General features: G+C 45.8%; 4 protein-coding genes across 6 annotated transcripts; 1 reads left to right on the top strand and 3 right to left on the bottom strand.

Annotated features, from left to right (window-relative positions):
* Positions 1 to 21,124: 21,124 nt before the first annotated feature.
* Positions 21,125 to 83,159, top strand: IGFBP3 (insulin like growth factor binding protein 3). The gene is made up of 4 exons (XM_060247768.1): positions 21,125 to 21,557; positions 34,436 to 34,656; positions 54,498 to 54,617; positions 82,257 to 83,159. The coding sequence occupies exons 1-4, from the start codon at positions 21,125 to 21,127 to the stop codon at positions 82,380 to 82,382; spliced, it is 900 nt and encodes a 299-aa protein (XP_060103751.1). The 3' UTR covers positions 82,383 to 83,159.
* Positions 83,160 to 97,048: 13,889 nt separating this feature from the next.
* IGFBP1 (insulin like growth factor binding protein 1) lies at positions 97,049 to 106,183 on the bottom strand. The gene is made up of 4 exons (XM_060247767.1): positions 105,767 to 106,183; positions 101,594 to 101,772; positions 99,400 to 99,528; positions 97,049 to 97,507 (listed from the first exon to the last, which is right to left on the bottom strand). The coding sequence occupies exons 1-4, from the start codon at positions 106,107 to 106,109 to the stop codon at positions 97,376 to 97,378; spliced, it is 783 nt and encodes a 260-aa protein (XP_060103750.1). The 5' UTR covers positions 106,110 to 106,183; the 3' UTR covers positions 97,049 to 97,375.
* Positions 106,184 to 134,162: 27,979 nt separating this feature from the next.
* On the bottom strand, positions 134,163 to 141,381 carry CCDC201 (coiled-coil domain containing 201). Of its 2 annotated transcripts, none has more exons than XM_060248266.1 (3): positions 141,337 to 141,381; positions 138,427 to 138,949; positions 134,163 to 134,431 (listed from the first exon to the last, which is right to left on the bottom strand). In XM_060248266.1, the coding sequence occupies exons 2-3, from the start codon at positions 138,919 to 138,921 to the stop codon at positions 134,345 to 134,347; spliced, it is 582 nt and encodes a 193-aa protein (XP_060104249.1). In that variant the 5' UTR covers positions 138,922 to 138,949; positions 141,337 to 141,381; the 3' UTR covers positions 134,163 to 134,344. The 2 variants fall into 2 exon arrangements, with proteins under 2 accessions (XP_060104249.1, XP_060104250.1); XM_060248267.1 differs by having other exon boundaries at positions 138,427 to 138,940.
* A 35,093-nt stretch (positions 141,382 to 176,474) lies between these two features.
* On the bottom strand, positions 176,475 to 436,994 carry ADCY1 (adenylate cyclase 1). 2 transcript variants are annotated; one of them, XM_060247765.1, is made up of 20 exons: positions 436,290 to 436,994; positions 338,773 to 338,922; positions 305,858 to 305,976; positions 297,391 to 297,502; positions 256,815 to 256,942; positions 247,383 to 247,541; positions 242,401 to 242,542; positions 226,417 to 226,572; positions 222,763 to 222,957; positions 216,987 to 217,084; positions 213,773 to 213,857; positions 207,491 to 207,580; positions 203,715 to 203,971; positions 201,041 to 201,167; positions 194,472 to 194,588; positions 192,400 to 192,546; positions 191,284 to 191,382; positions 183,270 to 183,384; positions 180,357 to 180,481; positions 176,475 to 178,308 (listed from the first exon to the last, which is right to left on the bottom strand). In XM_060247765.1, exons 1-20 carry the CDS (start codon positions 436,992 to 436,994, stop codon positions 177,970 to 177,972), a joined length of 3,465 nt encoding a protein of 1,154 aa, XP_060103748.1. In that variant the 3' UTR covers positions 176,475 to 177,969. The 2 variants fall into 2 exon arrangements, 1 of the variants encoding a protein (XP_060103748.1); XR_009555859.1 differs by lacking the exons at positions 176,475 to 178,308; positions 180,357 to 180,481 and having other exon boundaries at positions 183,273 to 183,384; positions 191,284 to 191,401; positions 436,290 to 436,578.
* Between the last annotated feature and the right edge of the window lie 113,006 nt (positions 436,995 to 550,000).

Raw genomic sequence — 550,000 nt, 5'->3', positions numbered from 1 at the left:
CCTGCTTGGCTAAAAGAGAAGGAATGAAACAGAGGCATGAATAGTAATAAAGGAGGGAGGAGTGACCGCACAGAGTAGCAAACAGCTGCAAAAAGGAAGGATTAAGGGCTTTCCCAGAGTGTTTTCTTCCCTGAAAATGATGATAAACCTGGGGAACATTTAGCTCAGCAGTTTCTAGTTGTCTGCACTTACAGATCTGCTTGAGGTTTTTTGGGTTTTTTTAGTGGGGATCAAGACTGCCCCAAGTAATCTGTAATGTAATCTGACCGGATCTCATCTGTATGGGGAAATGTATGCTTTAGGCATAAATTGTTGGGTTTGGTTTAGCATGGCTGAACTGGTCAGGCAGCTCTCCTTACCTTCACTTAGCAGAGGGCTCCTTCTGAGCTCCAGCGCAGCAGTGTGGCCTAGTCTCATGGTTACCACACACTCTCACAAACTGCACAGAGAGCCTTTGCGTTAAGTTAAGAAACCAATACTGGTGGATTTATTTAAAGAAACATAACATAAAAGTGTAGTGGAGAGAAATGAGTGTCAAAACTATTCTAGCTAACTGGATGGCTTTGGATTGTAGTAGGCCATCTGCTTCATTCAGTTCAGGGGGAGAGACACCATGCTGTTCCTTCTACATTCAAGGTTCCAAAATCTTCTTAGGTTCCCTGGACTGAAAGAAGTTTGATTGTCCACCGCTAGAGACAGAGCATTTTCGACAGTAGCCCCCACTCGGGAGGGGATGCCCTCCCCGAAAACATTTATTTATTTTAATTAATTCCACCTATATCCCGCCCTCCCCACGAAGCAGGTTCAGGGCGGCTTACGCAACCATGTAAATACATGGAACATAAAACCACATTTAAAATGTAATATTTAAAAGATAAAAGCTACAAAAGCATTAGGGTCTTGCAGGACCTGCCACAGTTCCACGGGGCCTGTAAGACTGAACTATTTAAACTCGGCTTCAACGGTTAAGGGGAGGTAGCAAATGCCCCACAGCACTGACAATCTCCTTGGACAAATACAGATGATCAGAAACATCAATGTGCACCTTGGATTTTTATGGTTGAAAAATGTTAGATACTTAAGACTCTTCAGATTCTCTGGTGTGAATTTATGTCTCCTTTTCCCTGTACTTTGTACTATAAGATTGCTTTTATTGGACATGTCAAATTAAACAGGTATTTTATTATTATTTTAATAAGAAGATCTACAATACAAAGTATTAAAATGCTGATGATGTAAGCCTAAGAGATAATAACGTGCGACAATTTATGTATTTTAAGGAAGCATAGTAATGTAGACTTGTATTTTACGAAACTATTTTCTATGCAGCTTAAGATTGACTTGTAACTTTAATTTATTACCCTTCTTACTCCCATCCCCAATTTCCAGAAACTAATAAAAACTTTTAAAAACAGGTTGGAAAATGTATGGAATTGATTTTATTGTATATTCTGCCTTTTAATATTCGATGTGGTTTTTGACTATTGTTAGCCGCCCTTAAGCCCATTAGGGGAGGGCGGGATATAAATTTGATTGATTAAATAAAGAAATAAATGCATTTAACCAGCAAGTCCCCTAGCACAAGGTGTGACCTTGATATCAGAACCCAACCCCCTCCCCCCATAACTTCCAATGCTGCTCAAGCCAAGTATGTTTACTGCTCGATATGCCTCTTTTCGACGTTTGTGCTGAATTCTGGCTGGTCACCTGTGAAATAAGGGCTGTTAAATTAAAGTTTTGGCATACTGTTTTGTCATGTTGGCGTGAAGTTGCAGTCGACTTGCAGTGACTTCATAGGGTTTTCAAGGCGCGAGACGCTCAGAGGTGGTTTGTCGTTGCCTGCCTGTGCATAGTGACCATGTTATTGGTTGGTGATCTCCCATCCAGGGCTTTTCTTGTAGCAGGGACTCCTTTGCATATTAGGCCACACACCCCTGGTGTAGCCAATCCTCCAAGAGCTTACAGGGCTCTTCGTGCAGGGCCTGCTGTGAGCTCCAGGAGGATTGGCTACATCAGGGGTGTGTGGCCTAATATGCAAAGGAGTTCCGGCAACCAAAAAAGCCCTGCTCCCATGCAAGTACTGACCAAGGCTGACCCTGTTTAACTTCTGAGTTCTGACAAGATCAGGCTAACCTGGGCTATCCAGGTCAGAAATGGAGCATACCATTTGTGAGGTATTTGTGAGTTTCCTGCGTTGTGCAGGGGTTGGACTAGATGACCCTGGAGGTCCCTTCCAACTCTGTGATTCTATTATTGACTGTGATTCTATGATTCTATGACTGAACAAAAAGGCCCTTCAGTTCTCTGCGTAGGGCAAGTGGGTCAAACCCTATGCCAAGGGATAAACCTGTAGGAGAACATTTCAACCTCCAGGACACTCAGTGACGGACCTCAGAGTACCTCTTTTGGTGCAAAGGAATTTCAGAAACAAACTAGAATGGGAGATTAGAAGTTATTACAAGACTCAGGACAAAGAAACCCCAAGGGCTTAACGGAGCTATTGGGTTCTTATCTCACTACGCAAGGGGAAAACTGTTATTAAGGAAGGCGGCATAAGGCAGGCATTGAGGGAAACCAAATTTTGGAGGGGGATTTAGTTTGGGATTGGTGTCAGCATATCCTTAGGTGGAACAGCTGCCAGGGTCCAGGACATATGGTGGGGGCCACTATCCCTCACCTCCCCTGCTGCCCTGTACTCATGCTCCCAACGGCCCAGCATCCTTGAAGTAGGGCATGTGAATGGTACACTGCGGTGGCTAGGGATGGGCATGAACCTCATTTATGCAGTTTGGTTTGTGGCTGAACCTTGAACCAATAGGCCAATTAATGAACCGAACCAATTCATACCGCTTTTGTCCGGGAGCAGAAAACAGGGGTTTAAATGGTTCCGATCCGTTTAAACGGTTTGGTGCCATTTCAGCCCCTGCTTTCTGATCTTCACGAACCTCCCCAGTGGCAGTTCACGGCAGCTCTTCAGTTTGTGAACATTGCTTTACGAACCACAAACAGGCCAAAATTTGTGATGAACTTTAGATTGTGAACCGGCTTGTGCCCATCCCAAGTGGTGGCACTCCTGGCCGCAATGGCAGCGGCACTCCCAAGTTCACATATTGGCCAATACTGTCAGGGAAAGGGTGTGCAGGTTGTGTGGGCAACTGAGCCCATGGGCAGTGGGAGGCCTTGCCAGTGGGCAGGCAGGGGCATGCCAGTGTGGGGGTGGAAATGAAGGGGATGGGGATCCCTGGTAGTGGGTGCCGGGCAGATGGAAGACTCTGGGCCCTGTGTTCCAAGGTCTCCCCAAATTCCTGGAACTATGGCTTATTTTGTAGCAGCATATTAGTTGCTTTGCATATTAGCCCATACACCCCTGATGTAGCCAATCCTCCAAGAGCTTACAGGGCTCTTTGTACAGGGCCTACTGTAAGCTACAGGAGGATTGGCTACATCAGGGGTGTATGGCCTAATATGCAAAGGAGTTCCTGCTACAAAAAAAGCCCTGATTTAGCTTGTCCCTTCTTATGGAACCAACCCTGATTTAGCTTGTCCCATAAGATGAGAAGCTTTCCCGAACCAGGAGAGATTTGTTTTGACCTTCCCCATTCAAAACATCTTTATTTGTCCTGTCAGCTGAGAGAATCCATTAAAACTCCACGGGGAGTGATTTGATGTGTGTGCAGAAAGCTTAACTATCCCAGACAGGCACACCTTGTCTTCCTCACTCATCTCCTTGGCAGCTTTTTTGCGCGGCAGGTCACCATCGTCTCTGGCTTCCAGATCGCAAGCTGCAAGGAAGGCAGCATCTTCCAAGCAGTGAGTCAGTGGCTGAGCTGAGGTTGAGCTCCGATCGCATCCAGCTGTCTTTCGCTCGGCTTCCTGCTAGAATTGCAGATGATAAGCATACTTCCTCCCTTGCCATTCATGAATAAATGTCAGCATTCATTTGAGGAGGAAAAAACTCAAATCTTAGCTTGAAGAACATTTGCACGTTCTCAGTCGCAGCTCTAAGACTGATATTTCTCATGACTGCTAGGGTAGCTACATGATAGCCGGATTATTGGTTAGGGGGAGTGGAAGGGAGTGTGCGGATGGAGTTTAGCCAAGGAGCAATCATCTGAGATCCTGCTGAAATGCTTTAAGAAGCCTTCTCCCACACCCATGAGCTCTTTTCCATCCTGTTCAGCTCAAGGAGAGCTTCGTGAGTTTGCAAAAGACACAAAGGGCAGGCCGTATTATCTGTCAGAAGCAGTGCATTCAGGGTGAGACAACCACGTTCGCCATGGATGTTAAAGACTCTGAGTGCTCTCGCTTCCTTCCAATGCCACTGTTATGTACCGAATTTAATGTTCCGCGGGAAGCTTCGCGCCCACCCAGGCAACTGCAGGAAACGCTAGAGACTCTCGATTGATTTGAACTCCAAACAGCAACCAATGAGCAGTCTTGGCGCGAAACTTGACTGCGGTGATTGGGTATGGGAAACGGGTGTGTGTGTGTGTGTTTTGTTTGCTTGTATATAAGCGGGTTCTCGGCCCCGCCATGCTGTCTTAGTACGAAGCTGCCAATAAAGTATGTTCCTGTTTGAACTCCAGTGCATTGAACCCAGTATTTAATAGCCATGTGAGGCCTCCTAGGATGACATATTAGACTTATTCTAGCAATTATCATACAGGCATGTATTAGCCCCATATGAGCCCCAGAGACTGTTGCGATCTGCCAAGCAACATATTTTGGCCATCCTTGGCCCAAAGGACATCCAGCTTACCTCAACCAGGGCCGGGGCTTTTTTGGCCCTGGCCCCAACCTGGTGGAATCAGCTCCCCATGGAATCCAGGTCCTACCAGACTTTTTACCATCTGAACTATTATATTTGGGCCGTTCACTATGTTTTAACCTGCAAAATGTACCCCTCCTGCCTGTATGACATTTCTTTACTGAGTTGTATTGTTTAATTGCAACTATTAATTTATTGTTGTGTTTTAACTGTTTTTATGCCTGTCATCTGCTCTGAGCCCATATGGGACATAAAATTGCAACCAAAAAGGCACCAGCTGAAATTGTACATTCATAACTTTCCTTCTCCTTTCTGTAAAAAAAAAGTTGACATTTTGATAATTGAAGTCCAGGGTTTTTCTTTTCGTAGCAGGAGCTCCTTTGCATATTAGGCCATGCCCCTTGATGGAGCCAATCCTCCAGGAGCTTACAGGGCTTATGTCCGTTCCAGAAGGACTGGCTACATCAGGGGTGTGTGGCCTAATATGCAAAGGAGCTCCTGCTACAAAAAAAGCCCTGCTCGTGTCATGTTATTTATGCATGTGTTGTATTAATGTTAAAAAGCCTCTGACATTAAGCTCCCAATCATGTCTTAAGTCGTCAGAAGGGGATGGAGGCGGAGCCAGAACAGTCATGAAAGGAAATTTCCAATAGCAAACGCTCGGGTGCCCTCAGATTTCCTTGGGTTTCTGCTTTGTTCTTTTTAAAGCCTCATTGAAAAGCAAAAAAGAGGACATATTTCCCAATGGAGCACATCAAACAAGTGATCCCTGTGACAAGTCTCATTTTAAATACCCCTACTCCTTGAAGCTGTGATCGTTGCTGCTCACTGGGAATATTCCTAACGACAAACACCAAAAGCTTGGGGTTCTTCAGCTTGGAGAACGTCGACTGTGGGGTGACATGATAGAGGTTTACAAGATTATGCATGGGATGGAGAAAGTAGAGAAAGAAGTACTCTTCTCCCTTTCTCACAATACAAGAACTCGCAGGCATTCGATGAAATTGCTGAATAGTCGGGTTAAAACGGATAAAAGGAAGTATTTCTTCACCCAAAGGGTGATTAACATGTGGAATTCACTGCCACAGGAGGTGGTGGCGGCTACAAGCAAAGCCAGCTTCAAGAGGGGGATAGATAAAAATATGGAGCAGAGGTCCATCAGTGGCTATTAGCCACAGTGTGTATGTATGTGTGTGTGTATATATATATGTGTGTGTGTGTATATATATATATATATATATATATATATATATATATATATATATATATATATATATATATATATATATATAATTTTTTGGGCTACTGTGTGATACAGAGTGTTGGACTGCATGGGCCATTGGCCTGATCCAAGATGGCTTCTCTTATGTTCCAAACCCAAAAGAGGACATTTTTATCAGTTATTTAAAAAGAGCCCCAAAGACGACAAACACCAAAAGAAGACACGTTCCCTAAAAAGAGGACATCTGGTAACCCTACTTTCTATGGTTGCTGTGTGTTGAAGCCATGAGGTGAAGTCTTGAGAAATGAGTAGCTTAACTTTGGACATTCTAGTTTATTTTGAGAGCCTAAAACTTACTTAATTAAACTGGAATGTGTGAACATTCTTCCACACTTCCTTTGTCTCTTTAGTGGAAACCAAGGTCACTTAAAATGCATGCAAACAGTGTTTCTAATTGCTGGCAAAACACAATACAATTGGGGCTTTTTTTGAGCAGAAACACACAGAAATGCAGTTTCAGCTGGCTTGGTGCCAGGGGTGTGGCCTGAGTTCTTGCTGGACTTTTTCTACAAAAAAATCCTGTGTGGAACAATGGTGACATCAGGGGATGTGACCTAATACACAAATGAGTCCCTGCTAGGCTTTCCAATCCCCAGGTCCCAGCGGGTGATCCCCCAGTTTTACAGGCTTCACTCGGCCCTCAGCCAGCTGACCAGAGGGGGAAGCCCCACTCCCACAGCCAACATATACCTCTAGATCTCTGGCAGGTTTAGAAACCTGCAAACAGGTCCTGTTTTAAAATGTGTGTGTGTCTTTAAATAAGGAGCAGGAAGCAGGAAGTACTTCATGGGGAAGGTTCAGCAGCAAAATCTCATCAGAGCACAGTCCCTCAGATTGTTTTGCTTTCGTTTCAGAGGAAGTAAGTGTGTGTGTGTGAGAGAGAAAGAGAGCAGCATAGCCCCTGTACTTTTCAGAAGTCTTTGTAGAGCCAGTAAGAGGGTGTATCTCTGTGCTTGTTTTGCATTGTTTTCAGAGTCTTTGTATAGGAGCCTGTTTATGGTATGAAGGAAAACTCCACCTCTCTCTCTTTTTGTTTGCCGGTTTTAGCCTGAAGAATAGCAGTTTCTGTGAATGAAGCCCAGTGAAATGTGAGCTTGCAAACGATGCATTTTCGCTACTTTTTGTGTGTTTATGCTTTCATTTACTAGAATTGTAGCTATTGGGCGATGAGGAAATGATGACTATTCAGGTGAACTGAACTGCTGTATTTTTATGTATTTATTTGGGGAATGGGAAAGTCTGGCTCCACCCCAAAGTCTCCTGGCTCCACCCCCAAAATCCCCAGATATTTTCTGAATTAGATTTGGCAACCCTAGTCCCTGCTGGGCTTTTTCTACAAAAAAAGCCCAGCATTAAATTATGTGCTGATTTACAAGACATACACCGATTCCAAAGATTCCAAATTCAGTCAGAAAATGTCCTGCAAGTTTGTGTTCTAACAGAAGCTAGGCCCCCAATACCCACGGATCAATTCCCTATTATTCCCTATGGGAATCGTTCTCCATAGGGAATAATACAGTGCCTAGTAGACATTTCCCTCCCCCCCCAACACGCTTTCAAAGGGGGGGAGGGCCTCCATACCAGGGAATCCCTCCTCCCTGCCCCCTCCCTCTCTCACACACACACACAAACACTTACCGTACTTGGTCTTCTTCCAGCAGAATGTGCTTGCTGAGAAAACGAAAGCAAGGCTGCACAGGAAAAGAAAGGGAGGGGCCGTTCTCCATGGAAACTGTTACTTTCCCATGAAGCCCTTCCTGTTTCCTGTGCAGCCTTAAAAGGACACATTTTAAAACAGATCAGAAGCTCTACAACATGATGCCTAAAGGTATGTTCTCCCCGCCCCCAGATTTTTTGAGAGCGGGGGAGGAGGATGCAATTTTGGGGGTCCCCCGCCAGGGCGGGGGGGTTGGGAAGCCTACCCGTAAGCAGTGTTCCCTCTAAGATGAGTTAGCATGAGCTAGCTCACAGCTTTTTGGCCTTCAGCTCACATTTCTGCCTTAGCTCAGGAAAAATGCCCCCAAAGCCAACTAATATATATAGTAGTTCATAACTTATTGCCAGTAGCTCGCAAAGTAGAATTTTTGCTCACAACACTCCACAGCTTAGAGGGAGTATTGCCCATAAGCCACTCTTCTGTGCGCACAGGGCAATACATTTGAACTGGTTTGACTTGGAAAAAACAGGGCTGGATTTCTTTTATTCCAAGAGAGACCCACAAGTACAAAGAGAATTGTTGAACTTCAAATATGTTTCTCCCACAGGTTTTATATCCTTGTCCTACCAAAAAAAAGGTGGCTTCAGTCAGCATGAACTGACACAGCAAGCAATGGAGAGCACGGCCTGTGAGCCTCGTTCAAATATCAGGTCATGAAATCGGGGCTGGAATTCTAGCAGGAGCTCCTTTGCATATTAGGCCACACACCCCTGATACGGCCAATCCTCCAAGAGCTTTCAAGGCTCTTTTTGCAGGGCCTACTGTAAGCTCTTGGAGGATTGGCTACATCAGGGATGTGTGGTTTAATATGCAAAGGAGCTCCTGTTAGAATTCCACCCCTGCATGAAATCACTAAATGGCATTGGGGAAACCCTTCCCTCTCTATCTGCTCCTTACCAGCAGGCCTCATTTTGGGCAGCAGCTCACAGGAGCAGAGCTCTGGAACCTCTACATTTTATTGTGCTCTTTCCTTCTTACTCCCCCCCTCCAAAAAAAATACTTGCTTCTGTGCTCCATTGTTCAAACGCTCTGTGAGAATGTTACTGAACTCTTAAGCTTTGACAAACGTTCTAATATTTTCTCCACAAAAATGGGATAATAACCCAAACCTATCATGGCGCAGAGTGGTAAAGCTGCAGCACTGCAGTCGGAGCCCTCTGCTCACGACCTGAGTGCGATCCCAACAGAAACTGGTTCAGGTAGCCGGCTCAAGGTTGACTCAGCCTTCCCTCCTTCCGAGGTTGTTCAAATGAGCACCCAGCTTGCTGGAGGGAAAGTGTAGATGACTGGGGAAGGCAATGGCAAACCACCCCGTAAAAAGTCTGCCGAGAAAACGTGAAAGCAATGTCACCCCAGAATCGGAAACAACTGGTGCTTGCACAGGGGACTACCTTTACCTTTTATCAAGCAGACAGATGGAAATCTTCCTCATGCCATTCTGGCCACACAGGAGCAGGGGGTGGTGGTTTTGAGCAAGAACGCACAGGAACGCAGTTCTGGCTGGCTTGGTGTCAGGGGGTGTGGCCTAATATGCAAACTGATTCATGCTGGGCTTCTTCTGCAAAAATGCCCTGTGCAAAGCAATGGTGACCTCAGGGGGTGTGGCCTAATAGGCAAACGAGTTCCTGCAGAGGAGAAAGTAATTTTAAAAGTATGATGGGAGCAAGATTTTATTACGCCTATTATAATTCAAGAAGCATTTGAAGGTAGATGCTGAGTTGATAGGATTTAGTACACCTTCTGGTGATGTCAGCGGTGTTTGACATGTGCAAATAAGTTATGAAAGTGAGTTGGGCCAGTGAGCTCCGGCACCTCTTTTTCTACAAAATGACCTCTGCTTACCAGCAATACAGAATTAATGCTGAGAGGGTTCTTGGGCATATAACTGAGACCAGGTATGCAGCATGCTTTGAATGCTCTCGATTGTTTTATAGCTGCTAATATAAATGCACACTGGGAAGCACTGTGCTGTCTGTAGAATTCCTTTCCCCCGGGGTTTTTGGCCAGGAAAAGAAAACTAAAGGACGGTTTAACTCCTCTATGCGATATTCCTTTACTGACATGTTCCCGGCCCGTCATTTGGGATGGGTCTGCCTATACATAACATCAATGAATTATGTATTTTATTAATAGGAAATAAGAATCCCTTGTCCTGTGTGGAATTGTGGAATGGGAAAACCATTGGGAAACCTGTCCTCTCCCTGTCTATAAACTCTCAGGGGTTTAAACCAGGGGTGTCAAACATGCAACCCAGGGGCCAAATCAGGCCCCTGCAGGGCTCCTATCGGGTCCCTGAGCAACTGGCTGTCATCTGCTTCCTTCTCCCTCTCTCTTGCTTCCTTCTGCATCACAGCTTGCTTTGAAGACTTTCTCAATTGCACAGGGGCTACAGAGCAAAACCTCTATTTTCCCTATTGGCTGAAGTTTTTCCCTTGGGGAGGAAGGGGGGAAGGCGGAGCTTGTTTTTCCAGGCTCTCTCAATCACACAGCAGAGCTACTAAGCCAAACTTCTCTTCCTTCCCCCTCCTGGCCCCCTGGGGAAGGAACAAAGGGAGGAAAGAGCCAGAGCTTCCTTTGCCTAGTTCCCTGGGTCCCATGGGAGAGATTTAAAGAAGCACCTTTAAAACCAACAAGTGCTAACATTTTGAGCATGTTTTAAGTTTTTTTAAAATATATATTTGTGTTCTTTATAAAGTTTATATCTCTGCTCCCTAATCTTAAATAGTATACACATGGCCCGGCCCAACGTGGTTCAGCCCAGCCTGACACGATCTGGCCCAACAAAATCTCATTTATATCAGATCTGGCCCTCATAACAAATGAGTTCGACACCTCGGGCTTAAACCATGGCATCTCCTCCTTAGTTTTAACTCAGCCGTCTCAGCCTACGGTGCCGTCTGAAGCGTGTTCGTTCAGATTTTCCCCCTTTTTATTTCTCATTCGGTTTTGTGTATCTCTGTGTGAAGTGCCGTCAAGTCGCTTCCAGCTTACGGCGATCCTATTAATTAACAGCTTTCCAAACATCCTGTCATTAACAGCCTTGCTGGGGTCTTGCCAACCGAGGGCCATGGCTTCTTTGATGAAGACAGTTCATCTTATGTTGTGTCTTCCATACTGGGCCTTCCCACATGCGTGCCATATGCGGCGATCTGCCTAGAAACCAGCCAGACTCCTTGAAACGAGAGCATGGACTATGGCCATTAAATTTTGATTGTGCATGCTTTTTAGAACAGATGATGGTAGTCCTATTGCTCACTTGTTAATGGAGTCTCAGTCCTCTGTGTGGCTGTGCCACACAGAAGACAAAATCAATTCGATCGGGATTAATATTGGAGATCTTTTTCTATATACCGAAAAATCAGCTTTCTCATTGATTAGACAAAGATTGGTTGATATTGAATTGCAGGTTCTTGCTAAAGACAGATGTTCATCCTCGAGTTTGGGGTTTTAACCTTCTGGGTATAGGGCTCACCTGCCTAACTGCCCTTTGGCAATGCAGAACCTATTCACTAGATAAGTTCAATGTGCTACCATCTGCGATACTTCTTGGAAGATTCCCTAAAACTCCCTATGCCAACAGACTGTGCACTTGTGTATGCCCACAGATAGAAACTTTAGAACGTGTGTTCTTAAACTGTACTTTTTACTCTGACCTGCACTCCATACTCATTGACCCCCGTTTGAGTGAGCAAACAGCGAAGCCCGACAAATATAAAATTGTCTTCTTGTTGTCAACTCGGAACCAATTGGTAATTGAAGCTGTTGCAAATCTAGCATCTAGGAGGCCCTTAATGTATTTGCACGTTGCCATTTGATGGGTGGATTGGTTCCCTGTTATGTTCGATATCATGCCAATAAAGCTTATTGAATTGAATTGATGTTGTGTCTTCCTCTTCTTCCTGATACCTTCAGCTTTTCCTTGAATAATTATCTTTTCTACTGATGCTTGTCTTCTCGCCAGGGGACCGAAGTATGATAGCCAGAGTTTAGCCGTTTTAGCTTCTAGGGAATTACACTTGTAATTCAAGAAGCATTTTATGGTAGATGCTGAGCTGCGCTACAACCCACTTATTTGTCTTTTTGGCATTGGAACTAAAAGGTAAAGGTAGTCCCCTGTGCAAGCACCAGTCGTTTCCGACTCTGGGGTGATGTTGCTTTCACAACGTTTTCACGGCAGACTTTTTACGGGGTGGTTTGCCATTGCCTTCCCTAGTCATCTACACTTTCCCCCCAGCAAGCTGGGTTCTCATTTTATCGACCTTGGAAGGATGGAAGGCTGAGTCAACCTGGAGCCAGCTACCTGAACCCAGCTTCAGCTGGGATCTAACTCAGGTCGTGAGCAGGGAGCTCAGACTGCAGTACTGCGGGCACTTTCCACCAACACATAGCAGGCCTCATTTTGGGCAGGAGCTCACAGGAGCAGAGTTCTGGGACCTCTAAATTTTATTGTGCTCTCTCTTTCTTACCCCGCCCCCTCGAAATATTTGTTTCTGGATTCCATTGTTCAAACCCCCTGTGAGAATTTTGCTGAACTCTAAAAGTTGACAAACTTTCTAATATTTTCCTCCACAAAAAAATGGGAAAATAACCAAAACATATCAAGTAAAAAGATGGAAGTCTTCCTCGTGCCACTGTGGCCACATAGGAGGAAGTAATTCAAAAAGTACGACGGGTTTTATGACGACACTTGTAATTCAAGAAGCATTTTACAGTAGATGCTGAGCTGCGCTACAACCCGCTTATCTGTCTTTTTGGCAGTCCACAGGATCCATACAGCTCTCCTCCACCACCACATTTCAAATAAATTAAGGCCGATTCCCCACTAGCCTTGCTGCGGTCTTGCGCTCCTTTCTCCTGCGGTGCCCCTGCCCAATTTTGCACGCTCCGCCTTGGAGCTGCAACTTGCCCCGCCTCTTTCCCAAATCCTCTCAGCGGCTTCAAAATCCAGTTTTCAGAGACTCCTACAGCTGCGGAGAGAACTGGGGAAAGAGGCGGGGCAATCTGCAGCTCCAAGACAGCGTGTGCAAAATCGGGCAGAAGCACCGCGGGAGAAAGGAGCGCCAGACCGCAGCAAGGCTAGTGGGGAATCGGCCCAACTTTCTTCCTGTCCGCTTTCTTCATTGTCCAACTTTCACACCCATACATAGTAATGGGAAATACTATAGTGTGGATGAGAAGAAGATATTGGATTTATACCTCGCTCTCCACTCCAAAGAGTCTCAGAGCGGCTCACAATCTCCTTTACCTTCCCCCCCCTCCATACGACAAACACCTTGTGAGGTAGAAGAAGATACTGGATTTATATCCCGCCCTCCACTCCGAAGAGTCTCAGAGCGGCTCACAATCTCCTTTACCTTCCTCCCCCACAACAGACACCCTGTGAGGTGGGTGGGGCTGGAGAGGGCTCAAGAAGAAGAAGAAGAAGAAGAAGAAGATGATGATGATGATGATGATGATGATGATGATGATGATGATGATGATGATGATATTGGATTTATATCCTGCCCTCCACTTCAAAGAGTCTCAGAGCAGCTCACAATCTTCTTTACCTTCCTCCCCCACAACAGACACCCTGTGAGGTGGGTGGGGCTGGAGAGGGCTCTCACAGCAGCTGCCCTTTCAAGGACAACCTCTGCCAGAGCTATGGCTGACCCAAGGCCATGCTAGCAGGTGCAAGTGGAGGAGTGGGGAATCAAACCCGGTTCTCCCAGATAAGAGTCCACACACTTAAGCACTACACCAAACTGGCTCTCCCTGACCTGGATAGCCCAGTCCAGCCCAATTTCATTAGATCGCAGAAGCTAAGCAGGGTTGGCCTCGGTTAGTACTTGGATGGGAGACCACCAGGAAAGGGCTGCTGCGCAGAGGCAAGCAATGGCAAATCACCTTTGAATGGCTCTTGCCTTGAAAACCCCTTGGGGCTACCCAGCGGTGGAATTCTAGCAGGAGCTCCTTTGCATATTAGGCCACACACCCCTGATGTAGCCAGTCCTTCAAGAGCTTACCCAAAAGAGTCTTGGGAACTCCATTATTCCCTATGAAAACCAATTCCCATAGGGTATAATGGAGAATTGATCGGCGGGGCTCTGGGGGGCCCCTGTTTTTTGAGGTAGAGACACCATATTTGCAGCATAGCATCCAATGACTCTCATCAAAATACCCTCCAAGTTTCAAAAAGATTGGAGCACGGGGTCCAATTCTATGAGCCCCAGAAGAAGGTGCTCCTATCCTTTATTTCCAATGGAGGGAAGGCATTTAAAAGGTGTGCGGTCCCTCGAAATGTGATGTCCAGAACTCCCTTTGGAGTTCAATTATGCTGGTCACAACCTTGCTCCTGGCTCCACCCCCAATGTCTCCTGGCTCCACCCCCAAAGTCCCCAGTTATTTCTCAAATTGGGCTTGGCAACCCTAGCCTTCCCCGATCTCGTTGCTGGCTTTCTCACTATCACGCTGGCTTTCTAGCTCTCACACTGGCTTTCTTGCTCTCACGCCGGCCTTCTCACTCTCGCACCACCTTCCCCACTCTTGTGCAAGCTTTCTCGCTCTCCTGCTGCCTTCCCCGCTCTCGCACCACCTTCTTCACTCTCGCGTCCGCTTCCTTGCTCTCCTGCTGCCTTCTCCACTTCCATCCTCCTCCTTTGCTGTGTGGGCAATGGAGTGTGGTGCCACAGGGTGCCACCGTGGAAAGAGGCACCACCACGGAGGGGGGTGGCAGGGGGCAGTAGGCCAGCCTAGGGTGCCGTATGACCTAAGGCCGGCCTTGGATAAGGGTAGCTTGGATTATCTAGGTCAGGGTTATTTCCTCTTTTGCAGAGCAGTAAGAGGAGCCCTGTGACGCAGAGTGGTAAAGCTGCAGTACTGCAGTCTGAACTCTCTGCTCACAGCTTGAGTTCGATCCCGGCGGAAGCTGGGTTCAGGTAGGCGGCTCGAGGTTGACGCAGCCTTCCATCCTTCCGAGGCCGGTCAAATGAAGACCCAGCTTGCTGGGGGGGAGGAGTGTAGATGACTGGGGAAGGCAATGGCAAACCACCCCGTAAAAAGTCTGCCATGAAAATGTTGCGATGCAACGTCACCCCAGAGTCGGAAACGACTGGTGCTTGCACAGGGGACCACCTTTACCTTTTCAATTTCAATAAAGGTGCAAAGATGATGGATGACGGAAATGCAATCCAATACTGGATGGGGCAAATTTTAGAAGCTGCTCTGTTATGACGATGCTTCTCCTACGTCAGTCGTTTGTGTGCCAAGTCATTTAGCACCACTGCTCTCTCGACGTTACAAGAACATCTTTATCCCCCAAACAATTGAGTGGAGCCTTTCGGTAAACCGAACGTGACTTATTTGTGAAGCGTTCTGCGGCTGAAATGGTTCACGTCTATTCTGCTTTGCATTTCACATGATTCACAGTACAGGGACAAGATGTTCTCTTAGCTCGGTGCAGTCACTCTCGCATTGATGAAATTTGGTTAAGTGTGGACGGAGGAGGGGTGCTAGAGAGGAGGCACCTGCCACCTGCCCTCTATATCTAAGGGTATCGCTCTAACTGAGGGGAGTGACCTCTTTGACAGGAAGAGTTCCTCCTTGACAGAAAGCGTCGTCTTGAAGGGCACAGGGGTGAGCTTGCTGTTCCAAGAACCCTCCCTTGCTTTCCTACTGCTTTTCCTGCTGTTTCAAGAACCCTCCCTTGATTCCACCCTCCCTTTCTGAACCAAGTGAGCAGGTCGTAGCTATTCAGCTCGAGACATTTTTTTGGATTAAGCAGATTAAACGGACCTATTTTAGTCTGGCTTCCAGCCCAGCTCTGTAACCAGAGCTGCTACGTTCACCTGGATAGACGAGCTAGGCTAGCTAGGGAAAAGATAGGAAATGCAAACTCTGTTTTCTCATGGACTTTTTAATATCACTGATGGTGGTAGCCAGGGGTGGGATTCTAGCAGGAGCTCCTTTGCATATTAGGCCACACCCCATCGATGTCGCCAATCCTTCAAGAGCTTACCAGGCTCTTTTTTGTAAACTCCTGGGGGATTGGCTACATCAGGGGTGTGTGGCCTAATATGCAAAGGAGCTCCTGCTAAAATTCCACCCCTGGTGGTAACCATCTAGACTTGCCTGGGATAGGAATTGGTGGTACCACATTCCACAGGTTCTGTGCCCATTTGATGGGCCAATTCCAGATGGCAGTGACAGAAGAGTTTTCCTCTGACCAAAGGATTTCTGCACTGAAGTGCCTTTGGCATCTACTTCATCTCCATGCTATTTAACATCTGCAGGAAACCACTGGAACTTCTTGTCAGCTTAGCTCACAAGTGATTGTGGCTGCTAAAAATGGCACGTTTGCCATGAAGTTCATTGCACCTCTGCTTCTTTATAGGGTTACACTTCCTCTAAAAGATCCCCCCAAACCATCTAGAACTGGAGCACCTGTCAGACCTGAAGCCACCAGACCATGTGATCCAGGCCTGTAGCCAGAAAATTGTGGGTGGGTGGGGAGCACAGGAGATAAATTTTTTGGTGGGAGGGAGCTGCAGGGCTTGGCTGCCTCTCTCTCACGCTATTGCTCTTTATCGCTGTCATTCTCTCCCTCTCTCTCATGCTCTCTTGCTGTCACTCTCTCTTTCTCGCTGTCATTCTCTCTCATGCTCTCTTGCTGTCACTCTCTCTGCCACTGTCTCATTCTCTCTTGCTGTTGCTCTCTCTCTCTCGCTGTTGCTCTCTCGTGCTCTCTCTTTCTCGTGCTCTCTCTCCCTCCCTTTTCCTTGGGTCCAGTTGCTGGCCGCATGAATTAGAACATACTGGAGGCAATGTCCCCTCTAAGCTGTGGAGTCTTGTGAGCAAGAATTCTACTTCATGAGCTACTGGCATTAAAGCTGTGAGCTACTGCGTAAATGAATTTTGCTCTGGGACCATTTTTCCTGAGCTAAGACAAAAAGTGTGTGAGCCAGAGGGTAAAAAACTGTGAGCTAGCTCACACTAACTCAGCTTAGAGGGAACACTGATTGGAGGCCCTCCAATGGAGGCGCCCTACCAAGGGAAGGGGGGGATTTAAATAGAGTGACCTGGGCCCCTCCAGGCCCCACTGTAACTACGGGCCTGATGTGAACTTGACCACACATCTGCTGAGGCCTTGCTGGCGGCTTCCTCCCCTTCAAAAATGCAGTTGATAGCCATCAGACAGGGCTTTTTCTATTGTAACACTCACGCCCTGGAATACATTTCCTGTCATATATGTTGTGTTTTAGGTGCTTCCGGAATCACGGTAGATGATAAATTAAGGTGGGTAGCCGTTTTGGTCCAAAGCAATAGAACAAAGTTTGAGTTCAGTGGCACCTTGAAGACCAACAAAGTTTAATGCTGGGTACGAGCTTTCTCAAATGAGAAGACCCTGATGCTGGGAAAGACAGAAGGCAAAAGAAGAAGGGGACGGCAAAAGAGGAGATGGCTGGGCAGCGTTACTGATGTAACCAACACGAATTTGAGCAGACTTCGGAGGATGGTGGAAGACAGAAGGGCGTGGCGTGACTTGGTCCATGGAGTCACAAAGAGTCGGACTCGACTGTACGACTGAACAACAAAAACAAGCTTTCTTCAGGTACATACATGCATGCGCATGAAAGCTTAAACCCAGATTTCAGCTCTGCTGGTCTTCGAGATGCCATTGGTCACAAATGTTGTTCAATTGGTATATGACATTTAGTCAACAAGCCTTTTACTGGTATGCACTGGCTATCGGAGAGCCCCGTGGCGCAGAGTGGTAAAGCTGCAGTACTGCAGTCCGAGCTCTCTGCTCACGACCTGAATTTGATCCCGGTGGAAACTGGTAGCCAGCTCCAGGTTGACTCAGCCTTCCATCCTTCTGAGGTCGGTAAAATGAGTCCCCAGCTTGCTGGGGGGAAGTGCAGATGACTGGGGAAGGCAATGGCAAACCACCCCGTAAAAAGCCTGCCGTGAAAACGTTGTGATGCGACGTCACCCCAGAGTCAGAAACCACTGGTGCTTGCACAGGGGACTACCTTGACCTTTTAAGGTGGAAACAGCTAAAAAACGTCAGGGAGTTATGATTACGAATAACTCTGAATTGTAATTCTTCAACATTTCAGGCAGAAGTTCTGCTTGAAAGGATGCCAAAAAGGCTGCCTTTTAAAAGGCATGGCTTACCTTCAGTGATACAGTCAAGATCTCTGTGCTATGGCAGCAGGTCCTGCTCAAGCGATGTGTTTAAGGATCTGCACAGCCAATCAGAACTCCAGCGGCCAATCAAAAGCCTTGCTGGGCAACAGTCCCATCTGGCCCCACCCACAGTGGGCGTAGCCATTGGGAGCCCCTGTGATGTGTGATTTAACATGACAATACACAGATAAATATGCTAAGATCAGGCCGGCTGGCTTAAGTACGCTGTCCTTGGATGGAGATCTCAAAGCTTTTCACACTCCAGAGCCATTGAGATTTTTTTTTTTTGCTTTGTCTGTCTTCGCATATTTTAATGTAATAGTTTTCCTGCAATAGGCCTTCATTTGGATTAAAGCGACGGATACCTTCTTTGCAAAATCAACTCAAATCGGGTTTCCGCAGTCCCCTCTAGTCAACGCTGGGTGACTGGCGACCTCTGTCGGTGAATTTATGGGAAGAGGTGAAGAAGACAAAAGCAATCTCTCTGCAAGCCTTTCGCTGCCTTCCGGCAAAACAGGGAGAATTAGTCGTCCATCTCCATTTTTAAGGGTATTTGTTTTCTCAAAATCACTCACCCCAAGAGGCCATCTCCTTATCCCCTCCTTTTAACATAATGCAACTGTGAGGAGCTATCAGTCAATTTGAACCAGTTTTCCTGGTTAGATTAAAAAAAAACCCCAACTCTTCTGAGAATCATGGGACCTGCATGTATAAGAGCAATACAGGACAGGGGCTGCAAGTAGGGAGGGAAACCAACGGGGTGAGATTCAGTCAAAGAAGCTGGCGGGATCCAACCCCTAGAAGCGTCAGAAACGTAGCATACAGAGCAGAGCTTGCAAGATTGGCTTCCTCAAGTGGTCCTATAATTAGCTAGCTTTCCAAGGGCAGCATTTGCACTCAGCAGGCTACAGGTAGCAACACAACTCGGGGGACGGAGGAGTGAAAAATCTGCAGATTTATCAGCTGCTGAGACCGGAATAACTGAAAGGTGTTAATCCTGGACCAATTTCGCACGACACTTTTAGTCCTGGTTTAGCCCTGTCCTCAAGCTGACCTTCTACACTAAAATCATAGAATCATAGAGTCATAAAGTCGGTTTTTTCCGATTCTATGATTCTAGTGTACAATGTCAATTTGGGGACAGTTAAACCAGGATTAAAACTCTAGTGCAAAATTGGTCCTGAGGTATGTCTGAAAACCAGCTGTCCTTTTGATTTGCTGCATTTTTTTTTTGTTGGAGGGGAGCGTCTGCATCGCATCGAAGGATGGATCTAGTCCAAAGGAAAAGCTGTTCCTTATTAGCTTTGTGCTTAGGAAGGCAACACATTTTAACCTGTCTAATGCCCCAATGGCAGGAACGAAAGATGTCCTTGATCTAAAAGACAGCATATGGGGAGGGGAAACACCCAACCAGGTAACATAAAAAGATAAAAAAAAAAGGCATATATTCCTGCCTGCGGACTCTATTTAAGCACTGGGAGTTTCTTAGAAGACTTCAACACAGGAGAAAGCAGCCTTGGGTTTGTTTGCACCCAATGAATGCAAGGGCCGCCGCTGGACATATGGTTGTCAACTCTCCGGGTTCAGAAACACCTGGAGATTTGAGGACAGAGCCCTGGAGGGTGGGGTCTAGGTAGGGGAAAGGGCTCTGTCGAGTATTTTGCCACGCAAACCTCCCAAAGTGGTCATTCTTCTGCAAAGAGGGACGGACGTACGGAATTGGCGTTTTAAATAAATCCAGAATAAATCGAGAAGCCACGTTTGTAGCCTTGGAGATCAACTGGGGATTCCGGGAGATCTCCAGGCCCTACCTGGCGGTTGACAACCGCCCCTGAAGAGAGGCTGAGGACACACACACACACACATTTCAGTTTTCTCAAGGAGCCGCAGACCGTCATGTGAGATGAAATCAGCGTCCAAGATAATATCCTGGAAGCCGGCCTCGGGTCGCAGAGGGGCACGCCCACCCGGGTCTGCGTGTTCTTGCAGCCAGGACTGGAAGCAAGAATTCAAAGAGGCAATTCCTCCCTTGGTTTTTGCCGGAGTCTTTTTTTTTTTTAGCGGGCTGGGGAGGGGGGAAAGTTGGGAGGAGCCCCCTTTCCCTTCAAACAAAAAGCACATGTCGAAGCTTCTCCTCTCTCTCTTCCCCCCACCCCCCACCCCCTTTCCCAACAAGTATCTGCGGGCAAAGAGGAAGAAAAAAGTTTCTAAGAAACTTTGCAAGTCCTATTTTGCACCTTCGCCGGGGCTGCTTCCCCCTCCTCCCCTTTCCCAGCCCGAAACCTGGATTCCAGTCGTCCCTCCCCTTCTCCCCCACCGCCAGGGTTGTTCCTTATTCATAGTCCGGGGCGTGTCCAGAGCCGGACTTCTATATAGGCGAGAAGTGCGGCTGGAATGAGAGAACAGATGGAGCAAAGTTAGAGCGAGGGAGTTGAAGAGAGGAAGGCAATTGGGGGCCGGCCGAGCAAAAACAAAACAAAACAAAAAAGCAAAAGCCATCTCGCCACGACCGCCGCCGCCGCCGCCACCAAAAAAAAAGCACCACAATCCGAGAAGGGAAACGTTGATCTTCGCGAACTCGCTTTCTGCAAACCTCCTGCTCTCGCCTCCCTTCTTCCTCTCCTCCCTCCGCCTTTTCTTTCTTGCAAGCCACATTTTTTTTGGAGGGGGGGGGGAGCGAATCTTTTTTTTTTCCATTTTTTGCTCAGCCTGTGTTTTTTTTTTTAACTTTGCAACTTTTGCAACGCTCATTTTTTAAATATATATATTTTTTTGCATTCTCTTAGATCTCCTCCGTGGTTGCCAAAAGGAAGGGGGCCGCAGGGAGGGAGGCCGCGCTGCGCCTTGCCATTGCAAAACTCGCTCGGCTTTCCACCGAAGTGTCCTTTTTGGGGGGTCGGGAGGGGGCTTCCAAGCCTGGGGAACGCAGGCGAGGCTGCGGCACTGGGCGAGCCTGAGGCGAGAGCCCTCCGAGCCAGCCGCTTGCATTGCACCCCTTTTTGAATTCCGTGGCAAGGGAAGGCGAGCTTGCAAAGCTCTCGAGCCGCCGCGCGCCTCCTCGCCGGGCTCGCCGCTTGCAGCAGCGGCGTCTCCCCTTCCCGGCTCGGCCCCTCCGCGCCCTTCCTCCTACCTCGGCCCGGCTTCCCCCCCCTCCTCCGCTCTCGGCCAGTCTCCCGCCTTCCCGGGGGCGATGGTGTGGCTGCTGCTGTGCGTGCCGCTGTGGGCCGCGGCGGCGCTGCTGAGCCGGCTGGCGCTGGCGGCGGGGCCGGTGGTGCGGTGCGAGCCTTGCGACGCGCGGGCCGTCGAGGCTTGCAAGCCGCTGGCGCCCGAGTGCCCGGAGGCGGTGCGGGAGCCGGGCTGCGGCTGCTGCATGACGTGCGCCCTGGCCCGGGGCCGCCTGTGCGGCGTCTACACCGAGCGCTGCGGCGCCGGCCTCAGCTGCCGCCCGCCAGCCGACGAGCCCAAGCCCCTGCAAGCGCTCCTCGACGGCAGAGGACTCTGCACCAACGCCAGCGCCGACGCCGCCGCCCCGGGAGGAGGAGGAGGCGGCAGCAGCGGCGGCAGTGGCGCTTCCAGCGGCGGCAAGCTCCGCGTTCTCTTCTTGCGGGGCAGCGCCGGGCCAGGTAAGCCCACCCGAGGGGGGTGCAGGTCGGGTTCCGGGTGGGGAAAGGGCGGCAGGTTTGGGGTGGGGCTGCCGGGGGACCTCAGCAGGGGCGGGGATGCCGCCGAGTAAGACCCCTTCCGCTTACAGGGCTGCCGGTCCCCGGGTGGGGAGATCCAAGTGGGCGGCCGCGTTGTTCTGAAGCGGCGGGACAAAGCAGGAGTCGAGGGGCGCCTTGAAGACCAACCGACGTGCTGAAGAAAAACGGGTTGGCCTTCAAGGGGACACTTGACTCCTGCTTTGTTCTGAGGCCCAGCTGGGGGCAGGGGATCCCCTCCGGTTTGGAGGCCCTCCTCCCGTCCGCTTCAGGGCCATCAGAAAGCGGGGGGGGGAGGGAAATGGGCGCTCCATTATTCCCTATGGAGGACGATTCCCAGGGGGTATAATGGAGAATTGATCCGCGGGTATCTGGGGCTCTGGGGGAGTTATTTGTTGAGGGAGAGGCACCGCGTTTTCAGCATAGCATCTGGCGACTCTCCTCCAAATAACCCCCCCCAAGTTTCAAAAAGATTGGACTGGCGGGGTCCAATTCTGTGAGCCCCCAAAGAAGCTGCCCCTGTCATTCATTGTTCCAAATGGAGGGAAGGCATTAAAAAGGAGCGTGGTCCCTTTAAATGTGATGCCCCTTTAAATTGTGCTTGCGGCACCCTTACTCCCTGCTCCTGGCTCCACCCCCAAAGTCCCCAGATATTTCTTGAGTCGGACTTGGCAACCCTGCTTCCGCAGCAGCCATTCCCCCACCCCCCACGCGGGGGGGGGGGATCTCTTCTGGTCTGGAGAGATCCCTTGGGATGAATGCTCCCTCTAAGCTGAAGAGTCTTGTGTGCCAAAATTCTGCATTGTGGGCAACTGGCATGAAGTTGTGAGCTGTTGCGTAAATTATCGCGCTCTGGGGCCATTTTTCCTGAGCTGAGCCGGAAAGGTGGGAGCTGGAGGCTAGAAACCTGTGAGCCAACTCACACTAACTCAGCTTGGAGCACTGCTTGGGATCCCTGGAGATCTCCAGGCCCCGCTGAGATCACTGGCGACCCAGTGTTCCCTCTAAGCCTGGGGGGGCCAAACTGTGGCTCGGGAGCCACACGTGGCTCTTTCACACACCTATTGTGTGGCTCTCGCCCTTGTAGGAGAAGACATTTCCCTCTTAAAATAATTCCTTCAAGCTGGCCAGCGGCTTGGAGAACGCATTTATAATTAGTTGCTTTCTTTCCACCTATACCTTCCTTCCCCCCATCTCTTTGCTTTCCTTCCTTCCTGTCTTGTGGCTCTCAAACGCCTGACGTTCATGTCTCGGGGCTCTCAAACATCTGATGTTTGTTCTGTGTGGCTCTCGCATTCAGCAAGTTTGGCCACCCCTGCTCTAAGCTGAGTGAGCGTGAGCTAGCTCACAGATTTTGAGCCTCCGGCTCACACCTGTTTGCCTTAGCTCAGGGAAAATGGCCCCAGAGCAAGCTAATTGATCCAGCAGCTCACAACTTTCATGCGAGGAGCTCACCACGTAGAATCGTTGCTCTCAAGACTCTGCAGCTGAGAGGGGACATAGCTAGTGACCCTAGGAGGGAGGGGGTTTCGCCTTCTCATGCACACCGTCTTCCCGGCTGCTCCAACTCTTCCTGCCTTTGCTGTCGGATGTTTTAACCTCCCGGCGCTCCCCAAAATTTAGTTTAAAATGTGCCGGGAGGTTAAAATATGGGATTTCTAGCAGTGCGCTCTTTGTCCCCTCGGAGATCGGTCGTCATACCGGGGGATCTCCAGGTACCACCTGGAGGGTGGCAACGCTTAACTGGTTGGCAAAGCACCAACGCGGCTTGGGGGAGGGGAAAGAGTATTTCTTTGTCAATTTCATTTTTGTGTCCTGCCATTCCTCTGAGTTCCTCAAGAGGGCATTCGCCCTTCTCTCCCCTTCGCCTTTTGCATCTTCACAACAACCCAGTGAGGTAGGTAAGGCCCAGGAATTGGCTGCAGTTGCCAAGGTGGAGCGCGGTAGTAGGATCCGGGAGACAGTTGGGCGGCCGAGTGACCTGGGGCAGTCACACAGCCTCCCGTGCCTCACAGGGGTGGGGAGAGAACCGTTTTGCTTGCCCAGCAGAGAGGAAAGCAGGGCATAAATAAATACATCAGTATTAAACCTGAGTCTCTCAGAGAGGATGAGGCAGACACCCTGCTTGGCTAACGGGATAGCTATTCAGAGGGTCATTTTGTAGAAAAATAGGTGGTGGAGCTCATGCAGGGATTGTTATGCAGCTGCACCTACTATTCCATGGACAAGGTGGGGAGGAAGAGGGGGGACCATCAGAAAGGTTCAGGAGCTGTGCTCCTGTGAGCTTCTTCTGAATTCAAGGCCTGGCTATACAAAGGAGTTGTGTCTGTGTGCATGGGTGTGTGTAAGAAAGAGAGAGTTCGTGATGAGGGTGCCAAGCAACTCTTACTAAATTCTAAGGTTCCACGGTTTGTGTGTGTGTATGTGTACGCGGTACTGCGTGTGAGGAATATCCTGTACAACCTTACATACTTGAAGGATGCGTGTATTGCGCAAGTGTGCAAGTGTCGCGTGTGTTGCAAGCCAGATCCTCACGTGTGTGTGTGTGTGATTGGTTTATTCTGACTGAATCTGGTGTGTGTGCATTGTGTAGCTTTAGGCCTCTGTGCGTGTGGTCACGTGCCTTCTATTTGAATGTGCAAACTCTGTCTAACAGCTCCCTTAAAAGCAGGTCTCTCTTCTGTGTCTATGCAAGCAATATTGCAGGACGAGTGATATAACTTTGGATGAGTCAGAAACTTCTTGAGCTTACCGTCGCATGGGCATGTAACTTCCTGTACACTTCTAAGCCCTGCGTGCGCGCATGTCATTCCCTAGCAGCGTCAGTTCTTGAGGCATATATGTGGGTATGTGAGCAGTGTTCACGTGTATCCACTGGTATGCGACATTGCCTTTCACGGAGTTACTAGACTTTGTTCTTATCAAGCCGTTAGCCTTGTTGCTCCAAAGCAACAGAACGCTGTCTGAGCGCTGTGGCATCTTTGAGACCCGTAGGGTTTAATTCTGGCTCTCAGCTTTCGTGTGCACGCACATGTCAGGTGAAGAAGCGCCCGTGCACACAAAAACTGCGACTCAGAATTAAACTCTGTAGGTCTTAAAGGTGCCACTGAGCTCAGACGTTCATTTGTTCGTATCAGTGATTCTCTGGTCTGGCTGCTGCTTGCCTCTTGGTGTGTTTGTGTGTGTGTGTGTGTGCCTGAGCACGTGCATCCGTTGCTCTTTGCTGTGTTCCTTGCTGATGGGGTGTGTGTGTGTGTGTGTGGCTTCCTGTGCGATCTCGGCTCCTGCTGTTCAGAGAGTGTGTAAAGTTTACTCTGCAGTATCATTGCCTGGTGTTTTGTTTGTGTTCATGTCTAAAACATCCTGGGCACATCTGGGGGGGGGGGTTGGGGAGGGGGGGGAGCACGTGTTACCAAAATGCTTTACTTTAATCCAGTGTAAAAAGGGGGCAGGTAGAGTTTTGGGTGTAAAATGACCCTTGGTCCGGTAGGAGGAAGGGAACAAAAATATATGTGAAAAGGTGAAATAGTTCTAACAAAAGCTTGTTTTGCGTCTCCGACTTGGTCTGAGAAAGGTTAATTCCTTGTACGTTAAAAATGGCTTTTCAGATATCTCCTGCAAAGTTCTATTAATGCATATAAACTATGGATAATGCATAACTTTTAAAGTTCTAGTATTTGGCGGGGGGGAGGGGGGTAGGGTCAGCCACGCCTCAAAATCCTTCTTCCCAAAAGACCGGAATAAGGAGAGAGGCCATTACAGTTTTCGGAACCTTCCAGGGGGAATGAATGACTCGACAAAAAAACCGTTCTGCCTGCTCAGTAAATTATATCCCAATGGTTTGTTTGTGAAGTTCCTAGAAAGTGGGAGAGGAAAGGAAGGGAGAAAAGGACAGAGGGCTTTGGAAAGCGGCGGATTGAAGTGCAACAGAGTGCTAACGTATGCACGTCACGATACTGAGATGTGAGCCCCATTGGAGTACAGTGGGACGTGATGACCTAGTGGCAGCCCTTAGAACTGCAGCTATGCTGTATGGGGAAATGCTTAATAGATGATGCAAATGCACCAAAGGCTGTTGCAACGGTTTTAAAAAACAACTGAGCTTGTCTTGAGAACCGTGACTTTGGAAAGAGCGGCTAAAGAGGTTTCTCGGGTGCACGATTGTTCTGGGCAAGATGAGCCGCAGAGAAACCCGTTTAAAGAGCGAATCCTCTAATCCAGGGGCGGCCGACGGTAGCTCTCCAGATTTTTTTTTTTTGCCTACAACTCCCATCAGCCCCAGCCATTGGCCATGCTGGCTGGGGCTGATGGGAGTTGTAGGCAAAAAAAACATCGGGAGAGCTACCGTCGGCCACCCCTGCTCTAATCGAACACCGATGGTTGAAATGACTTCCTTTTTAAAAAAACACATTTTCTCAGGACACTGTGAACGTTGGCAGTGGGTCCAGTAGGGTTGCCAACACCCAGTTGGGGGCAGGGAATACCCCGGTTTGGAGGTCCTCCCCCCTCTTCAGAGTTATCAGAAAGTGGGGGGGAGGGAAACATCTGCTGGGCACTCCATTATTTCCCGTGGAGACCGATTCCCATACGATATAATGGAGAATCAATTTTTGAGTATCTGGGGCTCTGGGGGTGCTGTTTTTTGAGATAGAGGCACCAGATATTCAGCATAGTTTCTGGTGTCTCTCCTCAAAACATCTCCCCGAGTTTCAAGAAGATTGGACCAGGGGGGTTCAATACCGTGAGCCCCCAAAGCAGGTGCCCCAATCCTTCATTATTTCCGAATGGAGGGAAGGGATTTAAAAAGTGTGTGGTCCCTTTAAATGGGATGGCCAGAACTTAGCCGGGCTTGTCACACTCTTGCTCCTGGCTCCACCCGCAGAGTCCCCAGATATTTCTTTGAGTCAGACCTGGCGACCCTAGGGTCTGGTCTGGCGTTCGTCCCCGCAGCGAAACAAGAGGTTTGCTTTTATCTGTCTTGTTTAATTTGTTAGTGCCCGGCCTGTCTCCCCATGGAGACTCAGAGCAGCTCACCTTGTTCCTTTCTCTATTTTATCCTCACAACAATCCTGGAAGGTAGGCTGGACTGAGAGCATGTGACTGGCCCAGGGTCTCCCAGCTGGCTTCCAGGGTACAGGTGGGGTTTGAAACCTGAGTCTCCCAGGCACTGGCCTAATGCTCTTAACAACTACAGCTGAGGTGTCAAAGATGTGGCCTGAGGGCCAAATCAGGCCCCCGGAGGGCTCCTATCAGGCCCCCGAGCAACTGGCTCTTGTCTGCTTTCTTCTTCCTCTCTCTCTTCCTTCTGCATCTCAGCTTGCTTTCCAAGGCTTGCTCAATTGCACAGGAACTACAGAGCAAAACCTCGGTTTTCTCCATTGGCTGAGGCTCCTTCCCCTCCTGGTCCCCTGGGGAGGGAGGGAAAGAGCTGGAGCTTCCTTTGCCCAGTTCCCTGGATCCCATGGGAGAAATACAAAGAAAGCACCTTGAAGACCCAACAAGTGCTAACGTTTTAAACATGTTTTAAGTTTTTTGTAAAAAAAAAAAAAATCTTTAGTCATGTTTGTCTGTGTCCTTTAAAAAGTTTATCTGTTCTCCGTAATCTTAAGTAGAGACACCCATGGCCCAACTCAGCCTGGCCCAGCCCGACAAGGTCTTGTTTATGTCAGTCCGACCCTCATAACAAATGCGTTTGACCCCCCCTGCACTACAGCATGCTGACCTGGCTCACATCCCATGACATGTTATCTGTTATACATGCAGGGCTTTTTGTGTGTGTGTTTGTGTAGCAGCAGCTCCTTTGCATATTAGGCCACACACCCCTGATGTAGCCAATCCTCCAAGGGCTTCCAGGGCTCTTAGTACAGGGCCTACTGTAAGCTCCAGGAGGATTGGCTACAGCTTTAATGCCAGTAGCTCACGAAGTGGAATTTTTGCTCACAAGACTCCACAGCTTAGAGCAGGGGTGTCACACATGCGGCCCAGGGGCCAAATCAGGCCCTCGAGCAACTGGCTGTTGTCTGCTTCCTTCTCCCTCTCTCTTGCTTCCTTCTGCATCACAGCTTGCTTTGCCAGGCCTGCTCAATCACACAGGCGCTACAGAGCAAAGCCTCTATTTCCTCCATTGGCTGAGGCTCCTCCCTTCGGGAGGGAATGGGGGAGGGAGAGCTTGCTTTGCCAGGCTCTCTCAGCTGCACAGAAGAGCTACTGAGCCAAACTTCTCTTCCTCCTATTGGCTGAGGCTCCTCCCCCTCCTGGTCCCCTGGGGAAGGAAGGAAAGAGCCAGAGCTTCCTTCACCCAGTCCCCTTGATCACATGGGAGAGATACAAAGAAAGCACTTTTAAGACCGAGTGCTAATGTTTTAAGCATGCTTTATTTTGTTTTTTTAAAAACATGCAGTCTGGAGGCTGAATCAGGCCCCTGAAGGGCTCCTATCGGGCCCCCGAGCAGGAATACCACAGCTAATTGTGCAGGTGGCAGAATTAGGTTACTGCTTCATAATATAGGTTAGAGCCTTTTGGTATTCAGTTGGTTTAAGACACACACACACACGCCCTGAAAAAGGAAGGAGTACAAACTCCTAGGGTTGCCAGTCTCCAGGTGGGGGGCAGGGGATCTGCCGGTTTGGAGGCCCTCCCCCTGCTTCAGGGTCATCAGAAAGTGGGGGGAGGGGAGGGGAATGTCTGCTGGGAACTCTATTATTCCCTATGGAGACTTATTCCCATAGGAAATAATGGAGAATTGATCCGTGGGTATCTGGGGCTCTTGGGGGCTGTTTTTGAGTTAGAAACACCAAATTTTCAGTATAGCATCCAGTGCCTCTCCCCAAACTAGCCTCCAAGTTTCAAAAAGATTGGATCGGGAGTCCAATTCTATGAGCCCCAAAAGAAGGCGCCTCTATCCATTATTTCCTATGGAAGGAAGGCATTGAAAAAGGTGTGCTGTCCCTTTCACTGTGATGGCCAGAACTCCCTTTGGAGTTCAGTGATGCTTGCCACACCCTTGCTCCTGGCTCCACCCTCCAAGTCTCCTTGCTCCGTCTCCAAAGTCCCCAGATATTTCTTGAATTGGCAACCCTACAAACTCCTGAAGGAGAAGGATGCTTTGATAAGTACCTTTTCCCCACTGACTCTGAGGTAACTATAAATGGATCTGTAATCAAACTTGGCAAGGATTGCGTAAAACAATGAGATGCCACTGAAACAGCTCTCAGCTTTCTAAAGGCCTGCCTGTTTGGAGAGGTGTATTTTTAATGTGTTTAGAATTGAAGTTTCAAAGAAAAGCAATTTCAGAATGATTACGAGATCCTTATAGGACAGATGTTATATGTTATATTAGTCACAATCGGGGTTTTTTTTTTGTGTAGCAGGAACTCTTTTGCATATTAGGCCACATACCTCTGGATGTAGCCAGTCCTCCAAGAGCTCACAGTAGGCGCTGCACTAAGAGCCCTGTAAGCTCTTGGAGGATTGGCTACATAAGAGGGGTGTGGCCTAACATGCAAAGGAGTTCCTGCTACAAAAAAAGCCCTGGTCACAATCTACTGCTAAAATGCCCCTGCAGAAATAACATGGGATGTTTGCCAAAAAGGAAAAAAAAATCTGCAAAGCAAGTAACCTAAGTTTTTTAAAAAATGAAATTCTGGCCTGTGTGTAGCCATTTGCATAAAGTAGGGAAATGATTTATAAGAGATTTCACAAGTCATGTAAAAAGTTCATTAAGCATTGCAGATATTTTTAGTAGAAACTAGTCCAGTCCGCGCCCTCAAGCCATGTGTACATTGGAAATTGGAATTTATTCAGTGGCCCCATTGAAGACGCTTTGATCCTGACCCCTTTCCCCCTTGTTCTGTTCCAACTGTAATACCTGGACTTTGACTCACAGGTGCTAAATTTTTTGGCCTGCTGTGGTTTCGAATAAAGCCCCTGCTCTCAATTCTAGTATCAGCATTTGTGGTCAAACTTAAAAAGGTTAGTCTTGAGTCCTGCTTGTGGGCTATAGGGACAGTGGATTACTCCAGTTAATCCCACAAGCCTTCAGCCAGAGTACTGAAACGTAGGCCTCCAAAGTGATCTAAAACAGGGATGTCCAACATGGAGTCTGGAGGCTGAATCAGGCCCCTGAAGGGCTCCTATCGGGCCCCCGAGCAACTGGCTGCCATCTGCTTCCTTCTCCCTATATCTTGCTTCCTTCTGCATCACAGCTTGCTTTGCAAGGCTTGCTCAATTGCACAGCAGCTACAGAGCAAAGCCTCTATTTTTTCCCATTGGCTGAGGCTCCTCCCTTGGAGAGGAAGTGGGGAAGGCACTCTCAGTTGCACAGCAGAGTTACTGAGCCAAGCCTCTCTTCCTTCTACTGGCTGAAGCTCCCCCCTCCCCGCCCCCAGTCTCCTGGAGAAGAAAAGAAAGAACCAGAGCTTCTTTTACCTAGTTCCCTGGGTCCCATGCGAAAAATACAAAGAAAACACCTTTAAGACCAATGAGTGCTAACATTTTAAACGTGTTTTAATTGGTATATCTCTGCTCCCTAATCTTAAATAGGTACAGACATGGCCCGGCCAACAAGGACTCATTTATGTCAGATCCGGCCCTCATAACAAATGAGTTCGACACCCGTGCTCTAGAGAGATATTAACATTAAAAAATATTTTGGAAGACATGGCAGCCAGCTGCAGTTCTGCCAGAAAAGGAAAACAGGGTAAAGTCATGCCTCTTATGGAAACACTGTGCCTGCTCCATATTTTAAAACACCTCTTTTATTAAACACTTTTTTTTAACCTATTAACTCATAACCTGTGTATTAACTGAGAGCCAGCATAGTATAGTGGTTAAATGTTGAGCTTGCATCTGGGAGATCCAGGTTTGAATCTGCACTCCCGCAGTGGACGTTTATTGGGGGAGCTTGGACCAGTTGCCCACTCTCAGCCTAACCTACCTCACAGGGCTGTGAAGGAAAAAAATGGAGGAGAGGAGAACAGGTCCCCATTGCCGAGAAAGGTGGCACCTTAATATATGGAATAAATAAATAGCAAGAAATCAAATAAGCAGAATGTTTGACCACCACAACCATGGCACAGCCGTGTTGCCAACTATGAACTAAATGTCAGGTCGCATCAGGTATGAAGTTCCTCAGGCCGAGGTTTACAACTAGATCGGTGGTTTGTAATAATACCCAGGGCTTTTTTTGTAGCAGGGACTCCTTTGCATATTAGGCCACACACCCCTGATGTAGCCAATCCTCCAAGAATTTACAGGGGTCTTCTTATGGGGCCTATTGTAAGCTCTTGGAGGATTGGCTGCATCAGGGGTGTGTGGCCTAATATGCAAAGGAGTTCCTGCTACAAAAAATACTCATTCAAGTAAACTGGAGTGTGTAGGTAAGAAAATATGTACTGTTCCTTTCAAAGAGAAGCAAAAAAAGAGAGAATTCTTATTCATAGTAGTTGCAGATATCGGCACCCCGACAGTTCTCTTTTGTGCAAAGGGTTGATTGTTATTGAGCCAGGAACAGATTGTGTGTTGAATGGGTTGTGCTTTCTTACACAGTAGCTAGTTTTGCTACTGCATGTGTACTGCTTGCACCGGCAAAGTTGCTCGCTGGGTTTCTGGTTTGGGTTCCAGTTTTCAAAAGCAACCAGGACCGAGGGTGCACGGCGCCCTCTCCCGGTGGGAAACCGAAACACGCCTTCAAAGCCAAGGGTTGCTCCGTTGCCCGCGGTTTAAAAATTACGACTGAGAAAACAAATCAATTTAGAGCTTATAGGCGCGTTTTCAAAGGTCTAAATATACGCGCAAGATACACAAGCTCCCAGAAACCCAATAATAACAGCGGAATGATAGGTTGAAAAAGTCACTGGGTCTCTTCAGCTGAGGAGACAGTAAACGCTTTCTGTTCAGGAAATAGATCCAGCTGTCTATATGATACTGTTGGCAAACCACTTCTTCTAAAATAGCGACGCTTTACTTCAGTGGGCTACTGGAGAATAAGTGGCTGGTGTAAGCATTGTGGCCGAGGTAGCCAGGAACGGTATATATGTCTGAAATTAGCTCAGGTTTGTGCAGTTTCTTTGTTCTTTTCTCGTTCCTTTTCAGTTTCCAAGGTTCTCCTTGAAGTTTTCCCTTGGTCAGAATTCTTCTTGGTAGGGACCAGTCTCTGTGTTTGTGTGTGTGTGTGGGGGGGTGTTGTCAGGGCTTTTTTGTATGTGCAGCAGAAACTCCTTTGCATATTAGGCCACATACCCCTGATGTAGCCAATCCTCCTGGAGCTTTCAGTAGGCCCTGTACTAAGAACCCTGTCAGCTCTTGGAGGATTGGCTACATCAGGGGTGTGTGGCCTAATATGCAAAGGAGTTTCTGCTGCACATACAAAAAAGCCCTGGTGGTTATTGATCTGTAATGGGATCTAGCCAGGGCTTCTTTTGTAGCAGGAACTCCTTTGCATATTAGGCCACACACCCCGGATGTAGCCAATCCTCCAAGAGCTTACAGGGCTCTTAGTACAGGGCCTACTGTAAACTCTTAGAGGATTGGCTACATCCGGGGTGTGTGGCCTAATATGCAAAGGAGTTCCCTGCTACAAAAAAACCCCATGGATCTAGCTAAGAAATACAATAATCTTCTGAAAGAGGAACGCTTTTTTAAGGCAAAAATTTATTTTATCTGTGTTTTATTTGCATGATTTATATCCCTCCTTTCTCACAGGGACTTCATGGCGATTACGTATAGTGAGCGAGCACTGCGAACAAACTGGGGCATTCATTAAACCAGTGCATCAGGGGTTTTGACAGGGCTTTGTAACAGGACCTCCTTTGTGTACTAGGCCACACACCTCTAATGTGGCCAATCCTCCCAAGAGCTTACAGTAGGCCCTGTACTAAGAGGGTTGGCTACATCAGGGAAATGTGGCCTAATATGCAAAGGAGCTCCTGCTACAAAAGAAAAGCCCTGGTTGTAGAAGTGTGGAACCACCAGAAAGAACTGCAACAGAGCATAAGTATTCACAGGACACATTCAGTATTACAGAAATTACATAAATAGGATCCTACTGTCAGTCAAGAGCCCCTTGGGGCAGAGTGGTAAAGCTGCAGCACTGCTGTCTGAGCCCTCTGCTCACGATCTGAGTTCGATCCCAGCGGAAGCTGGTTCAGGTAGCCGGCTCAGGTTGACTCGGCCTTCCATCCTTCCGAAGTTGGTCAAATGAGTCCCCAGCTTGCTGGGGCGGGGAAATGGAGATGACTGGGGAAGGCAATGGCAAACCACCCCCTAAAAAGTCTGCCGTGAAAACGTTGCGATGCGACATCACCCCAGAGTCGGAAATGACTGGTGCTTGCACAGGGGACTACCTTTACCTTTTTTTTTTTTTACTGTCAGTCATCTGTATGCATCAGTAGAGACCACGGGGTGTCAAACTCATTTGTTGAGGGCCAGATCTGACATAAATGAGACCTTGTTTGGCTGCGCCATTTGTGTCATAAAATGTAATGCCAGGTAGCAGAGGTATAAACTTTACAAAGGAAACAGACAAACACAATTAAAGATTTTTTAAAGAAACTTAAACCATGCTTAAAACATTAGCATTCGTTGGTCTTAAAAGTGTATCTCTCCCATGCAATCCAGGGAAATGGGCAAAGTAAACTCTGGCTCTTTCCCTCTTCCCCAGGGACCCATGAGGAGGAGGAGCCTCAGCCAATAGAAGGAAGAGAGACTTGACTCAGTAGCTCTGCTGTGTGATTGAGAAAGTCTGGAAAAGCAAGCTGTTCCTCCCCAAGGGAGGAGGCTTTGCTCTGTAGCTCCTGTGCGATTGAGCAAGCTTGGCAAGGCAAGCTGTGATGCAAGGGGAAGCAAGAAAGAGGGAGAAGGAAGCAGATGACAGCCGTTGCTCCAGGGCTTGATAGGAGCCCTCCGGGGGCCTGATTCAGCCCATGGGCCACATATTTGACACCCCTGGTATAGACCACAGTCCCTAATCATTTATCCAGGCAAGTCTGTAAAACCAATTTGCAGCCCTATTGACTTGTTCAGAAAAGAGAGCCCTCGTGAATAATCCAGTTTCATAATGTTTACAGAAGTCCACAGGGGTGTTGAACTCATTTGTTATGAGGGCCAGATCTGACATAAATAAGACGTTGTTGGGCCGAGCCATGTCGGACTGGGCCATGTGTGTACCTATTTAAGATTAGGTAGCACAGATATAAATGTTATAAAAAACACAGACAAACACAAATATATATATTTAGAACGCTGGTCTTAAAGATGCTTTCTTTGTATTTCTCCTGTGGGATCCAGGGAACGGGGCAAAGGAAGCTGTGACTCTTTCCTTCCTTCCCTAGGGAACGGGGGGGGGGGGGGGGAGTCTCAGCCAATAGAAGGAAGAGAGGCTTGGCTCAGTAGCTCTGCTGTGCGATTGAGAAAGCATGGCAAAGCAAGCTATTCTTCCCCCCCTTGCTCCCCAAGGGAGGAGCCTCAGCCAATGGAGAGAATAGAGGTTTTGCTCTGTAGCTCCTGTGCAGTTGAGCAAGCTGTGATGCAGAAGGAAGCAAGAGAGAGGGAGAAGGAAGCAGATGACAGCCAGCTGCTCGGGGCCCTGATAGGAGCCCTTCGGGGGCCTGATTCGGCCCCCGAATTGCATGTTTGACAACCCTGGCATGTTTGACTGGGAGTTCTCCTGACCTCGGGCAGGCCATTCCGCAAGGTGGGGGCCACAACAGAGAAGGCACGTGTGCGGGCAGTTGTCGATTATTATTAGCAAGTCGTCCGTCTAGCTTGCTTTTTTTATTGACTGGTCCGTTTGTTTCCCTTTGAAGGCAATTCCAGCGATTCAGAGGAAGACCAGAGCTTCAGCAGCACAGAGAATCAGTCTGTCCCCAACACACACAGGGTGTCGGATTCCAAGTCGCATCCTCACTACACCAAAATAGACATCATCAAGAAAGAGCAAACCAAAAATACCCAGCGCTACAAGTACGATTCACAGAGCACAGACACATTGAATTTCTCTTCGGAGTCCAAGCAGGAGACTGAATATGTAAGTATGATCTTTCATTTAACTGGGGAAAAAAACAGCATACTCCACGATCGATGCCTTAAGTCAGAGGCCCCCAGCGTGATACCCGTGGGTAGCTTTCTTGGTACCCACCATGTGTCTTTAGAAATTGGGTGGCGTCTGACCAGATATAGCATTCCCCCAAGGCTTGCAGATTTTTTAAGAAAAATGTTGCCTTGGTAGCAGTTGCCACCACAGCGCAACGAACTTCACTGTGTGATGGATTTCTCACTAGACATACGCTGGTCTCACGCTCCTTTTCTTCGCGGGGCTTCTGTTGGATTTCACACTATCTGCCCCGGGGCTGCTACTAGCTTCGCCTTTTTCCGCGGCAAACAGAAACTGGTTTTTAGAGGATCTTGTTTGCTGCGTGAAAGAGGTGGAGTGAGTTGCAGCTTATGCGAAATTCAACGGAAGCCCCTCTGAGAAGAGGAGAGTGAGAGTGAGGTAAGGCTAATGGGAAATCGGTCTGTGACAGAAAGAAGATGTGGCAGCCATTTTATAGCTAGCATCGCCTCCTGTGGCAGCCATTTTGTGGCTGCGCCCACCATGTTGCATCAGAATTCTAATGATGTCTGCAACCCAAAAGGACTAGGGACACTGCCGCAGATGGATAGCTAGGTATTGTTCTTTCTCTGAGCTTGTGAAGCCCTCAGAATTACGAGAAGAACAGATTCCAGCACATGGCTGGCCTCAAGAGATTAATGTGGTACAGAATCTCAGTGTACAACATGCATTTCGTGGGCAGATTAAACTCTCTTAAGGTTACTGCACAAAACTTGTACATTACAATCCCTATAACACCTTCCCTAGAGGAAGAAGCTCCATTTGATTGACCTGAGTAGGATTCCAAGTAGACAAGTTCAGGATTGCTCACCTAATTTAAATGTGTCCCTGACTTCACGCAAGGAGGAATTTTGAGAGGAATGTTCCCATTGAGGCGAAACAGCTATGGAGATTCAAGGGACCACCTCTTCAAGGAGACTGTGCATTTCTAAAAGCCAATACGGTATAATGGTTAAGAGTGGGAGAGTCTGATCTGGAGAACCGGGTTTGATTCCCCACTCCTTCTCCAAATGGAGCCTTCTGGGTGATGACCCTGGACCAGTCACAGCTCTCTCAGGATTCTCTCAGCCCCACCTACCAAGTACCAGCCCTGCTTAAAAGAGCCAGTTCGGTGTAGCGGTTAGGTACGCAGACTCTTATCCGGGAGAATCAGGATTGATTCCCCACTCCTCCACTTGCACCTGCTGGAATGGCCTTGGGTCAGCCATCGCTCTGGTAGGAGTTGTTCTTAAAAGGGCAGCTGCTGTATGAGCTCTCTCAGCCCCACCCACCTCATAGGTTGCCTGTTGTAGGGGCTGGGGGAAGGTAAAGGAGATTGTGACCATTCTGAGATTCAGAGTATAGGGCGGGATATAAGTCCAATTTCTTCTTCATCTTAACTTCCAAGATCAGGCACCACATAGAAAAGTAGCGGGGAATCTGGAGAATCCGGTTTGATTCCCCACTAATCCTCTACACGAAGCCTGCTGAGTGATCTTGGGCCAGTCACAGTTCTCTCAGAGCTCTCTCAGCCCCACCTGTCTCACAAAAGGTGCCTGTAGTGGGGAGAGGAAGGGAGGGCAATTGGAAGCCACTTTGAGGTTCCTTTGTGCAGAGAAAAGTGAGGTATAAACACCAACTCTTCATAGTGGTTAAAGCAGAGGTGTCAAACATGCGGCCCAGGGGTCAAATAAGGCCCCTGGAGGGCTCCTATCAGGCCCCTGAGCAACTGGCTGTCATCTGCTTCCTTCTCCCTATCTCTTGCTTCCTTCTGCATCACAGCTTGCTTTGCAAGGCTTGCTCAATCATACAGGAGTTACAGAGCAAAACCTCTATTTTTTCCATTGGCTGAGCCTCCTCCCTTGGGGAGAAGGCAGTGCTTGTTTTTCCAGTCTCTCTCAATTGCACAGCAGAGCTACTGAGCCAAGTCTGTCTTCATTCTATTGGCTGAGGATCCCCCCCCCAGTCTCCTAGGGAAGGAAGGAAAGAGCCAGAGCTTCCTTTGCCCAGTTCCATGGATCCCATAGGAGAAATACAAAGAAAGCACCTTTAAGACCAACAAGTGCTAACGTTTTAAGCATGTTTTAAATTTAAAAAAAAAATCTTTAATTGTGTTTGTCTGTGTCCTTTATAAAGTTTATATCTCTGCTACCTAATCTTAAATAGGTAAACACATGACCCGGCCCGACAAGGTCTCATTTATGTCAGATCCGGCTCTCATAACAAATGAGTTCGACACCCCTGGGTTAAAGTGTTGGGCTAGGGTCTGGGTGACCCAGACTGGGGTCCCCACTCGGCCATGGAAGCCATCTGGGTGACCTTGGCCCAGTCTCGCACCCTCAGCCAAACACGCCTGACAGGATAGCTGTGAGTATAAAACAGAGGAGAGCGGAATGATGTAAGCTGGTTTTGAGTTCCCAGACCCAAAATAAACATTGTTGCTCAACCTGTGTCCATCTGCTTCTCATCAGCAGTAAAACTTCCTGAGGGGAGCCTGGGGCTGGTGAAGAAATTATATAATCTGCAACATCAGTCAGCTCTGGGATTGGAATCACTACCCAATTACGACCGAAGTGCAGTTCTGAGGCAAATTTGGAGGCTTGCACAGGAAGAGCAATCTGAGGGATTTTGAGGGAAACAAGTCTTTCAAAATATGGGTAGAAATTCAGAGGGTTTCTTCAGTATTCCCTCTAAGTTGAGTTAGTGTGAGCTAGATCAGTTTTTTAGCCTCTGACTCACAAATTTTTGACTTAGCTCAGGAAAAATTGCCTCAGAGCAAGCTAATTTATGTAGTAGCTCACAACTTTAATGCCAGTAGCTCGCAAAGTGGAATTTTTGCTCACAAGGCTCCACAGCTTAGAAGGGAGTATTGGTTTCTACATGTCCACAGAGCCAGCGAGGTTGAAGTGTTGGACTAGGATCTGGGAGACCTGGTTTTGAATCCTCTTCCATGGCAGTTCACTGGGTGACCTTGGGCCAGTCACGAACCCTCAGCCTAACCTACTTCACAAGGTCGCTGTGAGGAGAAAAGGGCAAGAATGATGCAAGACACTTTGGGTCCCATTGGGGAGAAAAGCAGGATATAAATAAGTAATGTGCATTATTTAGTTAGATCAACTATTGCAGGGCGCATTTTGCAGAAAAAGCCCAGCAGGAACTCATTTGCATATTAGGCCACACCCCTGACATCACCATTGTTTCACACGGCTTTTTTGTAGAAAAAGCCCAGCTCGTTTACATATTAGGCCACACCCTCTGATGTCAAGCCAGCCAGAGCTGCGTTCCGGTGCATTCCTGCTCAAAGAAAGCCGTGTATTATTAGGGATGCCAAGACCCTCCTGGCCACTGGTGGGGGGTGGGAGGGTAGAAGAAGAAGATATAGGATTTATATCCCGCCCTCCACTCCGAAGAGTCTCAGAGGGGCTCACCATCTCCTTTACCTTCCTCCCCCACAACAGACACCCTGTGAGGTGGGTGGGGCTGAGAGGGCTCTCCCAGCAGCTGCCCTTTCAAGGACAACCTCTGCCAGAGCTATGGCTGACCCAAGGCCATGCTAGCAGGTGCAAGCAGAGGAGTGGGGAATCAAACCCCGTTCTCCCAGATAAGAGTCCGCACACTTAACCACTACACCAAACTGGCTCTCCAGTACAGTTGCCAGATCCAGGTTGTAAAACTCCTGGAGATTTGGTGACGGAGCCTGCGGAGGACAAGGGCCTCAGTGAGCTACAGTGCCTTAGAGCTGGGGTGTCAAACTCATTTGTTATGAGGGCCGGATTTGACATAAATGAGACCATGTTGGGCCAGGCTTCGTCAGGTTGGGCTGGGTCATGTTGGGCTGGGCTGTGTGTGTACCTGTTTTAAGATTGGTGGCAGAGATATAAACTTTATAAAGGATACAGAAAAACACAAATATATATATGTATTTAGAAACTTAGCACTTGTTGGTCTTTAAGGTGTTTTCTTTATAACTCTCCCATGGGATCCAGGGAACTGGGCAAAGGAAGCTCTGGCTCTTTCCTTCCTTCCCCAGGGGACTGGGGAGGAGGGAAGAGCCTCAGCCAATAGAAGGAAGAGAGGCTTGGCTCAGTAGCTTTGCTGTGTGATCGAGAGAGCCTGGAAAAACAAGCTCTGCCTCCCCCCATTCCTCCCAAGGGAGGAGCCTCAGCCAATGGAGAAAATAGAGGTTTTGCTCTATAGCTCCTGTGTGATTGAACAAGACTGGCAAAGCAAGCTGTGATGCAGAAGGAAGCAGGAGAGAGGGAGAAGGAAGCAGATGACAGCCAGTCGCTCGGGGGCCTGATTTGGCCCCTGGGCTGCGTGTTTGGCACCCCTGCCTTAGAGTCTGCCTTCCAAAGCAGCCATTTTCCCCAGGGGAACTGATCTCTATAGTCTGGAGATCAGTTGTAATTTGGGGAGATCCCCAGGTCTCACCTGCAGGCTGGCATCCCTAGCTATTGTGCTAGCAGTCCCTCAGCTTAGTTTTGGTCATTCCTACAAAAATGGACAGATAGGGGAATAAACAAAAAACCCCTTGCCCTTCAGTCCACTTCCATGAGCCTGTGCCCCAAGCAGCCAATTATAGCAAGCGCTGCAAATGCCAGACTCGGTATCAGCCGTTGGCTGCCTCTCAAGTCCCCTGCTGCACATAAAGCGGAGTCTAGCCTTCGTTAGCGATTGCTCTGCCATGCTGAAAACGCCTCTGGGCAGAATAACACACGGAGATGAAACGGCCACTGTTTCTTGTCCTCTTGCGCGCTGCTCACAAAGTCCACAGGCCCGGCCGGGTTGTAGGAAATGCGAGCGGAGAATACTCTGGTTCATGTATGGTTCTTGGCAGGAGAGCCGCTCCTCCGCCGTGCCCCATGCCAGCAGGAGCACAAAATGTTGCTGGGTTATTTCTTGGCTCCTCGTCAAAAACACTCCCGGCCGGTCCCAGACACAGCTTTACGTTGTCGGAAAGGAAAAATTGCAGGGGAGCAACCGTTCCAAAAAAATCCCTACAGAAATGGAAAGTGCACAGAGAAAAGTCTGATAAATGTGCAAAGTGTCCTTGCCTGTTTGGCCTGTCGCGAAAGGCAGAGAGATGTTCCAGAGGGAGTCCAAGGGAGCCTGGCTTTTCAGAGTGCGCCGCTTCTCTTTCACAAGAAGGAAACCAGAGGTCTGTGCTACAAGGGAAGCAGGCAGGCTGATTTCATGTCTGTGCTTTCCGCTCCCAACCTCAAATACTGAAATCGAAGTTCTATGCAAGGTTCCTTTGTTTTATTAATTTGTCTGGGCGCCAAGTGTGTGGAATTGCCAACCTCCAAGTTACACCTGGAAATCTCTCTCTTATTATGGGAGACCTCCAGACGACAGAGATCAGTTCCCCTTAAGAAAATGGCTGCTTTAGAGCAGGGGTGGCCAACGGTAGCTCTCCAGATGTTTTTTGCCTACAACTCCCATCAGCCCTAGCCATCAGCCATGCTGGCTGCTTTAGAGGGTGAACTCTATGGCATTGTACTCAGCTGAGGTTCTTCCCCCCTCTAATCCTTCCTTCCTCAGGCTACGCCCCCCCAAATCTCCAGGTTCAGGTAGCCGGCTCCAGGTTGACTCAACCTTCCATCCTTCCGAGGTCGGTAAAATGAGTCCCCAGCTTGCTGGGGGGAAAGTGTAGATGACTAAGAGAAGCCATGTTGGATCAGGCCAATGGCCCATCCAGTCCAACACTCTATGTCACACAGTGGCAAAAAACCCCAAGTGCCATCAGGAGATCCACCAGTGGGGCTAGAAGCCCTCCAACTGTGCCCCCCAAGCACCAAGAATACAGAGCATCACTGCCCCAGACAGAGAGTTTCAACAATAGGCTGTGGTTAACAGCCACTGATGGACCTCTGCTCCATATGCTTTTCCAGTCCTCTCTTGAAGCTGTCTATCCTTGTAGCCACCACCACCTCCTGTGGCAGTGAATGTTTCTTAACTCAGAGCTGGCAACCGCACAAATCCAAGAGGACAGACTTCTGATCATTATTTTTATGGCAGAATGTAGTCAAGTGTCATCAGGATATCACTGCATTGACCTGTGTCAAGAGAGGCTGCAGCAAGCTCTAGGTTCTAAAGATTTACAGCGCAATCTTAAACAGAGATATACCTAGGGATGGGCACGAACCGGCTCACGAACGAATGTTTGTCATGAATTTTGCTGATTTGTGGTTCGCGAAGAGATGTTCGCAAACCAAAGAGCTGCTACAAATTTTCATGGATTTTAATGCGGTTTATGGCAGTTTGTGAAGAGCGGAAAGCAGGGGTTTAAACTTTTAATGGCTCACAAACCATTTTGTTTCATGAATTGGCCTATTGGTTCGTGGGTCGGTTTGTGGGTTCAGTCACAAATCAAGCCACAAAAATGTGACTTGTACTCAGGGCATTTTTTGTAGCAGAAACTCCTTTGCATATTAGGCCACATCCCCCAGATGTAGCCAATCCTCCAAGAGCTTACGGCAGGCCCTGTACTAAGAGCCCTTGTAAGCTCTTGGAGGATTGGCTATATCGGGTGTGTGGCCTAATATGCAAAGGAGTTCCTGCTACAAAAAAAAAAAAAAGCCCTGCTAAGCCTGTTAAAATAAATAGGCTTAATTTTGTATAGCATTGCACTGTTAGTGATTGGTCAGCCTATCTAGGCAATTACTGTAAGGTGGAAAAACTGCTCCTTTTCTTAGAGCTTGATTTTTAAATGCTTTTTTTTTTTTTTTTAAATGCCAAAACTATGCACAAGGCAGTTCCGGCATTCTTGAACATGCCTACTGGTGATTCTTACTGAGGGAGCAAACCTAAGCAAGTCTACTTTGAATTCTACTACAGTCTATTCAGTGGGGCTTACTCCCAGGGAAGTATCCTTAGCAGTCCTCAGATTCAGCAGACGCTCACAGGAGCGCAGCTCGTGAACCTTTCGGAGGGTTCCCCCTCCTCCTCCCCACCTACCTTGACCATTGAATAGTAGGTGCAGCTGCATAACAATCCCTGGATTAGGAGAGCGGGCAGGCAGCCAGCCACCAGGGGCTTTGCCACGCCCCCTCCAGCCCTCATTAACCCCTGGAGAAGCCCACGCCACCCTTTCTCCATTTTTTATGTGATTTTGGGCGGCGAGTGACTTGCTGGCCTTTTGACTGTGGGGGGAGTAGTCCAGGAGAGATCTCCAGCCAGCCCAAGCAGGCCTCGCTCACCCGGGCTCTTCTTTCTTGCATCAGGTTGCTTTTAGCTGCGGGGGTGGGGGGGATTTGCTAATGAGCTCCACCCCCTGTTTTTCTACAAAACGACCCCTGATCCTTAGGATTGCACTGTGAATTTAGTAGGATTTGTTTCTGAGTAACTGTGCACACAAGCAGGCTGCAAATAAATATTTTCAGGTCTGTGGAATCCAGTTTTGAGGTGAGTTGGTACCTCCCCCTCTGCTCCGGGCTCTCCTGGTTTTTTTCTGAGCTTGCAAAATCAATTCTTTGCATAGTTTTGTGTTCTCTATAGCTTGAAGCTTAGCTGCTTCGCAAATGAAATCCGCGGGCCCTTCGAAAAGCCCACTGTCCCTGAAGTTGCCGTCATAGCTTTTATCGGTTTCTTCATCCTTTGAAAACGGATAGCTGCAAAGAGTCAGTGGTGGTGATAAAAATAAGTTCCCACTCATGGCTGCTAATCCCAGTCAATGTTGCTTCTCTTGCTATCGGTCTTAAGGATAAATAAAATCAAGACAAAAAGCAGAGAAAAGGACCGCAAGTCTAGAAATTGCACTGAGGTTTCAGCAGAGGACAAAACGCTGAAACTTTTCAGTCTTATAGCACGTAATTGGCCAGAACTCCTTAAACCCAAGCTGTTCGTTTTTGAGGGGTTTTTTTTTGGGGGGGGGGGGGGTTGTAATTTACAGTACAGTTCTAAGAACACAGTAAAGACCTGCGTAGGATTCAAAGCAGACTTGTTTAAGGTGCTCCCTTAATTATTTCTCCTTTTTTAAAAAAAAAAATTAAAATCCTGTAACCTGCAACCCCATGGCACAGAAGTGGTAAAGCTGCAGTACTGCAGTCTGAACTCTCTGCTCACGACCTGAGTTTGATCCCGGTGGAAGCTGGGTTCAGGTAGCCGGCTCCAGGTTGACTCAACCTTCCATCCTTCCGAGGTCGGTAAAATGAGTCCCCAGCTTGCTGGGGGGAAAGTGTAGATGACTAAGGAAGGCAATGGCAAACCACCCCGTAAAAAGTCTGCCGTGAAAACGTAAAAGCGACGTCACCCCAGAGTCCGAAACGACTGGTGCTTGCACAGGGGACTACCTTTCCCTTTTTTAACCTGCAGCCAGTGTGTCTGAATGGCTGTGTTTGTTTAAGAGACTGCCAGTGAGTGCTTTAATTTAAAGAACATTCTCAGGGCTGGGAGCAAATGTGTGAGACCTGTGGGAAGAAGGGTTGCTGATTAGAATCTTAAGCAATAAACCTATGTAAAAAAAATACTAATATGGTTTGAGGTTGCTTCAATAAACAGTGCATCATAAGAACAAATCTATTAGGAGCAGAGGTCCATCAGTGTCTATTAATCACGAGCTATAGATGAAACCCGTGGCGCAGAGTGGTAAAGCTGCAGTACTGCAGTCGGAGCCCTCTGCACACGACCTGAGTTCGATCCCAACGGAAGCTGGTTCAGGTAGCCGGCTCCAGGTTGACTCAGCCTTCCTTCTTTCCGAGGTCGGTAAAATGAGGACCCAGCTTGCTGGGGGGGAAAGTGTAGATGACTGGGGAAGGCAATGGCAAACCACCCCATTAAAAGTCTGCCGTGAAAACATTGTGAAAGCAACGTCACCCCAGAGTTGGAAATGACTGGTGCTTGCACAGGAGACTACCTTTGCCTTTATAAATGAGACACTCTGTGTCATAAGGCAGGGGTCCCCAATCCCCGGACTGTGGACCGGTACTGGTCCGTGGCTTGTTAGCAACCCGGCCATGAGTTGTATAATTATTTCATTATATATTACAGTATAGTAGCAATACGAGAAGACACTGGATTTATATCCTGCCCTCCACTCCGAATTTCAGAGCGGCTCACAATCTCCTCTATCTTCCTCCTCCACAACAGACACCCTGTGAGGTGGGTGGGGCTGATAGAACTTTCCCCAGAAGCTGCCCTTTCAAGGACAACTCCTGTGAGAGCTATGGCTGACCCAAGGCCATTCCAGCAGCTGCAAGTGGAGGAATGGGAAATCAAACCCGATTCCCCCAGATAAGAGTCTGCCCACTTAACCACCATGCCAAAATAAAGTGCACAATTGTATCATCCCGAAACCACCACCCCACCCCGGTCCGTGGAAAAATTGCCTTCCACAAAACTGGTCCCTGGTGCCAAAAAGGTTGGGGGCTGCTGTCATAAGTTATAGAAGCTCCGTCTGTATTCTTGGTGCTTGGGGGGCAACCATTGGAGTTCCGGCCCCGCTGGCAGGCTTCCTGATGACTCCTGGGTTTGGGCTTCTGTGTGACACTGAGTGTCAGACCAAATGGACCATTGGCCCGATCCAACATGGCTTCTCTTATGTTCTCTTATATTAGTGTAGCTGTTTATTTGATTATGTGGTTCATCGTATTGATGTAGCGATCCCTATACATGTTTGGGGATGTTCTTGGAGCCCCGTTTTTTGACTGTCAATGTAGTTCTGTAGTTAGCACTCCAGAGCTTGGTTCGAGGAGGCCTCAGGTTGACGTTTGGGCACCCCAAGGCAAGCGATTCCCTCTGTACACCGTGGTTTATTATTTGTCTTGTTGACTTCATTTGTACTCCCACGTTTCTCCTGAATGGGGACCCGAGGTGGCTTACATCGTTGCCACCTTCTCCATTTTTATCCTCACAATGCCCATGTGAGGTAGGGTAGGCAGAGAGAGTGTGATTGTCCCAAGACCACCCAGCAAGCTTCCATGGCAAAGTGGGGGTTTAAACTTGGTTCTCCCAGATGCTCGTTGGATGCTCTAACCCAGGGGTGTCAAACTCATTTGTTATGAGGGCCGGATCCAACATAAAAGAGACCTTGTTGGGCCAGGCCATGTCTGGTTGGGCCGGGCCATGTCAAGCCGGGCCATGTGTGTACCTATTTAAGTTTAGGTAGCAGCAGGCCTCGGATTCAGCAGGAGCTCACAGGAGCACAGCTCCTGAACCTTTCTGAGGATTCCCCCTCTTCCCCACCTTGTCCATTGAATAGTATGTACAGCTGCATAACAATCCCTGAATGAGCTCCAACCACCTATTTTTCTACAAAGTGACCCCTGGGTAGCAGAGATACAAATTTTATAAAGAACACAAATAAGCACAAATATTTTTTAAAAAAAACAAACTTAAAACATTAGCTCTCATTGGCCTTAAAGGTGCTTTCTTTGTATTTCTCCCATGGGATCCAGGGAACTGGGCAAAGGAGGCTCCGGCTTTCCTTCCTTCCCTAGGGAACCAGGAGGGGGAGGAGCCTCAGCCAATAGAAGGAAGAGAGGCTTGACCCAGTGGCTCCGCTGTGCAATTGAGAGAGCCTGGCAAAGCAAGCTGTGCCTCCCCAAGGGAGGAGCCTCAGCCAATGGAAAAAAAATAGAAGTTTTGTTCTGTAGCTCCTATGTGATTGAGCAAGGCTGGCAAAGCAAGCTGTTATGCAGAAGGAAGCAAGAGAGAGGTAGAAGGAAGCAGATGACAGCCAGTTGCTTGGGGGCCTGATTCGCCCCCCAAACTAAATGTTTTGACACCTCTGCTCTAACCACTACCCCACACTGCCCCTGTATGAAGTGTTGTCCTTATAAGAATCCTCTGGCCTGCCACAAAGTCTGTACCGTCTTTCAGAAAGAGAGAGATCCGTTCACGTAGAAAACTACAGCCTGAAGAACCAACAGGAAGTAATCCTCTACCAGCCAATGGCACTGGCGGTCCATATGCGCATTGTGCCTGCATTCAAGGCAGAGTTGAGATTTGGGTTACGACAGTCGGGCTCACAACTCACCCTCCTAGCCATTACAGTACGCTTGTCTCACAACCACTTCCATTTACTTCTTGTCAGTGCTAGAACAATGAGCCAGAAGCGTGAGGAGATGGCCAGTTGCACATTGCATAATGTATATTGAGGGAAATAATCCCAACTTTTCATATACTCTGATGGGATCAGAGCCGGCAGCCAAGGAAGGGGCCTTGGGGTGATAGTGGATAGCTCGATGGAAACATTGACCTAGAGCACTGGTGACAAACATGTGGCCAAGGGACCAAATCAGGCCGCTGGAGGGCTCCTATCCGGCCCCTGAGCATCTGGCTGTCATCTGCTTTCTTCTCCCTCTCTTCTGCATCACAGCTTGCTTTGCCAGGCTTGCTCAATCGCACAGGAGCTACAGAGCAAAGCCTCGAAATTCTCTTTTGGCTGAGGCTCCTCCCTTGGGGAGGAAGGGGGGTAAGCAGAGTTTGTTTTCCCAGGTTCTCTCAATCACACCGCAGAGCTACTGAGCCAAGCCTCTCTTCCTTCTATTGACTGAGGCTCCTCCGCCTCCTGTTCCCCTGGGGAAGGAAGGAAAGAGCCGGAGCTTCCTTTTCCCAGTTCCCTGGATTGCACAGGAGAGATAGAAAGAAAGCACTCTAAAACCAATGAGTGCTAATGTTTTGAGCATGCCCTTTTCGAAATCTGTGGTGAGACCAGGCTTGGAATATTGTGCACAGTTCTGGCCACTGCACGTGAAAAAAGGATATCGTGAAGCTTGAAAAGGTGCAGAAAATAGCAGCCAAAAATGAGCAGGCGGCTACAGCGGCTGCTGTGAGGAGGACTGGTTAAAAACACTTTGGGCCGTGTGACCTTGAAGAAGACTGCAGGTTTATCCCCCGCCCTTCTCTCTGAATCAGAGACTCAGAGCGGCTTACAAGCTCCTATATCTTCTCTCCCCACAACAGACACCCTGTGAGGTGGGTGGGGCTGAGAGGGCTCTCCCAGAAGCTGCCCTTTCAAGGACAGCTCCTACAATAGCTATAGCTGACCCAAGGCCAGCAGCTGCAAGTGGAGGAGTGGGGAATCAAACCCGGTTCTCCCAGATAGGAATCCGTACACTTAACCACTACACCAAACTGGCTCTCTCTTGAGCTGTGTGGCCTAGAAATAAAGGCATGTCAGGGAAGTTGTGGTAAAGGTTTGTAACATTCTGCAAGGCGTGGAAAGATAGGCAGGGAGAAGCCCCCCCCCCCAAATACTACAACCCAAGGTCGTCCTCTGAAGCCAAACGGTGGGAGATTCAGAACAAACAAAAAGAAGTCATTTCTTCACACGGTGTGTGGTTAAATGGTGCCGTAGGAGGTAGGGATGGCTGCCAACTTGGAAGGATTTGAAAGAGGAATAGATAAATGCATGGAGAGACGGGGCTATCAATGGCTACTAATCGCGGTGGATGTCTACTCCTTCCAGCACCAAAGGTGGGGTTGACTCCTTAAATTAGCACCGGCAGGAGGATGCTGTCGCAGTCTTCCCGTTGGCGGACTTCCCAGAGACTGCTGGCCCGGCCACCGTGGGAACCGAATGTTGGACTAGATGGGCCCTTGGTCCAATCCAGCATGGCTCTTCCTTACATTGTTCCGAGAAAGGCTCTCAGTCTCTGATTCAAATATCAAGTAAGCATGAAACACTTGATACCCAGAATAATAAGGTGGTAGAAGCAGGGATGGGCTGTACCACTTCAGACTGCAGGTGCCAGATTCCAGTTCTTGTTTGTGTGTGTGTGTGTGTGTGTGTGTGTGTGTGTGTGTGTGTGTGTGGTAGAAGCAGGGATGGATTATGCCACTTCAGACTGCAGGTGCCAGATTCCAGTTCTTTGGAGGGTGCGTGTGTGTTTTTTAAACTCATCCCCGCAGCTAGAAAGCTAGCAGAGCAGGAAGAACACTTTTGCCATTTTAGCAAAAGTTTTGTTTTGCATGTGGAAATCAGGCCTTCAGTGGCCCTATAGTGTCTGTGTCTCTCGGTTCCAGCCCCCGCCTTTTCCACAGTGTAATGCAGAATTCAATATGCAGAAAACAGCGACCTTTCCACCTGGTTTGTTGAAGGGATTGCTGAGGAAATGCAGCTTGAGCACTCAGAAACTGCCCAGTGCCTATGAACTCCGAAATGTTCATGAACGCATCTTTTTAATACAAAGTTCTGCGGAATGAATAAAAGCGTCTGTCTCTCCCCTTAAGAAGAAATGGGAAAGGATGTTCTTTTGTATTGTTGTAGTAGTACAGGAATGTGTGCCCCGTGGTGCAGAGTGGTAGGCTGCAGTACTGCAGTCCAAACCCTCTGCTCACGACTTGAGTTCGATCCCGGCGGAAGCTGCGTTCAGGTCACCGGCTCGAGGTTGGCTCAGCCTTCCATCCTTCCGAGGTCAGTAAAATGAGTCCCCAGCTTGCTTGGGGGGGAAGTGTAGATGACTGGGGAAGGCAAGGGGAAACCACCTCTTAAAAAAGTCTGCCATGAAAACGTCGTGATGCGATGTCACCTCAGAGTCGGGAACGACTGGCGCTTGCACAGGGGACTATCTTTACCGTTAGTAGTATAGGAACCATTTCTGTAGCGTGAACACCCATGGCAAAGCTTATGACACTTGAGATGGAGACTTGACTTGTGAAGGAAATAGGAAAGCATCTGGTAATGGTACAATCAAGAGCATGTAAGTTTCATCTATTTAGTAGCCTGCATAGCCTAACTAAAGTACATGACGAACCCTGCTGGATCAGACCACTGGTTCATCTAGTCCGGTATCCTGTCTCACACAGGCCAACCACTTCCTCTAGAGCAGGGGTGTCAAACTCATTTGTTATGTGGGCCGTATCTGATATAAATGAGACCTTGTCGGGCTGGGCCATAAGAACATAAGAGAAGCCATGTTGGATCAGGCCAATGGCCCATCCAGGCCAACACTGTGTCACACAGTGGCAAAAAAATTTATACATACACACACACTGTGGCTAATAGCCACTGATGGACTTCTGCTCCATATTTTCATCTAAACCCCTCTTGAAGGTGGCTATGCTTGTGGCTGCCACCACCTCCTCTGGCAGTGAATTCCACATGTTAATCACCCTTTGGGTGAAGAAGTACTTCCTTTTATCCATGTCAGGCCAGGCCATCTGTATACCTATTTAAGATTAGGTAGCAGAGATGTAAACTTTATAAAGGACACAGACAAGCACAATTAAAAATTTTTTTAACAAAAATTAAAACATGCTTAAAACATTAGCACTCATTGGTCTTAAAGGTGCTTCCTTTGACTTTCTCCCATGGGATCCAGGGAACTGGGCAAAGGAAGCTCTGGCTTTTTCCTTCCTTCCCCAGGAGGGGGAGGATCCTCAGCCATTAGAAGGAAGAGAGACTTGGCTCATTAGCTTTGCTGTGGGATTGAGAGAGCCTGGAAAAACAAGCTTTGCCTTCCCCCCTTCCTCCCCAAGGGAGGAGGCTCAGCCAATGGAGAACATAGAGGTTTTGCTCTGTAGCTCCTGTGCGATTGAGCAAGCCTTGCAAAGCAAGCTGTGATGCAAATGGAAGCAGAGAGGGAGAAGGAAGCAGATGACAGCCAGTTGCTGGGTGGCCTGATAGAAGCCTGATTTGGCCCCTGGGCCGCATGTTTGATACCCCTGCTCTAGAGGGCCAACAACAGGGCACAGAGGCTGAGGCCAGTTTGGTGTGGTGGTTAAGTGTGCGGACTCTTACCTGGGAGAACCGGGTTTGATTCCCCACTCCTCCACTTGCACCTGCTGGAATGGCCTTGGGTCAGCCATAGCTCTGGCAGAGGTTGTCCTTGAAAGGGCAGTTGTTGGGAGAGCCCTCTCAGCTCCACCCACCTTACAGGGTGTCTGGTGTGTGGGGGAGAAGACATAGAAGATCGTAAGCCACTCTGAGTCTCTGATTTAGGGAGAAGGACAGGGTATAAATCTGTAGTCATCATCATCTTCTTCTTCTTCCCTGATGTTGCCTCCTGGCTCTGGGTTTCGGAGGCGTACTGCCTTTGAATGTGGAGGTTCCCCTCTGTCACCATTGCTAATAGCCACTGACGGACTAATAATAAATAATGTATGGCTTTGTGTGTAGAAGAGCCAGGACATCCTAAGACTGTCTGGCAGCCGAAAAGTCTAGCTCTTTTAGCATTATGCACCAATAGGTCACGAGCTCGACTTGTTTTTTGAGGCAAGAGACATTCAGAGGTGGTTTGCGATTGCATCCCTCTGCGTCACTACCCTGGTATTCCTCGGAGGTCGCCAGGCCTTTTTTCTAGCAGGAGCTTCTCTGCATATTAGGCCATGCCCCCACCGATGTAGCCAGTCCTCCTGGAGCTTACAGTAGGCCCTGTACAAAGAAGAAGAAGATATTGGATTTATATCCCGCCCTCCACTCCGAAGAGTCTCAGAGCGGCTCACAATCTCCTTTACCTCCCTCCCCCACAACAGACACCCTGTGAGGTGGGTGGGGCTGGAGAGGGCTCTCCCAGCAGCTGCCCTTTCAAGGACAACCTCTGCCAGAGCTATGGCTGACCCAAGGCCATGCCAGCAGGTGCAAGTGGAGGAGTGGGGAATCAAACCCGGTTCTCCCAGATAAGAGTCCGCACACTTAACCACTACACCAAACTGGCCCTCTAAGCTCTTGGAGGATTTACTACATCAGGGGGCGTGGCCTAGAAAAAAGAGGCCTGGAGGTTGCCCTTCCAAATACTAGCCAAGGCCAAGATTTGACTCAATCGGGCTAGCTTGGGCTATCCAGACTGCACATGGATGGGCTTATTCTCTAAATCCATCCAGCTAATCCCCCTTTAATGCTGTTTATTCCTGTGGCCGTCCCCACATCCTTTGGGAGCAAATTCCACATTTAAACCACTCTGTGTAATAAAGTAGTATTTCCTTTTCTCCGTCCTGAACCTACTGCCTATCGGTTTCATTGGTATTTGGGGAGAGGGAGAGAAATTTCGCTTTGTCATCTCTCTCCACCCCATGCATAGTTTCATGAACCTCTTATCACAGGGGTGGCCAAACTGTGACTCGGGAGCCACGTGTGGCTCTTGCATACATATCGTGTGGCTCTCAAAGCCCACACCGCCCCACAGGCTACTTGGAGAAGGTATTTGAAGTCTCTTTAAATCACTTCTCCAAGCCACCTGGTGGCCTGGAGCATGCATTTAAAGTTGCTTTCTTTCCGCCTCTCCCTCCCCATCTACTTTCCTTCCTTCCTTCCAGCTCTCAAACATCTGACGTTCAAGTCTTTCAGCTCTCCGACGTCTGATGTTTATTCAGTGTGGCGCTTGCGTTAAGCAAGTTTGGCCACCCCTGCTGTATCAAGCAGCCCTTTCGTCACCTCTCTTTTTACACTGAAAAGTCCCAGACCCAGCGTTCCCTCATAGGGAAAGTGCTCCAACCCCCTCATCATCTCGGCTGCCCTGCTCTGTACATTTTTTGAGTTCTGCAATGTCCTTTTTGAGATACGGTGACCAGAACTATACAGAGTATTCCAGATGAGGCTGCACCATCGATCTGTTCTATACAGAAGCATGTGTTATTAAGAAGACTGCAGATTTATACCCTGCGCTTCTCTCTGAATCGGAGGCTCAGAGCGGCTTACAATCTCCTATGTCTTCCTCCCCCCCGCCGCCGCACGATAGACACCTTGTGAGGTGGGGCTGAGAGGATTCTCACAGCAGCTGCCCTTTCAAGGACAACCTCTGCCAGAGCTATGGCTGACCCAAGGCCATTCCAGCAGGTGCAAGTGGAGGAGAAGAAGAAGACTGCAGATTTATATCCCACCCTCCACTCTGAAGAGTCTCAGAGCGGCTCACAATCTCCTTTACCTTCCTCCCCCACAACAGACGCCCTGTGAGGTAGATGAAGATATTGGATTTATATCCCGCCCTCCACTCCGAAGAGTCTCAGAGCGGCTCACAATCTCCTTTACCTTCCTCCCCCACAACAGACACCCTGTGAGGTGGGTGGGGCTGGAGAGGGCTCTCACAGCAACTGCCCTTTCAAGGACAACCTCTGCCAGAGCTATGGCTGACCTAAGGCCATTCCAGCAGCTGCAAGTGGAGGAGTGGTGAATCAAACCCGGTTCTCCCAGATAAGAGTCCGCACACTTAACCACTACACCAAACTGGCTCTTAACTAAAGAACTAAGCAGGATTCCTGAGGGGAAGGAGCCGTGGCTCAGTGGTAGAACATCTGTCTGGCATGTAGAAGGGCCTAGGTTCAATCCCCAGCATCTCCAGTTAAATCCTCCAGGTTGGAGGTGATGTGAAAGACCTCATTCGGAGATCTCGAAGAGCTGCCGCCAATCCGAGTAGACGATACTCACTTCGATGGACAAATGCAGTAAAAGGCATCTTCATGTGCCAGCCATAGCTAGTACTTGGGTGGTAGACCTCCAAGGAAAACCGGGGTTGCTATGCAGAGGAAGAGAGTGGCAAACGACCTCATCTTGTCTCTTGCTTGGAATGTACCATGGATGGGGTCCCCATGAGTCTGTTGCAATGTGGCAGTGACCTTTTTATAACTGCTCGTTTATGAAATGTTTGAAGCAACGTCTAGCAAACACATAAATCAAAACAGCATGTAACAATTCAAGACCATCAAATGCTAAATCAACAATGTACCTTAGTATGCAAGTAGAGATGGCATATCCGTCACATCACATATGGAGCAGAGGTCTATCAGTGGCTATTAGCCGCAGCATATTGATGGAACTCTCTGTCTGAGACAGTGATGCTCTGTATTCTTGGTGCTTGGGGCAACACTGGGAGAGCTTCTAGTGTCCTGGCCGCACTGGTGGACCTCCTGATGGCGCCTTGTTTTTTGGCCGCTGTGTGACACAGAGTGTTGGAATGGATGGGCCATTGGCCTGATCCAACATGGCTTCTCGTATGTTCTTACTGTGGCTAGAAACATAGTCCTGAATATTAGGAAGCCTTTGCACGTTTTTAAACTGGGCCGCTCGTGCCCTTCTGGATGCAGAACCATGCAAATTTCCGGTTCCGGGGGATTGGGGGGTTGCGCGTGCAAAGGGGCATTGCGTGGGCGATTCCTGATCCAGCAGCTGGTGCTGCATGTGCCCAGCTCTGTCAAGAAGCAGCAGTTGTGCCAGTCATCTATTCCGGAAGGGGGAAAGTAAGGGTTGGATTTAGCCCCTTCCCTGCGGAACATCGGTTTAGAAGTCAAAATCATTTGTTAGGAGGGCTGAATCTGATGTAAATGAGACCTTGTCGGGCCAGGCCATGTGTCTATTTAAGATTAGGTAGAAAAGATATAAATTTTTAAAGGACACAGGAAAACACAAAGATTTTTTTTTAAAACCCTTAAAATAAAGCATGCTTAAAACATTAGCACTTGTTGGTCTTAAAGGTGCTTTCTTTGTATTTCTCCTATGGGATCCAGGGAACTGGGCAAAGGAAGCTCTGGCTCTTTCCCTCCCTCCCCAGGGGACCAGGAGGGGGAGGAGCCTCAGCCAATTGAGAAAATGGAGGTTTTGCTCTGTCGCTCCTGGGCAATTGAGCAAGCTTTGCGAAAAGCTGAGATGCAGTAGGAAGCAAGAGAGAGGGAGAAGGAAGCTGAGATGCAGAAGGAAGCAAGAGAGAGGGAGAAGGAAGCTGAGATGCCGAAGGAAGCAAGAGAGGGAGAAGGAAGCTGAGATGCAGAAGGAAGCAAGAGAGAGGGAAAAGGAAGCTGAGATGGAGAAGGAAGCAAGAGAGAGGGAGAAGGAAGCTGAGATGCAGAAGGAAGCAAGAGGGAGAAGGAAGCTGAGATGCAGAAGGAAGCAAGAGAGAGGGAAAAGGACGCTGAGATGGAGAAGGAAGCAAGAGAGAGGGAGAAGGAAGCTGAGATGCAGAAGGAAGCAAGAGAGAGGGAGAAGGAAACAGATGACAGTCAGTTGCTTGGGGGTCTGATAGGAGCCCTCTGGGTGCCCTGATTCAGTCCCTGGGCAAATTTGCCAGATTCTCTCTGTACAAAAACATGAGTTCAGCAGGCCTTCAGGTGAAATGAAAGTCTGCAAACTCAGACTGATTTCACCCTCACCTTACGCTGCTCTCACGTTCGTCTTCTCAGGAAAGCTTTCTTCCGATTTCCCACTATCAGCCCCTGGGCCGCAGCAAGGATCATCCTTTTTGCGCAGCAAACAGGAACCACTAAAAACCAGTTTGCTGTGCGAAAATGCCGATCCTTGCTTCGGCCCCCGGGCAGATAGTGGGAAATCGGAAGAAAGCCACGCTGAGAAGATAAAAGGGCATACAGTGAGTGCGAAATCGGTCTCAGCGAATGTTTTATGAGTACAACGAGTAAATCTCAGTGGAAGGAGTTGCCTTCCGTTAATCTCTTCTCCTTCGTTTTGGTCTTCTTTTGGCAAAATTTGCATCTTCATTTTGATGCAAGAAGAATCCCGTGGCGCAGAGTGTTAAAGCTCCAGTACTGCAGTCCTAAGCTCTGCTCACGACCTGAGTTCAGTCCCCGGTGGAAGCTGGGTTTTCAGGTAACTGGCTCGAGGTTGACTCAGCCTTCTATCCTTCGAAGGTCGGTCAAATAAGGACCCAGCTTGCTGGGGGGAAAGTGTAGATGACTGGGGAAGGCAATGGCAAACCACCCCGTAAAAAGTCTGTTGTGAAAACGTTGTGAAAGCAACGTCACCCCAGAGTCAGAAACAACTAGTGCTTGCACAGGGGACTTTTCCTTTGCCTTTGATGCAAGCCCCTTGCCCGGGAGGTATAAAATACTGTTTGCATGCAAAGTTTAAATTGCTGATTTTTAACACAAAGCCAACACCATTGTGTCCCCGACAGGGTCCTTGCCGGCGAGAGATGGAAGACACGCTAAACAATCTAAAGATCCTGAACGTCTTAAGCCCGAGGGGATTGCATATTCCCAACTGTGACAAGAAGGGATTTTACAAGAAAAAACAAGTGAGTTGGCGTTTCCGTGTTTCACTCTAGTCTTTACCAGTGTTCCCTCTAAGCTGCAGAGTCTTGTGAGCAAAAATCCTGCTTTGTGAGCTACTGCATTAAAGTTGGGAGCTAGTGGCATTAAAGTTGGGAGCTACTGCATAAATTAGGGTCCTCTGGGGGTCATCCTTCCTGAGCGAAGACAAAAATGTGTGAGCTGGAGCCTAAAAATCCGTGAGCTAGCTCACGCTGACTCAGCTTAGAGGGAACAAAGCAGTAGACAAGCGCACCTTTAAGACAACTAAGTTTTATTCAGAACGTAAGCTTTCATCGATGGGAGATTTAAAAAAAAACTCCCATGAAGGTGAGAACCTGTCCGTGTGGCACTGATGAAGTGGAATCTATAGAACATGTTCTGTTTTGTTGTCGTTTCTATCAGGAAGTTGGATCTAATGTAATTTCCCCTCTGCTTAAAAATTACTTAGGTTGTTCTGATGCAGATATTTTAAGGAAGCTTTTGATGGGTGCGAATCCACAGGTCATTATTAGCGGTGCTAAATTTTTCGCAGCAGCTTGTAGAATTCGGCGTGAAATTTTAGGTATAGATTCTAAATTTTAGAGCTATAGAATAGGTCCAAATTTTAAATTCTTATGTATGGCTTTTAAATGTTTAATCTTAGAGATATTCCTGTTACATTTGGATCAGACAAATTTTTTTTGTATGATGAAGTCTGCTTAAGAGCAATCAATTTATTCGGCCAATGACCAGTACAAGTCAAATTTTTTTTTTGTCTGATGAAGTCTGCTTAAGAGCATACGAAAGCTTACATTCTGAATAAAACTGAGTTGGTCTTAAAGGTGCGCTTGTCTACTGCTTTGTTCTATTGCTTCAGACCAACACGGCTGCCTGCTGGGATCGGTTTAGAGGGAACACTCGTCTTTATCGAATTGGGCAAATTGTTTCCAGCGTAACCTTTACTGGGGGGCTGGGGGGGAGAAGTGTTCACCGTGTGCCATTTTAATTGAATATTAATTTGGCAACCGTCGGGGGAGGGGGCGCCTGACGACTTTGCGCCAACGCCAGGTGCGGAGTTGGTGTTTGTGTTTGCCGTCGTTCGTGACAACAGATTCGGTCCGAGAAACCTCTTTCCGAAGTTGCAGATGAAATGACCGCCCCCCCCCGAGTCCTCGATACCCACGCCCTTCAGTTTTAAAAAAGGAAACAGCTCTCCGCAGGGGAGGGGGAAGGGGGAGAGAGAGACGAGCAACACGTTGCCATCTCACCATATGGCTGTAATGGATCAACGCTTTTGAATTGCAAAATTGCTGCCTGAGGGTTCCTAGAAGGATTGAGTCGGGGTCGAATTGCATCCAGCAACCCAAGGAACCCCATACAGCTGTCCTTTATGTGCTCCGGAGGATCGCTTCCAAAATCTAGGTCATGTGGTCATGAAAGCGATACCAGGGTGCTCAGCGTTTAGTCCCTCGTAAGGTGGCCTCTCCGCCACCCCGGGTTTTCCATCGACATCAGCCCAGCGAGGTTGTGACCTTTCTTGACAAATGCAGATCACCTGACCGTGGAGACGTGCAAACCGAACTGCCGTAATGTGCTTCCTTCGAGGCGTAGCTGCTGCAAATAGCATTCTTGATAACTTTGGCTCATTCAGTTCGGGGTAAATGTTTCTACTTGTTTAGATTTAAAAAAAACAAAACCCTATTTCCGAGGGTTGGGGCAAACTGTGGCTCAGGAGCTACATGTGACACTTTCACACGTATTGTATGGCTCTTGAAGCCCACACCGCCTCATTGGCCAGCTTGGAGAAGGCATTTGTCTCTTTAAATCCCCTTGCCAAGCCAGCTGCTGGCTTGGAGATTGCATTTAAAATTAAAGTTGCATTCTTTCCACCTCCTCCTTCCTCCCCCTATCTACTTGCCTTCCTTCCTCCTTCCCTCCCTCCCTCTGACATTCATGTTTTGCGGCTCTCAAACACCTGACATTTATTCTGCATGGCTCTTACATTAAGCAAGCTTGACCACCTCTGACTTATTTTTTTATTAAAAACCATTTTTTTTCTTCCTCAGTTTATGGCTAAACTTTTCCTAAGTTGATTGCAAAAATCAGCTCTGAAAGAACGGTGTGTGTGTAAAACTGTCTTATTATTGGAGATGTCTACCTCTATTTCTGTGCCCCTATTCTCTGCAGCCCCCACCCAAGTCTCTACTGCCCGTCCAGCTGCAAAGCCTTTCCCTTTGTCCCCCATGAGTGGTAGTGGGGACCATGTGGCTTTCATGGTTGTGTTGGCATGCAGGGGAGTCACCGCCTCTGCCACCCTTCACACCTTCCCCGACTTGCTACGTCTTTTCTCTGCCCTGTGTACCATGCTTGCAACCCCAGAGTAACTGAATAGCTCAAGCAAGAAAGACAAGCTTATGTAGAATCAGAAAGCTCTCCCCTATGCCACTGAGAATAGTGTACAGCGATTGGCGGCGACGAGAGATACTGATATCCTGACCCGGATGTCCTGGACTGGCCCAGTTTCGTCAGAGGTCAGAAGCAAGCAAGGTCGGCCCTGGTTAGTACGGTAGTTCTTTTCTGCCTTTGTGTGCGTATGCCCATGTCTGGAAGTCACGGTGACCTCTGGCGACCCCTGCTGGGGCACGGAGGACACGCACAAGTCTCTGTCCCCCATCTCTGCCTCCCGACTCCGGGCGTTCTCTTCCAGCCTCCCTTCCAAATAGTTGCCAGGGTCGACCCTGCTTAGCTTCCGAGGTCTGACAAGATGGGGCTAGCCTGGGCTACCCGGTATTGTTAGTATTTGGATGGGAGACCACCAAGGGAGCCCAGGGTCATGGCGCAGAGTAGGGTTCCCAAGTCCAATTCGAGAAATATCTGGGGACTTCGGGGGTGGAGCCAGGAGACATTGGGGGCGGAGCCAGGAGCAAGGGTGCGACAAGTATAATTGAACTCCAAGGGAGTTCCGGCCATCACATTTAAAGGGACAGCACACCTTTTAAAATGCCTTCCTTTCATAGGAAATAATGAAGGATCGGGGCACCTTCTTTTGGCGCTCATAGAATTGGACCCCCTGGTCCAATCGTTTTGAAACTTGGGGGGTATTTTGGGGAGAGGTACTTGATGCTGTACTAAAAATATATTTCCTCTGCCTCAAGAAACAGCCCCCCCCCAGAGCCCCCGATACCCACGGATCAATTTGCCATTATTCCCTATGGGAATCGTTCTCCATAGGGAATAATTGTCCGGTAGACATTTCCCTCCAGCCGCTTTCTGATGCCCCTAAAGTGCTTTCTGATGGCCTCCAAACCTGGGAAGCGGCAACTCTCTTTCTCACACACACATACACACACACTTACTGGGTCTAGTTCCTCCACAAGGACATCTGAAAAGAACAGAGGCTACGCTGCTCTCTCTCTCTCTCTCTCTCTCTCTCTCTCTCTCTCTCTCTCTCTCTCTCACACGCACACACTCAGTTGCTCTGAAACGAAAGCAAAACAAACCGAGGGACTGTGCTGCTGACCTTTTCCATGAAGTACTTCCTGCTCAACTTTAAAGGCACACAGACACACATTTTGAAACAGACCTGTTTGCAGGTTTCTAAACCTGCCCGAGATCTAGAGGTGCATGGTGGCTGTGAGGGCGGGGCTTTCCCCAGCAGCCAGCTAGCTGGGGGTGGGAGGAAGCCTGTAAAACCGAGGGATCCCCCGCTGGGACCTGGGGATTGGGAAGCCTCACACAGAGGCAGGCAGCGGCAAACTACCCCCAAATGTCTCTTGCTTTGAGAACCCCATGAAGGGCCACCATAAATCGACCGCAAAAAATAGTAGAGTCCAACAGCACCTTTAAGACGAACAAATTTTAGATGCAGTTGACGAAGAGGGCTGTGTTTCTCGAAAGCTTATATTACAATAAAATGTGTTAGTCTCAAAGGTGCTACTTGGGCCCTTTACTGTTTTTGCAGCAACAGACCCAGCACGCCTAACTCCTCTGGAGCTATACATCGGCTACAACTTGAAGAAACTTTCCCCCACCAGCAGACTTGCTGAATACAAAAACACCAGCCAGAAGGATGCTTTCCCTGCATCTCTGTCGCTCACACATCATTGATTCTGTACAACATAAGCCGTGGCACCACCGGGGTGGAATTCTAGCAGGAGCTCCTTTGCATATTAGGCCACACCCCCTGATGTAGCCAATCTTCCAAGAGCTTACAAAAGAGAGCCTTGTAAGCTCTTGGAGGATTGGCTACATCAGGGGGGGCGGTGGCCTAATATGCAAAGAGCTCCTGTCGGAATTCCACCCCCGGGGGCCACATCCTTTTAGAAATGCAGCACTGGAGGCTGATCTGTTTGATTTCCATTCGAGAAATGCATTGGATCAGGCGTTCTCACTAGTCTGCATTTTCCCCCCCAAGAGAGCTTGGGCTAGGGGGCCACCCACCTCCCCATGAATGGGTTCTCAAGCCTCAGCCCCCGGCTTCCAGTTTCCATATTACCAGGGCTCTGCCACCCTGACTGCAGCGCTTTCATTAGAAAATATTATTAGCAAAGCATTCTCTGTGTGTTTTAGCTTCCCTTTTATGTGGCAGGGGAGTTGGAAATGAGGAAAGTCAACAGAAACTGACCAGCCAACCTGCTGCGGATTCCGAGGAGTCCACAGACTTCCCTGTTTCAAAAACGGCTGCTCTGTGTATCGCTGATTCTATTGACTTTCTCCCCAAGTGACATCGAAAAACCGTTTGCAGGCTGCGGAAGGTGTACGAAAAGCAGAGGTGGACACACTGAACGCAGACGTTGGATCCGTATTTTGGACCTCCCCAGGGCTCTTTTTCGAGCAGGAGCTCCTCTGCGTATTAGGCCATGCCCCCCCGATGTAGCCAATCCTCCCAAGAGCTTAGATGGCTCTTAGTGCAGGGCCTACTATAAGCTCCAGGAGGATTGGCTACATCAGGAGGGTGTGGCCTAATATGCAGAGGAGCTCTTGCTCGAAAAAGAGCCCTGGACCTCACCTCGTAATTTTGATAAAGCGATGACAAAATCGTTGCGTGCAAATAAATATTCAGAACGCTGTGGTTTTCATCTCAGCAACAAAAAGCGAATCCCTAACCTAACTCTCTTGCTATTTCGGATAATTCCATTCTTGCTTTAAAAGCTCTGTTTCGTTGAATATTGGAGCCAATGTGGAAGACGCCTGGTTAAGAAATGAATTTATCCACTGCCACAGCATGGCTCTTTTTTAGTAGGAGCTCCTCTGCATATTAGGCCACACACCCCTGATGTAGCCAATCCCTCAAAAGCTTACGGGCTCTTAGTACAAGGCCTACTGTAAGCTCCAGGAGGATTGGCTACATCGGGGGGGGGGGGTGGCTTAATATGTAGAGGAGCTCCTGCTAGAAAAAGAGCCCTTTATAAGCAGGCAGTGGCAAGAGCTCAAGGCACATGGATTTTTACGCCGTACAACAAAACACAGTCTGATACGAAGCAATAAAGTTTCGCACTTAACAGGAGACACTGCAGTAAAATCATTTCTAAAAATACCAGGTGCTGCAGGGAAATTCCTAGGTGCCGTGCCTACCTGGCGCCTGGGATTTGTCAAGCCCGACTTTAAAAGGTCCTGTAAGATCCGGTTAATACAAGAGACAGATTTAAATAGCTCCTGGCTTTCATATATTCAAGGAAGACTGCAGCCCGAAACCTAATTCACTTACAGAGAGCCCAGAAATGGCTTTCAGTGTTTTAACATCCAGCCTGCAAAGGAATTCCTGCAAAGGAATTCTGAGGAAATCTAAAGTTTGCTTGGAGTTTTGGTTGGTATTATTGTCTTGCCCATGTTAGTAGTCGGAAACACACATTAAAGTGGTTTTATTAGGTATTCATTTGCATAAATAGGATAGGTTGTTGTGCTTTTCTCTTATGTAGCCAAATTTTCAGGGTTCGTGTATTCCATTTCATGTCATGAGGGATTAGGAAAGAACACTGGAGGATACAGTCTGGTCACTTCCAGTTTGTTCGGATTTTATCAGAAACTCTCCACACACACACACACCCCCAAGCCAGTTTGGTGTAGTGGTTAAGTGTGCAGACTCTTATCTGGGAGAACCGGGTTTGATTCCCCACTCCTCCACTTGCACCTGCTGGAATGGCCTTGGGTTAGCCATAGCTATCGCAGAGGTTGTCCTTGAAAGGGCAGCTGCTGGGAGAGCCCTCTCAGCCCCACGCATCTCACAGAGTGTCTATAGTGGGGGAAGAAGATAAAGGAGATTGTAAGCCGCTCTGATTCAGAGAGAAGGGCGGTATATAAATCTGCAGTCTTCTTCTTCTTCTCCTCAGTTAGAAAAGCCAGAAACTTCTCTGAAGCTTCTCAAAAACAAAAGGGGTGGAGATTTTGAGGATTCTTTGCAGACTGTTAGATTTCTCACTGTGCTGGTTCTTGTGAGGAAGGAAGAAATTCTTTAACCAACTTGTTATGGATTGTTAAGGCTATGTTATGAGTCGTGGGACCTCCATGTTCAAAGACCATTTGTGCTAAGGCCTGCAATATGGAGGGGGACTGAGTGAGATTGGGTGGGAAGAGCTGGATGGATCTAATCCAGTGTCCCCAACCTTTTTGGCACCAGGGACTGGTTTTGTGGAAGACAATTTTTCCACGGACCGGGGGCGGTTGGGGGGGGGGGCGTGCAATGGTTTCGGGATGATACAATTGTGCACTTTATTTCTGTTAGTTTGGTGTGGTGGTTAAGTGTGCAGACTCTTATCTGGGAGAACTGGGTTTGATTTCCCACTCTTCCACTTGCAGTTGCTGGAATGGCCTTGGGTCATCCATATCTCTCGCGAGTTGTCCTTGAAAGGGCAGCTTCTGGGGAGAGCCATGTTGGATCAGGCCAATGGCCCATCCAGTCCAACACTCTGCATCACACAGTAGCCCATATACACACACACACAGTGGCTAATAGCCACTGATGGACCTCTGCTCCATATTTTTATCCAATCTCCTCTTGAAGCTGGCTATGCTTGTCGCTGCCATCACCTCCTGTGGCAGTGAATTCCACATGTTAATCACCCTTTGAGTGAAGAAGTACTTCCTTCTATCCGTTTTAACCCGACTGCTCAGCAATTTCATTGAATGCTCACGAGTTCTTGTATTGTGAGAAAGGGAGAAAAGTACTTCTTTCTCTACTTTCTCCATCCCATGCATAATCTTGTAAACCTCTATCATGTCACCCCGCAGTCGACATTTCTCCAAGCTAAAGAGTCCCAAGCGTTTTAACCTTTCTTCATAGGGAAAGTGTTCCAGCCCTTTAATCATTCTAGTTACCCTTTTCTGGACTTTCTCCAATGCTATAATGTCCCTTTTGAGGTGCGGTGACCAGAATTGTACACAGTATTCCAAATGAGACAACTCATGACCCGGTTGCTAATAGGCCACGGACTGGTACCGTTGTGTGTTGGTATTGCTTTGCTGATTTATTTCTGGTCCTGGCCACCTATAGGAAATGATCACACATCTTTAGCCTGGTAGAAGCAGTTTTCTGAAGTGCACAAAGTTAACTCTGCTTGGGGTGGTGGTCACAGCAGTTTGTTTGCTTCAAGTAGTTTTGTCAACAGTGTCCCGAAAACATGCTTTTCTCACACGAGAAAGGTGCATCCCAACACACAAGTTGGTTAGTACTTGGATAGAAGGTCTCCAAGAAGTCCACAGTCGCTCTGCAGAGGCAGGAAATGGCAAACCACCTCTGTTGGTCTCCTGTCCTAATAAAGGGGTGGCCAGACGGTGTCTTGGGACCCACAGGTGGCTCTTCACACATACTGTATGGCTCCCAGAGGTCAAGGAGGAACAACGTAGGCTTACTCTCAAGTAAGCATGCTTAACATCAAGACCTCAGTCAGCCTCTGAGCGCTGACCCATAGGTAGGTGACTGTTCCCACCATGTGTGAAGCCGGGAAGGAGGGGGAAATAGACAGGCTTGCAAGTTCTTTTCCTCCACCACAGAGGTCACCCGGAGACCTAGAGTGGGGAAAGAGAGTGCAAGAGCTGAGGAAGTCACTGAAAGGATGAACACAATTAAAGAGTGCTGTGCAGAGTTCCCTCTTAGTTTCATAGCTCTTGTAGGAGCTGTATTTACTAAAGAGAGGTACATAATGATGCGAACGGTGGTCACTGATTTATATGATACCACGTGTGATTCTTTCTCCCAAAAGTGCCAAAAGATAATTCCCTAACCTTTCCCTATGCTGGTTTTATGAAGACTGTTATTCACAGCTTTTGTGTTTCAAAAAGTTTCCTTCTAGCATGGTTGTGTTGTAAAGTGCCCACATATGTATTTTATCTTTTTATGCAAAGAAAGTATTAAGAGTTTTAATATACATGTGTGTGATATTTGTTCATATCCTATGGCTCTCAAATAGCTGATGTTTATTCTATGTGGCTCTTACATTGAGCTAGTTTGCCCACTCCTGCCCTAATGGGTTACCATAAGTTGGCTGCAACTTGACAGCCCTGGACAGACATGTACTTGGTAGAGGGGCGAGAAAGATGTGTGTGTTAAATGCCATTAAGTTGCTTCCAACTTACGGTAACCATATCTATTCAGGTCCTCCAAAATGTCCTATCATTAACAGCCTTGCTCAGGTCTTGTAGAGTGAGGGCTGTGGCTTCCTTCATTGAGTCCATCTGTCTCCTGTTGGGTCTTCCTCTTTTTCCTATTAGCCACAGCTTATTGTTGGAACTCGCTGTCTGGAGCAGTGATGCTCTGTATTCTTGTGCTTGGTGGGGGGGCACAGTGGAAGGGCTTCTAGCCCCACTGGTAGACCTATTGATAGCACTTGGTTGGGTTCCCCCCCCCCCTGTGTGATACAGAGTGTTGGACTGGATGGGCCATTGGCCTGATCCAACATGACTTCTCTTATGTTCCTGCTGCCTTCAGCTTTTCCTTGCATGATTGTCTTCTCCAGTGACTCTTTTCCTGTCTTCTCCAGTGACTCTTCTCCTCTCTTCTTCTCTTCTCCTCTCATGGAGACCAAGTCCTATGAAGAAAGGTTGAAGGAACTAGGCATGTTTAGCCTGGAGAGGAGGCAGCTTAGAGGTGATACGATCACCATCTTCAAGTACTTGAAGGGCTGTCATATAGAGGATGGTGTGGAATTGTTTTCTGTGGCCCGAGAAGGTAGGACCAGAACCAACGGGTTGAAATTAAATCAAAAAAGTTTCCAGCTCAACATTAGGAAGAACTTCCTGACCGTTAGAGCAGTTCCTCAGTGGAACAGGCTTCCTTAGGAGGTGGTGGGCTTTCCTTCCTTGGAGGTTTTTAAACAGAGGCTAGATGGCCATCTGACACCAATGAAGATCCTGTTAATTTAGAGCGAGGTATTTTGAATTTCCTGCATTGTGCAGGGGGTTGGACTAGATAACCCTGGAGGTCCCTTCCAACTCTATGATTCTCTATGATCTTGTGACTAAAGTACAATAGTCTCAGTGTAGCCCTTTTAACTTCTAGGGAGTAGCCATTTTAGCTTCTAGGGAGCAGCCATTTTAGCTTCTAGGGAAAGTCCAGCTTGACTTGATCTGGAACCCAGTTTCTTGTCTTTTCACCAGTCCACAGTATCTGTAAAACTCTCATCCAACACCACATTTCAAATGTTGTGAGAAAGATGGTCAGGATTAATGTTTGAACTCCTCATGAGCCTTCTCTCACATGTGTTAGGGAAGTGAGGGGAAGCAGGATCATTCTGTGTGAGGAAAGTTGGGCTGAAAACATGGCTGGATCCACCCGCACCCTCCACCATTTCTTCATTTTTCATTGCCTGACTACAAATTTCTTAGGAGTCAAGGAAGTGCCAGCATACAGTTTACTTTTTGTACCTGCTGCCTTTGCAAAGGCATCATAAATTAATTAATCAAGTGAAATGAATCGGCCACCGGGTATAGCTTCTACCGCTTTCGACTGCTGGGCCGGAGCATCGCTGAGAACAATAATGGAAGAAATGCTTCTCGAAACCGGCTCTGGCTGGCTCCCACAGCTATCGGTTGCAGTAATTTCAGACGGCCGCCCCATGTAGCAACAGCTGTTGCCGGTCTCCATATTGGTGTAAGTGCTGGATACATTCCAGCGAGTGGGGGGGAACTGAAATCCCAGCAGCTGTGCTCCGGAAGGACTGGGCGCTTGCAGCGTGACACCGAAGAGTCCATCGGAATTGTCGACACTCTCAAATGTGCCCTTGGGGATCTCTCCTGAGAGGACACGGACCATTCTCTCCAAGTCCTATGTGCCCTTCGCCCCCCGCTTGTCACCATCTATGTATGGACAGGTCTGCTCTTATCTCCTTTTTGCCAAGATCCTGATTGCGCCCAACACATAAATGTGTGTAAGGAATCTTCTCCCCCCACCCGCCTTTAAAAAAAAAGCTGTTTTGAAGTATCTTCAGGAGGGGGGAAAGGCTTGAGGGCAATGTTCCCTCTAAGCTGCAGAGATCTTGTGAGCAAAAATTCGACCTTGTGAGCTACTGGCATGAAAGTGGTGAGCTGCTGCATCAATTATTGTACTCTGGGGTCATCCTTCCTGTGCGAGGAGAAAAACATGTGAGGTGGAGGCTAAAAAACTCTGAGCTAGCTCACACTAACTCACCTTAGAGCAGGGGTGTCAAACATGCAGTTTGGGGGCCCAATCAGGCCCCTGGAGGGCTCCTATCAGAAGAAGAAGAAGAATTGCAGATTTATACCCCGCCCTTCTCCCTGAATCAGAGACTCAGAGCGGCTTACAATCTCCTATGTCTTCTCCCCCCACAACAGACACCCTGTGAGGTGGGTGGGGCTGAGAGTGCTCTCACAGCAGCTGCCCTTTCAAGGACAACTCTTGCGATAGCTATGGCTAACCCAAGGCCATTCCAGCAGGTGCAAGTGGAGGAGTGGGGAATCAAACCCGGTTCTCCCAGATAAGAGTCCGCACACTTAACCACTACACCAAACTGGCTCTCGAGCACTTTCAGGGTTTCTAAGAGAGGCATCCTAAAGCAAAGCTGTGTTAGAATCCTACAAGTCTGTTCAGTGGAGTTCACTCTCAGCAGAGTGTTTTTAGGATTGTCATGGAAATCTTTCAGGCATCATGTTTTCAAGCTTTTTCCAAGAACCTTACTCTTAAAAAAAACAAAAAACAAAGAAACCCTAGAGGTTTTGGGGTCTGCCCAGAATTCCCCCAGTGGCTGATTGTGCCCCACTTTCCTACTTGCCTCTACTCTCACCTCTTTATGTCCCCCACTTGTACAGCTCTATAGGCATTCGGTCATCACCAGGGGTCTCGTTTTGCGGATGCCATCTGACTGGTGCTAGAGACCCACGGTGCCTTGTACCAGGCCCAAGGATTCTTACACTAGGTCCTCTGAACCAGTGTTCCCCAACCTTTTTGGCACCAGGGACCAGTTTTGTGGAAGACAATTTTTCCACAGACGGGGGTGGGGGTGGGGCAATGGTTCCGGTATGATACAATTGTGCACTTTATTTTGGTGTGGTGGTTAAGTGTGTGGACTCTTACCTGGAGGAACTGGACTTGATTCCCCACTCCTTCACTTGCAGCTGCTGGAATGGCCTTGGCTTAGCCATAGCTCTCACAGAGTTGTGCTTGAAAGGGCAGCTGCTGGGAGAGTCCTCTCGGCCCCACCCATTTCACAGGGTGTCTGTTGTGGGGGAGGAAGATAAGGGATCTGAGACTCTGAGATTCAGAGTGGAGCACAGGATATAAATCCAATGTCATCATCATCTTCTTAATATTATTACTACATTATAATATGTAATGAAATAATTATACAATTCACGGACCGGTTGCTAACAGGCCACGGACCGGTACCAGGCCACGGACCAGGGGTTGGGGACCCCTGCTCTGAACTACTGATTAACCTCCGTAGTTCATTGGATTTGCTTATCAGTAATTTATTCACAAATACTTTTTTGTTTTGTTCAAATAGAAGAATAATGGATTAAATGAATCAGCTCACAGCCGTCAGGTTACTGACTTCATCATTAGTGAGTGACTTCGCAGTCTCCACTCCAAATAGTGGAAAATGTCATAGGCAACGTGTTAACGTGAAAGTCAACTTACGAAACGTCGGGCTAACTGTAAGGAGAGCATTTTCTTTAAATGTTTTTTTCTCAGTCTTGAAAGTGCTTCTCTTTTCACTTCGAAAGTGGTTGAACATGAGCAGAGCTCTGCCAGATCAGGCCAATGGTCCATCTTGCCCAGACTTGCTGGATTGGACCATTGGTCAACCTAGACCAGCATCCTGTCTCACGTAGTGGCCAGCCAGTTCTTCTGGCATAGAGGCTGAGGCCTTCGTTAGAGCATCAGAAGAGCCCTGTTGAATCAGACCAGTGGTCCATCTAGTCCAGCATCCTGTCTCACACAGTGGCCAACCAGTTCCTCTTGAGGGCCAACAAAAGGGCGTAGAGGCTGATGTCTTCATAAGAACATCAGAAGAGCCCTGCTGGATCAGACCAGTGGTCCATCTAGTCCAGCATCCTGTCTCACACAGTGGCCAACCAGTTCCTCTTGAAGGCCAACAAAAGGGCGTAGAGGCTGATGTCTTCATAAGAACATCAGAAGAGCCCTGCTGGATCAGACCACTGGTCTATCTAGTCGAGCATCCTGTCTCTCACAGTGGCCAACCAGTTCCTCTGGAGGGCCAACAAAAGGGCATAGAGGCTGAGGTCTTCATAAGAACATCAGAAGAGCCCTGCTGGATCAGACCAGTGGTCCATCTAGTCCAGCATCCTGTCTCACACAGTGGCCAACCAGTTCCTCTTGAGGGCCAACAAAAGGGCGTAGAGGCTGATGTCTTCATAAGAACATCAGAAGAGCCCTGCTGGATCAGACCAGTGGTTCATCTAGTCCAACATCCTGTCTCACACAGTGGCCAACCAGTTCCTCTTGAAGGCCAACAAAAGGGCGTAGAGGCTGATGTCTTCATAAGAACATCAGAAGAGCCCTGCTGGATCAGACCACTGGTCTATCTAGTCGAGCATCCTGTCTCTCACAGTGGCCAACCAGTTCCTCTGGAGGGCCAACAAAAGGGCATAGAGGCTGAGGTCTTCATAAGAACATCAGAAGAGCCCTGCTGGATCAGACCAGTGGTCCATCTAGTCCAGCATCCTGTCTCACACAGTGGCCAACCAGTTCCTCTTGAGGGCCAACAAAAGGGCGTAGAGGCTGAGGTCTTCATAAGAACATCAGAAGAGCCCTGCTGGATCAGACCAGTGGTCCATCTAGTCCAGCATCCTGTCTCACACAGTGGCCAACCAGTTCCTCTTGAAGGCCAACAAAAGGGCGTAGAGGCTGATGTCTTCATAAGAACATCAGAAGAGCCCTGCTGGATCAGACCACTGGTCTATCTAGTCGAGCATCCTGTCTCTCACAGTGGCCAACCAGTTCCTCTGGAGGGCCAACAAAAGGGCATAGAGGCTGAGGTCTTCATAAGAACATCAGAAGAGCCCTGCTGGATCAGACCAGTGGTCCATCTAGTCCAGCATCCTGTCTCACAAAGTGGCCAACCAGTTCCTCTGGAGGGCCAACAACAGGGCATAGAGGCTGATGTCTTCATTAGAACATCAGAAGAGGCCTACTGGATCAGACCAGTGGTCCATCTAGTCCAGCATCCTGTCTCACACAATGGCCAACCAGTTCCTCTTGAGGGCCAACAAAAGGGCACAGAGACCAAGGCCTTCCCTTGATCTTGCCTCCCAGCACTGGTATGCAGAGATTTACAGCCTCTGAACGTGGCCGTTCTTAGTTACCATCCTACACCTCTGTCGGGATTCATTTCCCCTCCGTTATCCTAACAAACTGGATTTGCTCTGCAGCTTTGTGGTATCATCTTGTTCGTGATGTGATTCCTGATAGACTGGGAACCCCACCTTGATTGTTTTCGGGAACAAAAAATGTAAAATTGTAAGAAGGAGAATGCCGTGTAGGGAACTGACAAACAGCAAGCAGGCTTGAAATATAGGCCGAACAATTGCAGGATTTTATTTCCACCAGGAAATGCTTCTGCATCTTCAAAACACCCCACTCCTCCGAAACCCCGAAAGGGCACGCATTTAATGCACCCCCCCGTTTATGTGTACTTAAACCAGAAATCCTGTGGTGTCCAGTTCTTGTACTGTGAACTTACTGGGTGGCTTCAAAGCTAGTCGAAGTCTCTCAGTGTTGGCACCATCTGTGATAATGCTGGCCTGCTTTACTGCCTTGGGAGGGTTTCTGAGCTGCTATATGTGAAACGCTTAGGATGTTAGCATAAGACCCGTCTCGCTGGATCTCGCCAAGGTATGTTTAGTCTTAGATTCGTGCCCAGCAGTTCCTGCCCAGATGTTTTTGAGAAGCACAAGCTGGTCACAAAAGGCCCTTAATATGTGGAAGCTCCTCGTAGCTACTATAAGGTGGTAGCTCTCCAGGTACCTTTCCTCCGTGGATTTGTCTAATGCAGGGGTGGCCAAACTTGCTTAACATAAGAGCCGCATAGCTTAACATTAGAGCCACATAGCATAAATGTCAGCTGTTCAAAGGCCATAAGACGTGAATGTCAGATGTTCGAGAGCCGGAAGGAAAACAGGAACGCAAATAGATGGGGGAGGAGAAAGGGAGAGGTGAAAAGAGGGCAACTTTAATTTTAAATGCATTCTCCAGATCGACCAACGGGGTGGCGGGGTCTTCGAGAGTCACACGTTATTTGTGTAAGAGCCGCGTGCGGCCCCCGAGCCGCAGTTTGGCCACAACCTGGTCTAATGCATCTACGCTAGCAGCTTCCATCACATTTTGGGGTAAATTCCAGAAGTTGATTGTGCTTGGCTTATGAACGTCTGCCTCAAGCAAACCTTTTCTGGCTCTGGCACTTCTGAACCCTTCCCTGCTCAGCCGCTCTCAGAAGCTAAGCAGAGCGGGCCCTAGTTAGTACTCCAGTGGGAGACCACCAATAAAAACCAGGGTCGCTACACAGAGGCAGACAGTAGCAAACCACTTCCGTTTGCCTCTTGCTGGACAACCCAACAAGATCCCCGTAAGTCAGCTACGACTTGCCGGCACTTTCCTCCACCAACAATTCTGAATTCTTGTATAATCAGAGAGGCAAGAGGGAGGGGGGAGGATTCTCACTCTCTACTCTTGCGATACCATTTTCAGTGCCAAGTATAAACCATTGCACCGCAGCAATTGCACTGAAAACCGATGAATCAGGACGTTTCGGCTGTGCAGTTAATATACAGCTAGTCGGGGGGTGGGATTCTAGCAGGAGCTCCTTTGCATATTAGGCCACACACCCCTGATGTAGCCAATCCTCCAAGAGCTTACAAAAAAGAGCCTTGTAAGCTCTCAGAGGATCGAGTACGTCAGGGGTGTGTGGCCTAACACGCAAAGGAGCTCCTGCTAGAATTCCGCCCCTGAAGATAGTGATATGGCCACTCCCTTTTATCCAGCTGGTGATGCTTTCCTGTGGCCCCTAAACCCCTAAATAAGCCTGTGTCCGTGCTGGGTTTCATCTTCCTTTCTGTGACATTGCTCTCTCCAGACCCATAGGATTGTTTTGTTGGGAGGGGGGGAACAGAACAGTCCAGACTTCGAGGTCCTGCAGGAGAGCCAGCATTGTGTTATTCTAGCATGTGGCATGATGTTTGCCTTTCCTGCCCGAAGGTATAGAGAGAAGGCACCCTTTCTTTTTTCGGCTAGAATAAGTGGCGTTCGTTCACATACTGTAATGATATAAACACGGATAAAACAAACATTTGGGAGGGCAAGGAGTCTGCCCAGCACAATACCCAGCTTTTTGAGGAGCGCGAGCCCTGGAAGGCTGTGGGTGACGCTGGCTCCGTGGCGGGAGACGGTAGCCAGAGGGGATGGCGTTTCCAACTAAGGAAGCGCTGGAGGCACCGGCTCCTCCCCAGCTGTCCTAGCTGAGGAACTGTAGAGCTAACACAGGCCGGGGGATAGAAGAAGCCAGAGAGTTTATAACACAAATAAAAGTTTCCGTTTTGCTGAATATTCTTGTAAATCGTATGCAGCCCTTGAGAATCCCGTGGTTCTCAAAGGGCTCAATTGGTCTCCCGAAGGCTTAGGGGGACCTGCGGGCCAAAGGACGGGTTGGCGCGGCATAGCAGAGTACGTAAAATAAGTGGAGGGCAGGGAAGAGGATGTATTGGTGAGTTGCTTTCCAACATTTCCAGCGACTAGCAAACAATAACTGGTGGAAAAGTCACTGTTTTGAGTTCAGTCTCTTACTCTTTAGTCCTGAGTAAGTGGAATTCTGTTGTGGTCAAAACTATCTTGTTCAGGTTCGATAGGCCTGCGGAAGTTGTTAGGCAGTTTGGTGTAGTGGTTAAGGGCATATCTGGGAGAACCGGGTTTGATTCCCCACTCCTCCACTTGCAGCTGCTGGAATGGCCGTGGGTCAGCCATAGCTCTCCCAGAGCTGTCCTTGAAAGGGCAGCTTCTGGGAGAGCTCTCTCAGCCCCGCCCACCTCACAGGGTGTCTGTTGTGGGGGAGGAAGGGAAAGGAGATTACAAGCCACTCCTGAGTTTCAGAGTGAAGGGCGGGGTATAAATCAATACTTTCTTCAACTTCTCATCCTCCCCGTCTCCTTCCCTTTCTCCCCCCCCCCCTCCATACCTAATGTGTCATTTGAAGAACGAAGTTTGGATCCAGTGGCACCTTTAAGAGCAACAAAGGTTTATTCCGGGTATCAGCTTTCATGTGCATGCATGCTTCTTCAGATACAGGCTTGCATGCACATGAAAGCTGAAACCCAGAATAAAACTTGGTCGGTCTTAAAGGTGCTACTGGATTTGAAATGTTGCCTTGTTCCTTCAGACCAACATGGCTACCCACCTTGATCTGTCTTCATGTCATTTGAACACCTTATTTATTTGTTTACTTCGTTTACACATCGCCTCCCACCCCCCACCCCCTCTGGGGACCCATCGTTCCTCTCTCCTCCGTTTTATCCTCACAACAACTCAATGGAAGTAGATGAGGCTGAGAGTGTGTGACTCACCCAAGGTCACCCAGCAAGCATCCGTTGCGGAGTCAGGATTCAAACCTGGGTCTCTTAGAACCTACTCTGATAATCCAACCATGCACAACACCGGCTGTCATTTATTCTGGAGAAACGGCCACTTCCGTCAGAATATTGACTTCACGACGTATAGGTTTAGTCAGTGGTTCTCAAAGTAATATAAGTCATGAGAATCCTCTGGTTCTCAAAGTAATATGAGTCATGAGAATCCCCCAGTATTCGAAGTAATATGAGTCATGAGAATCCCCTGGTTTTCAAAGTAATATAAGTAATGAGAATTCCCTTGTTTCTCAAAGTAATGAGAGACATGAGAATCCCCCAGTTCTCAAAGTAATATGAGTCATGAGAATCCCCTGGTTCTCAAAGTAATATGAGTCATGAGAATCCCCCAGTTCTCAAAGTAATATGAGTCATGAGAATCCCCTGGTTCTCAAAGTAATATGAGTCATGAGAATCCCCCGGTTCTCAAAGTAATATGAGTCATGAGAATCCCCCGGTTCTCAAAGTAATATGAGTCATGAGAATCTCCCCCCCCCCTGGTTCTCAAAGTAATATGAGTCATGAGAATCCCCTGGTTCTCAAAGTAATATGTGTCATGAGAATCCCCCGGTTCTCAAAGTAATATGAGTCATGAGAATCCCCCGATTCTCAAAGTAATATAAGTCATGAGAATCCCCCCCCTCCAGTTCTCAAAGTAATATGAGTCATGAGAATCCCCTGGTTCTCAAAGTAATATAAGTCATGAGAATCCCCTGGTTCTCAAAGTAATATGAGAATCCCCTGGTTCTCAAAGTAATATGAGAATCCCCTGGTTCTCAAAGTAATATGAGAATCCCCTGGTTCTCAAAGTAGTATGAGTCATGTGGAAGGTTTCTCAACATGCTATCCAGTATTGGAAATAGTCCATCACGTGTGAAGGGAGAAAAGGAAGCTTTGATCAACTTGTGACTCAGCAAGATTCACTTATGGCAGCTGGAAAATGCAATTCTTAAATGTTGCATGCAATATGTCGACCAGGCAGAAATTTACTACCATGTGACTCAGCAGGAATCATGTCCCTGGTTCCTGGATCAGCCTGGGTGTGCTCAATGTGATATAAGTGTACATTGCATATGCTTATGTTTAGGTATTTGGTAATGGAAACCTCTCCAGAGGTACTCCAGCCTTTAAAAAAAATCTTTAAAAAGAAATGGAGCAAAGGGAGGGACCTCAAAATCCAATCACTGAATAGTATTCAGGCTAAAAGAAGTTTCTGCAAAAAGTTTCCAGATATCTAAAAACATGTCCATAACCAGGGGTGGAATTCTAGCAGGAGCTCCTTTACATATAAGGCCACACACCCCTGATGTAGCCAATCCTCCAAGATTTTACAAAAAAGAGCCTTGTAAGCTCCAGGAGTATTGGCTACATCGCAAGGGGGGGGGGGTGGCCTAATTTGCAAAGGAGCTCCTGCTAGAATTCCACCCCTGTCCATAACACAATTGTCATTTCTACGCCATGCCTTCAAATACTGATAGAGTTCTGAGGTCTTGAACCCATTGGTTTACTGGAGGCGGGCATTTATCTTCCCAGTGTTATAATAGAAGTCTCTTACCTGTGGTTAAGGGCACTGAGGGCCCATTGTCATTGATCTGTCTCTGCGTATCATATTTATTAATCTACATCAAATATTTATTGACGAATATTGGAGATTTTGTTTTCAGCCTCAATTCAGACGACACTTAAATGCCGCAAGGCATCACCAACAGGCATTCCAATTGTAGATGTTAGATACGAACCGTTCTAAACATTAGATGCCAAATTATAAATACTGCCATTCAGCAGAAGCAGATAAGTCTTACATAGACCTCAGTGGAGAAAAATGACAAAAAAACTTAACCATCATATTCTGTCAGTTGACTCAATGTAAAAATCAAGAACCAAAAAAGGTTAGTTGTAAATCAATACAGAGCCAGTATCAAAAATAGATATATTTATTATCTAGTGTTCCCTCTAAGTTGAGTTAGCATGAGCTAGCTCACAGATTTTTAGCCTCCAGCGCACAGATTTTTGTCTTTGCTCAGGAAGGAGGACTCCAGAGCGCACTAATTGATGCAGGAGCTCACAAAGTAGAATTTTTGCTCACAAGACTCCCCAGTTTAGAGGGAACATTGGTCATATTATCTAGTGGCAAACCAATGTTTATGGGTCTGCTTAGTAGTTTTTGGGTCCAATTGTAGCCTCATTACAGCATAAAAATATAATGTATACAAAAGGGAACTCCATTGCAACCCCAATGCAGTTTAGCTCAAATAGGCCTTCTTCAGAATGACATTAATTTAGCATGTGAAAATGGGATCAAATCGACATTGTTGTGCCATTATGCACCGTTGTTCCCTAGCTGCAGAAATTGCAGAAGGAATGGGAGTCACTCTAGCATAAGTAGACCCTAATGCATTCCATGTAGAAGTAGATAAGGATGTATCAAAAAGGGTATAATGGAGAGGGTACATGGAAAGGATTTGCATTTAAACATAATTTTAGATGTAATATTCATTTTCGACTCTGTTTACGTTGCCCCATAAAGACAAGTTTAAAGTTGCCTGTCCGAATCCAAAGATATATATCAGCAATTAGCTTGTTAAAATTTAGCATAATCGTATGCATAATATGTCTAGGAATCAGTATTCCAAGATAAGTAGTAACATCTGGGCACCACTGAAAATATCCATGGTCAAGTACACTCCGTGAGTATTGCCTTGTAGTGGCATAAACTCAGATTTTGCCCAATTAATCAAAGATCAGACGAGTCTGTAAAGGTATTAAACGTATTCATTCAAGAATGGAAGAGTGTGGTTCTGAAACAAGTAATACAAGATCATCTGTAGAAAGAATAATTTAAGTTCCAGAGAATTATGTGCCAAGCCGTGAATATCATTATTTTGTCTAATGGCGTAAGCCAGAAGTTTCAGACATGGATTGAAAAATAAGCGAAAGAGGCCCAGACCTGGAGAACCCAGGCATTTCCGATCTCGTCAGAAGCTAAGCGGGGTCGAATCTGGCAAGATCTTGGATGGGAAGACCCCCATGGAACACCAGGAAACAGGGGCAGGTTTTATTCAGCCACCTTCCTGAATATCCTCCGGGGCCCCAGTAGGGGTCAGTCTCCAGAGGTCACCATGACTTCCAGGTGCGCACACACACACAAATACCCCAAAAAAATAATAAGAGGAGAAAAAAGGCAGCCCTTTCAAGAGGGAATGGCATAGAAAATATGGCAGTCAGCACCCGAGATCTAAGAGATGAAAGAATTTTGATCCGCTTCAACCAAGGCTCACCTCTAGCCTTGCTGCAGTCTCGCGCTCCTTTTTCCTACAGTGCTTCTGCCCAGTTTTGTGCACGCTGTTGCGAAGTTGAGCCTTGCCCCGCCTCTTTCTCAAGTTCTCTCTGCAGCTGTAGGATTCTCTGAAAAACGAATTTTGAAGCCGTGGCAAGAACTCGGGAAAGAGGCGGGGCAAGTTGCAGCTTCGCAGCAGCGTGTGCAAAAATCAGGCAGAAGCACCACAGGGAAAAGGAGCATGAGAACCGCAGCAAGGCTAGTGGGGAATCGGCCCCAATTTAGTCAGCGTAGCAAAGATAAATCCCTAATATATTTTGTCAAAAGGTTTATAAGCATCAAGCGAGAGAATGGCAATTTGATCAGCTCTCTTACTATTTTAAAGCAACTGTTTCTTGCCGTCAAGTCTTACGGCAACCACATGCAGTTTTCAAGGGCAAGAGATGTTCAGAGGTGGTTTGGCATTGCCTGCATGTCCATAGCAATCCTGGACTTCCTTGGGGGTCTCCTATCCGAGTGCCAACCAGGCCCAACCCAGCTTTGTTTCCAAGATTGGACTAGCCAAGTCAGGGCTGTTTTGTTGTCGTTCAGTCGCACAGTCGAGTCCGACTCATTGCGACCTCATGGACCAAGTCACGCCAGGCCTGCCTGTCTTCTACCATCCTCCAAAGTCTGCTCAAATTTGTGTTAGTTACATCAGTAAAGCCGTCCGGCCATCTCATCTTTTGCCTTCTGTCCTTCCCAGCATCAGGGTCTTCTCCAGGGAGTGCTCCTTTCTCATTTGGTGACCAAAATATTTGAGCTTCAACTTCAGCATCTGATCTTCCAGGAACAGTCAGGGTTGATTTCCCTTAGGACTGACTGATTTGATCTTCTTGCAGTCCAAGGGGCTTTCAAGATTCTTCTCCAGCACCACAGCTCGAAAGCATCTATTCTCCTGCACTTGGCTTTCCTTATGATCCAACTCTCACAGCCATACATTACTACTGGGAATACCATTGCTTTACTATACGGACTTTTGTTGGCAGGGTGATGTCTCTACTTTTTAGTAGAGGGCTTTTACTCCATTCTAATCTCACTGAATGGACACAAACCGGAGTAACTCTGTATAGGACTGCACTGTGAGTAAAGTGTGTTAGGTCTTCCTCGAAAGCCCACAATATCTGAAGCAGCTCTCAAATGCCACAAACAGTTTTATGAGCTTCCAAGAAGATACCTCAAGCCAGCCATCCTCTGCCGTTAACTATCAAGACAATTTTCTTTTCTTTCGAAACAGAGAAGAATTAGGTTTTCCGGGCCTTGTAGCATTCGTACTAGTGCTGGTAGCCTGCTAGGTCAGGATCAGTCAAATCGAAGCCACACACTTCTAAAAAATAATTCCTCTTTATCACTGATGAATCTAAGGTTCATCAGTGGCCATTAGCCACAGCGTATTGTTGGAATTCTCTGGGGCAGTGATGCTCTGTATTCTTGTGCTTGTGGGGGGGGCACACTGGAAGGGCTTCTAGCCCCACTGGTGGACCTCTTGATGGCACTTGGGCTTTTTGGCCACTGAGTGATACAGAGTGTTGAACATGGCTTCTCTTATGTTCTTATCAAGATGGACTTTGCCAGAGTGCTACAGAACGTCTTGTGGTAGTTAGGCACTCCAGAAATCCTGTGCCATAAAATCTATCATCAGTGCAATTAACATGTAGGCGGTTTGTTCCACAATTTGGGAGGAGGAGGTTAACCATGGAATGCATAATACAACATTTCACAAAACGTTGCAGAGAGAGACCTCAGTGAAGCGGATGCTCGGAGGCAGTGTTTCCCATCCAGTGGGTCAGGACCCCAAAGCGGGTTTTAAAGCTTATGAATGTGCATTGTGGGCCAGAACTCTCTAATGGCAGCCCTTCCCTTTCTGTTCTCTGTTGTATTTTGAAAACCAAGATAAGAACATAAGAGAAGCCATGTTGGATCAGGCCAGTGGCCCATCTAGTCCAACACTCTATCACACAGTGGCCAAAACCCCCAAATGCCATCAGGAGGTCGTCCAGTGGAGCCAGGACACTAGAAGCTCTCCCACTGTCCCCTCCCTGCACCAAGAGTACAGAGCATCTGCTCCAGACAGAGAGTTCCATCTGTATCCTGTGGCTGATAGCCACTGATGGACCTCTGCTCCATATGTTTATCCGATCCCCTCTTGAAGCCATCTATGCTTCAAGTTATGCCCCTGTATCTTCCATACATCGGTTGGTGGTTTCCTCCCCTCACTGCAGATATGTGTTGATTAAGTGAATTGTGTCCTGATGGTTCATGGAGTGAGTTTCTTACAATTGTAAGGGCATGTAGAGGGTGTAATGGAGAAGAGGATGGTCCAAGCCTGGAACGGAACCTCCACATGCAAAGGCTGTGCATGTCGGAATGTTGCTTTCTTGGGGTTCATAATGGGGACATCTGTGCCCTATGTGTAGCGTTTGTTGGTTTCTCAAGAACATCTGGGTAGCCACTGTAGAAGGTGAAATGTTGAACTAGATGGTTGCTGAGGTCATCGTTTACGTGGGTCCCCAGACAACCTTGGGCCAGCCTTTGATGCATTACCATACCGAGTAAATTTGGACTTGTGGCTTACTCTACCAAAACTATTGGGAACAGTTCATCCATAGACCATTGAAGAAAGCCTATTTCTGAAAAGTGGGGTGCGAATTATTTTAGGAAAATAAATAACTGTGAGCCAGTTTGGTGTAGTGGTTAAGTGTGCGGACTCTTATCTGGGAGAACCGGGTTTGATTCCCCGCTCCTCCACTTGCAGCTGCTGGAATGGCCTTGAGTCAGCCATAGCTATCACAGAGCTTGTCCTTGAAAGGGCAGCTTCTGGAAGAGTTCTCTCAGCCCCACCTACCTCACAGGGTGTTTGTTGTCGGGGAGGAAGATAAAGGAGATTGTGAATGGAGGGGGGAATATAAATCCAATGTCATCGTCTTCTAAATACAGTTTATGCTCTGGAAATAACCTTTAAAAAACCTTGCTGTGGAGATTGGGGTTTCGAGAATGTGCCAGCATTGTATGTGAAATCATTATAAATAGCTGCTTTCCCCCTTCCCTCAATACACACATACTGATTTCTCACTGGTATTGCTCGACCTCCAAGCTTCTGTTTCCCCCCTGCACAAGCAAGCAATTTCCTGCCAGTTGCTCTATAGGTGCATTTTGACGCTCGGCTCCTTCCAGTTCCCATCACGGTACCGTGATTCTTAAAAGACAGCATCACAAAACCGCAAGGGGAACTGGAAGAAGCCGCGTGTCAAAATGCACCTGCAGAGCAACTAGTGGGAAATTGATTGCCTGGGGGGGCGGGGACAGAAGCCTCGGGGCAGGGCAACACTGGTAAGATATCGGTCACAGTTTCATTAAAAGTTTTCTGGGTCTCTGCCTCCATCATGCTAGTGGATTACCTTGTCTCAGAATTACCTCGGTTGCGTATTTAAACAACCTTGTGCATCAGGAAAGAGACCCATCGTGCCCCCCCCCCTCCATATACCAATAACCCAAGCAGTTGTTGAAGACCTCTGTCGCAGAGGATTATGTATCTGCTAATAAATGTCAACTACAAGCCTCGAATTCCTCCGGCAAACAGATGGCAAGCGAAGTTGCTCCTTCTGCCAAAAGTGTCTTGGCCGGGCATGTGCTGCCTTTGAGGCTTTGCAAGAATCGACTGCCTTTTCTTTCCCAAATAAAGGGCCCGCGCTGTAATTCCCTTACCCGTGAGATTACCACCGGCCCGTTAAAAGTCCGATGGAACGGTGGACAGCTGTAGTGTGTAGTGTTACTTGAAGTGATTTATAGAGCTTCTCCCCCTAAGAATAGCTTTTATGGTGCGATAAGTAGAACCTTAATAGCCCTTTGGCAGTTGGAGGTAAACTCTCATTGTCATTCTTCCGTTTGGAGCGTCAAGATTCCACTCATTCCCAAGCCGGGGCAGCGTTGATTAGATGGAGATGTGCAGCCTCAAGCCTAGTTCTGTGTACACTCAGTGGGAACTTTCTTGACAGTACCAGTTTCAGTTTGACAGAGTTGAGAGTCCAAAAGAAGAAGAAGATATTGGATTTATATCCCGCCCTCCACTCCAAAAAGTCTCAGAGCGGCTCACAATCTCCTTGACCTTCCTCCCCCACAACAGACACCCTGTGAGGTAGATGAAGATATTGGATTTATATCCCACCCTCCACTCCGAAGAGTCTCAGAGCGGCTCACAATCTCCTTTACCTTCCTCCCCCACAACAGAGACCCTGTGAGGTAGATGAAGATATTGGATTTATATCCCGCCCTCCACTCCAAAGAGTCTCAGAGCGGCTCACAATCTCCTTTACCTTCCTCCCCCACAACAGACACCCTGTGAGGTAGATGAAGATATTGGATTTATATCCCACCCTCCACTCCGAAGAGTCTCAGAGCGGCTCACAATCTCCTTTACCTTCCTCCCCCACAACAGACGCCCTGTGAGGTAGATGAAGATATTGGATTTATATCCCGCCCTCCACTCCAAAGAGTCTCAGAGCGGCTCACAATCTCCTTTACCTTCCTCCCCCACAACAGACACCCTGTGAGGTAGATGAAGATATTGGATTTATATCCCGCCCTCCACTCCGAAGAGTCTCAGAAGGGCTCACAATCTCCTTTATCTTCCCCCCACCCCACAACAGACACCCTGTGAGGTAGATGAAGATATTGGATTTATATCCTGCCCTCCACTCCGAAGAGTCTCAGAGCGGCTCACAATCTCCTTTCCCTTCCTCCCCCACAACAGACACCCTGTGAGGTGAGTGGGGCTGGAGAGGGCTCTCCCAGCAGCTGCCCTTTCAAGGACAACCTCTGCCAGAGCTATGGCTGACCCAAGGCCATTCCAGCAGGTGCAAGTGGAGGAGTGGGGAATCAAACCCGGTTCTCCCAGATAAGAGCCTGCGCACTTAACCACTACACCAAACTGGCTCTCCTTTAGGACCAATGAAGTTGAACAGATGAATTTTTTTTATTTATTTATAACGGTCACAGACCAGCAAACAATTCATAAAAGTCCAATTCGTAACCAATGAAAGGTGATATAAGTATACAATAATCATTATACACTAAAATATGATACCACCAAAAATATACATAAAATACGAATACGGACTTTAAGACACTGACCACTGAAGATGTAAAATTAGTGTTAAAACCAAGGCTAAACTAAAAACCCTGTCTAGACCTCTTTGTTTCTTCCCTTAATAAATAAATTATTTATTCACTGCCTAAGCCAGCATTTAAAGCTGTAAAATCATACAAAATTAAAACCGACTGTCCATAAAATCATACATAAAAGGCATAAAATACTGTTATAAAACTCCAAATAAAACAAAACATGGCAGTTGTAGCCAACAGATTGGCAAAGGTGTATAGCCATTTCCTGACTGAATCATTAGAGTCTTCCTTATTCTTGTGGCAAGCCAGCCAAATTTTGCTAATTTGTATGTCACCTCAGGGTTCCTATCGCTAAGAAGATTCTTAAGGAGTTGCAATTTTTGGCTACTGGTAAAAGGTATGGCCGTGGAAAATGGAAGTGCTTCTCGATGATCATTATAAGCCTCACAGTCAAATATGACATGGACTAGAGATTCGATGCCATCATTGCAGCCGCAGGGACATAATCATTCTTGGAACGGCACCTTTTTGTATCTCCCCTCCACCACCACTGAAGGGAGAACGTCCCACCTCATAAGAGTAAACGTTCTTCTGTATTCATTGTTTGTTAAGCGGTATAGGTAGGGCATCGGGGTCACCCAGTTGATTGGTTCTGTCAGAGCTCACCATTTGGTTGTGCTGTTGAGGTCATTTTGTCTGACAATGTCCAATATTCTTTGTTTCACTAGCTCCCTAGCATTATCATAAGTGAGAGAACTGAGATATTGTTTGGAAAGGCCGTAATAATGAATTCTGTCCTCTATGGCCCTAATCCATCTTGGGACCAAGGTGTCTTGCAGACTTAAACTGATCAAGCCCTAAGGAAAAAACATAAGTTAAGTTGAACATATGAAGCTGCCTTCTACTGAATCAGACCCTCGGTCCATCGAAGTCAGGAACACACAGGACTGCTAGCTTTGTGTCAGGGGGTGTGGCCTAATATGCAGATGAGCTAATGTTTTTCCTAATATGCAGATGAGCTCCTGCTGGGCTTTTTCTACAAAAAAAGCCCCTTGTGAAACAATGGTGATGTCGGGGTATGTGGTTTAATATGCAAATGAGCTCCTGCTGGGCTTTTTCTACAAAAATGCCCTGGGTAGGAGATCAATACAAGTTATCGTGAGGATTTAAGAACTTTTTCCACCATTTTCTGTTCTTTGAAATGAGAGCCAGTTTGGTGTAGTGGCTAAGTGTGCGGACTCTTTATTTGGGAGAACCAGGTTTGATTCCCCACTCCTCCACTTGCACCTGCTGGAATGGCCTTGGGTCAGCCATAGGTCTGGCAGAGGTTGTCCTTGAAAGGGCAGCTGCTGTGAGAGTCCTCTCAGCCCCACCCACCTCACAGGGTGTCTGTTGTGGGGGAGGAAGATAAAGGAGATTGTGAGCTGCTCTGCGACTCTGAGTAGAGGGTGGGATATAAATTCAATATTATCTTCTTTATCATCTTCTTAACCTTGTCTGAATTGGGTTGTTAATTTTTAGAGGTGTTCACTCTGTTTATATCCCACCTGTCTCCCGAGGGGGACTCAAAACAGCTTATATCAGTCTCTTCTCCCTTTTATCCTCACAACAACAATGTGAGGTAGGGTTAGGTTGAGTGTCCATGATTGGCCCAAGGTCACCCAGTGAGCTTCTAAGGCAGAGTGGGAATTTGAACCTGAGTTTCCTGGATCCTGGTACAAGTCCATAACCACAATACTACCTTGGCTTTCATCGTGTTCGAGCACACTGTGTCTCTTTTGCACAACACATTAACAGTACAATCCTAAGAACAGTTTTCTAGGAGTAAGAACATGCTTGAATAGAATTCCGAGTAGGCTGGATTAGGATAGGATCTCTGTCTTAAGGCAGTTCCTTTGTCTCGAAAAATTACGCTTATACTGGTGGATGCGTTGGCTCAGTGACTCTCATGCCCACTGTAGGAAGAGTTAGGGTGACGGCAGACAAGATACTTTACGAGAGGGGGATTGATAGCATAAATGCGCTTCCATTTTTATGTTTTCAGGCAAGCTTTGCGAGAGAGCATTTCTGTGGATTTTCAGTGTTGCTCAAGATGCTAACCCATCTCTTCTCTCTTGCATCGCAGTGTCGTCCATCCAGAGGCCGGAAAAGAGGCTACTGCTGGTGTGTGGATAAATATGGGCAACCTCTACCTGCCTATGATGGAAAGGGGAAAGGAGACGTTCATTGCTACAATTTAGAAAGCAAATGAGGGACGTACGCCGTCTTCCATGGAATCTGTGTGTGGCATCAGGAGGCCTTGGAGTGACTGGGAAATAGCATGGACTGTGTTGGACTCGGAAGTTCCTAGTCCTGCCCCCTTGCTTATATCGGGGGAATCAACGACTCTGTGGACGCTGCAGCTGCATCCAGCTACTGTTACACTACCAGCTTTCTATAGATTCACCAGGGAGCTCTGAAATCCCCAATAAATCTGCACTATTGATCCCCAGAAAGAATAAGAGAAAAAAAAGGCACTTCAGAATGGATTCAGGGAGTCTCCACTGACTTTTTGTTTTGTTTTAAATAACGGCCTGTGACCAATTTGATCCCGAAAGATAACTGTGTTTTTTTTTTTAATTTTATTTTAAAGAATTTATAGATTGTAAGCTTTGTTAAAGATATTAAGCACATCGGGTGTTAATCCAACCCAAACTAAGCACTTTTCAATCCCCTCGATTTCAGCTGGAGAGTTAAGCCGCGAAAGTCATTCCTCTCCCACTGAAATCAAAGAAGAGGCTTTGCTTGAATTGGATTGTGCCGAGGTTTTAAAGTTTTAAGCTTTTTCGTTTTTGTTTTTATACAGGTCTGACGGGAAACTTATCTTCACGGGTAAAAAAATGATTTATTACAAAAAGCTCAAAGAACTTTTTAAAAGAAACATGTTTCTACATGGCTATTTTTTTTTTCTGTAAAATATACTGTATTATGAATATTCTGTTAGTCTGTATTTAATATAATTGTTTTTTAATAAACTATTTAAATGTAACATCTGAATGCCTCATTTTTTTATGCAGTCATTATGTTTGGAATTTCCTTCGTCTTGCTGGCTTAACAGAAGCCCAATGAGTTGCATCTACAAAAAGCAATGTAAGAGTGAAGGGACCTCCACCCCTCGTGAGGGGCAATAATCGGTATTTTACACATCCATAGTAAGAGGCGGAGCTTTTGAAAAGCCAGTCAGGAAAAGAGTTTCCATTCATTAACCAGTTTAGAGAGAGGAGAAGAAGATTTTGATTATCTCGATTAGGGATGGATCCTAAACCTTTTCAAACCTATTGGCACCTTTGGAATTCTGAAACCACATAGTGGGCCTAGCCACAAAATGGCTGCCATGGGAAGTGAGGCATGCCATGAAATGGCTGCAGCAGCTTTTCTTCAGTCACATAGTAAAGATCCTTGTGCTGTCGTGGCTGATGTGATTTGCCATGTGATGACTCTGCCACAATCTGGGACTTTCCTGGATGGTCTCTCATTCAAATCCTAAACAAGGCTGCTTAGCTTCTGAGATCTGATGAGATCAGGTTAGCCTGAACCAACCAGGTCAGAGCAAATCTTGATATACCAACATGTAAATGTTTAAAAGGGAGACATCCATCTACTGCAGCAGCAAAATGCCACAGACTTTCATTACAAGGGTTGCAAAGATAACCCCTCAATGTCATAGTCAGATAACATGGCCACCAGCTTTTATGATAAAGACTCCAGAAGATGCATTGCTTTATACAGTTACAATTTGTCTACTTGGAAAAATGAAGATAATCTGCCAGAGGCATTTTTTTTTTAAAGTAACTGGGCACCATCCAGCCATAGCTGTAAAAATATATACATATTTCACGGCCTCAGAGATGAATGGGTTTTACATTCTCATCCATCCTATACAATGTATGGATCATGCCCATTGCTATGCAGATCTTAAAATAGCACAGATTATACTAAGATCTACAGTCTTGGATCCCAGTCGAGCACTGAAACCATGTGCAGAGCCCTGCTGCCAAGGGCAGATCTTTCTGGATCAATGGCCTTCATAGTGGGCGTCGCTCGCACAAATAGATCAGCATAATCGCACACAGAAGCCTCAAAAACTTGGTTCGGAAAAAGAAGAAGAAGATACTGGATTTATATCCCGCCCTCCACTCCGAAGAGTCTCAGAGCGGCTCACAGTCTCCTTTACCTTCCTCCCCCACAACAAACACCCTGTGAGGTGGGTGGGGCTGGAGAGGGCTCTCACAGCAGCTGCCCTTTCAAGGACAACTTCTGCCAGAGCTATGGCTGACCCAAGGCCATTCCAGCAGGTGCAAGTGGAGGAGTGGGGAATCAAACCCGGTTCTCCCAGATAAGAGTCCGCACACTTAACCACTACACCAAACTGGCTCTCCTGTCCAGTGCATTAGATGAAAAACGAGCCTGTCCAGTGCATCAGATGAAAATATCATTAGCCCAAGAAAGTTCATGCCACAATAAAGGTAGTACTGCCCTGACCTGGATGGTTCAGGCTTTCCCAGTCTCCTCAGATCTTAGAAGCTAAGAGGGGATAGCCCTGGTGAGCACTTGAATGGGTAGTCCACAGAGGCAGGCAATGACAAACTACCTTTGAACATCTCTTGCCTTGAAAACTCAACGGGATTGCTTTTAAGTCAGCTGTGACTTGGTGGCACTTTCCACCACAAATGTGTTAGCCCTTTAAGGTGCCACAAGACTCTTGGTTTATGTTGACCGGTACAAGGCATCACGTGAACGAGCACGTTAGGAAGTCCTTGTCTTCCCCAAGTGGACTATTGGCAAGATTTGATCTGGATTTTCCTGACCTGAAATGTAATTCCCTGGCAAGCACAGGTCTCATTTGGTTTGGGGTCATGGCACATAGAACAGGGATGGTTTAAATCTCTTACCCATGCCATTTTCCAGCTTGAAATGGCCAAGAGAGCCTCCATCTGCCTCATTGGTGAAATAAATGTGTGTTCCATTAGAACTCATCAGTGTCCCCAACGAGACAAATAGTCCTTGGGAATGTTGAGGAAATGGTGGTGTCTGGAGGAGTCTTAAGAGTACCGTCCTATGGTGAGTTATCAGTCTAAACCCCTTTATTCCAATCAACCGGGTGGTGGTAATGGAAAATGCTGTCAAGCCACACCCAATTTACGGCGAACCTGTAGGGTTTTGAGAGCAAGGGAGATTCAGAGGCAGTTTGCCATTGCTTTCCTCTGCATAGCAACTCTGGACTTCCATGGTGGTCTCCTATGCAAATACTAACCAGGGCTGACCCAGCTTAGCTTCCAAGGCCTAATGAGAACAGGCTAGTCTGGGCCATCCAGGTCAGGTCGGAATTGACTTTCACTGGAGCAACTGCATGGCGATGCAATGTCAAGTTCCAACGCCCACATTTGCCTGGTAATAAAATTCCATGGAGCTCCTCATCCATATTTTTGCCACATGATCTTTGCAACGTGTGAATCACTCCTCGTTTAAAAAGACTTGAGACCTTGTCCTAGATTATTGTCATGCAGATGTTTCACTGAAAGGGGTCGACATGCGAGCAACAAACATTCTGGACATGATTCCGGGTCACAGGAAGACCCCGGTCCTTGGGTCTATTGGCCAGCCCTGTACGTGACCTGTCGAAAATGTGAACGAGAGCATTCTTGAGAGAAGAGGACGTGGGCTGCACAAGCAATGTTCTACCTTTTTCCCTAGGAAAAACATCATAAAAAAGCTTAACAGCCTGTGGCAATATTTCTGGTTGGCTTAGAAGTTATTTGAAACTTTATGGAGAAGCACTAACCCCTCGGGCAGCCATAAACATACGCCTATATATAGTCAGAATATGGTTTAAGAAAAATATATGTATTTAAATATATATAAAGGTTGATTTAAACAAAATTACGGACCATGACTCCAGCAGAGAGCTTGGTACTTTTAGGCCTCTTTTTTGTTCCTCCCGATGGTCTCAAGAGTGCTTAACGTATGTCCTAGGTGGCGGTTATGTCCTTTTACGGTGCAGTTGTAGACATAACCAAATAGCCTAAGGATTTACAGTTCTTTGGTATAGACTTATATGATTTTAGTAGTCGCAAAAGCAATCTTTGCAGGAATACATAGTTCATTTGTTTCCTAAGATGTGTAAGCTGCAACTCATGATAGTTCCCCCACAACCGAGGGAATAAAATAACAATGCAGGCAACCGTAAAAATTTAAATTGCATGTTTTAAGAACACAACAGTGAGTATGAGCTGGATTTTTTTTTTTGGCCAAAATTTGACACAAGTTTTTTTTGGGGGGGGGGGGAGGGGTTTGTATTAGCTGAAGTTTGGCCATCAAGTTGCAGATAACTTGGTGACCCCAAGTTTTCAAGATGTGTTCTGCATAGCAACCCTAAACTTCCTTGGTGGTCTCCCATCCAAGCACTAAGCAGGACCGAGCCTGTTTAGCTTCTTAAGTTGGACCAAAATGGGCCAACCTGAGCCCTCCAGGTTAGGGTACTTTATAGAACTCAAATCTGGAGTAGTGAGCTTCAATACTTCTGAAAAGCCTCAGTGCTTCTGAAAAGTCCTTTTTCACAACTTTTCAGCAAACTCAGGATTGGTATATTCCAAAGCTCTCACAAACTTCCTCTTCAACAGATTTTCTATGGAGTTATGGTATAATGGACCACTCCAATTTCTATATCGGAAATATCTTCGATGACAATCCAAAAGGACATTTCAGCTATAAACACAAAACTCTTCAACTTCACATGATCTGGTGACTCGCAAGCTGAAATGTTTTTGTAGTTGGGCCAGGCACAAACTCTCAGCTTAAGCTGCCTCACAGAGCTGTTCTTGTGAAGATAAAACGGAGGAGAGTAAGCTGCTTTGGATCCATGACAAAGGTGGCATATAAAAGAAATACATATGGATTAAATTTTGCCAAGGGAAGGTTAGCTCAAATCTGTCAGATCTTGGAAGCTAAGTAAGGTTGAACTTGGTTAGTCCTTGGATAGGAGACTATCAAGGAACTCCAGGGTTGTTATGCAGAAGCAGCCAATGGCAAACCACCTCTGTTTGTCTCTTGCCTTGAAAACCCTATGGAGTTGCCATCATTCAGCAGTGATTTAACGAGAAAGCAACTAATTCCAGCTGCAAAGGAGTTTGACCAATACTACTTTCCTTGTTTTCCTTTTTGCACGTGCCACCTGAATTAATCTGCTTTGCTGAACTCATCCTACTTAGATGAATACGATGCCTGTTTTATAGTATGATATTTTTTAATTGATGTGTAACTATTTTATTGTATTTATTGTACTGATTTTAATATTGTCGGAAGCCACTCCGAGCTGTTTTCAGAGGAGCGGGATATAAATGTTCAGAAATAAATGTAAATAAATAAATCTACGCCCCCATCCTTTCTGCACCACTTGGCGAGCAGTTGATTAAGCAGACAGTTCAATTGGTCATCGATCATACAAATCGGTCCAATAAATGCTGTATCGTTTAAAGAAACCCTACCATTTGGTGTTCATCTAAATCAGGGGTGTCAAACCGGCAGAGCTCGCAGGTTGGATTTGGCCCCTGCAAGGCTTGGATCCACCCCACGAGCAACTGACCTCCTCCCAGCACTTCTCTGACTGTCCGAAAGGTGCAGCCTGGCTGGGGTCACCTCCTGCTTCTGCGGAGGAAGAAGCATCTCTCCCTCACCCGGCATTACACTTTATGACACACATGGCCCAGCCCAGCAAGGTCTCGTTTGATGTCAGATCCGGCCCTCATAAGAAAGGCGTTTGAAACCTCTGCTTGAAATAATCCTTAGCCATGTTAATGACTGTCATTCTGTTTGGATCTGAAGCATTTTCACACATTCACAATTCTCAGGGATGGGGGCGGGGGAGGGGGACTGCAAAATTGTTCTGTAGGCACTTTAGTAATTTGCTGCCTAACCAAACAGACCGGGTGACCAGCTCTCTTTTGATCATCGCTATCAAATAAGTGTGAAACTTGAGTATGTTCGAGATGAAATTTCCAGCTCGCTCGATTGCTGTTGCTTATAAAACAGCTGACATTGAATGATAAATACAGCCTGGATTCCAGAGAAGCTGCTCTGTGCCTTGGCTGATGACTCCTGCATGGCTGGGACCCTAGCCTTGAACATAAGGAATGATTTGTTCTTTTAATTTATTATTCACAGTGAGCAACGGACCTTATTGCTATCACCAAAAGCACCAGTTAAAATGAAGGGGGATCTCTCTTCTCTTCAACCGAGATCAACCCAAGGAAATTCTCCTCTCCCTCCACCCAGAAGTTAAAAACCCGACTCCTCCAGGATGCCAGCCGTAATTAGCGCAGGACATAATTCAGCAAAATGTGTGGAATTAGCGTTGTTATTTTTGGCAGGCAGAATGCTGAATGCTGCAGAGGTGACTTAATGCCTCGTTTTGTGCTGTCGGGGGCTCTCTTTTTCGTTGGGCTTTCAGCCCAACATCTTATTAAACAAACACTTCAGTTGCGATTGAGAAGGCAATTCTAAAAATCCCAACGAAAACAACCATTTAAAAAAAAAAATCTTCACTACACCTGATTAATGGGGACAATTTTTTTTCCCACAGAAGCCAGGGAAAGCGTATAAATTAATAGCACAGACTTTAATAAAGTGCATGCTTAATTTTTCGCCAGTGTTTATGGGGGAGGGGAAAGCATTCACAGTGTTCCATTATACTCTCGTGTCATGCTGAGAAATGGCAGTGGGGTTGTATGTTCAGGGGGAAGGGGTGGGGCTCGGCTGATAGGGATAGCTCTATCACAATGAGCTCTCGGATGATAGGGATAGCTCTACCACAGCCCATTCACCATTGGCCCCATTGAGTTTGATGGGTGACGAGGAAAGTTAAACAGCCTACTATTTAATTTAATTTTTAGATTTTTTGTCCCGCCCTTTCCCACAAGTGGGCTCAGGGCGGCTTACAACAGGACATGCAGCATAAAAGCCTGAGGGCAGTACAATATAATCAACAACAGGCTTAGGAAGGCCTACACACAACAGCGTATAGGCCAATTGACAGGAAACGGAATAAACGGTCCTCATTCTGACCCTGAGGTCCACAGACAGATTTACACCCTCTCCCCAACCTGCCACCGTTTTACGGCAACCCAGTGTTCAGAGGTTGTTTGCCATATCCTGCTTCCATGTCATGACCCTGGTATTCCTTAGCAGCTGGCCTCCCTTCCAAATACTGGTTGGGGCCAACCCTGCCTAGCTTCCAAGATATGACGAGACTGGGCTTGCCTGGGCTATCTAAATCAGGGGATGTATCCCTTGAAGAAGAAGACCACAGATTTATACCCTGCTTTTCTCTCTGAATCGGAGTTTCGGAGTGGCTTACAATCTCCTTGATCTTCTTCCCCCAAAACAGACACCCTGTGAGGTGGGTGAGGCTGAGAGAGCTCTCCCAGAAGCTGCCCTTTCAAGGACAACCTCTGCCAGAGCTATGGCTGAACCAAGGCCATTTCAGCTGCTGCGAGTGGAGGAGTGGGGAATCAAACCCGGTTCTCCCAGATAACAATCCACACACGTAACCACTACACCAAACTGGCTCTCCATCTTGAATATAAGAGAATGGCTGGCGGTGTGGTATAGAGGTTAGGATACGAGACAAGGATCTTGGAGTGATGGTCCTTCTCTTCCCCCCCCCCCCCACCTGAGCAGAATATAACTGATGTAACCTTAAAACAGGTCATGGGCACTCAAGACCCTGCAGGGTTCCAGATTGCTGCTGATCAGGACTTTCTGGGTTAATGAGTGGCCTAAACCAAATATAACCATCCTACCACATATCTTATGGTGTGCTAGGTACTGTACTGTCCTAATCCAGATGGCCCAGACTTAACCAATCTTGTCAGATCTCTGAAACTAAGGACAGTTGGTCCTGTTGCATGGGAGACCACTAAGGAAGTCCCAGGCTGCTACGCGGAGGCAGGCACAGCAAATCACCTCTGTATGTCTTTTGCCCTGACCTGGGTGGTCCAACCTAGCGTGCTCTCATCAGCCTTCAGAATCTAAGCGGGGTTGGCCCACGTTAGTACTTTGATGGGCGACTACCATGAAAGTCCAGGCAGGCAATGGCAAGCCACTTCTGTTCGGCTCTTGCCTCAAAACCCCTTTGAGGGGTCGCCGTAAGCCAGCTTCAGCTTGAGAGCTCTTCCCACCACCAAACAAGAAGCTGTGGAGATGGCTTCCTTCTGTCCTACATGATGGTGGGAAGGGGGGAGGGGCTGTGTTCAGCTCAGGGGACCGCAGTCTGTGCCAGCTAGTAATTCATAATGAGCTGTTATATGGGAACCATGTGCAACGTAGGACTGATGTGGTTCGCATTTATGTTAAGGAGAGCAATAAATAGCTCTATAAATCCCCCATAAATGACAAGGAATCGAGCTAATACAGCCTTCAGGTGGGCCCATTATCTCTCCGGCGACTGGAGAAAGTGTCCTTTTTCCCCTTTAACATACAGCGCCATAGTCTTCTGAGCTCAGAATATCTCCTTCCACCTCTCTGGCATGCACAGCCCAGAGGGCATAATGTTAGCTATTTGTGCACGAGAAGAAGGAAGTTTCAATGCATACCCAAACCACAGAATTAATTAGTTTTTAGTACAGTCTGAACTTTTTATGAGTAAATTCCATCGAAACATTAGCACAGCGTAATCCTTTATTGACCCGAGCACTAAAATTAAGTAATGGTTTTTATAAATCTGTTGGGAAATCGTTTTTTGGTATCGCTGCTCACTCTCTCTCTCTCTTTTTTTTTTTTAAACACACACCAAAAAACATCCCCCCAGGGTAACCGTGGATGGCTCCACAGAGATTTTGTGTATTAGCTGTTCAAATTATATTTAAAGTATGAAAAGTGCTCAGCGACTTCGCTCGACGGCTGGAGCTTAATATTTAAAAGGACCCGTTTATACAGAGAGCCGTTCTGGAAAGAAAAAAAAAAGAGCCATTTGTGCAGCTGAGAGAGAGTGACCCACGGCTGTTCCACCAATGAAATGCCTGCCTGCGTCTCCCCCTCCCACCTCCAAGTAAATTATCTGCTCTTATGCCTGCCAAATTACTTTCTCCGGAGAAAGAACCCAGAAGACACCACTGCCTACCAGAGGGATCCCAGCAAAACCTTGAGCCGTGGAACTGCATGAAAAAAAGCCACCCACCTTTCCCAGCACCCCTTACAAACCCTGAGCTGGGAAGCGATGTGCGTATCTTCCGGGTCCAGCACGATTCCAGCTAGTGCCGGGAGGTGCGTGGGGCCAAGACTTCCCTGCCTGGAACCACGAAGACACGGCAGCACAGGCCGAGAACTGTTCATTTATCAGGAACACTGAGCGTGGACAGCAAAGTCAATGGGATGTAGTTTGGCTATTCAAGGAAAGTGAGGGCATGGGCCAACCTCTTCTCTCAGTAATGAGAAAAATGACAATCGCAGGAAGTCATCTGATACTGGATCCTGTGTGTGTGGGGAGCACTGCCTACTATAGCACTCAAAAGTAGGGAAGGTGACGACTCATTTAGCCATATGAGGCGGTTTCTAGAGAGTTTAGGATGTGGCCCCCCCTTCTTTATTAGGCCCATATTATTCATTCGTTCGTTCGTTCGTTCTTTCATTCATTCATTCATTCATTCATTCATTCATTCATTCATTCATTGCCTGTCTTCAGGTTCCTGCCCCACATTTGCCTCCCATCAGTTGGCTGATGGGAGTGATTTACCAGCTGCAGAGGCAGTAGGGATGCCAGCCTCCAGGTGGGACCTGGGGATCTCCTGGAATTACAGCTCATCTTCATACTCCAGAGATCAGTTTCCCCTGGAGGAAAGGGATGCTTTGCAGGTTGGACTCTGTGGCACTGTACTTCATTCAGGGCCCTGACCTTCCCAGGCTCCACCCCAAATCTCCTGAAGTTTCTCAACCTAGAATACACATCAGATGTTTAAGAGCTGCAAGATATGAACAACAGATATTTGAGAGTTGCAAGGAAGGAAGGAAGGAGAAAGGATGGAAAGAAGGAAGGAAAATAGATGGAGAAGTGGAAAGAAATTGCTTTCTCAGCCACTGGCTGGCTTGGATTGGAGACATGATTTAAAGAGAGAAATGCCTTCTCCAAGCCAGCAGACAAGATGATGGGAGTTTCATGAGCCACACAATATGTGTGAAAGAGCCACATGTGGCTCCTGAGCCACAGTTTGGCCACCACTGGTCTAAAACATGATAAGCTATAAACAATGCAGGAAGTATATACCTTTTTAAAACTGTCTTTTTATGTTTTTAACCTTGCTGGTCTTTTGACTATAATAAACCTGATTTGATTTGAGTTCAGGAAGTATGTTACAAAGATAAATTCAGGGGAAAAAACCAAGATGATACATACAGTAAACGATGGCATAGATGGAATAGGCTACAGTCTTTTCCTTTACACCAACAACTCAGAGTCAGAGCTCACTCCTTCACATAAAAAGAGCCCTGCTGGATCAGACCAGTGGTCCATCCATTCCAGCTTCCTTTCTCACACAGTGGTCAACCAGTTCATCTGGAGGTCCAACAACAGGGCAGAGAGGCCAAGGCCTTCCCCTGATGTTGCCTCCTGCCACTGGAATTCAGAGTTGTAGTGCCTCTAAATGAGGAGATCCTCTTTAATCACCATGGTTAGTAGTCACTGATAGACTCCCTCCTTCATGAATCTGTCTAATAACTGGTTAAAGCCATCTATGCCTGTGGCCACCACATCCTCTGGCAGCAAAATCCCACATTTTAATCCTCTGTTGTGTACAGAAGCAAAGATGCTATGAAGAGGAAACCATATTCCACATTTTTATAGGGGAAATTATTGAAGGGGGTGGGGGAGGCGACAGGACAGGAGAATGAGTGTTAACTCCATGAGGGAGAAGGAGAAAGCAGAGGTGTTTTTTGTGTGAGGGCGAGTAAGGATTTTTCAGTGGAAGAAGTTCCGGAGGTGAAAAAAATAGCTCATGGAACAACAAGAAGGGCAATTATCAGAAGAGCAGCCATTTTCTGCCTTTGGTCTTTTGTTCTATAGTGTTTAGCAAAACAATCTCTGTTGTGAGGGAAAGTAGCTTCTGAGAACCTATAAAAAAGGAGACCTCATCAGATATCCAGGCCTTCTTGGAATGTTTGAGCTGCAGCCCAGAGACAAAAGACGCTTCCTTCTCCCCTCATCCTGACTTTGGAATTCCTCAATAAATATTGATCATTAACCTTGTTTTGTTCAGAACACCCAGCTCTTGTTTTGCCCACCTTTCCATAAATTCTCTCCTTGTTTCAGGCTTTGAATGGGGCATCCTCAATACTGTGGTTGAAAGGGTTATATGTGGAGTAGTTGAGGTCTAACCACTGGATATGTAGAACAGAAGATGTCTGGCATGGGTTAGACAGGCCTCATTTTGGGCAGGAGGTCATAGGAGCGGAGCTCTGGAACCTCTAAATTTTATTGTGCTCTTTCTTTCTTCCCCCCGCCCCCCAAAATACTTGCTTCTGGGCTCCATTGTTCAAATCCCCTATGAGAGCTCTCTCTTAGCCCCACCTACCTCACAGGGTGTCTGTTGTGGGCGGGGGGAAGGTAAAGAAGATTGTGATCACTCTGAGACTCTGAGATTCAAAGTATAGGGCGGGATATAAATCCAATATCTTCTTCTTTTACCTTATCAGGAAGCCAAGGCAGACTGTTAGACTGCAGATAGCACATGAAAAGCAAATTTGCACGTTCAACTTGATGCACGATGGCACTGAGTTCTGCATCTATGAAGAATGCCCCTAATGAATTTGCAATGGCTGTGTGCATGTGGCTATGTGTATTTCCACACATCTTGAAATGGAGGTGGGAATACACCCTTCTTTCTCCTGTCCATTCATGACAACACTTCTGCACAACTATCTCTGGATCAGGACCAGACAGGGTTGCCAGCCTCCAGGTGGGGCCTGGAGAGGTCCTGCTTTTACAACCATCTCCAGCTGGCAAAGATCAGCTCCCCTGGAAAAAACGGCTGCTTTGAAGGTCGGACTCTATGGCATTGTGCCCTGCTGAGGCCCCTCCCCTCCCCAAACCCCGCCCTCTCCCAGATTCACCCCCAAAGTCTCCAGATATTTTACAACACAGACTTGGCAACCATGGGACCAGACTGCTGTTGTTTAACTGTTACAGCCAATGCGTCATTGGAAGTAAACAAGACAGCGTCCAAAGCAAATCCTTTAATAATTCATCTTAAATAACATGACAGGTCAACTTATGAAAGGTTCAGCTTATGAAAATTTACATCCATTAAAAGGTAGTACATTGTAGGTTGTGTGTTCATTTCTTTAATAAGATAAAGCCAGTACATATGTGTGAAACAAACAAACATTAAATGAGTTCTCTCTTCACATGCTATGCCCAGAAGCAGGAGAACTAATCCAGTGTGTTGTGAACCCACTATGCAGTGTGTATATGTTTGTGTGTGTGAACAATGTGCTCATTGGAACTGGACGAATTCCAATGTGAACGCTTGTGAACGCTTTTGGAACGTTGAGAAAGGAAGTGGGCGCCATCACAAAATGGCTGCCAAGAAGGCCAATCACAAAACACTGGATGCTTCCAAGCCAAAATGGGTATTTTTTGCTTAAAAAGACAAAGAAAACTGGAGATGCTGGCAACTGAACCTTGGACCTTCTGCATGCCAAGCAAGTGCTTTACCACTGAGCCACATCCCCTCTAAAACAGGGGTGGCCAACGGTAGCTCTCCAGATGTTTTTTGGCTGGGGCTGATGGGAGTTGTAGGCAAAAAACATCTGGAGAGCTACCTTTGGCCACCCCTGCTCTAAAACACTTCCTGGTCCAAGGAAGCAGAGGAATGCTAGGAATGGCTCTTTGTTTTGGGGAAGGAACATCGTTAAGTTTTGGTTTCCAGTGGAAGAGGAGGGTTTGCTGCCTATGCAGACACAGCGAGAAGTCCTGAGCCCCAAAACATCAGAAAGTCTGCGTCAATGGCCAAGGTCAATGGCACCATAGAGTTTTCCCCAAAATTGATATGGCGTCCCCATGCAAAACTCCTGTCCCAGTACGCTGACAGATAAAACATTCTTCACCCAATGGGTGATTAACAGGTGGAATTCACCACCACAGGAGGTGGTGGCAGCTACAAGCATAGACAGCTTCAAGAGGGGATTGGATAAAAATATGGAGCAGAGGTCCATCAGTGGCTATTAGCCACAGCATATTGTTGGAACTGTCTGGGGCAGTGATGCTTTGCATTCTTGGTGCTTGGGGGGGGGGGCAAAGTGGAAGGGCTTCTAGCCTTACTTGTGAACCTCCTTTTTTTTGGCCACTGTGTGACACAGTGTTGGACTGGGTGGGCCATTGGCCTGATACAACATGGCTTCTCTTATATTCTTATGTTCTTAACCATAAAGTCTTCCCAAATTTCTAGAGCATCCCCGTGTGATGTGCCCAGCATGATATGTCACTTCTGCATGATGTCCTCACAGTGCAGGCTCCATGTATGACAGGGATCTTTGGAGGCAGAGATCCCCCCGGCGGTCCACTCCCTGCCGGCAGGTTGGGGGCCTCAAAACTGGGGGAAATCGGGAGCTTGGGAAGTCTATTTGATGGGCACTATGGCTGGGGGGGGGGCACCATACTGTGGATTGCTGGGGGAATGTTTCCAAAATTAATTGTTTTCTGTGGCCCCGGAAGGTCGGACTAGTACCAATGGGTTGAAATTAAATCAAAAGAGTTTCTGGCTCAACATTAGGAAGAACTTCCTGACCATTAGAGCGATTCCTCAGTGGAACAGGCTTCCTCGGGGTGGTGGGCTCTCCTTCCTTGGAGGTTTTTAAACAGAGACTAGATGGGCTTCTGACAGCAACGAAGATCCTGTGAATTTGGGGTAGGTATTTGTGAGTTTCCTGCATTCCCTGGAGGTCCCTTCCAACTCTATGGCCGTTTTCCCACTGAGCTTACCTCGGAGCGACGTCCCTCTTCACCGCGCAGCATCTGCGCGGATTTCCCACCAACTGCTCCGAGGCTGCTCCGAGGAACCAGGAAGTTCCCGACCTTTTGCGTCGCAAATGGAAACTGCTAAAAACCAGTTTACGTTAGTGATGCAAAAGCCGCAACTCTACTTGGTTACTCGGAGCAGTTGGTGGGAAATCTGCACAGACGCTGCGCGGTGAAGAGGGACGTCGCTCCGAGGTAAGCTCAGTGGGAAAATGGCCTATGATTCTAATAACTCTAGGCAGGGCTTTTTCTGAGCAGGAATGCCCAGGAACGCAGTTCCGGCTGGCTTGGCATCAGGGTGTATGGCCTAATGTACAAACTAGTTCCTGCTGGACTTTTTTTCCTTTAAAAAGCTCTGCACAAAGCAATGGTGGCATCAGGGGGTGTGGCCTAATATGCAAATGAGTTCCTGCCAGGCCTTTTCTACCAAAAAAAGCCCCAACTCCAGGGCACGCATGTGAAGAGCATAGATCCCACCAGACGGAGATTTCCTTGACGTCACAATGAAAAAAGAAGTGCAGCATCAGATACAACAGCAGCATCAGATACAAACAAAACTGGCTTTTAAATAAGAACGAGCCATATCCCCCTTCCCACACTCTGTGTAAGGTTTCCCAAACAGCATAAATATCTGACAATTCCACCCCCCCCCCCTTGATAATGGATATATGAAGGGTGCTCTGTGGAAACTGGGTGAAGTGCATCTTTCAAAAGAAATAATATTAACGTACTTACATGCATCGTTCTGAAGTGTTTGAGGAGACAGAGATATAACTTAATAACACAGTCCGAAAAATAAAACAAAACACGTGCAATAAATAATCGCGCAGTCCTAGACCAGACAATAAGGGAGAATATAATAGCAGCTCATGTACATTCGGAGGTGTGAAGGACCGCTTCTGCTACCTTTAACCGTCACGCCCAACTTTGACGACGCAAGCAGACAACGATTTCTCATATCTTCCCAACTAACCGCAACGTTATTACCTAAAAGTTGCCATCTCGGGCACACTTTCATGGAGTAAGTACCCACGGTGGGGGGTTTTGTACTTCTGAGTAAGCATGCATAAGACTGGGGAGGTTAGCCAATCGTGGGTTTAAAGGATCGTCAACAGGAAGATGTCTTGGCTCCAGAATAAAGATGCTTAAGTGTGCAAGAGATTTGAGATCTGGTTGTCAACAATTCGCAGCACGTTAGGGTCTTATTCTTGCATGCTGAGATACTGCTCACAGTCAGGGTCGCCTGACGGCTCGGGGGACCCAGGAATCCTCTTCCCGTTTTTCGGATAAACACACCAGCATCCAGCAGGGCTTCCATCTAGTGAGGTCTCACACTAGGCAAAGGTAAGAGATGTTGATTGAGAAAACATTCCTGTTGTGTTTTTTTTAAAAAAAACCGTCTAGATATTAAGCGACAGATAGACTAGCTCAGGGGTGGCCCAATTTGCTTAATGTAAGAGCCACATCGAATAAACAACAGATGTTTGAGAGCCTCAAGAAATGAACGGCAGATGTTTGAGAGCCGGAAGGAAGGAAGGAAGGGTGGAAAGAATGGTGGGGGAGAAAGCAAATAGATGGGGGAGGGGGAAGGGAGGCAGAAGTGGAAAGAAAGCAACTTTTAAAAGACTCTCCACGCTGCCAGCTGGTTTGGCTTGGAGAAGTGATTTAAAGAGACAAATACCTTCTCCAAGCTGTCCGATGGGGTGGTGGGGGCTTTCAGAGTCACACAACATGCGTGAAAGAGCCACATGTGGCTCCAGAACCACAGTTGAGCCACCCCTGGACTAGATATTGCCCTAGCTTGGAAGGCCCAGGTGCTGTTGCCAACCTCCAGATGGAGCCTGGAGATCTTCTGGAATCAGAGCTGATCTCCAGGCGACCCTTCCTTGGAGAAAATGACTATTTTGAAGTGTGTTCTCTATGGCATTATATCCCAATGAGGTCCTGCCCTTCCCCGAACCCCTTCCTCCCCAGGATCTACCCTGCCCCACCCCCTACAAAGTGATGAACCCCAGGCCCAGGTTAGCTTGATCTCATAAGCTCTTGGAAGCTAAGCAGGATCAATCCTGGTTAGTACTTGGACAGGACAGGACCCTGGAGATACAGAGGAAGGCAGTGGCAAAACACCTCTGAACATAGGGTTGCCAACCTCCAGGTGGGGCCTGGAGATCTCCCGCTTTGACAACTGATCTCCAGCTGGCTGAGACCAGCTCCCCTGGAGAAAACGGCTGCTTTGAAGGGTGGACTCTGGGGCATTGTACCTTGCTGAGGCCCCTCCCCTTCCCAAGCCCCACCCTCTCCTGGCCCCACCCCCAAATTCTGCAGGCATTTTCCAACACAGACCTGGCAACCCTATCTGAACGAAAACCCTATGGATGCCAAAAGCTGGCTGCGACTCGACAAAACACTTTCCATCACCATATTGTATATTAATTAGCATCTTGTTATGAACCCCCATTGGATTGCCATGGAAGGGCTCAGCCCTATATCTCTGTCCCATGGGCCTTTGTTGAACTTCAGCTATATCGTTGCCAGGTAAACCTTGAAAGCAGAGGGACGCTTTCCTGTTTGTCCTCAAGAAGCTGACTTCCTTTTCCCTAATGGGCAGCCTGCTAGGATTCAGATCCCTCTTTGTAGGGTAACTGACAGGGCTTTCGTGTGTGTGTAGCGGGAACTACTTTGCCTATTAGGCCTCACACCCCTGATGTAGCCAACCCCTGATGTAGCCAATGAGAGCCAGTTTGGTGTACTGGTTAAGTGTGCGGACTCTTATCTGGGAGAACCGGGTTTGATTCCCCACTCCTCCACTTCCAGCTGCGGGAATGGCCTTGGGTCAGCCATAGCTCTGGCAGAGGTTTTCCTTGAAAGGGCAGCTGCTGTGAGAGTCCTCTCAGCCCCACCCACCTCACAGGGTGTCTGTTGTGGGGGAGGAAGATAAAGGAGATTGTGAGCCGCTCTGAGACTCTGAGATTCAAAGTGGAGGGTGGGATATAAATCCAGTATCTTCATCATCATCATCATCCTCTTGGAACTTACAGAAAGCCCTGTATGAAGAGCCCTGTAAGGTCTTGCAAGATTGGCTACATAAGGGGTGTGTGGCCTAATATGCAAAAGAATTCCTGCTAAAAAAAAAAACAACCCTGGTAATCGAGATCAATAGCATTAAGGGGTGCACCGCCAGAGACCCCCTCCCCCCCACCCCGCACCATGACTGTGCGTCGCTTACCTGCTTGCTATGGTAAAATCCATTCTTATTACAGTTGGGCAAATAGAATCTGAAGATCTCATATCCGGTTCTCTGTTGAGCTTTGGCTAACTTGTCCAGAGCCCTGTAGAGTTCTTTTTGACAAGGTCCCTGAAAGAAGAGGAGTCAAACTATGACTACTGTAGTCCTACATCCAAAATGTATTTGTTTAAAAATAAGAATCAGTCTATGTCATTAGAGAAGGAAACTGGAGCGAATGCTAACTCAGTAAGGTTTTATATATATATGCTGATGCTTAAAACACATTCCTTTCCCCATGAAGTAGCATCCTTATTGTTGTTGTTGCTGTGTTGTTATTGTTGTCATTGTATTATCATCATCATCATCATCATCATCATTATTGTGGTGAGGGGGAGGGATAGAAATCTAAAATAATAAACAAATTTATGCCCCACCTTTCACTCTAAATCTCAGGGACTCAGAGTGGCTCACAATCTCCTTTATCTAGAGCCAGTTTGGTGTAGTGGTTAAGTGTGTGGACTCTCATCTGGGAGAACTGAGTTTGAGTCCCCACTCCTCCCCTTGCACCTGCTGGAATGGCCTCGGGTTGTCCTTGAAAGGGCAGCTGCTGCGAGAGCCCTCTCAGCCCCACCCACCTCACAGGGTGTCTGTTGTGGGGGGAGAAGATAGGGGGAGATTATAACCCACTCTGATTCAGAGAGAAGAGCAGGGTATAAATCTGCAACCTTCTTCTTCTTCCTCCCCCACAACAGACACCCTGTGAGATGGGTGGGGCTGAGAGAGCTCTCCCAGAAGCTGCCCTTTCAAGGACAATTCTGCAAGAGCTATGGCTGACCCAAGGCCATTCCAGCAGGTGCAAGTGGAGGAGTGGGGAATCAAACTCGTTTCTCCCACATATGAGTCTGCGCACTTAGACACTACACCAACCTGGCTCTCTTTCACGCTATCGACAAAGGGGATTCCTGCAGGTCACATGACTATGGTCTCGTATTGCCTTTCCTCAGATCTAAGACCTGCTTCTAATTTCCATTTTGAAAACTGTAATAATGAATGCAGACTTGATTGCAAGCAAATGCACTGAAGGCGGGAGGGCTTCCTGATGAGTGAATATGCATCGGATCTAACGACAGAAACCGGCAACAGTGAACACCTAAGTCTCTTTCAAAGACATGGGAATCTGCTGAGAGAAAAAGAATCCTGAAGGCGATAAAATTTATTCCATTTCTAAACACAACATAGTTCTGTAGGACAGTGTTAGAGCCCAACGGCACCTTTAAGACCAACAAAGTTTTATTCATGATTCAAAGTTTTATTTCTTTTATGTGCCAAGCACCCACCCTGAAAGTTCGCACCGTGAATAAAACTTTGTTGGTCTTAAAGGTGCCGTTGAACTCTAACCTCTAACCTCGTCCCATCGCTTCAGACTAACCTGGTTCCCCGCTTCGGTCTATAGTTCTATAGGGTTTCTCCAGTTTTGGCCAGTTCGTTCACTTTCTGTTCTTTGGTGCCCTCACGTGGTGTTTTCAGCTAGGTTCCTGAACATATCAGCCTGCTGTAATTGTTGTGGAAGAAGTAGCAACATCCACACAAACAACAACTGCTGTTGCCAGTAGTACAATTTCTACAACTATTTGGCCTTCTTGTGGGTGACAAAAGCTACCAAAACCAGATCAGGGCTATTGGGGTCTCTTCATATTTGAAGGACTTTGTCAGTATGCAGGAAAAAAAAATACAGCTTTGTAAATTATCTCAAAGGCAGAAGTAGGGGAAAAGACCTTCCATTGACTTAAAATTGCTCCAGAAGGGACAAAATACATCAGACAGCTGAATGCCTCAGGAGCAGTCATAGAATTCTGGTGTGGGTGTGTGTGTGGGGGGGGGGATTTGGAGAGGATGGGGTGGGGTAGAATCTCCAAACAGTCATGTACCCAGGGGTGGAATTCTAGCAGGAGCTCCTTTGCATATTAGGCCACACACCCCTGATGTAGCCAATCCTCCAAGAGCTTACAAGGCTCTGTTTGGTAAATTCTTGGAGGATTGGCTACATCAGAGGGGTGTGGCCTAATATTCAAAGGAGCTCCTGGTAGAATTCCACCCCTGCATGTACCCACCACCTTAATAGCATCCGTTAAAGTTTTGAGAAGTATCTATGCCAATGGAAAGGTCACTGGAAATGGAGGCTGGGGGGACTCACCTGCTCCTTCCACCTCTTCAGTTCAGAGAGCCTCTTTGCTTTCATGCTTTCATAGGCGCTGATGGCATTCCACAGGACTGACTTGTCCTGGCCAACAGGAAACATCGGATGGTAGTTGTACAGTTGGTCAGCCGTTACCTCAGAGCCTTCGGTGGGTACATCCTCTGCTTCTACAGAGTCTAAAGGGGAACAGAGGGTACAGTTCAACAGGGACTCACCCAGAGAAAGGTCTCACCCACTGTTGATTCCCTGAGGCTTTTGAATTAGAGACAAAAAGGACAACGTTTTGAAGCTAGAATGGACAAAATGGAGGCTGTAGAACAGACCTGTGGAACTTTCCTGAAGCTCCAAAAAAGGGCCACTGTGGAGCAGCCACAAGAGGAACCCTTCCTCTCACAAGTGGAAAAGTAGCCTTTCCTCTGAGGAGGCTGGCATGTCAAGGAAGTAGCAGGGTTGCCAGCCTCCAGGTGGGGCCTGAAGATATCCCAGAATGACAACTGATCTCTAGACTATAGAGATCAGTTCTCCTGGAGGAAAAAACAAACAAACATGGCTTCTTTGGAGGGTGGACTCTATGGCGTCCCTCCCCTCCCCAAATCCTTCCCTACCCAGCCTCTACTCCCAAATTTCCAGGAATTTCCCATCCCAGAGTTGGAAATCCTGGGAGGCTGAGCCCAGAACTCAACTTCTTACATTTCTTCTATATTAAAACCCCCCACACAAGTTCCTAGTCCTTATAGGCGTCCAAAAGCCAAAGAAAGGAAACTTTCCAGTGGTCAGAAAGGAGGAGCTTTTAGGGAAGCCAGCCGACGGGTGGGACCTGGGGATCCCCTGGAATTGCAGCTCATCTCCAGACTACAGAGATCAGCTTCCCTGGAGAAAATGGATGCTTTGGAGGATAGACTCTATGGCATTGTGAGGGCCCTGCCCTTCCTAGGCTCCTTCCTCAAATCTCCAGGAGTTTTCCAGCTACCTGAAACAACTCCCATTCCCTGTCCAGGCAGGGCTGGCCCTGCCACCAAGCAAACTAGGCAATTGCCTAGGGCGCCGGCCCTTTGGGGGTCCCAAACGGGGCACCCCCATGTGACTTGGTGACGTTATCAGTGTGGGGGTGGGGTAGAAATTAGCTTTGCCTAGGGTGTCAGACAGTCTAGGGGCAGCTTTGTGTCCGGGAGGATTAACAGAAGCAAAAGAAATGGTCAAAAATAGCAAAACATTGCAGAATCCGTAATGCTCAACAAGATGGCCCACCTGCAGACGTAATATTTGTTAGGTTTCAGAAATCAGCTTTCCTAGTCACAGAATTTAGGTCACGTCGGTGCAAAATCCTCTGCACAGGCTGTGACAAAGGCCCCCGGGGTTTATTAAAGAACCTCTACTGAGTAGCCGTCGCTTCGAAAGAAATCTGAACGGCCAACAAGGCATTTTCGAAGTGAAACTTGACCGAGAGCTTCCAAACACAAACCTCTCGCCCCGTTCCCCCTTGTTACACGGCCTCCCTTACATCTGTCCAGAGGTAATCATTGACAGAACAGGCTTGCATGAATGGAGGAGGGTGTTGCATGCGTGCCAGAGATCAATGATGTACAAGAAACAGACCCCAGGTTCCACCATGCTCCTAAAGCGTGTGAATGACTATGGGAGCAATGGAATTCCCTGCCTTTCAGATCAGCATGAATGCTCAGATACTGGACGAGGAGTAAAGAAGAAGAAGATATTGGATTTATATCCTGCCCTCCACTCTGAATCTCAGAGTCTCAGAGTGGCTCACAATCTCCTTTACCTTCCTCCCCCACAACAGACACCCTGTGAGGTGGGTGGGGCTGGAGAGGGCTCTCACAGCAGCTGCCCTTTCAAGGACAGAGGCTCAGAGCGGCCTACAATCTCCTTTATCTTCCTCCCCCACAACAGACACCCTGTGAGGGGGTGGGGCTGGAGAGGGCTCTCACAGCAGCTGCCCTTTCAAGGACAGAGGCTCAGAGCGGCCTACAATCTCCTTTACCTTCCTCCCCTACAACAGACACCCTGTGAGGTAGGTGGGGTTGGAGAGGGCTCTCACAGCTGCTGCCCTTTCAAGGACAGAGGCTCAGAGCGGCTTACAATCTCCTTTACCTTCCTCCCCTACAACAGACACCCTGTGAAGTGGGTGGGGCTGGAGAGGGCTCGCACAGCAGCTGCCCTTTCAAGGACAGAGGCTCAGAGCGGCCTACAATCTCCTTTATCTTCCTCCCCCACAACAGACACCCTGTGAGGTGGGTGGGGCTGGAGAGGGCTCTCCCAGCAGCTGCCCTTTCAAGGACAACCTCTGTCAGAGCTATGGCTGACCCAAGGCCATTCCAGCAGGTGCAAGTGGAGGAGCGGGGAATCAAACCCAGGTCTCCCAGATAAGAGTCCGCACACTTAGCCATTACACCAAACTGACTCTTAAAGAACTTAAGCAAATGGCTTTCCTTAAGGGGTCCCAGAAGTCCATGTGAGCCACCGTGCCCTGGCTGGCAGCTGCCTCGGCTTTACACAAAACACATCTCCAAACATAATATGTCCCTGCCATCTGCAGCTGCAGAGGGGAGGTATAAAGGGGCTCCTTATGCTTTTAGGCTCTGTTCCTGTTCCCAACCTGAAATAGATTCTGTGGAACATATATATTTTTAATTGTTCTTTTCATACAGCAAGCTGAAGGGAAATTATCAGCCCGCTGTTGGAAGGGTTCCCCGGCAGGTCAAATAAACTCAAATGAGATTATCTTCTGTCAGATAGGAACCACCAGACAACAGGTGGCTAGGTTCTGGTCCCAGGTTTATAAAGAATGCAAAAAGTGAGACAAATAGGCCAAACTGTAAATCTTTTAACAAATTTTAAAGTGTCTTTTTAAAATGGTTTGAAGGCTTAAATGATAATATTTTATATTCTTTTTTTTTACTGTTATAACCCTCAAGACATCCAATCTTAAATATGTAGACTCTTTGTGGGACTTTTTATAAGGTACTTTTAAGGTTGTTCTCAATGACTTACATGTTTTGGTCAATGACTGTAATAATAAACTGACTGACTGACTAATGCGGGAGAGCTAGACCTAGGGCTTTTTTTGTAGCTGGAACTCCTTTGCATATTAGGCCACACACCCCTGATGTAGCCAATCCTCCACAAGCTTACAGGGCTCTTCGTACAGGGCTTATTGTAAGCTCTTGGAGGATTGGCTACATTAGGGGTGTGTGACCTAATATGCAAAGGAGGTCCTTCTACAAAAAAAAAAAAAAGCCCTGGCTAAACAGAAAGTGGACAAGCCACAGATTTCAAAACATGTCCCAATTGTAGAGAGTGTATGGAAATTTGGCTGACTCCGGTCCCCTGAGTTCTGCATGATTTCTTTCCCCTTAGTAAGGTTTCTGCTTTAAAAACTAATGTGTCCCTTTGAACGGCAGCCTGAGTTGCAGAAATGAAGAGGCTGCAGACACATGTTACAAAAATCCAGGGAGGTTACGAGAGCAGGTCGGCTTTGTTTTGAAAAAAAACAGCCACCACTATTTTAATTCCCTTCCACCTCATCTGTAGCACTTACATGCAAATCCTCCTTTGCTCGGCTGTGGAGGCAGCATTTGACCGGGGAAATATCTCTGGGGGCGTGGGGGGGTGCCTACTTCTGAGCCGGCTGGTTATTCTGACATACACAGCAGCTCTCCAAGGTCTCTGCAGATGTCTGTCCCAACCAGTGTTCCCTCTGGGCTGAGTTAGTGTGAGGTAGCTCATAGTTTTTTTAGCCTCTGGCTCACACGTTTTTGTCTGAGCCCCGGAAAAATGACCCCGGAGCAGACTAATTTATGCCGTAGTTCACAACTTGAATGCCATTCGCTCACAAAGGAGAATTTTTGCTCACAAGACTCCACAGATTAGAGGCAGTATTGGTCCCAACCCGGCAACCTTGCAGCCCTCAGAGACCGAACCTGCTAATTTCTGCATGCGCGCACACACACAGCGCTTTCCTTACCACAACGTTGTCCTCTCTGATTCTGTGACAACCCCATAACCTCCAAAGCTGTCAAAAACCCAAACCTTCCCTGTGGCATTCCTACCACACATGCCATGAGTGACCAGCTCCTGTGGCAGGTCTCGAACTCGCGTTCCCTCAGATGAGGGCCCTGGAAAGGACACATCACAGCATGGCACTGGATTTACCTGTCTCTTCTGTCGTGTCGACAACGCTGAGGCAAGCCCCCTGCCCGCGGAGGAGGGCCCGGAGCGGCTTGGGTTCCCCAGGGGGCACACGGCAGCGGAGTCCTTGACCACACTGCTCCGTGTACACCCCACAGGCCTCCCCTTGCTGGAGTGCGCAGGTGTAGCAGCAGCCACAGCCCGGCTGGCGAACCGTTTCGGGGCAGGCGGCCGGCACCGGCGGGCACAGGGCGAGCTTGTCCTCAGTACATGGGGCGCAGTGGATGGCGTTGAGAGCAGCGCCGAGGTGGAAGCCGAGGCAGAGGAGGAAGAGGAGCACCTCCCAGTACAGGCCTGGAGACGGCATGGCGCAGGAGAACCCCCGAAAGCCGGCTGAGCTTGGAGAGGAGCACAGCAGGGCTGTTTACTCACGTTCGGCATGCTCTGTGTTTCCAAACAGGGCCCATTTATACAGTTCCTCGCCAGTCCATTAATCTTTAACCCCCCCCCCCCCGGTTAACTATTATCTGAGCAGGAGGGACACAGCAGCGTCATTTCATTGGCAGCCCATGTCCCTTCCCCCTCTCCGGTTCAACCCCCCTTTTAATGATGAAATACATACATCATGCTCCCATTCTCTCTTAACCTTTTGACTGTGTATCTAGGAAGAGGGAGGGGTTTCCCCCCCTGGAAAGGCCTTCCTCTCCAGAGGTTCCATAAAATGTTTCATTGAGAAAAGGGGAGGGAGGGAAGCACACCCCCCTCCAGAAACCTCAGGACTTCAGACTTTGCCAGGCAAGAAGGGCCCTCCCTCCTGCCCCCTTCCCTGTTTTGTTGTTGTTTAATTGTTTTTGACATGTGGCTGGAGGTTCTGGGGACAATGACAAGCCAGGAGCGAGGCCCTCTGAGGGTAATCAAAGGGCTTCAGATCCCGGAATTCCTGGACGAGCAGCACGTAGGAGCCCAATGTCAACAGCCGGCTTGAAAGGACCGTTCGGAGATGGTTTCCTGTGGATGTACTTGTGCGAAAGCACAGCTCCGACAGGAGCCCCCAGGGAGGAGTCAGGGTCACGAGTCCAACTCCGTAGGCACCTTCTCACAGACTCCGCCATGCTGTCATGTGGGGATGCCATCCTCCAGGTGGGATCTGGGGATCCCCCTGAAATACAGCTCATCTGCAGGCTACAGAAATCCATTTCCGTGAAGCAAGGGGGTGCTTCGGAGGGTGGACTCTAGGGCGTTCTAGCCTGCTGAGGGCCCTGTCTGCCTCAGCTGCCACCTTCAAACCTCCAGCCTGGAGTTAGCAACCCCGCCTCCCTGCCAGCGGCCAGGGAAACCTGAGAACTTTACTGCCACTTGGGGCAGTCCACATGGAAGTCCTTCTTTGTACACATGCTCAAGTTCCGGCTGTGGACTTGGGGAGTCCACATGGAAGTCCTTCTTTGTACACATGCTCAAGTTCCGGCTGTGGAAAGACCCTCTCGGGAAAGGAACTGCCTTTCAGCACAGCAACCAGCTGATAAAGCAACAATTCAATTTAGCAGGCAATCTCAGCAATATTAACAGGAAATATGTGTTTTTTAAAAAATAGCATTGGATAGGGCGGGGCATAAATCTAAAAATTAAATGAAATTAGGTTTTCCTCCCGTCTTTCATCCAAGGGACATGCCTGTTGCTACCTGCTCCTGTTTTCTACTCGCAACAACACTGTGAGGCAGGTTGAACTGAACGAGAGAATGGCTGGACCAAAGTTATCCCATGTGGCTCAGTGGTAGAGCCTCTGCTTGGTAAGCAGAAGGTCCCAGGTTCAATCCCCGGCATCTCCAACTACAAAGGGTTCAGACAAGTAGGCGTGAAAAACCTCAGCTTGACACCCTGGAGAGCCACTGCCAATTTGAGTAGGCAATACTGACTATGATAGACCAAGGGTCTGATTCAGCAGAAGGTAGCTTCATGTGTTCATGTGTTTCATGGGACAGCGGGGATCCCAACCCAGGTCTTCTGGGCCCTAATCCAACGCTCTGACCCCCACATCACCCTGACTCTTAAAAGCCGAACCATTGTATTTGTAGGTTTTTCTCTTCCAGCGCTTAGAGGTGCCACATGTGAAATGTGTAAAGGAATGAAAGCAGAGTCCCTTGGAGTTTAAAAAGTATTCAAAGCGCATTCCTGCTCTAGCCGAGGGACAGGCTATATATTTTTTATCTCATTTCGTTCCCAGAATCATTCTGTGACGAGGAGAGAGATTTACCCCATATTATTCCACAACCTTCAGGGCAAGTGATTTACCCCGGCTTCAGGGAGAGCGATTTATCCTGAACTATCCCTTGAGCTTCAGAGCTAACTTAGGATGCCGGCCGCAGTCTCTTCAATTTTTTTCTCTAACTGCTGCAGAAAGAACCCTCTTTAGACCCTCTTCGCAATACTTGCAGAAATTTCGCACAGAGTTAAGTACGCCGAAATCTTGTTCTGTACTCTGTTCAATTCTCCCACCTGAATCTATCTGCATAAATTAAATTAGTGCGTGGGAGAAAGGACGGTAAAGCACACACAGACATGAGCAGAAATGGAAAGGGCCATGTGTATATATGCGCATTCGTGCATGTCTGCATGTGAGAGGTGGCTGAAGGATGCCACAACACCGAACCTGCACTCTGCATTCTGCAGTCTGAGAGAGCCAGTTTCGTGTAGTGGTTAAGTGCGCGGACTTTTATCTGGGAGAACCAGGTTTGGTTCCCCACTCCTCCACTTGCACCTGCTGGAATGACCTTGGGTCAGCCATAGCTCTCGTAGGAGTTGTCCTTGAAAGGGCAGCTGCTATCAGAGCTCTCTCAGCCCCACCTACCTCAGAGGGTGTCTATTGGGGGTGCGGTAAAGAAGATTGTGACCGCTCTGAGACTCTATGATTCAGAGTATACGGTGGGATATAAATCCAATATCATCATCATCTTCTTCTTCTAATAGCCTTTCTGCAACTCTGCCTTTCTGCTAAAAGTAGCTTCCAAGATGGTTTTCCTCATTTCAAAGTGGTACAGAGCAACAGGGTCACGTTCAAACCAACCACCAGCGCAAGCCATACAGTGCAATAGACGGTTCGGAAAATGCAGGACTTCTTTTGTAGATAAAGCCAACAGGAACTCGTTTGCATATTAGGCCACACATCCTGACATCACCATTGCTTTGCATGTGACTTTTTTTGGTAGAAAAAGCTCAGCAGGAACTCATTTGCCTATTAGGCCACACCCTCTGGCACCAAGCCAGCCAGAACTGCATTCCTGCTTAAAAAAAAAACAAAAAAACCCTGGGGAAATGTGTCACACAGACAAAACATTGGTTAACAGCATGGAAAAGCAACCCTGACCCAGATAGCGCAGGCAAGCCCAATCTCGTCAGATCTCAGAAGCTAAGCAGGGCTGACCCTGAAATATTTGGATGGGAGACCACCTTGGAATACCAGGGTTGGGAAGCAGAGGCAGGCTGTATCAAGTCACTTCTCTGAATGTCCTCCATACCCCAGTAGGAGTCATCAGATGTCGCCATGACTTCCAGGCACAGGAACATACACACACACGCACATGCACACGCACATGCGCGTGCCCACACACACACACACACAATATCCCCCCTCCCCCAAAGCATGGAGAAACAGGACAGATTTCACACAGCACCTAACAAGCAATAAGGGCTTTGCTGAAGGAGCATCTTCTCCCCTGCATTCCTGCCTGGAAATTGAAATCACAGGGAGACATCCTCCTGACTCCCCCATCACTCGAAAGCTCTTGTGGGTATACAAGAGGGCCTTTTCAGTGGTAGCCCCATCATTATGGAATGGTCTCCCCAGGAGGGTACTTTTGGTCTCCTCCATTTTGATCTTCAGGAGGTAGCTGAAGACAGTTTTATTCAGGGCAGCATTCGATTCGTTTAGAGGGGTTCCCCCCCATTCATTGTAAACTGTGGTTTTAATTTGGAGTTTTTAAATTTAATTTTCAAAGCACTGGTTTTACTTCATTTTTAGCCTACCTTTCCCCGCAATGGGGACCCAAGGTGGCTGACATTCTCCTCTCCTCCATTTTATCTTCACAACAACCCTCTGGGGTAGGTTGGGCTGAAAGGGTATGGCCAGAAATCTTTCATGGATTTCAAAGCACACCTGCCCACTTGTACCTTCCAGGATCATTTCTATTTTTATTTTTGGTGGATTTATATTCCGCCCTTTCCCATGCGGGCTCAGGGCGGATCACAGTCATAATAAAACAGATAAAATACAGCAATAACTCAATAATATACAAGTAAAACATAGCTCAAAAAATATACACAGGCGGACAGGCACATATTTCAGATGAAAAAACAAATATTTCAGCTCATTGTAGTTTTATAGCCCATTGTGAGGGAGGGCAATAGATGGTATAAGCAGTAGAATGAAAGGACATCCGCTTGCTTCAGCCGAAGGCCTAGCAAAACGGCTCCGTCTTGCAGGCCCTATGAAATGGAAGTAAATTCGGTAGGGCCCGGATCTCCACAGGGAGTTGATTCCATCAGGCCGGAGCCAGGGCTGAGAAAGCCCTGGCCCTGATTGAGGCAAGTCGGACGTCCCTTGGATGGCCAGAAGATATTGGTTGGCCGATCGCAGCGGTCCTGCAAGTATGTTGGTCCCAGGCTGTGTAAGGCTTTAAAGGTCAATAGTAAAACCTTGAAGCGGATTCGGTACTCAATTGGTAACCAGTGCAATTTGCACAGCATCGGCCGTTTCTGTTCCATTTCCCCCCCAAAATACCATCATGTGCCTGAAAACTGAGGTTGTGAAATGAGGGCTAGCCCCGAACTGTCTGGCACCCCAGGCAAGGCTAACTTCTGCCCCCCCCCCCCCCCCCGCACTGATAACATCGCTGAGTCACATGGGGGCACCCAATTTGGCACTCCCTGAAGGCCGGCCCCCTAGGCAATCACCTAGTGGCAGGGTCGATCCTGTGTGAAACGAACACCGAGGCTTGGCAACTTACAACTATCGCAGCAATAAGTCCTGCGGTGTTTGGAGATGACTCAGAGAAGCCGACAGTAGTCAGGAACACCGGCTGTGACGGTCAGAACATTTTAGGCTTTGGACGGTTTGACCTCGTGACTCCCGTTTGCACTGTTTGTGTTTGTTTCTAGCAATGTTAAGGTTACCGGGTGGGGAAGCTATAGTGTCCCGTTGCAAACAAAACATACGTCCCGATTTGTTCTAGCGGGGCTTCACGCACGAGGCTTTTTCACCTCCTGTCTGCTTACGTTGCAAAGGGAATCAAAGCAACCCGACCTTGTGCAATTTCCAACACAATTGCTAATTGTTGGATCTTGCAATGATGCAATCATGACCTCGGTATTGTGGCTGGTTACAGCAGTGTAAAGAGCCCCGTGGTGCAGAGTGTTAGAGCTGCAGTACTGCAGTCCTCAGCTCTGCTCGCAACCTGAGTTCGATCCCAGCAGAAGCTGGGTTCAGGTAGCCATCTTAAGGTTGACTCAGCCTTCCATCCTTCTGAGGTCGGTCAAATGAGTACCCAGCTTGCTGGGGGGAAAGTGTAGATGACTGGGGAAGGCAATGGCAAACCGTCCCATAAAAAGTCTGCCAAAAAATTGTTGTGAAAGCATCGTCACCCCAGAGTCGAAAACGACTGGTGCTTGCACAGGGGACTACCCTGACCCTTTTTTACAGCAGTGTCATGCCCGTGGGTATAATGTCCATCTCCTTGCTGGAAAACTCCAGCAGGTGTGGCAGCAAAGCCCGGCCAGGGGGCTGTTTGGGTTGGAGGGAGAGCTCAGCAGGGGGGTGATGCCACAGAGTTTGCCCTCCAAAACTGCCGCTTCCTCCAGGGGAACTGAGCTCCGGGGTCTGAAGATCAGTTCCGATTCCAGGAGATCTCTGGGTGGTGACATTATATTTAACAAAGATAAAAGTGAGAAATCGAGGATGAATGAATATTATACTTACTGGCAGGGGCCATTTTGTAGAAAAAGAGGTGCCAGAGCTCATTTGCGTAACTCATATGCCACCCACCCCTGCCATCACTGGAAAGTGCACTAAATTATATCCGTTCAGCATCTACCTTAAAATGCTTCTTGAATTTGAATGGTCATCATCAAACCTTACTTCCATCATGCTTTCTAAGTGACTTTCTCCTAAGGTGGCCACAGTGAAAAGATGGAGATTTCCATCTGTTCGCTTTATACGTTTGGGTTATTTTCCCATTTTCGGTGGGGAAAAATACTAGGAAGTTTGTCAGATCTTAGCGTTCACCAAAATTCTCCCAGGGGGTTTGAAGAATGGAGCCGGGGGGGGGGGGTAGAGAGCGAGAGAAAGAGAGAGCACAATAAAATTTAGAGGTTCCAGAGCTCCGCTCCTGTGAGCTCCTGCCCCAAACGAGGCCTGGCAAGAGTCACTTCATAGAAATAGAGGTGCTGGAGCTCAGTAGCACAACTCATTTGCATCTGCCACACAGCCCTGACATTATATCAGCTCAGCATATGCCTTAAAATGAATTATAATTGTCGTAACAAAACCATACTCTCATCACACTTCTTAAATTACTTCCTCCTATGTGGCCACAGTGGCATGTCCATCTATCTGCTTTATATGTTTTGGGTTCTCCCCTCCCCCCTTTATTTTGTGTGTGGGTGAGGGAAAATATTAGAAAGTTTGTCAAATCTCAGAGTTCAGCAAAATTCTCACAGGGGGGTTTGAACTATGGAGCCCGGAAGCATTTGTGGGGGTGGGGAGGGTGTAAGAAAGAAAGAGCACAATAAAATTTAGAGGTTCCAGAGCTGAGCTCCTGTGAGCTCCTGCCCAAAATGAGGCCTGTTTACTGGGCATTTAGTATTAACAAGGTAAGAATAATTTTTATAAAGCTCTTCCAAAGCCCTCTGTGTTCCGTCATGGCAGCCATAGAAGACCAGAATCCACAGATGTTGAGCTTCTAGAATTGCTGAGTGTCCCGTCAAGCCAGTCGAGGAGGCTCCGTTGGCCTTTTTTTGCCCCTCCGAAAGCGAGAAGAAACAGACTGCAGCCATCCCAGACACCCACAGGGAGGCGGGCTTTGTCTCCGCTGTCCACAGAGCCATGTTCTGCAAAGCCAAAAAGAAAGGCAGCCTCAAGCTCTGTTTGAGTTTGCTGAAAAAGGAGGGGAAACGGTCCCTCGCAAGCTCTGTGCGTTCTTCTCTGGTCCCACTCTGTGACCATTGGACTTGTTTATAAAATGGGAATGTTTTTGCCCAATGGCCAAAAAGTTTGGGAAAGAGGATCCCTCAGGTGAAGGGTGAAATTCTAGAGACTTTCATTCCCCACAGTACAGGTGCAGATACAGCCGGAAACATGTTTTACTGAAACCAGCAGAACTGATTTTGGGGGGGATGGATTTCCAAGGGTAGAAACTGCTGTCGAGTCACAGCAGACTTACAGCAACCATGAAGGGTTTTCAGGGCAAGAGATGTTCAGAGGCGGATTGTTGTTGCCTGCCTCTACGTAGAAACCTTGGCGGTCTCCCATCCAAGTACTAACCAGGGCCGACCCTGCTTAGCTTCTGAGATCTGATGAGATCGCACCGGCCTGGGCCATCCAGCTTGGGGCAGGTTTCCAAGATGCAGCTTGAATTCCAATGCTACAGAGTCTGACTGCAGCTTTTGAAACTACACACAAGGGTTTTCTCGTGCAGTGAGCTCCATAGATCAAGGGTGTCAAACGTGCAGCTGGACGGCCGTAGCAGACCCCCAAAGGGCTCCTGTCAGGCCCACAAGCAACTCACTGGTTTCGTCTCTCTCTCTCACTTCATATAGGGCTTTTTTGGAGCAGGAACGCAGCTCCAGCTGGCTTGGTGTCATGGGGTGTGGTCTAATATGCAAATGTGTTCCTGCTGGGCTTTTTCTACCCAAAAAGCCCTGCTTCTTTCTGTATCACAATTTGCTTTGTCAGGCTCGCCCAATTGCACAGGAGCTACAGAGCAAAGCCTCTGTTTCCTCCATCGGCTGACTAGCACCTGAAGCAAATTATGTGCAAAAGCTTGCAATGCCCAGCCATTTCATGAGATTTCCGCAATGAATGTCATGAGCAATACTCCCTCTAAGCTGTGGAGTCTTGTGAGCAAAATTTCTACTTTGTGAGCTACTGGTATTAAAGCTGTGAGCGAGCGATTTGTCTGTTGCATAAATGAGTTTGCTTTGGGGGCATTTTTTTTTTTGAGCAAAGGCAAAAATGTGTGAGCTGGAGGCTAAAAAACCCTGTGAGCTAGCTCACACTAACTCAGCTTAGTGGGAACACAGGTCATGAGTATTGACCATGAGATTTCTGTCATGAATGTCAATAAATCAAAAAGTAAGTTTGCAACTTAGCAGATACACACCTGAACAGCCTATTCAAGATTGCTACAGCAGAGACATTGTCTCCAGATTTTGATGGAATAATTCAAACCAAGAGGTGTCAGTTATCGGAAACTGACTGATTGATTCATTCCATTTTTAGACTGCCCTTCCTGTGAAACTCTTAAATAAACACAAATATTGCAAGAGTTCTAATACTTTAAGCATGTTTTATTTTAGGTTTTCTAAAAAATAATAATCAATCTTCAATTGCGTTTATCTGTGTCCTTTATAAAGTTTATATCTTCGCTACCTGGCATTACATTTTATGCCACACAAGGTCTAATTTATGTCAGATCTGGCCCTCATAACAGATGAGTTCGACACCCCTGCCGTAGATGAAGACTGGCAGGAAGATAACAGTAAAGTACCTTGTTTTTTTTAAATTCCAGAGAACCGCAATTACTTAACTGCACCGGCTGCGTTTCTCTCGTTATTGGTGATACCCAAACACAGAAGAGCCCATACATTGGCAAGATGGCAGGCTCATCCTTGATGGAAAATTAATGAAGATCCCCTTGGAACAAAGATTATGTTCTCATATTATCTAATGAGATTGAATCAGTTGAGCATATCTTATTACACTGTCATATGTATGTGGATATCCGTGTGAATATCGCTTCAATCTTACCCCAGACATTCAGATAAAGAAATCACAGAGAGTCTTCTGAAAGGGACTAACTCTCAAGCGACCGTTAACTGTGCAGAATTCTTCACAGCTGCTTATAGAATATGCCAGAGATCCACGGCAACAAGAGGTTTTGCTTTATTTTAGGGCAAAGGAGAAATTTTTATCTCGTTTTATATTATCTCTCTTGATTGGTACCTCTTTGTTTTATTCTGATCTAGGATCGTGAGGAATATATTGATTGAGATGAAGCAGGAATTAAGCCTGGAAGCCTCCCTTTCCTCAAAAGATATCCTGCATTCCAGATAGCGGGCTGGCCACAGAAGGTTTGTGATGGGGAAGGCCAATGCAAAAAGCACCATTGAGGAATGGCGATTTAACCTTTTCATTGCTGAAGCCCAGACTTATAGCATGCAAAACTCTAAAGAAAAGGGGATGTCCCTGAACATGTGCAAAGTACCTTCCCTTGGAATAAGTACAACTAGCCCACAAACATGTATGAACTTGGATGAAGGGGAATCCTGAGGGGGGTGGGTGGCATGATTTCCAGGCAGATAGCCCCAAGGCTATTTATTTTGGAAATCGAGCACTGGGTGACCTTGACATGTCCTCCTCTTCTTTCTATCCCCTGAGATGAAATCTGCAAAAAGTTATGTCAGAACCAGCTTCTTTTCCAAGGGAAAATGTGGTGTTGTTAAAAGTATCCTTTGCTGTGGAAGCGGGCCAAAACAAATTTCTGATGCATTTGTGATGCATCTTCTTCCCAAGATAAATGTTCCTTGCAGAAGATTTGGCTCTTTAGGGCACTTCTTAGACCCATTCTGGGCATGTGAAGGAAGCCCAGTTCCATTCCCAGACTCTTATGCAAGGGCACCACTGAGAGAGGGCAACAGGGAACATCCCCCCCCCCCCCCTTGCCTTCCTTTCTAATCATGTGGTTATTATTTAGACGCACTCAGATTTCCTGTTTGTTCACTGGTCCAAATCACTCAAGTTATTGTTAAATAATCAAGGCTATGAAGTATTACTTTGGAGGATGCACATGTGTGCATAAGAAAAACCCACTGAATTCAATGTAATGTATTTCTGAGTATGTGGGCACTGGATTTAGTGTTGCTAGCCCTGTGCCAGCAAATGACAGATTTTGCAGCAATAGGTAGGGAAGGTGGAGTTTCCAGAAGTGATGTCACATCCCAGAAGTGATGTCATACCGCTGGGATGTTTTAGGAATGTCTCCAGTCTCTACGTTAAAGACTATCGAGACTGGGGGAATTCCTAGACTGTCATGCTGGATGTGACATCCCTTCTGCGTGATATTGTAGGAATCACTCCAATTTCTTTACCATAGACACTGGGGAAATTATTAGAGTGTCACCGTCAGCACTATTCCCTCCATTTCCGCCCTTGGTTCTCAAATCATAGACTGCCCACCGTGAGTAGGCAAATGGCAAGGTTACCTACATTGAATATATGTTGAGCAGGTGGATTTGCAAGATGTCGACACGTGCCCAAGTCCAGACCTGTTTGCTTTAAAAAAAAAAAAAGAACGGAAAATTGGAATGCTAGTGTCAAGAGTGCCTCTTGCCATGAATTGGGTGGGACAAGAATTATGAAACCTTTTTGGTCCTGCTTGGCTTGTTTATGTTCTTACACACTGGCCTGTTGTGTCCGCAACGCATCAAGTATCGATTTCAACCATGGGAACGGGGGCGCAGAATAGCTGCAAGGCCAACCACTGTTATCTGACTCCCAGAGACTTTCACGGTTTTGTTTCTTCATGCTTAGGGGAGCTTGGAATGTTTATGGAGGGATGCGATTGGTAGATTTTGGTGCTTAGCTTTTGAAGTATGTAACAGATGGACCCAGGGTATATCTATGTGGGTAGAGCCCCATGGCGCAGAGTGGTAAAGCTGCAGTACTGCAGTCTGAACTCTCTGCTCATGACCTGAGTTTGATCCCAGTGGAAGCTGGATTCAGGTAGCCGCCTCAGGTTGACTCAGCCTTCCATCCTTCCAAGGTGGGTAAAATGAGGACCCAGCTTGCTGGGGGGAAAGTGTAGATGACTGGGGAAGGCAATGGCAAACCACCCCGTAAAAAGTCTGCCGTGAAAACATTGTGAAAGCAATGTCATCCCAGAGTCGGAAACGACTAGTGCTTGCACAGGAGACTACCTTTAAGAGCCTCGTGATGCAGAGTAGTAAAGCTACAGTACTGCAGTCGGAGCCCTCTGCTCACAACCTGAGTTCGATTCCAGCGGAAACAACTGATGAGAGCATGCATAGACCCATGTTGAAAAAATTGAGCTGAGGCTCCGCGTAACGTCAGGAGAAGGAGGCTGCTGAAGTGATCGAAACCGTGAGGAGTCCTTTCATAAGCGGTTCCTTCCTTACTCTCTCCACATCATTAGGAGTTGGGCACTGAGGGGAAAAACGTTCACCCACAACTGAGTCTACTCGAAAGAAGCCAATTTACAGGGCTGCTGAAAGACTGTGTAGGAAAATTCATATGTTGAAAGCTCAGTGTTCCTTAGTTTTGTTTGGTTTAAGTTTCATTTAAGCTTGCACTAGAACTATTTATACACATTTCTGTGTAAATTTCATTGCTTCCGGTGGTTTTTCTGCTATTTTAGTTGGGTAGACTGGCTTTCTCTTGGGTTCAACCCCCTTAATAATTACAAATGCCCCTTTTCTGAACCTTTTTTCAGTTTTGTAATATCTGTTTTGTGATGAAATGAACAGAACCTTGCAGCGGAGGTGTGGCATTTAAGCAGGAGTGGAATTCTAGCAGGAGCTCCTTTGCATATTAGGCCACACACCCCTGACGTAGCCAGTCTTTCAAGAGCTTACAAGGCTCCTTTTTGTAAACTCTTGGAGGATTGGCTACATCAGGGGAGTGTGGCCTAATATGCAAAGGAGCTCCTGCTAGAATTCCACCCCTGCATTTATGTCTCCTGACGTCTAAACACAAGGAATACCTTCTGACTCTCTGGTGTGGCTTAGAGATTCAAATCTGTGGTTCTGCTAAAAGATTTAAAAGTGAATCTTTCTGCTCATAAGATGCTTTAAAAGGCTTAATAAAATCACGTGCCATAAAACATAATACTGGTGTGTGCCTTTAATTTTATTATTCTACTGTTCTAAAAGTTTTGCGTGATGTGATTTTGTAATCCTGAGTACTGTAAAATATTTAAGAGTGTGGATATAAAAGAGGTAAAGCCAAACAAATGATCCTTTCCAATAATTGGATTAAACGCTAAAGTATGTTGTGCTGTTGCCAAAGCTGAGCCACCTACAGCTACTGTAGGGATCTGTATGTTCTCAGGTATCCCCAGATACACAAAAATGTGTGACTGTAAATGGACAGGGAATGAATTTTTTCTATCAAAACTTATCTTTTAATGTAGTATCTTGTACTAAAGGCTACCCTAACTTATTAGATACAGTAGGGTTGCTAGCTCTGGGTAAGGAAATGCCTGAAGATTTTGGGGGTGGAGCCTGAGGAGGGTGGAGTTTGAGAAGGGGAGGGACCTTGGTGGGGTAAAATGCGATCGAGTCCCCCCTCCAAAGCAGCCATTTTATTCAGGGGAACGGATCTCTGTCGTTTGGAGAACTGTTGTCATTCTGGGGGAATTTCAGACCCCACCTGGAAGATGATAGCTCTCTATAGTGTTTATATCAGTTTTCTGATTTTAGATTTTTTTTTAACTCGTCGATTTGTTTTTAACACTGTGAATTTTATGATGGAACCCACTTTGAGCCTGCTTGCAGAGAGGGTGGGATCTAGGTTGCCGATCCCCAGGTGGGGGCAGGGGATCCCACAGTTTGGAGGCCCTCCCCCCGCTTCAGGGTCATCAGAAAGCGGGGTGGGCGGAGGGAAAATGTCTGCTGGGCACTCCATGATTCCCTAGGGTGACCGATTCCCCTAGGGTATAATAGAAAATTGATCTGTGAGTATCTGGGGCTCTGGGGGGACTGTTTTTTTTAGTTAGAGGCACCAAATTTTCAGCATAGCATCCAGAGTCTCTCCCACAAAATGCCCTCCAAGTTTCAAAAAGATTGGACCAGTGGGTCCAATTCTATGAGCCCCAAAAGAAAGTGGCCCTATCCATTATTTCCAATGGAGGGAAGGCATTTAAAGGGTGTGCGGTCCCTTAAAATATGATGGCCAGAACTGCCTTTGGAGTTTAATGATGCTTGTCACACCCTTGCTTCTGGCTCCACCCCCAAAGTCTCCTGGCTCCACCCCCAAAGCCCCCAGATATTTCTTGAATTGGACTTGGCAACTCTAGTGGGATACAAATGGAATAAAATAAAATATAAATATATACGTTGAAATTGTTAGCTGTGAACTGTGATCGATCAATAAAGAAAAAAATGAAGTGTAACGAGAATTTTATCATTCAATTTCCCAGACTGTGCGTGCTTGATAAATTGTTATCACACGTGTCCAATATTTCTGTTGAAACCATCTTGCAGCCCTCACTTTAATATTCCCTTGGACCTCCTTTATGATGTAGAGACAGATGGCAAAATGTCCCAAAGCATGTTCAGCCCAGGAAATTATTATTTTCCAACCAGGTTATTTTTCCTGTTTGATCATCAAGATAAAGCGTGAGCGTGTATCGACGGCCTTCTGTTTGTAGGCCTGGGTGTCTCCTTTCATCGTTAACAACATGCCCGTCTTGGCCTTGTGCTCCCCCCTCCCTTTCATTATACATTAATGAAATTGATTTGCAGACCGTAGAAACCGTGTGTAATCTCTTTGATTGATGGCTCTGTTATTTATGTAGTCCATCAGGCAAATATACCTGTGACATTTAGACTGATCTAACCTGTGTTATTTGTAGCACATTACTTCTGTGTGTGACAATTCCTCCTTCCAACCTTCCTGTTGAGCTTTTCATGTCAGTTTTGGGGGAGAAACCTTTTTAACAGTTACTATTATCTCCTCTCCCAGCCTAAATGCTGCCTTTCCACCTACTTGGGGGCCACTGAGGGTTTCAGTTGGGGGGTGGTGCTCTAGTTTTTGGGCAAAACTCTATGGTTTTGAAGTCACATTTACCATAGAGTTTGGCCCAAAAACCAGTGTTACCCTGATGAGAAGTAGACCTGAAACTGAAAGTAGGCCCAAAAACGCCCAACCTGCCTGAAGGTTTTGGGGGTGAAGCCTTCCAGTCTCCTGGAAGGACGTCAGGAGACCCCCTCTGGCTAGGCTTCCCAACCCTCCTGCCCTGGCGGGGGACCCCAGTTTTCCCAGCCTCTTCCCCCGCTCCCCAAAAAAATGGAAGCAGGGGCGGGAAAACGGCACCAAGGAGCCGCCGCTGCTGCCGCCTCTTCTCCGTAGCTGCTCCTCCGAGATGGGTTCAGCCTGAGCCCATCTCGGAGGAGCAGCTACGGAGAAGCGTGGCGAGCCCCAAATCTGGGTCCTTCTAGGACCCCGAGCAGCAACGCTGGAGGAGCAAGGGGGTGCGCTTCGCTTCTCCGCCTAGCCCCTCTGCTGGGCCTATGGCTGCGCGGGCGGCAAGGGGCATGCTGGGCTGGCCTCGGAGGAGAAGGAGGCAGCGGTGGCGCTGAACTGAGCCGTGGTGGGAGGAGGAGGAGGAGGCGGCATGGCTGCGGCGGAGGCACGCTGGCCTTCCAAGCCAAGGACTGGGTAAGGCCGGGGCGATGCGGAAGGCTGGTGGAAGGCGGGAGGGGAGCTGCGCTGGTAGCCGGAGAGGCCCTCCTCGCCTTCCCTGCTGGCCGGTAGGGTTGCCAATCCCCAGGTGGGGGCAGGGGATCCCCCAGTTTGGAGGCCCTCCCACCCTTCAGGGTCGTCACAGCCTTGATCTTGGCTCCACCCCTAATGTCTTCTGGCTCCACCCCCAAAGTCTCCTGGCTCCATCCCCAAAGTCTCCAGATATTTCTTGAATTGGACTTGGCAACCCTACCTCTGGCCAAGTAAGTCAATCTGGAAACCTTAATCCATCACAAATTGAGGCCAGTGAAGAGGGCCCGTGGCTCAGTGCCAGAGCATCTGCTTTACATGCAGAAAGTTCCAGGTAGGGTTAACAGATCCAACTCAGAAAAAATCTGGGGACTTTGGAGGTGGACCCTGGAGACTTTCCTATTCCCTGAAATAAATAAAAATATACACATTTCAGATCACATATACAAACCTTTTAATATGGATTTTTAATATGGAAATGTTTTTTATATATTTAATTTTAATAGGTTTGCAAATTGCTAATGTTTTTAAACTGTTGTTAGCCGCCCTGAGCCTGTCGGGGGGAGGGCGGGATATAAATCTGATAGATAAATAAATTAATTAATAAAAAAAAAACACAGCTGTGCAGTTCCCCTGAATACAGTCTTCATTTCCTCATCCCCCAGAAGCTGTTTCCACTAAATAATAATAATAATTTTTAATTTATATCCCGCCCTCCCCACCAAAGCAGGCTCAGGGTGGCTTACAATGAAAGTGGACACACCCACTCCCACAGACACACACAAAGCAGCCAAAATAAACAGTTTGCAAGCACCTACTTTTGTGATCTCACTGAGGCAATTTAAGCAAATAAAGAAAAAAGGCATTTGCGTGCAATTATTTATTTATTTATTTATTTGGGATTTATATCCCGCCCTTCCCACGAATGGCTCAGGGCGGCTGAGAGGTTCCCAAAGAGAGGAGCTCAAGCAGGCAATACCACACATCTCACTCTGTCCATACAATACAAATAGCAGGCTTCCTACTTAGTTAATAACATTTTTAGCATGCGGTTTTAATGGTAAAGCAGCAGTACTGCAGTACTGTGGTCTGAACTCTCTGCTCACGACCTGAGTTCGATTCCGGCGGAAGCTGAATTCAGGTAGCCGGCCCAAGGTTGACTCAGCCTTCCGTCCTTCTGAAGTCGATAAAATGAGTCCCCAGCTTGCTGGGGGGAAAGTGTAAAAGACTGGGGAAGGCAATGGCAAACCACCCTGTAAAAAGTCTGCCGTGAAAACGTTGTGAAAGCAACGTCACCCCAGAGTCGGAAACGACTGGTGCTTGCACATTTCCTTTCCTTAAAGGATATATTTTTCTCCCTTAAAACGCTAACAGAAAAACGCGGGAGTCAATAATGAAGCTAAGTGGCATTGAAGGGTTAAACCCTCCTTTCTCTTCTCAGCATGGCCCTAAGCAAACTGCACAAACCTGAAGTTTGCCTTCTATGGATGTGTGGCCTTAATCTTGTCTATTTGAGCCCTGCAAGCGATTCAGAGTGAGATGGGCCTTAAAAGTTAGCTTGACCTGAATCCAAAAATTAACTGGTGGCTATACAACGGGTCCTCTATGCGATGACCATCACTTGCAGTACATCTTGGAGACTCCTTTGTACTGCTGCCAAACATTCATGGCAACAGCTGATCCTGATATAGAAATTCCACGCAGTGGGGAAGAGACATGTAGCAAAATACTCTTCAATAGGGTTGCCAAGTCTGACTCAAGAAATATCTGGGGACTTTGGGGGTGAAGCCAGGAGACTTTGGGGGTGGAGCTGGGAGACATTGGGGGTGGAGCCAGGAGCAAGGTCTGACAAGCATAATTGAACTCCAAAGGGAGTTCTGGCCATCACATTTAAAGGCACCGCACACCTTTTAAATGCCTTCCCTCCATTGGAAATAATGGATAAGGGCACCTTCTTTGGGGGCTCATAGAATTGGATCTCCTGGTGCAATCCTTTTGAAACTTGGAAGGTGTTTTGGGGAGAGGCACTGGATGCTATTCTGAAACCTTGGTGCCTCTACCTCAAAAAATAGCCCCCACCAGAGCCCCAGATACCCATGGGTCAATTCTCCATTATACCCTATGGGGAACAGTCTCCATAAGGAATAATGGAGTGCCCAGTAGACATTTTCCTCTCCCCTTTCCCACTTTCTGATGACCCTGAAGCAGAGGGAGAACCTCCAAACCATGGGATCCTCTGTCCCCCACCTGAGGATTGGCAGCCCTACTCCTCAAGTATTTTCTCTCTTTGTATGGAGCTACAAACTTTACCATCTTCAAAGTCCCATGACCGAATCAACAAGATACTTTGCAAGAGAAGACCTGTACAGCAGGCTTTCCTCCATTAAGAAGTTCTTCCGCTCATCCTGCTTGAGCATACACATGATGCTACATAACATATACAAGTCCTTAATAGTCCTCATTTTGCAGAGCATGACTTCTAATCAGTGGACCAAGTGTAGACAAGCTGAAATCAAGGACCAAAATATCTAAATGGCTTTTCCACTCCTTTGGGAAGTCAGAAAAACTGCTGAAGAAGACATGAACCAAAAGACAGAAGCCAGGGCTGCATGGGCACGGGAAGTGGAAACCTTGCCAAACCAAAGAAGACTCTGGAACAGGGCTTTCTTTTGTAGCAGAAGCTCCTTTGCATATTAGGCCACACGCCCCTGATGTGGCCAATCCTCCAAGAGTTTACAGTAGCCCCTGTACTAAGAGCCCTCTAAGCCACTGGTGGACTGGCTACATCAGGGGTGTGTGGCCTAATAGGCCAAGGAGTTCCCGCTACAAAAAAGCCATGTTCTTGAACCTTGAAGAGCCAGTTTGATGTAGTGGTTAAGTGTGTGGACTCTTATCTGGGAGAACCAGGTTTGATTCCCCGCTCCTTCACTTGTAGCTGCTGGAATGGCCTTGGGTCAGCCATAGCTATCGCAGGAGTTGTCCTTGAAAGGGCAGCTTCTGGGAGAGCTCTCTCTCTCTTTTTTTTCACCTCTGGGAGAGCTCTCTCAGCCCCACCCACCTCACAGGGTGTCTGTTGTGGGGGAGGATGGTAAAGGAGATTGTGAGCCACTCTGAGATTCAGAGTATAGGACAGGATATAAATATAATTTCTTCTTCTTCTTCTTCAACTTCATTGAGCTCTGGACTCCAGTTTTGTTCATACAAACTATGAATAATGGGCTGCAGACACTTTAGCATCTTGGATTCCAAAAAGAGAGGAAATCATCCTCATCGCTGTGAGGTTAGTAACAGTACAGAAGTTGGTTATAGCAGATTGTACCTTTCAAGAATTTTTTAAATTCAGAAGGACATCCATTTAAAGTGTGCTTCCATCTTGCAAAGGTCTACCAAGCTTCCTTATCTCTGCTAAGTTCCATCTGCTAGCCATGTGTTCTTTGGACTTCAGATTTCGCCATTCTGCGCTGTCCCCTTGGAGAGGCATTGTTTGTGTATTCTCGAGTCTGGGGTCGAGCGGTTTCACTTAGATGGTGAGACTTAGATAATCGCCGAAAGTGAGCCTGAGTTCTGTCTCCTACATCCCCTCTGCCAACAACTGTACTCACTTTCCCTTCGCACGCACATTCACTTCCTTGCGTATCCCTTTCTGAGCCCACGTCCATCTGCGGTCAATTTTATTGGAAGATATAGGGTGACCAGCTCCAGAGCTCTAGGTCAGGATGTTCTTGCTTGTGATTTCTAAAGATGCCATTACAACACACTGAAGGTCAACATATATTCCGTTCCTTTGCCCACGCCGTGGGTTGTCCTGTTTTGAATGCACTTAAAAATAGTGAATTATGAAGTATGTTGTCGAAGGCTTTCATGGCCGGAGTCCATTGGCTGTTCTAGATTTCCTGGGCTGTGTGGCCGTGATCTTGGCATTGTGAGACCTGATGTTTCACCAGCAACTGTGACTGGCATCATCAGAGATGTAACCAGGGCTGCAGTCACACACCCTAAATAATGCACTTTCAACCCACTTTCCAACTGGATTTTGCCAGTTCAGACAGTAAAATCCAGTTGGAAAGTGCATTGAAAGTGGGTTGAAAGTGCATTATTTAGGGTGTGTGACTGCAGCCCGGGGTGGCCAAACTTGCTGGAAGGAAGGAAGGAAGGAAGGAAGGAAGGAAGGAAGGAAGGAAGGAAGGAAGGAAGGAAGGAAGGAAGGAAGGAAGGAAGGCAAATATATGGGGGAAGGAGGTGGAGGTGGAAAGAAAACTAACTTTAAATGCATTCTCTAAGCTGCCAGCTGGCTTGGCTTGGAGAAGTGGTTTAAAGAGAGAAATATCTTCTCCAAGCCAGCTGACTGAGCAGTGGGGGCTTCGAGAGCCTCACAGTATATGTGAAAGAGCCACATGTGGCTCCTGAGCCACAATTTGGCCACCCCTGGGTGTAATCCAGAAAACGATTTCTCTATGGGTCAAATAGACCCAGAGAATCACTGGGGACATGATGACATCATTTCTGGTATGTCACACTGCTGCCAATACGTCCCCCATGGGCCAGCTGATAGTTACCAGAAGAAGCAGGGGATCTCCCATCCCTATCAGGGGCCTTGTCTTCTTCTTTCCATTTTCTAGCTGTCTGCCAATGGCCAGCCTCACCCCCCACCCCACTGCCTGGAAGAGGAGGAGATGATGATATTGGATTTATATCCCACCCAATACTCAGAATCTCAGAGCAGTCACAATCTCCTTTACCTTTCTCTCCCGCAACAGACACCCTGTGAGGTAGGTGGGGCTGAGAGAGCTCTCCCAGCAGCTGTGCTTTCAAACTGGCCATTGGTGATAGGGAAAATGCTCTTTAAGTTAGGCTCCTCTCTCTTCTTTTGGCTGCAACCTGAATATGAAACTGGATCTACATTCATAAATGGAAGCCTACCAACAAAAGTCTGTATAGCCAAAGCGATGGTATTCCCAGTAGTAACATATGGCTGTGAGAGCTGGACCATAAGGAAGGCCGAGCGCAGAAGAATAGATGCTTTTGAGCTGTGGTGCTGGAGAAGACTCTTGAGAGTCCCTTGGACCGCAAGAAGGTCAAATCAGTCAGTCCTAAGGGAAATCAACCTAGATTGTTCCTGGAAGGTCAGATGCTGAAGCTGAAGCTCAAATCCTTTGGCCACCAAATGAGAAGGGAGCACTCACTGATCCTGATGCTGGGAAAGATAGGAGGCAAAAGAAAAAGGGAACAGCAAAAGAGGAGATGGCTGGACAGCGTTACTGATGTAACTAACACGAATTTGAGCAGACTTTGGAGGATGGTGGAAGACAGGAAGGCCTGGCATGACTTTGTCCAATGGGACGTAAAGAGTCGGACTCAACTGTACGAGTGAACAACAAACCTTTTTTGCAATATACTTCTTGGGTGATTCATTTATTGTAACAGTATCATGCTTCTACGGCTGGTCAAACTCAGTTGTATTAACCAAATATCCCAATAACTGGGGTTGCAGGGAAGGTGTTTTGTAATTCTGACCCCAGTTGTATACCTTGACCCCTCTCGATAGCCTGATTTCACCATCATGAAAGGCTGCATGAGTCAGCTTAAATGGGTCTGCACCAACATCATCATTTTGCTCTGTTTTTGCCACATGATGAATCGCTTGGAATGTTGTAGCTACGCTCCACGGAAAGTGACTTCCATACATTTGTTTCCTGACATTTAGTATTGAGATCTACATTAGCTGAGATTCTATAACTTTTCCGCCCTGATGGGTTTTGTCCTTCAAGAAATCCCTCCTCTGTTTATCCCAGAAGACTATTATTTGCTTTGCATGATTATTTTGGAAGCTAATCTCCTCCTTTCTTTGTGACTTCTTCCCTTCCTTGGTTTAGGCACCTTTTTCCACCTAGAGTGGCATGTAGTATGATTTTCCATACCACACCAACGACACCCACGGATGCCCTTTTAGGTCCCCTCCGGCTTTTGTTTATTTTTTTAATTCAATTTTTTTAGCCCGCCCTTCCTGTAGAACAGGCTCAGGCCGGGTTACATCATAAAAACAATCGACAGTAAAAAAAAAAATCAATTTAAAATATATAAAATCTAAAATCACAGAGAACAAAAGGCACTAAAATGGCAAATTCTGCCTCACAGACATGGGCTATTGTCCAGGTTCCAGCAGGTCTTATAGCACTGGGACGGACTGAAGGGGAGAGGCTGGTAACAAGTGACACCCACTGCCTCAGCTGAAAGCCTGTGAAAGAACTCTGTTTTACAGGCCCTGCGGAATTAAAGCAGATCCCGTAGGGGCCGGATCTCCAGGGGGAGCTCATTCCGCCAGGCAGGGGCCAGGGCTGAAAAGGCCCCGGCCCTTGTTAAGGCCAGGTGGATGTCTCTGGGGCCGGGTATCACCAGAAGTTGTTGGCTTGCTGATTGTAAAGACCTACGGGGCGCTGTGTCAAAACAGACCTTAACCAATCTGGGCCTTTGGTTCTGGAATCCAAAAGCCCTCCAAGCCCGCCTTGGCCAATACAGAGGTGCTAACATATCAAAGAGACACCATGTTTTCTCTCCTGGTGGTAAAGTCAAGCCTTTCTGGTTTGATAAGGCTCTTCGCAGTCTGGGTGTCTCCACAGAGCTGGTCTATTGCCATAATGGTCACACCTCATCTGCCCTCATCCATAACAATGGCTGTACCACCATCCCTACCAAAGGGTGGCACTGTTGAGCACCGGAGTGTTTGAGTGGGTTCTGCATTGGTTCTAGTTGTTGTTCTGTGGAAGTGACTGTTTAGCTGGACTAATTGTCTTTTAAGATCTGGGCTCAAATCAGGGATGGAGACCACTTGGAAAGCTTTAATTAAGGATTGTTCGTTAACAGGTTTGTATCACATTTTGAAGAACTTCTCAATAGCTCTTTTTTTGTGTTGCCCACTACCTGTTTGCAAAATTACAGCTGTTCCCAGATGTTTAACAAGGTTGAAGACCTGGTCTTTTCAGCCAGCATTTCCAGTGGGTAGGACTAGCACGCATCCAACCACACAGTTAAAAAGCTTTAACGGTGTTAAAGCCTTTCGAAGAGAGGGGCAGCAATTTCTGCTGATCCCCCCTCCTACGGCAGATCCCCACTTTGCCCCAGATGCTGTCCCTGAGGGTCTGTGGATTTCCCACTAAGACAACTGATCTCCAGGTAGTAGAGGTCAATTTACCCTGGAGAAAATGATGGCTTTGGAGGGGGGGCTCCAGTGGCAGACGGGGTCTAAAAATATTGGTTGCCAGGAGACAAGGAGGCCCACCCACAACTATAATTAAACTATCATTTAATTTTTGTAAGAAATAAATAAAATTTTTCAAAAAATACATAAGTGGGAAAAGGTGCAATTAAAACTTTTGTGATATATACAGTTATATATATATATATATATAGCATGCATATATTGTACATATTACTGGCAGTATACAGTAGATACTACATGTCAATACAGACTGCATTTCCTCCAGGGGAGCTGATCTCTGCCAGCTGGAGATCAGCTGGAAAAGCGGGAGATCCCCAGGCCCCACCTGGAGGCTGGCAACCCTAAATATAACATACATTTTAGTTGCATTACAGTACTAATACTGGAACGTCTATTCTATTTTCAAGCTACTAAAAGGTCATTAACATTTTTAACACGTTTAAGGGGGCTCACTTCATCAGGGGTTCGCAGGCCCACTTGCCAAAGGGCGAGCTGACACTCTGGCCAGTCTGCCACTGGTGGGCTCTAAGAAGAAGAAGAAGAAGACGAAGAAGAAGAAGAAGAAGAAGACAACGACATTGGATTTATATTCCGCCCTCCACTCAAGAGTCTCAGAGCAGCTCACAATCTCCTTTATCTCCCTCCCCCACAACAGACACCCTGTGAGGTAGATGAACATATTGGATTTATATCCCGCCCTCCACTCCGAAGAGTCTCAGAGGGGCTCACCATCTCCTTTACCTTCCTCCCCCACAACAGACACCCTGTGAGGTGGGTGGGGCTGGAGAGGGCTCTCCCAGCAGCTGCCCTTTCAAGGACAACCTCTGCCGGAGTTATGGTTGATCCAAAGCCATTCCAGCAGGTGCAAGTGGAGGAGTGAGGAATCAAACCTGGTTCTCCCAGATAAGAGTCCGCACACTTAACCACTACACCAAACTGGCTCTGTGGTGTTATACCCTGCTGAGGTCCCTCCCTTCCCAAATTCTGCTCTCCCAAAGCTCTACCCGCCCCCCCCCCCCAAAAAAAAACCCCTCCAGATATTTCCCAACCCAGGGCTGGTTCCCTACTAAGAGACAAAATTTCAGAAGGCTTAGTGGACCACAGTGGAAGGGAGGACAGCCTGTGGACATACCCAACTGTGCAGCTGCCTAAATGCTGTTTCCCAGCATTCTGGACTCTAAATGCAGTTGGTGGGAAACAGCAGCCCTTTCCCAGCTCAGACAGGAAATGGTTATTTTGTTGTTGTTGTTGTTGTTGCCAATCTGCTTGCTGTAGCTGCCATGAAAAGGTAAAGGCGGTCCCCTGTGCAAGCACCGGTCGTTTCCGACTCTGGGATGATGTCGCACCATGACGTTTTCATGGCAGACTTTTTACGGGGTGGTTTGCCATTGCCTTCCCCACTCATTACACTTCCCCCCCAGCAAGCTGGGGACTCGTTTTACTGACCTCGGAAGGATGGAAGGCTGAGTCAACCTCGAGCCAGCTACCTGAACCCAGGTTCCTCCTGATATAATTGTATTTATATAATTATATTTTACCTTATTTTATCTCTGGTTTTATGGCTTTACTCTTTTAACATTGTATGATTTTACTCATTCTAAATGCTGGCTCCGGCTGTGAATAAACTACTGATTACTACTACTAAAGAAGGCTGCTGGCCTGGGCTTCATTTTAATTGCATTTCCTGTCAAATAAGCCTCCCTGAGCATATTACCTGTATTTATGGATGCTTTGCCGTTCCTCTGAGTCGCAGGCCATCTGCGATCATCTCCCTCACTTCAGAAGGCATGCCCTCCCATTTGTTTCCAATTAATTTTCTTTTGTACCTCAAACCCCCCCCCCCCCAACAACCATATATTGCATTTTCACACGTCTTCACTCCACCATCACTGTTTAGTCCTCACCAGCGGTTTAGATTGCTTAACCCAAGTCCTGAAAAACAATACTTTGGTCAAGGTCACCCTCCAACCTCTAAAGTGGAAAGCCGGCCTGTGAGGGGGACCTTCTGAGGGGAAAGCGGTTTTGAACTTTAGAAAAGAACTCCCGTCACGTTCGACAGGCAGCGGAGAAGGGGGGGTGGGGGTGAGGCAAGAACTTGTTAAAACTTTTGTTTTTCCTCAAGTCCTATGACGGGAAAGCTTGCCACTTGGGAACACAAGGCCAAAGTGTAGGGTTTTCATGGGGTCCCAAGGGAGTGAAACCATTGACCTTTGTTTTTGTTCGGTTGTTTTACATGAATGTCGTGGGCAGCGAAAGACCAAGTCCCCCAAGACACATGGAAGCTTCTAACTGCTGATTCACACAGGGTTTTTTGCACAGTGATAAACAGGCGCAGGGAGGAAACACAAGAGCTCTGGACACCTCAAGTCAGGGGTTTCCCATAGCAGTCGCTTCCCAGAAGCCCTTGGGCTGGCATCTTGACAGAGATTGTTCATGTTATGTTCTAGCACAGTAGCAAAACCATTCCAGCTAGAGTTATTCAAATCCCACCCCGGGAGATCCTCAGTGGTTTTCCAAGCTCTTTATGCCACCCTCTAATTTTCTGAGCTGCGATTTTCATGCAGGAAATTTGCCCTTGAAAGGGCAGCTTCTGTGAGAGCTCTCTCAGCCCCACCTACCTCACAGGCAGTGTTCCCTTTAAGCTGAGTTAGCGTGAGCTACCTCACAGATTTTTAGCCTCCAGCTCACACATTTTTGTGTGACATCTGACCTTCCAGGGAACAGTCTGGGTTGATTTCCCTTAGGACTAACTGATTTGATCTTCTTGCAGTCCAAGGGACTCTCAAGAGTCTTCTCCAGGACCACAGCTCAAAAGCATCTATTCTTCAGCGCTTGGCCTTCCTTATGGTCCAGCTCTCACAGCCATACATTACTACTGGGAATACCATCGCTTTGACTATACGGACTTTTGTTGGCAGGGTGATGTCTCTACTTTTTATTATACTGCCCAGGTTTGCCATAGCTGTCCTCCCAGGGAGCAAACATCTTTTAATTTCATGGCTACAGTCACCATCTACAATGATCTTGGATCCCAAAAATGTGAAGTCTGTCACTACTTCCATGCCTTCCCCTTCTATTTGCCAACATTCCCTTGATTTTTCCAATTTTCTTGAAGAGATCTCTTGTCCTTTCCATTCTATTATTTTCTTTATTGGTTTACATCATTCCTTCAGGAAGGCCTCCTTATGTCTCCTTGCTGTTCTCTGGAAATCTGCATTCAGTTGGGTGAATCTTTCCTTTTCACCTTTGCCTTTCGCTTTCCTTCTTTCCTCAGCTATTTGTAAAGCCTCATCAGACAGCCACTTTGCTTTCTTGCATTTTTTTCTTTGGGATGGTGCTGATTGCTGCCTTCTGTACAATGTCACGAACCTCCGTCCATATTTCCCCATAGCACACTAATTTATGCAGTAGCTCCCAACTTTAATGCCAGTAGCTCACAAAGTAGAATTTTTGCTCACAAGACTCTGCAGCTTAGAGGGAACATTGTCAGGGTATCTGTGTGTGTGTGGGGGGGGGGAGTAAAGGAGATTCACTCTGAGATTCAGAGTGAAGGCTGGAGTATAAATGCAATATTGCCTTCTTCTTCTTCTTGATGGTCTCAATCCATCTCATGTTGGGTCTTTCCTCTTTTCCAGCTGACTTCAGCTTTTCCTTGCATGATTGTCTTTTCCAGTGATTCCTATCTTTGCACAATGTGACCAAAGTATGATAGCCTCAGTTGGATCACTTTAGCTTTTAGAGAGAGTTCAGACTTGCTTTGATCCAGAACCTACTTATTTGCCTTTCATTTTTCGGTGATTCAGGATATCTGTAAATGTCTCCTCCAACACCATATTGCAAATTAGTCAACTTTCTTAATAACACCTGAAATACTGCTAAGAATAGTTGTTTGTTTCTAGTTCTGGACCATCAGTGGCCACCAAGAGGTGAAGGAGGAACAGTGGAAGGGGGCCCCTGTATCTCCTCCACTCCCTTACTTCACTGATGTTTAGCCCAGCAATGGACAGAGATCATCTCTGCATCACCCCACCTCCTATGTTTGCCTTATCTGAGCCTCTTCACAGACCGATTTCCCATTCACCTTATGCCTCTCTCACGTTCCTCTTCTCAGCGGGACTTTCTTCTGATTTCCCACTATCTGCCCCGGGGCTGCAAGTAATGTTGCTGTTTTCGAGCAGCAAACAGAAACCTCTAAAATCCAGTTTCTGTTTGCTGCGTGAAAACGCCAACGTTACTTGCAGCCCCGGGGCAGATAGTGGGAAATTAGAAGAAAACCTCACTGAGAAGAGGAAAATGAGAACAGTGTGAGGTGAGTGGGAAATCGGTCTCAGACCGATTCATCACTAGCAGTCACTCCACATTCTTCTTCTTCTCCTTTCCTCGGAGCAATCAATCAATTCCCCACTAGTGGCTGCACATTTTGACGCATGGCTCCCTCCAATTTTTCTTACAGCTTCAGGATCTCAGGGAAAAAAAAAAAAACAAGAGCAGGAAGCTGTGAGGGGAATTGGAGGGAGCCGTGAATCAAAATGTTCCCGCAAGCAACTGGTGGGGAATTGATCACTTGCTCTGAGAAAAGCAGAAGCCTGGGGCGAAGCAACTGCTAGTGAGGAATCAGTATCGGCTACATCCTCCGAACTCCTGCCAGGTGGTTGATATAACTCGGAAAAAAGAAAGGTCCCCTGTGCAAGCACCAGTCCTTTCCGACTGTGGGGTGACTCTGCTTTCACAACGTTTTAATGGCAGACTTTTTATGGGGTGGTTTGCCATTGCCTTCCCCAGTCATCTACGCTTTCCCCCCAGCAAGCTGGGTACTCATTTTACCGACCTTGGAAGGATGGAAGGCTGAGTCAACCTGAACCGGCTACCTGAACCCAGCTTCTGCTGGAATTGAACTCAGGTCATGAGCAGAGGGCTCCGACTGCAGTACTGCAGCTTTACCACTCTGCGCCATGGGGCTCTTCTGGTTGATATATCTACAGGACTTCTAATGCTCCAGCGCATAGATCCACAGCAGCTTGGACTCCAACCTCTTGTCCCTGTAAGTCAACTAGATAAGGAAACCTATGGCAGTCCCACCATCTATCTCCTCTGGACCTTTGTCTCCTTCTTAATCAACAGGTACACAGATACCCAACCCTCATTCAAGCCAAGCTGCTATCCTCATGAAGCTGCCTTCTACTGAATCAGGCCATCGAGGTTGGTATTGTCTATTCAGATGGGTAGCACCTCTCCAAGTTGTTAGGCAGAGATGCCAGGGATTGAACCTGGGACCTTCTGCATGTGAAGCAAGTGCTCCACCACTGAGCCATGGCCTCCCCCTTGCTCTTCCATCTTCAGGAGGCCTCACAAAGCCCATGGCTGCCTTTGTATAGGTGCTGTAACTCCAAGCGGGGACCCAAGCTTGTTCTGTGGAAAACAAACCTAGCCCTGCACTGTCCCAAACATGACTGTCATTAATTAGTAATCTGCTAAAGGTTGTCCTCTTTCCCCACCCGATCTCGGGGCCTCTTGTTTTTTTCCGCCTGCGAACGGGCAAACACATTCCCCCTTGCATCAGCTTTGATTACACTATAGATAAAGGGATCTTTTGCCCACAGAAGCTTGTTTTGCTGCCTTTCTGTAGGACATAGATGTGAACACGGGGAAAGGGGAAGCAGGCGTGTTTAGTAAGAAGGAGGAGGAGGAGAAGGAGGAGGAGGAGAAGAAGAAGGAGAAGGAGGAGGAGAAGGAGAAGAAGAATGTTGTGTCCTAGGTTCAAATGGAGAACTGTTACTTTTGGAGGGAACTGTTACTTTTGGAGGGAAGCTGAACAAGCCAAGCTTGTACTCCACACCAGGGTTCCAGAGAAGGCCTAAGCGTGCCCAATCAGGGGAAGGATTGAAACATAAGTAGCCAATCAACATCTAGGCTCATACTGTACCCTGATAGGCCCTTAGGCCTCTGTAAATAGCCAATCCATGTACATAGTTAAGGTCCAATCAGAAGGGGGCAAGAATTGTATAAAGGAGCGGGAGGTTTGAATAGAGCTCAGTCTGTGTTGGTGTTCCTGAAGTAAAGCTTGCTGAAATCACTCTCCGACTCTGGTTTCTTACTGCGCCAACCCCAGTACTTTACAAAGAAGAAGGAGAAGAAGGAGGAGGAGGAGAAGGAGGAGGTGAAGAAGGAGGAGAAGATATTGCATTTATACCCCACCCTATACTCTGAATCTCAGAGTCTGAGTGCCTTACAATCTCCTTTACCTTCCCCCCTCACAACAGACACCCTGTGAGGTGGGTGGGGCTGAGAGGGCTCTCCCAGAAGCTGCCCTTTCAAGGACAGCTTTGCGAGAGCTATGGCTGACCCAAGACCATTCCAGCAGGTGCATGAGGAGGAGTGGGGAATCAAACCCGGTTCTTCCAGATAACAGTCCGCACACTTAACCACTACACCAAACAAGCCAGACTCAAAACAGCCCCCCCCCCAAAAAAAAATGGAATCCTTCCTGCTGCTGTCCCTTTTATTAATGTCAAAGAGGCTGAGGATACTGCCGCTCAGAGTATGTGGCTGGAAGACCTTCTCTGTCGTGCAGGATCAGGAAATCTAGTTCTTTCCATCCATCTTCCTTCCCCGTTTTCAGCCACCGTCCCAAATGGCCACAAGAGGCAGGAGTTGTTGATTTCCACACTCAGGCTTTGTCGACGATCAGCTCATGTGTCACTGCTTCTTCAATGTTGATCAGCTGACGCAACTCCCACGCTCTTACTCTTCTTTCCTAAAATGGAGAGAACTTTTTGCTGTTGTTGTTGCTTGAAAGAAAAAAAAAATAACCCATCCTTTAGCAAATTTGCCTTATTATCACCAAAAACAAAGAATTCAGCAGTGCTGGTGCTTGGGGGATGAGACGAAAGTGATACGGGACCCGTCCATCATGAATCACCTTTACCTTCTTGAAAAGGCAGATCTGAGCTCTTGACGTGCCTCTATAGCAGGGGTGTCGAACTCAATTGTTATGAGGGCCGGATCTGACCTCAATGAGACCTTGTCAAGCCAGGCCAGGCCATGGGTGTGCCTATTTAAGATTTGGTAGCAGAGATATAAACTTTTTAAAAGACACGGACAAACACGGCTAAAGATTTTTTTAAAAAATAAAATTAAAATAAAACATGCTTAAAACATTAGCACTTGTTGGTTTTAAAGATCCTTTCTTTGTTTTTCTCCCACAGGATCCAGGGAACTGGGCAAAGGAAGCTCTGGATCGTTCTCTTCCTCCCCAGGGAACCAGCCTCAACCAATGGAGAAAATCGAGGTTTTGCTCTGTAGCTCCTGTGCAATTGAGCAAGCCTTGCAGAGCAAGTTGAGAAGCAGAAGGAAGCAAGAGAGGGGGAGACGGAAGCAGACAAGAGCCAGTTGCTCGGGGGTCTGATAGGAGCCCTCTGGGGGGGGCATGATACGGCCCCCTGGCCGCATGTTTGACTCCCTTGCTCTATAGGACGCATCTAGAGGGCTGCCAGGGGAAGGGGTGAGCTTTGGTGCATTGGCACACTTCTCCAACAAGCTTCCATGCTTCTTCAGACTTACTACGGACATGCCTTGCAGACGATTCAAAGGTGTGTTGCTCCTGAAACTCCCTCACACCATCTTGAGATGCTTCTTTTACCAAGCCATCCTAATCGCTTTGTCCCAGCCACCAGTGGAGCTAAGTGGATGTAAATGTACATTCCCCAACAACTTATATTGTATGTAGGTGTCAGGGACAGCCCATAGCTTCATGGCTGGGTAAGAACTTGGCATGCAGAGGGTCCCAGACATAACCCCCAGCATCTCCAGTTGAAAGGAATCAGGTGGTAGACCCTGGAGAGCCACTGACAATCTGAGTACACAACGCTAACCTTGATGGACCAAGGGTCTGATTCAATACAAGGCAGTTCCGTGTGTGCATATAATGCTACATGCAAATAAATATACAATAATTGGCACCAATGCTCCCTCTAAGCTGTGGAGTCTTGTGAGCAAAAATTCTACATTGTGAGCTACTGGCATTCAAGTTGAGAGCTCCCAGGGGTGGAATTCTAGCAGGAGCTCCTTTGCATATTAGCCCACACACCCCTGATGCAGCCAATCCTCCAAGAGCTTACAAAGGCTCTTTTTTGTAAGCTCTAGCTCCTGCTAGAATGCCACCCCTGGAAGCTTTCAACTTTAATGCCAGTGGCTCACAAAGTATCTACTGGGGGAACGGGGTTTGATTCTCCACTCCTCCACCTAAAGCTGCTAGAATGGCCTTGGGTTAGCCATAGCTTTCGTAGGAGTTGTCCTTGAAAGGGCAGCTGCTGGGAGAGCTCTCTCAGCCCCACCCACCTCACAGGGTGTCTGTTGTGGGGGGAGAAGATGTAGGAGATTGTACGCCGCTCCGAGTCTCTGATTCAGAGAGAAGGGTGGGGTATAAATCTGCAGTCTTTGTTTTCTTGGAGAATGAGCTACATCAGGGGTGTGTGGTCTAATATGCAAAGGAGCTCCTGCTAGAATTCGACCCATGGCTGCTGCTGCCCACTCACCATGTTGCATACCATTCTTCTGTCCGTGAACCGGATAACAAGCTAGTTGTCGCCAGAAGTGATGCTGGCCCCACCCCCACCCCCGTCCTGCCCCTCCCATCAAACCAGAGAGCAGATGGGGAGGAGACTCTGGGTGTTTTTACACTGACCGTTTGCGACTCTCTATCACCGCATCGGAAACTCATCTTTTACATTACCTAACGTTCTCACAACTGTTTTGCATCGTTGCTGCCCGAAGCGTCTACATTTGTTTCGGTGAGATGAGTTCCAGAGCTGCTGCTGCAACGTTTTTCTCCGCACTAGTTTCGATCTGGTCTTTTCTCTGCAGGCGTTTCAAACGTGTATTGTAGAAGTTTTCACGCGTTTTAAAAGACTCCTCCAAAAGCCGCCACAAGGTGCAGCAATTTGCATGAGAACTGACAGCGCTTGAAGTTTTTACATATCATTGCTTGCCTCATCTAGTCATTTAAATGTGTATTGTTTTTGCAGCGTTGACACGATTTCCAAGCAATCGTATACATTTAACAAAGCACTGGCATTCCGGCTGCCCTCTGATCAGAGACATCCCCCCCCCCCCAAATTGAAACGCTTAAATGTAAAAGGACAATAATTAAAGCGGAACAGTGAAGACTCTAAAACTCTGGATCAAACCGAATGTAAAAATAACCTCTGTGCTTATGTTCAGAACAGGAGCAGCCAGTGGGGCATTGCTGCCTCCCCAACAGAGAGATGAAGGAGAAGAATGACGAACTGTAAGTGGCAGGAGATCAGTTAAGGCCTGCCACCCCTCACCCCCCATCATCGCCTTTTGTCATTGGTGCTGAGCAGGGGTTGTTTTCTAGGAAAATAGGTGGTGGAGCATAACTCATTAGCATATGCCACCCCCCCAGCAGAGATCCAGCCAGCCCATGCAGGCCTCGCTCGCCTGGGGCTCTTCTGGGCCACCCCCCCCCCCCCCCGTCAAAAGGCCAGCAAGCCACCCACCTCCTCCTCCTAAAATCACATAAGAAGTGGAGAACCCTATCCAGCTCCCACCTACTACCTGATCAGTCTGCAGTTTTTATTTGCTATCTCCATACATATTTTCAGGGGTCGTTTTGTTGAAAAATAGGTGGTGGAGCTCATTAGCATAACTCATTAGCATATGCCACCACCACCCCCAGCAGAGATCCAGCCAGCCCATGCAGGCCTCGCTCACCTGGGGCTCTTCTGGGCCACCCCCCCATCAAAAGGCCAGCAAGCCACCCACCACCTAAAATCACATAAGAAGTGGAGAACCCTATCCAGCTCTCACCTACTACCTGATCAGTCTGCAGTTTTTATTTGCTATCTCCATACATATTTTCAGGGGTCGTTTTGTTGAAAAATAGGTGGTGGAGCTTATAAGCATAACTCATCAGCATATGCCACCCCTATCCACCACCAGCCAAAAGCAACCTAACAGAAGAAAGGAGAGCCCTGGGTGAGCGAGGCCTGTTTGGGCTGGCTAGAGATCCAGCCGGCTCAAGCAGGCACGGAGGTGACCAGTGGGAAACCACAGGTCGCCGGATGCAAGGACTAAATGCAACCCGCCTATGACGATCTGTGGCGGGAAGTTTAACTGGCCAGGATTGGACCTGGCCAGGTAAGGGGGTTGTTCCGGGGATTGTATATAATCGGGGCCTTGGCCCTGCCATGTTGTCTTTGTGATGTACTAACCAATAAAGCATGTTGCCTTCGGAACATCTCGGAACTCAGTACATTATAGTTATAATTCTGGAAGATCTCCAGGCCCTACCTGGAGGCTGGCAACTTGTTCTTTCTTCGAACCCAGTCCTTCCCTTCATCTGGGGGCAGAGTCAGGCTGTTCTGTGAGACGCCAGTCTCACTTGTATGCAATGTGGAATAATTTCAATGCCTGCTTCCAGGAGGTGGAATTCTAGCAGGAGCTCCTTTGCATATTAGGCCACACCCCCTGACGTAGCCAATCCTCCAAGAGCTTACAAAAAAGAGCCTTGCATATTTACATATTAGGCCGCATCCCCCTGATGTAGCCATATTAAGCCACACACCCCTGATATAGCCAATCTTCCAAGAGCTTACAAAAAAGAGCCTTGGAAGCTCTTGGAGGATTGGCTACATCAGGGGGTGCGGCCTAATATGCAAAGGAGCTCCTGCTAGAATTCCACCCCTGCCTGCTTCACCAAAGGTATAAACATTGCTTGGCAACATTTACCACAAGTTGCTTCTGTAGATTCCTTTCGGTTTTGCTTTTGACAGTTGAGCGTCTGGAAGCTGGCCTTTCCGGACCCTTGGGCTCTTGTTCCATTTTCACCTTCTGACTTTTTCTCTGAGATCTCCTCAGATTTCTGGTTTCCCAATCTGACTCCTCAGGAACGGTTTGGGGCAGAGTTTCAGGAGATTCCTCTGAGTCTGTTATAGTCGAAAGCCGCCTTGTGGGAAAGGTGAACCGGGAGCCAGAGTGAAGCTCTTGGCTGCGATCAGATACCACGGAAAGAGATCTCTGGAGCAGATGCAGAGAGCTTTGAACCCTGGACTGCGGAGGCTGCCCCTCAAAGAAGTGGGCGCTTCTAGGTGTCTTCTGTGGTATGGGAGATACACCCAGCGCATTCTGAGAGAGTGGAGACACCTCTGCGGGAGTACTGTGCTTCACTTTTGCCCTTTCCCACGACCTCTTGATATTTAAAGATTCCTCTTCTTCCTCAGCCATTGTAGTCGCAAGATGCCCCCTAGAGAAGCTGACAAAAACATTTTCTAAAGCGAAATTGAGGTTATTTTGTAAAGAGATGCAGTTCAGCTTAAAACATGGCCATGGATTGTCTACTGGATACGTTTTTATCGTGAAGCTGCAGTACTGCAGTCCTAAGCTCTGCTCACAACCTGAGTTTGATCCCCGGCGGAAGCTGGGTTTTCAGATAGCCGGCTCGAGATTGACTCAGCCTTCCATCCTTCCGAGGTCAGTCAAATGAGTCCCCAGCTTGCTGGGGGGGAAAGTGTAGATGACTGGGGAAGGCAATGGCAAACCACCCTATAAAAAGTCTGCCGTGAAAACGTTGTGAAAGCAACGTCACCCCAGAGTTGGAAACAACTGGTGCTTGCACAGGGCACCTTTCCTTTCCTTTCCTTGTCCAAGGAGCTGAGGCTCTCACTTAGGGCTCTCACTTCCCTGTTTTCTCCTCACACAAGCTCTGTGAGGTAGGCTAGGCTAAGAGAGAACAACCAGCCCCAAATCCCCCAGCAAGCTCCACAACGCAGTGGCAAACAGAGCCCACGTTCCCCGGATCCGAGCCTGATGCTCCAACTACTACACTGCATGGGCTCTCTCCAACAGGTAGGCCTGCTATCCTCCAGGTGGGGCCTAAAGATATTTTGGAATCCCAACTGATCTTCAGGCTATTGGGATCATTTGCCTGGAGAAAATGGCTGCTCCGGAGGGTGGACTTTACGGCTCTGTACCCCACCGAGGTTCCTTCCCTCCCCTCTGCCAGCACCAAAGTTCCAGGTTTCCCAGTCTGGAGTTGGCAACCCTCTTATTAAGCCAAGGTGTAATGCTTATAGATATAAACAAGACCAATGTCACACTCCAAACAGGGACAGGGCTTTCTCTGTAATGGCCCCTTCCTGGTGGAACCAGCTGCCGGAAGAGATGAGGGCCCTGCGGGACCTTGCTCAGTTCCTCAGGGCCTGTAAGACAACCCTCTTCCGGCTGGCCTATAACTAACCGGCATAGGAAATTGAGTAGTTCTATGAGATTTCTGCTATGTTTTAATGTTTTTAATTGTGTAAAATGCTTAATTTTAACTGTGTAAAATGCTTAATTTAATATTTTTATGTTAGATTTTATGTGCTGTGAGCCGCCCTGAGCCACCTTGGTGGGAAGGGCGGGATATAAATCATAAATAAACTAAACTAAAAACAAACCTTGCTTCCTGAGAGGCAAGCCCCACTGGACACAGCAAGACTAAAATCTAGGATTGCCATGTCTGACTCAAGAACTATCTAGGGACTTTTGCGGTGGAGCCAACAGACTTTGGGATGGTGCCAGGAACAAGGTTATAGAAGATACAGAGAGAGGTCACTCTAGATTGCCAAATGGAAACAACCCACAGGGTTATAGCGACCACAATTACTAACATTTCATGCACTATACTTCCAAATTTATAGGTGAAATGCAATACACACATACATTCCATTATGGAACACTCTCAAAAATGTCTTAATACACTAAAAGTTCACAATGCAAAGTAGAGTCCCATTGTCACAGGAGGTCAACTTCATATCCTGCTTCGAAGTTCCTTCCGGCAAGGTACACTCCACGGTCTTTTTCTCACGGAGGCTACTCCAGTCATTACAAGCACAATCCAAATGAAAGACAACTTCAAATTCTTCCTCCCTCAATTATTGTAAATTCTTCACATAGTACATTTGCAACCGACATCAAAGTCGTATCTCTTTCCTAATAGGCAACTGCTCAGAAAACGGCTCAAGGCACCTTCTTTTGGGGCTCATAGAATTGGACCAAGCTTTTTGAAACTTTTTTGGGAAGACTGAGGCAAAGTACTAGATGTTGTACTAAAAATCTGGTGCCTCTCCCTAAAAAAAACAGCCCCCCCCCGAGCCCCAGATACCCATAGTTTGATTTTCCATTATACCCTGCGGCAATCCAACTCCATAGTGTATAACAAGGGTGGCCAATGGTAGCTCTCCAGACGTTTTTTGCCTACAACTCCCATCAGTCTCAGCCAGCATGCTGGCTGGGACTGATGGGAGTTGTAGAAAAAAACATCTGGAGAGCTACCGTTGGTCACCCCTGGTGTATATGAAGTACCTAGCAGACATCCCCCCCCCCTTTTGGATAACCCTTAAGTGGGGGAAGTGCCTCCAAACCAAGGGATTCTCCTACCTGCAACTGGGGATTGGCGACCTTAAAACCAATACAGTTACTCCACTCTTTGGTTTTCTGACAAAGGGAGTTTTGACTCTTAGAATCTAACCGTTCTTTCCAGCTGTCAACCATTTCTGTCTCCACAGTTTACCCAGAGGAAAACCAAGAGAATACTAAATTTTAAAAGTGCACCTACAAGAATAAGCCTGCAAAATTAACATTTAACTTTGGGTTTCTTACCACCTCTGCTCTTCTCTTTGCTATTTCCCTTAATCTGTGTCAGCTGCTCTTGTCACCTGGCCCCCATTTAAAGCTGATGCCTATTCCCAGAGGTCTCTTCTTCAGTATAAAGGAGATGAGAGTCACTGAGGATCTGGAACTCCAGTCTCAGCCAGATTCCTGTTCTTTCAATGGTAAATTGAAATTTGGGGAGGGACGACGGCTCAGAAGGTCCCAGGTTCAATCCCTGGCTTCTCCAACTAAAAAAGGGTCCAGGCAAATATGTGTGAAAAACCTCAGCTTGAGACTCTGGAGGGCCGCTGCCAGTCTGAGTAGACAAGACTGACTTTGATGGATCGAGGGTCTGATTCAGTAGAAGGCAGCTTCATAGGTTCATATATGTTCAAATTACAATTTGGTGGGGACAAGCTGGGGTCCACTGGAAGCTTTTTAGGTTAGGGAAGAATTAGGTTGTTGTTGTTTTTCTTAAGGTCATTCTAATCTTTTCAGGTGACAGATTGTTCCATGGAAACCTCTGTCCTATGTCTGTTAATATTCAGGCTTTTCTATATCAGTAAACCGTCCCCTCCAGAGTGTTAAAGAAGTGCAAAAGTGTTAAATATTTGTGTGCAGGGGTCGTTTTGCAGAAAAAATAGGTGGCGGAGCTCATTAGCTTAACTCATTAGCATATACCATCACCACCCCAGCCAAAAGCAACCTGATGCAAGAAAAGAGAGCCCCAGGTGAGTGAGGCCTGCTTGGGCTGGCTAGAGATCGTGCATGTTGTATTTGACTGTGAGGCTTATAATGCTCACTGGCAGGGTTCATTTTGTAGAAAAATAGGTTGTCGAGCTCATTAGCATAACTCATTAATATAACGCTCCCCCAGCCAAAGGCAACCTGACGCAAGAAAGGAGAGCCCCCGGCGAGTGAGGTCTGCTTGGGCTGGCTGGCTAGAGATCCAGCCAGCCCAAGCAGGCCCTGCTCACCTGGGGCTTTCCTGGGCCGCCCCCCCCAGTCAAAAGGCCAGCACACCCCCTGCCACTCAAAATTACATGAGAAATGGAGACAGGGTGGTGCGGGCTTCTCCAGGGGTTAATGAGGGCTGCTGGGAGAGTGGCAAAGCCCCTGGTGGCTGGCTGGCTGGCTGGCTGGCTGCTCTCCTAATCCAGGGATTGTTATGCAGCTGCACCTACTATTCAATAGACAAAGTAGGTGGGGAGGAGGAGGAAGGGGGGCCATCCGAAAGGTTCAGGAGCTGCGTTCCTGTGAACTCCTGCTGAATTCAAGGCCTGCTGCCAACATTTGGGCTTTTCTATATCAGTAAACCTTCCCATTAGGGTTGCCAAGTCCCCCGTGGTCTCTGGGGGGGGACTGTTGTACCATAGAGTTTTCCCTCCCAAAATGCTAGAGCGTCCGGGGAAACCATAGAGTTTCCCCAGAAAGGCCTAGAGCGGCCGGTGCGCGACATTGCTGGCATGATGATGTCATCGTGGGTTTCACATTGGGTCGGCGGGTTGGGGACCACCTGGGTGGGAGAACCCCCACCCATCCTGGGGGCTTTGCAGCCCTACTTCCCATTCACAGGGTAAAGAAGTGCAAAAGTGATAAATATTTGTGTGAGAGAATGTAGTTGCAGGGGCCGAGGTTACTGCCATTTCTGTTGGCTGCTGCGGTTATGCCTTTATTCAGAAGAAGAAGAAGAAGATATTGGATTTATATCCTGCCCTCCACTCCGAAGAGTCTCAGAGCGGCTCACAATCTCCTTTACCTTCCTCCCCCACAACAGACACCCTGTGAGGTAGATGAAGATATTGGATTTATATCCTGCCCTCCACTCCGAAGAGTCTCAGAGCGGCTCACAATCTCCTTGACCTTCCTCCCCCACAACAGACACCCTGTGAGGTGGGTGGGGCTAAGAGAGCTCTTACAGCAGCTGCCCTTTCAAGGACAACCTCTGCCAGAGCTATGGCTGACCCAAGGCCATGCCAGCAGGTGCAAGTGGAGGAGTGGGGAATCAAACCCGGCTCTCCCAGATAAGAGTCCACATACTTAACCACTACACCAAACTGGCTCTCAGACATTGGCCTGTGAAAGACAAGTGTCTGCACAGATTTATTATCATTATTTGTTTTCATTCTTAATGGCCTGACTTTTTTTTTTTGAAGACACAAAGGTGGATTACGCAGTGTAAAACAACACAACCAAATAGCATGAGGCATCCAGTAAACAGTGCCAGAGGCTTGAATGAAGAAAAATTAGAAACAACGCTCCCCAACTTTTTCAAATATGATTGGTCATCAACAGTGCAAAACATCCAGAATGACAAAAGTAGAAGAAAACACAGGAAAAGCAAGAGAAAATGTTTAAAAAACAGGAGACGAGTTGACAATCCGGCTCTTTATAGAAAAAGAGCCCTCCTTAAACCTCTGATGTTCATGTCTTTCAGCTCTCCAACGTCTGATGTTTATGTCTGGCAACTCTCAAACGTCTGGTATTTCTTTGTGGATCTTATGTTAAACAAGTTTGGCCACTTCTGCTCTAGGACCCAGTTCCAAGTAAGATATAATAATTAAGTAAAGGTAAAGGTGCAAGCACCAGTCGTTTCCGATGTGATGTTGCTTTCATGTTTTCACAGCAGACTTTTTACAGGATGGTTTTACGGGATGCCTTTCCCAGTCATCTACACTTTCCCTCCAGCAATCTGGGTACTCGTTTTACCAACCTTGGAAGGGTGAAAGGCTGAGTCAACCTTGAGCCGGCTACCTGAACCCAGCTTCCGCAGGGATCAAACTCGGGTCGTGAGCAGAGCAGTACTGCAACTTTACCGCTCTGCGCCACGGGGCTCTTTTTAGATATAATAATTATACCACCTTAAATTGCGTCCTTAAAATTGCCTCGTCACTTTGGGATTCCTTCTTTAAAACTGCGTGTGCGGCAAAGATGGGGTGGGGATTAGAGTTTATTTTGAGCGTTCAAAAATGCATTTTACTTCCCAATCCTGAACAAACAAATCGCTTGCCTTATATGATGCCATCCCTGTTTCTCAGCTGGGTACGAATTAGGATCGGCACCTCTCTTCCCATTTAATACAGGCTCTGTGCCTTTGACAACTAGATGGGCGGCTGAAAGTCCAACCATTTCATATTCTCTGGCAGGCAAAGGAAAAGCTGCCCTTGTGAATATCTGCTTCTTCCCCAAAATTATTAAATGTCAGGGGCTGCTGGGTGTGTGTGTGTGTGTGTGTGTGTGTGTGTGTGTGCAGTTCCAGAGCCATCAAGAGGCCCAGTGCCCTGGCTCACCTACTTAGCTCAGCCATCTTTTACTGATCTTGAGTACGCTGACATGCACTAAACATCTTATTGATGTTTCTTCTACAACATTGGGGTGGAGCCCATGATCTCTTGTAGGGTTCTCAGCCTCCTGGCAGATCCTGCAGCTCTCCTGCTTTTACGACTGATCACCAGACTGCAAAGATCAGTTCCCTTGGTGAAAATGGCTGATTTGGAACATAAGAACATAAGAGAAGCCATGTTGGATCAGGGCAATGGCCCACCCAGTCCAACACTCTGTGTCACATAAGAACATAAGAGAAGGCATGTTGGATCAGGGCAATGGCCCACCCAGTCCAACACTCTGTGTCACATAAGAACATAAGAGAAGGCATGTTGGATCAGGGCAATGGCCCACCCAGTCCAACACTCTGTGTCACATAAGAACATAAGAGAAGCCATGTTGGATCAGGGCAATGGCCCACCCAGTCCAACACTCTGTGTCACACAGTGGCCAGAAAACAAAACAAAAAACAAACCAGGTAGTCTGCTTAAGAGCATTCGAAAGCTTACATTCTGAATAAGTTGGTCTTAAAGGTGCACTTGTCTACTGCTTCGTTCTATTGCTTCAGACCTACACGGCTGCCTACTGGGATCTATCTACAGGTACCATCAGGAAGTCCACCACTGGGGCCAGGATACTAGAAGCCCTCCCACTGTTGCCCCCCCCCCACCGCAAGCACCAAGAATACAGAGCATTACTTGTCCCAGACAGAGAGTTCCAACAATACACTGTGGCTAATAGCCATTGATGGACCTCTGCTTCATCCAATTCCCTCTTGAAGCTGTCTATGCTTGTAGCTGCCACCACCTCCTGTGGCAGTGAATTCCACATATTAATCACCCTTTGGGTGAAGCAGGGCTTCCTTTTATCAGTTCTAAGTCGGCCTCTATGGCACTCAGGTCCCTCCCCTCTACAAACCCCACCCACTCCTAGGCTCCACCCCCCAAATCTCCCGATATTTTCTGGCAACCTTTTGTGAATAAACAATTTTATTAGTAACATATGGTAGTAGAACTATAACTACAACTTATAAAAAGCTTAATATATATTAAGAAAAAGACCATCATTCTACCCCACATCTTACTTTCTCCCACCCCTCCCCCAATTACTTGACCCCCGCCAGTGTTATTTTCTTTAAAAAAACAGATATTAAAGGTACCCTTAACTATCAAGAAAAAAAACGAAACAAAAAAGAAACATAGGGAAGAAGAACCCCCTTCAAGAGTTATATTGTTATCTTAAAAATCTTAATCCTCAAAAATTGTCCAATGTCCTTTTATTTTCCACTCTTTCTCTACATATCTTCTGAATTTCTTCCACTCTTGGTTAAAAAGTTCTAAATCACAGTCTCTTAATTTTCTTGTTAATTTGTCCATTTCACTCCATGACATAACTTTCATAATCCAGTCCCATTTTCCTGGTATTTTTTCTTGCTTCCACAACTGCGCATACAATGTCCTAGCAGCTGAGAGCAAGTACCATATTAATGTTCTATCTTCTTTTGGAAATTTTTCCATTTGTAATCCCAGCAGAAAAGTCTCTGCCTCTTTATTGAATTCATATCCCAGGATCTTAGATATCTCTTGTTGAATCATTTGCCAAAACATTTTAGCTCTTTCACAAGTCCACCACATATGGTAGAAAGAACCTTCATGCTTTTTACATTTCCAGCACCTATCTGGCATCTTATTGTTCATCTTTGCTAATTTTTTTGGAGTCATATACCATCTATACATCATCTTAAAACAGTTCTCTTTAATACTATGACATGTTGCGAGTTTCATGGAATTTTTCCACAGATATTCCCAAGATTCCATCTTTATTTCTTTATTTACATTAATTGCCCATTTTATCATTTGAGATTTCACTACTTCATCTTCTGTAGCCCATTGTAAAAGTAATTTGTACACTTTTGAAATTAATTTCTCATTATCTCCAAGCAGAACTCTTTCCATTTCTGTTTGTTCTTTCCTTATTCCTTCAGCTTTGATATCATTCTCCATCAAACTTTTTATTTGTTACATTTGAAACCAATCATATTTATAGTTTAGTTCTTCTGCAGTTTTCAATTCTATTTTCCCGCTTTGTATTTTTAGTAACTGGTTGTATGATAGTTGTTTTTCCTTGACTGTTTTGGCCGTTAACTTTATCACTTCAGCCGGCACTATCCATAAAGGTCTCCTCTCATCACCATATTTCTTGTACTTTATCCACACATTTAATAAGCTACTCCTTATATAATGGTGAGAGAAAAGACCGTCCATCTTCTTTTTTCCATAGTACAAATATGCATGCCAGCCGAATTTTTTTCCATGGCCTTCTAACATTAGAAGTTTTTTATTTAATAACGTTATCCATTCTTTTAACCATACTAAACAAATTGCTTCATGATACAGTTTCAAATCTGGTAATTGGAATCCACCTCTCTCTTTCGCATCTATCAGGACTTTCATTTTAATTCTAGGTTTCCTCCCGGCCCACACAAATTCCGAAATTTTTCTTCGCCATTTATCAAATTGCTTAGCATCTTTCACAATGGGGATAGTTTGAAACAGATACATAATCCTTGGTAAAATATTCATTTTTACTGCAGCTATTCTACCCAACAGTGACAAATTGAGCTTGTTCCACTTTAGCATATCTTCTTCTATTTTACGCCATAGCTTTTCATAATTGTTCTTAAACAAATCAATATTTTTCATTGTTATCTCTACCCCTAGGTATTTTACCTTAGAGGTAACTTCACAACCCGTTAGTCTTTGTAGTTCTTGTTGTCTATTTTTCTGCATATTCTTACATAAGATTTTTGATTTTTCTTTGTTTATATAAAGTCCCGCCAACTCCCCAAACTCTTGTATTCTCATTAGCAACAAAGGTGTAACTTGTAAAGGATTTTCATTTATAAACATTATATCATCTGCAAATGCTCTGTATTTATAGGTAAATCCTTTTATTTGTAGTCCTTCTAAATCTTTTTCTTCTTGAATCTGCATTAGTAAAATTTCAAGAGTCATTATAAACAGCAATGGCGAAAGCGGGCAGCCTTGTCTGGTACCTTTACTAATTTTCATTTCATCTGTAAGATCTGCGTTGATGCACAGCCTTGCACTTTGTTCAGAATATATTGCCTTTATCATTCTTATAAAACTTTCTCCAAGCTCCATTTTTTCCATCACTGCAAACATAAAGTCCCAATTTAAATTGTCAAATGCTTTTTCTGCATCCGCAAAGAATAGCGCTACTTCCTTTTCTGGATGTCTTTCATAATATTCTACAATATTTACAACAGTTCTAATATTGTCTCTTATTTGTCTTTTGGGAAGAAAACCGGCTTGGTCCTCTTTTATAAAATTTATCAAATATTGCTTAAGACGTTCTGCCAGAATTCTTGTAAATATTTTATAATCATTGTTCAAAAGTGAAATTGGTCTGTAATTTTTCACATTTGTAACATCTCTTTCTTCTTTAGGTATCAAAGAAATAACAGCTTCTTTCCATGTATTTGGTACCTTCCCTTTGACTCTTATTGCATTCATCAGCTTCTGTAATTTTGGTATTAATTCATCTTTAAACATTTTAAAATACTTGGCTGTATAACCGTCTGGCCCGGGAGCTTTATCATTTTTCATCACGTTGATTGCTGCCTCAATTTCTATTTTTTCAATTGGGTCATTCAAAATTTTTCTCATATTCTCAGTTAATGGCTCAATTTTTATTTTCTGTAGATATTCATCTATCTTTTTTCTCTTTACTTCAGCACCTTTAAACAGCTTGGCATAATACTTAAAAAATTCTCTTTTTATTCCCTCTTGAGTAACTACGTCTCTTTCATCTATCACAATTCTATTAATTATTTTATTTTCCCTCTTTTTTTTCAGCTGCCACGCCAAGTATTTCCCCGTCTTATTTGCTCCTTCAAACGATTTTTGCTGGAGCCTTTTCAAATTCCATTCTACTTCTTTGTTTAATAAATGTCTTAGTTGAGTTTGCAATATTGAAATTTCCCTTAGAATTTTCTTTTTCCCTGGTCTTTTCTTCAGCTCTCTTTCTTTTTTCTTTATTTCATTTTGAATATCCAGTAGTTGTTTTTCTTTTTCCCTTTTATCTTTATTGTTCAAAGTAATCAGCAACCCTCTCATTACTGCTTTATAAGCATCCCAGACCGTCTGAAAATCGATATCTTCTTTATCATTCACTTGGAAAAATTCTTTAGTTTCTTTTCCTAGGAAAGTCACTGTTTCTTTGTTCTGTAGCAAGTCTTCATTCAATCTCCATCTTCTCAATCTTTTGGACAGTTTTGTAATCCACATTATTGGGTTATGGTCAGTGCCAATTTTAGGCAAAATCTCTATCTTTCTTGTTATGAGGCCTAAATCTCTGGTTCCCCATAGCATGTCAATTCTAGAAAATGTCTTATGTCTTGCAGAAAAAAAAGTATAGTCCCGCACTTCAGGGTTAAACTTTCTCCATATGTCCTCCAAATTTTCCTGTTTTACTAATTCAAAAAAAGACTTTGGCAATTTTCCTTCTTTTCCACTATTTTTTTTCCCTCCGGATCTATCCAATGAGTTCTCAACTGTTCCATTAAAATCTCCCATTAAGAGTATTTGATCGTAGGTCAACTCATCTAGTTGTTGTGTAATGTCTTTAAAAAAAACATCTTTTGCACCATTAGGTGCATATAGTCCCAATAACAGCATTTTTTTCCCATTTGATGTTATTTCCACTGCTACAAATCTTCCATCCTTATCTTTAAATACCAATTTTGGCTCCAGGTCTTGTTTAATATAAAAAACTTCTCCCCTTTTTTCCTGGTCAGCTAACGAAAAAAATTCCCTTCCCAATTGTTTGTTCCATAAAAATTTATAATCCTTTTGTTTAATGTGGACTTCTTGCAAACAAATTATATTACAATTTTGCTTTTTAATCCAATGAAAAGTTGCCCTTCTTTTTTGTGGTGAATTTAGTCCATTAACATTCCAAGACAATAGTTTGTAATCCATCATGGTGCAAATTCTTTATTTTCTTCAAAAAATCTCCTCAGTTCTCGGGCATTTGTGATCGTAACTCTCTTCCCCTGAAGTTCAAAGCTCACACCCTCGGGGATTATCCATCTATACCTTGTGCCATTGTCTTTCAATTTTTCTGTCAACTTTTTATATGTTCTCCTGTCATTTATCACTTCTTTCGGTAGCTCCTTCATAATTCTCACTCTGCTACCTCTTACTATCAATGATTGTTCAAAGTTTCTCTTCATAATCCTTCCCACCATTTCCTTTGTCATGAATCTTACAACCACATCTCTTGGTAAGTTATTTTTTTTGGCATATAACGAGTTGACTCTATACATGTGATCATACATGCTTTTAGTCTTATCAGGGTCTTCTTCTAAGAATTCTGCGATTATGTTTGTTATATATCCTTTCAAATCATCATTCTCTTCCTCAGGTACTCCTCTCAAACGTAGCTGATTTTCCATTAATTTGCAGTCGTGAATCGTCACTTTTTCTTGTACTTTCAGCAAGGTGGTATCATGTGTTTTAACTGTCTCCTCCACCTCCTGTACTTTCTTGTCTATTTTCCCAATTTGGTTTTTGAGGTCATCCACTTCTTTTTTAATCACTGTAGTAAGTTCTTCCTTCAACTCTTCCATCATTTTCTTAACTCCTTTCATAATCCTGGCTTCCATAGCCTCCATTTGGTCTTGCATTTTTTCTAATGAAAGGGCTCTTGTTCGGAGCTGCCTGGGCTCTGACATTTAAGCAAAGAGCAAGGGGGATGCAATTAAAATACCAAAAATTTCCGTCGCACAATTTGCAAGTTTGACTACCAAGTTCAGAAGGTCTAAATTTTCTCTCTCAATTAAACTTTGTTCTGTTTTCTTCTGAGCTTCCCAGGCCCAGATATAAATTTTTGAAGAATTTTTCCCCTTTAAAAAAATGACGAAATTTTTGACCTCACCAATTTAAAATCTGACAGTCAGGTTCAATAGAGCAGGGCTTGCCCTTTCCAGCAAGCCCAATTTCGCTGGTTTCTGAGCCCCCAAAGCAAAGATATTTAACAAAAAAGTCTTTAAAAAATCCAAAATGGCGGCCGCGATTTTTTCTCCTTTTAAAGATTTTTTTTCCCCTTTTAAAATCACCCCAGGAGCCCACCAATAATGTAAATAGTTCTTATCTTCTTACCCTTTTCCCTGTCGTTTCTGTCACCTTTTAAAGTCCCAAATCTTTTTAAAACGATGTTTTAAATTGGACCTCCCAGCAATGGCTGCCGATGTTTCTCTATGATGTAGAGTAGGCTTTTTTCTTTACTGCTTCCTGTCTCTGTCACCTTCAACCTTATAGATTGCTTGACGCACTTCCTGTCTTGCTCAGTAGAGTTAGAGGACTGTTCCAGTATATTCCTGCGCAGTATGGTTGTTTACATTCCACAAATCGTAAATAGACACAACAATGATTTCTCTTCAATTTTTAGCAGTTTTTAACACTGTCTTTTATGTCAAAATAGTCCAAACTTCACCCTTCCCTTCTTCTACTTGCAAGTTTTATATTTTCCCCTTATTTCCACCTTTAAAACGTCTCTTTAGTCTGTAAATAGCTCCGGAGTGAAAGAAGAGTTTCTGTACCTTTTTTCCTCTGTTTATCCAAGTTCCACTGGTCTTCCAAGACTTTAGTTGTTTAAAAATGTCCCAGAAGGTTAGGATCGTGACGAGCTTATGCCAAATTGATGGCTCTGAGAGATCTTGCAGACGATAATTTTGCAAACTTCTGAGACTCCTCAAAGCCTCAAAGGACCCTTCTCCAAAGCTCCTTTTCAGCCAAGGTAAATCTCTTCTAAAGTTTTTAGTGCAAGTCTTGGACCTTTCTCTCACTGAGAAAGGTAGGCAGTGGGCTTTGGTTTGCCCTCCACTACCCCGAACAAGACCTTCAGCTTGCTCCCGTTACGAGAGACAACTCAGCTCGCCATTTTCCTCCCCGGAAGCCTCCCCTGGCAACCTTAATCAGCAGGAGGTGTGGATCTCCCCGCAGCTGCAGGACCCTCTAACAGCATCTTGCAAAAGAGGGAGGCAGAGGCTATTTTGCGCCTTTCTCCTGCTCAGTTGAGCCTACAGCTCATGTGGCCATGAGCCCATGCAGGTCTCCTGCCCCTGAGCATCCTGGGTCAGAAAGGACTGCTTTATGGCTGCCAGCCTCCAGGTAGGAGCTGGAGTTATCTGAGAATTATGACTTCTCTCCAGAGATCTGTGCCTCTTGAGGAAATAGCAGCTCTGGAAAAAGAAGAAGAAGAGGATGAAGGTGGAAGAAGAAGTAGAAGCAGAAGAAGAAATGGAAGAGGAAGAAATGGAAGAAGAAGAAGATTTATAGCCCATCCTTCGCTCAGAGTCTCAGAGCAGCTTGCAATATCCTTCCCTTTCTCTCTCAACAGATACCCTATGAGCTAGGTGGGAAGAACTGCTCTTGAGAGAACAGCTCCAAGAGAACTATGACTGATCCAAGGTAACCCTGTAGCTGTCTGTGGGGAAGTGGATTTTATGGCCTCACATCCATACTGGGTTCCCTTACCAGACTCCCTGTTCCCCTGGCACCACTCTCAAGCTCCACGCCGCAGGGAAACCAGGAATGTGACCAGTATTGCACTCCTTTGGCCCATAGTGACATCACTCTGTGTGACATCATCATACTGTCCTTGGAGATGATCTACATGATAAGCTTGGGATAGATGACAAAACCTGCTGGGTGTTCCTCTTGGAAAGAGGGTCTGGGGAGCTTCCCCATCACACTTCCATTTCCCAACAAAGGAGAAGTGGAAGGGACTGCTGGTCAGGAGGGCTGGCAGATGACTGCAATGGCTTTGTAGGCCTCATCCATTACACCTAGAACAGGGCTGTCAAACTCATTTGTTATGAGGGCCGGATCTGACATAAATGAGACCTTGTCGGGCTGGGTCTCAGCCAATAGAAGGAAAAGAGGCTTGGCTCAGTAGTTCTACTGGCAAAGGCAGCTCTCCCTCTAGCAAAGAGAGCCTGGCAAAGGAAGCTTTCCCTCTGCCTCTTTCTCCCCAAGGGAGGAGCCTCAGCCAATTGAAAAAATAGAGGCTTTCCTCTGTAGCTCCTGTGCGATTGAGCAAGCCTGGCAAAGCAAGCCGTGACACAGAAGGAAGCAAAAGAGAGGGAGAAGAAAGCAGACTTGCTTGCGGGCCTGATAGGAGCCCTCCGGGGGCCTGATCTGACTCCCGGGCCGCATGTTTGACACCCCTGACCTCAAAGGCGTTTAGTAGGGTTGACAACTCTTATTCAGGAAAACAAAGCTCAAGTCCAGTGGCACCTTTAAGACCAATGAAGTTTCAGTCAAGGTTTCATGTGCCGGTGCATATCTTCAGATACAAGGAAATGGAAATTACCTGCCCATAGATATAGTTGAGGGTGAGCAGTAAATCAGCACACAGCATAATGAAGATGTCTAACCGATGCAAGGACCAAAAAGAAGAAGAAGAAGAAAAGTTGGATTTATACCAAGCCCTTCACTCAGAGCCTCAGAGCAGTTTACAATCGCCTTCTTGTCCTCTCGCCTCAACAGACACCCTGTGAGGAAGGTGGGGTTGAGAGAGCTCTCAGGGAACTGTGACTGACCCAAGGTCACCCAGCAGGCCACATGTGGAGGAGAAATGGGGAATCCAACCCAATTCTATAGATTCTCGTAACCACTACACCAAACAGGGAGAAGCAGCTCAGTTTATATGGTTACCGTTTGTTTGGGTTTCATTCCAGGGGAAACCTAGTAAAGGGAATAAATATGTCAAAATTGGAGAATCAATGGGCAGATGTATCCTTAATTGTGGAATGCTGAGAGTAATTAACAGAGACCCTGCCGTCCTACTCCATCTGTCACCTCTCTGCTTGAGCGGAGACAGATGGAGCATAATGGCAGGGTCCCAGTTAGAGGGGAGGGAAGAGGGTCGTGGGGGCAGGTGGTGGTGGTGGTGGTGGGGGAGGAATGGTTGATTTTGCTGAGCCCCCAAATATTTGGTCAGGGTCGGTCCTGGACTGTCTGGTACCCTAGGCAAGGCTATCTTCTGGTGCTCCCCCTGCACTAATAAGATCACTGAGTTACATGGGGTGCCCAGGAGACTAGCGCCCTAGGCAGTCACCTAGCTTGCCTTGTGGCACAGCCGGCCCCGTATTTGGTCCCAAGTAGTCCGTCTGCCAAGCTGAACCTTCATGTTCTGAATCCACCTGAGGCGTATGAATCATTGTATTACAGGTTCTGGAGAGGAACAATTTGAGAGCATGCTCGGAGAGGATTTTTGGTGAGTTATACGCGCAGAGTGGTAAAGCTGCAGTACTGCAGTCGGAGGCCTCTGCTCACGACCTGAGTTCGATCCCAGAGGAAGCTGGTTCAGGTAGCCGGCTCCAGGTTGACACAGCCTTCCCTCCTTCCGAGGTCGGTCGAATGAGTCCCCAGCTTGCTGGGGGGAAAGTGTAGATGACTGGGGAAGGCAATGGCAAACCACCCCGTAAAAAGTCTGCCTTGAAAACATTGTGAAAGCAACGTCACCCGAGTCAGAAACGACTGGTGCTTGCACTGGGGACCACCTTTACCTTTTTATATGCCCCTAAGGACCCAAAAGAGGGCTTGGGAAATGAAAGCATTTGACAATTGCATATTTGAACATACCAGTAAACATCCTGGAAATAGACTGCTCAGGCATGTTATTTATTTGCTGTGTTCCCCATGGCAGCGAGAACGTTGAACGAGCCTGACCTATTTTGAGAGATTTGTGGCTGGACCCAAACAAAACAAAAATCCCAGCCTGAAGCTCTCCGTCCTTTGTGAACACGGAAGAGGTAGACCAGCCCTTACCTCGTTTTGAATATTAGTAGTTTAGCTTTTCAGACTAGAGACACTGTGGCTTGAGGGAACAAACCAAGCGGGCCAGTGATAGGTGGCTGCTTGTGGAGCTGAATTCCTTGCGCTTCATATAGCCCAGTGCAGGAAGCAATGTCCCGGCACGTCGCTTTTTGCAGCGTCATGCTGTGTCATTCCGATGATGATGCAAATCTCTCAGTGCGAGTCAAAGTCCAATGGGGCAGCTCAGAAGGATGGCCGCATGGCTGCCAGCCTCCAGGTGGGGCCTGGAGATCTCCCGCTTTTACAACGGATCTCCAGCTGGCAGGGATCAGCTCCCCTGGAGAAAATGGCCGGAACAGGAATGGGTCGAGGGCACCCTGGAGGAGTGTCTAGAGCACTCAAGCGCCCATCTGCTGCTCCCTGGACACTTCCTGGGTGCTTCCTGTTTGGTGTAGGAGAGCCAGTTTGGTGTAGTGGTGAAGTGTGCGGACTCTTATCTGGGAGAACCGAGTTTGATTCCCCACTCCTCCACTTGCAGCTGCTGGAATGCCCTTGGGTCAGCCATAGCTCTGGCAGAGGTTGTCCTTGAAAGGGCAGCTGCTGTGAGAGCCTCTCAGCCCCACCCACCTCACAGGGTGTCTGTTGTGGGGGGAGAAGATATAGGAGATTGTGACTGCTCTGAGATTCAGAGTACAGGGCGGGATATAAATCCAATATCTTCTTCTTCCTAGCCGTCCATGTGGCCAGGGAGGTGCCCAGAGCATCCTCAGATATTATGTACCACTTGGAAAGTGGTACCTTTCTGAGGTGGCTCCCATCCAGACCAGGACGGGGTGAGTACAGCATGAGGACCAGGGATCCAGTTTGGTGTAGTGGTTAAGTGTGCAGACTCTTATCTGAGAGAACCGGGTTTGATTCCCCACTCCTCGTCTTGCACCTGCTGGCATGGCCTTGGGTCAGCCATAGCTCTGGCAGAGGTTGTCCTTGAAAGGGCAGCTGCTGTGAGAGCCCTCTCAGCCCCACCCGCCTCACAGGGTGTCTGTTGTGGGGGGAGAAGATATAGGAGATTGTAAGCCGCTTTGAGTCTCTGATTCAGAGAGAAGGGCGGGGTATAAAACTGCAATTCTTCTTCTTCATCAAGGTCCAGCTCCAAATCTCCAGGAATTTCCTAACCTGGAGTTAGCAGGTTGAGGAGCATCCAGGGCATACTACTGGATCATATGTATATATTTAATGGCAGGATCTGTGCAAGTTAGAGTTGCCAATCTCCAGGTGGCACCCAGAGATCCCCCACTGTTACAGTTGCCCCCCAGGCTACTAAGATCAGTTCCCCTGGAGAAAATGGCTGCTCAGGAGGGTGGCCTCTAGGGCATTATGCCCCGTGGGTGTCGCTCCCTTCCCTAAACCCCACCCTTCCCAGGCTCCACCCCCAAAACCTCCAGGTATTTCCCAACCCACATCTGGCAACCCTACGGCAAGTAAGTGAGTTGGGGCCTGGTATCTGTGTGCTGGACGAAAGCCCAGATTTAATAGTTTCTTTACATTGTCCGGGGAGGGAAGGTGGCATGGGATAGCCCCATCTCATTGGATCTCAGAAGCCAAGCAGGGTCAGGACTTGGAAGGGAGACCACCAAGGAAGTCCATAGTTGCTACACAGAGGTAGGCAATGGCAAACCACCTCGGAATGTGTCTTCCCCAATGTTCCCTCTAAGCTGCAGAGTCATGTGAGCAAAAATTCTACTGGTATTAAAGTTGTGAGCTGCTGGCATTAAAGTTGTGAGCTCCCGCATCAATTAGTGTGCTCTGGGGCTATTTTTTCCTGAGCTAAAGCAAAAAGGTGTGAGCTGGAGGCTAAAAATCTGTGCTAGCTCACGCTAACTCAGCTTAGAGGGAACTGCTCTTGCCTTTGAGGTTTCTATAAGTCATCTATAACACCTGCTTCTCACTTGCCTTGAAAGCCCCTTACTGGGGTTGCCACAGGTCAGCTGTGACTTGACAACAAGTCTCACACACACACACACACACACACAAGTAGAGTTGTCCACATCTCTTATGGAGTATACCTGCCACACATGGTGCTATGGCAAAATTTAAATGAGAGAGGAAATACTGAGCAGTAAATCTTATGTTGTTCCTCGAGCATCACAAACTCCTACAAGATCAGGATAAAACGACACAAGGCATTGGGAACCAGTGCAAATTTCTTTTGCTTTGGGTTTCTCAAAAGAATGTGTATGTGTGTGCATACACGCGCCTGGAAATCCTGGCAACTTCTGGCAACCCTTATTAGGGCATGGAGGACTTTACAAGCCAAGAGAGCCAGTTTGGTGCAGTGGTTATGAGCAGCGGATTCTAATCTGGGTTTGATTCCCCACTCCTCCACATGCAGCTGCTGGGTGACCTTGGGTCAGTTACAGGTCTCAGAGCTGTTCTCTCAAGAGCAGTTCTTGAAAGAGATCTCTCAGCTCCACTTACCGCGCAGGGTGTCTGTTGTGGGGAGTGGAAGGGAAAGAGTTTGTAAGCTGCTCTGAGACTCAGAGTGAAGGGCAGAGTATAAAGCCAATTCTTCTTCTCCTCCTCCTTCTTGGCTTGATACAGCCTGCCTCTGCCTCCAAGTCCTGGTATTCCTTTGGGAATCTCCCATCCAAATACTTGCCGGGGTCAGCCATGCTTAGCTTCCAAGACCTGATGAGATTGGGCTTGCCTGGGCTATCCAGGTCAGGGTGGAACCAGTGCGAATGTCTCATGCAAAGCAGGACTTTTATTGCACAATGTTCCCTAGGACACAACCCATGTCTTTGTGTATTGTACCCATGCACACATCTGGAGAGACATTAGAAACATTCCTGAAGTGTCACATTTTAAACCATAACAAACCAGCAGCAGTGGAGGTCGATACGTTTCGCAAGACCGATCCATCCCCTGTTTGTTTAATGACATCCAAAACTCCTTTGCATAAAAATCAGCCAGCTCCGACACTCCTCGCCAGTTATGGCTGCAGCTGAATGCCACACGGTGTTCTATCTTCCCCGTGTTTATGTATTTTGCCAGACGGATAGACGCACACCTCTTTGGCGCTCTGCGGGACCGAAGTCAATTAGAGTTAATGTTCAACAAGGAAAACCTTCCACAGTAACTCGCGGTGCATTTTGACAATTCTGATTGCCACCGGGGATGTTGCTGCGCCGGGTGCGAGTGCCGGTGTTTGGTCTCTTGAACACTGACCTCAAGGGCACAGGATAGCAAAGTGCAGAGGAAGGGTCAAAGGCCATTGTCAATAATACTGTCACAGCCTTCTACTCAAGACTGGCTGGATTTCTATCGCCACACTTATGATGGCACAATGAATGCGGACATGAGAGATGCCAGGAAGGTGCATGAGAGGCGCGATCTGAAACACAACCTGTGGATTTATTTCACATGACGTGCCTTAAAAGCATGGGTTGGAACAAAATGGGAGTGAATGGAACTTTCTTCTGGGCCCACCATTTCTTTCTTGGAGTCTAAAATATTGTATGAGTGCTGCCTCTTGCCTTAGTTGAAGGCTAGGGCGTGCTTGTGGTGACTTGTCTATGGAACTTAGTCTATTATTTTTTTTACCCAGAGAAGAAGAAGAATTGCAGATTTATACACCGCTCTTCTCTCTCAACTGGTGCTTGCACAGGGGACCTTTCCTTTCCTTGGCCAAAAACCCCAAGTGCCAGTAGGAGGTCCACCAGTGGGGCTAGAAGCCCTCCCACTGTGCCCCCCCCCAAGCACCAAGAATACAGAGCATCACTGCCCCAGACAGAGAGTTCCAACAATACCCCGTGGCTAATAGCCACTGATGGACCTCTGCTCCATATGTTTATCCAATCCCCTCTTGAAGCTGTCTATGCTTGTAGCTGCCACCACCTCCTGTGGCAGTGAATTCCACATGTTAATCATCCTTTGGGTGAAGAAGTACTTCCTTGTATTCATTCTAACCCGACTGCTCAGCAATTTCATTGAATGCCCACGAATTCTCATATTGCGAGAAAGGGAGAAAAGCACTTCTTTCTCTACCTTCTCTATCCCATGCATAGTCTTGTAAATCTCTATCATGTCACCTTGCAGTCGACATTTCTCCAAGCTAAAGAGCCCCAAGCGTTTTAACCTTTCTTCATAGAAAAAGTGTTCCAACCCTTTAATCATTCTAATTGCCCCTTTCTGTACTTTTTCCTATGCTATAATATCTTTTTTGAGGTGCGGTGACCAGAATTGTACAGAGTACTCCAAATGAGGCCGCACCATTGATTTATACAGGGGCATTATGATACTGGCTGATTTGTTTTCAATTCCCTTCCTAACAATTCCCAGCATGGCGTTGGCCTTTTTTATTGCAGTCGCACACTGTCTCGACCTTTTCAGTGAGTTATCTACCATGACCCCAAGATCTCTCTCTTGGTCAGTCTCTGCCAGTTCACACCCCATCAGCTTGTATTTGTAGCTAGGATTTTTGGCCCTCATGTGCATCACTTTGCACTTAGCCACACTGAACCACATCGACCATGTTGACGCCCACTCACCCAGCCTCGACAGATCCCTTTGGAGTGCCTCACATCCCTCTCTGGTTCTTGCCATCCTGAGCGATTTAGGATGTTTCAGTGCTGTTTGTTTGCTTTCCTTTTTTAGCTGTTCAGGCCCTGCACTAAGAGCCCTGTAAGCTCTTGAAAGAACGGCTACATAAGAAGGGTGTGGCCTAATATGCAAAGTGAGATGCAACAGCTTCCACAGATGGACCCATGGGTCTCGTGATATTCTGGTGAACCCAGCTCGCGAACTCACTTCCATAATTTTGGCCACTGACGATGGTTCATCCGTTCGGACATTGCGCTGAGTGACACAAAGCTTTCTTTACTAACCTTGACGTGATGCTCGAGTTGAGTTGGGTGGTTCATTTGCCATCTCCTCGAACAGCAGCCCCAAACCAGATCAGGGTCCCTGCGCTAATGTTCCCATTCCTTTCTGCAGACGAACATCATGTTCCCACCACGGATGGTGGGCAGGAACTTTGACCTCCGTGCCTGGCTATGGCTGGGCTGCCATTATCTGGATGGAACCGGAGTGCTTCGCTTTGGGTTTGGCCCCACAGACAGACATCCGAAGGTACAGAATGTTCTCTATTATGTAGCCCACTGTACAGGCTTTCATAATTACGCTAATGCGTTCCACAGATTGATTTTCAGCAGCATTATTGCACCCCACCCTCCCCCCCCCGGTTGGCAAAGCCTCCCCATTTGGAATTAGCACCTGGGGATATGAACCTACCTCAATGCAGGCCCCTGCTAGAAGTACCTCATTATGAGAGCAGGACAAAAAGTGTGAACTGGCGCAACTCAGGATGGTAGCGAGGCGAGAGGCAGGAACAAACTGCTTCAGGATAGCTGAGTAACACAGACACTTTGGCCTTCAACAGGAAAAAAGAATAAGGCTGCACTAGTTGGTAGGAGACAGGGCTTTTTGTGTAGCAGGAACTCCTTTGCATATTAGGCCACCCCCTTCTTATGGAGCCATTCTTTCAAGAGCTTACAGGGCTCTCAGGACAGGGCCTACTGTAAGCGCCAGCAGGATTGGCTACATCAGGGAGGTGCGGCCTAATATGCAAAGGAGTTCCTGCTACAAAAAAAAAAAACCCTGGTAGGAAACAAAAGAACAAAGCGCAAAGTAGAACAGCTTTTACCAAAGGTGTCAAACACATTTGTTATGAGGGCTGGATCTGACATAAATGAGACATTGTTGAGCCAGGCCGTTGGGTTGGGCCGAGCCATGTTGGGCCGGGCCATGCATGTACCAATTTAAGATTAGGTAGCAGAGATATAAACTTTATAAAAGGCACAAAAGAGAGTGAGTATAAATGGGCAGTCTTCGCAGTGGAGGACGGTAAGCAGTGGGGTGCCGCAGGGCTCGGTACTGGGTCCCATGCTCTTTAACTTGTTCATAAATGATTTAGAGTTGGGAGTGAGCAGTGAAGTGGCCAAGTTTGCAGATGACACTGAATTGTTCAGGGTGGTGAGAACCAGAGAGGATTGTGAGGAACTCCAAAGGGATCTGTTGAGGCTGGGTGAGTGGGTGTCAACGTGGCAGATGCGGTTCAATGTGGCCAAGTGCAAAGTAATGCACATTGGGGCCAAGAATCCCAGCTACAAATACAAGTTGATGGGGTGTAAACTGGCAGAGACTGACAAAGAAAGAGATCTTGGGGTCGTGGTAGATAACTCACTGAAAATGTCAAGACAGTGTGCGTTTGCAATAAAAAAGGCCAATGCCATGCTGGGAATTATTAGGAAGGGAATTGAAAACAAATCAGCCAGTATCATAATGCCCCTGTATAAATCGATGGTGCGGTCTCATTTGGAGTACTGTGTGCAGTTCTGGTCGCCGCACCTCAAAAAGGATATTATAGCATTGGAGAAAGTCCAGAAAAGGGCAACTAGAATGATTAAAGGGCTGGAACACTTTCCCTATGAAGAAAGGTTGAAACGCTTGGGACTCTTAGCTTGGAGAAACATCGACTGCGGGGTGACATGATAGAGGTTTACAAGATAATGCATGGTATGGAGAAAGTAGAGAAAGAAGTACTTTTCTCCCTTTCTCACAATACAAGAACTCGTGGGCATTCGATGAAATTGCTGAGCAGACAGGTTAAGATCAGTTCCCCTGGAGAAAATGGCTGGTTAAAACAGATAAAAGGAAGTACTTCTTCACCCAAAAGGTGATTAACATGTGGAATTCACTGCCACAGGAGGTGGTGGCGGCCACAAGCATAGCCAGCTTCAAGAGGGGTTTAGATAAAAATATGGAGCAGAGGTCCATCAGTGGCTATTAGCCACAGTGTGTGTGTATATATAACATTTTTTTGCCACTGTGTGACACAGAGTGTTGGACTGGATGGGCCATTGGCCTGATTTAACATGGCTTCTCTTATGTTCTTATGTTCACAGATAAAAACAATTAAATATATATATTTTTAAAAACTTAAAATGCTAGCACTAGTTGGTCTTAAAGGTGCTTTCTTTGTATTTCTCCCATGGGATCCAGGGAAGTGGGCAAAGGAAGCTCTGGTTCTTTCCTTCCTTCCCCAGGGGACCAGGAGGGGGAGGAGCCTCAGCCAACAGAAGGAAGAGAGGCTTGGTTCAGTAGCTCTGCTGTGTGATTGAGAGAACCTGGAAAAACTAGCTCTGCCTCCCCAAGGGAGGAGCCTCAGTCAATGGAGAAAACAGAGGTTTTGCTCTGTAGCTTGTGTGATTGAGCAAGTCTTGCAAAGCAAACTATTATGCAGAAGGAAGAAGGAACAGATGACAGCCAGTTGCTCAGGGGCCTGATTTGGCCCCTGGACTGCATGTTTGACACCCCTGATTTATACCTACCCTATATATACAGAAGTTTATACCTATCTTACATATACCTACCCTTGAGAGCCAGCTGTGGCATATTAGTTAAGAGTGGTGGACTCTAAAGCTGGAGAACCAGGGTTGATTCCCCACTCCTCCTACACAGGAAGTCATCTGGGTGACCTTGGGCCACAATTTCTTTCACAGCTGTCTCAGCCTCACTTCCCTCACAGGGTGTCTGTTGTGAGGAAAAGAAGGGTTAGGTGATTGTAAGCCACTCCAAGACTCCTTCAGGGAGTGAAGGGCGGGGTATAAAACCAACTCCACTTCTTCTGCTTGACCTCTTAGATTCCCAACATGTTTCACTACATGTTTCCCAACATGTTTCACGGAGAGCCAGTTTGGTGTAGTGGTTATGTGTGCGGACTCTTATCTGGGAGAACCGGGTTTGATTCCCCACTCCTCCACTTGCAGCTGCTGGAATGGCCTCGGGTCAGTCATAGCTCTGGCAGAGGTTGTCCTTGAAAGGGCAGCTGCTGGGAGAGCCCTCTCAGCCCCACCCACCTCACAGGGTGTCTGTTGTGGGGGAGGAAGGTAAAGGAGATTGTGAGCCGCTCTGAGACTCTTCGGAGTGGAGGGCGGGATATAAATCCAATATCTTCTTCTTCTTCTATAGGCTTTTGCCCAAGGTTGGATCCAGAGACATTTCTGCCGAAGATCCCCTGATGAAGCTGGTAATGAAATGTGTTGGGATCTAAAAGGCCAAAGAAACTGCTCTACCTTGCTCCTTTTTCCTGGCATTCACAACAGGCAAAGAATGACACGAACAAGAAAATATCTTAACCAGCATAAGAGTGACATCTCTCAGACAGCGCCTGGGAATATCATGGGCGTGAGGTCTGTGGCTAGGTGTCTGTGATTTTGTTGGATGGCCCGGGTCCTTCTCACAGCAGTCAGCCTAATGAGAAACTGGAACCAAGTGGGCAGCCGTGTTGGTCTGAAGCAGCAGAACTACTGAAGTAGGAGTCAAGTGCGCCTTTAAGACCAACAGAGTTTTATTCAGAACGTAAGCTTTCGCGTGCTCCAAGCACACTTCATCAGACGAGGAATCGGGTACAGTGAGCAGGGCTACATATAGCTGGTAGGCAGCGGTTCAGCATGCAAAATGGTACGGTCACCGGCCGCAGCCCAGCAGAGTTTCTCACAGGCCGGCAGCTGACAACCCTCCTGGATCGCACGCACCCGGACCACGCGCCCCAACTGCAAGAGGTGCCAGAGGTGGTCCGTGCCCCCCGGGGGTTCGACACAGGGGACTTAGTGTTTGCCAAAAACTTCGGGGGGGGGGGGGAGGGCAGCATGGATACCAGCACGAGTATCCCAAGTACTAGGGGCCGTCATGTACGAAGTCACCTTAGGGGGATTCACAATAAGGCGACACGTTGACCAATTACGCGCACGAGAGGCATCCGGGGGGGGGGGGGGGGGAAGACGAGGACAAGAACGCAACCTCCTCGGCTCCTACTCTTGGTGAAACAACCCGAGCCAGAGGAAGTAGAAGAGCCAACAGCTACACCCGTGCCAGAACGAGCAGAACAAACGGGACCACCATCAGTGCCAGAAACCTCGGAGGACCCAGTCCAGCCGGCGGAGTCAGCCATAGCTCTGGCAGAGGTTGTCCTTGAAAGGGCAGCTGCTGTGAGAGCCCTCTCCAGCCCCACCCACCTCACAGGGTGTCTGTTGTAGGGGGAAAAGATGTAGGAGATTGTAAGCCGCTCTGAGTCTCTGATTCAGAGAGAAGGGCAGGGTATAAATCTGCAGTCTTCATCTCCTTATTGTGACTTGCCACGCACACAATGAAAAACGTCTGGTGCATTACAGTGCCAGTAGGGGAGGTGGTGGCAGCTACGAGCATAGGCAGCTTCAAGATGGGATTGGATAAACATATGGAGCAGAGGTCCATCAGCCACAAGGTATAGATGGAACTCTTTGTCTGGGGCAATTGATGTTCTGTATTCTTGGTGCTTGGGGTGGGCAGCAGTGTGAGGGCTTCTAGTGTCCTGGCCCCACTGATGGACCTCCTGATGGCACCCAGGTTTTTTTGGCCACTGTGTGACACAGAGTGTTGGACTGAATGTGCCACTGGCCTGATCCAGCATGGCTTATGTTCTTAAGGCTATGAGGTCTGCAAAAAATCCCCCAAAGAATCTTAAGAGCTCTTTAAACTGGTTTTGGTCCTGGAATCTGCTGTTGTTTTTTTTTAAAAAAAAAAAAGAAAAGAAAATGCACCAAATCACACTTCCTGCAGCACAATCAACCTTCAAAACATTAAGGTTTGTTTCCTTTCTTTCCACACTTTGTCGTTCCTATATTCACTCTCCCTTGAGCAATAGCCGGTTGACTCAGAATTCTACAAGTCTATGCAATGGGGTTTATTCCCAGGAGTGTCCTTAAGATCAAACTGTTATAGTCCAACACCAAAGAAAAACAGCAGTCATCTGTACTTGATACTAACAATTTCAGAGGAAAAGGACACCTCATTCTCACATTGTTGTATGTAGTTTGTTTGGTCTCGCCTGACTTTAAAAGTTGCCATTCTACAACACCCTGTCCCCCCATCCAAGACATGAGTACAAAGCAGCTAAATTGGAATTTATGAGCAGTGTTTAGGAGCTGAAGGTGTGATGTGATTCCTTTAAAAATTTCTGTTAAAATCTGATTTGTGCATAAGAATGTAAGAGAAGCCATGTTGGATCAGGCCAATGGCCCATCCAGTCCAACACTCTTACCGATTCCCCAGGCTTCTGCTTTCCGACCGATTCCCCACTACTTGCTGTGGGGCTGCATTTTGACTTACGCCTCCCTCCAAATTCCCCCCAGGGTGACTTAGTCTTGTTTTTTGGAGATCCGGAAGCTGTGAGAAAAATTGGAGGGAGCCGCAAGTCAAAATGCGGCCGCCCAGCAACTAGCGAGGAATTGGTTGCTTGCTTCGAGGAAAGCAGAAGCCTTGGGGTGGAGCAACTTCTAGTGAGGAGTCAGCACGCGTCACACAGTGGCCAAAATCCAGATGCTCATTCTCACACATGCATGCCACCATTTGCTTCCCATTAATGAAATGAGGACATGTGGATTGGGGGAGGGGGATTACCATGGCAACAGTTGCATATGCTTCATTCCCACTGGACGGTAATCTGGACCTGCTGAAATTTCAGGACATTTTGAACATATGAAGCTGCCTTATACTGAATCAGACCCTCGGTCCATCAAAGTCAGTATTGTCTTCTCAGACTGGCAGCGGCTCTCCAGGGTCTCAAGCTGAGGTTTTTCACGCCTATTTGCCTGGACCCTTTTTTGGAGATGCCGGGGATTGAACCTTGGACCTTCTGCTTCCCAAGCAGATGCTCTACCACTGAGCCACCGCCCCTCCCCTGTCTTGTTCCGTTGTGCTGCTGGTCTTACAATCAACATGCAGTGACCCCAGCAAAGGACTTTCAAGGCAAATGACTAAGCAAAGGTGGCTTGCCACTGCGGTCTTCTGCAGAGTCTTCCTTTGTGGCCGCCCATCCAAGTATCAACCCGGCTTAGTTTCTGTGATCTGATTAGACCAGGCTATACAAATATACCATAAAACCATAATTTTACTCACTTTGTTGCATCGTTTTAACTGATTTATTGTTTGGTGGATGTTGTACATCACCCACAGCCCAGCGTGGGTTGTTAATTATTAACAATAACAACATTAGGGCTTTTTGAGCAGGAACGTGCAGGGATGCCGTTTCACCTGGCTTGGCATCAGGGGTGTGGCCTAATATGCGAATGAGTTCCTGCTGGGCATTTTCTACCAAAACAGCTGTGTAACAATGGTGACATCAGGGAGTGTGGCCTAATATGCAAATGAATTCCTGCTGGGCTTTTTCTACTAAAAAGCAACAATAATAATAATGATAACGCCTTTCCTCCCATTGTTCCACTGAAATCAACATAAACCTCAGCAAGAACAGAAGATAACTGGAGCGTGGATTGGGTCCAGCCAACTTTTTTACTCTGTCCAGCTGAGTCCCCCTCCTTTCCGGAGCACCTGTCTCACCTGGCTTTTGTTCATACAGGTCCTGTCATCAGCATCTCCTTTTTCACCAGTCGAAATGCTGGCCGAGTCCAAATGCAGACCGCTTAAGAGTTGGCAACCCTCTTCAAATAAACGCTCAGCCTTAGGTTTACTCAAGCAGATTGTTTCCTTTATTAATCAGATTCCAGAAATGATAATAGTGCAAACACTCAAGTATAAAAGTTGCAGTAAGAAATTTACATTCACAAGTTTCAACATTTCAGTCCATTCACTTTTTATCCCCCCCCCCCCAACATAAAAATAGGACAAATAATTGCTCTTTTCAATTCAACAAGCCTGAAAAAGACTGGAAGATACTCTACAATATTCTATGTACATAAAAAATAGACCCGTATTATTGATGCAAATTTTTTCATTCCAAGTTACCCAGTCTGTTTAATTATTGGATTACGGAGGAGATTGTAGATTTCCTGTGGTCCCTTTCTCCAAGGGCCAGACGGGACGTGGCAAGCAGTTGCCTGTATCTTTTCCACACCAGTCTCTTCCCATGGTTGAAAAGCAGCCAGGAGGAAACAAATTTGAGTAGAAAAATGCTGTGAGGGAGAAGCTTAATTCAGCAGGGCTCTCTCTCACCTGCTTATCCTTCACTCTAATTCACAACCTCTCAAGGACGCTTTTGGGTTTTTAAAAAAATAAAATAGGGCAGGGGGAAGTTACATGCAGCTGCCAAGTTGCACCTGTCTTGGTCTAATGTAGATATAAATGTTCTATCCATTAAGATATTTGTAACATAATGGGACCAGATGCACAGTTCATTTGGATCAATGACAATTCTCATCTTTTCCAATTAGATTAATTGGGGCAGATTAATTGGGACCAGTGTTCCCTCTAAGCTGAGCTAGTGTGAGCTAGCTCACAGTTTTTTAGACTCTGGCTCACACATTTTTGTCTTAGCTCAGGAAAAATGACCCCAGCGAAAACTAACTGATGCAGCAGCTCACAACTTGAATGCCAGTAGCTCACAAAGTAGAATTTTTGCTCACAAGACTCCACAGCTTAGAAGGAGTATTGGTATAGTGATAAGTGTGGCAAGCAAATCCTAAAAATGGTCTCTTCAACTTTGGGCCACAAGAAAAAAAGGAAAAAAGAGAGTGATAGGAGACTGTGCCCATGGTGTCCTGTCCCTCATAACTCTCAGTTCATATCCAAGGGCTGTTTTATACAGTCAGCAGAACCCATCTGAAATGCTTTTCCCGGGCCCCGTAACACTTCATGTGGCGAGAGAGTTTGCATGTTTGAATTCTCTTCTATCTAAAAACTTCCAGCACGTACGGACCTTGTGCTCCAAGGAAGAAGGACCATGCTAGATGGGTCAAACATAGAATCTCTCTCCACATCCACAAAAGCCTTACTGTTGCCAATTGGTAGGAAGTAGCTCTCAAACTTAACTTGGCCGTTACTGCTCCCGTATTGCCAGAGTCCGCACTGCTCCAGTTCCAGTAAAGTTTGAAACAGGGAGGCCACCTGGATGAGAGAAGGGCACAGTTACTTCTCCGGGTGGGCCAGCCCTCTAAGAGGGCATGCGTGGGAATTAATCAGGTCCCTCCTTCCCTCTCTGATACTCTCCCAACTGCTGACATTACTGGACTTGCAGAAGTTGGGATCATGCAGAGGGACAATCGTTTCACTAACATGACTGTGCAATGCTATAAAACAAAGTTATATCTATACACCTAACCAGGGCTCATTTTGTAGCAGGAGCTCCTTTGCATATTAGGCCACACACCCCTGACGTAGCCAATCTTCTAAGAGCTTACAGGGCTCTTATTACAGGATCTATTGTAAGCTCTTGGAGAATTGGCTACATCAGGGGTGTGCGGCCTAATATGCAAAGGAGCTCCTGCTACAAAATGAGCCCTGCACCATGAATATTTTGTTACTTTGTGTAAAAAGACCCACTGAAACAGCCAATAGCACAGAAAGATGATTTTGTATAGCAGGGGTGGCCAAACTGTGGCTCAGGAGCCACACATGGCTCTTTCACACACATTATGTGGCTCTTGAAGCCCCCATTACCCTGTCGGCCAGTTTGGAGAAGGCATTTGTCTCTTGAAATCACTTCTCCAAGCCAAGCCAGCCAGAGGCTTGGAGAATGTATTTAAAATTAAAGCTGCCTTCTTTCTACCTCTCCCTGCCTCATCTATTTTTCCTTCCTTCCTTCCTTCCTTCCTTCCTTCCTTCCTTCCTTCCTTCCTTCCTTCCTTCCTTCCTTCTCTCAAACATTTGATGTTCATGTCTTGTGGCTCTCAAACATCTGATGTTTATTCTATGTGGCTCTTACTTTAAGCAAGTTTGGCCACCCCTTTTTTATAGGATGTCCTGAACATGTTTTTAGTCTTATTACAGACTTTATCCTGCTCAAGGCCATTCCATCAGGTGCAAGTGGAGGAGTGGGGAATCAAACCCGGTTCTCCCAGATAAGAGTCCGCGCAGTTAACCACTGCACCAAACTGGAAGGAGATGCTTTGCTGCCTGACCTTCTCTTCCTCTAGTGTCAACCCAAACTCTCCTTCTGGTCAAACATTTCCAGAAGCCAAATGCTAGAATGGGGAACCCTTTCCCCTACATGCTAGGATCTTTCTCCCAAAGACCTCTTTAGCACTTCTCTTCACCCATACTTCCCGTTCTTCTGCCGATACCTCATTAATCCCCCTTCCTTTCTCATTCCATTCAGTTTGTTGGCAGGTTTCACACAAAGGCCAACCAGCTGCTCAAGGGAGTCAATGAACAAGCTATAGAGGTCAATGCTTCCTCTTGATGTTGCCTCCTAGCACTGGGGTTCAGAGATTTACTAGCTCTGCATGTCTGGTTTCCATTAGTCATTGAGATGAATAGAGATTGATGGACTTCCTACACAAATCTGTCTACTCCGCTTTTCAAGGCAATCTTGTTCACGGCCATCCCTACATCCAAAGACAGTGACTCCCCCAGCCTGGTTCTTTGTTGAGTAAAGTACTTCCTTTCGTCCATTTTGCATCTACTGACCATCAACTTCACTGGGTGCCCCCAAATTCTAGTATTAAACTCATTGGAAAGCACAGACATTTTCAAATAATACTGCAGCTGCATGCTACTCCAAGGATGGCCAGACTGTGGGTCGGTAGCCACATGCGGCTCTTTCACACATATTGTGTGGCTCTCTTAAGTCCTCATTGCCCCATCAGCCAGCTTGGAGAATGCATTTAAAGTTAAAGTTGCTTTCCATCCACCTCTCTCTCCCTTCCCTATCTAGTTCCCTCCCTCCCTTCCTGTCTTGTGGGTCTGAAACATCTGATGTTTATTCTATGTGGCTCTTACATTACGCAAGTTTGGCCACCCCTGCGGTACTCTGTTCAAATCACTAAAAATCCAGTGACCTGCAATGGGGTGAGACACAGATGATGATCTGTGAGCTACATGCCAAAGTAAGCCCAAGTGCTCCATCTTGCAAAACCTTTTTTGCAGTGATTGGGCTGAAAAGTACACCTGTACCGTTTTCGCACACAGCTAACCTCGCAGTCACAATCCTGTTCCCTCCACAGCGTCCAGTCGGATTTCACACCTTCTGCACCGAAGTTACAGGAAGAGCCGCGGCTTTTGCGTAGCAAACGTAAACTGCTAAACCCCAGCACTTCCTGTAACTCCGATGCAGATGGTGTGAAATCCGACCGGACACTGTGGAGGGAACAGGATTGTGACTGCGAGGTTAGCTGTGTGCGAAAACAGTACTGGTCTCCGTGTTCTAAAACAGAAACCAAGACTTGTAGCCCACCTTTCCTTTGTTCCGTTGCCATTTACTACCCCTGTTCCTCCTCCCTAGGGGGGAAATAACAACACATCAATGCGAGAAGAAAGGCTTTGGGCTAATGTTGCTCAAGAAAAGGTTACCTGGAATGATGGTGAAAAGATGGAAACAACCAGGGAAGAAAAAGGAATGGAACAGAAGATGATGGAAGATGGAGAAATTCACTGCTGACAGAGGGCAGTGTCCTTGCCAAGGGGAAGAAAAAAATGGGGGGGGGAGGGTAAAATTAGGACAAGGGATGAGCTTGGAGAGGTTTTACTGAAGGTTTTGTAGCAGCAGGATGGGAAGTTATGCTTATCCATGGCATGGGTGTGTTTCCATATGCCCTCATCTGGAAAAGGGGTTGGAAATTAAATCTAGAAGTAAGCATGCTGTGAGTGATGGGGACAGCTTTCGTGACATCGTTGTAATGCACAGCACCTTGCACACTGGCTCTAGAGGGCTGCATAAATTTATGTGTGCAAGGTTTACACCTAACTTCAGCTCTGTGATTACAGGTCCCATTATGTTACAGATACCATAGCATCTTTCATACTAGAGATAACAAAAGGTTTGGTACAATTTATTTTTCTTCTTGTTTTTTTGCATTTTATGTTTTAATGACACACCTTTGTATGTGACGGAATTTGGACATTTGGGGGCTAAATAACACCAGTGATATTTATCAGTATTTATATAATACTTTGGAGTGTTTAAAGCTCTTACGGACGTTTTCGGGAGGGGACGGGCATAAAAAACCTTCCAAGCAGAAAGCAGGTTTAATTTTCTTGGCATCAGTTAATCGGGAAGTCACATTCTGCTTCCTCTACAATGGCGCAGAATGCAAACCAGGGTCTGATGCAAAAGAGCAGGGCTTTTTTTGTAGCAGGGACTCTTTTGCATATTAGGTCACACCCCCTGGTGTAGCCAATCCTCCTGGAGCTCACAGTAGGCCCTAACCCTGTAAGCTCTTGGAGGATTGGCTACATCAGAGAGGTGGGGCCTAAAATGCAAAGACGTTCCTGCTACAAAAACGCCCCTCTGCTAGAAGAGGAATCCATGAAAGGTTTGCTAATATCTCAACAGGAAGCAACAAGTCTGCTTGGAAGCAAGACCTGCTGAATCCAGTGGGTCTTATTTTCTTGCAAGCATAGTTACGATTGCAGTCTTGTAATTTATTTAGAAAAAAAAATTTTTTTTGGGGGGGGGGGTGGGTTGGAGAAGGGGGAAAAAAGAGATGGCATTAGTTTTTAAAAAGCACAGCTCAACTCAGCTTTTTTGGTACCACTGTTCATTTTTCTCTTTTGGAACCCTCTGAATCAAATAAATAAGGCCATTGAATAAAAACTATATCCAGCAATAGAATACCTTCTGCAAATAATCTCTTAGTACAGTGTATTTCTCAGATACAACTAACAGCCGTTTATCACCACATAAAAATACAACCTGGGTAACTTTATTGGACCAAATCCACTCTACCCACCCCCTTTCCCTCCCGTCTAGTTCTGCCTGCTTACAGTCTGTTGAAGTAGACACCTTGGTCTTTCTATGGTGAGGTCTCTCATACAGTATACGTAAATGCTTTTGACAATAAATTATTCCATTTTTCCCCCAAAGGTGGGGAGGGCCTACAGCTCAGCAGAAGACTGCATCCTTTGTATCCATCGGGACCCAGGTCCCGCCCTCAGGCACCTCCAATTAAATCTCAAGTAGCAGGGCAGAGATGGTCTCTGCCGGAGGTTCTGGCCAATCAGAAGGGGCCATACTGGGCCAAATTGGCCAATGGCCTAGCTTAGTCTAAGGCAGCTTCGTATGTCGTATTTACATCTTCAGGCAACAGGACAGTGAAAGATCTTTGCCTGAGTCCTTGGGGAGCTGCTTCTATAGTAAAGACGGACCAAGAGTCAACTATAAGGCAGCTTCATAGTGTTCAAGGACAATTTTTGTGCTGTGCCATTTCAGAATGTAGAAAGCCGTTCCGCCTTTCCCTGAACCAAACATTTACTTATACTGCAAAATCGAACATGGCAGTCAAACAGTACCCTAGCAAACCAGTAGACTCGGTATTAACGCCCCTCTCTTTGCTTCCACTTCGTCTTTGTATCTATATTACAGTATTGGAATTTATTGCTTCTAATGACCAAAGGTACTGTTATCAAAGTAGCATAGATGTCGAGAGCATGTTTCGTATACCATAGAATGCGGACCTAGCAATATTGAGGTTGGCAGAACAGGACAGACAGATTTAAAAATCCCTTGTGGCGTTGCTTTTATAATTTCCGGTTTTTGCTTTTGCAGCACAAACATGCAAACGAGTAGTGCCTTAAAGAAGTCAGTGTCAAAAGTGATATGCCAAAAAACGTATAGAAAGAAACTTACTTCTTCTTCTTTTTTTTTTTTTAACTGAAGTCAGGCATGAGTGGCATGCAGAAGGGAAGCGAAAGGACACCCACTTCCAAAGGGGTTTTATAATCTTCATGCACATGTAAAACCTCTGTTTACAAAAGAATCATTAGCGTCTGTTAAAAGTGTACCTTTTTGCAGTTATTTATACAAGTGTACATGCAAGAAACTTGTCATAGCTAAAAGTATTTACAAAATTTCATACAATACATCCTTCAAAGTGAATTATTAATAATAATAATAATACATGAAAGGCCAATGTTTTAAACACTGTACAAGATTAAAAATAAATAAGGCATTATAATACATCCCCCCATAAATAAAAAAAAAAAGTTGTTTGTCACTGCAATATAAAAGTCTCACTTGAAACAACGTTATGGCTAAAGGAGTCCTTTGTTTAAGGACTAGAAATGTAAAAGGATTTGGATTATTAATGCTGTGTTAAAATCTCTTAAGGACAGTTTGGTTGAGGCGCTGAGCATGCAGACAGTCTACACAGTGGGAATGTGGAATTGCTTCTGCCTTTATCCGTAGGCATAACTGCCCCGCCTCCAGGTTGTTCGTAATGGATGTAAATGGAGCAAAAGGTTGGGTAATTAGTGCAGGTAAAATCAGTGGCTTTAAACCTTTAACATCTGTTTGGGAAACAATTCTGGGGCTCTGGCCTGTGGCTTTGGCATTTCTGAGCCTATGGGCACCTTTGGAATTCTGACACAGAATGGTGGGCACAACCACAGAATGACGGGGAGTGGGATTATGCACAAGTCTTTCACATTTCAGGCAGAAACTCAGCTGAACATCTGTGAAAATGAAAATACTGTTTAAAAATATTTTCTTGCCTACACACCATTTAGAAGAAGACTGCAGATTTATAGCCTGCTCTTCTCTCTGAATCAGAGACTCAGAGCAGTTCACAATCTCCTATATCTTCTCCTCCCACAACAGACACCCTGTGAAGTGGGGGCAGATTTATAGCCCGCCCTTCTCTCTGAATCAGAGACTCAGAGCGGCTCACAATCTGCTATAACTTCTCCTCCCACAACAGACACCCTGTTAGGTGGGTGGGGCTGAGAGGGCTCTAACAGAAGCTGCCCTTCAAGGACAACTCCTGCCAGAGCTATGGCTGACCCAAGGCCATTTCAGCAGCTGTAAGTGGAGGTGGGGAATCAAACCCAGTTCTCCCAGATAAGAGTCCGCGCACTTAACCACTACACCAAACTGGCTCAGTTATCTTCAATTACGTGAAGAAGATCCTTGTGCTGTGGTGGCAGTTGCTGCCAAAACAACATTTTTAAAAGTTTGCATAACCACTTAGATCTCTAATGGCCGATCATTAGAGATCTGATCCCACCTACTTCTTAGAACTCTCGACAGGCACCAGGAAGGGCGTCCGTGCTGCACCATGTTGGGGAGACCTAAATTATGTAGAGGCCCAAATGTAAGTGAGAAAGTAAGTCACTAAAAAACCCCAAAAAGACACTTCCAGAGGGCTGTAGCCCTGTTAGTCTATGGCAGCGAAAATGAATGGGAGTCTTGTGGCACCTTAAAGACTAACAGGTGTCTTGTGGCGTAAGATCTCATCGATAAAACCAATGTCCCGTGGCGCCTCAAAGACTAACGACATCTATTTCCCTATGAACTTATGTCAGCCAGCGTTCACTTCCTCAAGTTCTCATAGACTAGAACGCGTTTTGTTAAGATGATTGGTTTGCAAGCTCAAAGCAACTGAGTTTCTCCAAACCTTTTTTTGTGTGTGTGTGTGTGCTTGGGTTCAACTCTGGCACAGTGCCCAAATGCAAACATGACATTGAACCTGATTACCTGGAGGCAGGACAGGCATGCCTGACGGAGGGAGAGCAGGCATGAGCAGGGGTGGAATCCTAGCAGGAGCTCCTTTGCATATTAGGCCCCGCACCCTTGATGTAGCCAATCCACCAAGAGCTTGTAAGCACCAGGAGGATTGGCTACATCAGCGGTATGTGGCCTAATATGCAAAGGAGCTCCTGCTAGAATTCTATCCCTGAGCATGAGCAATTTCATTCCCTTGCCTTGTGTAGGGTCTGCATGGAGCCTCATCGCAACTGGCCCCTACGATAGCCTAGGCGCAAGCAGTTGAACGACTGATGGAAAAGTTGGGCTAGATTCCTGCTCAGTTTCTTAGGGCCAATTCGCACATTCATGTGGCCAAGACTCCTCTTTGCATGGAGGTGGACTAGCCACACAGGAGTCTCCGTTTCTCAAATGTGGGCATGATGGAGGTATGTGACTGGCTCTCCCGTAACATTTTTTTCTGTATTTTATAAATGGTGCTTCTGGAAAATCCAATTGCTGATTTTTAAGGCAGACTAAATTTGGCTACACAGGATATTTCTGTCTGAGCCATGTATCTCAGAACACACATAGACATACATACACATGCTAGTTGTTTATAGAAGAAGAAGATACTGAATATATATCCCACCCTATATTCTGAATCTCAGAGCAGTCACAATCTCCTTTACCATCCCACCCCCCCCCACAACAGACACCCTATGAGGTAGGTGGGGCTGAGAGAGAGCTCTCACAGCAGCTGCCCTTTCAAGGACAACTCCTGTGAAAGCTATGGCTGACCCAAGGCCATTCCAGCAGCTGCAAGTGGAGGAGTGGGGAATCAAACCTAGCTCTCCCAGATAAGAGTCTGCACATTTAACCACTACACCAAACTGGCTCTCTTATATACCAGCCTCTGGCTAACTAACAATAAAGACTGATAGATACAAAGTCAGGGCTTTTTTTTTTTTGTAGCAAAAGCTCCTTTGCATATTAGGCCACACACCCCTGATGGAGCCAATCCTCCAAGAGCTTACAGGGCTCTTCGTACAGGGGATACTGTAAACTCCAGGAGGATTGGCTACATCAGGGAGGTGTGGCCTAATTTGCAAAGGAGTTCCTACTACAAAAAAGCCCTGTTATAAAGTAACGCATTCCATGGGAGTTTTACGTGGTGGTGGGCAATGCCACGGAGTTGCAACCAACTCATGGCAACCCTGTAGGGTTTTCAAGGCAAGAGACATTCAGAGGTGGTTTGCCATTGCTGGCCTCTGCATAGCAAGCCTGGACTTCCCTGGTGGTCTCCCGTCCAAATACTAACCAGGGCCGGCCCTGCTTAGCTTCTGAGATCTAATAAGCTCAGGCTAGCCTGGCCCATCAGGCAGGCGTTACTGATGCAATCACGTCCTTGTTCAGGGTGAAGGGGAAAGAGCCTACAAAACGAGCAGTCACATAGATGGGCCTGATGGACGGCTTGATGGTTGGGTGGCATGCCACAGTTATTTTGTTTGCGTCCAAAGTGGGAGAGATCTTCTACCATATGGCAAGAAGAATGTGCGAACTGGTCTCAAGAGCGCTGAATGGCACAGAGGATACACTGATTTTGCAGAATATTGTTCTTGCACATCATCTTTGCCTCATCGCTACAATAAAGGCAGAATTGGACCAAAATCTGCTGCGGTAACATATTGCCACAATTCAAGCGTAAAGAAGATTTGCACCGATATGAAGCACAGTAGATTTTGGTAGTCAGTGGAACTCTAACCTGAACCCCTTGACGGCCCAGCATTTTAAGGAATGCTTGTGCAAATATTAAAATGGCATAATTAGTTAACTAATGAATTCAACTGAAGCTCTGTCTGCGATCTCCAAAATAGCAACGCAAAGCAATTTTCAAAATGAAAAGGTACTGAAGGAACATTTTGTCATTGGTTCCCCCAAAGTCCTCTGATATCTCGTCTGCTCCGATGGAGAGTGAAAGACTTTTAATTATTACTGTTACCTTATTAAGAGAAAATTGTGCAAACTCATGTGAAATATTGTGCTTGCTATTGACAGACCCCTCTGATAGCATCCTGCCAAATTGACACGACTTTTCCACGATTAGCATCTTCAGCTTACACGAGATCCCATATTAAACTAAGCTGGCTGGTCTTCCATAATGAATCCGTGGGATCTTTCTTGAGGGAAATGGAAATCCCATACTTATTAGTAGGAGAGGATTGGATCCTCAGTGGGGCTACAGCAAGTTCATCTTACTCCTTGACTTTGGGAAAACATCCACACAAAATAATTGTTTAGGAATGAGCTGAAATAAAGGGAGAGGAGCTAATTTATATATAATTTTTTGTGTGTACATCCCAGTACACCACTTTTCACATAAAAAAACAGTCTTGCTGTTTTTAAGGAAACAGCTGACAATTCCCCCAAACAAACTTAACCCCCCCCCCACCGCTTCCATTTGAGATGCTGAAATGGCCATCGCTTAAACAGATGCGACACTGACCTTATTCACTCGCCCTATCAAAAACGTGAGAAGGTAAAAGCTCTAAAAAACCGCCAAGAAATTAAATGTGGCTCTATTGATAAGCTAGCCAATGAGAATCTCTGAATGGAAGCTGAGCACAAATCCACTACACAAATCAAGATCTGTGAAAGAATGGCTTCAGACACTGATGTGTTGGCAAATGGTTTCTAATAAAAGCCGGTATGAATCGTCAGCCATTTGACCCACTGAAAAAGGCATAACTTTGAACACCTTACGGGTACCCTTTTGGCGTCTGCACTTCCACTTTGTGGAATTTATCCACAGGCGAACTGGATTTACCCCCGATTACTAGCAGGAGGCCCATTTACACATGTTCCTCTCTAGCTGCATAGGAATTGCTTCTCTGTGATTACATCTCTTGTCAATGCAGGTCATATCTAAAAATTGGAGTTGTACATCCACACCCATCCAGATGCACGAGTCCTCTCCGGCCAATTATCACCACCCTCCCTCCCTCTCAGGCAGGGGACAAGCCAATGTTGGAATCATTCATGCAATTTGTCCTACCGACAGCATTTTAGTATTTATGTAGCCATCTGGGATATGACTCTAACGTAGCTAGAGACACGTGTGAATGAGACTTCGCTTTTGATAGATTCCAACTCATCTTAAGTGATTTACCTGCAGCCCAACTGTGTGCTGTTGGAAAGCAGTACAAAATGTGGAAACATAGCATTTTTTAAAAAAAGCTACATCCTCCATTAAAATAAGTGCTATTTCTTGGTTTCTTTTTCAAAAAAAGTGTTGCGGGAAAGGACTCTTGACAGTTCTTTCTACAGCCTTAGCTACATCTCATTTAGCCTATACTTCCCACCCAGTCAGCAGTTACAAAAATTTTAGGTAAAACCCTTGGATATGATAGCAGGAGCTTTCTCTCCCTTTGCCACTGCAGGATGTAATTCAATAAATATTCTATACATATAAATCTCTGTCATTTCTATATAGGGAATACAGAAATGTTTATATATGTGCATATATATATCTAGAGAGAGAGACAGATAAGATTGGCACTGCAAATGTCAGAAATCAGCGATTGCCAACATTCATTGAAAAAGAAACACTATCAAAGCTATGATGACAAACACCAATGCAATGATTGTTAAAATTCACTGGTGAGTGTCAACCGTTCCCAACACACACACACACACGCATACACGCACATATATATATATATGCACATATTCAATCTCACTCGCATGACTTTCTCACATCCCAATGACCCTTTAAAATTGCCAAGAAAATATTCCTTATCTTCAGAAAATTAGTAGTAGACTTTTCTAACAGAATTGCTAGCCCTTATTTGATCCATTCCAAGAGTTCGTACATGTGGTTCCCAAGTTCTCTTTGGTTGGGTTGTAGACATCCTTGGTTGGTACCCAAATCCTGTCGCCTTAAGCTTCTTGGTGGAGAATTCAGGTGACCTTTGCTCTCCGTCTTCGATGCAAATGGCACAACCAGTGTTTCCATTGCTCTCACGCCTCCTTGACGGCTGGCACAGAAGGAAGGTAATGGAGCGTCAGATTTGTGTGGGCAGATGGTGGTTGGAGCGTTGCAGCTCCAGCATTGGCTGGTAGGCTGGGGGAGGAGGACATAGACGGGCAGCTGGTGCCCAGTTTAGTCTGAATGTTGGCTCGTCCGTAGGGGTACATTTTACGTTCTAGGTTTAAAGACCGCGTCTGTGAGTTACTCCCATTAGACTTTCCTTCGAGAAAGTAAGTCAACATTTCGCCTTTGCCTTTGACGCTGACTTTGCCTCGACACACAAACTCATAATTGCACCTTTTCAATATTCGATGGACTTCTTCTGTAACCTGTGAGAAAATGGAAATCTGAATTACTGCTTGGTTCATTAAACCAGTTTGGTGTAGTGGTTAAGTGCACGGACTCTTATCTGGGAGAACTAGGTTTGATTCCCCGCTCCTCCACTTGCACCTGCTGGGATGGCCTTGGGTCAGCCATAGCTCTCGTAGGAGTTGTCCTTGAAAGGGCAGCTGCTGAAAGAACTCTCTCAGCCCCACCCACCTCACAGGGTGTCTATTGTGGGTGAAGGAGATAAAGGAGATTGTAAGCCTTTCTGAGACTATGATTCAGAGAGAAGGGCAGGGTATACATCTGTGGTCGTCTTCTAAACAGCCAGGGTCCTATGGCCAGTTTATCTCTTAAGGCCAGTGGCCAGCACTGATTTAAGGCCTAACCCGCATTGTCCACAGAAGGAAGGAAGGCATTTCTGTCTCTGGAAGAGGGAAGAGGCCATTTTTAGGGCAACTTTCCACTCTCAAAGCAGATTGCCACATCTCGATCTTCCAAACTGTTTCCAGGAGTCCAAAGACCCCAGAAGGCAGGATTTGGGGGCATGGGAGGCAGTGGGGAGACTGGAAGTTCACCTCTGCAACGAATGCAAAGCTTGTTTCTCATAGCATTCAAGCTAAGGTTACAGATTAACACAGGCCTTGAATTCAGCAGGAGCTCAAAGAAGCGCAGCTCCTGAACCTTTTCTGAGGGTTCCTCCTCCTCCTCCCCACCTACCTTGTCCATTGAATAGTAGGTGCAGCTGCATAGCAATTCCTGGATTAGCAGAGCGGGCAGCCAGCCAGCCAGCCAGCAGGAGCTTTGCTACACCCCCAGCAGCCCGCATTAACCCCTGGAGAAGCCTGCACCACCCTTTAGGGGAGGGACGGTGGCTCAGTGGTAGAGCATCTGCTTGGGAAGCAGAAGGTCCCAGGTTCAATCCCTGGCATCTCCAAAAAAAGGGTCCAGGCAAACAGGTGTGAAAAACCTCAGCTTGAGACCCTGGAGAGCCGCTGCCAGTCTGAGAAGACAATACTGACTTTGATGGACCGAGGGTCTGATTCAGTATAAGGCAGCTTCATATGTTCATATGTTTCTCCATTTATTATGTGATTTTGAGCAGCAGGTGGCTTGCTGGCCTTTTGATTGGGGGGGGGGGGCAGCCAAGGAGAGCCCCAGATGAGCGAGGCCTGCTTGGGCTGGCTGGATCTCTAGCCAGTCAAAGTAGGCCTCCCTCGCCCGAGGCTCTCCTTTCTTGCAGCGGGTTGCTTTTGGCTGGGGGGGGGGGGGCAGCATATGCTAATAAGTTATGCTAATGAGCTCCACCAGCTATTTTTCCACAAAACGACCCCTGGATTAATGTAACAGGAAAAAAGAAACTCTGCATGGAGAAATGCCCAAAGTAGCAGGTTTGACACTATATTTTGGGGTACAATTTGAGGGAACAGTTACCCTCCCCCAATGGTGACTGTTTTCAGAGATTGTTTCCATATTATCAAAGATTTCAGGTTTTCACGGCTGGTAACATCATTAGGGTTTGTAGAATCTTTTGGGCTCATGTGCCGTGTTCTACTGGAGAAAGTTTTTCTTCCAGACGTTTCGTTCTCGGCTACGGAGAACATCCTCAGTGGCGTTACTGAGGATGTTCTCCGTAGCCGAGAACGAAACATCTGGAAGAAAAACTTTCTCCAGTAGAACACGGCACTTGAGCCCGAAAGATTCTACAAACCCTAACGTTTCCATGTTGGTCTCCAGTCTAACGGCTAGATTTGAGGGGAACCCTCAGAAAAGGTTCAGGAGCTGTGCTCCTTTGAGCTCCTGCTGAATTTGAGTCTAGCCTTTGAAGCAGCTTCGACTGTTGATAGCTTAACCCCAACAAGCGTGTTGGTCCCTAAGGTGCTGCTGGATTTGACTCTACCTGTAAAAATAGGACTGGCGCACTGGGGAAGACACTCCCATTTCAAACTAAAAACAGCGAGCGAAGTGGGAGATCAGGAGTCACCTGAAAAGTCACGTATTAGATACCTGAAAACTAACCACCGTGATGATGGAGCACTACGAAAGGACTCACCTGAATTTTACCTTGCACTCCTGTGCTATCCATCCTGCTAGCGACATTTACGGTGTTTCCCCAGATGTCATACTGGGGTCTTCTGGCACCAATAACACCAGCCACTACAGGGCCCACGTTAATACCTAGAACAAAGACCGTGACCAATATTTATTTGGTTTTTGCTGCGGTATCTATTTCCTGTCGCAAAAGAAATGATAACAGATCCTTGGAAAGTTAGAAACTGAACATTAATGGAATGTTTGCAAAACCTTTTTGCTGATTTCTATTGGCTTCTTTCCCCAAATGGAACAGACTTGGGATGGGCTAACTTATTCTTTATTTAAGCTTTGCAGCTACACTCTGGAGACATTCTGGTATCACCATACTGGTAAAAGATGACCCACCAGTACCCAAGAAGAAGAAGAAGAAGATATTGGATTTATATCCCGCCCTCCACTCCGAAGAGTCTCAGAGCGGCTCACAATCTCCTTTACCTTCCTCCCCCACAACAGACACCCTGTGAGGTAGATGAAGATATTGGATTTATATCCCGCCCTCCACTCCGAAGAGTCTCAGAGCGGCTCACAATCTCCTTTACCTTCCTCCCCCACAGCAGACACCCTGTGAGGTGGGTGGGGCTGGAGAGGGCTCTCACAGCAGCTGCCCTTTCAAGGACAACCTCTGCCAGAGCTATGGCTGACCCAAGGCCATGCCAGCAGGTGCAAGTGGAGGAGTGGGGAATCAAACCCGGTTCTCCCAGATAAGAGTCCGCACACTTAACCACTACACCAAACTGGCTCTCCAGTAAGCAGTGTTCCCTCTAAGCTGAGTTATTTTTGATGAAATGATAGCATAGGAAAACTTATGATATATTGATATCTTCTAAAACCATGATGATATGTAACCACCGAGTCCTTTTCCCCTATTCCTACATAAACCAATAAGTATATATATATTGGAGTAAGCTGAGTTAGTGTGAGCTTGCTCACGGTTTTTTTAGCCTCTGGCTCACACATTTTCATCCTAGCTCAGGAAGGATGGTCCCATAGCAAACTCATTTATTTAGTAGCTCACAAACTTTAATGCCAGTAGTCCTCCCTAGTGCGCCAGACCTATTTTTCTTGTGAGCAAAAATTCTATTTTGTGAGCTACTGGCATTAAAGTGGTGAGCTACTAAATCAATGAGTTTGCTATGGGACCATCCTTCCTGAGCTAGGATGAAAATGTGTGAGCCAGAGGCTAAAAAACCATGAGCAAGCTCACAGCTTAGAAGGAGTATTGCCAGTAAGACATCTGCAGATTGGCCTAACCCAGGGGTGTCCAACATGCGGCTTGGGGGCCAAATCAGGCCCCCGAAGGGTTCCTATCAGGCCCCCGAGCAACTGGCTGTCATCTGCTTCCTTCTCTTTATCTCTTCTTCTTTCTGCATAACAGCTTGCTTTGCAAGGCTTGCTCAATCACATAGGAGCTACAGAGAAAAAACTCTTATTTTCTCCACTGGCTGAGGGTCCTCCCTTGCGGAGGAAGGGGAAAAGGCAGAGATTGTGTTTCCAGGCTCTCTCAATCACACAGCAGAACTACTGAGCCAAGCCTTCTCTTCCTTCTATTGGCTGAGGCTCCTCCCCCTCCTGGTCCCCTGGGGAAGGAAGGAGAGCCAGAGCTTCCTTTGCTCAGTTCCCTGGATCCCATGGGAAAGATACAAAGAAAGCACCTTTAACACCGAGTGCTAATGTTGTCAGCATGTTTTAAGAGTTTTTTTTTTTAAAAAAAATTGTGTTTGTCTGTGTTCTTTATAAAGTTTGATCCCAGCAGGCAGCCGAAGCAATAGAACAAAGCAGTAGACAAGTGCACCTTCACGACCAACTAAGTTTTATTCAGAATGTAAGCTTTCGTATGCTCTTAAGCAGACTTCATCAGACATATGGGCCATATGTCTGATGAAGTCTGCTTAAGAGCATACGAAAGCTTACATGCTGAATAAAACTAAGTTGGTCTTAAAGGTGAACTCGTCTACTGCTTTGCTCTTTATAAAGTTTATATCTCTGCTACTTAACCTTAAATAGGCCCGGCTCAACATGGCCCGGCCCAACAAGGTCTCATTTATGTCGGATCCGGCCCTCATAACAAATGAGTTCGACGCCCCTGGCCTAACTGGTTAACAATGAGTAACTTTAAAAGCCTCCCTTGCTGTGGATGACCCCGGGGGACCCAGTCTCATCAGACACCGGAAGCTCAGCAGCGGACCTCGGAAGCCCTAGTTAGTGTTTAGGGGGAAGACCACCAGGGAAGTCCAGGGTCGCTATGCAGAAGCAAGCGATGACAAGCTGCCTCTGAATGTCTCATGCCTTGGAAGCCTTATGGGGTTGCCACAAGTTGCCTGCAACTTGACGGCACTTTTCACCACTAACTTAATTAAGCCCCCAAAGCATTTGATGGGGGGATTTCTGGGCTATGTCCTCTTTTTTTCCTGCTTGTTGGCATCTCACCATCCGGGAGTCTGTCTGAGCTCATGGAGAAGTACAGCATCCCCATTCCTAAAACAATGATTTTTTTTTCTCCCTTCAGGGCTTGCCCTAGACCTCAGGCCCTAGACTTCAGGGCTGGCCCTAGGCAAGGCTAACTTCTGGTGCCCCCCCCCGCACTGATAACATCACCGAGTCACATGGGGGGCACCTATTTCAGTGCCCCCAGAAGGCCGGCGCCCTAGGCCTCGAAATCCTTTTGATTTCACGTATTTACTTTGCATTTAAATTCGTAGTAGATGTCTAGACATGCAGAAGCAAACCATTCAGAAAATCCCAATTCTTGGATGGTATTTATGGCTTGGTTAGACAAAGAAACACCTTATCTTTTTAAACCTTGATGAGGAATGATGACAGCAGCCCCAACAACTGTAACTATGCAACACTAAGTCTTGAGAATGTGACTTACCAACTCGCAGAACAAAGTCATTATAAGACTGATAGTTGATTTCATCAAGAACGTCAAACATTTCTATTGCAAAATCAGCCAGTGTGCTGAGGTGGGAATAGATTGATTTCTTTGCCTAGGTTAAAAAAAAAAAAATGGCAGTTTTCGTTATTTATTAATTCATATAGCCCACCCGTCCTTCCCTGAACTAAGATCAAGGTGGCTTCAAGCATATTTTTTAAAACGTAAAGCCCATTGTAAAAACTGCAGTTTCACATTAAAATAACAATAGTATGCAGATTTTTAAAATCATCTGCAAGACCTGTCTACATAAATTTTGAAAAATGTTTCAAGTTGCCTTTTGGAACACCAGTGCACTTGCAAAAAGAGAAATTTCTAAAAGCTCAAGGCTTTTAGAGAGTCAGTTTGGTGCAGTGGTTAAGTGTGTGGACTCTTATCTGGGAGAACCGGGTTTGATTCCCCGCTCCTCCACCTCCTCCACCTGCAGTTGCTGGAATGGCCTTGGGTCAGCCATAGCTCTTGCAGAATTGTCCTTGAAAGGGCAGCTTCTGGGACAGCTCTCTCAGCCCCACCCACCTCACAGGGTGTTTGTTGTAGGGGAGGAAATTGTGAGCCGCTCTGAGACTCTGATTCAGGGTGGAGGGCGGAATATAAATCCAATGTCTTCTTCTTCTTCTGAAACTGTTAGTGATATGTAGGGAGAGGAGAGACGTGTCTCCTCCTGAAGACCAAAGAGGTCAAGTAAGTTTGTTCAAAGAGGGGAAATTCCCGAGATATGCTGGACATCCAGGGCTTCATATATTTACAAGCTCCTTGCAATGCACCTGATAGTAACCTAGTTGCCAGTGAATTTCCCCATAGCACTAAGGGTCTAAACAATACAGTACTCTTGACAACAGTACCTATGACAACAAGAATTGTATAACCCCCTCCCCCCTAAAAAATGCACAGGTTTTGCTGAACCTTTATATCAGGAGTGGTCAAACTTACTTAATGTAAGAGCCACATAGAATAAATGTCAGATGTTTGAGAGCCACAAGGGAGGGAAGGAGGGAGGGAAGGAAGGGAGAAAAATAAATGAGGGGAGGGAGAGGTGGAAAGAAAGCAACTTTAACTTTAAATATGTTCTCCAAGCTGCCAGCTGCTTGGCTTGGAGAAGTGATTTAAAGAGACAAATGTCTTCTCCAAGCTGGCCAACAGGGCAGTGGGAGCTTCAAGAGCCACACCATATGTGCAAAAGAGCCACATGTGGCTCCTGAATCACAGTTTGGCCACCCTTGCTTTACATTCTTTTTTGGGAGAGAACATGCGCTATTTTCTCATGTTATTTCAGTTAATCAGGAACTGATACGGAACCTAATAGGCTAGTTTAAAGCAGCTCTACTGGAAAATGGCCCTGACCTGGATGGCCCAGGCTATCCTGATCTCATCAGATCACAAAAGCTAAGCAGGGTTGGCCCAGGTTAATGCTTGGATGGGAGACTACCACGGAAGTCCAGGATTGCTATGTGGAGTCAGGCAATGGCAAACCACTTCTGACATCGTCTAGCTTGAAAACCGATGGGGCATTCCTAAATTTACTGTGACTAGATGGCATTTTCCACCACTGCTGAAAAGTGGGGCAAAGAATTGCCTCCATGAGACTAGATAAGATAGATAGAGACTAGATAGCCTTATACGGAATCAGACCACTGAATATTGTCTACTCCTACTAGGGGCAGTTCTCCAGAATCTCCTGCAAAGGTCTTTCCCATCACCTACTATTTTATTATTATTATCTGTTTATTTATAGTCTGCCCATTCCCCCGTTAGGGGGCTCAGAGCGGTGTACGTCAAAAGAGAAATAAAATCACCACGAAAATATCGTAATAAAACCAATTCCAACATTCAGTAAAGTGCAACAGGATGATTCAGCAAGATGATATGTCAGGAGGATGGTATAGCACAAAAAGAGTACCACCGTACAGTACGGCAGTAGGGGGGGAGGCCAAGGCGATCAAATAGATAGATGCCTGCTGCCTCATCCAAAGACCTGGCAGATCAGCTCCATTTTACAGACCCTATGAAAGGCCAGCAAACCAGGTAGGGCCTGGATCTCCATAGGGAGCTGATTCCACCAGGTCGGGGCCAGGACCGAAAAGGTCCCAGCCTTGGTAGAGGCAAAATGGGCATCTCTTGGGCTGGAGACTATCAGAAGATCTTGGGAGGCCGAACGAAGTGACCTCCGGGGCATATATGGGAGGAGACGGTCCCATAGGTATGTTGGTCCCAGGCTCAGCAAGGCTTTGAAAGTCAGAACTAACACCTTGAAACAGATCCGGTACTCTATAGACAGCCAGTGCAGGCCGCGGAGCGCTGGCCGTATGCTCACCCGTGCTACCTGACGCTTTTCAAGTAGTGATGCTGGGGGTTGAATCTGAGGCCTTCTGCATGCCAAGCAGAGGTTCTACCACTGAGCTACACCACCTCCTCTACATCAGTAGTTGTTCCAATGAAGGTGTTCCTAATGTTTCATTCACTTTAGGTCTATGATACCTCTTCTATTAGGATGAATAGAACCAGGGGTGGAATTCTAGCAGGAGCTCCTTTGCATATTAGGCCACACCTCCTGATGTAGCCAATCCTCCAAGAGCTTACAAAAAAGAGCCTTGTAAGCTCTTGGAGGATTGGCTACATCAGGGGTGTGTGGCCTAATATGCAAAGGAGCTCCTGCTAGAAGTCCACTCCTGAATAGAATTTTATGAACATGTTGTCAAATTATAGGGTGTAGGATCCGTCTTCCCAGCCTGTACACTGACCACCACATTTCCAGAACCAGGCACCATGCCCCCTGTACCAGAAGGATGCCACAAGAAGTCAGTTCTGGGAAGAAACCCCAGATCCAGGACCTGTACCTGTTGTCCGTGTGAGTCTACAGGATTCGTTATGCAAATAAGATACAGTTGGGTTTGTTATGCAAATAAGAAAAGCATTCGTTATGCAAATAAGATAGAGTTGGGTTCTTGGAGGAGATAGTGAAGAAACGCCAAGGTGGACTGGAGTGTGAGAAAGACCATGTTAGGGGAGGGTTTGTATGAGCTGGGTGAGGAAAAGGGGTACAGTCAAAGCTGCTGAGTGGGGGAGACTAGGAGAATATGATTCTGAAGGGGGGGTCTTTGTGCTCGGGCAACTTAGGCAGATTGTTTTCACAGGATGTCTTGGTTGGGTCTGGATGGTGTGAGGGGACACTATGATGCATGAGCCTCTTAATGCCCCCCCCATTAAAGAATGGTAGTGTCCAAAAAGGATAAAATGTGAATGGTCACTATATATGTTGATGGATATGTACTGTGCAGAGGTAAATTGTAGACCGGGGACAGCAACTTCAAGTTCTTGAGGCAAATTCTTCTTTTTTTAACCCCTGCCCCTGGCCACTCATGCAGATGCTTTTAATTTAACAAAAAAACAAATTTATCATCACATCCAAACCAAAGAAGGGGAAGGGAAAGGAGATTGTAAGCCACTGAGATGTCTTTGCGTAGTGAAGGGCGAGGTACAAATCTGATCTCTTCTGCTGCTTCTTCCAAATCTGGACTTGTGGGCCACCATACTGAAAAGTTTGGGCTCTCTCTTCCAGGCCCTGCCACCACCTCTTATTTCCCCTTAACCTTGCTTTTGAGTTGTGTGGCTGGGTCTCAAGATGTGCTATCTGATGATAGTCTTTGAAATATGAGCATCATGTGCTATCTGATGATAGTCTTTGAAATATGAGCATCATTTAAAAGTGATAGAAATTTAGAAACCATTGAAAAGCTGTGTTGGTTTAGTGAAGGGATGCCCGCCCTGCAGTGTTTTAAACAGAAGGCACTGCCAGTGTGGAATTAAATGTGGAAAACCCCTACTATGTAGGAAAGGAAAGGAAAGGTCCCCTGTGCAAGCACCAGTCGTTTCTGACTCTGGGGTGACGTTGCTTTCACATTTTCACAAGTGGGAGTGATGTTTGCTTCCATTCCATTTTCACGGCAGACTTTTTATGGGGTGGTTTGCCATTGCCTTCCCCAGTCATCTACACTTTCCCCCCAGCAAGCTGGGGACTCATTTTACCGACCTCGGAAGGATGGAAGGCTGAGTCAACCTTGAGCCAGCTACCTGAACCCAGCGTCCGCTGGGGATAGAACTCAGGTCATGAGCAGAGTTTAGGACTGCAGCTTTAACACTCTGTGCCACAGGGCTCAGATCCTACTATGTAGAGCAAATATAAAATACACTGGACAAAACCTATTTAGCACTGAATCGTCGTTATTTGCCCTTAGTTACCCAATAACAAGTTGTTTTCAGGATTGTAGTTCAAAGAGCATTTATCCCAGACATAGCTGAACACCTCCGCCCCTCTCTCTGGCTTGCTGCCTGAGAACATACCGCTATAAAGTGCAACACATTCATTCAGCACAGGACTTAGCTGAAGGCTGCATCGCCAAGGAAATGAAATATAAATATAACATTTCTGTAAACTTCCACGAGGAACACAGAAAAGCTGCACGAGGAAGGGCAGAAGGGTATCAGTTAAATGGCATTGTTGCAATCATACGATTAAGCGGGATGCATTCCAAGTGGGCACGGAAAGCTAGTTTTGCTGTCACATTATGGGAGGGTTGCAGGGTTTTGTTTTTTTGCTTCATTTAATGAGGTTAATAGCCTGAAAGGGTTCAAGGACAGTAATTCTGCCTTGCTGGGCTTTTGCCCTCAAAGTCAATGTACATTTGATAGTATAACTCACCCAACACAAAGGAGTGCCCTTATTAAGTATAAACAGGACTATTTTTTATACAGCAGGAACTCCTTTGCATATTAGGCCATGCCCCTGATGTAGCCAATCCTCCTGGAGCTTACAGGCCCTGTACTAAGAGCCCTGTAAGTTCCAGGAGGATTGGCTACATCAAGGGGGTGTGGCCTAATATGCAAAGGAGTTCCTGCTACAAAAAAAGTCTTGAGTATGAACATTAATTAAGACCTCTGTGTGTGTGTGTGTGTGTGTGTGTGTGTGGAAAATCTCATGAAAGGAGATGAGAAATTGGCCTTAGGGAACTCTGCCTCTTCTTCCAGCTGAGAAGAGCTGGCTTTTTAGAAAGAGTCTGTATGGAGGAAACTGTGCTTAGAGGAGGTATGACAGTCATTTCCTCTGCATATTAGGCCACACAATCCTGATGTAAGCCAATCTTCCTGGAGCTTACAGTAGGCCCTGTAAGAAGAGCCCTGTAAGTTTTTGGAGGATTGGCTACATCAGGGGTGTGTGGTTTATTATGCAAATGAGTTCCTGCTACAAAAAAGCCCTGGGGGGATTCATTCTGACTCTCCCTTTTCCTGCAATCTTAGAAGTCTTTATCCTATCCTCCTACCTTCCCCTCCGCTCATCAGAACATCCACACATCCTGCACAATTTACTAAGAAAAAGCATGATATGATGATGATATTGGATTTATATTCCGCCCTATACTCTGAATCTCAGCATCTTAGAGTGGTCACAATCTCCTTTACCCCCCCCCCCCTTCTCACAACAGACACCTTGTGGGATGGGTGGTGCTTAGAGAGCTCTTACAGCACCTGCCCTTTCAAGGACAACCTCTGCAAGAGCTCTGGCTGACCCAAGGCCAATCCAGCAGGTGCAAGTGGAGGAGTGGGGGAATCAAACCCAGTTCTCCCAGATAAGAGTCCGCGCACTTTAACCACTACACCAAACTGTTAGCATTCAACCAAACTTTGGACAATGGCCTCAAAGTAGGAATTTAAAAAAAAATCTACACATGGGAGCCATGTACAGATGTCTCTGCGTTAAGTGCCATCGTCGAATTGCTTTTGCCTTAATGGCGACCTTCAGAATTAATAGAACAAAGTCTGAGTCTCGTGGCACCTTTAAGTCCAACAAAGCCATGGATCAATAGTCCAGTTCCGAGTAATGGATGCCTGGTGGTCCATTCATGAAATTAGGATTGAGTCCTTTGATAGAACTAGTGAATAACTGTGAGTGTGAACAAAGGATAAATACAATGAAAGTCAGACTAGATGCAATTGTAGCTCAACACTTGGCATCCATTTGAATTACTCCCACCCTCCCAGAATGTTTTAAATGGTTCTATGTTTTAAAAGGTTTAATGTTTAAATTTAAATGCTCTATGTTTAACGTCTATTTATGTTCGATTCCTGTGTTGTAAGCCGCCCTGAGCCACTTGTTGGGAAGGGCGGGATAGAAGTCATAAAATAAATAAATAAATAAAAATTCTTAGAATCATTGTGGAGTTCATTTGTGGAAGAGGATGATCAAAACGAAAGACGCATTTCCAGAAGTCTTTGTTGCCCATTTTGAATATTCTGGATATTTGGAATATTTATATGAATGGGCTCTTTAGAATGCGAACTCACTTAATTCAGGTTCATTGACTCTGATATCTGTAAGGTGCTTCAATGTCTATTGAGCTGGTTCGGAATAAAAGAAGTACTTACTATTAAGATAAGTTTTGTGGAATCATGATTGATATAAATGAATTAATGATGTTAATGTGCATAGTGATTTTTGCTTAAATTTGAGTGCATCTGGAATGGTTTCATCGCTCTTTGTCTGATTTGATATAAGGCAGCTTTCTATATACCTACTGGTTGAACACCTGCGATGCCATTCTGAGAAGTGTTACACCCTTTAAAGTCAATTGATATCTGTTACATGTGTAGAATGTAACTCTGCTTAGGATGCCACTGTTAGGAACCTACCGAGACTTATGACAGACTGGTATTCTGCACCTGTGGGATCATTCCTTCTCCCAAGCCAGGATGAAACTCCAAAGTCACAAATCTGATATTTTTGACTACTTGCGCTAATGACGTGCTCACTGTTCTACCTAGATTCAGGACAATCCATTTGTGGAAAAGTGGTCTGAATCAGTATCAGGCACTCAGAAGAAAGGGGAAATAAAACCTCTACATCCATATTGACAGGGATAACAAAGATCAATCAAATGGTGTAATTTTTGACAACTTAGGTATGCTTGCCTAGTGCCCTGTACTCTGTTGTTTTTAACACTGTAATTACACAGCTGACTTATCAGAGCTATCTTACAGTGAAAATAGCTGATAACAGACCGGCACTTTGGGCTGACTCAGAGACGCCTCTGAAGTTGGCCCAAAAACTTCCTGCAGACGGCAACATTTGCCTCCCGTCCCAATCCTGCACTCACCCCATCCTCCAGGCCGATCCACCTGGCTCAAAAAGCTACCACTTTGGAAGTGGGAGCAAATTTTTGGGCTGGCCACCAGTCGCATCCACATCGTCTGGAAGGGGAAGGGTGCACATGAGGCGACTTGGCAGTGTGGAGGCGCCAAGCTGCCCTGAGCTGTTTCCGTTTTTTTCCCCTTGCAGCCTGGTGGGAGCACTTGTGCGTAGGAGCGCTCTGCCCCTTTAAGATACACAGAGCAGCAGCTTCTGAGGCGCCTCCCCATGTGGAGGGGCCTGGCTGCCGCACGGACGGGATCAGGCCACCTCCCTGGTATCATGGGGAGGCTCCGGGATGGCTCTTTTTGAGCCGACCTGCTTTCGGCTGCCTCCCACCCTCCCAGAATGCCCGTCTGCTATCAGCCAACAAGCGCTTTTCTAGAAACATATGCAAGTTCTCTAGTGCACACGTCATGCAAAATAACAATGACACTAAGAATGCCTTTTTGAGTGCAAAGCACTCCTTCTAAATATGCTGCACAGAGGCCTAATGCTGGGGACAAGGTACAGCTGAAGGTTTTTCCTTCTCATGCTGCTCTGAAAGGAAAATGCTGGACTAGACGGGACCTTGGTCCGATCCAGCAAGGCTCTTCTTAAAGTCGCAATTTACCAGTACTGCGGAAAGCGAATGACAGTAATTTTAAAGCTGGATGGAGATTCTTATCGAGATGGTGTTTATATTTGGTTTCTAAGCACAGAGATTCCAACAGCATTCGTAGCATCTTTTGTCAAAATGGCCTGGGAAGAGACATCCCAAAAAGAAGACGCTCGTACCTTGGTGCCGGTCGTCGGCACAAGCCCCACCGCTGCCATATACGTGCTGCCAATAGTCTTGATTTTTTCAATATCTCTATAATATTCTTTGTCCATAAGCTTTGTTTAAAACATAAAACTGTTAAACATTACATAATATTTTAGACAAGAAAGAACAGTCACATGTATGCTTATTATATTTATTCTTTTATCCTTCCCTTAATGACAGTCCTTTTTTGGTTTTGCCAATATGCAGCTACAGCACTCCAGTGAGCTCGAAAGGAAGGAGGCATTTTGTTTGGGTGCGACGTTGTCCGCGGAAGCCAAGTTCATGATGGCAAAACTAAACTGCAGAAGTTTATTATTGCACACTTGTTCTCACCACCCCTCTGCCCCATTTGTTTGGTACAAGCTAGGCATGGGCACGAACCGATTCACAGGCACGCATCAGGCTGATTTGTGTGTCATTGAGAAATGATTCATTTAATTGCATCTCCCCAGTTTAAAAATAAACCACTTTTGGGGGGAGGGTTTGTTTTGCATTTCATTAGCCGGACAGCCCAACGCCGATACAATTAACAGCTAGGCAACACTGGGGGTGGACTTCTGCAGAGCCCTAGAAACACCCAAAGCAGTTGTCCATACTTTGACAACCACAGAGCCAACCACAGAGCTTCCATTCTGTTTTAGTATATATTGCCACGCCTTGACTCAGCTGCTTTCAGTTGCAGCAGGAGCTCAGGAAGAGAAGAGTCATCATATCACTGTGTCACTCTCTGATTCTGTTCCTTGCTTGAAGCTGTGCTAGGTTTGGGGGACTCCTGTTTTCATCCAACCCACACAAATTTGGAATTTTTTTGACACCCCCCTCAGGTAAAGGAGAGTCTGCCGAAGAGTTTGCTGCTAATTTGGTGTCTCTATGCCATTGGGGGGGGCTGTTCTATCACCTCCCAAACTAACAAACAACTTTGGGGCACCTTCTTTGGCGGGGGGGGGACGACTGTAACTTGGCCCCCCCCAAAACATTATCAACATTATCATGATTTTACCAAGATTTTCTAGAAATGGCACAAAAGAATAACAGAAGCCTTCTGTTTAATGAACATCTGTCTTAATGACAAAAACCTTTGTTCTTACCTCGTCAAAATCTGCAATGATTTCATTCAACAGGCGCAGACACTCTACTCCCATGTTGTTGCCATCCAGCTCAATGTAAAAATCGTTAAAATTTGGAATGGAAGCAAACATCACTCCCACTTGTGAATACGACTGGTAATACAGGTCCTGAAATGGTTGGATTGAGTGGTGTGTCAAGTTAGAAAAGCTGAGTTCAAGGAAGCAAGCAAACAAAACCCCTGCAAATGTATCTGGAAAATGTTCCACATTTAATTCACTCTTTAAAACCATGCTGGAGAAGTCATGAAATGTACAAAGGGAGATACATATATGGTGTGCTGCTGCTCTCCCATCTTCTTACCACGATGATCTCAATACTGAGATTCAGGGAGCCTACCAAGCTATTTAAAGGGTGGACTGTCTACCTAGTTGTTATCTTAGGGCTTCATTATTCTCACTTGTTACATTCAACCTTTTATTTGGTAACGCTGCAGTACTGCAGTCGGAGCCCTCTGCTCATGACCTGAGTTCGATCCCAGCGGTAGCCGGCTCTAGGTTGACTCAGCTTTCCGTCCTTCCGAGGTCGGTAAAATGAGTCCCCAGCTTGCTGGGGGGGAAGTGTAGATGACTGGGGAAGGCAATGGCAAACCACTCTGTCAAAAGTCTGCCATGAAAATGTTGTGAAAGCAACGTCACCCCAGAGTCAGAAACGACTGGTGCTTGCACAGGGGATCTTTCCTTTCCTTTCTTACATAGTAGGGGTTTTCCACATTTAATTCCACACTGGCAGTGCCTTCTGTTTAAAACACTGCAGGGCGGGCATCCCTTCACTAAACCAACACAGCTTTTCACTGGTTTCTAAATTTCTATCACTTTTAAATGATGCTCATATTTCAAAGACTGGTGCTTGCACAGGGGACTACCTTTACCTTTTTAATGAAAATCGACAGAAATATTTAGAAAATTAAATTTCAGTTTATCTTTCCAATTTTAATGAAAAGCCCCCCCCCCCGGCCCCCCAAAATACATTTAACAATCATTCACTCTGTTAGTTACATCAGTTATGCTGTCATCTCATCTTTTGCTGTCCCCTTCTTCTTTTGGGAAAGACAGAAAGCAAAAGAAGAAGGGGACGGCAAAAGATGAGATGGCTGAACAGCATTACTGATGTAACTAACATGAATTTGAGAAGACTTTGGAAGATGGCGGAAGACAGGAGGGCCTGGCGTGACTTTGTCTATCAGGTCACAATGGGTCGGACTCGACTGTGCGACTGAACAACAACAACACTCTGCACACGAGTCTAGTTTTTGTTTTGAGCTAGTGGCACTTTGTACTAGTCCCGATTATGACAGATGTTGTTGCTATTATTTTATTGGCAACACCCATGCCTGTGGCCTGTTCTTTTCCCAAGGTACTCAGGCCAGGGTACCCAGTTTTCAGTCAACAACCTTGCAGGATAGGCTTGGCTGAGATGGTGATTTGCCCAAGGTTAACTAGTAAACTCCAAGGCAACCTGTACTCTATTCGAAGAATCATAGAGTTGGAAAGGGCCATGCAGGCCATCTAGTCCAACCTCCTGCTCAATACAGGACCAGACTAAAGCATCCCTGACGAGTCCAGCTGCTGCCTGAAGACTGCCAGTGAGGGGAAACTCACCACCTCCTTAAGCAGCTGATTCCACTGCTGAACTACTTTGACTGTAAACACGTTTTTCCTAATATCCAGTCTGTACCTTCCCGCTGTTAATTTAAACCCATTACTGCGAGTCCTCTCCTCTGCTGCCAACAGAAACAGCTGCCTGCCCTCCTCTAAGTGACAGCCTTTAAAATGCTAAAAGAGAGCGATCATGTCTCCCCTCAACCTCCCCTTCTCCAGACTGAACATTCCCAAGTCCCTCCGCCTTTCCTTATAGGACTTGGTCTCCAGGCCCCCGATTATCCTTGTTGCTCCCTATTCCAAATCCAGCTCTTGATCCTGGCTTTCTTATGGCCAAGTTCAGAGTTCCAAAGCAAAGTATAAATCATCATACTGAATATTCATGGGCTCACACCTAAAACCAGGCCTTGTCTATGTGCTGTTATCTTGCTTACCATGTTCCTTGGGTTAGACATGAGGAAATGTTGTGCAACGTGCGCTGGCAACAGGTTGAAGAGAATTCTTTTGTTGTCCAGCTTCACTCTCTCCATGTCATCTCTCTCTTCTTCTGCCTATGAAAAGGAGAAATAGGGGTTGTTGTTTTTTTAAAAAAATAAAGCAATTACAATCAAAGTGAAAAGGTAAAAGTGCAAGCATCAAGTCGTTACCAACCCATGGGGTTATGTCACACCATGATGTTTTCTTTGCAGACTTTTTGTTATGGGGTGGTTTGCCATTGCCTTCCCCAGTCATCTACACTTTACCCCCACAGCAAGCTGCGTACTCATTTTACTGACCTCGAAAGGATGGAAGGCTGAGTCAACCTTGAGCCGGCTACCTGAACCCAGCTTCCACCGGGATCGAACTCAGGTTGTGAACTGAGCTTGAACTGCAGTACTGCAGCTTATCACTTTGCGCCACGGGGCTCCTAATTACAATCAAACATTTGATCAAATTTCGACATCACTGCACCCTATAAAGCCTGGAATAAGAACTGGAACTGGGTGCAGCTCCTAAAAAAGATCCACATAGTATGACAAATTCCTGATATCCTAATTAGTAAGTTTCCGGACCAATTTCTGACTGTATAGCTTATGCCAGGGTATTCAAACTATGAAACTGTTCGAGAGAAAGGGTATTTGGAATATATTTGATTGGCAGTTCAGTGGTTAATTTCAGGTAACTTTTGGTGAGAGGAAAGTGACTTGATTCTCCAGGAATTTGTCATGTTCAGACAACAGTCCACTTGAAATCTGACCAAGTCATTTTTACAAGATTAAGAACAGAGACAGATAACTGATTAAGAACACTTTCTAAAATAAGTGAGAAGGTCATCTTTGATTACCAGATTGGGTGGTAGCCGAAGATTTTATCAGCAAGTGAACATAATATACCCATGTGCTGAAGTTATGCCTTAAGGAGCCATATGCCCATGCCTACAGGAGCAATATGTCACTGCCACTAGCTTCCCACTGACAGTAAAGAAACCACAGAGATCAAGGGATATAAGAACATAAGAAGAGCCCTTTAGGATCAGAGAAGTGGTCCATCTGGTCCAACATCCGGTCTCACACAGTGGCCAACAAGTTCTTTCAGAGGGCCAAAAACAGGACATAGAGGCCAAGGCCCTCCCCTAACGTTGCCTCCTGGCACTGGGAATCAGAGGCTGACTGCCTCTGAATGTAGAGGTTCACTTAAAGTCACGATGGCTAGTAGCCACTGGTAGACCTATCCTCTATGAGTCTGTCTAATCCCGTTTTAAAGCTATCCATACCTATGGCCAGCACTACATCGTACAGCAGCAAATTCCACATTTTAATTACTCGTTGTATAAAGAAGTATTTCCTCATAGGAAGAAAGGAGGACTAGAAGAAGATGGTAGAGGAAATAGCCTCCTGTGGCCACAGACTTCCCTAATCACTCACCCTAGCTTTCATCTCTTGCCCCTATCAGGTATCAACCATCAACTCTATAGCAGCCAACTTTCAAACAAGGCTTTCTCTACACTTTCCTATTCAGTTTATTTTGATGCGCAAGAGAGCTTATAATTTCACAAAAGATATCCACCACATTTTTGCAAAGTGCTTTTGCCACTAAAAGTAGATTTAAAAAAAAATGCAAATCGCTTATCAGCTCACATCAGAATATGATGATTTCAAACCGCCAACCTGGACAGTGCAGGTGAGGCAGATTTCATCAGGTGTCAGAAGCTAAGTAGGGTCAGCCCTTGCTAGTATTTGGGTAGGATATCTCCAAGGAATAACAGGTCATGATGCGGAGGCAGGAAATGGCAAACCACCTCTGAATGTCTCTTGCCTCGCAAACCCTATGAGATTGCCATGTCAGCTTTGACTTGACAGTAGGGGGCGTGCAAAACAAACAAGCAAAAATTGGAAAAATCAGATTCAGGGGCATTCAGGGCTTAAAAATTCAGGAGGCCGAATATCTCCTAATAGCAGATTCAGTAGCTGAATCTGATTCCAGGGATATTTGGCTATTCCATTATACTCTGTGGGCCATAGAACTCAATGACAAAATAGGGTAAATTTAATGGTGGCCGGGACGGAGGGAGGTAGTTTGAGGTAGAGGCTTCAGATTTTCTGGCAGCTACAGGAGCCTCTCCCCCACAGAACCCCCAAGTTTCAAAAAGATTGGACCATTCTACCATTGTTCTCTATTGGCCATTGAAGTCAACGGCCAAAGATAGGGTAATGTAAATGTTGAGAGAATACTGCAAAACATGCACAGCATGTAGAAGTTTTAATACTGATTGACTGCAGTTGTGTAGTGAAACAAAAACTGAGTCCAGTAGCACCTTAAAGACTAGCCAAAATTGCCGGGCTGTATGATATTGTGAGTCAAAGCTCACTTTGTCAAATACCACTTCCTGCGCTTTGACTCACAAATGCTTATACCATGGGAAATTTTGTTGCTATAGTCTAAAAAGTGCTGTGTGTGTGTGTTATATGCAATCAAGTCACTTCTAACTTATGGCAGCCCTATGAATGTCCCACTGGGCCAGCTCTTACAAACTGAAGATTGTGGCTTTCTCAATTGATTCAGTCCATCTCATGTTTGGTCTTTCCCTACTGCCTTCAACTTTTCCTAGCATTACTGTTTTCCCCAGTGACTCATGTATACTGGACTCATAGGGCTTTCTCTGTAGCAGGAACTCCTTTGCATATTAAGCCACGCACCCCTGATGTAGCCAGCCAATCCTTCTGGAGCTTACAGTAGTACTAAGCCCTGTACTAAGAGCCCTGTAAGCTCTTGGAGGATTGGCTACATCAAGAGTGTGTGGCCTAATATGCAAAGGAGTTCCTGCTTTAAAAAAAGCCCTGGGACTCAAATGTTGTTTTACTATTACGCAGCTATCCACCTGAAACTGTATGTGAACTTTTAACAAATACTATAGAAAACAGGCAGCTTTTCTCTGTGTGTAAGGAATATTCTAGGTGCACCACAATGTCCAGATCAATCTTGTGTATCTATCTTCTATTCTAGAAATATATCTAAAATGGTAAACCCTGGCTCAGTACCACTGTAGCAACACATATAACCTCAAGAGGGCACTAAAGCCACAAAGAGGAAAGAAAAACAAACCAGACTGCCTCAGACAAATCTATAATCCGGAGACGTGGAGTAAGCTGCTATCTGTTTGTTGGTAATACCCAGCTCCCCCCCCACACACACACACAATTCGAGGGAGGTAACAAAAGAGCCAAGTAGATGTCGGAGGTAATGAAAGATCAGAGGCAGGTGAATGAATAGAAATTTAATCTGGGTAACATGGAAATGCTGTTGACTGGGTATAAAACTGACACAAGGAGAGATATATAGGTGGTACTCCATGAGTTTGTACTCTCCCAGAATGACTAGATACTCGACTTGGGGATGCTTCTGGACTCCTCACTTTCCCTGAACAAAGAGGTAGCAGAGATGGCTAGGCGCAACCAATGCTTTTTTTTTTTTGTAGCAGGAACTCCTTTGCATGCTAGGCCGTACCCCCCTGATGTAGCCAATCCTCCTGGAACTTACAGTAGGCCCTGTACTAAGAACCCTGTAAGCTCTTGGAGGATTGGCTACATCAGGGTGGTGTGGCCTAATATGCAAAGGAGTTCCTGCTACAGAAAAAGCCCTAGGAGAACCTTTGATTAATTTCAGTTAGTGTGCCAGTGGTGGCCATTCCAAGGAAATTCTGATCTGGCCACTGTCATACCTGCCGGTGGAATTTGTATGACTTTGTAGAATCCTGTGTTTGTACATGTGCGTAAAATGATAAGGTGGAATAAAACCATGCCTTTATGGTATTTGTCTCAGATTATTGTAACATGCTCTGTGTTGGGGCCACCTTTGAAAACGGTCTGGGAATTTTAGCTGGTGCAAAACTTGGTGGCCAGGGTGGTAATAGCTGACATCCTGTGCAATGAACGCAGACAACCAATGCTATGTCAGTTCCCAATTTGTTTGAGAACCCAGCTGAAATTGGTGGACATTTAACACCGCAGCTTCAGTCCTGAGACTGTTGGGGGGGGAAGTGTGTCTCTGCTCTTATCAGAAGGGCAGCGGGCAGGAAACTGTACAAGGGTCCTTCTGGCTGCCAGTACCCTGAAACGAAGGCACTCCCTCCTCTAAGGGGCATGTTTTGCATCACTGCTGCAGACCTTTTGGCAAATAACTTCCTGCTGGGCTTTTCCTACCAAAAAGAAAAGCCCTCTTTCCCTACTGCCTTCAACTTTTCCTAGCATTACTGTTTTTCCTAGTAACTTCTGTATACTGGACTCAATAGGGCTTTTTTGGCAGCAGGAACCCATTTGCATATTAGGCCACACCCCTGATGCCAAGCCAGCTGAAACTGCATTCCTGCGGAGGGAGGGGGAAGCCCTGCCTGAAAATCCATTTGTACTGGAAGGTAATCTGAGGGAATTATTCTACCTGGGGTTTTAAGGAGGCTGAAATAGCAATGTCTGCTTTTAGTAATTGATTATTCTAACCCCTGCTCTCAGATGCCCTGACCCGGAGGGCCAGGCTGGGCTGATCTCTTCAAATCTCAGAAGCTAAGCCAGGTCAGCCCTGGTTAGTAGCTGGTCAGGAAACCACCAAGTCCAGGTTTGCAGAGACAGGCAATGGGAAATAGCCCTTGTTTGTCTCTGCCAGTGGTTAAGAGCACGGACTCTTATCTGGGAGAACTGGGTTTGATTCCCCACTCCTCCACTTGCAGCTGCTGGAATGGCCTGGGGTCAGCCATAGCTTTTGTAGGAGTTGTCCTTGAAAGGGCAGCTTCTGGGAGAGCTCTCTCAGCCCCACCCACCTCATAGGGTGTCTGTTGCGGGGGAAGAAGATAAAGGAGATTGTATGCCGCTCTGAGACTCTGATTCAGAGTGGAGGGTGGGATATAAATCCAATGTTGTCGTCTTCTTCTTGCCTTGAAAACCCTACTGGGTTGACAGCACTTTCCACCACCACCACCTTCAGACATCTGCATGCTTAGCGACCAAATACCATGTAGGGTAAGGAAACAGAGACAATAGAGATATAAAAAAGGTAGCCCCCTGTGCAAGCACCAGTAATTTCTGACTCTGGGGTGACATTGCTTGCACAACGTTTTCACGGCAGACTTTTTTTTTTGCGGGGTGGTTTGCCACTGCCTTCCCCAAATAATAGAGATCATAAAGATATAATATAGAGGATAGTGCAGAATTGTTTTCTGTGGCCCCAGAAGGTAGGACCAGAACCTACAGATTGAAATTAAATCAGAAGAGTTTCCGACTCAACATTATGAAGAACTTTCTGACAGAGCGGTTCCTCAGTGGAACAGGCTTCCTCAGAAGGTGGTGGGCTTTCCTTCCTTGGAGGTTTTTAAACAGAGGCTAGATGGCCATCTGATACAATGCTGATCTTGTGAATTTAGGGGGAGGTATTTGTAAACTTCCTGCATTGTGCAGGGGGTTGGACTAGATGACCCTGGGGGTTCCTTCCAACTCTATGAGTCTTCGATTCTGTATCACAGGGGTGGCCAGTGGTAGCTCTCCAGATGTTTTTTGCCTACAACTCCCATCAGCCCCAGCCAGCATGGCTGGAGCTGATGGGAGTTGTAGGCAAAAAACATCTGGAGAGCTACCGTTGGCCACCCTTGCTTTATCAGGATGAGCACATCCAGGCCTTGAATTCAGCAGGAGCTCACAGGAGCACAGCTCCTGAACCTTTCTGACAGCCCCCTCTCCTCCTTCCCACCTACCTATCTTGTCACTGAATAGTAGGCGCAGCTGCATAACAATCCTTGGATGAGCTCCACCACCTACTTTCTACTAAATGACCCTGAGCACATCTGTTGTCTGGGGACACCACAGTAACGCTGCAGGACTCAGAGGAGCCAGGGTATCTTCGCCAGCGCTCAGAACAAACTAGAAGACCTTTGGTTATTCTGCAAGGACTCACTCATCTCCACACAAACTTTCCATACATGGTCGAGGTATCTTGCCAAAACAGCCACAGGGGCAGTTGAATCCGACTGAAGAGAAAAGGGGGTGACAGGAGGGAGGATGAGGCAGCAGAAAATGGTGAAGACAGCAACGGAATGGAAAATGGAGCGAGAGAGAGAGGGAAAGCCCAAAGGGAAGAGGTGGGGCAGAGCTACCTAAGAGAGGAAGCTGGGACCAGCATTCCACCGTCTACTCCACTCAACGGCCACAGTCCCATACATTATTAGAACCCTACTGGATCACACCAGCTATCCATCTAGTCCAACATCCTGTCTTGCACAGGAGACAACCAGTTCCCCCGGAGGGCCAACAACCGGGCGGAGAGGCTGAGGCCTTCCCTTGATGTTGTCACCTGGCACTTGTGTTTAGAGGTTGACAAATCTGAATACAAATCCTCACCACCTGGTGGTCATCACATCACTTTAAAGATTCTCCCCCTCCACCCTCCCAGCCTCTATATATAATAAGCGGTAACAGAAAAGAGAAACTCAGTGTTTCCATTTGGAAGAGAGAGAGAGAAGGGAGAAAAAACTGTGTCTTGCCTGTGCAGCCCAGAGGTAGTCCAGACGTAGCTTCAAATCCACCTGTCTAGAATGAAGTGCTAAAGCACAGGAAAACAGCAAAATGGCTAATATGGGTTCATAGCCACGTATATAAAAGGAGCCGCCCCTTTAAAAAAAGAAGAAACAAAGGGAAATTATGTGTATTTTATCCGATGTGGTCCACAAAAGTTACATGCCCTCTGAAATCAATTATTGCCCTCCGAAATTACTGGGATTCAAGACTTGCTCTCTGGCTGACTAATGGGGCAGGATGCCTGGAGCAGCAGCCTGTGCTTAGAAAAGGCGGGGAAAAATGACAGCCCACAGAGAAGGTAACAACAAGCTTTGAACAGGATGGAAGAGCTGCCTCTCGCCTCCCAACTCCTCCTGTTTCTCCACTGCTGCCTTTTGCTTTCTACTAGAACAGGCAGAAGACAAGGATGAAAGAAAATAGGAAAATCACCAGCAGTGGCTGCAGCCCTCATAATCAGGGGTGGAATTCCAGCAGGAGCTCTTTTGCATATTAGGCCACACAACCCTGATGTAGCCAATCCTCCAAGAGCTTACAAAAAAGAGCCTTGTAAGCTCTTGGAGGATTGGCTACATCAGGGGTGTGTGGCTTAATATACAAGGAGCTCCTGTTAGAATTCCACCCCTGCTCATAATGGTTGAAGATTAGGTACACAAGGACGTTTTATTATGATTATATTCGCCACTGGAAGGGAAGGTGGTATGGTATAGCCCAGTCTCATCAGATCTTGGAAGTTAAGCAGGACTGGTACCTGGATGGGACACCGCCAAGGAGGATTCTGCAGAGGAACAGTTAGATCTGAATCCAGATGCACCTTAGAGACCAACAAGAGATTTAGGGTGAAAACTTATACCCTGAAACTCTTGTTGGATCTAAGGTGCTACCAGACTCAAGTCTAAACAGGGATGGAAGTCTAGCAAGAACTCATTTGCATATTAGGCCACATACCCCTGATGTAGTCAATCCTCCAAGACCTTACAAAAAAGAGACTTGTAAGCTCTTGGAGGATTGGCTGCATCAGGGGTGTGTGGCCTAATATGCAAAGGAGCTCCTGCTAGAATTCCACCCCTGAATTTAACTATTCTTACAGACCAACACAGCTACCCTTTGATACCGTCTTCAGAGGAAGGCAATGGCAAGTCACCTCTGAACATCTCCTGCCTTGAAAGTCCATTACTTGGACCACCATAGGTCAGTTGTGACTTGATGTCAATTATGTACGTATACACATGTAGTACCAGGGCTTTTTTCGTAGCATGAACTCCTTTGCATATTAGGCCACACACCCGATGTAGTCAATCTTCCGGGAGCTTACGGTAAGCCCTGTATGAAGAGCCCGGAAGCTCTTGGGAGGCTCGGCTACATCAGGGATGTGTGGTCTAATATGCAAAGGACTTCCTGCTGCAAAAAAAGCCCTGCACAGTGCCATCAGTATAACAGTACTTCGCATTGGGTGGGATCACACTGGGAATTTGGCATGGCAGTATCCCAGCTTTGAAAAAGCCGGATACTTTGATCCATGCCATGGCAATCACACGGCCTCTGCCCTTCTGCCAGAAGATAAAAATATAAATTCAACAGATTCCGATGTGTAAATATGGAACAATACAACCGACACTGGAAATATTATCCCACCGAAGTGTATACAAACATATATTTTAGTGACAAAGACTTCACAACATTTAAACATACAGTAATGCTGCCGTAATAGCAGCTGGTTACAAAACGCAATCACGGATGAAGTCTAATGGTGAAAAAGTCCACACAACTCCACGTATAGGGCAAAGCCCACTTCCTGTGCACATCTCTATGCCGTGTCGTCTCCTGTGCTGCTACCAAGGAATCAAAAAAATTCCACTGGAGAGAGTTATGATTATATTCACCACTGGAAGGGAAGGTGGTATGGTATAGCCCAGTCTCATCAGATCTTGGTGAAATTACGGTTTCTTCCTTGTCCCTTCATCAGCCCGATCTCTTCACAAACATCATTTCACAGAGCCCCAGAGAAATACTTTTGCTTTTGGATCAACACATTTCTTTTTTTGCTCTGCCCCCAGTCAGAAGAGGCACAGGCTGCCCACGAGCAAGAGGAACATTCAGACTGCTCCTGCATGCGCAGGGTGTGTGCATCATGCGCTCTGGCTGTTCAGACAGCCGGGAAACTTGCCCTGCGTATGTTTTAGAGATGTAATCCAGTCCCAGCCTGCCCTAAGATGAGATAAGTACAGGTGGGACTCAGGGGGCAGGTGTGCACATGTGATTGCATACATTAAATCTGCAGGGGAGACATGGCTAGGTCAGGCCAAATCTCTTATGCGATCTCATTCGTTGTTCATACAAGAAACAGACAGAAGCCTGTTCTAGAAAGTGAGTAGGGAAGACCAAGTGGGGGAAAAGAGAATGGGACAGGTAAGAATAACCAGTGATGAATTTGTGCTCATGTACAGACATAGGCTTTGCTTTGCAACAGAGGACCATGATTAAAGGCTGCATCTCCCAATGAAATGCAATAATGATCAGCATTGGTTCTGCACCCAAGAATCCTTCCCCCAGGCTAGAATCCCTTCTTCATCCTCCCAAAAGGGAAGGGGTAAGAAATAGAAACCAGTGGTAAAATCTTCTTTAAACAGGCACGACACTTACCCCACTGCTTTTCGATATCCGCTGAGTTCCAAAATGAGTATGTACAAAATTGTAACAAAAAGCAGGAGGATCATTTTTGGCAGGGAAGAGACGCGTAAAAATATTGCCAGGGTCAGAGTCCCGACCACGCAGGAGAGGAACGCATAATGGGCTGCGTCACATGGAAGTTCGCTCATTGTTTCGTTCGTCCCACCGGGAGAAATGATAACTATGGAACTGCTGGAATTAGAACTCCAGACCCAAGGCATGCAACTCACCTGGAAGAAAATGGGAAGCGGAGAGATGAATTTTTTAAAAAAATGATCTGTGGTTGCTTGCAAGAATAAGTAAGACAGGCTGACTGTGCACATGGATACCCATCATTTGAAGGAAGTGGCATGCACATGTCCATGAGCCTTTCTCAGGGCAACACAAGAAAGAGAAACTTCATATAATCTCATGGCTCCTCAAACACAGTACTTTTGACTGGCATCAGATAACGTAAGACCTTTCCTGACATGCACTGGGAGCTATGACTAGTCGATCCTGCATAGTTGCCATATTATGACTAGTGACAACATGGCTATTTACCATGCACGATCAGCTTCAGTATGTACAAAAATGACCACCGTATTTTTCATTGTTCATGTCCATGCAGATTATTTATTTATTTATAATTTATTTTTTTTTAAAAAAAGGTAAAGGTAGTTCCCTGTGCAAACACTAGTCATTTCGAACTCTGGGGTGACATATCACGTTTTCACAGCACTTTTTAACGGAGTGGTTTGCCATTGCCTTCCCCAGTCATCTGCACTTTCTCCCCAACTATATCCTTGTGAGGTAGGTTATGCAGGTCCAAGCTGGGTACTCATTTTACCAACCTTGGAAGGATGGAAGGCTGAGTCAACCTTGAGCCAGCTAGCTGAACCCAGCTTCCGCCGGGATCAAACTCAGGTTGCGAGCAGAGCTTGGACTGCAATACTGCAGCTTTACCACTCTGTGCCACGGGGCTCTTTTATAATTTATAACAATAATTTATATTTATAATTTTATAATTTATAACTTTTATAATTTATAAACTTTATAATTTAAATTTTATAATTTATAACAATAATTTACATATAATCATAATTTATAAGCCACATTTCTCACTTGGACTCAAGGTGGATTACACAGTCGGTCAATACAATCAACCAGGGGAGGGGGGGGTTTCGGTAAACAATACAATAAGATTTGCGTTGAAGAACCAATCAGAAATCTACAAACGCAACTGAAGCAAAGCGTCAGTCTTACCATGTACATGAAACGACCCTAGTTTCAGCACAGTCCTCTGTGATTTATCCAAGTAACTTTGTGAATCGTTTTGGACAGTGCTACCTGATTGCCTGCATAGAAAAGCCTTCTTGAATAATTCAGTTTTGTATCATTTGCAGAAGGCCAGGAGAGGGGATGCCTTCCTTAACTCCTCACACAACATGGAGACAGCACATTATCAGGAGGATTACAGGTACCATGTGCTCCCATTACAGGTAGCACGTCCCATTTTGGGAGGGACAGTGGCTCAGTGGTAGAGCATCTGCTTGGTAAGCAGAAGGTTCCAGGTTCAATCCCTGGCATCTCCAACTAAAAAGGGTCCAGGCAAGTAGGTGTGAAAAACCTCAGCTTGATACCCTGGAGAGCCACTGCCAGTCTGAGTAAACAAGACTGATGGTCTGATTCGGTATAAGACAGCTTCATATATATGTTCATTACACATGGTTTGTAGGCTCCCAGTAGGCATTACCGTGAAGTCTTAAAAGGGCTACATTTGGCTAAAAATCACGAAGTGTTGCATAACTGATAACTTTGTGATGTACATACATGTAAATTGGAGACCTACTGCATGTAAAAATGGATTCCCTGTAGCGGTACAGTCAGAAGTACAATGCAGAACAATTGGAGACCTACTGCATGTAAAAATGGATTCCCTGTAGCGGTACAGTCAGAAGTACAATGTAGAACAATTTGGCTCTTAGGCCTTCCAAGAATCTAGGCTTGAAAATTCCAAAAATCAACATATATACAATGGTTTTTTGTTAAAATTATTATATATGTTGTGGTTTAATCAAAGTTCACAAATATGTTCACTGACCTAAGTAAGAGCATCTCTCCAATGACTGACGTATTTATTCATTGAGATATTTATAGCACACTTTTCCTCCAATGGGGAGCCAAAGTGGCTTACAACAGTCTTGTGCCTTCTTCTGTTGTCCTTATAACTATATCCTTGTGAGGTAGGTTAGGCGGGTCCAAAGTCACTCTGCAGGCTTTCATGGCAAGATGAGGAATTGGACCACGGTCCCCCGATCCTAGTCCAGTACTCTAACCATTAAACCACACTGTCTCTCAATGTATATATCTGTTTTTAATCTGTTCTTGCTCTAAGGAATTCAGGGCAGCAGACAGCCTTCTCCCCCATCACCCCCCTTCTTGTCCTCACAATAACCCTCTACTGTCCATTGGGTTAAGACAGAATGGCTGGGCCAAGGTCACTCAGGGGCATGGCTCAATGGAAGAGCTTAGCATACAGAAGGTCACAGGTTCAATCCCTGGCATTTACAGTTAAAAGGACCAAACAGTAGGTAATGGGAAAGACCCCTGCCTGAGCCCCTGGGGAGCTGCTGCCAGTCTGAGTTGACAATACTGACCTAGATGGACCAAGGATCTGATTCAATATAAGGCAAGCTTGTTGAAGAATTTAGGGCCTGAGTGAGACTAGTGAGTGAGAGGCCTTCTCCATCATAGCAAATGGGGGTCTAATACAGTTAACTTGTATTCCTTGGTTCAGCATTTCGACAAGGCTTTGCTGTTTTTTTCCAAGCAAATGCTGATGCACTCTCCTTAGGGAATAGTTTTTCAAGTCCAGGGTGCCAGCCCCAAAGCCTAAACATCTAGATATCAGCATATGAGACTGTGGTTTTTCTTTGACACAAAGGGTGTCTAGATCTTTCTGATCCCACAGATTATGAGTTGACTCCAAGCAGAATTCAGTAGGCCATTGAGGGGCATGGTATGGTTCTTGTCAACTCATCCCAAATCTAGATCAACAGCTACCCAAGATTCTACAGATTCCTAGTAAGGCATACAATGGGTGTTTTTTATTTACTCTGGGCTGCATTTCAACAGCCCATCTGTGACTCTGTGGGGTTTTTGATCTGCAGCCAGGAATATTTCTATTCAGTGCATGCTATCTTAGGTATTGGTTTGTTTCTTTGGTACATTATGCATTGAGATTTGGTGCATTATGCTATGTTTTCTGCTACGTGTGGTCAAGGAGTAAGGTTCAATAGTGTGAAGCAACCAATGTTCCCTCTTAAACTGAGTTAGTGTGAGCTAGCTCACAGTTTTTTAGCCTTCAGCTCACACATTTTTGTCTTAACTCATGAAAAATGGCTCCAAAGCAAACCAATTTATGCAGTAACTCACAACTTTAATGTCAGTAGCTTTTTGATCACAAGACTCCACAGCTTAGAGGGAGTATTGGAAGCAATTGTCCTGTTTGTGTGTCTCTCTCTCTCTGGGATCATTCAGTCTCTCGCCAGCTCAATCCAGTCCACTGAACTCTAGTGAGGCAATTTCTCAGGCAACTTCCTGCGCACCAGAATTCCTCAACACAGCTTCATAGGGTTAAGTGGAGATTTGAATCCTCTCTGGACCAACTAGCCACTGCACCACCCTGTCTGTCCACAGCACAACCGAAGCCAATGACATAACGCACATCTCTAAGAACAACATCGCAGCTGGTTTACTGTACTCACCACACAGCTTTGTGCCACTGAGTAAATTAAGATCACAATAAAAACACACAAAACGGTTCGAATTTGTATTGTCAGGCACCCTGGAAAACACTGAAAAAGAGAGAAAAAGTATTGGAAATAAAGTAGTGCTTAAAAGCCATTTTTAAAAAATCCCCCAAGGTGGGTGTTGCAGCCTTTCCAAGGGAGTCTATACAAATTGGAGGTAAGCAGGTGAATTGCACTGCTGCTGTAATGCATGAAGTCAAGGCAATGACCATGACTGATGGTTTATAATAGTGATTGATATTTCAGCAGATTCCAATTTGTGATAACTTCAGCAAATTAAGCATCAGTAATCCATTCTGTTAATGACTGAGAATCTTCTTCCATTAGATCTGCAGTGGGAAGGTGGACAAAAAGCCCTTCATGCGTTTTTAAAAAGCGGGTTTGTGCCCAGAGTGTTTCAAGGGCACCTCTATTAACAAAATAGCTGAACGCAATTAAAAGAGGGCAAACGAGGGGATTAGGGTCAGCTCTAAGATAATGTGTGGCGAAGCGGCCCATTGGCTGATTTTGGGAGAGCCGTCAGAAAGCAACAAATTGCCAAATATGGAGTTTATGATTACGCTTTAACCCCATGGAGGCGCCAGTTCTATTTTCCACTTCAGGTACCAAAATATTCTAGATCCTCTCTGATGAGTGTGACCTATATTAAGACCCTCCCTTTCAAACAATGGAGTCTAACGTAGATAGATCCAAGTGGGCAGCCGTGTTGGTCTGAAGCAGGTAAAGGTGCTACTTGACTCTTACTTTGTTTTAATGAAGTCTAACGATTCTATAAGTGGATGTTCTGCATCTGTTGACATAGACGGCTATTATAAAACAGTACCCAAAGATTGCTCGGAAGGCACAACAGAAATGCCTGTCTCAGATTATTTGAAAATAACTGGCGGGTTTTTAATGACTCTTCTATTCAGTCTTTGTAGTTACACATTTGAATGGTTTAATATTATGTGGTGACATTATAGGATAATTTTAATAAAAAAAAATAACAAGAGTATTACGCTTATGTGATTGCTATTATGATGTGTGAAAATTTTATAATAGTTCTTATGAGGTTATTCATGTCATTTCATATAACAGGTAAGATAGATAAGATATAAAGTAATATATTATTAGAAAAAGCGAATAGGCCATTATATTGCTTAAGCTATTGGGTCATATATATTTTTAAGCTATGCTGCCATATATACTATGGCATGTTTCTTAAACTATATCACACTTTTCTTTTTTGTTTTTCTGCTGTTGTATACACATATATTTTAGCTATGGAATGGCCCTAACATTTGTGAAATTGCTCTACATTGTGTTTTTGGTAACTATGTTTTTATCTGTTTTTTCCCTTTCTCTTTTTTCTCTTTTGTATCCCTTTAAAAACCCAAAATAAAAATCTACTGATAAGGTTGGTCACTCCTTGGTATATTATGCATAGAGGGTGTGGTATTCAGTAAACAATACAATAAGATTAAGGTTGAAGAACCAATGAGAAATCTCCAAACAGAACTGAAGCAAAGCATCAGTCTTAGCATGCACACGAAACCACCCACATGCCTCTGCTGGTCGCACCTTGTGCTGGCTCCATTTACGCACCATCATCCTGCTCTCTCTCTCTACTTCCTCCTTCATGCACCTCCACCCAGAGCACCCTTCCACTGATCTTCCTTTCTCCTTTGTCTCCTTTCTCCTTCCCCATGTTACGCATCCCATCCACTCCATTCCCTCTTCCCTCACATGGTTCTCTTCCCCTCCCCTCATACTCCTCACAATTCCCTTTGTGTCAGTCCCTGTTCCTGTTTTCCTCTCAAACTAAGGTTGCCAACTCCAGCTTGGTGAATTTCTGGACATTTCAAGGCACAGCCTGAGGAATGTGGCGTTTGCAGAGGGGAGTTACGGTTGTTAAGTCTCCTGCTGTGGTGGGAGACCTCCTGCCAGAAACCCTCTCTTCCCACTGGAGTGGCGGTAAGAAAAATTAACAAACAAAAATCACCAGTCAACCCAACAATTTGACATCACTTCTGGTCTTTCCCTAGAAGGGATGTCTAATTGTTGCTGATGGTGCCCCCACCTCCATGTCCCTGGCTCCAGGACTACCATTAGCCACTAGGCACGGCCTGGAAACCATAGAGAGAAAGAACTCAGTTAAGATGCAATTCCATACATCCCCCCTCCCTCTAATGGTGCCATTTCCTCCAGAGGAACTGAGTGCAGTAGTCTGGAGCTCAGTTGTAATTCTGGGAGAACTCCAGCCCCACTTAGAGATTGACAAGCCTACACCCACGGCCGGCAGGTCCATTAGGCAGCCTTAGGTGCCTGCTTGGAGCACAGCCTGGTGGGGGGGAGAGTGCCAGTTTTGGTCCTCCCTCCCACCCTCATCCCTGGTGAAGGAAATATATGAGCTTGGTGGTGGCGTAGTTCACACAGTACGCCCCACCAGCAGCTGCCACAGCTCTGCCTCCCACACTGCATCAGTGCTTCCGAAAGCACAGATGCAACGTGGGAGGCAGAGCTACAGCAGCTGGTGGTGGGGTGTGCTGTGTGAACTGCACGGCTGCTGGCTGAGCTTGCCCTCACTGGGGGTGAGACTGGGGGAGGAGGGGTGTGAGTAGGGGCGGAGAGCTCTGCCTGGGGCACTGGATTTGTGCAGGCATCCTAACACCGGCACTGCCTGCGCCAAACTCACATCCTTTGGGGATGGTGGGGGGCTGGGCAGCTGTAATTAGGCACCATCTGGGGTTCTTCAGTAGTCAGTCCAAATTCTAATTCCCCCTCCCATGATGTGATGTACAGATATTGCTCTCCATTAAAAACAAACAAAAATGGGTTTGCAGAAATTGCATTTCCCCTGAGTTTTCAGAAACAAAGGCTTTATCCCACAATGGCCCCACCGTGTATGCTTTTTAAAAACCTGTACATGTTTGTGGCATACACTGTGTATAGCCGAGCTCTACGCTATAGTAGCATCTGCTCTACTCCCTCAGACAGATACTCACTTGAAGAATCTACTGAAGGCATTTTTGCAACTACTATATCCTCCTGATATGGTCCAAAAGTTAACTGGAAAGGCCAGAATGATACCCAGGAACAGCTTGCTATAAGACAAGCCCAAAGAAAATGACAACAAAACACTGCTGGTGGTCAGGTGTCTCTGAGTCGACCCAAAGTGCCGGTCTGTAATCAGCCATTGAATGCTGCAGGAGGAGTCTGGGTCCTCCATCCACAGCCACTCAGAAGAAGGGTTATATGAAGAAGAAGAAGAAGATATGAGATTTATATACTGCCCTTCACTCAATCTCAGAGTGGCTTACAACCTCCTCTACCTTCCTCCCCCACAACAGGTGGATGGGCCTGAGAGAGCTCTTCCAGAAGTTGCGCTTTCAAGGACAACTCTGCAAGAGCTATGGCTGACCCAAGGCCAGGCCTTGGATTCAACAGGAACTCACAGGAGCACAGCTCCTGAACCTTTCTGAGCGTTCCTCCTATTCCTCCCCACCTACCTTGTCCATTGAATAGTAGGTGCAGCTGCATAACAATCCCTGGATTAGGAGAGTGGGCCACCAGCCACCAGGGGTTTTGCCATGCTCCCAGAAGCCCTCATTGACCCCTGGAGAAGCCTGTGTCTCCCTTTCTCTACTTCTTATGTGGCTTATGTGTCTTTTTGACTGGGGGGGCAGCCCAGGAGAGCCCCAGGTGAGCGAGGCCTGCTTGGACTGGCTGGATTTCTAGCCAGCCCAAGCAGGCCTCTCTCACCCAGGGCTCTCCTTTCTTGTATTCGGTTGCTTTTGGCAGGGTGGTGGTGGCATATACTAATGAGTTATGCTAATGAGCTCCACCACCTATTTTTCTATAAAACGACCCATTCCAGCAGCTGCAAGTGGAAGGGTAGGGAATCAAGCCCAGTTCTCCCAGATAAGAGTCCACACACTTAACCACTACACCAAACTGGTATGAGCAGAGACAAGTTCCGCTTTCAGGATGGCAGGGGAAGCTCACTGCCTCTTGCCACTCCGCACCACACAAGCACTTTTAAGCCTTGAAAGAGCACTTTCTCTTACTCAATTAAATATTAAAGGGTAGGTATTTGTGAGTTTCCTGCATTATGCAGGGGGTTGCACTAGATGACCCTGGAGGTCCCTTCCAACTCTATGATTCTACAATGCTATGACATACAGCTCACAGCTCAAGCCAGCTCAGTGTATTATTAGCAACCTAATAACTGCCCCACCCCCCGGATATTTTTTGTTTGAGTCTACTGGCCCTGGAAAAAAAATCAGTATTTCCAAAAAATCTCAGATCCCAATACCATTATATTGTTAGGATCTGGGATTTTTTGAAAATTTTCAGATCCAATAGACCTGAGAGGAAAAATATTGGGAGGGCGGCTTCTGCAGCATGGCTTAAACCGTGCCACAAGAGAAGCTGTCCCCAGGATCTGCATGCAGTGGGGAGGTTTCTCGCCATCACACGCAGGCCTCACCGGGAGGGCTTCTCCTGTGGTGTGGTTTAAACCAAGCTCCAAGAGCAGCCAGCCCCAGCTGTGGTGGCGTGGATCTCTCAGCTCCCACCACCCCAGCTGATCCTCTGCGTATACCTGAATATACCCAAATAAAAGGGAGGGAAATCGGCTTTTATTTGGGCTCAGCTATACCAGCAGTCAATCAGATTCTCGGATTGGCTACTGGCTTAAATAGTAACCAAAACCCCCTTACCATTGTTTTTTTAGATATTGTTTCTGTTATGTATTGAACATAAGAGGTTATGCAGCATGGCGATCGCTACTGAAGGCGACCCCCGGGTCCCCGGATGTAGCTCGCCAGACGCCCCGCCCATCTAGATCTGTGGCGGGAAGCTTGACTGACCAGGATTGGCCTGGTCAGATGAGGGGGCAGTTCCAGGCAATGTATATAAGCGGGGCCCAGCCCACGGGCTTCCGCTCTTGTGATGTGCTACTGAATAAACTATGTTGCCTTCAAACCGTCTCGGTTCTCAGTACATTACAGTTTCCATTCGGCTAATGCCAAATTCACTCCCCAACCTACACAACCCATGTTGGACAGTGACACTTTCCTCATAAAGGCACTGGGGGCCCGACTCACAGACAGCCTGCTAACCTAGAACAACTTCTCACCAACAGTGATAAACTACTTAACGGTAATACGGACTCTGGTACCAAGGCCTGCAACAAACCAAGAAGCCATCTTTGCTTTCCTATAGATCCTAGCAACACCATCAGTGGGCCCAGGAATAGTAGCCGTGCCATCTCAGGTTCATATTTCTGCTCATCCTCTAATATGATTTATGCCATCGTGCATCAGCAATGCCCTTCCACCCACTACAATGGCCTAACAGGCCAGTCCCTTCAAGAAAGAATGAATGGACATAAGTCTGACATTAAAAGCCACAGCATTCAAAAACCAGTGGTGGGACATTTTAACCTTCCAGGACTTTCAGACTGTTTTCACACACAGCTTACCTCGCAGTTACAATCCTATTCCCTCCGCAGCGTCTGCTCGGATTTCCCACCATCTGCGCTGAAGTTACAGGAAGTGCTGCAGCTTTTGAGTAGCAAACGTAAACCGCTAAAACCCAGTTTACGTTTGCTATGCAAAAGCCGCGGCACTTCCTGTAACTCCGGCGCAGATGGTGGGAAATCCGACAGACGCTGCGGAGGGAACAGGATTGTGACTGTGAGGTAAGCTGTGTGCGAAAACGGTATCAGTTAATTATCTCAGAGGAGCAGCTCTCTTACAAAGGAATTTAAAAGGGAGATTAGGAAGCGAGACTGCTGAATTGCAACGGATAATGAAACTGGATTGAATCGAGACCTAGGTTTCCTGTCTCATTACCAAAGCTGATTTCTCTGCACCTACTACCTTATCACACCCAATCCAATTGCAGCTGCTATTGTCATTTGCCTGCTAATCTCATGGCATCTGAAATCACACCACACTCCAAGATATAAAGACAGATGGACTCACATTCTAACCGTATCTGAAGAAGTGAGCAGTGACTCACATAAACTCATAGTCTTCCACAAATCTTGTTAGTCCCGGAGATGCTCTTTTCTACTGCTATAGAGAAACACGGTTATCCAACTTGATCTATCTGCATATATGGCTATCAGACGTATAAATTATATCAGCAGAATTGCCAGAAAGTAACAGAGATTTGGCTACACAGCTCCCACATTGATTCGTCAGATATCTCTAGTAAGAATAAGAGATCATAGCATTTCAACTTACTTACTTGTACTCGAGTGACATGTAGGTACATGATACACGCCACAAGGAAGCATATGCAGAACACCAGGAGGACAAGGACTATGGTACTCCTAGAAGGAAGACACGAGAATGGGGTCGTGGAGTCAAAGACGCCAGGTTTTTCACTAGAACTGGCTAAGCATTTCAAACATTGTTCCTTGCACAATCAATAGGCATTTGAATTTCCCACTCTTTTGTGCTCACCATCAACGGAATCATCATTTATAACAATGCAATATTTATCATCGTGCTTAATCAATGGATCTCAGAGTCATTGTTCCTCTCTTGCATACCCTCTCAGGGTTTACCACTATTTCTTAATTGTGAGAAGGTATTTATTTATGATGAAGAAGAAGGGGAGGAGGAAGAAGATGAAGACGAAGAAGGAAAGGAGGATTTCATTCAGAGTCTCAGAGTGGCATACACAGGGCTGGCCCTAGATTATCTGACACCCTAGGCAAGGCTAACTTCCGGTGCCCCCTCTCTGCACTGATAGCCAATTTTCAAAAATGAAAAGCATAAAACTTGAAATTGTTCCCTGACCTGGATAGCCCAGGTCACTGTGTCAAATGGGGGGGGGGCACCCAATTCGGTGCTCCCAGAAGGCTGGTACCCTAAACCAGGCGTGGCCAACGGTAGCTCTCCAGATGTTGTTTGTCTACAACTCCCATCAGCCCCAGCCAGCATGGCCAATGGCTGCGGCTGATGGGAGTTGTAGGCAAAAAACATCTGGAGAGCTACCCTTGGCCACCCCTGCCCTAGACAATTGTCTAGTTTGTCCTCTCCCCACAACACCCTGTGAGGTAGGTGGGGCTGAGATAGCTCTGAGAGAAGAACTGCTCTTGAGAGAACAGTTTTGAGAGAACTGTGGCTTGCCCAAGGTCACACCAGTAGCTGCAAGTGGAGAAGTGGGGAATCAAACCCAGTTCTCCCAGATTAGAGTCCGCTGCTCTTAACCACTACACCAAATTGCCTCTCATTTACTTCATTTATACCCCGACTTTCTCCCCAGTGGGGACCCAGAGCTGTGTACATCATTCTCCTCTCCTCCAGTTCTGACTTCACAGTAATCCTGTGAGGTAAGTTAGGCCTAAGGTATGTGATTGGCCCAAGGTCACCCAGCAACCTTTCATGGCAGAGGGGGAGTTTGAACCTGACTCTCTCAGATCCTAATCTAACCTCTCCACCCCACCAGGTATATTCCTTTGTATGGGAAGATTTAAAAAATTTCACTGGTCAGCACTGGGCATGAAATAAACATCTACTAGAATTAGAAGCATCTTTCAACAAAACAGAAGTACTGATAGGCAGCATCAAACAGGGCAGGACTGAATTCACAATCAAGGATGGAAGAGGAATGTGGTCCTGTTGACACAGAACAGAGGCACATTCCCAGAGCTTCCTTTGTAGCAAGAACTCCTTTGCATATTAGGCCACACACCCCTGATGTAGTCAATCCTTCAAGCGCTTCCAGGGCTCTTCTTCCAGGGCCTACTGTAAGCTCTGGGAAGATTGGCTACTTCAGGGGTGTATGGCCTAATATGCAAAGGAGTTCCTGCTACAGAAAACTCCCTGCACATTCCCCTTGCAAAATGCATAAATAACTCGGCTATCAAAATCTCCCCCCTTTCGTGAATTTTCATAGCTGCTCATTTCCCACACTGTGACCTAAAATGGATTTGTCCTGATCTTGAGATCTTCAGATTATCTTTAGAAGGAAAGCGATAAGATCTAGATCAGGGGTCCTCAAACTTTTTAAAAAGGGGGCCAGTTCACTGTCCCTCAGACTGTTGGAGGGCCGGACTGCCGTCACTGTACAAGGCCGCGGGCTGTCAGTTCTCCGTCTTCTGCATCTCTCTCCCTTCCCCACACCACACACCCCGGCCTGGGAACTCACTTCACCTCGGTATCGCCTCATACTCTGTCTCCGCCGCCTCAGCCCAGTGCCGGAAGTGTGCATTGCTAATGCAAGTTTAGGTCGAACGTCACTTCCGGTCTGATTTTGCCATAACCTGGCGGGCCACATAAACGTCCTCAGCGGGCCGCATCTGGCCCGCGGGCCATAGTTTGAGGACCCCTGATCTAGATATTTAGCCCCTAGTGCTGCCTTCTGCAACGAGGGGAAACTCTGCTAACATTTCTATGCTCTACAACAGAGGTCCCCAACGTGGCGCCCGCCAGCATCTTTCCTGGCACCCGCCAAATGCTTTTACAATCAGTGGGCAGGGCCAAGTGGAGCTTATGCCCAGCAGCGCTTCTGATCGAATGTGCAGATTATTCTGCCTCAAATGGTGAGCAGTTACTATGAGAATTATGTGTGTAACTTTGCTGCCTGACATTTTGTGGGCGGCTTTGACTCCTGCAGCAGCCATTTTGTAGTTGCACTCAGGGGTTTTTTTGTAGTGGGAGCTCCTTTGCATATTAGGCCACACACCCCTGATGTAGCCAATCCTCCAAGAGCTTACAGAGCTCTTCTTACAGGGCCTACTGTAAGCTCTTGGAGGATTAGCTACATCAGGGGTGTGTGGTTTAATATGCAAAGGAGCTCCTGCTACAAAAAGAGCCCTGGTTGCACTTATCACCTGGTATCAGCATTTCAACCGTGCCTGCACATTTTCAAAGGTTGGGGACCCCTGCTCTAGAATAAGGACAGGAACAAGGACTAGTTTGCCCCCATCATTAGGACTGCCATCAGGTCTGATAAAAAAAAAATGCCCTTCCCCTTTAATAGAAATGCTGAAGCTTTTCATGGCATGGAGGCAAATATCCTGAATGTAAGATGACACTCCTAAAAACATTATACAGGTGGAAAAAAAATCAGTGCATTTGAGTAAATGCTGTATTATTGCTGGGCAAACAACATCTCAGTAAACTTCAATTAAAGGGACAGGATATTTTTCTCCTCCAGACAGCTCGCTCCTCTGCCTATCCCCAGATAAATGCACCAATTATATTCATAGGTTTTGAGATACATAAATTTTCTTCATGAGCAGCCATCTGCAGCGACCTAACTTTATTTTCAGTGAAGTCAGACAGCAAGCAATGGCCTATGCTTTCAAATAATTCCAGAGGCTCCAACGTATTGTCACAGATTCTTTCGAGGAACGAATTAAAAACCTTACGAATCCCAGGCATAATGAAGACAACTCATCCTTGACTAAAAATACACATTGCATTTAATTACAAACAGGAAGACTTACTGTGGGATTATTAAAAGGTAGACAAGGCCGAATAAGGCAGCTAGAATTAGTGACAAGACTACAGCACTGGTGAAATATTCGTCCTGAAGCTGGTGATACTAGGAAGAGGGAGAAGAGAAAAAAGACGTACAGTTATTCAGCTACATGCCCTGCACTTCCTGGCTATACGGAAACTTTAAAAACTGTTTTTGAAAACACAGTCCATGATCCACAACTACATGCTAGCTACTGGCAAGCACTTTGTCAATCTTGTACCATTGGTGAATGTCCTCACCCACTTACTCAGGGGTCATTTTGTAGAAAAACAGGTGGTGGAGCTCATCCAAGGATTGCTATGCAGCTGCACCTACTATTCAATGGACAAGGAGGTGGAACTCTCAGAAGGAGGAGGTGGAACTCTCAGAAAGGTGCAGGAGCTGTGCTCCCGTGAGCTCCCACTGAAACCAAGGCCTGCACTTACCCAATACGCTGGCCGTTTAGGCACACGTGCAATGTACACCTGGGAACTTTGTTACATTATTGATTTGCCATCGTGAGTTAATGTTGCTGTGAATTTTACGGGTTTTTCAATTGTGTTATTGTGGAAATTGTTTTTCATTGTTTTATTCGCCTGTTGTAAAGAGACCTGCCTTGAGCCCACTTGTGAGGGAGGGTAGGTAAGAAATCCCATTAATAAATACCGTAGATAATGAAATTAATTCTGTGGCCACACACCCTGTGGCCCACACCCTTGCCTCCTTCCTGGCTTGGAACTGGCAGAGAAGAGGGGAGGCCATTTTCCCTATAGTTTGAACTGGATTTCTAGGGTTACCAACTCCGGGTTAGAAAAGTCCTGAAGATTGGGGTGGTGGCTGGTAGCAATGGGGAGCAGAAGGACCTCAGTAGGGTATAATACCATAGATTAAACCATCCAAAGTGGTAATTTTCTCCAAGGGAACTGAACTCTGTATCCTGGAGATCAGATGTCATTTTGGGAGATCTCCAGGCCCTAACTGGAGGCTGGCAACTCTATAAGGAGCACTGGACAGTGCTCTGCTTGATGCCACAGACAAGGATGACGGCCTTTGTGGCATAGGGTGAGGGTGGTGCAGGGTAAGTGTCCACCAGATACCCCCTATTGTGGGGGGGTATCAGCGGGCACTCCTCTTCCTGATGCTGTTTAACACCCATATGCACCCCTCTGCCCAGCTGGCACAGAGCTTCAAGTCTGGGTATCACCAGTATGCAGATGACATCCAGCTCTATCTGTTATTGGGCAACCAATCCACCAATGCCGTGTACGATCTGGCCAGGGGATTAGAGGCTGTGGTGGGCTGGCTAAGAAAGAGCAAATTGAAGCCCAACCTGTCAAAGATGGAGGTTTTGTGGCTGCAGGGAATGGGGCCAGAGTTGGACTGCAGATTACTGGCTCTTGATGCGGCAACACAGACACCAGCCTCATCTATCAAGAGTCTGGGCGTGACACTGGATACCTCCTTTCAATGGAGGCCAAGGTCATAGGTGTTGTCAAGGTGGTGCTTTTCCATCTTCGTCAAGCCCAGCAACTGGCTCCCCTCCTGTTCTGTTTGGACCTAGCCACAGTAATCCATCCACTGGTCATCTCCAGATTAGACTACTGTAACTTGCTCTATGCTGGCCTACCCTTGAGGCTGACTCAGAAACTCCAGTGGGTTCAGAATGCAGCAGTGCGAGTCTTGTTGGGAACACCATGGATGGCACATATACAAACCAGCGCTGTGCCAGTTGCACTGGCTTCCGGTTGAGTATCAAATCAGATTCAAGGTTTTGGTTTTGACCGTCAACGCCTTGAGCAGTCTGGGACCAACGTATCTGTGGGACTGTCTCCTCCATTATGTTCAGGGTATGGCATTACGCTCTGCTGGTCTGCTGGTAACAATTTGCTGGCGACTCCGGTCCAGCTGTCCTCAACAAGGGCTAGGGCCTTTTCAGTCTTGGCCCCAACTTGGTGGAACTCTCTGCCAGATGACACCTGGGCCCTGTGAAATCTTGTGGAATTCCACAGGGCCTGTAAGTCAGAGATATTCTACCAGGCTTTCGATTGAGGATAGTGATGGCCGTCACCTTTCCCTTCCTTTTCTGTCCCCTCCCAGAATATCCCCCTCCCCCGGTATTCTCTGATATCCTGGAAGAAGGACTTAATTGGCATGATGTCATCAGGGTGATTTTATTGTAATTTTATTGAATTGTTATGTTTATCTGTGTATTTTTGTTTGTTTTTAACTTGAATTTTACAGATTACATCGCCCAGAGCCTGGTCTAGGCAAGGATGGGGTGATTAAGCAAATCAAATAAATCAACTACTACTGCTGCTGCTATTTTTGTTGCTATTGTTATTTGTGGAGCACAAATTAGCCTGGCTACTGCTGCAAGCCAAATGTCCTGGGCATCTTGAGTGTATATTTGTATTCTCACACATTCCCTGTATTTCAGATTTGTGAATGAACATGGTTTTAGTTCATACACAAACCGATGGGGTTTTCTGCTTGGGAAGAGGCAATGTATTGCACGGTCATTAAAAATAATTTAAAAAACCCTCTGTTTTTTCTAATTAATAACTTCCGCCTTTTTTTTTTGACCACGTCAGGATTTTGCCAAGTTATGAATTCTTTTGGAAAGTTTCTGCAAAACCAGAGTTCTGACATCCCCCCCCCCCCCCCCCCCGGTTTTGAAGCTGGAATAAAAATAAAATATGTTCACTCAAAGCAGCTGAAAAAGAAGCTGAGCAGAGCCACAAGAATCATTCTGATTAAGAAATTAACTTATATGGGTTTCACCAGACGGCATGCTTTAAGGAAACACTGTGCTCTGTAGGCAAACCAAACAGGTCTGGTGAGCTGTAACCAGATTGTTCAAGATTCTGGAATAGCAGTAGCTCCATCCAAAATCAAGGGTATTCATCTCAGGGGGGAGGTGGGGGAGCTGCATTGCCCTAGTAAGAGATCATTTGAACAGACGTACACATTAGTACTTAGCCATGCTGAGGAAGATCATGTAATCATCGACTGACACACACCATGAGTTTGTCTTTTCTTGAATCCTCAGAACTGCATTGTTTCATTTTTCTTTTCAAGAACTTTGCAATTAAAGCACAAATACTATAACTACAGTTTCTCCTTGAGACAACTGTCTTTCTGAACGAAACTTCCAAACTGTATTGAGGCCATGGTAGCCCAAGCTGCTCGGTTACTTTAAGTTTATTTTTAACACACTTTTTAAATTAAACAAATAACCAGCCCATTATTGAATAAAGTGAAAGGGGAGGAGGTAAAATCACTGATCCAATGAGAAAGAGGGAAAGGACATCAAATTGGAACCAGCTACCTTCCCCCCCTGAATCTTGAACAGTTCCTGCGCCAACTGCTACCTCTGTGCCACCTAGCTTTTGTACATGTAGAGCCGAAGAAGTTCTTTTTTTTATGGCCAAAGAAGTCCTCTCCTTCTTTTCACCAGCAGAAAAATCCGGTCACATCCAACCCATTAGCCATATTTTAAGATGCTGCAAAACCATCTTCCTTGGGCTAGAAGTTTCAAAGAACCTGTACAGGAAGGCCCTGCTATGAGATCCTTCCATTACATCTTCCCTCTCTTCTACATTACTGATATTCAGACATGCTAGCTGAAAAGCAATCGTGATGGAATGGTGGTCGGGGAGGAAAGGGTCATCACGTTGCAGCCGACATGGCCACTCGATAGGGTTGTCAGGGCAAGAGACATTCAGAGGTGGTTTGCCGTTGCCTGCTTCTGAGTAGTGACCCTGGAAGCTAAGCAGGGTTGGCCTTGGTTAGTACTTGAACTTCCGTTAGCTCTCTCTTCAGTTCTCTCTTCAGATCTCTTGCTTAGCTTCCAAGATCTGAAGAGAGAACTGCACGTATGATTTATCAAGATTTTTTCTTCATGGTGTTTTAACGATGCTCAGGAAAGCATGCAGCACAACACAGAACGCCTCCCACAAATTCTACTGTTACTTAGCTTTATAATCATACACCACTTTTCAGCTGCAGTGGTTCTCCAAAGCGCTTCAGAATCATGATAATTGGTGGGCTAAGGGGATTCAATCATATGGACGAATCCTTCTTCGCAGTATCAATCAGCGTGTGCTCAGTGGGACACGCATCTATGCACGAGGAGAGGGTGCAGAGTATCTGGAAACTGAAGCAAATGCAACATGTTCTTGCTTCAGAACCGATTCCTAGCAAAATCAGAACGAAGGAAGGGACCCAGGGCAGAGCAAACTTCCAGAATGTCAAGGGACAGGATGAAAGAAATTTGCTTATGTCCAGCTGCAATACAGAAAACTTTTCTTGGAACCTTGTATTTTATGTATGTACTAGGAGTAAGGCCTGATGTGAAGAAAATAATTGATTTGGAGAGTGGACTGTACGGCATTATATTCCCCGAGGCCTTTCCCTTTCCGGACAAAAGCAGCCTGGGTTGCCCAGCAACAGCCTCCGGCCAGCACTTCCCAGGGGGCAGCCATGGGCTTTAAGGAAACACTCCCAGCATGGCCTGGCCTTTGGCTATTTCTGTGACCGTTGGAGGCTGTGTGTGCTGGGAGGCCTTTCATGGGGCTGCAGTAGCTCTGCATCCCTTTCTGAGGCCAGCTGACAGAGCGGACACAGAGAAGAGTTGGAGATGTGGCTGTTTCTGAGGTAAGACTGCTTTTGGCAGTTTGTTCAACACTCCTGGGTCTGCAGTAGGTGGAGGCAGGGGAGTCAGCCAGTGGGAGGCCAGAGACGGTGACCAATGTGTGATGGGCTGATAGGTGTGTTCCTAAGGTTGGAGGCACCATTGAAAGAAACTGACTTTTTGTCCAGTCCTTAAGGGGGCAACTGTATCCTCCAAATTCTCCTACTGTAGCTGTTAATCCCTACTTGGAAAAGCTGCTTGACATATCACAAAAGAACTCCTGAATTTCCCACTCTTGGTTTTATTGCGTACGTTTTTGAGCCTGCAGGTACCTTTGGAATTCTGACTAACAGCAATGGGCACAATAACAAAATGGCTGCTGCTGGAGGTGGAGCCAACCATAAAATGTCAGGGCTGTATACAACCCTAATACACACCATCTAATTGGCCTCCCTGCGCTCACTGCATCCTCTAACTTAGTCTGTGAATGATGTTTAAATCACTGATGCCGCCTTTTCTCATTTTTATATAATGGTTTTAACCGCTTAATTCTTAACTGTTTTATGGTGTTGCAATCCGCCCGAAGCCCATCTCGGGAAAGGGTGGACTATAAATTCACAAAAATAAATAAAAATAATAATAGTAACTCTTCAACATTTCAGGCAGAAACTCTATTTAACAGGATGCCTTTTAATTGGCACCTCCATTCAGAAGCTCTGCTGGAAAAAAGCTTTACCTGGCACTGCCCAATTTCTGAATTTACTTGGCAGGCACCAGGAAAGGTGCCAGCAGGCCCTATCAGGCCCAAGTTGAGAACTCTTGGTGCATCTTTTAATTCATTAGCCACCTTGGTTACAATGCAGGATACACATGAACATATTCCATGTGGCTTTTGCCCACAAATGTCCCATGATTCCCAGCCTTTTTGGATAATCAAAGCCCTCCCCACCCCAGCCTTTTAATCAGCCGAAAAGCTGGCTGGATCGAACGCTATATCTTGATAAAGGCCTTGAGCATGAGTAAAACCTTTGTTTAAAGAAACTTTGGGGGCAAAAACTGAAAAAAATGCAGCTTCTTTTTTTTCTACAACCAATGAGGTCAGTTTAAAAAACAAACAAACACAACTTACTTTTTGCTCACGTTCCATCTGTTTATACTTCAGGGTAAAAAAATTTAGGTCTGCCATCTCCGACTCCGTTTGCCGGGCCTCTATTAAACGGCTAATGTATCGGTTCACTCGCGTTCCAGGAGTGTTGTATACAACGTTAGCAGAAAAAGAAGAGCGGTTCCTGAGCTTTTCAGAGGCTGTCCTTAATGCTCTCCTCTGCGGCAGAAACAAACAAAACATGTCTTTACCGTATCTGTTAACCATCTTAAGCCCTGCATCGGGAAAGGTGGGCATATAAATTTATATCCTGGACAAAGCTCTGACGGCTTGAAAGGTACATCAAAACACGCAGGTGGGCTTACCGAGAAGTAAAAAGGATCTCAGAAGGGAGCCCCTTTTCACTGATAAGCCTCGGGCCATTCTTCCCACATTCATGTCCTGTACCATCATCTCTGACAGAAAAATGACTAAAAGTGGGAAGACAGTGGCTGCCTTTTAGACAGAATTTTAGTGGCTATCTGGAACATTCTCAGCAGCGGCTTTTATGTGAAATGTAGTATACCCAGGGGTGGAATTCTAGCAGGAGCTCCTTTGCATATTAGGCCACACATCCCTGATGTAGCCAATCCTCCAAGAGCTTACAAAAAAGAGCCCTCTTAGCTCTTGGAGGATTGGCTACATCATGGGTATGTGGCCTAATATGCAAAGGAGATCCTGCTAGAATTCCACCCCTGAGTATACTTGTGTGTGTGAAAGAGAGTGCTGAGAGTTCCAGTCTTCAAGCGAGACAGGCTGTTATGACTGGGTCATGTTGGTAGAAATATCGAGGGGTGTGTGTGTGTAATGGTGTCTTGGGACAGCCACAGAGCTTTCAAACTCTCGGTGGGTGCAAACGAGGCACTGTGGGGACCATTGATCCTCAGCATGTATTCCTGGATATACGGGCTTGCCTATTTTTCAAACAGCCGCCATTGCAGCTCTAAGGATGGCCAGTGAAAGCACAAATGTGCCCCTTTGCGAGCATCGCTACAGACACATTTCTTGGATCTAACCAAAATACAAGCTAGGGCTGAACGTCTTTGCCTTCGTGTGCAACACATCAGCAAACTGTAGCCTTGCAGTCTGTCCCCAGACTGATGAATTAAAGTTAGTTTTAGGCATGTCTTGCTCCCCCATCCTTGTGCCAAGAATCATGGGGTGAAGGGGAGGGAAGGAAGCACCAGGCATACCATCAACTCCGGTACCAAGCTGGGTTTGCACATGTTTTTCCATAACATATACAACATGCAATAACTGCTTTGTCTGTGCCACTTCTTCATTTGTTATCCTATAGCTGACTGTATGGCAGCTAGCCAGTGAAGCAACTGGGGCCTTGGAATAATAACTCATGTGATTGCAACAGTATATTTGTGAGGCTACGGCTTGAGGTGACACTCCAAGTTCTGTAAAGAATGGAAATCAGGACACTATGAGACTGTCACAGATAATGCACTGATCAGGCTTAGCAAGGGCCATGGCCAAGAAGTGGGCAAGAGGAAGGTCACTTGTTTAGTCTTCCCAAGACTACCCGGAGAAATAGGGACAAGGCAGGGTATGGGCTTTTTTTGTAGCAGGAACTTCTTTGCATATTAGGCCACACACCCCTGATGTAGCCAATCCTCCTGGAGCTTACAGGGCTCTTAGTACAAGGGCCTGCTGTAAACTCCAGGAGGATGGCTACACCAGGGCTGTGCAGCCAAGTATGCAAAGGAGTTCCTGCTACATAAAAAGCCCTGGCAGGTAATGTCATCCTGCAAGGGGAGATGACATGGGATGGCTATTTCCAATTTTAATAGTTCCAATCAGACCCACCTTGCACACACCAGACGGTAAATTTGTTTAAATATGCTACGGAATGCAGGTCCCCCCCCCTTTTTGGAACAGCTGAAAAACCAAGGAGCAAAGCCATGTAATATCACCACCTAGTGGCAAAGGAAAAAATATGATTTATTTATCACCCGTTCCTTGGGGTTCATGCTGAGTTTTAGAGCCTAATTAATGTAGTGCGTGGGTCTTTGGAGGGAACAGTGGCAAAAAAAGATAAAATCCTAATAAAAGAGAAGCTTCCCGCTTGAATCTCCAAATGCCAACTCAGGCTATTTTACGGACCATTCAACATTTACTCTTGGATTTAGACTTTTTGTGCCAACTTTTTGGGTCCAGATGACAGGCATAAAGAAATATTGCAGCAAGTGCCCAAGGCAGGTATTCTGTTCAAGGGCACTTTTCTGCCAGATTTCATGCAGGACATTTTGGGGGGCTGCCCTGTGCAAACAGGCAAAGGCAAGTATTTCTCTGGATTCCTTTTTAACCACTTCCCGGAAATAAATCACTTCAGCATTTTACAACCCTGCCATGATAAGACCAAGACAGTGGGTAAAGCATTATAGAACTAGAGAACAAGACTGACATCTTTGTTTTGTGGAAGGTTGCATTTAGTGGAAATCTTTATTATTGTATTACTAAATCTTTACTGTTTTCCCCAAATCTGTTATCCTCAAGGAAGAACCTAACTCCATCCAGAGGGGAAAGCTGCAGGGCACACAAAGGCAGGGAGTGGGTTAGGACTGAGAAGAAAAGTGAGCATCTATTGCCAGCAGGCATGGAAGCAAGATTTCCTTCTAGGCCAGGGGTGCTAAACTGATTTGTTAGGAGAGCCATCAGACATAAATGAGACCTTGTTGGGCCGAGACGTGTCAGGCCGGGCCATGTGTGTATCTATTTAAGATTAAGTAGCAGAGATATAAACTTTATAAACGACACACACAAACACAATTAAAGATTTTTTTAAAAAAAACATAAAACAAAACATGCTTAAAACATTAGCACTCATTAGTCTTAAAGATGCTTTCTTTGTATTTCTCCCATGGGATCCAGGGAACTGGGCAAAGGAAGCTCTGGCTTTTTCCTTCCTTCCCCAGGGGACCAGGAGGGAGAGGAGCCTCAGCCAAGAAAAGGAAGAGATTCTTGACTCAGTTGCTCTGCTGTGTGATTGAGAGAGTCCGGCAAAGCAAGCTATTCTCCCCCCCCCTTTCCTCCCCAAGGGAGGAGCTTCAGCCAATGGAGAAAAGAAAGGTTTTGTTCTGTAGCCCTTGTGCAATTAAGCAAGCCTTGCAAAGGAAGATGTTATGCAGAAGGAAACAGATGACAGCCAGTTGCTGGGGGGCCTGACTGGAGCCCTCTAGGGCCTGATTCGGCCCCTGGGCTGCATGTTTGACACCCCTGTTCTAGGCTGTGCTATGGACATCTGCAGCAGATTCACATCTCAATTGTTTTTCTGCAATAAGAGCTTCTATTAATAATTTTCTTTGACCCCTGAGGCAGGTGACTCGCACATCGTCATCTGCTGCAAAGGTGGTTTCCATCTTTCTAGCGTTCTCCTTCCCACCCAACACCCAACAGATTTTCTTTCCTTGTTGGTCAAAGGATTTCCCTGGCTATACACCTAATGGTGGAGCAGGCTAGTTAAGCCCATTTTGTCCTTCCAACATGGCAATGAGATCAAGAAGCAGATCCTTCTCCTGTCTCATACAACCAAGGAAGTCTTAAGTTACGCCCCCGACACTCTTTGCCCTCAGATTGACAGAGAAAGAAGGAAGAGATTAGTGTTCAGTTGCCAAATTAAAGGTACGTTACCTTGTCATCATCTTCACAGGTCATGACATTGGAGAAAGGTATCTCAGCTTTGAACATTTTACGGCAATGCATGAGTTGGACCAGCAGATAACAGACAGTCTTGAACTTCATCCTTTTGGCAGGCTTTATGTCTGAGAGAATAAGCCCTGGAAATATCTGCAAGGATATTTAAAAGAAAGATGCATATTTTAAGTTAGAGAATGATAAGTTATTGATTTATTTTTAAATAAACCTGGCGTAGGACTAATGTACAGAAAAAGCAAACGATTGGTCCACCACCACATATTTCAGAAGTATAATGCTTCCATAAATGTGCAATACAGGCACTGTCCACAAGGAAGTTTTCTTGCACCAAACCCTTTTTGACTACTGCATTTTCATCCTGACAGGAGAGGTAGGGGTTAGCCATTTCACCCACACAACCGCCCAGTGGTGTGGGTTGGGCTGAGAGACAGAGATTGGCTCCAAGACCAGAAATCAAGACTGATGTTGGAATCCTCCCCACCCCTTGTTGTAGAGCACACACGATTATTCATCAGCAGCATCTGTTTTGTTCATTATGAAGCACTGGTGGTGGAAAGTGCTGTTGAGTTGCCGCTGACTCAGGGAGCCCCAATAGGGTCTTCAAGGCAAGAGTTTGCTGTTATTTGGCTCTGTGTAGTGACCATGGACTTTTTGTGGTCCCCCATCCAAGTGGGCTGATCCTGCTTAGCTCCAGAAATTGGATGAGATCAGGCTAGCCTGGGCTATCCAGGTCAGGGCAGAGATAAATGTTTAGCATCCCCTGCCTCTGCAGAGTGTACCTAGACTTCCTTGGTGGTCTCTCATCCAAGTACTAACCCTAGTACTCAGAAGTACTCATCCAAGCACTAACCCTAGTACTAACCCTGCTTAGCTTCTGAGATCTAATCACATCAGGCTAACCTGTGCCGTTCAAGTCAAGGCATGATGAGGCATGAACTCCCATTATATATTCTTAAAGATGTTCTTTTTGTAATCTAAGATTGTATGGGGATATTGTGCATGTGTGTGGGGGGGGGTCATAAAAATACAGACATAGCTTATGGAAATCAAACTGTCAATATAACCATATGTCTATTATGACTCATGAAATACCAAGGCATATAGTCAAAGTATTTAGTTGCCCTTACAACTGTCAGCCAAGTGTGCATCTTGAATCTGTCTTTGACGCTTCCTATGATCTCTTAGGTCCAATTCTGCTATAGCCTCGAAATGGAGTGAAAACGGAATGGAGCCGCTTGCCTGGCTTTGAATCATTTTTGCCATGCCAAACACACACGAAAACACAACCGTCAGGCGGAACTTGTGGAAAGCAAGACTAGCACCAGCTCTTGCCTGCATACCAGGTCAGTAGCTATGGTGGGGCTTCACAGGCCCAGACCCCCGACTTCCTGCCAAGCCCCAGTTCTATTTTTTAAAATATAATGCTGGGCAAGCCCCACACTGCCCTCTCTCGCCTTGGCTTGCATGCCAGGGGTGCCTTTGTCTCAGCCTTGGCCAGCAGCAGAGTGCCAAAGTGGACAGCTCAAGGTGAGCTCATACGGGCACTGGTGGCCAGCCAGCAGCCAGGGGTCTTTAGTTGGTTCTATGAAAAATGCTCACACAGGTTGCCCTCTGCTAAATCTTTACAAAAGCAGACCTTATCCAAAGGCAAGTATTCCACCCCCCCCCCCAGAGATTTACATTACTGAGGAAACCCCAGTGTTGATGTCTCTTCATTGCCTCACCCACCCATTTGTTAATACGTTCAGATCTGGGCCAGTTCACATCACTCCTCAGGTCCTGCAGGGAGGTGGGTTGAGAACGACCAGACCATGGAGGATGGTGGCTCTCTCCTCTAGAGGATTTCCCATTAGAACTGGGCATTTGCTTTGTATTTACGATCCTTTCACCAATAAAGGTACCATTCCCCAATTATACTGAAGAAACACAAATGTATTTTCTGATTTCTTCCTTACTGGTGGAAGAATATTGCCTTCAAGAGACCTGTTCTAAAAGGGAATTCAGGCTTCTCAGTTGTAGTGCAATAGCTGCAGAGAGGGCTTTTTTTTTAGCAGGAACTCATTTGCGTATTAAACCACCCCCCCTGATGTCACCATTGTTCCGCACAGGGCTTTTTTGTATAAAAAGCACAGCAGGAATATATTTGCATATTAGGCCCCACTCCGACATCACCATTGTTTCATGCGGGCCTTTTTTCTGTAGAAAAAGCCCAGCAAGAACATATTTGCATATTAGACCACACTCCCTGACATCACCATTGTTTCACATAGGCCTTTTTTGTAGAAAAAGCCCAACAGAAACTCATTTGCATGTTAGGCCACACCCCCTGATGTCACCATTGTTCCACACAGGGCCTTTTTGTAGAAAAAGCCCAGCAGGAACATATTCGCCTATTAGGTCACACCCCCTGACACCAAGCCAGCCAGAACTCCGTTCCTGTGCGTTCCTGCTTTTAGAAAAGGTCCTGGCTGCAGAATTAGTAACACTTGACTCGTTCACACAATCCAAGGGGCTGTCCTTCACATCCTAAAGAATTTAATATCCTTTGAACAACATACACCATGTTACAGAATCTGTTTAACTTTCCAGTTGTTCAGATAATGACTGGAATGCAAATGGCGGGTGTTGAAAGCCACATCAGTTTATGTCAGATGGCAGAATAGGGTGACAGCGACGGGAGAACGGTCACAGCCTCCAGTGCGGCTGCTGTCAAGGAAGTCTGAACGAATCCCCTATTAATGCATGATCAAAAGTCAACCACATCAACTCTTCCTTACTTGCACTTGCAATCACATTCACTGGTTGTTCTCAAATGTTATGCAGCCGTGAGCTTCCCAAAGCGCCCTAAATATTTCTGAGCCAATCTGATTATTATTATTATTATCATTTTGGAGCCAGGCAAAGGCAGCTACGCCCATCACAATTTCGCAGGATTAGGATTGCCACACCTAGACTTGGAAAGCCCTTTTACATTTGCAGCATATAACGTCAGTACATGAAGTGAAGATTTTACCCAGCGCCTCCTCTCCCTTCCAGCTGCACCTGGAAGAATTTCCCCATCTCTTTGACAAAACAAGGGGGGACATTTCTTTTCTAGGGATGACCAGATTCATCCAGTGTCACCCTGAACAGAAAGTGTTCACTTTTTGACCCAGGAGCTTCACTTCAGTGCTCTCCTGTCGAACCTAACAGAACTTTAAGGTATGGAACTGAAGAATGTCAAAAATATTCCTCTTCATTACCCTCAAGTCCATGGAGACCACAAAGGGGGAAATGGTTTGTCCCACAAATGCCCAATAGGGATAGGCATGAACCAGGAAAGTGGAAGTTCATCCTGGATTATGGGGTTTCACGAACCACAAACCTTCCCGTTTACCGAACAGGTTCATTTCATGGGGTTTGAGATGTGGTAGAATGGACTAGAGGTGTCCCTGCGGGCTAGAGATGCCAACTTGCAGTGAGCCTTCAGCTGCCTCTACTCTACCTCCCCTCCAAGTTTGGTGAAGACTAGATTTAGGGAGCTGAGTTACAGCCCCCCAAAGCGGGTGCTCCAAAGAAAGTGCTCTCTGGGGCAGCCCCGGCGCTAGCGGTTCTGCAGCTCGAGGCAGACCCCTGCGCCGCAGCCCCCCTCCCCCCACAGGCTCCCTTTATGGAACTTGGCATGATGACGTCACCAGAAGTGACGTCATCATGCAGAAGTGACGTCATCATGCAGGCCAGCGAGTGGGGGATGAGAGAGCTATGGGCGGCGCACAAGAGTGCTGCCACGCTACCACTTCCCCCTGCACTACACTTCAAAGCCTCCGAAGAGAGTACTGTTTTAAGGGTGCCCAGCTGCTTTTAGGTTGAAAGTGGCTAGGCACCGCTAAAACAGTGTGCTCTTCGGAGGCTTCCAAGGAAGCCTCCAAAGAGTGTAGTGCACTGTGCAGTGCTCCTCAGGAGCGCTCTGCGTGGGCAAGGGAAAGTAAGGGGCACCTCTTGGCGCCCCCAGGCGACGTAGTACCCTAGGCAGCCACCTACCCCACCTACTCCCGTGTGCCCGCTCTGCTTTGAGGAAATCATAGCCACAGGAGTGTGTTGAACAGACCCCCTGCAAGCTAGTGGCATCGTACTTACAGATGACTTCCCTGGGATTCCCCTCTACCTGCCCTCCAAGTTTGGTGAGGACTGGATGTGGGAGGGCAAGTAAATCTCCCACAAAGCAGGTGCCCCAGAAAAGTCCTCTCTGAGAAAGTGATCTCAGGTTCTGGAGGAGTGTGTCAACCCCGCCCCCCCACAAGCTAGAGGCAACAAACTTGCTCTCAGCTTAACTGCCTGCAGCCAAGTAAAAACAGCTATGTGTGAGCTGGGAGTATACATGCATTTGCTCCCATAAAGCAGAATGGGAGCTCTCTTGTTGGCAGCCAGCATTGCCTGTTGAGCTTTGGAGGGCCGTTATTAGCGTTTCCAGGGCTACAGAGCTCCATCCCCCACCCCGTTGCTTTGACAATTAATTGATCAGTGCCAGCATGTTTGCCTCATGAACTGCTGACACAAACTGCACAGGCCTCTGTAGAAAACAAGCAAACAGCGGTTTGTGGGAGATGCGATTGCACAAACCTCAGTTCATGAACCACGAGTCAGGCAATTTTCATGACAAATTCAGGTTTGTGACGTGGTTCATGCCTATCCCTAATGCCCACTCCCACAACCCCAAGAATCGATGACCCATAAAAAAGCATTCCCATGACTTGCAGCGTAGAACTTCTCTCCAAAGTCCATTCAAACCTCATTCTTTGGACACCAAAAAATTTACAAACTAAAAATATAACATTGTGGGTCTGCGAAGGGCTAATGTTGAAGGGGTTCCTATTTTTTGTTGTGTAAGAGGACAACTGTGCACTTTGGCAAGGATAACAACGACGCCCTGCCTTTTGTGCCTTTTCAATAAAAGATTTTAAAAGTGTGAATATTTTAAAACCTGTCCTCACCAAAAAGTGTAAATGGTACATGAAAAAAAGCTTTCCTACATTATTACTTTCTCTCCTGACTTAATGAGACTGCAGCAATGATGGAGCGGGCTGTCAGAGCAGATTTTGTGAAAGCGGGGTCTATGCATAATCCTCCTTTAAATCCATAGAGGGACTGTTTTACCTCAGAAACGGAGCACATTCCTGACCATTTGTTGCCTCTAATTATTGATTTTCATTCTTGATGTCTTGCTCAAGCCACTTCGTATTAATGTCAAAAGAACGATGCACAGAGAATACAAAATGGAGCCCACTTCCCAGCTTTTTGAGATGGCGGGGGCAATGTAATATTAACTCAGCAAGCAACACCAGTGTTCAAATAAAGGTTCCTCATCGTGGTCAAGACTATGGAAGAACAGTTCATCCCCCCCCCCCAACACACAAACCCAATGCGTTTCTTGTGACTTGGGAGGGGTCCTTCCCTTTATGTTCAATGCCCAATAACACAGAAGACAGGGAATAATCAAAACCATGGCCAGAGTCAGGATACCCTGAGATGGGGCAGCTGCCAGGCCCCAAGACTTGTCATGGGGCCCATCCACCTCCTCTGTTGTGGGGGAGGAAGGTAAAGGAGACTGTGAGCCGCTCTGAGACTCTTCGGAGTGGAGGGCAAGATATAAATCCAATATCTCTCATATCTCTGTCACATACCCAGGGCTTTTTTGATAGAGAAAGCCCAGCAGGAACTCATTTGCATATTAGGCCACACCCCAGGCACAATTAAAAGCCCACCAGGAACTCATTTGCATATTCAACCACATCCCCTGATGCCAAGCCAGCCAGAACTGCGTTTCTGTTTAAAAAATCCCCTACACATGCCCATGTGGCCTTCCCTTCCCATTTGATTGCAAGCGCTCCATAACCCATGCTTTCAGCTTCTGAGCATGCAGGGGGAACTGCATGTGGGCAATGTGCAACGGTGGCACTGCTGAGAGCAGTGTTGGGGAAAGGGTAAGAATGTAGCCAGGGCTTTTTTTGCAGAAAAACCCCCAGCAGGAACTCATTTGCATATTATGCCACACCCCCTGACATCACCATTGTTTCACACAGGGGTTTTTTCCTGGCGAAAGCCCAGCAGGAACTCATTTGCATATTAGGCCACACATCCCAATGCCAAGCCAGCCAGAACTGCATTCCTGCTCAAAAAAGCCCTGAATGTAGCAGAAGCAGTGAGAAGCTTGTGTGTGTGCGTGTGGGGGGGGGGGGAGAATGAGCAGCTGGGTTGGGGGCCTATGGGTTGGTGGAAGGAAAGGGGAGCAGGAGGTGGTAGGCATGTGGAGGCTCCTGGGCATTGTTTACCTAGAGCAGCAGTCCCCAACCTTTTTGGCACCAGAGAGCGGTTTTGTGGAAGACAATTTTTCCATGGACGGGGGGGGGGGGAGGCCATGGTTTTGGGGTTACACAATTGTGCGCTTTATTTTGCTGTGGTGGTGAAGTGTGCAGGCTCTTATCTGGGAGAACCGGGTTTGATTTCTCACTCCTCCACTTGCAGCTGCTGGAATGGCTTTGGGTCAACCATAGCTATCACAGGAGATGTCCTTGAAAGGGCAGCTGCTGTGAGAGCCCTCTCAGCCCCACCCACCTCACAGGGTGTCTGTTGTGGGGGAGGAAGATAAACGAAATTGTGAGCCACTCTGAGATTCAAAGTGGAGGGTGGGATATAAATCCAATGTTGTCTTCTTATTCTTACTACTACATTGTAGTATATATAACGAAATAATTATACAACTCACGGCCCAGCTGCTAACAGACCACGGATCGGTACCGGTCCACGGCCCAGGGATTGGGGACCCCTGACCTAGAGCCCTCCTAAAACTGGGAGCCAGCACTCACCAAAACAAAAATGTTTAGAAAACTTGTGCTGCTCTGGCAATCAGTATGCAAGCACACAAGGCCCCGAAAAGCCTCCCTGTGCTGGAATGCGCCAGGAAGTGACACAATGACTGATCTGTGGGCCCAGCAGAAAAGCCAGTCGATATACCGGTGGAATTCATGAAACGTTTTCCCCCTGCCAGCTTTGCAGACACTCCACTGATGCATACCAGAGATCTAATGCTGTTAGCCAAGTTGTACAGCAACATCTGTCACTTCCATAAATCAATCACTGACACAAGAACAGAGAGGCTGCTATTTGCTATTATGCCGCAATGACAGGCGGGTTGTGGCAGGTCCCTTCTGTGTGGGGCAGGCGTTCCTGGTGAATCCAAAGACACAATGGGATCGCTCTCTGCTCTTTAACTCATGCACCGACATAGATGGACCCTGACAATAGACAGAATTGGTCAGCTACCACTAATAAGGAAGTGTGTTGTGAAAAAGGTCCAAAACACTTTGTTTTGCTTTACTGTTTTCTTTGCTCTTCAAGAGCCTCCCCTCCCAACCCTCTCTTCCAGTTTTTGCAGCTGATTTCCTACAGCCGCCCTGAGCCTGCTTCGGTGGGGAGGGCAGGATACAAATTAAATTAAATCAAATCAAAAAAATAAATAAATACTCAAGTTGGAAACAGGGCTGCCAGCTCTGGGTTGGGATACACCCGGTGATGGGGGGGGAGGTAAAGCCTGAGGAGGACGGGGTTTGGGAAAGGGAGAGACCTCAGCAAGGTATCATGCCATAGAATTCATCCACCAAAGCAGCCATTTCCTTCAAGGGGACCGACCTTGGCCACCTGGAGATTAACTGCAATAGCAGAAGATAAGAGAACATAAGAGAATCCATGTTGGATCAGGCCAGTGGCCCATCCAGTCCAACACTCTGTGTCACACAGTGGCCAAAAAAACCCCAAGTGCCATCAGGAGGTTCACAAGTGGGGCTGGAAGCCCTTCCACTTTGCCCCCCCCCCAAGCACCAAGAATACGGTGCATCATTGCCCCAGACAGCTCCAGTAACAGAAATTTGAGAACACTTTGTTAGTGGATTATGGTGGCGTTACCAGGTTCCACGATGAATCTCTTGGTTTGTAACCTCCCGGTGGGGCGTGAACTTATTCCAAAATTCGAAGCCACCTCCAGGAGACAGAGATCAGTTCCCCGGGGAGAAAATGGCTGCACGGGAGGGAGGTGGCCAACCTAGGCCAGCCATGGCTTGGCATGATCCCCGCCTCCTTCCCTCCCAAGATCTAAACGCTTATTGCACCCACACCCATCTCCTCCTCCCTGACTTACTTGCAAGTAAGCCTTCCCGGGACCGTCCTCCGCCTGCTCTATGCAGCCCCCCCAGGTGCCACTGATCTCCAGGTGCCACTGGGAGGTTGGCACCCCTGCTTGGAAACCACAAATGCATTAGCCCCATTCACAAGTTACAGTGAGGCCCCTGCAATCCATGTACAATGGACACTTGATTTGTTAAAAAATACATGTGCTGAGTAACTCGTGTTACCTTCAATACGTGTACAGATTAATGTGAGCTTTTTTCAAGTATTCCCCCAAGTTTCACTTGTAAAGTGAGCACGTGTTGTATTTTTCTTAAGAAGATGCGTACATACGTAGATGAAAGCTGTACATGTATTCATTGTATCACAGCTACTGTAGATTCCTCAAAAGTTACTAGCCTAGAAGACTTTTGTCTAGCATGCATGGTGACTCATATCTGTCAGCTGTTTGTGACCTAAAAGGGCAAACCCCTCTTTCCCAAAAGAGGCCGTTCCTACTTGCAATAAGCAATGAGGAGCGTGGTTGTTTACAAGATTTGAAAGAAGATGACAATTGATAGCTAACAATGACGCAGAATGCATAAGAATACCAGGCAGGGCCAGCTCTGGAATGTTTGGCACCCTAGGCAAGGCTAACTTCTGGTGCTCCCCTCCCACCGCACCGATAATGTCATCGAGTCATACAGGGGGCACCCAATTTGGCGCCCCCAGAAGGCTGGCACCCTAGGCAATCACCTAGTTTGCCTAGTGGCAGGGCCAGCCCTGATACCAGGGAATGTGTTATCAAGGTATGCTGCTGCACAAGGTATGCTATGTTATCTGGTGAAGAGAGCTTTGATTTTTGAAGAAGAAGAAGATATTGGATTTATATCCCGCCCTCCACTCCGAAGAGTCTCAGAGCGGCTCACAATCTCCTTTCCCTTCCTCCCCCACAACAGACACCCTGTGAGGTAGATGAAGATATTGGATTTATATCCCGCCCTCCACTCCGAAGAGTCTCAGAGCGGCTCACAATCTCCTTTACCTTCCTCCCCCACAACAGACACCCTGTGAGGTAGATGAAGATATTGGATTTATATCCCGCCCTCCACTCCGAAGAGTCTCAGAGCAGCTCACAATCTCCTTTCCCTTCCTCCCCCACAACAGACGCCTTGTGAGGTAGATGAAGATATTGGATTTATATCCCGCCCTCCACTCCGAAGAGTCTCAGAGCAGCTCACAATCTCCTTTACCTTCCTCCCCCACAACAGACACCCTGTGAGGTAGATGAAGATATTGGATTTATATCCCGCCCTCCACTCCGAAGAGTCTCAGAGCGGCTCACAATCTCCTTTACCTTCCTCCCCCACAACAGACACCCTGTGAGGTAGATGAAGATATTGGATTTATATCCCGCCCTCCACTCCGAAGAGTCTCAGAGCGGCTCACAATCTCCTTTCCCTTCCTCCCCCACAACAGACACCCTGTGAGGTGGGTGGGGCTGGAGAGGGCTCTCCCAGCAGCTGCCCTTTCAAGGACAACCTCTGCCAGAGCTATGGCTGACCCAAGGCCATGCCAGCAGGTGCAAGTGGAGGAGTGGGGAATCAAACCCGGTTCTCCCAGATAAGAGTCCGCATACTTAACCACTACACCGAACTGGCTCTCTTATACCCCCCAAAAAATCTTTTTGGCCTCTTAGATGCTACTGGATTTAAATCTAGCTCTTCTACTGCACAAATAATTACTTCAACAAATCCCTCCATACTCCTTTGAAAGAGAAAGGATGCATGAGACACTTCCGAATGAAAGCAATAGTATTTAAATAGTCCTTTTTGTGTGTTGATCGTACAGGGCTGGATTAATAATTAGGCCAAGGAGGCACTGATGTATGGGCCCCCAAGCCTTTAGGGCCCCCGGGCCAGCTCCCCTTTGATCCCCCCCCTGCTTGTAGCCCTCCCAGCCTGCACATGCAGCCAGCAACAGAGCCGCTCTTTGCCCGACTTGCCTGGTGTGGCTGTCGCTGGCGTCATTGTCAAGTTCGCCTCTTTCTGCCTCTCCCCTACAGCTTTGTCAAAGGGGCTTTTGGGAAGGTGCCCGCAGGATGCAGCGGGGGCCACGGGTGGCAGGGCAGTCGCTCCAACTCTGAGATAATTTCCAAGGGGGCCCTTGAGATTTTGACTGCCTAGGGGCCTCCACAGGGTTTAATCCAGCACTGTGATCATAATACACGGCTTTAGAATCCTCATCCAACACGAGCAACTGTTGATAAGCATGACTCATGCCTAATTCTGCCAGCAAAGGCCCCCATACTCTTCCAACAGCATTACTGTAGCAAACACACTTGGATTGGAACACACATCTGATGGAGTGTAGCCCTGAGGTATGTCTGGGATTGGGTGCTTCCTTGCTCTGCCTGGTGACTGCTCTAGGGAGACCTTCTTGCCTCTTTTGGTAGCGCTAACCTGTACAGCCCCAAAGAATCAGATGGACGGCAGCAATCAGGAAGCAGATGCAAGATGGCAAACATCGCACAGCTGCTGCTCTAACCAGAATGGCTCCTGAGGGCTTGCAAGAAGCTGCAAGAGCAGGGCCAGCCCTACAGCTAGGCGAACGAGGTAACTGCCTAGGGTGCCAGCCTTCTGGGGGTACTGAATTGGGCACCCATCATATGACTTGGTGATGTTATCAGTGCTGGGGCGGGGGAGCCAGACGTTAGTATTGCCTAGGGTGTCAGAAAGTCTAGGGCCAGCCCTGTGCTTTTTCTCTCCCTTGTTTACGTTCTCTGTTCTTAAAAATAGTCATCGTTATCAGAACAGGCTGGGAGAAAGGCGAGCGATAATGCCTACATGCTGAAATTGACAAATATAAGTTTGTTTATATTTTTACCATACCGGGAATGTTTGTGGACACATCCCTCGTGGGAACAGAGAATCCACGAAACTGTCTTACACCCAGGGCTTTCTTTGTAGCAGGAACGCCTTTGCCTATTAGGCCACACGCCCCTGATGTAGCCAATCCTCCTGGAGCTTACAGTAGGCCCTGTACGAAGAGCCCTGTAAGGAATTCTAGCAGGACCTCCTTTGCCTATTAGGCCACACACCCCCGATGTGGCCAATCCTCCTGGAGCTTACAGTAGGCCCTGTACATAAAGCCCTGTTAGTCTTGGAGGACTGGCCACATCAGGGGTGTGTGGCCTAATATGCAAAGGAGTTCCTGCAGGGGACACATGTGGCTGGCCACACATCGATCACTGTGGATGTGTGATAAAGCTGCCTTCAGCAAGTGGTAAGGAGCAGCAGTTTCGTAGATGACCAGGAGGTGGGGGAAGCATCTTTGTGTGTGTACCCTGGCTCCTCCCTTCCACAAAACAGCCTTTTTATTAAAAGGATATTAAAAACAGTCTCCCCAAAGCTCAGCGAATATATAAAAAGAACAATACGCAATAAATAGCCCTGGAGGTAAAGCTGCATCCATCCGGCTAGGAAGCACTTCCAGAATAAACGCTACTTAAAGATTCACCTCGCAGTGACCCGGATAGCCCAGGCTCGCCTGATCTCATCGGATCCCTGCTGCTAAGCAGGGTCAGCCCTGGTCATTACTTAGATGGGAGACCACTGAGGAAGTCCAGGGTCACTAAACGGAGGCAGGCAACGGCAAACCACCTCTGAATGTCTCTTGCCTTGAAAACCCTACACAAGTCACTGTAAGTCGGCTATGATTTGACAGAGCTTTTCTACCACAAAAGATTCTCCTTGCATTACTTATAGGAGCATAAGAGGGGGGTGTGTGCATTGGTTACCTTCTCAGAGGTCTTGTGGTAGATCCTTGGAGCAACTCTTTTAAAAGTGCTGGTTCAACCCTCACCCCTCCCCATGTTTCCACTGTTCCAGCCCTAGCTCTGTGGGGCTCTACCCCTTCCCTGTGTCCACTTGCAACCCGCTCTCCAGACAGTGCAGGGCAATCTGAAATTATTTATTATTATTATTTATTGCATTTGATGACTCGCCCTATCCTGGCTAGCGCCAGGCTCTGGGCAATGTACAACATTAAAAAAATACATACATGCATGCATGCATACATACATACATAGAAGAAGAAGAAGATATTGGATTTATATCCCGCCCTCCACTCTGAAGAGTCTCAGAGCGGCTCACAATCTCCTTTACCTTCCTCCCCCACAACAGACACCCTGTGAGGTGGGTGGGGCTGAGAGGGCTCTCACAGCAGCTGCCCCTTCAAGGACAATTCCTACAAGAGCTATGGCTGGCCCAAGGCCATTCCAGCAGGTGCAAGTGGAGGAGTGGGGAATCAAACCCGGTTCTCCCAGATAAGAGTCCGCACACTTAACCACTACACCAAACTGGCTCTCCAGTTGTATGTATGTATGTATGTATGTATGTATATGTATGTATGTATGTATGTATGTATGTATGTATGTATAATCAGTTACATTAAAAAGATTACAAACCCTGATGGCATCTTTAAAGTGCTCTTATTCAGTCATTACATCACATCAGGGGTGGGGGGATCCCCCCAAAAGGGGGTGGAGAGAAAAAAGGTGCCACCATGGCAACCGTTACTGTCCTCATGCAAAGGCTTGGCGGAACATCTCTGCCTTACAGGGCCTTGATGTGTTCCGGCAGAGCGTTCCACCGACTCGGGGATCCTGGCCCTTGTCGAGGACAGCCAGACCTCTTTTGGGCCAGGGATCCCCAGCAGATTTCGACCAGTGGAGCGTAACGCCCTTCCTGAGACATAGTGAAGGAGGCGGTCCCGTAGATACGTCGGACCCAGACTGCTCAAGGTCTTAAAGTTCATAACCAAAACCTTGACTCTAACTCAGTACTCAAATGTGGTCGGAAAGCCCACAGAATGCTCCCCCGGACACTCCGTCATGTTCGCTCTCCAGGCAGCGTGAGCTGATGTGTTGTGCATTGCGAGGCAGTCTTTTACCTCCAGCCTGTTAACCTGACCTAGATAACTAAGCCTGCTGCTTGCTGCTGCTCACGTGGTCGCTTCTCCCGGACTATGGCAGTTCAATCATTAATGAGACCATTGCACTTTATTGCTGGAGGTGACAAATCATTCTCGGTGCTATTTTTCTCCCTTGTTTATGTTCTCTGTTCTTAAAAATAGTCATTGTTATTGGAACAGGCTGGGAGAAAGGAGAGCGATAATGCCCACACGCTGAAATGTACAAATACAACTTTGTTTATATTTATACCATAAGAGGAATGTTTGTGGGCACATCCCTCCTGAGAACAGAGAATCCACAAAACTGTCTTACACTCAGAGCTTTTTTTGTAGCAGGAACTCCTTTGCATATTATATTAGGCCACACACTCCCGATGTAGCCAGTCTTCCTGGAGCTTACAGTAGGCCCTGTACAAAGAGCCCTGTAAGCTCTAGGAGGATTGGCTACATCAGGGGTGTGTGGCCTAATATGCAAAGTCATTCCTACTACAAAAATGCCCTGCGTACGCTGAATCAGATCGGGGTGGAATTCTAGCAGGAGCTCCTTTTCATATTAGGCCACCCACCCCTGATGCAGCCAATCCTCTAAGAGGTTACAAAAAAGAGCCTTGCAAGCTCTTGGAGGATTGGCTACATCAGGGGTGTGTGGCCTAATATGCAAACGAGCTCCTGCTAGAATTCCACCCCTGAATCAGACCATTGGTACAGTCAGGTCAGTAGCGTCTACTCTGGCTGGGAGTTGCTCTCCAGGCTGTCTGGTGGAGGTCTTTCACATCATCTGTTACCTGATTAACTGGAGATGTCTGGGACTGAACTTGCAACTGTCTGCATGCAAAACAGATGCTCTGCCACTGAATTACAGTCTTCTTATCTGCACAAAGCTCACTGAAATAAACAGGAGCAGCGCAAAAGCATAGAATGGCATTGCTCCCATTGATTTCCATAAAGCTTTCACAGGACTTTTTGATGCCGGTGCCTTAACAATGCTTGTCGGAGGGGGGAGGGATGAATGGATGCTAGACTCTGGCGCTACATTTGCAGCATTCTTTATTGGAAGGAGGGGAAACCCTTAAAACTTTAATGTTCAAATGTTCTCATTCTCTAGCAGCTCACGAGGAAAAGATGAGAGACCAACTGTACTTGAATGCGGTTCTGCGGTGCAAGCATAGTTTTCCCAGCTGAATCAGGTCATTTAGTTTAGGAACACCTAACAGCTAGAAACGCTTTGTGGTTTTATAGTGTTATCTAAGTAGAGACGGGCAAGCAATTGTTAGTTTTCCAATTAGGGTTCCTCTTCAACGATTTCCCTTCCTGTTCCAAGAAAGCCAGCGACCTTCCACTGAATCAGAAGGAATTAGACAGTCCTATTCTTATCCACCCAAGATGTAACAGATACAGATTGGGGAGGGACTGTGGCTAAGTGGTAGAGCATCTGCTTGGGAAGCAGAAGGTCCCAGGTTCAATCCCTGGCATCTCCAAAAAAGGGTCCAGGCAAATAGGTATGAAAAACCTCAGCTTGAGACCCTGGAGAGCCGCTGCCAGTCTGAGAAGACAATACTGACTTTGATGGACCGAGGGTCTGATTCAGTATAAGGCAGCTTCATGTGTTCATACTCCTGCGGAGCATGGAGGGTTTTAATGCCATCCATGACGCCTACAACTTGCTGTTGTTGCCAGTTAGTGCTTCCCATATGAGGAAGTTTGTTTAGGAATGAACCTCCACATTCAGAGGCAGTAACTCTGAATGCCACTGCTTAGGCAGCTACATTACAGGAAGGACTTGGGATTGGTTGGCCACTGGATGAAAAAGAATGCTAGACAGATAGACCACTGGTCCGATCCAGCAGGGCTATCCTTATATTATTATGTTGAACAGCAGTGAACACTGTATGATCAAAACTTCAGCACGGGTGGATGCTTTTTTGGAGCTGCTTATAGAGGGTCTCACTTTAAGGATTTTAAGAATCAGGATATATTTCTATACCATTAAAACGCATGTTTTTGGCAGACCGTAACTGTTGCTTTTGCTGTTTCTTTGATGTACGGCTTGAATTATTTTAAAAATAAAACAGTACGTTTCCCAAAAGCCCTTCTTTTGAACTGTGGGTTCAGATCGTAATGGAGGAGGAGACTCACCAATTATAAGCCCTCCCCATGACCATCCATCCAGCCGCCCAGTCGTCTTTGTCTTGCCCTTTGTCTAAGGAGTTAGGATCATACGCTGGCTTCTTCCCTCTTCTATTTTATCCTCACAGCAACCCTGCGATTGGTTCAAGGTCAACCACTAAGCTTCATGGCAAAATGGGGATCGGAATCCAGGTCTGCCGGCTCCTAGTCCCACTCTTCAACTACACCATGATGGCTTTGCTATTCTGAACTTCTCAGTCTGAACCATGCGCATCACGATGTGGTTCAGAACCCTTTTGAGCCTCTGGGCACCTCTGGAATGCTGAGAGGGGATGGTGTGCACCACCCCAATGTGGCTGCCCCAGGAGGCAGAGCCAAACCCAAAATGGCTTCCACAGGAGGCGGAGCCAAATGGAACACCTCCCTCCTCACTCTTCTGGGGAAGAAGGAAAGCCTGAAAGGGGAATGGAACCTCACACTAACTAAGGAAAACCCAGGTGCTTACCAGTCCTCCTGATCCTTCAGCAGAAAACCTGCCCATTTGATTGAGGGCAGCCAGTAACAAGCTTAACCTTATAAAGGCCTTGCCTACTCTCTGAAAAGTTCAGCAAGTCTCAAGGGAAGTACTAGTGGGTGCATGGCACCCATGGGTGCCATATTGAAAAACCCTGTGTCAGTCAGTAAACTCCAATGTGCTTCCAGACAAAACGAAACAAAACATACCTTCCTCCGATGAGATGGCACAATGAAAAAGGTTTCAATATTATGCTTCTTCAAGAAACTGTTCCTTTCATAGCCATACCCTGGTTCAACCTCATAGTCACCATTTAGGCACTCTAAGGTGGTCTTTGTTATATGCACTTTCCTGAGGAGGCAGGAATAATAAAGAGAAACAAAAAAGGGTTTTAATGCCATGGTACATTTCAAGCTATGCAGCTACTGAAACAGGGTTGTTAGACTTCCCAGTGGAGGCGGGGGTCCCCCGCTGACAGTCCCCACTTCCTCACCGCCAATCAGCTACCTGGCGGGGAGGGGGAACATACACCCCAAAAGAGGTAGGTCCATCTGATGAGCAGTGTCTGCTCACGTGACCCAGATGTGACGTGAACACATCCAGGACATTGAGGTAATGTCTGGTATCTGGGCAAAAACTCTATGATAAAAGCCAAATTTACCATAGAGTTTCTATCAAAATACCAGAGCATCACCCTGATGTCCTGGAAATAATGACATCACTTCTAGGTCATTTGGGCAGTGACATAGACACATCAATATACATTGGATGGGCCTCTCTGCTGCTCAAGGCAAGTCCCCCCTCCCCCCCCCAGTTGCCAGGAGGGACCTTATATGGAAAGCATTTAGAAGTACCCATCTTCCCAGCTTATAATTATATAAAAACCCAAACACCTATATGCCCTCTCAGAAGTACATAAGAGAACATAATAACATAAGAGAAGCTATGTTGGATCAGGCCAATGGTCCATCCAGTCCAACACTCTGTGTCACACAGTGGCCAAAGAACCAGATGCCATCATGAGGTCCACCAGTGGGGTCAGGACACTAGAATCCCTTCTACTGTGCCCCCCTCTCCCCAAGCACCAAGAATACAGAGCATCACTGCCCCAGACAGAGGGTTCCAACAATACGATGGCTAATAGCCTCTGATGGACCTCTACTCCGTATGTTTATCCAATCCCTTCTCATTAAACTTCAGAACTAATTCTAACACATGAGCCTACTGCTGTATTGTGACACCCTAAAACCAAGCTTTTTCAATCTAGCTCCGGGTCTAGTGATAAGGTAGAGGCAGCTGTGATCATTTTGGGGGACAAATTTCATTTGTAGATGGACAGACTGTTTTTAGTTTTGCTTGATCACTTGGCTGCCATTGAAATAGCTGGCCAAGGCCTACTGTTGAAGTGCTTGGAATGGAACTGACTAGGGAGGGGCACAGACCCGAACACCGAACTAAAATCTGGCCTGGACTTTACCATGTTTGAGGTTCGGACAGTTCATGTTCAGACTAGGAAGTCTCCGAACTTTCTGCCTGATTCGGAACCTCTTGTGCACTCTGGTCAAAGAAACTCCACCCATGGAGTTTCGCGCTGAAAAGTGGGTATGGTGGGATATTTCCAGCCATCAAGGGACCAGAAGCTGACAGGCAAGTCTGATTTCCAATGACAGGCATTGGACTTCCTCAGGACGGGTGGTGGGTGGGAATGTATATAATCACTGGAGGCGAGTTCCGGTCCTCTGTTTGCATCTGGTTTTTGCGAGGCTTGTTCTCCTTGCGCGTGAAAGGATATCTTTTGGTGGACTGAGGGTGGGGGGGAATTACTGGGATGGGTGGAGAAACCTGTTGAATCTCCTGGCCTCTATACAAACTGACAGAGTAAAAGCAGCACCTCTCTCTTTTTTTCTCCTTTCCTTGCATTCAGAGCACATTTCTCCCCGCCCCCCACCTTTTTCTTTGCTGTGAGGAGTGGGAAACATGGATAGATTTTTTTTCTTTTAAAACATGTTTTTGATTTGATTTGGGGGGTGGACTGCTTACTTTTGTGGGTTCTGAAAATTGCCCTTTCTCTGCATGTTGGCTGTGGGGTCCCTTTTCTGCTCCTCCAAAAAGCACCCCGTTTCTTCCTGCATTGCTTGAGTCTCTGCCTGGGGGGTATCCTCTCTCCTCTCCCACCCAAACTACCTACAGATTTCTAGGGGGCTTGGTTAACTGTGGGGTCCCCTTTCTGCTCCTCCAAAAAGCACCCCATTTCTTTCTACATTGCCTGAGTCTCTGCCTGGGGAGTTTCCTCTCTCCTCTCCTACTCAAGCACACAAACGATCTACAGATTTCTGGGGGGCTTGGCTAACTGCCCTCTTCCCCAGCTGTGGGGTACCCTTTCTGCTCCTCCAAAAAAGCATCCTTTCTCCTCTGCCACATATTCCCACACATTCCCTTTAGTCCACCAGTGCCCCCTCTCACAGCTGTGCAGTGAGTCCCAGTTGCCAGGCTTGGATGTCCCTGTCACCTTCCCAGGTAGGATGGAAGGCTTGGCCCCAATCAGTCATCATGTCACCAGGGCTGGATGGCTGGTCCTAGGAAGACACAGCCACTTGCAGCCAGTTGGGTGGTCCCTGGGGAGGTACTCTGGGAATCTGATGCCTGTAGCTTAACCAGGTCCATACTGCAGTGTCTCAAAACAGCGTTGGACAACTCTTCAAAACCAGTTTCCTGGAGGCACCTTGCTTGGTGGTCTGCTACTTGGATCCCCCCAAATCTGACATGCATGTAACATGTGGGCCATGGAGGGTCACCCCAGGGAGGATTTGTGTGCATTGAACGCCTCTAGCTCACCCGGGTCAGTATTTGTCACTCCTGAACCAGCAGAGATGACATCCCGTTGAAAAGCATTGCACCAAATGACCTTTTTAGGGGTCCGTAACTCAGCCTCCCGAAGTCCAATGTGGACCAAACTTGGTGGGTACATTGAGGAGAGTTATCTGGCGACAACCTGCCATTTTGGAGCCTTGAATCCTGTGTGGGGCTTTTTAAAAACTGGACCAGTCCGGTTCTGTTTGTGAACCGAATCAGCATTTTCTGGTCTGTGCTCATCCCTAGAACTGACCCTCCTCCCTGTGTATGTGTTTTAATTGTGTTGGTGTTCACTTGTTTTTATACTATGAGTTTCAAAAGCTTGTTTAAATGTTTTTGATTGTTTGCCGCCCTGAGGACTCTAAGCTGATCGGAAAGACAGCATAGAAATGTTTGAACCACAATAAATAAAATGGGAGTCAGCCTTCAATCACTCTTAATCAAAGTCAAGAGGGTTGTCATTGGGACTGAAAATCTGCTTCTGTGAGATTTGACCTACAGAACTGTCTCATGCTTTTTAATATGTATGTAAGACCGCTGAATGAGATCATCGATCCAAAGCTTTGGAGAGTTGAACGGCATCAATATGCTTCTTTAAATAAGCCCTCCAAAACGGGGTCAAATGGCTGAGGGAAAACATGCCGAAACTGAAGCCTGATAAAACAGAGCCAGTGTTATCTGGGAAGGCTTTTGTTCTGGAGGAAACTGAATTGGCCTCTCTGGGTGGGATGAAGTTTTCTGTGACAGACTTGGTGACAACTGGCCTGTCTTGCTGGAGTTAGCCCTTTTGCAAGGGAGGAAAAAAAAGGGAGAGACTATTGTGGCCAAAAGCACTTTTCCCCCTATTGCATCTGACATGTAGGTTGTCTCCACCCTTGGACTCAGTGGGTCTAGCCACGTTGATTCATGTTACAGTAACCTTGAGGCTAGACTACTGCAACATACTCTATGGTGTGGGTGTGCTTGAAGACAACCTTGGAAGTTCAACGGATGCTAGCCTCTGGGGCCATATTTGCAGCATTCTTTATTGGAGGGGTGGGGAACCCTAAAAACTTTAATGTTCAAATGTTCCCAATCTCTAGCAGCTCACAAGGAAAAGATGAGAGACCAACTGAACTTGAATGTGTTTTTGCGGTACAAGCACAGCTTTCCCACTTGATTCAGGTCATATCGTTTGGGAACACCTAACAGCTAAACAACACTTTGTGGTTTTGTAGAGATGGAGAGTGGATGGAGGAGAGCCTACTGAAGAATCCCTGTGAGTTTGGCTTCTCTAACTTACTGAGGCTAGCCCCTTTACACATGACAACAAAGCACCTATTTTGTTGACTTTTAGACTGATTGTGCTGGACCTTACTTTACACCTGGGATCCTCCTCATAGCTGAAGGATCGTGTCCTATATATGTTGATGAAACAGCTATGCTCAACCCAGCTGGCTCTTTTATTAGACTAAACCTGCAGATAGGAAATGTCTGTCACTCTTGATCCCAGTTTTTTTTCCCCTGTGGCAGCCTTCCAGAAGCTTCAAAAAAGGCACCGTTTTTGAGTGTTTTTAGGGAAATGTACCAGGTTGGATTATTTGAATGGTTTCTGAGGCTGATGTTTCTTTGCTTTCTGGTTTTAAGTGTTTACTGTTTTGATATTTTATTCATTGGAGTTTGAATTATGTTGTTAGTCACTATGGGTCTTTTGTTAAGGAGAAAAGTACAGTAGAAACTTTTAGATGTAAAATGTCCATTTAAAGATGCTGAATAATTATGTTAGCTTTTCAGACAGGTGATTGTAGAGGTTCTAACATGCATATCACTTTTATGCATACTCTCCAGTACTGTCAGCATATCTATATCGAAGATTTAAAGGGGTTCAGCAGTCTTTCTGCGAGGAAGCCTGCAAACTGGACCAGGGACTCCTGAAACAGAATTCTCAGCCACATTCATCAAAACTACAATTCCCAGAGTTCTTTGGAAGAATTAGGGTTGCCAGGTCCCCTTGTTGTATCAGCAGGGGGATTTGGGGGCATTCTGGGATGCCTCTGACATGATGATGACATCTGGAAGTGACATCATCGTGTTGGGACGTCACTGTTTTGGGGGCAAAACTCTATGGTTAAACCATTTTCAAACCACAGAGTTTTGCCCTCAAACCAGACTGTCACCATGGGAAGAAGTCTTGAAAACTGGGGGAACCCCAGCTAAGACCTGGGGATTGGCAACCCTAGGAAGAATACAGAAACTAGGCTAAAATGAATAGAAAGCTGCAATGTGGCTTCAAAAGGAGTTTAGTCCATAAAATTTGACAGAAAAAAGTCACAGAGAGCCTGTTGCTCCTAAAACTTACCCAGGCAACCCTCCGGCCTCCATGACATTAGCAAGAGTCACATCATTTGACCAAACATCGTACTGCCATTTGCGAAGACCCAAGACGCCACAAAGCACCCTCCCGGTGTGCAAGCCGACTCTCATATTGAGATCTACTTCAGTGGCTTCAGCTACCGACCTAAAATGTAAAGAAAAGCATACTGCCTGTTAGAAGGCAGGATACCTCTATGATATTTCTACTCCTTTCCTCCAAAACTGAAAGCTTATGTGTGCAATTAAAGTCAAAATATCTTAGCTAGTACAATTACCTAATAATGTTAACTTTTTTGTGGTAAATGTTCTTTTACATTCCAGAGAAGGTTCTAGATTAGGGATGGGCGTGAACAGGGAAAATAGTGCTTCATGTTAGTTGGTTTGATTGCATGAACCACAAACTTACATGAACGTTCCCATTTCCTGAACTGGCTCATGGTTCATTTGGTTCAGGAGATGAACATATGAAGCTGCCTTATACTGAATCAGACCCTTGGTCCATCAAAGTCAGTATTGTCTTCTCAGACTGGAAGCGGCTCTCCAGGGTCTCAAGCTGAGGTTTTTCACACCTATTTGCCTGGACCCTTTTTTGGAGATGCCAGGGATTGAACCTGGAACCTTCTGCTTCCCAAGATGGTAGAACAACCCCCTCCCTTCACAATTAAGGGAAGCCAGACTCACAGGGAGTCTTCAGTAGGTTCTCTTCCACCCATCCTCCACATTTGGCAAAGATTGGATTTGGGATGTCTGAGTTATAGCCCCCCAAAGCAGGTGCCCTCAAGAAAGCTCAGCTCTAGCTTCAGGTTTGGTCCCTGGAATCACAACAAGGAGTACCTTCTCAGCCTGGAGAGGTGTTTAAAAAACTGTCCCACTGTGTAAGGGGGAAAAGGAGTCCCTCAAAGCCTCCCCTAAATTGGTTATCTAGCAAACAGTTCTTCTCTCATGATGACTAAATCTTCTCTCTTCATGCTGCAAAGTGAAAGCAGCTGAGTCAGAGTGTGTGTGTGTGTGTTTAAAAACTGGTATATTATCTGCTCCCATAGAGCAGAATGGGAGCTCTGTGGTTGGCTCCCAGAGCTGCCAATCAAGCTATGGACAACTGCATTGGGTGTTTCTAAGGTTCTCCACAAGTCCACCCCCAGTGTTGCCAAAGAATTGATTGAACTGGTGCCAAACTGTCTGGAGAATGAACTGTAAAAATGAACCACTTGAACCTCCATGGAAAAAGGTGGTTCGTTTTTGGGTTTGGGAATTATGTGACCAAATGAATCGGTTCAAAATGAACCATGAACCAGCTTGGTTCATGCTTGAACCATGGTTTGTTTTTCAGCTTGTGCCCATCCCTAGTCTAGATTACTTAAATCAATGCTTTTCCTTTAAGAAAAGAAGATTTTCCAACAGAATGTGGAATCCAGCAGAGGCCAGCCTAGAGCAAATGTGCATTAGTATTATGTGAAATGGTACAAGGGAAATGTTGGAAAATATGATGCATGCATGAACATCTGACCAGTATTCTTAGGGCAATTCCCAACGATACTGTTCTTTTCAATTGTGTCACTACCTTATGCTGAATGAGGCCACTGGTCCATCAAGGTGAGTATCATCCACTTGAACTGGCAATGGCTCTCCAGGATCCCAGGCAAAGGTCTTTCCCATTATCTGCTACCTGGTTCTTTCACCTGGATTTGCTGGGGATTGAACCTGGGATTTTTTTGTGTGCCAAGCGGATGCTCTACCACTGAGCCACAGATTCTTGTTACAATTCTACTGCTGAAGCTAAAGGTCCTGTAGACTGCCTGGATAAGGCTGGAGTGGAGGGAAATGGGAAGACTATTAATCCTGATTTGGTGAAGAATTAGGCTGCTTTCAGTCGGGTGTGAAAATCTACACCCGTGCCATTATTGTGCCACTTGCTGCTGCTGTTGGCCCCAATTCCTCCCTCCCTTCACCTGTGCAAAAGCGCAGACACAATAGTGATCATCCTGGGCCCTCTGTGGCCTGGAAACCACCCCTTTCAGCATCTCTTTCTCTGCCATCTGTGCTGTAACACTACACTGCAGCTCAGCAGGGAAAGGGGGGAAAGCCTATTAAAGAGATAAAAAGAGAATAGTACATGGCATTGAATCACCACATTTTGGAAGTGGAGTTTAGTTCTAGCTTTCTTCTCATGGTGGCTATAGGTGGAGTGTCCAGGTAGATGCTCTCCCTACAGCCGTTCTGCATTTCCCTTTTTTGAACCAGAGAAAAATGGGTTTTGTTTTTCTCCAGCTCAAAAGGGAAAGCCCCAGGAACACCATGACTCAGGAATGAGAAAGCCACCATGTTAGGCTTCTATTTACATATTCCTGCTCCCAATTTCCCGCCCTGAGGAACCGAATTGCAAGAGAGAGAGAAAAAAATGCTTTCCACATAGTGGGTCTCTAGGAATTTCCTCTAGTTTCTGTGGTAAAGAACATAGAGACTAGGGAAGGAAGCCTAGAGTGTCACCCAGAAGAAGCATCACATCATCCCCAAACTCTACCATCCCCAGAAACTGCTCCCCAAATCTCCCAGAGTTTTATGAGGCATAGTTGGGAACCGTACATTAGGTGGATGTTCCTCTTAAATCCGGGGGCATTCTTCATTCCATGCCGGGGGAAAATCCCCATTTAGGAAGCAGGTTTACCAAGTACGCCTGCACTGTAACTATGATTAGCTCAGTCCAGCAGCTGAGACAATCTGAAGTGGGAAGGCAGAACCGTCAAGCTGGACAACCCACAGAGATCATCATATTAAAGGATTCTAAGCTGCTTTATGGAATTTTTAAAAAGTCTCCCATGCAGCAATCCCCCAGAATGCTATGAAGCTTCTAGCTCTATTTACTGCCTGGAGCCTTAAAAATAAGCTTTGCACGGTGCTGTCTGAGCTGTGATTAGTGTCCAGGACGTAGACCAAAAGTAGGAGAATATTTTCGATTGTGATGAAATTTGCCCAGCTGTGCAATGAAAGGCTCCAACCAAATCTTGACAGGAAAAAAGAGAGAGAATCACAGCAGTTCAGCTCATCTCTATAGACAAAGCTGATAACCTCAGTTTCTCCTGAGCTGTATCACAGGTGATATCGGTTATATTACATGCTGCAGTTCCTGACCCAGATTCCCAGATGTTTAGATCCAGAGGGGGGAAAACATGGGAAAAATTTGGGGGGGTGGGATGGAGCAGGAGGCAGGTCTTCCTCCCATTTCTTCCCTGAGGCCTTTGTTTGAATTTTTTAATGGAAAAATCAAAAATTTTGGGGAGTACTGAAAACAGCTCCTGTGAAATGTTTTCTCTTTTAGAATAAACCACACCCTTTGAAAGACAAGGCGGGCATGTTGCAGAAAATAATGCACTTCCAATCCGTTTTCAGTGCACTTTCCAACTTGATTTTGCGAGTTTACAAATAAAATCCAGTTTAAATGTGTCTTGAGAGTGGATTGCAAGTGCATTATTTAGTGTGTGTGATCACGGCCACACAACTCTTAAACCCAAGATGCATTTCTACACCTGAGGACAGGAGAACCAGCAGGTCTAACCAGCAGCCATAGAAGCGTCTAACTGGAACTACATCTAGGTGTAGATATTATTATTGAAAGCTAACATATTCAATGTATTGTAAATTCAATATAATTTAATATAAAAATGTATTCAGTTCAATTACTGTAGCTTGCTAATATAGTTTATGTTATTTACCAGAACATTTGTGTTTTCTGCTGTAATTCCTATTTTTATACTTTTTATGTAGCAAAAATTAAGCAATATGTATCAAAGTAGCATCAGGTGCATCAGAGCTTGTAGTTTTCTCTCATAATGGCTATATTTGCAGTTTTGCTTATAGAAAACTGGGGCCGTTAATAACTATTATATGCCATAAAAAATCTAATATTGCACTTTTATATCCTAAATTAGAAATGATGTACTTCATTAGGGTTCATAGAATCTTTCGGGCTCAAGTGCCGTGTTCTACTGGAGAAAGTTTTTCTTCCAAGAAAAAAACTTTTGTGGAAGAAAAACTTTCTCCAGTAGAACACGGCACTTGAGCCCGAAAGTTTCTACAGACCCTAATGATGTTACCAGCCGTGAAAACCTGAAATCTTTGATGTACTTTATGTTGTGAAAGCAGAAAAATGACTTTAGGTTTGACAGTACATATATTTCAACCACCCCACACAACTTTTTTTTTTTAAATCTAGAAAATAAACAAAGAATTTATTATCAGTTGCTTCAAAATTTCTGGAAATGTTACATCTCTAACTTTATTGTTCTATTGTCTTGGTTTTTATTGTATTGTTTTTAAATTTAAATTGTAGGTTTTTATTGTTCAATTGTAGGTTTTTATTGTTCAATTTATGTTGCAATCCGCCCTGAGCCCGTTATGGGAAAGGACGGAATATAAGCCTACTAAATAAATAAATAAATAAAAATACAGTTGCCAGCTCTGGGTTAGGAAATACCTGTAGATTTGTGGAGGGGGGGGGGGCAAAGCCTGGGGATGGCAGGTTTGGGGAGGGGAGGGACCTCTCAGCAAGTTATAATACCATAGAGTCCGCCCTCCAAAGCAGCCATTTTCTCCAAGGGAACTGATCTCATTCATCTGAGGGATCCCCAGGTCCCACCTGGAGGCTGGCATCCCTGGCTCTAACACTGCTGCCTTTCAACACCACAGAAAGTGGTGTTATTGACATAAAGGTTTTTAATCTCTCTATAATAAAACTTTGAGTGAAGCTTTATGAGTGAATTAATCCCTGTTTGTGCAACACAAATACAGCCGCTATTAATCATTTTATATGCATATGGACAGAAATATAGCTAATATGTGTCAGGAAAAGAAGAGAGAGTGAAAGATAGAGCATTTCTTCATAATCTCTGCCTGGGCCTAGCTACATGAGACAAGGGATGTGTGTCAGGTTGGGAGGAGGACTGCCAGGTCCCTCTGGTCACTGGCGGGGGATGGAGGGGTAGGGCTGTCAGATTTGGGGTGGGAAACTCCTGGAGATATGGGGATGGAGCCTGGGGTAGACAGGGACCTCAGTGGGACCTCAGTAAAATGTCATAGCATCCTTTTTTTTTAGGGGAACTGATCTCTGTACTCTGGAGATAAGCTATAATTCGGGGGGGCAGAGCTGCAAGATTCCAGGTGGGAAACTCCTGGAGATTTGGGAATGGAGCCTGGAGAGGACACGGACCTCAGTGAAGTACAATGTCATAGAGTCCATCTCCAAAGCATCCATTTTTTTCAAAGGGAACTGATCTCTGGAGATGACCTATAATTCTGGGGAATCCTCAGATCCCACCTGGAGGTTGGCATCCTTAGTTGGGAGTCAATTTAGAAAACACACCATTACTTGATGCAGCAGGGGAGCACAAGGAGGAAAGGAGGAGTTTCTGCCTTCCCTCCTTGCCATTTTCTGTAGTAAGAATGGCCGTGGCACGGCTGTTTGCCCTTCTGTCAGTCTCCTTATGTCCTCAGTCACATGACTCCAGGATTTGCGAAGCCAGATTAAGGGGCAAAGATAACTCCTCTGTAGCCATTTCCACTTGGAAAAATGTCATGAGATGGAAGGCAAAAGCCTCTCTTTCATCCTCACAGTGTTCCTAGTCTGCAATGAGAGATGGAATGGAGGTGAGTCCTCCAACAGTACACATGACTTGTGAGTTGGGGTGAGGGTCTCCAGCCTGACTCACATTATGTTTTCCTAGACAGGTAGACCACACTGAAAGTGGGGTTCGTCTCTGCAGGGCCTTCATGAAACATCCTCCCAGTTTTGAGATGCAGTTTTGACTCGCTGACAATCACACAGTCAGGGCTTTTTTTTTTAGCAGGAACTCCTTTGCATATTAGGCTACACACACTCTGTTGTAGCCAATCCTCCAAGAGCTTACAGGGCTGTTATTAAAGGGCCTAATGTAAGCTCTTGGAGGACTGGCTACATCAGGGGCGTGTGTCCTAATATGCAAAGGAATTCCTGCTACACAAAAAGCCCTGCACGCAGTAACATTCTAGAACAATTACTCAAGTAGAATGGTTCAAAAACTGCATTGCTCTAGTGACCTCTGTTTAGATTATGCTAAATTGCCCCCTTTCGCAGACAGTCTCCCGTTTTCACGTGCTACCAAACCATTGGCAAGCAGTCAAACTATATCATTTGCTTGTTTATCTTCTGGCTGACACTGATTTGCTTATATTTCCCCCTCCTATAAATCTCCCCGTTTGCTTAATGCGTATTTACCTTACCCAGCAATGACAAGTGACAGCAAGCCAAAATGCTGGTATCAAAGGAAAATTGCTGAAGCCACCTCGTTCCGTTTAATTTTAACCTGTCATGCAACCGAGCAAACTCGTCTTAACGAGCACAATGCTGCAAAAGGTTGTTTTCAAATAAATATTTAAAAATTTAAATGGACCCTGCCTTTGGAATGCCTTAATTTTGGAGGAGTCAGACAAATTCTCTCTCCTCTTCTCAGCAAGAATAAACAAATAGCGCTCTTGCTTACCAATGAAATTCGTCTTATTTAAGAATTCCTACAGAGCTCTTTACAGTACAGTCAACTTTTAGATACTGCAAACCCATGCTAGCAATGTTCCTCCTCCTTCCCTGGTCACTGGCAGCGGAGGGGGGGCGGGGGGAGGTATGGCTGCTATCTCCGGATTGGTAAATTCCTGGAGATTTGAGGATGGAATCTAGGGAGGACAGTGACCTCAGTGGGGTACCATGCCATAGAGCCTATCCTCCAAAGCATCCATTCTCTCCAGGAGAGCTGATCTCTGTCGTCTGGAGGCGAGCTGTAATTCCAGGGGATCCCCAGGTCCCACCTGGAGACTGGTCTCCCTATTAACATGAGTCTTTTCCAGCTATAATTAAAAAGCATTGATACATAAACTTTAAAAATTATGTATCAATGCTTTTAAATGACAGATATACCCAGGGGTGGAATTCTAGCAGGAGCGCCTTTGTATATTAGGCCACACCCCCTTGATGTAGCCAATCCTCCAAGAGCCTACAAAAAAGAGCCTTGTAAGCTCTTGGAGGATTGGCTACATCAGGGAGCACATTTGCCTAATGTGCAAAGGAGCTCCTGTTAGAATTCCACCCCGGGATGCACCCACTTTATTTTTTCTTGGGGGAATGGGCTGTTTCATGGGCTGTTACACCATGCTACACAGCCTTATTCTCTGTGGTTCACACGGGTGATGATCTGACAGCCTTTTAATCTACATTCTACACAGCTAGAATGGAGACCAACAAAGTTTTCAGAGAATGAAATGGCAAGACTCAAAGCTCCCTTCATCAGACATCTGACAAATATCTGATATCTGACAAAGGGAGCTTTGATTGTCAAAAGCTTAATGTAAGAGCTACACAGAATAAATGTCAGATGTTTGAGAGCTGCAAAACACGAACATCAGGTATTTGAGAGCCCCGAGGCAGGGAGGGAGGAAAATAGATGAGAGGAGGGAGGAGGTGGTGGAAAGAAAGCAGCTTTAACTGTAAATGTGTTTGTCAAGCTGCTGGCTGGTTTGGCTTGGAGAAGGGATTTAAAGAGACAAATGCCTTCTCCAGCCCGCTGACGGGGCAGCGGGGGCTTCAAGAGCCACACAATGTGTGTGAAAGAGCCGCATGTGGCTCCCGAGCCACAGTTTGGCCACCCCTGGTTTATACTCTGAAGATCTATTTTGTCTCTAAAGCACCCGTGGGGACTTAAATCTAGCTGTTCTACTGCAGACCAACAGGCTACCCTGTGAACCTATCACCATTCCACATGCTGGCGTCTAGACTGCCAACAGCCTTATCCTCTGTGGTTCACATGGGTGATGATCTGACAGCCTCTTAATCGTTGTACAAACAGAAAGAAGTGCTCTCTTTCCCCTCATTCGATATTCATGGTTATGGCAAATAATAATGCTCATCTACACAACCTGAAGAATCATCCAAGCCAGATTCGGGCCACTGACCAAGCCTTGTGTGTTGCCAGGAGTTATTTCCCAGCCTAACATAGTCTGAGGCAGGCAGCAAAACCAGGAGGTTTTTACTGAGATTGTTGTGGGCAACCGTTCATGGCATTTGAGCTGTGTTTGGCTTGGCAAGTCACAGAAAGGGGAAAAGCTCTGCCCAAAATCCATTGTGAGAAAGAAAAAAATGAATGTCTCAACAGCATAAGAGGGGGAAAAAAAATCAAATGAGCACATTGCCACAGACACTGGAGAACATAACCACTCCAAAACAAAGAGTGATGCTGAATGCAACTGGAGTCCAGTAGAAGCTCAAAGACCAGCAATGGTCTGGTTTCAGTATGAGACAGCTCCATGTTTTCCAGTTGCTGGTCTTTGAGCTTCCACGGGACTCCAGTTTCATTCAGCATCACTGTGATAAAGAAAAAATGAATGTCTCACCAGCATAAGAGAAAAAAAAATGACCACTGAGGTCAGCACTGGAGTTATTACAGAAAGCCTACATTTCCCAGGATCCCTTCTGTCCCTCTGATCGGATGGCAAGGTTTTGGAGGGAAACTAGCCCAGAGAGGGGTGGGAACTAAGGGGAAAGCATAAAAGGGCCAAGCACAGGCAGGGTGTGTTCTTTTCTAAAGAGGCTGCAGGCGGGGAGGTTCTCTCTGAAAGGCTAAGCTGGAGGCAGGCTGTAGTCTAGAGAGTTTGCAGCTGGGAAGAGATCCCTCGCCTAAGGGAGGTGGTGAATTTTGGTATTAGAGCAAGGAATGTCTAGCTAAACATGTCAGGGCTTCTGTTTATTTGCACCAACCTTTACTGTTTTAATATTCACTATAGCACTACTAAATCTTTATCACCTAGTACTTACTGTTTTAGAGCACTAATAATAAACTTCTTTTTGTTGTTATCCTGCCTGGGTCCTCACGTCTCCTTAGTCATAGTTAAGAGGTATTTACTAACAAGGAAGACAGGGGTGGTCGGATGCTCTGGGCCCTCTCATGCAGACCCTTATCAGAGTGGTGGCAGCCAGCAGAAGGCCCTCCTAGGCCCCTGCTGTGTGACAGGGTCTCAGGCAGAGGACTTTCACATCACCTTCTACCACATCTGTTTAGCTAGAGATGCTGGAGATTGAACCTGGGACCTTCAAAATTCCAAACAGACGCTCTACCAGAGCCCCTCCCTCTATATTTTTTCTAGTGCATGCACCCACCAAGTTGATTTGTAAACACACCAGAAAGGTGCATGTGTGTTTCGGAAGGAGGGGAAATGATACCAAGAGATCAAAACAAAGATCCAATCCAAACAGGAATCGGTTCAGTTAGAAGGGATGTGAGACGCTCCCGAATGTGGTTAGAGAGGCAAAATGCAGGTTGAGATGAGAATAAGATACAAGAGGGAGTGACAAGAGGTATCGAAACTGTTTTCTGTGAACCATGTAAATGACTGAAGAACTTACGTGATGGTGTCAATCATATCCAATCCCATTTCGACACAACAGTGGGCATGATCCGTTTTGGGCTGCGTCAGTCCTGATACACAGTAGTAACAGTCACCTAGGATTTTTATCCTTCTGCAGTGGTTCTCCTTTAATTAAAAAAAAAAAAGAGGATACACATAAAACAAAAAAAATCTGTTTTACTGTGGGCAAGGTTTGTTTCTACACTTTTGCATACCGTCCAAAGGATACCTGTTTTCAAAACTGTATGAAAACTCACCTCTCTTGTGAAGCTTTTGGGTTTATGATACCAAACTCTACACTCCTGTAGGAATGAGCAACCCAGTCTTAAAATATGTGAACTAAAAATTAAGAAGGCACAGGATTGCAGTGTGAGTAGAAAGGAGGGGTGGCCAAACTGCAGCTCAGGAGCCACATGTGGCTCTTTCACACATATTGTGTGGTTCTTGAAGCCCCTACCACCTCATTGGCTGGCTTGGAGAAGGCATTTCTCTCTTTAAATCTCTTCTCCAAGCCAATGCATTTAAAGTTAAAATTTCCTTCCTTCCTTGCTATCATTCCTGCTATCCTTGTCTCTCTCTTTCTCTTCCCTGTTGTTTCCTTGTTTCAGTCATAAGCTCCATGGGCTAGAGACCAGTCTTCTAAGCTTGGGGTACTCTGCAAAACCCATTTATGCATTTCCAGAGTGTGTTACTTTATCAAGTACTAAATAAACAAGCTGAGATCTATGAAACTGTCTTGGACAGATGATGCATGAAAACAAGTTGAAAACAACTTATTTAATTGTATTTAAAATCTGGTTTCTGCTTTTTCCATATCACATTCTCAACCAGGCAACCAAAAGCATTAAAAAACAAAGGCCAAATCAGCAATGTTTCTCCTCCTCCCAAAGCACTAAAACTTGAGGGCATCCAATGAAACTGATGGAGAGTAGGTTCAGAAAAGGCAAAAGGAAAGACCACTTTACACAGAAAGTGATTAAAATGTGGAATTTGCTGCAGAGGATGCAATGATGGTCACAGGAAGAAACAACTTTAAGAGAATATTAGATTGATTCATGAAGGATAAGTCTACCAATGGCTTCTAATGATGGTCACTGAGGGGAACCTCTACATTCAGAGGCACTAATCCTCAGAATCCCAGAGTCAGGAGGCAACATGAGGTGACGGCCTCAACTCTCTGCGTCCTGTTGTTGGTCCTCCAGAGGTACTGTTGACTGCTGGAGTAGATGGACTACTGGCCCAATCCAGCAGGGCCTCTGTTCTTAAAACAGGTTGCAGCAGCAGCAGCAAAAACAACGAAACCAGGCAATTAGTAAGACAAAAATATCGAAATCATAAAGCAGCTGCGCTTTGCACAGAAACTATCCATAAACTCTAAAAATGAAAGGAGCATAAATAAAAGCACTTCAAGACAGCTGGGGCGGGGGTGGAAAGAACCAATTCTTCCAGAATGGATGGTGATAAAGAGTGTTTCACCCTGGTACAAAAATGGGGAGCATTTTAATCATTGAGGCATGGAGCTGAGAGTGGCATAGGGTTGCAAACTCTTGTTTGGGAGATTCCTGGAGATTTGGGGGTGGAGCCTGGGAAGGGACCCTCAGCAGGATAAAATGCCATAGAGTCCACCCTCCAAAGCAGGCATTTTCTCCAGGGGAAACTAATTTCTGTAGTCTGAAGATTAGTTCTAATTCCAGGAGATCTCAAGGCCTCACATAGTAGTTGGCAAACCTAGAATGGTAGCAGTTTGAAGAGGTGCGTGGGTGCAATTTTGTGATGCAGTGGAATGGTTAGAGTGTTCGACTAGGATCCGGGAGACCCATCTTCGCATTCCCATTCTGCCACAGAAACTTGCTAGGTGTCCTTCAGCCAGTCAAACTCTCTCAACCTCACCTACTTTCAAGGGTTGTTGTATGGATAACAGGGCTTTTTTTTTGTAGCAGGAACTCCTTTGCATGTAAGGCCACACCCTGCTGATGTAGCCAATCCTCCAAGAGCTTACAGGGCTTTTTTATACAGGGACTATTGTAAGCTCCGGGACTGGCTACATCAGGGGTGTGTGGCCTAATATGCAAAGGAGTTCCTGCTACAAAAAAAGCCCTGGCAGATAAAATGGAGAAGAAGGGAACGATGCAAGCCGCTTTGGTCCCCACTGCAGAGGAAGGCAGGGTATAAATCAAGCAAATGATATTATACTAAATAACTTGCAGATAGCGGCAGTGCCTTGAGACGTTTCTTGAGCAGTTGCCTATTCAGAAAGAGACAAGACTTTGATGTCAGCTGTAAATGTGCTATATGAAGGATTTGTGTGAGTATGTTAGGTGGTGGTTATAGTTAAGGGAGGCAGGGTGAGTAGAGGTGTAGTAATGGTTTATATTATGTTTCAATAGAAAAACTGAAGGACCTGAAGTTGTCTTTCATTTGGATTGTGCTTTAAATTACTGGAGTAGTGTAAGTAAATATAAATATGACAATTTTGTATTAATGTAAATCTCAATAATTGTATCACCTTGTGATTGTAAATCTCATGAATTGTTTGGACACAACTTCCTTTACAGCTCCATGGGAAAAAGGATTGTGGAGTGTGCCTTGCTGGAAGGAACTTTGAAGCAGGATATGAAGTCGACCTGCTGTGACAATGGGACTCTACTTTGTATTGTGAACTTTTAGTGCACTGAGATATTTTTGAGAGCATTCCATAATCTAATGTGTGTGTGTGTGTTGTATTTCACCTATAAATTTGGAAGTATAGTGCATGAAATATTAGTAATTGTGGTCACTATAACCCTGTGGGTTGTTTCTAATTTGCCATCACTTGGAAGTTGGCAACTCTAAATTGCGCCCGAATCCTGTATGAGTAGGATGCTGGCCTCCAATGCGTCTCTTCCCTTCCTTCATGGGTTCCCTTCCCCTTTTCTTTCTTATCCATACTCTATTGTTCAGAGTTCGGATTGCACAGTGAGATGCCGTCGAGTACTCTGTGCAGTTGCACAAAACTTTTCTCTCCTAAAGATTTGAACTCAGAAGGTAAGATTGGTGTACGTGTGTATTTTAGGATTTTTTGGAACCAGCATCTTGGTTTAGTTTAAGCCCCTAGAAATTTTATTCTAAGAAGAGAAGTGCTTCTAAGAAGAGAAAGAGAGGAGTTCACTATGGAGTCAACAAGGCTCTCCAGATTTCTGTTGCTGTTCCCTTTGAAAGAGTCAGATGGCTAGCTTTCTTTGAGAATTTTTATGCGTTCGACAGGGATTGTTTTGTGAGAAGTTCAGCGCAACCGCTGAGTATCAGAAAGTCTGAATGCTTGTGGATGACCCTTTCAGAAGGAAGCTGCAAGACAACCCAATGCTACACCTAGCCATGGGACGATCACAGTGCACTCCTAAACTGAGTTACACCCATCTAATCGTTTTGCTTTAGAGGAGCATAACTCTGTTTAGGATGGTGATGCTGATCTCACAGCCTGCCTTCTTGCTAGTTCCAAGCCCAGCATTATGAAGTGAGCCATGAGGTCAGCGCAGTCTCTGAGTAACAAATGAAGACAAGTCAGCATATCTGTGCAGCTTCAGTGGCTTTCTCCTTGGCTGATGCAAAACGCTCTCTGAATGATGGGAATTAGGAAGACAATTCAAACATTCTCAATCAGTTGAAAAGGGCAGAACTTAAAGAGGAGCCAGAAGAGGGTAAGCGTTCCCAACAATAGTTTATTTTATTTTTTATTTATTTTATGTAAATTTATATCCCGCCCTCCCCTGATGGGCTCAGGGCGGCTTTATTCATTTACTTTATTATATCTTGCCTTTCTCCCCAGTGGGAACCAAATAAAGGTTATATTGTTTTCCTTTCATCCATTTTACTGTCACAACAGTCACCCTGTTGAGGTGGTTTCGACAGAGAGATTCATCCAACCAGCTTGCATGGAAGAGGGGAGATTCAGTCCTGTGTATCCCAGATCCTACTCCAATATTTTAACCAGTACACCATGCTGGAGCTACACTCATTCCATAGCAGTCTTAAGTGTACAAAATGCTACACATCTGTCTGACTGGTAGGCCAGCACTATCATCCCCTTATCGCGCACAGGCAGCACAGAATAACGCTTTCGCGCATGCTGAATAATGCCCTTAAAATCCACTTTCAATGCGCTTTGCAAAAGGATTCTACTGCAAATGGAAGCAGCAAATGGCCTGGAGATCGCCTGCTTTTACAGTTGCTCCAGCTGGCAGAGATCAGCTCCCCTGGAGAAAAAGGCTGCTTGGAAGGGTGGATACCATAGAGTCCACCCTTGTACCGTGTATTGTACCACGCTGAGGCCGTTCCCCTCCCCAAATCCCACCCTCTCCTGGATCCACCCCCAAAGTCTCCAGATATTTTCCAATACAGATCTGGCAACCCTTACTATTCAGCATGTGTCAAAGTGCAAAGAGAATATTTAAGATCACTAAGTTGGTCCACAACCCCATCTCTTTACCACACCAACTTTGTGAATTAAACAACCAAGACAAGGATTCCCAACATGGTATCTGCCAGATGTTTTTAGAAAGTGAGTGGGACCAGGTAGAACTATTGGCACTTGGAGATTTGACTGGCTGTGCAGATGTCTAAAAATGCAGCTTTGGAAGCAGCTGCCACCACAGCACAAGGATCTTCACTGCATGACTGAAAGTAAGCTGCAGCAGCTGTTTTGTGGCTGGTTCTGTCTCCTGTAGCAGCCATTATGTGCCTGTGCTCACCATGTAGGCTTGCCAGTCCCCAGGTCCCAGCAGGGGATCCCCTGGTTTTTTAGGCTCTTCCCCACTGCCAACCAGCTGGCTGGTGGGGGAAGTCCCATCTCAGCAGCCACCATTTGCCCTTAAACCTTGTCAGGCTTATAAGGCAGTTGCAACTGTGTTTCTGAATGTGTATGCCTTTAAATCTTAAGAAGAAAGCTGCAGCGGGGCAGGGTGAGCAGACAGAGCCATGTGGCTCTCAGTCTTTCTGTTTGTTTGTAGTACAACGCCACCTGTTCTTTTGTTTTCCAGAAGTTGGCTGAAATACAGCAGATGATTACATTCAGCAATGTGAGTAAACTGCCCTAGTGATATCACAAAAGTGTGTGCTTGCTGTTTATTTTAACTGCTTTGTGAGAGCATGTGAGTGTGTGTTCACTTTTTTTTAGTGAAAGTGTAGCTGCTGGGACACAAGGGAATGAAGACTGTATTCAGGGGAACTGCACTGCTGTATTTGTATTTATTTATTTTAGGGAATGGGAAATCTCCTGGCTCCACCCCCAAAGTCTCCAGATATTTTCTGAGTTGGATCTGGCAACCACACTGTCAGAATTCCAAAAGTATCCATGGGCGAAAAAAGGCTGGGGACCTCTGAACTAAGAGATAATCATAACAGAATCCCACAAACTAATCTGCAAGGATTTTTTGGTGGTGGGTGAGGGGACTCTTCCCCATCAGATGGATATTTAGTCTAGAAAACAGTATTCACCATCTGGCAAATATATACTAGTAGATTAACTATACGGCAGAGTAGAGGATATATACGCCTTACAGTAGAGGAGACACTGTTTATTAATTCAATGCAAGTGGCCAGAAAGTGACTCCACTCCACTCTAAAATGTCTCCAGTCTTTTGATTCCAAGTTTTTAGTAGGCAGACTATAAAAGCCTAGTAAAGATGCCTTGGCTCCCAACAAAACAGGCAGCCATGCTAATCTGTCTGTAGTAGTAGAAAAGAGCAAGAGTCCAGCATCTTGAAGACTAACAAAATTTGTGGCAGGGTATGAGCTTTCACGAGTCACTGCTCACCTCTTCAGATCTGAAGAAGTCAACAGTGACTCACAAAAGGTTATACCTGCTGCATATTTTGTTAGTGTTTAAGGTGTTACTTAGCTCTCAGCAGTCCCTCTTTTAACATATTCTGGGTTTTTTTAAAAAAATTCTTCCTGCAGGCTGGTGTACAAATTACACATATCATTAAACCCCTCTTCCTTCTCTGTTATTCTCACAATGCTTATGAGAAGCAAAGTACAGAAAATCACACCCACACAACCCAATGCCTGGCCCACTGAATATGGGATCCTTACAAGAAAAAATATCACCTGATATATATGCTGGGTAGCACAAGGTGGCAGCGATACACAGTGCCTTTCAGTAACCAAACTTCCACTTAGCAGTGAAGTCTTTGTGCCATTCCTTCTCCGCACTGAGGCAGAGATTACATTCACAGAGGTCAGATCTCGGGGACTGGAACCTGTCCTCCTCCCCCACCATGAATTTCTGGCAAAGGGACTGGAACCACCAAACATGCACTTCATTTAGAGAAGATCTGCCCTTTGAAAATATATAAAATAGATTATCTCCCCTGCTGCAAGAATTGTTGTTGGGGTCTGGATAAATCATGCTTCATTGCAACACGCGCCTGAACCATCTTGAATGGTGGGAATTCCTAGCTCTGCAGACACTGACGCCCCTTCCCACCTTTTCAGGTGACCATACCATTGTGAAAAACAGAATGGGTGACAGTGGGGGCGGGGAGGGAACTCCCCATGGCTGCAGTGCTGCTTGGCCCCATTCCAATGCCTTCACCATTCCCTTCAGGGCAGGGGTGTCAAACTAATTTGTTATGAGGGCCGGATCTGAAATAATTGAGATTTTGTAGGGCCATGCCATGTGTGTCACAAAGTGTAATGACAGGAAGCAGAGATATAAACTTTATAAAGCACAAACACAATTAAAGGTTTTTTTTTTTTAAAAAAACCCTTTAAATAAAACATGCTTAAAACATTAGCACTCATTGGTGCTTTCTTTGTATCTCTCCTGTGAGATCCAGGGAACTGGGGAAAGGAAGCCCTGGCTCGTTCCTTCCTTCCCCAAGGAGACCAGGAGGGGGAGCAGCCTCAGCCAACAGAAGGAAGAGAAGTTTGGCACAGTAGCTCTGCTGTGCGACTGAGAGACCCTGGCAAAGCAAGTTATCCCTCCCCCCCCCTCCACCCCAAGGGAAGAGCCTCAGCCAATGGAGAAAATAGAGGCTTTGCTCTGTGGCTCCTGTGCAATTGAGCAAGCCTGGCAAAGCAAACTGTGATGCAGAAGGAAAAAAGAGAGGGAGAAGGAAGCATATGATAGCCAGTTGCTTGGGGGGCTGAGAGAAGCCCTCCAGGGGCCTGATTCGGCCCCCAGGCCACATTTTTGACACCCCTGCTTTAGAGGCTAGAGGCTCTGAGGGCTGCAGTAGATGGGCCATAGGGGTGCCACCCCACTCTTAGCCGTGCCCTGTACCCAGCCAGCTGTGACAAGTGATGTGCCGTGTTTGCTCTGTCCCAGGAATCAATGCACTCAGACAACCAACTGTTGTGATGGGAAGGAGGCCACACAGGGTTGTTGGTGCTCCCCCTCCAAGAACTTTAGGGGGATACATTAAAATAGGAATTTAGTCAGCATCCTGTCTCATTGTGTGTCCTTTCCCAGCTTGTTAATGATTTATATAAATGCCAAATTGCAGTATGTTTGTTCCAATCTGCCAATTTTTTTGAAAATGTCATTGTAGTTGTATGTAATATACTTGTAATTGCTAACATTGTAAAAAATTACTTCTTGATAGTGTTCCTAATCATTGCTATTGTGGGCATATTATGATGTTTTTGTAATTTTGTAATTATAATAATAATCTATTCCACATTTTTGTTCTTGAATTACATACGCATCTTCAGTATTCCTTTCTATACATTCTATAATTATTCCTAGACCTCTGGTACTCAGTTCCTTTTTTTCTCATTCAGAATTTCCCTACCTTTTTTGTCATCCTTGTTTGAAACTGACAACACGGTTTCCAAGGCTAGATTCCACCCCCTGCCTGTTGCTCTGGTTTGGAAAACATTTTGTTTGAGCGGAGACAGTCTGTCTGTAAATGTATCCATTTACAAACTGACAAAAATCTTCATGAACTGCTTGAAAGTTTGTGGAAAGTCCGTGCCAGTTGACCTGCCATGAGCTTCAGTTCACAAAGCACAAACTGCTCAAAATTAATCACAAATTTCAGTTAGTGAGCCAGTTCATGCTCATCCCAATCCGGAACCTGCCACCCACTGCCTTCTACCACCCTGTGGTGTCCTGACCAATTTTGCCATGCTCCACAGGCAACTCAAAGAGTGGGGATGGTGTTGGGGGACATAAGAGAAGCCATGTTGGATCAGGCCAATGGTTCATCCAGTCCAACACTCTGCGTCACACAGTGGCCCAAAAAAACAGGTGCCATCAAGAGGTCCACCAGCTGGGCCAGGACACTAGAAGCCCTCCCACTGTGCTCCCTCCAAGCACCAAGAATACAGAGCATCACTGCCCCAGACAGAGACTTCCAACAATACCCTGTGGCTAATAGCCGCTAATGGACCTCTACTTCATTATCCAATCCCCTCTTGAAGCTCTGAGGTCCTCTGAGGTCACCAAGGTGGTCCAAAGACAAAGCAGCAGCCATAACAATTGTAGACATTCTCCAACTCAACTGGGGAGAGAGACTCCACCACTGTCATGTTCCCATCTCCGCAGCCAGGGTGCTCTCATGATACTCTCAGCACCTCATGCCAAGGTTTCTGGGCACATGTGTAGCCAAGAGGATCTGGAACTGAGCAGCAGGAGGAGGACAAAGGTAGCCAAGGATGACAGCCAAGGAAGGTGAGGTGCCTGTGGGGAGGTAATGGCACCTGCCTTGGAGCTCCCATGGACTGACTGCTGTGTTCTCCTCTTGTGCCAAGGTCCCTATTCTCTAACATTCAGTGCTGCTATCATAGAATCATAGAGTTGGAAGGGATCTCTAGGGTCATCTAGTCCAACCCCCTGCACAATGCAGGAAACTCACAAACACTTCCCCCTAAATTCACAGGATCTTCATTGCTGTCAGATGGCCATCTAGCCTCTGCTTAAAAACCTCCAAGGAAGGAGAACCCACCACTCTAATGGTCTAATGGTCAAGTTCACTCTAATGGTCAAGTTCTTCCTAATGTTGAGTCGGAAACTCTTTTGATTTAATTTCAACCCATTGGTTCTGGTCCTACCTTCCAGGGCCACAGAAAACAATTCCATGCCATCCTTAGGACAGCCCTTCAAGTATATAATAATATAATAATAATAAGTACTAATTATTATAATATAATAATAATAATATAATAATAATAATAATAAGTACTTGAAGATAGTGATCATATCACCTCTCAGCCGCCTCCTCTCCAGGCTAAACATCCCCAGCTCCTTCAACCTTTCCTCATAGGACTTGGTCTCCAGACCCCTCACCATCTTCGTTGCCCTTCTCTGGACCTGTTCCAGCTTGTCTATATCCTTCTTAAAATGTGCTACCCAAAACTGAACACAATACTCCAGGTGAGGTCTTACCAGAGCAGAGTAAAGCGATACCATCACATCATGTGATCTGGACACTATACTTCTGTTGATACAGCCCAAAATTTCATTTGCCTTTTTAGTCACCACATCACACTGTTGACTCATGTTCAGCGTATGATCCACTCATGTTCAGCGTATGATCCCTAGATCCTTTTCGCACATACTACTGCTAAGACAAGTCTCCCCCATTCTATAACCATGCATTGGATTTTTCCTACCTAAATGCAGAACTTTACATTTATCCCTGTTAAAATTCATTTTACTGATTTTAGCCCAGTTTTCCAGCCTGTCAAGGTCATCCTGGATCCTGTTTCTGTCTTCTTCTGTGTTTGCAACCCCTCCCAATTTAGTATCATCTGCAAATTTAATAAGCATTCTCTCTATTCCTTCATCCAAATCATTGATAACGATGTTGAACAAAACAGGTCCCAGGACAGATCCTTGAGGCACTCCACTTGTCACTCCTCTCCAAGAGGATGAGGAACCATTCACAAGCAATCTTTGGGTGCGATCTGTCAACCAGTTACAGATCCACCTAACGGTAACAGGATCCAAACCACATTTTATCAACTTGTCAACAAGGTTAGTATGTGAAACTTTATCAAAAGTCTTACTGAAATAAAGATAAACTATGTCTACAGCAATCCCCTGATCCAGCAAGGTAGTCACTTTCTCAAAAAAAGAGATCAGGTTAGTCTGACATGACTTGTTCTTGAGAAAACCATGCTGGCTCTTAGTAATCACATCCATTCTTTCAAAATGTTCCAGGACCGACTGTTTGATGATTTGTTCTAAAACTTTTCCAGGTATAGACGTCAAGCTGATGGGTCGGTAGTTACCCGGATCATCTTTTTTCCCCTTCTTGAAGATGGGGACATTTGCCCACCTCCAATCTTCTGGCACCTCTCCTGTTCTCCAAGAATTCTCAAAAATAATAGCCAGAGGCTCAGAAATTACATCCGCAAGCTCTTTTAGAACCCTTGGATGCAATTCATCTGGCCCTGAGGACTTAGTTTCATTTAAAGAAACTAGGTGTTTATGTACTACCCCTATGCTGATCCTAGGTTGGAACTTTATACCCTCCTTATATGTTCTGCTTTTGCCATGTTGAACACCGTTTCCCTCAGAAGAGAAGACTGAGGAAAAGTAGGAATTCAGCAGTTCCACACTCTCTTCATTACCTGTGACAATTTCACTTTTTTGCCCTCGCAATGGGCCTACCGTGTCCTTGCTCTTTTTTTTACTCTGAACATTAGAAAAGAACCCTTTTTTGTTGTTTTTAGCATCTTTGGGCAGCCTAAGGTCATACTGAGCTTAGCTTTCCTAACTTTTTCTCTACAAGCACTGGTGATTTGTTTATATTCATTCTTAGTTATAAGGCCCTCCTTCCAATTCCTAAAGGAATCTTTTTTATTTCTCAAGTCTTTAGAGAGCTGTTTATGGAGCCACTTTGGCTTCTTTAGGCTTTTTCCATTTTTTCTTCTCATAGGAATCGTCTGTGATTGCGCTTTCAGTATTTCGCTTTTAAGAAACTCCCACCCCTCCTGAACCCCCTTCCTTATAAGTATTTCTGACCATGGGATTTTACCCAGCATAGTTCTAAATTTATCAAAGTTTGCCTTTCTGAAGTCCAACCTATAAGTCTTGTCAGTGACTTGTAGCTTAAAAGTTACTGCATTCTAGATCATCTACTGTCAGAGTACTGTCAGTGTAATGAGGTCATGTAATGATCACAGGACAGGCTGATGCAATGCCTGGTAATCACTGTAGTCACAGTGAGTCTGTCCTAGACCCATGTCAGTCTGGTTTCCAGCCGGGCCATGGGACGGAGATGGTGTTAGTCGCCTTGGTGGATGACCTCCAACGGCAACTGGATCGAGGTGGCGTTGCGGTGCTGATGCTATTAAATCTGTCGGCTGCATTCGATACAGTCGACCATCGGCTACTGACGCGCCGCCTCGCCGACATTGGGGTTGAGGGGTCGGCCTTGCAATGGCTTTCCTCCTTTCTCCTGGGTCGGGGACAGAGGGTGGCTATCGGGAGTGAACGGTCCCGGAGGCGCACACTGGACTGTGGGGTGCCCCAGGGAGCAGTGCTCTCCCCGATGTTGTTCAACATCTATATGCGCCCCCTCGCCCAGATTGCCCGGCGGTTTGGGCTGGGTTGCCATCAATATGCGGATGACACCCAGCTCTATCTACTAATGGACGGCTGGCCCGACCCCGCACCAGGGAATCTCGACCGGGCCTTACAGGCTATTGCAACATGGCTCAGGCTGAGTGGGCTGAAGCTGAACCCAGCGAAGACAGAGGTCCTTTGCGTGGGTCACGGCGCTCTGGGAAGGGAAATAGCTCTCCCGGTCTTCGATGGCGCGCCATTGAAAGCAGCGCGCCAGGTAAAGAGCCTGGGTGTTTTACTGGAGCCTTCACTATCGATGGAGGCCCAGATAGCAGCCACTGCCAAGTCAGCATTCTTTCATCTGAAGCAGGCAAGGCAGTTGGCCCCTTTCCTTGAGCGCCGGGACCTCGCAACAGTGATCCATGCAACGGTCACCTCAAGATTGGACTACTGTAATGCCCTCTACTTGGGGCTACCTTTGTGCCGGACTCGGAGACTACAGCTAGTGCAGAATGCGGCGGCCAGGCTGTTGTTGGGACTCCCAAAACGGGAACATATACAGCCGGGGCTACGTGGACTGCACTGGCTGCCGATCATATACCGGGTCCAGTACAAAGTGTTGGTCATTACCTTTAAAGCCTTATATGGCCGAGGACCTACCTACCTGAGGGACCGTCTCTCCCCGTATGAACCCCAGAGGGCACTGAGATCAGTTGGGAAAAATCTAATGACCATCCCCGGGCCGAGGGAGACTAAATATCAGAATACTAGGGTACGGGCATTTTCAATCGCGGCCCCTACCCTATGGAACCGACTCCCCGAGGAGGTGCGGGCCCTGCGGAACCTTGATCAGTTCCGCAGGGCCTGCAAGACCGCCCTTTTTAAGCTCGCACACCTGGACTGTTAAGAAGATCGGCAATTAAGCATCCGCCAATGCGGTTTAAGACCATACCGCTGAATAACTGCACTTACTGGACTGTTTTAATGCTGCTAAGTTAATGTTTACTGTTTTATATTGTTAAATTTAAAGGCTTTTAACCATTGTATGTTTTTATGAAATGTTGTTAGCCGCCCTGAGCCTGCCGAGGTGGGGAGGGCGGGATAGAAATAAAAATTTATTATTATTAAAAATTTATTATTATTATAAATTCCCCTGATTGGCGGGCTGGAATATATAAGGAGCTGAGTGCTAGAGACTTTTTTCCTCTTTGTATGATTGATGGTCTGGCGTAGCACTTTGAAGCTCCATATTGTAAATATATTGCACTTTCTATATATATCTGTAAATACACTTATAGTTCTGGAAGAACTGGTGTGGAGTCTCTCCTTGTTGGCGTGTCTGCTATTATCAGTCTCTTCGGCTCAGTTTGCGATTATCTCTCACTATCCGTCAAGTCTGACTACGTTTAAGACTGTAAATTCCAAAATCACATGGTCACTACTGCCCAGGGTGCCCACGATTTCCACTTCTTCAATCAATTCTTCCTTGTTGGTGAGAATCAAATCCAAGATAGCAGATCCCCTTGTTTCTTTTTTCACTTTCTGGAAAAGGAAGTTGTCAGCAAGACAAGTCAGGAATCTATTTGACTTTTCATTTTTAGCAGAGTTGGACTTCCAACAGATTTCCGGGTAATTGAAATCTCCCATGATCACTGTATCCCTTCTCTTGGAGAACTTTGCAATCTGCTGTAGAAGTATCTCATCCAAGTCCTCTGACTGACTTGGTGGTCAACAGCAGACCCCCACAATAATATCATTGTTATTTCTTACTCCTTTTATTTTTACCCAAAGACACTCAACTGAGCTGCCATGCTCAGATTCACATATTTCCTCACAAAGACAATACTGACTTTGATGGACCAAGTGTCTGATTCAGTATAAGGCAGCTTCATATGTTCAAGTATATACCTCCTTCACATATACTGCTACGCCTCCGCCCTTTCTCATTTGCCTGTCCCCTTTTAAATAAGTTGTACCCCTGAATCTTAATATTCTAGTTGTGAGTGTCATCCCATCAAGTTTCCGTAAGGCCTATTATGTCATAGTCTCCTTCCTTTATTAGGACTTCCAGTTCCTCCTGTTTGTTTCCCATACTCTGTGCATTAGTGTAGAGACATCAGAATCCACATTTTATGCATCCTGAGGGTTTGGTTTCCGTACAAGCATGCAAGTTAACATTACCTAGCGTACGCACCACTCTTTGCAAATCTTTAATGTTCTTATCCCCAGTTTCTGGCATCATACGAGGCTTTGAATTATTGTCTCGCTCCCCCATACAATTTAGTTTAATGTCCTCCTTATTAGGTTAGCAAGGCTGCTACCAAACACCCTTTCCCCTACTGCCGTAAGGTGCAAACCATCTCCCGATAGAAGACCACCATCTCGAAAGCATAAACCATGGTCCAGAAATCCAAATCCTTCCTGACAGCACCATCAATGTAGCCAGTCGTTTATTTGAAGTATTCTTCTTTCTCATCCTAAGCTACAGCCTTCAACAGGAAGCACTGACGAGAACACAACCTTTGCGCCCAGCTCCTTCACCTTTGTGGACTACCTATGTGGCCTGACCCAGAGGAGGCTCACAGCAATGGCAGCCTCCATGATCTCCATGACATCATGGAGTCTTCGGGCCTGATGGCTGGAGGGGAGGCACAGCAGGGGCAAATCTGACATCTTTGGATAGCAGTGGCCCTGCCCTGCCAGATGAGGGGCAGGGATGGTAGTGGCAAAGGAGTTCCCCCTGGGCCAGGTTTCATGGCTGCTGATACCCTGGAGGAGGGGAGATTCTGGCTCCTTGCCAAGTCCCCCAGTATAGGGCCCTCATCCAGCACAGCCCATCCCATCCTCCCTTTCCTTCATACTGAGTGTGAGTTGCTGGAGAGCCATTGTGAGCTACTGTGGAGAGCCACAGTACTTTTCTCCCTTTCTCACAATATGAGAACTTGTGGGCACTCAATGAAATTGCTGAGCAGTTGGGTTAGAATGGATAAAAGGAAGTACTTCTTCACCCAAAGGGTTATTATCACGAGGAATTCATTCCCACAGGAGGTGGTGGCAGCCACAAGCATAGCTTCAAGAGGGGACTGGATAAACATATGGAGCAGAGGTTCATCAGTGGCTATTAGCCACAGCGGTTTCTTGGAACTCTCTGTTTGGGGCAAGTGATGCTCTGTATTCTTGGTGCTTGGGAGGGGCAACAGGGTGAAGGCTTCTGGTTTCCTGGCCCCACTGATGGACCTCCTGATGGCACCTGGGTTTCTTTGGCCACTGTGTGACACAGAGTGTTGGACTGGATGGGCCATTGGCCTGATCCAACATAGCTTCTCTTATGTTCTTATGAGTGGCAGGAAGCCTTTTCCAGGGGGCAACAATGGGTAGAGGGGACAACGGACAGAACAATGTGACAACTGCTGCCAGACACCTGGAGAGCTTCTTTCCATCATGAGGGGTGTGGGTGAGGAACAGAGGTGCATCAAGCAACTGCTTGGGGGCCTCTCAGCGGTTCTCTGGCACCTCGAACCACTGGGAACTGCACTTGCATATTCATGTTCTTGTTCATCATGGCCTTCAGGTGCACTGTGCGCACTGTCTATGTGGTGTCCCTGTGGGACAGGTGGTTGATGCTGGGGCTTTGGGTGGAAGCTGGTCCCTTTGAGGGGCATGTGCTGCAGGGGAAAAGCAAGGCTCCTGTGTCCTGCCCTTCTCCACTCCCTGCCAGCGATAGATGCTTGATTTGGAGCCCTCGACTCATGGATCTGATTGATCCTGCTTGCTCCGTCTATCATGCTGCCCCTGCCTAGCTACAACGCTAGGATGGAATGCTGTAGCAGAAATGTCAGAAACAGCATCACGGCACTGCCTACCAACACTGAGGGAGCACCTTTCCCCTCATTTGGTTACCACATAGCTTTCCCCTTAGGAGGCTAACTAGTGGTGCCACTGTTGAGCCACAGCCATTGTTGTGGGTGTAGCTTGGGCACAACAGAGGATTGTTCTATGAGTATCCCATTTTGTTGGTTTTATTGACTCAATCATAACAGTCCCGTGGCACAGAGTGGTAAAGCTGCAGTACTGCAGTCCGAGCTCTCTGCTCAGGACCTGAGTTTGATCCCACGGTTCAGGAAGCTGGCACAAGGTTGACTAAGCCTTCCATCCTTCCGAAGTTGGTAAAATGAGGACCCACCTTACTGGGGTGGGGGGGGGGAAGTGTAGATGACTGGGGAAGGCAATGGCAAACCACTCTGTAAAAAGTCTGCCATGAAAACATCGTGATGCGACGTCACCCCAGAGTCGGAAACGACTGGTGCTTGCACAGGGGACAGCCTTTACTTTTATTGACTCAATGTACGTAATCCGCCTTGAGTCTTGGGAAGGAAGATGGACTATAAATAACCTAAATAATTTTCTGCTTTCTTGAACACCAATGATTCACGTTCAGGATACTTGTTTGCAAAAGTTGATGCACTGTTAGGCCTAGCACGTACATTATTATCTGCACAGCGCAAGCATATTTGCTGAGAGTATAATTCCTAGCCGAATCACTGGAAATGAAATTGAAAATTAAAGAGTCTTTTATGTATCTAGTCAGGGTTTTTTCCCCCCTCGCAAATCTGATGGTAATATTGTGGTGTCTGATGATGGTTTGCAACATTTATTGATGAAAGGTAATATCATTTTTGTGAAAAAATCAGTATTTATTCCCCGAACATAACACTTTTCCATATTTTTGCCACTGCTGTCCATGACAGATGTGCCTTGCAGATAATCTCATGACGGGAGCCTATTCTAAACCTACTCAAGACAATATGAAATTAGCCTTTGATTTCAGTAGCTATCACCCTACATGACTCAATAGGGAAATCTCCACTTTCCACAGTCAGCAGTTTTCTTCTTCCATATCTATTTATAGCAGCTAATGCCTTAACAATTTGTTTGATTGTGTTCTTGTTTCTTTTTCTCTGCGCAGCTGATTATCAGTTCTGAGCTGACTAACAATAAAATCTCTGCAAGGGGGGGGGGGGGAATCCTGATTTGTTATGCAAATTAACAATTTGTTTTCTGAATGAGTTCTTGCTTATAATCCCCAGAAAACATATGAATAAACAAAATTCACCCAAACAATGGGAGTTGTAAATTCAAGTCAGACTTGACGAGAGCAGCTTCTATAGGGAAAAATAAATGTTTATTATCTCATCACAGAATTTGTGCAGGTACATTAAAAGGAAACATGCCCTTTCTAAGCAGCGTCTTCGTCTCTCAGGGAAAAAAAAGGTTAATCATCCGATATGCATTGTGAAGTAACAGTGCCAAAAGAAATCACAAAGGTTTTGGCCCTGTGAATTCATTTTACTAGTGGAGGCAAGTTCTTCTGGCAGAAGAAGCTGTCCTTTGAAGCCAGAGCCTCAGGTCCAACCCTAAGGCTTTCTTGCAAAAAAAAGCAGTATCAAGCACCTCCATGGGTTTCTGCCCCCCCCCCCAAGCCATCTTGGCACTGTGACCAGCTTTTTTTTCTAGACCCATATAGGGTTCCCAGGTCCCTTCTGGCAACTGGTGGGTTGGACTTAGTGACAGCAGGGAGAGGCCTAGGTTGATGATGCAGCAATGTTGCCAGTGATGTCACTTCTGCGATGCACTGGAAGTGATGTCAGTCTGTTGCTGGTGACATGGGATGCTCCGATATTTGGGCAAAAACACTATGGTTTTTACGAAAGCAATTCACTTTCAACATGCACCAGAAGTGATATCAGTGTGTCACTAGCACACAGTAGATGCTCTAGTATTCAGGCAAAAGCTCATTCCTGGGTTTGGTTGCCCAACCTTCTGCTATGGAGAAAGAACGCCAGCAACTTCAGCTACATTGCAACATCACTTCGGGTGATTCCTAGAGCTACTCTACATCTCTTCTGGATTTCCCCAGGAAATGACTTTGCAATGTAGCTTTCCCCCCATTTCCTCACCCCCAGCCCTCCTACTGGATTCCAGGCTTGGAAAAAGTGAGGTGATGTTAGAAGGGCTCCGGAACCCGAAGGTCTATACGGAACCCTAATCATGTGCAGGGAGGGATGGAGTGATTATGGCTGTGGAAATTCTAGTCCATGTATGGTTTACCTGGGTAGGATCAGGCCTTCTAGAAGCAGCCCACTCCTGCTTAATGTTATCCTTTACCCAGGGCTTCTTTTTGGTAGAAAAAGACCAGCAGGAACTCATTTGCATATTAGGCCACACCTCCTGACATCACCATTGTTTACACAGGGCTTTTTGTAGAAAAAGCCCAGCAGGAACTTATTTGCATATTAGGCCACACCACCAATGCCAAGCCAGCCCAAACTGTGTTCCTGCTCAAAGAAAGCCGTGCCTTTACCTCCTCGAAGCACCCTGCTGTGCTCAAAGTCGGTATCACTTAAATATCGCAAGGGTAACTGTGAAACATCCACAGGGGTCTGGAGAGGCAGAGCTTAAGTGGGAAAAGTGGAGGAGTCTGGCTTTTATTTTTACCAGAAATTTTATTTTTACCAGAAATATGTTCCTTTCCATACAACCACAGTATCCTGGGTGAGGGTAAACACAAGACTAGCACAAGAGATATTGGACATTTAGTTACCAGGAGGAGAGAAAGGCAGGACTGGGGATCCTGACAGCTCTGAAAGACAGGGCCAAAGACTGCCAGTAAAGGTCTCCTCTAGGCTAAAGGCTATCTTAGAAGCAGAGAACTCCAAGCCTAACCTTATGGTAAGTGTGGCTAAAGGAGCAATAAAGCAACTCAGAGCAGGTACTTGACGGTAAGGTTGTCAACTGCCAGTTGGAAAATTCCTGGAGATCTGGGGGTACAGCCTGGGGGCGGTAGAACTCGGGGAAGGACCACATGGTGTATAATGCTATAGAGCCCTTTCTCCAGAGCACCTGTTTCCTCCAGAGGAACTCATCTGTGTAGTCTGGAGATCCATTTTAATTCCAGATCTCCAGGTCCTCCTGAGAAGCCAGCAATCCTACTTGAGAGAGACATTAAGGAACAGACACAACACATTAGACCAAGGGTGGGCAAACTGTGGCTCGGGAGCCACATGTGGCTCTTTAACACATATTGTGAGGCTCTCGGAGCCCCCACCGCCCTATCCCTAGAAGGCATGTCTATCTTTAAATCACTTCTCCAAACTAAGCCAGCTAGCAGCTTGGCGAATGAATTTAAAGTTAAAGTTGCTTTCTTTCCACCTCTCCTTCCCTCAATGTATTTGCCTTCTTTCCTTCCCTCCTGTGGCTCTCAAACATCTGATGTTCATGCCTTGTGGCTCTCAAACCTCTGACATTTATTCTACATGGCTCTTACATTAAGCAAGTTTGGCCAGCCCTGCACTAGACTGCGATTTGGCATTTAAACCAGGGACTCTGTTATTGCAAACAAACTGTGCAGTGGACAAGAACCTGGTCTCTGCCTTTCATTTAAGAGGCTGGAAAGTGGTCAAACGCTTTGGCAGTCCCCTTGTAAAAACACGCTCTGTGTTTAACTTGAATCTTTTGTAATTTAAAATGCTTGCAGGTTTTGTTGATTCGTTCAATATTTATTAGGAGTGAACCAGCAGTGCTGTCACTGGCCCCCACCCCAGGTGCAAATTTGACATTTCTTTTCCGAAGCTGTAAATTTAGCACAGATTACCCGTGGAATACGGTATCTGACCACACTCGTCTTGAGCAGAAAGCAGGCAAGCATAGACAGAGCCCAGCAGGCCATTACAGGGAAAGTTTTCTTCATCAGTAATGCACAAAATTACCCGGTGATCCTCCCCCACCAAGAAGAGCGTCTCTAAAATTATTTTTCAAGCCGCTCAGTTAATAAGATGTAAAGCTCAAAGGATGTAAATCCATTTATCTCTGAATTCAAAGGAAAACCATCAGGGTGGTCAGCTGACTGCTGAATTTTTAGTGGATTAATATTTTGCTCTTGAACCAGTTCAGACTCTAATTAAATATAAACAAATCCGTAGCAATATGGGTAACTTTTTTTGAAAACAGAAGAAAGTCTGCGACATAATTAGCAACGGTATGTCATTAATATCCCCCCCCCCCCCCCCCCCGTGATTCAGTAACACAGAGGCACTCCCAATCGGTGACAATTTTCTCTTTAAAACTGTTGCACATTGATCAATCAGCTACAAGGGCTGCCCTAACACAAGCCTAACCAACTCAATGGACCTGTCAGTTTTGTGCGCTGTTAATAAGGCACCATCCTGGTTGGGCAACCTTAGTTAGAAAGAAATTCCAATTAGACAAAGACAAATAGTTTTATGATTATTCTAGAGGAGAGGGATTGCAACGAAGCAACAGCAACACAAAACAGGAGCCCAGCAGCATCTTAAAGACACCGTTCTTTCCAAAGATTAGGATCCCATGAAAAAAGATTATGTGTTAGGCCAGCTTTGGGTTAGGAAATTTGGGGGAAGGGGGTTGGGGAGGGGAGAAACTTCAGCAGAGCATGCCATAGAGCCCACCCTTGGAAGCAGCCATTTTCTCCTGGGGGGAACTGATCACTGCCATCTGGAAATCAGCTGCAATTCCAGGAGAGCTCCAGGCCTTGGGTTGCCAACTGCCAGGTGGTGGCTGGAGATCTCCTGGGATTACAACTGATCTTCAGGCTACAGAGATCAGTTCACTTACAGACAGGGCTGGCCCTGCCACTAGACAAACTAGGCAGTTGCCTAGGGCGCTGGCCTTTTGGGGCCCCAATGTGACTCGGTGATGTTATCAGTGCGGGGGGGGGGGTGCCAGAAGTTAACCTTGCTTAGGGTGCCAGACAAGCTAGGGCTGGCCCTGCTTGCAGCAAATGGCCACGTTGGAAGATGGACCCTATTGCATGATGCCCGACTGAAGTCTCTTCCCTCCCCTAACCTTGCCTTCTCAAGCTCCACCTGCGAAATCTCCAGGTGTTTTCCAACTCTGAACTGGGAGTCCTATGACCAGACACAGCCATTGTATGCCCTTGGCCGAAGAATGGTACACTCCATCTATCTGGGATGGTCGTCCTCTTCCCCAGAGCACGCAGCTTCGGGAGGGACGCACATGGAGCAGTGAGGGAGGTAGGGGACACCCGCCTAGCCAGCCAGATCAGCCGAATCAACCCTGGCAATCAATGGGGTGACAAATGTCGCAGCCAGATCACCCTCATATCCCTATGACCAGGCCCTACCTGGAGGTTGGAAACCCTATGAGTGTGTCACTGAGGTTTTGCAGGTCAAATGTTCGCTGTAAAATCCTCAGGCTATGCATTCTGCAGGCATCTGCAGGGGATGTAAAAGGAAGATACAAATGATCTTAAGGGACCCTTCACATCCGGGCCACTTGCTATTTGAGATCTTACCGTCAGGTAGGCGATATAGAGTGTTGAAGGCTAAGACAAATAGATTCAAGGGCAGCTTCTATCCAAGTGCCGTGGTTAGGCTAAATGCAGGGTTATGAATGGTTATTTGTTTTTAGATGCATTTAAATGGTCTATGTATATGTCCTTTTTGGGGGGTGTTGATGTGTTGGTATGTTTGTGGAAGAGCACCTCACTTCGTTGCTCTCATTTTCTTTTTTGAGAACAATGACAATAAATTTATCTATCTATCTATCTATCTATCTATCTATCTATCTATCTATCTATCTATCTATCTATCTATCTATCTATCTATCTATCTATCTATCTATCTATCTTCCCTCCCACCCAAGAATGTGCTGTTTGCAGGAACATTAAACACACACGCACACACACACACACACATTTAAGACTAGCTTCCTTTTGTGCTCTATTTCCCATGCATATAACAAGCTTCCGGCTGAACTCCCTGCCGAATGCCACCAAGTTCAATTTAGCTGGGTAATGGAGGGATGATCGGAGCAATACTCTTGAGCATGGGCTTCTAGAGAAGAAGCGTTTATGGCAATGAAATGACTAATAGGGAAAAAAAACCCAACAAATTTGATTCCTGTATAAAATATTCCACTGCCAATGGCCAGGAATCCAACAGTTCTGGTGCCTACAAGCTACCTAGCCAAGCTATGAAAATATGCCTGCGCTGATCGGGGAGTCAAATCTTTTATAGGAACTGTAACATAATTATTTTAACTAAATTCGAGTCCAGTAGTACTTTAGAAATCAACAATATTTTTGGAGTATAAGCTTTTGAGAATCTGACCAAGGGAGTGTTGCTTCTCGAAAATCCTGCTGGTCTTTAGGGTACTATTGGATGCAAATGTAACGTTTAGGGTTGCCAACTTCTAGGTGACACCTGGAGATCTCCTGCTATTACAATTTATCTCCAGATGACAGAGTAGTTGGAGAGTTTTCTCCAGGGCGAGTGCTATGTCAAGTGTTTCGTGATGTTGTGAACGATGTATATTTCTGCTTGCAGATGAGTGGGATACGTCTCTTTGACAAAGGTATACGCGGAAACAGTAATATAGGCGAGCTTTATTGTCAGAGGCTGTTGGCTACCCACTTTCAAAAAAAGCTTTCAGAAATTGTGAAGCCTTTAGCTTGACAACTTTGAAAATGAAGAAACATCAATGAAAAACCAGAACTGACTGCACACGGAATATCTTTAGCACCGGCGCTTTAATTTACCCGCGGATGTGGGCGAATGGTTTAACAAGCGCTTGAAGTCAGAAATTGACACGGTGAACGAGAAATAACTTTGTAACTTTATTCTTCGCACAATGGATTTTTGATTCTGTGACATTTTTTTATCTTGCTAAGTGATACGTATTTTGTAATAGGTGTTTTTGAATGATTGGTTTACATTTATAAACTCACCTTCAATATTTATTCGTTAATTTTCCACAGGGTTTTTTTGGTGTTTCTATAATCTGTTCTGTACTTTAGGCTTTACTGCAACTTCTAGGTGACACCTGGAGATCTCTTGCTGTTACAATTGATCTCCAGATGACAGAGCAGTTCCCCTGGAGAAAATGGCTGGAAGGTGAACTTACAGCATTACATCCTGCTGACGCCCCTCCTCTCCCCAAACCCCACCCTCCCCAGGCACCATGCCCCAAATCTCCAGGTATTTCTCAACCCAGAGTTAGCAACCCCAGCTCTACCGCAGAGACCACCATCTTGAACTACTGCAGAGATTTTTAAAAACCACCAATGACAAAACAGTATAATTTCTTGCAATATTACCCCAAATAAAATCAAAAGCCCACCTGAACCTTAACATATTTCAGATTTTACCTGTACAGGCATAATAAGGATACATTGGTATGATTAAAAAAAAGTAGATCTTTTGAAGAATAACCATCAAGGGATAATCAGCACAAAAAAAATTGCACACAATCCATGGGCTCAAGGATTTAGAGCCCTTCAACTCTCTCCAAAGATAACTTTAAAAAAAAAAATCTTATTGTATGAAATATCCCTGTCTTGTCCATTGTGAGAAGAAAAGCAGACCGGAAGGGCAGTTTTGAGGAAGGGAAAAGGATGGGGAGTATGCAGTGTCTCTTGGCTTAAAAGGGGGGGGGGGGGGTGAACAAATGAAGCTGCCTTATACTGAACAGACCCTGGGTCCATCAAAATCAGTATTGTCTACTCAGACTGGCAGCGGCTATCCAGGGTCTCGACACGAGGTTTTTCACACCTACTTGCCTGGAGCCTTTTTAGTTGGAGATGCCAGGGATTGAAACTGGGACCTTCTGCTTACCAAGCAGATGGTCCACCACTGAGCCACTGTGCCTCCCCAATGAACAAATGCAATGGGTAAAAATACACACAACTTGCATATCCCACTTAACTTGAGACTTTGTGGCCTCAGGGTCACAGAAGAATAAAATCTGAGCGCAGTAGCAGCTTAAAACCCAACTAAATTTGTCAGAGTAGAAGCTTTAGCAGCTGGAACTGCCCAAACTAGCCTGAGCTTATCAGACTTTAGAAGCAGAGCAATGCTGGCCCCTGATTAGTATGTGGATGTGAGACCACCAAGGAAGACATGAGTTACTATGCAGAGGAGGGCAAAATCACATGCTGAACAGGTAAGGGGACCTGGAAGTCCTATAGAAGCAATAGGTCTATGTGGCCCCTCCACTACAGAAGAGCAACACAACCATCTGAAAATGTCCGTTTCCTTTACAAGTTTCTTGGAATTGTTTCATGTTTGCTACAGAAATGCAAGAAACAAATGGTATCGACATCTGGGTTCGTTTCCCACAAAAACAATGAATTTTATGTTGGGTGCTCAGAGGACAGTTAGGAGGTGCCAATAGAAACGGTCACTGGTACATAACCTTGTCTTTTCTGATGAGCTAGCATGCCCTCCCCCCTCCCACAGACAACTATTAAAGTAGTTTTAGGCCAACAGCATAATAATTTGTAGATGCTGTATGTTTCTGGGTTAGGGTCGCCAGGTCTGTGTTGGAAAATACCTGGAGACTTTGGGGGTGGATCTAGGAGAGGGTAGGTTTGGGGAAAGGGGTCAAAACATGATACAGTGCCATAGAGTCCATCTTTCAAAGCAGCCATTGTCTCCAGGGGTAATAAAAGGAAATCACCAGAAACAATGTAACTTTCACAAAACAGCGTACAAATATATTTACTGCAAACTGAATTGAACAAAAAGAACAGAACACTGAGTATGTAATATAAATAATGTCCCCACAAAGTCTTTCCACAGTCTGAAAGTCGGTTTCTTCTGACAGACACCAGGGTGGACAAAATCCTTTGAACTCAGCGTTCAACTCCAAACGGCACGGAGAAAGTAAGGAGGAACCGCTTATTGCAGGACTCCTCGCAATTTCGATAGAATATACCAGGGGTGGCCAACGGTAGCTCTCCAGATTTTTTTTTGCCTACAGCTCCCATCAGCCCCAGCCAGCATGGCCAGTGGCTGGGGCTGATGGGAGTTGTAGGCAAAAAACATCTGGAGAGCTACTGTTGGCCACCCCTGGAATATACTTCATCAGCCTCCTTCTCTCGACGTTATGCAGCGCCTTAACGAAATGTTCTTTACACATGGATTAACGCATGCTCTGCTACAGGTGCTGCCGGCTCCAGTTGTGTTTATCACTGTCTCCAGGGGAGCTGATTTCTGCCACCTGGAGATCAGTTGTAAAAGCGGGAGATCTCCAGGCCCCACTGGCAGTTCTATGAGTGCTAGAACAATCTAACATTACAGAAGGGCATTACACTCTGGAGAAAAGAACCTCCTGGTGATCCCAGGCCCTCCAAAAAATCTAACTGTCTTTGACCAGAGCCAGGGCCTTTTTGGCCATGGCACTGGCCTGGTGGAACTCTCTGCCTAATGACATCCATGCCCTGCAGGGCTTAGTACAGTTCTGCAGGGCATACAAGACAGATGTTCTGTCAGGCCTATGGTTGAGGACAGCAATGATTGCCATTGAGCCTGGCCTGTTCCATCTCTCCTCTCCCCTCTTAGGGAAGAACACAAACGATCCTTTTGAGAGCCAGTTTGGTGTAGTGGTTAAGTGTGCAGACTCTTATCTGAGAGAACCGGGTTTGATTCCCCACTCCTCCACTTGCAGCTGCTAGCATGGCCTTGGGTCAGCCATAGCTCTGGCAGAGGTTGGCCTTGAAAGGGCAGCTGCTGGGAGAGCCCTCTCCAGCCCCACCCACCTCACAGGATGTCTGTTGTGGGGGAGGAAGGTAAAAGAGATTGTGAGCCGCTCTGAGACTCTTCGGAGTGGAGGGCGAGATATAAATCCAGTATCTTCATCTTCTTCCTTTAACACCATCTGGAATAGTTTTTCCAGGGCAGATTTCTTGGTGTTTTAATTGTCCACAGTTTTAACTTGATCATAAAATGATTTATATGTATTTACTGATATGTTGTTCACGGCCCCGAATCCTACACACAGAGGAGGGCGGTCTAGAAATCAAACCAATAAATAAAGCTTGGCAAAGAGCAGACAGGAAGCGAGGAGGCAGAATGACTGTTACTGTGGAAATTGCCACTGCATCTCCACTGCAACGGAGATACCTGTGATTTTCCTGTCTTCTATCCATGCTATCCTGTGCTAGATAGGTGCATCTGGTCAACCTCTGGCCTAACTTAGTAACAAATGCACCTTCTTGGAAGATATTACCAGCATTTGGGAAGCCACACTAAAATATTTATAAAAACAATTTTTTTTTGCCATTCCTAGGGGTGTTAGTTCAGTTAATGTTAAACCTGATGAGACTTACGACAATGCCCAAGAATGGATTATGATTTTAAAAAGTCATATACCGAGCACCAAACATTTATCAAAACACAGGAAGAAAACCCCACACGTACCTAGAGTACTTCGTGATGCAAAATGAATGAGAAGCAGTGCAGAATGGAACTGTTATATGGTTCGCAGCGCTGTCAATCCCAATCCAAATTTACTTAATAGATACTGTTTGAGAATACTAAAATTTGCAGAGCTTCAATTTAGCAAGGCGCTCGCATCACTATTTCTACAGGAAGGAGAGTTTATTGCGGATGGAAAAAAATGTCCTTATCTCGCTAATCATGATTCACAAAGCTGAGCAACCTGTTTTAGTGCAACATCATTTCAGAAACAGACCCTAAGGGGGGCTCCCATTAAGTGGCCTGGGTAGGGTTGCCAGGTCCAATTCGAGAAATATCTGGGGACTTTGGGGGGGCGGAGCCAGAAGCAAGGTTGTGACAAGCATGACTGAACTCCAAAGGGAGTTCTGGCCATCACATTTAAAGGGACGGCATACCTTTTAAACCCCTTCCCTCCATTGGAAATTATGAAGCCCTTCTTTGGGGGCTCATAAAATTGGACCCCCTGGTCCGATCTTTTTGAACCTTGGGCGGTGTTTACAGAACAGGCACCAGATGCTATGCGTAATAATTGGTGCCTCTATCTCAAAAGGCAGCCCCCCCCCCGAACCCCAGATACCCACAGATCAATTCTCCATTATCTCCTATGGAAATCAGTCTCCACAGAGAATAATCCCCCCCGCCCCACTTTCTGATGACCCTGAAGCAGGGGGAGAGCCTCCAACCCTGGGGATCCCCTGCCCCACCTCGGGATTGGCAACCGTAGGCTCAGGGGGGCAGGGTGCACAATAGCAACCTCATGTTGACACACTGACCAACTCCCCAGGAGGCTGGCAATGGGTAGCAATGGTGGGCTCCACTGCTTTCCAGCCCTAATATCAGCCCTTTTCTTGTACCCCTTGGTGGGATTGCAACAAAGCCCATCCTGCTCCAAGGAACGCATAATCATAAACTTGTGGCCTTAATTCTCCCCAGCACAGTGCATCTGTGTCGTCCTTCTCTCCCCCCCACCCTCCAATTGCTCCGGCCACAAGAACTGATGTGTGTGTAAAGTGCTGACAAGTTGCAGCCAATCTACGGTGACCCCAGCAAAAAACTTTCAAGGCAAGTGAGAAGGAGACGTGGTTGGCCATTGCTTTTTCTGCAGAATCCTCCTTGGTGGTCGCCCTTCCAACTACTGGCATTAAGCTTATGAAATCTGATGAAATTGGGCTATACCACACTGCCTTCCCTTCTACAGGAACAGATAACCATGAACTTTTCCAGATCTCATTTTTATCTCTGCAAACATCCTCATAACTAACCGTGATTCTGTTTACTTAGTAAATTCTCCCCCCTGCCCCATCTTCATGGCAATGGATTTATGATAACAATCACTGGTGGGGGGAGCGGGGGGATGAATTAAATAACTGAGAAGCTTGCATGAAATGCTGCCATTTAGCATGAGAAACGTTCCAATTTTAGGATTGTTCTCCGACTGCATCTCACAGTGCAGTTTTCCCCGGAGTGTTTGAAATTGCCAAGTGAACTACTTACCACCTTCCCTTAGTGGCTTCGGCAGGCAGCAGGGAATCTGACCGAGAAAATGTTGCCTACCACTCAGAGGGAAGGAAATGAATGCAAGGTCAGAGATCTGTGGCTTGCGTCAAGGTCAGAAGGAGTCAACCCGCTGCATTCTGCTGGCAGCTAGAGCAGGCAACAGAGGTTGTGGATCGATCATTGCTGCTGCCTTTTCCCTGCACCCAAGGATGGGGAAGGAAGAGGCCATTTTCAGGACAGAGATTCCCTCCCACACAAACATGCATTGTTTGTTCTGGCTGACAGAGAAAGAAAAACAGGAAACCTCTGAGCTGTGCAAAATGCAGAGGATAAGGTTGCCAGGTCCAATTCAAGAAATATCCGGGGACTTTGGAGGTGGAGCCAGGAGCTTTTGAGGGTGGAGCCAGGAGACATTGTGGGTGGAGCCAGGAGCAAGGTTGCAACAAGCATAATTGAACTCCAAAGGGAGTTCTGGCCATCAAATTTAAGGGACTATACATCTTTTAAATGCCTTCCCTCCATTAGAAATAATGAAGGATAGGGGCACCTTCTTTTAGGGCTCATTGAATCGGACCCCCTGGCCCAATCTTTCTGAAACCTGGAGAGTATTTTGAGGAGGGGTACCAATGGGGGGATCCCCTGCCCCCACCTGGGGATATGTCAAAAACAACAGAGTTCGGGTAGCACAAACAAACACAATATATTCAGTTGCTCATAAATTGCTCATTCCATATACACAAACCATACAAACATATTCTTAAAGTCCCAGTCCACAAAAGTCCACTGTATTCCAAAACATGCTTCAAGATGAAATCTTCAATTTCTTGTAAGAAGTGTTGGAGAAGAAAATAGAGACCGGTTTCGGCCACGCCTTTCTCAATCGACACTCACAACGCAAATTGCTGTGTCCAACTTCTCCTAATACAGAATAAAAACAATACAACACAATATTCCAAGAACATATGAACAGTGATATAAAGATACAAAGTACAAAATACACAAACAGACCGCCCTTATCCTTCACCTACCAGTTTTTTGGAATGATCATTCACTAAATGGGACCCAATCCTGCTACGTTAATGGGCATCGCCTCACACAAATTCTACGGCTGGTTGCGTCCCTAATCATCCATGGTCACCCTTGAACCTCATATAGCCACAGTAGGAACATCGTTAAAACACTACAGCTCTGTTCATTTAAAGAAACATCCATACTAAATCATGTTCGTTCAACAAAGATCCTATCCATATACAACACTTGCCGTTTTTACTATAACAATGGCTGAATCACCGGGAATAACATGTAATTTACAAAAATACAGACCAATCCAAACTTTGAATCAAGCCTCTTGGCGTCATAGTTTTTAAAGTGTGTATCCAGTAACTCTCACGTCTCAGGAGATGTTTTTGTATATCAGTTCTAACATAGGGGTGTGATTCAAATTTTTCTAACACCAAAAAAGAAAAATCCATAGCTAAATGGTTTGCTTCAGCAAAATGTTCACTTAAAGGAACATCGTTTTGTAAATTTCTTAGTCTTGAACGGTGTTCACAAATTCTAGTCTGTATAGTTCTAATTGTGGACCCCACATATAATTTGGAACATTTACATTTCAATAAGTACACAGTCCTTTTACTTCTACAATTTGTCCAAGCTGTTAATTTTTTCTTAAAATGTGGCAAATTTATTTCATTCGTACGCCACGCTAATTCACAGACTGAGCAACCTCCGCAAGGGAAGTGCCCTTTAAGTATACTCATCTCCTCATTCCTTTCCATGTTTGCGTCAGCCCTAATCAGCATATTTCTGATGCTTTTTGTTTTCCTAAAACCAACAAAAGGATTCTCACAGTCTGGCACATTCTATACCAAATGCCAATTCCTCTCTATGATTCTCTTTATTTCATAGGACCTATTTTTATTGTATCAAAATCCAGGGAACATTGCAGAGTTTTTTCAGTGGTTAAATACAGTACATCCATCAATTAAGTTTGTGGGAACAGCTAATCGTGATAGCTTAAATTATTTGGACATGTGTGTGTTTTGGACATCTGAAAATAGAGTAGCGGTTAAACCATATACGAAGGAGACAGATAAGAACTCATATTTGATATATGACTCATATTATCCATTACATTTATGCAAACGTTTGCCCTATGGACAGTTTTTGCGGGTTCGACGTAATTCGACCTATCAGAAAGATTTTGTAAGGCAGGCAGACATAATGATGGGACAGTTTCGAGACCGGGGTTACCCTAAGAAGATTATAGGCAAGGCAAAGGAAAGAGCAGAACAAGGGGTCAGAAAACAACTATTAATGGATAACAAAAATGAAAAATTTGGGGCTTTATGTGCCTTTAATTTTGACAATAGGTTCTATTTGAAAAATTTGAATCACACTCCTATGTTAGAACTGATATACAAAAACATCTCCTGAGACGTGAGAGTTACTGGATACACACTTTAAAAACTAAGACGCCAAGAGGCTTGATTCAAAGTTTGGATTGGTCTGTATTTTTGTAAATTACATGTTAATCCCGGTGATTCAGCCATTATTATAGTAAAAACGGCAAGTATTGTATATAGATAGGATCTTTGTTGAATGAACATGATTTAGTATGGATGTTTCTTTAATGAACACAGGTGTAGTGTTTTAACGATGCTCCTACTGTGGCTAGATGAGATTCAAGGGTGACCATGGATTATTAGGGACGCAACCAGCCGTAGAATTTGTGTGAAGCGATGCCCATTAACGTAGCAGGACTGGGTCCCATTTAGCGAATGATCATTCCAAAAAACTGGTAGGTGAAGGATAAGGGCGGTCTGCTTGTGTATTTTGTACTTTGTATCTTTATATCACTGTTCGTATGTTCTTGGAATATTGTGTTGTATTGTTTTCTATTCTGTATTAGGAGAAGGTGGACATAGCAATTTGCATCGTGAGTGACGATTGAGAAAGGCATGGCCAAAACCGGTCTCTATTTTCTTCTCCAACACTTCTTTCAAGAAATAATAATAATAATAATAATAATAATAATAATAATAATAATAATAATAATAATAATAATAATAATAATAATAATAATAATAATAATAATATTTAATTTCTATCCCGCCCTCCCTGCTGAAGCAGGCTCAGAAATTGAAGATTGCATCTCGAAGCATGTTTTGGAATACAGTGGACTTTTGTGGACTGGGACTTTAAGAATATGTTTGTATGGTTTGTGTATATGGAATGAGCAATTTATGAGCAATTGAATATACGGTGTTTGTTTGTGCTACCCGAACTCTGTTGTTTTTGACCCACCTGGGGATTGGCAACCCTAGCAGAGGGAGGAGTGTGTGTGTGAGCACATCTGGGGTGTCTCCTGCCAGCGGTGAATGACAGTGGGAGCTGGACATCATTCTTTCTCTCCCCCCTTTGGGAGCAGCTGTGGCTCAGTGGCAGAGCATCTGCTTGGTATGCAGAGGACCCCAGTTTCAATCGCCAGCATCTTCAGTTAGAGGATCTGGCAGTAGATGGTGTGAAAGACCTCTACCTGGGACCTTGGAGAGTGCTGTCAATTTAAACAATCAGTATTGACCATGATGGACCAATAGGGGTTGCCAGCCTCCAGGTTGGGCCTGAAGATCTCCCAGAATTACAATTGATTTCCAGACTACAGAGTTAAGCAACCAGGAGAAAACGGTTCATTATACCATCTCGCAATCCCTTTCCAAACTCTACCCTCCCCAGATGCCATTCCCAAATGTCCAGGAATTTCCCAACTCAGAGTGAGCAACTCTATCAAGTCAGTATTCCCAGGGCTTTTTTTGTAGCAGGAACTCCTTTGCATATTAGGCCACATATCCCTAATGTACCCAATCCTCCAAGAGCTGAAAGAGCTTTTCTTAAAGGGCCTATTGTAAGCACCAGAATGATTGGATTCATCAGGGGTGTGTGGCCTGGTATGCAAAGGAGTTCCTGCTACAAAAAAACCCGTGAGTATTCTTGTGGTAGAAAACCTTTTGCAAATGAAGAAAAGTCTCCTGGAACCTAGTTCAGAAGGATGCTTAAATATTCTCCCCCTCTGAATTTTATGCAATGTTTTGGGGTGGCAAATTCTGTACTTCTTCACAGAGGTAAAGTCTGAATCCAGAGGCACCTTTAAGAAGAAGATTATATTGGATTTACATCCCATCCTATACTCTGAATCTCAGAGCAGTCACAATCTCCTTTACCTTCTCCCCCCACAACAGACACCCTGTGAGGTGGGTGGGGCTGAGAGGGCTCTCACAGCAGCTGCAGGACAACTCCTACGAGAGCTATGGCTGACCCAAGGCCATTCCAGCAGCTGCAAGTGGAGGAGTGGGGAATCAAACCCGGTGCTCCCAGATAAGAGTCCATGCACTTAACCACTACACCAAACTGGCTCTCGACAAAGACCAACAAAATTTTATTAAGGACATACACATGAAAGTTTATACCTTGACTAAAACTTTGCTGGTCTTAAAAGTGCCACTGGACTCAAACTTTGTCCTGCTGCTTCAGACCAACATGGCTACCACCCTTAAACTATCTTGTTCACAGAGTGACACTGGTGCTTTGGCAATCCATTAATCTTCCCTCGATTTTAGCTTCTGCGTTTTGTCCAGACTGTGGCACGGGCTGTATAGTTTGTCATGGTTTTCAGATCATTCCCCTCCCCCCATTCATATATTGTTCTCCCATCCAGGTGACATATGCAGACTAGAATATATGTGCATTGAAACTGGTGCGGGGCAGATGAATGAACAGAAGGAACTGAGCCGCAACAAACTGTATCGGCACCAATCCCAGGATTAATTTTAGAAATTCTCTGTGCTATATTAGAAGAAAGGTGGAACAGAACGAAGGGCAGAACAAACCCTCAGAACAATATTGGAACAGAACTGGGGACGCCAACCCATTCCTATTTGATAGCTGTACGGAAAAGGAAAAGGTAGGAAGGACAGCTCGTCCTGCAATGACTGTGATCACACACCTTTAATAATGCACTTTCAATCCACTAATCCACTTCCCAACTGGATTTTGCCAATTCACACAGGGCACTTTTGCATGTGCTATATAATGCACTTTCAATCCACTTTCAGTGCACTTTCCAACTGGATTTTTCCAGTTCACACAGTAAAATCCAGTTGCAGTGCATTGAAAGTGCATTATTTAGGGTGTGTGGAAGCACCCACAGTAAAACCCAGTTGGAAAGTACATTGAAAGTGGATTGAAAGTGCATTATTTAGTGTATGTGATTACAGCCATTGATGAAAAAAGAACTGGCTGCCAGAAGTCAAAGATCTGGTGTGTTGTAGGGGTCACGTGTGTTGGACTAGAGTCCAGGAAATCCAAGTTCATCCCCCTCTGCTGTGGCAGCTCAGGGCCAAATGATACATTACATTAGAGTTGCCAGTTTCCCACCTGGGCGATACCTGAAGATTTTTTTGGGGGGGGGAGCCTGGGTAGGACCTCAGTGAGGCATTATGCCAGAGTCCACCGTCCAAAACTTTGTTGGTCTTAAAGGTGCCACTGTACTCAAATTTTGTTCTGCTGCTTCAGACCAACACGACTGCCCACACAAATTTACCTTTTTTTTTTTTTTAAGGGAGATCAACTTATGTGTAGGTTCATCTTCTTTTGGGGTAAATATTTAGAGGGAAAAACATCTACTCTAGATGGCATTACTCCACTGCCACTGCATTCAACAACAGGGATGCAAACAAATTGTCATGAACCCCAAAATTATAAATTCAGGTAGGCAACCATGTTGGTCTGAAGCAACAGAACCAAGTTTTGAGTTCAGGGGCACATTTCTTCCAGATTTTATTCCATTGTTTGTATCTGAAGACGTTTGCTTGCACATGAAAGCTTATACTTTATACACTGGACTCAAACTTTGTTCAGCATATTTATAAGCATGGTTTGTTATTTGGAATGATATAAGACTCTGGAAATGGGATGCAAATGGCTGTTAAAAGTTGAAAACGGTGTGCACCATACTGTATTTTTAAAGCTTGCTAGCAGCCTACCAGAAACGTTGTTTAATGGTTCGGTTCTCTCATTCATGAAAACATTAAGCACAAAACTGGTAAATTTTACAGTAGCGAGGTCACTGTACCGGTCTAGCCCAGATTCTAGCTTTATCTATCTTGTTCCACACCAAGCTGAACACTGCCGAACAGAGATCTATTGCTTTGGCATGCATTTTCGGGGAAAGGGGGAGGGACAACACCATGCAACAGTTCTGCTGGATCTTTCAGAAACCTTAGATCAGGGTTGTCGAACTCATTTGTTATGAAGGCCAGATCTGACATAAATGAGACCTTGTTGGGCTGGGCCAGGCTGTCAGGCCGCGTCATGGGTGTATCTATTTAAAATTAAGTAGCAGAGATATGAACTTTTTAAAGGATAGACAAACACGATTTAAAAAAAAAACACTTTAAAATAAAACATGCTTAAAACATTTGTCTTAAAGGTGCTTTCTTTGTATTTCTCCCGTGGGATTCAGGGAACTGGGCAAAGGAAGCTCTGGCTCTTTCCCTCCCTCCCCAGGGGACCAGGAGGGGAAGGAGCTTCAACCAATGGAGAAAATCAAGGTTTTGCTCTATAGCTCCTGTGTGATTAAGCAAGCCTTGCAAATCAAGCTGAGATGCAGAAGGAAGCAAGCAAAAGGGAGAAGGAAGCAGACAAGAGCCAGTTGCTCGGAGGCCTGATAGGAGCCCTCCAAGGGCCTGATTTGGCCCGTGAGCCTCATGTTTGACACCCCTGGCTTAGATATTATTGACCACTGTATTCTACTGAGATACATCTTGGCACTGGAACTGGAAGGCACTATGTATGGTGGTTCACAAGGCTTTTTTTGTAGCAGGAACTCCTTTGCATATTAGGCCACACACCCCTCATGTAGCAAATCCTCTTGGAGCTCACAGCAGGCCCTGTACCAAGAGCTCTGTAAGCTCTTGGAGGATTGGCTACATCAGGGGTGTGTGGCCTAATATGCAAAGGAGTTCCTGCTACAAAAAAAGCCCTGGTGGTTCAAGTCATTTGGGGGGGAACAGTCTCAGAAGATGGTGCTGAAGGGAGATTTCTGCTCTGCCCATGGTTGCTAACCTGTTAGGTTCTGCAGGGTTAAATTTTATTCCCCCATGCTATTTAATATCTACACCAAGCTGCTACAAGTGTCAGGTTCCCTGACAGTTGTTTGGCTGGTCATATCTGAGGTATATTATCATGTATTCACTGTACCGGTCATTTATTCCATTTACTCCACTGAGCATATATTTACTGTATTGTCTTCAAAGTGTTTAACCCATTCAGCCTGTCTTGCCAGTAATGATTTTTCCAAGTTGTGCAGGAGGTGGCTATCACGGAAAGATGGCTATCTGGTAGTTATACTAATGGCTGGAATTAGCAGAGTAACCTTGAGTGCCCACGTTTACATCAAAGCCTGGGAATTATAACGAACTTTGGGAGGGAGTTATTCTCGGCAATGGCTCATCAGCAGAACGTCATTGCTCTGTACCTGACTCTCATTAAAACTTTGACTATTTTCATATGTGCTTGAGTGCCTGAAGTTGGTAACTGGTAAAACCTTACATTAGAGGTCATCAGGAGGTGTGGGCTGCGGTGTGTCACAAATATGTGGATGACACTCAGCTCTACCTTTCTTTTCCAACCAATTCTGAGGATGCTTTGATGTTTCTGAACCAGTGCTTGGAGTCAGTAATGGGTTAGATGAGGGTGAACAAGCTGAAATGTAATCCTGAAAAGACAGTGATTCTGTGGGTTAATAGAAAAGCAGACTAGGGACTTCAGAAATCCCGTTTTGGATGGGGTTATAATCCCCTTGCCAATCTAAGTTCACAGTTTAGGAGTGCTACTGGACACTAGTCACTTAGAAAACCAGGTGGCTGCAGTGGTTCATCGTGCTTTTGCCCAACTTCTGCTGGTGCATCGGCTGTACGTGTTCTTGAGTCAGTCAGATCTAGCCACATGCCTCAGTTACATCTACACTGCACTACTGCAATATGCTCTTCTTGGGGCAACCCTTGAAGAGTCTTCAGAAGCTGTAGCTTGTGCAGAACGCTGAGGCTTTCCCAGGAGTTGTACTTGCTGCCCTCACTTTACATTTTAAGGAGGCAGCTGAAAACTTTTTAAAATTTAGAACTGTATTTAATTAAAGCAGTCCTAAATTGTGATTTTAAATTTTAGTTTTATGTTTTTTAAAGTGTATTTTAAGGTATTTTATTAATATCGGGAGCTGCCTTGAGCTCCATGGGAAGGAAGGTGGCTAATAAACACTTTAAATAATACCAGCAGCAGAAATGCAGCCTCCATCCATCAGAACATGACCCACAGAGCACAAGAGAGAAGTAGCATTTGATCAAAATCCATAAACAGTAAGTGATTTTAGAGGAAATGAAAAAGTTGCCAATAGTCAGCATCATGGAAGCTTTCCACAAGGACAGCCTAGTAATTAAAAAACGTATAATGCATTTCCCAGATCCAAAATCAAGTATGATAAAAGTGGGAAAATGAGAGCGTCCATGCAAATTATCTGGAATTACTGGGTACATTCAGAACATTCAGGTGGAATTATTTGGTACACTCAGAACAAGGGGCAATCATTCCCAAAAGACATTGCTTCTGAGGTCAGCTAGACTATGCAGTGCCCACACAACTGCTGGCCTAAATGCACAGAGCTTGCAAATACACGCAGTCAGGGCTGTTTTTGAGCAGGAACGCACAGGAACACAGTTCTGGCTGGCTTGGTGTTAGGGTGTGTGGCCTAATATGCAAATCAATTCCTGCTGGGCTTTTTCTACAAAAAAAGCCCTGTGCAAAGCAATGGTAACATCAGGGGTGTGGCCTAATGTGCAAATGAGTTCCTGCTGGGCTTTTTCTACAAAAAAAAAGCCCTGCACACGGCCAATTCTTCCTTCCTTTTCATTCACACTCCTCCTGACTTCTGAGATGCACGTGCCTAATTTACTCGGCACATCCTATGTTCTAGATGAATAAAACGTATCCCAAGTAGCTGTTCTAATCAGCAAATTAGACACCTTGTGAGAAGCTCTGCATTCTTCATCAATGTGCAAGAGAGTTGATTACAGCATTGTCTTTTCTTTTTTTTGCAGCAAGAGACAAGAATGGGCAAAGAGACCTAGCAATGGTAGACCCTCCCCTCTTCTATTTCTGCAACACAGAAGCAGCTAGCACCATATGATAAAAGTGACTTCTGTGTTATAGAAAAGAACAGGTGGTTCTGTTTGATACTCTGAAGAGGTTTCTGCATAAGTTTTGTTTCAAAACTCTAATTCAGAGACAGAAGAAGGACACTCGGCTGAGCTAACTCACAGATGCTGTGGCCAAGCTGGAGATAGCTCAACTCAGAATGAAAGTCTACAAAGACAAAATGGGTGCGATCAGACGGGCAGGTTGCTGTGGCAGAATCTTGGCTTTTAAAAAAGCCATGTGAATTTGGGGCCATTTATGTCAACCAGACACAGCCCCCTAAGCCAGCATCATAGCGCAGCAGGCCTGCGGTTGGTTGTCCACTTTGCTAACACGCCACAACCATGGGGCTGGGTTGGATAATTTTTTTCTAAGTCCCACTGTGCAGTGGGCAGAAACGGACAAGCGTATACGTGCTCCTGGCTGGTTCTATGGGGGCCCTGAAGTGCACGCTGGAGTGGGGTTGGGGGAAAGAAAAGATAAGCCAGAAACAGAGTGGAATGATTGCAGGGCTTATGAGTTTCCATGGTGCACCGGGACAATCAATCAGCCAGAAACCCGCCATGGAAGCGCTTTGCCAAAGAAGCCACCCAAATTTGCCAGTGGCTACTTAATCCATGTGGGAGTCATTTTAGTGCAATGTAACAGTGAGTGGGACACAGGAGCCAGATGTGCACACCCATTTAATCCAGAGGGGAGGGCTGGCTATGGCAAAACAAACTGCTCATGTAATCGCACCCTATGAGTTCCATGTCTGGTATACCCAGCAATTAAAATATATATATATAAATACCAGGTGCAAAATGGACTGATTCAGACTGGGGCCACGGAATGAGGGGATCTAAGCTTCACAGGGAAGGGGAGGGAGGAAGAAAAATCTCAACCTCCGTGCTTGGGTGCTGTGCGCAAGTGATTGGCGGTAGAACTTTTACAGTGGGATATGCCTCTCTGAAGAAGGGTTTTCCTGGAAACGGAAGTAAAGGCGCGTTCCCGTTAGAGGCTTATGTCATACCCACCTCAGCTCTATGTATAAAAAGTTCTTTTATGAACATTGGAAGTCATGAATTTGGATGATTAAGAAGAATGTGGAGATCATAGGAACCTTTTCCACATGACCATATCGGGAGCACCAGCACTTTAATTCAGCCTGCAGGTGAATCGTCTTGAATTTTAAAAGTTGGAAATAGACGCCTTTAAATGGACTCGAGTGAATAAAATTGTTGTTTGGTGATATTTATTATTGAAATTGTGATTGAAAGGTGTTTGTAATTACGTATTGTATTGCTTTAAGTATTTGCTAAATGAGTACCCAGCTTGCTGGGGGGGAAGTGTAGATGACTGGGGAAGGCAATGGCAAACCACCCCATAAAAAGTCTGCTGTGAAAACGTTGTGAAAGCAACGTCACCCCAGAGTTGAAAATGACTGGTGCTTGCACAGGGGACTACCTTTACCTTTATAATGACCTTTTTAAATAGTTACTAAGCTTTTGCAAAAAAAAAAAATCACTATTTATTTCACAGTTTGTTACTTTGTCTTAGCCTCCAGATGGTAGCTGGTGATCTTATGTGATTACAATTGATTTCCAGGCAACAGAGATCCGTTCCGCAGCAAAAAATATTTGGTGTGGAAGGTGGACTATATGGCATTATACCCCATTGATGTTCCTCCCCTCCCCAAAGCCTGCCCTTTTCAGGCTACACCCCCAAAATCTCTAAGTGTTTCCCAACCAAGACCTGCCAAGAACAAGGAAATAATGGGTGAGGAGAAATGAGACCCCCCCTCAAATCCTTGTAGGTAGATCCAGATGGGGAGCCGTGTTAGTTTGAAGCAATAGAATGAAGTTGGACCTTTAAGACCAACCAAGGGCCATTTTGTAGAAAAAGAGGTGGTGGAGCTCATCCAGGGATTATTATGCAGCTGCACCTATTATTCAATCAACAAGGAGGTGGAACTCTCTGAAGGAGGAGGTGGAACTCTCAGAAAGGTTCAGGAGCTGTGCTCCTGTGAGCGGCCACTGAATCCGAGGCCTGAGACCAACACAATTTTATTCAGAATGTAAGCTTTCGTGTGCATGCATTCATCAGATGATGAAATGGGGTACAATGAGCAGTGCGATATAGCTGGTGGGCAGCAGTTAAGCATGCAAAGTAGTACAAAGTTAGAATCCAACAGGAATAGTGTTGAAATTAACAACTTGAAAGAGCACAAAGTTTGGTCTGGGTAGCATTGTGTGGGACAACAACAAAGGCAGTAAACAACAAAGGCAGTAAACATGTCAAAATTGGAGAATGATGATGAGAATGTCACAAGACAATAAATGCAGTGTCTATTAATTGCTCTATTGCTTATCAAGTCTGGGTTAAACAGAGAACACATTTTTCTCAAAGGTGTTCCTATCCATCTAATTTATTTTTTAACATTATAAATACTATTCTATGTCTTATAAACATTATTCATGTATGCTTCATGCAGGGGGTGGTTTGTAGCAGAAACTCCTTTGCATATTAGGCGACACACCCCTGATGTAGCCAATCCTCCAAGAGCTTACTAGGGCTCTTAGTCCAGGGCCTACTGTAAACTGTTGGAGGATTGGCTACATCAGGGGTGTGTGGCCTAATATGCAAATGAGGTCCTGTTAGAATTCCTTACAGGGCTCTTAGTACAGGGCTTGCTGTGAACTCCAGGAGGATTGGCTACATCAGGGGAGTGTGGCCTACTATGCAAAGGAGTTCCTGCTACAAAAAAAGCCATGGCTACATGAATTCCTTGGAGGTCACCAATCCAAAAACTAACCAGGGCCAATCCTGCTTAGATTCTGAGGAGATTGGGCTAGCCTGAGCTATCCAGGTCAGGGCATCCCACTTCTCTCCCCAATGGGGACCCAAAGTAGCTTACAACATTCTTCTCGGTTGCATTGCATCCTCTTGAACGTTCAGGTTGGATTTTGTGCTGTCATTCAACTCTCCCTGAAGGCATTCTGAAACTCCTTCATCAAGCTCTATCCCAGGGGTGTCAAACATGCAGCCCAAGGGCTAAATTAGGCCCTCAGAGGGCTCCTATCAGGCCCCCGAGCAACTGGCTGTCATCTGCTTCCTTCTCCCTCTCTCTTGCGTCCTTCTGCATCACAGCTTGGTTTGCCAGGCTTGCACAATCACACAGGAGCTACAGAGCAAAGCCTCTATTTTCTCCATTGGCTGAGGCTTCTTCCTTGGGGAGAAAGGGGGGAGGAATAGCTTGATTTGCCAGGCTCTCTCAATCACACAATGAGCTTCTGAGCCAAGCCACTCTTCCTTCTATTGGCTAAGGCTCCTGGGGAAGGAAGGAAAGAGCCTTCTTTGCCAGTTCCCCGGATTGCAAAGGAGAGATACAAAGGAAGCACCTTTAAGACCAACGAGTGCTAAAGTTTAAAGCATGTTTTCTTTTAAGTTTTTTAAAAAATATTTGTGTTTGTCTGTGTCTTTTATAAAGTTTGTATCTCTGCTACCTGGCATTACATTTTATGACATACATGGCCCAGCCCAGTCTCATTTATGTCAGATACGGCCCTCATAACAAATGAGTTTGACACCCCTGCTCTATCCTCTTCCTTCATTTGTGTCCTGGCAGTCTTACACAGACTGCAAGCTCTCTGGGGAGGAATTGTGGAGGTTCTATGTTTTGTTTAGTGCATCCACTAATATGTCCCATGCTCATATTTTTCAGTGTGCCACATAGTTTTTAAAAAAAGCTGAAATTGTTATTCCAAGAGGCTCAAAAATTGTTCAGCTGAGACAAGTGATGATGGATTATTTCTGAAATGCCAATCTTGTCTTTCCACTTGTATCTCACCATTCCGATGGATTGCTTAACCCCAGGACTATAAATCATTTAGCAGAAGCTTTAGAAACGTGCAATGATTTATAGACCTTCTCGTGGGAAACGGATTAGCAATCAGGCAAGTCCATGTCTCAGCTATGTGCAACTCCACCCCCCACCCAAGACATCATCATTCAAAAACCAATTCAAATTACATTTAAAAACGGGAAAGCAAAGCTATGCTTACTGTAGCCAATTCATCAAACTTCCCAAAGAGCTCATTCAGAAGCTTCACCAGTTCTTGAGCGGTACATTGTGACGCCAAGCTGGTGAACCCAACAATGTCCGCAAACAGTATGCTGCAAAGAGAAGGAAGGAGACGAAGATGCATTAGTAGGCTGTTCTTAAAGATTTTGCTATTCCAACGGATTGATAAAGGGAACGCTTGACTGCCAATCAGGGATGAAATCCAACCCATCATATGCAACTTGATACCTTGATCTATTTACACAGGAGCCAGCTAATGAAAGAGTATGAATACCCTTCTGTTTCAGGAGGACAATCCAGTTTCAAATAGCTGCCTTCACACACACGCACACACGTGCGCACACAGATAATCCGCAGTAAGGAAAACATTCAGTTCAAATCCCTGAAAATATCTGACCAATCAGAATGCAAGTTCAAACACAAATGAGTTCTGCCTATCCAAGCATTTTTGGGAAAGGAATGTATTATATAAAGTTTGAGAAGTATAATATGAAAATAAAGATTGTTTCAGAGAATGGTCTGCCACAGAGCGGCTAGATTTGAGTCCATTAGCACCTTAGAGACTAAGAAGAAATTTGGGGTATGACTTTCTAAGAGTCAAGGCTTCATTCATCAGATACTATACGAAAAGATGGAGTATCTCTTTCTTAGAACTTGAAAACAGATTTCTGTATATTATGACTGAAACACAAACAACTGTTTTGCTGCACCTTGATTTTAATTTGATCATCCAACAGGGAAAAAAGTAGACTTCTTTGAAATGCGGTGTTGGGAGAGAATTTTATGGCTATTGTGGATTGTCAAAAAGACACATGTGGGTTTTAGACCAATTCAAGCCTAAACGCTCTCTAGGAGCTAAAAAGACACGGCTGAGGCTATCATGCCTTGGTCACCATAGGAGAAGACAGGACTCCCATACCATACCAAACCTTTAATGGCATAATAGAAGACAGGACTCACTAGGACAGACAATAATGCTGGGGAAACTTGAAGGCAGCAAGGAAAGAGGAAGACCCACCATAGGATGCATTGACTTATTAAAGGAAGCCACAGCCTTCAGCCTTTAAGACCCGAACACAAGGCCTTTTTTTTGTAGCAGGAACTCCTTTGCATATTAGGCCATGAAGCCAATCCTCCAACAGCTTACAGGGCTCTCGGTAAAGGGCCTACTGTAAGCTCCAGGAGGATTGGCTACAGCAGGGGTGTGTAGCCTAATATGCAAAGGAGTTCCTCCTGCAAAAAAAAAAGCCCTGCCTAAACAAGATTGTTAATGATAGGACATTTGGGAGGTCTTTAATTCATAGGGTTACCATGAATCCGAAGCAACTTGACAGCACTTAACACACACAAACAAGTTCCCAGGACCCAAAGAAAATCGCTTTGGTGGATCTAAGAGACAGGTTGCCAGTTGCCCAATCCTGAGACACAGCGCTGGATTAAACCCTGTGGAGCCCCTTTTGTTGTTGTTCAGTTGCACAGTCGAGTCCAACTCTTAGTGACTCCATGGAAAAAGTCATGCCAGGCCCTCCTGTCTTCCATCACCTTCCGAAGTCTGCTCAAATTCATGTTAGTTACATCAGTAACGCTGTCAGTAGAGGCCCCTAGGTAGTCAAAATCTCAGGTGCCCCCTCACCAATTATCTCAGAGTCGGAGCACCCGCCCTGCTGCCCGCGGCTCCCGCTGCAGCCTGCAGGCATCTTTTCAAAAGCCCCTTTGACCAAGCTGCAGGGGAGAGGCAGAGAGAGGCAAACTTGGCAACGACGCCAGCAGCAGTCGCACCAGGCAAGTTGGGCAAAGAGCAGCTCAGTTGCCGGCTGCGCATGCATGCTGGGAGGGCTGCAAGCAGGGGGAAAACTGGGAGGGGGGAGGAAGCCAGCCTGGGGCTCCTAAAGGTGTGGGGGCCCAAAGGCTAGTGGCTACTTGTTAATCCAGCCCTGCTGAGACGGAAATTAGTAGTTAGAAGCAGCACTTTGCCCAGCCCAATTCTGTGTGTGCTTACTCAGAAGCAAGTTCCTCTAAGTCCAATAAGCCATCAAGTCACAGCTGACATGGTAGCCCTGCAAGATTTTCAAGGCAAGAGACATCCAGAGGTGTTTGGCCATTGCCTGCCTCAGTGTCATAACCCTGGACTTTCACGGTGGCCTCCTATCCAAATTAGGGTTGCTAGGTCTGTGCTGGAAAATGCTTGGGGACTTTGGGGGTGGATCCAGGAGAGGGCAGGGTTTGGGGAGGGGCCACAGCATGCCACAATACCATAGAGCAGGGGTGGCCAAACTTGCTTAAACTAAGGGCCACATAGAATAAATGTCACATGTTTGAGATGCAAGACGGAAGGAAGGAAGGAAGGAAGGAAGGAAGGAAGGAAGGAAGGAAGGAAGGAAGGAAGGAAGGAAGGAAGGAAGGAAGGAAGGAAGGAAGGAAGGAAGGAAGGAAGGAAGGAGGGAGGGAGGGAGGGAGGGAGGGAAGGGAGGGAGGGAGGGAGGGAGGGAGGGAGGGAGGGAGGAAGGAAGGAAGGAAGGAAGGAAGGAAGGAAGGAAGGAAGGAAGGAAGGAAGGAAGGAAGGAAGGAAGGAAGGAAGGAAGGAAGGAAGGAAGGAAGGGGAGGGAGGGGTGGAAAGAAAGCAGTTTAAACTTTAAACGCATTCTCGAAGAGACAAATGACTTCTTCAAGCCAGTTGACGGGGTGGTGGGGGCTTCGAGAGCCACACAATATATGTGAAAGAGCCACATGTGGCTCCCGAGTCATAGTGCGGCCACACCTGCCACTGAGTCTACCCTTCCAAGCAGCCATTTTATCCAGGGGAGCTGACCTCTGCCAGTTGGAGATCAGCTGTAAAAGCTGGGGATCTCCAGGCCCCACCTGGAGGCTGGCAACCCTAAGCCCAGGCTGACCTTGCTTAGCTTCTGAGATCTGACAAGGTCAATGCTAGAGCGTGGTATTGTAATCACAATCACAAATATTATGTTAAAACTTTGCTCTCTTAACATCCCAATGGCTTACTAGACTTGCATGAACTGCACTAGCAACTCGGAACTGACACAGAAACCTTGCATTCCTGGTGGGTCTCGGTATTTGGGGATGGTTCCCCCCCTCCCAAATAAACAACTCTCAGTTGCCACAATCTCCTTGAGCACACACCTCTCCTACACTGTTCCCTTTCCAAGTCCTCATCTGTTCCAAGCTCCTCTTCCCCCAAGGCCTGTTCCCACTTCACGTCCTCTGGGGCCTTGAGTGAGCCACAGCTGCCCCAGTTAATCAGCAAACCTTCAACAGTTCTGTACAGGATCCTAACACCTGAGAACAGCGTATGTCAGCAGGAGGGTTTGCCTGTAATGCTGAATAGTTCAGATCCCTGTAGCAGGGAAAGGATTGGTATATCCCATAATGAAGGACACGATGAAAAAGTACAATTGAGACTGCTGGCCAAGGGTGGGATCCAAGCAGCTTTTATACTCCATCTTGCCCAGTTCTCATCCACGGGGTCTCTTGTGGGTTTTGGACATGCAGGTCTCATGCTCCCCAGCAAAGGCTTGGGAGTCAAAGAGAACACCTCCTTCCTTGTCTGCACCAGCTGAAAAGCGCAGCTTGCATGTTATGCAAGCCAGATAGTCCCTGCTTGACCCCAAAGCATCCTCCAAAAGACAAAATTTGCAGCACAAAAGAAAAGGCAATAGGCTGTTTAACCCTTTCTCCCCCTTCACTTCCCCCTGAATCCCCCAATCTACCACTATTGCCCCACAGGGGGTTCCAGACATGCTTACTTTGCAAGCAAGCACCTGGAAAAAGTACCTGGGGGTACATTTGGGGGGGAAATGGTGGATAGCGGGATAGCAAAAGAGCTGATTACCCACTCTGACCTCTACAAGGAATTGCTGCCTTGTAATACGTAGCTTGGCCTTGAAGAAATCCCACCTCTTTGCTGCTTAGCATAAGTCCCCTGAGAGGGAGCAAAGCAGAGATGAAACATGTTTTAAAACCTCTACAACAAACCCGGTGTCTTACAAGCAATGCACAGCACAGACAAAGGAACCCCACGGAGAAGTTAATAAAGTTCACGTCGCATGCATTCTGAAACCAACCACATCTTTCTAGTCTAATCCTGTCCCCTATTGAGATTCCATTTTGTGTAATCTATTATTTATACCTTATTGTAGCCCCAGCTTAAAGCTCTGCCGCATACCTCCCACATGTCAGTGTTGAAGAGCATCCTGAAATGATTTGCAAATTCAGGGAGAACAATCACATTATGTTTGGTTTTGGTTAAAATAGATGAGACAGACAGACAGACAGACTGATAATGGTGATGATGATGAAGAAGATAGATAGATAGATAGATAGATAGATAGATAGATAGATAGATAGATAGATAGATAGATAGATAGATAGATAGATAGATAGATAGATAGATAGATAGATAGATAGATAGATAGATAGATAGATGGATGGATGGATGGATGGACGGACGGACGGACGGACAGACAGACAGACAGACAGACAGACAGACAAGCAAGCAGGCAGGCAGGGTTGGGTTGATGGATAGTTGGCTAGATGGATGGATGGAGATGAAGGAAGATGGATGGACAGAAGGACAGACGGACAGACAGACCGATATTAACTCTTGTTATCTGTTCTAACTGGCCATGGCTTTTCCAGGATCAAACTGCTCGTATGACTGCAGCCACTGAGCTATTACTTCCTCCCACACTCTGCCCCTCCCTTTAGCTCCAACTGCTGCCTAGCAACTTTATAAGACAGAAAGGCAAGATACAAAACTGGAAATAAAAAAGAAATCATTTTTAAAAAGTGTCTCTAGGCATATTCAGAATGCCATTCCTTCACTGATGAGTAACCTCAAATTTGAGATTGCAGAGCAGGATTTCTAAGCTAAAATTACTTGACTGTAGATCTAGGAAGTTAAGCAGGGTTGGCCCTGGTAATTACTTGGATGGGAGACTACCAAGGTAGTCCAAGGTCACCACACAGATGGCAAACCACTTCTGAATGTCTCTTGCATTGAAAATCCAGCAGATCAACATTGGTTGGCTTCAACATGACAGCGCTTTCCATACAGAGAAATACTGTTACCTCCAGGCAGGGGTCATTGTACAGAAAAAGAAGTGCTGGAACTCATTAGCACAACTCATTTGCATATGCCACATACCCGTGACATCACCTGAAGGTGTACTAAATTATATCAGCTCAGCATCTACTTTAAAATGCTTCTTGAATTATAATGGTCTTCATAAAACCTTACTCTCATCATACTTTCTAAATTACTTTCTCCTATGTGGCCACAGTGGCATGAAGAAGATGTCTGCTTTATATGTTTTGGTTATTTCTCCATTTTTTGTAAGGGGGGGGGGATATTAGAAAGTTTGTCAAATCTTAGAGTTCAGCAAAATTCTCACAGGGGGGTTGAAGAATGCAGCCCAGAGGCAAGTATTTTTTTTGAGGGGAGGGGGGTAAGAAAGAAAGTAACTAGCACGACTTCGGAGGATGGTAGAAGACAGGAGGGCCTGGCGTGACTTTGTCCATGGGATCTCAAAGAGTCAGACTCGACTGTGCGACTGAACAACAACAAAAGAAAGAAAGATACCAATAAAATGTAGAGGTTCCGGAGCTCCGCTCCTTTGAGCTCCTGCCCAAAATGAGGCCTGCCCCCAGGGATGAATTATGACATGCTGAGGCCCTAAGTTATGCCAAGTTTAAGAGGCCTCACAGCATTACATAAATAAATAAATAATAGTGATTGTGTCACTCTTTTTTTGTACTGAGAGGCCTTTCATAGTCTGAGGCCCTAAACTATAGCCCAATTAGCTTCTGCATAAATTGGCTTACCTTCCCTTTTCAGAAATGAAGCACCCGTGTGATCTCTTCACAGCCAACTTTCCAAAGACTGATCATTTAAATCCCGATTTGTTTTAATGCACGTCCATATATAGATAACTGGGTCTGTGAAAGGTATTCACCCCCCACATTCTGAGCTGCACTGAAATATACAAATGCTGCAGCCTAAGAAAACATCATTTCTTCTTGGGCAATTATCTTCCTTCCAAGCTCCATGTCAGCTTTGCACTCCTTGATCTTTCTCTTTTGATACAGTGCTTAGAGGCTTTCACACGCCTTGCAGCTTTACCGTTGGGAGCAGAGACAATTATAAGAGTTCTTTACTCTGTGCCTTTTGGTATATATACAGAGGTGCCCCCCCAACACAAAAAAATCACAGCTCTGGGTTCAAAGACGTTAAGCAGCCAGCCACCAAGAGAGAGCACAGCCGGAGAAAGAAACAAATGCTGCAAATAACCCTGATTGGGAATCCCATTTATCCATAAAATAAAAGTTCAGATAAAAGGACCTGTGACAGATCTGGGGGGAAGAGCTTAGTTTAGAAAAAAAAGAAGAAGAAAAGCACAGATCTAAGAGAATCAAAGGATATTTAAATCAGAACTTGATTAAATACTATATCAAGAGCAACACTAAACCTATAAGTAGACTTGAGTGATGTGCCTCACAATCAGTACTTGCGCTAATGGAATTAGATCAAGTGTCATTTCAGAAGGTCTGTTTTTGTAGACTCAGAAGTAATTTCCCCCAACTGTATTTATGAACTGTGTCAACATAGTTCTGGTTTGCCAAATGACCAGGACACTTAGAACCGTAAAGCAGGCTTTAATAATACAGAACTAGGGCTTTTTTTGAGCAGGAACACACTTCTGGCTGGCTTAGTGTCAGGAGGTGTGGCATAATATGCAAATGAGTTCCTGCTGGGCTTTTTCTACAAAAAAAGTCCTGCGTGAAACAATGGTGATGTCAGGGGGTGTGGCCTAATACACAAATGAGTTCCTGCTGGGCTTTTTCTGCAAGAAAAGCCCTGTACAGAACTAATATTAGCAAAAGGGTTTTTTTTAAATTAACACAGGAATCTATATTTTCAAGTAGTGTACTTTTCAGAGAAAATGCATACAACGTATCTAGCAATGGTATTTAAGCCCTTTGAGAATAGCCAGAATCTACAAAAATCTAGAATCTAGATTTTTGATTCTACAAAAAAAAAATCTACAAAAAAAAAATCCCATTGTTTTTGGAAAGTGAATTGAAAGTATTATTTAGTGTGTGGGAAAGCACCAAAGATCTGCCCCTTTGTTATTTAAATGGGATGCTTTAAAATACTGGGGGATGGTGGAAAGTGCTATCAAGTTGCCTTGCAAATTATTTAAAAAAATCTGTGAAGGAGCAACTACCATCACGAGAGTTATGAGACTTGTAGTTAAGAAGATTTTCAGTGCCATCCTAAAAAATACTTTCTTAAGAGGAAGCCTCACTGAGTAGACCTGAGTAGGCTTCTGACTGGCTCGTTTTAAGATTAAGGAGGTCCAATGACAGGGCATAGAGGACAGGAGACAACGGAGAGGTGATATGAGGGCTTTTTTTGTAGCAGGGAACTCCTTTGCATATTAGGCCACACTCCCCTGATGTAGCCAATCCTCCTGGAGCTTACAGTAGGCCTTGTACTAAGAGCCCTGCAAGCTCTTGGAGGATTGGCTACATCAGGAGTGTGTGGCCTAATATGCAAAGGAGTTCCTGCTACAAAAAAAGCCCTGATGATAACCCTCTTCAGGTACTCAAAGGGCTGTCATATAGAGGATGGTGCAGAGTTCTGTGGCCCCAGAAGATGGGACAAGAACCAGTGGGTTGAAATTAAATCAGAAGTGTTTTCAACAAAACATTAGGAACAGCTTCCTGAGTTAGAGCGGTTCTTCAGTGGGACAAGCTTCCTCCAGAGGTGATGGGCTCTCCTTCTTTGGAGGTTTTGAAACAGAGGCTAGATGGCCATCTGACAGCAATGCTGATTCTGTGGATTTAGGCAGATCATGAGGAGGAGGGCAGGATGGAGGGCATCAGTGCTTAGTCCTTGTGGCACTTTCTTACTATATCGAGAGCAACACTAAACCTATGTGGCACTTTCTTACACTTCCAGGGAATGCTGTTCACCACTTTGGGGTCAGGCAGCAATTTGTCTCCAGGCCAGTTTGGCCAGGGATCCTGGAGGGGTTATATTTTGCCATCTTCCAGGCATGGAGCAGGTGTCACTGGGGGGTCGGGGGGAGGTATTTGTAAGTTTCCTGCATTGTGCAGGGGGTTGAACTACATGACCATGGAGGCCCCTTCCAACTCTATGATTCCACGACTGCTCTAATTGTTGCTCCATTCAGTGCAACAAGCTATTTGCAGACATGGGTTGGTTATACATCACCTCCACTTGCATGCATGTACTTCCTCCTTAATTCTTTACTATGTACAAAAATAAAATGAAAATCTGAAAAGCCTGCACCTCCCCGCTGTACTTTTGGTGCCACTGCATTCTAAGAAGGGCCTAACGTTGCGCACGGCTGAATACAGGCATGTTATATGCTCATATCGCTTGACTTGTCGTGCATCAGTCCCACCTGACGTTGTCGTGCCTCTGAATGTAAATCTTGTGGAAAATCCTTTCAGGCGGCTTCAGGAAGTCCTCCTTCATTTCCATGGCAACATTCCTGGGCAAAAGGCTCATCAAGAGTCGCTCCTACAAGAAAAAAAAGCCAGTAATTATAGTATGGATCTGAGAGGGGCACCTTTCTCTTTTCAAGGCTGAAAAAAAATACATTAGAGCAAATCACTTGTTGGGGAAGTTTAATCCATAGAGCCGATCAACGGAACACGACTAGGAATCTCAGGCACTGGCTTGCCCAACAAGTAATGCTACCATTTAAACACACTGGGATGGACCCAACCAGCTTTGCTATTAGTAGAAAAAGAAGGAGACGGGTTCCTTTTGGCCATGAAAAAAGGCTGTGCTGGAGAGCATGGGACCCCACAGACCAAAGACATGTGGAGTGGGGACTTTTAATGAGGGGAAAAATTAGGTGAGATTGAAAGAAAAAAATCGGTGGGCCGCAGCCCTCAGCTCCATACAGAGGTTGTTTTGAGAAAATATCTTATCCTGTCTCCTAAGAATGTGAAGTTATCTCCAGGGTGTTTAAAATATTTCCCAGTTGTAGCTAACAAGTCATCTCCTTCCATTTGTACATGTCACAGGGTTGCCTGGGCTGGCAACCAGCAGGAGATGGGAGAGGTGAGGACTTCCATATTGTGGGTAGGGGTGATTGGTATCCCCAGTGCAATGATGTCACTTCCGACACCGCACAGAAGTGATGGCATTGTGCCGTGGAGATGCTCTTGCATTCACCCCCCCTAAAAAGTTTGGAGCACATGCTAGAGCATCAGCTGTCATGATGAGGTCACTTCCGGGGTGCATTGGTAGCAGTGTAATCCTGCTAAGGATACTGATTATGCTCCCTCCCACCCTATTTTCCCCAGGTATTTCCTCCTGCTGCCCAGCTAAGTGTCAGAGACAACAGGAGTCGGGATGAGAAACCCCCTGTCCCAGCAGGAAGCTGGCAACTCTAGTATCTCACAGTGAATGCTAAACATTTGGTGCATGTGAACATTCAAAAATCTAGAGATACACCAAGGAATGTTGGTTCAGCTATATGCGCCAATACCCAACATATATAGCAAGGGTGTCAAACTCATGAGAGCCAAATCTGACATAAATGAGACCTTGTTGGGCCAGGCCATGTCAAGCCAAGCCATGTGTGTACCTATTTAAGATTGGATAGCAGAGATATAAACTTTATAAAGGACACAAAGATTTTTTTAAAACAACAAACTTAAAACATCAGCACTCGTTGGTCTTAAAGGTGCTTTCTTTGTATTTCTCCCATAGCATCCAGGGAACTGGGCAAAGGAAGCTCTGGCTCTTTTTTTCCTTCCCCAGGGGACCAGGAGGGGGAGGAGCCTCAGCCAACAGAAGGAAGAGAGGCTTTCATTCTGTAGCTCCTTTCAGACGGCTTCAGGAATTGAGAAAGCCTGGCAAAGCAAGCTTTGTCTACCCCTCTTCCTCCCAAAGGGAGGAGCCTCAGCCAATGGAGAAAATAGCTCCTGTGGGATTCAGCAAGACTTGCAAAGCAAGCTGTTATGCAGTAGATGACAGCCAGTTGCTCAGGGGCCAGATAGGAGCCCTCCAGGGGCCTGATTCAACCCCCAGAATGCATGTTTGACACCTCTGATATATAGAATCATAAAATGTATCTAGGATTTTCAGCAAGCATATTTTAATGTTAACATTCAACATTTGACATGGATGCTGCATAAGTGTCAGAAATCTGGTAATTCCTAAAATTTGCAGAAACTCTAAGGAAAATGTGAGAAAACCTGACATTTATCAATAAATTTCAGAAACCAACTTGGGTGCCTTCCGTAAATGTCCAAAACTCTCCTGCATTTCTATTTGGACATGACACATGCCAAGCCAGGAGTTCACATGCCAGTATCAAGGGTCGTGGCACAAACATTTTCAACATTTCCCTTTGTACCTCCTAAAATCTTAACATTTGCTAGTAGTCAAGTTATACCTTTCAAAGTCAAAGTCAAGTTATACCTTTCAAAGCCCCTGGGAGTGTTAATGAATTCAGAACACTGAAACTCTTTTTAGGATCATGCTGTAAATGTCTGACATTTTCCAACATACAGTTCCTTGCTGGCAAAGAAATACCACAAGCAGTGCTGCGTGTATCAGGCTACCAGGGCCGGCGCATGGGTGTAGGTCAAGTAGGCAGCTGCCTCGGATGCCACTTGCCCTAGGGGCACCATGAGGCGCCCCCTCTCCCCATGCCTGCTGCTGTCCGCCTCCCCAGGCCCACTGCTATCCACCTCCCTGCGCCCACTTCTGTCGCAAGGTCAGGGGGGCCTGGCAGCGAGCATGCTCAGAGATGGCTCTAAGCACGCCCGCTGCCATTCAGACTCTGCCGAGGCTTCCTGAGGCTTGAGAGGCCTGTGCAAAGTCCAGGGGGGTGCGTGGCAGTGAGCGTGCTCAGAGCCAACTCTGAGCGCCCCCACTGCCCTCTGGACTCTGCCAAGGCTCGGGAGGTCTTGGCAAAGTCCAGGGGGACATGGCAGTGATGTCATTGGGGCACACGTGTGCTTTGCGCACACGGAAATAGCGATGAGGGGAGCAGAGGATCGGGATTTGGCCTAGGGGCGCAGGCCCCAGGCCTGGAGGCTGCTACTCTCATGGTACCCTGCTTCTCAGAACCAGTGGTGGGTGGGGCTGAGCTGCCTTTGTGGTTCTTTGAATTATGGCCATACTATAACTCTGCTGCCACACAGAAACCATTTTGCAGCAAGGGAACAGAGAGCTCCAATAGCAAGTAATTGTCCCTAATTACCATCACTATCATCACGATCTTAATAATACCTCATTGAAGTACCTGTAACATTTATATGAGAAATATATATATACACACACATGCCAGATCATTTGCTTTCTTTTGTGTCTGCTGCTAGTGAACTTCATCAGCGTGTTCTTTTGTTGTATCTAGCAAGGCAAGGTTATTACACCCTGAGATGGATCTTGTATAGATTTATTTACCCTCCTTAAATCAGCCAAGCATTAATGAAGCATTCTCCACTGTGGCTATGCACAGAAGTCACAAATCCTGCGCTGTCAGGACAACATGCAAGACAAGGTTGCTGTTTGAGAAATGTGGGTCTACTGTACTCCTTTATTACACTTTCATTCATTCATTTGACAAAGGAACCTCACAATGCCAAGAGTTTGGGATTTCTCTAAGATCAGTTAAATAATACTGCACTCCGCAAGCGTTAACTTATCTGCGTTAAGTAGTTAAAAGGCAACTCAAAAAGACAACCTGAGTGTTGCAAATGGTGTGGTATCTGAAATGCTCAGGAGAGTATTTGCTAGAACCAGCCTGGAGACTTCTAGGAACCTTTTCGGATGGCCACTTCAGTCTGGGGGAAGGAAGAAGAAGATTGCAGATTTATACCCCACCCTTCTTTCTGAATCAGAGACTCAGAGCGCCTTACAATCTCCTACATCTTCTCCCCCCACAACAGACATCCGTGAGGTGGGTGGGGCTGCGAGGGATCTCACAGCAGCTGCCCTTTCAAGGACAACTTCTACAGGAGCTATGGCTAATTCAAGGCCATTCCAGCAGTTGGAGGAGTGGGGAATCAAACCCAGTTCTCCCAGATAAGAGTCTGCACGCTTAACCACTACACCAAACTGGCTCTATTTAAATCTAGGAAGCCTTGTTACCCTTCATTGTCCAGGCTGACTCTACCCTCAGGCTCCTCCTGACCAGGCTTCGTTGTAAATGCTTCCAGTCAAGCCTGGGTCTCATATGGCTTACTATTGTATTACTGTTGCTACTGTCCGGCTTCTCTTCTGCCTCTCTGGCACCCCACTGCACCTGTTCCCTTAAGGACAGCCAGCAAATGGCTTTGTTCTGTATGACTCCTTTTGGCAGGTTGCCTTGGTTCGCAGCCCAGACCCTCTGTTTATTTTATAATCTTTTCAGAAGTTGTTTGGTTTTCCTGTGTTACCCTGAAGAACTTGGAACTTCAGCAACTTGTGAGTAAATTGTCCTAGTGAGACCACACAAATGTGGGATTGCAAACTATTTATTTTGGCTACTCTGTGTGTGTGAGTGTGTGTGCGTATGAGAGAGAGAGAGAGAGAGAGAACACAGGACATGCAGCTGTTTAGGGATGAGGAAATGAAGACTGTATTAAATTTTCAGCATAGCATCTGGTGCCTCTCCTCAAAAAAATTCCCCAAGATTCAAAACGATTGGACCAGGGGTTCAATTCTATAAGCTCCCAGACAAGTTGCTCCTATCCTCCAGTATTTCCAAATGGAGGGCAGGCATTAAAAAGGTGCACGGTCCCTTTAAATGTGATGGCTAGAACTCCCTTCGGAGTTTCATCATGCGTGTCACAACCTTACCCTTGGCTCCACCACCCCCAAAGTCACCAGTTATTTCTTGAGTTGGACCTGTCAACCCTAATGGAAACCGAGCAGTGACAATAGGTAGCTCTAGGAATCACCAGAAACCCTATGGTAAAACCCCAGAGCTTCCTAGAGCTATCCACAGTCACTCGAGGTTTTCCCCAGAAGGGATGTTGTTATTCTGGAGTCATGAGTTTTTGACAGGTGATGCCCCCATCCCAACCAGGGAAGCAGCCCTGTTTTAACATGGACCACAACTAAAACATTTTGAACAAATCTTGTCTCTAAGCCTTGTTCTAGAACTCAGGAAACTCAGGAGAGCCAGTTTGGTGTAGTGGTTAAGTGTGTGGACTCTTATCTGGGAGATGGCCTTGGGTCAGCCATAGCTCTGGCAGAGGTTGTCCTTGAAAGGGCAGCTGCTGTGAGAGCCCTCTCCAGCCCCACCCACCTCACAGGGTGTTTGTTGTGGGGGAGGAAGGTAAAGGAGATTGTGAGCCGCTCTGAGACTCTTCGGAGTGGAGGGCGGGATATAAATCCAATATCTTCTTCTTCTTCATTGGTAGGCCAAGTCCTCAAAACTGCCAGTTTACCAACATTGTTGAATATAAGGGAAAACTGCTACAACATAAATTCTATTATGACAGACTCCTGTGTGAAGCATACACATCCATCAATGTTACCTCATATGCTTGGGTCCCTGCATGCACTACTAAACACTACACAAGAAAAAGCTTCACACAGATACATATAATGACAAGAAGAATGCTTTTCAGAGTGTTTTATCATCACTGTGCCTGTTCCCTTTGGTAAGTGAGAGGGGGAAGCAGATGCGCATGAACTGAAGGTATTCAAAGCCACTACAAACTATACCTTTTGAAATTCCGGAATTAATTCTTGGAAATCTTCACCCCAAATGTTGCCCCTGTAAGCTTTTGGATTTTTTTACAGCTTGCATGGTATAACGTAATGCATTTTGTGGAACACACCCTCTGCTCCACTGGCAAACAGTTACTCTCTGCAGAACTGGATTTTCTGCCAAGTCACCTCCTCTGTTTTACTTAATGTCCAGCTTGAACCAGGGTTCTGCGGTCCTCAAAAGCTTGCTCATTACTTCTAAGCTTTTTCACTCAGTTTTGCCCAGCCGCCCTCCCTAATACATCCCCTATGCCACATGGTTTTTGTTAAAACAGGTCCTATGATTTTCACCACAGTCTATTTGGCGTAGCCAAAAAGGGCCCCTTTCCTCCCTTTTCACAAGCCAAAAAGATTGCTGGATCCAACCATTTACATCAGTGCCCACTATATGGCAATACATTAGAACTTGATTGTACATTTCTAGAAAAAAAAAATTGGGATGAAAATGCCTTATTTTGTTCCCTTCATTTTTTCTCTGTGCAGCCTGCCACTTCTCCTTAACACACCAGTCTAAATAGGTAAAGCGTGCAGTTTTTACAGTGTTCGATACTTCCAGATTGCTTTCATTTTTTTTCTATTTCCACTGCACCCTGACAAAATATTACAAAAAACACTCTTCATCTGATTGAAAGTATGACTGCTTCAAGAGCTTTTTAACATAGTGTTTTAATGATGTCTAATGCACTCCTGCCCAGACCGGGATAGTCCAGGCCAGCCTGATCTTGTCAGATCTTGGAAATTAAGTATGGTCAGCCCTGGAGAATATCTGGACAGGACCCCACCGTGGAAGTCCAAGGCTGCTACTCAGAGGCAGGCAATCACAAACCAGCTCTCTTGGTCTCTTGCCTCGAAAACTTTACAGGACTGCCATAAGTCAGCTGCAACTTGATGAGACTTTCTTCCGCCAATGGACTCTGGCATGCTGGTAAAGCTCGATATACACACATGCAAAGACACACACAACTGTACGTACAAGCAAACCAAGGCTGCCTTTTTTCCAGTTTTGTTAAAGTGTATGTGTACGTTAACTTAGTGGGGAACAACAATCCAGAGGTTCTGATAGCACTGAAAACCACCGCACAGTCACAGAATCATGTGCCTCTGCATAGCAACCCTGCACTTTCTTGGTGGTCTCCCATCGAGATACTAACCAGGGCTGACTCTGCTTAGCTTCTGAGATCTGATGAGACCAGAACTATACAGAACATTCATTTAGACAGGGGGCAGCAAAGCCTCCTTGCAGTTGAAAAGGACTAATGTGAAAGTCTGTGACTGTTTGGGCATTCCATAGGTACAAGCAGACATCAATCACAGACTTCTCAGCCCTGTCTCCTTCCACACCCATGGCAACATCAGTCCAGAGAGATTCACCTCCCTGCCCCAACAACCTTAATGCCAAGCTGTTGGGGGATTCTATTTCGCTTTCTTTTCCCAGGCAAGTCAGCCAGTTTTCTATAGCAGATGATGGTTTCCAAATGTATGAGATTATTCTGCATATTTGGAATTATAAAATTGGGATTCAGATATATTTCTAATATTCTGAATAAGGAATGCAGGGAGGAAGCAGGGCCAGCTCACCCTCTAGGCAAACTAGGCGGTTGCCTAGGGTGCCAGCAGGGTGGGGGCACCGAATTCTGCCTTCCCGCCCCCCCCATCTAGTTTGCCCACTCCCTAGCCACCTCCTCCCTCCCTTCCCCATCCCAGGTCTGCTTCAATGCCCGGAATGGCGGTCGAGCACCACACTGCTGGGCTATCTAAAGATGCTCCCCACCAATCAGCTGATCGGCGGGTAAAACCGCACAGCGAGCTCACTGTCAGTGCCGGGGCAGGCCAGCAGCAGCAGCAGGAAGGACCAGCGTCCTGAAAGGGCACTGCCGGTGCAACCGGATGGGAAGTGGGGAGGAGTAAAAATATTTAAATGCATAAAATGAAATCCATCCTGCTGCACATCTCTAAAATAAGGAGCAAGCCACTTGGAGGAATGTATCACATCTCTTCCGCAATGTCTCTACTTAGTTGCCTGTTTGCTAGGGCCTGGCATATCAAAATGAACACGGTTCCTATTACAAATACTTATACTGGTTAGGATGCTTTGGTCACCTGCAGGGCTTTTTTTTTTGTAGCAGGAACTCCTTTGCATATTAGGCCACACACCCCTGATGCAACCAACCCTCCAAGAGCTTACAGTAGGCCCTGTAGAGCCTTGTAAGCTCTTGGAGGAATGGCTATAAAAGAGGAGTGTGGCCTAATCTGCAAAGGAGTTCCTGTGACAAAAAAAGCCCTAGTCAATTCCTTGTCCTCTTGCAGATTGGCTCATACCTCCTCTTGCCTGTTCCAAGGTAAATTTAGTAATTGGGCTTATTGGTGGAATAATTTTTCAGAGGAAGTTGAAATGGCCACTTAGAAATAAATTCTGTCACAGAGGCCTTTGAGCTTTAGGGCAACTGTGTTTCAGTAGGAGAGCTTAATAGAGCTTTTTTTTTTTTAAACTGTAGTTATTTGCATGCTGGCTTTCTGTATTTACTGTTGCTAATTTTCTGCTTTTATGTATTCTGTGACCACAGGCATCTTGTTAGCCACCTCAAACCCCTCAGAAAAGGTGGCATAGAAATATTTTTCTAAAAAAGCAAAAGAATCCTTCCTCCCACCATAAATCTCAACAGAAAAGCAAATGATTTGTCATTCATTTTACATAATGTATTGTAGCCCTGACCTGGCTGGCCCAAGCTAGCCCAGTCACTCAGATCTTGGAGGGTGGGCCCCTGGTTAGTACTTGGATGGGAGACTACCCAAGAAGTCCAGTGTTGCTAGCAGAGGCAAGCAATGGCAAACGACCTTGGAACATCTCTTGCCTTGAAGCCCCATGAGGGGGCACCATAAGTCAACTCCAATTTGACAGCGCTTTCCACCAATAACACATTGTAATCCTAGACCGATTCCCCACTAGCCTTGTCCCAGTCTCACGCTTCTCTTCTCTTTTTTATGTGACCAAACTTTTATTTTGCAATATATTGAAGTACATTCAACTATTCATATTCAAATATACTTCTCCAATACATTACATATTTCCTCCCCCCCCCCCCCACTCTTATTCATGACCTCCGCCGGTACTTAAAACAGATTAAAAGCATATTAGAGGTAAATTCACACTTATAGAATCTTGATGAAGAAATAAGAAAGAAGAAAGAAAAATATATATATATATATATATATGTCATTCACTAACCTTTTCACTAATAATCACTTAGCACTTATTAAACACATCGCACATAATTATTAATTCAATTCCAGGGCTTCCTCTATCTTAGTCTTATCTTAACTCTCATATATATATATTTACTAAGTAGCTATGTTCTACTAATACTTTTATCACAATAGCACAGTACCTCTTTATCCTTAAAAGTTCGCTTAATGTTGTCATGCACTACTAAATATCTTTTCGCCATTATAAAATTTTTACACAAAGAGTTATCTTTCCCTAACCTTTTTTCTATAATTCCCTTAGTGCTTATTAAACACAAAACCCAAAGTTATACAACCAACTCCGGAATTCCAACTGTCTTGATTTTATCTTAACTCATATATACATAATTACCATGTAGCTATATTCTATTAATTCAATAATCACACTTCTTCTTTATCATTTAAAGTTCAGTTAATGTTATCATAAACCACTAAGTGGCTCTTCACCCTCCATTGTATTTCCACGTAACTTTGGAATTTACTCCAATCTTCTTTAAACTTCTCCAAATTGTTGTCTTTTAAGATTCTAGTAAGTTTGTCCATTTCACTCCAGTTAAGAACCTTTAAGACCCAGTCCCATTTTTCAGGTATTCTGTCTTGCTTCCACATTTGCGCATACAATGTTCTCGCAGCTGAAAGCAAATACCACAACAATGTTCTGTCTTGCTTCGGAAAGCTTTCCATTTGTAATCCCACCAGAAAGACATCTGGTGCTCTCTTAATATTATAACCCAAGATTTTCGAGATCTCCTGTTGAATCATTGACCAAAATTGTTTTGCCTTTTCACAAGTCCACCACATGTGGTAAAAAGAACCTTCATGTTTTTTACATTTCCAACACCTATCTGAGGCTTGATTATTCATTTTTGTTAACTTTTTAGGTGTCATGTACCATCTGTACAGCATTTTGAAACAGTTCTCTTTAATGTTATAACACGTTGATATTTTCATTGAATTCTTCCATAGGTGTTCCCACGTCTCCATTTGTATTTCTTTATTAAAATTAATCGCCCATTTAATCATTTGAGGCTTCACCACCTCTTCTTCTGTAGACCATTTCAATAGCAGTTTGTACATCCTTGAAATCAATTTTTCATTCTCGCCCAGCAGCATTTTCTCCATTTCTGTTTTCTCTCGTCTTATACCTGTAGTTTTAATGTCTTTCTCTATTAAGCTTTTAATCTGTAACAGCTGAAACCAATCAAATTTGTCCTGCAATTCTTCAACCGATTTCATTTCAACTTTGCCCCCCTTGAACTTTAGCAGTTGTTCATATGATGCCCATTTCCCTTCCTTTACACTTTGCGGCATACTTATTACTTCAGTTGGCACAATCCAAAGTGGTTTCCTCTCATCTCCATATTTACTATATTTTTTCCAAGTATTCAGCAAACTCCTCCTTATATAGTGATGCGAAAAAAAACCATCCATCTTCTCTTTCCCGTAGTACATATACGCATGCCAACCAAATACATTTCCATGTCCTTCTAGCGCCAATAATTTTTTGTTGATCAAAGTCATCCATTCCTTAATCCACACCAAACAGACTGCATCATGATATAGCATTAAGTCAGGTAGTTGGAAGCCGCCTCTTTCTTTCGCATCTGTTAAGATTTTCATTTTAATTCTTGGTTTCTTGCCCGCCCAAATAAACTCTGAAATTTTTCTTTGCCACAGATTAAATTGTTTCTTATTTTTCACTATTGGGATAGTTTGAAATAAAAACATCATCCTTGGTAGAACATTCATTTTAATTGCAGATATCCTCCCCAGCATGGATATGTTTAGTTTATTCCATTTTAACATATCACCTTCTATTTTATGCCAGAGCTTTTCATAATTGTTCTTATATAAGTCAATGTTTTTCATCGTCATCTCCACACCTAAATATTTTATTTTGGAGGCAACTTCACATCCAGTAGCATTTTGTAATTCTGTTTGTTTAGTGTCAGATTCTTAGTAAGGATTTTCGATTTTTCTTTGTTGATATAAAAGCCAGCTAGCTCACCATACTCTTTAATTTTTTTTAACAACAAAGGCATCACTTGTACTGGGTTCTCATTGACGAACATCACATCGTCTGCAAAGGCTCTGTATTTATAGGAAAAACCTTTCAACTTCAAACCCTCTATTTCACTATCTTCATCAATTTGAGTCAACAAGACCTCTAGGGTCATTATAAACAGCAATGGAGATAGAGGGCAACCTTGTCTAGTGCCTTTGCTAATCTTCAGTTGTTCAGTTAAGTCGGCATTCACACAAAGTTTTGCCTGTTGTTCTGCATATATTGCTTTGATCATCCTTATAAAATCATCTCCTAGATTCATTTTCTCCATAACTGCAAACATAAAGTCCCAATTAAGATTGTCAAAAGCTTTTTCCGCATCCGCAAAGAATAAGGCCACCTCCTTTTCTGGGTGTTTTTCATAAAATTCAACAATGTCTATTACATTTCTGATGTTGTCCCTTATTTGCCTCCTGGGGAGAAAACCTGCTTGTTCTTCCTGAATAGAAATGTTTAAATGCTGCTTGAGTCTTTCCGCTAAAATTCTAGCAAATATTTTGTAGTCATTATTCAGTAGTGAAATCGGTCTATAATTTTTAACATTTGTGGAGTCTCTTTCTTCTTTCGGTATTAATGAAATAACCGCTTCTTTCCAAGAATCTGGTACCTTCCCATCATCTCTAATACAATTCATCAACTTTTGCATTTTGGGTACTAGTACATCCGCCAAGACTTTGTAAAATTTTGCTGAGAAGCCGTCTGGACCTGGAGCCTTGCCTAATTTCATTGAACCAATCGCTGCTTCAATTTCAACCTTCTCAATTGGCTTGTTCAATATTTTTTCGATATTATCATTCAAGGGCTTTACTTTTACTCTTTTCAGATAGGCATCAATTTTTTCTTTTTTTATCTGTTGACCTTTATATAATTTGGCATAAAATTTGAAAAACTCCCTTTTAATTCCAGCTTGATCTACAATTTCTTTCCCTTCCACGCAAATTTTATTCACAAACTTTTTCTCCCTTTTTTTCTTAAGTTGCCAAGCCAGATATTTCCCTGGTTTATTAGCACCTTCAAATGATTTTTGCTGCGACCTTTTTAACATCCATTCGACCTCCTTGTTCAATAAATGTTTCAGCTGATTCTGCAAAATTGTGATTTCTCGCATTATTTTCTTTTTCCCCGGTCGTTTTTTTAGATCTTTTTCTTTTTTGCTTATTTCTGCTTGTAAATCTTTCAGTTGCTTTTCTTTAGCTCTTTTGTCTTTGTTGTTCAGTGTGATTAGTAATCCTCTCATCACTGCTTTATACGCATCCCAAACGGTCTGTGTTCTAACCTCTTGGTCTTCATTTGCTTGGAAGAAATCTTTAGTTTCTTTTTCCAGAGACTTCACTACTTCCACTTTATGCAACAAATCCTCATTTATTCTCCATCTTCTGCTCTTTCTCGTAACCTTCGCTGACCACATTAATGGATTGTGGTCTGCACCTATTTTCGGAAGAATTTCCATCTTATTTGTAATAAGTCCCAGGTCCTTCGTGGACCATAACATATCAATTCTTGAGAAGGAGTTATGCCTTGCTGAAAAAAAGGTATAGTCACGTACATTAGGATTAAACTTTCTCCAAATGTCTTCCAGACTTTCTTGCTCTATTAAGTCAAAGAAGGAGTTTGGTAGCTTCCCATCTTTCTTCTTTTTGTTTCCAGATCTATCCAGAGAGTTGTTAATGGTTCCATTGAAATCTCCCATTAACATAATCTGTTCATGAGCCACTTGGTTAAGTTGTTGCAAAATATCTTAAAAAAAAACATCCTTCGCCCCGTTAGGGGCGTATAGACCCAACAACAATGTTTTTTTTCCTTTTATCAACACCTCCACTGCAATGTATCTGCCATCATTGTCTTTAAAGACCAGTTTGGGTTCTAGTTCTTTTTTAATGTAAAAAACCACTCCCCTTTTTTTCTCTTTAGCTAATGAAACAAATTGTTCTCCCAAAGCCTTATTCCATAAAAATTTATAATCCAATTGTTTAATATGCACTTCTTGTAGACAAATTATATTACATTTCTGCTTGTTAATCCAATGAAAAATTGCCCTTCTTTTTTGTGGTGAATTAAGTCCATTTACGTTCCAAGAAATTAATTTGTAATCCATAGTGTTTTCTCAGTTATTCTGTACCCTCAAATTCTTTATTGTCCACCAAAAATTCATTCATGCCTTGGGTGTCAACTATTGTTTTTCGCAGTCTTTTGTATTCAAAGCTAAGACCTTCTGGTAGTATCCATCTGTACCTTATGTTCTTCTCCCTTAGCTTGTCCGTCAATTTCTTAAACTAAGCTCCAACTTCCGGAGTTGGAGCTTAGTGAGCTGTCCTGTTTCCCTGTGTGGGACAGACCAGGTTCTTTGTTTTTGGACAGAAAAGGTTCTATAAAGCCTACTGTCTACTTTTTCCAGTAAAGGAATTTGTCTATGGCATGCATGTTTATTTAGAGAGGAGTTCACTTTGGCCGACGAACGACCTCAGAAGAGGTTTTTTTTTGGCTTTGAAGACTCCCCGATGAAGAATTGTATTCCACCGCCTGCAAAGGATTCTTGGAGTCATTAAATTGACATAAACTCACTAAAGCTTCAACTTCCTATAGACTACAACAACATCTGAGATAAAGAGGACGGTATTCGGAAATTAGACATCGTAACGAGGTACAGATCTCTATCTTTTATTCCGGGAGTAATTCAAGCTTGTTAAAAGGGAAGATCTGGGACCCAGAACTATTTTTCAAAGTGGAAAATCAAGGAGAAGTGGAAGGGGGTAGAAGTTGTTTTTTTGGACTTAAAAGAAAGCAGAAATATGCAGAAAAATACCTTTTGTTATTGATTCCTGTGGCTTTAAAAGACAACCTCCAGCCATAACAAGCTGCTGACTCTCTCCTTAAAGCAGGAAGTGACGTTTTCTGTAACCATTGAGTCTCTTTAATCCCAGAGAGTAAGGAAGTAAGGGTGGAATGAATAGGAGCATCCAAGCATCCGGACATTTGCAAGAGTCAGTAATCATAGAGAAACATTGGAGGCTAATTACAGAAAGGCCAAAAGACTTTTATTAAATAACCTGAAAGTGGACTATAAAAGGATTTAAAACATATATAAACAATCCCCTAAGGGCTAAATAATTTGGACTATGTGCTTGAAAAGGGAAAATAAGCCCTAGAGGGCAAAAGGAAAACTTTTTAAAAAGGGAGGCTTGGAACTTTAAAAATCAATATCTTATGCTAGGAAGCTCTGAGGACGGCATTCTTAGGCTTGTTGAAAAGGGCATGCTCTGTTCTATTAAATGCAAATAACAGATTGGAGATTGAAGATACCAATTAAAAATCCACTACTTGCAATGGGCAGTCAGTAATGTCTGAAAAGAAGTTGGAACCAAGAGTTACAAGGTTAAGAGCTGCCTCACTGGGAGAAGGTAAAATGTCTAAACAAGTTCATGAACAACTGGAAGCTATGGAAGCAAGAATTTTGAAAGTAATGAGAGATTTAATAACTGGAAGTGAGAAAAAACTAACTATGGAAATAAATTCCAGTGCTGAAGAGATAAAGAAAGAATTTAAGAAGGAAATTGAGGACTTAAGGAAAGAGTCCCAAGCAACAGCTAAAAAGACTGATGAGATAGAAGTGAAAATTAAAGACCAAGATGCCACTATTAAGAAAATGCAAGACAAAGCAATACTACAAGACTGTAAGTTGATGGAGAACATGATTCGGCTAAGGGGAGTGCCTGAGAATGAACGGGAGGATGTAAAGACTAATATTGTCACAATTATGGCTGAATTTTTGGAAGAAGATGTAGAGGAGATGGAGCGTCTATGTGACTACGCATATAGAGTTAATTCTGAATTTGCCAGGAAGCGTAAACTACCCAGGGATGTAGTAGTGAAGTTTACTAGGAGAGACGTGGTGGGAAGGATCTTAAGCAAGCAATTTGAAACCCCAATGGTGAGGGAGGAAAGCAGAATACGAATAATGAAGGAGCTGCCAAGAAAGGTTATAAGTGACAGAAAACAATTCACGCTTCTCTTCTCCGCGGGGCTTCCATCCGATTTTGCACAAGCTGCCATGGGACTGTAACTCACTCGGCCTCTTTTTTGCAGCAGGCAAGGTCCTCTGAAACCCGGTTTCTGCTTGCCGCAGGAAAGGGGCAGGACTAGTTGCAGCCCTCGGGGGCAGCTTGTGTGAAATCGGACAGAAGTGCCGCGGAGAAGAGGAGAGTGAGACCGGACAAGGCTAGTGGGGAATCGGTCCTACAGTGGAATCCTAAATAGAGTTAGGCTATGTGGTGGAATGTACCTGCTCTGGACTGCAGGCCCTGTTTCATCCTACCCTCCTAGGTTTTTCTCAACATCCAGAGAGTCTTTTCTTCCACTCTCCAGTAGCCCACTGCCACAACCTGACCTTTGTAAGGAATTGCCTACTGGGAGGGTCAGGACTCCAAGCTTCCCAATCAAGTTTAGAGGCCTTGCCTTTTTGTCTCCTGCTGCCCAATGCCTGGTCAACATAGGGATAGTTTACTGCCTTGCACCAACTACTGGCCTTTCCCCCAGCACTCCTTTTAAAAGGGTGTGTCCAAGGTTGTGGAGGTCTATGTGGTACAGAGAATCACTGCCAAAATCAAAAGTTATAAAGTATTTCATTTTATAAATTAAGTGAGCATAGTGGGCACCCTGGGTAGTAGTGACCATGTGATTTTGGAATTTACAGTCTTACACCTGTGTGGAGTTGGACTTCCAACAAATTTGCAGATGATACTAAATTGGGAGGGGTTGCAAATATAGTAGAAGACAGAACAGAATAGGAGTCAAGTTGCACCACTCCACTCTGATTAGACCTCACCTAGAGTATTGTGTTCAGATTTGGGCACCCCAGTTTAAGAAGGATATAGACAAGTTGGAACATGTCCAGAGGAGGGCAATGAAGATGGTAGGGGTCTAGAGACCATCCTATGAGGAAAAGTTGAAGGAGATGGGTATGTTTAGCTTGGAAAGGAGACAACTGAGAGGTGAAATGATCACCATCTTCAAGTACCTGAGGGGCTGTCATCTAGAGGATGGTGTGGAATTGTTTTCTTTTACCCCAGAAGGCTGGACAAGAACCGATGGGTTGAAATTAAATCAAAGGAGCTTCCGGCTAAACATCAGGAAGAACTTCCTAACAGAGCAGTTCCTCAGTGGAACAGGCTTACTTGGGAGGTGGTGGGCTCTCCTTCTTTGGAGGTTTTTAAGCAGAAGGTTGATGACCATCTGACAGCAATGCTGATTCTGCAGATTAGGCAGATCATGGGAAGGGGAGCAGGAAGGGCTGCACTAGTGCTTAGTTCTTGTGGCCCTTTCTTACACACCTGGAGAAATGCTGATTGCCACTTTGGAGTCAGTCAGCAGTTTTTCTCCAGGCCAGTTCAGCAAGGGATCCTGGAGGTTTTTTCCATCTTCCGAGCATGCAGTAGGGGTCACTGGGAATGTATGTGGGGGGAGAAGGTATTTGTAAATTTCCTGCATTGTACAGGGAATTGGACTAGATGACCCAGGAGTTCACATTACAGATATCAACAATAGTTGCAGAATGATAATAAAAGACAATTGTCCCCCTAATAAAATCACACAATTGTCAGATTAATACACAGCAGGAGATTCTCATAAAGATATTACAATAGACAAGAACCTGGTCACAGATCTTGTAACTGCAGATATTGTGTCACACAGCAAAAAAAAAAAAAAAACTTCCTGCAGTTCAATGGCAAATTGATATTTGCTTAAAATGGGGGAAATCCAAAGTTCTCGCAATGAGGACGACTGGCCACAGAATAACAAAACATGATCAACAGTTTCAATCATGCCAGAGGCACAACGACAAAGGCATCCAGAGAATTAATAGTGAGAGGCTGAGTTAACTGATCTATTACTAAAGACTAGCGTAATTTTCCAGTTCCATATGCAGAGGTGATACAGAAAATTCTAGGGGCCAGCTCTTTACATTTTGTACTTAGGACTGGGAATGGATCCCTAAATATAAAAAATGCACCTGCACCCACCCACATGTTAAATATCGAAGTATAGCTCCTTGAAACCACTGCCTATTCCAAGTATTTTAAAGAGGCATGTACTGAAATTTTACATGTATGCTCCTTAGAAGCATGCATCTGGGGCTTTGGGGGGGCAGCAGGAACTTATTTGCATATTAGGCCACACCCCTTGATGCCAAGTCATCTGGAACTGCATTCCTTTGTGTTCCTGCTCAAAAAAAGCCCTGCATGCACCCTTCGGATTATATGAGAAGCATATTTATTTTTTTATTCAGATGTTTGTGACCATTTTTTTGTGGGGGGGGGGGAGTGTTCATTTGATCGCATCATGAGAATACATGGCTCACTGGAAAAGACAATAATGCAAAGAAAAGCTCAAGGCAGCAAGAAAAGAGTAAGACCCAACATGAGATAGTTTGACTCAATAAAGGAAGCCAGTCTTCAGTTTGAGGACCTGAGAAAGGCTGTTAATGATAGGAGGTTTGGGAGGTAATTAATTCGTAAGGTTGCCATACTTCAGAAGTGACTTGACAGCACTTAATGCACAACACGTTTGATGCTGAAAGTACCGCTTCCTGCCTTCCATCAAACGTCTGAAAATCAATTTCTTTCCAGTTATTCCAGAGAAACTTATCATTTGTACTTTTCTCATACATGTGGCCCTCCCAAAGTTCTGCGACATTAGATACGAAGGAATGCCACAATTCAAAGCACTGTAGTACATGTAGTTCAGAAAGTATTTCCACTTTCTTAAAATGGTCGAAGGGCCAGCAATATGATTTTCAAAAACTGTATTATTAGCATCAGGTGTTCATGCAGGTTAAGACAGGTTTGGTCTTTGATGCTTGCTAGAATTTCAGATTAGATTTCTATAATATATGAAAGTGATACTGCCAAGGTCCATTGATCTTACACCCTTTAAAATCTTCACACTGACATGATATGCATTTGCTGCCATACTGCCCTTTATTTAGGCTGAGGTCACACAGCAGGCTTAGTGCAATCCGGCAGCACCTGTAATTTCATCCTGATTTCTTTTGGTGGTGTGATTTGATCAGACATTCCGCCTCTTACTAGTTCCACCACACCCCCAAGCCCTGTCGGACCATTCATAGAATCATAGAGTCGGAAGGGACCTCTAAGGTCATCTAGTCCAACCCCCTGCACAATGCAGGAAACTCACAAACACCGCCCCCTAAATTCAAAGGATCTTCATTGCTGTCAGATAGCCCTCTAGCCTCTGTTTAAAAACCTCCAAGGAAGGAGAACCCACCACCTCCCGAGGAAACCTGTTCCACTGAGGAATCGCTCTAACGGTCAGGAAGTTCTTCCTAATGTTGAGCCAGAAACTCGTTTGATTTAATTTCAACCCATTGGTTCTGGTCCTACCTTCCGGGGTCACAGAAAACAATTCCACACCATCCTCTATAAGACAGCCCTTCAAGTACTTGAAGAAGTATTCAGATTAGTGCTGTGTGGCAACCAGTGATCAGGCAGCCATTTTGTTTTTTAAAAAAATTCATTTGCGCATGCACATTCACACAAAGCACGTGGCAGCTATCTGGTCATGTACACATCACTAGCTGCTTTTTAAAAAAATGGTAAAAGTAAAAGGAGACCGTTCAGACATCTGAAATGGCTTCAGATCAGGAGAAGAAGAAAATTGATATTGGATTTATATCCTGCCCTACACTCTGAATCTCAGAGCGGTCACAATCTCCTTTACCTTTCCTCCCCGTCCCCAACAGATACCCTGTGAGGTAGATGGGTCTGAGAGAGCTCTTACAACAGCTGCCCTTTTAAGGACAACCCCTGCAAGAGCTATGGTTGACCCAAGGCCATTCCAGCAGCTGCAAGTGGAGGAATGGGGAATCAAACGCAGTTCTACCAGATAAAAGTCCACACACTTAACCACTATACCAAACTGGAGATGGTTCAGACCTGCAGAAATGTGGGTTGAAGCCATAAAGAGCTGTAAGATGCCTGATTTTCCTGATGTTGGAAAAAATGTGATGGGAGAAGGCTGATTTCAGGAAGCTGACTAGTGCAGGACAGGATACAGATGCAACTGTGTGGTCATACATTTTAGATCTGTTGCGGAGTAGCGATGATACTGGCTCAAAAAGCCCGTCTGATCACAGCCTTAGTCAGCTGCACCACAGACGAAGTGAGGTACATGTCTGCCAACCTGTAAACTCTTTGGCAACCATCACAGAACTTCCAGATCTTGCTACAATTGCAAAAAAAAATTCTTACAGAAATATATCCAGGTGCACCTGGCCTGCACAATTTGTGTCCTGTTAAGCAAAGCACAACACAGCACCGGTGTAGGGGGGAGGGCGTTGATAAATCTCGTTGTTTTTGCTTCCTGCTTGGACGTGCAAACACAGAAAGGACAGCAAGGACACAGAAATGACAGCAGAGGCCACCATTTATGACTAGCGGGCTGAACTTGGCCTGGAGAGTCGCAGGTTGCACGGGCTTGTTTTTTTTAACATAAGTATAGAGATTTACACAAGAGAGATGGGGTGGGAAACTTAAAATGTTGAATCAGCCCTGATACAGAAAAGCAGATGATGACAAATATACCATTGCAAGCATTTAGTTCTCTGCAACTTTTCCGTCAAAGACACAAATGCAAGGTGCTTTATTTCTGTAAAGCAGATGGCACTTCATTCCTGGTGTAATGGAGCAGGAAGATTTGCTCCCTTGTCCCTGATTCTCAGCCTTGAACGAGGGCCCCTCTTATTAGTTGGACCACATTAACAGTTGTCCATTTGTTTCGGCTCCTCTCAGGGAACTCCAGGTCCTGAAAGCATGACTGGAACACATGTTCTGGAAAACCTCTCTTCTTTCCTGCCCGATGCTTCTCAGGTTTATCGTCAGCCACCAAATGATTGAATGCACTCCAACAGGGAAAAACCTGCAAAGATTCTGTTGGAGGTGACGCCCTCTTGGCTATAATAGGCGTTGCTTTGAGAAATGTACTAGTACAAGTGGTTGACAACAGTGTGTATGTGCATAAAAACTATTTCTTTTTAAAGGATAAAGTGAGAGGGCAATGCAGAAGCCGACTTGACCATGAACTCAGCAGAGAGCGTATCCCTCAACAGTGGTCAAGGCAAGAATAAAGAGGGTGCAATCCACAAGGAAAGGTTCCCACCCCCTTCCTTTGTTACTAGAATTGATTTAGATATAAATAAAAGGCAGTTTACAAAGTAAATAAGTTGTTAGCCCTCTTGATGGCAAAGAAAATGTGGAAAATACAACTGCAGAATGTAATAAAGGATTGCACAGTAATGCAACATCCAAGTTTGTTTTAATCATTGTTTAAGCCTTCCGCTGAATAGGGTCACCTAACAGAAAGGTTCCCAGTTCTGAGTTGGGAAATTTGTGGCGATTACGAGGGTGGAGCTGGGGAAGCACAGGGTCTGTAGCAGAGAAGAACTTCACTAGGATATAATGCCATAGATTCTACCTTCTAGACATTTTTCTCTATGACCTGGAGATGGAGAGCAGTTGTAATTCTGGGATATTTCCAGCCACCACTTGGAAACTGGGAGTCCTACATAAAAACAGTCAGGCTAAGAGTGGATCTCACTTATTTTGCATTAAGCACCTTACACTGGGAAGAACGATGTGGTGATTTATGAGATGTTTAAGCCATAATTTCTCCAATCAAAGTCATTTGCTGTCACACATGCCGCCCTCCGCTGGACCAAGACCTTGGATCCCAGCCAATGGACTTGACCCCCAGCCTCCTTTCAGGCAGAATAAAAAATGGCTGTCTTGCTACTTAGGCCATTTGTCTCTCAGAGGCATGTCAAGTGGAGGGGACACAACAACTGCTAAAATGAATTGTTAAAACCTTCACAGATTTAAATGCCTTGTCCTCAATCCGCAATGCAGTATCATTTATCTATCTGTATAATAAAGTCCGTTCCCAGCATCCCATTTGTTTCTCCAAACATGTTGCAACCGCTATTCCCTCTAAGCTGTGAGCCGGCTCACAGTTTTTTAGCCTCTGGCTCACACAGTTTTGTCTACATGCTGGAAAAATAAACCCAGAGCAAACTAATTTATGCAGTAGCTCACAACTTTAATGCCAGTAGTTCACAAAGTAGAATTTTTGCTCACCAGGCTCCATAGCTTAGAGGGATTATTGGTTTGTAACCCCACACCTGCATTTAAGTGACCCAGGCGCATTTACGAGAAATATACAGAACAGGGGCACAGCGCAATGAGTGAATGAGACCAAAGAGCACTGTGTTACTTTTTCTTCAAGAACCACATTTAAATAAGGTCTACAAGCCAGTTCCTGACTATTAATGTAATCAGGGTGGGGTTTTTTGTAGCAGGAACTAATTTGTATATTAGGCCACACCCCCTGATGTAGCCAATCCTCCAAGAGCTTACAGTAGGCCTAATATGCAAAGGAGTTCCTGCTACAAAAAAAGCCCTGTATGTAATGAAATACAACAACAATTCACAAAAAGGCCACAAAGACAAGGAAAAATTGGAAATTCTCCCACATTTCTGTTTTTTTTAATTATTGTTGTTGTTAAACAGACATGGAATTTCTAAATGCCTTGTCTTTGGGGCCTTTTTTTGAAATACTTAAGGCCCACCAAGACCAACAAAAGGGGGGCAGGAAGTCTTGTGTCAGTAATGCCTGCATAGCTCCTCTCATCTTTGACTTCTGATGCACATAGTGAAACTGATGCCAGTTTTTCTTGCCTGCTATGGCCAAACAGTTGAGCGGCAGGGTCTCCATCCATGCAGAACTGCCTCAGTATTGGGAATTGCAGGAAGGATGAAAGTCTAGCATGCCATTTCCACAAAGCACTTCTCTAAATGGAAGTGGGGAAAGGGAGATGGTGGATTATTGGAATGAAAGAAAAAAAAGAATGGAAGAAAGACAAAAAGAAAACGAAGGTAGCAATAGAGAAGCAATTATAGAATGCTTTGTGGTTATGCAGAGACCATTCTATTGGGTTTAGAGAGACATATGTGGCGGGGAACCAAAGAAAGGGAGTACCTGAGAGATAACTGTGCAGGCAGGTAGGCAGACAGACAGACAGACAGTGTGCATATGTTGTAGACTGAAGGGGGGAAAGGAGAGCAGATTAGCAGGGAAAGGGGTTCAGAGTGATCTGTGATGTAAAAGACAAAGAAAGCAACATACCGTATATGGTGCAGATAGTCAAAGAGGGCAAACAGAAAATGATTTGTAGTTAACATGCCCCACATGTAAAAATCTAACTAGAGCTCTCAAAATGATTTGTGGTGGAAAATGACATCAAGTCAAAGACAATTTATGGCAACCCCATAGAGTTTTCAAGGCAAGAGACAAACAGAGGTGGTTTGCCCTTGCCTGCCTCTGCATAGCAACCCTGGATTTCCTTGGTGGTCTCTCCTCCAAATACCAACCAGGGCTCACCCTGCTGAGCTGCCAGAAGCTCATGAGAATGGGCTGGCTGAGAATGTCTGGGACTAGGCAACATAAATAGAAGCAAGTTGGGGTCACCGTTGACACAGAACACATTTAGCCCTCACCACAACTATGTCTCTGAATCTTGTGCAAGTGAATAGCTACCATTCATTCTTATCGGCGCAAAGTAAAAGGCTGTAGATGCCACGGTAGGGGAAGAAAAAGAAGCCAGGGAGACTTTGGTGGGAGGAAAACGAACCAGGATCGTAGCGAATAGGGAAGGGAAAGAGAGAGCCACAGCTTGGAGAGGGGGAGACAGAAGCCTATTATGCATGCAAAGCTTACTGCAGAGAATTCAAGTAGAATCTGTGCCTGCCTTACACTCCATTCTTTTTTTTCCAGTGCATTTGTTCTGCAGCTATGGTACTGCCCAAAAATGCAGTTTTCTTAACTGGGATGGAGATGTCACTTGTGATGTGTGGTGGGAGGCATCCAAAGCTCTTTTTTAATTTACACAGTTGCACTATCACAGCTACGGAGTAGCATCAAGTAAGCACCTTCAATTTAAATCCTGGTTGTGCAGTTTCTTGGAGGAAAGGGAGCACAAAGAAACTCAGGCAAACTAAAAGAAATTGTCCTGAAACTGACCCAATTATTTTTGAAGCTGAGAAGGGCAGCTACAAAGCTCCCTTTTACTTATTGCCAAGCTCTAGTGGATTCTTTGATGTGTTATTGGCCACTGTGAAAAATGGGAACGAAAAATGGGAAAGAGTCACCACCCTCCGCCATCCCCCCTCCTTCATGGCCAAAAAAGCACCATTTGAATTATTTTTTTGAATTATTTCCCCTGCCGTTTTAATTTTTTTTTTAATAAGCAGTATGCGACTAGTGATAAAACATTAATTTGAATCCACCAGAAGCAAGAGAGTTCACTGTAAAGCCAGTTCCATAAGCACTCATGGGTTGGAGGCTGAAGAAAGAAATGAGAGAAGAGGGGAGATTCCCCCACCCCAGCGCCAAGCCAACAGCAGATGTTTCAAGGGTGCTTCATACCCAAATCAGAGAAACACATCCACTAGACCAGGGGTGGGGAACAGTGGCTCTCCAGATGTTTTTGCCTACAACTCCCATCAGCCCTAGCCATTGGCCATGCTGGCTGGGGCTGATGGGAGTTGTAGGCAAAAAAAAAAACATCTGAAGAGCCACTGTTCCCCACCCCTGCACTAGACCCTGCAGACAGATGGGGGAGTGCAATGAATAGGGGAGCTGTGGGAAGGCTGAGACAGGAGTGCTTGCTGAACAACTTGGCAGGCTTATTGCATGTGCACACACACAAAAATATGTTGAGCACTGGTTGTGGCTGCCACGGTCGCTGCTGGGCTTGATGAGTGGCATATGATCTGATGCCAGTCTTTCCCTTTCCCTTCCTTCCCTCCCCCATTTCAGAGCTTGCAAAAAGGCTGCTCGAAGAGCTGCCAGAGAAGCACATATAGAAAAGGAATTGCAAGGGACCGCAACCACTTGCACAACTCTTTTAAGTTTTTCCCTGTCATTTTTTTCTCCCAGCCATCTTGAGACTAGCGGTAGTCTCTTATTACTAGACTCATGCCACTTGTAAATAAAATAAAACAAGGAGGGAAAAGCAATAAATGGAGCTTGTACACCAATAAAGGAAGGAGGAACGCACTAAAGGTGCAGAGTCGGTGGAATGACCTCAATATGGGTGGGGGACTGGCCTTTGAGGAGTGGCAAAAAGGTGGAGAGGGGAAATCCAAGGGAATATGTGTGCTTTTGAATTACCTTTGGCTTGGGAATGAAACAAGGAAAAAAGTCTGCATACAAGCACTCTCAGAAAATCTGAGAAACAGCAACCAAAAAATAAGGAAACCCTATGCTTAGTGATCTTTCCTGTAAACTCAAAACCTCCCAGATCCTTAGCCTTCCCTTACAGGGATCATATTCCACCCTCTTGATCATTTCAGTTGCCCTTTTCTGCACATTTTACAGTGCTACAATATCCTTTTTGAGATAGGCCAACCATACCTGTAACAGGGGTCATTTTTTAAGAAAAACAGGTGCTGGAGCTCATTAGAACAACTCATTTGCATATGCCACACACTCCTGATATCACTGGAAGGTGTACTAAAATATAGGCGCTCAGCATCTACCTTAATATGCTTCTTGAATTATAACTGTCATCATAAAACCTTACTCCCATCAGACTTTTAAAATTATTTTCTCCTATGTGGCCACAGTAGCATGATGAAGATTTCCATCTGTCTGCTTTAGATGCTTTGGTTATTTTCCCATTTTTGTGGGGGGAAATATTAAAAAGTTTGTCAAATCTTAGAGGTCAGCAAAATTCTCACAGAGGGTTTGAACAATGGAGTCCAGAAGCAAGGTGTTTTTTTTTTGGGGGGGGGGGATTAAGAAAGAAAGAGCACAATAAAATTCAGAGGTTCTGGAGCTCCGCTCTTGTGAGTTCCTGCCCAAAATGAGGCCTGACTGTAGACTACATTCCATATGTGGCTGCACCACAGATCTATATAAGCATGTTGAAATACTGGCAATTTTATTTTCAGTCCCTTTCCCCAGCACAGAATTTACCTTTTTCAATACTGCTTCACACTGACTTAACATTTTTCATTAGGCCTCTCACCATGACCCCAAGATTTCTTTCCAGGCCAGTAACTGCCACTTCAAATTCCATCAATGTATATTTGGAGCTAAGCTTTTTAGTACAAATGTGCATCACTTTATACCTACTCAAACTGAAACACATTTACCACATTGTCTTCTACTCACCACTTCCCAATCTGCTTTGGTTATGATCATCTTGAATAATATGGTATCATCTGCAAACTTGGCCATTTTGTTGTACACCCTTAATTCCAGGTAATTTAAGGAAAAGGTAAATAGCTCTGGTGCCAGTACCAATTTATGTGGAATCACACTGTTTTACTCTCCTCCATTCTCCACATAATGCTTCCCATTTAAGCATGTTTTTAATCAGTTTTTTTTGTAGCACACCCCTGATGTAGCCAATCCTCCAAGAGCTTACAGGGGTCTTAGTACAAGGCCTACTGTAAGCTCCAAGAGGATTGGCTACATCAGGGGGTGTGGCCTAATATGCAAAGGAGTCCCTGCTACAAAAAAGCCCTGTTTTTAATCTATAAGATGATCCATCCTTTTATCTCATGACTCCTAAATTCCTAAGATGCTTTGGGTATAGGACTTTTCTCAAAGGATCTTGGCAGTTCAAGTTTATAATGTCTACCAAATCATCCTTCCCCCTGCATTCAATAAACCCTTTTATGTTTCTGGCCATAAAGGTCAGTGAGACAGGACTTCCCTTTGCAGATATCATGCTGATTCTTCCTCAGTAGGGCTTTTTTCTCTGTGTACTTGATCTCTATTTTTTACCCTTTGCTACCTTCCAATCCCTTTGTAAGGAAGGCCAGTTTTAGCAATAAGGAGCATATTTCTGATATGAAATGGAACAATTCTACATTTGATTTCTTTAAGAAACCTCAGGTTATGCCATCTGGAAACCAGTGACTTCTTTTATTTTGACCACTAGCCCTAGAAATTCATCTTCAGTCACCTCTACTTGACCAAGTGCCTCTGTCACCTTTCCTGAAAATAGCAGCTCCAGAGTGGGTATTTGCATCACATTTTTAAATGTAAAAATGCAGCTGTCAAAATAACCTATACACTATCTGCTATTACAAAAAATATCTCCCGAGGAGCAAAAAAAATTACCCCAAATTATCATATTTGCTCGGGGAGAGGGAATATCATTTGGTGATACAGCTGTGCTTGGTAAGTCAACATTTTACATCCTAAAGGGTATGTTTGTTCAAATGCCAACTGGGGTCTCTTCCCCACCCTGATTTAATGAATGTCATTCAGATTCTCAAAACCATCAGGGAAACTCTTTTTTTTAAGCGTGTTGTTGTTTCAGCCCTACAGTAATCCGGAACACAGTATTTGAACAAGAAGCTACAAAACATTATTGTAAGCAAACATTACTGTAGTTTGGCATTTGTCATTCAGAAAAGGGAGAGTGAATTGCAAAGTAATTCAATTGACTTTGCCTTTCCTGTTCTTCTACAGCCTTGTTCTACCACATCTTTCTGCCTTTGTTTCCCATTATATATTCCCAGGACCTTTGCTCCTTCAGCTCCAGCATTCTCAGCCACCTAAATGTCTCTTGTTCTTTAGCACAAACGTCTGCTGATGTAATTTTAAGATTCTTTGGGAGTAGCAGTCCATTTAGAATCTGGAGCAAGAAGAAGAAGACTGATTTATACCCTGCCCTTCTTTCTGAATCAGAGACTCAGGTCGTTTTCGCACTCACCTCCAGCCGGCGCGACCCCCCTCTTCACCGCGCAGGATCTGCGCGGATTTCGCACTAAATGCCACAGAGCAGCCTTTTGCGCCGGAAACTCCCGTCGCGAAAGCCGCGAAAACACCAAACTGCTTTTTGGCGATTTACGTTTGAGCGGCTTTTGCGACGGGAGTTTCCGGCGCAAAAGGCTGCTCCGCAGCATTTAGTGCGAAATCCGCGCAGATCCTGCGCGGTGAAGAGGGGGGTCGCGCCGACTGGAGGTGAGTGCGAAAACGACCTCAGAGTGGCTTACAACCTCCTATATCTTCTCCCCCCACAACAGACACCCTGTGAGGTGGGTGAGGCTGAGAGGGCTCTCACAGCAGCTGCCCTTTCAAGGACAACTCCTGTGATAGCTATGGCTAACCCAAGGCCATTCCAGCAGCTGTAAGTGGAGGAGTGGGGAATCAAACCTGGTTCTCCCAGAGAAGAGTCAGTGCACTTAACCACTACACCAAACTGGCTCTCAAGTGCAAGACAAGTGCCTGTTACATATGTTTCTGATACTGCCTGGTAACGCTACATAGCCAAAAGGGACTCAGTGTCACACATGCATTTAAGCTGCATATTTGGCTGCATGCTTCTATTGCAATATCTTCCTCAAGATATTACCTGATGCCATTTTCACATTTCAACAGAATTTTCCAAGCGTGTGGTAAGCCCAGAAACACAGCCCTCTGAAAAGCTGCCTGTGGCATCCCTCTCATCTCTCAGTAGCCAGCTAAGGCTTCCCACTGTCACATAAAAAGAGCCCTGCTGGATCAGACCACTGGTTTGTTGAGTCCATCATCCTGTCTCACACAGTAGCCAACCAATTCCTCTGAAGGTCTGACAACAGGATCTAGAGCCAAGGACTTCCGCTAATGTTTCCTCCTGGAACTGGTATACAGAGGCTTACTGGCTCTGAAGGCAAAGGTTTCCTTCGGTCACATAGAGAATTCAGCTTCCACCAGACCCTGGTGGCTTGCTTCCTTCAACTCTCCCAAGATTGTCCCTACAAAGCAGTCTAGGGGTTTGCCGTGATAAAGGAAAGATACCATTGTTATTTCAACATGGGCTCTCCTTTGAAACTTGGACAGTAATTTACAGTGCAGAATCACACCTTTCCAGGACCCTTGACTTCAGTGGACTTAGAAGGGTGCAGGCCTGTTTAGGGTGATTGCACTGACATTCCCCTGAACCACAGAAGAGCACATATTCAAATACATTCATTTCTTTCCATAATGAAGGATCAACAACATTTCAATGAAGGACTCTGCTTTACCAAAAGTCACACCATTGGCCCATCTAGCTCAATATTATCTCTTCTGATTTGCAGAGGCTCTTCAGGTTTGCACAGAGAATGATCTGCTGCCTCCGATCATTTTAGCAAGGGAGGCCATGGACTGAGCCTGGAAGCTTCTACATGCAAAGAATGTGCCCCGGCATTACTTCCGATGGCCCTGTTGGGGGAGGGGTTTCCCCTGCCGGCCAGCTTCAGGGCAGCAGATTGGTGTCCTGTAGATCCCCTGGCCAGACTGGGGGCCTGGTGACCCTGGTGACCCTGCCTCAGTCAGATGGCCTTGTTGAGTAGGTTGTGGCAAAGCAGCACGGAGACTAGGGCTGGTTTCACACTGTGAAACTGGCACGATATTATCCCGATGGGAAAAAAACCCGCTTCAGTTTGATCCATTTCCAGGCTATCAGACAGCCGCTGTTGAAGCGGCAGGATCCCTGCAGTGGTATGTGGTCACCCATTCACTGCTAGCTGCGGAAAGGGTTAGGTTTTTTTAAAAAGTCCCCGTGTGTGCACCTCAGAGAGGGGTTGGGGGGGGGACCAACTGTGCAGGAAACGGCTTGGCGCGATCACACAGCTCTTCCACTTATGAGTCGCGCTGGGGCATTCAGACAGCAGCCAATTATGCAACTTTTACATCCGATTCAAGGGGATGATGCTGAGAAAATCCAGGTAGCTTTTTGATGCGGACAGGAGGCATCTCGAGACGGGGTGAGTAAAGGTGCAGCTCAGAGGGCAGATGTGCTTGTATGATCATGCACTTTTAATCTGAATGGGAGGCTAGGCTAGGGCGGGCCAAATCTCCTGTGTGAAACCACCCTAGGTCAGCATGCAGTTTTTGCCTGCTTACGCTCCAGTTCCACGCAGGACTACATTCCATGGGCACAAATCCAGATCCATATGCACAGGATCCCTCTGTGTACCCATGTATCTTTCCTTAACCTTACCACCCCATCGGCTCCTAGAATGGAGTGTTCATTTGAGCTGCCAATACACTGGACCTCCTTCTATAGTTTGAACAGACTGGGTGACTCAGAGATTTGGTAATTTTACTGGTGGTGCAAATGAGAGCTGTGCCAGGACCTGTTGCCAGGGAAATTGCAGAGCAGAGGCTCTTCTTCCTCATATGGATATTTTGCATGTATGGACTCCGGACTTCTGTTCTGCAGCCTACATCTCAGTATCAACTTGCATAGTTTATTCATTAGTTATGCTTGTATTTTGGGGGGGTGGTATTTGTGGGGGGAGCTATTTCTGTTCTCACGTGTATGCATTCAACTGACATTTAACTAGAGCTAAAAATATGCACGGGTTCTCAGCATCAAGAAGTTAGCAATCCTATAATCACTGACAAAAACTCCCTGTGTGTAGCTATTGAGACTGTACACTTGATTGATTGCATGGCAAGGGAGAAAAAAAGCCATGAACAGCAACCAACACAAATGGAAGCTCTCTTTCTTCCCATGTAGATCATGTTTGGAAAGGAACACTTTCTCCATTGAGGCACGTGTGACCATTCGTTTTGTGTGTGTGCATTCTGTAGTTCATTTGTTCAATTTATACCCTGCCCTATCCCAAAAATAGGCTCAGGGTGGCTTACATCATAAACCCAGAGATAAAACAGTAAAACAATAATAGGATCAATGATTATTGGAAAGGAGCCCAATGCGTCATGTCAGGAGATGATGATGATGATGATGATGAAGATAGATAGATGATAGATGATAGATAGATAGATAGATAGATAGATAGATAGATAGATAGATAGATAGATAGATAGATAGATAGATAGATAGATATGTACGTTACCACAAAAACTCATGTCCACAAAATATCAGAAGACAGCAAGGCACTGGGAAAGGGTTATAGACAAGAGAGGCCAGAATAATTTGAACGTCCATCCCCCTCAGGCAAAAGGTGATACCCTATGATACCATGATTAAAATAAATGGAAACATACCACATCTACTGAAGTTGTGTTTTATGTTTCCTTCCTTCCGACATCAAATCGACATCAAAGCTGGCTTATGGCAACCCCACGGGGTTTTCAAGGCGAGACACAGTCAGAGGTGTTTTGCCATGGCTTACCCCTGCACAGCGACCCTGTCTTGCCTTGGTGGTCTCCCATCCAAATACTAGTCAAGGCCAGCCCTGTTTAGCTTTCAAGATGTGATGAGCTCAGGCTAGAACTGGGCTCTCCAAGCCATGGCGTTTTTATATTTAGTAGAGTAGAAACTCAGAAAGAGTGCCAATGGGTGCCAATGGGTGATGAAGCCCTCCATTCTTCTGGATAGCAGCTATATTGTTGTTGTTGTTTTTGCCAACAAGTCACAGCTGACTTAAGGCAACTCCATAGACTGTCAAGGCAAAAGATGTTCAAAGGCAGTTTGCCATTACTTGCCTCTGTATAGCAACCCTGGGTTGTCTTAGGGATTTCTCATCCAAATCCTAACCAGGGACGACCCTATTTAGCTTCTGGAATCTGACAGGATCTGGCTAGCATGGGCCATCCAGGCCAACAGTTTATTATTTACAGAGGTCTTTTGTCTCAGATCTAGTATATAGTTACTAGGCTTATCTCCTTCCATAGCTTTCTACTTCAAACAATTTAGAAAACTACTCTTCCAGTTATATCCAAATCACCTTATTCTTAGCTCTAAGGCTCTTGGTCTCTAGAGGGACTAGATCCAAACAACTTTTTCAGCTGATAGAAATTGAAAGAAACAATGTTTGGCCACCAAAAAAGCAATATTGGGAATGGCACCTGAGTAATAATATGGAGGGGAAAGTATTGAAAAATACCATAGATTTATAACCTGCCCTTCTCTCTGAATCAGAGTCTCAGAATCAGTTTGGTGTAGCGGTTAAGTGCGTGCACTCTTATCTGGGAGAACCAAGTTTGATTCCCCACTCCTCCATTTGCAGCTGCTGGAATAGCCTTGGGCTAGCCATAGCTCTGGCAGAGGCTGTCCCTGAAAAAGCAGCTGCTGTGATAGCCCTCTCAACTCCACCCACCTCACAGGGTGTCTGTTGTGGGGGGAGAAGATATGGGAGATTGTAAGCCCCTCTGAATCTCTAATTCAGAGAGAAGGGCGGGGTATAAATCTGCAATTCTTCTTCTTCTTCTTCTTCTTCTTACAATCTCCTTGATCTTCTTCCCCCACAACAGACACCCTGTGAGGTAGGTGGGGCTGAGAGAGTTCTCAGGACAACATCTACGAGACCTATGGCTAACCCAAGGCCATTCCAGCAGCTGCATGTGGAGGAGTGGGGAATCAAACCCAGTTCTCCCAGATGAGAGTCCACACACTTAACCACTACACCAAACTGGCCCTCTTGAGTTGAAAGGCTAGCTGGATCCATCCCTACATCTGACTGTAAACCAGAGCATGTTGTAGTAATGCTGCTGGAAACATATTCCCCACATCTCTCTATACTGGCCATTATGTCTATATGTACTCACCATGTGGATTGGTAACATCATGCCTCCATACCAAAGCTGTATATTCCCAGAAGTCTGAAGAGCGAAGGTCTGGTAAATCATAACATGACTATGCTGGGCTACATGGCAAGGACCTATAGATGTTATGGGACACGAATGAGTCATAATGGGGAACTGTTGTGTCAGCTACCCCATGGCAACCATAATATGGATCTTGTGTCAGTGTTGGCAGTCTAAAGGCAAACCGTTAGCTGTGCCAGGAAGCAGGCAAGAAGAAATAGGGACAGACAGAGGGCAGCTCCAAAAATGCCTGGATTATAAATTGTTCAGAAGGAATAACAGTATCTATACAGAGAAAGGTAGAACCATAGTGTTTCTTTTGGAAGCATGGCCCTACCACTGATTAGCTTCCTTTCCCCATTGTGCTAAAGACATTATTACTTCTATATTAACTTTGGGAAAAACTCATCTTTCTCTGATTTCTCTGTTCCTTTGCATAGGTGTCCATGTTCGACTTCAAAACTTTAATCAAACTTTACCCTTTTCGTTTAATTTTCCCTAGAATAATTTACTCCCTACTTCAGCCTCTTAGGAACAACCATTGTGACAAAAGAAACAATATGCACAACCACTATAGTTCTCTCTTTATTTTGTCTACTTAGACACCCCTGTTTGAGGCTGTGATTCTCAGGACAGGGGTCTCTGTGCGATAAAGGAAAAGGAAAGGTCCCCTGTGCAAGCACCAGTCATTTCCAACTCTGGGGTGATGTTGCTTTCACAATGTTTTCATGGCAGACTTTTTACAGGGTGGTTTGCCATTGCCTTCCCCAGTCATCTACACTTTCTCCCCAGCAAGCTGGGTACTCATTTTCCCAGCCTCGGAAGGATGGAAGGCTGAGTCAACCTTGAGCCAGCTACCTGAATCCAGCTTCCGCTGGAATCGAACTCAGGTCATGAGCAGAGAGTTCAGACCGCAGTACTGCAGCTTTACCACTCTGCGCCACGGGGCTCCTCTGTGCAATAAGCAGACCACTAAAATCAAATAACCATGATCCTACAGGAGAAGAAGGAAAAACTTTATGAAACACCCCCTCTCAAATCTGAAACCAAACTATAGCAGAGTCCATTATAATTCTCAAATAACTTGTACAGCCTGTCCAACTTCCCCTCAAATAACAAATCTGTTCTGAAAGGTTATCTTCTCCATGGCTTGACTGGAAATTTTTTTGTTGCAAACAAATGGGTTTCAAGACTATTCACACATTGAGAGCATCAGTTCACTGTTTCACTAGAGGACCATGCTCACTGGCTTCAAATTCATTTCAGCATTAACAGCACAGTGCATTCCTTAAAGTATGCCCCCCTCCCGCCTCCACCGTACTAAACCGTGACTCCAAAATCCAATTTACACATTAAAATATAATTTGCATTTTGGATATAGTGTTGCCTTACTGCTGGACAACTACCGCAGAAATATCCCACAATTCTCTGTGCTTTTCTGCTTTATCTGTGGCTTATCTTAAATATGGTGACAGCTCTGCATGCTGAGGTTTTTTTCGTCTTGATGTTGTTCACAAGTGAACAGCAAGGCAACAAAATGCTCTGTGAGCCAAAATACACTTTGCAATCAGGTGTCTTCCTTACAGGTTGGTCTCCTGTCTTGCAGGATGGACTGCCACTGTGACACCAAAGAAAGACAAGATTAAAAAACAAGCAAAACAAGAGCTCATTTCACTGACCTGTTTTTCATTTTCATCCTCCAGCTTCAGCCTGTCCTCTATGCAGTTCCTGGCCTGAAGGAAAGCCTTCCTCTGTGCCCTCTCTGTCAAAATCCTCACAAAGACCCCATACAAATTTACACTGACAAAAAGGATAGCATTGGCCACAAGCTGTAAGAGGAGAAAGAAGGGGACAAAAGAGAAATATTATAACACACGCATTCTTGCACAGCTCTCGAGTTGTTATCATGTCTAAACATCCAGCCACGTCCATAACTTTATTCCAGTGCAAAAGAAATGTGTCCTACTCATCAGAGGTCATAGCAACTTGCCACAAACCACTGACACATCTGGTCCACCACTGTCCACTTTTGACTGGCAGCTGTTCACTCCATCCTGCAAGTTATCAGTCACCTTTTAAACTGGAGATGTTAGCAAGTGGACTTGGGACTTCCGAGCAAAGCATGTTCTCTACCACTGAGCTACAGCCCTTCTTAAAACTGCCTCAAGGGCCATGAACCTTAAAGCTGGCACCTTCTAGCCAGGCACTAAGACCTAGTGAGCTACCTGATACTGAATCCATGCTAACAAGTCTTAAAACAACATAATCATCAGGACCAGCTAGCAACTGGCCAAGGGGGACAAAGGGTTTGGAGCACTGAGTCATGTATAGAACAGTTTGAAATAGAATGCAGCAACCTGGTTGCCAACCCCCAGGTCTGGAATTTGAGCAAACTTTATCGTTTTGAGGGCAAAAAATCCATAGAGTTTCACACAAATACCAGAGCATCCCCATGCAATGTACCCAACACTATAATGTCATTTCTGGGGGGCATCATCATGTTGGGGACATCATGTGACATCCCCACCCACTCCCAGAACACCCCCCAAATGATGATGCCCCCCCAGAAGTGACATTATAGTGTTGGGTACATTGCATGGGGATCCTCTGGTATTTGTGTGAAACTCTATGGATTTTTTGCCCTCAAAATGATAAAGTTTGCGCAAATACCAGATGGGCAAGGGGACCTGGCAACCCTAGTTTGAAAGTAATAATGCAAGAAGGCAGGGGTCCCAAAACTGGTGCCCATAGGGGCCATAGCACCTATTCACTCCTTTCCTGGCACCTGTCAAGTGCCCTTATGGCTTCTGATTGGGAATATGCTGACTGGGAATATGCTGTAGTTACTATGAGGATTTTGCTTAGCATCACTTCCTGACATTGTGCGGTTGCCCACATCTCCTAGGTCAGCCATTTTGTAGTTGGCTCTGCATCTTGTGGCAGCCTTTTTGGCTCCACCTGACGGTTGCCAGCTCCAGGATTTTGGAGATGGAGCTTGGGGAATGTGGAGGTGGGGAAGAGACAGACTTCAGTGGGGTATAATGCTACAGAGTCCACCTTCCAAAAGAGCTGGGTTTTTCCCCCCAGAGAAACAGATCTCTGTAGTCTGGAGACCAGGTATAAATCTGGTAGATCTCCAGGCCCCATCTGGAGGATGGCAAGCCTGCAATGCTCCCCCCTATCTCTCCCATTTGTTGTAACATAAAACTGAATTCAGAGCATAGGAGAGGAGAAGTCGGGAAGGAGACTAGAAAAGGACAGGAGACGAACTGGTGGTAACCTTTTTGCTGTTAATTCTAAACGGGTCATTTTGTAGAAAAAAAGGTGCTAGAGCTCATTGCCACAAGCCATTTGCATAATTCATTTGCATATGCCACACACCCCCGATATCACCGGAAGGTGTACTAAATTTTATCAGCCCAGCATCTACCATAAAATGCTTCTTGAGTTATAATTGTCATAATCAAACCTTACTCCCACCATGCTTTTTAAATGACTTTCTCCTATGTGGCCTCAGTAGCATGAGGAAGATTTCCATTTGTCTGCTTTATAGGTTTGGGTTATTTTCCCTCTTTTTGTGAGGAAAAATATTAGAAAGTTTGTCAAATCTTATGAGTTCAGCAAAATTCTCACAGGGGGTTTGAACAGCTTGCTGGGGGTAAAGTGCAGATGACTGGGGAAGGCAATGGCAAACCACCCCGTAAAGCCTGCCGTGAAAACACTGTGATGTGACGTCACCCCGGAGTCGGAAACGACTGGTGTTTGCGCTGGGGACTACCTTTTAAGAAAGAAAGAGCACAATGAAATGTAGAGGTTCAAGAGCTCCACTCCTGCGAGCTCCTGACCAAAACGAGGCCTGAATCTAGGTAGACACTTCAGACTGTTAAGATGGAAGCTTTAATTCCAGGAGAAATCACCACAGTTAAGAAGTGGGTGTGGGTAGCTGTGTTTTAACCAGCTTTAGCCTGTAAACCATCCACCAAGGCAGCCCCATGCATAGTTTAGGCCTGCTGTTCATTGAGCCAGCATGAATAATGAACTGGAAGGAGCTTGTGTTTCCAGCTCTTGTGGCTGGAGGAAGAAGCGTGGAAATCGGAATGAAATGCAAATCAGCACAAGGATGCATGCTCCAGTTACCAGACAGTCTGAAACAACTGCTGAGTGCTGAAAGCTTCTTCCAGCACAACAAAGGCCTAAGAAACTCCATTTCTGTTGCAGATTCTTAACCCGATGATCATGATGCTCAGAAAAGTTACCAAGTGTCATCATAATCCAATTTCTGTGCCAATAAATAGGATGGGTCCCCATAAGTAAAGAATAATAAGTATAATAAGAACAGTATAATAAGTATAATAAGAACAATAAGTAAAGAATCAAAACCCTTGGCTTTTTGCATGAGAAAGCCAATTGCTTCAAATTTAACTGCAACACAGAATTGCTTCAAATGTTGGATTCAGAAATAGAATATAAATGTTTCTTTCAAGATTTATAATGCTGTATATATGGGATGGCTTTGTGGGTGGAAATAAATAAGAGTCCAGTGGCACAAGAGAACTAACAAATGTTTTATTCCAACTAATAAAAATGATAATAAAGATGTAAAATTTCCATAAATTTTGAAACCATAGTCATGGGGACATTTTTTCTGCATTTTTTTAAAAAAAAAACTTCAGGGGAAATTAAAATATATGCAGGGCTTTTTTTGTAACAGGAAGTCCTTTGCATATTAGGCCACACACCCCTGACTGGAGCTTACAGTAGGCCATGTACTAAGAGCCCTGTAAGCTCTTGGAGGATTGGCTACATCAGGGGGGCGTGGCCTAATATGCAAAGGACTTCCTGCTACAAAAAAAAAAAAATCCCTGAGCATAGGCATACTTGCCCTATGCCCAAACTAGCCTGATCTCATCAGATCTCAGAAGCTAAGTAGGGTTGGTTGAGGTTGAGGTTAGTACTTGGATGTTCAGGGTCATGATGCAGAGGCAGGCAATGGCAAGCCACCTCAGAACACCTCTTGCTTTGAAAACCCTACAGGGTGTCACCGTAACTTGTGACTTGATGGCAAAAAAGAGGAGAGGAGAACTTCCCCTGTACCTGAACAATTCTCACCTCATGAAACCAACCCCAGTGGTGACATGCAAGGTTCTTTGAGGACCATGGACATCCCCTTTTATTTTTGCCATTCCAGGCAGGAGTTTTTAGTGACCTTCCATGAATGGCTGCTGGGATACATTTGGTTTGATGGATCATAAGTTGTAGAGGTCCACATCATGTTAGGTCTGGGAATCTAAGTCTTTTGAGTCTTTAAAAATAAATGTATTTATATAATAGAATGCAAGATTTCACAAGGAAACACTGCTTTCTGCCTGGCTTCCCTTCCTGGACTCTGTAATCTGATTGGCTGTTATTGAACCATGAAGACATCACAAACATCCTTTCTGTATTACCATGGGAAAAAGTTCCAGAGACTTCTGCAACCAGTCTTTTTGTCATGAGCGGCATGCTGATGCACAGCAGAGACCAGAAAGAACACATTTCACAAACTGAGGGGTCAGATAGGAACCAAATAGTTCTGCCCCAAAAAAGAAACAGCTATTCTTTATACCCAGAGGTCAGCTTACTTCAATGTATCATGTTACGCAAAGGTTCCTTTCCATACTTTTAAATTCACAATTACCCACACAGATCTGACCTGAAGCTAAGAACATATGAAAATAATTTTACTATTTTTATTTATTCATTTACTTATAGCCCATCCTTCTCACAGGGACTCACTCAATGCAGATTACAGAGTGCATCAGTACAAGCAACACAACAGGATACTCTTATCAACAATACATAGGACTTTTTTTGTAGCAGGAACTCCTTTGCATATCAGCTTATAGTAGGCCCTGTACTAAGAGCCCTGTAAGCTCTTGGAGGATTGGCTACATCAGGGGTATGTGGCCTAATATGCAAAGGAGTTCCTGCTACAAAAAAAAACCCTGACAATACACAAGAATTGTAGAAATCTGGAAGCAACCAGAAACCTAAAAGGCAGAACTGAAGCACAGCACAAATGTTAATATGACACGTTAAGCAGTGTAAAATTTACACAGCAGAATCCCATTCACAGCAGGCTATACAAAGCAGTATAGCCCACAGTCCCTAATCAATTATTTGTCTGTAACCCATCCTGTACAGTGCAACTCCTTGACCCATACAAAAAGTCCCTCTTAAATAATTCAACTTAATGTTGGATACATGGTTCTCTCCTCCATTGTATCTTCACAACAACCCTGTGAGGTAGGTTAGGCTAAGAGACTGTGACTGGCCCAAGGTCACACAGTGAACAGTGTGAGGACTGGAACATGGCTCACCCAGATCCTAGTCCAATACTGCTACACTACATTTTATTTATGAGAAAACTGGTATTTCACCTCTCTAAACCTGCTCAAGGCTCACAGCTAAAACGGTAAAACCAAGCAAGTTAGAAGCTGACAGTGAAAAATTCTGCAGATAAAACAAATCAATAAAACAAGCTTAGCCAACAAAGGAAATTAAGACCAAGACAATAAAAACCACCAATAAAAACAAGCCACGACATAAAAGCACATAAAAATAAAAAAGAACAGTCTAAAATGATATTGATATAACAGTCCATAAACAGTCCATAAATCAGCTTAAAAAGATGGACCCTCTTAGTTAAACAGCCTGGTTTGAGGACTGTGCATTACTTGACCCTGCTGTACTTTGGCACTAGATTGTAGACAGGTCAGTGTTAATGGTAATATATGCATTGCCTCCCTGCTCCCAAAATAAAACTTGGGGGGAGGGGGGAGTTGCCTGCCGCAAGCTAGTACTTTCTGTAGAACGTAGCTTCATTTCAAAACTAAAACAGAAAAATGGAGTGTTGTGTTATTCTTACATTGTTTTTTCTTTCACTGCCACAGTTCCATAGAAGCTTCTCCACCGACTGCACTTCAAGGGACAGTTACTTGGCAATGTTTTTGGATGCATAATTGACTTTTGATCCTGACATGGCTATGTCAGGCCCGATAAATCACCTGTTTGTTGGCAAAGTTAATTACTACATCTGGCACTTACGCTGGAGTGTTATCACAGAGAACACAAGGGATGTGATTTCCCTGGTAGTCAGTGTCCTCTTTCCACAGGAAACACCAGCTAAAAACATTCTAAACAGGCTTCGTAGTTGGGGATACACTGTGCGGTAGAATCATTTGTTCATTTCGTTCTCGCTATTTTCTCTTTTGCTATAGTGGAATTCTGGGACTGTGTGAAATGACTGCAAGCTGAAGACGGTGACTGCAAATCGCAGTGTCATGATTAAACTGAGTGAAGATCATTCATCTATGAAACAGGTCACAGATTATATTCCTTGCTACAGTGTGGAGCTAAAAGACTCCCAGGAAAACATTTGGTATCTCAGCTATGGCTTGCTATAACTTTATTTACTCAAAATAATCTAGTCCACATTTTAGCTCTTAAAATACTCACGCCAAGCAGTTTACTGTAGGTTGGATCCAGCCAGCTTTTTCACTCAGCCTTACCCAATTCTCCTCTATACTACAGCCCCTATCTCATATAGCTTTTGCAAATGCAGGTCCAATGATTCTTGGCATAAACCTTTGTGGTGGTCCAAGAGGTCATCTCTTTCCTTCCAAAAAAGCTGTCTGGATCCAGTCCAATGTCAATAAAAGACTTAATTCATAATATCAACATCACAATAAATGGATAGAGGACAGATTAGAATAGCAAAACAATAAGGTAAGGAAAAAAGGTAAAGATAGTCCCCTGTGCAAGCACCGAGTCACTACTGACCCATGGGGTGACATCACATCATCACGTTTTCTTGGCAGACTTTTTACAGAGTGGTCTTGCCATTGCCTTCCCTAGTCATCTACACTTTCCCCACGGCAAGTTGGGTACTCATTTTACCAACCTCAGAAGGATGGAAGGCTGAGCCAGCAACCTGAACCCAGCTTCCTCTGGGATCGAACTCAGGTCATGAGCAGAGCTTGGACTGCAGTATCGCAGCTTACCGCTCTGCACCATGGGGCTCCTAAGGTAAGAAGCAGATGTCCAATTATCTGTGGAGCCATCAAAAATTAATTACTTTACACCTGTCAAATTTTAAAAAAAAATTCTGAAAACCAGAACTGAATATGTCCCTAACTCCCTACAGGTTAATTAGCCCAAATTACCAGAGAAAAGCAGGAAATGATGGCCACTTGGATTTACTTACAAGAAAAATACACTTAGTCTAGGGTTGCTAACTTCCAGATGGCACCTGGGGATCTCTTACTATTACAACTGGTCTCTAGTTGACCAAGATCAGTTACCCTTGAGAAAACGGCTGCTTTGGAAGGTGAACTCCATGGCATTGCACCCTGCAGAGGTCTCGCTCCTTCCTCAAACCCTGTCCTCCCCAGGCTCCACCCCCAAAATCTCCAGGTATTTCCCAACCCAGAGCTGGCAACCTTACTTTAGTCCAAATCTTCACTCTTGTTTACTTCAATCCTATTTGGCAGCTGAGGGAGAGGTAGTGGCAGAGACTCAAATGGCAGGGAATGGATGGAGCTCATGGCTTGTTCTCTCCCCCTGTGCTAAGTAGCCAGCCTGTCTGCCTGCCAGTAGACAAAAACAACGGCTTTGTTTGCCTATGCTGGCAAGCAGGGAACAGATAGATGTAGTCCAACAGACAGTGCTGGATTAAACCCTCTGGAGACCTGTAGGCAGAATATCTTGGGAGCAATGTTCCCTCTAAGCTGCAGTCTTGGGAACAAAACTTCTACTTTGTGAGCGACTGGTATTACAGTCGTGAGCTGCTGCATCAATTAGTGTGCTCTGGAGTCATCCTTCCTGAGCGAAGACAAAAATGCGTGAGCTGGAGGCTAAAAATCTGTGAGCTAGCTCACACTAATTCAGCTTAGAGGGAACACTGCTTGGGGGCCCCCTTGCAAATTATCTCAGAGTCGGCACACCTGCCCTGCTGCCTGTGGCCCCCTACTTCAAAAGCCCCTTCGACAAAGCAGCGGAGGACAGGCAGAGAGAGGCAAACTTGGCACCACCGCCAGCAGCAGCTGCACCAGGCAAGTCGGGCAAAGAGTGGCTCAGTTGCTGGCTGCATGTGCAGCCAGGGAGGGCTGCGAGCGAGGGGGGAAATGGGAAGGAGCCAGCTCGGGGCCCCTAAAGGCGTGCCTACTTGGCCTAATTGTTAATCTGGCCCTGCCAACAGATCTATTTGAAGAATGTGGGGAGGGGAAGAAATGAAGGATTAAGACTTTTGCTCTAAACTATTACAACTGGTCTCTAGTTGACCAAGATCAGTTCCCCTTGAGAAAATGTATGAGATATCAACAACCCTGAAGGAATCCGATCACGCCTATGTATGAGAGAACAGCTGATTCAGCACCTGAGATCTCTCAGAAATATTTATTGCATTTAAAACCTTCTGGGGAAAGGACCCAAGTTTACATGAAAAGCAAGGTTGTGTCCAGGGCTTCTTTTTTGTAGCAGGAACTCCTTTGCATATTAGACCACACACCCCTGATGTCGCCAATCCTCCTGGAGCTTACAGTAGGCCCTGTACTAAGAGCCCTGTAAGCTTTTGGAGGATTGGCTACATCAGGGCTGTGTGGTCTAATCTGCAAAGGAGTTCCTGCTCCAAAAACCCCCCTGGTTGTGTCTCAGTTTCTAAATAAGACAGGAGTGCTCCAGCAAGGAGAACTAACCCTCATTTCACATCATGACCTTAACTCACTGATAAACCGATGATTTGAAGCGTTTTTGTTTTTTTCTCTGGCCAAGTTCCAATCTCAAAGGGCAGCTGGGTTCAGAGAAAAAGGATGACATTGAATTAGCACAGTAAGAAGAGATGTGGAGAAAGGCTTTGCTCTCCATCCTGAAACTGTAGGAAGCTGAGGTCACCCCCCACCCCTTCAATTCTTTCTTTGAGGATCCTGCCAATTCAGGCTTCCCCACGCTTAGTTTTAATTGTCTGTAGAACAAAAATGCTTTCTCCTGTCTGCCTGAAATTTGGGTGATATGTACAACCCCTGCAAACTTTTATCCCTGATGGAGACATTCTCAGAATTTATTTCCTGACTTTAATTCCCATATTTAAAAACACAAATGAGTTTTCAAAATGATGAAAGTCTCGACGTAAAGTCTGATTTGTTCACATAAGGCGAAAATGTAAACTGACCCCTCCCCCCCCCAGAATACTCCAAAACTTCAGACAAGCAAGGACATTTCAAGGATATTGTCTACAAGAAGATGTGGTTGGGTTGTCAGCTCCAGGTTGGTAAAATCTCAGAGATTTTGGGGGTGGAACCTGAAGATGGTGGAGTTTGGGGAGGAGAGAGACTTCAACAGGGTATAATGTCATAGAGTCCACCGTCCAAGGTAGCCATTTTCTCCAAGTGATCTCTGTTGCCTAGAGAGCAGTTGTAATCCCAAGAGATCTCCAGCCACAACCTGGAAGTTGCCAACCTTAAACTGTGGCAACCCCGGAATTATGGAATACTCTCCACAGCAGATCTGCTTGTCTCCTTCTCTTGCTTCTAATTGGAGGGAAATCAAAAACTTTCCTACTCAACAAGTTTTTGAATTTTAATATTTTAAAACTCTTCTGGCAATAGTTTATATGGGGTTTTTTTTGGGGGGGGGGGGGGTTGCATTTTACAGCAATTGTTTATTTTAATTTTTAAAATTCTGTCAGCGACGGTGTGCAAACCACAAATGTAAATAAATAAACATACACAAAACTATGTTGTTGTTTTTTAAAAAAAACACTTTAACATCGTCTTATTCACCTTCTCAGGATGAAGGCAAACCCCTGGTTTGGCACAATACAGTCATCAATATACCCGGTTTATAGGCCCATTTTTTTTTTTTTTTGCCCTGCTGTTATCAGTGATCAAACAGGGTTCTGCAACTTTCAGAAGCACTAGCAAAAACCCTGCCATTTGTGGTTCACCAGATTTGAAGTCTGTCAAATGTGGTTCATAGTAGTGCAATGAGTCTGCACACCACAGGCAGCAATATAACCATCTACTCTAAAAAAAATTGTCCTCTCTCATAAGAGCCTTGCTGGATCAGACCACTGCTCTATCTAGTCGAGCATCCTGTCTCTCACAGTGGCCAACCAGTTCCTCTGGAGGGCCAACAACAGGGCGTAGAGGCTGATGTCTTCTTAAGAACATCAGAAGAGCCCTGCTGGATCAGACCACTGGTCTATCTAGTCGAGCATCCTGTCTCTCACAGTGGCCAACCAGTTCCTCTGGAAGGCCAACAACAGGGCGTAGAGGCTGATGTCTTCTTAAGAACATCAGAAGAGCCCTGCTGGATCAGACCAATGGTCCATCTAGTCCAGCATCCTGTCTCACACAGTGGCCAACCAGTTCCTCTGGAGGGCCAACAACAGGGCATAGAGGCTGATGCCTTCATAAGAACATCAGAAGAGCCCTGCTGGATCAGACCAGTGGTCCATCTAGTCCAGCATCCTGTCTCACACAGTGTCCAACCAGTTCCTCTGGAGGGCCAACAACAGGGCATAGAGGCTGATGCCTTCATAAGAACATCAGAAGAGCCCTGCTGGATCAGACCAGTGGTCCATCTAGTCCAGCATCCTGTCTCACACTGGGGCCAACCAGTTCCTCTGGAGGTTCGCCAACAGGGCAGAGAGGCCAAAGCCTTCCCCTGATGCTGCCTCCTGGCGCAGGGTTTCGGAGGTTGACTTCCTCTGAATATCTCCAGCCACAGTATAATTGCATTTGTAGACCATCTCCCTGACAGGACATTTATTTGAGTCCCAGTGCTGGTAACTGGTTTGTTTAGAATACAGATGCAATCTGATTAATCACTAGCCCATTCATTTATGGTTTAACTGCACAAGAGCTGCATTAGCTGCAATGAGTCACTGCAGAGCTAATGACAAGAGGCACAGTTTTGGCCAAAAGTGCAGTCATACCAGGGTTTATCATTTGTGATCAAATACTGCACATTGCTGAGGGTGAAAGAGGAGAGCACAAAAGTAGGCTTGAAATTCAACATCAAAAAAAGTAAGATCATGGCATCCAGCCCCATCACACTTCTGCAAATAGAAGGGGAAGACATGGAAGTAGTGACAGCCTTCACATTTCTGGGATCCAAGATCAGTGCAGATGATGACTGTAGTCATGAAATTAAAAGACGTTTGCTCCTTGGGAGGACAGCTATGGCGAACCTGGGCAATATAATAAAAAGTAGTGACATCACCCTGCCTACAAAAGTCTGTATACTCAAAGCAATGGTATTCCCATTAGTAATGTATGGCTGTGAGAGATGGACCATAAGGAAGGCTGAGCGCAGAAGAATAGATGCTTTTGAGCTGTGATGTTGGAGAAGAATCTTGAGAGTCCCTTGGACTGCAAGAAGATCAAATCAGTCAGTCCTAAAGGAAATCGACCCTGACTGTTCCCTGGAAGGTCAGATGCTGAAGCTGAAGCTCAAATCCTTTGGCCACCCAACGAGAAGGGAGCACTCACTGGAGAAGATCCTGACCCTGGGAAAGACGGAAGGCAAAAGAAGAAGGGGACGGCAAAAGATGAGATGGCTGGACAATGTTGCTGATGTAACAAACACAAATTTGAGCAGACTTCGGAGGATGGTGGAAGACAGCAGGGCCTGGCGTGACTTTGTCCATGGGGTCGCAAAGAGTCGGAATCGACTGTGCGACTGAACAACAACAAACTGCACAATGATGCTTATTTTTTGACATGAAGGAATGGGCCAGATAACATTCATTGCAAAAGGGAGTGCTCCAGAGACAGCGAAGCAGAGGAACGCTGCCAAGAGAAGGACCTGTGTGTGTGTCTATGTGTGTGTGTGTGTGTTTGCTCGCAAATAGCAGGAAATCTTCTCTTAAAAGATACAATTCATATAAACTGACATCACAGGGAATATTTTTCCCCACATGGTTTTCAAATGAGAATGCAACACAAAAGAAGAGGTATTATCACTCCTATTTTGCTATTTTTAACAATCTAAAGTAGGTTTTTAACATCAAAAATGTTAGGTGCTTTCTATATATGCTTACTTTTTTTATTCATTCCAACACAGACTCTCAAACTCTTTATCATCTATACCAGTTAGCATAATCTGTTTCTTCAGATGCATTTACCTGAACAGAACAAAGTAAGGATCTACTTGCAAGCACAAGCTATAATTAGAGCTAGATACAACAACAGGAAAAACATGTTTGGCTGATGAACCATTATCGTGTTACAAGTCTATACGCGGTGTATTGTCTTATCATTAGAGCTAGGCAAACATGACAAAATGTTGTTTGAGGGGGAAGAAAACCAAAATCCAGAATATAAAACTAAATTTAGGTCTGGTTTTTAAACAGCCTCCTAGTTTTACGCTTTGATATGCAGCAAACAGAAATGCCCAAGGCTCGATACCAGACTCCTAGAGTGAAAGCAAAGCAAAGCTTTTACAGAGTCATTTCTGTCATGTAGGAGAGAAATATTGGCGGGGGGGCAAATAAAAATGGTAACCAACTCAAGATAAAATTGCATTTTAAAACAGAGTGTCTTTAAAGGGAAATTTTCAATTATATCTCACTATAATTTTGTTCATAAGCAATAACCATGTGTGCTCTGAAATAGATCCTATGCCAAGATGCTAACAGAGAGAAAGAGATGTTATATCTATACAGCTGTGGTCCACTTGTCTGACATGTAAAAATATGATTTTCAGCTAAGCCAATACAAGCTTCTCATTCTGCCATAACAATTGAAAGATGATTTGATTGCACATGCTTTATTTCTCCACCTGCATATCCCATTCAACGCTACTTAATTAGGGATTCTGGGAAACAGATGCCCTAGTGGAACCTGAACCACAGCAGGGCTTCACCAGCAGGCGCAATGCCCTCCCTAATGTCAGACTTGGAACTTCAAACAAAAACAAATCATTTTGTTTCAAAATTAATCCATTTATTTGAGAACAAGCAATCTGGTGTAGAAGCAGATTGAGTTTGATACTCTCCAAGGTTAAACCTCGGGCTTTTGTACACTTACAGAGGAGCATAACAATAAAACCATTCTCACACTCTCGGAGACAGTTGATGCTTCCCATACTCCCTTATCTCCTTCCCAGGGAAGGAACCCTGCTGGTTACCTTGAGGCGCGTTAGCTTCAAAACTGCTGTTTGGTGCCAACCTTGGAGGCCTACATGACTATTCTGCCAGGCAGATTAGTCTCACACAGCCAGAAACTAGGCAGGGAGCCAGGCAGTGGCAGGGTCAGAAGGCAAGACCAAGCCCAGATTTGGCTAAAATAGAGGTGTTAAAGAGGTGGCCCGAGGGCCAAATCAGGCCCCTGGAGGGCTCCTATCAGGCCCACAAGCAACTGGCTGTCATCTGCTCCCTTCTCCCTATATCTTACTTCCTTCTGCATCACAGTTTGCTTTGCCAGGCTTGCTCAATTGCACAGGAGCTACAGAGCAAAGCCTCTATTTTCTCCACTGGCTGAGGCTCTCCCTTGGGGAGAAAGGGGGGGAGGGAGAGCTTGCTTTGCCAGGCTCTCTCAATCGCACAGCAGAGCTACTTGAGCCAAGCCTCTCTTCCTTCTGTTGGCCAAGGCTCCTCAGAGCAAGAGTTGTCAGTCATCAGAGATTGTTAAATAAAATATTGCAAGAGCACTAACGTTTTAAGCATGTTTTTTAAAAACAAAAAACCCCACCTTTTACTGTGTTTGCCTGTATTCTAAAATTTATATCTCCATTACCTGGCATTACATTTTATGACACACATGGCCCGTCCCCACAAAGTCCTATTTGTGTCAAATTCGGCCCTCATAACAAATGTGTTCGACACCTCTGGAATAAGGCCAGGATGGGACAGGATAAGATGCAGTCCTGAGCAGCCTGGGGAAGGAGCAGGGCAAGGAGGTAAGCAGCAGGGGGAAGAGGCATGGAAGTCTTCCCTTTCCTTAGCTCATCTGGCAAAGTACTGATAATGGTTAATGTCTCAGGCTTCCCCAATGTAACCTGGACAGCAGCAGGACTTGTAATGCAGAGATAATGTGTGCAATCACACTTGGGATTTGCTGTGGCCATCTCTCAGCTTTGAAAAAGCTGGCGCTCTTTGATGCATGCCACAGCAATCACACAGCCCCTGCCCTGCTGCTAGGAGAAGCACAGGCCAGACAAGCACAAGAGGAGCATTCAGTCTGTTCCTGCATGGGCGGGGTGCATGCATCATGCCCTCCGGACATTCAGACAACTGGGAAACACGCCATGTGTGCACTTCGGAGTTTTTTAATCCAGTTTAATCCAGTCCCAGCCCCATCCTACAATGAGGTAAGGATGGGTCACAGGCAAGCAACCTTTAAAACCAGAAGTTTCCAAATGAATGGGAGTCCCTGAAAACTAACCAGGGATTCTTTCGCGAGAATATAATTAATTTAAATGAACTACCCCCAAAGGACAAGTCCTCTGTAACTTCTGAGGTCCCCCTGCAATGTCCAACCAAAGGATAATAATGGTAGAATGTCTACCTGTTACAGTTGTGCATGTGCCATCTATCTGTGTAGAGGGGGAGGGGGAATTATGGCTGCTAGCTTTTTCACGACTCCAAACGTGTATTTAGCATAAACCTGTACTCATGCTTTCACCATTGTGGCTCCCACATTATGGGAGGCCTGCCCATGGAGGTCAGGAAGGCACCCACTCTCCTGGCTATCCACAAACTATGCAAAACCGTGTTATTCAAGCGGGCTATTCTGCACTTGCGGGAGGGTTGCATGGAACAGAATGGTTCACAACCCTTCTTTGATAAATAACTAGAGACTCTGATCTATGCTAGTATATACAGCTTTTCCGGGGAGTGCATGAGTGCGTGCATGCCCTTGCCTAGAAGTCATGGCGACCTCTGGTTACTCCTACTGGGGCATGGAGGACATTCAGAGAAGTGGTTTGATAGCTTGGTTCTGCCTCCCGACTCTGGTATTTTCTGGGGATCTCCCTTCCAAATAGTTGCCACAGTTGGCCCTGCTTAGCTTCTGATGAGATCATGCTTATCTGGCCTATCCAGGTCAGGTTATTGCTTAATGTAAGTGGGTTCCTGTTACATTATGTTTGTATCGCTTAGTATATCATGTTAATATTTTTGCTATGCTTCAGTTCCTTCTGGTGGTTCCAAATTTCCAAAACCCTAATGCATTGGTTATTGAATGTCCCATCGCATTCCGTTGATTGTACTGACTCATCATGTATAATCCACATTGAGTCCCTGTGAGAAAGGCACACTATAAATAACACAAATACATAAATGTCCTGCAATTTTCTCTGGCAAACTCTGCCATGTGCGTATGCAGATGTTTTTACATGCTAATTCTAGAAAGTGAACTCGTATTTGATTTTATTGTTCAACTTCTGCCACACATAACCCCAAAATCCTAGCCAATCAGAATGGTGAGATGCAGGTTCAGCAAGTTTAGAATTAGGGATCTATTGGTGAAGGCAGACATAAGACATTGAACACTCACGAAGCTGCCTTGTACTGAATTAGACCGCTGGTCCATCAAAGTCAGTATCGTCTACTCAGACTGGAAGTGGCTCTCCAGGGTCTCAGGCTGAAGTATTTCTCATCACCCCCTTCCTGAGGCTTTTAACTGGAGGTGCTGGGGATTGAACTTGGGACCATCTGCATGTAAAGCAGAGACTCTTCCACTCAGCCACAGCTGCAAAACTGAGACTCGCAATGAATTCTTCAGTGGTGACATGAGCCAAGGCTCCTCCTGCCTTTGCAGCAGCCAATGACAAACTGACCTAACAAAGAATCAGTGCTGGCTCAGCAGTTACTCTGGCCCCTCTTTCCACACTCCAGGCAGCCTGCATGCTTTTTGGGAGGTTTTTTTTTTTTTTTTAATTATGCATCATGAATATTCACTTTTTAACCACCTTATTAATCTCAAAAATAAACTTTTTTTTTAAAGTACATAATTGCTTTTTGGATGGGGCAGGGAGGCCTTCATAGTGACATCACAAGGAAGTCAGCAAATCAGCATTGTACACAATTTGCTTCTGCAACAAACTTGCAGACCACCACCACCACTCCCCAACTCTCCATTATTTTTGAAGCTTTCCATGGTCCTGTAGGCTATGCTTCTGGCTTCCTTTTCATTTGTTACCTGCCTCCTGCTAACTTGTATCTGCTACTCACTGCTTAAAGCCTGGACTACTCACTGCCCACATCCTTCCTTTCATTCATATATTGGACTGAAAGCAGTGAGGCCACTTTTAGGTCAGTCTTATTGCTCTGAAAGTAAATAGTTCCTCAACCTTCTTCTAATACATCTTCTTCTGGTCACATCTTTTATTCCTTGTTCTTGAAACACATGAGCTGCAATACTTAGGGGTGGCTCTCTGCAGATCTTCTGTTATTTTTGGAGCTCTCCGTGGTCCTGTAGGACATGCTTCTGGCTTCCTTTTCATTTGTTACCTGCTTCCTGTTAACCTGTATCTGCTACTCACTACTTAAAGCCTAGACTGATCTGGGTGCACCACCCACATCCTTCCTTTCATTGTGGCTGAAGTGAGACTAGTCTTGCCAACCTCCAGGTAAGACCTGGAAATCTATTGGAAATACAACCGATCTCCAGAATACAGAGATCAGTTCCTCTGGAGAAAATAGCTCCTTTGGAGGGTGGAACTCCACTATTATACACTGCTGAGCACCCTCCCATCCCCAAACCCTGTCCTACCAAGGCAACACTCCCAAATTCTCCACACATTTCCCAACCCAGAGCTAGCAGTCATATGTGAGACACAAGGTCTGGTCTCCCAAGCTGTCTTGTGATTTTAAAAAGTCTTAAACAGTGGTCCTATGCAGCATTACTGATTTCAATCGACTCAGGCTGGAGAGTAACTGCATCGGAATTTGATGTCAGCCAATCAATAAAAGCTTTAGGTGAATGTTTACTTGGAAGTTAAACCTCACTGTGTTCACAGATTCAGGCTGGGTAGCTGTGTTGGTTTGAAGCAGCAGAACAACGTTTGCACCCAGTGGCACCTTGAAGTTTTTGTGTACATGTATGAAAGCTTCTTCCCAAAATAACTCCCCCTCTAAAAGATTATCTAGAGGCACCCCATTTAGTGGTCATTCGAAGAGTTTAACAAATTAATTTAATGGACCCATTGACTAACCATTGCTTTTCTGATTTCATCTCATCATCATCATTATATTCCACCTTATCAGCAAAATGCTCCCAACGAAGCTTCCAACAATTTAAAAATACAAAACCTGAAACGTGATAAATAACCGAAGCAAAACCCACAAAAAGCCAACAGAATAAAACTGTTACAAGACGATCAATATACAGCCAGCAGGGATCAGTAAAAATCCAACTCATAGGGATCAATAAAACAACACACCAGTTTTTAAGAACCCTGAGCCTAGTTTCACCTGCTGGTAGCAACACTGATCAACCATGCTTCCCAATCAGCACTAGTAACTGTGTGCTTGGTTCTCTGCACTCGTATAGCCTTTACAGGACCACTCTTGGAAAATAACCATGCATTAATCTTAAACCTCATTCCTGATGCATGTTGATGTACCACCATAATTATGCAGAAACAGGTGGAGATGTAAAACTTAAGCTGCCACAGCAATGTACATCATATGCTGCCAGGTTCCAGAAACGAAAAGCCCAAAAGGTCTTTTCAGAAGCAAACTGAGGACCAAGTTGCATCAGATCCCTAGTGCCTGCATTTTTATTAGGAGCAGGGAATAAGCCAGGTCAGATCTGAAACCAGGAACAAGCCCAACAGAATCCAGACTACTGTAATCCTATGGTTACCTATCTGGTCAAATAGAAACACTATGGATCAGAAGTGTCACATGATCCATGTCACAGTCCCATAAATCAGTCCCACAGTCCCATAAATGCTGACTCAGCTGCATTCCCTCTATTCCAGGGGTGGCCAAACTGGAGCTTGGGAGCCACATGTGGCTCTTACATACATATTGTGTGGCTCTCAAAGCCTCCTCAACCCTATTGCCCAGATTGGAGAAGGCATTTGTCTCTTTAAATCACTTCTCCAAGCCAAGCCAGCTGGTGGCCTGGAGAATACATTTAAGTTGCTTTCTTTCCACCTTCCTCCATCTATTTGCCTGCCTTCCTTCGTTCCGTTTTTCTTTCCTTCCTTGCAGCTTTCAAACATTTGACATTTATCCTATGTGGCTCTTACGTTAAGCAAGTTTGGCCACCCCTGCTTTATTCCCTTTCTTTCATGGTGCCTGCAGTCCTCAAGTGTAAACACAGGAGCAAAAATCTGTGTGGCCTGTTTCCGAGAGAGATGTCAAGTTTGACACACTTCAGAAAGGGAACGGGCAGCGTGGCATAGTCCTTTTCTTCAAAATGCAACTCCAGAAGCCCTCTCTGTGCTTCACTCTCCATCGGGAAGCTTCTTGCTTCTTCAAGGAGAGGAGGAAGCCCTCTTGAAACGGCTGTGGCTCCTGTGCTGATGACAGATGCAAACTGCAAATGACCTACATTGCTCAACTGAAAGGCTGCTAAAAAAAAAAACCCAGTTAAGCAAGGAATGGCAGGGAGGCTTTAAAATCACCCCGGAGAGTTATTTACTAACCCACACAGCCTTCATTTCAGAGTGACCTTTCTTTGAGGATATCTAAACTACTGTTTCGTCCAAAGACGTTTCAAGAAGCTGTTAGCTTTTCTGAGAAAGCAGTTTAAGCACTTCAAATTCTTATTTGACACATTTGCTAGTACCTTGCCGAGGGAAATTACCTGTTTCTGCTCAGCCCTGAATAATTGCAGAAGAAAGGCTCATGTAAGAAAACACACATGCCAAAATGGGGATCATACTATAGCTAATACAGATTTAAACACTAAACAACGCCAAACTAGTTTTAAAATAAGATGAGCCACAAGACTACATAATTCTACCATTTTTTTATGTCGGAGGTTAGTCGACAGACTCTGAGCTTGAAGCACCTTATATACACAAACCCAAACACACCACATGTTCAATTCAAAATTAGGCTGGATGAGTTTCATGCTGCAGAGCACAGAATGGTGAAGAGGGAGAAACTTTCAGGCCCGCCCCTACCCCAGCACACTCTTTTTCATATCCCCAGCTTCCACTACATATCTGAATGGAGCACACCAATGAATGAACCACATGGCTGTCCCCTGAAACCAGACACTCGGCTGAGGCAAGCAAGCATCACTCCAGGAGACCAGGAAATTGATGTTTCCAAGTTCCATTTGAGAGGCTGGTTTTGACTTGGAAAGCCCATCATGAGCTAGGCCTCATGCGCTGGTAGGAATTAATTAATTAACTAACTAACTAATTACTATTCCACCTTATCCCGCGAGTGGGCTCAGGGCAGAGTAATTGATAAATAGCAACACATTTAGCAATTAAAACAATAAAAGCAACGAAACAATTAAAATTATTCCAGTTCAGGTGGAAGGCAGACTAACCAAATCCTAACACAAACAGAGCCAGAACCAATGATACATCAGTACAACAGTAGGTCTGATAAAAGATGGAATACTGTGACAAGGGAGACCAGACTTGATGTCCTATGGACACCTGCTGCCTCACTCAAATGTGTTTCCTAGATGAGCAGGATCGCTTTGGTCCTCCCAGCATGCTTTGTTCTCCATTCCTTCATTGAAGGAGGTCAAGACTGTCTTGAGTGAAAACAAGGGCTTTTCCTGTGGCATCATCCCCAACTTTGGGGAATAGGTGCCTTTTGTGAACCAATTTTTTGCAAGTGGGACTCAACTACAAAGCTCTTTTCATTTGGGGAAACATTTGGGTTTGGTTGTTGTCGTCTTTTCAGCCGAAGGATGGCATGCGTAGAGATACTCTTGCTCTGACACCCTTGTTGAACCACAAACACAACCGTATTAGGACAAAACTGGTTCCTCAGTTCATTTCTTTCTTCACTCTTGCTTGACAAATGTTCCCCAGTCTCTCCACTCCTACACCCAACTGCTTCCCGGTGAAGATGTCAGAAGGAAACAGGAGATGTCGCATTTGGTCCCAAATATCCTCAAAAAAAAGAGAAAAGGATGTGTTTGCTTGGAGAAAAACTATTGCCAACGTTGATTTCCATGCTCTGTTACTCGGAGCCTGTTTTCTTTTCCCCCAGTTGTGCCATACGCCTTGCAAGAGTCGTCTCCAAAGATAATAAGATTTTCTCTCTGCGGGGTCATTTAAGCTCTGGCATCTTCTGTCGGCGCTGCCACTTGAGAACTTCAGCACGGAGACTTAGTTTGCTGTGCGGTAATTTATAAATGGGGAGAACAAATGAGGATACTTTAAAAGCGGTTTAGCTTTTCCTGTTTTATTATTTATCAAAATAACACTCCCGTTTGTCTTCCCTGGAGTTTGTGTGTACATTACAGCTGTATACAGATGTAGAATGTGGTGGAGGCACTTCTCTTTTTATAGTGCCCAACCAAGGCTCCTGTTCTTTATTTCCTTTTTTTTATCGTGAACGCTGTGCCAGAAAGCATTTTAGGATCCAAGCCTAGAACAATTCCATCAATTGTTTGGACCAAATCAAGACTGTTAAATATAAAGCGGGAGGAGGGGGGTGTTGTGCATCAGGCCACGCATGCAGGATTTGTACCAAACTCCACATAAATGAATAAAGCTTTCACGGCTAAGAGATACCCTAAGCCAGCATGGCATAATGGTTAGAGCATCAGACTAGGATCTGGGAGACCTTTATTGCTAGGATGCCAACCTCCAGGAGGGACACCTGGGAACCCCTCAAAATTACAGCTCACCTCCAGAGTACAGAGATCAGTTCCTTGGGAGAAAATGGATGCGCTGGAGGGTGGACTCACTGGCATTGTGCCCGACTCAGGTTCCTGTCCTCCCAAGGCTCCACCTCCCAAATCTCCAGTTTCCCAACTTGGATCTGGCACTGCTACCCCACCCCCCATCCCTTGCCAGCAGCCAGGAGGGACCTGGGAACCTTACTTGGTTCAAATCCCCACTTCGCCATGGAAGCTTGCTGGGTGACCCTGGGACATTCACAAACTCTCAGCCCAACCTACCTCACAAGATTGTTGTGAGGATAAAATGCAGAAGAGGAGGGCAATATAAGCTGTTTTGGGGTTCCGAATTGTGTGAAACACAGGATATAAAAGAAGAAAATAAAGAGCCCTGACCTACCTAGCCCAAGCAAGACCAATCTCATCAGATCTCAGAAGATAAGAAGGGTCAACTCTGGCAAGTACGTGGATGGGAGACCTTCTTGGAATACCAGCAGTTGGGAGGCAGGGGCAGGATTTATTCAGCCACCTCTCTAAATATCCTCCAGGCCCCCAGTAGAGATCAGTCATCGGAGGTCACCATCACTTCCAGGTGTTCATGCGCACGCACACACACACAATACAAAAATACTCCCCAAAAGGAAATAAATAAATAGGAAGGACAAAGGAGCTACAATTCCCAACTTGGATCTGGCACTGCTACCCCACCCCCCATCCCTTGCCAGCAGCCAGGAGGGACCTGGGAACCTTACTTGGTTCAAATGCCCACTCCACCATGGAAGCTTGCTGGGTGACCCTGGGACAGTCACAAACTCTCAGCCCAACCTACCTCACAAGATTGTTCAGGGAAACCAGGGAACACAATCACCAAGAAAAAAGGTTGATTTAAACCACTAATTTAAATTAAAAATTATATGCATTACAAGTGGGGACCTGCAAGACTCATGGGATAGGATCCCCAAAGACCAAAGGACCAATTTGTGCTTTATTGCAGGGCTTGCGCAGGAGATTTTCTCAGTGCATGGGTCCCTGAGGATGAGTCGCCAATGGGCTCTACCATTGCCTCTCATCCCTGCCGGGCCTCATGTTCCTCTCCAACTCACTCCCACCTGTATGGGTCAGCGGGCTGCCACTTGAACTGCTACCCATGCCTCGGGTCTGTACAGCACATGGCACACATCTCGGAGATACTCAGCCTTGCCAGAGGTCTTCTCGCATCTCTGCTTGCTCCCTGGCCGTTTGGGTTGGCAGCTGCCTCCATCAGTTTTGCAGTCTGAGTTGGGCGAAGCAGCCTCTGCCAGGATGAGCCAGCCGCAGTCAGCTGGTGGGACTCAGCAGAGGAGGGCAGCTGCTGCTAGGGAAGCAAAGCAGCCGCAGGGTGAAGGTGACAGGCAGATGACACAGCAAGGGGTGCTGGAGAGCATAACACCTGCCAATCAGGCTGCTGCCTCTAGCTGGGACACTTCTCCTGCCCAGAACTTTATTTGATTTGATTTATATCCCGCCCTACTCCACAAGCGGGCTCAGGGTGGCTCACAAGATATAGGTATACAGTTTAAAAGAGTAAAATATAATGCTATTAAAAGTTAAAACTCAGCTCTATACAAAAATCACAAGATGGGGACAATGTAATTAAAGTGCTCTCAGAGATTTTTCCCTTGTATGTGTGCTCAATTGCATTGGTTATTAGCAGGCCTTGTTTGGGGCAGGAGCTCACAGGAGCAGAGGTCTGGAACCTCTAAATTTTATTGTGCTCTTTCTTTCTTACCCCACCCCGTCCCCAATAATTGCTTCTGGGCTCCATTGTTCAAACCCCCTGCGAGAATTTTGCTAAACTCTGAGATTTGACAAGCTTCCTAATATTTTCCCCCACAAAAAAAAAATGGGAAAATAACCAAAACATATAAAGCAGACAGATGGAAATCTTTATCATGTCACTGTGGCCACATAGGAGAAAGTAATTTTAAAAGTATGATAGGAGTAAGGTTTTATTATGGCAGGTATAATTCAAGAAGCATTTGAAGATAGAAGCCGAGTTGATATAATTTAGTACACCTTCCGGTGATGTCAGGGGTCTGTGGCATATACAAATGAGTTATGCAAATAAACTGTGCTAATGAGCTCTAGCACCTCTTTTTCTACAAAATGACCCCTTGTTATTAGCAAGTGGCCAAATTCCCACTCGTCAATATGCAAAAATACCCCTACCTCATACAATGGGTAGAGTAGATGAACAGATGGATAGGGAAGGTGGATAGGTCGGGGGGAGGGGGGGTTGCAATCTAATACGGTGTCTGCCACCTCAACCATGAACATATGAACACATGAAGCTGCCTTATACTGAATCAGACCCTTGGTCCATCAAAGTCAGTATTGTCTTCTCAGACTGGCAGCGGCTCTCCAGGGTCTCAAGCTGAGGTTTTTCACACCTATTTGCCTGGACCCTTTTTTGGAGATGCCAGGGATTGAACCTGGGACCTTCTGCTTCCCAAGCAGATGCTCTACCACTGAGCCACCGTCCCATCCCCAAACGACTGGTGGAACAGCTCTGTTTTACAGGCCATGTGGAATGGTTGTAAGCAGAGGTGGAATTCTAGCAGGAGCTCCTTTGCATATTGGACCACACACCCCTGATGTAACAATCCTCCAATAGCTTACAAGGCTCTTTTTTGTAAGCTCTTGGAGGATTGGTTACATCAGGGGTGTGTGACCTAATATGCAAAGGAGTTCCTGCTAAAATTCCACCTCTGGTTGTAAGTCCTGAAGAGTCCTGATCTCAGTTGGGAGACTGTTCCACCAGGCCAGAGCTAGGACTGAAAAGATTCTCAGATGGGAGACCACCACAGACGTTCAGGGCTGTGACACAGAGGAAGGCAATGGCAATCCACAGCTGAACTTCTCTTGGCTTATATGGGGACTCTTGCTCTTTTCTAGTGCTACAGACTAACATGGCTACCCATTTTGACCTGTCTTCCCCCAGTGTAGAAACCCAGAGCACATAGTATTACTGAGGCAACTTGTACAGATTCACAATTTTACATCACTGGTCTGGCTTCAGACCTCTTTTGAAAGGAGCTGTTTCCTGCAAAGTCTCTAGAGAGCTGAACTAACACTGCAAAAGCTGCAACCTAGCTATGTGGGACCAGTACAAGAAAAAGAAGAAGGACTCAGGACATGTGGAAATGGCTCCAGTAACTTTACTCAAACATTTAGGATGTCACAACCATGTATTCTTAACATGCCTACTTGGTTCTAGCAACTTGTTGACCAGAATCTGCCCAAATTAGGGAACTGTTTACAAAATCTTTCTTCCAGGGATTATTTCTTAACTGCTGTTGCTGAGGAAAGAGAAATAGCACAAGGGGTAGTCACTACTTCCTCCAAATGAACAGGATAATGTTAGATCTGCAGAATTTTCTATTTTTTATCAAATTTCTGAGGACAATACAAGAACCAATCATTTCCCCCAGAGAGTCATATCACCAACCAGTGAGAAAGTCACTAGCTTGATTAACTTTAATGCTTATAAGCTTTCTTAATTAATCAGTGTAATTAATCTAGCAGTATGTAGGTCTCTGCATAGGTTAATTCCCCCCTTTTCTTCATCCTCTTCTGTGAAAAAGCCACAAGCATTTTTTTTTTTAAACTGAGGATGTGTTAGCACTTGCCTTTTCAGGCAGGAGTAGTTTGCTCCTAAAGAGACTCACTATTTAAGTAACCTCACTGCTGTACTGTTTGCATACTTCAATACACGGCTTGAATTCAGCAGGAGCTCACAGGAGCATAGCTCCTGAGCCAGGGTCTGTATGCAGCGGGGAGTTTTCTCCCCGCTGCACACAGATCCCAGGGCATATGCAAATGAGATATGCTATTGAGCTCCTGCACTTTTTCCCCCCTACAAAATGACCCCTGCTTCAATGGCAATAAAGGATTCCTGTTCTGCCGAGTTTTTATCTTCAGGCTGAGAAAAAGTTGTTACTCCATACACCCTTCCTCTGAGAAAAGAAGGCTATTGGGGGAGGGAGCTTTTCAAAGGGACATTGTACCCAACTATTTGTTCCCAAAAGGTCGGAAGCATTTACAGGCTACTCACAAACTGTTCCGTGCTGCTTCTTTCAACTAGCCCTGTGGGAAGTAGCAGGTCAATTCCCGCTGCATCTCCCAACCCATCTGCTGCAAATTCTTCCGTGAGAGACATGCATCCAGCAGCACTCGGGAGCACTTCCAGCAAATTTTGGGAGAGGGAGCAAAATACATATTTACACACTTACTGTATTTACACTTTGTTTTTTTCATTAGATTTACAATTGAAATCCATCAACATTAAAACCAATTCTGAACTGAGTCCTAGAGCGTAGATTTTTTTTATTTTTTTTTTAAAGCAACAGATAGGAAGGGGACATTTTCTACAAACCCGAGAGAAGCTCCAGATTTGCAGGAAAACCTAAAATGTAAAGTAATATACTCAGGGTTAAAAATCCCAGATAATAGAAGCAACATCTATAGCAGGGGTGGCCAAACTTTTTAAACATAAGAGCTGCATAGATGAGATGTCAGATGTTTGAGAGCTGCAAGACATAAACAAATATCGCACACACATCTTTATTAAAACTCTTAATACTTTCCTTGCACAGAAAGGTAAAGCATGTACTGTATGTATGCACTTTACAACACAACCATGGTGAAAGAGACTTTTTAAAAAACAAAAGCTGGAGAGAACAGTCTTCATAAGACCGGCATAGGGAAAGGTTAGGGAATTATTTTTTTGGCACCAGTGGGAGAAGGAAACACACATATACCATATAAATCACAGACCACCATTTGCATCATTATGTATCTCTCTTTGCTTTGACACTAAGGTAATTAAATACAACTCCTACTATTAAATACAAAGTCTACAAGAGCTGTGAAACTAAGGGGGAACCCTGTGCTGCCCTCTTTAATTCCGTCCCTTCTTCCAGTGTCTCCTTCAGCTCTCATGCTCTCTTACCCTGCTCTAGGTCTCCAGTTGACCTCTGTAGTGGAGGAGAAAAGTTTGCAAACCTATTTCCCCCTTCTTCCCCACATCACACATGGTGAAAATGCTTGCCAACCTATCAGTCAATGCTCAGAAGTTGACTGAGGTCCCGATGCTACTCAAGAGTAAGCCTGCATTAAGTTCCTCCTTGACCTCTGGGAGTTGCACAATATGTGTGAAAGAACTGCATGTGGTTTCCAAGCCACAGTTTGGCCACCCCTGGTCAACAGCTTTAAGAGATGAATGCCCACTGAGATCTTGTGAGGTTATGTTCTGAGATTTCAGAGACCACTTTGGGGGTTACTAGGCAACCACAGCAATATTGCCAAGCCTTAGTTTCTATCAGTCAAAGGCAGGGAGAAGACTGAAAAGGGTTAACGATGGAAGGGAAGAAAGGAAGCAGGGAAGGGATAAAGAAGAAGAAGACGGTGAAGGGGAAGAACAGAAAAATGTAGCTAGATTTGTGGCAGAAGAAAAGATGAAGACAGCCAAGGAAGGGAAGGAGGAACAGCTGAACTAGGGGGGGTAGCAAACATCTGTTTTGAGGTGAAGGGGGGGAAGCAGGGAAAGCAGAGAGACTATGTGAGCTGCCAGGGGGGGGGGAAGGAAATTGTGTGGGGAGGAACATACAGGAGAAATGAGATGCTCTCATGAGTTTCTCACTTGTAATGTGTGTGTAACTGACTGAGGAGGTGTCAGTTATTCTTCTACCTTAATTCCCTCCCCCTTGCATTTTGAGTTCTCCCTGCCCAGCTTCTTCCTTCTATTTATTTTTAATTAAAATCAGTTGCTGAGATACAAAGTTCCTTTCCCCCCCTCGCACAGTGATAAAAGGCTTCACCAAATACTGCAGCATCTGTTGCAGCCTGACAGTGTGGAGAAGCTGTAATTGTCATTTGCTACTGATGATACTGGGGGTGTGTCCCAGATGTTAGTCTTCCACTTTCATTCCCATTTTCCAGCTACTTGTGGCTTCCAACAGCTGGGTCCTTCTGGAAGTATGCCCAACACACTGGGCAGCATAGACAACCAGAACACAAGCTTAAGGTAAAAATATTTCAATGTGAATGTACCTTGAGCTCCACCAAGGTTTAGGAACGCCGCACACTTTGGGGAGGTGGGGATGCAATCAATATTCACATTGATTTTGTTCAAAGCGCCTGTTTTCGGTCACATCAAACATGCCTATGATCACCTGAATGATTTACTTGCAATATGAAACCAGTGGAATTCAAAGGAGTTTTGCATTTGCACAGTTGCAGCATTTGGCATGACGCTGGCTGAATAGCCACTGTGGACCCACTCACAATTTACTAGCTTGTTTGGATCATGGTATGCTCCAGAGTCACCACAGGCAGGGTATGAATGGGCAGATAAATGAGCTATGACAAAAGAGACACAACCAACCTCAGATGCCATGTTCCCTTATGCAAACTCCATGAAGAACAAAACGGTTAAGACACTGGAAGACGATATATTTTAGACTCATTGGCTGAATTCAGACGGCCAATTTGAGCCGACAGGGACAGCCTCCTGGTGGATTAAAAAAGCAAGTTAAGACAGGCACAGCTGCCACCCGTCCCACTCTCACGCTCACCGGTCCTTCGATTCTGAGGCGGATCAAATAGGAAGTGGTAGTAAATTCTCTGCCACACTCCATCCATCTTTCTGGGTGTCTGAATGCGAGTGTGCAAGTGAGGCAGATTGGCAGTGTGATCCTGCCAATCTACTCTAGGCACTCACTGGTATTCTTTAAAAAAAAAGCTGTCCAGAGCACTTGAGTGCATGTGTGCTTGAGTGCCTGGGCGCATGAACACACGGCTACTAAAAATGTAAAAACTGCCCATCTGTACCCAGCTATTATTTATAAACAGAATGCCTTGTTTACCTAAGCTGGCTGAAAAACCTCAAGATGGCAGATGGATACCTGTCACAAATCTCCCCGCATGTTAACTGAAACACTTCCCGATGAGATCATTAAAATATGCAAACTGGCTTTGACTCATGACAAATTTCCAAACAAGTCCTGCCACACTGAATAAGCTTCCCACCCATGTTTTATTATATCTATAGACCCAAAATTTTAAAAAGGCCAAAGCTAAAATGGGGAAATGCAAGGAAAGAACCAGAGATGCAGATTGCTTTCTTCTTTGAAGTTCTGAAGATATGAGATGAGCAAGAATAAAGGAAGGCAAGGGGGGGTTGGTTTTTTTGAGCAGGAATGCAGTTCTGGCTGGCTTGGCATCAGGGGGTGTGGCCTAGTATCAGGGGGTGTGGCCTAATATGAAATTAAGTTCCTGCTATGCTTCTTTTACAAAAAAAAGCCCTGCAGGAAGGTGAGCAAGAAAAGGCTATTCAGCTAGCACTTTCATGGCCATAACTGCATGTCTACTACCACTAACTAAAATGGGAGTTGAAATTATAAATGCAGCAAAATGAGCTTTAGATCAGTAGAACAGTAGGATGTCAAAGTGGCAGAAGTGCTAATCTTTGCCTAAAATCAAATCTAAAATGCAATTGAGGTATTAAGAAGAAAAGAAGAGGTTCAGGTGATGTGATTAAAATTGCCCCATTCATACCAGGCCTTCCTCCCAACAAAGGTCAGACCGCACATAAGTTGGCATCTGCACCACAAAGGTAAAACAGAGCTTTAAGCATCTAGGCACATGTGTTCTTGGGAGCAATGTTTCCTTTTTGAAGATGAGAGACCAAATCACAGCTCAATTTCAGTGCATGAACTTCTGCAAAATACTCTTACATCAGTCTTAATTCTCTAGCTGTAAAATTGGAATAATGATAGCAGAAACGAGTTTGGGGAAGATGTTGGAAACAAAAGAGCTGAATTATCTGAATGTTCTTATAAGAAGTACAAATTGAATATTTTAAGTTTTCCTGCAACAATATAGTTAGTTTACTAATGTTGTTCTCCGTCCTGAGTCCACTTGCGGGAAAGGGTAGAATATAAACCAACTAAATAAAATAAATAAATAAATACATTTATTTAAAAAATATTTAGGAAAGGCTGTTCCTCTAACAGGCAGGTTCAAGTCCTATCCAGCATTGGAAGCAAAGAAGGTGGTATCCAAATAAGGTCTTTTTCTTTCATTGGAAATAATGGAAGATAAATACACCTTCTTTTGGGACTCACGGAATTGGAAACCCCTACCGGTCCAATCTTTTTGCAACTTTTTCTTTTTTTTTTGTGGAGAGGCACTAGATGCTGTGATGATAATTTGGTGGGTATCTTGAGCCCCAGATACCCACAGATTGATTCTCCATTATGTCAAGTACTGCAAGATCTTCAACATTCAATATACCATTGTCATGAAAGGAAAAGTTTTATTGAGCCAAGAACATGGTAGGCAAGCGGTTCCTTGCTAAAAATGCTTTTGGCGGGCAAAGCCCCTTACATATACCTGAGGTCCAGTCGTTACAAAGATAAAAACTTAAGCGCCAAAAACCCACCAATGACAACCCCTCCCTCCAGAGTTCAGTATAGTATTCCCAACAAAAGGCAGGTGCAGACACTGACCAGATAACTCAACTTTGGCTAGTCTGGCTCAGGGCGGAATGTCACTTCATGAATGTTACACAGTGAGCAGCAGAAAGATAACAGACGGGCAGGCCCCAGGGTTACTACAGGCTACAGCACTAAAGGAAAAATAATCATGGCCAGAAGCATTCTTGACACATTATACTTTACAGAGACTGGTTTTCATAGGATGTAATGGAGTGCTCAGTGGACATTCCCACCCCCCCTAACTCTCTGCTAAACCTGAAGCGGAGGGAGGGCCTTCAAACCAGGGATCCCCTGCCCCAACCTGGGGATTGGCAACCCTGTGTCTCCTGCCAAGATCTATTGCCTCTCCCATTCTTCAGACCACACAATTCTCAGCCCCATTTAAATGCTGTGACCTTTTAACTCTGCACCTATCTTTCAGCCCTTGTTTCCTGTTACATCTTTGTATCTGATTTCCACAAATCAGCCATTATATAGGTCACTTTCAGATTGGAGGTTTAGAACCTTAACCAGCAGCTCCTTTTGCTCAGAGTGAGAGTGGAGACAGCTTCCTTACACTCAGGTTATTTTAGTGTGGCTTGAGTTGGAAAGTGGGCAGGGCCGGATCTGCCACTAAGCAAACTAGGCAACTGCCTAGGGTGCTGGCCTTCTGGGGTTGCCAAACTGGGTGCCCCCATTTGACTTGGCGACTTTATTAGTGCAGGGGGGGCAACCAGATGTTAGTACAGAAGGACACCAGATGTTAGTGCAGGGGGGACACCAGATGTTAGTGCAGGGGGGACACCAGATGTTAGTGCAGAGGGGACACCTGAAAGTGGGCCACATTCAAACTGCCCATGCTGATTAACACTGTGATTCCACATTCCGCACTACAAAATAGTAATTCGCATAATTTAAAGATTGGAAAAACGCTTTAGATATCCAGGCTGAGCTACTTTATAGGCGGTATAGTTTAGCAAAGGAAGTAATTCTGTACAAAAGGAACTTTGGGATAGAATTGGAAAACTTGTGTTTGTGCTTGCTTTCGTTAGCAACTGTCACTCCTGTTGTTTTCCAGTTGGCACCAGTTGTGAGGATTAAGAGGCAATGTGTTTCTCACTGCACTCTTTTAGCTGTTCATTTATTCACGACTGTACTTAAGTGAATGACAGTTGCACTGCACTAAGAGAATCTGGACCTGAGCTGACCCAGGCTAGCCTGATCTGTTCAGATCTCAGAAGCTAAGCAAGGTCAGTCCTGGTGAGTATTTGGATGGGAGGCTGCCAAGGAAGTTCTGGGTCATTACCCAGACACAGGCAATAGCAAGCCACCTCTGAAAGTCTCTTGTCTTGGAAAATCTACTGGCAGCGGCAGTGCTAGGACACTAGCCCGAGGCCGGCGCCCCAGGCAAGGCACTGCAGCCACCCCCAACACCAGCACCGGGAAAGGTGAGTGCAGCTGCAGTGAGGCTCCCGGTGTTAGTGAGTGCGACGCCGCTGTCCACGGTTGCTCTGCCTCTTGCATCTGTAACATGAGAGGCGGAGTGATGGCAGGCAGCGGCAGTGCGCACGCTGACACCTGGAGCCTTGCTGTTGCTTCTAAGCGCACTATTTCAGTCCACTTAGAAACACAGGTGGGTGGGAGGGCCCAAACCAGCGCCCTCCCCCCAGCTCGGTGCTCCCAGCAGCCGCCTACTGTGGCTCAATGGACATGCCGGCCCTGCCTACTGGGTCCCCTTAAAGCTGCTGTGATTTGACAGCACTTTCCACTATCACCACCAAGAATCTGGAAGTATGCTTGTGACCCTAACGCTTTCTTAGAAACACTGTTCAGAGACTTTAAGTGATCTCTTGTTCATATTCTGTAACAGGGAACTAGGTTCCATTAAAAAATGGTACAGAGTGACCTGGTAAAATATCCCCATGAGAATCAGGAAGGTAAAGCTGAGCAGAGCAGGGTTTTTGGAGAGTTTCCTTGCTCACAGGTCAGTATATTTGTTCAAGGAGCACTTTAAAAAGACGCCAAAGCGGTGGGGGGTGGGGAGAGCAAAGTTCCAAACACCCATCTGATGTTTTTGACTTCTTTGAGACCAGAAAAAGAGTCAAAGGTTTTCGGTGTGTGCTTTGGAGACTCACTGGGGTTTCTTAGAAATTACTCAGGAGCTCTTTGACAAAAAGGGATCTTAATAGAAGAAAAATGTCCTTCAGCAACTTGGCAACCACTACAGATCTTCATAAGCAATGGCATGAAGTTCTGAGACCAATCCATGGTATGTTTTCAGCCCATGGGGGAGCAACAGCCCAGCTTTCAGTGGCCATTCTCATGATGTGCAAATATGTATCAGAATCCTCTCCAACTACCCACCAGGGTGCAAAAATGGCCGATGGACAGGGGTTCCCTTTCACATAAATCAGCATGGAAAGGGCTCCCTATAGCTCTAAGTCAGGGATGGCCAAACTGTGGCTTGGGAGCCACATGTGGCTCTTTCACATATAATGTGCGGCTCCCAGAGGTCAAAGAGGAACTTAATGTGGGCTTATTCTCAAGTAAGCTTGCTTAGCCTTGGGACCTCAGTCAGCCTCTGAGCTCTGACCTATAGAGCGCTGACTATTTTAGTCATGTGAAGTGGGGGAGGAGAGGGAAACAGGCAGTTTGCAAGCTCTTCTTCACAGCAGAGGTTGCCCGGAGACCTAGATTGGGGAAGGAGTGTGCAAGAGCCAAGGGACCCACTGGAAAGAGGAATTAAATTAAAGAGGGCAACACAGGGTTCCCCCATAGTTTCATAGCTCTTGTAGGAGCAAACTGGGTGTCAAGATGAGCGGTCGTCATTGTGCTACAAGCCAGCATGATGGGGCCACACAGTTCAGGGATGCAAACAATGGGCATTATTACATCACCAACTGCCGTCATCCAGCAAACCGAATGTCAAGCTGAGCAGTCCTCACTGTGCTACAAGTCAGCGCGATAGGGCCACACAGTTCAGTGATGCGAACAGTGGGCATTATTATATCACCCACTGCAGGGGTGGCCAAACTGTGGCTTGGGAGCCACTTCCGGCACTTTTACACATAGTGCATGGCTCCTGGAGGTCAAGGAGGAACTTAATTAGGCTTACTCTCAAGTAAGTGTGCTTAGCATTGGGACCTCGGTCAGCCTCCGAGGTCTGACCCATACATAAGTGAATTTTTCTGCCATGTGTGAAGTGGGGAAGGAGAAGGAAACAAGCTTTGCAAGCTCTTCTCCTCCACCACGGTGTCACCTGGAAACCTAGCCTGGAGAAAGAGAGTGTAAGTCCAAGGGAGACACTGAAGGATGGGACTTTCCCCCCTTATATTCATAGCTCTTCTAGGAGCTGTATTTACTAACCTTGGTGTCAACGCAGAGAGATGAATAACTATTCAAACAGTTGTTAGTGATTTATGTGATATGAGTGTGTTTCCTTCTCCCACTGGTGACAAAAAATAATTCCCTAACCTTTCCTTATGCTGGTCTTATGGGGACTGTTCTTCCCAGCTTTTGTTTCTCTAAAAAGCCTCCATCTAACATGGTTTGTGTCGTCAAGTGCATACACATGTATTTTATCTTTCTGTGCAAAGAAAGTATTAAGAGTTTTAATAAAGGTGTATGTGTGATATTTGTTCATGTCTTGCGGCTCTCAAACATCTGATGTTTATTCTATGTGGCTCTTACATTAAGCAAGTTTGGCCACCCCTGCTCTAAGTCATGTCAACACCAGAAGCTTCCTTGTACCCTTTCTCCACTGGATTGTTCACTTGATATTGTTTACAGCAAATTTACATCTGGTTCTCTGTCCATTCAGTACTTCACATGAGATCAACCTAGAGATTCATGGATGGTTATTTGATTTGCATCACCCCTCCAAAATTCTCTTGTCCTCAAAAAGAAATTACTGGAGAAACTACTGATGGATTTGCATTATTGTGTGCAATGGACAGGACCAGAAATCTTCTAGTAAAATGGGGGGGAGTACAAATAACCTCGTAGATGGGATCAGGGATTGTAGAAAAGGAAAGAGAGGGTCAGTGAAGGCCAAGAGGGCAAAATAAAGCCTGCTTGCAGACAACCACCATAATTAGCCACTTTTATTAGATTTTCATCCACAGTTGCAGCAGGGGAAGTCCCTTTGAGAAAGCGTATGGAGTTCAGAGACACAGAGCACACTTCACATGCAGAAGGCCACAGGTTCAATCCTCAGCATCTTCAATTAAAAGGAGCACAAGCAACAAGACAACTTCCCTTGTCTGAGAGCTGCTACTAGACAGAAAAGCCAATACCAAGTTAGACGGACAATCATGCATGTTCACAAACATGAGGAAAGACATTTCCTAGTGCAGACCCAGATCGCCTGTGTGTTAACATGTGCATTTAAATGATAAGGTTCAGCATTTGTCAAATGTGTCTGTTGGTTGAGAACGGGAAAGTCCTGTATAAATTACAGGTACCATTGCTTAGCATCAGAAAATGCAAGCTGGGTCAACTCAGTGTGGTCCAGTGACACTGTAGTTTAAAACAGTTAAATGGATAATACTAATCCTGCATGCATTGAATATAGGAATGTGCACTGTGGAGTTATCTAATTCTAACATATGTCCCAGTGCTGGCCAGGGTTAAATTCACTGCATGAAAAGTTAAGGGTGGATGGAAGAAATTTGCTGCCTTTTTACGAGTGCTATTTGGGCTTTACCCAAGTTCTGTTGCCGTTGCTGTTTTCAATCTCAGTAATAACATGGACATGAAAAGGCTTCGATTTGTATATTTAAGACTGATTCACAAACTGTGCTCCTCAAAAATGGGGTGAAACACATCTTGAAAAATCAAAAGGAATGTTACAGCACCGTCTTGCAAGCCTTAAATTACTTAAGATCTTTTTGTGGCAGAAATGTCTGCAATCTAGCTAGATGTGAGTCCAGCAGCACCTTAGTGACCAGCAGGGGTGGAATTCTAGCAGGAGCTCCTTTGCATACTAGGCCACACAACCTGATGTAGCCAATCCTCAAAGAGCTTACAAAAAAGAGCCTTGTAAGTTCTTGGAGGATTGGCTACATCAGCGGGTGTGTGGCCTAATATGTAAAGGAGCTCCTGCAAGAATTCCATCCCTGGCAGCCAGCAACAGTTGCAGGGTAGAGGCTTTCGAGAGTCAAAGCTCCCTTCATCAGATACAAATTGGAATGGAGATCCTCAGGATGCAAGCTTTTCGAGATCTCCATTATGACTTGTATCTGACATAGGGAGCGTTGACTAGGCTTGTCAGTCTCCTGGTCCCAGTGAGAAATCCCCCAGTTTTGCAGGCTTCTCCCTGCTGCCAGCCAGCTGGCCAGCAGGGGAAGCTCTACCCTAACAGCCATGATGTACTTTTAAATTTCCGCAGGTTTAGAAGCATGCAAACTGTGTTTTGGAATGTGTGTGAGCCTTTAAATCCCAGTAGGAGGAAAGCTGCATGGGGGCAGCGGCGAGCGAGCAGGCAGAGCCAGGTGGCTCTTCCCAATGACTGTGTGAAGCTGTGAGAAAGGAAGAGAGCACAGTCCCTCTGTTTGTTCTGCATTCATTTCAGAAGTTGTTTGCATATTAAATGGATAGTAAAGAGTAAACTAGAACCTAATTATGGGATGGAAGAAAATGCCACCCCCCCTAAACTGCTGTGTATCTTACTTTCATTTCCCTGTGTTAGTCTAAAGAAGTTGGTTGAATACAGCAAATTGTTACATTCAGCAACTCCCATGAGTAAATTGCCCCAGTGAGATCAAAAGGTGTGGGCCTGCAAATTGTTTGTGTTTATTTTGGCTGCTTTCTGAGTGTGTGTGTCCCTTAAAAAAGCCAAGCTTGGAAATGCTACCAAAGCCTAGCAAGCGATTGTGGGGATATTTCACTTTCACTTAATGGAAGTGCAGCTGCTGGGGAACCTTTTGAAGGTGAAAAAGGGGATGAGGAAGTGAAGACTCTATTCAGGAGAACTGCACTGCTGTATTTTTATTTATTTATTTAGGGAATGGGAAAGTTTCCAGGCTCCACCCACAAAGTCCCCAGGTATTTCCTGAGTTGGGCCTGGCAACTCTAATTCTGACTCTTAAAAGTTGATACCCCGAATATCTTATTGGTCTCCAAAGTGCTAATGGACTCAGATCTAGGTGTTCTACTGCAGACCAACATGGCTATCTTCCTAAACTATCTTCTGTAAACTAGGGTCCACTGCATCAAATGCCTAAAAAACCAAGCCACTCTGCACTCTGCACCCACCATACTATGATACTTAGAAAGGGGATGACCTCATACAGTACTGACCTCCATTCTCTACGCGGACAGTGAGGGACATACTTGTGGTTCACTGATCTAGACCACGGTACACTAGATATGCAGAGTGCATCTACGAAATATCACTACTGTACAGAAAGAGCAGCTGCTTCATAAACTTTAGGTTTAAGTACAGGCTATAAATATTTTAAATAATAATACATCATTCCCTCTCCCAGACCGACAAAAGGGTTGGTGAAATGCCAAGATTCACTTTAGCAGGGCTTTTCAACAGTTGCAGCAACACTGCCTTCTCATTGTTCTGGGAGCTGATCAAGGAAATAAAAATGTACCTTTTTTATTGATGCACAGCAGAGTCTTCACATGCAGTACTGAAAGTATTTGAATTGAAGTACTTAATTTTTTTGAATTGAATTATTTGAATTGACTTATTGAAGTACTGAAGGTTTAAGATTTCAATGGTCAGTGCAGGCACAGATGTAGCTAAACTGAGCTGAATTCCACCCAGGAAATTATTTCTAGTAAGACTGAATGGTATGAAGTGTGTGTCTTTTGACTTGTGGCTTGGATCACATGAATTCATGAAGCAAGCTGCCTTATACGGAATCAAACAGATTCAAGGACCGGCGAGGTAAGTGTTGTCTACTCAGACTGGCCATGGCTTTCCAAGGATTCAGGGCTTTAGTATCCCATACAATCTGCTTCTTTAACCAGAGACTGAGCCTAGGACCTCCTGCATACCTTCCTTACCTCACTGTCCTTTTGGACTCAAAGGTCTTGAACAAATCAAGATCTAGCCTTCTTATAAGCAAATTCACATAGCCCACTAAGAGGGAGGACAAATATACCTGGCTCATAAGAAGAAGAAGATATTGGATTTATATCCCGCCCTCCACTCCGAAGAGTCTCAGAGCGGCTCACAATCTCCTTTCCCTTCCTCCCCCACAACAGACACCCTGTGAGGTGGGTGGGGCTGGAGAGGGCTCTCACAGCAGCTGCCCTTTCAAGGACAACCTCTGCCAGAGCTATGGCTGACCCAAGGCCATGCTAGCAGGTGCAAGTGGAGGAGTGGGGAATCAAACCCGGTTCTCCCAGATAAGAGTCTGCACACTTAACCACTACACCAAACTGGCTCTCCAAGGACTCTTTTTGTAGCAGGAACTCCTTTGCATATTAGGCCACACACTCCCGATGGAGCCAATCCTCCTGGAGCTTACAGTAAGCCCTGTACTAAGAGTCCTGTAAGCTCCAAGAGGATTGGCTACATCAGGGGGGTTTGGCCTAATATGCAAAGGATTTCCTGCTACAAAAAAGAACCCTGCTCTCAAATCACATTCCGATAAAATGTGTTCTAAGGACTCATGCTGACCAGATCGACGTTCCGGTATGGCTGAGGAAAAAGAATTTAACTAAGTGTGCATACATTCTCTTCTATATGGAGGGATCATTGGGTCTTTTAAATAGTTCAGGATAGCATAAGAGAAGGGAATTCCACAGAACAACGGTGAGCATACAAACCATTCCCTTAATAAGACACTTGTTCTATCTAAATTGGGTCTCATTTGTTTTATGATACGTATCTTTCTGCACACCGAGGAAATGTTCCACCACTGAGCCCTGGAGCATCCCAAGGAAAATCTGCACAAATGGAGGGATAGAGGAGGGAGGAGGAGGAGATTGAATTTATACTCCACCCTTCGTGACTCAAAGGAGTCTCAGAGCAGCTTACATGTCTCCTTTCCCTTCCCCTCCCCACAACAGACACCCTGTGAGCTAGGTGGAGCTGAAAGAGCTCTCCCAGAACTGCTCTTGAGTAGAACAGCCTTGAAAGAAATTGTGGCTGACCCAAGGTCACATCAGCAGGTGCAGGTGGAGGCGTGAGGAATCAAACCTGTCTTCCAGATAAGAGTCTGTGCACTTAACCACTACACCAAACTGGGTAAGTCAGAGGACTTCCAGAGTGGAATGAGGAATAAGCCTTCCCTACATTAACAGAAATTTACTCCAGGATTTGAGCCTAGGATTACAAATATTTTTAAAAGGCTTCAGAAACACAAATCCATAAAGACTGGTGAATATAACTTCTGGGGGAACAGAATTAGGAGCTTAACAAAGTAGAGATCATTTTGGAACCGCTTGGCAAGTCCACTTGAAAGCCAAAATTAGGGTACCTTAAAGTTCTATAATTACTCCCACAGAAATAAGTGGGGACCCATAAGGCTCTGGCATATCGCTTCAGAATGCATGGTGACTACTGAGAAGCTGGCAAGACATATGGTCTTCACAGTCCTCTTTGTTCTGAGCCGAGAAGCGGAACAGATGGGAAGAGGTGGGGGTAGAAGGAGCATTTAAAAAAATAAAATAAATGGAGAGAGGATTCACATCTCATTCACAGAAGACGTGGAGAGGATTGGGCCAGTTTACAAAGAACCTGGGAATCTGCATGAAGAGGGTGCACAATTCCAGGGCAAGAGACTGCTAAGGTGTGTGACTGACAGTCCTTCCGTCTATTTATTGAGGAAGAAGAAGGCTGGGTGACCTTGGGCAAGTCACATACTCTCAACCTACCTACCTCACAGGGTTGTTGTGAGGATAAAATGGAGGAGAGGGGAATGATGTAAACTGCTTTGGGTTCCACTGGAGAGAAAGGCAAGGTAAGCAAGAAGTAAATTAAAATATTTTCCATATATAAATATATCTATGTTCACTTTTTTTTTTTTTTTTAAAGCAAGGGGGTACAAGAGCTGGATATAGCAAAAGCATTGCCTACTTTGATACCTACTTTCTGGGGATTACATCACAAGAAGCCCTGTTCATCCGTCTATACAAGAAACTAATTTGCCATAGAATTTTATACAACATACGAGACACAGAAAAGCCTGAGGCTGAAACAATGGGCACTCCTATGCATGTGACTGGCTGTCTCAATTCCTTGTCTAAAGAAGTGTGCATGCACACGAAAGCTTACATTCTGAATAAAAGCCTGTTGGTCTTAAAGGTGCCACTTGACTCCTGCTTAGTCTCAACCACCAACTGATATACATTGAAGTGTGCAAATTATAGTAATTATCATGCAAAGTGCGTTCAAACCCTAACCCTACACATGACAAAACTGGAGTCCAGTAGCACTCTTAAGACCAACAAAGTTTTATTCATAATGTACACTTTTTTGAAAATTTACATTCTGAATAAAACTTTGTTGGTCTTCAAGGTGCTACTGGACTCCAACTTTGTTCTGCTGCTTCAGACCAACACGGCTGCCCGCTTGGATCAGATCTATGCATGAGTACTCCAGTTGGCAAATACATAAATAAAAACTGAAGGTTTGTTCCCCAGTTTGCTGTTGACCTGAAACGAAGAACTCAGGGAAGTATTTGTCTCTGAGGGTTCCCATTCTTAATTTTTTAAAGGAGGCAAGCCAGTTGTGGGCCCCCCACCTTTAATTGTGCAGTTTTTGCCACCACAGCTGAACAATTAAATAAATGAAAGTTCATCAAAAGGGGACATCACCATGACAGCTTTTAACCACCACGCTGTATATTGTTTTATCACAGCATTGTATTTCTTCCTTTAAAAGAAGCTCTGCTGCTAGCCATTGTAAATATTGTAATAATGGGGGACAAATTGTACCCTATTTACTTGGTCTACATTCCAGCAATATATTGACAATACTTTCTAAAAATTCCGCCTATTCTCTTGATTGCCTTCTCCCAAATGATATCCATCCCTTCTTGCATGGAAAGCAACATCACTTCACAAATATTCAGCAATTACCACTGAGGTTGCAACCAGTAAAATCCTAATTATTTGTTGGAATGGGAGAGGTGGGGGGGGGGCGGTATTCTATCCAAATCACACAGTAAAATAACTACAGGGTTTGCAGTCGTTTCAAAACAGTAATCTGCTTTGCAGGACATCTGTCCAAGATGCTTGAATTTTTATCAATAGCCACATATGGCACCAATTTGCCAAATTTCTTTACAATCCATCCAATGAAGATTATTAACAGCTCAAGCACATCTTTAATGGAGACAGGCCAGCTAAGAGCCACAGCAGAGAGATGCTCATCCCCTAGTGCTCATCCCCTAGATGCTCATCCCCTAGTGCTCATGAATACTAGGGGATACCTGTGGAGCTTTTTCCTGGCAGTACAAAGCCATTTCTAGGGACAACCTCTGCAGTCCCTCTGCCTGAGTGGAGAAGCACTGGATAGATAGTGGGAGAGAGAAGGTAAAAGGAAGGGGAGAACAAAATCTCCTGTGTTGCCCTCTCTCTTCTCTGAAAGTCTGTTTTACAGGTTCTACTTTGTATTCTGTTGTCAAGGTTCCTGAGAATATCGGTTGCTCTTTTTTAAAAAATGGATTATTTCAAAGTCATGCAGCTTACCCTGCTCCCACCCTTTGAATTATTCTTGTGGGAAGCGTTTTCAAAGAGGGTGTATCGACGATACTCAGTTCATTATAGATCTGTTATGTGCATCAATTCAAACAGGGGAGGTGCTCAGCTTGAACAGAGAGACTTTACCAGTGGCTGTCTTTAAAGTTAGCTCCGATCAGGGCTTATTCTTTGTAGCAGGAACTCCTTTGCATATTAGGCCACATACCTCTGATGCAGCCAGTCCTCCAAGAGCCTACGGTAGGCCGTGTACTAAGAGTCCTGTAAACTCTCGGAGGATTGGCTACATAAGAGGGGTGTGGCCTAATATGCAAAGGAGTTCCTGCTACAAAAAAAGCCCTGACTCTAATGCTCATAACAGTCCAGCTTCAGCCAGGCACACCTTAGCTCAAGAAGAAAGTCTACAGGGGCCGCACCTGTCCAGCATCTTTAGCTGTGTGTTGTTCAAGGACAGCAAACACACACACTAAAGGCACACTTTGGGGGAGGATTCCGTCCTCAGTTACAGGGCAAGCAGCAGAGCTCCAATCAGAAGACGGTTTAATTTCAAAGCTCGCAAAAGGGGTGGGGTGAGGGGGGGGAAGCCAAGTGGTTCAAACCTTGTAATTGGCTAAATGGAGGAGAAGCTGTTGTCAAGGTTCCTGAGAAGACTTCCAAATCGGGTCCAGGAGAGAGGGTTCCGAAATGGGGTTTGTGTCCGTGTACGTTCAGGGCCAGTTGTAACCTGATTGCTGAAGTGGGACTTTAGCAAACAACTCAAGCAGCAGAAATTGGATCTGCTGGGCAAATAGAAAATGAAACTGAGACTGGCAGGGCAAACAGAATTACATTCCTCTAAATCCACTGAGTCAATGAACTTAGAAGCAGGACTGCCACCCTCCAGGTGGGGGATGAAGATCTCCCAGAATTAACACTGATCTCCATATTACAGGTATCAGTCCCCCCGGAAAAAATAGATGCATTGGAAGGTTGACTCTACAGCAGGGGTGTCAAACTCTTTTGTTATGAGGGCCAGAATGACACCTTGTTGGACTGGGCCATGCGTGCCAGAAAATATGCCAAGTAGCTGAGACATAAACTTTATAAAAGACACAGACAAACACAATTAAAGATTTTTTAAAAAATGTTAAATAAAACATGCTTAAAAGCTTAGCACTCTTGCAGTATTTTGTTTAACAGCCTGCGATAACTGAAGGAAGCAAAAGAGAGGAAGAAGGGGACTTGCTCGTGGGCCTGATAGGGCTTTTTTTTTGTCGCAGGAACTCCTTTGCATATTAGGCCACACACCCCTGATGTAGCCAATCCTCCAAGAGCTTACAGAGCTCTTAGTCCAGGGCCTACTGTAAGCTCCAGGAGGATTGGCTACATCAGGGGTGTGTGGCCTAATATGCAAAGAAGTTCCTGCTTCAAAAAAAGCCATGATGCTGACTTAGGGGTGCTGTCTGATCAACAGAAACTGCCCCAAACTCAAGTGGCTTGAGATATTGCCATGGCAACCTGCCCATCTGACCCACCCAGTGTTTCTCCAAAATGTCAACGCGTTAGCAATTTCCTGAAATGGCTGGATTGTTATACCTGCTGAGTTCTTGTCAGTCTTTAGATCCTACTCACTAATTTAGCTTCTTTGGATGAGAACAGAACATATGTTTCTCACATTCACTGTCTTTGGTGATTGCTCAGGGTCTGAAAATCCCCAGCCTTGATGCTGTACCAGCTTGCGCTCATCAGCGTGATTAAAAACAGCAACAACAAAAAGCTAAGCTTCCCAAAAGCAAAACGTTGAGACCCTTCTAGAGGAAGCAGAAATCATCCTCTCTTGTGACGCTGTAAGAGAGTTTGTCCTTTTCTCTTTTTATTTGTGTGTGTGATATCAGTATGTCAATATTATTTTTTTTTTCATTTAGAGAACAACAGCTTCTAGTGAAACACCCTGAGGCATGTCCAAAAACATTCAGGTGCTTGGCAGTTTGGATGAATATGCGATTTCTGCAGAGGTACTCTGCCTGACAACATGAAGTTCTAAGAACTCAATAACTGGCATGTTCAAGTACGGAAGCAGGGCTTTTTTTGTAGTAGAAACTCCTTTGCATATTAGGTTGCACCCCCCCCCTGATGTAGCCAATCCTCCTGGAGCTTACAGTAGGCCCTGTATTAAGAGCCCTATAAGCTCTCGAAGGATTGGCTACATCAGGGGGGTGTGGCCTAATATGCAAAGGAGTTCCTGCTACAAAAAAAGCCCTGTACACAAGCATCGTTTGACAGTCATTCTGTTCAGCTGTCCTCAAGTTTCTCTTCTACAGGCCTCCAGATTTCTCATTTCATCCCATGACTGTGAAGATATGCTCACAGATCTCTAGTTTCACAGAACTATTCCAAAAGTCAACAAAGCTGGACTAAAGAACTCAGCGCATAAACTTTTCACAAGACAACAGGGTCCTCTAAACCACCACGTCAACATTACAGTATTATGGAAAATGTTTGCTTAATGATATAAGGCAGGGCATTCCAGCCGTTCTGCTGTTTCCTAGTGGGAGGTGGACTATGTGGTTTTATTCATAGTTATCAAGCGACAACCTGTTTATTTCAGAATAGTCTACAAGACCAATGCTAAGGGCCTCACCTATTTTTTTGAAACCTTGGGCAGGAGCCACATTGGGGAACACTACCCAGAAGAGTCTCAAGAAAAGTATTGGAGAGCTACACAGAGCTCCTCAACCACTGAGTGAGAACCCACTAGATGTTATGGCATCCACAGATCTGATCACGGACGTTGACTCCATTTTAGAGAAGACTTTGGCCATTTAAAAATGCCACAAGAGCCCAAGCCTGATCAGGCCTGCAATACAGTGGGACCAGATGTTCCCTCTCCCACACCTTTTTAAGTGCTCAAAAAGAAAGCCAGTTAGGTGTAATGGTTAAGTGTGTGGACTCTTACCTGGGAAAACTGGGTTTGATTCCTCACTCCTCCACATACACCTGCTGATGTGAACCTTGGGTCAGCTACAAGTTCTCCCAAAGCTGTTCTGCTCAAGAGCAGTTATGGGACAGCTCTCTCAGCCCCACCTACCTCACAGGGTGTCTGTTGTGGGGAGGGAAAGGGAAAAGAGATTTGTAAGCTCTGAGACTCCTTTGGCTAGCAAAGAGTGGGGTATAAATCCAATCTCTTCTCCTTATTCTTCTTCTATTTGGACACTAAAAAAGTTGAGGGGAGACAAGCTTGCCCTTGCAGCATTTCTAAATGGCTACATTTTTCCCTAAAATGGTGTTAAAGTCCCAGGAGTCACATCCATGAGTGCCATAACATCTAATTTGGCCCTGAGTATCACTGCTTTAGGGCCATACTAGACATGACACTGGGAATTCATGCCTGATTACAGACCAGCACTTTGGGCCGACTCAGAGACGCCTCTGAAGTCAGCCCAAATAATCCCTCCTCACAGAAACATCTGCCAGGCGTCCCTAGCCCACACTCACCCTGTCCTTCCGGCCGCTCCACCCGGCTAGAAAAGCAACCACTTTGAAAGTGGTAGCAAATATTTGAGCCGGTCGGTAGTCGCCTCCCCGCCATCTGAAAGGGGAAGGGCGCAAGTGAGGTGGTTTGGCAGTGTGGAGCTGCCAAGCTGCCTCAAGCTGTTTCTGTGTTTGTTTGTTTTTAAGGACCCGATGAAAGCGCTGGAGCTCTCTTGCACATCAGCGCTTCCCCCCGAGGGGAAACAAAGAGGAATCCAGCTTCCGGGTCGCCTTCCCATGCGGAGGCGCCCGGCAGCCGCGTGGACCGGAAACAAGCAGCATGCAGGTGAGCATGGGGAGGCTCCGGGGCGGCTCGTTTTGGGCCGTCCCAATTTGAGACACCTCCAAACTGCCCCGGAATGCCCAACGGAATGCCTGTTATCAGTCCATGAGTCTTTTTTCTTTGTAATTAGATGCCACACAAGGCCCCAATTTTCCTTGGGATGACAGAATTATGAAGGGATGGATTAATTCTTTCTCCCCTTGCTGTTGTCCTAACCTCAAATGGCTTCACGCAGCTATTTGTCATGCTGGGAAAGACATGTATACAATATGAGGGTGCCCTGTATATCTTCTGTCCTGTACTCTGCAGTCAGGTTTCCTCGAGTGGTACCAGATCCTTGACCATGGAGCTAACCAGACTTGGAGAGGTGGAGCTGGTAACACAAGGGTTATGCCTGGTGGACCAGTTGATCCAAAAGATTCCCCTCTTAACTAAGGTCTTAAATATGGAACTCTCTTCCTGAGACAGTAATGGTAGTGGTTATTTGTGACCGCTGTATGTACTTTTCCAGAAACACAAATAAACCTAAAAGGAGAGTGGGAATTCCTTTCATGATCTGTTGTTGTCACCAGCGGCTCCTTGAAACAAGGTAAAGCAGTTATTATCTACAATGCTGTTCCAAGAGGAAGGGGTATTTGGGGAGCTCTCCGACGGATGGAAAGTTGTATAGACCCCTAAAACTTTCCCCTCCCTTTCAGCTTTCAAATGGCAAACCTCCTACCAGAAACACCAAAGCAGTGCAGGAAGAAAAAATGCTCAAGAACACTTGCAAAGGAGTAGGGAAGGTGTGTCAAACATGCAGACCAGGGGCTGAATCAGATCCCCAGAAAATTCCTATCAGGCCCCTGAGCAACTGGCTGTTGTTTGCTTCCCTCTCCCTCTCTCTTGCTTCCTTCTGCAGCACAGCGGGCTTTGCAAGGCTTGCTCAATAAAACAAGAGCTACAGAGAAAAGCTTCTATTTTCTCCAATGGCTGAGGCTCCTCCCTTGGGGAGGAAGGTGGAAAGGGAGAGCTTGCTTTGCCTGGCTCACTCAATCGCACAGCAGAGCTACTAGGCCAAGCCTCTCTTCCTTCTATTGGCTGAGGCTTTCCCCATCCCCGCCCCCACCCCCGTCCCCTGGGGAAGGAAGGAAAGAGCCAGAGCTTCCTTTGTCCAGTATCCTGGATCCCATGGGAGAGATACAAAGAAAGTACCTTTAAGACCAATGAGTCCTAATGTTTTAAGCATATTTTACTTTAAGTTTTTAAAAAATCTTTAATTGTGTTTGTGAACATATGAAGCTGCCTTCTACTGAATCAGACCCTCGGTCCATCAAAGTCAGTATTGTCTTCTCAGACTGGCAGTGGCTCTCCAGGGTCTCAAGCTGAGGTTTTTCACACCTATTTGCCTGGACCCTTTTTTGGAGATGCCAGGGATTGAACCTGGGACCTTCTGCTTCCCAAGCAGATGCTCTACCACTGAGCCACCGTCCCTCCCCATTGTGTTCTTTATAAAGTCTATATCTCTGCTACCTGGCGATACATTTTATGATGCTCATGGCCCGGTCAACAAGGTAACATTTATGTCGGATCCGGCCCTCATAACAAATGAGTTCAACACCCCTGGAGTAGAGGGTTGGTTTATTGGCAGGAAGGCAGCGTGGTGTAGCTCAGTCTTGTCAGTTCTTGGAAGCTTGGAAGGGAGACCTCTGAAGAAATCTGCAGAGGAAGGCAATGGCAAACCACCTCTGCTTCTCACTTGCCTTGAAAGCCCACGTGATATTGTGGCCATAAATTGGCCGGGGTCGAAGTAAGAATGTGGAAAGAAGGGTGTTAACATGTTGCTTTCCTGCTACAAAAGCCTCTACTGGTTGCAAATCACTGGGTCATTTCTGGGTCAGTCTGAAGGAGAATGCTGATCCATACTAATCTAACAGAAATCTGCTCTGAGCCCATAAATAAATTTTTTGTCCTTATTAGTGCATAGAGAGATTTTTTGCTAAGACCCATAAAAGCTGCATCTAAGGGTAGAATTTTATAAATTTTCTATAATTAGAAGGGTTTGGCTCGAAAACCTGTCAGTTGCCTCTTGAGTGAATACTGATACTGAATGATATGAAGAGCTTTTTAAAAAGTGTTTAGACTAACCATGCCAAAAACAGCGCAGGCAGTTTTCTTGTTAACTTTCTAAAGCTCTGTATTGTCATTCGGAGGTATGGGGGTAGGGAAATGAACTGTGAGCCTATTAGTGTCTTACAGAGACTGAAAACTAGTCCACATTTGATGGTGGCTTCCATGTGCTTTACTTAGAAGGGTGCAAGGTTGCAACTTCATGCAACTGAAACAGTGACATTCAACAACATCCAGTCAAGTGATTTTTAGAAAGTGGGTGGGGCCAGCTGGAGCTTTTGACCAGCAGTGCTTCCGGTTGGCTATGCAGATTAAAAGGTATCCTATTAAACAGAGCTTTTGCCAGAAATGGCAGATTGGTTCCATTCATGGTGTGCTTTATTTGCAAACCAGGGACTGTCATTAATTTTTAGCCGCTTCACAAACCAGTTCCATTCATGAGGCAGCAGAACACACCACTCCAACATGCTAGAGACACCAAACTCATAGGAGGTCTCTGGCCGACTCTCCTTTACCTGCCCACCAGGTTTGGTGAGAATTGGATTTACGGGGTCCAAGTTACAGTCTCTCGAAGAAGGTCTCCCTGGGAAAGTACTTTCTGGGGAAATGACTGCCTGCTGTTTCCCTAGAAAGTACTTTTGCAGGGGGCACCTTTTGTGGGGGGGCTATAATTCAGACCCTCGTAATCCAGTTTTCACTAAACTTGGAAAACAGGTAGAGAAGAGTTGGCCAAAGATTTCCTGTGAGTTTGGCATGTCTGTCTTGCACAAGTTCCATTCTATACACTCCTGAACTTCCTGCACCTGTCAAAATGACCGGGGTCCAGGAGTGTATAGAAAGGATCCTGTGCAAGCTGAAGATGTCTAAATCGCAGGGGACCTCCCCCAGAAGTTCTTCTATATACCCTCCAAGTTGTTGCTTTGAAATTGTGTAATTTTTTTTACTGAGCAGGGACAGTCTGTCTGGAAATGTCTCCATTCACTAACAGAGATGAGCCCCCATAAGCAGCTTGAAAGTTTGTGGAAAGTTCATAACAGATGACCTGACATGAACAAAGCAAAACACAAATTGGCCAAAACACAAAGCACAAATTGGCCAAAATTCATCACAAACTTAAAAGTCAATTAATGTCTATCCATATACATAGCCTCGCTCCCTGACATTTTGTGGTTGCACCTGCCACCCTGTGTCAAAATTACAAAAATGCCCACAGGCTCAATAGATCGGGAACCCTTGCCATATGACAGCCAAGCTTGACTGATACACACAATTCCTTTTTACAAGAGCAATTTTCCATAAAGCATGTTCTAATCCAAATATGACAATGTAATAGATGATAATAATGTAATATCCAGATATGTGGAGGAAACCAACCTCTCCCATGTGTCTGTCTTATTGCTCTTCACTTTGCTCTTTGCAGTGGGACAAGAACTTGAAAGTTTCTTTCCTGATCCTAGTTTAAACAATAAAATTTCTGGATGGATTTCTGTTATACTGTCTCAGTCCTATTGTTTCCAAAGCCATACTGTTTGAAAACAGCCATGCTAGAATGTTTACAAAATTTAATTTTAAATGCATTTATGTCAGGATGGTGTCTATTAATATATTTAATTAAATGTGCAGCCTGCATATTAGGCCGCACCCCCTGACATCACCATTGTTTTCACACAGGGCTTTTTTGTAGGGAAAAAAACCAGCAGGAACTCATTTGCATATTAGGCCACGCACCCTGATGCCAAGCCAGCCGGAACTGCGTTCCTGTGTGTTCCTGCTCAAAAAAAGCCCTTCTTAGAAGTTAATCCCAAAGAGGACCGGCCTACCTTAGGGACCGCCTCTCTCCATATGTTCCCAAGACAGTACTGCGTTTCAGCTCACAAAATCTCTTGGAAATCCCTGGGCCCAAGGAGGCCAAATTAAAAACAACCAGGGAGCAGGCCTTCTCTATAAAGGCACCCCAATGGTGGAATCAGCTACCAGAAGAGGTGTGGGTCCTATGGGATCTTAACCAGTTCCGTAGGGCTTGCAAAACCGCCCTCTTCCAACTAGCCTTTTAAGATAAACCTGGAATTATCATCAAGCCATCTTGTATATACTGCGACGGTAGCACCTTTATACTGTTTTTAGATTAATGATTTTAATGTTAATTTATATATTGTATAATTTATATTGTTTTGTTTATTGACTATATTATTTTGTTTTATTGTTATACCATGATATTTTATATCATGCCTTGTAAGCTGCCCTGAGCCTGCTAAGGCGGGGAGGGCGGGGTATAAATAAAAATTTATTATTATTATTATTATTATTATTATTATTATTATTATTATTATTCAAGTAACTTGCTGTCTTCATTTTCCACACACATGCACAAGTTTACTCATTCCAAATGAAAAAAAAGCATATTTTGCCATTGATTGCCCAAATCATCTCAGAAGCAAATCTGCTTGATAATAAAAGAGTAGATTCTATTTTTATTGACCAGAGCAGTTTCACAACAGCAGTTCCAGTCGCCTGTTCAGCAACACATCATATAACATGAAATTTAAAGATGTTCTCCATGCAGGTACAAATTAGAAACAATAGATTTTTTTTTATTTTTATTTTTTTGCAGAGGCAGCTTGTCAGACGGCATATTGTGCTCAATAAAGAGTTCAATAAAGATAATACAGCAGGGGCACAGGGGAAATCTTGCCAGTTTTCTCCCAGCATAACAGTTGTAGTTATAACCAAAAATGAAATACAAAAGCAGTTATACTGTATTTCAGTGCATCCATTTCAAAGAATCGCAACATGAATGCCCACCACAAGGCAGTTTTTCAAGTCAGAAATGTGATTTCTCAAAATAATTCTTCCTACCTTGTTCATACAATTAGACATGCACCCAACTAGGGTTGTCAGTTTTCCACCCCCCTCTGGCCACTGGTGGGGGATAAGGGTTAGGTTGAGGCAGGGGTGTCAAATCAGACCCTTGGAGGGCTCCTATCAGGCCCTTGAGCAACTGGCTGTCATCTGCTTCTTTCTCCCTATCTCTTGCTTCCTTCTGCATAACAGCTTGCTCAATCGCACAGCAGAGCTACTGAGCCTATTCTCCCTTCCTTCTATTGGCTGAGGCTCCTCCCCCTGCTGGGGAAGGAAGGAAAGACCCAGAGCTTCCTTTGCCCAGTTCCCTGGATCCCATGGGAGAAATACAAAGAAAGCACCTTTAAGACCAATAAAGTGCTAATGTTTTAAGCATATTTTAATGGGGGGGGGGGTTGTTTGAAAAAATTATTTAATTGTGTTTTTCTGTGTCCTTTATAAAGTTTATATCTTTGCTCCCTAATCTTAAATAGGTATATACATGGTCTGGCCTGACATGGCCTGGCCCAACCTGACATGACCCAACAAGGTCTCATTTTTATCAGATCCAGCCCTCATAACAAATGAGTTCGACACCCCTGAGTTAGTGAGTTGGCAGACCCAGGTTGGGAAACTGCTGGAGATTTGGGAATGGTGCCTGGGGACGACAGCGACCTCCATGAGGTACACTGCCCTAGAGTCCACCCTCTAAAGCATTTTTTTCCCCCTTTGGGGAATTGATCTCTGTAGTCTGGAGATGAGCTGTAATTCCAGGGGATATAACCCAGTAGATATTTTGAATTCTTTCCACTTAAAAAAAAATGAAAAACACCTTTTACTTTGATGCAATGTAATTTCTGAATATTTATTTTTGGCATATCAAATAATACACTGACCTTTAGTTGATTTAAAAAGTGGTAGTTTTGAGTTTGTCCCTTGCAATAAGGGAAACAAACCCAGACCAGGGTGTTGCAGTGGTCAGAGAAGGATCTGGGAGCTCCAATTTTGAATCCCTGCTCTGCCATGGAAGCTCACTGGGTGACTGAGGGCCAGCCATACATCCTCAGCCTAGCCTACGTTGCTGGGTTGTTGTGAGGATAAAATGGAGGAGAGGAGAACATTGTAAACTGCTTCAGGTTCCCACTGGGGAGAAAGGCAAGATATAAAAGAAGGGGATTAAAATTACCGTAGTCATCGGCTGAAAACAACTAATTTCTCTCTCTTCTTACACATCCCATCCAGGTACCTTATTAAAGATGCAATCATAACAGAAATACATTGTGACAATTTTTTCTCCTAATGACAGGCAGTGGCTGTTTAACATTTCATCCCCTGCCTCCTTTTTATTACAGAATCTCAAGGCAGACTGCATCCCCCTGACAACCAATTAGTAAATGCAACACAGTCACTTCTTTCTCCATAACACAAAATGTCCAAGGGGCAGCTGTGCCTGGAATCTGCTGTGCAATCCTAAACAGAGTAACACCCTTCTAAATCCATGGAAATAAATGTGCTTAGAGGAGTGTAAATCGGCTTACGGTTGCATAGAGACCCGAGGGACAGTATAATTTCCCCTGATTTGCAAAACTACCAGGTGCTGCAGGCTTTCCAAGACTGGGGTTGCCAGCCTCCTGGTGGGACCTGGAGATCTCCTGGAATTAAACAACAAAGCTCCATATGACAAAGATCAGTTTCCCAGGAGGAAATGGCTGTTCTGGAGGGTAGGCTTTATGACACCACATCCCTCCTGAACTTCGTGCATCTCCAAAACTCTATCCTTTGCAGACTCCACCCCCCTCCCCCAATCTCCAGGCATTCCTAGCCCAGAGTTGGCAACTCTATCTAAGATCCACAGGCCACTTTCTTTGATAGCTGGCCTCCTTAAAAGTGTTTAATGGATAGAGTTGGTTAATATTTGCTTAATGGATAGGGCTGCCTTGCCAATGGGTTAGGAAATTCCTGAAGATTTGGCAGTAGAGCCTGAGGAGGACAAGCCTCAGGGAGGGAGCTCAACGGGGTATCATGCCATCATGAGTAGTCTTTTCTCCAGGGGAATGGTCTCTGTCATCCGGAGATCAGTTGCAATTCTCAGAGATCTCCCGGGCCCACCCGGAGGTTGGCAGCCTTAATTGATTGACAACTTCTCTCTGTTAGGAGGAATAACTAGCCCTTCTCTTCACGCCTAAAGCTCTAGGGGGAAATTCCAGACTCAAGATTGGCTCTTACCCATCTGGAGGGAGAACTGTAACCAATCCCGAGGAAGGGCCCCCTCCGGCAGCCAAGGGGGACCTATCAGCACTACGAAGGGCACGAGGTTGGCAACTAACTGGCAACTGCCTGTACATTTTTTTCCTTGTTCAATGGTTGCACGTCTAAACAAAATCAAAGCTCAAAGGGGTGCTGCCCAAGAAATTAGATGGAGGTCGGCCCTGAGCCCACCCCTCCCCAAGGCATAGTGAAATCCATAAAAAGAAGATGGTGGATGCAAGCTCCTGGTTTGCTTCAAAAGGTTGAGCAGGATGTGAAAAGGGTGAAGATCTGCCCACAGTGGTGTGTCAACCTCCAAGTGGGGATTGGAGATCTCCTGAGATTACAACTGATCGCCAGGTGAAAGAGATCCGTTCACATGGAGAAAATGGCCATTTGGTTAGGTGGACTCTATGGCACTGTACCCCACTGAGGTCTCTTCCCTCCCCACCTTCCTCAGGCTTCACCCCCCAAATTTTGCAACCTGGAGTTGGCAACGCTAGTCTTCCGCCTGGGAAGGACTGCCTCAACATACCCCTTCCCCACCCATAAAGCTCCCCACTTCTGTGATACTCCTGTTTACCTGAAACCAGGGGGCTCTCCCCATATGTGATGTAAAAGAAAGGGCGGTGCCATATTAAACCCAAATATATCATTCTGTATAGTAATTTAAAAGATCCTTTTGCATAAGCTTTTTTCAGCGAGATCATCTGACTTTCAGAAAGATAAATATGGGTACATCTCTTTACCATAAGGCTGGCTAGGCCAGCCTTCAGACTAATCTGGGAGCTGTGAGACAGCAGTCAGAAAATCAGGGGGACACTCTGGGATTAGCAAAACTCTTATGCTTAAACCACAGATGTTTGTGCCAGCATAAAATTGGTGTGCATCCTAATTTCCACCCACTTTCCTGCCACTGGCATTTCAGGCACTGGCAAGTGATAACCTCCAAAGGAAGTTTAGAGTTCTAGTAAGGGACCAAACATTGAAAACATCAATCATTATAGACAAAAGTACATGTGTTTATTACAAAAACATATAAGAACTCTGTAGGGGCCCAAATGAAGCCTCATAAAATATCAAAGTGACAAATGCACAAAAAAGAACCATATATGACCCGGCATGTTACAGCCTGCAAAGGCCTTATTCAGGGGTCAAATAGTACAAATTGCAACATACAACAAACTCTGTTACACTTGTAAGGCAATGAACAATTAATATAGAACCCAAAATGGAACTGATTTGATTTGATGTATTCGATTTTAGCCCACCCTAATGATAAAATATACATATAAATAAATTTTAAAACTATCCAAACTTAACACCACAACCCAATATACGAAGATGGCGACCAAAATTAACTTCATATATTCTAATCAATCCAGTAAAGCATAACTTATGTCCAGCTCTTGAGGGACTGAGTCTACATAATTAAGCTCATTCCAATCCAGAAATGAAATACACACACACACACACACACACAAAAATGATGGGAAGTCACAAATGTATCTGGCCTTATGTCAGCAGCAATCACATATACCGGAAATAATATTGTCAATATATACTTGCAGTTTAGGCCCTAAATATTCCCTTATCTGGGCCAGTGTAATATCAGTATATATCAGCAGTCAATGACCAGGTTTGTCCAGAGATCTGTCTCTTGCCAAAGTGGAAGATCGCAGCCCTGTTTTAACATAAAGAATGAGGACGACAGCTCAAGGCAGTACCCAGCTTCCATTCTTCTTAGTAATAATGGGACTTCAGAGCAAAAACGGAGCCATTCCCAGATGACTTCATCGTGATTTCATCCAACTGGTCTCAGCTTGAGGATTTTACCGTAACATAAAAATCCTGAGGATTATTTCAGCAGGCAACAGTTTGCATACAGTTCCCAAAAAATATAAAAAAGAAAAAAAAGAAAGTCAAGCAAGGTGATACGCTACCTCCCCCTTGATCTTACATAACCTGGGAATATCTGTAAATAATTAATGATTTTGCTACATCAGCTATAGAAAAAGAGAACAGCTACTTATTCCAGTAAGAACTGGATAAATATAGACTGCGAAAGAGACGTTTGCATTTACAGTTGTGGTAAAACAAAGTGTCTTCCTGAATCCAAGATGAAAAATCGAACTAGCAAAACGACACATCTGTTTAAAAGTCCTAAATCATTTATACCTCTGCTCTATTTAAATATAATGTGAAGAGCTCTATTCTTTAATGTCAGAGTAAATTATGCAAAGCAAGGATTTAATAAATAATCATAATGGTATGCCGTTCATTTACAGGCCATGAGGCTTATGGGTTGTTATTTGTTTTCTCCTGCAAGGAAAATAACAGCTTGGAGAATAGAGCAAGGTGGGTAGCCGTCTGCCATGAAAACGTGAAAGCAGTGTCATCTCAGAGTCAGAAACGACTGGTGTTTGCACAGGGGAACTACCTTTACCTTAGCAGCAGAAAAGAGCAAGAGTCCTTTAGCACCTTAAAGACTAACAACAATTGTGGCAGGGTGTGAGCTTTCGTGAGTCATACCTTGCTACAAACAATGTTAGTCTTGAGGGTGCCCTTTTCTACAGCTTGGAGAATATAAGTTTTAGAAAACTGCAGGAAGGAAAAGGGATAGGGCTGCCATACTCCACGTGGGGGCAGGGAACCCCCCAGTTTAGAGGGCCCTCCCCACTTTAGGGTCATCAGAAAGCAGGGGGGGAGGGAAATGTCTCCTGGACACTCCATTATTTCCTATGGAGACTGATTCCCATGGAGTATAACAGAGAGTTGATCCACAGCTATCTGGGGCTCTGGGAGGAGGCTATTTTTTGAGATAGAGGCACCAAATTTACAGCATAGCATCTAGTGGCTCTCCCCAAAATACCTTACAAAGTTTCAAAATGATTGGACTAGGGGGTTCAATTCTATGAGGCCCCCAAAGAAGGTGCCCCTATCCTTCATTATTTCCAATGGAAAGAAAGCATTTAAAACGACCATTGGATCCTTACCGTGAGGGGTCCTTCTCCTCTGAGAACAGGAGGACACCTTGTGGGTGATTCCGAACCTTCTTGCAGGGAGGCAGGAAATGAAATTTGTTCTTCCTGTTCTGTTAGGGGTCACCCACTTCTCAGTTTGGAACTCCAATAAGCAATAACTCCTTAATACCTCAATATACAACTGTTAGTAACAATCAACTAAACCCCAAAACATCAAGAAAAAACAGGAAGAAATAACTTTGACAGTATTCATGGAGAAAAGATGAAAATAGGATCAGAACAAGTATAAAAAACAGTGTTCTGTTGTAGTATGAGTCAGTATCTGACTGAAAGACCTGCTAAGATGCTATTTAACCCTCTGATCTATTGGGACTTTCTAAACAAAAAGAAACAGGTGTGGTGGAGAAGGAGAAAAACAGCCCTGGGTGGGCCAAGGTGTCCTCCTGTTCTCAGAGAAGGACCCCTCACGGTAAATATCCAATGGTTGTTCTCTCTCTGAGGCAGGAGGACACCTTGTGGGACATCCCAAAACAGTGTCCCAATTAGGGTTAGGAAATGTTGTCCTCCTCCTCCACCACCTGTTGTAGTTCGCGACAGCCAAAGGCTTCGTCAGCTGAAGAGTAAGAATTAATCTTATATTGTCTTATGAAAGTAGAGACAGATGACGAAGTGGCAGCCCTGCAAACCTCCACAATCGATGCTCTCTTAGCCAGGGCCGAGCTGGTAGCCGCACTGCGCACAGAACGTGCTGTAATCCTTGTAGGGAAAGGAACGTTTTGAATCTTGTAGGCCTCAGCAATGCAAAGCCTGATGGTTTTACTGATGGCAGCTATAGACATATTTTTCCCCACGTAAGCTGGAGAAAAATGAATAAAGAGTGTGTCTGTTTTGCATATTTTTTCTGTACAAAGGATGTAACACTTCAGGGCACGTCTCACATCCAAGGTATGCCAGATTTTTTCCCTTGGATGGGATGGCTGAGGACAAAAAGTAGGTAAGTATATTTCTTGTTCCAGATGGAAAGATGATGAAACCTTGGGTCTGAAAGTGGGATCTGTCCTTAACACCACCTTGTCCTTATGGAACACACAAAACTCTGACTTAACTGATAGAGCTCTGAGTTCTGAAACCCGTCGTGCTGATGCTATTGCCACTAGAAACAGGGTTTTCATCCCGAGATGCATCATGGATGATTCTGAGATGGGTTCAAAAGGTGACTTAGTTAACGCTGAAAGGACTGTATTTAAGCGCCATGTGGGAAACCTATGGACTTGAGGAGGTTGAGACAATGTTGCACCCCTAAGAAAACGTGAGATATGAGGATGCTTTGACAGCAGTACCTTGTCTACTCTAGGAATGACCGAAGTTAATGCTGCCACTTGCCTTCTTAAGGTTGTTGCTTGCAGTCCTAAGGATAACCCTTCTTGAAGAAAAGCCAGAACTTCTTTCAGTTTTGGTTTTAAGTAATTGACACCCTTTCTTCGTCCCCATCTAACGAAAGCTTTCCACGTGACGTTATATATCCTCCGTGTAGATGGCTTTCTAGACGCTATCAAGGTGTTAGTCACGGACTGTGAATAACCTAATCGTAGTAGGCTGTCCCTCTCAACCGCCATGCAGTCAAACATAGCCACCCCGGACGTGGGTGAACAATCGGACCCTGCTATAGAAGATTCTCTCGCACAGGCAGAGTCAGGAGAGGTTCTGGAGACAGTTCCCTTAGGTCTGAGAACCAGGAACAACGAGGCCAGTAGGGAGCTATTAAGATGATCTCGACTCTCATCTCCCTGATCCTCCAAATTAGTCTGAGTATGAGTGGAATGGGAGGGAATGCGTAAAGTAGTTCCTCCAGCCCTGGAGCTGTTAGGGCATCCGTTGATTCTGCCATTTTGCAAAGGTAGTGAGTGAAGAAACGTTTCAGCTGATAGTTTGTGTTGGACGCAAAGAGGTCCACTTGAGGATGGCCGAAATGTCTCAAAATCTGAAGAAACACTTTTTGATTTAGGGACCATTCTCCTTGCCTTATCTCCTGGTGGCTCAGCCAGTCTGCTCTGATGTTGTCCATTCCCTTCACATGCTCCGCTCTGATCGATAAGAGACATGTTTGAGCCCACTTGAATAACCGACAAGCTTCCCTGTGAAGATTCTTCCATCTGGATCACCCCTGCTTGTTTATGTAGGCTTTTGTCGCAATATTGTCTGTCCTGACGAGTACATGGGTCTTGCGCAACACAGGAGAAAAATGAATCAGCGCCAGCCATACTGCTCTCCATTCTAGAATATTGACAGGTAGTCGTGACTCCTCTTGGGACCATCTTCCCTGAATGGGGGAGTTCTGTAGGGTGGCTCCTCAGCCCAACAAGCTCGCATCTGTGAATACCTGAAGGCATTCTGGAATCCAGAAGATTTTCCCCCTGGACAGGTTGTAAGTCTTCGTCCACCAGAGCAGGCTGGATTTGACTGCAAGGAGAACCCTGATAGGAATATCCACTTTTTGCGATATTTTCTGAAATGTTTTGATACTACAAATTTGTTCACATATTTTAGATCCAATATAGAGCGCCAGACTCCCAACATTTTCAGGACCGTGAAAAAGACTGAGTATAATCTTGTTGATGTTCCTGAATTGGGACTGTCTCTATGGCTCTGATGTCTAGGAGGTGTTGAATTGCTTCCATGGTTCTTTTTATCTTCTTTCGGTTTCTGTGCAACGAAGAATGAAGGAAACGAGAATGAGGAATAGAGTGGAACTCTATTTTGTAACCCTCAGAGATGATCTCTTGACACCACTTGTCCACAGGAGAAAGACTCCCTTGGTCCGCGAAGTGTAAGAGACGGGCTCCGACTGGAAGAAGGGTATAGTCATGCCTTGGTTTGCTTGGAGTCTCTGTCAGCTCTACCTGACTGCTTGTTGCCTGCTTTTCCAAATCTGCCTGAAAAGTTTTGTCTATAAAAGGAAGGCTTTTGATTCCAGGAAGATCTGCAAAAGTCCTGATTTCACCTTGGCAAGGTGTGCTGAGTCCAAAACGATGAGGAAAAAGGTCGTCTTCTGTCTTGTTTGCGTAGAAACTTTGGCATTGCTTTCTTTTTATCCTTCGTTTCTACTAGAATCTCATCCAGTTTTTCACCGAAAAGACATCCACAATGGAAAGGATACGCTATGATGTTTTTGGAGTGAGTCGGCCGACCAGGCCCAAAGCCACACCGAATGCCTGGCAGCTGAGGCAGAAAAGATTACACATGACGCGAAGACCATAGAGTCCATGTTGAATCAGTGAGAAAAGAGATAGCCTTTAAAATCCTGTTTGCCCCATCAAGAACCTTTGAATTTTCCTGAGGTAACATCTGAATTAACTTTCTTATCCAGACTATGCTCGCTCTGGCTACCATAGACCCCTACAGCGGAAGCCTTCAAAACCATTCCTGCACCCTCATGAGTTTTACTGTTTTGTCAAGGCTGTCCTTTAGACAACCTTGGCCATCTTCTGATACTAGGCCAGAACTTTGCAGTGCCATGACTGGTGCATCTACCAAAGGGACCTTAAGAAATTGCTCTGTAAAGTAATATATGTGGTATAACTTTTTTAGAAAACCTGGATATTGTTTGTTTGCAAGGGGGTTTTGCCACTCGGTTCTCATTTGTCTCTCAAAGTATTGTGGGAAGGGGAAGGCTTTCCCTGCAGAGATCTGCTGTCAAGCATGCATATTTCTATGTGCCATGATGGTTTCTTAGACAAAGAGCAGGTCGCTAGTCTCTACCACCACCCCCCTCTCCTTTACAACCTTTGGGCAAGTAATAAATCCATCTAGCCCAAGGATGTTTACGCTGCAGCCTGGTTGGTAAAGCTGTGATGTGCCTCTCCCCCAGATTCACACAGACAGTCCTTATCTGGTCCCAGAGAAGTGTGAGAAAAGGAGATGTTTTTAATAGCCTAAATTCCTTAGTAATAAAATACTGTGCAGTAACCTTTGAACCCGTGACTCAAGCTGCATCTGATACCCTTTGAAGTTATCCTATATAGTAACTATGTAACTGTATATGTCATTACTTCCAAGGATTGTGTCCTTGGTAAAGCTTCTGAGTTCCTACAATAAAAGCAACTTTTGATTCAACAACAAAAGACTGTTTATTGAGAAATATCGATGCTTGACATCTGCTTAGGAAAAAACTCTGCATTCCCTCGTTTGTGTCTCTTTTTAGACTGATGTTCCTGATCCTCATCTACATCAGAATCATCATGCAAGTCTAGCGCCATTAATGTCTTAGGGCGTTTTCGCATTGACCTTAATCGGCAGCGACGTCCCTCTTCGCCGCGCAGGATCTGCGCGGATTTCGCACCAATTGCTGCGGAGCACCCGGAAGAGCCGCAAAGTCCCGCAGCTTTTGCGGTGCAAATGGAAACTGGTTTTTGGCGGTTTCCATTTGCGCCGCAAAAGCCGCGGGACTTTGCAGCTCTTCCGGGTGCTCCGCAGCAATTGGTGAGAAATCCGCGCAGATCCTGCGCGGTGAAGAGGGACGTCGCTGCCGATTAAGGTCAGTGCGAAAATGCCCTTAGATAGCAAGTAGGAAAAATCCTTTGCCTTAAAGAAACTGACCGAAGGTTCTGGAACCTCAATGTTTGACTCTTCCTCTGAAGAGAATTCACCTTCTTCTCTGGCACTTTGTTCCTCCTCCCTGAGCTTGCTGCCCCCATGGAGAAATCTCTGTTGTCGTGGCTAGCTGTCTGCTTTTGTGCAGCCTTAGTTGGCCAGCGGGATCCCCCAGAGCGTCTCTGTCTAGAATGGGGGGAGGAGGAAGAGGACCGGGGGGACTTGTGCCTTCTCCTACCCCTTTTGTCACAGCATTTAGAAAAACCTTCTAATATCTGCTCCGATAACGGAGTAAAAAACTCTGGAGGCCGAACCACCTGAGCTGGGGTAGCAGTCACTTTAGAGCAGCCTCCTCGTGAGCAAGCCACGGAGGAACGTGCAGTATTTTCACCATCCCCCCCCCCCCCCGGGGACTGTTTAACCAGGTCGTTTTGCTCACCACCCTGCTGGGATGCCATTTTGTAGCCTCTTGTCTTCTCCGTTCTTGCAGACGAGGTTCTGGTGTATCCCGAAGCGCCGTTAGGAAACCTGTCATGGCGGCCTTTTTTGTGGAAGCACAAAATGGCGGCGGTGCTGTGGAGGTCCGTGCAAGCCAACTATGGGTCTTGCTGGCTCTGCTGTCTCCCCTGATGAGACCCAACGGCTCCTGATCACCCTCGGAAAGGAAGTCATCTTCATCGCTGTGAGGCATACGTGTCTCCTAAGTGAATGGGCCCCCCGCCTTTTTTTGCTTTTGAAAGCGCGCTCAAAGAAAAAATGCCTGACAGGCTGAGAAGCCTAACCGCCTTAAAGGGGAACCGGGGGGAGATTAGTGGTGATTAGAGAAAGAAGAAAATGTATAGAAGGAAAGTAGAACAAGGAAAGTATAGTCGAGTCGAAGGCGAAGCCTGACCTAGATGCTCTCCCTTCTGAGGCAGGAAAAGAACTGAAAAGTGGGTGACCCCTAATGGAACAGGAAGAACAAACTTCATTTCCTGCCTCCCTGCAAGGTTAGGAATCACCCATAAAGTGTCCTCCTGCCTCAGAGGGAGAAGGTGTGCGGTTCCTTTTAAATCTGATGGCCAGATTATGCTTGTCACGCCCTTCCCTTGGCTCCACCCCCAAAGTCCTCAGATATTTCTTGAATTGGACTTGGTAACCCTAAAAAGGGATAAGGAACACCCTCCCCACCCCCAGTCTTCTTACTCTCTTCTGCAGCTACTGAGGTTGCTCTTCACTGCCAAAAAAAATATCCTGGAGAGGAAAGAAATGCATAGCTGAACATAGACAGGTTGCTTACCTGTAACTGTAGATCTTCGAGTGGTCATCTGTGCATTCACACTCATGGGATAGTGCGCCTGCGCCGATCCCCGAATCGGTATCTGAAAAAGCCCGGGATTTTTCCGCGCTCGGCGCCAACGAGCATGCGCAGGCGACCCACTGCGCATGCCCACCAGCGCCCGCGCGGCAATCCCGCCAGTTCCTCCCTGACCGCTGAAAGCCCCTTACTGAAGAGAGACCGTCAGCAGCGGGGAAGGAGGGCGGGTAGTGTGAATGCACAGATGACCACTCGAAGATCTACAGTTACAGGTAAGCAACCTGTCTATCTTCTTCGTGGTCTCTGTGCCTCACACTCATGGGAGATTAGCAAGCAAAGCATACCTGGAGGCGGGAAGACGGTCAGCCTGAAGAAACAGCTTGCAACACCGCAGCTCCCAACCGAGTCCTCTGCTGAGCATGCACGTCCAGCGCGTAGTGCTTCATGAAGGCATGCGGAGAAGACCAGGTAGCCGCCTTGCAGACATCGGAAAGGGACACCCCCTTCAGGAATGCCACCGACGTGGCCATCGCCCTTGTGGAGTGTCCACGAACAGGTCCAGGCAAAGGCTTCTTAGCCAACAAATAACAAAGTTTGATCGTCTCAGTAAGCCATTTGGACAGTCTCTGAGAGGAAATTTTGGACCCTAACTTTGGGGCAGAGTAGGAAACAAAAAGTTGATTGTCCTTACGAAAACCCCGTGAACGATTCAAATAAAACAGGAGGGCACGCTTAACATCTAACGCGTGCAGTCTGCGTTCCTCATCCGAGGAAGGACTAGGGTAAAAGGTGGGCAACCAAACTTCTAAGTTAAGGTGAAACTGGGAAACCACCTTCGGGAGAAAAGTAATGTCTGGAGCCAGAGAGACCCCAGCCTCCCTAAAGGCAAGGTATGGGTAGTCACAACGCATCGCTGTGAGCTCCCCCGCACGACGTGCCGAAGTTATGGCAACTAAAAATGCAGTCTTCCAAGACAAAAGTTGCAGGGAACATGTCGCCATAGGCTCAAAGGGACGACGAGTCAACTTGTCCAGAACCAGAGTCAAGTCCCACAGCTGTGGAGGGGATCTAGACGGGGGATGAAGGCGGAACAACCCCTTCATAAATCTCTTGGACTGCGGGTGAGCAAAGACGGAGTAACCCTCAACTGAACCATGAAAAGCAGAAATAGCTGCTAAATAGACCTTAATGGATGAGAATACCAGCCCCTCATCCACCAAGGACAAAAGAAACTCAAAAACTGTGGGCAGCCCCACAGTGTCAGGTGACATTGGAGAGTCAGCCACAAAGTCACTAAACCTTTTCCACTTCCTCTCGTAAGAGGCACGGGTGGAAGGTTTCCTGCTACTCTGGAGCACTTGCTGAACCCTGGTGGAAAAGTCTAGTGGTCGATGAACCACGCTGTCAGCTTCAGGTGCGGCACGTTGTGATGGAACACGTGCCCTCCCTGGGCCGACAACAGGTCCGGTTCTGCCGGGAACTGGTAAAAGGTCCCCTTCGACTGCTGGAGCAGGATCGAAAACCAGCTCTGACGGGGCCACCACGGGGTCACCAGGATGCAACGTGGCTTCTCCTGCACTAATTTGTGGACCACCCTCGTTAGCAGAGGTAAGGGCGGGAACATGTACAGGAACCAGCCCTCCCACTGAAGTAGAAGTCCGTCTCCCAAGGAAGCCGGATCCGCACCTCCCCTGGCACAGAACAATGGGCACTTCTTGTTCTGCGCTGTGGCGAAAGCGTCCAACTGTGGGTAGCCCCAAAGTTGGAACACCGGCTCTAGGAACCTCCAATGCAGTTCCCATTCGTGAGGGGAGGCTCCACCCCTGCTGAGCGAGTCCGCCTGTATGTTGAGGACCCCCGGCAGATGTGTAGCTTTTACAAAAATGTCCCACTGGAGGCACTCCTCCCAGAGGTCCATCGCCAGCGAGCATAGCCTGCGAGACACTGTCCCCCCCTGTCGGTTTATATAACACAGGGCAGTGGTGTTGTCCGTAAGCAATGCCACAGTCTGTCCCACCAGCAGCGGGCGGAACGATCGAAGGGCAAAGTGAACTGCTAGCAGTTCCAGATAGTTTATGTGGCACCGGCTCAGTTTCGGTGGCCACTTGCCCCCCACACATAGCTCTTCCAGGTGGGCTCCCCACCCCCACATGGAGGCATCGGTAGCGATGGTTACTGTAGGGGTCGGCAGATGAAAAGGGGCCCCTTGACGGATATTGCTCTCTGTTCCCCACCATTGCAGGGAGCGGAGAGTCCCGGGTGGAATGGTGAACCTCTTCCGAGGTGAGTCCCTGAGAGGTCGAAAATGGCGCAAGAACCATATCTGTAGGCCTCTCATGTGCAGTCTTGCGAAACGTAGCACGCTTGTCGTCGCGGCCATCAGCCCCAGCATCCGCTGAAGCTGCTGAGCCGTGCCCCACTGCCGCCTTTGAAGTAGCTGTACCAGAGTGATAATGTCCTTCGCTCTCTGCGAAGGGAGGAATGCTCGATGTTGTTGAGTGTCCAACAGAGCCCCTATGAATTGAACTGTCTTTGAAGGAGTGAGATGGGACTTTTCCAGGTTGACTTGCAGGCCCAGGGTGCCAAGAAGACGCAGAGTGATAGCGATGTGGGTTGCTAGACTCTCCCTCGACTTCGCCACAAGAAGCCAATCGTCGATGTATGGAAAGACAACGACTCCCTGCAGACGAAGATGGGCAGCCACCACACTCATCAGCTTCGTGAACACCCGAGGAGCAGTAGACAGTCCAAACGGCAGGGCCCTGAATTGGAAGTGACGAGCACCCACTGCAAACCGTAGAAAACGCCTGAACGCTGGATGGATGCTGACATGAAAATAAGCATCCTTGAGGTCCAGAGTCGCCATCCAGTCTCCCTGATTGATGAGGGGCAGGATTGTTTGCAGCGTAGCCATTCTGAACTTCTGGTACAGAATAAATTTGTTCAGACTCCGAAGGTCCATGATAGGCCTTAGGCCTCCGTCCCTTTTGGGGACCAGAAAATACCGGGAGTAGAAGCCTCCCGTCCTGGCCTCCGGTGGAACTACCTCTATGGCTTGTTTCTGTAGGAGGTTGTTCACCTCCGCCAGCAGAGGTGGGGAAGGGGGAGTGGTGACTACCACGGACTGGTTCGGGGTCTGAACAAACTCTATTTTGTAGCCCTCTTCTATGATGGACAGAGCCCACCTGTCTGTGGAGATCAACTCCCAGGCCGGTAGGAAAGGGCGTAGGCGGATGGATGAATTCCCAATGGGGGCGATGACGCGTGCTTGGAAGAAGTCAAACCCCCTGCTTCTGGGAGCGAGCCCCCTTCGACTTGCTGGGCGGTTGTGACCCGTAACGGTTCCTGCCGTTGCCTGAGTAGGGTGATCGTTCGGATTGGGCAGGGCGAGGACGCCACTGCTCTGGGGAGAACTTCTGGTAAGGCTTTTTGGTCCAGGGTTTGGACCATTGCTTGGATTTGGAAGCCTTAGCAGCAGATTGGACACCCAAGTTCTTAGATGTCTTAACGCTCTTGTCGAACTCCTGGAGGGCCGAGTCAGTCGTTGTACTGAAGAGCCCGTCACCCTCGAATGGCAGATCCTCAATGAAGGTCTTAGTGTCCTGGTGGAGCGTGGTAGACCTGAGCCAGGAGTGCCGTCGGATACAGACTGCAGACGTGATCTGTTTGGCTGAAGCTTCCACCATATGTTTTGCTGCGGCCAGTTGTTGTCTGGCCACAGCGAGACCTTCTTTCTGTAGCCTGGTTGCAGCAGCTCTCTTGTCCTCGGTTAAAGAGGAAAGGAAGGGGGAAAGTTGTTCCCACATGGCATACTGATATCTAGCCATGCAGGCGGCATAGTTAGACACCTTTATGCCGAGTGCCCCCGCGGAGTAGACCTTGCGGCCCATTCCATCGATCTTCCGCCCTTCTTTGTCCGGTGGGGAGGAGTGGACCTTCCTTGCCTTTGAAGAGGAGGAAACTACCACCGAGTTCGGGCGCGGATGGGTGAACAAAAATTCAGCCCCGGGCTCCTGGACCCTATACATATGGTCCAGTCGTTTGGATGAGACTGGCGTCGAGGAGGGTCGTGCCCAAGGCTCCTTGACCACTTGAAGGATCACCTTGGTCACTGGCAGAGCCACCGCAGTGGATGTGTTCCGTTGCATTATATCGAACACGTTGTCATCCACTACAGGCTCTGGTTGCGTTACAGGCAGCTTGAGGGTGGCAGCAATCCGCTTCACAAGGTCCCCATAGGACTTCAGATCCTCCGACGGTGAGATCGGAAGATCCTCGGCCGTCTGGGAACCCGGTGAAGGCTCCAGTCCCTGGACTTCACTCTCCGATTCCGACGACGAGGAGTCTCTGTGTGTAGAGTGCTCCGAGAGCATCGGGGTCGACTCTCGCGGTGGAAGGATTGGTGTTCTTCGATCCGCATCTACCGGAACCAGCTGTCGATCCGGGGGAACCGATGCCGACGCAGAAGCCTTTCGGGACCGATGGGAAACCCTCGAGACCGATGAAAATTGGGATGCCTGCTCCCAATCGGGGTAGTCGTCCGGGTACCAACGACAGGTCTCGAACCGGGAGTAGGGAGGCTGCCACCTGCGTTGCTCCCACGATGGTATCGGGAAGCGTTGAGGAGGGTAGAAAGTTTCTCGCCTGACTCGGGGCTTGAATGGTGGATCGATCACCGGTGCCGACGCGTCAACCTCCGAGGTCGATCCGCTTTCGGAGCGACGACGGGAGCCCGAAGACGAAGACCGCTGGGTCAAGTCGATTTCCGGCTCTTGTTCCGACGCCGACAGGCGCTGCCGGTCAGCTGGGCTACGGCGCGGAGGCGTCCGAGGTTTTTTCGGGGGTTTTGTCGACGTCGATGCCGACGTACCGCCCGATGGGGAAGGAGTGCGGGGTCGCTTTCGCTTCTCCTTCGACTTCGCCTTTTTCGGAGGTCGGGTCCCCGAATCCTCCTGGCGCTTTTTAGCAGGCATATCCACCGTGCCCTCGAGGGGACGTTTAGTGGAGCCCCGCTCTTCCGGCAAGTCCAGAGTCAGTATCGGAGCCGCATCGGCCGATGCGAGCTCCAGTGCCGGGGTTTCGGACGACTTCGGTGCCGATGCCTCCATCGGTCGATGGGGTCTAAGCGCCGATTCGATCAGTGCCGCCGATAAACGAGCCGCCCGGTTCTTTCTCGTCTGCTTCGAAAAGCGGAGACAATGCGGGCACGCGTCTACTCGGTGGGCCTCTCCCAGGCACAGTAGGCAGAGGGAATGACCGTCTGGAGGGGCGATCTTCTTCCCACACGCACGGCAGCGTTTGAAAAACCCCCAGCGACTTTCCATAGAAAGTAGCCGCAAAAAAACTCCCCAGAACAATCTGAGCGAGAAAAAGAAGAGCGGGGGAAAAGCGCGGGCGAAGCGCCCCGAAGGGCCGTAGCCTGACGAACACAAAACGCTTTTTTTTTTTTTTTTTTTAACTAACTAACTAACAACTATAAACTACAACTAACTACTAAACAACAATATTAAACGGGCTAACAAGAAGAAAAGGCGAAGCCAAAAACTTCTCACCGACCGGGGAAAACGGAAAGGTAAACCTCTCAGCGCAGCGGTCAGAAAGGAACTGGCGGGATTGCCGCGCGGGCGCTGGTGGGCATGCGCAGTGGGTCGCCTGCGCATGCTCGTTGGCGCCGAGCGCGGAAAAATCCCGGGCTTTTTCAGATACCGATTCGGGGATCGGCGCAGGCGCACTATCCCATGAGTGTGAGGCACAGAGACCACGAAGAAGATCAAGAAGAAAAGGCGAAGCCAAAAACTTCTCACCGACCGGGGAAAACGGAAAGGTAAACCTCTCAGCGCAGCGGTCAGAAAGGAACTGGCGGGATTGCCGCGCGGGCGCTGGTGGGCATGCGCAGTGGGTCGCCTGCGCATGCTCGTTGGCGCCGAGCGCGGAAAAATCCCGGGCTTTTTCAGATACCGATTCGGGGATCGGCGCAGGCGCACTATCCCATGAGTGTGAGGCACAGAGACCACGAAGAAGATCATATGTAGCTTAAGTGTGAGATGGCTCCAGAGCAAAGGCAGAAACGTGGGCATTGTTTAATAATTTGGCCAAGACAAGTTCAAGGTGTGTGTGTTTCAGAAGGGACTGATCACAAAATTGTCACCAGCCTTATATAGCTATGCAGAACTGGATCATTGGTCCATCAGTTCCAGCATGGCCTACGCTGACATAACAGATCTACAGCAAGGGCATCCCTGCTTCTGAAGATCTTTACAATGCTAAAGCATCAATCTAGGGCTTTTCATATACAAGTCATGAGTTTTGAGACATGGCCACTCTCAAAAAAGCTAGGGAAAGTGTAAGGCAGGGGTCACCTATGAGGTTCCTGCGAGCACTCACCATCACCTTTCCTGAGAGGGTTGCCATCCTCCAAGTGGTGGCTGGAGATTTCCTGGGATTATAACTGTTCCCCAGGTGGCAGAGATCAGTTCACCTGGAGAACATGACTACTTTGGAAAGTGGATTCTATAGCATTATACTCCACTGAAGTTCCTCCCCTCCTCAAACCCCACCCACTTTGGTTTAGTGGTTAAGTACACAGACTCTTATCTGGGAGAACCAGGTTTGATCCCCACTCTTCCACTTGCAGCTGCTGGAATGGCCTTGGGTCAAGTCAACCATAGCTCTTGCAAGAGTTATCCTTGAAAGGGCAGCTTCTGGGAGAGCTCTCTCAGCCCCACCTACCTCACAGGGTGTCTGTTGTGTATGGGGGAGGGAATAAAGGAGATTGTGAGCTGCTCTGAGACTCTGAGATTCAGAGTGGAGGGTGGGGTATAAATCCAATATCTTCTTCTTCTTCCCAGGCTCCACCCCCAAAAAAATATCCAGGTATTTTTCAACCCAGTCCTGGCAACCCTACGTTATAACTGATGACACAGACACTATTTTATTGTACACAGTTGCTATAATTTGCATTTGACTTTTTAAAAAAACATTTTACCATGAATTGCTGGCTAACTACCCAGATGTCTGTCTGAATGGTAATCAAAAAGGTTGGAGCAAAGAAAAGGAAAGTAAGATATAACTATGTACATGATACAAAAGTACAAAACATCACTACATGAATAAATAATGCAATAAGAAGTGCTAAAATACAATAAGAAGTGCTAAAATACAATTCAAACAACAATCCTGTGGTTCAGCCTATAAATACCTAATCCCAATATAAAGACAAATGTCCATTTACAAAAATACAGTTCTGAAAGTCCACATTGTCTCCATATGCAAGAAGCAACACCAAACGCGTTTCAGCACCTGGCCTTTCTCAATGGTGTAAGTCAAACTCCATTAACTTAACAATAACATACAGAAAACTGACCATACAAAGAATAGACCTGACGTGAAAAGGGGGGGGTGAGAAATAATTATTTAAATGTCTGATGATTAATAAAATTAAATATTTGAAATATATTAAACTAGTATAGCAACCTTTTGTCCTTTTGTTCCCTCCACTGCCTCTTATGAGAGACACAGGGCATTTTCGCACAGGGCTTACCCCGGAGCGACGTCCCTCTTCACCGCGCAGCGTCTACGTGGATTTCGCACCAACTGCTCCGCAGAACCAGGAAGAGCCGCGGCTTTTGCATTGCAAATGTAAACCGCCAAAAACCAGTTTACATTTGCGACGCAAAAGCCGCAGCTCTTCGCGGCTCTGCGGAGCAGTTGGTGCGAAATCTGCGCAGACGCTGCGCGGTGAAGAGGGACGTCACTCCGGGGTAAGCCCTGTGCGAAAACGCCCACAGTGAATTTTTAAAATCAAGGTTAGCAACATTCAGGAGATACTGCAGGAGACAATTTTTGTTACTATGGATGTTTTCTTTATACACAAATATTCCTCAAGATGTTCTATTGCAAGAATAAGAGGGAATGCAGGAATGCTAATGTTGTGTACATTTGTACTACATTTACAGTTATATTTTACTTCCTTCTTTTTCTTTGTTTCCAACCTTTTCATTACCTTTCTCGTTGTGTTTCTCTCCCCTTTTTTGGTTATACTCGTTCATCTGAAAGGAACATTTTTATACCTGCTTATCTGATGTATCCTTCAATAAATGCTCATAATCTTGTACAAGAGACTGCAAAGTAAAATCACACACACAGCGAGACCTTTCATTCTGAATGTTCAATTTCAGTTCGGTTCAGGAGAAAGCTATCATTTTATGTGCCTGCAACTAAGATTTTGTTTTCACAGTTTCAATTTCTGGAACTCATTACTAAAAATTACTAATCACTGCTGGGACAATATTCAAGATGTTCCTTGGTATGAGATAGTTAGCTGAATCTGTAGACAGAACAGAGAACTAAAACAGACAATAGACTAACTCCCATTGATTTTTCCATACTGAAATACAATGGGGAGTATTTTTAGTATCCAGTGGCACCATTTGCTGCATACCTGCTTAAGTAATATGGACTCCAGATTAATTCATGGCCTGATCTGATCTGTTGAATCAACCATAAAATAGCATATTATAGAAACAGAACACTGTAGCCTGAGGGGTGCATTGAAGAAGGTTTTTACTTTATTCAGCCTTTGCAGAGATGCTTTCTGATAAATCATCTCTGTGTACATGTGCACGTCTAAAACTGGACATGAAACAATCTGTACATAGCGCACTCCAACCAATACATTAGGAAAAATTACTAGCCCATCTCCCCCTGCCCCCCCCATATACTGACTCACCTAGAAGAAACTGTTATTCATCTGGCACACAGCTAATTAAACAACTAATGTTTTAACAGCAAGAGTAACAACTTCTCAGCTTTATCCTTTTATTAAAAGGATATTTGATCACTAACTTCAAAGGCAACACAGGGAGAACAGTGTGAGATGCCTTTGCCTCAATTCCCCCATAAAAATCTCTCTGAAATGTATTTCCATTGCAACTGTAGTTGTCAGACTTTCCAGATACAGGACCCAAATTTAACCTTCCCCTCAAGCAGCAACATGGAATCAACTGAGCTACAAGGACATTACACAGGGTGACATCAGAGTCCACTGATGGGAAGGGAGACAGAGATACTACCTCATCAGTAGGCAGGGCCAGCCCTACACTGTCTGGCACCCTAGGCAAGGCTAACTTCTGGTGCTCAGCCCCCTGCACTGATAACATCACCGAGTCACATGGGGATGCCCAATTCAGCAAGCACAGAAGGCCAGTGTCCTAGACAATCGCCTAGTTTGCCTAGGGGCAGAGCCGGCCCTGCTAGTAGGAAGGAAGCACCATGCCAACAAGTAGAGAACAAGCGTCAGGAGTAGAGGCTGGTCAGGCCAGGCTGGGGGGCAGAGTCAATATTCCCTCTAAGCTGCAAAGTCTTGTGAGCAAAAATTCTACTTTGTGAGCTACTGGCATTAAAGTTGTGAGCTACCGCATAAATTAGTGTGCTCTGGGGTCCTCCTTCCTGAGCTAAAACAAAAATGTGTGAGCTGGAGGCTAAAAATCTGTGAGCTAGCTCATGCTAACTCAGCTTAGAGGGAACTCTGGGCAAGGTATGTGTGTTCAAGAAAGCAAGAGCTTGTGCAGGGGATTAGAGTCTCCAAACATACCAGTGACAAAAGGTTATCTTCTCCTGCTCAGTAATTTGGCTGGTGCTCTTACCATGTATACAAAGAGAAGCAGAAAGTGTGGCACACACTTAAGAACATAAGAGAAGTCATGTTAGATCAGGTCAATAGCCTATTCAGTCCAACACTAGAGATTTGGTCCGACATAGGAACGCCTCACACTCAATTTAAGTGTGCACGTTCACACAAGCACATCTGCCCTCTGAGCCCAACCCATTCCCACCCTGTCCCCAGACGCCTCCTATTCGTAGGTAGCTTCCCTGTGATTCGGATGTAGGTCACGTAATCCCCTGCTGTCTGAATGCCCCGGCACAACTCATGGGCGAAAGAACTGTGTGATCGCGCCAAGCCGTTTGCAGCACTGCTGGGTTTTGTTTTGTTTTTTAGGAGGCCCTCTCAGAGCTGTGCTTCTGCGCTTCCCTGCATGAGTGCATACACGGGAGACTTTTAAAGAAAAAACACCCTTTCAACAGCAATGAGTCCTTGAGCCACGCTAGCCGTGTGAACGCACAACCACCGATGGCTGCCGGGATTCTGCCGCTTCAACGATGGCTGTCTGATCCCTCTAAAATGGACCTGACTGAATCAGGTTTTTTTGCCTCGGGATACTACCGCAATGTCCCAGTCTGAAACCACCCACAGTAGTCAAAACGCAGGTTTTATCAAGAAGTTCGCTAGCCCTCTCTCTGTTGCCCTCCAAGCACCAAGCATCACTGCCCCAGACATAGTGTTCAATCAATACCTTGTGGCAGGGGTGTGTGGCCTAATATGCAAAGGAGTTCCTGCTACCAAAAAACCCCTGAAGGCAACTATAGTTCGATTAAAGGGTTTCATCTCAGAATGAAGAACGTTTTCCTCTTCCTGGCCTTCTTGATGTTTAGTGTTAAGATGAAAGGGATTTCCAAGGGAGAGAGAGGAAATCCCATTTCCCCCACCCCATCCCTGTTTGCCATTTGCTATTGATCTAGTTGTCCTGATCAGGATGGCCCTGACTACCCTGATCTCATCAGATCTCAGATGCTACACAGAGTTAGCCCTGGTTGGTATCTGGATGGGAGACCACCAAGAAAGTCCATGGTTGCTCCACAGAGGCAACAGCAACCTACCTCTGCTTGTCTCTTGCCTTGAAAACCTGCGGCGTTGCCATATCAGCTGTCACTTGTGAGCTTTTTACACACACATCTATGACTCTGCTCTCCCCCTTTCTTGCCAGGATCATCTTTTCTCTTCCCTCACCTCCAGCTTGCCTCATTCGCCATCTGACTGCCATATGCTCTTCCTGCTGGTCCTGGTAATTGCCAATGCTTGTGCACCATTTTGGGGTGCCCCAGCAACTCCAGTGGTTTGCCTGTCATGATAGCTTTAGTGTACAGTGGCTACTAGCCAATAGCAACTGAATTCCAGAACCAGGAGGCAACATCAGGGGAAGGCCTCAGCCTCTATGCCCTGTTGTTGTACCTCCACAACTGGTTAGCCACTGTGTGAGACAGGATGCTAGACTAGGAAAACCACTGATCTGATCCAGTAGGAATCTTCTTATGCTCTTATAATTTTTTTTTTTGGGGGGGGTGTATTTTATGAAGCTAAAAGTGGAGTCTGGCAGGCCCTGACTCTGAAGTAAGTCATTCAGAGCAAAGGAAACGAGCTAAATAAATGAAACACAGTTCAAATTTGTGTACGCTGCAGTACTAGGACTGGACTCTACAGCTACTGATGTCTGAAGTCCAGTAGAAGACCCATGCAAGAAGAGACCAGTTCAGTGAAGGTAGAGAATCTGGCATTGTAGCTGTGATTTTTTTTTTCCACTTCCGTTTAAATGCTAAATCCATCTATAAATCAAAAGGCTGGACCAAGCCCTTAGCATTTACTAATTGCAATCAGATGATCGCCTTTACTTTTTATATACATAATGCCCCACCAGGGATTTCTAAAGCATCTAATGTCTCCCTTTCAGGAGAGAATTGGTTAGAAAAATTACTGTGTGCTCTCCTATGTAATGCCAAAATAATCCTGTTATGCAGAGGGCTCTATAACAATCCAGGTTAGGCTGCAATTAAGTTACAGCTGTGGAAGACCCCTCAGGGGTAATGTCTGTTTGGTATACAAACAACATGTGTTTAGAGATCATTACTGTTAAAATGTTAACTCACAAAAGGCCATGCTAATTTGACCTTATAAACGTTGCACTCATATACACAATACCCCAAACGCATAGCTCAGCAGCATTCTTGATACTCAACCACACTTCTCATTTAATCTGAACAGCAGATGATGGCTTTTTATGCAGCAAATTCTTGTAAAAGCTTTTCCATAAACTGTTTAAAGTGCAACGTGCTTCACTTTGCATATGTGATACAGAGAGATGATTTACACAGGTTACTCTTTCCCACATATGCCTGTTATTAAGACAACGGTTTCTGCTACCCACTATTTAGAAACAGCCCTGCATACAAGCCCAAAACAGTAGCTACCCCAAAGAAAGATTACTAGACCACACGCTCATACATACCTTTGTTAAATATTTGTGGCATGCTACTGACCTGCATTTTATACGATTACCAGACAGGAAGCCATAAGAATGATTAAGAAATGTCTATTTAAGTACAATCAGGGCTTTTTCTTTTTTTTTGAGCAGGAACACACAGAAACGCAGGTCCAGCTGGCTTGGCATCAAGGGTGTGGTCTAATATGCAAATGAGTTCCTGCTGGGCTTTTTCTACAAAAAAACCCCCTGAGAGCACGTTGTTCTACTCAGTTTGCGGGTATCCTTGCATCTCAAGAGCTTCCTGATTACTGCTCATATTTGACTGTTCCTTGCTATAGACATGCCTTTATGTTGACATACCTTAATGCCCTACCATCTAGAGAAGTGGCCCCCAACCTTTTTGACACCAGGGACCGGTTTCGTGGAAGAAAATTTTTCCACAGACCGGTGGGGGTGCTGGGGGTTTGCTGCCCCAGGCTGCCCCCAAGCCCACACCCATCCCTGCCCTCCCATGGGGGTCTTTAAAGAGGAGTAGGCAAAGATCTCTGCCTCACTCCGCAGCCCAGTTGCTAACAGGCCATGGACCAGTCCCGGGGTCCGTGGCCCAGGGGTTGGGGACCCCTGATCTAGAGTTCTGCAATGGTAGGTATCTTGAACACATGAAGCTGCTTTATACTGAACCAGACCCTTGGTATATCAAAATCAGCATTGTCTACTCAGACCAGTAGCATTTCTCAAATCTCAGTCTGGGGTCTTTTACATCACTTCCTGCCTGATCCTTTTTTAAAACTTAAGATGTTTGGCATTAAACCTGGGACTTTCTGCATATCAAGCAGATGCTCCATCTCAGCCACAGTCCCTCCACCATCTTAAAATACCGTACAGTGATAGAATATGTGTCTGTAGACACCCTGTATCATGTGACTTCTGAATGTAATTAGTTTTCTGAGCCTAGAAATCTTTCAATTTTGTTTCATAATACAGATCATATGGAGACATCATCTCCTTTATTAGAAGATAATAGCAGACCTATCACTCTTTTAGCTGTGAAATTTTATGCATCATAGATTTTCGCGGCCATTCAAATGGAGTCTAGCTTTTCCTATATCTTAGTAATCTGCTTAAAACTAATAAATTGAAGCAGTATGAGGCAGATAGATGGTAACCATTTTCCATGCTCATTATTAAGACACAAGTCTTCAACAGCAGCTAGCCCATGGAAAGATTACTAGTTCACCCACCCGTATATACCCTTGTTAAATATTTGTGGCATGCTAGTGACCTGGATATAATATTTCAAAAAACTCTTCCCATTTAAATGATTTTTCTCTGATTGGCTGCCTAGAGATTATCCCTACATTGACCAGGTCATGATTATTTATGAACCTACTTATATGTGATTGCTCCTCATTTGTGGTATCCTATAACTACAAAATAATCCACCACAGTTTACATACATGTGAAGCTGCCCTACACTGAATCAGACCATTGGACCATCAAGGTCAGTATTACCTACTAAGACTGGCGGCAGATCTCCAAGGTCTCAGGCAGAAGTCTTTCACATCACTGCTCCATGGAGGTGCTGGGGATTGAACCTTGGACTTTCTGCAAGAAAAGCAGAGGTGCTTCCACTGGGCTGCAGCCCCTCCCGAAGGAGGCAAGTTCCTGTGAGATATGTTAATCAAATTGTTCGAGCTATATACAGAGTACTTGAGCCCACATGCTGTTTGTTGCCATTGTGAAATATTACCCATTACTATCTTCTGTTTCTTTAGAGGCAGCCCTTAAACAGAGGCAGTAGTCAGGATTGACCATTCACAGCACAGTGCCAACTGCAGTGACCGGTATACATCTACTGGCTATGCTGAGGGGCTGCCAGCTCTCTTGTTCTAACCTGGCTCCTGTAGCATCACAAGCCGGTCAAAAGACATTTCTGACCACCTTAAATGTGTGCCTATCATCAGCATGCAGTGATACGGAACGTTCTGCCTCTAATTCTGCAGTATGTCTACGCAGCTTTCAAAGACAGACAGGCTTGCTGCGCCAAGAGTTGGCAAATCCATCCGATGCCATTCAATAAGCATTTTGATAGTATCGCAGTGGATTGTTTTAAATAGGGATGGGTCAATAATCACACCTCTTTGTAACAGGATGGGACTCACACTGAGAGATAAGGTTCTCCAATGTCTGTTCAGTAGTGCTCTAGAAAAGGGGAAAGGTTATATGATAGGTTACATGATGACAGTGTGGGGGAGATGAGGCACAAGAGTTTCCAGGATTAGTAGCAACAGGTGGGGGTAAGAGCAGTGGTGTTATAGCTACATGGGAAGGTGTTAAGCAAAACCATTGGAGTCTGGGGCATCCAGTCTGCATGAGTAGCTCCCAAGATTCAACCTGATAGTGTTTTTTCACCTGTGACTGTTTCCAGGGCTTGCTGCTAGTTCTTGTCATTCATACTAAGCCAGCATTGCTCCTCAACACAATATTGTTTATTGTAGTTTTATTGCCCTGGTTATACCTAGCTGATTTTGCCATCTGGGCCAAGAGAAGATTCCAACTTCCCCATGTTGTGTCTTTCTCCTGTAGCCATAGGATTACAAGAATGATCTGCAGGATCTGAGGTAGGGGATTTAGTTTTGCCTGTCCCTGCAACTTTGCTGCTGATCAACTTGTCTCCGGCCAAAAGTTGAAATGTGCCTTTATTTCTATCTTCTTTTTTGGTAGATTTGAATCCCTCACACGTTTTTCCAATGAGTGCATTTTCTCAGTGGGTAACATACAGTCATAAGTCATCTTGTTGTTGTCCTTGTCTCTGTTTCCTTCTAACCTTACAAAAATACTCTCCTTGGGGCATTATTTGCTACACCACCACCTAGGAAAGTCCATGGCCCCTGTGTGGATGATGCCCTGGACTTCCATAGGGTTTCTTTCCCCACCAAGTGAGTTATGGCCCAGCACAATCAGTTCAGTATACAGAATGCCCAACAGAACCCAGCGTCACTGTGGCATTGCAAGCTTAAAAGGACTGATCTCAAAGCACAGTGTCCCAGGAAATCCAAGTTTTGGGAGGGGAATTTTGCAAGCCCAGCACAACCAGTTACAGTGCACAGAATGCCCAGCAGAGCCCAGTGCCACTGGTATTGCAAGCATTAAAGGACAGCTCTCAAAGCACAGAGTCAGAACATATCCAGGCAAGGAGGGGGCATTTTGCAACCTCTGTGCTAGAAAATGGGAAGGGAACACAAAAGAACTCTGGCAAAGTGGGGGAAGAAGACTCCTTTTGAAACTGACAAGAGTGTTTCCAAGGCTGGAGAATTCCACCCTCTATTGTTTTGAAGTTTGGTAACCTTTTGTTTGAACAGAGCTGTATATCTAAAATGTATCCATTTACCAACCTCCACAAACATCCACAAACTGCTTGAAAGTCCCTGGAAAGATCATGATAGTTGTCCTGCCACGAACTTCAGTTCGCAAACTATGAACCGGCCAAAATAAATGTGTCACAAGCTTTCAACTCTGAACCAGTTTGTGCCCATCCCCAGAAGTGAATCATCTCCAGGGAGGCCTTTTCCTTACAGATGAATAACTGCAGCCTTGTGTCTTCTCACATACTCAACAAGTCATGAGCAGGTTATCTCTAATCTTAGGATTTCAAGTGCTAAACTCACAAAGCAAACCTCAGTTTATGGTTTTCTCTCCCCACCACCACCACCACTCCTTCCAGCCACTGCAAAAAACCCCAAAAACCTTATGAGTGCACTGGAAGAAGGTATTTCATACCTGATACTTCATCCGTACAATAAACTGTGTATGAAAAATTCTAAAATGTCCCTTTCACATTCAAGCTCCTATCTTCTTCCATTCCCCAACACTGAACATTTGTGGCTGGCTTCTCCAGGTAGCGTTGGAAGAGGAAGGAAGTAGACAATAGTAATACTGAAGCAATTAGTAGGAAAATTCAGATGCAGGGGAGTTAGCATTCATTTAAAATATCCTATCCAGGCTTTATATATCATATGCACTTCTGTAGTGCAAAAAAAAAAAGAGGAATTGATGCTTTAAAATATAGAGCTTTGAATTGTAAAATTTATTTAGAATCGTGTCCTAAAATGTGCCTGTACTAGCTAAAAAGCTACATGGTACATTATTTTCTCTTGTAATATACAGCTACAGAGGCAAGGCTTTTTTTGAGCAGGAATGCAGTTCTGGCTGGCTTCGTGTCAGGGGATGTGACCTAATATGCAAATGAGTTCCTGCTTGGCTTTTTCATCATAAAAAGTCCTGCACAGAAGTCTGTTAGGTGTGTTCTTTTTTAGTTCCATCAATTCACATGCTCCAGCTCTCTGCAACACACTTGTATTCATCGAACTGGATTTCTCTAACTTTTCAGTTCCAACTCCCTTCATTCCCCTCCTTAATCACTGTCACATGAAGGTCCCATGATCCTCAGAATCAGTATTCCCTCTAAACTGTGCACATGAGCAGTCACTCATTACCACAGAAAGCTCTGCTCAGCAGCAATCTAGAGCCGTGTGGGGTCTTGTACTGCCTATTGCCCATTTTAAGGTTACAGCAGTTATATTCTGCTCAGGCTGTGAGCTGCTCCATTCTGTAATGGGGAGGAATTAGAGGGGATATTGCATAGAATAGTCTTTTTTGTTTGTCAAAGGGAATGCCTGTTTTCCCATCAGAAGAAATGCTGGTTGGATAGAACCTGGGCTTTTTCTGAGCAGGAACGCAAAGGAACACAGTTCTGGTTGGCTTGGCATCAAAGCATATGGTTTAATATACAAATGAGTTCCTGTTGGGCTTTTTCTACAAAAAAAAGCCCTGAATATAACTCTGTGGCAAATTAAGTGTCAATGCAGAAGGCATTCCTTCAAGTCAAACTGTTTTCAAATGGCTACTTCAAGGACAGAAGGATATATTATATAGATAGATATATTTGGAAAAATTCCCATTGTATTGGAAATAACATATAACTGATAAGCACAGCACAAAGCATGATGATCCGCACAGGGATTATGTTTCACTTCTTACACAGTCATATATTTTATTTGAAAGGCATTTTGTAAAACTCGAGTCAGCATGAAAGAATAAGCACAATTTTAAAAATCAAGAAGCGCTTCCCAGGAATTAGCATAAAAGGCAAACCTTGTGAGTAAATGAAAATGTAATCCATGAGCTATTTTTAATAGAGGTTTATCAACTTGAATCAAGAAACAAACACAAATTAGCTGCAGCCTCGTAGAAGCTTGGAAAGCTCTTGAGTTCAAACCAATTGACATTGCAGTAAAATAAAATTAAACATGAAATGAATCTTTTCTTTTTTATATATATAAAAAAAGTAAATCAAATTATCACAACAGTGCCTTTTGGGTTTAGTTGTCTCTGCCACCTTATCAAAATGGAATCAGCAAGTTTTCACGCTCAAAACAGGAAGAGGAATAAAACGAGCTCAGGAGATATTCAGATAATCTGTGCCTTTGGTGAAATTGAGCAAGATGTATTTGCACTGTGTTTTCTTTTCACGTGTGTGAAAATTATCTTCTCAGCTTTAAGGGTCTCGAGCTTATGTGTCAATTATGTGAATAAATCTACAAAAACAAGCCCAGCTTCCAGTATCTGCATGAATTATTTAAGCCTTACTTGCCCACAGGCAACCCAGTGAATATTTATTGCAAGGATTACTTTAGAATATCCCCACACTTCTTATATCGAAGAATGTGCTGAGTACCCTTTGGCTGCAAACAACTTGATCCACAAATGTCCTGCAAAGCCAACATTACACCACTGAACCTCTCTTCCAGCATGGCTGCCTGATTGTTCTCCAGATCTTTACATTCTTTACTTGACTGAATAGGGAAGCAGTAACCTCATCAGACATTATTTAGACCCATCCAGAACAAGGGATGCTTCCTACCAGCATCATCTGCTTGTCCAAATTCAGCTTCAGTCTATTAGCCCCCAGGGCTTTTTTTGTAGCAGGAACTCCTTTGCATATTAGGCCACACACCCCTGATGTAACCAATCCTCTAAGAGCTTACAAGACTCTTAGTACAGGGCCTATTGTAAGCTCCTGGAGGACTGGCTACATCAGGGGTGTATGGCCTAATATGCAAGGGAGTTCCTTCTAAAAAAAGTCCCAACCCTCTTGCACTGAACCACTGCCTCCAAGCTCAGTGCATAATGAAACAGCAGCTCCTGAATGCTCAAAGAAATACAGAACTGGGCGTCATCCCACTCAAAGGCTTCACACACATCCCTACAACAAAGGCTTTGGTCACAGCGCTGAGCCTTGTGGAATATCCCAAAACAAATTCCAGGCAGCAAAAACTGCATCCCCAATGTTTGCCTTCTATACCAGACCAGATAAAACCAAGCAAAACCAGAGAGGTTCCTTAACCAAAATGCCCCCATGATGTTTAGATGGGTCAAAAGAATCATGGGCTCAATTGTGTCAGTTCTGCTATAAGAATGAGCAAAGAGGTATTCCACTTATCAGTGCCAAGCCACATCCACCACCTACCCATCCTTCTCTCAGACTTGGCACTGAGCAAATGCAGCTATTTTTCATTTAGTAAAAAATAGATTCAATTGGGCTCAGTGTCATCCTAGCTATCAAAAATTCTCATAACTCAATAGCTGAACAACATCCAGAATACAGCAATACAATCTTAACTGCGCTCAATATAGATTACAGCACAGATATCAAACGCAGTCTGGGGGCCGAATCAGGCCCCCAGAAGACTCCTATCAGACCCCCAAGCAACTGGCTGTCATCTGCTTCCTTCTGCATCACAGCTTCCTTTGCCAGGCTTGTTCAACAGCATAGGAGTTACAGAGCAAAGCCTCTATTTTCTCCATTGGCTGAGACTCCTCCCCTGGTGACGAAGGGGTGAAGGGAGAGTTTGCTTTGCCAGCCACAGCAGAGCTACTGAGCCAAGCCTATCTTCCTTCTATTGACTGAGGCTCCTCCCCCTCCTGGTCCCTTGGAGAAGGAAGGAAAGAGCCAGAGCTTCCTTTGCCCAGTTCCCTGGGCCCCATGGGAGAAATACAAAGAAAGCACCATTAAGACCGAGTGCTAATATTTTAAGGATGTTTTAAGTTTTTTTAAAAAAAAAATCTTTGTGTTTGTCTGTGTCCTTTATAAAGTTTGTATCTCTGCTATCTAATCATAAATAGGTACACACATGGCCCGGCCCAACCTGACATGGCTCGGCCTGACAAGGTCTCATTTATATCAGATTTAACCCTCATAACAAATGAGTTTGACACCCCTGGATTAGAGGGCCATCCCACTGCCTCTTTAGAATTTCCAGGAACCATGGGACTTGCATTTCCTATGGTTTATGGCATCATGGATGCTGCTGTCAACAAGGGGTGTGGGGGGAGGGGAAATCACTTGATGAAAACGAACCAATGGAAATATCGCAGGAAGGTAAACAGCGAACAACAGAATTCAGCACTAGTAAGCTCACACAAGCACAGCAAAAAAATCTTTGGGCAATGCCAGCTTTCAGGAACTGCAGGGCAAGAAATAGGCATAATCAGCCATGGAGATTTGTGTGGGGAAACAATCATTTCTTGAACATAACCAGGAAGCCCAAAAGCAAGGTAAGCACTTTTGTGGAAATGGTCCAGGACTCAATGGGGGCCAACCATAAGCCACAGATAACTTTTGAGAACCCTGACCTGGATAGCTTAGGCTACCCCAGTTTTATCAGATCTCAGAAGCAGGGTCAGCCCTGGGTAGTATTTGGATGGGAGAAAACCAAAGTCCAGAGTTCCTGAGTAGAGGAAGGCAATGGCAAATCATCACTGAATGTCTCTTGTCTCAATGATCCTACAAGGCTGCTGTAATTTGGCTGTGACAGCACTTTCCAACATCATTTGGGAAAGAGATGCAGAGTCATGAAAGGAATTGTACCTGAACCATTTTGGACCAGGTTCAGAGTCCAGAAGGGTCTGGTGCAAATCCTACATGAATCTGATAATGCAAATGCATCTTCAAAAATCCCATGTCCTTTCCCTTTACTCATAACTTTTACTTCTTTATATCCCCTCCCCGACAATTCCTCTTTGCTTCCTCCAAGAACTTTGCCCTCTGAAAGTGCAATGCTGTTTAAGTGCACAGATAGAGCACTTACATAAGCGGGCTCTAATACCTGTAAAAGCTCTCTGGATGCTCACACATAGCCACTTTCACCACCTGATATCTTTTACCTGGACAGCCTGAGGCCATTTGTATGAAAAAAGCAGGGCGCACCTATATACCTGGAAGATTTTGTGATCCCTAAAAAAGCAGCAACTGGTCATGTATTTAGCTTCTAATTATCCTTTTAACACCTTGGACTTTGTTCCGTCATTGTGCATAACCCTGGTCTGAAAGTGAAAAAAAGCTGCTTATTAAAATATCTTGAGCGTATCTATTAAAAGTTGTTTCATAGTAACGCAAAGATGCCACATAATACTGAGATCTAAATTTAGGGCATTGAGGTATAAATAGATTTTACCTCCACTTACCTAGGAGCCCCGTGGCGCAGAGTGGTAAGCTGCAATACTGCAGTCCAAGCTCTGCTCACGACCTGAGTTTGATCCCGGCTCAAGCTGGGTTCAGGTAACCGGCTCAAGGTTGACTCAGCCTTCCAAGGTCAATACAATGAGTACCCAGCTTGCTGGGGTAAAGTGTAGATGACTGGGGAAGACAATGGCAACCACATCGTAAAAAGTCTGCTGTGAAAACATTGTGATGCGATGTCACCCCACAGTCGGAAACGACTGGTGCTTGCACAGGGGACTACCTTTATCTTTTACCCAGACACCACTTAAACATTTTGTTTATGAAGCAGCAATTCACCATTCGCTACTATAATGAGGCCTAAGCCACCCCTTAAACCACCAGGCGCTAAGAATCAAGATTGCAACTAGCCACACAGCCGGACTACTTTGGCTCCATAGCCCCATCCTGGATTTTGTTTCTTGATTACTTTAGTACAGGGTGTTGAACTCATTTGTTATGAGATCCAGATATCACATAAATGAGACCTTCTCCGGTCAGGCCACTTGTGTCATAAAATGTAATGCCAGATAGCAGAGATAAACTTTATAAAGGACACAAACACAAAGATTTTTTTTAAAAAAATTACAAAATAAAACTTAATTAAAACATTAGGAATCTTGCAATATTTTGCTTATTTAACAGTCTGATAACTGACCCCACTTGCTCTGAATTATTGCATCAAAATCTGGAGACAATGTCTGTGCTGTAGCAATCTTGAGTATGCTGTTCAGGTGTGCATCTGTATGTTGCAAACCTACTTTTGATTTACTGACATTCATTACAAAAATCTCATGGTCAATGCTTTCAGCCTAAGACCCAGAGGAAAACATGAAAGAGCTGGGCATTGTGAGCTTTTGTACATAAGCTGCTTCGTGTGCCGGTCAGCCAATGGGGAAAATAGAGGTTTTGCTCTGTAGCTTGATTGAGCAAGCCTGGCAAAGCAAGCTGTGATGCAGAAGGAAGCAAGAGAAGGAGAAAGAAGCAGGCAACAGTGAATTGCTCGTGGGCCTGATAGGAGTCCTGCAGGCGCCTGGTCCCGCCCCCGAGTTGCATGTTTAACACCCCTGCTTTGACATGTAAGCAGCAATGGTTTGTGGAATGGGAGGGAATATCCCAACCTCTGAGCCAGTTTGGTGAATTGATTAAATGTGCGGACTCTTATCTGGGAGAACCGGGTTTGATTCCCCACTCCTCCACTTACAGCTGCTGGAATGGCCTTGGGTTAGCCATAGCTATCACAGGAGTCCTTGAAAGGGCAACTGCTGTGAGAGCCCTCTCAGCCCCACCTCCCTCTCAGCCCCCCAGGGTGTCTGTTGTGGGGGTAGAAGATATAGGAGATTATAAGCCGCTCTGAGTCTCTGATTCAGAGAGAAGGGCAAGGTATAAATCTGCAGTCGTCTTCTTCTCTGCCATGGTACATTACTGAAGGGGGAAGGGAAGACACCACTGTTAATGGCAGGGATGGCAACAGAAAGAGGGCAGTGACAATGAAGTTTTCATAGTCATGGATGCAAGCACCATGCAGGCACACAGTTAGGGTTTCACCTCCAGGTGAGGCCTGGAGATCTCCCACTTTCACAATTGATTTCCAGCTGGCAGAGATCAGCTCCCCTGGAGAAAATGGGTGCTTTGGAGGGTAGACTCTATGGCATTGTGCCATGCTGAGGCCCCTCCCCTCCCCAAACCACGCTCTCACCCAGATCCACCCCCAAAGTCTCCAGATATTTTTAAACACAGACCTGGGTCACCCTATGAGTGACAAGTAGAACCCACTGGGAGCACAGGGTGATACAATTTTCACGAGCAAAGCCTCCCTCCACCCAATGAGCACCACTGGCACGCAGGCAGGAAGAGAAGCAAAAATGACAGACAAATAAAGACTAGCATCTGAATGTCAACAGTGTGCATGTAACTAAAATAGAAAGCATAAATGGCACGAAAGACAAGTCATGATATCCCCACTTGAGCAAATTTCTAGGCCTTGCAGCTGCAGGGAAAGATCTGAAAACATGTCAGCAATTGCCTGATGGAATTTCAAAGGCAAAGTCAATAAGGAACTAAGGAAAAAACTAGCATAACTTCTAAAGGTTTTAAAAATATGTAGAATGAAGCACTTGATCTGCTTCCTCAGTAATTATCATTAAGGGACACTTCACATCCAAATGATTTTCCTACATTGCCATCGCTTTCACATAGGGTATACGCAGCATGTTCTCTATTAGTCATGCATGATGAATATGCACATGGTGAGAACTCACGTTTCCCATGGCTTTACAACACATATGCCTGCATCAAAAAGAATGTGAGTTCCTATTACAGATGATGGTATTCCAACACTGAGACGATATGCAAGTAGGAAGGAGGTCATACAGAAGGGAGCTCTAAAAAAAGATGTGTATGGTCACTGGGTGCATTTGCACACTACATAAGAATAGCAATCCACTTGCAAACAGTCACCATGTGAAAGCAACCACTATCTCCCCACTCAAGGCAGCTTGTTCTAAACTTGAGTAGTACAAGGCAGTTTTGTGGCTGGTTGTAATAACAGGCTAGGTTCCTCCAGCCTCTCTATATAAGGCCTGTCCAGAGTCTGAGGATTGTTGCCAAGCACAGAATGAGAAAGATGTCAGGTAACATCTGGTATCAATTGTCAAATTTCCTTCCAAAATTTCATTACATTATTGCAAAATTCGCCTAGTGGTGGAGAGGAAACACTCTTTGGAGGTAGGTCTTCCTTTTTTCCCCAGACCTCAAGATATTGAGCTTGCCACAGGGGGTAAAAAACCCTGAATAATTGCAAAGTTCTCTCTTATTAAAGTTGCTATTGCAAAAAAATTGGAAATGCAGCATATAGTTTCAGCTTTACTGGGAAAAAAAGACCTGGGGAAACCTATCTGCCGTTCAAACACAATATTCTCCTCTGACTTGACGATACGTCTTAAATTTATATGTTTGAGACATAAATTTTTACATGTTTATTAATATTACCTTTATTTTCTAATCTTGTGTGGGTGGATAATTACTTTAGTCTTTTTAGAAAGCTTCGTAAGTGGGATTACAGAAGCCTGGAAAATGTCTTTGCCATTACACAATGTGAATGAATCAAATTAATTCAGTCGAGAGAGAGAGAGGCTATTATATTTTGCTATAAAATCACTACCAACTACCTTGTGCAAACAATTAATTATACACCTTAGGCCTATTACCACAGGCTGCATTGCCTTGTTGCTGGGAAAATCTTTCACCGTATATTGGAAACTGGCTTTCTGAGCCCTCTCCAGCCCCACCACCTCACAAGGTGTCTGTTGTGGAGGAGGAAGGTAAAGGAGATTGTGAGTCGCTCTGAGACTCTTCGGAGCGGAGGGCGGGATATAAATCCAATATCTTCTTCTTCTTCAAGAGGGGATCTTCTACAATATATTTTGAGGCAAAGGTTTAACACACTGCATATTTCATTCTTCCCACACCTTTAAATGTTGTATGCTTGTAGTTCCCAAAAGGAACTTTATGGGTCAGACCATCAGACAGTTAATGTTTGGGAGACTGTAGCACAAGATACCCACAGTGGTAACTACTGTGGAAATACTATAGTAACTTCCAAGTTAGGAACTATTACCTATTTATGTACTTTATAAATATATAAACCACACTCTCTACTTAAAAGTGCTTGACATGACATCATGTAAAAAATGTAAGACAATATACAGTGTCAGCAATTACAACATAAAAAAACCAAACGGATCAATGGCCCATCCAGTCCACCAATCTGCGCCAAAACCCAGGTGCCATCAAGAGGTCCACCCGTGGGGCCAGAAGTCCAGAAGCCCTGCCACTGTTGCCCCCCCCCAAAGCACCAAGAATACAGCGCCTCACTGCTCCAGACAGTCTTCCATCTATATGTTACAGCTAATAGCCACAGATGGATCTCTGCTCCATGTTTATCCAATCCCCTCTTGAAGCTGTCAATGCTTGTAGCTGCCATCACTTCCTGCAACAATGAATTCCACGTTAATGACTCTTTAGGTAAAGAAGTACTTCCTTGAAAACAGAAGCAGTAGACCACTGTGTCTACCAGGAAACATCTTTGTAAACAGGCAAAATATAAACACATTAAGGGTGATTACAGACCAGCACTTTGGTCCGACTCAAGAGATGCCTCTGAAATCGACCCAAAAAAATCCCTCCAGATGGCAACATCTGTCGCCCGTCCCTGTCCCATACTCACCCTGTCTTCCAGGCTCCACAAAGCAGCTCAAAAAGCTACCACTTCTGTTGTATATGGAGTTCTTGCCTGGCTCATTGGAGCCTGTAGGACTGAGCTTGGGGACTCAGGAACAATCTCCAATCTTGGGCCCCCTGCTGGTTTGAATGGTCCAATAATATGCTAGCACGGGGAACCTTGAGTGTATATATAGTTGGCCTTGTTGGCCCAGTCTTCAGTCTGAATGCAGCGCTATACTATGCTGTATATATTTAAAAAGCTATGATCACTACCACTTCGTCTCATCATTGCGTGGAACCCACTATATTATAACTTCCAAAGCGGCAGCAAATATTTGAGCTGACCACCAGTCGTCTTCTCACTGTCTGCATGGGGAAGGGCACATGGGGAAGGGCTGTGTGTCAGCGACAAGCCACCCCAAGTCACTTCCAGCTTTTAAAAAAAAAAAAAAAAGAAACCAGCCAGAGTGCTTGACCTGTTGGGAAAAAGAGGAGTCTGGCTTCTGAGGCGCCTCTGTGTCTGGAGGTGCCCAGCCACCTGGCAGACGAGATGCAGGCACTTCGTTGGGGAGCATGTGGAGGCTTTGGGATGGCTCTTCAGAATGCCTCCCAACCACAGCCTAAGATACAAAATCTTATTTTGTCAGATTTCAAAATCTGGGGAAGCAGCAGCAGCAGCAGAAGAAGAGTTGGATTTAGAGCAGAGCAGTCTACAATCTCCTTCCCTTCCTCTCCCCACAACAGACACTCTGTGAGGTAGATGGGGCTGAGAGAGTTCTGAGAGAACTGTTCTTAAGAGAACTCTGACTGACCCAAGGTCACCCGGTTGGCTAAAGGAAGAGGAAGATTACAGTCCACTGCTCTTAACTACTACACAAACTGGCTTCTTCTACAGGAACTTCTACAGCATCTCAAATGATCTTACGTCAGTAAAAGAAGATAGGTGGAGCAATACCTGATCATATGTAAGGAGGAATATTCTTCACAGGATACAGGAAATCTTTAATTTTTTTAAAAAAAAAATACTGTTTCTTTAAATCTGTTTATCCTGATTTCACTTCAAGTTTGCTGTCCTTAATAAAACTTTTGGGTCCCACAGCTCTCTGTAAGCACTGTTTTAAACGCATATCTGATTTATAAGATTCACATTGGACTGCAAATTTAAACTTTCTTCCCCCCCCCCCACCACACACACACAGTTCAGGGTTATCAGAAAGCAGGTCAGGGGGGATTGAATGTTTGCTGGGATCATTATACCTAATGGAGACTGATCCCCATAGGGTATAATGGAGAATTGATCTGTGGGTATCTGGGGCTGTGGGGGGGCTGTTTTTAAGGTAGAAGCACCAAATTTTCAGCATAGCATCTGGTGCCTCTCCTTAAAAAAAACTCCAAGATTCAAAAAGATTGGAACAGGAGGTCCAATTGTATGAGCTCCAAAAGAAAGTGCCCCCATCCTCCATTATTTCCAATGAAGGGAAGGCATTTAAAAAGAGCTCAATCTCTTTAAATGTGATGGCCAGAACTCCCTTTGGAGTTCAATCGTGCTTATCAAAACCTTGCTCCTGGCTCCACCCCCAAAGCTGCCTGACTCCACCCCCAAAGTCCCCAGATATTTCCTGAATCCGAGTCTGGCAACCCTAGGCTGAGAAAATTCTGAGAGAACTGTGACTGGCTCAAGGTCACCCAGTTGGCTGCATGTGAACGAGTGATGAATCAAATCTGGTTCTTCAGATGGGAGTCCACTGCTTTTAACCACTATACCACACTGGCTCAAGAGAACAAAGAACTCAAGGGAATAAAGTGAAAGCGAAGTAGAATTATATGAGGCACTGAGGCACCATGGAAGAGTTGTACTTGGAAGCAAATAACTAAATATTGAGCTGAAAACAGGTGGAGTAAAGAAATCAATGAACACAAAGCTGAAAAGCAGTGACCAGTTCAAATGTATGTTCTCCCAAATGATTTTAAAAGTATGAGCAGAAAAATAAAAGTCAGATTTAAAAAAAGCAAAAGAATTACAATAATTTGACCAAGATAAAATAAAAATGGAGAGATTTATCACATCTAGATGGAATAATGTTTCCAAGACTGTTGGAAAATACAATTTTGAACATGCACTTTCCAGAATATGTTAAAAGTTATGCTGCTTTCTGTCTGCTCCAATGAAATGCAACTAACTCACATCACATCAAAAAAGAGTACTCATTTTCATCTGATGAACGCTGAAGCACAAACAAGTTCAACAGGACCTCAATGCATTTTTAACCTTGATTCTGAATATGCTTTATATCCTTACTATTAATTCCTTTTAATGTTGAAAAGTACTCCTTCAGTTATATAAAGCAAGGTTCTTTATTCAGCTAAAATGAACTGCTACCATTATACAGCTAGTTGTATTAATGGAAATGCAAAAAAAAAACCCACTAAAAGGAAGTCATATTTTTGGAAATATGAAATATTACACCACAGGCATATACATATTAATGAGCAAGGGAAAAAATATGTATTCGTAATCCATCATGACAACTAAGACAGGAGGATACCAATGGCTGATAGTCAGGGTTGCCAGGTCCGACTCAAGAACATGGGGGTGGAGCCAGGAGGCATTGGGGCGGAGCCAGGAGCAAGAATGTGACAAGCACAACTGAACTCCAAAGAGAGTTCTGTTCATCACATTTAAAGGGACCACACACCTTCTAAATGCTTTCCCTCCATTGGAAATAATGAAGGATGGGGCACCTTCTTTTGGGGCTCACAGAAGTGGACCCCCTGTGCCAATCTTTTTGAAAGTGGGGGGGGGATTGAGGAGAGGCACCAGTTGCTATGCTGCAAATTTGGTGCCTCTATCTCAAAAAAAGCCCCCCCCACCAGCCCCAGATACACATGGATCAATTCTCCATTATATCTTATGGGAATTGATCTCCGCACACATTTAACACACATACACCCAGCTTTCTGATAACCCTGAAGCAGGGGGAGGGTCTCCAAAACAGGAGATCCCCTGCTCCCAGCTGAGGATTGACTAGAAAAGTTACAGCAAAGATGGTTTGGATGGAATGCACTGACACAGTAATATAGTAGTTATTGAAATTGGAATTTTACAATGCTGTTTTTATATTTTTAAATGGAGGTATTTTAGACATTTAGACTTGGAATAACTGCATTTAACAACTGAATGTGGTTTTATAATATTAGGATGTAATTTCTTTTAATCTTCTTTCTTCTTTTAATTGTAATGGCCAATGACCATATACAATACAATATACTACTACTACAACTGGGTATTGGCAACTCTGCATACTGTGCAACAAGGTTTTGACCAAGAACTGACATGAAACTAGTTTTAAAATGAACTCATTTAGCAATAGGGTTACCAACTCCAGGGTGAGAAATTCCTGGAGATTTAGGGGTTGAGCCTGGAGACAGTGGGGTTTCCCACAGTCCACCCCTTTAAAGCAGCCATTTTCTTCAGGGGAACTGATCTCTGTAGTTTGGAGAACACCTTTGACTTTAGGAGATCCCCAGGCTGCAGCTGGAGCTTGGCAACTATTTAGCGGTAGAAACAAAAACAGTAGATAGCATTGATGTGAAAATGCCAAAATAATCATAAACACAAGAAAGGAAGATCACCATCATCCTCAATATGATGGGCAAACCCATGCTTACTACTTACTCAAGGAGGCCTGAATTCCTTTCAAACATGCTCCACTGCTCCCTATCCACTTCACTGTACTATGGTTTGGAGGTACACCTGCCAAAACGGGATAGGATTGTGCACTCATTTACGTTTGATTTAAACATAGACGAAGCTAATATTTTATGTTCTTTGGTTCATTATGATGTCTTGCATCACACTGGGGCGGATCTACCCATCAGGGCGTCTTCACACACATTAAATAAGGCACTTCTGATTCACTTTCAATGCTCTTTGTGTTATGTATGTGCCTTAAAGTATGTACTTCCTGCCGGCTCATTGGAGCCACGAAAGCAGAACTTGGGGACTGTATAACAATGGGTAGTGGGATCCAAATACCTGCCGCCCTGCACCAATCACAGACCCCTGCCTGTTTGAATGAACCAATGGCAGGCTAGCGAGGGAGATTAGAGTTGTATATAGGTTTGGCCCACAGGCCCTTAGTCAGTCTTTGTTGGGAGCAGCCTTCACCATGCTTTCCTTAATAAAGAGCTGTTCTCACTATGATCTCGTCTCTGCAATGCTTTGAACCCACTATATTATACTTTGCAAGTGAAGTGAATATGTTACTTCCCTAAAGGATTTTGTGTGCAATGGCAAAATCCACTTACAAACAGTCGTTAGGGTTGCCAGATCCAACTCAGGAAATATCTGGAATTTTGGGGGCGGAGCCAGGAGCAAGGTTGCGACAAGCACGACTGAACTCCCATGGGAGTTCTGGACATCACGTTCCGTTTAAATGCCTTCCTTTCATTGGATATAATGGAGGAGGCACCTTCTTTGGGGGCTCATAGAATTAGACCTTTGATCCAATTTTTTAAAACTGGGAGGGGGGTGTTAAGGAGAGGCACCAGAAGCCATGCTGAAATTTTAGTGTCTCTACCTCAAAAAATACACCCCCCGAGCCCCAGATACCCACAGACTTTCTCCATCATATCCTATGGGGAACCTGTCTCCATATGGTATAATGGAGTACTCGGCAGACATCTGATAACCCTGAAGCAGGGGAAGGGATTCCAAACTAGGAGATCCCCTGCCCTCAACTGGGGATTGGCAACCCTAGTGGATTGAAACTGTATTATTTTGCATGTGTGAAAGTGCCCTCTATCTTATGTAATTCCCTTATCAGCTACCTACTGCCCATGATCCCCATGGCTTCCCATAATGCTCAGCGGAGACTTTTCTGAAAATCAAAGGGATTTGACCCACTCGTTGAAGTTTCCTGTAGCAACAAAGGGTTTTATTTTTCTTTGTATGGGGGAATTTGATTGAGACCATTTTTTAAGATCTAATCTAGAGTCTGAAATAGAGAGCTGGTTGGATCCTCAGGCTAAATTCAGTTTCCACCCATTTATCCCATTCTTGCCACAGACCACCCCCATGCTGTTCCTGCAGGTCCCCTTATCCCCCTGGAGCAACCTTTCATAGATAACAGGGGTCAGGAGGCAGCAAAGCTGTGATGCAAAATTTTGTTTGGATCCAACCCAGTGTGTACAGACAATGTAATATTTACTAATTTGTTTTATTAAAACTGTATACAATGCTTCTACAAAGACCTGCTCAAGCCTGACACTAATAATAGTATTTTTAAAAAATTAAAACTAGTAGCAACCAGTAGCAAGATAAAAACCAGCAGCAAAACCATCCTAACCTAACAATTGTAAAACCAACAGCCATAACCCCACCATATCTCAGCAGCATAAGTCATCCACAATCACATGAAGCTGCCTTAAACTGAACCAGACCTTTGGTCCATCAAACTCAGTATTGTCAGATTTGACTGGCAGCAGCTCTCAAGGGTCTCAGGCAAAGGTCTTTCACATCACTTATGACCTGGTTGTTTTAGCTGGAGGTGCTGGGAACTGAACCTGGGATCTTTTGCATGCCTAGCAGATGATCTACCACTAAGCCATGACACTTTAAGAGCTGTGCACTTAAGCATCAAATAATAAGAGAAGAGAAAAATACTAAAATGGACAATTAAAAATTGGGATAAAACTTCAGCTAAAGGCCTGGGCAAACGTAAATGTCTTAACCCAGCCTTTATATGCCAATACAGTATGCATCAGGTGGGGATCAAGGGGAAGGCCTTCCACCACCGAGAAAGCCCTGTCTCTAAATATATCCAATTACATCCAGGTTAATGCAGTCAGGGCTGGCTTGAACGTGCTATCACAGTATTTAGTTCAAACCAAACTATCCTAAATTCCATGGATGAGCTCTGGGGAAAAAATATTTTGTCATTTTGTAGCAGGGGCCAGCAGTGGATGGTTCTGACTGACTAGTGCCTGACATATCACCAAGCAACCTCTTCTCTCATCTCCTGAGCAGTGTTCCCTCTAAGCTGAGTTACTGTGAGCTAACTCACAGTGTTTTAGCAACTAGCTCACACTTTTTTGTCTTAGCTCAGGAAAAATGGCCCCTGAGCAAAATAATTTTTGTAGTAGCTCACAACTTTAATGACAATGGCTCACCAAGTAGAATTTTTGCTCACAAGACTCCACAGCTTAGAGGGAGTATTGCTCCTGAGCTGTTTTCTGCTTTTTGTTTTTTTTTTTTTAAAGTTTAAGTAATAAAGTGAATGAATTAATAATGGGTTTTAATAACCACACATGCAACCACCTTCGAAATTTTAGAAAGATGGACTGAAGAATGGGAAACTGGAATTAGAACATGATTGAGGAGGCCTGTGTGAATCTTCTATGTTTATACTGTGCACTTCCATCCCAATTGCAAATATCCATCTCTTTCTTATCTTTCACTATTTCTAAGTGAAAGACAAGATGTCATATCCACTCTGGTGTCCAGAAAACAGAAGCATGTGGAGACAATACCAACAAGTTAAAAAAAAACATATATGTCCCTTCTAGAGCTATATGATGAATCTAAGAATGCAATGTCCTCTTAATGGAAAAAAGCTATTTCACATGGCTTGCAAAGCCTTAAACTATCTGGCTTAGATAGGGCCTTTGTGCAAAACTTTTTGTCTCCAAGGAGGCTTGGCCTACACGTTGGATCTGAGATGCCAGTCAATTTACCAGTGAGGCAAATATTTTCAATCTGCCTGCTATCTGACTGCTCTCAAATATCACCAAAATACAACTCAAAGCCAAGAACACCCTTGTGTAGGTGTTAGCCTCTCTCTTTTTAAAAAACTACATCATGTATCAAATGAAGGAATAAGGGCTTCCAAGCACTGCAAGAATTAGGTATGCACACATCGAGCAGGAGTGGGTATCCCCTTTTCTGAACCATGATCACATCTGAAAACTCATTTTTAAATAGGTGCAATGTGTACTTTGTCCAATTTCTAATTTTTTAAAAAATATGGTGATTTAAGCTATCCAAAGTGTTTCAGGATAAAAGCCAAAAACTGTTCAGTATTTTAATATCATCCACATACATGTAAAAAAGGTAAATGTAGCCCCCTGTGCAAGTACCAGTCATGTACAACATTTGAATTACAAATAAAAGTTGGTTAAAAATAGTTTACAATTATATTTCACTGTTTTATAACAAATTCTGTTGGATGACTGTAATTAGCATCTCTCTCTTGCTCCGTATTTTAGTTCTGCTAAAACAATATTAAAGATACAGGAGACTGTTGTTGTTGCTGCTGCTGTTGTTCTTAGGCAAAGCCTAGAGATCCTAGGATTGTCTGGCAGGCAAAAGTTCTAGAACTTTAGAGTTATTATCACTAGGAGCAAACTAGACCTGTTTTTAAGGGCTGGGATATTTGGCCACCCAATGAGAAGGGAGCACTCCCTGGAGAAGACCCTGATGCTAGGAAAGACAGAAGGCAAAAGAAGAAGGGGACGGCAAAAGAGGAGATGGCTGGGCAGCGTTACTGATGTAACAAACATGAATTTGAGCAGACTTTGGAGGATGGTGGAAGACAGGAGGGCCTGGCGTGACCTTGTCCATGGGGTCGCAAAGAGTCGGACTCGACTGTAGAACTGAACAACAAAACAACATATTTCAGAGGTGGTTTGCCATTGCCTGCTTCTGCATCACAACCCTGGTATTCTTCGGAGGTGGCCCTTCCAAATATTAGCCAAGGCCAACCACGATAAGATCGAGCTAGCCTGTGCTATACAGATCAGGGATATATCTGAGAACTTTTGACTACCATCCTACTGGTCAACTGACAATTTGATCTTTTAAAGTTGCAATCCTAAGAACCCTTTTCTGGAAGTAAGCGTTTCTGAGTAAAATGGGACATGCGTCCGAGTAGACCTGCTTGGGCTTGCTTCCTGCATGTCCAAACACAATTACAATTTCCAGAAATCTACTGCCATGATTCTTTCCAGGAATAAAAAACTATGGTGCATGCTAGTCAAAAAGGACAAACTCACTTCTCCTAAGTCAAGGGATTCCAAAACTCATCAGAGCACCTCTGAGCCAAAGTGGGTAGAATATGTCACTCTCCAAATTCAAAATTTCCTTTCTCAAAGTCATGCATAGTCTGTAGCTGCCAGTGAAAAGGAAATCAAACCATGGGGGGGTCAAGGCAACAAATAAGCCACCCCCACTGGCTAATGTAACATGCCACATGGCACAAAGATGCCACTGATTGTCCAGCCCCCCGCCCCAAAAGAACGTACAGTTGAAATGACTGGTGAAAATAAAGGAACATTATGAAAGGTTCTCTAAGTAATAAAAGGGGGGTGGGGAAATAAAACTGTTAGGAAAAGCTAGATCAGTTGGGTATCCTTTCATTAGAGAAGGGCTTCACACATTAATTCACTGTCGTGCATATTCACTGACAGCCACCCTTCCAGTAAGACAGATATCACCCCGAACTGCTCCTTCTTCCAGCTCATGACAGCTTTTGCTGAAAAAGACTATGGGACAGAAAACTGCTTTCCAAAGCAAAAAATACCAACAAGAACAAACAAGAAGGTTGTGCAGGTGAATAGTAAAAATGATAATATAAATATATAAAACCGAAGCAAGGGCAAGCTGGAGAATCAGTATAAAAGAGTGGGTGTTATTGCAGCATTAGGTTAAAAATCTTTCCAGTTATCTGAAGGGGCAGTGATTTCAAAGAGGGTTGGAGAATAGCTTCCTGCACAATATGAAATTAAGATGTGGCAGATTAATGTTCCATTGCTCAGCAGAAAGCAAAAATAATATATCACCACACCTTAAATTACCCAAATATCTAAGAGTACCCATATGCAATTCCTTTTTAAAATGTAGTTACATTTTCATTAGACTTTTGTAAAGAAGAAGAACTACAACAACCTTGGCTTAAACAAGCAAGCAAAAAAGTGTGCTTGGTGTATGGTCAAATATAAAAGAACTGAATCTTTCTGTACAGCTGTCATATCAAATATAAGTCGTGTTTCTGCTCATTTTAATATGGCACCTGACTTTCTGTTTTCCATGGTGCAATATCCTGGCAAGCCACTGGTCTGTCTGGTCCACCCTTGATGTCCTGGAACCGGAAGAACTGAGGACTTCCAAACTGTTCTTTACGTAGACTATACTCTTCCCACAGCTAATTCACTCATCTGTCCTCCCTCATGCGCTTTAGACATTCCCTAAATGCCACCAAACAAAAAATCTGAACCACACAAACACACACATCCTTGTGCAATTCTCCAATCTACTGCAGCCACCTCTCTTCGCTCTATAGTTTTCACCCACTTTCCTGATGGTGCTATTCAAAGATCCTCCCTATAAATATCTGAGTCGCCTTCACAACCATACTTCTCAATCAGTGCTGCCAACAAATGAGGCTGGTCTGGTCTTACGATCTCCAACAGTCACACCTGGGACAGCTCCAGAGCATGGCCATACTGGGCTTTTCCTTGGGCCACAAGACCAGCCAAAGTCCCACTTCACCATTCTCAATTAGAGCCCCTAAGGCTCAGAGGCGGCAAGAGAGAAATCTTCAGTTTGCACACTGCCTGGAGTCCATAAGACGAGGCAGAAATGATCATTTTATTTTTCTCATTGTAACTTCACTTAATACATGTATCCAGGGCTTTTTTGTAGAAAAAGTACAGCAGGAACTCATTTGCATATTATGCCACACACCCTGATGCATTCCTGTGATACATGCAACTTTCTATTGCATCAGAGATCTTATTTGAATGTTTCTGCTCTATTTTAGGTACTAACACAGATAAAGCACAGCTCCATTAAACATTCCCTGCAGATGCGTCTTTGATTTGCTTACATGTAAGCAAAATATTATTATTAATGATAATAATAATACTTCCAATTTTTGTTCCATTCCCCCCCATGCACACAGACATACACACAATTCTTGTTTATAATTCTGGAAAAGGAGAATTATATAACATATGCTACTGATCCTGTAAGTCAAACCTTTTGTCAAATGGGCTACTCTACAAAAACGTGGCATTTGCTTTGATTATTACACTAGCTAGCATGTGAGACTGCAGTCCTGCATATAACAAAATGGCAAGTGAACACAGAATGAGAAAACTGTCACAGTGGACTGAATGGAAGTGTGGAATTCACCTGGCATTTGTATTTGTCGGAATCTACCTTATTACACTTTTGTTCTACTACAAGGTATGTATAAAAACAATCTACATTTCAAGTTATCTAGCCAGGGAACTGTCTTTCCAATGGTTTATAGCAGGCTGAGGAACATGAACACCCCCAGGGGGGGCCAGAAGAATTTACCTTGAGAGGGAGCAGAATATTTGCCTGTGAAGCACTAGCATCTGCTGAGCACTTTCTTTACTCAGACGTAAACCACATTGGTTTACATAGGATTTGCTTGCATGCAAGTCTGTTGGGATTGGAAGCCTAAGGCTGTAATTCTATGTACAATCAGGCAGCTCCAGTCTCATCGAAATCAATGGGATTTAACTGCCAACTAAATCTATTTTAAGGAAATTGCATTTTACTCCTGAATAAGCAGAAGAGAGGCCAGTGCACGGGCCAAAAGGTTTGGGGAAAGGCTGCTTGTCAAAATGGCATTTTTAACCTTAAGTGAGACATGATATATGTCCATAGAAAGAGTAAGGGGAAGTTTGCCTCTTTATAAACTGGGGGAAACAGGTGCACCTAAAGGTAATAAACTCATACCACATTAAGCTTGTGGACTGCTCACTCTGTTAGAAAGGAAACACTGGGGGATTTCTTCAGTACATAAATCCTACAGCACAACCTTACTGAAACCTGGTCATTTCAGAGTGGGTTTTGGCACAGTCAGATACCTTAAATTTCAGCTATTCATATATTCGCTCTTTCTTACTGAACCACTAAAGCGTGTACTTAAAAATAGACTGCCAGCAAGCTGAGCTTTACGATTTACCCAGATAATCTCTCTTTCTCTCTCCTAAAACACACACAATTTATTTTGTCCACCATCTGAGTAGCAGTGAGCCAAGAATAATCCTGCGTGTCCCTGTAAACCCACCTCTTGCCTCACTGCCTCTCTCTCCCCTTTCGCTCTCTCTGTAGCTACTGTGCGTGTCTGCATGGTAGGTGAGCCTGTGTTCGAAAATCCAGAGGGGGATGCAGACCTAAGAATGAGCAGGCGTGACTTTGTGCCTACGCCTGTAGCTTGTGTTCATGGCTAGGGCTGAGTGTGTATGTGTTTGTGTGTCACGACACATTCTTGCACTGCCAGGGAAAACAATGTTAGAAAGTAGATGCAGAAGCGATTGTTTGTTTCCCTTTTGTATTATTCTTCTCTGTTATGAGGTAATTTCTTCCTAAAACACAACAGCGCTTTATCTTTTATATATATATATATATTCAAAAAACTAAACCTTTCGCATGCCGAACAGGACAAGTAAGCCCCAATCCGCTTGCTTTCTAGGTTGGCAACAAACTCAAATTTCACAAGAATAGAATCTAGAATAGAGTCCTAAACAGGTCTTTCTCGACGATGCAAACCTTGCGGATTCCCTTACTTATTCTCAGTGCAAGCCCGGGAAAGCGATGGGCGCTGGAGGAAGCCCTGCAGCGATATAAATAGACACTGTGTGTTGGGGGAGGAGGGGAATTTGCCGTAGCACATTCCTAAAGATGCTGCATAGCAGCTCTTCCACGGGATTAATTCTGGGAGAAAAGATGGTTTGGAAGCTCAACGACGTACTAAATTTTGTGTACGGAGACAGCGGCAGAAAAGGAGCCACTGCTACAGAAAAAAGTGGGTTAGGAATGCTGTGAAGAGGAGATTGGGTGGGGGGGATTTCCCCCTGGGCTTCAGGAACAGGAGGTCAAGAAGGGCTGGAGAAAGCATCCATCCCATTATGAAATTAGGAAAATTAGGATTCTCATAACCGTGAACAGATTGGTTTGCGTGGTTGAAATATATAACCTGACCTTGACTTTAGGACATTACGGTTTACCTTATTAAGGAATTCATTTCAGGTGTAGGGATTTGCAAATAATCTCATGGAGGAGGGATGGAGAGAGAGAGGCTTTTATCCTTCACTTGTCAGCCTGCACTGTGACTCTAACTCTGCTGCATTATTCAAACTTTGAGATCTACTGGGGGGGGGGGAGCGGTGTACTTGATCGAGATAATGTCTGCGTGTTACTCTGCATGCAAGTCTACCTTAGTCATCACAAACAGTCCACTTTAAACAAACTAACCACAAAGCATCTGACAGACCATCAACAGATAGTTGCAAAATAGTTTCGCCCACAGATGCAAACACATTAAACGCATGCCATTTTCAGTGCACCCACTTCCTGCCCCCATCAGACACCCTAAACCACACTTTGAAGTTTACTTCTGCATTCTGTACTCAGTCTTGCATCAGGACCCTTCGCAAAGACCATAGAGGACGACTCAGCAGCTCTACTCAGAATCCACCTCAAGTCTGCTTAATGAGGTTGACTCCCAGGAAAGGATCTGCCTGCATCAAGCCTCATATTTCAATATGCCAGCTCAACCACAATCCTGTCCCCTGGCAGCCACACACCACCACAGTCCACACCCCCAAACGCCGCTGGAGGATGAGGGATTGACAGCTCTTGCCAATGAAACCCAGCTGCCCTCCAGCAACTCCCCCACCCATGATGGTCTCCCATTCCAAGAACTTCCTTGGAATAAAAGTTTGCAACCTCTGGGGCACTGCTGGGGGTGATCAAGTCAATCTATTTCCAGGGGGGGCCTGGAGAAGAAACCCACATGTGTCAATCAATGCCTTAATCATTCTCATGACTTCTTGAGCCAATCTCATAATTTTTGGAAGACCGTTTTAAGCAAGCACGAGGGGATGGCCCCTCCGGCTCTTCTCCTTGGGGTCCAGATCAATACTCCCTCTAAGCTGCGAAGTCTTGTGAGCAAAAATTCTTCTTTGTGAGCTACCGGCCTCAAAGTTGTGAGCATCAATAAGCTGGGGCCATTTTTCCTGAGCTAAGACAAAAATGTGTGAGCCGCAGGCTACGAAACCGTGAGCTAGCTCACACTAACTCAGCTTAGAGCCGGGATGGCCAAACTCGCTTAACTGTAAGAGCCACACAGAACACACAACAACGGTTGAGAGCCACAAGACAAGGGAGGGAGGGAGGAAGGGGGATAAATAGGCGGAGGGAGGGAGAGGTGGAAAGAAAGCAACTCTAACTTTAAAAGCATTCTCCACACTGCCAGGTGGCTCAGCGAATTGATTTAAAGAGACAAATGCCTTCTCCAAGCCGCCCGACAGGCTTCCTGCGCCACACAAGATGTGTGAAAGAGCCACACGTGGCTCCCGAGCCACAGTTTGGCCACCCCTGGCTTAGAGGGCACCCTGGCCAGGATTGGGAGGGGGGGGGTCCCACTCACCGTCCTCCAGAGGGGCTGCCTCTTGGCCCTGACCGAGGTGGCGGCGACAATGAGGTGGGAGACGGCCACCACCAAGCCGAAGAGGATGGCCAGGAGGGTGCGGACGGGCAGGAGGGCGTAGGAGACGAAGGTGACGAGCATGAGCTGCCACACGCCCTGCTCGGGGGCGCTGGGGGGCTCCAGGCCGTAGGCGCCCAGGGAGAAGGGGCAGCAGAGGAAGGCGAAGGTGAAGGCGAAGAGGAGGGTGAGTTTGACGATCTGCTGCAGCTGGGTGACCTGCAGGTACTTGACGTTGGTGACGATGAAGAGGGAGAGGAAGATGATGCAGTGGACGGGGTGGGAGCCCTTGGTGATGGTGAGGCTGCTGGGGCCCGACAGGAGCTCGACGAGGGCCAGGCCGGCCGTGAGCACGATGAGGACGGCCAGCGCCTTGAGGGTGGAGGTCTGCTCGAGCTTCAGGTTGTAGTTCTGGAAGAGGGACTCGAGCTCCTTGCAGTCGAACTGGTCCTCGCAGGCCACGGCGTCCAGCAGCGCCGGGGGGGCGGCCGCCGAGGCACCCCCGGCTGGGGCCGCTGCAGGAGGAGGAGGAGGAGGGAGCGTCGCCGCCGGCCCGGCCGAGCAGCAGCAAGCGCGGCAGCACTTCTTCTTCCGCCTCGCCTTCTTGACTTGGGGCGCCGCTCGCTCCTCCATGTCAGGGCCATTCATAAAGCCCCCGGGCAGGGAAGCGCCTCGGCCGCCGCCGCCGCCGCGCTCGCCGCTCTGCTCATGAGAGGAGCCCGCAGGCAGGCAGGCGGAGAAGGAGGCGGGCGGCAGAGAGCGAGCGGGAGGCGGGGCTGGCGGGCCAAGGCGGGAAAAGGAGGGCGAAGCCCGAGAGCGGCGGTGGCGGCGGCGGCCACCGTCGCCTCAAGCCGCCGCCGCCGAGACGCCCTCGCTTCTCCTCGCCGGGGAGGTCGGCCGCCTTCCGCGAGGACCGGCCGCCGCTTCTTCTTCTTCTTCTCCTCCTCCCGCTCGCGGGGCTTCGAATCGCCTCAGCCGCCCCGAGGCGACGGCCGCCCCAGCCAGACGCGGCTGAGGGAAAAGAGGCGGGAAAAAAAAAAAAAGGAGTCGCTCCCCGCGCACAGGCCGGTCTGGAGGGAGGGAGGGGAGGGGCCGGTTGGTTGCCTAGGGGACGTCCCCCTCGCGCGCCCAAACGCGGTCAGCCGCCCCGCCGAAACGACGACGACGCCGCCGCCGTCGTTGAGGGGCTGCGGAGAAGGGAGAGACGCACAGAGAAAGGACGAGGCGGGGTGGGGGGAGGCAGGGAAAGACAGGGCGATCCCCTTCCTACGTCCAAAAGCATTATTTATTTATTTTTAACCACGCGCGGGGAGGGAGGGGGGGGATAGCCCGCGCCTGCGCACACTGCTGGTGGAGACAGCCTCGGCTGCCCCGGTGGGAGCGCCAACCCCAAATATAAAGGAGGGGGGGAGTGATGCGCTGACAGGACTCACGAGGGGAGAGTTGGCGCCTTCCCGCTCTCCTCGGCGCCGCCCCTTTCCCCTCGCGCGAGGGCTTTATTTCCCTCCCTCTGTGACGGGGGGGTGGGAAAAACTTTCTGTCACGCTCTCCCTCCGCAAGCCGATTAGAATGGGCGCCCGCGACTGCATGCAGCGAAAGGGACTGCGGACCCGTCGGCGGGGGGGATTCGCGGGAAAGCTGAGAGCGAGAGAGATCGGCCCTTCTTTTGCGCTCTCCCAAGTGGATCGCAAGAAAAGATGCTTCCTTTCGAGCTGTGGTGCTGGAGAAGGATCTTGAGAGTCCCTTGGACTGCGAGAAGATCCAGTCAGTCAGTCCTAAGGGAAATCAACCCTGACTGTTCCCTGGAAGGTCAGATGCTGAAGCTGAACTACTTTGGCCACCCAATGAGAAGAAAGCACTCCCTGGAGAAGACCCTGATGCTGGGAAAGACAGAAGGCAAAAGAAGAAGGGGACGGCAAAAGAGGAGATGGCTGGGCAGCGTTACTGATGTAACAAACACAAATTTGATCAGACTTCGGAGGATGGTGGAAGACAGGAGGGCCTGGCTTGACTTAGTCCATTTATTTATTTTTTAATTTTTTTATTCGTGATTTATATCCCGCCCTTCCCACGAGTGGCTCAGTCCATGGGGTCACAAAGAGTCGGACTCCACTGTACGACTGAACAACAACAAAAAGTTGATCACCTCCGACTGAGCTCCAGGAAAGGGAGAAGGGGAACCGAAGCTTGGTTTTGGATGGGGAGGGTGGCCTCGAATTAGCCCCCACAGCCACTTAGATGCCCATCTGCTTAGGAAATCGCCCTGCCCTCTGAAGAGATGCCATCCTTCAGGGGGGATCCCCTGGAATTACAGCTCATCTCCAGATGACAGAGATCCCCTGGAGCAGGGGTGGCTGAACTTGCTTAACATAAGAGCCACATAGAACAAATGTCAGATGTTTGAGAGCTGCAAGATATGAACATCAGATGTCTGAGAGCCACACGACATGATTGTCAGATGTTTGAGATCTGCAAAATAAGGAAGGAGGGCAGACAGGCAAATAGATGAGGGGGGGAGGCAGGGAAAGAAATCAAATTTAACTTTAAATGCATTTTCCAAGCTGCTGTCTGGCTTGGCTTGGAGGAGTGATTTAAAGAAATAAATGCCTTCTCCAAGCCAGCTGATGGGGTAGTGAAAGCTTCGAGAGCCACATGTGGCTCCTAATCCACAGTTTGGCCACCCCTGCTCTGGAGGAAAAGGATGCTTTTATGGACCCCATGGCATTGTACTCCAATGAGGTCTCCATCCTCCCCAGGCTTCACACACCCCCACACCCAAATCTCCAGGAGTTTCCCAACCTGTTTCTGGTAACTCTGCAATTCTTCTAACTCTACTGCCCCCGCCCCATCCCCTGCTGTGGCCATGGAAGGGGAGGGAATGCTGACAACCCTGGAAGAAATCCTTGTTCAATAGGAGCCTCCCCTCCCCCCCCCCGCCGCAACGTGCTACATCCTTTCTTTCAGCCCTGCCTTCCAACATGATCCAATCCATAGTCCCTCACATTGTTCAATAGCCTAGACTTCCCATGTGCCAGGTAAATGAGCCAAGGCTGGCAGCCTTAAGCACAAAACGGACTCTAGGTAGAGTCAGCAGCCTAGAGGTAAGGCCTGGTGATCTTTTGGAATGACAACTGATCTCCATACTACAGTTCCCCTGGAGAAAATGTCCACTTTGGAGGATGGGCGTTATGGCATTTTGCTCTGCTGAGCTCCCATCTCCAAGCTCTGTCCTCAGGCTTCATCCCTGAATCTCCAGAAATTTCCCAGTCTCGAGCTGGCAGCCCTAATCATAGGTCCCTGACCTGTATCCTGGAGAGGCAGATATCCCTTTTGAGTGGTTAGACAGAAATGATTGCACAGAACACAGGGGGGTGGCACACCTGAAGTAAGCAGGCAGGCCCAGCTGGGTCTCTGTTTCCAAGCCTTAAGTGGGGCATGGCCACTTCTCAGAATTGATCCGCAAATGCCAACTCTGCCAGTTCTTTCTCTGCTGACCCACAGAGCTGCATGGCAGAGGGATGCATCTGTCGCTTTGCCCTGACTGTCGCCCCGAGCTCACCGTGTCCTTCGAAATTGAAGATCAGCGATAAATACATGCTTAAGTGTATAACTGCTCCCTGCCCAATAATCTTCTGAAAACATATTGATCTATTTTGCCAGCCTGCTCTACAAACTCCATCTCTAAAGGATAACCATCAGCCACAACACGCTCTTCTCTCCATCTCCAAATGTCAGATACTTGCCTTTCTGTGTGTTTCTGATCAGCTTGCGACACGATCTGAAATGGCATCCTGGTGGTTTTTCACATGGATTCGCATATGCATTTTCCTGGTCCTCTCCCTACCCCATAAAACACACTATTAATAAAAAAGCAAATTGAACATTTATTCCATGTTTGGGAGGGAAAATTTAGGTGTATGACCAGATACCCTGAGATATGAAATCTGGCTGCTGGGAGGAGGAGGCAGAGGAGAAGAAAATTGGATTTATACCCTGCCCTACACTGAGTCTCAGAACGGCTTACAATCTTCTTTATCTTCCCCCTTCCCACAACAGACACCCAGTGGGGCTGAGAGAGCTCTCGCAGAAGCTGCCCTTTCAAGGACAACTCTTGTGAGAGCTATGGCTGACCCAAGGCCATTCCAACAGCTGCCAGTGGAGGAGTGGGGAATCAAACCTGGTTCTCCCAGATAAGAATCTGCACACTTAACCACTACACCAAACTGGCTCTGTGACTGAGGGGTAGAGCATCTGCTTGGCATGTGGAAGGTCACAGGTTCAATCCCTGGCATCACCAGTTGAAAGAACTAGGGAGTAGACGATGTAGAAAGACCTCCATGTTAGGCTTCTGGAGAGGCTCTTTCAGAGTAGAGAATATTGACTTTGATAGACCAAGGGTATGAATCAGTAAAAGGCTGCTTCATGTGCACATATGGAATTACATAAATATGTAAACCTATACATTTGGCCTTCTGTTGGAATTGGGGAGGAGTGAAAAATACTCTTGTGTTTCTGAGGGAGTCCTAGGAGGTCTGTGAAAAGGCAGAATTCTGGAGAGAAACAGATGGAAGCCAGAGGTCAACTGAGGAGAGTGTGTGTCCTGTGCAGAGAACATTGTTAACTGGTGAGTCTAAAAGCAAGGCTGCAGCCCCTGGAGATCTGCAGCAGCCCCAAGAGCACAACAGGTAGAGCTGGCCTGGCAATGGGGAAGTTGAAGAGCTGCTTGCAGAATGTCTCAAGAGACAGGGAAAGGATCCCTCGTCACCTTTGTTCCAGCTTCAAATCATACAGCTTCAACCTGAATTTTGCCCTGACTTGGATAGACCAGCCTAGCCTGATCTTGTCAGATACTGAAAGCTAAATAGGGCTAGTCTTGGTTAGGATTTGGCTGGGAGACCATCAAGGAAGTCCAGGGTTGCTACACAGAGGCAGGCAATGGCAAACTACCTCTGAACATCTCTTGCCTTGAAAACCCTCCGGGATCACCATAAGTCATCTACAACTTGACAACACTTTGCATCACCAAGTTTGAGTTTTATATATGGTGTTCAATTTAAATTACCTGACTCTCTTTGTTGAGTAACTCTGTCTGTATGTCCATGTACGCTTGTGAATGGTACATAGAGTCTGGGAAATTGCTTTGATATGGTATTTTCCTTTACTGGTCATTCTCCATCTTGGGCCAGTAGGCTGAAGACATTCTCTACACTCTATTTTTCACCACCACTACCACCCTTCAACTAGGGTTACCAACTTCCAGGCATGGCCTGGAATTGTCCCAGAATCACAGCTGATCTCCATGTTACAGGGATCAATTCCTCTAGAAGAAATGGCTGCTTCAAAAGGTTGATTTTATGGAATTACATCTCCAATGAGGCCATTCCTGTTCCCTGCCATTCCAGGCTTCATGTGGCGGAGGACTGAGGAATCAAACACAGTTCTCCAGATTAAAGTCTGCCACTCTTAACCACCACACCATGCTGGATTTTTAGTTTGCTTTTATTTAGGGAGTAGTCCTAATGTTGCTCTATTCAGAATCCTATTCAGTTCTATTTATTAGGGTCTACCCCCAGAAAAAGAGAGCAATCATAAGCAGATCTGTTGCTTCTGATTCATGGTGACCTTATGAATGAATGACCTCCCAAATGCCCTATCATTAATAATCTTGTTTGGGTCTTGAAAACGGAAGGCTGTGGTTTCCTTTATTGAGTCCATCCATCTCATGTTGGCTCTTCCTGTATTCCTGCTGCCTTCAGCTTTCCCTAACATTATTGTCTTTGTCAGTGACTCTTATGCTCTCATAATATGATCAAAGCATGAAAGCCTTAGTTGAATCAGTTTAGCTTCTAGGCTTGATTTTATCTAGAATCCATTTACTTGTCATTATGATAGTCCATGGTGTCAGCGTAGTGTTCATTGAGATTCCAGAATAAAAGAACCCTTTCTTCAGAAATAAGTTTCTTTATTGGATATACAATGTTTCTACTGGAGAAGACCTTTGAAAGTGATAACATACATTGGATGGGTGCTGGCATATATGGGGGTACATCAAAGGCAGGCCCCTTTAAATCATTCCTAAAACAAAAGTCACTTCCTCTCTGTTGGTTAAAGAATCTATCTTGACCCAGGTTGACAGCTCTGTAATGACAGCTGGTGATCTAGCCGGCATCCTAGGTCACAGTGACCTTATCAACAGGCTGGTTTGAGCCGGCTGAAGACAAGTGAAGGAACCTGCTGAGTCAGCATGAGAGTGGACTGCCAGGATTGGCTGACTGGACTATAAATGAACTGTGTGTGTAATGCACAGGTCTCTTTCTGAGAATTGACTTGCTGGCGGAGCATTCTGTTCCTGTGATCAATATATTGGACTGCACTTGTGAGCACGTATTGTATATTCTGTAAATGCACTACTTTGGCACTAGCTGCAGGTGTCTGGCTGATTTCTTTCCTGGAGCTCTGTGTCGGGCTCATCACATCGCTCCCTCTGCTAGCGTCCGCACCGACACTCTCTCAGAGGTTTTTGATTCACACGCCTGTTATCTGTCTTTCCTGAGCCATCCACACTCCCCCTTCCGCCTGGCGGCCTTGCGGGCCTGGGAAACGGCACGGTGTCTCTCTCTCTGTTCTGCCAGCCGTTTATTGCCCCTGGCGCCCAAGGCTCCCCTCCCTTCCTCTGCCTCCCTCTGACATACCTTGCATTCTACTAAGGGGCAAGGAGGTTAGTCCTGAACAAATAAACAGTATAGGCAATATGGTTAGTATCGATAGGAAGCAATTGAACACAAGCTGACACATGGTATCCCTAAAATTCTCCTCCAATACCGCATTTCAAATAAATCAACTTTCTTCCCATCAGCTTTCTTCACTGTCCAACTTTCACACCCATACATAGTAATGGGGAATACCATACCGTAGTACTAAGAATTATCTTGGTTTGGATCACCAGCAACACATCCTTACTCTTAAGAATCTTTCCTACTTCCTTCATGGCTGCCTCTCCTTCTGATTTCTTGGTGATAGTCTCCCTTTTGGTTGACAATTGACCCAATAAATAGATCTTTAATAATTTCGATTTCTTCATCCTCAACCTTAAAGCTGTGTAATCCTTTAGTAGTCATTACTTTTGTCTCCTCGATGTTCAGCGATAATTCTGCTTTGGCACCTTCTGATTTAACCTTTATCAGTAGTCATTTCAAGTCTATATTATTTTCTGCAAGCATTGTAGTGTTATCTGCATATCTCAAATTGTTAATGTTCCTTCTACCAATTTTCACTCCATCTGCATTTAAATCTAATCCACCCTTCTTCAGGATATATTCTGCATATTGATTGAACAGACAGGGAAATAAAGTACATCATTGTCTGACACCATTGTGAATTGATGGGGCTTAATGTGGTGCCTTCAGGTGGGTAGCCATGTTGGTCTGAAGCAGCAGAACAAAGTTTGAATCCAGTGACAACTTTAAGATTGAAGAAGTATGTATACACACAAAAGCTTATACTTTGAATAAAACTTTGTTGATGGACTCAGACTTTGTTCTGCCGCTTCAGACTGAAATGGCTGTTACATATTGTGTAGTACAGGGGTCCTGTTGCCTGAGCTTGAGACAGGCACTCCTTGCAAACCAGGATCCTGAAGCCTGGAAGAACTGGCCAATCAGGATGCTAGGCATGTAACAACTTGTAACAAAGAGATGCAAATGAAGGATTCTGGAGTGAACCAATAGGAGTAACTGTTGCCTGCTAGGGGGACATTGAAGTGCCTCTGCTGTTTGTTACTGTTTCTTCTTGCAATAAACTGTTCTTGGTTGATTCAGGGCTGGTTGAATTCACTAATGGCTACCCACCTGAATCTACCTATGCCAACTGGAAACCATTCTCTTTCTCCATATTCAGTCCTAACACTGACCTCTTGTCCAAAGTATAGGTTAAGCATCAAAACAATCAGATGTTGTGACACAGCCATTTCTTTCAAACCATCCATAGCTTTTAGTGATTCACACAGTCACTTTTCTGTCATCTCTGAAAGACAAGCTGATATTTTTTCTGAAATTCCCTTGTATGCTCCAGTTATTGATGTAAATTTGCAATATGATCTCGAGTGCTTCTTCCTTTTGAACATCTGCCATTTCTCATTCCATACTTGGTAACAATCTGCCTGGTAACATTTTGAGCATCACTTTGCTCAAGTCTGCTTTGGAAGTAAGTCCCAATTTATTCAATGTTGCTTACTCCCCCAAAAACGTAATTTTTAGGATTGCATCCCAGATGTTTTTAGGATTGCACTGTTAGTTTACTTCGGTAGCGTCCCAGGGATCCCCTTTCCTGCATCCAACGGAATGGAGTAAAGAAGAATGCCAAAAGGCTGCCCAGACTCATGGAACGAAGTTTGAGTCCGGTGGCCTCTTGAAGACCCACAAAGTTTAATTCTGGGTATAAGTTTTTGTGTGCAGCCACACTTCTTCACAGTGCCACTGGACGTAAACTTTGCTCTGTTGCTTCAGACTGACATGACTGCCCACCTGAATCTAGATTCATGGTGATTGAGAAGAAGGCATGTCCTTACAAAAGATGATTTGCCCTTTTCAGGACAAAACAGATGATCAGCTTCCGGACAAATTGTGGTTAAGTTAAAGGTAAAGGTAGTCCCCTGTGCAAGCACTGAGTTGTTACCAACCCATGGGGTGATGTCATATCATGACATTTCTTGGTAGACTTTTTACGGGGTGGTTTGCCATTGCCTTCCGCAGTCATCTGCACTTTACCCCCAGCAAGCCGGGTACACATTTTATTGACCTCGGAAGGATGAAAGGCTGAGTCAACCTTGAGCTGGCTACCTGAACCCAGCTTCCACCGGGATCAAACTCAGGTCGTGAGCAGAGCTTGGTCTGCAGTACTGCAGCTTACCACTCTGTGCCACGGGGCGCTTGGTAAATGGTTTTCATATTCACCAATGTAGTCTGTGCTGCAAAACCTAACCCCTTCTCACAAAACCATGGCATAAAAGCAAGATGAATTTTTATAGGACTCATAGAAAATGCGAACAATTCAACAGGGAAAAACCAAGAATCAATGAGAACCATCTGTTGGTTTGCTTGCCAATCTAACAACAGAGAAGGATGCAACAACATGACAAACGCTTTGGGATTAAAGCACTGGAACGCTCAGCTGGGAGAAATGTAGCTTCTGGAACCTCTAGTGTTTGATGATAGAAGCCTACCTTGTTTGGGGGGGGGTATATTGTTCATTTTTTAATACAGTGTACAGACTTAGGGGAAAGGGCAAATTGAGTACAGTACGCTTGAATTCTCGAAACAAAATTAGCCTTTTAGCAAATTCATCATTATTCTAAATAATTAGAATAATTCATCATTATTCTAAATAATTCATCATTATTCTAAATTTTGCTGCAAGTGTTTTGGACAAGGGCATTTTCACACTGCTTTCCCATGGCAATTCCTCCTCCCCCCCATGTGACCCCAATCCACCTGAGAGTCAAAATTATTAACTTACAAAAGAGTGTCTTTCCTTCATTGTCTGGATCCTTCATGGTTCTTGATTATGGGTAAAGCTGTGTGACTTGTCTCTCTGGTATACAACCCCTTGCCAGTTTGCCTCCTTGATTCTTAAAGCTGAATTTCTTGAGAACGGAATGTTTTGCATTGGACAGCATATACCTTATGCTAGCCTGACCAGGATGGCCCAGGCTAGTCTGATCTCATCAGATCTTGGAAGCAAAGCAGGGCTGGCCCTGCTTGATACTTCCAAGGGAGTTCTCCAAAAATGCAGAGGCAGGCAATGACAAACTACCTCTGAATGTCTGTTGCCTTGAAAACTATTGAGTCACCATAAACTGGCTGCAACTTCACAGCCTAGCCTAGGGTGCCAGACAGTCTAGGGCCGGCCCTGTCTTCCAAATGAACATTTGGTGCTCCCGGGATGAAAACACCACGAGCCTTGGTTTTATGTTCTAAAAGGGGGGTTTCTAAAATGTTTTGGTGGCAGAACTTAAGGTTGCCATCAATGTTCCCTCTAAGCCATGGATGTCAAGCATGGTAAAACTCTATTGATGATTGATTGGTTTATGGTCCTGCCTGAGTCTGATCTGGGAATTGTCATGGAGGACCCATTTTGGTTAGTTTGTTATTCTTTCCTGTTTTTCATCCCGCTTGATGGCTGTTAATTAAGAAGTAGTGAGAAGGGAACTAAGTAATCAGTACCTTCCCATATATTCTCCTTAGGGAGGATGAGACATCTGGGCATAGCAAGGACGAACGTCTGATAACACCCTGGGAATGTAGACAGTTTTGATATTTTAAGTGTGAACGCTCTCCCGCGACCCCCTCCCTTGGAATACCTTTGAAGTAAGCCTTAAAAGTTTTGTATCAATGTATCAGTTTCATTCTTCTCAAGAACTGGCTTCAGCCAAGGTATCGGTCTATCAATAAACATAGTCTTTGTATCAGCTTTGACTCGTCATTGAACCCGCATGCTTGACAGTCTTGTGAGCAAAAATTCTACTTTGTGAGCTACTGGAATGAAAGTTGTGAGCTACTGCATAAATTAGTTTGCTCTGGGGCTATTTTTCCTGAGCTTAAACAAAAAGGTGTGATCTGGAAGCAGAAAAAAAAAATCTGTGAGCTAGCTCACACTAACTCAGCTTAGCGGGAACGCTGGTTGCCATTTCTGCAGAAAGGAAAGGAGTTATTTCCACCACTACCACCACACCGGTGCCGTAAGCAATTGCCGAGTTTGCCTAGTGGCAGAGCCGGCCCTGCCAGAAGATGAACCTTTTCTTGTTTCTTTCTCAAATGTTTTGCTTTCACCTTAGCGACTGACATCAGATAACGCCATCTGTGACTTCTCCTGGGTTTCCGTAGCACTCTCTTCAAAGTCTGCAACTGCCTCCCAGGAAAAGACTTTTTGATCCCTTCAAAAGACCTCCATGACCTCCACTGCAGCTTGCGTTACAGACTGGATTGCGAGGGCAGGCCAATTGGGGTACCGCTTTCTGTGTGCCAGTGCCTAATACTGTCAGCAAAATGTTAAATGCCTCTTTAGAATTCTCTTTGGAATCAAAATTCGTTGTTTTTTTTAAAAGGGTTCTTTTCCTCCTTCCCAGAACTGCAAAGCCACTAACAAAATATTTGGCATTGGCTTCATTGAAGTCTGTGACATATAACCCAACCCACTAGCCAGTTAAGATAAAGGCGTTAGCTTCTCAAATCAGTGGAACTAAAATCAGCTTTTAACTCATAATATCTTCACAAAACTCGATGACCTGTCAGGCTGACAGTCAGCCACAGGGCTTAGCTGGAACACCAGTAAATATATACACATTTCTTACGACGATGCCCCCCCAGACACCAAGACATGCTTACTCTTTAAAAGGAAAGCGGTCTTTCTGTAGCTTTATCATCCGTTATCTAAAGGACCCAGTTCTCATTAAACATTCAGGAGAAAAAGAAAGGAGAGGAACAAACTTGATACATAACATAGTGTGTTTGCCAACTGTTCAGTCTTTCTCAGCTGGTCTCTGGCCCAGTGAAATGGGGTCTGAAACTTTTATTAATCTTAGGGATTATACACATTTCTGCTTGTTTTATTTTTTTGAATGATGCTTGTTTTTTAAAAAAATTATGCCCCACTTTTCTCACTAATGGGGACCCAAAGTGGCACATCACATGGTTCTCTCTGCTGGATTTCCTGGGGTTACAACTGATCTCAAGGTGATAGAGATCATTTTACCTGGAGAAAATGTGTTAGAGTACTTTCTCATAGCGTTGCCAATCTCCACATGGCGCCTGGAGATCTTCCACTATTACAATTGATCTCCAGACGATCGCAATGAGTTCACTTGAAGAAAATGACCACTTTGGAAGGCGGATTCGATGGTATTATGCCCATTGAAGTCTCTCCATTTCGCAAACCCTGCTTTCCTCAGGCTCCACTCCACAAATCTCCTGATATTTCCCAAACAAGAGCTGGCAACCCTATGTATATGTATTACTGTCACCAGGGCTTTTTTTTTTTGTAGCAAGAACTCCTTTGCATCTTAGGCCACACCCCTATGTAGCCAATCCTCCAAGAGCTTACAGTAGGCCCTGTATTAGGAGACCTGTAAGCTCCAGGAGGATTGACTATGTCAGGGGTGTGTAGTTCCTGCTACAAAAAAAGAGTCCTGACTGTCACATAACACATTGTTAACCCCCCAAACTATCCAATCAGTTCATGAAGGAGGTGAGGTCAGGAGGGCAGACTTCCTGGATTACAGCTCTAGCTGTTTGCCCCCTTCTCTTTACTAACTCTTAGCATTTCAGCTCTCCATTCACCCATTCGACAATTATTAGAGACAAGAACATAATGGCTGGATTCAGGTGGCCAATTGGAGCTGACATAGCAACGGCCCCCAGGTGGATGAAAAAAGCAAGGCAGGCAGGCACAACTGCATTCACCCTGCCCTCCGACATCTCTGAGATGGATCAATAGCTACCACTTGGGAAGTAAATTCTTCTGCTGGACTCCATTCCTCTTTCCGGGTGTCTGACTGCAGGACCACGCAAGCGAGGCAGATTGGTGGTGTGAAACTGCCAATCCGCTTTAGGTGCTCACCGGTGTTCTTTTTTAAAAAAAAACTGCTCAGAGCGCATGAGCAGATGTGCGCATGAGCACATGGCCACTAAAAATGTAAGGGAAAAAAACAAACCCAAGCTACACTAAGAGGGTGGCGCGTAACAACCATGTGAACGCACCAAAGTGCCCCCTGAGCGATCTACAGGTGCATCATTGACGTATTAACTTCAGAGTATACCTTCAATCCCTTCTAAAAGAGGAGACAACTGTTCAAGACATAGGATCTGGGAGACTCAGGTTCGAATCCCTGACTTGGAAAGCCATGGAAACTTGCTCCCCTTGGGTCAGTCACATGCTCTCACCCTAACCTATCTCACAGTGTTGCTGTGAGGATAAGATGCAGGAGAGGGGAATGCTGTCTTTGAGGTGTCCATTGCAGAGAAAGACAGGGTATGCATGCAGCGATGCCATTTATGCTGGTGTTGGGCTTTTGATCAACGCTGATGTAGCTGCCCAATGTCTGGACCTCGCAGAAGTTGCATCAGTGCATCAAAGCATGCTCCAGCAACCACATCCAGGCATTTGCTATCCGCTGATTTTAAAACCAATCCATCCTTTTATTTCTCCCCTTTAATATACGTTTTATTGCAGTTCTGTACAAAATATTGTGAGGACCTCTCGGCCTCCCGCTGTCTGCTTAATCACCGCTTAATCGTTTTAGTTGTCGTTCTGACGTTAACGACCACTTTGCATGATTTTTAAGTACCGCAACTTGCCCACATAAGGGTCTAACCTGAGACACTGGGTTACACTGCTACACTGGGCGCTGGAAAGGCAAGCTAGTGCAATAGATAATGTATCTTAACATTTGTTTTAATGTTTATCATAACATCGCAAAGTTGTTGGGTACCAAGACAACCTTAGAAGGCCTTGCCTGGCTGAACCAAGCAATTAGGGCCAGCCTTAGACTGTCTGGCAACCTAGGCAAGGCTAACTTTTTGGGGGGGGCACACTGAACATCACTGAGTCACATGGGGGCAGTGCCGGCCCTAAGACACATGGCACCCCAGGCAGGATTTCTGCCTGGTGCCCCCCCACCGCCGTCTCCCGCCCTCTTTCGCCACACCATGCTCCATCTTTCGCCACTCCATGCTCCACCATGCAGAACGCCGCCGCCCGGTTGTTTTTGGGGCTCCCAAGGGGGGGAGCACATTCAGCCGGGACTTCGGGCTCTGCACTGGCTGCCAATATCCTACCGAGTTCGGTACAAGGTGCTGGTTATTACCTTTAAAGCCCTATATGGCCTAGGACCTGCCTACCTGAGGGACCGTCTCTTCCCACACGTTCCCCAGCGAGCACTGAGATCGGGAACTCAAAAACTCCTGGTTGTCCCCGGGCCAAAAGAAGCCTGTTTGAAAGCTACAAGGGACAGGGCCTTCTCCGTAATGGCTCCATCCTGGTGGAACCAGCTGCCGGAAGAGGTAAGGGCCCTGCGGGACCTCACCCAATTCCGCAGGGCCTGTAAGACAGCCCTCTTCCGGCTGGCCCACAACCAACCGGCATAGAGTACTGAACACTGAACACTGAACATCGAATTTGAATTGAGCGTAGCTTAAGACCGCTGAATGATTTTAATGTTTTATGTATATAACAAATGTTTAGATTTTTAACTATAAATTATGTAATGTTAATTTTAATGCTTAATTTTATATCTTATGTTAGTTTTGCATGTTGTGAGCCGCCCTGAGCCACCTAGTGGGAAGGGCGGGATATAAATCTCAGATAAATAAATAAATCAATCTTGTGTGCCCCCCCGCCCCCCCCCGGAAGCTCACTGCAATGAGGCTGGGCCCTACCGGCTTCAAGGCAGCCGCACATTTTTTGAAGCCAGCGTGGGAGGAGGCTTCTCCCCCTCCTCCTTTCTGGAACCGGAAGTGAGAGGGAGCAAAGCCTCCGCAAGCGCTGGCTTCAAAAAACGCGCGGCTGCCTTGAAGCTGGTAGGGCCCAGCCTAGTCACAGTGAGCTAAGGCAGGGTGGGGAAGCACGGCGGAAGGGAGGGGGCTGGCAGTGGTGTCAGTAGCAGCAGCAGTGGCAGGGGGAGGAGAGGCAAAGTAGGAAGTTGTATTGGGCACCGAAGGGGGGAAGCCCAATTCTGTGCCCCCCTCCTGATGCCCTAGGCAACTGCCTAGTTCGCCTAGTGGGTGAGCCGGCCCTGCTTGGGGGGCACCCAATTTGGTTCCCCCAGAAGGCCGGCATCCTAGGCAATTGCCTAGTTTGCCTCGTGGCAGGGCTGGCCTTGCAAGCGATATAGAATGAATGGCAGCAATCCTAATCTCAATTCACAGAGGGACAGCCCCAATTAAGCCTCAATCAAAAGACCGTATTTTTAAATCTGTCATCCTTTAAGAATCAATTAATTGCACAGAGCAATTGGTAGAAACACTCTCATCCGTCATTAGTTACTAATTCCACAGTTCTGCTCGCCTGAAATGGGTTTTGATCCATTACCCTAGTGGCTTTGAGTGACATCTTTCGAAATGCGGAAAGTCATGGGAGACAAAAGGAGGCCAAGTTACCACGTCTTCTTTAGACTTGCAAACTCCAGCTTGGAAAATTCTTGGGGATTTAGGGGTAGAACCTGGGGAGGGTGAGTTTTTGGGGGAAGGGAAGGACTTCAGTAGGGTAGAAAAGAATCCATTAATTGCACAGAGCAATTGGTAGAAAGCTCTCATCCGTCATTAGCTGCTAATTCTACAGTTCTGCTCGCCTGAAATGGGTTTTGATCCATCACCCTAGTGGCTCTGAGTGACATCTTTCGAACAGAGGAAAGATATGGGAGACAAAAGGAGGCCAAGTTACCACATCTTCTTTAGACTTGCGAACTCCCGGTCAGAAAATTCTTGGAGATTTAGGGGTGGAATCTGAGGAAGGCGGGTTTTTGGGACGGGAAAGACTTCAATAGGGTAGAATGCCCATAGGACCTGTCCTCCAAAACTACCATATCCTCTAGGGCAACTGATCTCTGGTCTGAAGATCAGTTGTAATTCCGGGAGTTCTCCAGCCCCACCTGGAGGCTGAAACCCCTACCTGTGTCTCACACGGCCTTCTGGATCAGGCCATGGCCTCCACATGGAGGACGTGCAAGCCTCTTCCTGATACTACATTTGATCTCTGCCACAGGCCGACGTTCCCTCTATCCTATATCTAACCCCACGTAATTAGATTCTTTAGTGTAATTCCTGGAACTAGTAACAGCTAATTAGGTCAAATTAGCTGCACATATGTTGCGGCAAGTTCTATTTTAAGCTTAAACCTTGGAACGGAGGAGCCCTTTCCTTCTAAGATTCCAGGGCAGCTTCCCACCCCCTCCCCCCCAATCAATTAGCATACTGAGTTTTTTTCAGCGTGGGGCTCTCCCATCTCCAATAAGGTCCTGTTGAATCCCAGCAAATCTGTTCCATTGGGAGGCCTTTCAGAGCCAGCCTCTGGCCCCTTAAGCCTCCATAATGCTCTTTTCTTTTTCTTCCCATCATTGCTCTCAAAGAGACAGCCAGGGGATACAGCTTAGGGAAAGGCAACGTAATTCTTATCTCTTCTCATTCTTTTTCCTTTCTTCTCCTTCCTCCCTAACAGTATAGGTGTGTGAGAGTCAGGGGAAAAAAAACAACCAGTAACTGTCATGGAGATCATGAGAGATGAAAGGAGGAATATACATGGGAGTGAGGAAACCAAGAGGGGTTCTGTTTAAGCTGATCCATACAAGGGGCTATATGTTAAGAAAACTGTTGCTGTTCTATCAGTTTTCTCCCCCAATATACAGAGTATTTTTTTTAAAAAAAAATTAAACAGTGGGGAAATATTAATTTCTAGTTAGAATTTGAGAATGCTGTCATTCAGATGCTGTACGTGGGTTAGAAGAGAGCCAGTTTGGTGTAGTGGTTAAGTGTACGGACTCTTATCTGGGAGAACCGGGTTTGATTCCCCACCCCTCCGCTTACAGCTGTTGGAATGGTCTTGGGTCCTTGTAGGAGTTGTCCTTGAAAGGACAGCTGCTGTGAGAGCCCTCTCAGCCCCACCCACCTCACAGGGTGTCTGTTGTGGGGGGGGGGAGAAGATAAAGGAGATTGTAAGCCGCTCTGAGACTCTGATTCAGAGAGAAGGGCGGGGTATAAATCTGCAGTCTTCATCTTTATGCACTTGTGTGTTCCCCTTTTGATCAGAGAACTGGCATATTTGAGCTCTTGTCTCCCAGTTTTCTTGTCCTGAAGGGAAAGAAAGGACTTCCTTTCTAGGGCTGCCAACCTCCAAATGGTGGCTGGAGATCTCCTGGGATTACAGCTGATCTCTAAGTGACAGAGCTCAGTCCACCTGGAGAAAATGGCCACTTTGGAAGGTGTAGCTTGCAGAGCTCTCCCCCAACCCCCCCCCCCTTCATCCTTCTCAGGCTCCACCCTAAACATCTCCAGGTATTTTCCAACCCAGAACTTGCAACCCTCTTTCCTTTCTCCAGCAACAAGTATTGTGATTGGCAAGTACTCAGGAGGCGGAGCCTGGAAGCTAAGAGGCCATTCCTTCATAAACCAGGTACGTGGCTTAGCAGGGATGAGGAATTGCACTCTGGGGCTCAGGGGACAGGGCCTGATACCCTGGGTGCAGAGCTAAAAGCAAAAAACAACCCCAACGAAAAGAATAGGGTTGCCAATCCCCAGGTGGGGGCAGGGGATCCCCTGGTTTGGAGGTTCTCCCCCCACTTCAGGGTTATCAGAAAGCGGTGGGGGGAGGGGGAGAAAAATGTTTGCTGGGCACTCCATTATTTCCTATTTAGAAATGGTTGCGCCAGGCCTCGGATTCGGCAGGAGCTCACAGGAGCACAGCTCCTGTACCTTCCTGAGAGCTCCACCTCCTCCTTCCCACCTTGTCCATTGAATAGTAGGTGCAGCTGCATAATAAGCCTGGATGAGCTCCACCACCTATTTTTCTACAAAATGACCCCTGACTGCCAGTAATATGTACAATATATGTACACTGTAATTACTAATATACAGATAGAGATATATAGATAGAGATAGAAATATAGATGGCTGATGTAGCCAGTTCTCCAAGAGCTTACAGGGCTCTTAGTACAGGGGCCTATTGTAAGCTCTTAGAGGATTGGCTGCACCAGGGGCGTGTGGCCTAATAGGCAAAGGAGTTCCTGCTACAACAAAAAAAAAGCCCTGATAATAATAATGAGCAGGGGTGGAATTTTAGCAGGAGCTCCTTTGCATATTAAGCCACTCCCCCTGATGTAGCCGATCCTCCAAGAGCTTTCAAGGCTCTTTTCCCCCTCCAAAGCGAACTCTGGGTTGCACTGATCCCTCCGTCTCCAGTACCCAAACTTCTCGTGCCACAGAAGATTTCAGTCCGCTGTCGACACTGAGTTCTTTTCAAGGTTAGCCTGAAGGTCTGCTGATCAAAGAGACCACCTCTTATCCCTCAGACAGAAACACACCTCGTAAGTCCTCTAAGGCTAAGTGCTGTTTTTCCTGTTCTTCTAATCCTGATTAGCTGGGCAGGCCTCGAGACCCCTGGCGCTTTAAATATTTTAAGCGAGGGGGAGAAAGGGCGATCTGTCAACTCCGTTTCAAAGGCATCTGATGGCACCAAAGGGTGACTTCCTTTCCAAAAGGGACTTTTGTCTCCAGAAAATGGAAATGTGAGATCAAACTCAGAGAGGCGCAAGCAGGAAGAGCGTAATATTAATGAGGTATTCAAGGATTTAATATTGATCTGGAATTAAAATCTAATTCTTGACTGCTTAATTGTGAGCCTCTCTGATTTTTTATTATACGATCGGCCGCCAGCTTCTAAAATCGACTGCTCTGGCATAGAAACAATTAAGAAAGGGCTAACCAATTACTATTTCGGGATGTCTTATCAGGAGAGGAGGGGGTATTTGGGGGGGGGTGCTGACTTGCATGCATGCAAGATTCGGAGCAAAGTTCAAATGTCAGACGGATGAAGAATAAAATGATAAGGGGGGGGGGGGAAATCCCATCCCAAGGGAACTTTGAGAGCATCTGGAACAAAGATTTTTTTAAAAAACTGGGGCTAATTCCTACATTCAAGTGGTGGCTTGGAGCCAGATCCCTGTATCCAAAAGGTTGCCTGCTCCAGATTGGAAAATTCCTGGAGTTTTTTAGGGGGATAGAGCCTGGGAAAGGAAGGGTTTTTTGGGGAATGGGGATAATGCCATACATACAGCCCACCCTCCAAAGCAGCCTTTTTCTTCAAGGGAACTGATTCCAGTAGTCTGGAAAACAATAATAATTTCATGAGATCTCCAGACCAGGTTTGGGGGTTGTCAACCTTCTCGTGCATCTTATCAATGCATGCATAGAGGGGATGAGGGGAAGTGGGCTAGCCACACCCCCAACTACCACTATTGCCAACTTGTAAGCAAGGCACATACACATGGGATACTATCCCCATGATTGATACCGCCCCTGATGGAGCCAATCATCCAAGAACTTACAAAAAGGAGCCTTGTAAGCTCCTGGAGGACTGGCTGCATCAGAAAGGTGTGGCTTAATATGCAAAGGAGCTCCTGCTAGAATTCCACCCCCAGGATACACCGACCTTGAAATGCCTTACAAGAAAGTCAGTTCACACATTCATCGATTAGTTATCCAAGACCAAGGGTATAGATTAACGGAGTGCAGAGGAATCAACATGTGCGAACCATGCATCCGTATGCGCGGATCAACTGCTTCGCTGTCTTTCTTTGCCATCAAACTGATGCTGATGTATGGCAACCCCACAGGGTTTTCAAGGCAAGAGATGTTCAGAGGTGGTTTGCCCTTGCCTGCCTCTGCAGAGCAGCCCTGGACTTCCTTGGTGGTCTCCCATCCGAATACTAACTAGGGCTGACCAAGCTTTCTTTTGGCGTTCTGAAGAGATCAGGCTACTCTTGTGAGGAAACTGCTCTCAAAATAAAGTTGGGGAATTAGACTGAGAGACAGCTAGCCCTAAAAAGGAATCTTTGTTATCAATTGTATACCAGGCTCAACCGTTCAGAGAGTCAATGCTCAATAAGAGACTCTAATTTAGTAAAAATCAATTGTAATTTATTTAGAATAATATTTCTTTCATACAAGGTAAAAATACAAAACACTCACACATTCACACAGGTCTAGGAAATATAGATAGATCAATAGGGGAACATATATGGATAAACAGACAGGGTAATATTTACCATCGTAGTCTTCCAGGAAGGTTTCCAATGGCGACTTAAGAGGACAGGGGAAATGGACCCAACACTGTGGCCAGAATTGGGGATGGATCTAGACAGCGGGTAATAGGGGTTGCTGAATAGAAAGCACACATGAGTGGAGTTGGGTCAGAGGTTAAATAGGCTTCCTCAGACCCTAGGGACTGGGAGGTCCAAGGGAGGAGAGATGGGAGGTTCAAGAAGGCTGGACATTCCTTACTGACACCTAATTGGATGCCTGCTTTGGCCAATGAACTTCACCTTAGTCCAGTGAACCTGGAAATTTCCAAGCTGCAATTTTGCCTGGGTTGGCCCCAGGGTACTTAGACTGGAGTGAGAATGGGAATGGCTGGGTACTTGAGTTTAAATGGGATTAACTAGGAGGGTGACAATAGGGAATAAAATACATGGCCTAGGTACCACCCGGTGTAGACAAAAGACTTGATGAAGACAGGAGATGTCCTTCCTCTTTCTCATCTTCTGCTGGGCAAGATTTATTGTTCTGGCATTGCTGAGCAATTAGGATCAACAGTGGAGCTATTAATCCATTCTTAAAACAGATGGGTTGCTTGCAGGCTCAGGGTGTGTACGTGTGACTTTCCCACTAAGAAGGAATGAGTTCAGCCTGGCAGGGTAAGCTTGGGTCAGGAAAGCAAGCTGGATTCTGCTGTTGTTAGCTCTAGGTCCATGGAGCCAGGCTGGAAACATGGTGGCTTCTTCCACTGCAGTGGCCAAGAGCAGCTGGAGCATGTCTGTAGTTCTGGCTAACACTCTTCAGAGACGTAGAATGCAAAGCTGAGGCTTATGGTATCCACATAAGCCAGAAACTGCAAGCAAAGTCCACTCCTTAGAGCAGAGGTGTGAGAGTCAAATCTCCAGGCACCCTGGCAACCATGCTGGTGATCATGATGTTCACATGTATGAAAAGTAGGGGGCTTTTCCTCACAGTTCCCCCCCTCAAGACCTACGTCACCATCTGGTGGCGAGGTCTTGCAATAACATAATGTCCATATCTGTAGTTGACAGGCGGCGAGTCCACGTAGCTTCAGGGGTCTACCGGGGTGTACCGTCTATCTAAAAAGGTTGGAGCCACTATCTCAACTATTCAAAAATCAATTTGGAAAAAATATTCCAATAGGCCAAAGGTTCCTTCCTTTGAATACTACGATGCAGGGGTAACAGGCATTGGCAACATTGTAGGGCATACAGTATTAAAACACAGGGTTACAATCATTGAAATAAAAGTTGAGTTCATAAAATCATTACTGCCATTTAAACCAGATAAATAACAAGAATTGATCTATAAATCACACACAATCATGACAATAATTGATTAGGAAAACACACAGGTACGTTAGAGTTTATGGTTACAACTGAATCCATATCTTAATCTTGAGTCTTCTTTTCTTCTTCTCCCCCCCTTGATAAGCTTCTTATACTGGGGTTTGAAGAGGATCTTCTTCCAGGTACCTATTGGGTATGTGAAAGTCCTAGTGGAGGGTGAACTAAAGAGTCTTCCCACCCCCCCTAGCACCCAGCGAAATCTGTCTTTATTGTTGCTAAAAGGGAGTCTTCCTGTAACCCAGCATGTAATTGGCAATGGTGCTTTTCTGCCTGTATCACTGATGGTCCATAGAGCAACAGTGGGCTTTGAGGAAAGAACCAAAAAGGAACCAAAAACATTCACACATGACAACATGGAGATGATTCTGTACCATTGTAGGGAGCAGTGAAAGCAGATCAAAAACGCATACATTCAACCATGAAGAAAGGAGTCTTAAAAAGCTATTAGTGAAGTGTCCTCCTGTCCAGAGTATGGTGACCAGTGAGCTTTTACGTCACAAGCTTACATATGTCATGTTAGGGGCCTGCATTGGGCAGGTTTGCCTATTACACTAAGCATTCAGGACTTTAGGAGGCTTTTTCCTTGTCAAGGAAGGAAAGTAAGATACACAATACAGAAAACACAACCCCAAATATTCTTTGTTGCAACATAAAACTTAAAATAAAACATTGTGCACAATCCAGGAAAATGACCATAGTTTGGGGCGTCCCCCATATGATGAAAATAGTTCCAAAAAGAAGAGACAAAAGAAAACTTTTGCTATAGCCTTGGAATATAATAAATTGTCAAAACGATATAAAACTTCAAAAACAAAAACTGAGGCCTCAATAGAACAATGCTAGCTAGCTTTACATGAGAGGGATCATACCCAAAATGGCAGGTGAGCTAGAGCAGAGGAATTAAAACCTGGACATTAGTGAGCTGATCAGGTCCCACTACATCCAGTTTTTCTCTGGGCTAGTTCAGCTGAAACGATCTCACATGTGAGCACAGATTTCAACAAAAACTTAACAAAACAAGAATTCTGAAAAGCAACATAAGGGTTACACATACATAAAACAATTCTTAACAGGACTATCAACAACTCTTAAAACTACTGAGCATGCATTAGATTTGATTTGCAGGTCCAGATTCCCTGCACATCTATATCGAAAGAAAAGATGAGCAAACTTAACAAAACAGTTACAACATCCTAGAAATCAAATTATGGTTAATTCACCTTGACAAACACATTAAACAATTCATAAAAAGAGAAAAGATGGGGCATTTGTAGTACCAAGAGAAAATGCTGAGTTGTTGCAAGGACAAGTCAAAAGAAAGACTTGAAACACGAAAGCATATCCCTTGAAGAAGAAACCTTTTATGGAGTAAAAGGTAAAACTAAGATGATGGCACAATGCTCCAGGTTTAAGGCTTGTGCCAGAGAATGATTTTCCTCTGTGCATACACAGAGTGCAAAGAATGTGTTGCTGGAAGGCAACATGCTGTCAGAAATACCAAGTAGACCAAAATTTGAGCATAATACAACAAGGCTTAAATTGGGGAGCCTTGATAGGCTCAGCCAACTGGTTATAGATGCAAAAATAACACAAAGGACATTTAGTAGCAAGAAGAAAATCATAATCAGAAATGAACCCTGAGGAATCTACATTAAGAATCTAACAGGTTATTGCTCATTTCCTTGAGAACATGGAAAATAGAAAAGGGTCTTCCCTCAGAAAAAGTCTAGTTCTAACAAGATATAGGTGGAGGCAGAACCATTCAGTGGTCATTATATTGCTTAAGACCAAACAAAGATATTGGGCCCACAAGGTGGGGCCTTTTAAGAACATGCGGATACCTTTTTCCACAGGCAGACTGGATTAAACTAGAGTTAAAACTCAAGATTCACCAAATAGCTAAAAGGGAAGATTGATCATAGATGGAACATAGCTATAAATGACATTCAGAGAGCAAATGAAGATACCAATAGTTGAAGCACATTTGAGGAATCCAGATTTCTAATGGAGACCAAGAACTTTCAGGAATTCTGCCAAAACAAGAGTATTAGTTCTTGAGGCTTAAGAGAGAAAAAGCACAGGGAGAGGGTAATTTTACCCCAAGGAAGTGTACAGATGTCCTATACTTCTTGTAGGAACCAAAATTTGTGAGATAAAATTTTCTTAGCTCTAATGCCCAGCAAAGGGCCCATAGATTGCAAAGCACTTTCCTTTTACTACAAAGCACTGGGAATGCCCAATAGACTTTGAGGAGCAATTTCCTAAAAGTGTTTCCCTTAAAATTAAGGCTACAAAATCTAAGTATAGGAGAGATTGGTACCAGTCACTAGAAAAAATATTTTAAGACCTAAAAGGTACAGCAAAAATAACAGAAAGAAAGCTTCTAATCTAGGAGAACTCCTAGTATTAGGGCAGTTTACAGGCAGAGGATTTTCTCTAGCAGAGAACGATTGGCTGTAAGCAGAGCTTTGGGATGCCAGCTCCAGGCTGGAGATTTCTAGAAATTTGGGTCAAATTTGGAGATCACAAGGCATGCAGTCCATGTCCTTGGACACTTATTTCCTCCAGAGGCTTAGCCTCAATGTACTGGGGAAAAGGCTATGATTTTGGGAGAGGCCTCCAGGTCCCACCTGGAGACTGGCGACCTTACAAAAACAAAGTAGTATGCACATCTTCCATCCAGGTATTTCTCTGGCTGGGAGGAGGCTGTCTCTGTGAGAGACTGCAATATAAAAAAAGTTTGGTAATGAAAAACTTTTGAAATTATATCTTTTTAGACCCAAAATCAGAAGATGAGAATTCAAAATAGCACACACAAAAAAAAAAATACCTCAACTGTATTTCCACCCCCCCTAGATGAAGAAGGCGGGGAGGGTTTTAACAGACAAACCAAAAATTCCTTCCCTCTTGCATGAAGTTTAGCTTAACAAAAGGCTAAAACAGACACAATGGATTTGGCCAGTACTCTCTTATCTGACACTGATAAGTTTTTACAAAGAAAGGTGGAGGAGGAAAATAATGAGCTTTCTGCCTGGGTGGGGCTCAAAGTTGTAACTCTTCCCAGTTTCTTTAACTCAAGCTGAATTTGGCTGATTTTATTTCAAGAGGGTCTGCAGGAGATTTGCCAATCAGTACTACATTAGTTGTTGCTGCTCTTGCAGCTGGAGGTTCTCCTTTCTGTACTTTCAGATTTAAATGACAGACTTGCCCATTTGAGGTTAGCTGTCTTGTGTTGCTGTGACCTTTGAGAAGGAGAGGCAACACTTCTTACAAGACAATGAGGCTCTCGCTCTCAAAGACACTGAGTTGCTTGTACCTTAAGGAGACCTGAGATAAACAAAAATTTAATTTCTCAGGGCAATGCATTTAAAATTCTATTCCTTTGCCTTAGTTACTTATCAAATCTTTACTGCTACAGATTTCCATTGAGCAAGAGGGAGAACAATTAGCATTTCTTCCTGATGGCAGGAGTGCTGAGCATTTGCAATACTTTAGCCAGCTCTATTTGGACTAATCTGCAGGCACTCTGTACAAGCTCAGAGGCTATACCATTTAACATTCATAGAACTGAGGAAATAAATATTTTTTTTTGACTTTATAAGCAAGAGAGAGAAAGATGAACTTGGGAGTTTCACAGATTTTCATTCAGCCAATTTGAAAGTTAAAACAGTTTCTTACATTTTGCTCTGAATGCTTTGAATTAACAAAAACTAGTTCAGTCTCTCTTTCTCAGGTACTTGATGCTGGCCTTTTTTTAAAGGGTTAAACTAAATACATACTACATCAAGCTCCCATTACCCTGCAGAGAAAACTAACTCTTCAGGCTGGAACCCTTGCTGGGATTCCAGGAGATCTCCAGGCCTCACCTGGAGAAATGGCCTGGTCTAATTGTAGTCCAAGTCATTGCTTGTATGTTTTCTTATTTAGTCAAGGGAAGATGCGCCCTTGTTACCTTTAAACCTAATAAAGCCAGATCTCTCTGTTTTAAGAGACATTCAAGTCTAGATGTTAGATTTTCCTTTGGGTGGGGGAAGGTTCAGAGACAAAGGAACCTTGCCTGCCCATGTGGGACTACCATTCTCTGAAGTTCCACAGAATTCTGGCTTTCAAATTCCCCAAATGGGATGAGATAAAGACAGTAAATTTCTAGCCAGAAGGGCTGAGACTTGCTCATGTAGGAGTGTCTGGAGCAAGTCCTTGCTAAAATGAATACCTTGTGCCATGATTGTGGAACTCTGCATAGACTCAGAGACCACATTTCCTTCATGATTCTGGGGTAAGAGAACTGACTAATCCAGTTAGTAGCTGGAATGTTCACTCACCGTTGGCCCAGAGCAACTGATGACCGTCGATGTGAATGTGCAGAGCACAGCATAGTATAATCAGGGTGTAAACCCATTTAATGTATTGTGTGTGCCTTATTGTTTGCCTTTTTGGAGGGCTTCGAGGCTGGGGCTGGGTGGTTGCAGAAGAGTCCGTTGAAACGAAATCCAACGGAGACGAAGGTCCAACCTGGGCAAGGATGGGGGTAGATTCAGGAATCAGGCTCCCTGCCTTAGACAGGGCACTGCTGGTGCCGGTCCAGAAGACGAGGAGCCTGGAGGTGATTCTGGCTGCCTTACTTTCTAAGGAGACCCAGTCAGGGCTTTTTGTCGTAGCAGGAACTCCTTTGCATATTAGGCCACACACCCCTGATGTAGCCAATCCTTCTGGAGCTTACAGTAGGCCCTGTACTACGAGCCCTGTCAGCTCTTGGAGGATTGGCTACATCAGGGATGTGTGGCCTAATATGCAAAGGAGTTCCTGCTACGAAAAAAGACCCTAGACCCAGGTCACCACAGTTGGCAAGTCGGCCTTTTTATCCTTTCCGGCAACTGACTCCGTATTTTTCCACCCAGGACCTGGCCACAGTGACCCGTGCAATGGTCACTTCCAGGCTTGATTACTGTAACTCGCTTTACATGGGCCTACCCCTAAAGCTGATCCAGAAACTCCAGCTAGTGCAAAATGTGGCAGCATGCCTGTTGTCTGTGATGTCTGTGTGGGCACGCATTCAGCCTGTGGTACTCCAATTGCACTGGCTACTGATTGAGTACTCGATATGAATATATGAACATATGAAGCTGCCTTGGACTGAATCAGACCTCGGTCCATCAAAGTCAACCTTGTCTACTCAGACTGGCAGCAGCTCTCCAAGGTCTCAAGCTGAGGTTTTTCACACCTACTTGCCTGGACCCTTTTTAGTTGGAGATGCCAGGGATTGACCCTGGGACCTTCTGCTTTCCAAGCAGATGCTCTACCACAGAGCCACAATCCCTCCCTATTTCAAAGTGTTGTTGCTGATCTTTAAAGCCCTTTGCGGCCTCGGACTGACATATCTAAGGAGCTGCCTCTCCCCGTATGTGCACTGGACGGCCTTATGCTTGGGAGAATCATCACTTATAGGTTGTCTCCAGTTCATCCACTTAGCCTCAGCCAGGGCCTTTTCTGCTCCGGCCCCGGCCTGGTGGAACGTGCTCCCATCTGAGATCAGGGACCCGTGGGACCTATTACAGTTTCGCAGGACCTGTAAAGCAGAGCTGTTCTGCCAGGCCTTCGGGTGAGGCAGTGGGTGCCCAGTTATTTGACCTCCCTTGCTGAAGACTTCAGCTGCCCACATTAAGAAGACCTGTCCCATTTTGATCATGGCATAGTTGCTCCTGCAATTTAGGACGGTTAGATTTCATTACTGTCCGCTTTTTTGGTAGAAAAAGCTCAGCTGGAACTCATTTGCATATTAGGCCACACCCCTGATGTCACCATTGTTTCCCACAGGGCTTTTGGGTAGAAAAAGTCCAGCAGGAACTCATTTGCAAATCAGGACTCATTTGCATATCAGGACACACCTTCTGATGCCCAGCCAGTAAAAACTGTGTTCCTGTGTGTTCCTGCTAAAAAAAAAAAGGCTCTGGTTTTAATTATTTATTTGGTATAATTGTTTTGTCAAATTGTCATTTGTGACCCACCCTAAGCCCGCTTGCAGGAAGGGTGGGATATAAATCGACATAAATAAATTTGTTTATTAGTTTTATTTTCCTTTGTTTATTACTTTTATTTTCCTTTGCGCTTGGGAGTTTCTTTCTACTCACTTAATAGCCACCGTGTTGATTGGTTTGACCAAAAGGCAGGAAGAAAAACAAGTTTAAATCAACAGATCATTTGTGTACGTACAGTGAAATATTCCTTTGCCAATATTTTGCTAGACCCAATCTACTGCTTAATTAAACACAGGAGAAGGGCACCCATTCCATAACTCTTTGAAATGAACTAGCTTGATTTTAATTAGATTTTTAAAGTGTCCCATCAAGGGCTATTGCTTTAAACATCAGCAAGACTATGTGTGTGTTTTATGCCAAAATGTAGGATGCTTCTCGCAGGGAGGCTGAATTAAGCCATTTGGCTGGTGTTATTTTCACGAGGAAAGATGAAAAGAATGAGGTCAAGACTGAGAATGTTGATAGCTAATTACCGACAGTTAGGGTCATCAAACCCTAGGTGGGGGCAGGGGATCCCCTGGTTTGGAGGCCCTTCCCCCACTTCAGGGTCCTCAGAAAGTGTGTGTGGGGGGGGAAATGTCTGCTGGGCACTCCATTATTCCCTTTGAAGATCGATTCCCTATGAAGATCGATGTAGAATTGGACTGCAGGTGTCTAGGGCTCTAGGGGGGCTGTTATTTGAGGTACAGGCACCAAATTTGCAGCATAGCATTCAGTACCTCTCCACAAAATACCCTCCAAGTTTCAGAAAGATTGGACTACGGGGTCCAATTCTATGAGCCCCCAAAGAAGGTGCCCCTATCCTTCATTATTTCTAATGGAGGGAAGCCACTGAAAAGGTCTGTGGTCCATTTAAATGTGATGGCCAGAACCCCCTTTGGAGTTCAATGATGCTGGTCACAACCTGGCTCCAGCCCCCAATGTCTCTTGGCTCTGCCCCCAAAGTCCCCAGATATTTCTTGAACTGGGCTTGGCAACAGTCAGCCACCTTTCCACAAAGTTGGACTGCAGTCAGGCGACATTGGTCAGTTGGGAGGGCATCATGAACTTGTGACAGTACAGAGAAAGCTCTGCAAGGAATACAGGAGACTGCCAGAGAGAAAGAGACAGACAGGGCCGGCCTTAGACTATCTGGTACACGAAGCAAGGCTAACTTCTGGTACACACACACATAACCCATTTTCAAAAACAGATGAATTGTGGGAAAAATGAAAAGTCACATTGGGGATGCCCAATTTGGCGACCCCAGAAGGCTGGTGCCTAGGGTTGCCAAGTCCAATTCAAGAAATATCTGGGGACTTTGGGGGTGGAGCCAGGAGACTTCGGGGGTGGAGCCAGGAGACATTGGAGCGGAGCCAGGAACAAGGGTGGGACAAGCATAACTGAACTTCAAGGGAGTTCTGGCCATCACATTTAAAGGGACAGCACACTTTTTAAAATGTCTTCCTTCCATAGGAAATAATGAAGGATAGGGGCACCTTCTTTTGGGGCTCATAGAATTGGACCCCCTGGTCCAATCGTTTTGAAACTTGGAGGGTACTTTGGGGAGAGGCACTAGATACTATACTGAAACTTTGGTGCCTCTACCTCAAAAAATAGCTCCCCCAGAGCCCCGAAACCTGCAGATCAATTCCCCATTATACCCTATGAGAAACGATTTCCATAGGGAATAATGAAGACGTTTCCCTCTCCACACACACACACACACCCCTTCTCGCAAATCTGATGTAGGGGATTGCCCTCTCTACTCACCAGCCAGCTTATTTCAGCAACAGACACAGAAAGTTGAAGCCTTTCACCACCTCCGGAGGTGCAAAGGCACATGGTCCTTTGGGGCGGGGCAGAAAGCAGCCTGGGAAAGCTCCGGCTGCTGCGATAGAGCTGGGTGGGAAGGGGAGGGGCAAAGAGAAGCTGCTGCAATCGAGGTGAGAAGGGAAGGGAAGGGAGGAGGAGAAGCATTGGGGATCAGTGGGAACGGGAGAGGAGAAGCTGCTGGGATCGGGGCTGGGTGGGAAGGGCTGCCATTCCCCCCGCTTTCTGAATTTTTGGCCAGCGGGGGGAGGAGGCTCCAAATCGGGGGTCTCCCGCCCAGGCGGGGGATTTGGGAAGCTTACTGGCGCCGTAGGCAAACAAGGTGATTGCCGGCAAACAAGGTGATAGTAGCAGGGATGGCCCTAGAGACAGAGAACCACTGCCATGTGTGGTGTGGTGGCTGAGAGTGTCAGACTAGTATCCGGAGGACCCGGGGTTCGAATCCCTGCTTGTGCCATGAAAGCTCATGGAGTGACTTTGGGCCAGCCACATACTCTCCACCTAACCTGCTACACAGGGTTGCTAGGAGGATAAAATGGAGGAAGGGAGAATGCTGCTTTGGGTTCCTATTGAGGAAAAAGGTGGGGTATTGGCAGGGCTTTTTTTTTTTTGTAGCAGGAGCTCCTTTGCATATTAGGCCACACACCCCTGATGTGGCCAATCCTCCAAGAGCTTACAGCAGGCCCTGTACGAAGAGCCCTGAAAGCTCTTGGAGGATTGGTTACATCAGGGGGCATGTGGCCTAACATGCAAAGGAGCTCCTGCCACAAAAAAGCCCTGGGTATTAGTAAATATAATAAAGAATAAAGGAATGATCCTTCTAGCACTCTCCTCTCTGTTTTGGTGCTGCCATGCCATCACAGCAGGAGTTGGCCCTTGCTGGTTGTTTCCAGCCTGTGCCCCGTAAACCACCATTGGCTTTTTCACCCACTGATCCAGATCCTGCAGCTCTAATAAAAGGAGCCAGTGTGGAATTCTAGCAGGAGCTCCTTTGCATATTAGGCCACACACTCCTGATGTAGCCAATCCTCTCAAGAGCTTACAAGGCTCTTTTGTAAACTCTTGGAGGATTGGCTACACCAGGGGGTGTGGCCTAATATGCAAAGGAGCTCCTGCTAGAATTCCACCCCTACAAAGGAGTATATATTTTATCATGTGGAAATGCTCCCCTGTAACGCAGTCATTTTGTGACCTTCTTGGATTCTGTATCTGTGCCTAGCATCATATTTCATTTAATTTCATTTTTAGATTTATATCCTATCCTTTCCTGCCAGCAGGCTCAATAAGTCCCACATGGCCCATATCTCTAGTGGGAGCTCATTTTACCAGGCAGGGGCCCAGACCAAAAAGGCCCTAGCCCTCATTGAAGCCAGTTGGGCATCCTTTGGTATTACATACCTTATTGCATATTAATAGACTATGTTTTTTTTTCTGGCTATTTCTTATTTAAGTGAAGACTTGTTTCCTCCATCTGCACAAACATAGAAGAAGAAGACTGCAGATTTATACCCCACCCTTCTCTCTGAATCAGACACTCAGAGCGGCTTACAATCTCCTATATCTTCTCCCCCTACAACAGAAACCCTGTGAGGTGGGTGGGGCTGAGAGGGCTCTCAAAGCAGCTGCCCTTTCAAGAACAACTCCTGTGATAGCTATGGCTAACCCAAGGCTATTCCAGCAGCTGCAAGCGGAGGAGTGGGGGAATCAAACCCTGTTCTCCCAGATAAGAGTCCACACAAATTAACCACTACACCAAACTGGCTCTCAAGAAGAACAGTGCATCTACAATACCCATATTTGTTCTTAACCCTAGTTTAAGGGTTTATGTGTAATCCCGGTTTAAGGGCTTTAAATTTAAACTCACATTTTTATTTCATTGTATTGGAAGCTGCCTTGCACATGTGGAAGGAGGGGTGTGCATTTTGAACAATGTGTGTGTATGTAAAATTCCCTCGAGCCACGGCTGACCTATGGCAAGTGAGAAGCTGAGGTCGTTAGCCGTAGCCTTCCTCTGCAGAGTCTTCTTTGATGACCTCCCTTCCAAGTACCCGCTCTGCTTAGCTTTCGAGATCTGTCTTGATGGGGACCAGGCCTCAGATTCAGTGGGAGCTCACAGGAGCACAGCTCCTGCGCCTTTCTCCATCTGAAAGTTCCACCTCCTTGTCCATTGAATAGTATGTGCTGCCGCATAACAATCCCTGGATGAGCTCCACCAACTATTTTTCTACAAAACGACCCCTGGTAGGGACTATACCACACCACTTTTCCTCCTTTAAATAAATGCATTTAAAATTTTCATCACAAACCTCTCCACTACGCCAAACCGGCTCTCTATGGCTGCTTACAGACTGGCACTTTGGGTCGACTCAGAGATGCGTCCGAAGTCGATCAAAAAAAAATCTGTGCAGACAGCCACATCTGCCGGCCATCCTCCTCCCGTCCTCACCCCGTCTTCCAGGCTCCTGAGACTGGCTCAAAAAGCTACCACTTCCAAAGTGGTCGCAAATACTTGAGCTGGCTGTCAGTCACCTCCATGCCGTCTGGACGGGGAAGGGTGCAAGTGAGGTGACTTGGTGGTCTGGAGCTGCCGAGCTGCCCCAAGCTGTTCCAGGGTTTGTTTGTTTTTAACGGAAACCAATCAGAGCGCTGGTGCACTTGTGCGCAGGAGTGCTTGCCTCACAAGGAGGGGAAAAGGGAATCCAGCTTCTAGGGCGCCTTCCCGTGTGGAAGCACCCAGCCGCCTCAGGGACAGGATGGGGCCGTGTCGCTGGGGACCGTCTGGAGGCTCCAGGGACCTGATTTGGGACGCCTCCTAGTCGCCCCAGAATGCCCGTCTGATCTCAGCCTATTAGACACCTATTACAGATTACATATCTCCATGATGTGCCAAATCTATCAGTACAGCATTAAAGCTCACTCAAACCCAAAACCCAGCAGACTTGCTCTGCCAGTTGTTCCTTGAAACAAATGCAGAGCTTTCCTTAAAAAGGGAACAGAGATGTTTCCCAGGGCCAGTGAAGATGAAATGTTCCATACTCCAAAAACAAGCTGACTAAAAGTTTGCTACTGACCTTTACAGAGAAAAATCCAATTAATTGGATCTCTCTCTAGGTTTTAATTTGAAGGCAAAGAGAGTTCACCCACACCTATGAATATAAAGCATCTATTAACATGCATCAAAGGGCTTAGTAGATTGCATTGCAAAGATATAATGTGAGTTTCCTGAGAAACAAAAGCATGTTGTTCATAAACACAGCATAGTTTTATTTCTCTGAACTATCTGGAGCAGTGATTTGGCCCCTAAGGCTATTTTGTCCAACAGCCTGCAGAATTTTAATCAAGGCAAAAAGCTTGCCTGGAGTAGTTTCACTCCCAAGGAAAAGTGGTTTTCAAGTTGTAAGAAACTAAGTCGTTCCATACTTCAGTGATTCAACTCTCTTTTTTTGATTTAGTAGATAATAATGTCAGATGTAGATGTTGCTATGTAATGATATGCGTGAGCTCATGGTCTCTGTAAGGAGAAGAAGAGAACAGATGGTTGTAGGCAGAGCTTTTTTTGTAGCAGGAATTCCTTTTGCATATTAGGCCAAATACCCCTGATGTAGCCAATCCTCCTGGAGCTTATAGTAGGCCCTGTACTAAGAGCCCTGTAAGTTCTTGGAGGATTGGCTACTAGGGATGTGCATTTGGTTCGGCGGAACCGAATAGACCGCCAAATACCCCGATACAGAAGTATACGGCGTCGTATACTTCCAAATCCAATTTGCAGGTATTATACGGGAGCCGTATACTTCTGAATCAATATTCCAAATCAATATTCAGAAGTATTCGGAAGTCAATGTAAAATGCGGGAAAGGAGCTTCTGCAGCCTCAGGGAAGCTGCTTGGCTCCTTTCCCGCCTTTGGAAGCCTTTTCCTGCCTCTCCCATAGCCTCCCTGGGATCAGGGAGGGAGGGGGAGAGGAGCCCCAGCAGCCAATCCAAAGCATGCATTCGCAAAATGCTTTGCAGGGCTGTTGTGTTGTTGGTGAGAGAGAGAGATTGTGCTGCGCTGACCCTTGGCCTCAGCTGCTGCTGCTCTCTCTCAGCCTTGCCTGACCTGCCCGGAGAAGAGAAGACATCTAAGGTAAGACAGTCTTGGGGTTCTTTTTTTTGTATTTTAGTTAGGATAAAAGTAAAAGGACTTTTTAAGACTCAGAGTACCTTTACTTATCCAGATTTGGGTGGGTGGGTAGCTGATCTGGGGTTAGGGAGTTCTGCTGGGGGTGGGGGGGTTGCCAATTTGCCTATATCTTACTTTAGTGAGACTTTTAAAAGTGCAGTGTACTTTTACTTTTCCTGATTTGGGTGGCTTGGATTTCTTGGGGTTAGGGTGAAGGGTTTTTTTGGGGGGAGGGGTTGGTAAAGTTCCTGTATTGTTAAAAGTTATTTTTTTTACTGTTTTAAAAGGATTCTGTGTTTGATTTGTGGCTGCTGTGTTGTGCTGCCGTTGTTCTTTTTCTATTCTGGTTCTGGTTCTTGGGGGGGAGGGGCTGTTTGGCCTAATTTTTATTGTTAAAACATCAGTTTTTTAAAAAGTTGAGTTTGTTGGCCTTTTCTCAGTTGGATTTGTTTGGATCTGTTGTTGTTGGTTTTGCATCCTGTCCTGTTGTCCCTTTTTCTGGTTCTGTTTTTTTTTTTGGGTGGGGGGGGAGTGTTGCTATTCCTGAATAAACAATTTTATTAGTAACATATGGTAGTAGAACTATAACTACAACTTATAAAAAGCTTAATATATATTAAGAAAAAGACCATCATTCTACCCCACATCTTACTTTCTCCCACCCCTCCCCCAATTACTTGACCCCCGCCAGTGTTATTTTCTTTAAAAAAACAGATATTAAAGGTGGGGGGGAGTGTTGATTGATTTGGCCGGAGGTTTTTTATTGTTAAAAAGGTAAGTTTTTAACAGTTGAGTTTGTTAGCCTTTTCTCAGTTGGATTTGTTTGGATCTGTTGCTGTTGGTTTTGCATCCTGTCCTGTTGTCCCTTTTCCTGGTTCTGGGTTTGGGGGGGGCGGTGTTAAAAGTTAAGTTTCTTTCTGTCACGTTTTGGGGTTTTTTAATTACCTCTGGTTGGTGTGAGGTAATTAATCCGTGTGCTCAGTTAGCCTAAGCCGCTAATTAAGATACCAAAATGGGCGTTTGAGAGAGAACTTGGCTGGAACTTTCAGGTCATTATATCAACTGTTTCTGTATGTTTTTGTCAATATTGCTTTTGTTTAGGGTGGTTTTTATCGGTCACCTCTGTTGTTTACAGTTGGCTTACGAGGAAGCTGCAGGAGCAGCGGAATGCAATCAAAGCCGGAGTTTGCGTGAAGGCAAGAATTTTTCCTTCAGAAGTCAACAAGCAACGGAGGGACTCCTGTGGAACTTTATTATTGAGTCTTAGTACTCTGTTTGGAAAATTAAGAGACTGTGTGGGGTCCTCCCTGTAATACTGTATTTGAGACTCTTGTTTGTCTTTAATTTCTACTGGATGAATGTATGCCTACTTTTGTAGGCTGTTCATTATATGATATAATATAATTTACTTAATTTTGTATATACTAGTCAAGAGTGTGTGTTTTTGCACAATATTTTTGATATTTTTGTATAGGGTAAACCGCAGCTTCTCTCTAGTTATAGGGGATACCTGATTTCTAGTTTGCAAGGAAATCTGGTTTGTCCCAGGATCTAGTTAGGAGAAGTTTAACTAGGAGGATATAAAAAGGATTGTCTTCATCTCAAGGTAGCCTTTTAAAAACTGTAGCCAGGTAGAGGCAGGATCACCTAGTCTCCTAAACTTTACCAGACTACTACCCCAACCCAAGAAGGACAGGTTAGGGACCAACAAAAATAAACAAACAAGTTTTGGTGGGATGGTTTTTAAAAAGAAGTCAGGGCACCTGTTGGTTCAGGGTACAGTGTAATGAGTTAGGTTTGTAAAAAACCCCACTCCCAGTTCAGGTTGTGTGAGACTGGCCAAGGGTGACATGAGTGACAGGCAGCAGAAGAAAGGCTCTGGGGGCAAGGCCAAGGAGAAGACTAGAGGGGTGGAGGGGAGGGGGAGGACCCAGGTTTCCCCCCCGCCTGTGTGTAGGGCCACTTCACAGCCACTTTTCAGCACTCTGACCTCTGGCCAGAGTGTGATGAAGAAGGCCCGCCTTGGGCCCTTCATCGATGCTGCTGCTGGGGCACCCCCAGCAGAGGTGCCATTAGGTGCTGGCACTGAGCAGGGGTCTGCTGCTCGGGCAGTCTCTCCTCCAGCTGATGTCATTTGGCCTCAGCAGCCAGAGGAGGGGCATCAAGAGCAGCCCTCCTTGGAGATGAGCTTTGGGGACAGTTTTCTGTCCAAAACAATCACCCCAAGGAGGGCGCAGAGTGTTGTGCAGGAGCTGAAGGAGAAGCTGGTTGAGGAGGACCAGCCCCCTTCTTTGGTTCCTTCAGGCACCAGTAGTCCTTCAGGGGATGGCCAGGAGGGGAGGCCGCATGGGACGGAAAGGGAAGAAATGGAGACACACAAGGTGCCTCCATCTCCGCCCACTTCCCCCCCGGCAGCCAGCCCCTCCTGCCACCCTGAGACACTATGTGTCCGCTCCAAGCACCTCACAGAAGGTGGCTTCGGACACCCAAGCTGCTGCTCAGCTTGGACATCCGTACACCTCCAAGGTCTGGAAGCATTTCCAACTTACAGAGGATCCACGCTATGCGCAGTGCCAGCTGTGCAGGGCCCAGATCAATTGTGGGCGGAACGCTGCCCACCTGACTTTGGGGGGATGCTGAACCACCTGCGGAAGTACCACCAGGCAGTGCTTCTTAAGGGGGAGAAGCAGGCTGGTGCTGGGATTCCCAAGCAGCCAACACCACCCAGCCAGGAGGTCCATCCCACCACGACTACCTCCAGAGCTCTCCAGGAGACTTCCGCAACAGGGCAGGGATGCCAGGCATCTCTGCCTGAGATGTTTGGTGGGGGTAGCACCTGTGTGCCAAGAGGGGGAATCAGGTACGGCAGGAGGGTGATCGCCTGGAACCTTGCCAGGTCGGTCGCCCATTTTCAGTCAGCGAGAATCCTGGGGTGCTAGGGTTGCTCAAGTACCTGGCACCCTGGTACAAAGTTCCTGCTAGAACCACCATTAGCAGGACCATTGTGCCATCTGTTTTCAGGACGACCGGATCTGTGGTGAAGGAGCATTTGTCCCGTGCTGCCAAGGGGGACTGTTCATTTCACCTCAGATATCTGGAGCTCCCAACATGTGTTCGAGAGGTATCTCTCCCTGACTGCGCATTGGTGGCAACTCAGTGAGCTGCAGGGTGGGGGTGGCAGTAGCAGCAGGGAGGGTCAGGGCCGCCAGGCTGGCTATTGCTGGTCCTTGCTGCACGCCGAAGCAGTCGACACGCCGCACATGGCGGACACTCTTGGAGCCATCCTCTCATGGCAGTTAGAGGGCTGGGTAGGCAGGGACGTCACCATGGGCTTCGTGGTGACTGACGGTGGCTCCAACATCAAGGCAGCTGTCCAGCGTCAGGGCCTAAAACGCCTTCCTTGCGTGGCCCATCTTCTCCACCTCATGGTTAAGGACGCATTGGGCCAGACAAAAAGCCAGGATCGTCGATATCTAGCAGCGACCCATGAGTACCGACTTCTGCTCCAGAAGTGTCGGCACATCATGAGTCACTTCTCATGAAGCAATACGAACTCATATCTGTTGCATGAAAAACAGACACTGACAGGCATGCCAGGGCACCGCCTGATCGGTGACGTCAGCACACGCTGGAACTCCACCTGTGCCATGCTGGAGCGCATGGTGGAACAGAGGGCAGCCCTGGATGCCTTTGTCTTTGAGACAAGGGTCTTTCGGGATAAGAACCGACTTGACTTCTGTCCCAGGGAAGATATTGGAGCAGATTTTAAAGGAGTCATTCTATGACAGGGGTGGCTAAACTTACTCAACGTAAGAGCCACATGGAATAAATGCCAGGGTGTCTGACAGCTACAAGACTTGAACAAATATTACACACATGTCTTTATTAAAATGTTTAATACTTTCTTTGCACAGAAAGATAAAATGCATATGTGTGAGCTTTACAACACAACCATGCTAGAAGGAAACTTTTTTAAAAAAAAGCTGGGAATAACAGTCCTCATAAGACCAGCATAGGAAAAGTTAGAGAATTATTTTTGGCACCAGCGGGAGAAGGAAATACACATGTACCATATAGATCACTGACCATTGTTTGCATCATTATGCATCTCTCTTTGACTTGACATCAAGTTTAGTAAACACAGCTCTTACAAGAGCTATGAAACTAAGGGAGAATCCTGCTCTTGCACTCTCTTCCCCTGTTCTAGGTCTCCAGGCAACCTCTGTGGTGGGTAAGAAGAGCTTGCAAACAGTGTTCCCTCTAAGCTGAGATAGTGTGAGTTGGCTCACAGTTTTTTAGCCTCTGTCTTAGCTCACAAAAAATGACCCAGAGCAAACTAATTTATGCAGTAGCTCATAACTTTAATGCTAGTAGCTCACAAAGTAGACTTTCTGCTCACAAGACTCCACAGTTTAGAGGGAACATTGCTTGCAAGCCTGCCTATTTCCATCCTCCTTCCCCACTTCACACATGTTGGAAATAGTTGCCTACCTATGGGTCAGTGTCCAGAGGCTGACAGAGGTCCCGATGCTAAGCACGCTTTCTTGAGAGTGAGCCTGCATTAAGCTCCTCCTTGACCGTAGGGAGTCACACAATAAGTGTAAATGAGCCTCATGTGGCTCCCAAGACACAGTTTGGCCACCCCTGGTTAAAGACTAGGATATCCTCTTCTCCCCTCTTCAAAACCTTTGACCAATAATAATTTAGCCTTTTTGTTATCTGACAAGTCCCCTGAAATCACTGCATTTGGGGCTGAGTTTCTGCCATGTGTATGGAAGTTAAGGACTAGAGAATACAATATATAGATCTATTCTGCCTACCCACTCTGCCTTTTTTATTTCAGTGGGCTCTGGTTGGTGTCAAACTTCTTTACATTTTTAAGTGTCTAGTTCTTGGACTGTTTATCCCTGTTTTATTATATTATTGTGCCATTGGAGGTTCGATTGATTGACTAGGATAGGAGGGACCCAGGTTCAAACTCCTGCCACTGAGACTTGCTGGAGGACCTTGGGCCAGTCACTCTCTAACCTACCCCACAGGGTTGTCGTGAGGATTTTAAAAAATGGAGGAGAGGAGAATGATGTAAATCACTTTGGATCCCCATTGAGGAGAAACGTGCAAGCAAATAGATGATTAGATGAGATTAGATAGATCAGGGCAGGTAACAACAATTAATAAATATAATACATAGTTAAAAAAGGTCATATAATTGAAATCATATTACACATTTTTAAAGTCTTAAATACTACAGCTGCCAGACAGACAGACAGATAGACAGAGCGCCTGCTCTGGCTGCAATGCCACTGAGGATGTTCTCCGCAGCTGAGAACGAAACGTCTGGAAAGAAAACTTTCTCCAATAGAACACGGCACTTTAGCCCGAAAGATTCTACAAACCCTAATGATAGATAGATAGATGGATGGATGGATGGATGGATGGATGGATGGATGGATGGATGGATAGATGATAGATAGATAGATAGATAGATAGATAGATAGATAGATAGATAGATAGATAGATAGATAGATTGATTTACAAACCAATCAGGTGGTGAGGATTATATAAAATCCACAAACACAAGAGTGACTGACCCATGCTAGTGACAGATTTTTCCAGAATGTCTTCATGGCACTTGATAACAGGTGGTCTTCTCTTCTGAGTATTGTAATAGTCTGCACAAACATTCCCTAACTTTTTCATTTGCTTCTGCTAACCATGCCATTCAATAGTTGGCATACTTATCTGCCAGGTGGTCAGAGACCAAAGGTGGCTCGGTGGTAACACACCTGCTTTGCATACAAAAGGTCTCCAGTTCAGTCCTTGACATCTCCAATTAAAGGTTCTCAGATTCCAAAGGGTAACCAGAGAGGCACTGCCAACCCAAGTAAACAGTTTTGAGCTCAGTGGATCAATGGTTTGACTTGGTATAATGTAGTTTCATGTGCCTTATTGCAGGAGAGTCTGTAAGCCCTAATAAGCTAGTTTGAAACTTTGACAGGAAGGGATTTTAGGACCATTACACAGCCCCCAATGTGAGACTTAATAGACTGTGTCTTTTGTTATAATTGGCCTGCATACATAAAAATGCAAATCAGCTGGCGTTGTAGTACACCTGCTATCCTGGATAGGTAAGAGCCACATCTGGAAGTGGAATCTCATAGATCAGGGGTGGCCAATGGTCGCTCTCCAGATGTTTTTTGCCTACAACTCCCATCAGCCCCAGCCATTGGCCACACCGACTGGAGCTGATGGGAGTTGTAGGCAAAAAACATCTGGAGAGCTACTGTTGGCCACCCCTGTCATAGATGGTTTCCTCAATGTAGGCTTCTTAGTGAGCAAAACAGATTTTCTTCAGTCATTTGGAAAGGGAGAAAAGCATACCATATCCCATCCTTTCTGCCTCGTCGACTAAAGAAGTATGCAAGCAGAAGACCTTTACTGATGCTTCAATGGTCAGAACCTACAAGATGGATCGTTGTTGGCTGTATTTCGTTTTCATTATCTTAAAAGAAGGGGCAATAGTACACACAGAGAGGAAGAATCCCAGTAGGATCTTAGAGACCAGCATGATTTTCTGGGTAAGACCTTTCCAGCATCGAAACATCTGACCACGGGAGCTTTGACTCTTGAAAGCTTATCCCTGAAAATCTTGTTGAGCTCTAAGGAGCTCCTGGGCTCAAATGGGAAATTCGTTACCCCACTTCCCAGACTTAGAAGACTTGTTTCTTATCACTACATTTTTAAGCAAAACATTCCTAAAAGTAAAGAGTGTGACATTGTAATAAGCTCCGCCTTTTCCTGGGGTGATACCCCCAGGGGTCATTTTGTAGAAGAAGAGGTGTCAGAGTTCATTAGCACAACTCATTTGCATATGCCACACATCCCCGACATCCAGAAGGTGTACTCAATTATATCAGCTCAGCATCTACCTTAAAATGCTTCTTGTATTATAATTGCCATAACAAAACCTTACTCCCATCCATCGTTCCCTCTAAGAGTCTTGTGAGCAAAAATTCTACTTTGTGAGCTACTGGCGTTAAAGATATGATCTACTGCATCAATTATTGTGTTCAGGCCTCAGATTCAGCAGGAGCTCACAGGAGTGCAGCCCCTGAACCTTTCTGAGGGTTCCCCCTCCTCCTCCCCACCTACCTTGTCCATCGAATAGTAGGTGCAGCTGCATAATAATCCCTAGATGAGCTCCACCACCTATTTTTCTACCAAGCGACCCCTGCTTGTGCTCTGGGGCCATCCTTCCTGAGCTAAGACAAAAATGTGTGAGCAGGAGGCTTAAAAATCTGTGAATATATGAACATATGAAGCTGCCTTCTACTGAATCAGACCATTGGTCCATCAAAGTCAGTATTGTCTTCTCAGACTGCCAGCGGCTCTCCAGGGTCTCAAGCTGAGGTTTTCACTCCTATTTGCCTGGACCCTTTTTTGGAGATACCAGGGATTGAACCTGGGACCTTCTGCTTCCCAAGCAGATGCTCTACCACTGAGCCACCGTCCCTCCCCTGTGATGCTAACACATCTTAGAGGGAAGACTGTTCCCGTCATATTTTTAAAATGACTTTCTTCTCTGTGGCCGCAGTGGCATAACAATTTCCATGTCTGCTTTGTATGTTTTGATTATTTCCCATTTTTTCTGGGAGGGGTGGGAATATTAGAAAGTTTGTCAGATCTTAGAGTTCAGCAGAATTTTCACAGGGGGGTTGAACAATGGAGCCCAGAAGCAATTACTTTTGGGGGGGGGGCAGGGGTAAGAAAGAAAAAGGGCAAGAAAATTTAGAGGATCCGGAGCTCTGCGTTTGTGAACGCCTGCCCAAAATGAGGCCTGGATATCACCACTGTGCACTTGTTCCCCTGGTTGGCCAACAAAGGGGATGGGACAGTGGCTCAGTGGTAGAGCATCTGCTTGGGAAGCAGAAGGTCCCAGGTTCAATCCCCGGCGTCTCCAAAAAAGGGTCCAGGCAAATAGGTGTGAAAAAACTCAGCTTGAGACCCTGGAGAGCCGCTGCCAGTCTGAGAAGACAATACTGACTTTGATGGACCAAGGGTCTGATTCAGTATAAGGCAGCTTCATATGTTCAAAGCTCTTTTTCCTAAATACTAGCATGACAGAGTTTGAATATTTTCATTCCAGAAACATAGACTCTTAAGGCAAAGATGCTTTATATTTCCTGCGGCTTGCCTAGCATCTTCTTGTTGCACTTGCTCTTTTTTTAATTGAATTTTTGTAGATTTCATCTTTATTTGTCTGGATTTGCTATTCATATGCAGTTTCATTTCATATGTCATTTTGAATACTTTAGAAAAAATATCACACAGTTCACTTCTTGGTATGTTTACACAGAAATAAATATCGCTGTGTTCAGGAAATTTAATACCAAGTACAAGTCTATAGTACTGACTTAAGAGAAGTGTTATAGATGAGAAGAAAGGCATTGCTCAGCAGAATAATAATGCTTGGCAAATAGATGAACTTTTGCTAAAATGCTGAAGGAGCATTGCCAGTTAGGCACAGGCTACAGAGAGATACAGGACTTTTTTTGTAGCAGGAACTCCTTTGCATATTAGGCCACACACCCCTCTGATGTAGCCAATCCTCCAAGAGCTTACACGGCTCTTACTACGTGGCCTACTGTAAGCTCCAGGAGGATTGGCTACATCAGGGGTGTGTGGCCTAATATGCAAAGGAGTTCCTGCTACAAAAAGCCCCGTATCTCTTTAATAACATGTAGTTGCAAAATCTGTGTGACATGAAGTCACCATGAGGTCACCTATCCTGGCATATGGCAGCCAATGAAGCAGAGTACTGGGTGGGAACCTAGCAAAGTGGTGTTACAACTTTTCTACATTACTGGGGAGAAGTCCAAAATATAGAGTAAGGGCTTCTGAGTAGACACTACGAAGCTAGGCAAGCGATGGAGGAGGATGTGGTTCAGTGTAGAGTCTTTGCTTGGTAGACGGTTCCAGGTTAAATCCCTTGGTATCTCCAGTTAAAGGATCAGGCAGTAGGTGATGTGAAAGACCAATCTGCCTGAGACCCTGTGAAGCTCCTGTTAGTCTGAGTTAGGGTTGCCAAGTCCAATTCAAGAAATATCTGGGGACTTTGGGGGTGGAGCCAGGAGACTTTGGGGGTGGAGTCAGGAGGCATTGGGGTGGAGCCAGGAGCAAAGTTGTGACAAACATAATTGAACTCCAAAGGGAGTTCTGGCCATCACATTTAGAAGGACCACACACCTTTTAAATGCCTTCCCTCCACTGGAAATAATGAAGGATGGGGCACCTTCTTTTGGAGCTCATAGAATTGGACGCCCTGGTCCAATCCTTTTGAAACTTGGAGGGTGTTTTGGGGAGAGGCACTGGATGCTATGCTGAAAATCTGGTGCCTCTACCTCAAAACACAGCCCTCCCCCCCACAAGAGCCCCAGATACCTACAGATCAATTCTCCATTATACCCTATGGGAATCGATTTTCAGAGGGAAGAATGGAGTGCCCAGGAGACATTTTCCTGCCCCCCACTTTCTGATGACCCTGAAGCAGGGGGAGGGCCTCCAAACCAGAGGATCTCCTCCCCCCCACCCGGGGATTGGCAAAGCTAGTGTGAGCAGACAATCTGGATCTTGATGGGCGGATACTTTGATTCAGTGTAAGGCAGATTCATGTGTTGATGTGACTCGGTATGAAATTTTGTGTGTGCGTGTGTGTGTTTCCCAATTTAGTCACCCGTATCAATCTTTGATGGATATTCACCCATTCAGGTTTCCCCAGAACCAACCAAAATACCATGGGATATGCTGTCTCAGACTGAGTGGAGGCTTAACCGTTGGTACCCAGAAAGAGTAGTCTGCTACACTTGAATTGCAAATTGGAGTCAAAATGATGGTCTGCATCCACCCGAGATTCCTTCCATTTCCCTCCTAAATCTTCTTGCTCTTTTCCCTGTATGATTCGTTTGTTGCCTTCGTATCAATAGCTTAGCTTTTTTTGCTAGCAGTCTTCAATTTGTATTGAGCTTTCCTTAAAGAGAAGAATCCAGGGCTTTAAAGGTCCAAATCGGCACCTCGAATTTTGAGAACAAACATGCTGGCAGTCAATGGAATTGACTGAGAGCCAGTTGGGTGTAGTGGTTAAGTGCGCGGAGTCTTATCTGGGAGAACCGGGTTTGATTCTCCACTCCTCCACTTGCAGCTGCTGAAATGGCCTTGGGTCAGCCATAGCTCTCACAGGAGTTGTCCTTGAAAGGGCAGCTGCTGTGAGAGCCCTCTCAGCCCCACCCACCTCACAGGGTGTCTGTTGTGGGGGGAGAAGATATAGGAGATTGCAAGTCACTCTGAGTCTCTGATTCAGGGAGAAGGGCGGGGTATAAATCTGCAGTCTTCTTCTTCTGAAATGTCACTGTAGGATGCTCCCTTCTGACTAGGACAGGTGGTACCACTTTGAATAATGTGCAGTGTGTCAAGAGCACATTGGTGGGGCTGGTGTTGGAAAGTTCCTTCAAATTGAAGTCGACTTAGAAGATGAAGATAGAAGATATTGGATTTATATCCCGCCCTCCACTCCGAAGAGTCTCAGAGCGGCTCACAATCTCCTTTACCTTCCTCCCCCACAACAGACACCCTGTGAGGTGGGTGGGGCTGAGAGGACTCCCACAGCAGTTGCCCTTTCAAGGACAACCTCTGCCAGAGCTATGGCTGACCCAAGGCCATTCCAGCAGGTGCAAGTGGAGGAGTGGGGAATCAAACCCGGTTCTCCCAGATAAGAATCCGCACACTTAACCACTACACCAAACTGGCTCTCCAGACTTTCAGCATCACTGGAGGATTTTCAAGATGACAGATGAACAGAGGTTGTTTTGTCAGTGCCTGCCTCTGCGTAGCAACCCTCGTTTTCCTCGGTGGTCTCCCATCCAAGTACTAACCAGGGCTGACCCTGCTCAGCTTCCAAGATCTGAAAAGATCAGGCTAGCCTGAACCATCTAGATCAGGGCTAAGGGCACATTGCAACCCCCCAGGGCTTTTTTTGTAGCAGGATCTCCTTTGTATAATAGGCCACACACCCCTGTTGTAGCCAATCCTCCAAGAGCTTACAGTAGGCCCTGTACTAAGAGCCCTGTAAACTCTTGGAGGATTGGCTACATCAGTGGGGTGTGGCTTAATATGCAAAGGAGTTCCTGCTACAAAAAAAAAAGCTCTGCAACCGCCTAATCAGAAAGAAAGGCAAGGGCAACTGCGATAGTATCTTTGCAGGGGTCGTTATGTAGAAAAATAGGTGGTGGAGCTCAACCAGGGATTATTATGCAGCTGCACCTACTATTCAATGGACAAGGTGGGAAGGAGGAGGTGGAACTCTCAGAAAGGTTCAGGAGTTGCGCTCCTGCAAAGCCATTAAATGTTGTATTAAATGTTGTATTTTTCCCATTAGGGGAGGCAGGATATAAGTCTGTTAGGGGAGGGCGAGAGATAAATTTGATAAAATCAATCAATAAATAAGTTCAACATCACTCGTTCAGATGTTGTTTGCCCTTTTTGGGCAAACTTATAGAGAGGGCAGCGGCGTTGCAGCTACAGAGCTTCCTGGAGGATGCTTCTGTCCTCGACCCCTACCAGTCTGGTTTTCGCCCGGGCCACGGGACGGTGGCGGTGCTGGTCGCCCTGGTGGATGACCTTCGGCGACATCTGGATCAAGGCGGCTCGGCGGTGCTGATGTTGTTGGACCTATCGGCAGCGTTCGATATGGTCGACCATCGGCTCCTGGCGTGCCGCCTTGCCGACGCAGGGATTCAGGGGTTGGCCTTGCAATGGCTTTCCTCTTTCCTTGACGGTCGGGGACAAAGGGTGGCGATTGGGGAGGAACTGTCCCGGAGACACACGCTTGAGTGAGGGGTGCCTCAAGGGGCGGTGCTTTCCCCGATGTTATTTAACATCTATATGCGCCCCCTTGCCCAGATGGCCCGAGGGTATGGGCTGGGTTGCCATCAGTATGCTGATGACACCCAGCTCTATCTGCTTATGGACGGCCGGCCCGCCTGCGCCCCAGAAAATCTGGACCGGGCGTTACAGGCAGTGGCTAGGTGGCTTAGGCTGAGTGGGCTGAAGCTGAACCCGGCGAAGACAGAGGTCCTTTGCTTAGGTCGCTGCGGCCCGGGAAGGGAACTCCCCCTGCCAGTTTTTGACGGCGCTCCATTAACAGCGTCGGGCAGGGTTAAGAGCCTGGGGGTGCTGTTGGAGCCTTCATTGACGATGGAGGCTCAGATAGCAGCCACTGCCAAGTCCGCTTTTTTTCATCTTAGGCGGGCGAGGCAGTTGGCCCCCTTCCTGGAACGTGACGACCTGGCAACAGTGATTCATGCTACGGTCACCTCGAGGCTGGACTACTGTAATGCCCTCTACATGGGGCTACCCCTGTGCCGAACCCGGAAACTGCAGTTGGTGCAGAACGCTGCTGCCCGGCTGTTATTAGGGCTCCCAAGATGGGAGCACATTCGACCGGGGCTCCAGGGTCTGCACTGGCTGCCAGTAATATTCCGAGTCCGGTACAAGGTGTTGGTTATGACCTTTAAAGCCCTATATGGCCTAGGACCTGCCTACCTTAGGGACCGTCTCTTCCCACACGTTCCCCAGAGAGTACTACGTTCAGGTTCACAAAACCTGTTGGTAGTCCCCGGGCCAAAGGAGGCCCGCCTAAAATCCACCAGGGATCGGGCCTACTCAATAACGGCACCTTATTGGTGGAACCAGCTGCCGGAAGAGGTGCGGGCCCTGCGGGATCTAGGGCAATTCCGCAGGGCCTGTAAGACAGTCCTCTTCCGGCAGGCCTATGATATTAACTGACAATGTAAAATATCCTGGATGAAAAAATGTATCTATAGGCCGCCGGTTTTTACTCTATCTTGTTTTTACTAAATTATGGTTTAATGGTATTCTAATTGTTTAAACTGAAATTGTTTTAATTATTGTGTTGTAAGCCGCCCTGAGACACCTAGGTGAGAAGGGCGGGGTATAAATCTTAATATAAATAAAATAAATAAATAAATAAATAAGTATTTTCTATGTTTTCTTACTCTCGCCGCTGGACAAGGTCATTCTTCAATGGCAAGCAGAATAATTTTTACACCTCTCATTTGCAATATATGAAGAGGATTCCCACCACTACCACCTTCCGTTTGTTGTTCCGCCCGCAAGCTGTGCATAACGCCAGACTCAGAGAAAGGGCTGCAGCAGATTTTGTCGTGTCTTCCTCGGAAATCTCAGGATCTGTGGTGTGGGAGTGCTGCAAAGGCCAAACGCGCTTGGGCTGAACAGAGTGGATCGTCTGTGACATCATTTCCAAGGAAGCAATCTGTTCCACTGGAGAAGGTGAAGGGAAATCTCCAGTTAGTGCCCCAAGTCGCACTTGTTCTTCACCGTCAAATCTGTGTTGTCAGCAGGCCTTGAATTCAGCAGGAGCTCAGAGGAGCGCAGCTCCTGAAACTTTCTGAGGGTTCCACCTCCTCCTCCCCACCTACCTTGTTCATTAAATAGTAGGTGCAGCTGCATAACAATCCCTGGATTAGGAGAGCAGCCAGCCAGCCACCAGGGGCTTTGTCATGCCCCCCAGCAGTCCTCATTAACCCCTGGTGAAGCCCACACCACCTTTTCCCACTTCTTATGTGATTTTGGGTGGTGGGTGGCTTGCTGGCCTTTTGACTGGAGGGGGGGTGACCCAGGAGAGCCCCAGGGAAGCGAGGTCTGCTTGGGCTGGCTGGAGCTAGCCCAAACAGACCTCGCTCGCCCGGGACTCTCCTTTCTTGCGTCGGGTTGCTGTTGGCTGGGGGTGGTGGTGGTGGCATATGCTAATGAGTTATGCTAATGAGTTCTACCACCTATTTTTTTACAAAATGACCCCTGGTTGTCAGGCAGCTGCTCGCAAGACGGAAGCCTGATGTCCCAAAACAAAAAAAAGAGTAGTTTTTAGGCTTTGCATCCTGAAAGAAGAAGAAGAAAAAATGGACTGTTGGAAAACTTCCGCTTAAGTCACCCCAGTCTTGCGCCTCCAAGGAATTCAAAATTAGTACATGAAGTGGCTTTATACTGAATCAGACCTTTGATCTATCGAGATCAGTTTTGTCTTCTCAAACTGACAGCAGCTGTCTAAACGGTCTCAGGTCGAGATCTTTCATATTGTCTATTGCCTAACCATTTCCCCTGAGGAGGCTGGGGGTTGAACCTGGGGCTTTCTGCATGCTAAGCTGAGGCTCTAATGCTGAGTCAGAGCCCAGAGTCCTCTTCTGACCCAAACTCTTGAAATCTGCTCAGAGCATGGTACCGGTGGTAGAAAGTGCTATCAACTTATGATGACACCCCCCCATAGGGTTTTCAAGGCAAGAGACAAACAGAGGTGGCTTGTCGTTGCCTGCCTCTGTATAGAGACCCTGGACTTCCTTGGTGGTCTCCCATTCAACTACTACCCAGGGCTTAGCTTCTGAGATCTGACAAGACTGAGCTACTGTATGCCATTCAGGTTAGGGTGGACACAGCAGTATCAGTCAGCAAAAAAAAGGAGAGCCATTTTGGCGTAGCGTTTAAGTGCACGGACTCTTATCTGGGAGAACCGGGTTTGATTCCCCACTCCTCCACTTGCAGCTGCTGGAATGGCCTTGGGTCAGCCATAGCTCTGGCAGAGGTTGTCCTTGAAAGAGCAGCTGCTGGTAGAGTCCTCTCAGCCTCACCCACCTCATAGGGTGTCTGTTGTGGGGGGAGAAGACATAGGAGATTGTAAGCCGCTCTGAGTCTCTGATTCAGAGAGAAGGGTTGAATATAAATCTGCAATCTTCTTCTTCTTCTTCTTCTTCTTCTTCTTCTTCTTCTTCTTCTTCTTCTTCTTCTTCAGCTTTTGTTCTCTTCACTGAATTTGCCCACCTCATACATAAAAGGGTTTGAGACCGTGTGAACGTGGAGTTCCACCCTCTGAAATGGTGCCACGGTTTGCAAACTTCATACTCTCCAGCAGGGCTTTTTTTGTAGCAGGAGCTCCTTTGCATATTAGGCCACACACCCCTGATATAGCCAATCCTCCAAGTGCTTACAGTAGGCCCTGAGCTAAGAGCCCTGTAAGTTCCGAGAGGTTTGGCTACATCAGGGGTGTGTGGCCTAATATGCAAAGGAGCTCCTGCTACAAAAAAAGCCCTGCTTTCCACGAACCTTTCCCACATTCATTGATCTGCCAAGGAACCCCAAGACATCTGCTAAAGAGCCTGTGTGTATTGCTGAGGGGTGCTGCTGACTTCTTTGTCAAAGTCCTAGTTTGTCATTGCTCCACCAAAACTAAAACAGCAGTCTTGAGTACACGCAAGAGGCTGCCTCATACTGAACTAGACCAGTGTTCCATCAAACTCAGTATTGTCTACTCAGACTGGTAGCTGCTCTCTAAGGTCTAAGGTCACATCACCTACCATCTGATCCATACTGGAAAGGCTGGGGATCGAACCTGGGACCTCCTACATGCTGAGCAGACGCTCTGCCACTGAGACACAGCCCCTTCTCTAAAATAATGTGGAGAAGAGGAGAAGAGCAGTGACAATAGACACCTATGAAGTCAGTTTCCCCAGGATACTTTTCAGCATTGTTGATCTTCTCACTGGACGGTGTCCTAAAGGTGGCCATCTAATCCATCTCACCCTCCCCTGCTTGCACCGCTTGCTCCTTTTGCACCGCTTGCACTGTGATGTGACTAGCCCTGCCCAAAGTCGTCAAAGGATCATGATCATTATCATCCGCCATCAAATTAGTTCCTTCCAGGAGGCACTCAGGGCTTTTTTTTTTAAAGCAGGAATGCAGTCCCAGCTGGCTTGGCGTCAAGGGGCATGGCCTAATATGCAAATGAGTTCCTGCTGGGTTTTTCTGCAAAAAACCCACCCCTGTGTGAAACAATGGTGACATCAGGGGGCATGGCCTAATATGCAAATGAGTTCTTGCTGTTTTTTTTTCTGCAAAAAAAGCCTTGTGTGAAACAATGGAGACATCAGGGGGCATGGCCTAATATGCAAATGAGTTCTTGCTGTTTTTTTCCTGCAAAAAAAGCCTTGTGTGAAACAATGGAGACATCAGGGGGCATGGCCTAATATGCAAATGAGTTCTTGCTGGTTTTTTTCTGCAAAAAAGCCTTGTGTGAAACAATGGTGACATCAGGGGGCATGGCCTAATATGCAAATGAGTTCTTGCTGGTTTTTTTCCTGCAAAAAAGCCTTGTGTGAAACAATGGTGACATCAGGGGGCATGGCCTAATATGCAAATGAGTTCTTGCTGGTTTTTTTACTGCAAAAAAGCCTTGTGTGAAACAATGGTGACATCAGGGGGCATGGCCTAATATGCAAATAAGTCCCTGCTGGGCCTTTTCTACAGAAAAAGCCCCAGAGGCACTCAATACTGTCTGAATACTTACCATCTTGTTTTCATCTGGTTGTAACTCAGTTTTTGTATATGTTCTTTTATTTTAGCTTGCTTAAATTCTTGTTTCATGCGTAATTCTATTTTCTGCTAATTTGATCTATCGTGACCCACCCTGAACCCGCTTGCAGGGGAGGGCAGGATAGAAATCAGATTTATTTAATGAATAAAGTCCTTAGCGACAACAGGATGCAAACCCCTAGAACAGTGCAATAAAGCTGGATTTGAAGTGACTCTTTCACCTAACAAGAGACCTGCGCGATCGAAGTCACCCGCCTCCTGAGTACTTATCAATATTAGCCAAAGAGACTTCAGATTATTTTTCTTGCATACGTGCTTGCCAGCAGGAGTATTGCTATTCTTGGTATGAAAGCGCCCACGACTCCACATTGGAAAATTTCTGTAAGCTTCGATAATTCTGTAGCACAGAACCAGTAGCCCAGAAAGGATTAATGGAGGAAAAGAAGGTATGATGTTGCATGGAATTCATTGGGCCAGCAGTGCACCATCACGGATGCAGGACCAGCCCTAGACTGTCCTTCACCATAGGCAAGGCTAACGTCTGGCAACCTCACTGTCATGTCTGTCTATAACTGTGGCTCAGGTAAAGAGCATTCTGGGTAGAACCACAGTATAACCAAATGCTGCTAGCTTATACTCTCCCTACCCCCTCCTTTCATGTAGAGGGTAGCTTCGCTTTGAAATGGAAATATGTGAAAGTCTTATCTGTGCCTTCTCAGGCCTGGCTCACGGAAGGGAGTCAGGAGCCCACTACGATCAAGGCCATGCAAGCCTGAGAACGAATTGGTAACATCAATGTGTGAATGTTCCCTGCATAATCCCCCCCCCCTCAGGAATCCCTTTGAAGTATTCCTTATATGCAATATATCTACAGTATGGTCTTTAGTCTTTTCAATGCTTGGCTCAGGCCTCAAGTATCAGTATCAATAAAGTAGTTTCTTTGAATCAACAACGACTCGTTATTGAATCTGCCGACTTGACACTCACCCCCCCCCCCCCACAACTGCACTGATAAGGTCACCGATTCCAGGGCTTTTTTTGGTAGCAGGAGCTCCTTTACATATTAGGCCACACCCCCTGGTGTAGCCAATCCTCCTGGAACTTACATTAGGCCCAGTACTGAGCCCTGGAAGCTCTTGGAGGATCGGCTACATCAGGGGTGTGTGTCCTAATATGCAAAGGAGTCCCTGCTACAAAAAAAGCCCTAACCGAATCACATGGGGGATGCCCAATTTGATGCCCCCAGAAGGCTGGTGCCCTAGGCAATCACCTAGTTTGCCTAAAGTCAGGGCCAGCCCTGCCTGGATGTTACATCCGGTGTTCATGCACAGTTTGGGATTTGCTGCTAATGGGATGATTTAGGGAGTCTGGGCAAGCTTTGGCCTGTAGCGTGTCTTTGGGCTTGTGGACAGGGGTTACGAATAAGAAAATCCAACATCAGGGGTGTGTGGCCTAATATGCAAAGGAGCTCCTGCTACAAAAAAAAGCCCTGCTGGAGAGTATGAAGTTTGCAAACCGTGGCGCCATTGCGGAGGGTGGAACTCCATGTTCACACAGTAGAAGCGGGGATTCACACTCATGTTGCCTATCAGACTGCCTCTTGCTGCCATGACAGAAAACTTGAATCCGTTTTTACCAGTGAGAAAACGGCAGCAAACCTATCTTCCTCTGAACTGCCACCACTGACATTCTTCCCTTCCTTCCACCCCCAGATCATTTGCTTTAAAATACCACCAGGTGTCTGGAAACCTTCCTCTGGATCTCATACAAGGCTTGTTGACAGCAATCGATGACAGATGGCACACAATTAAAAATAAAAAAAAGTCTATGAGCAAAAGTTTCGGAGAGAACAACTAGTTAAAAGAAAGCAACCAACAGGCAACTCAAAGGGAACTTTGCTTGCCAAATCACACACACACACACACACAACACACCCAGTGTGTGATCTTTAAATACCTCGACATGAAAGTAAAAGCCCATCCACTGGTCCAGTTGGTGCAACGAAAGCAGCAGAAGTTGGATAGAGACAGTGAAGTTGGGCCTTCTCAAATGAAACTTTGAAAATGATATGTACAGGGCGTTTTTGGATAGCCGGAACTCCTTTGCATATTAGGCCACACACCCCTGATGTAGCCGATCTTCCAAGAGCTTACAGCGCTCTTTGTACAGGGCCTACTGGAAGCTCTCGGAGGATTGGCTACATCAGGGGTGTGTGGTCTAATAAGCAAAGCAGTTCCCTGCTACAAAAAAAGCCTTGGGCCACACACCCCTGATGTAGCCAATCCTCCAAGAGCTGACAGGGCTCTTAGCATAGGGCCTACTGGAAGCTCTCGGAGGATTGGCTGCATCAGGAGGGTGTGGCCTAATATGCAAAGGAGTTCCTGCTATCAAGAAAGCCCTGGATATGTATGTTTTGCAGCTTCAGCCTGGCAGATCAAGTCTGTGAGCAGCCTGTATGGACAACTCTCAGAGACTTCCCGTAGAGTTTTTGAACTGTATCCCAAGATCCATAATGTGACAGTAGACCGGAGTGCTCTGCAGGAGGGAAGCATATTAGAATGTGCTCTGCCGATGTGTTAAAGACACAGAGAAAACCAGCACAGAAGATGAGCTGCCGCGCCATCATCGTTTCCCCCGATGTCCCGTTTTTCTATTTTCAGGAGGATTTTCTATATGGGGAAGAATTCAAAGTGGTATCTCTCAGCATGTAGCCCGAAGTGTTGCAGCCTATTCTACCACCTCAGCATCCCTTCAATTGATTCTGCCGCATGTGTTGTCTCAGCATTATAACAGGTCTGTTGTATAGCTTGGCGCAGGCAAAGAGATAACACCGGGTTTAAACTTCTAACCTTTTTACAGCCCTTACGTTTCCCTCCTTCTTTCTTCCCCCCCATGCCTACTCTGTCCTCTTCTTTTAAGTACTGAGGGGTCTAGTTGCCCAGCAACGGGCTACGGTCTGTCTAATGGGACAAACTTCTAAATGTCAACAATGAAACAAGCTTACATCTATTAAAATGCAACAAGGTAAGGTTTGCCAAGCCTGGCGTGGCTACCCGTGGGAGACTGAGGGGAGCAACCATCCACACTGGCTTGCCGTCACTTCCGGGAAAACCTCCGACATCACGCTTTCTTAAGGATTGTCAGAAACTCTATGTGTCACAGGCTGGGGCCGGGTCAGGCAAAGTCCAGGGGCAGTCCAAGGTCTGTAGCTGGTGAGCAAAGAGGGTCCAAGGCACCAAAACCAAATCACAGTCCAGGTATCGCAGGTCAGAGGTTCAGAAGCCGAAGTCCGGGGGTCCAGAAGTCAAAGCCAAAGTCAGGGGGTCCAGAAGCCAAAGTCAAAAGCTGACGTGGATGCTAGAACATCAGGTAAGTGACTAGTTGCTTCCACAAAGCCTCCTCCCAAAGCCCACAGCTATATAGCCCTCTGCTGTCTGTTGCCCATTTGGGCTAATTGCTGGCTCAGAGAGGCAGCCAGGATCCTGCTGAGACTCAAGCATCCTCACTCCTAGAAGGGCCAGAATCCTTTCAAAACTCAGGGCTCAGGGAGCGTCTTGCTCGTGAGCGTGCCACCCTCCTCCGATCCCTGAGGTCCTGATGAAGGCGGTCACGCACACGAGCCACCCGAGAGGGCGAGGCAGGGGGGCTTGGATCTTCTCCAGCAGGTGGTGCAGGTGGCAGGGGCACAGTTTCTTCTGCAGGCTCAGCTTCTTCTGCAGGGTCCCCAGTACCCATGACACTATGTTAAAACCATGAAGTTCTGAGTGATTCCTAGAGTGGTGTGGCATCGCTTCCAGGTTTTCCACAGAAGTGGCAAAACGCTATAGGCCCACTGCCTGGAGGGCTGGCAACCCTATAACAAGGCCTAGTCACGAACAGTCATTGTTGGGGCAATAGCATCTGCTTATCCACAGCTCTTGCTAGCCTCAATTGCTTTGAAGAAGCATAACTTATACTTGAAAAGTGGAGATGCAAACACTGGTTGTGCTGGTGGCATTTGATTGCCACAGCCTATGGTGGCATTTGATTGCCACAGCAACAGCTCTTCTGATTGAATGGGTTTTCTGTCTATGGGGGGAGGAGAGGGAAATTTTGGTAAACCCCCCAAAATGCTGCAAAAACCCACACTTCCCCTCATTTTTTTTGGGGGGGCGGGTTTACTGATTTTCAGGAGCACAATTTTTTTGGGGTGGGCATGAAAGGTTGCAGAGAGAGAGGGAAATGGAGGGGAACTGCATTCCTCTGGCATGACTCTGCTTGCATTGCTGAGGATTTGTACCACTGTAGACATCTAAGAGTAAATACAATGATAAAATCTCAATGTAATGATTTGCAGAATCAAAAGTGTCTCTTTGGAATATTCTGAACACTGCGTACAAAACTCCTATCCCATTGCAACAGAATAGACAGAAATGCACTTGGATGGCTTAATAATTTGTTCCATTGAGAGTCAGTTTGGTGTAGTGGTTGTGTGCGGACTCTTATCTGGAAGAATGGGGTTTGATTCCCCACTCCTCCACTTGCACCTGCTGGAATGGCCTTGGGTCAGCCATAGTTATCACAGAGCTTGTCCTTGAAAAGGCAGCTTCTGGGAGAGCTCTCTCAGTCACACCCACCTCACAGGGTGTTTGTTGTTTGGGAGGAAGATAAAGGAGATTGTGAGCTGTTCTGAGACTCTTGAGTGGAGGGCGGAATATAAATCCAATGTCGTCGTCTTCTTCTAACACATTTCCTGCATCATGGAATTCAAGGCTGAGTCCAGGGGCTTCTGGGGAAAAAAAGTCTCTTTTCTCAGTTTTGACCAGTGCCACTATGTTTCAGAGGACTGCTGCACCTATTGTCCCCTGACCTTACCTCTGGGCCATGGTTATTTCAAGGGGGGTACATAAGAAAGTAAGAACATAAGAGAAGGCATGTTGGAGCAGGCCAATGGCCCATCCAGTCCAACGCTCTGTGTCACATAGTGGCCAAAAAACCCAGGTGCCATTAGGAGGTCCATAAGAACATAAGAGAAGCCATGTTGGATCAGGCCAGTGGTCCATCCAGTCCAATACTCTGTGTCACACAGTGGTCAAAAACCCCAAGTGCCATCAGGAGGTCCTCCAGAAGCCCTCCCACTGTGCCCCCCAAGCACAAAGAATACAGAGCATCATTGCCGCAGACAGAGAGTTCCAAAGATAGCAGGGGAAGAGATAGAACAATCTGGGTGAGACTTCCTAATAGCTGGAAGTCACGACTCTGGAGTAGCAATTCCCTCTCCTCTTCAACCTTCCCAAAAAGCTGGAAGTCACTGATTCTGGAGTAGCAATTCCCTCTCCTCTTCAAGCTTCCCAAAGAGCTATAATAAAATCAATCCAAGAGGCCTGGCCTGCTCCAGCCCACCCGAGAACTCACCTGATGCCTTTTAAACTAGACTCGGATGGAGCTGGACTTCTTCAGCAGCACCAGCCATGCAGTAACAGGCAACAGATAAGTCCCAGAGAGCTGGCTACTTGTAGCAGGGAAAGGCTGAGCTCTTCAGGACATTGGAGAGCTCCCCAGCAGGCCCAATGCTGCTTTTAGGGGATTTGGGGTGTTTTTTTACACTGACAGTTTGTGACTCTCTATCACAGCGTTGGAAACTCACCTTTTATGTTGCCTAATGTTCTCACAACTGTTTTGCATCATTGCTGCCCGAAGCATCTACATTTGTTTCAGTGAGATGGTGTCAAACATGGTGAAATTCCATTGATAATTGATTGTTATAGGGTCCTGCCTAACACTGGTCTGTGAATTATCATGGAGGACCCAACTTTGCTAACCTTGTTATTCTTCCCCTTCCCCCTTCTTGCTTTATTGCCTGATAATTAGAAGTAGTGAGAAACGAAACTAACTTAAGAAGAAGTAATCAGCACTTTCCCATACATTCCTGGTAGGGAGTGCGATGCATCTGGGGAAAGCAAGGACAAAGTCCTGATAACACTATGAGAATGTAGACATTTATGATAGTTTATGTGTGAGAGCTACCCTCACCCCCATCCTTTGGAATCCTTTTGAAGTAAGCCTTAAAAGTATTGTATCAATGTATATGCAGCATTACTCTCATGAACCTGTTACACAGATGTATCGGTCTATCAATAAACGTAGTCTTTGTATCAACTTCGACTCGTCATTGAACCCGCATACTTGACAGATAGATTCTGGTGCTGCTGTTACAATGTTTTTCTCAAAACTAGTTTTGATCTGGTCATTTCTCTACAGGCATTTCAAATTTGTATTGTAGAAGTTTTCACACTTTTAAAAGACCCCCAAAAGCCACAAGGTGCAGTAATTTGCGTGAGGACTGACAGCACTTGAAATTTTTACATATCATTGCTTGCCTCATCTTGTAATTTAAATTTGTATTGCTTTTGCAGTGTTGACAGGATTTCCAAGCAATCGTATACATTTAACTAAACACTGGTATTCTGGCTGCCCTCTGATCAGAGACCCCCCCCCCCCAAAAAAAAAAAAATTGAAAAGCTTTCAGCGGGAAATATAGAAGTTTGGCTATGCAAAATGAGCAGAGTAAGTCCACCAATGTAAAAGGAAAATAATTAAAGTGGAATGGTGGCAGGTGATTTGAAGACTCTAAAACTCTGGATCAAACTGAATGTAAAAACACCCTTTGTGCTATCGGCAGAGCAAATCAGGACTCTCCTCAAGCAGCCCTTGAAGGAGAAAGAGCCCTTTATTGCAGCTGTGCCCTGTAGTTGGTCAACAGGTCTCTGTTCCAAGCAGGGGTTTTTTTGTAGCAGGAACTCCTTTGCATATTAGGCCACACCCACCTGATGTAGCCAGTCCTCCTGGAGCTTACAGTAGGCCCTGTAAGAAAAGCCCTGTAAGCTCTTGAAGGATTGGCTACATCAGGGGTGTGACCTAATATGCAAAGGAGTTCCTGCTACAAAACAAGCCCTCGTTCCAAGGATTGTGTAGGGCAGCGAAGGGCATAGTCAGTTACACAGGAGAGCCATGGATTCTGGCGCTTCATTGAAACGTTTCAAATTGTGGCTTCAAGGGAGGGGGAAAAGGTAAAGGTAGTCCCCTGCAAAAGCACCAGTCATTTCCTACTCTGGGGCGATGTCGCATCACAACGTTTTCACAGCAGACTTTTTACAGGGTGATTTGCCATTGCCTTCCCCAGTCATCTACACTTTCCCCCCAGCTTTTTGTACAGGCAGGACTTTCTCCGTGTGTGTGTGAAGGTCGTCCTTTATGTAGAATATCAACACCGTTTCAAGGCTCTCTGAAGTCCCAGGACTTCAGAGAGCCTTGAAATTCCCAGCCCCAGGGAATTGGTAGACATCAGTGCAGCCTTGTATATGAATACCAGCTGCAGATGGTGACTGTAGCCATGAAATTAAAATATGTTTGTTCCTTGGGAGGAAAGCTATGGCGAACCTGGATAGTATAATAAAAAGTAGAGACATCACCCTGCTGACAAAAGTCCGTAGAGTCAAAGCGATGGTATTCCCAGTAGTAATGTATGGCTGTGAGAGTTGGACCATAAGGAAGGCCGAGCGCAGAAGAATAGATGCTTTTGAGCTGTGGTGCTGGAGAAGACTCTTGAGAGTCTCTTGAACTGCAAGAAGATCAAATCAGTCAGTCCTAAGGGAAATCGACCCTGACTGTTCCCTGGAAGGTCAGATGCTGTAGCTCAAATACTTTGGCCACGAAATGAGAAGGGAGCACTCCCTGGAGAAGATCCTGATGCTGGGAAAGACAGAAGGCAAAAGAAGGGGACGGCAAAAGATGAGATGGCTGGACAGCGTTACTGATGTAACAAACATGGAGTTGAGCAGACTTCGGAGGATGGTAGAAGACAGGAGGGCCTGGCATGACTTAGTCCATGGGGTCGCAAAGAGTCGGAATCGACTGTGCAGCTGAACAACAACAACAACAACCTTTTGTGTGTGGTGTTGTTTTTACACACAAAAAAGCGCTTTGTACAGATATCGATTCTGCTTTAAGATTCATCAAATCCAGCCCTAAAGTTCTTGAGAGCAATATTTACAAGTTTGAAAATAAACTGAATTTTAGCCCAATGTGTGCTATCCCTGGCCACCATTGCAGGAATATTTATTCTCAGAGAATGGTTGCATTGCATAATATTAGCCAAGTATAGGTCTTTCAAAAATGTTTTAAATGGACAATACAAATGACAGCCGCTAGCAGCTCCTGCAATCATTCATTAATGCTGATATTTAGCTCCAGAGACATTCAGGTGGGTAGCCATGTCAACAGAACAAAGTTTGAGTTCAGTGGTGCTTTTAAGACCAACAAAGTTTAATTCTGAGTATAAACCTTTCTGTGCATGAACGCTTCTTCAGATACATTGACACAGATTATGCCAACCACTACATATAGGGGAGGGTGAGTTGCCAGGAAGGGCTATTTGGTGTCAAGATGCATAAGTAACTGAACAAATAAACAAATAATAACAATAAGTATAGCTAAGAATGGATTAAAGCAGTTGGCGAAACCTGTGAATAGCAGGAAATTAGCATACAGATAATAAAAGTTAACAAACAGATGAGAGAACTGAATGACATTAGGGTGCGTAGTGAGATAAGAACCCAATGTCTCTGTTAAGCCCTGGGGGGTTCCATTGTCCTGTGTACTGTAATAACTTGTAATTCAGCAATCTCCTGTTATGGTCTGTTTCTGAAATTCCTTTGCACAAGAACAGCTACTTTGAGTCTGTTCCAATGTAACTGAAGAAGTGCGCATGCAAATAAAAGCTTATACCCAGAATTACACTTTGTGAGTCTTAAAGGTGTCACTGGACTCAAACTTTGTTTGAGAGACACTCATCACCTTTGCTCCCCAAGCCATTTCATTCACATAGCTTTTTAGTTCCCTTCTGCCCAGCCAGTCAGCCAAACAGAAGAGAGACGTGTCTCACCCAAAGTCCTGAAGTCCCCATCAGAGCAGCTGAAAGCGATACAAAAAAGCACGCGATGTTGTTCCTAGTCTACAACCTATTAACAATTAGTCAGCTTACATTAAGCAGACTGCGATTCTCCCGTCACGGTTTCTTGCAAGAGGCATTTTGTTCTGCTCGAATTAATATTTTGACAATGGCACCCTTATCATCTTGAGAAACAGTAAGCAACTGGGGGGGGGGGAGGGGGAGAGAGAACCCTGAGCTAAAAATAGAGGAATACAGTAGGAATCTTGGTTACAAAAAAACCCTGCCTTGGAAGCACAGAATCTTTACACAATATCCTGGCTAAGGGGAACATGCTGTTCAAACAAATTACAAGGGTGATCCGACTCCAGTGGCAACGAGAGAAAGGTTTTTTACTTACAAAAACGGAAGCACATCTTACATGGCATATTCATGTGGGTACATTTAACTTACTGAGAACAGATTATCTTCAAAAAGGTTAACTTGCTACAGCTTCAGGTCCAGGTGAGAGAGAGAAGAGGAGAGGTCCTATATAAGATGAAAACAGCACCCTAAGAGAGTCAACATTTAACCAATAAGAGAATGGGGCCAACTGCCAAGTATACCCAAGGGAGAGAATTCTTTTTTCCGCCCAGATCTTCTTGCTTGCAGAGTTAACAATATCCAACAAAAACCTCTAACAGGAACAACTGAGTCAAAGGTAATCAGGTTCATCGGTGTTTGGATGAGCAGTTATCTGCTAATGCCGAGATGACCCAAACTGCCATTAACATCAATGACAAGAAGAAGAGCAGATGATATTGGATTTATACCCTGCCCTCCACTGAGAGTCTCAGAGCGGCTCACAATCTCCTTTACCTTCCCTCCCCACAACAGGCACCCTGTGAGGTGGGTGGGGCTGAGAGAGCTCTCCCAGAAGCTTCCCTTTCAAGGACAACTCTGCGATGGGTATGACTGATGCAAGACCGTTCCAGCAGCTGCAAGTAGAGGAGCGGGGAATCAAACCCAGTTCTCCCAGATAAGAGTCTGCACACTTCACTACTATACCAAACTAGCTCTCTGACTCCCAAGAGGGTAATCTGTCAGCTCCCCTCCTGTGTGGCATGTAAATGCCACAGAACCGAGGGAGGGAAGAAATGTGTGGGTGGAGCTAACCTGATCTCCAGATGTTCTTATCTTACCTACTTTTCTCACTGATTGTGTCAGTGGGTCGATGCTTCCAGGAATACTTGATTTTCTACTTTTCTGGCATTGCCAAGGAACCCCTCACCTTTGTCATGGACCTCAAATATGGACAGCAGGGTGAGGGAGCCCATGTGTTTCTTCCAAGACAGAGGATTGCATGGACGCCCAACTCCTTAGTCAAAGGGCAACCAACTTCAGTTATTCAGCTTTTTTAAGCTGCTTTGAAGATCTTGAGGTTGGAAAGTTTTCAAAGAGAAAATTAAGTATCACTTGAAGGTTTGCAAAGAACTCCAGGGGGATTGGGTGTGGGGGGGGGAGCATAATATCATTCAATGCTAGAACTATTGATCATTCATTGAGGGTCAGAAGTTCTCACTATTTTGTGTCTTCAGGATGGGTAGGTGACTGGTACTGGGAGATGTCCCTTGGTCCCCTCTCAGTTCTTCCTGAGGAGGGGGATTATCTTGGGGTAAGAGACCCCAGAATGGAACCCTTGCCAGTTCCCTACATAGCATGCTCTGAGGCCAAATTAGCTCCCATGAATGCACTGCATACTCACTCCAGCTCTCCTGTTCTTTGAACTGGTCTCAATACTACTTCACCACAAAGACCAACATCACTTTAGTGATGGATTCCTGCCTTTTGTACAGAGTTCTTCTAACCCTGTGGACATTCCCCATTGCTGAGGAGTTCAGGAGGAGAAACGGCATCATAGCCCTAAATATTGATGGAGCAGAGGTCCATCAGTGGCTATTAGCCACAGTGTATTGTTGGAACTCTCTGTCTGGGGCAAGTGATGCTCAGTATTCTTGGTGCTTGGGAAGGGGGGCAACAGGGTGAGGACTTCTAGTGTCCTGGCCCCACTGATGGACCTCCTGATGGCACCTGGGTTTTTGGCCACTGTGTGATGCAGAGTGTTGGACTGGATGGGTCATTGGCCTGATTCAACATGGTTTCTCTTATGTTCTTATTATGATGAGTCTTGTCTCAGTCTGTGGCTGCAAGGTGAGAAAGATGCCACAGAGATGCTAATCAATGTGGGAGAAATCGTGTCTATCCTGGGTCACTGATACAACAGTGTGTGTGTGTGTGGGGGGGGACTTCTAAAGTTCTGACTCTGCTGGTGGTTCTCCTGATGGCACCTGAGTTTTGGCCACTGTGTGACATAGATTGTTGGACTGGATGGGCCACTGGCCTAATTCAATATGGCTTTTCTTATGTTCTTATACGTCAGTCTCACATTGTGGCAGGACCAGCTATGGTGGCACTACATCATCACACTACAAGCCCTGGCTTTTGTGAAACCCCCAGGCATGCAAAGAAAGTTTCTCTGACCTCACAGCTATGATTCCAAATGTGGAAAATTATGAAAAAAATCAGAGCATAAAATGCTGGTCTGGGAACCCATGGCTGGCAGCCGGAATGTAAGCTAACCCAGCTGGAACTCCGTTCCTGTGCGTTCTCTCTAAAAAAAAAAAAAGCCCTGGTGTCAGGTTTTCAGAGGTTGACTGCATTGAGAAATGGAGGTTCATTAATGCAAATGAACTATTCATTAATGCAAGTGGACTGGTCTAGGACATGCACAGTTTTTGTTAAAACTTTCTATTTCTGTTAAATATCTGGTTCATACAGTGGTAATGTAGATAAATTTCAGCATAATAAAACTTAGATACAGATATAGAAAGAAAGACATATTTATAAATATATGTCTGTCCGTCCATCCATCCATCCAGGGGTGGAATTCTAGCAGGAGCTCCTTTGCATATTAGGCCACACACCCCTGATGTAGCCAATCCTCCAAGAAGCTACAAGGCTCTTTTTTGTAAGCTCTTGGAGGATTGGCTACATCAAAGGGGTGTGCCCTAATATGCAAAGGAGCTCCTGCTAGAATTCCATCCATCCATCTATCTATCTATCCTCTATCTATCTATCTATCTATCTATCTATCTATCTATCTATCTATCTATCTATCTATCTATCTATCTATCCGTCCATCCGTCTATCCATCCATCCATCCATCCATCCATCCATCCATCCATCCATCCATCCATCCATCTATCATTCTATCTATCTATCTATCTATCTATCTATCTATCTATCTATCTATCTATCTATCTATCTATCTATCTATCTATCTATCTATCTATCTATCTATCTATCTATCTATCTATCTATCTATCTATCCATCCATCCATCCATCCATCCATCCATCCATCCATCCATCTATCATTCTATCTATCTATCTATCTATCTATCTATCTATCTATCTATCTATCTATCTATCTATCTATCTATCTATCTATCTATCTGTCTGTCTGTCTGTCTGTCTGTCTGTCTGTCTGTCTGTCTGTCTGCCTGCCTGCCTGCCTGCCTGTCTGTCTATCCGTCCATCCATCCATCCATCCATCCATCCATCCATCCATCCATCCATCCATCCATCCATCCATCATCTATCTATCTATCTATCTATCTATCTATCTATCTATCTATCTATCTATCTATCTATCTATCTATCTATCTATCATCTATCTATCTATCTATCTATCTATCTATCTATCTATCTATCTATCTATCTATCTATCTATCTATCTATCGAAACTCTGAGAATTTCCTTTTACTCCACCTCTGTACAGTGCAGAGAATGTGCCAGTACCAACCTCTAAGGGCCAGAGCAGGTCACCGACTTTTCTCATTGGAATTACTCTAACCTTTCCCCTCTCTTTTAACGCTACACTTAATGAAGCATTTGCTATTCAATTTTATCTGTCGTTCTGAAATGTCAGATAACGAATTACACGAAGGGCCTTAATAGGCAACTGATCTCAGGTGATGACACGTATTAACTATGAATGTTCCTGTACTGGAACAGGGCTGCCAGATTCATATTATTCCCCCCATTATTCCATCAGTCTCTTTGTGCAATGGTCTCATTGGCTTGGATGCACCAGCATGTTTCCATGGAATTCTAGCAGGAGTTCCTTTGCATATTAGGCCAAACGCCCCTGATGTAGCCAATCCTCAATGAGCTTACAGGGCTCTTCTTTCAGGGTCTACTGCAAGCTCCAGGAGGATTGGCTACATCAGGGGTGTGTGGCCTAAGATGCAAAGGAGTTCCTGCTACAAAAAAACCCCTGAGTGTCGTTAGGAGGAAAGGAGGGGAGAGATGAGAATTTCAAGCTAGAGGTAGCAGAAAGGAGGGGGCACTGTCTGGGAGGGCAGCCTGGGGAAGCTGCCTGAATCCCTCTCTGAGGACAGCTGCCTCCTGAAGGAGTGCCTGTTTGCATCCTCTTGTGTGCTCCTTCTCCACTTGTAAATAGATCGAGGAGACACCGCCAAGCTTCTAATACCCTTTTCATCCCAAGGAGACACTTAGGAGGGACTGAAGTCTTTTCCCGCAAGTGTGAAGCACATCCCTCTGTTTCAGCTTGAAGCACATCCCTCTGGGGTCTTGCTAAGAAAGCTTTGGAAACGGTGCAGTCCGTCTCTGACCCCACAGCCCCTCCCTCTCTGTCTTGTCGCTACCGTCTGATGGTCTGGCAGGTGCTGCGTTTCCCGTCCCAAGCTCAGCAACAATGGCTTGTTTTCTCTCACCGGCAGAATTCTGCAGGGGATCCCTTGACGCTTCCACTAGGAAAAAAAGGCAGCGTCAGCGGCAACATCTGCTAGCGCTCCGGTGTGTTTGTGCGTGAGGCGATAGCAAAGGGATCTGGAAGAAGGCCACAGTGCTGGGCCTCTACACAGCACCGTGCTCTTTGGACGCTGCCCTTTCCCCCACTCCATGTACATGTGGATGGGTGGGTAGCAATGTTCCCTCTAAGCTGCAGAGTCTTGCACACAATAAACAAACACTGTGCACCAGTGAATATAAACAAACTCTATTTCTTCAAACCAAATACAAAGATACCCTGTAAACAACGAATTCATAAGGGGTAGGATTCTATGCCAATAGTTCATAAATAGTCCATAAATTCACGCGGCAACCCATTTCCTTCTGGGTAGCAGAAGAACCCAATCCCCATGAAAGAAGGCTCCAAAGGTTGATATGTCCTTAACGTGTCTGTTGACTTCCTGGTACACGTTTCACATCGCAATCCTTCCTCATAGAGCCAGTCCTGATTTTTAAACAAAAGGAAATTGGTTGCCGCATGAATTTATGGACTATTTATGAACTATAGGACCTCCCCCTTATGAATTAACTGTTCACAGGGTATCTTTGTATTTTGTTTGAAGAAATAAGAGTTTGTTTATATTCATTTGTGCACATCCTTCTATGAGAGCTCTCTCAGCCCCACCTACCTCACAGGGTGTCCGTTGCGGGGGGAGAAGATATAGGAGATTGTAAGCCACTCTGAGATTCAGGGTGAAGGGTGAGATATAAATCCAATATCTTCTTTAATAAACTTGAGTTTAAAAATCTGGGGCAGATAGACGAAGGCACCTTAGAAAACTCTGAAAACTATGTATGTATTCATTTATCTCCATACCCCCCCCCCATAGGATACTTACATATACCACCCAAGTAAGTTAGCCCAATTGTTTGTTTATTGTGCTCTTGTAGAAGAAGAAGATGAAGATGATATTGGATTTATATCCCACCCTCCACTCCGAAGAGTCTCAGAGCGGCTCACAATCTCCTTTACCTTCCTCCCCCACAACAGACACCCTGTGAGGTAGATGAAGATATTGGATTTATATCCCACCCTCCACTCCAAAGAGTCTCAGAGAGGCTCACAATCTCCTTTACCTTCCTCCCCCACAACAGACACCCTGTGAGGTGGGTGGGGCTGGAGAGGGCTCTCCCAGCAGCTGCCCTTTCAAGGACAACCTCTGCCAGAGCTATGGCTGACCCAAGGCCATGCCAGCAGCTGCAAGTGGAGGAGTGGGGAATCAAACCCGGTTCTCCCAGATAGGAGTCCGCACACTTAACCACTACACCAAACCAGCTCTCCGTACCGTGCAGCCACTTTGTTACTTTGCAGAGTCCTGTGAGCAAAAATTCTACTTTGTGATCTCCTGGCGTTAAAGTTGGGAGCTACTGCATAAATTAGTGTCCTCTGGCGTCATCCTAACTGAGCTAAGTCAGGAACAGTGGGCAGCAGGCTCCAATCGACTGGCCCCTTGCTGGTTTGAATGATCCAATGGCGTGCTAGGGCGGGAACTTTGAAGTGTATACGTTGGCCCTGTTGGCCTGGCTTCTCAGTCTTTTAGTGCAGCCCTATTCTATGCTGTAGTTAATAGAGAGCTATGATCACTGCCATAGCAGCAGCAGAGTGTTAAAGCTGCAGGACTGCAGTCCTAAGCTCTGCTCACGACCTGAGTTCGATCCCGGCGGAAGCTGGGTTTTCAGGTAGCCGGCTCCAGGTTGACTCAGCCTTCCATCCTTCCGAGGTCGGTAAAATGAGGACCCAGCTTGCTGGGGGGGGGGGAAGTGTAGAGGACTGGGGAAGGCAATGGCAAACCACCCTGTCAAAAGTCTGCCATGCAGTGCGTTCACGCCAAAAAATATTGGGCCCAAGTCAATATCTGGTGCCAGAAAATTTTCAAAATAAGACTTCCGCATACACCTGAATTTTACCTGTTAAGTATAGTAAAGGAAAATCTCCCCAAATTAGAAAAAAAAAACGTTTGTTATATATTGCCACCGTGGCTAGAATTCTATATGCCAGGTATTGGAAGGTTGCAAAAATCCCAGAAAGGGATGAGTTTGTGCAAAAGCTATTAGAGGCAGTAGAACTAGATATACTAACAATGAAATTAAGAGGACAGTCTTACTCGGCTTGTAAAAAGATTTGGAACCCGCTGTATCTATGGATAAAAAGTGTGGGAATTGAAATGAGGAATCTGAATTTATGTTTTGGTAACTCCCCTTAAGCTCTTGGTGGTGGGGGGTGGGAATGGTGTTGGGGGTGTTTGAATGTATTATATTGTTGTAACATTTTGTTTTTGCAAGTATTTTGTACTGCACGCAAGCTTTAATAAATTGTTTATTGTATATATAAAAAAAAAAGTCTGCCATGAAAACATTGTGATGCGCCGTCACCCCAGAGTCGGCAACGACTGGTGCTTGCACAGGGGACTACCTTTACCTTTTTATGATCACTACCACCTCGCTTCTTCCTTGCATTGAACCCACTATATTATAGAACTGGAGGCTAAAACACTGTGAGCTAACTCACACTAACTCAGCTTCGAGGGAACACTGGTGGGTCGATGGATGGATTGATAATGGAAAAGGACTGGGTCTCACTGTCTGACTTGATCCCTTCTCTCTTCTTTGGCCATCAGGTCCCAGAGGGTTCTCAAGGCAAGAGCCTTAAAGAAGTGGTTTGTCATTGCCTGCCTCTGCATCCCGGCCCTGGTATTCCTTGGAGGTCTCCCATCCAAGTACTGACTAGGGCCAACCCTGCTTAGCTTCTGAGATCTGATGAAATCAGGCTATCCATGTCACGGCTGACCATTCGCAAGGTTATTAACATGGTTCTACAGGGGAGCCAGTTTGGTGTAGTGGTTAAGTGCACAGACTCTTACCTGGGAGAACTGGGTTTGATTCCCCACTCCTCCACTTACAGCTGCTGGAATGGCCTTGGGTCAGCCATAGCTCTCGTAGGAGTTGTCCTTGAAAGGAAGCTTCTGTGAGAGCTCTCTCAGCCCCACCAACCTCACAGGGTGTCTGTTGTGGGGGGAGAAGATATAGGAGATTGTAAGCCGCTCTGAGATTCAGAGTGAAGGGTGAGATATAAATCCAATATCTTTTTTTAATAAACTGGAGTTTAAAATTCTGGGGCAGATAGACGAAGGCACCTTAGAAAACTCTGAAAACTATGTATGTATTCATTTTATCTCCATCCCCCCCATAGGATACTTACATATGCCACCCAAGTAAGTTAGCCCAGTGTTAGGTAGGACACTGAAATTTGGTAGACCCATAGTCAAAGATACAGTATCTACTAGAAAAATCTAAAAGAGTGGCAGGATGCCTCTATCAAAAACAACCATACCTCCCAAGGGCTAAAGCAGAGGTGTTGAACATGCGGCCTGGGGGCCGAATCAGGCCTCCGGAGGGCTCCTATCAGGCACCTGAGCAACTGACTGTCATCTGCTTCCATCTCCCTTTCTCTTGCTTCCTTCTGCATAACAGCTTGCTTTGCAATGCTTGCTCAATCGCACAGGAGCTACAGAGCAAAACCTATTTTCTCAATTGGCTGAGGCTCCTCCCTTGGGGAGGAAGGGGGAAAGGCAGAGCTTGTTTTTCCAGGCTCTCTCAATCGCACAGCGGAGCTACTGAGTCAAGTCTCTCTTCCTTCTATTGGCTGAGGCTCCTCTCAACCAGTCCCCTGGGGAAGGAAGGGAAGAGCCGTAGCTTCCTTTGCCCCGTTCTCTAGATCCCATGGGAAAAATACAAAGGAAGCACCTGTAAGACAGAGTGCTAATGTTTTGACCATGTTTTAAAAATAAAAAATATTTAATTGTGTTTGTCTATGTCCTTTATAAAGTTTATATCTCTACTACCTAATCTTAAATCGGTATACACATGGCCTGGCTCAACATGGCCCAGCCCAACCTGACACGGCAAGGCTCGACGAGGTCCGATTTATGTCCGATCTGGCCTTCGTAACAAATGAGTTCGACACCCCTGGGCTAAAGTACTTCCAGTCAGGGCTAGTGTCAGCAAACCCTGAGGTGGGCGACTGCCAGGGCCCAGGGACTCAGCAGGGCTCACTGCCACCAACCACACACCTCCCCTGCTGCCCTGGTGCCGTCATTTATGAGGGACTGTGACTCAGCGGTAGAGCATCTGCTTGGCACACAGAAGGTCCCAGGTTCAATCCCCAGCATCTCCAGGTGAAAGGAGTCAGGTGCAGACCCATAGCCACGCGGGGGGGGGGTACAGCTGTGGGGGTACCGCCCCCTGACTTCCAGGGGATTTCTGGGATGCAGCCATTTTTTTTTTGTCATGAGCAGCAGCCAGAGCCAGGAGAGCTGAGCAGGGCACAGTTCACTGAAGCAGCAAAAGCAGCAGGAGAAGAGGGAGGTGGAGGAGCAGGAGGTGGAGGTGAAGGAAACTGTGTTGAATGGGCTGGGGGAGAGGGGTTTGGAAGGAATCCCCCTGCTTGCACTGAAGGTGTGGTCCCTTCTTGACTCCAAAGTTTTAGGGTCGGCTGCTTCAACTTGGCCACGTTCAGAACCTCCAGCTTTTGCCCCTGCTCCCCAGAAAACGTCTGAGAAGCAGCAAGCCCTGCAGCGGGTGAGAAAGGGTGCCCTCTGGCTTTTTAAAAAGCCCCCTTGACTTAAAATCTTGTCTACGGCCCTGATCAGGCGGTAGGTGTTGTGAAAGACCTGTCTGCCTGGGACCCTGGGAAGCTGCTGCCAGTCGGAGGAGACAGTTCTGATGGTGCTGGCCAAGGGCCTGACTCAGTTATACACAGGGCTCATTCTGCATATTAGGCCACACCCTGCTGATGTCACCAGTCCTCCTAGAGCTTACAGGGGGCCCTGTAAGAAGAACCCTGTAAGCGCTTGGAGGATTGGCTACATCAGCGAAGTGTGGCCTAATATGCAGAGGAGCTCCTGCTACAAAATGAGCCCTGGTTATACATAATGTATAGATGCAGATGATGAGCGGTCCGGAACTCCCTATGCAGGGGGAGACCCCATTCCCACTCTTGCCATCCTTCCAAGCTTCTAGGCATACTCCCTGCCTGTCTTTCTTGCTTCCGTTCTTAAATTAATCATTTGGAATGGTAATCAGACCGGAACATTCCTTAACGAATCCTTCCCCTCTCCTTCCATCAAGACTCTGTTTTGCAACTGGATATTTTTTCAGCAGGCAGCTGCCGGATTCGCTCCTGCAGCTGTGAGGCTGCCTATTCACACATTTCAAGAGTGTTACAGCTGTTCGTCTTAACTTCTTGACTCTCTCACCATAAAGAAGTGTCAAGGAGACACTCAAATAACCAATGTGCTCTCAAGCATTCTTAAATGCGGAGGTCCTTTGGAAATACACCCACTGCTATTTATGAGGAAGTCAATTACCATCCTAGGCAGTTTTTTGCTGGAAAAGATTTTGCTGAATAGATATCTCCCTCCCTTTCATAAGCATGCATTATTTTGCTGCCTCTAAAGTAAACTCTGAATCTTCCAGGCAAACCCCCTCTTTCTCTGCAGGTTGGGATTAGGTTAAAACAGGGCTTTTTTTTTTTTAGCAGAACACACAGGAACACAGTTCCGGCTGGTTTGGTGTCAGAGGGTGTGGCCTAATATGCAAATGAGCTCCTGCTAGGCTTTTCCTTTAAAAAATCCAGCGCAAAACAATGGTGATGTCAGGGGGTGTGGCCCAAATAGCAAATGACCTCCTGCTGGGCTATTTCTACAAAAAAGCCCTGGGTTAAAAAAAAAAAAAAGGTAGTCCCCTGTGCAAGCACCAGTTGTTTCCAACTCTGGGGTGATGCCGCATCACGTTTTCATGGCAGACTTTTTATGGGGTGGTTTGCCATGGCCTTCCCCACACATTTACACTTTCCCCCCAGCAAGCTGGGTACTCATTTTACCAACCTCAGAAGGATGGAAGGCTAAGTCAACTCTGAGCCGGCTACCTGAGCCCAGCTTCTGCCGGGATCGAACTCAGGTCATGAGCAGAAAGCCTGAGCTGCAGTACTGCAGCTTTACCACTCTGCACCACGGGGGCCAAAAAGTGTATGTGTACATTAAGCTGCCTTATACTGATCAAGTCCCAAGCTCAGTATTGTCCACTCAGACAGGCAGCAGCTTTCTAAGGTCTCAGGCTGAGGTCTTTCACACTGCCTACTGCCTGGTCCTTTTTACCTGGAGATGCTGGGGACTGAACCTGGGGCCTTCCGCATGCCAAGCAGATGTTCTGCCACTGGGCCAATTCTGGGTAGGCAAATTTCTGGCTCTTTGGGGGTGGAGCCCAGGAAGGGCAGGGTTGGGGGAGAGAAGGGACCTCAGCAGGGTATAATGCCACAGAGGCTCTCACCAGAGCAGCCATTCTGGAGATCAGCTGGAATTCCAGGAGATCTCCAGGCCCCACCTGGTGTTTAGAAGCAACTGGGGAGAAGGATCATGGACAGAAGATCAACCAACAAAACAACACCATGATGAAACAAATTGCCACCAATTCAAATATATATATCAATTCCTAAATGCTGTTATTCCAAACTCACAACCGCTATTTCATCCAACAATGCACACGATTCATAAGTACAATAGAAAGGTGCCTCAGGTAATGTTCCCTCTAAGCCACAGAGGGCTTGCGAGCAGAAATTCTACTTTGTGAGCTCCTGGCATTACAGATGTGAGCTACTGCATAAATTAGTTTGCTCTGGGGCTATTTCTCCTGAGCTGACAAAAAAGTCTGAGCTGGAGTCCAGAAATCTGTGAGCTAGCTCACACTAACTCAGCATAGAGGGAACACTGGCTTCAGGTTCAAATGTCCATGAAAACTTTTGAACAGTTCAAACTCCAGACTTAAAAGGCAGAACATGCTTGCAGTAGAAAAGTGTTTGTAGTATTCAAATGTCATTTTTCCTATGGGTTGAGAACTTCTTATGCCTCCTCCAACAGAGATGTCACCCTCAATGATCATTTCAAAGATGATCTTTATCAAGGAGAGGTCAAGAAGAAACAACTCCAATACTTCTTATTTCTTCACCGTTACAAGCACCCATTCTTTGGAGAAAACAATCTCCAATGCTGGATTAGGTCCATTGCAGATCTCCAATGCTTTCAGACATTGATCAATATTTCTCATGTGCCACTAAAAGGGAGTGCATCTCCCGTACCAATGCTCTAGATGTTTGTGAGTACATAATGGTGAACATTCCACCACCTCTTCTTCCTCAACTACTTACTTGGCCCAGGCAGGAGGGGTAATGATGAACAGTTAAGAAGGAGGGGCGTAACAGACTGTGTTTGGGTAATCTGTGACCTTTTCTCCTGGGAAAGAGTGACTGTCCCACTCCCCCTAGCAATGTTGATAAGAAACCGCCAATCTTCATGCACGGTTATGAGCTGCTATGACCAGGGCTGGTACTATGGTTTTTGGTGCCATAGGCGAGCTGCCCACTAGCCACCCCCCACCCCCCCAAATTAAAAACCAGAGAATTGTAGGAAAAATGAAGAAACTTGAAACTATTTACATTTTTAATTTACAAGTTTCTATTTTAAATTTTAATTTTTTTAAAAAATGTGAGACTAAGCAACAAAAATTGTGAGAATACTTCTTGGTCCTTTTAGCTGGAGGTGGCAGGGACAAGACCTTCACATGACCATTTCTATTTGATCCTTTTAGCTGGAGGTGGCAGGGACAAGCCCTTCACACGACCATTTCTACTTGATCCTTTTAGCTGGAGGTGGCAGGGACAAGCCCTTCACATGGCCATTTCTATTTGATCCTTTTAGCTGGAGGTGGGAGGCACAAGACCTTCACATGACCATTTCTACTTGATCCTTTTGGCTGGAGGTGGCAGGGACAAGACCTTCACATGACCACTTCTACGATCCTTTTAGCTGTAGGTGCCAGAGAGAAGACCTTCACGTGACCATTTCTACTTGGTCCTTTTAGCTGGAGGTGCCAGGGACAAGACCTTCACATGGCCATTTCTATTTGATCCTTTTAGCTGGAGGTGGGAGGCACAAGACCTTCACATGACCATTTCTACTTGATCCTTTTAGCTGGAGGTGGCAGGGACAAGACCTTCACATGACCACTTCTACGATCCTTTTAGCTGTAGGTGCCAGAGAGAAGACCTTCACATGACCATTTCTACTTGGTCCTTTTAGCTGGAGGTGGCAGGGACAAGACCTTCACATGACCAGTTCTTTAGCTGGAGGTGGCAGGGACAAGACCTTCACATGACCATTTCTACTTGATCCTTTTAGCTGGAAGTGGCAGGGAGAAGACCTTCACATGACCATTTCTATTTGATCCTTTTAGCTGGAGGTGCCAGGGACAAGACCTTCACACGACCATTTCTACTTGATCCTTTTATCTGGAGGTGGCAGGGACAAGACCTTCACATGATCATTTCTACTTGATCCTTTTAGCTGGAGGTGCCAGGGACAAGACCTTCACATGACCATTTCTACTTGGTCCTTTTAGCTGGAGGTGCCAGTGAAAGACCTTGTGCATTTGAGAAATATGCTCTACCACTGAGCTATGGCTCCCACTCCATGGCTCTCTTAAAGTAGAGGAGGAAGGATGAGTGGCAGCATCAACAGGAGCCAGTTTTTAGAAACTGTAATTGGCTCTTCTTCAGCTTTTACCATTGGTTAATTTATTTCTGCTGGGCTCCTAGGAGCACACTGAGCAGGCGCCATCTGCTTTTGCAAGGAGGGCACATGCTGTGCGTGGGGATAGGGGCTCCTCATGGCACCCCCTTGGTCAGGTGGCACCCTAGGCCTACTTGGTCTACTTCCATGCACCAGCCATGGCTGTGACACCAGCATCCTATAGACCATCCCTTTTCCTGGGTAGGGTCACTAACCTCCAGGTGGGGCTAGATCTCCTGGAATTGCAACCGATCACCAGACAATAAAGATCAGTTCCCCTGAAGGAAATGGCTGCACTGAAGGGCGGAATCTATGGCCTTATATCAAACCCCGCCCCTCTGCAAATCCCACCCTCTTCAGGCAGCATGCCCCAAATCTCCCTGAATTTCCCAGCCCGGAGATAGCAACAGAAACACAAAAGAAATCAAGTTTCTCGCCCTCAAGGCTGCAGAGCTAAGTTATATAGGTGCAAAGGGGAAAACGTCTGATGCAGTCTGTGGTGTTGATCCAATCACTTCACTCTATAATGATAGAAGAGGGCCACCAGCCTCTCTCACACAACACAAGCTTAATCAGTGAGGCAGCATAGATCAGAAATCTTTCAAAATAGCATGCTGGATTTGGATTTGAGAGAGTTGAACTCAATAGTTTGCCCAGCCATGAGGATCACTGGGTCATAACATCAGCCAGCCTCGCTTATATGATGTTGTTGAAGATGTAAAGAGATAATTCCCATGAATGCCTCCTGCAACTCCTTGGGGCAAGGGTGGAGTATAATTGTAGCAAAATGCCACTGTCTAGGCTTGAAAAGCTGTTCCAGCATCAGTGCCCAAAAACCATCCATCGAGCTTAGGGGTTTCCTGCATTACTGAGAAAGTGCGAAAGAATTAAAACAATTTCGATAGCTGTCTGTTTCAATCCAGAATAGATAATAGGCCATAAAGTCACTGTAGCCCCATCTGTGTAATGTGGAATTATTTCTGGGAAGTGGATGGCGATCCTAATCTTGAAAAAGTAATAAATGTTTTAGCTTCTGGAAGGAAGACGGTTGACTGGAGGGGGGGGGGGATTCTCTTCCTCCATCATCCCCAGACTGAACTCTTTTTTTGTTTTTACAGAATCTGATACATCAACGAGCTGTCAAAAAAACCCCAACTATTCGGGATGGGCACGAACCAGGAAAATACAGTTGGTTCGTGGTTTGTGACATGCCCCATTCGTGAACCATGAGCTGTCACGAATTTTTAGCCGCCTCATGAACGGGTTCAGTTAGTGAGGTTCGTGAAGTGGCAAAATGGTCACCAATATGCTAAAGACTCTAAGATTATACAGGCTCTCCAGCTGAGTCTCCTCTATCTGCTTCCCAATTTTGGTGAGGATTGGATTTGTGGCATCTGAGTTGTCCCCCAAAGAAGGTGACCTCAGGAAAATGCTTTCTCAGGACATGACTCGTTTCCCCAGAAAGCACTTTCCTAGGGGCACCTTCTTTGAGGGGCCATAACTCAGACCCCATAAATCCAATCCTCACCAAACTTGGAGGGCAGATAGAGAAGAGCCTGCCAGAGATCTCTTGTGAGTTTGGTATCTCTAGCTTGAGCAGGGGTGTCAAACATGCAGTTTGAGGGCTGAATCAGGCATTTGGAGGGTTCCTATCAGGCCCCCAAGCAACTGGCTGTCATCTGCTTCCTTTTCCCTATATCTTGTTTCCATCTGCATAACAGCTTGCTTTGCAAGGCTTGCTCGATTGCACAGGAGTTACAGAGTAAAACCTCTATTTTCTCCATTGGCTGAGGATCCTCCCTTGGGGAGGAAGGGGGCAGGAGAATAGCTTGCTTTGCCAGGCTCTCTCAATTGCACAATGGAGCTACTGAGCCAAGCCTCTCTTTCTTCTATTGGCTGAGGCTCCTCTCCCCCAGTACCCTGGAAAAGGAAGGAAAGATCCAGAGCTTCCTTTGCCCAGTTCCCTGGATCCCATGGGAGAAATACAAAGAAAGCATCTATAAGTCCAATGAGTGCTACTGTTTTAAGTATGTTTTAATTTTTAATAAATATATATATATTTAATTTTAATAATATATTTGTGTTTGTGTTCTTTATAAAAAATGTATTTCTGCTACCTATTCTTAAATAGGTACACATATGGCTCAGCCCAACATGGCTTGGCCCAACTCAACATGGCCCGGCCCAACAAGGTTTCATTTATGTCAGATCCAACCTTCATAACAAATGAGTTCGACACCCCTGTACAGGGTTCGTTCTATATGATCCTGAAGCTCCTGAACCTGCCCCTTTCAATATTACCGAGATTCAGGTGTCACAGGATGCTTGTCTACATGTCCTCCAAGTTGTTGCTTTTAATTTCTTTAAACATTTTGATCGAGAGGAGACTTTCTGGGAAAGTTTCCACTCACAAACCAGCATGAACTTGCTTGAAAGTTCGTGGAAATTTCATGCCAGGTGACCTGCCACAAACCTGAAATCAAACTTCATCATCAACTCTAGTTTATGAGCTGGTTTATGCCTATCCCTGCCAACTACGTAACATGTTTGAAATAGTCTATGATGGCCAGCTGTGCAAAAAGGAGGACTGGGTAATTAGAATGATATCCAAAGATATTAAGGACTAGATACAAGCAGGGAAAGATGAAGTGTTGAAAAATGGGAATAAACAAAAGTAAATGTCCTGACAACCCCTGGCCCTAAGTATGTCCGACTCTCCTTAACCAGGGCCAGGGCCTTTTCAGGCCTGGCCCCTGCCTGGTGAAATCAGCTCCCTGTGGAGATCTGGGCCCTACCTGAACCACTGCCATTTTGTAGGGCCTTCAAGATGGAGATGTTCCGCCAGGCCTATGGCTGAGGCAGCAGGCGTCCTACTATTCCATCATTTGACCTCCCTTGTGGTGACATTGCGCCCTATTGCAGTGCTATCTTATTGCTATTACCATCGTTCAATGTGGGGCTATAACTGGTTACTTGATATGCTGTGCCCTTTCCACCAGTGGTACATTTTATTTATTGTTTTTACTGTTTAATTTCAATGTGGTGTTTCAACTTTGGTCTGTAGGTTTTTATTGTTATTATTATATGTTGTAATATGCCTTGAGCCCGTTCATGGGAAAGGGCGGAATATAAATCTACTAAATAATAAACAAATAAACAAATAAATAATGTTATAAAGGAGAGGTTTGTGATGTCTCAGATGAAAATTTTAATGCATTTATTTAAAGGAGGGAAGGTGGTGAGGGATAATCCGACTCCCTATCAAGTCAGATCTCGAAAGCTAAGCAGAGCGGGTACTTGGATGAGAGGACACCGAAGAAGACTCTGCAGAGGAAGGCAACGGCTAGCAACCTCTGCTTCTCACTTGCTATAGGTCAGCCGTGGCTTGAGGGAACTTTACATACACACACATTATTCAAAATGCACACCCCTCTTTCCACATGTGCAAGGCAGCTTCCAATACAATAACAATGAAATAAAAGCGTGAGTTTAAATTTAAAGCCCTTAAATTGGATTACGTGTAAACCCTTAAACTAGGATTAAGAAAAAACAAGGGGATTGTAAATGCACCATTCCTATTGGTTGAGGAAAGGGTAGAAGTCTGCTGAGATTGGTTGATCCTTTTCCTTTTAGGGGATAAATTGGCTTTATTGGATCCGAGCTTAACTGGTGTTCTGTGGCTGTGGGGGAGACTTAATGACAGTTAACACAGTTGGGAAGATCAGCAAAGAGACTTCTGAGAAGCCTAGAGGAGAGAAACAGCCTAAAGGACGCCTGGGGGTACACTTACAAATGATTGATTTAGTGACCCTGGACCAGACACATTAAGCTTAAATTTATTACAGAGAAGATTCAGAAGCAGTGTTTTACTAAATTACTTTGTTACCTTCTTTAGCTGAATTGAATCAAAACGATTTAAAGCCATGTATGGCTTGTTTCAGCAACCAGCAAAACATTACATCTTATAAAATTCTGCACCTCCCTGCAAGTTGATATAATATCTAACTATACTTAAGGGCTCAGTGGGTAACTCAATTAGTAATCTGAGTGGTGGCAGAGATCCTTAAAATAACATAACAGATGTCTCAAATGTCACGCACATTCAGCAATGCTGTTAGGCCACAAGAATGCTCTGTTTTTTTCCTGGTCCCGACAATGATGCGTTATTTTTATGAAGCCGTAGGTGTGCTTATATAAGGCTGTATTGCATCATGCCACATATACGTTATGTTTATAGATACAAAATTATATATAAGCAAGCTGGTGCAGAATTAGGCCGTCACGTGGCTGCCTCCCCGGTTACAACGGCATCCTAAGCGGTTTGAATGCAAGTTCTTCTATTATGTATTTACACCAGGGGTGGAATTCTCACTCAACAGAGAAGGGAGTCCCCTACACAGGCAACCGATATCTATCAACCTTTTTCCCCCCAGACTAGTACACAGTGACTCAAACATTAAAGAAGAGCAAGTCCAGTAGAACCTTAGAGACCTACAAGCAATGCTCCCTCTAAGCCATGGAGTCCTGTGAGCGAAAATTCTACTTCATGAGCTACTCTGAGAGCCAGTTTGGTGTGGTGGTTAAGTCTGTGGACTCTTATCTGGGAAAACCGGGTTTGATTCCCCACTCCTCCACTTGCAGCTGCTGGAATGGCCTTCGGTCAACCATAGCTCTCGCAGGACTTGTCCTTGAAAGGGCAGCTGCTGGGAGAGCCCTCTCAGCCCCACCCACCTCACAGGGTGTCTGTTGTGGGGGGAGAAGATATAGGAGATTGTAAGCTGCTCTGAGTCTCTGATTCAGAGAGAAGGACGGGGTATAAATCTGCAGTCTTCTTCTTTTTCTATTGGCATTAAAGTTGTGAGCAAGCGATTGGGCTGCTGCACAAATTAGCCATCCTTCCTGAGCTAAGACAAAAATGTTCAGGCCACATTTTTGCGACAACTTCTCGGGGTGCCCAAATGTGTAACTTATGCTGTAATTTGTGCGGAAACAGGTACGCACCTTATAGCAACCAAAGCATGGATCTTAACTTTTAAATATTGGCTTCGAATTTCTTATAGGACTGAATCTGATAGCTTGCTCAATCATCTTAAAAAAGACGCTTACAATGCTGTATGCCTGGTAGGGATTATAGATAAACTCCAGCACATAGGAATTGCAATTGAAGGTCTTTTTTCTATCTGATACATCCTATAATTTTAGATTGATTAAACAAAGGCTTCCTGATTTAGAACTTACTAAGTTATGTCCTGTTCGATATTATACATGCTCATCGGCAGTGCTTGGTCTTGCTCAACCCATTGGAAAAATGGCCAACTGTTTATGTGATCTAGAAAGCCCCCAGCAATGGAGAGCATTTATGTTAGCAAGGATGAATGCCTTTCCTTCAAATGTTTTCTATGGCAGACTCCTCCAAATCCCATCTGGTGAGAGAGTCTGTCCTTGTGGGGTGAACAGCCCAGATTCCATCCAACATATATTGCTGGACTGTCAGTTATATTCTAGTCCCCGGAGAGGAATGTTTGGAAATCTTTCTCTCCTTCCCTGTAACCTAGTGAACGAGATTGATTACCGTCACCTACTGAAAGATGGTGAAATAGAAATCACAAGGGCTGTTAGTAAATTTCTGGAGAAGTCCATTAAAATCTATGCAGGGCATGTTTCAGTACAAATTTTATTGGCTTGTAGATCTTGATCTTAGACTGTATATCTTGTCTGTCCTTGTTTCATGTTATGTTTGAGAATGCCAATAAAAGGTACGATGATGATGACAAAAATGTATGAGCCAGAGGCTAAAAATCTGTGAGCTAGTTCACTAACTCAGTCTAGAGGTAACACTGCCAACAAGGTTTGGGTAGTATAATAGTTTTTTGCAGGGCTTTTTTTGTAGCAGGAACTCCTTTGCCTAGGCCGCACACCCCTGCTGTAGCCAATCCTCCAAGAGCTTACAATAGGTCCTGTAATGAGAGCCCTGTAAGCTCTTGGAGGATTGGCTACATAAGAGGGGTGTGGCCTAATAAGCAAAGGAGTTCCTGCTTCAAAAAAAGCTTTTTGAAGGGAAAGCTCCCTTCATGAGCTACAAGCCCTAAATAAGAATCTTCAGGCTAAAATGAAGTTTCAAACATTATTTAAATTGTTTCAAAATTGATTGAAAATACTGTAGACCATCTACAACCCTTGTACTATTTCTCTAACCTCTGTGTGACCAGATGCCATAGTTTGGCCATATTTCCATCACCCATAATTCCTTGGGGCAGGCCAACCCATCTGTTGCACTGCTTAACATCTTCCTTCTACAAGATGACCTTCAGCCTCGTCCATCTGTTTATTTCCCAGCTTTTCCATTCAGGACGAAACAGGCAGCTTTCTATGCTTTGCTACCCAAGCCTTTAATTCCTGTTGCGTCTCTGTGACACGTGCCCACAGTTTATAACTCCATAAACTGGGGACAGAAGAACAGAAAAAGAATGAAAAATGGAAATGAAGGGTATTGTTCAAGCTAAGCATTTAAAAATGGTGTCAATGTCCGAGAGAGGATGTGGCAATTAGTTCCAAATTCCATTCGAAGAGCCAATCGCACACAGAGGACAGAATGCAATTAGCATTAAAAAGGAGAAGCCTGTAACTTTCCAATGACACTGTAGTGTGAGAAATTAATTTTTTAGCAAGCAATAAGAGTCAGAGATGGTCCAGCCAGCCACATTATGCAAAGTGAAACAGGGCAGCAGAGAAATGCAGAGAGTCCCTTCCCATGCTAAATATCTATGGAAACACGTTAATTGGCAGAACTGCTTTCACAAAGGTCCTAAGTATTCCCAGAATCCTCTGATTTCCCTGCTAAGTGCCCAGTGCCTCTAATGTAGGCCCTGGAGGGGGACATTTATTAAAATCCTATCAGCTCCAACAACTGGAGGACAAAACTGACCATTGGACAAAACATTCGTTGCTAACTTCTTTCAAAATCTAGCACGGGGCCTTAATGTTCCGCTTTTAATCATCCTCCTTCCATATTTAGTCATTTGTTTTGCATGTCTGTAGAGCTTGTCCTCCAAGCATTTCCACTCCGTGTGCATTGAATGAGAGAAGCATTGCAAACATGTGGTGGAAAATGCCATCAAGCCTCTGATTTAGAGCAACCCCATACAGTTTTCAAGGTAAGAGACGGGCAGAAGTCATTGCCACCTTCTGCATAGTGATCCTGGACTTCGTTGGTGATTTCCCAACCAGGTAGTAACTAGGATTGCCAGTCTGTTGGAAAATACCTGGAGACTTTGGGGGTGGGTCCAGGAGAGGGTGCGGTTTGGAGAGGGAAGGGGCTTTAGTATATTACAATGCCATAGACTCCACCCTTCCAAGCAGCCATTTTCCCCAGGGAAGCTGATCTCTGCCAGCTGGAGATGAGTGGTAAAAGCGGGAGATCTCCAGGCCTCACCAGGAGGCTGGCAACCCTAGCACTAAGCGTTAGGGGCAGCTCCTGCTTAGCTTTCAAGATCTGTCAAGATTGGGCTAGTCTGGGCCATCCAGATAACAGCAATACAAAGACAGCCCAGTTTCAGTTCATTAATTACAATCTCAGATCAGCCAAGACAGCATCACAAGCAACACACAAATAAAATATAAAACCAATAAAAATTCTTAACAGCAATTCTTAATTTTAATCATGCAAGGCAGAGAATAAAAGGATTGTGGCAGCTGCTTCCTTGTCAGCCAAGCCAAAGCACAAAATTTGGCTACCTTAGAGTGATTTCATGAAAGTAATCTGCAAGTAGAGTAGATATAAAAAATTTATCAGATCTTCAAGGAAAATTATTAGGGTTGCCAAGTCCCCGCAGTCTCTAGTACAATAGGTACCATAGAGTTTCCCTTCCCAAATTGCTAGAGCATCCAGGAAAACCATAGAGTTTTCCACCCTCCTTCCCGCCCTCAGTCAGCCAGCCAGTGGGGGAAGCTCCACCCCCCACAGCTACCATGTGCCTTTCCCCTTTAGAACGCTAGGAGAAAGCTTGCAAAGGCTTCCTTTTTGGATGGTGTGTCTGTGTCTTTAAGGCTGAATGGGGGCAGGGTGAGCAGGCAGAACAACATGGCTGCTCCCAGTAGCTGTGAAAGCAGCCCAGACCCTCCACTTGTACAAACTTTTCAGAGGTCGTTTGCATAGAAAAGGGTAAACTTGAACCTTTGGTTTCCCTGTGTTATTGGAAGTTCAGCAACCCATGAGTAAATTGCCCCAGTGAGACCGCACGAGTGTGGGATTGCAAATGGTTTTATATTTTGCTTCTGTGTGTGTGTGTGTGTGTGTGTGTGTGAGAGAGAGAGAGAGAGAGAGAGAGAGAGAGAGAGAGAGAGAGAGAGAGAGAGATGATTTGCAGCTGCTTAACTGAGGAAATGAAGACTGTATTCAGGGGAACTGCACAGCTGAGTTTTTATTTATTTATTTTAGGGAAAGTCTCCTGGCTCCACCCCCAAAGTCTCCCAGCCCCACCCCCAAAGACTTGGCAACCCTAAAAAAAACCCCTAACCCTAACAAACACTGGTGGTTATATCGGCTCTCTATGGGAGAAAGAACCACTAAGTCAGTATGTCTTTATTACATTTTAAGAATTACAGCTGTAATGGGAGTTGATATTGATATGTACAAGGTTTCCCTGCATAAGCAATGCGTTCTTGTATACCAAGCATAGCCTTCTGAGTTCCGATAACTGGCAATGAAGATGGGAGGAGAACTGGGGTTTACTAGCTTTACTTGTCCCGCTCTACTTAGCTATACTACCACTACGAGGAGACTGAGGTCCGATCAGGGCTTTTTTATTGGTAGGAAAAGCCCAGCAGGAACTCATTTGAATATTAGGCTCCATCCCTAAAATCATCATTGTTTCACACAGGGCTTTTTTTTGTTTAAAAAAGAAAAAGAAGCCCGGCAGGAATATTTGCATATTAGCCCACATCCTCTGACATCAGCATTGCTTCGCACAGGGCTTTTTTTGGTAGAAAAAGCCCAGCAGGAACTCATTTGCATATTAGGCCACACCCCCTGATGCTAAGCCAGCCGGAACTGTGTTCCTGTGCATTCCCGCTCCAAAAAAAGCCCTGGGTCTAATTTTGATCCTTCTGCTCCATGTAAGTACGGGATACTCATTGAAAACCTCTGAGAGAAAACCACTCCCTTGGTAACAGTCACTAGGCATCAACTCTGTTGTTTGGATGGCTGTCCAAAGGCTTATGTAGTCTTTGTTTCTCCCCAGAAACAGAATAAGCAGGCCTTGGATTCAGTGGGAGCTCACAGGAACGGAGCTCCTGAACCTTTCTGAGAGTTCCACCTCCTCCTTCCCACCTTGTCCAATGAATAGTAGGCGCAGCTGCGTAGCAATCCCTGGATGAGCTCCACCACCTATTTTTCTACAAAATGACCCCTGACAATAAGCCATTTCTCCACAGTCTAACATCCCCCTCCCCCTCAAGATGCACACACAGCCTGAAGAGTCAGTTTGGTGTAGTGGGTAATTGTGCGGACTCTTATCTGAGAGAACCGGGTTTGATTCCCCACTCCTCCACTTGCACCTGGAATGGCCTTGGGTTAGCCATAGTTCTCGCAGAGGTTGTCCTTGAAAGGGCAGCTGCTGTGAGAGCCCTCTCAGCCCCACCCACCTCATAGGTGTCTGTTGTGGGGGAGGAAGGTAAAGGAGATTGTGAGCCACTCTGAGATTCGGTGGGGAGGGCGGGATATAAATCCAATATCTTCTTCTTCTTCTTCTGAATGGGTTTTCTTTCTTAGCATCTGGTACAGGAAGTCAGTTCAGCAGGGAGAAAACGACCTAGGGGTACCAGCCTCCAGGTGGGACCTGGGGATCCCCTAAAATTACAGTTCATTTCCTGACTTCAGATATCAGTTTCCCCAGAGTAAATGGATCCTTTGGAGCAGGGGTGGCCAAACTGTGGCTCAGGAGCCACATGTGGCTCTTTCACGCATATTCTGTGGCTTCCAGAGGTCAAGGAGGTAATGCAGGATTACTCTCAAGTAAGCGTGCGTAGCATCGGGACCTCAGTCAGCCTCTGAGCACTGGCCCATAGGTAGATAACTCTTTCCATCATGCATGAAGTGGGCAAGGAGGGGGAAAACAGGCAGGCTTGCAAGCTCTTCTCGCCCACCACAAAGGTTGCCTAGAGACCTAGAACAAGGGATGAGAGTGCAAGAGCCAAGGGAGCCACTAGAAGGAGGGACAGAATTAAAGAGGGTGGTGCAGGGTTCCCCCATAGTTTCATAGCTCTTGTAGGAGCTGTATTTACTAACCTCGGTGTCAAGGCAAGGAGAGATACATGATGCATTATGATGCAAATGATGGTCAGTGATTTATATGGTACGTGTGTGTTTCTTTCTCCCACTGGTGCAAAAATAATAATAATAATCCCTAACCTTTCCCTATGCTAGTCTTATGGGGACTATTATTCTCAGCTTTTGTTTTGTTTGTTTTTTAAAGTCTAGCATGGTGGTGGTGTAAAATGCATACATATATATTTTAACTTTATGTTCAAAGAAAGTATTAAGAGTTTTAATAAAGACATGTGTGTAATATTTGTTCATGTCTTGAGACTCTCAAACATCTGATGTTTATTCTGTATGGTTCTTACATTAGTTTGGCAAGTTTGGCCACTACTGCTTCGGGGGGGTGGACTCTGGCATTGCATCCCACTGAGGTCTCTGAGGTCTCTGTCCTCCCCATCCCCAAATCTCTAGGAGTGTCCCAACCTGGATCTAGCAGCTCTACCCCACCTCCCCATCTTCTGCTGATGGCCTGGAAGGCAGTTACAGAATGGAACAATGAAATTTAACTCATTCAAGGCAAGGTACTTGACACTGCAGGCACCTGGCAGTTGTGGTGGTAGGGGGGATGGAGTGTAGCAGGAGAGAAAACACTGATTAGCCCTCAACATCCAGGACGCTCGTAAACTTTAGTACACCCCCATTCCTTTCCCCAGAAAAGAAAACACCGGTCAAGACCTCCGTGGGCCTATGCTACATATGAAATTTCTAAATACATGTGAACAGAATAGATGCAATTTTGAAGTTTGGAATAAAGACGACTGCAGATTTTATACTCCGCCCTTATCCCTGAATCAGAGACTCATCAGAGTGGCTTATAATCTCCTATATCTTCTCCTCCCACAACAGACACCCTGTGAGGTGGGTGGGGCTGAGAGGGCTCTCACAGTAGCTGCCCTTTCAAGGACAACCCCTGAGATAGCTATGGCTAACCCAAGGCTATTCCAGCAGGTGCAAGTGGAGGAGTGGGGAATCAAACCCGGTTCTCCCAGATAAGAGTCCACGCACTTAACCACTACACCAAACTGGCTCCCTTGGGTGATGGATACAGTCCTAACTGGAGAGTATATCTGGGCAGGGCTTTTTCTGAGCAAGAACGTACAGGAATGCAGCTTGGTGTCAGGGTGTGTGGCCTAATATGCAAATGAGTCCCTCGCTGGGCTTTTTCTACATAAAAGCACTGCGTGAAATTGTGGTGACATTAGGGTGTGGCCTAATATGCAAATGAGTTCCTTCTGGCCTACATCTGGGAAAAGCTAAAAGGGGAAATTATCTGTGACTCTCAATGTCTTGCAGCAAGTCAAAGAATTCAGGCAGGGCCAAGACTTTTTTTTTTGCAGCAGCAGGCACTTCTTTGCATATTAGGCCACACACCCCTGATGTAGCCAATCCTCCAAGAGCTTACAGGGCTCTTCTTACAGGGCCTACTGTAAGCTCCAGGAGGATTGGCTACATCAGGGTGTGTGGCCTAATATGCAAAGGAGTTCCTGCTACAAAAAAAATTCCCTGGGCAGGGCATGTTTTCCTGGTCCTCTGGCAGTCATAATAATAATAATAATAATAATAATAATAATAATAATAATAATAATAATAATAATAATAATAATAATTATTATTATTATTATTATTATTATTAGTAGTAGTAGTAGCTTATTTCTATTCCGCCCCTTCCCCCTTTTGGGGGGCTCAGAGCGGAGTACAACAATTTAAATTAAGATCACAATAAAATCATAATAAAATCAACTTCAGCAATCAGTAAAGCGCAATAGTTAGTTCAGCATGATGATATGAAGCAAGATAGTATAGCACCACAATACAGTGGTGCAATGGGCCATAAGGGCGTAGGGGGAGGCCAACCGATCTAATAGGTGAACAGATGCCCGCTGCCTCATCCAAAGACCTGGCGGAACAGCTCCATTTTACAGGCCCTACGAAAGGCCAACAAGCCAGGTAGGGCCCGGATCTCCATAGGGAGCTGATTCCACCAGGTCGGGGCCAAGACTGAAAAAGCCCTGGCCCTGGTAGAGGCAAGACGGGCATCCCTTAGGCCGGGAACTATCACACGATCTTGGGAGGCCGAACGAAGCGACCTCCAGGGCTTATATGGAAGGAGACGGTCCCTTAGGTATGTTGGTCCCAGGCCCAGGGTGCTGTGGTCTGCTTTTTGCCAGGCTTCAGTGCCTGTTATACCTAGGGTTGCCAATCCCCAGGTGAGGGCTGATTCTGTCTCCAGAAAAGATCTTTTTAAATGTTAGAGTAAAGAACAGGACAATACGATTGTTTCTATGATTTATTCTCCAAAAGGCAGGCAGGTAATTCAGATCCTGCGTAAGCAATGGCATGTAGCACATATGGCTTTAGGAGGCTTGGATTTTCCCGTAGTAGGTTGGAAGCGGTGATGAAACTTACAAGTTATTCTTGTGCTCTCGGACTTGTCTTTTAAAAGAGACTCCATCTTCAAGAACTTACGCTCTGGGCATTTTAAATGCGGAAGGAACTGTACTATTTGTCAACGTACTATACAGTTGAATAAGGTGTGTATAAATAACTTCACATGGAATATAAGACATTATCCTGTGATTCTTCTAGAATTATTTATTATTTGCGTTGCAGATGTATGCTTTACTATATAGGATTTACAATTAGACCTTTTAAGGTCCGAACACCTGTCTCGCATTAAAATGAAATTCATGGAGGCTCCGATGATTAGCCATATGGTTGAGTGTGGTCATGATCCTAAACAACTTAGAGGTGGCATTATATACAAGGTGCAGCAAAATAATGCATATGATGTGAAAGACTTACATAAACTGTTACTGCAAAAGGAAACATATTTTATTCAAAAATTTAATACAGTTGCGCCTTCCGGCTTAAATGCGTCTTTGGACTTTACTCCCTTCTTATGATTTGCACATATGTAATATCTTCATTGGTAAAGGCTTATGACTCTTCCTTTAAGAAATCTTTTAAACATCACCTGATTGTATATAAAGCCGAGTCTGAGCATCTTCCTTTCAGAGAACCGCTAATGCTGCTGTAAGAAATTAAATAGCTGTGTGTAAATTATTTTGAGCATTGGGTGAGTAGAACGTTGCTCATAAATTTCTGTACTTGTTTATGTTTTTGTTTAGAATTATATCTTCTTTGTAAGAAATATTTTTTAGTTCCAGAACAAGGAAATATATTGATCAGAGGAAGCTTGAATCGAAACACGAAATTTACCTAGGAGTCGTGTAATCAATAATACTTCTCTAACATCTGAATCCTTTCATCGAATGAGATAAGAATCTATTCAAAGTTTTTTTCAACATTTATTTTCTTTGTGGAGAAGTCTGCGGGTCAATATCGCAACATCGCTACATTGGAGTAGCGCGTCCTAGTGGACTTTTGTATGACGGACTTTTCTATTTTCCTATTTATTTATAAAGTGCTTATGTGTTTCCTTATATGAGGTTTATTAATTGTACTGAATGTCTTCTTGAAAGTGTGGATTGGTTTCCAAAGTAAACTTACTGTAGTAATGAATTAGAAGCTTGTAAGGCTCTTTAAATGTCTCTCGTCAATTTCACAGAACACGTCTCTTGGTCTGTAATTCTCCAATGTTCTTCCCTGTTTGGTTTGCACATCCTTGTGGGATTATGTTTCAAATGAATGATATGTTCTCATTTTCCGAAGGTGAGAAGGCTGATATTATGTCTAATATGACATTAATAATGAATACAAATGAGTCCTCTTTGGACGATTGGAACCAGTTGCTGGCCATGAATAAGTGCAAGGTGTGTTTGCAGTTACACGCAGCTTTTCTTTTTGACTATTGTAAAACTTCACATATACCTAGAGGGTTGTGTATACAGAAGGCACCTGAACATATGAACATATGAAGCTGCCTTATACTGAATCAGACCCTTGGTCCATCGAAGTCAGTATTGTCTTCTCAGACTGGCAGTGGCTCTCCAGGGTCTCAAGCTGAGGTTTGTCACACCTATTTGCTTGGACCCTTTTTTGGAGATGCCAGGGATTGAACCTGGGACCTTCTGCTTCCCAAGCAGATGCTCTACCACTGAGCCACCATCCCACCTGCCATGTTTATGGATTTGGAGGATTTTAAGCAAAGGCAGATTGCCATAGTGAACAAATGTTCAACTGATTTAAGTCAAAAGAAACTATTGCCAAACTTGAGGCAGAGATCTCTGAATTATAGGACAATATTAAGAACACCTTTGACACCTCTGAATTTGATTCCAAAATGTTGGAATTAAAAAAATAACATGAAGGATTTTGACAACAATAATAAGGAGATAAAAGTAAAAAAGCTTAAAAGGGATATTCGGGATTATGAGCTCAATAGGATATATCATTGGTGCTCTAATGCAGCTAATAATACTGGCTGGTTCCAAAATAAAAAAAAAGGTGTTTCCTGGTGCCTCTCTTCAAAATACCCCCCAAGTTTCAAAAAGACTGGACCATGGGGTCCAATTCTATGAGCCCCAAAAGAAGGTGTCCCTATCCTTCATGATTTCCAATGGGGGGAAGGCATTTAAAAGATGTGCGGTCCCTTTAAATGTGATGGCCAGAACTCCCTTTGGAGTTCAGGGATGCTTGTCACAGCCTTGCTCCTGGCCTCACCCCAAATGTCTCCTGGTCCCTTCCCCAAAGTCCCCAGATATTTCCTGAACTGGACTTGGCAATCTGAGTTATGCCATTGGCAGGACTACAGGAGCCCCGCTGCCTTCCATTTTGAGCTCTAAAGCATCTGCCTGTAACCTGACTCCCCTTTCCGAGAAACTCAGTTGCCTAGAGTTGGTTATTACTTCACTTAGCACACAATCCTAAATTGTTCTTTTCATGGTGTTTTCTAGCAGATCACCTACAGAGAGAGAGAGGAATATTTCTTGAGGGTCACGCAGTTTATTGTGAATTGCTCCATACTGAATCTCAAATGTCAAACTGTCTCTTTGGATTTTTTTTTTAAAATAAATACCTTTGGCTGTTTCACCCCAAAAAGCCTTTGTCTTTTACCTTAACTCATCGGAGTCTATTGCATATTACAAATCTGGTTCTCTGTAGTTCTTCACAACTGCCAGTGAAAAGTATCGTGCTGGTCAAATTTCACACTGGCAGGGCTTTTTTTGAGCAGGCACGCACAGGAACATAGTTCTGGCTGGCTTGGTGCTTGGGAGGGACAATAGTGTGAGGACTTCTACTGCCTTAGCTCCACTGATGGACCTCCTGATGGCACCTGGGTTTTTTGACCACTGTGTGACACAGAGTGTTGGACTGGATGGGCCATTGGCCTGATCCAACAAGGCTTCTCTTATGTTCTTCTGTGATACAGAGTGTTGGACTGGATGGGCCATTGGCCTGATCCAAAAGGGCTTCTCCTATGTTCTTCTGTGACACAGAGTGTTGGACTGGATGGGCCATTGGCCTGATCCAACAGGGCTTCTCTTATGTTCTTCTGTGACACAGAGTGTTGGACTGGATGGGCCATTGGCCTGATCCAACAGGGCTTCTCTTATGTTCTTCTGTGACACATAGTGTTGGACTGGATGGGCCATTGGCCTGATCCAACAGGGCTTCTCTTATGTTCTTCTGTGACACAGAGTGTTGGACTGGATGGGCCATTGGCCTGATCCAACAGGGCTTCTCTTATGTTCTTCTGTGACACAGAGTGTTGGACTGGATGGGCCATTGGCCTGATCCAACAGGGCTTCTCTTATGTTCTTGGTGTCAGGAGGTATGGCCTAATATGTAAATGAGTCCCTGCTGGGCTTTTTGTACAAAACAAACCCTGTGTGAAACAATGGTGATGTCAGGGGGTGTAGTCTAATATGCAAATGAGCTCCTGCTGGGCCTTTTCTATTTAAAAAGCCCTGTGTACTGGGATGCTGTATAAGGATGGGAGAAGATCAACAGTGTCCTGGGGGTGGGGTGGGGGACCCTGGCCATTTTGTTCAATGTGGGAGTCCTCTGATTCCCTGTGTACAGGTTTAGCAGCGGGGACAACTAAGATTCAAGCTGACAGAGAATTTTGTCTACATCAAATTGACAAGCAGAATGCAGAGGTTCCTGCTCTAAAAACCACGCCAGAAAAGTTGAGCAGGGATGTTTGGATGTCTTCTTGGAAAAATCCCCCCCCCCCACACACACACACACTTGGCAAATGTGGGCTACACTCGTGACCAGATCACATCTCAAGTCATATCTGAAGGTGAACAGAGGAGAGATTTCTTCATGGAAGAAAATGTTGGGGAATTTTTAAAGGAACAGGGGGAATGAATGTCTAACTAAGGGCAAGAATGGAATTCTAGCAGGAGCTCCTTTGCCTATAAGGCCACACACCCCTAATGTAGCCACTCCTCAAAGAGCTCACAAGACTCTTTTCTGTAAGCTCTTGGAGGATTGGCTACGTCAGGGGTGTGTGGCCTAATAGGCAAAGGAGCTCCTGCTAGAATTCCACCCCTGCCCAAGGGTCCCCCAACTTTTTGAGCCTGTGGGCACTTTTGGAATCCTGTCACAGCATCATGAGTGCAGTCACAAAATGGCTACCGCAGAAGGCAGAACCAGCCACAAAATGGCTGCTGCAGCTTGCCTTGTCACACAGTGAAAATCTTTGTACTGTGGCAGCAGTTGCTGACAAAGCTTCATTTTTAAAAGAAAAATCTGCACAGCCAATCAAAGCTCCAATAGCCAACAGCCTCATCTGTCCCCACCTACTTTCTAAAATCACGTGGCAGGCACCAAGAAAGATGTTGGTGGGCATCATGTTTAGGGAATCCTGGTCTGGTCTAATTTCTCATAATGGTTCACACATTGCAAATGACATGCTACTCATGATTATACTTTTAAACCCTTCGTATTCATTTTTTTTCATACTATGTTCTGATTGAAAGAAGAGGGAAAGGGCAGGGGCAAGTCCATACATAACAGCAGGACTTTTTTTTGTAAAAGGAACTCCTTTGCATTTTAGGCCACACACCCCTGATGTAGCCAATCCTCCACGAGCTTACAGTAGGCCCTGTACTAAGAGCCCTGTAAGCTCTTGGAGGATTGGCTACATCAGGGGGATGTAGCCTAATTTGCAAAGGAGTTCCTGCATAACAGATAGCAGGTGGGGTGGAGGAGAGAACATTCTTGTGACCAGTGCTCAGTTAGGGGATAAGCCCCCATCTCTGAGCCCATCTATATTTCATCCCCAAATCCGACTTTTAACCAAAGCAGCTGTTGCTTTTGGCAGGGATCGTCGGTGGCCTACAACAAGCCAAGTTTGTTACTGTTTCAGTTTTTTAGCCTGTTGTTCTACGGAACCGGTAAGCAAGCCTTAATTCCAGTCATTTTACTTGCTCCTTTATCTGGCATCAGCTTGGGATTGGCAGCTGCCTAGAGAAAAAATTGTCCTGTCCTTTTAACAGGGGCTTAATGGGATGTTTTGCAGGTGATGTTCTGAGTCTCCATGACACAAAAACCTTCGGCTGCCCATTTCCACACAGCGAGTCTTTATGAAAGGGACAGGATATTTCTCTCCAGGTCTCCTGGCAGCTGTTTGCGAGTTCCACATCGCAGTTTCCATCTTTTTACTAAGCAGAAACAGTACCCCTTACAGGGCTTTTTTTTTTTTGTAGAAAAAGCCCAGCAGGAACTCATTTGCATATAGGGTCACACCCCCTGACATCACCATTGTTTCACACAGGGCTTTTTTGGTAGAAAAACCCAGCAGGGATTCATTTGCACGTTAGGCCACACCCCCTGACATCACCATTGTTTCACACAGGGCTTCTTTGTAGAAAAAGCCCAGCAGGAACTCATTTGCACATTAGGTCACACCCCCAGACATCATTATTTCACACAGGGCTTTTTTGTGGAAAAAAAGAAGCCCAGCAGGAACTCATTTGCATTTTAAGCCACACCTCTGATGCCAAGCCAGCCAAAATTGTGTTCCTGCTTAAAAAAAAAAGCCCTGCCCCTTTGTCATGTGTATAATATGAGCCCTTAACATTCCCAAATGGTAGAGTTGCCAAGTCCCTTGCATCTGCCAGCAGGGGATGGGGGATGAACTTACCAGGAGCAGGGAGGAACGTGGAAATTAAATGGAAGTGACGTAAGCATGTCAGGGGGCGATGTTCTGGTTTTGGGGCAAAACTCTATGGTAGAATTAGCTTCTGCCAGCTAGCTGGTGGTGGAGAGGTCAGGCCTGAAACTGGGGTCCCCTGCCCCAGCTGGGGGAGGGGAGGAGTCTACCATCCCTACCGAATGGCTAGTTGACTTGCATGGCCCAGCGACTGAAGCAAGATGAACCAGCAGATGTTCCTGAAGCCACACTGCTGATATGTAAATAGGCTTGCCTGCCTCCAGGAGGGGCCTTGAGATCTCCGGCTTTTGCAGTTGATCTCCAGCAGGCAGAGATCAGCTCCCCTGGAGAAAATGGCTGCTCTGAAGTGCATTGTACCCTGCTGACGCCCCTCCTCTCCCAAAGCCCGCCCTCTCCCAGATCCACCCCCAAAAGTCTCCAGGTATTTTCCAACATAGACCTGGTGACCCTGAGTACTCATCATCTGAGTCCTAAGTAGCTAAGAGAACAATCTTAAGCGGGTCAACTCGAAATCCTACTCAGGTCTCTTCAGTGGGGCTTACTGCTGGGGAAGTGTTCTTGGGACTGCGCTGTGAGAGCGCAATCCTTTGCAGAGTGGTACCCTCCTAAGTCCATTGGCATCAGTAGACATCGAAGGATGTAACCCTACGGTGGATTGCCTTGGAAGGGCACTTGGAAGTAAACTCTACTTGTTCCAATGGGTCTTACTTCCAAATAAGTGTGATTAGCAGCCTCTGTCTTATTTTTTTTTGGACCTGGCCCCTGAAATAAAGTGAGTTCAGTCAGCTCTGAATCAACCAAGAACACTTTATTGCAAGTAGAAACAGTCACAAACAACCCAGGCAGCTCACTCACAGAGAGCCAGTTTGGTGTAGCGGTTAAGTGTGCAGACTCTTATCTGGGAGAACCGGGTTTGATTCCCCACTCCTCCACTTGCACCTGCTAGCATGGCCTTGGGTCAGCCATAACTCTGGCAGAGGTTGTCCTTGAAAGGGCAGCTGCTGGGAGAGCCCTCTCCAGCCCCGCCCACCTCACAGGGTGTCTGTTGTGGGGGAGGAAGGTAAAGGAGATTGTGAGCCACTCTGAGATTCGGAGTGGAATGTGGGATATAAATCCAATATCATCACCCAATATCATCAATATCATCACTCAATATACGCACTGCGGCTGATTTAAACATGCCCCTTTAGATGGTGGCAATCCCTCCTATTGGTCTCTCCAGAATCCTTCATTTGCATTTCCTGGAAGAAATGCCTCATGTCCCGATTGGCTAGTTCTAAGAGAACGTCCAATCAGAATGTAGGCATCAGGATACTGGTGAGTAATGGAAGCATGCTTCTAGCTCAGGCCTGCTAACAGAGAACACAGCAAATACATAACAGCCCCCACCTAGTGGAATGAGCTTCCATAAGCTATCAGGGCCCTGTGGGACCTATTACAGTTCCACGGGGCCTGTAAAATGACTCGAGACTTATGTCTGCCTCCTGTCCACTGACCTCAGACCCTAGTGATGACTTGGGCCCAAGCTGGTGGATGTCTGTCAAGGCATTGTTTAGTTTTACTGTTGTTGTTCTGGTTTTTAACTGCATTTTAATTCCCAGAGGGGGGAGCTGACCCGGGGCCCCTAAAGGAGGAGCCCATAGGCCAGCGCCTACTTAGCCCAATTGTTAATCCGGCTCTGGTCGCTCTTCTCTGCACCGATTGTATTCTGTCCACATCCTTCTTGAAGTGAGGCCTCCAGAACTGCACACAGTACCCCAGGTGCGGCCTGGCCAGTGCAGTGAACAGCAGGACTCTGGCATCTTGCAATTCGGATGGTAGGCCTCTGTCGAACCGCCCTCGTTATCACAAAGTTCGGCTTCAACTTTCTTGCTAAAATAAGACGTTCCTTTCAGCATTTCATTCCGGAACATTTCCAAGCGTTCAACGTGCTCTGGGAGTTTATAGTTACAGATCATTATTACCTGCAGGGAGTAGCACAATCTACAGCAAGCTAATTGTCAAGATCTTTGCAGCAGTCCTGAAAGCCGTTGAAAGGAATCTGCATCCTTCGGCTCTGCCATGGCTGCTTTGCCACAGCAACAGTGTTGCTTGTGCCACGGCCTACCTAAAAATATTCCCATCCCCACCCCACACCCCCCAGCTCCTCCGGTAAGGTGTAATTTATCTGCCTCCTGATGGATGTCATCTGGCACTCCAAAGGCCATAATTTTGCACTCAGAATTGCATATCCAAGGTGGCACTTCACATTCGCAATATAAATCTGGGACAATTTTCACCCGAGTACAGTGTTAATAAATTACTTGCCACTCTCGCTGCTTACTGTATACTCAAGTGGGTGGCATATCGATATTTAATTCTTCTCATTAGTTCCTCTTGTGCAGAAGTCCTGGAACGGTTAGCTTTAGGTCATATATCCTGAAACACTGACCAAGAGAAGTGGATAGAAGGAAAGATTGAATGAGCACTCTTACATTACATTCTTGGTTTAACTGAAGCAAAACTGTAACACTGTCAGCAGCTACTTTCTCCCACACCAAGAATTCATGCTGAAGTTGGACAAGGGGTTGGCTTATTATATGTGAAACTGGTGTGGATGGGACCTTAATATGTGTGGACCTGAGGCCTCTGAACATGGGAAGCTCCACATTCAATGGCAGCAAGCATCTGGGTAGCAGGTGATGAGACACAACAATTAAGAATGTAAGTCCTGCTGGATCAGACCAATAATGGTCCATCTACTCCAGCATCTTGATATACACCCAGGCGCCATCCAGTTGCCCAGGAGAGCCAACAACAGATCATAGAGGTCAAGGCCTTCCCCTGATGTGTGTCATAAAATGTAATGCCATGATGAGTTACATTCAGCAACTCCAATGAGTAAAGCTATCTATTGCCCCAGGTTGATTACAAAAGTGTGGGCATGCAAACTGTTTATTTTGTCTGCTTCGAGTGTGTGTGTGTTCACTTTAATTTAGTGGAAGTTCAGCTGCTGGGGAACAAAAAAATCTGCTGAGGAACAAAAAAGAGGAGGAGGAAATGAAGACTGTATTCAGGGGAACTGGACCGCTGTATTTTTATTCATTTATTTATTTGGAATGGGAAAGTCTCTTGGCTCCACCTCTAAAGTCCCCAGATATTTCTGGAGTTGGACCAGGCAACCCTAGTTTACATGCGGTAGTCATCATGAAGCCACTTGAAAATGAATTTCTCAGGATGGCTTCCTCACATGCATTAATGCCAGTCCATAAAACCGGTCTCCATGTTGGTTGATTTATTTGGCTTCTAGCCCACCCTCCCCCGCGAGCAGGCTCAGACATGTTAAAGCCACAATAAATAGCATAGTTCAATATTTAAAGTATAACAGTTATGAAAAACTCAAACCGCAATTATTTAAAAAATTATTAAACCCAAATCACAATAAGAATTGGTATATTAACAATAGCAGTCGTTGCACCATTCAGCCAATCCATCTCCACAGATTCCCCCTATGCTTGCAAGTGGATGGCAACTGATGCTGGAAGGAACAGTCAAGAGAAAGACTACGCTGATGACAACAATGGAGGGGAGGACAGTGTGCGTAAGTCTCTGCTGCCTCCACCATAGGCCTGGCAGAGCATCTCTATTTTGCAGGCTCTCCTGAACAGCATTAGATCCCACAGGGCCTGGTTCTCAATAGGGAGAGTGTTCTGCCAAGTTGGCACCAGAGCCGAGAAGGCTCTAGCTCTGGTTGAGGCTAAGCAGACATCTTTAGGGTTGGGGATAACCAGCAGATCTTGATCTATTGAGCGAAATGCTCTATGAGGGACACATTGGGAGAGATGGTCATGACCGTATGTTGACCCCAGACCACATAGGGCTGTGAAGATTAAAACCATGACCTTGAACTTGACCCAGTATTCTGCTGTGAGCCAGTGCACCAGTTGTATATGTGGCCTCGAGGGTGTTCCTGTAAGAACCTGTGCCACTGTGTTCAGCACCAATTTGAGTTTCTGGAATAGTCTCAAGGGTAGCCCTGCACTGAGCGAGTTACAGTAATCCAGCCTGGAGGTGACCATTGCATGGATCATGGTGGCTAGGTCAGGGATGGAGAGATAGTTGGCTAATTTGGTAAAGCTGGCAAAATGCCACTCTGGCAGCATTTGTGATTTGGGCCTCCACAGATAGCGAGGCATCCAAGATCACACCCAAGCTCTTCACTTTTTGTGCTGGTGTTAACAGCGCCCTGTCAAGAGCAGGGTATTGGCTCTCCAATCTTGTTCCCTCTCAGCCTAGGCATAGGGCCTCTGTCTTTGATAGATTTAATTTCAGTTGACTCTGTTTTAACCCCCCAACCATGGCCTCCAAACCCTTAGCCAACATATCTGGGACAGAGTCCATCTAGCTGCCCATTAATAGATATAGCTGGGTGTCACCAGCGTATTGATGGAACCCAGCTCAAAGCTCCAGACCAACTGGGTGAGGGGGTACATATAGATGTTAAATAACATGAGAGAAAGAATTGCCCCTTGTGGAATGCTGCATACCAAAGGGTGACGCAGCAAATCTCTCTCCCCAAGCGCCACCCTGTTTTGTACTGGACTTTATGGTTGGCAGGAAGTTTTCATGTGTGGCCGCGCAGCAGTGGGAACACTAGTGACTCTTTGATACAACTCTAGATCTGGATGCTAAGCAGTAACCAATGAGCAGTCTTGGCATGAAACATGACTGCCATGATTTGGTATGGGGATCTGGGGGGTGGTTCTTTTGCACGCATATAAGTGGGGTTATGGCCCTGCCATTTTGTCTTAGTATGTCATTACCAATAAAGCATGTTCATGTTTCAACTCTAATGCATTTAACCCAGTATTTAGCACACCCTCTGTCCCCAACTGTGGAGAAAAGAGACAAACCACTGTAAGGCTGTTCCCTGAATCCCCACATTGGCAAAACGGTGGGGCTATAAGTTCATAACTGACTATATTGAATGCTGTTGTCAAGTAAGGTTATAACAGCAGCACCAATCTGCCTCGATCCAGGTGTCTCTGGAGGTTATCTTTAAGGACAACCAATGCCATCTCTGTCCCAAAAACGGGGGAGAAACTGGACTGGAATGGATCCAGGACTGAGGAATCATTCAGGAAAGCCTGGAGCTGTTTGGCTACCACTCTTTCAACTACTTTACCCAGGTCTGTCTTACGGCATCTCTGTGAGGAGCGCCTTTTTTTTCTGCGAAAGAAAGACTGCAGTGATAATTACAGATTCTGTGGTTAGGCGCAGGGAGTGGTGTTGGCCTACTAACATCTGAATCACCAGCCACTTTCATGTCACGAGCTTATGGGAAAGTTTGTCTGAATGTGTTGCATACAGGGCTTTTTGTTTTGAGCAGGAAAGCATAGGGACGCAGTTCCCGCTGCCTTGTAATATGCAAATGAGTTCCTGCTGGGCTTTTGCTATTAAAAAGCCCTGTGTAAAATGATGGTGATGTCAGGGGTGTGGCCTAATATGCAAATGAGTTTCTGCTGGGCTTTTTCTACAAAAAAAAAAGCGCCCTGGTTGCATATGTAAACATATTCTCTAGTTGTCAATAGATCCTGGGGTGGCTATCCTGTTGAGGGAGAGCTTGATTAAAAGGTTGGCTTCAAGCCAGATTGGAATTTGGATGAATTCACCTGCCTCAGGCCAAAAACAGAGAAAATAGACATGAATTACCGTTCACCAGCAAATGAAAGAACGGAGGGTTCTCCCATCCTTCCCTTTCCTCGTCCAGAGTCAAATGAATCTTTACCTCCCGCTAACCTTTTGAATTGAAAACGATGTCCCCTAACAAGCACAACTGCACCATCCGGGTCTGTTCTGGCTGTTGACTGATGTGCCAGGGATTTGGCAGTCTCACGAGGAGAGGTCGGGCTTTTCATCTTAACATGCAACTGAATCCACCCAGGGCCCACGAGCACGTTTAATTTTGGAACGCAAATTGTCAGCTCTGACCTCTTTCCGCTAGCTCCGAGCGAGTCTTCGCCGGATTCTTAAAAGACATGTTAATTTTCAGACGAAGCAACTCCAATGCCCTGCCTCCCTCCCCATCTTTCCTTCTATTACCACAGTGACACACATTTCTGCTCCCCAAGTCGATACGCAGAAGATACTGGGACACTACCCTTGCGGTATCTAAAAACGCTTATTCAAAGCGAACGAAGAAACTCATTTATTAGTGAGCCATCCAGGGCCTGTGAAAGAGTCGCTGAGGCAGTCGTTTGTATCATCCTGCCTGCTTTGAGCAACTATGAAAAATGGAAAAGGCTCAGCCCTGTAGCTAGAAGACGCAGAGGGAGGGGACCGTGGGGGGCCACGGGGGATGGGGCCCTTTAAATTGTTCAGGAGGCTGGTGACTGCTCCTGCTGCCCCTCCTGTATGATTTAGGCTCCACCAATCAGCTGATTTGTGGACCCTTTAAATGGTACGGGAGGGGTAGCCGCTGCTCCTGGGGGCCCTTTCTGTGCAATTTAAATCACACAGGAGGGAGAGGGGCAACCCGGGAGTGTGGGCCCCCAGCAAAACTGTCAGGGTATGGTAAAATGATCATGTATGGTAAATGATTATTTTATTTAGGTTAAAGTTCCAATGTATTTATTTATGTTAAAGTTCCAAAAGCTAAAAGAAAAGCAGCCAGGGAAGATGAACGAACCACAGAACTGAACCTAGGACCTGTGTAGCCGCCGCATCCGTCAGACGTCGGTCTGCTACCCATAGGAGGAATCATATACAAGCGTGGGACTGTCGCCGTCTTTCAAGCAAAGGAGAACTGAGACAGTGGACTGTAAAGTACTACCTTACAAGAGTGATAGGAAATAACATTCTGATTTTGAAAGTACTACTTTACAAGAGTGGCGTGAAATAACTTTTGGATTTTTCTATGCGCATTTAATGAATTTTGGTTTGTGATGATAATATAATTGCATCATTATGAAGGAAACTGCTTGAGCATTTATTTGCAAGATAAAAAAGCAGTGGTTTATTTCTAGTGTCTGCTAATCCCCAGGTAGGGGCAGGGGATCCCCCAGTTTGGAGGTCCTCCCCCCACTTCAGGGTCATCAGAAAGTGGAGGAAGGAGGGGGAAATGTCTGCTGGGCACTCCATTATTCCCTATGGAGACCGATTCCCATAGGGTATAATGGATAATTGATCTGTGGGTATCTGGGGCTCATGGGGGGGCTGTTTCTTGAGGTAGAGGCACCAAATTTTCAGCATAGCATCCAATGCTTCTCTGCAGAATACCTTCCAAGTTTCAAAGAGATTGGACCAGAGGGTCCAATTCTATGAGCCCCCAAAGTAGGTGCCCCTGTCCTTCATTATTTCCAATGGAGGGAAGGCATTTAAAAGATGTGCGGTCCATTTAAATGTGATGGCCAGAACTCCCTTTGGAGTTCAGTTATGCTGGTCACAACCTTGCTCCTGGCTCCACCCCCAATGTCTCCTGGCTCCACCCTCAAAGTCCCCAGATATTTCTTGAATTGGACTTGGCAACCCTTGGCAACCCTGAAAAAGGCTGAATATACAGTAAATATTTCCTTACGGTATCCCCTCTCCATTTGTGGATTTGTGACTCGAAATTTCACTTTTTCATGGTCTGTGGGCTGATCACGTGCTGCTGCCTCCAGCCTGTTGTTCGTCTCATGGCGGTGGTAGAAAGAGCTGCCACATCACAGCTGACTTTGGGCAAGAGGCATTCAGAGGTGCCGTTGTCTGTCTCTGTTACTCTCCTTGTCCCTTAGTCATAATCATGACCAGGGGTGGAATTCTAGCAGAAGCTCCTTTGCATATTAGGTTGCACCCCCTTTATGTAGCCAATCCTTCTGGAGCTTACAAAAAAGAGCCTTGTAAGCTCTTGAAGGATTGGCTACATCAGGGGGCTGCGGCCTAATATGCGAAGGAGCCCCTGCTAGAATTCCAGCCCTGATCATAGGGTTGCCAATCCCCAGGTGTGGGCAGGGGATCCCCCGGTTTGGAGACCCTCCCCCCGCTTCAGGGTCGTCAGAAAGCGGGGGGAGGGGAGGGGAGGTCTGCTGGGAACTCTGTTATTCCCTATGGAGATTTATTCCCATAGAAAATCATGGAGAATTGATCCGCGGGTATCTGGGGCTCTGGGGGGCTGTTTTTTGGGGTAGAGGCACCAAATTTTCAGTACAGCATCTAGTGTCTCTCCCCAAAATATCCCCCAAGTTTCAAAACGATTGGACCAGGGGGTCCAATTCTATGAGCCCCCAAAGAAGGTGCCCCTATCCTTCATTATTTTCTATGGAAGGAAGGCATTGGAAAGGTGTGCGGTCCCTTTCAATGTGATGGCCAGAACTCCCGTTGGAGTTCAATGATGCTTGTCACAGCCTTGATCTTGGCTCCACCCTTAATGTCTCCTGGCTCCACCCCCAAAGTCTCCTGGCTCCACCCCCAAAGTCCCCAGATATTTCTTGAATTGGACTTGGCAACCCTACCTGATCATGGTATGAAATTTTGCAGGAAATGTGGCAGTTTGGCTGAGGGGAGTGAGAAAAATGCCAAGAAAAGGCAAGCCCGCATGGTAACCATAGCACTTCATGCTTCTTTTCACTTGCAGCTTCATTCGGTCTGTGCATAAAATATTCAGAATGATTTTTAAACCCTCGGAGACTCCCATGCAAAGTTTTGACTTGAAAGCATTACCCCACATGTTTTGTATTTCAATATTAGCTTTGAAATCGCTCTCTTTCAGTACTGCTTTTTAAAAAAAAAAAAAACAACTCCCAATTTTAATTCTATGCCTTAAATAAAATATTCAAATGTATTAGGCAATATGCAAGCGAATTAGGTAAGTGGGTAACCATTTTTGAAAACAGGACGAATGAATCCCCAGGAGAATAACCCATGCAATGGAGCAGATCTTGTTCAGGGAATATTCTCTCTCTCTCTCTGTCTCTCTCTCTCTCGGCAAAAGCTTTTGCTAAAAAGTATTTTAAATCTCTTTCCAGCAACCTATATATGTATGCATATAAAACAGGATGCATAATGCAGATGAATAATTTTTTAAGGCTGTCAAGAGATTAAAGAATCATCCCTTGCACAAAATAAAGGAAGAGGGCAACCAAACTTGGCTGAAACTAGTTGATTTACATTTATTTTACTTTAAAAAAAATTATTCTTCCATACGGAGCTCAAAGGTGGCTTAATGCGTAGATAAAATACCTAAAATGGCAACAACATTTAAAATCAGGACTGCTGTTAAACCTGAGCAAATGCAGCGTCTTCAGCTGCCTCCTCAGAACTGAAGGCAACGAGGCCAGGAGCACCTCTCTTGGGTGGCTGTTCCATAAAAACGGGGTTGCCACCAAAAAGGCTCTGTCTTACCGCCAACTCTGCACGGCTTCTGGGATGTGATGAGATTGGGCTAGCCGGGGCATCCAAGTGGGTCAATAGCACACAGCAAATACCTATTTGGGGAAGCCTAGACTCCTCCTTCTGTGGCTTGCCTATAGCCAGGGCTTTTTTGGGGCAGGAATGCACCGCAGGACTGGATCTACATATTTTTTTGAGGGGCGGCAAAATTAAAAAATGATGCCCCCTTATGGGCCATTCTATCTTATGGTCCCATAGAATATAAGGGGCTCCATACCCAATTTGGTGCCCCCCCTCCCGGATTCGGCCCTGATGCACAGGAATGCAGTTCTGGCTGGGGGTGTGTGGCCTAATATGCAAATGAGTTGCTACTGGACTTTTTCTACAAAAAAAAGCCCTGCCTATAGACGCCCCCCATAGGCTGGGGTCTTGTCATTTGTTTGGAGGTTCTAGCCGGGGAGTGCAGCTATCGTATACCCTTGACCGAAGAACGGTACACTCCTTCTTTCTGGAATGGTCGTCCTCTTCCACCGAGCGCACAGTGTCAGGAGGGAGGCACGTGGAGCAGTGAGGGAGGTAGGAGGCACTCGCCTAGCCAGCCAGATCAGCCGAATCGGCCCTGGCGAACAATGGGGTGACAAATGTCGCAGCCGGATCACCCTCACATCCCCCTTATCTGATATTTATTTATTTATTTATTTTTATTTATATTTAGACTTATATCCCGCCCTTCCCACCGGAGTGGCTCAGGGCGGCTTACAACATTATAACTCACATAAATTCAACTTAAAAACATATACATAATAGGTTAAAACCATAGTTAATAAGACATAAAAAGATAAAAAACCAGCGGTCTATTAAATACATTTTTGTTCCATCCAAAAATTATTCTGAGTGTCAGTTAGTTGTTGTAGGCCTGCCGGAAGAGGGCTGTCTTACAGGCCCTGCGGAACTGCCCTAGGTCCCGCAGGGCCCTCACGTCTTCCGGCAGCTGGTTCCACCAGTAAGGCGCCGTTACCGAGAAGGCCCGATCCCTGGTGGATTTCAGACGGGCCTCCTTTGGCCCGGGGATTACTAACAGGTTTTGTGAACCCGATCGTAGTACTCTCTGGGAACATGTGGGGAGAGACGGTCCCTAAGGTAGGCAGGGTTCGAATTAACAGCATCCCTGATCCCATTAGCCCTGAATGGATGATTTAGTTGACTAGCTACCTGTTAAGTAAATTATAGATTAATTCAGGGGTGGAATTCTAGCATGAGCTCCTGCTAGAATTCTACCCCGGGTTAATTTTTTTTTTTAAAGAAGAAACTGAATAAATTAACCCAGGGTGAAATTCTAGCAGAAGCTGCTTTGCATATTAGGCCACACCTCTTGATGTAGCCAATCCTCCAAGAGCTTACAAAAAAGAGCCTTGTAAGCTCTTGGAGGATTGGCTACATCAGGAATGTGTGGCCTAATATGCAAAGGAGCTCCTGCTAGAATTTTACCCTTAGGTTAATGTAGTCAGGTTATTTACAAAAAATGTTTTTTGTGTATGTATGCCTGGAAGTCATGACTGAATTCTGGTGACCCCTACTGGAGGCTTCGACAGTCAAAGAGGTGGCTTGATATTGCCTGCCTCTGCCTCCTGGCCCTGGTATTTCTTGGAGGTCTCCCATCCAAGTACTTCCCAGTCTCAGCCCTGCTTAGTTTCCAAGATCTGATGATATCAGGCTTGCCTGGGCTATTTAGTTTCAATGTATTTGCATATTAACCAATTTTCAGGGTAGCATTTTAATCCATACAAGTTTACTGAGTCCAGAGAAGGACATCCGGTCTTTTTTTCCAGAGGTACCAAGCTAGTTTGAGTGGTAAGAAGTTCTGAACAGCGCATGCATTCAGTGGCAGGGATTCAGTGTACGTCTGCAGGACTGGATTAACAATTAGGCAAAGTAGGCACTGGCCTATGGGCCCCCATGCATTTAGGGGCCCCAGGCTGATGCCCCCCCATTCTCCCCCTGCTTGCAGCCTTCCCAGCCTGCACACACAGCCAGCAACTGAGCAGCTCTTTGCCCAACTTGCCTGGTGCAGCGGCTACAGGTGTTGTCTCCAAGTTTGCCTCTCTCAGCCTCTCCCCTGCAGCTTTGTCAAAGGGGCTTTTGAGAAGGTGCCTGCAGGCTGCAGAAGGGGCCTTGGGCAGTGGGGTGGGTGCTCCAACTCTGAGATAATTTGCGATGGGGCCTCCAAGATTTTGACTGCCTAGGGGCCTGCACAGGGTTTAATCCAGCACTGTATGACCGTTTTCGCGCACAGCTTACCACGCGGTCACATTCCTGTTCTCTCCGCAGCGTCCGTCAGATTTCCCACTATCTGTGCCGGAGCTACAGGAAATGCCGCGGCTTTTGCATAGCAATCGTAAACCGCTAAAACCCAGTTTATGTTTGCTACGCAAAAGCTGTGGCATTTCCTGTAACTCCGGCGCAGATAGTGGGAAATCCGACGGACGCTGTGGAGAGAACAGGAACGTGACCGCGTGGTAAGCTGTGTGCGAAAACGGTATATTTCTGTGTTCGCCTATTATTTGAATTTACATGGGAGGGACACGGCATGCAGGGAGAGAATTTACAGGTTCAATCCCCAGCATCTCCAGTTAAGTGCCAGGCAAAAGGTGATGAGAAGGACCTCTGCCCTGGAGTGACCTGGGGCTGATCCTGGAGTGACCCTGGAGAGTCACTGCCAGTCTGAGTAGACAATACTGGCTTCAATGAACAAGTGGTTTGATTCAGTATAAGGCAGTGTTATATGTTCAGTTTCTGTTTCATTGACTATGCTAAAGCCTTTGATTGTGTGGATCACAACAAACTGTGAAGGTGAAAGAGGAGAGCACAAAAGTAGACTTGAAACTCAACATCAAAAAAACTAAGATCATGGCATCCGGCCCCATCACACATTGGCAAATAGAAGGGGAAGTCATGGAAGTAGCGACAGACTTCACATTTCTGGGTTCCAAGATCACTGCAGATGGTGACTGTAGCCATGAAATGAAAAGGCGTTTGCTCCTTGGGAGGACAGCTATGGCGAACCTGGGCAGTATAATAAAAAGTAGAGACATCACCCTGCCAACAAAAGTCTGTATAGTCAAAGTGATGGTATTCCCAGTAGTAATGTATGGCTGTGAGAGCTGGTCCATAAGGAAGGCCAAGCGCAGAAGAATAGATGCTTTTGAGCTGTGGTGCTGGAGAAGAATCTTGAGAGTCTCTTGGACTGCAGGAAGATCCGATCAGTCAGTCCTAAGGGAAATCAACCCTGACTGTTCCCTGGAAGGTCAGATGCTGAAGCTGAAGCTCAAATCCTTTGGCCACCAAATGAGAAGGGAGCGCTCACTGGAGAAGACCCTGATGCTGGGAAAGACAGAAGGCAAAAGAAGAAGGGGACAGCAAAAGAGGAGATGGCTGAACAGCGTTACTGAAGTAACAAACACGAATTTGAGCAGACTTCAGAGGATGGTGGAAGACAGGAGGGCCTGGCGTGACTTTGTCCATGGGGTCGCTAAGAGTCGGACTCCACTGTGCGACTGAACAACAACAAAAAATATGATCAGTTGCAGTGCAGTCCTATGCAGAATCATACTCTTCTAAGGCCCCTGAAATCAATAGGTGTGGTCACACAAGGGATTTGGCCCCATGTAGCCACGTCTTTGGATTTAATGTGCACAATCACACACACACATCTGTTCCCTGAGTCCCACCCATACTTACCTCATCTTACCAATACAGAGCCAGTTTGGTGTAGTGGTTAAGTGTGCGGACTCTTATCTGGGAGAACCCGGTTTGATTCCCCACTCCTCCACTTGCACCTGCTAGCATGGCCTTGGGTCAGCCATAGCTCTGGCAGAGGTTGTCCTTGAAAGGGCAGGCGCTTGAGAGCCCTCTCAGCTCTACCCACCTCACAGGGTGACTGTTGTGGAGGAGGAAGATAAAGGAGATTGTGAGGCACTCTGAGATTCGGTGTGGAGGGTGGGATATAAATCCATCATCATCATCATCATCATCATCATCATCATCATCATCATCATCATCATCATCTTCTTCTTCTTCTTCTTCTTCTTCTTCTTCTTCTTCTTCTTCTTCTTCTTCTTCTTCTTCTTCTTCTTCTTCTTCTTCTTCTTCTTCTTCTTCTGTTTTAGGATGGGTTGGAACCAGATTAAATAGCTACCAGGATCTTCCCAGTAGCAAATCTCTAAAACACAAGTGGGGCATGTTTCCCGGCTATCTAAATGGCCGGGACATGCGATGCACCTGCCTTGCATGCGCAGGAACAGTCTGAATGCTCTTCTTGCGTGTGTGCGGCCCGTGCTTCTCCTGGCATTAACAGAACACCATTGTGCATAGTGAAAACTGAGCAGATTACTTGAATTACGGTGTATTAAAAGAAGGACCAGTGGAGCATGATTAACGGAGCTGGCCATTGCAGTGAGATACGGTGAGGCAAAACAGAGGACGCCAGTAAAGACACCGGATTCTCAAAGAAGCACGACATAAATTCATATCCCTTTGATAAAGGACCGAAACGGACAGTGCATACATTAAAACCGTCAGGGAAAAATACTGAGAGAGCATTTCTAAGCACTGCAATTATATAGTGAGTTCATATGCGCATACAGAATTGTCGCAGCTCTTTTGGGAAAATTGTTTGTAACCCTTGCTATGTGACTGTTACACTGGTGATATCAAAAAGCCGTTGTGCGGAAATATTGAGGTGTTCTAAACTAGTTCTAAACTATTTACCAGAATTCTAAACTATTTAATAGACATAATATTTTGTTAGCATGGTGAGTTTATTTGCTATTTTGGCTAAGTTACTCCAGTGGTTCCAGTATTTGTTATTGTTCTCCTGGCAGCAAGGCAGGGACTGTGTGACTGTTGTGACTGTTGTGGCACGCATCAAGGAGCACCAACTTTTTCAAAGCCAGGACGCCAAATTCTCAGTGTGATACCACCCAGGGGTAGAATACCAGCAGGGGCTCCTTTGCATATTAGGCCACATCCCTTTGATGTAGCCAGTCCTCCAGGAGCTTACAAGGCTCTTTTTTTTAAGCTCTAGGAGGATTGGCTACATCAGAGGGGTGTGGCCTAATATGCAAAGGAACTCCTGCTAGAATTTCACCCCTGATGCCACCTGATATGTAACTTTGGTCAGGTTTGCTAAGCTGGAGTTGCAAGGACATCAGTGAACTATGGGATGAAGTCCCTCCCCAGTACCTTGAAATGATAACATTCAAGAGTGCATCTTTGAGCCAGTATCGTCCATAGCTTTTTTTTGCATATTAGGAGCTCCCTTGCATATTAGGCCACACCCCTTGATGTACCCAATCATCCTGGAGCTTACAGGAGGCCCTGTACTAAGAGCCCTGTCGGCTCTTGGAGGATTGGCTACATCAAGGGTGTGTGGCCTAATATGCAAAGGAGTTCCTGTTCCAAAAAAAGTCCTGGTTTAGAGCTGTTCTCTTAAGAGTAGTTCTCTCAGGCCTTTCTCAGCCCCACCTACCTCATAAGGTGTCTGTTGTGGGGAGAGGAGGAGAAGGAGATTGTAAAGCACTCTGAGCGAAGGGCAAGGTATAAATCCAATCCAATTCTTCTTCTCCTCCTCCTTCTCCTCCTCCTCTTCCACTCCCAAGCTGTGCTTCTTCTCCAACCTCATTGAAATACTCGCAGTTCAATGGCAGAAGTCATCCTTTGCCTTTTTTTCTGTTGATATTCTTAGTTCACTTTTCTATTAAAATACCCAGCGCTATGTTCTGGCACCTAAAGTTAAATCTGTAAGATGCTGAATAAAATGCTAAGAGAGCAATCCTGAGCAGGTCTATTCCAACTCCTGCTCAACTTGATTCAATGCCACTTATTAGTAGGGAAGCGTCCATCAGCAATAACATGACAATGAAAGAAAAGAAGTAAACAGACCATAAGAGAATATTATGCATTCTATCCTGTCTGTAGAAAAAGCCCAGCGGTGACTCATTTACATATTAGGTCACACCCCCTGACACCAAGCCAGCTAGAACTGTGCTCCTGTTCAAAAAAAGACCCCGCCAAGAAGATATGATGTAACAGTACTAAGAAAGATCTCTGCTTAGAGGCCATGGAGAGAAGATGCCCTTTGACCCCTTCTGCACGTTACAAATGTAAGAACATAAGAGAAGCCATGTTGGATCAGGCCAATGGCCCATCCAGTCCAACACTCTGTGTCCCACAATGACCAAAAAACCCAACTGCCATCAGGAGGTCCTCCAGTGGGGCCAGGACACTAGAAGCCCTCCCACTGTGCCCCCCCCCCCCAGCACCAAGAATACAGAGCATCACTGCCCCAGACAGAGAGTTCCAACAATATGCTGTGGCTAATAGCCACTGATGGACCTCTGCTCCATATTTTTATCCAATCCCCTCTTAAAGCTGGCTATGCTTGCAGCCGCCACCACCTCCTGTGGCAGTGAATTCCACATGTTAATCACCCTTTGGGTGAAGAAGGACTTCCTTTTATCAGTTCTAACCTGACTGCTCAGCAATTTCCATGTCTTGCGTTTGTTGGGGAGGAACACAAGGACTTTGTATCACACGTGTGATGGGAGTTCTGTGCTTTCCAGATGCACATCTGGTCCTTTCTGTTTGTGACCACAGCATGCAGGGAGACTCCTCCCCCTTGACTGTTTTCACAGCCTCAAGCCACCGCATCGACCTGCTATTGAGTACACACAAGTTTTTTTTAACGGAGCCAGGATGTTCTTAGGGTTTCGTTGCATTTATATAATGTATGGGCCACATTTTCTGCATAATTTACAGCACAATCCATTTAAATCAATGTGTTTTGGGCTCAAGTCACTCTGCATTAGGACGGCACTGTTAGTCATTCCATGTGAAGCACGACTTACAGTTCAGAAACATATGAAAAAAGAGGGAACACAGCCAAAGATGCAAAAGCAATAGACAACATAAAAAGGTAAAGACTGTGCAAGACCATTATGAGGAATGCTTTTTCTCAGCGCTTCAACAGTTCATTTCCGCGCACACTCCTCATTCCATGCCTGCTGTAGCAAGCATGACTGCAGATCTGCCAGTTCATTCAGGCAGTCTGTCTTCTGCTAAGGCTCCCAGTGATGGTGGCTCCGGCCCAGCTCTGGAAATCTGTCTCTGAAGACTACCAGCTGGTTTGAGGAGACTTCAGTACAGGCAGTCTCTGGGGGCCCTGCTCGTATGTCATCCCAAGGAGACTTTTATGTTACAGACTAAACACAAAGCAAGACCAAAACAGGAGGGAGGGAGGGAGGGAGGGAGGGAGGGAGGGAGGAAGGAAGGAAGGAAGGAAGGAAGGAAGGAAGGAAGGAAGGAAGGAAGGAAGGAAGGGAGGGAGGGAGGGAGGGGAGGGAGGAGGGAGGGAAGGGAGGGAGGGAGGGAGGGAGGGAGGAAGGAAGGAAGGAAGGAAGGAAGGGAGGGAGGGAGGAAGGAAGGAAGGAAGGAAGGAAGGAAGGAAGGAAGGAAGGAAGGAAGGAAGGAAGGAAGGAGGGGAAGGGGAAGGGAGGGAGGAAGGGAGGAAGGAAGGAGGGAGGGGGAAGGAGGGAGGGAGGGAGGGAAGGAGGGAGGAAGGAAGGAAGGAAGGAAGGAAGGAAGGAAGGAAGGAAGGAAGGAAGGAAGGAAGGAAGGAAGGAAGGTACAATGCCACACAGTCCAAAGCAGCCATTTTGTTCAGGGAAACTGATTTTTGTTGGCTGGAGGTCCACTGTAATTCTAGGAGTTCTCCAGCTCCCAGTGCTAAGGTTGCCAGCTCTGGTTTCGGCAATACCTGAAGATTTGGAGGTGGAGCCTGGGGAAGGCAGGGTTTGGGGAAGGGAAGGACCTCATTAGGGTATAATACTATAGTGCAAGGGTGGCCAACGGTAGCTCTCCAGATGTTTTTTGCAGGGTTTTTTTTTGCTTTATTTCAGTCTCTTACTGTGATACTCTATGCATTTTGACCCACCTAGGGATTGGCAACCGTATGCCAACCTGAACAGAAAGCTGGAGGCGGCGGTCATCTTTGTCTGTTATTTGGTAACCTTCAATTTGTGCTGCAGATGGCCATGCAATGAGTTCTTCGAAACAAGAGTGAGTTGATTGCAAGTGCCATGGTTAGTTGTATACAAGGCTTTCTTTGTACAAAAAGCCCGGCAGAGGAGGTGGCGATTATTCCACACCACCGACAATCCCACTGAAACCAATATAATTGAAACCAGACCATCAGAATAACCAGAACATCGTCGTGCACCTTGGATTTTTAATGACCGTAAAATGTATGGAAATGATTTCATTGCACATTCTGTTTTTAATATTTTGCGTTGTTTTTAACTGTCGTTAGCCGCCTGAGCCCATCAGGGGAAGGCGGGATATAAATGTGATAAAATAAAATAAAAGGAAGTCCTTCTTCACCCAAAGGGTGACTAACATGTGGAATTCACTGCCACAGGAGGGTGGCGGCAGCTACAAGCATAGACAGCTTCAAGAGGGGATTGATAAGCATATGGAGCAGAAGTTCATCAGTGGCTAATAGCCACAGCGTATTGTTGAAACTCTCTGACTGGGGCAATTGATGCTCTGTATTGTTGGTGCTTGGGGGGCAAAGTGGGCCCCCCTGGTGTACCCCCTGATGGCACTTTGGAACTCTCTGTTTGGGGCAGTGATGCTCTGTATTCTTTGTGCTTGGGGGTACACAGTGGGAGGGCTTCTAGCCCAACTGGTAGACCTGATGGCACTTGGTTTTTACGGCCACTGTGTGACACAGAGGTCGTTTTCGCACTCACCTTAATCAGCAGCGACGACCCTCTTCACCACGCAGGATCTGCGCGGATTTCGCACTAATTGCTGCGCAGCACCCAGAAGAGCCAGAAAGTCCCGGCGCTTTTGCAGCGCAAACGGAAACTGGTTTTTGGCGGTTTCCATTTGCGCCGCAAAAGCGCCGGGACTTTCCGGCTCTTCTGGGTGCTCCGTGGCAATTAGTGCGAAATCCGCACAGATCCTGCGCGGTGAAGAGGGTCGTCGCTGCTGATTAAGGTGAGTGCGAAAACGACCAGAGTGTTGGACCAGATGAGCCATTGGCCTGATCCAACATGGCTTCTCTTATGTTCTTAAAATAAACTACATTGTTTTGCACAGGGCTTTTTGTAGAAAAAGTCCAGCAGGAACTTATTTGCATATCAGGCCACACCTCCTGACACCAAAGCAGCCGGAACTGTGTTCCTGTGTATTCCTGCTCAAAAAAAAAAGCCCTGCTTTTGTACCTCCTGAAGAGGGAAAATATCGGTGAAGAATCCTTTCTCCGATGCCGAGAGAGGGTTTCCCTTGCAAAGTGAAAGCCGATTCCTGGCCTGTTTGTCAGTGTCAATTGGGTATATTGTGTATCTACAGCTGAAAGTCATGAATAGCTATAATATGCCCAAAGAATGCGAATAAGTCACCCAATGATTTTGCTCTCTATAATGAGTGGCTTTAGATATGGCTTTTGCCAAGAAATTAAACTGGGCAGTGAAGGCACCCCTTCCCCTTTGCGGTGAGCAGAGTAAGCAGTCGGGGAAGCTGCCTTTTGATAAGCTTCTTCCTCCACTGCAGAAATTGCAAGATATCAGCCCTTTAAAGGGATAAATATTCCATACCTGGCTCCCGAGCAAACAAAAGCATGGCCCAAGCCTCCCCTTCGATGGCTTCTTTCTCAATGAAATCGCTGAACCAGTGCTGAAGGCTTCCATTACAAGCCTGCTAGTTTGAAAAGAACTATTTGCTCTGACTAACGTCCGTCTTCGCTCCCCACAGCCAGGATCTGTGGTTCAATCAGCAGCCAATGCCAGTTGCCTCCATCAGCTGGTGAACACGGATTTTTTTTTTTTAAAAAAAAAGACCCTCAGCAGTGGGAAAGCTGCATTGAAAAAAAAAAACCCCAAAATAGCAGGGGTCATTTCATAGAAAAAGAGATGTCGGAGCTCATTAGAAGAAGATGATATTGGATTTATATCCCGCTCTCCACTCTGAAGAGTCTCAGAGCGGCTCACCATCTCCTTTACCTTCTTCCCCCACAACAGACACCCTGTGAGGGAGATGAAGATATTGGATTTATATCCCGCTCTCCACTCCGAAGAGTCTCAGAGCGACTCACAATCTCCTTTACCTTCCTCCCCCACAACAGACACCCTGTGAGGTAGATGAAGATATTGGATTTATGTCCTGCCTTGCACTCCAAAGAGTCTCAGAGCGGCTCACAATCTCCTTTACCTTCCTCCCCCACAACAGACACCCTGTGAGGTAGATGAAGATATTGGATTTATATCCTGCCCTCCACTCCGAAGACTCGAAAAGTGCTCCCGTAATTGGGAGGAAGACTAAAACAGCAAATGATGAACAGAGCAGCCTTTGCTTTTGAAAAGAATTGTCTTACAAAATGACAGAAAATGTAATGCTGATAAAAGTTCGTTCCCTGAGAATTCTGAGCATTCACAATTTTCACATATTATATTGAGCCATTTAACCAAATAGAGGGTGACAAAGTGTTTAATTTTCTTACAAGCCGGCAAGAGTTGGATCATATATGCTCGCAGGAGATAATGCTCCCAGAACTATAGGGGATTTACAAGTAAGTTTGAACTGAGATTGCTTTGCTGAATCCAAAGGGAACAATGAAAAAAACTGGGATGGGGAGAAAGACTAAACAACCAGCTATCTCCCTTGTAAAACGAAAACAATATAGTAATATCTCCAGCACATAAATAATACACAAAACACTAGTATTACTTATGAGTAGAATTCAAAATGTTGTCACACACACACTGTTGCCAATAAATACAATATTCAGAATAACAGAAGCCAAACCACCAAGTTCCATTACAAGGAATGTGTAAAGACTTCCAAGGAATGTGTAAAGACTTGTACAACGCCCAATGGTGACTTCAGCAGAAAGCATGTTCCACTGAGTTGTGAATATTATAGAGGCTGTAAGGCATCAGAGATAAGAAATATTTAAATAAATATTTTTGAAGCTGACATAAGATTTAGAGAGCCTCAAAGTAAAGGCTTAAGTTATTCATATATGCATCTCTTGACAAAGATACTAATCGAAACGGGAAATATAACGATCAAAATCTCATTGAGAACATATTTTATGCACAGTTGGAGAATATATTTATATCATCTTTGAGTGTTGTACAAGTCTTTACATATTCCTTGGAAGCCTGGGACCGTAATGGAACTTGATGGTTTGGTTTATGTTATTCTGGATATTGTATTTATTGGCAACCGTGTGTGTGTGACAACATTTTGAATTTTTCTCATAAGTAATACTAGTGTTTTGTGTATTATTTATGTGTTGGAGATATTAGTACATTATTTTCATTATACAAGGGAGAATGTCAAGCATGCGGGTTCAATGACGAGTCGAAGTTGATACAAAGACTACGTTTATTGATAGACCGATACTTTGGCCGAAGCCATTTCTTGAGAAGAATGAAACTGATACATTGATACAATACTTTTAAGGCTTACTTCAAAAGGGTTCCAAGGGATGGGGTTGTGGGAGAGCATTCACACATAAAATATCAAACTGTCTACATTCCCAGGGCGTTATCAGAACTTTGTCCTTGTTTTCCCCAGATGTCTCATCCTCCCTTAGGAGGATATATGGAAAGGTACTGATTACTTAGTTCCCTTCTCTTAATTAACAGCCATAAAGCGGGATGGGAAAGAGGAAAGAATAACAAACTAACAAGAAAGGGTCCTCCATGACAATTCCCAGACCAGACTTATATAGGACCCTAAAACAATCAATTATCAATAGCAGTTAACCATGCTTGACATACTGCCCCCCCCCCTAAACTCAACCCCTGGTAGTGTTTAGCTGGTGAATCCAAAAGGAAGGCATGTCACTGTTCGGATCAAGTCCAAGGGAACATTGACTAGACTAGGAATGTTCTGTAACTTTCCTGAAAAATGTTTTTTGCTAGCCCCATGGAAGTTCTTTGAGGTTATCTGGAATGTCTCCAGAAGTTTTGTCTCAAGAGGCATCTCCAGTTCCCTTTGGATGACATTTTAGTGGTCTCTCAGTTCTGCAGGATGAAGAGTCGTAGCTCAGACCTGTGGCAGGAGGCAGGGAGGGGAATGTAGGAACAAGGCGGCAGGCAGTATAGCCTCACAGTTGACCTTTTCTTCCCCTTCCTGTCTTCTTGTATAAAGTCTGAAAGTTCATGGAGACGCAAGTGTTTTGGTGCCAGCCAAAAATCAAATCAAATGCCAAAAGTCTCTTGCCCCTTAGCTCTTAATAAACCAGTCCACAGTCAGTACCGGCCCAAGGGAGCATGGCGCACCAGGCAGACACTCCCTGCCGCTGCCTCCCTGCCCCCCTGCTGCCCCCCGCAGCACTGCAACACAATGCCACATTCCATACCATCCCCTCCTCCAAGCATGCCGCGCCTTGGCTCAGCGTCTGCCCAGCCCCTCCCCCCTTCCCTTCCCGTCACCTCCCCCCCGCGTGATCAGAGCATGCCGCACCCGTGCCCTGCCGGCTAAAAAGCGACATGCATCTTATCTTTCTAAGAACATGCTGGAGGCTTCTCCTCGCTCCTTTCCAGAGCAGTAAGGGAGGGGGGGGGGCCAAGCCTCCTCCAGCACATTCTTCAAAAGATAAGATGCACACTGCATCACGGCCAGCAGGGCCCAGGCACTGCGTGCTTTGATCGTGCCGGGGTGGGAGGCAAAGGGATAGGAAGGGAAGGGAAAGGAAAGGAGGGGTGAGGGGCAGGCAGGGGAGGCAGGCAAACTAGGTGCTTGCCTGGGGCACCCGGAGGGGGGGGGAGCCCAATTTGGTGCCTAGTGGGCGAGCCAGCCCTGTCCCCAGTGGTCAATAAATTCTTCTGGAGGGCCAACAATAGGGTTCAGAGGCTGAGGCCTTCCCCTGATGTTGCCTCCTGGCACTGGGTTTCAGAGGCTGAGTGACACCTTAAGGACTATACCATGATGGCCGTCAGCTCAAATGATTTTACATATGGCTCTCAAATTATTGTATTTTGTCGTGACTTTTGATTTAGACAGACTTCAATTTCTCTCTCTCACGCAGGCACAGAAAGGCTGAAGTTCTTCTTTCCCAGTTCCTTATTCACAAGTTATTCATGCTGGTTCCAAGTTCCAAGATCCAAGTGGGCAGCCGTCTTGGTCTGAAGCAACAGAACAAAGTAGGTTGTCCAAATGCTAACAAAACCCAAACAATCTAATGAGTCATTCTTCGATAGTAATTCTTCTGTCTGATTGATGGGAGAGGACCTCTGAGCATTAAGGTTCCTTTTAATGGTTGTGGCTAGTGTAAAGTCCACTCTTCTATGAATCTGTCTAATCCCATTTTAAAACTGCTTTATCAAATTCCACCCCCACCCCCTTCAAGATTTCTCAGATATTTCACTTAAGTCGTAACTTCCAAATTTGTCCTGAGGGTTCACTTTAAGGCAGGGGTGGGGAACCATTTTTTTTTTTTCTGCCAAGGGCCGATTCGAAATTTATAACACCATTCGCGGGCCAGCAGGAACTCATTAGCATATTAGGCCACACCCCCTAATATTAGCTTATTGGGCCACACCATCTGGGATAAGCAAGTGCCAGTTGAATTGGTGGTTAATGGCTCCCACACCCTACCCCTGCCAACCCTCCCTCCCTCCCTTCATGCAGAAACTGCGGCTGCTCCCACCAGACGCAAGGCATCCACACCCCCCACCAGCCATCATTCACAACACCCACCACTCAGAGAGAGAGAGAGATGTGGGGAAGAAATAGGGTTGCCAAGTACAATTCAAGAAATATCTGGGGACTTTGGGGGTGGAGCCAGGAGACATTGGGGGC

This window comes from Heteronotia binoei, chromosome 10, assembly GCF_032191835.1.
Source record: "Heteronotia binoei isolate CCM8104 ecotype False Entrance Well chromosome 10, APGP_CSIRO_Hbin_v1, whole genome shotgun sequence".
Taxonomy (NCBI): domain Eukaryota; kingdom Metazoa; phylum Chordata; class Lepidosauria; order Squamata; family Gekkonidae; genus Heteronotia; species Heteronotia binoei.
This window is presented reverse-complemented; position numbering and strand designations above follow the sequence as displayed.

Coding starts and splice junctions, on each gene's coding strand:
- IGFBP3 (XM_060247768.1), top strand. CDS start 21,125: ATGGTGTGGCTGCTGCTGTGCGTGCCGCTGTGGGCCGCGGCGGCGCTG. Junction 34,657..54,497: donor CCAAGCAGGAGACTGAATAT/GTAAGTATGATC, acceptor TGTCCCCGACAG/GGTCCTTGCCGGCGAGAGAT. Junction 54,618..82,256: donor GATTTTACAAGAAAAAACAA/GTGAGTTGGCGT, acceptor CTTGCATCGCAG/TGTCGTCCATCCAGAGGCCG.
- IGFBP1 (XM_060247767.1), bottom strand. CDS start 106,109: ATGCCGTCTCCAGGCCTGTACTGGGAGGTGCTCCTCTTCCTCCTCTGC. Junction 99,529..101,593: donor TGAAGAGGTGGAAGGAGCAG/GTGAGTCCCCCC, acceptor CTCTTCTTTCAG/GGACCTTGTCAAAAAGAACT. Junction 97,508..99,399: donor GATTTTACCATAGCAAGCAG/GTAAGCGACGCA, acceptor ACCTTTGCCTAG/TGTGAGACCTCACTAGATGG.
- CCDC201 (XM_060248266.1), bottom strand. CDS start 138,921: ATGGCTGAGGAAGAAGAGGAATCTTTAAATATCAAGAGGTCGTGGGAA. Junction 134,432..138,426: donor ATCTACAGAAGCAACTTGTG/GTAAATGTTGCC, acceptor TCTCCATTTTAG/GAAAGAAGAGTAAGAGCGTG.
- ADCY1 (XM_060247765.1), bottom strand. CDS start 436,994: ATGAATGGCCCTGACATGGAGGAGCGAGCGGCGCCCCAAGTCAAGAAG. Junction 305,977..338,772: donor AGGATGAAAATGAAAAACAG/GTCAGTGAAATG, acceptor TTTTTCTTGTAG/GAGCGACTCTTGATGAGCCT. Junction 180,482..183,269: donor TGACTTTGTTCTGCGAGTTG/GTAAGTCACATT, acceptor TCTTTGTTCTAG/GTATTAACGTGGGCCCTGTA.